The 495,646-nt window shown below is 30.7% G+C and overlaps 8 protein-coding genes and 1 long non-coding RNA gene across 11 annotated transcripts; 2 read left to right on the top strand and 7 right to left on the bottom strand.

The window, feature by feature from the left end:
- Positions 1-13,670: 13,670 nt before the first annotated feature.
- On the bottom strand, positions 13,671-23,244 carry LOC123302633 (EH domain-containing protein 3). Its single transcript, XM_044885664.1, has 3 exons — positions 21,845-23,244; positions 20,395-20,565; positions 13,671-14,011 (listed from the first exon to the last, which is right to left on the bottom strand). The coding sequence occupies exons 1-3, from the start codon at positions 23,067-23,069 to the stop codon at positions 13,752-13,754; spliced, it is 1,656 nt and encodes a 551-aa protein (XP_044741599.1). The 5' UTR covers positions 23,070-23,244; the 3' UTR covers positions 13,671-13,751.
- A 10,226-nt stretch (positions 23,245-33,470) lies between these two features.
- LOC123302578 (endoribonuclease Dcr-1) lies at positions 33,471-43,138 on the bottom strand. Its single transcript, XM_044885558.1, has 8 exons — positions 42,899-43,138; positions 40,944-41,286; positions 40,247-40,422; positions 39,938-40,173; positions 38,921-39,529; positions 34,612-38,732; positions 34,297-34,538; positions 33,471-33,719 (listed from the first exon to the last, which is right to left on the bottom strand). The coding sequence occupies exons 1-8, from the start codon at positions 43,072-43,074 to the stop codon at positions 33,548-33,550; spliced, it is 6,075 nt and encodes a 2,024-aa protein (XP_044741493.1). The 5' UTR covers positions 43,075-43,138; the 3' UTR covers positions 33,471-33,547.
- A 1,696-nt stretch (positions 43,139-44,834) lies between these two features.
- Positions 44,835-52,035, top strand: LOC123302626 (ralA-binding protein 1). The gene is made up of 7 exons (XM_044885650.1): positions 44,835-45,094; positions 45,815-45,947; positions 46,023-46,240; positions 47,351-47,778; positions 48,421-48,551; positions 48,619-48,937; positions 50,251-52,035. Exons 1-7 carry the CDS (start codon positions 45,001-45,003, stop codon positions 50,713-50,715), a joined length of 1,788 nt encoding a protein of 595 aa, XP_044741585.1. The 5' UTR covers positions 44,835-45,000; the 3' UTR covers positions 50,716-52,035.
- Positions 51,886-58,390, bottom strand: LOC123302676. The gene is made up of 3 exons (XR_006535543.1): positions 57,366-58,390; positions 51,976-51,980; positions 51,886-51,899 (listed from the first exon to the last, which is right to left on the bottom strand). It is a non-coding gene; the product is annotated as an uncharacterized LOC123302676 (long non-coding RNA).
- A 3,027-nt stretch (positions 58,391-61,417) lies between these two features.
- LOC123302581 (plexin A3) lies at positions 61,418-442,988 on the bottom strand. Of its 2 annotated transcripts, none has more exons than XM_044885562.1 (15): positions 442,889-442,988; positions 409,931-411,086; positions 189,722-189,904; positions 77,643-77,771; positions 77,474-77,574; positions 76,009-76,138; positions 68,608-68,770; positions 68,333-68,541; positions 67,067-68,263; positions 65,707-66,996; positions 64,865-65,042; positions 64,602-64,797; positions 62,927-63,456; positions 62,718-62,863; positions 61,418-62,201 (listed from the first exon to the last, which is right to left on the bottom strand). In XM_044885562.1, the coding sequence occupies exons 2-15, from the start codon at positions 411,038-411,040 to the stop codon at positions 62,025-62,027; spliced, it is 5,739 nt and encodes a 1,912-aa protein (XP_044741497.1). In that variant the 5' UTR covers positions 411,041-411,086; positions 442,889-442,988; the 3' UTR covers positions 61,418-62,024. The 2 variants fall into 2 exon arrangements, with proteins under 2 accessions (XP_044741497.1, XP_044741498.1); XM_044885563.1 differs by having other exon boundaries at positions 62,927-63,441.
- A 3,708-nt stretch (positions 442,989-446,696) lies between these two features.
- LOC123302652 (PHD finger protein 7-like) lies at positions 446,697-453,613 on the top strand. Its single transcript, XM_044885692.1, has 7 exons — positions 446,697-446,829; positions 446,894-446,995; positions 448,213-448,337; positions 449,275-449,559; positions 450,206-450,313; positions 450,630-450,845; positions 451,514-453,613. Exons 1-7 carry the CDS (start codon positions 446,719-446,721, stop codon positions 451,644-451,646), a joined length of 1,080 nt encoding a protein of 359 aa, XP_044741627.1. The 5' UTR covers positions 446,697-446,718; the 3' UTR covers positions 451,647-453,613.
- A 5,993-nt stretch (positions 453,614-459,606) lies between these two features.
- On the bottom strand, positions 459,607-467,943 carry LOC123302614 (mothers against decapentaplegic homolog 4). Its single transcript, XM_044885632.1, has 11 exons — positions 467,778-467,943; positions 466,591-466,847; positions 466,110-466,284; positions 464,627-464,872; positions 463,405-463,569; positions 461,722-461,892; positions 461,206-461,571; positions 460,834-461,083; positions 460,597-460,765; positions 460,308-460,446; positions 459,607-459,881 (listed from the first exon to the last, which is right to left on the bottom strand). The coding sequence occupies exons 1-11, from the start codon at positions 467,830-467,832 to the stop codon at positions 459,670-459,672; spliced, it is 2,205 nt and encodes a 734-aa protein (XP_044741567.1). The 5' UTR covers positions 467,833-467,943; the 3' UTR covers positions 459,607-459,669.
- A 1,482-nt stretch (positions 467,944-469,425) lies between these two features.
- LOC123302651 (solute carrier family 35 member F6) lies at positions 469,426-472,576 on the bottom strand. The gene is made up of 6 exons (XM_044885691.1): positions 472,334-472,576; positions 471,640-471,787; positions 470,823-471,185; positions 470,234-470,477; positions 470,005-470,159; positions 469,426-469,906 (listed from the first exon to the last, which is right to left on the bottom strand). Exons 1-6 carry the CDS (start codon positions 472,408-472,410, stop codon positions 469,763-469,765), a joined length of 1,131 nt encoding a protein of 376 aa, XP_044741626.1. The 5' UTR covers positions 472,411-472,576; the 3' UTR covers positions 469,426-469,762.
- A 4,214-nt stretch (positions 472,577-476,790) lies between these two features.
- Positions 476,791-483,130, bottom strand: LOC123302640 (ero1-like protein). 2 transcript variants are annotated; one of them, XM_044885674.1, is made up of 6 exons: positions 482,814-483,130; positions 480,823-481,495; positions 479,831-480,092; positions 479,201-479,503; positions 478,106-478,174; positions 476,791-477,756 (listed from the first exon to the last, which is right to left on the bottom strand). In XM_044885674.1, coding segments are annotated over exons 1-6 (1,413 nt in total). In that variant the 5' UTR covers positions 482,919-483,130; the 3' UTR covers positions 476,791-477,755. The 2 variants fall into 2 exon arrangements, with proteins under 2 accessions (XP_044741609.1, XP_044741610.1); XM_044885675.1 differs by lacking the exon at positions 478,106-478,174.
- Between the last annotated feature and the right edge of the window lie 12,516 nt (positions 483,131-495,646).

Genomic DNA, 495,646 nt, shown 5'->3' with positions numbered 1-495,646 from the left:
CGGAAAATCCTGAAAAGGCAGAATAGAACCTTTTAAATTTACATTCAGGCCGTGGAAATCTTTTATCAGAAGGACAAAGCTACATTATATATGAAATTTAGAAAATTCGACTGAAACGACTGATTCCATTCGCTTTGGAGGGAGTTATTTACACCCAAGGTGTGGAAAAAAATAGAAAATTTTTAATTTTAGGTGAAAAATGTTTAAATATAAACAAGTTTATTCTGCAATCAAAGATGAATCGATAATTCGAGTGTACACTTTTTTATTTTTTATAAATATCTTGCAAAATTACTGCAAAAAACATGCAAAAACTAGGTATCCGTATTCCCGAAGAAAAACCTTTGCTTTCTTTGAAACCTAAAGGCAACTGCAGGACATGCGATTATTACTCCGAAACACTGCAGGATGATTTTGCCCGACCGTCTGATATATCATTAAATACAGATTATAGAGCCCGGTATTCTTGGTCCATAATGCACTAAATTACAGGAGATATTTTTAAAAAAATAGTTTCAATATCACGTGCTGACATCTACTTCAAAAATAACAATAATTGTAACTACATTCATTTGTTTTGAAATACTTTTTTTGAAGTCGCACATAGTTACTTGACGCAAATTTAAGACTTATATGGTTTTCTCATGGATGTCATTGTCATAACTGGGCCAAATTCAAATGGGACCACACGGGAAGCATCAGCTTTCAAATAGAAATCAAAATCGGTTCACCCAGTCGAAAGTTCTGAGGTAAAAAAAAATACAGTCGAATTGAGAACCTCCTCCTTTCTTGTTTGAAGTCGGTTAAAAATAATATTTAGCAAGATATTTGTAAAACCTTCACTGATAGTTTTACGTTTTAAGTACCGTAAACTCGAAAGTTTCGCTTTACGTTTTGATTGAAGAAAAAACTTTCCAACGAAAAAAAAAAACAATTATTTTACGTTTTGTAAAAAATATTTTTTGAAAATTGTAACATATAAGAAAAACCTTTACGACTGGTTTGCATTTAAATAAAATAGACCTCGAATAGTTTAGTCTGATGGAAAATTTTGGTGAAATCATCTCCATTATATCGTCGCACGATTTGTGTACTACGTGTCACAGTGAACATAAAACGGACCGGTCTGTTTGCGCAACGATATTCGAAATAAAAAACATTTTCGATTGGATTAAAAAAAAAGTTTTTTTTTAAATTCAGTGTTGTATATTTGTATAGTATTGACGTATTTAATAAATACAAAAAGAAAATGGTTGAAAAACTTAATTTTCAACTCAAAATTAGTTACAAGATATTAAAAAAAAAATTATATATAATATATTATTAATTATTAAATAACCATAATTAAATTTTTTTTTATTAAAATCTGTTTTTCTTTTCTGTTAATTTATAAATAAAAGTTCATTTACAAAGTCATTCAGGATATTCTTTGGGGACGCTCAAGCTAGAAGTAAAACAACCCGAATTTTCGTATACTAATTGACCCCAACTTCGAAAGTTTGTAATTGAAAATAATCTCGCCGAAGAGCAGGTTTAGAATCGATTTAAGATTCTGAAAACAAGGTTTAAAAGAAGTACGCGCATAAGAAGTTAAACTTCTATAAACCTATCTATTGTGTTCATAGATAACATTTAATCTGTCATTTATCTATCCTTGTCTATTGTGAGTGACATTTCGTTTATCGACTAACTTCATGGTGTTAAAAAATCATAACTAACCTCAACATGAGAATTGAATTCCAGAACTGATAACCTCAGAATTGAATTCTGAAAACCTGTTTCTTCATCGATATTAACCACAAAATCTCCATTTTTTTTCGATTTACTTTCGTAAGGTAATATCTGGCTCGAAAATCACATACACATTCGATTCCAGCGGTTCACTCAATATGAAGATTCAAATCCGTATTTGATTATAAACTTTTAAACTGTATTTGTTCGAGGGAAAATGTGACCAAAGAATGGAATTAATGCTCGATTTAAAAGGGGGTGGCTTTAGGGAAATATATAAAATCTTTCGAATTGAAAGAAATAAGTGATAACTGTTATCATGGACCTAAAAATGTATATAACGTCAGTACATGTTAAGGCTCTGCATATTTTTTTATATCTGTTTTAAAATTATGGATAGTGACAACGGTTACCATTCGATTCTTTCAAAGCAATCTTTTTTTTTCAATAGAAAATGGCCCAAATCCTTTTATCAAGAATGCCGTCATTAGCTTATTTGTATCTTCAGAGCACTTTCAAATAAGAGTAACAAGATGGGAGGGGGTAAATACAAAGGGGCTACTAATTTCAGGGCCGGATTAACCAATGTAGGTACAGTTCCCTAGACAATGCAACTCTCGGAATCCTTTTTCAGACGTTTAAAGATCATCAACTTCTTCTAGTTTTCTGAAACATGTTTTTATTTAACTTTTCTAACTTTTTTTGGATACAAAATCGTTCATAAAATCTTAGAAATTGACGTACATAACGCATCCATATTATTAGTTCTACTATTCGATACTAGATGGTTCTGTTCTCTAAGTATGAAGTATTTCATCAACTCACACCATGCTTCGAAAAAGCACTGATACCTATTGTCATAAAAGACTCAAACTTGTGTTAGTGTGGGGTCCCTAGGCAATTCCTTACTCTGGCTAATGGTTAAGCCGTCCCTGACTAATTGTCTCGTAAAAATGACAGGAAATATCATTGTTGCGAATGATTCTATAAAGCAGGATTCTTTCAGCCAAGCTCGATATTGACTGAGAAGAGTACAAACCGAAAAGAAAATTCGTGTTGAGGGATGTCGATTGATCTCGAATCGTACCTCCTCTTCCTTAAATCGAATTGTCAAAAATTTATGATTTGTAAGTGGACTTTTTAACTTCAAACAAATAATTATGTGTTCTTTTTTATATAAAGAAAAATTCGTGAAAAAAAATTATAATTTTTTATTTAAAAAAAAAAATGAAAAATGGTTTCAATTTTATTGTTAATCGTCTCATATCACAAAACGCTTTTTTCAATAAAAAAAATTTAAAATAAAAAAATAAAAATATTTTTCATCAACGGTCAAAATTTGAAGAAAAACTTAAAAAAAAATTAAATAAATAAATAATATTAGAGATAAGAATGTTCGAAATGTCACGGGCCATATTTAGAATGTGGTCCGTTAAATGTGATTCATAATTTAAAGAAAAAACGATTTCTTAACTTAATGACCGTAAGTGTAAATTATTTTCGTTTCATTTTTTTATTAAAGAAAAGTACCGGATGTGTAATGTAAAAAGTGGTATTATCATTTTTATTTCGCTTAGAATTTTCAATTTTATTTATCTTAGTTTTTGATATTGATTTCCTAAATTCAACGGAAATGCGTAACATGGTTAGAGGGACGCGCGGGCTATTCAATTTACTACAGGGTGTTCCAATAAAATCAAAATTTAAAATAATGTGAACAAATTTAGAAACCATTTAGTGAAAGTGTTCAAATTTTTGAACTTTCTGGTCTAGACGCAGCTGATATCGGCATGATCGGCACCTTCAAACATTGTACTAGACATTCCCTCACAGAAAAAAATCACTTGCCGATTTTCTACGAGATTGTAGATATCTTTCGATGGCGTCTTTCTCCTCTTGTGGGATTGTTGAATGGCAGTGGTCTTCCGAAATTCGATACACATCCTTCTTCTTCAAGCTCACAAACTAGTAATTGTGAGTCACACTGGTACATCTCGTTGAAATTCATCAGTGTATACATTTTTCTTGGGACATGCTGTATAAGGGATATTTTAGATTAATCCACCATTTGTTTGAGCCATATTTGCATAGCAAAATTTTCTTTTATGCCACTTGTGTTTTAACATACACGTTTTAAAGATCCGATTAAACCCTTCAGGCTGTGATGAGAGAAAATTTCACGCTATTGCGCAAGCCCCAAGAGCAAAATATCAAACAATATGCTTGTAGTCAAAAAGCCAAGTAACGGAAAGTAATACATTAAAGATAATTTCCAAAAATGGCGGATTTATCTGATCTCAGATTCACGATTTATGGACTCTCTATTTTACATTACATAAGCCGGCTTAAAATAAATTTTTAGGTTATTTTTGAAATAAAAATATTTTCTTTTTGTCTTTTTATATAAAAAAAAGTCATATTCTAATTCTTGTTATTTGAATAGTTTTTTGAAAATTGTAAAAAAAAAAAAGAAAATCTAAAATATTTGAAGAAAAAGTATGAAAAATAATTCGTATAGTGACCTCTAGTTTCGAATACAAAAAAAAAAATACTGTTTTTACTTTTTACGTTTGTGTGTAAAATTGTTAAATAATTGATTTTTAATATTAATTTATACATTCATGAAAAAACCAAACCGTTATTGCCCCTCTTTTTTGTAAAATAATAAAAAAAATGTTTTAAACAAAGTATAATTTTATTGATGATGTTAAAGACGGTTTGTATTTGATTGAGTATAAATTTTATAGTTTAACTGAACAACAGGGTTCTAACTCTAATTACATGATAAATAATTTCATAGATATTTTTTTTTGTAATAATTTTTATATTTATGTTCCCTGGTTACTCAACGCGAGATAAGTGGAGTGTGGTGGGAGCATTATTCAAAATCATCATTTTTTACGATATGTGCCAAAAAAAAAAAGATTTGTGGATTTTTAAATTAGAAATTTTTTTCCCGCTCAAATATTGAATTTGATACGGTTTGTTTTCATATTATAAATATAGAATAATTGTTGTTTTTTGTGCCTTAAAATTTTTACTTCCCATTCAATTCAAAACGAACACAGTAATGTTTTTTTCAACAACTAATTTTTCCTCTGGTTTCTTCCAAGTGCTTATCGATTTAATAAAACAATGCACTATCCTTTGGACATTAAACTGGTCCATTTTTACGAAAACTCTTGCCAAATGCAAGATAGCTATGTTTTTTTGTAGAAATTTACATAGATTTCAAATTTATTTATGATTAGGAGTGTATTTATGGCGACGTTTAGTGTAAATTTATTTTCAAATCGCTTCAAACCAAGATACACGTAATGACATACCTATAGTACCTACATCATGATATTCTTGTAGGGCGCGTATCTTGATTCTCAAGGAATAACTTCGAATCGTTTACAAGAATTAATCATCTTACCCACAAGGGGAGAGAAATTGACTTACCTTGAAAGAAAATCTCTAGTTCTTTTGGAAATCCCCTGATTGATAACTTCATTTCATTTTTAAATAAATTCAATATTTTACTCAAAAGAACTTCTAATTTAAAACATTCTAAAGCCTATTCTACAATCAATAACGTTGCGTCATTGTCAAATGTTGATGAGCGACTTGATGCTGCCGTGCGTCATTGTCGCGCGACTTTCAAATTTATATATTTTAATTTTTGGTTGCGTTTTAATTAATAGAGGCTCGGTAGTCTCCGAAACGCAGCCGTTGGTGACGTTTGACAGAATTAAGCGCTCGATTGGTCTACTGAGCGATTTTCATGCACACTGTATCTCAAGTATCTTATGGGGTACCGATATAAACTTGCAAGCGCTCAGTTTGGCAAACTCGTGAGCTAATTAGTGAGTGCTCAAATGACACATGTAATTAATCGTAAAATAGGCTTAAAACTAAAAAAAATGTCTAAAAGCAATGAATTATTGAGTAATTAGAGGTCCAAAAAGCAATAGTTATGTAAATATTGAAATAAAAAAAAAAATATTGTAGAATTTTATGATTTTATTTAAAAAGTGCGATGGATGAGAAGATTTGAATAAACAAAATGTTCAATTTTAGTTAATAAATTATGAATTAAATAAATAAAAAATAATAATTTTATCTCTAATAAGGGTAAAATTTCCATATCATTGAAAAATTAATATAAAAATACAATATATCGATGTAAAAAAATAGATTACTTCGTACGTATATTACTAAAATTATATCAAATATATATCATATTGATAAATTTTGTGGCCTTTTTGAAACAATTTCCTGTCTTAATCCCCTTTAAACCCTAAAAGATGCATTTGCCCCGAAATGTGCGATGATGAGTTTTCGCTTAATTAGACTTTCATGGACGTTTTCTTTAAAATGCGGTGCCGTGTGACTGGAGATCGCTCAGTAAATTAACAGAGAGCTAAATTCCGCCAAACGTATCCAAAAGTACTTTAAGGTAACATAAATGGCGATAATTAGTTTTTCTGGTATTAATTAATTAGTATAAAACTTTTAATTATTTGTTCGTTTCGTTTCGTTCCATTTACAAAGCGAATTATTTGCACCTTATGTGCAAATAAAAAAGAAAGGATTGGAAAAAACAATTTAATAATTTGTAGTAAAGATAAATAAAGATAAAGATGTATGAATTTTAAAAATTATTTCAGTGAAAAAACTTAAAGGATTACAAAAACAAAACACATCTATATGCCATCTTGTTGTAAACTTGTTGAACTAACATTTATGTCGATAGTAATGCCATCTATGGTAAACTTGTTGAACTACCATTATTTCGATGGTGATGCCATCTATGGTAAACTTGTTGAACTACCATTATTTCGATGGTAATGCCATCTATGGTAAACTTGTTGAACTACCATTATTTCGATGGTAATGCCATCTATGGTAAACTTGTTGAACTAACATTATTTCGATGGTAATGCCATCTATGGTAAACTTGTTGAACTACCATTATTTCGATGGTAATGCCATCTATGGTAAACTTGTTGAACTACCATTATTTCGATGGTAATGCCATCTATGGTACACTTGTTGAACTAACACTTATTTCGATAGTGAAAATGAAATCAATGAAACTAACATTTTACCTCGATTTATGGTTAAAAATTTTAAAATTTCAATTCAAAACTATGTGTTATATATTTACATAAATGCTTTTTGTATTATTTAGTAGAATTTATTGAGATAGTTTTGTGTGTAAAATTAATTTTTATTATATATTTATTTATAATATTTGAAATTTAATTTATTATTAACAAAATGTGTATACTACCCGTGTAAGTGCCTTGGGTTCCATTTTTCGTAGTGATAATCGTGTTCTGCGGGCCCTACAAGCCCTCGGTAAAGAAAATTAGACTCACTTCCATCGATATTTAGTTTCCAGTTTTTCATTTCTACTTCATTAATTTTCTTCACAAACATTGTAAAGTTCCCTCATGAAACGAATGCAAAAAATCTCATCCCAATCCGTTTTACTGCACAAAAAATCGACAATTCATTCCTGCCTGGACGCTATAACCAAATTCGGATACGGCTTTGGTTACAAACTCCAGATTTTGACAACTTACCTATTAAAAATTCCTACTTATCTTAAATCAACATTTCCAGACATTTTATAAAACAGCTCTCGAAATCGTAAAATGAAAACGATATTTTTTTCAATTAAATTGAGAATAAAAGATTTCCTTCGAAGATAAATCTCTAAAAAAACAACGCAACACACACTTTGAAAGGAGAAAATGAAGGGAATGGAAATTTGGAACAAGAATATTAACTGAAAAAAATAAACTATATATTTTGCAATAAAATTGTGGAAACTAAATAAAATAATTAACAGAACACAAGAATTTAAAAAAGGAAATTAAAATAAAATTAACAATTTTCAGTTGTTTTGGTTTTAGAGTTATTGTTTTCAGTGTGAAAATGAAAAAAAAATTAATATCTGGGCACTTAGGTTTTTTTTTTTTGATATTATGTTTACGCTTATTTATTATGTTCTGTAAATGAAAAATAACTTAATATTTGGTGAAAATTCATATGAAACAAAATCTGATATATGCTTTCCGAAATTTAGAATATTGGCCTCGAAAATAAAGTTCACGCAATACATCCAAATTTACAGAAAATTTCAATTTTTTATTTGCCCGCTCAATCTACAAATTATCTCTCTTGGAAAAGCTTCTACGTTCAATGGCGCAGCCGGTAGGTATTATTTCATTTACAGCTAATTTTCTGTAATATGTTATCACTTTTAGAATATCTTTATAGCTTTAAGCTTCGGTATTTTGTCGCGATGAATGATTGCGTTAACTTTATTTCGAAATTATGGCAAATTATTTGAAAATTATTAAACGAGACCGTATCTTAGCAAAAGAAAAATTCCAAAAATTTATTTAAACTAAAATAACCAATACCAAAAATTAAAAAATTTTTCTATCCCTAAAAATACACATACAAAAAAAAAAAGAAAATTTTCAATATTTACAATTTGAATTTTTTTAACTGGAATTTATTTAAATTTGGGTCTATTTTCAAAAAATGACCTTTAAACGATTTACAAATTTAACCAATAACGATTTAATGACGCAAGATATCTCGTAAAATTTTCCAATCCAGCTTAACCCAAGGGTTTTTTAGGATCTTTATCAACCTAGTTAATAAAAAAACAGACCTGGTAATTTGTAAACGTTCTCAAAATCATAATTCGAACTACTTTGAAAGCATATTCAGAAAAGTCTATGCGCTAGAATCATGCTCTTAAATTTTACGCACACACTTTTTGGGCTACTATGTAAATTATCATAGATATATGGAGGTAAATTTAGTTAAATTTTTGCTTCTAGCGCATATACTAAAAGATAAAATTAAACCACAATTAAAAATATCAGCACCAATACGGGATTTTATTGATAAATCAGCCATTTTCTATGTTTGAAAAATAAACCGTTCGGTCGTTTTTTTATATGAAATTATAAAATGGCAGGATTGGTAAACTTTTAAGTTTAATTGTAAACAAAATTCAGGATGTACTTTTTGGTTTCCATCCTGGCTAATTCTTAAATACTAACTAGAAAAGAAAAATTGATACTTAACGAAATTGTGTCCATCAAACTAATAAAAATAACAGTCCTAATTTTAAAGCGAAAAACTCAAACCGTTTTTTCTATTGCTTAAATTGATAAGGCATGTTCCTAAAAAAAGCTCAGGATGACTGACTTTTTTTCAAGTTTTTCAAGTCAATCGCCACGCTGAAAATACGAAAAATAGAATTTTCTAAAAAAAGATCACGCCGAAATTTTTACTAACTAATTTTAAAGCATGAAATATTGCACTAATCCAAAAAAAATTTTCATTAATGATGGACACAATCGTTTGAAAATTTATTCTAAGAAAAAATAGTCTTTTATATAAACATGTACAATTGAAGTCATAAAACAATGAACCAACTCAATTAAACACTTTAATTGGTGACATAAACTTTTGCGATACAATAATTCAATGGAAAAAAGTTAGTTGGTTCAATTTTATTGAACAAAATTGTACATTCAAAGCATGTATAATCTATGTAATTGATTTTTCGTGAAAAACAAAAATTTATAATGTATACCTTATTTTTCTAAGTAGTGAAAATATGTGAAAATGATTTTAAGTAAGAAAAAGCAATTTAGATAAACTAACGGGGGAAAACTTGATTAATCAATTACATAGAAATGTGTGGCTTACTTAAAATACAGTAAAATCTCTTTATACTTCATTTTGTGAAGTTTTCACTTTAAGGGAGAATTTTTTTTGATCCTCGAATCGAGTTTATTTAAAATTAGTCTAAAATTTAAAGACGAGTGTTTTTTTTTTACAAAAGTAACTCGAGTTCTTTTTCGAAAGAAAATCCTCCCTTAAAAAAGTATTATGTATCAATTTTATAAAAAAAAAAAAAAAGAAATATTATGTTCTTGTATAATATAACGTAATAATAATTGCGCATGCGCATTTATTATTAAAAATGCACTTCTTTTATTTATAAATAAATGATGTCACCGTCAGATAGTAATTTTCGTCAGATTGGAACAAAAGGGAAAAGATTGGTAAATTTTTCAAGCAGCTCAAATTATTTTCATCATTTATAGTACACTTAATAAGCCGGAAAATGTGGAAAAGTGGTGTAACAGTTCCGATTTCAAAAATTTTTCTTTGTACGTGTTCCTTAGATCTTCAGGGACATTCATACCATCTGGCTTTTACATTACTATAAAAAATGAGAAAATTAGGGTAGTTTTTCCACTCCTAAAGCACTCTAAAGATTAACAGTGAAAAAAATTCAAAAATTCACCTCAAAAATCGTTTTCGGGGGGTTTTTGGGGTCGCTAATTATGAATCAGAGTTCAAAGAGCAACTGACGATGGTTACAATCCCATTAAAACCACTTCTAGAATTGACAAAGAAAAACGAATAGTTAATACAAAATTTCACCTCGAAAAACTTTGAAAATCGTCTCTCGGAAGTTTTTAGGGTCGCCGATCATGAATTTGATGTTAAAAAGCAAATGAAGATGATTGCATCCCCATTAAAACCACCCCTAGAAGAGACAGTGAAGAAACAAATTTTAATTCTAAATTTTATCTAGAAAATCGTCTCTCGGAGGTTTTTGGAGTCTTCGATCATTAATTCAAGGCCAAAAAGCAACTGGAGATGGTTGCAACCCCTTTAAACGCACCCATAGGCGTGACAATGGTATTTTCCGGCTTATTTAGATATCTTAAATTCAAAAACTAGAGCTAATCGAAAGATTCTGATTATATATTTGAGCTTAGAATGCCATGTGTAGCCAGCAACAGCAAAATACCTTAAATTTCGAATGGTCGAATTCAGTTTAAAATTTGACGGAAATTAAATCTGACGGTGTCAAATGAGACAAAATATATGCGTGATTAATTTTTTTCTTTTGATTAATTATATAAATATATTTTTTTGGTTTTACTAAAAGTTTTCTTTTTGATGCATCTTCCAAAAGAAAATCAAATACGCCATTTTCGCATTAAAATTAAAAAATAAATATAGGAACCATTAAAAATTCCATTCACATATTTATATATCCAAAAAAAATTGATGAAATCATAGAGGGAATCGACGAAGGTAAAGTTAGTTTGGGAATCGAATTAAAAAATATAATCTTGTTAGAACAACTTAAACCAAATAATTGACTTTGAATTAATCCACTTTCAAATTAAAAAAGACCTTTTCCGAGGGAAAAATAAATATTATTGTCGTAATTTTTCCATAGTAACTGCAATAAATGAGCCAGCCTCTCTTTGACGACCTCTCCGACCTAAAGTCAGTCGACGTCAAAGCCCTCCTGCTGTTCTTAAACAGCTCCAAATGGTTCATGGAGTAGTCGCCGGGGATGGGCCAACCCTTTTTCGGTATCACAACGGACCCTATGGTCTAAGTGTGTCCCACCCCAGGACAGCCACTCTAACTTAACCTAACTGCAATAAATTTTGGACACAAAATACAAATGTTTGTCAAACTGAGAACTAAAAGAATTTAAATGTACACATCTCGTCGGGAATCGAATCCACGACCTCTGGTATGTCATTTCAACTCTTTAAATTTGAGCTACGAAATATTTTTGATCATGTCTTTATATCTGATGACTTTTTTTTTATTAAGGTAGTACGAGCTCCAAGGCAATTTTAGATTTAGGATTGAAATTATGTTTACCTTATTTTCAACTAAAATTCATTAGACGAAAGATAAGAATAAAATTTTTCGAAAGCTAACTTCATATTAAAAAAATCAAGCTTTTTATCCAAAATTGCCCTGGCGCTCGAACATCCTTAAGCGTTAGTAAAACATTTAGAATTATTTAGAAAACACTGTGCAAATGACAAAAGCAGTGCTTTAAAAAATTTTCATTGATACTCTTTTGAACATTTCGCTTTGTGTAAAGCTCGTTAAGTCTTGAAATTTGCGAGACTGATGGCCATGTCGTCTTTCATTGACGATTACACTCTAAGTCAAGATTTCTTCGCAGTGGCAATCAATAAAACAGATACGTTTTCACAGCAACCAACTGCCCAAATCTGACGATAAAAATCATAAATTCCTGTGTTCAATTTTCTTTTAAGGCTTCGTGCATTAGACAGTCATGGTGGCCAATCTTTAAACTAATGAATATCCAAGAATTTCTATTCGAGATTGTCAACAGAAATCAAACAATTGCAAAACATTTATTTGGATTTCAAACATCTCTGAATCCAAAACTGCGAGGGCTTTCAATCGCTCTCAAATTTCAAGACTATAAAATCTTAAAGATTGAAGATTTTAGGTGCACTATACTCTCCTTTTAGCTCCTGAAAAATGTGCCTTTTAATATTTTTTTGTTGTTATAAGGATGATCCTTTTTGTAAATGGAATTCCAATTAAAAAATATGATCCTTTGCATTTGAAAAATGATTTGAAATGGTCGATTAAAAATAAAAAAGATGGATGATATTAATTACGATATGTCTGTTTAAACGCTAACGTGCAAATTATTTCAAAATTTACTTTCCCGATCAAGAAAATGTTGTTCTCGCTATAATTGGAATTCTGTTCGACTTTGCCAAATGAATACTGGCCTAAATAATTGCTTCTTCTGCGTCTTAATAAACGAAGGTTAGATATTGATAACTAACTCGCTCATTTGTCTTTTTTCCCACGAAAATAGAGACTTAAGGGCTGTAGGGAAAGTCAGCAGAGATACGATAATTCGATATGCAGAGTTGTTTACTTGGAATAACATTATCATAGGAACGGGGATAGCTTCCAGTACTTTAGAGGATTCCCCGGAGGGAGCTTTTATTAGACGTTTCCAAGGATTTGCTCATTTTTGACGATTCTTCATATTTAGCTAGAGAGTTGAAAATTATAGATTCAATTAAGAGTCAAAGAAGTGCCTTTTGGGGGTTTCAACTTCCCAAAAATCTCTCTTTCCTCTTTTTAATACCGAAATATCATGGTCTGTAAGGCTTCCTGCACTTCTACGGGTACTCCAAATAAAGTTAGAGACTTCAAAATGTGAATTAAATCAATGCTAAATAAGTGAAAACAAGCAATTGACAGAGTTAATTGTTGAAATACCATGTATAGACAGACAGTGTTGATTACGGAATAATTTGTTTTATCATGTCATGTAAGTAAAGAGGGATAGCCAACCATATACATGTCACACACACATGGCTGATATTTCCATATAATATTTACGGTTTAGAAGATCCAATTGACCTACGGTGCTCATTTACGAAATCATCCTCACTTTTTACGACGTGAGCACGCTATAAAAATTGATACCTTTTTTATTTTTGAGTTATCGTGATGACAGACAGACAGGCAGACAGACGGACAACCGGAAATGGACTAATTAGATGATTTTATGAACACTTATACAAAAATTTTGTTCATAGCGTTAAAAACTTGGGACTAAACTTAGTATACCTTGATATATTTCATATACATGGTATAAAAAGTGCCTTTTGGTAGTTTTCACTCCCTCAGCCTGCCCCCCCCCCTAACTCTCACTCCTTTATGTAGATAGTTCATATTTTCAAAGACATGTTTCCATTTCTAATTAATAAGAAGAATTTTTAGATACTTTGACGTGAAAATAGCTTGTACGTTAGCGTGTAAACAGACACATTTTCCCTTATATTATTTAATATTATTATTAAATACGAATAAATAAGTTATCAAAATATTTTATACAAGATGTAGTGTTTTTTTTTATTTATCTTTTTTTGCAAACTAATAAATTTTCGTTTTAAATTTTTCTCTCAAATTGTAAAAACAGTTATTTCCCAAAAGAGGAATAAATAAATCAATTATTATTTTTGTATACAATCAATCATTACTGAATTTCACTTGTTTTGTTTTTTTTGTCTGGAGTGGGGGTATTACTTTAAATTTGTTTACATAAAAATTTGTTTATAATATTTTATATATATATATATAAAAAAAAAAAAAGAATTGATTTCTTTAAATTATTGATCACAGTCCTTAAAATGTTCGTTAGTGTTATTTGAATTTAGAACTTTCTTATTTTGTTTTTTTGATGGTGGTATTAAATGTTGTGGTAATTCTGTTGGTAAATCGTGTCCATCGATTTTAATGTTGATTAAATGCATTGCCAATGCAAATTCATCATCGTCCAAAAATCCATCTTTATCGATATCGGATAATTTCCATATTTTTGCTAGTACTGAGTTCGGTAATTTTGATTGAACCATTTGGGATTTTGCAGCTGAAATCAAACAAAATTTTGATTAATTTTTGATTCATTTTATCAGATAACCTAAGTTTATTGGGGTTTTTTAAAATTTTTGACCTAACATTTCAAGGTTTTTCCACGAATTGTACATGTGAAATTTCCAATATCCTGCTTTATAAAGACAGAGAGATACTAAGTCAATTCGGCTGAAAGGGAGTCCCAGAATTTTGTTTGAAGTTTGAGTTTTCCATTTTTCTTCTGGTGTCATTTTTGGCTTTTTCTGGTTTCAGATTGATAAGTACCCCCTCAAATCGCTGTGAGCTCTATGAGTCGTTAAATGAGCTCAATTTTTGGTTTTTTTATGGGTCAAAATTATCTTATAAACCAAGTTTTATCGAATTTCGTAACGAAATTTTGATAGGGTTTTTCTCTAAGGGGGTGCTTTTTAAGAAAATGGTAAAAATCGAGAAAAATTTAGTATATCCGATTTCGATAAAACTCGGTTTATAGAGTAATTTTGACCCAAAAAGTACAAAAATCGCATCCATTATCCGATTGAATGAAAAACTTTCGAGATATACTGTTTTCGAATACGATTTTAGGCGATATCTTGAAAACGGTACATCTAATCGTGGAATCGATGCGATTTTTGTAATTTTCGGGTCAAAATAACCTTATAAACTGAGTTTTGTCGAAATTGGAAACATTAATTTTTTTTCGATTTTTTGCAATTTTCTTAAGGGGTACCCCTTCAAAAAAATCGAAAATTTCACAAAAATTTTTTTGTTTCAGAAATTGATAAAACTCATTTTACAAGCTAATTTTGACCCGAAAAACACAAAAATCGCATCCATTATCCGATTGAATGGATAGCTTTCGAGATATACTGTTTTTGAATATGATTTTAGGCGATATCATGAAAACGATACATTAAATCGTGGAATTGATGCGATTTTTGTATTTTTCGGATCAAAATAACCTTATAAACTGAGTTTTATCGAAATTGGAAACATTAATTTTTTTTCGATTTTTTATAATTTTCTTAAGGGGTACCCCTTAGAAAAAATCGAAAAATTTACAAAAAAAATTTGCTCTCAGAAATTGATAAAACTCAGTTTATAAGCTAATTTTGACCCGAAAAACACAAAAATCGTACCCATTCCTCGGTGAGGAGCATAATTTTTAAGGTATTCTCTCTTGAAATAAGATTTCAGGCGATATCTTGAAAACTAAAACTCTAATCGCGAAATGAATGCAATTTTTGAGTTTTTTAGCTCAAGATTACTTTATCTATAGAGTAAATTTGATCTTTATTGCTCGTTTACGAACTTAGCTTCACTTTTTACGTCCTGAGCACGCTGTAAAAATTTCATCTTGATACCTCGCTTCATTTTTCCGAGTTATCATGTTGACAGACGGACAGACAGACAACCGGAAATGGACTCTTTAGGTGATTTTATGAACACATATACCAAAATTTTCTTGTTTTGCTAAACTTAGTATACCTTGATATATATTACATATATACAGAAATTAAAAACGTGTTTTTTTTTGCGCTCTTAACCGGATATAACCCCTTAAATCTGTGAACCAACACCCGTAATCGGAGTGTGCATGAATCATGAATTTTTTTTCCCAATACTCAGATATCATAAACAATTAAAAAATTACGATTAAAAAAAAAAATCTAAAATTTGATATCTAAACAGGTACAATTGCTGATTGAGTCTTATCAGAATGAAAAAATAACAGATAAACAACTTTAAAATAAGTTTAATTATTGTCATGAAGTCATAATTTTTTTAGTCAAACAAATAATAAATGTTTATAATTAAATTTTTGTTACTTTAGTAATAAAAAAAAACAATTCTAAAAAAAAAAGTGATTAAAAATCATTTATTTATAAATTATGTTCAAAAGTTACGTATTTCAATGTAAGTCGCCTATTTTTTTTTATATATTTTTGTAATAACTAATTCATTCTCAAGGTCCATCGATTCCTTATTTATGTTTAGAAAAAAAATTCGAATGAAACAATACCGCTCTTTGTAGTTGAACATCAGAAAAATTTATTTAACAATACCGGACAATTGATAAGTTTTAATGTGCTGGTGTGATTCATTTTTTTTAATACGCATGTGTACTAATGTACATGAATCTAATTTAATGTTTATAATATGACTAGAATTACAGGGTGTCATGTAAATTTATGGCGACAAAAAGAAATAATTTTTGTACAGCAATATTTATTGAAAGATTATTCAGAGTTCAATCTTTTTCATAAACAAGTGAAAACAAACAGTTGATTGAGTTAATTGTTCAAATACCCTGTATAGAAACAGTTGAATATCTGTGCCTGAATTATTTAATTAGAATAGTTTAAAAAATCAACACAATTATAGCGGTTGTTTTTCGAGAAATTTGAAAGTATTTAGTTTTGGAGAAAATGTACACCCAAGTTTTTTCCTAATTTGCGCCCTCATTGATAAACAGTGACATTTGCGAGAAAATGTTTCAAAAATTTCTGTTTCTAACGATTTACAAGATGTGTTCTACGGATCAAGACCCAATTGACTTATGTTGCTCATTTTCAAGCACGCCATAAAAATTCCAGCTTGATATCTCTTCGTTTTTTAGTTATACTTAGCGTTACAAACTTAGGACTAAACTTAATATACCTTGATATATATTACATACATACAGAGCTTAACCAATCGTGGGGTGGGTCTGTTGGTGGCTGTGAACCACCCGCTTCGCTGGGCAATAGTAAAAAAATCTTTATACAAAATTTAAAGTGGATTGGAGCAAGAAGTCACGTTGTGTGGCCAATACAAACTTTCCCCCTGTTTTTCACCCCCCCCCCGTCCCCATAGGGATAGAATTTCGGAAAATCTTTCTTATTGGGTGCCTACGTCATACAAAGAAACATCCTCCAAGTTTCAGGTCTCAACGATCAGCGGCTTATTCTGTGCGTTTAGCCGTCAGTCAGTCATTCAGAATTTACTAATTTTCGATCGATCGAACTATCGATCGATGTTTTTGGAACTCCCTGTATCAATATTGAACACCTGGATCAAACAATCAAAAAGCAACAAAAACAACTTTTGTTTTAAAATTGTATAAAAATTATTTTTAAGTTGTTGAAATATCTGTGAAGGTCATCGAACGGATTGACCGATATTTTTGGCACACCTCGTACAAATACATAAAAAAATATAGACCATTAAAATGAATCTTTATACTATAATTGTTGAAAATAATTATGAAATGTATATCCGAGTATTATTTATAGACCGGAAGTTTGGACGTTCCATTATCAATTTGTATAAATATTGTTCATTGAATATACAAAGTGGTTCATAAAAAATTACACTTTTGTTGTTCATTGAAAAATTTCTTGATAGTTGGCTCAAATTTTCATTGAGAGAGGGGATCTAAGGGGTAGAGGGTTCTGTCTCAAAAGATTTGTGGCGTCACATGTCAAAATCTAAAATGCCAGATATGTTATTTTTATTAAAGATAATTATGCGACGTCACACCAGGGAGTAACATTAGCCTCTAAGGATGGGCAAAAATTTTGAATTTAACAATTCTCAAGATATACAGCTTCATTCTGTAAAAAAAAGTTCTGAGTTTACGGACATTTTACCTTAAGTATAATAACTGATCGTTTTTCATGAACCACCTTGTACTAAGTTTCCAAAAAAGGAGCTAACTAATTTTCGAAAATACAACTTAAAAAAACTTGAAAATTAAAATACTTAATATGAACAATTTGATGAATGAAGTGGCCCTAAAAAAACGTCACACTTAATGATTTCTTTATAGGACAACCTATATAATTACAACTAACAAAAACCGCAATATGCACAATTTTAAATTGAAGGCTATCAGATTTCTGTAATTTAAAAAATATATTTTTGTACAATAAATAAATAAAACACAGTTATATAACTGATGCTAAACTAAGTGTTATTTGAATTCATTATCAAACGACACCCGCAACTTTGCACGCGCTGCTACACAAAAATCTATATAATTTACTAAAAATATTTTTCTGACTGAAATATTTCGACAGACTAGCCTCATACGATCAATATTATTGAGTCAATATCGATATTGAGTCAATATTATTGAGCCAATATCGATTTTGAGCAATATATTGATTGTCTGAGAAGAATATTAATTTAAAAAAAAAATAACGATATTAAACGAACATTTTACCTAATACGGTCAATATTATTGAGTCAATATCGATATTGATCAATATATTGATCACCTAAGGAGAATATCGCAACCATAATATTGATGAAAGAAAATATTGAAGGCTAAAAGGGATCATTTTACCTCACACACGGTGGATTTTATTGAGTCAATATCAATATTAATCAATATTTTAGTGACCTGAGGGAAATATTGAAATAATAATATTGATTTAAAAAAAATTAAAGACAATAAAATGATCATTTTAGCTAATACGGTCAATATTACTGAGCCAATATCGATATTGATACCCTATATTGATCGTCTAAGAAAAATATTGAGACAATAACATTGATCCAAAAAAATTGAAGACAACAAAACGACCATTTTCACCTCATACGGTCAATAATATTGACCTAATATCGATTAAAAATGCTCCTGAACGTGAAAGTGCAGGTTAACGGTGGATAACCCGGTAGGATATATGAACAACACTTAAACTATTTCCAACAAATTGAATATTTCTATAATTCAAATTCCAGAGCTTCCATTCTAACTCAAAAGATTAAGGTTGCCTTCCCCCCCCCCTCCACCAATAATATCCGTTAAAAAAATTGACTGCGTGTACAATTAGTGTTGTTTTGAAAAAAAAAATCGATGAAATAGAAATATGCGGAACGGAATTGAGTTGTAAGTGGTAATTTCTTGATAGTATTAGAGCAATAAAAATCGTTTAAAATTATGCAAATATTAGGTAATTATGGTGTTATGTGTTGATGTAGGTAGGAAGAGACGTTTATTTGATAGCATTGAGCGAGCATTGAAGATAATAAGTACATCCTTTGAAAAAATGAATGCTTAAACGATTTAGGAGGTTTAGGCGTTCTATTTCAAAAAGTGTGTTACACTAAATATTTAATTTTAATCACTAATCGTACGATTTGATTGACAGCAACAGCAATACTCATATCAATATGTTAATCACTTTTTTTTTTATTTGTCAACAATTTCATTCTTATTACAGGGTCTACAAGAAATATTCTGTTCGTAAAATGCATTTGGACACGAAAAATTGTCCTAATTTGCTCCCTCGCGGATAAACAGTCGCGTTTACGAAAAAATGTTTCAAACAAAACTTGTTTATTTTTTTATAAGGAAAATTTTTTACATTTAAACTTTTGTTCTATCATTATTGGTTTACAAGATGGGTCCTACGGACCCAAGACCCAATTGACCTATGTTGCTCATTTACGTACTCAACCTCAATTTTTACGTCCTGAGCACGCTATAAAAATTTCAGTCTGATTTCTCTTCGTTTTTGAATCATCGTGAACAAAGACAGACGGACAGATAATATTTCTAAGCGTTACAAACTTGGGTGTAAACTTTGTATACCTTGACTTGAATGACTTAGAGATTAACCGCTACAGCTCACTTTTTTGGACAGAAAAATTGCTCGTGGACTTTTCGTAGCATGAAACGATTAACTTTTGATCATGAGGATTTCAAGAATGGCTCTGATGATAAGACCCTTGCAGCTCACTCGATGCCACGGGAAAATCGTTCGTGAGATTCTCGTAGCAAGATACAAAAAGTTACAAAAGAAGGTTTTAGGGGGTTGAAGACCTTCTCTCATGTTATGTGCAACTTTAGAAGCTTACTTTGAGGTTGAAACTTTAGACTTCCCGGCCGGAGAGAAATCTTGATTAAAGAAGCTTTGTGCATTTCTATAACCTCATTTTCTCGTAATAGAATATATCACCGGAAACCATCCTTGCTTCCAAATTGCTTTCAAAGAGGACATACATGTTATTATACATACTACAAGCATGTGTATTCTTCACTTTAAATTTTATGAAATTTGAATAAAAAGGAAGCTATTAACAACATTGAAAATACGCCCCTCAAAAGCGTGTCAAATTTCAAAACTAGTGTGATTGTTGTTTTAAAAAAAACGTGTGATAAAATATTTTAGATAATTTTTTTCAAGTTCTTTTTTTGGAAACTAATTAGTAAATAAATATTTTGTAATTAATTAACGTATAAATTAATAAAATTTTGAAATACACGGTATTCTGTTACACATTGCAATAATTTCTGTTGCAAATGAAATGGGACAGATGACTCCAAGTTTTATTTAATCAGAACAAAAAATTGAACGTCTATGGACCCCTTTTTAAATTAAAATACAAATTTAAAAAAAAAATTCATACCTGCTCCAGTAATTTTACCATCAACCGGTGATAGTTTATTAAACATTTCATCATATTGTTTCTTATCTTTGGCAATAATCCATTCAGGATCACCAGCACCAGCGTCAACACCTTCTCCACGTTTATAACCAAATGGTGATGAGACGTCACTGACTCCTTCGAAGGCACCTCCTATAACCAAGTGTAAAAAAAAAAGGATATCGTTTAAATGCTTCATATCCTCAATTTTTCTGGGGAGGGGCAGTTCTTTTCAAAGCTATGTATTTCGGATATCGTCCAAGAGCTTTTAGAACACGATTTGAATACATATACAGAGTGTTTTGAAAATGACAAAGCTTTGGCTATGAATTCAGTCAATTTTCATTTTTAAATCCTAAAAAACTAATGTTGAGGGTATTCGTTTTTTTTGGCAACATATACAGGATGTTCTGTGACTCGATGGACATAGTTTAAGAACGTATTCTTTGGATAATTTTAAATCCAAAGTGCCTTGTTTCCGACGAAGAAGCTAGTCTTAATATGGTCGAAAAGAGCAGCGAATATAAAACATTTATCTACTTAAGTCAAGAAGGTTTTTACTTTAGTGCCCATAACTCCTTAACTATTAGTTTTTGGACAAAAGTATAAAAGGCACTTTCGACTTAAAAATATGTAAAGAATATGCTCTTAAGCTGTGTTCATCGAGTTACGGAACACCCTGTATATTTGGGAAGAGAAACAACTCTACCAGTCAAATACAGAACCTTAAAAATGAAAAACGCCCCTTTTTTTAAATGAGAAAAATTAACATTTCTTACTGGATTTAAGGATCTTTTTTGATATTATCGTGTTGATTTTTTCTGAAATTTAACAGGAATTGGGATTAATAAGGAATTAAACAGGAATACTGGTAGGATTGTGAAGTCTATTTATAAATAACGAAGAGGTTCCTGTGGGATTTAATAACCCACTTTTGACAGGAAGGATTTTGAAAGAAATGATTTTTCGTGAAAGTTTTTATAGAATTTCTTATGATAAGGGCAAAAAAATTCCTACAGGTTTATACCATTTAAAAATATTTCTGAAATTCAACGGAATTCTAAAATATTTTCAGATCCGTCTCGAAATTTGACAAAATTCCTGTAAGATTTAAAAAAAAATCCTTTTAAAATTAATTTTTCTTCAAATTTAAAATAATTCCTGTAGGAATTAGAAGCCACCTTATGGATTTTTAAAGGTTAAATAAGTTTTTAGGTCTATAATAGATTTGACCTGTGGCGCATTTAGAGGAACAAATAAAGGATATTTCTCCCTTAATTTGATCTGCGTATGATCTAATATGGGCAAATCTTTGAAATGAAAAACCTTATGGAATAAAAAATGACCTGTATAAGCCCCTTTCCTCTCTAAATACGCCTCTGCTTAAAATATTTTACATGCCAGAAAGTTTGATATAAAAAAATTGAATTACCTTGAACCAATGGTTCAATATCATGGATTTCTTCATCCTGTGGGATCATCGACATTAATTTCGAAATATCTTCAGCTAACATTTTATCCACAACATCCAATAATCGTTGTTTAATCGGATGGAATTTCGTAAAATCATGATTCTGTAAATTTTCTTGCATTTTTCGTAATTCTGGGAAATCACCGGGTGATATTTGATGTTCTTTTTGTAATTTATCATAAATTTGTCCTAAATTCTTAATCAACTCCTTTTTCTTACCGTCTTTACCAAACATCGACGGCATATCTTTACGTAACTCCGCGATTATATACGCATGAACTTTTGCTAAACGCGCACGTTTTATTAAATCGTTTAATTTACGTAACGCCGCATTACGTGGTAACGATTGTAAATCTTTAAATAAATCTTGTTCTTCATCTTCGAAAAGTTTTCGATTCACATCATACCGTAACGGTTTATCCCAGAATGATCCAATATACACTCTCGCCACTTCCGGTGTTTGTAAAACTTTCCCTAACGACCACATTAACGCACCATAAACTCGCATTAACTGTTGATGATCGATCATATCCGCTTTATTTAACACAATTCGAATTTTATCGTCATGTCCTCGAAGCGCTTCAATCGATCGTCGAAACTCATCCGAAATATCCAATTTATGTGCATCAAACAATAAAATAATTCGATCCACACGTTCCGCAAACCATTCCAACACACCCGTAAAATCGTATCCACGATCCACTCGTTGTTTTTCACCGGATAAAATACCCGGTGTATCCACAATCGAAATACCTTTTAACACTGGCGACGAAACAAGTGAACATTGAAATCGATTCAAAAATGCGTTACCAAACTTAGATAATGGACGAAATTGTCGTTTTGGGTCCACAACAAGCGCGTTACCAGGGATAACACCTTCTTTTTCATCGTACATAACCGCTATAAAACGATCTGTTGTCGGTTCCGGACCAATTCGTATTCCAGGAAAATCTCGTTCTAACAAATATTGTATAAATGTTGTTTTACCAGTGGAATATTGTCCAACCAGGAGGATCAATGGTTTTGCATCGAAATCTGGATCGTCCAATTGTGGTGAATGAAAATCATGGAACTGATAATGTTGTTCCAAAGGTAGTAACTTTTCACGATAAATTGATTTCAAACCCGATACCACTGACTCGTACATTTCTTGTTTACTGTTTTCCTTCGATAACCAACTAAACATTTTGATGGATTTTTTTTTCGAAATTTACTCGTAAAACACTATTTTCTTAAAAATATGATTTCGACAACAAAATTTTAAATGACGTTTATTACCACCCAATGCTACAGCAGTTTTTTTAGAACACTCAAGATTACATGTCATGTACAGTGAACACTCAACAAATGTATAAAGTATAATAATTTTTGTTTCTAGTTTATTTGGTTGTTGTGTGACTCAGTCACTCAGTCACTTGATTCTTTTCATACACACTCACTTTTTTACAAAAATTCACAATAACTACGTTCACACAATATACACTCTAATATCGACTTATCATATTCTTATTTAACCTCAAATTATAATTGGCAACACTTTATTTATGTCATTACGTGGCGCCATATTCAATTTTTTTCCATTTATTTCAAATATTACCTTTGACCGTGGCTTTATTGGCGTATTCGTCAGAAACAGGATTTCAGAAATACAAAAATATTGTTAGTTTTACCACAACACTAGTAGTTTTAATAATATATCCTGTAATTGCTCCAAGATACCTTCGTATAATATTTTAGGCAATATCTCAAAAACCACGAATTCAATCGTAAAATGAACTCAATTTTTGTATTTTTCGTGCAAAATGATCTTACATACTGAGATTAAGCGGAATCGAAAATCAATTTTTTTACACTTACTTGGAAAGGAGGCCAAAAAAATCGCTCTGCGTGTAAAATTTCAAGAGTTGTCTCAGATTCGTTCGTTCAATTAATTCGATTCTTGTGTTTTTTTAATTAAAATTACTCAGAAAATAATCGCTGGTTGGCTTTATCCTTAACTTCCAACTTCGTTCACTTGCGCACAAACAGATGGCATTTCCCGAAACTGTTCCAAAATGTAATTATTTAAGTATTTATCTCTATCTTGACCTGCAGAGAGCTTTAGAGAGCACTATAGCTCTAGCTAAACCTGCAGAGAGAATTGAAAACCTCTACTGCTCTAACTAGAGTTACGGAGAGCATTAAATCTCCGCCTAGAGCTACAAAGCTCTGGGAATATATTCAGAAAACTTTAGGGAGCTCAAAATCTCTTACTAGATTTACAGAAAGCTGTAAAAAAACCTCTACAGAGCTAAATAAACTTTTAAACTCCATCTAGAGCAACGGAAAGTTCTAAAAAGCTCTGAGAAGAGCTTCAAAGAGCAAATCTAGCAACAGTGTACATGTACCTTAAGAAATATATCTGTATATGCAAAGCATATTATTTTCTACTTTAATCTCCAGAGTCTACCTTGACCCCAGTAAACATATTAAAATTTGAATGCACTTTAAGAATGTAAAACCAGTAAATAAAATTTATTTAAACGCGCGAAGTACTTAAAATCAATTTTATAGTAACCGATAAGATTATAAATATATAATTTTTTTCCTATCTTTTGTTTTTTTTTTATACTTCATTCAAAATAACTTGAAAAATTACTCATCGAATTCTTAAAAATAATTAATTTCATAAACATATGTTTGCGACATTCTTCAAACAAAAACGGTTCCTTTCTTAAATACATAAACGTTTGCATATCTAAATCAAATGAACAGAATTCTTTGTTGAATAAATCAAGTGATTCCATTTTATATGAAATAATTAATATTAATATATTATATTTCTAGTATCTATTTATTAATTGACATTAATTAATTTTCATTGCATAATATCAGTTATTGTAATTTAAAAGAGTTCGCAATCATATTTATATTAAAATTAATGTCTTTATTATTATATTTGAGATTCACACACACACAAAATTTATTTGAAAATACCGCCAAAAAAAATCAAGCTCTTTTTGGTTTTTTGTCATTTTTTCCATTGATATATAGACTTATGTACTGTATCGAAAGTCAACGGAAAGGGATTGAGTGGATTTTATATCCGTTTTATAATCCTTAGAACCTGATCGAACTGTTTATTTGTTTCCTGATATATTTAGGCTTCTTTAGCAAGTCCAAATGAGTTGGAATTCGATTATAGGAGTAGGTAAAAAACGCGTAATGATACATATTCTGGCGTCAAATTGACGCCAATTCGCTAGTTTGACGATACTCATCGAATACTTCTAGGATTTTTTACTAGAAAGAATAATAGTTATAAAAACGATTTGTGGGGGATGGGATTTCCAGGAAGTGAACCGATTTTTTCGACATTTTTAGGGCTTTGTGCACCACTATACATCCATATCAAATTGAACTAAGGGGTTGAAAAATTTCACGTGATTTGAGTAAGGCAGTGGCGGATTTACCAGCAGGCTGAGTAGGCTGGAGCCTAGGGCGGCAAATTTTAAGGGGCGGCAAATTTACAAATTTAGTTCATAAACGGAAAAAGCCAGTTTTTTAGAAAAAATGTATCCTAATGATTTAGAAACAGACTTAGTTCAAGAATGCGTACACTTTCAAAGCTACCTTTCATCTGAAAGAATTTCAATAAAACCAATTTCTGGATCATTAAAAAGTCTGTCTTTATTCCTGCGAGATCAGAATCTAGGAAGCATTTATCCAAACTTGGATATAGTACTTCGTATAGCTCTTTGTACACCAGCGACAAATTGTTCAGGTGAAAGAAGCTTCTTTTGCTTGAAGAGAGTAAAGAACTACCTCCGATCGACTTTAAGTCAAGAAAAGCTAAACGCTTTAGCTCTCTTGTGCATAGAGTCAGAGCTAATAAACAAGATTTCGTACGACGATATAATAAATGATTTTGCGAATTCAAAGTGTCGCAAAATAGTATTGTAATGCTTTTATAATTTGACTTGAATTATAATACTAACAAATAATTAAGAAAGGATATATTTATTGTGTTGTTTTGTAACTGGAAGTGTAATAATAAATATTTATCAACGTTCGCCAAATCTAGATTTTTTGTGTAAGCTTTATTCCTATTACATAAGTATTATATAGTTTTAACACATACCTTAACTTACTTTAAAATTGGTACATGTTTGAGATATTTTTTGCATAAAATATTGTTTTTTGATAATTCTTTGCTGTAAAAATAATCAAGGATCTAACACGGTACCATAGTTCTCGATGATACTAACCATACGGGAAAAGTTGATGTAATGAGGATAATGGAGCACAAATCATAAAGTTGCAATTTTATTGATAGATAATTGATATGATTGTGAACTAAGATATCAAAATTTAGAGGCGGCAAAAATTGAATAGCCTACGGGCGGCAAATCTCTAAATCCGCCACTGGAGTAAGGAGGTGGTTTTAAGGAGACAAAATATATTTGAAAATACTATCAAAAAAATTGAAGCCTTTTGAGTACTTTTCCTTAAATTTGTAATCAATTTTTATGTATTTATAATTGAAAAGAAAAAATATTTATTTAATTTACAGTCTAGACGTTTTTTACAAATTGTTTACAGATGTGTAAACAAGGCTGTACAATGATTGTTAATTAAATTGGTCGAGGCTATACTTTTTAAAAATCAATTTCAGTATGCAAAATTCAAGTGTTTTGTATTTAGAAAATGTTTATTTAGATAATTATTTTTCTTTTTAATTTCCATATCAAATCGAATAAAAAAAATAAGTAATAGAAATATGACCGCTGTTCTAAAGTTCTTTTATTTAAAATTTCGTTTCACAAAAGAAGTCAAAGATGGCTTTAGTAGTTTAGGGTAAAATTTTGAATCGAGAAAAAAGATAAAATATGTTTAAGCTTTTCTATTTCTTGATAAATATTAAATGATTTTCCTGCTTAAAATGTTCACTCTTTTATAGTACTGAGAAATGATTTTAGAAATTTTACAAAAATTTTATAAAATATTCTTTTAGTTACATTGCGAAGGTCGATAAAACTCAAAGGTTAAAAGATAAATAGATTTTTTGAAAAAATTGCAATTGATTGATTGAGATGTAATTTTTCTTTTTTTTCTGCTCTATTTAAATATAACCCTGGCAAATAAATTTTACAAATTGTAGTTCAATCAGATTTGTATGTCCACGTTCGGAATGAAACTCCACTGAAAGGTTAAATTCCACTTTGGCTGGAGGCATAATCTTGTGAGAATTAACTTGGATTCTTGCCAGGTCGATTTTCATGCGTAGAGGGAACCCTTAAAGTACAATCCAGTTTGTTCGATGATTTGATAAGCCGAGATATCACCTGAAATCGCTCCGGGAAATCGTTTTCTTTACAAGATTTAAGGGGATAGATTTTTTCTAAGGGGTACAATACGATTTTAGGCGATATCTTGAAAATGATACATCCAATCGTGGAATAGATGCGATTTTTGAATTTTTCGGGTCAAAATTACCTTATAAACTGAGTTTTATCAAAATCAGACGAAACATTTTTTTTCTCGATTTTTTGCAATTTTCTTAAGGGGTACCCCTTCAAAAAAATCGAAAATTTTACAAAAAAATTTGTGTTCCGGAAATTGATAAAACTCAGTTTACAAGGTAATTTTGACCCAAAAAACACAAAAATCGCCTCCATTCTTCGTTTCGATAGATAGCTTTCGAGATATACTGCTTTCGAATACGATTTTAGGCGATATCTTGAAAATCATACGTCCAATCGTGGAATAGATGCGATTTTTGAATTTTTTGGGTCAAAATTACCTTGTAAAATGAGTTTTATCAAAATCAGACGAAAAATTTTTTTTTCGATTTTTTGCAATTTTCTTAAGGGGTACCCCTTAGAAAAAATCGAAAAATTTACAAAAAAATTTTTGTTCCGGAAATTGATAAAACTCAGTTTACAAAGGTAATTTTAACCCATAAAACACAAAAATGATGTACATTTGTCGATAGGGCGCGTAGTTTTTGAGATATCAACTAAAATCCTATATCACTAACGATATTTTCTACCCATTTAACGCGATAACATGAAAAGTACTTCTCTGATCGTCAAATGAACTAAATTATTAACTTTTGTGGATCTTAATTATCCTAAATAAACCAAAAACCGAGATCAAAACTACAAAGCCATAAAAAATACTAGGACTCAAAGAAATGTTTAAGCAAGCTTCCAAAGACATTAAGCTCCTTCCCACAAAAGGATTCCCATTTAATGAAGTATCGCAAACTTTTAAACCCGCACTGTTTATAGCATGAAAACTTACACGCTGTCTATAAAGGAATGCTACGTTACCCAAAAAAGCTCTATTAACAATCCTGTAAAAGCATTTTTGCTAAAGAAAGAGCTCAAATACCAAAGAGAGCAATTGTTTCAGGCTTTCAACATCAAAATACCCACCCTGTAAATATAATAAAGGAGTACATACTGTATAAAAAAAAATAATTACATAATCAAATGTAAGTGTTATTATCTTTTGATAAACTATTTAAATAAAATTATTAATCGTACCGTCATTTTTATAAAAATGTCTTAGAATTCAAAGTATCAAATAGAATTGAAATTTTATTGAAATTATTTTTATTGAGTCAGACAATTCAAATTAATCTTTTATTTAATCAATTTTTATATAAAAAAATCACTATCATTTTATTTTTTATAATTCTTTTAAAAGTCTCAATCGTTTATGGTCAAAACAGCAATTCACCCGGAGCGTGAAATCCTTAAAATATGATATACAGTAATCTCGATAATCGTAAAAACAAAGCTATTCCGAAAACTGAGATTGTATGGAAAAATTCATTATAAATGATCAATAAAATTGAAAAAAAAACCCAACTCAACACACCCACACTCACTCCCACTCCCACACCCACTCCCACAACCACACCCACACCCACACCCACACCCACACTCAACCCACACTCAGCCCACTCACATCCACACCCACTCCCACACCCACTCCCACTCCCACACCCACACCCACTCCCACACCCACTCCCACACCCACACCCACACCCACACCCACTCCCACTCCCACTCCCACACCCACACTCAACCCAACCCAACCTAACCCAGCCTAACCCAGCCTAACCCAGCCTAACCCAACCTAACCCAACCTAACCCAACCTAACCCAACCTAACCCAACCTAACCCAACCTAACCCAACCTAACCCAACCCAACCCAACCAAAAATTACAAAAATTGTGTTTTTTTGAATTTTTTATGATTTTTTCGATTTTTACAAATTGCAAAAAGTGTAAAAAAAATTTTTGTTTCCGATTTCGATAAAACTAAGTTTTTAAGGTAATTTTGACCCGAAAATTACAAAAATCGTCTTTATTTGACCATTAGATGAGTAATTTTCGAGATATTTTATGAATCTGACAGTAGAGCCAACATTTTCATTCCGTTCAGTTTTTGGAATGATCATCTTCTGAGATCCAAAGAGACCGGATTAGATTGCGCCAAGGTCTGTAATGAAGGAAAAAGCTTTATTTTCTAATTTTGTACGAATCCGCGCTTACACGTGGACGCATGTCAAGAATGTGGCTTCAAATCCATCACTGAAAAAATCGAATTTTTCCCTTCAAAGATTATGTTACAAATACCTACTTTTGACGGATACCTACCGCTTAAAGTTCCAAATAATTATAGCAAAATGAAAAACCTGTATGGAAAATTTTGAAAAAGAATAATACTTTTTACTTCATAATAAAAAATTAGTTTTATTTTATAAAAAAGAAAATACTACAAACAGTGTAAAATTTTCATTATTTTCCGAATTATAAATATAATAAACAGTTTTTGATGTGTCCAGGATTTATAATTAACATTTTAAAAAAATTTAAAAATAAGTACATTTCTTTTTGTATGTTTCCAATGGCGAATTTAAACATTGGACAAAGGAACAATTGACTCGATCCAGGGCCTTTCTTCTTAAATCCGCCACTGTAATATGCCTAAATTTTTAACACTTACGAGTAGTTTGTTTTGTAAATTATTAAAATTAATTTTAAATTATAAACATTGCATTGCATTGATTGGTTTTTCTTTTTGAAAGAAAAAAACAAGAATTTGATATGAAAAAATAAGAATTTAATGACAAGATAGTATGCTTACGGTCTAAACTCAGATTCAAGACTAAGTTTTGAAATTAATAATTCACCCCTCGCTTAGTCTACCCCCTTAACACCAACTTCCATTACTTAGAGAATGAGACGGCCTTATGTATTGCGGAAATGTATTTTATATTAATTGATTATAAGAGTAAGATAATTATCTCGTTAAATAGGCTTCAGATCCAAATTTGGTAAAGAACATTTTCTTCTTAATTTTCTCAGCTTTTTCAGCAGGCAATTTTTTTGCAGTCAATAATAGAACACCCTGTATAGTAGGAAATACTTGGAAGTAATTCTTCGAAGTGTTCTTGTCCCATTTTCGGGGAGTTGCCATCTCTAAACTGAAAAAATTACCATCTCTAAACCGAAAATCATCAAAATTGGTTCGTGTTAAATCAAATTACACTTCCCAAGAAGTATTATTTGTAAGAACCGTGTGCATACTACCTTAACAAAAATCAATGCCTACACTATTTAGGCCATTTGGATTGCTAGCTACATTTTTTGATTATACTGTTAAAATTTTGTTTAAAAAAATATTTCAGGGCATAAGTGCATAAAAAACTCGCGCAAAAAAAATTACTCATTCTCCAGAGAAAAAAAAATCATAGCTGCCAAAACTAACTTCGAATTGAAATCTTACACGTTATTTGGGTCGTGTTATTGAGATTTCTCTTTAACCTATGCCCTGAATTAATATATTGTATTTAAGGAATTTTGCTAATTACTAAATGACTATTTTTGACTATAATTTTGGAATTGCACAGAGATAAAAAAACAATACTTATCAAAAAAAAAAATTACAATTTTAACACACAAAAAAAATCGATAATAATTATATTAAATAATAAAATTAAAAAAAAAATGTTTGGATTCGATTTCGAACTAAATAAGTGTTTTATGGCGACAGTATGGTTCTTTTCTACACTGAAAAAAAAAATTCTTAAAATCAATCGATATGAGATTGTCTCAACCTCATCGCGAGATCAAATATGGTGAATAGGCCCACGAATGTGATACAACTACGTACGGTGTTAAACGAAGAAGTTGACACAAACGCATGAGTTGTTTGTATGAAAGTAATTTACTGTCTAACAAATTTAAAATATTGTTGTTTTGAAATGCAACATAGTTTTAAATAATCTTTTTTTTATTTTAACAAATACTGATGTGATTGTCACAATCACATGAGCAGGTTTAAAAAGGAATTAGAATTCTTCGAGATGGATTTGAACTAGCGACATATGGAATACTATTGATTTTAGTGTCTTAAGTCCACCGCTGTACCAACTGAGCTACCAATGGTTGGGATACAAAAATATGTTATATATTATAAAAATGATCAATAAGTTTATTTCAAACTCTCTATAAGTTAGTAACAACAATCTTTATGTAGTTGACTCAACCGCACATGGACTAGATATGACAGATATGTTCTTTTAATTCATCTATTCGCTTCATTTACAACTTCGGGATGAGGTTGTCATTGTCTTAATTTTTTTTTCAGTGTATATAAACAAACTTTGAGCAAAAATTAAATTTAAACAAAAAATAGGAGGAATCATAATGGCTTATTTTGCCAAACAAAACAAGTGTTAGGATTACATAAATGTTCACAAGATTCACAATCGTTGTCTTACGATTTTATCATAATTGTCTCAGCATTATTTTTTAGGAGGCAAGAAAGTGGGTAAAATAAAAGAAATCCCGAAAGAAAAAGAATCCGAAAATTCCCTGACATTTTCGTGTTTTCGGGGTCGCTCGCCATCCCGCAATATCGGTGTCCGTTTTTGCGTTTTGAAACGATAAATCTTTCACAACCAACTCGTTTGACTCAAAGGTCGTGATCTCTTATTAGGATTCTAAAGAATCCGTGAAACATTTTTGTAATCCCAACATGGACTTAAAACAATTCTCTAGTCCAGTAAAATTCATCAACTTGACCTTGATTATTCTGACTTCCATATTTGTGTTTTTTAAGACTAAAAAAAAAATATTTGAACTAATCTAATCTGACTTAACAAATAATTGACAAATAAAAAAAAAAGTTTTCAGTACTGAGTACACTTAAATTATAATTAACTTAAAAATAATAATTAAATACACTCCTTTTTTTTGTAATTAATTACTTTACGGTGAACACTTGAAGTGGTTAACGAAAATATATATTATTTTAAAGGGGGGGTTTTATCTACTTTATCAGGTCAAAATAAAAATTTTTATTTAATCTTTATTTATAAAATATCTATCTTTAAATTAATGCAAGAATGTTCGAAAACATTTCGACACTTTCGCACAAAAATTTAATTTTGAAAAAACGAAAATTACCCGTGGACGTGGCATAAAAATGGATTTAAATTTTACATTTTCAAATTTCACGTGTTATTGGACTTTAACGCTAAGATGTCAGCGCCACGAGTATCAAAATATAAACCATTCTCGTAACAATCAGCTGATTATTTCAAAGATTAAAGAGAGAGAAGATAAAATATGCTTCTTTTTTTTTGGGCTTTGTAAAGTAGATTCTCTCCCCTTTAAAACTGATAAAAAATACGTTTTGACTAAATATAGAAATTTGGTACTAAATATATTTTTATTTAAAAAAAGAAAGTTGTATAATAATGCTATTTTCCTAAATTCTATGCTGTCACATACCTTAAATATTTTGAACAACAAATGGCTTCTGGGTTGCGCTCAAAACATTAATTTAAAAAAATATTATATTCGAAATAAACTCTAAAAACTTTTACCCTTTTTATTTTCGGGATATTCAGGGAAACAAGACTCAAAAGTATGACTTAATACAGTGATTATTCAGTTTGGGTACCGGACCACTCAGGCGTTAAAAAGAATGAAGCAGAGGAAATGTATGTGATTTTTTAGAGTTTATTTCTAGAACGCACCCTAAATTAATATAACTTCACAATGGAATGAAAATACTGCTTAGTAGCTTAAATTGTGTTTTAATTCCTAATAGGAAGCGTTAATACTTCCATGCATCAGCAAAAACAAATTGCACTGTCTCTAAAATTTAAAAACCCAAATCAAAAGGGTGCATTCATTATTTTGAAAAATTGATAATGACCACAAACTTTTGATTTATTTCTGCGCAGATGCATAAAAGTACAAAAAAATAATAATAATAATAGAAAAAAAAAATGAAATAAGAGGGTTCCCTTGGCAAAATATTTTTTGTGGGAAAGGGACACCACCCCATCACAGAATCAAGTACATAAAATTATATAGTTTTTTTTTTAAAAAAACCTTTTAGACCAAGCACGTATTTTTCACTTTGATAAGTACGTGGTCTAAAATGGAAAAAGAAAATCTTATTAAATCTTAAAAATATCATAAACTTATTTTAAAATCAAAAACTTTTTTTTGGGAGTGGATAAATTTTCTCTTGAAAGCTTTCTCACTCCCGTTTTTTTTTTTTTTTTTGGGAGTGGATAAATTCCCAATGGAATTCAAATGCATTCCCAATGGTTTTTCCTTATATATTTTTGATAAATAACACAATTAAACTAAGTCTTTTTGACCAAAAGACCATACTTAAGTCGTAACTGCTTTAAAGCACATTTTGCAGCTGTACATTTGGCAATACGATAATTTCGACCAATACCTTTGTAAATACCTTTACCAAATACCTCAACACTGACGCGTACTCGACGACCGTCTGCTAATTTTTCTGGTTTTCTATAAGACAAACAAAAATAAATTTTAGGCTTTTGGAGTAAAATTGTAATATATAAAATGTAGCCCTGGAAATGTAGTCCCGTGGCAGTAAAACTGCACTTACATGGATTTCGAAATTTCGCATATGAATCAATGCTATTTAACGATATGTACAATATGGACTAGGTGTTCCAGAGTTTATCCTGGCAGATATTTTGGTTAAGTTTTGAGCTGTCACACCGAGATATTTCCAAAGTAGAGCTCAGGTTAGGTTAGGCTAGGTTAGCTCATCTTTTCTGTCACTGCCCAGCTCTTTTCATGAGGAGATGGACTTAAACTCCTGCTGTTTTTAAGCCAACCCATTTACGGTATCACAACGGACCCTATGGTCTAAGTGTTTCCCACCCCAGGACAGCCACTCTAACCTAACCTAATGATGAATCAGGTCCTCAGAGTTTTATTCTAGAAACTCACATCTGTTCATCATTTTCCCTGGCCAAAATACTAAAATTACCCTGCTATTTACTTTTTCGACCTTTTACCCAAATTCAATAAATATCACTTTTAACTGGGAATAATGATGAAAAAAAGAACATACCCAAATTTCGCTGTTTCTGGTTCCAATTCTAATAACTCTCGTATCGGTGATTTCGGTACATGCGTACTGAACAATTCAATTTCAGCATGCATCATTCGATAGTAAACTCGCCATACTGCATCCAAGGACATACCCGAATCCAAAAATATAGCACCTGCGACAGATTCGAATACATCACCAAGTGCTTTAGGCACTTCAACATCTTCAGCTTCTTCACATTCATCTTCTTCAATTAAATAATACTGCGAAAAAAAAACAAACAGTTTGAGTATATTAAATACAGGATGTTCCAGTGAAAACTATATCGTAAATTACCTCTTCACTGATCAAATGTCCATTACTTTCTTGAATCCGTACAAATCGATCAATAATGTCATGCAATCCAGGTGATAAATAGCGAAAATATTTATGGAATCCATAACGTACCGCTAACGACGCAAATATTGTATTATTGACTAACGCAGAACGTAAATCAGTCAAAGCTCCTGGAGAATGTTGACGAGAATCTTCATACAAATGTCTTGTAATTAAATAATCCAAAACCGCATCACCTAGAAACTCTAATCGTTGATAACAATCCGTTAATTGATTAGGAAAGTATGACGCATGCGTCAATGATTGAAGCAAATAACTTCGATCCCGAAATTTATAATTAATTGCACGTTCAAATGCTTCATAACCATCGAGTAATCGATCTAACTCTTGTTCTGGATTATCCACATATCGTAGCAACGGTGATTTTGGTAACTTTAGTTCACCATAAACCGTTTGGCGATATGTTTGATTATCTTGTAGAACCGGTTCGAAACTACCCGCAGGTCTTGTTATATATTCCGACAAATCAAGATATGATCCTTCTTGTATCGGTAACACCCGAATTCCAAGCCATGCCATGAATATCAACGCTCCACGTGGACCACACTCAATTAAATACGCTCCAATTAACGCTTCCACACAATCCGCGATACTTTTATCCGGTATACTTTGTTGTGTTAGCAAATTGTATGGTATAATACAGGGTGTATGATGTTGAGGTAATACGGAAAACATTTCTGCGAAATGTTCCCCTTGTTCTCGGACCATTTTACAAAATTCATCCCGACTAATATTCTGATCGGACATGCCGTGCCAATGTATTGCTGGAATTTTCGCATCAATTAATGCTTGCTCCAATTCTCGAGGGACATAGTAGCAAGGGGGTAACCAATTATCATGTGGTTCGAATTTTGTCGCAATCATACTCTCGCCAAATGATTTACGACGTCCCAAACGATATAGATTTAAATTGCTCACTTGTTTCGAACGCAAATGACTCAATTTACCTTCGTGGACATTTTCGTAAGTGCAATATAAATATGTCGTAATTGCGTATTTTAAAAATGAATCTCCAATTGTTTCTAAGCGTTCCAAGTTAATACCATCATTAGCATTTGACATGGTTAACGCTTGAAGAATAACGCTAGGACTTGGGCCAGGATGAGAATTTAATTCTGGCTGTTCATCGAATTTAAATTTTAACTCCAGATCGGGTTTTTCGAAATAATTATCAACTTTTGAACAACAATAGTGAGTCGCTTCCTCGACAAACACGTTATTTTCTAGCGATGGCACTTGAATTAAGTCTGGGTCATTTTCGTCGAAATCTTGTATTTGAGGAAAATCGTGTTTATGTAACTTGGAAAATGATTTTTCGATAACAATATCGGTATTCTTTTCGATTAGAATTCCATTCGATACAATTAAATTTTTATGTTCAGATACAGCGGATTGGAAACGATCTAAATAGGAATCAAGTTCCAAATTTTTGTGGACTTGTTCGCTGTTCCAAGTATCAACTACTGTTGACACAGGTCCTGTCAATTTTGCTAGTTCGTTATCTTCGTCGTCGGTTTCATCATCGTCAATAGCTTCCGCCGTATTTTCACCTTTGAATTCGATTCGAAGTAATCCAGTTTGATAATCATCCGCGGTATCTTCTAGTGATAGCGAATTTTCTGAATCTGAATCAAATTCATCACTGTACGAATTATTCGTATATAACATACTCGTTGGGGAACCATATCGTACTCCCGGTTTCGCTACAATTCGATTTTCGAAATCTTCATCGAATTCATCGTCTTCACCACTCGATCCGGATCCAAAATCCGTTATTGATTTACAATTATCCGCCATTTCATTCGACCAGGTACCTATTTCCATCCACTCTTTTCGTTTTGGTTTTTCTACGGGTAATTCCTCCGAAGTTTCTTTAACTTCCTCCTTTGGGTTTTCGATTACTTCTGGCTCAGCTTCTTCGGGATCGGGTGGTGTTACTCCTTCGATGACATTTTCCTGTTCTTTCTTTTCTAACAACGCCTGTTTCGCTTCATTTGATTTCTTAAGCACAGCAGCTAAACTCCATCCAAAATCTAATTGAGGCCATGTGAAATTTTTATCTAACTCAGTTTTACCCAACTTTAAATCGCGAGCTAACTGTATACGAATTTGATCAGCTAGAAGTAACGCGTTAATTCGGTACAAAATGCATGGTAAGCATACAGCTTTACGCCATAACGACGCGGGAAATGGATGCACCGTACATAATTCTGGTACCAAAATTTGTTTATGCTCCAAATTTTCGCGTTTTGCTCGTTTAGTTTCTTCACTGCTCGTTGGTAACGCAACACCTTTACGATTCACATATCGTGGAGTTAGAAAATTTAATCGAGCCGAAGTATGATCCACATCGAGTAATGGTTGTTTACAATTTTGGATTTCAATATTATACTTTTCATAATAATATTCCTCGAAAGTCGAATAATCAGCTCCAGGAAACGTCGATTTCGGACTTAGTTGGTAACAAATTTCTGCAACGTAAAAATATTGCGGTTGATCTTGATTTCGATACCAAGGCATAACGACCGCATCCTGATATTTGGAAGCATGGAATTTAAAATTTTTACGATCCTCTTCCGGAATAATATTTGGTTTTAAATTCTTATTTTCGTAAATACGATCCAAAAAATTCCAATCAACCAACACTTCCTCATCTTTATACTTGTACGTGGGTACAATAAAGTATGAATTTTCTGACGCATCTGGATCGTAAACCATTAAATATTTTTGTAAGCGAAGAACACTCGTAAACATGTAATTTAGAAAGTCGCAAATTTTCTTCAATTGTTCCTCATTTAGGATTACTTTTGTTTTTGAGAGCTCCAATTCCACGTTCACTTCCCCAGAGCGAGTAAAAATTGGGAAGGAGCAAATCTTTGGAATTTGTTTAAGCGTAAGTATACCAAATCCTTGTGGTGAATCCTCTGGCGGATAGATTTTCCGTCCTCTTGTGTTCTGTTCTTCAGGTAAAGGACAAGTTAAAATCATTTTAATATGATATAAATACGCAGGTGTACCAACTGTCGGTTTACAGTGAATTAATGTTTCCGCAATACGTTTAGTGTAATATTGACGACGCTTAGTTGTTCCAGGACGTAGTTCAGAACTATCTTTTGCCAATTGTTCATCATCGGTATCCAATGGAAAATTATCCCAGTCGGGTTCAGATGCTCGAAAACCTTCTTTTCCAATGGGCATTAAATTATCATCCAATTCTCCAGCTTCATGTAACGCTTTGCAAGCCCTTAACGCAGCAATACGTCTTGCTAAAACTCGCGTCTTCATTGGCGGACCAAGTATTGTCTGCTTGAGGGGTGAATTTATCGGTAAACGTAATGAACACTGATAAGTGGTATCAATATCATTTGGATTTATTGGATAAATATTCCATATTGGTGTTAACCTCGTGAAAGTATCACTAGGAAGCCGTGCGCAATATCGATTTAATAACGAAATCGCTGTGCAAAGATTAACAAATGCCTCAGAATTTTTCGGACGATAATGTGCAACCTTATTTACAAATTGATCTGCCTCGATTTCCTCGCTTTGGGGAGGCTCTTTATTGGCACATTTACGCAGTAATATATTCTCAATTTCGTAATATTCAGCTAAATCTTGTACGAAAGCATTTCGAGCATCTTCGTCGATGACGAACACATGATATGCACCAGAAGCTCGAGCTCGACCTTTACAATGAACGTAGCTTCGATATGATTTTGGTTTATCGAAGTGTACAATTACGTTACAACGTGGTACGTCGATACCTTCTTCGAGGATTGAAGTTGACACCAGTAAATTACATTCATGCATACGAAATTTTTTCAGTACTTCCTCTTGGTTTCGATGTTCAATTTCTAATTCACGAGTATCAGCTGTCTCACCGAATTTATCGACAGTGTATTGTACGGATATGTAATTTAATTCGGGATCATGTCGACTTAATTCGCACAGCAAGTAAAATAGAATTCGTGCTGTGATACGCTCGTGTACAAATATTATACCACATAATGCATCTGGATTGATGTTTGCATGATGTGGGGGACGTCTTGGACCTCGTCCACCTAACAAAATACAAATAAAAAAATTATGGTAATATGTGCGACAAAATTTGGAAGGTTATAAAACCAATTTCCTCACGTTTTGGTAAGAACATCTCAAAATTCCAATTAATTTGAACTAAAGGGTGTTATTAGAAATGCCCGAAAGAAACGGGAAAAAAAATATGCTCTTGAAAATTTAATATACAAACCTTTACGAGTGTTTCGACTACCGCGTGGTTCAAATTGTTGTACCACAACATTTTTATCAAATACATTTTTATCACAGACCACAGCATTCGCCATAATATCACAGTTTTTATAGGGACTATCAATTTTAGTTTCACTATTATCACTATTTTCAACAATTTCGACGGTCTCTTCCAATTTTTCAGTATCATTTTCACCATTTTTAATAATCTTCGTAGGGGATGATGGTATTTCAGACGGTGGTGTTTCAGAAGGTGGTATTTCTGGCGATGGTATTTCAGACGTTGGTATTTCAGGCGATGGTACTTCAGTAACATCGTCAGTAGTTGGTGTAGATGTGTCATCATCTTTTTTGGCGGTTGATGGCGGTGTTTCTGGTTTAAATTGATGAAATAATTCAATTAACCGTAACACTTTCGGTGTTGAGAATAACCGAACACGTTCTAATTCGGTGTATGGTTCAAATGAATCGTCGCATGCGCAACGAATTTGTAACAGAACCGACGATGCCATACATAAGAGTAGAAAATGACGTTCGTATGGTGTACGAATTTTTAACTTTTCTGTACGCATGAGCAATACTAATGCTGCTCTATCTGCAGCCCAAGGACCTAAAAACATAAATCCATAAATATTAAAATAAAATTCAAATGCTTTCGACTTCCAAAAATTATTATTCTTTTTTTAAAAGCATGTCGAGTTTATGGGCCTAGAATTAAGGAGACGATTCCTCTTGGAAAATACATGATGGTTTTTTTAATAAATCTTCAGAGGTGTCTAGAATGGAGCTCATTTCCACTTTTCTTAGATCCGCTGAGAATTCGAGAACTGTCTAGCACTGAATAACGTAGTGCAATCTAATTCACGAACCGAGTCATACTGGAAAAGGGGGAACAAAGATATTGATTCGCTAGCTTGGGAAGTGCCGTCCTAAACATTCCTATCACCAAAATACTCCGTAATTTATCGAATCAAAGAATGGTTTGGAACAGAACCCTAAAAAATTGAATAAAACATACCTAAAGTATCTAATGCATACAAAAAATCGTTAAATATTGTCTGGGGTTCTTCTTTTGGATCAGGTATCCGTTGTAATTCTTCTTGAAACTCTTCATCGTACATCTCAAATGGATCGTAGCGATGATCGTTTAGGAACTGTTGTGCTTTAAATACGTGACCACGTAATAATTCGGATAAATCGCACGATATTGGTCGACCACATTCGATAATCATTTCATGTGGTTTATGCGAATATCTAAACAAATATAAAAAAATTGAATCAGCGTAAAGCGAATGCGAAGCGGATTTTATAGAATCCGTTAAAATACCTGAGTAACGTGACAATATCACTTGCAGTTTCTGCTGTGGAATGTATAGTACGCTCAAGTTGCTCTAACGCAGCCTCCAATGTCGACAAAGTACCACCCGCCTCAAATAATGAGCTTGTTAAACCTAAAATACGTGGTCGATTCTGTTTCTCCAACTGACCATAAATATTCATTACCTAAAAAAATAAAAAATATTAAGATTTAATTTTATTCATTATGTAATTTCTAAATCATATCTGTAATAAAAATGCCTATACATAAAAAGAAAGTAAATTATCACGTACTGCTGAATTCCGTACGGACTATGGTCCGTTTTGCCAAATATATGCTTAACGTATGTGATATTTGGATGATAAGTTGCGTACAACACTTAATTCACCAAGAAACGAAATGTAGGTTCTAATGGGCTAGTTTTTTTTGGTTTATAGAGTTTTTTTTATAATAATTTTGCATTTAGAGACGCCTTCCTTTAAGTAGTGTTTTATTGGTTTCATTCAAAATGTTATTGAACTGTGATTCGCTAAAGATATATTAATTTATTTTGTTAATTATCTCGCAAAGTAAGCCTCAGATCCAAAAGTGGAAGATAACTTTTTCCTTCGTCTTTATGAGCTTATTCTGCAGGATAACGATCTGCAGCCAATAATAGAACGCCCTGTATAGGGATAGGGATAGATAGTTAAGTGTGTGAACATACCTTTAAAAATAGTTGATCTTGTATAACAGAATGACACTCATCGATAATAATTAGATTGAATGAATCAAGATGAATATCATTTTGTGTTATTAATTTACTAAATACTAGAGGTGTTGTAACGATTACTTGTGCACTAATTATCACATCAACAACTTTATCGGTATTCCCATTACCATCACCAGAACCACTGTCACTGTCTTCGTCACCACTATTTTCCTCATTTTTATCCACCTTATCCACTGTTTTTAATTGTTTCACTTTTAAATCAGTCAGGTACCCTAAACATGCGGCCATTGCATCGATATTCTGTTCATTTGTAATATGCACCGTTTTCTTCGAATTGCTAAAATACATGGAAATTTAACGAACATTAAAATTGGGAAAATTAGTTCCAAGGTTCACCATTTTGGCTCAAATTGTTTTTTTAATACTCTCATAAAGTCAACGATTATAGCGTCTTGGGAATTTATAATATTAGCTTATATTAACTATCTTCAGTTGCTTTTTGACCTCGAATTCACGATCGGTGACCCCAAAAATCACCGAGAGATGATTTTCGAGGTGAAAATTTGAATTAAAAATTTTTTTGTCACTGTCACTTCTAAGTTTGGTTTTAATGAGGTTGCAACTATCTTCAGTAACTTTTTGACCTATAATTCACGATCAGTGACACCAAAAACCCCCGAGAAACGAGTTTCTAGGTAAAATTTTGAATTAAACATTTTTTTATCACTGTCACTTCTAGGGGTGGTTTAAATGGGGTTGCAACCGTCTTAAATTGCTTTTTGATCTCAAATTCATGATCAGCAACCCCAAAAACCCACGAGAGACGATTTTCAAAGTTTATCGAGGTGAAATTTTGGATTAAAAATTTTATCACTGTCACTTCTAAAAGTGCACTGTCACTTCTAAAGAAAAATATCATTGTCACGTTTATGGGTACGTTTAATGGAGTTGCAACCATCTTCAGTTGCTTTTTGATCTCAAATTCATGATGAGTGACCCCAAAAACCCCAGAAAAACAATTTTCTAGGTAAAATTTTGAATTAAACATTTTTTTATCACTGTCACTTCTAAAGGTGCTTTAAATGGGGCTGCAACCATCTTCAGTTGCTTTTTGACCTCAAATTCATGATCAGTGACCCCAAAAACCCTAAAAGACGATTTTCTAGATAAAATTTCGAATTAAATTTTTTTAAATCACTGTCACTTTTAGGGATGGTTTGAATGGGGTTGCAATCATCTTCATTTGCTTTTTGACCTCGAATTCATGATCGACGACCCCAAAAACCTCTAATAGACTATTTTCAAAAATTTTCGAGGTGAAATTTTGAATTAAATATTTTTTTATCTCTGTCAATTCTAGGAGTGGGTTTAATGGGGTTGTAACCATCTTTAGTTGCTCTTTGACCTCGGATTCATAACCAGCGACCACAAAAACCCCCAGGAAGCCATTTCCAAAGTGAAATTTTGAATTTTTTTTTCACTGTTACTCTTTGAAGTGCTTTAGAAGTGGAAAAACTATTTATATGTTCCCATTTTATATAATAACGTAAAAGCTAGTGGGAAAGCATGTTCCTGAAGGTCTAACGAACACGTACAACAAAGAATTTTTGAAATCGGAACGATGGAACAGTTTTCCACATTTTCCGGCTTATTAAATGTACTATAAATGATGAAAATAATTTGAGCTGCACTAAAATTTCTGAGAGTATATTTGAAAATAACATGTCACGCAAACATGACATGTTATTTTCGTTACAACAAACAAAAATTAAAATTTTGTAAAATATACATAAATAACAAAAAGGAATCGAAGCAAATTTATAAATAAAATCGTCATATTTGTAATCTAGGACAATGAAATCCGGTTTGCCCGGGTGAACATGAGTTCCCATAGTAACTAAAATGTACGAGCCCTGTAAAAACAAAAAAATATATCAAAAAGAACTTACTGTCGCACATCTTTAGATAGCTCCTGTATAAGTTTAATTGAAATAAATGCCTTGGTAGGTGCTGAGCCCAAACAAATAATGATGTTTCGTTTTTTGGCTGCATCCAACAACTCAACTTGATACTCCCTAGGTGTAAAACACGTTGTATAAACATTATCGATTACTTGATTTGCCATTTATGATTTTAAAATCAAAACAATTTTTTTTTAATAAATGTGATTAAAAAATTAACAGCACTTTTTTTTGGTAACACCACATTGTTGAAATTTTTTATTTTAATATTTTTTAAATACCATGTTTTACCCAAACAAATGTTAAATTTAAGTTTAATTTAGTTTGTAAATAGTTTTTATTTATTTAAATTTTGTGTACAGAAAATATAATTTTTATTTTTTTATTTTTATTATTTTTTGTTTGTTAAAATATATTTTTTATAACGTTTTTTCTTTGACTAAAAACTTTGTGTTTATAGTTTACTTTTAATAGAAATTTTTAGGTTATGTATAATTGTGTCTATGACTCTCGCTTATTCCAGAGAATATATCGGTAAAGTAGTCTGTTAATTCTAAGCAGCAGAGTTATCAGATATTCAGGTGATTCCCAAAAAAAATTGTTTCGTTTGATCTTATTTAAAGCTTGAATATATAGAGTGATACAAGTCATAATAGTAGGACTTCATCAAATGGTAGATAACGTTAAAATAATGAGAATATCTCAACATTTATAGCCGGGGAAGCGTCCATTTCTAGATACAAAGAATTGAAATTTTAGATATTATTGTGAATGTTGCCAAGACGCCTGCTTAGAAATATTAGAAATTTGACACAAAATCCCCTTGGATCATCTTTTTTATAATTAATAATTTGCTTTGTATAATTTGCTATGACTTGTGGAGTGGAGCACAAGTCACAGTACTTTACTATGACTTGTGGAGTGGAGCACAAGTCACAGTATTTTACTATGACTTGTGGAGTGGAGCACAAGTTACAGTATTTTACTATGACTTGTGGAGTGGAGCACAAGTCACAGTACTTTACTATGACTTGTGGAGTGGAGCACAAGTCACAGTATTTTACTATGACTTGTGGAGTGGAGTACAAGTCACAGTATTTTACTATGACTTGTGGAGTGGAGCACAAGTCACAGTACTTTACTATGACTTGTGGAGTGGAGCACAAGTCACAGTATTTTACTATGACTTGTGGAGTGGAGCACAAGTCACAGTACTTTACTATGACTTGTGCAGTGGAGCACAAGTCACAGTAGTTTACTTCCTAGTAGACATAGGGCTAGTTCGACCACATAGGTACTAACTTTCCCACCAACTAACTTCGGTATGTTACATTTCTGTAGAATACGCTTTCCCGTCTGTAAAATGTATACCGTGGACGAGAGTATACCGCACACGGTATGTTACATTTCTGTAAAATACGCTTTCCCATCTGTATAATGTATACCGTGGACGAGACTATACCGCACACGGTATAAGGGCTCGACGGTATAAAGAGTATACCGTGAAAAAGTATACCGTGCACGGTATAAGGGCCCCACGGTATAAAAGGGCAAAAATAATTTCATACCGCGTCTAAATAGACCGTATACGGTATACCGTGGACGGTCTAGACCGTAGACGGTATTGTGCGGATAGCCACTTCGGATAATATATACCAAAGAAATTTTGTCAATCATTTCTGAGAATAAAAAGATATTATGTTTAGCTTTTTGAAGAAGGTTCTACTTCAAGCTGCCTTTGATGTGAAAGAAGGGCAAATAAACAAACTTACTTTCAAAATAATAATACTAGTATAGATATGATTGATAGAATGGTCCTTATAGAGATCCAGACACATTTAGTAAAGGCGTATGTGTATAAAATGTAATTCTGGTGCACTCTGATGATAAAATTTGTAAACTGGTGTTAAAAATGACAGCTAACAAGAGCATGGCTCAAATGTCATGTAAGAAATCTCATATCTGTCAAATATTTAGTTGAAACGTTTCATGAATATTAGAAAAAAAAATGTTATATTTACATAAAAATTTATCAATTGTTGTGAAATAATAATTAATAAAAATAATTTATTTAATCTATTCAATTCGATATGGATTTAAATTATGATAACTCGGAATCGGATCAATCAACATTCTCAAGATTATACGCATACGATACGGGAAAAAAGAGCAATGAAAGCGATTGTATGGAATCATGAATTTTGGAATTGTTGTAGTCAAATTTTCGCTGCATGTTTGTTTTGTATTAGAGGTACAAATTATTACAGCTCTTCCATTCCATGAGTAACTCGATTGTTTTAATAAGTCTATAGCCACTCCCTGCTGAGAAAATTTTGAAGCACGATTTATTCATTGTTTCGAAGTGATTTCAGCAATGTTAATATGAAATTTCAAGGCTATATAAAATTTAGAGGATCCAACGGATCATAGAAATATGTTCAGAAGGATGTAAGAGTAAAATTTTTTGAGATATTAATATTTGAAAATCTAAATTGACACTTGCACCGACTTGAAGGAAGATAATTGACTAATCAATTTTTTTTATACCATGTATATATGAAATACATCAAGGTATATTAAGTTTAGTCCCAAGTTTGTAACCTAATTAGCCCATTTCCGTATGTCTCTCTGTCTGTCTGTCGTCTGTCATCACGATTACTCAAAAAAGAAAAGAGAAATCAAGCTGAAATTTTTATAGCGTGCTGAGGACGTAAAAAGTGAGGTCGTGTTCGTAAATGAGCAACATAGGTCAATTGGGTCTTGGGTTCGTAGGACCCATCTGTACATTGTAAATTAGCTTTGTATATATATTTATTTTTTTTAAAACATGCAGCCAAAGTTTGACTACCGTTTCATGACAGTATTGATAATTTTCTCATTTTCAATTTTGTAATTAATTTGTAGTAAGTGGAGATGAAAGTGGGAAATTAAGTAAAAAAGATTTGTTAATTGGAAAAAGAAAAGATAAAGATTCGAAAAAAGATCGTGGATATGCAGCGCTTGAAGGTGAAAGTTCTCCTGAAGAAACCGAATCAAAGTAAGTATGAAAATCATGCAATCGAAACTCGTTTCCGGTTTTTTTTTAAATAATGTTTCTTGTAATTTTTTGTAGAAGTCCATTAAAATCGAAAAAAACTAAATCATTTAAATTTGCATCTAAAAATAAGGAGAAACGTGAAAAATCAAGGGAAAAAGACAATAAAGATAAGGATAAAGATTCAATTGATAAGAAAAAGGAGAAAGATAAGGAGAAAAAGAATGAAAAGAATAAAGAAAAACCAAAATCTGATAAAAAAGAGAAACGTAAAAATGAGGGTTTAGATATTGAAGGTAAACAGCTCCAAATGGTTCATGAAGTAGTGACCGGGGATGGACCAACCATTTTTCGGTATCACAACGGACCCTATGATCTAAATGTGTCCTACCCCAACCACTCTCACCTAAAAGTCAGTTCCTATATATGGTCTGAAGTCAATTTTAACCCTTGATGCAAAGGGAAAAAGTAGGAGGGAGGGGTATTATAAGTTTTATTGTTATGTTCGTCTGTCTGTCTGTGGCATGGTAACTCCTATACGAATAAACCGATTTTTATTTATTTTGTTAGAAAGATAATTTAATCGAAAGTGTTCTTGTGTTTCAACAAAATCGGTTTAGTTTGGAAAAAGCTCATTTATCGGTTTTTTTTTTTTTTTTTTTTTAAATGTGTTGTTTTCGAATACGATTTTAGGCGATATCTTGAAAATGAATTATCCAATCGTGGAATCGATGCGATTTTTGTTTTTTTCAGGTCAAAGTATCCTTAAAAACTGAGTTTTATCGGAATCGGAAACACACATATTTTTTTCGATTTTTTGCAATTTTCTTAAGGGGTACCCCTTAGAAAAAATCGAAAAATTTACAAAAAAATTGTTGTTCCGGAAATCGATAAAACTCAGTTTACAAGGTAATTTTGACCCGAAAAACACGAAAATCGCATCCATTCCTCGATTGGATGGATAGCTTTCGAGATATGCGGTTTTCGAGTACAATTTTAGGCGATATTTTGAAAATGATACATCCAATCGTGGAATCGATGCGATTTTTGTATTTTTCGGGTCAAAATAACCTATTAAACTAAGTTTTATCGAAATCGGAAACATACATTTTTTTTCGATTTTTTGCAATTTTATTAAGGGGTACCCCTTAGAAAAAAATCGAAAAATTTACAAACAAAAATTTCTTTCAGAAATTGATAAAACTCAGTTTATAAGGTAATTTCGACCCAAATAACACAAAAAGTGGGATAATTTAATAATTGGGCGAATAGTTTTTGAGTTATCGCCTATAAATCTACAAGATGCGTGACATCTCGGAACGATTTCCTCGATATAACACAGACAGACGGACGAAAAAAAAGAAATAGTATGGTACGGAATCCTAAAATATAATTTTTTGTTACAGAAGAACAACCAATATTCGGTGTAAGTTTAGATTTAGCTGTGGAACGTAGCCGTTGTCATGATGGCGTTCAATTACCGTTACCAATACGTGAAAGTATCGATTACCTCGAAGAATATGGTATGGTATTCGAGAATCTATACAAAATCAGTTCGGTTAAATCAAAAGTACAACAAGTTAGACAATTATATAATACACGGCATAAAGTGAATTGGTTAGATTTTGATGTAACAACCGCCACTGGTTTAATAAAATCATTTATACGTGATCTACCGTCACCGATTTTAACAAATGAATTATTACCAAAATTTGAGGAAGCTAGTGCCAATAGTAGTGAAATTGAAATGCAAAATTTAATTTCACAATTACCATTATGTAATCAAACATTACTATCATGGTTAATGGTTCACTTACATAATGTTATTAGTCATGTAAGTATATTTATTTTAAAACGGTGGGGGGAGGGGGCTGTTAATCTATTCACATACAAAATTAAAATCTTCTTTAAAACTGAATTTGTTGGAAATAAATTTCGATATTTGCCCCAATTTCCTACATCAGTTTTTTGTATTTTATAAATACGTATTTCGACTACCAAGTAGTCATCATCAGTAAGAATTAGCTTGTCGTGATTACTCTTATTATGAATGTTACTCTTTGCTAATTTGGTGGCGGACTGCTTGCTGAACGCTTAGGCTTGGCAGTGTATCACGACTACTGTGGGAGCTGTCACAGTGATGACGAGGAGGAGACAATGTCTCATCTTCTCTGTCACTGCCCAGCTCTTGTCATGAGGAGATGGACTTACTTGAGCCAGCCTCTCTTTGACGACCTGTCCGGCCTAAAGTCAGTCGACGTCAAAGACCTCCTGCTGTTCTTAAACAGCTCCAAATGGTTCATGGAGTAGTGGCCGGGGATGGGCCAACCCATTTACGGTATCACAACGGACCCTATGGTCTAAGCGTGTCACACCCCAGGACAGCTACTCTAACCTAACCTAACCTAAGAAGCTGTAAAACGGAATTAAATGTATTTCTGAAATTTTTTTTTTATAATTCAATGAACTTTTCCAGGAAAAACATACAAAAATGAATTTTCAATGTATGGCTGTTACTTTAAGTCCCGTACTATTAATGAGTCAGAGATTAATAACGATGTTATTGGTCCATTCGAAATTAATATTCACAGAAACGGTTATAACTAAGTAAGTATTGCGAAAACTTAAATCAAAGAAAATTAATTTTCCTTAATACATTTGTTAATTTTACTAGGTACAAACCTCCATTAAATTCAACGGCCGTAAACTTATTAAACGATGCGAACGACATAGCACTTGAACTTAAAAAACAAGAATCACTTTTATCGCAAATACATCACGACATGCATGCGGGATTTGTAACGAAAGATCGGGAGGAACAATTATGGGATGTACAACGTATAATTACACAATTAAAACGTAAATTACGTTCTGTACAAAAGTGCCAAGATACTTCACATAATCATGAGAATAACGTGGACGATACGAACAGTATCGATGTGAAAATTGAAACAATTGAAGCCACTGTGGAAATAAATAATGTACCTCAACAGGTAGGATCAATCAACAGGCTCTTCTTATTTATTTAATGTATCCGTTAATATTCCACAACTTAATACGCAAAATCCAAAAAAGCTTGTCCTGTTTAACAAATGCATAATTTAAATTCACATATGCGAGTGGTAGCGAAAAACTACGATCAAAAATGAAAATCTTGACCCAAAATTAGTAGGTTTCAAAAAAAATTTCATCCAAATCGGATAAAATTTACCGATGTTATCAAAAAAATTGATTTTTGTAACTTAGTGACGTCGTCAAAATCCAAAAATTTTAATTTTGCTCTATTAATTCCAAATTATATCCAATTTTGATAAACAAAGTATGTAATCCTACTAAATTTGGGTCATACTTTTCGAATTTGTGGTGAAATTTAACCTATCTTTAATGGATTTCAAAATTCGGGGGTCCTGGTCCCGATATTGACCACAAAAAAGAGAGATAACATAAAACTTACATCAAAAATGAAAAGCTTGATCTAAAATTAGTAGGTTTCAAAAAAAATTCCATCCAAATCGGATAAAGTTTGCCAGTGTTATCAAAAAAAATAATTTTTTGAACATAGTGACGTCATCAAAATCCAAAAATTTTAATTTTGCTCTATCAAATCCAAATTTTATCCAATTTTGATAAACAAAGTATGTAATTCTACTAAATTTGGGTCATGCTTTTCGAATTTGGGGTCAAATTTAACCTACCTTTAATAGATTTCAAAATTCGGGGGTCCTGGTCCCGATATTGACCACAAAAAAGAGAGATAACATAAAACTTACATCAAAAATGAAAAGCTTGATCTAAAATTAGTAGGTTTCAAAAAAAATTCCATCCAAATCGGATAAAGTTTGCCAGTGTTATCAAAAAAAATAATTTTTTGAACATAGTGACGTCATCAAAATCCAAAAATTTTAATTTTGCTCTATCAAATCCAAATTTTATCCAATTTTGATAAACAAAGTATGTAATTCTACTAAATTTGAGTCATGCTTTTCGAATTTGGGGTCAAATTTAACCTACCTTTAGTAGATTTCAAAATTCGGGGGTCATATTCCCGATATTTACCTCAAAAATGAGAGGTAGCATAAAACTTAGATCAAAGATGAAAAGCTTGACCCAAAATTAGTTTTTCAAGCTTTCCTGACAACTCAAAGTCCTATTTTAATAAAAGTAACGTGAATTCAAAATCAGTGAATTATTTAAGAAAGAAAATTAAAAAAAAACCATTTTTCAGTAATGAACGCACATAAGAAAACTCTTTATATATTTAAAATAATACTGACCTTGATTTTAAAGATATAAATTTTTCCAACAGGAACCCAGTGTTGATAATGTCGATTCAACTGTCGTGGAAGCCGAACCAAAACCCGTTGAAGAATCTGCCGTACAAACTGTCCCACAACCAATTGTTGAATCACAAATAATACGACCAACAATGTCGGACGACGATAAAAATATTCTATTATTACAATTCCAAAATTCCGAATTAATCGAATTACAAACGTACTTATTAACTCAAATACAAATCGAGAAAAATGAGATAGGTCAATTGAAAAAACAATTAATTGTTGATGATCATCCAGATACAACCGCTCAAAATACAACCCAAATTATTGACAATGATCATTTAGATTGGGATCAAGTGATCGATTTATTAATGAAGGAAAATCAAATATTGAATATTAAAAAGAACACACTGATTCGGGAATTAATGGAACAACGTGAGGAATGTGTTAATCTACAATCTCAATTATTATTTATTGCCTTAAGTCAAGGTTAAACAAATTCTCGAATTTTCTATAACGATTATCGAATTCCAATTGCATAATTTTTGTTTTTTTTTTAAATATTATTGTTTGCTTTGAAATTAATTATTATAAAAAAATAAAAATAAAAAATATTTACATTTATAAAATATACAAAGTTTGTTCCACTTGGTATTTCTGCGCATGTTCATAAAGACAGTTTATCCTTCTTACTTTAAAATATACTCCGAAATTTACACTTAAAACAATTGAAAACTGTGCATATGTTTAAGCTGTGTAAAACAATCCCTTCGAGTGTTATGGAAGAGGGATAAGTGAGCTATCAAAAGGGGTGGAGGCTACAAAGCAGTGGTTTTTACATGTAAGCCCAGTGAATCGGGCGGGTATCAAGCTAGTTATAATATATTTACATATTTGTAATACTTCAATACTTTCGCTCTATTTTGAACTTCTTCATTGATCAAATAGCCTTAAGACCCCCCTCTACACCAGAAAATCTACATCAGAACGGAAGTTTATCACTCTGAAGACCCCCGCCTCGAATAAAAGGGTGCTTACTTCTTCACGATTTCGACTAATTGGCTTATTTGAAAGAAAGAAAAACGGCATGCTAAAGTCAAAATGCATGGAATGGCCTAGAATCAGTTGGAAATATTGAAAATTGGATTTTTGGTAAGTTAGAGTCATCTTCAAGTTTATATCTATACCCTTCAAATGAGCTGTGATACAAACCCAAAAGGGCCAGGGAAAATAAGGTTACATGCCCGTAAACATTGGGTATTTTTAACGAAACAAAAAGTGTCACGCTTTTATTTTTGCGAAGGTTAAAATTATTTTAAAAGCTAAAAATAACTCGAATTGAGAAATTTGGATCTGTCAGGGAATTCTGAAATAGTCTCTTTTTTGTCCACCCTGAAGAACGAATATATAGAAATTCGAATATAAAAGTCGTACGAATGTAAAAGTTGGTAATCCGATCATAGATGTCCGTAAAAGCAATTTTGTTCTTCGAAAAAGTGACATTAACTGGCTAGAATGATTTTCGTTTGTGCTTTGACGCATAGAGGTCACTAGCACGCATTTATTATTGTTATCGACTTTACGTTGATCGAATTCATTCGCTTACTTTGCAATTCGTAGTAATTTAAAATGTATATAATAGCCGCATTTGAGGTCCTGGCTTGGAAGTAAAAATTTTCTCAAAACGCGAATAAACGATCTTTGTGAGCTTCTAAGCAAAAGTTACATATTTTTTTTGAATCAGAAAAAGTAACCTTGACTTTATGACGCATGTGCAGGCCTTTGGAACAAACATGATAATGTTATTTTTGTGAAAAAAAGAATGAAATAAAAATTTATTAACGATTTACAAAATTTTTTTTATTTCCTTAAACCATTTTTTTGACGGGTGATGAGAGATTCCTCGTTTTGGACATGCGTCAAACATTCCACGCGGTAAATTTTCTTTGTAAATCTAACTTTGAATTAACAATATAGTCCTGTAAATGCACCTGTTTATGAGAAGAATTTCATATTTTGAATTCGGTACACTCTTTGACTTTGTCTTTGAGTCGAGTACTTCAAATAGAAAACCTGGATCATGGCGACGTTATCGAACAAGCTGATGCTGCGAAACATATTTTGTTTCAAAGAACAGGAAACGTTGGAGAAGAGTTTAGGAAAATTATCCAAATAATAAACGATACTTTAAAACCTTTAAAAAAAACCCTTCCTTGGATAATTCCTGAGCACGAGTCTGTTGTATGTGGTCTTGACAGGGCCGGATTAACCCTCAACGGGGCCCTAGGCAACCATCAATTTGGGGCGACCGTCTTGATTTAAACTCAAATTGAATAGTTAATAATACTTACCTGTTAGCGAGTTTCTATTATTTCTGACTTATATCTTACACGGTACGCTACAAAAACTTATGAATAAATTTGAATTGAGAAATATTACGGAGGTGGTTTTATAAAAATTGTGGGACTCATGCTTTTTTAATTAAAGTTAAATTTACCCCCCCCCCCAAAATGTCATAACTATGACCACTATGTTTGTATGTCTGTTTTTGGAATCGTACCTCTTGTATTCTTCTTTTCAAACGATGTTTCATTCAGTCGTTTCAACCCCTGACGGAAAAAGAGGGGTGTTATAAGTTTAACGTGGCTAATTGTGGCATCGTGGCTCCTAAACGGGTGCACCGATTTCTATTTTATGTTTGAAATCTTAATCGAGATTATTCTTATGAAGAAAATCTGAGTAGCAGATTATTCTTATGAAGTTACAGATTATTCTTATGAAGAAAATCTGAGGAGTATGTTGCGCAGGCGCAATGTATCAAATTTATATGAAATAAACAATTGATTACTTATCAATCAAAGCGATATTTTCATTTAAAAGTAGTTTTGAATATTTTCAAAAAAATAAGTTTCCTTTACGAACTTACGATGGGAAAGCATTACTTTTCGTATATGAATTGTCACTTCTCCTGAAAAGGAATTCTTCTGAAAAGGGTGAACATTAAATCCGATTCGAAGGACTAGTAATACTCTGGAATACCAAACCCATTAACGAACTAGAAATGCGTGTTTATCGAATAAAATGTAAGGTTAATCGTTCGAAAATCGTATTCAGCTTCGTCATCCCCCAAGACAAACACACCCATGATATTCTGCTCTATCGCCCATACTAAACTTTTTACTTTTTAGTGAAAATTTTAAACACTGAACATTTTTTTTTTTATATCAATTGTTTTTTTTTTGAGTAGAGATTTTTTTTAATCGGAATTATTACAGCGTTTTACATAAAATATAAATTTACACAAACAGCGAGAAAAATATTTTTAAATATATTCATAATAAAATGGCGCCATATTAATTTTTTTTTCCTTAAAAAACACAAAAAATTTTTGTTTTGTTTATTGTTTATATAATAATATTATATAATTATATATATGACGTCTAAAAAAATTTTTTATTTTATTTTCAGGTGACATTTAACATTAGGTTAGGTTTTTGTGGTCACGTCATATCTATTCACACGCTAGCGGTACCTTTATTTCTCAAATTTACCGTCATGTAAATGATGTAACTATAGCTTTTTTTTTCTACTAGTCTCGTTGGTGAAAAGAGAAAATGAGGATCTGAACCTAGACTTCACTTTTAAATCTCCTTGAAATGATAGGATTTATAACACATTTTCATATGAAAATGAGGAAACAGACAAAACCATCGATTCACACGAGTGTCGATTTGAGCATCGTGTTGCCTTACCTTTAGATGAATTTCTGATATGAAATTATAATACAGTCGACAGGTTGGGAAAAGTGGGGCTAGGTGGGAAAGATCAGTACCTAATGAAACTTGGGGATGTGATTCAGGAAAGGTTAATTAACATTTTCTCAAACCTTGGATCTCGAGGACCCTGTGCAAAAAGAGGATTAAGGGATTAGGGGGGAAACTACAAAATTTTAGACCTTCCTCCGATTTTTCGTCAATTTTTAATTTTTCCCTTACTTCCTTACAATTTTGACCATTCAAAGTTGTTTGACCGTCAATTCTTTACCGAGATATGGGGGTGGGGGGTGTCCAAGGTTGGTGATTGTAACCAGGAATCACAATTACGACAACATATCATCACTGTTCGGGTAGAACAGAGAAATAAGGAGGAATTCTCCTAAGGATTCCAGTTAGGACAAGGGGAAAAAAGTAATGGAGGAAGGTCGAAAATTTTACAGTTTTCCCCCTCTCCATCTTTTCGCACAGGGTGCTCAAGGTCCAAAACTTGAAAAGATTGTTAATTAACCATCTCTGAGCAACATTATAAAGTTTCATTAACGTTCGACCTTTTTCTATCTGAAATTACCGCTTGACTGGACTATAATATACATATCTTGAAACACTGGCCCGGAAAGTCAAAGGTTGTAGTTTCGATTCTCACAAAAATGTCTATTTTACTTTATATATGTCAAAAATCTTGGAAATGATCCAAGAAAACGCTTGTTATCTCTGTTAGATTTCAATTACAACATTTCCACGACGAGTGAAATAAAAAATAAAGGACCAAAACACTTGTGCCATCTGTTGTTGAGTAGATATGACGTAATTGTTTTGTTTAAATTTTTTGTTTTTATTTTAAATATTTTTTGTTTAATGATTGTTTCATTTTGTTTAAATAATTATTTATTTATTTATTTTTTTTTGTATTTTTTTTATTCGACATTTAAGATGCACATACTATGAGCAATTGATATTTCAGGAATAATTAAATATATACATTCAAAATTATTTTTTTATTATTCAGAGAGAGAATTTATAATTTTTGAAATGCTTTTTGAAAACAACACTGATAGTTAGATTATTTTTAATTTGATTTTTTTTTTTTGTGATCAAGAGAGCTGACACTTTAAAATAACACCATACATGATTTGCCAATTTTGGAAACAAAATTATTTGCGACATCATTGCTTGATCATAATTTCGGTACGGAATTCTAAATTTAGATTTGAAGCACTACGGAACCTCGATCTCAGACTATCGATTTGACTTGAAGATTCCACTATCGATTAATTTGGGGAATTTTCGTTTGCAAGGTAAATACGAACAACTTAGTATAGAACATCACAGCGAGGAATTATGGAAATTTTGACAAAGAAGCTGAAGATCTTCTGTATCGCTGCAGGTTGGCATGCGATAGGCCAAATTGAGTATAACCATTAGACTGTGCCTTGCATGGAGGACGATGGAAACTCCATACATATTATTTGCACCTGTAGAAACTTGCAGGGTGGCAGGTTTAGAATGTTTGCATCCGAAATCATGGATCAAACAATCTCGGGAGAAATCCCGGAGGAGAAGCTAAGAATCCTATAGTTTCATCTGCTTTAAATAGCACCTTTTACCTAGAGACGTCTCGCCTTCGAGCAGCAGGTTTTTCTCTGGGAGGACACAGAGAACCCCTTCGTCTAGGTACTAGGGACATGACTCACAGATCTAGAAATCGAAATACTATTAAGGTGCTTGTATTAAGGTGCTTGAAGATTTCAAACTCTAGTCTCCTAGCTATTGTTGCTTCCCAGACAGTGGCAGTCAGTAATGTTTCCCGATTCGACCATTGGTGTACCAAAATTGTCTTCAGTAAAAGACCCGTTTAGTCAAGAATCATGTTCACAATTCTGAAAACATTTGTCCCAGCGGTGTATTTGATAGCATCCAAATTTGAAGATTTCAAGCCAATTTGGCCAGGTAGTCCATCTTTCATGTAAAGAATCAAAATTTTGTAAAAGTATCAGATTAAATAAAACAAGTGTTCACGTAATTGCCAAGAATTTTAAATTGTTTTGGACGAAATTGACAATGTATGAATTTCGAGGTTTCGCAGGCATGAGTAAAATTTTTCAAAAATTGAAAACCTATAACGAAATGATAAAAAGAATCGATGATAATTTTGAAAGTATTTTTTTGGACGAATTATTAATTTGAAAAACGTTTGCAGACATCATGAATGAATAGAATTTTAAAGATGGCGGCTCTCTTGATCAGTTCACAGATATTGATATACAAACATACAAATACCACACACGGTAATAATTATAAGTTTAATTAATAGGTACAAATACATTTTTTTACTTTTTTTATCATTTTTTTTATCTTTGTTTAGACATTTCGTGTACATATTTTTTATACAATCATCTTTTTTTTTTTTTTTGCTTAAAAAGTTTTGAGCTGCTGCTGTATGATGTACGTCATCTCCCACATCTCTTAATACAGACGATTGAACGATGACGTCATCAACATACGCCATGTTGTTTTGTTTTTGGTTTTTTTTTTTGGTGTTAAAAAATTTGGGTTTGATTTACAGAGAAAATCGGTTATAACGACCAACATATTTTGAACTTCATTTGATTCGTGTTTCTTTTATTTTTAATCTTAAAAACAATGAGGGCCTTAACCATAGGGGTAACTTTTGTAAATGACAGTTGCTCGTAAGGATGAACTTGTTATCAGTAATTTTTATGTTTCTAGGGTCCCATTTGGTAGTTCTTTCACTAAAATTATCCTTTTTCGAAGAAAAATAAAATCTAGGGTCATCAAAAGATAAGCTAGTATACTTAAAAGTTCGAACTCGGAGTACCCATTTCGACCTTCTGGTATTTTAGTTTGTATTTTTTTCAGGGAAGGGTGATTTTTAGTGAAATAACCTCCAAATAAGCTTCAAGATAAAATGTTATCGTTTATAACGACTATTGGACAGTGGTGGATTAGGTTCACGAGGCCTGGGCCCAGGGCGGTATCATTTAAGAGATTTAAAAGATTTAGGTTAAATTCTTTGACCGCCACAGCTATTGCATATAATGACAAGAATGTAGAATCCCTTCCATGTCGTTATAACCGGTTTTGATAAATTTTTCTTATTTAATTTTTAATATATATATATAAATATATACGCCATACACACACAATCATGATATAAAAATCAGTACACAAATCCAGTAGTAGTTTTTATTTACTTTTAGTTTTATTACAGAGCGCATGCGTACATCGAATTATTTTTTACTTTTTTTTATTTTTATACATGTATTATTATTTTAATGAAAAAATTATTTACATGCGCATATTCAAAAAATTTGTATTTATATATAGGTTGTCTCAGAATGATCATTCACGAATCATCTTTCTACGAAGAAAAATGACAGCCTCGTTGCCGAAAAACAAAAGATCGGTTTGGTATCCCCAACCCAGCTTGTCTTTTAACGACCAGACTTTTATTTCTTTTCGGAGAAGGATAATTTTTAGAAAGTGTACCAGAAGGTAATTCTTAACCTCAATAAGTGTAGGTTCTTTTTTTCTATATCACTTCATCCATGAGTGATAATTCTGAGACACCCTCTATACACAAAATTTTTAAAATTGCACTATAAAAAACAAATTTTTTTATAAAAAACAAAAGAATTACTTTATATACCAATCACTCTGCGTAATCTCTGAGTATGTGTATTATTAGAGCGCTGTATATGTAGGAATAATATCAGACGCCATTTTCTTTCCATTTATACGATTTTCTTTTTAAAGATTGTGATGTTAACCATTCAGGATGTGTACAGTTGAGAAAATAAGAAATTTCGTAGGAAAAAATGGCAGATGATGGCACTGGAATAATACTTGATCCTCATTTTATCTCCAAATTGATGAAAAAAGGCAGATTTAGTTATTTCTTATAAAAAATGAGTTTGTGGGGAGTATTTAAGCTTTGAGAAAAATTTTTCCCAATGAGTATTAAAGTGAATGAAAAGCTAGATAATATTATTTCAAAGGTGTTTTCATTCTAATTGGGGATAAAAGTAACGAAAAGTGTTTCTCCCATGGTATTTCGCCCACCAGTTTCCCAGCCTTTTGATCAAAGTCCCTAACTATTTAATAAAGCTGTATTTCCATAAACATGAAGCAAGTTACATTTAGATTATTGCACAAATATTGCCTAAATTGACGCAGTTTTTCACATTTATAGATAGTTATGAATTTGAGGTCATAGTGTAGCTAAATACAGCTTAAAATAATCACAAAAAATTAAAATGTCTTTAATTTTTTATCTTTTTTTAATGTCACAAATACCAATTTGAATGTCCCGGTAATATACTTTATCTCGTCGCCAATAGATGTCAGGAAGAGTCATATTATGCAGTCAATGTTTCAGTTTTTTCCTGAAAACACGGATTAAACGACATTTTCTAAAAATTAAAACCTAGCTAGATCGATTTTTCGTCTCAAGAACCCCCTGCTTACAAATTTTCATGAAAATCGTTTGAGACGTTTCCTAGATTATTTATAAATTATTATATTTGTCATTACCAAAAAAGTATAACTTCTTATGAAACAAAATGGCAAATGATGTTATTTCTACACACACGTAAGAGCAATATTGTTCGATCATTTTATCTCCAATTCGATGAAAGGAGGGGGGGCACAAATAACGTGAAAAATTACAAATTGACCGAAAATTGAATTCGCGGCCTCACTAGTTTTCGCGGCTAACGCAAATAGAAAAGTTATCATACAAATTATTTTTATGAGGCGATATTAGAAAGAAAATGACGAACAATTTTACCCCCACTGAAAAGTGCTTTTATTATATTTAGAGACAATTTTTTTTGGATTTTCACACCACGCAAACGCAATTACATACATCACATTGTTTATAATACAAATTACATTGAAAATTGAAAATAATTGTTTTTCTTTTATTGTGTTGCTTGCTGTGTTTTTTTTTTGGATTCGACGACGAAAAATACTTTTTTTAAAAATTTTTTATTGACCTTTTTTTTTTGTTGCTTTTGTTTTTCATATTTTTTTTGTTTATAATTATTTACAATTTATTTTTTTTAAACACAGTTTTTCATTTATCAGTCACTGAGAAAATTATAAAAATTTGTTTTTTTCTTTTAAATTAATTTATTTAATAATTATTTAATTTTAGGCCAATGATATTCCTAACTAAAAGGTATTTTGTTTATTTTTTGTGTGTGTGTGTGTTTTGTTTTTAAAAAGATAGAGGCCCTATCAGACTTTTTTTTTTTAAATATTTATTTTAAAAAACATTTATTTAATTTTTTTTTAGGTGGGAGATATTTGAAATAAGATCGTTTGATATTTGAATCGAAAAACATAAAAAAATTCTTCAAAGATTTAGAGAGTTAGGGGAACGCCATATTTTCGATAGTATTCATTCGATTTTCGAGAAATTTATTGCTCCAAACTCTGTACTTTCCATTTCCTTTTTAATTGGAAATTTCATATTGGGTTCTATTGGATTGAATCGGAATTCAATCGGAATTGAATAGGACTTTTTTATTATTAAAGCAGATCGATTTGGAATCAAAAGAGAGCAACCTTTTTTGAAGTATTTCATTAATTTGAGGCAACTGAACATATGTTGAAAATGGTTAAGAGAATATTTTGATTAAAAAGACAACTTAGTCGCAATTTTTTAGATGTCTTAAATAATGTACGCACAGAAAATGGGCCCAAACGTCTTCCCTATTCTTCCAAAATAAGAAACAACAATTTGATACAATTCAGTTAAGCGAAGGAAAAACTGGGATCTTTTGCGTCCTCTATAGGCAGATCGTAGCTCTCTAAATCTTCGAATAAAAATGGAAACAATTATTTCGATATCGTTCGGAATTAATCGAGTCATTTAAATCGATTTTGGAATGTATTTTTTTTATACACAATTGGTATCAAAAAATAGTTATTACATAAAAAATATACTTTTTTTTTCCTTAACGCTAATCTATTTAAAACAAAAGAAAAAAATGCTTTCTTCCCTCGCGAAACAAGCTGAAAAGTCACACATTCAAAAAAAAATCACCGATTTGTGTTGTTTCAATAAAGCTGTCATTCATTATGCGAATTTCGTACAATAAATACTTTGACGTAAGAAAAGCTCTCGTGTTAAGCTTTCAATACAACGTACTCTAAAAAAAATAAAAGAAAACACTTTGGAATTTCGAACATATTTCGTAAACTTAATTAAAAATACTTATTTTGAAAGACATACGGTAGTCGAAAAACAATTGAGCTGTATTCAAAAACTGTAGGGGGGAAGAGAGGGGGTGATTTCAATCAATTTTGGCAAAATTTTTCTATTTCTTGAAATTCTGAAAAAATTTCAGTTTAGATTTGTGAACTTTATGAAAAAAAGTTTCAAATCGAAGTTGTCTGTAATTTTAAAAGAGAACAATTTTTGTTCGTTGAAACTAGGAAGAAATTTCGTGATATTTTGTGCAAAAGTAGGAGTATATCACGAAAAAAACAGTTATTTTACCCAAAAAATAGGTTTCTTTTACGAATAATAGCTATTTTTGAAAATTTTTCATAACCCTACCCTGATCCAGAGGCGGATTAAATGTCGAGAGCATCTTAAACAAGCAACTGATCATCGTGCCTCTAGCGGCTTTTTACTAGTACTTATATAATAATAGCAAAATTTCCACGCACCCTCCTCTTTGTAACCTCGCACCTCTAGGCACGTGCTTAGTTTGCTTTATGCATAGTCCGCCTCTGCCCTGGTCATTTGGATTTGGCGAAAAGCATGCAAGAATTCTGAATATCCACAATTTTGAAATTTTCGATAATATTACTTGTACGGGAAGGTTTTGCTGAATCTTATAAGGAGCCAGGTACAAACCTTTTTTGATTTATAACTTTGGATCTAAGAACAATTTGGATTTTAGACCTATCCGTCATGGGATAAGGTCTAACCGAGAAGCTGGGGATGTTGTAAACTTGACAACACGAAGCTTCTTTAGCAGAATACTGAGATTTATAAGTTAGGTGCAAGGATGCTCAGTCCCCTTTTTGTGAAGGATCCTTCAGAGAATTCTATGTAATTTCCAAATAATTTTTGAATACAGTCTCGATTCCAAAATTTTTACCGTATAATTAATCTTATTAGTAAAAAACTCAAATATTAAAAAGAAACTGCCCAGAAAAATCTGCCTCAAACATTATTTTTGTTTAAAATTAAAAATCAGTCTTGTATTTTCAAAAAATATTCACTAGCACACACACAAAAGACCACCGTAAAAAACCACGTCCTTGAATATTTTCTACATCATACAATGAGAGGGGAAGGGCATGCACTCATAAATTATTTAAGAATATTTTAAAGAAAAAAGGGATTCAAATATCAACAAGGACGTTTTTTCATTTTTTTTAAAACCATTTGACATTTTGAATATTATTTCGACGAAATATCTCCACCGATTTGTTAAACGTACAAATTTAATTCTAAAGTCGTCCATGCACGCATCAATTTGTTGTTTTTTGAGTGTACATAGATAACTTTTACATATAAAATGTGAAAATTAAGGACGAAGGGCATTATTGTGATGATTATGATTGAGTGGGGGGAAATTTAGGGGAAAGGGAGGTATGTTATAAAGGGCAGCAGTTATTTCCTATCTAGATATGAGTATTTTTTTTTTATAAATTTTTCAATCACTAAGTTATATGACACTGAACATATCACATGTATTACGATTTTCATTTGTTTTTCATTTTTCTTGATATAAACACGTGCTAAAACTTAGTTTTTCAAATATATTAAATATTAAGGTCACTCGCACTCGCACTTGATTTCACACTAGGATATCATCACATGTAGGAGTAGCAGTAGTAAGTCAACATGCAAGTTCTTGATGATTGCTATGAAGATGATGATGATGGCCACCGGATGAGGGTGTTGTTGGTGAGGCGGGCGGAGCTGATGGTGCAATGTCGGGAGCAGGATATCGTTGGGTCCCACTCCGCGACAATGACCTACATCACGGATTCGAGCCTTCATCCATTAAGTTGTGAATCTGTTCTAATTTATATGCTAAACGTTGTCTATGTGAGAATTCATCTTCTTCTAGTGTTACCGTTAATTGCTCGTTGTATTTCATTGCATATGTATACAATTCATGTAATGCACAATTTGTGTTGAATTCGGTTGTATGTAACTGCAAAACAAAACACAATCAATATTAAACTTAATTATATAAATACTCGATATACAGGGTGTTCTATTATTGGTAGCAAAAAATTATACCCGTAAATTAAGCTTATCTAGACAAAGGGAAAAGCTCTTTACCAAATTTCGATCTGAGGCCTAATTTGGGAGATGTGATTAGGGAAAAAATAGAAAGATTTGTAGTAAGTGTCACTTTAGAATATAGAGGGGACTATCATAAAACAATCCTCTTTCAGGAGTAACTTGCAGTTCGCAAATGGAACTCCCTTCCTGGAATGTCCCTGTGTCCCGGTACCCATACCAGGTCTACATTCATTTGTTCGGCCAGCTCATTTAAGGGCGTATTCTAGAGGGTTAAATAATCATTAAGAGTCATCTACACAGTTATATGAAGACAAAAATTTATTTTTTGTTCCCATTTGACTGATTTTGAAGATGCAGGTAAAACGCTAATGGCAACGCAGGTAATGCCTCTAACGAGATAAAGGAGAATTAGTAATCTTACCCGTGATTCTTCATTTAACATAGCCGTCATATCTTGATCCGAAATAGCGGCCATCATTTTAATATCAGAATAATATCGTTCAACCCATTCTTTGTAGGCTGGAATGTCCTTGGCATACAATAACTTTGAACTTGGTGAATCCTTACCTGTTAAAATCAAAAACATACAATTAAAAACCGATTATTTCCCCTTCCACAAGATAAACATACCTAATCTATGGTCAGACGTGGAACATGAATCCATGAACGTTTGTGCAACAACCGATAGACAAGAATCCACAATATTTGACTTATGTATATCAAATACAAAATTTGGATTTTTAATTAAATTAACCCAAAATCGTAATGGCAATGAATTACTCTTCCATGTATGTACAACTTCTGGATCTGAAATACCATGTTGTAATGCCTGATCATCCAGAAAATCGAACATATATTTGATGGCAAGAGGTAATGCCGAACCCCTGTGCGCTGTACTGAAGATTGTCTCAAACAGATCATCCACAAACTTCTGGAGTGTACCCTTTGTTGCTAACAATCGTGTTAAATAGATTTCTGAAACCATTTTATTGCCACGTTCACCCTCTTTCTGGGCATCGTTATCGTGATGTTTTACTAAATGCCATACTTTTAGACCTTGATCATGGTCATGGTTTAATGGACTCGTTGCACGACTTAATGGCGGACTTGCTGAACTATATTTACTTAAATTTAATGTTTCATATCTGAAAAATAAATTACTGAAATATTTAATTTATGAAATTCACTGTTTTTTTAAGACAGATCGTAATCGATTACGTGGAGTTTGTTTTATTTGTAATTCTAAAACCGTGCATGTCAAAACAGTGCCACAGTGGATCATTAGGGAACAGGAAGATTTCAACAAAGTTCCGTTTTTGGAGGAATCTTCCAACAATTTTTTTTTACTTCTATAGAAGATGTTTAACGAATTTCTTAGAGCTTGATTCTAAGAAAACCTTGGAAAACGAGGATAATAACAGGTTCTTTGGGACAACTTAAGGTCAATTTCAGATTTTTCTATTCAGTTAACAAATAATTCGATTCTTGGAATTGTACTTTGGAGGAATCTCCCATCGTTTAAGATAAATTAATCGGAGGAAGATACAAATAAGACGAGAAAGCATCTTCAGAAGCTAAAATGATTGTATTGGAAGACTGAGGACGTCCTGAAGGAGTTTCTCAGTGAATAAAACGTTCTTATGTTGAGGGGGATCAAATTTTTTGAAATAATAAGCTGTAGATATATTTATCTTGAATAAAAACTGCTCGAATGGACAATGCTGTGCTTAGCATGCCCTCAGCTTGTGAAGTTTAGTGCTACGGGTAGAAAATGTTTAATTTAAGGAGTTATATCCAGTTGTGAGGGTTTTTTTGGGGAAGATTTCTTTCGATTTCAATAATTTGATATGGTACTGCTCCTGTAAGTGATCTCTTGGAGGTCCACCAAAAAAGGTATCTGGTGATGAGCACCATATCTCCGATTTGGATTATCCAAAATAAAAAAACCAATCGAAGGAATTTCCACCTTCAAAGTGGTCTAAAACATCGAAATAATTTTCAGAAATCTTATTCATTCGATTAATGCCTGGGAAAATTATCTAAGAAGATTATGAAAAAATTCGAAACCGATCGGTCCAGCCGATTGAAAATGAAGTTTCGAGAAAAACGCCCAAGTTTCACAAGAAGTTTACAAAAGAAAAAATGAATTTTGAAAATTCTGACTGGATATAACCTCTTAAGGAGGTTTTCCTACAAATTCCAGATGATGGTCTTGCTTTATTCAAAGCCTGGTATAATGGATAGGCTTTGGATGTAGGGTTTCAGTCGTAGAATTCCAAATAAAACAAACTCAATAGTTACTTACTTGTGTGATTTATCATTCTTATCAGATAACGTGCTCAAATTATAAATGGAACTTTGTTTTGAGACGAGATTTAAGCATCCACCATCCGGGACACGATAATGATTTAATGTATTGCGTTTCTTCCATTCCCCTTCGGTTTTGGTTGTGCTATCTTCATCGTAAAGTATTAAACGACCTGTTGTACCAGTTCTCCATTCTGTAAAATTACAAAATCAAGTTAATTGAACCCTTTTTTTTTGGAATGTTTGTTTTTGGATATTTACCAAGATCTAAGTCATCTTTACGAGGTCGTTGTGAGTATGGTGTTGCACGATATATTTGATCCAAAGCTTTCTCTTTTACTTGGCTAATTGTATCACAGTCCAATACTTTGACAGGAACATTTTCTGTGTCAATTCCATTCACCGATACTTGCTGCTGAGTTATCGAAACGTATACCGTCTGGAAAATTGATTCAAATTATTAGTTAAACGATTTTCATTGAATTTTTCGAACACTTCAGGCTTTTAATGCCCTCAAATTTTACAAGGAACTGTACAAATAATCCCTCCTTGAGTCTTACTCAATTTCTGGTCATTGGATTCAATTCGCGGTAAACGAAAATCTCACGGTAGGGCAACATTTCCACTTTCACCCCTCCCCCCATATCCCTTTGCATGGAAGTTACAGTTTTGTAATGTACACGTCATGCTCTTTGTTTTGATACCCTACTTGGGTATATTAAAAAATATTCGATTGTTCATCCCCACTTTCTCGCTCCATCTTTCCACCCCCCGAAGGTTAAAAATAGATAGAAACAATCCTTAAAGCTGGTTGTATATCTTTTCAATATTTGAGCTTAATCGATGTACAACTTTTTAAGTTTTTGAAGCAAATCCCTTTCAACTCCCATTTCCACCCCACCCTCTTGAATCACTCTATCTATTAGGATAAATCGCATCAAAATCCCTTGCGTAGTTTTAAAGATATAAGCATACATAGGGGTTAGGGACAGACAGACGGATTGAAGCGACTTATGAAGGTATGCGTTCCAAGGATTGTTGTTCGAAAAGCTCGAAAGTCTAGACGAAAGAGAGAAAAAAATGGATCAAAAAAATTGACTCACCATTGGTTTAAAATCAATTGACTGTCGAATTAATTTCTCCTCACTAAGTGAATATCGTGCTTCAGATGTAATCGCATCGACTGGCCCTTTATCAACTTGCTGTTTCATAGCTCTAAACAACATGAAAAGTGGTTCACCAGCACACTCACGTAAAAATTTATACAATAAAAATGTAAACCATGCACTCAACATTTTCTCCGCAACACTTTCCGTACGTCGTAACAATAATTTTGGATGTGATTTTCCCTCCATACAACGTTCAATTAATTCCGCTAACAGCGTTTTCAATATCTCTGTACAATATTCCATTTTACTTTGGAGTGTAACCATTATTAACGAGGCTACATTCACACGATCACGCATCGAAAAATATCGATTACTTTCTAATGTGCGTATAAATAGTAACAAAAATGTTTTGTTCATGATTAATTGACCGAATAAGCGTAGACCTTTCTCTTTGCGTAGCAATTCAGGACGTTCCCATTGTAACACAACATGATCTTCCATATTTGGGAATAAAATTTTCATCGCGTATGTACGATAATCCAAGAATGGAATACCGCCAGACGTTAAATCACTTGTTAAGTCAGTCATTTCGGTTTGAAGCTCTGCAAACGCTTCTTTACATTCAGCTGCGACACGAAGTTCAAGAATATCCATTTGTTCTTGCATATTTTTGAGTACACGATTACTCTCAGTGGATTTTCGACGATATGCAATTAGGAATGCGATAAATACGAATAAGAGAAGAACTAAACCGGTGACTCCTCCAAATAATGCAGGCTTGGATAACGGTCCATTTAATCCTGCGGGTGTAGCGTATGATAACTTCCCAATAATATAAGTTAACGATCCTCCAACTTTAACAATAACTGTGGGTAACTCATTATCGTGTAGTTCCCCATTTTCATCGACACTTGGTGGTTGATTCTCTGGTGGACGACACGTTAGTTGTTGACGTGATAACGATGTCACGTTACATAAAGCGTTTCCAATTTTCACTTCGACATCGGATTCTTGACATGCTCGATCCAAATGTTGACCATTTATGGTCAAATAATCTGACTTGTAATACTTGATTTCCTCCTCGAATGGTTCGTAAACTGGATTTGGAAATAGTAAGAAATGGTGGTAATTTTTATCAACCGTTAAATTTTGTACACCCAGTACATTGTCCATACGAAAACCGTAATCCAATTTAAGTGGTTTTTCAGCATCCAATTTTGATTCGTCTGCTTCAATCATTGGAGAATAACACGCCATATTTGTGTTACTTAAAACGTAACATTGCTGTAAAAAAAATTTTAATTATGAGCTAACGAAATTTTGTTGGGAAAGTAATTTTGGGAGGAATACTTACGCTCACAAACATTTTCTGCTCGTAGTAAACATACATTTGTGGATTTTGAATATAAGCCAAATTTTTTCCAGTTACAGTGATTTTAATTCCACCAGCTGGGATACCTTTCGGGAACTTTTGATGTCCTGCAACACCAGATTCAGCTGTTTCAATTGTTGGATCTTCCACATATTCAAACATTTCCTTATCGAAAAATCGATCTCCTGCATCGAATTTCATGTGCAGTTTTCCCGTGCGTTGAGTTTCTGATGCACTTGTAATACACAGTGCTTCATGTTTTTCCGCCGAAATAATTTTACAAGGTAAGCCATCAATAAATGCTTGAATATTGCTACCAGCATTCATATATTTTCCAGTTATTCGAAGCATGGTTCCACCTGATTTTGGACCATTTTTAGGACTTATACCTTCAATCACTGGATCAACGAATAGAAAATGTTGCTTGGATTCTCCACGATAATCTTCAACTCGAACAACTACAGGTCCACCACGAAGTTCGTTTGTTCCCGGACCATCGACTTTGCAGACGATTTGTTTTGTTTTCACGTAAAGCTGTTCGTAAGGCTCACAATTGATCCCAGCGATACTAACTCCATTGTAAATATCCTTAAAGTTTTTACCCAAGTTGATACCTTCAATGGTTATATTTGTACCACCTTCCCAAGGACCTAACTGTGGACTAAACGAGTACACTTCTGGATTCGGACATGTTTCGTTTCGATTCAACCAAACCGCAGAGCCTCTTTCACACTGTTCTTTAACTTCACAACGATCAGAACTTTGGCACCATCCACAGCCGTATTTCTCTGCTAAGGCCAAACACATTCCACAATTATCAGCCATTTCTCGACATCGATAAATGACCACATGAACATTATCTGGATTATCTAAGGGCTTTGAGCCACCCCAAATTACCGCAAATGTTGCTGTGATATTTGGGGCACGTGATGTATATGAAAATTCCATGGGATCACAGTTAATTGTATCGCCACGATATTGTGCGTTCACGCTGGTCACTCGACCTTCAATATTAAATTGGCAAACGAAACGTGTTTGAACGATAAATTGCCCGATGATATGAACTTTGACTCGAATTGATTTTTTAATACCAGATGCAACAAGAATTTCCGAGCGACCAAGAGTTGCATTAATTGTTGGACAAAATGCTGGACCTGATCGATAACTTGGTCCAATTCTCTGTAAATTAAAAAAACGTTTTATATCTCCTGGTGAGGCAATTTTGGATTAAGATTAAAGTCTACTTACGCTTACTCCTGTAACCAAGATATCATTTCGACAATTTTCAGCGGTATCATGAGTACATCGATGTCCATCGACACACCAATCGCATGGAAATGAGGACGAAACACAACGAGTACAGGAACTATAAGTGTTGCAATCGAAAAAAGTAAAATTGGTGGCAACGAAATCTGGTCCCGATGTCATTCGTACACTTAATTTGGCAGTAAAATGATCTAGAAAGATTTCAAACAAACAAATTAGTTTTCTAAAAGATTAAATTTTAATTTTGTGATCCTTACGTTGTCCAGGTGGGATCGATGGCAATAAATCGGTCCTAGGTGTTGTGCAATTCACACCATATGGTTTTCTTGTTGCGTTTGTTAGCAGTGTTTTATCCAAGGCAGTGAAGGCGCATAAAAATTGACCGGATAATGTTGGCAAATTTTCAATAACTAATTCCAACTGTAATAAAAAAAACATAATTTTGTGAAAATCGGTTCGAAAACTTGTAGACCAGTCATTAGGAAATGTTTATATGACAGAAGTAAAAATAACTGTTAAATTTTAAGGGAGTATTTATTCTCTTAAGTAGCGAAGCCATATTTCATTCATAGTACAGAATGTTGAATGTTTCTTGTTAGAATTTTATTTTCTCCGAGTGTGATTGTTTCGGGACACTCTGTATTTTAAAGTATCAGATTACATCATAGAAATTGTTTATTTTCTGCTAATGACTAGTCTATTACATCGATTAGAAAACTTTTTATAACTTTTTTTTTACGATGACTTTTTTTTTAAAGACGAAGAAAAAAAAAATACAAATTATTACAATGAAAATTTTACTTAATATAATTGCAATATAGAAAATGAATGTTTTCACTTAGTAAATTGATTTTTTCAAGCTGTTTATATTTACTGTTTTTTTTTTCTGGTAAAAAAATATAAATATATATGTAATAACAGTGAAATTATTAGTTCGAAAAATAATATTTTTCCATAAAAATGTAGAGGTTTTTACCCATAAAATAAAATGTTAGAAATAATTTTCACCTGAAATTATTATTATTTTCACAAAAAAAATTTTCATAAATTTTAAAACAAAATAAAAATTTACTCAGTTTGTCGCTTCACTAGGCTTAGAAGGCAGAACCACGGGCGTATACAGCTTTTGCCCGAGGGGAGAAAAGCTTACTTTTAGCTCTAGAGAGGGACAAAACATAATTTTTATTCTTAAATTTTATTAAATTTAATTAGCCTTTTTCCTCTGAAGATTAAAAAAAGATCCTCTAGATGGCAGGATATATTTGTACCCCCCTCCTAGTGTTGCCATCTAGCGGATCTTTTTTTAATCTTCAGAGGAAAAAGGCTAATTGTGTTTTAGCATAAACAGGAAAATAGCCAGTAATTAGTCAAAGGTAAATCCAGTTCCAATAGGGAGGGGGCAGCTGTTCTGATCTGCCTTTCCCTCAGTACACACGTGAGTAGAACATATTTTTCCTGCAATCTACTAGATGGCTCTATTGACCTTTCATCTCAAAACTATAATAGGGAATATTCATGAAATTTAAATTTGATTCAAATATTTTTTTATTTCAATTATTTTTTATATTTCGAAATTTTTTTTAAATAACTTTCGCTTTCAACAAGGAAGAGTTAAATTTCGCCATCTAATTGTTACGCCACTGGTACAAAAGTACATATGAAAAAGGAGAAGTTGTACCTACATTGACTTGTATGATTTGTATTTGCAGACATGTGGTTTTATTTTAAAAGGATTTTGACTAGATTAGTAAAATGAAAAGTTCAAAAATAGTTACAAAAGATAAGTGTGATGATGAACGAACAGGACTCAGGACAGGACACTAAAACTAACATCATATTACGTAATATAATCATTCATTTATTCCTTCTATACCTACTCTTCGTTACAAATTTAATTTATTTATTGAAATCATCGATGTATCTCTTAAAAGTTAGAAACATTCTCTATTATATAATAAACCGCTCACATTTTGTTAAAACCTCCGCTCACATTTTGTTAAAACCTCATGGAATGTAAATAGGCAACTTGAATTGCGTATACGTAATACATGTATAATAGTTTTCGATTATTTGACAAATATTTACGTCATACAAGTTGCCTAATTACCGATTTTTGTAACATCTTTTACTGTAGAGAAAAAGATGCTACTTTGGAATACTCAGTTAACTCAATTAATGTAAATGCCATCTGTGTTTTGGGACCGTAATCATAACGTCACATGACGTTGACTTTTCTGCTGTGAGCCACATGGGAACAAAACGTCTGCTTTAAAAACTTTTTTGTCAAGAATGCAATCCTTAATAAAAGTTATTTTGCAATGACGTCAGTCTATAGGGGGTCCTTAATAACCATTATGATCTATATGAGTCCCACAGGAATATTTGTTCCTAAAATGATAATTTTTCCCCGATAAAATTTGTCTGATCGGGATTTATTCAAACTAACGGATGGGCTCTATAGCCTAAGTGTATCCTTCGCTGACAGCCAATATAACCTAACCTAACCTAACCCTTTTTATTTTCTAGTAATTAAAAGAAAACATGATATTCAAAATATGAATCACTTCCTGTACCAATAGTGACATCAAACGATTTTAATTGAACGTTGTCTTCAATGTTGTTATAATAATGTTAGATATCTAAGTTTGATATAAACATCGATGGTTTACGATTGCCTATTTAATTAAGATTTAAACTGGACGTATTGATAATATTCGGTGAAGTGAATTTGAGTCTTAATACTGTAAACCTTTATTTTGTTTACATAGAATGTTGTTTATTGAATGATACGAACATGATAATAGATTCAGGTTTATTTATGGTACTATGGTACACATGTATAGGAGCTGAGGTTCGTTGAGGTTTCAAAGAAGGGTGAGCATTAAACCTCACTAGTTACATCAAATACCTTTTATTTACCTAAACTATTTTCTAACTAAAATGTTTTCCAATTTTACCAATAACAATTCTATCGTTGTTTAATTTTTTGATCAAATTTTACAAACAATAATTTATACCTCGGAAAACTAAATGAAATCATCTTTTTGTTCGAAAATCAACGGTACAATCACAGTTGTCGGACAAAATATACTTTCATTGAAGGATTTTGTTGTATTTGTGGTTTTTGGAGAGTCCTTATTTGTCTTATAAAATGATTTTTACGGAAAATTCGTACCGTTTTTTAAATAGGGTAATTACGTCCCAAAAAACTAAAAAATCCAGTTTATTTTACAATCAAATGTCTAGTTTATATGATATTGCCTGAAATCGCTTCAAAATATGCTGACTGTTAGGATTTTTTGTGCGTTATCTTGGAAAATATTCGTTTAATCGTGAAATAAACGCGATTTTTGTATTTTTTGGGTCAAAATAACATTATATACCGAGTTTTATCGAAATCAAAAATAAAATATTTTTCTCGATTTTTAGCAATTTTCTTAAGGGGTACCCCTTCGAAAAAATCGAAAAATTCGCAAAATTTTTTTTGTTTCAGAAATCGATAAAACTCAGTTTATAAGGTAATTTTGACCCAAAAAATACAAAAATCGGGTGCATTTGACGAATGGCATAATAGTTTTTGAGATATTGTCGGAATTGCTCCGATTTCATACGATAACTCAAAAACCACTTTTCCAATCATAAAATTAACCCGATTTTTGTAATTTTGGGGTCAAAATTGTCTTAGAAACTGAGTTTTATCCAATTCTGAAACAAAAAAATTTTTGCGAAATTTTCGATTTTTTTGAAGGGGTACCCCTTAAGAAAATTGCAAAAAATCGAAAAAAAATGTATGTTTCCGATTTCGATAAAACTTAGTTTATAAGGTTAATTTGACCCGAAAAATACAAAAATCGCATTGATTCCACGATTGGATGTATCATTTTCAAGATATCGCCTAAAATTGTTTCCGAAAACAGTATATCTCGAAAGCTATCCATTCAATCGGAGAATGGATTCGATTTTTGTGTTTTTCGGGTCAAAATTACCTTATAAACTGTGTTTTATCCAATTCTGAAACAAATTTTTTTTTGTAAATTTTTCGATTTTTTCCAAAAAAATTGCAAGAAATCGAAAAAAAATTTATGTTTTCGATTTCGATAAAACTCAGTTTATAAAGTAATTTTGACATAAAAAATACAAAAAACCACATTAATTTAACGATTGGATGAGTGTTTACTTAGGTATCGCCTAAAACCTCGAGATTTCGGATTGATTTATGGCGGTATTTCGATAAATATTCCTTCAATCGTCAACCCATCTTAATTACCCTAATTAAAACAAAAACAATTTTTTTTGGTACTGTTGCCTTTTTTCAAGGATTCCGATAAATCAATCTAATCTAATTAATTTCAGTCAAGTACAAGTTTAACTGTAACTCGTGTGATTCGAACTTGTAACCTAAAAATGTTATTACAGTGAAATCCTTGGTATAAATGAAATAATGTTTTTAGACCCCGAGTAATAATTTATGAAATTTTTATAAGATAAAAGTAGAAATAACAGAAACAAGGCATCCACATGGTCCCTAATGATTATGTATTTAAAAGGATCATATATGGAAAATTTTTGCTCTCTCCAAGCAAAAGGAAAATACTTTTGGTTGTAATAATTGTATCGTAAAATTTGAATAACATAGAATAAAGTAGTTTACGAGTATTATTGTCGGAGACGTAGGTATTCTACAAGTAATAAAAATAAATTTTCTACTCTTGTCAAATAACTATGTACATGTTTAAACGAATCGTTTATTTAGCACCCCCCATTCTTAACAAGATTGTACAGTAGATAGTTTTCCCACCTCAGACTACCAGAAAGTCGGGAAACAATTAAAGAAGTCAGGAGATAAGTCCAATTTATTTGAATTTGATACAAATAATCAAGTTTCTTGATTTACTAAGCTCTGGAGAATTTATTTTAATATCGGAAGTCGGGAGATTTCTGGAGTTATCTGAACAAGTCTGGAGAGTTGTCAATTATTAGAGCAAATGACCTCTCAAAATTATTTTTCCTGATTTCCTAAAAAGTGGTGCAAAAAGCACATAATAACCATACCTCCCTGATAAAAAAATCCGATTCATGAATCGAAAATTTGATGAATTCGATTCATTCCGATTCATTCCAATTGAAACCAATTAAAGTTTTGAATCGAAGTTTAATTGAAATGAATCTTGTTTAGTTGGAAAAAAAATTTCGATTCAATCCCATAGAACTAATCGGAAATTTCGAATTGGTTGCAATCCATGAATGGGATCAAATTGGAAATTTCATAATGAGTACTATTGGATTGAATTGAAATTCAATCGGATTCAATTGGAAATTTGAATCAGAATTCAAGCAGACTTTTTTTATCAGGGCTATCAAATTCCAGTGTGCTCGGAGGTGGCATATTTATTTTAAATATGTCAAAATATTTCTTGTTAAAAGTCTTGAAAACTTTAAAATTGAAAAAACACTCCCCGTTTTCCAAAAGATTATTAGGCATTTGGCAGGTATATCTTCTGGTATTTCACAGTTTTATTCGATTTTCATGGTTGGTTGATTCCCTATCACTGGCTATTGTATACTCAATTAGTATTAGTATTGCCACCTCTCCAGGTTTGATTGGGAGACTCTCAATATTATGTAGTCCATTCCGACTCTCGATAGCAACAATAATTTAAATTACTTGAAGCACATATAGAAGCTGACTTATCTGCCGACCCCCCGGAATTATAAGGTGGCAACCCTAATTAGCAAATGCATGAATCAATCCCACAGGAAACGTCTCTGCAGATTTTATTGATATCCTACTCAAGTGAAATAAATGAAGTCTCGCCCAGGAATATCATAAACTTTATTAAAGCTGTAGAGCTTCTGGGGTACCTTTAAATCAAAGGGAGTACAAGAGATCAAACTGATCCCAGTACGAAAGATTTTCTAAAACTTACTTCTAACCCAAATCTTATCTAATCTGATTGATTTGCCATCCATTTTATTAATAGATTATTGTGTTAACGATTTAGTTTAGAATGGATTTTGAGTTAGAAAAACCAACCGCTTAAGACCATTAAATATGAATTGACATCTTCAAAAAGTAAACTTGTTATGGAGGTGCTAAGTATATGGACCTTCCAATGTGATACACTTGTGAGTGAAACGTTTATGTCAAAAATTTGCAAGATGCTATTATATATTTGTTATTCTTAGAATTGCAAGATGAAGAAATACGAACAAGTTGCACATAACATGTGATAAACATGAAATTTATATCTGTAAAATAGTTTGTCATAAAAATAATATCCAAGTTTTTATTTAACCCTTTAATACTTAATACCCAAGTTGTCCATGTTCTATCATAGAATAGGTTAATGTTTTTAAAAAATTTATTCTTAGTGCAAGTCATACATACAGATGTCAGATGTGACTCATTTTAAAATGATCTATGACACAAACGAATATTTTTATTTTTTTGTCTGAATATCATCAACAAAGTTGTTTTTATTTTATTTGGATTTTTCTATTTGATGACTTCCTTTCAGTTCAGAAATTTAACGATTTCTTTTTTTTATGCTGACATCTGACGTTTGTCCTGGGCATTATTGGGTAAACCACTTGAAGACAATAGTTGCGGATAATACTGACAGCAGCAGTAAAATGGCCGATTAGTAAGCTCACACATTAGGACATTTATGGCTTCCATTTGACAAGCTCTAATTGCACGGAGTAAGCAATATTGAGGTGATGAGAATTCAAGTAAAATCTACTGAGAGACAAAATGATCTAATCCAGTAATGGCTGCCATTAATTGACGTGGCATTGCTACTGGGTCCACAGGCATTCATTAACCTCAAACCTTTTTGAATTTGATGGCCACCAATTGGACCAATTGGACGTTGGAATTTGAGAGATTCTGCTATTTCAAATGGACGTTAAAGTGGAAAAAAAATAGACAATAGCGGTCCATATTGTTTAGTTTTCCTGGCCATGACTTTGGATGGCTAAATGGAAAACAGAATATGAAAATAATTTCGCCATACCAGAGTCGGTAGCTCATCTCATTGAAGAATGTGACCAAGATTTGTAGCGTAACTTTTCGGGCCAGCGTAGCTACCGCAGAGAGATCCTTTTCTATACTTCACGGAGTAAAATCTTGATTGCGTGTCTCCATATGGGACAAGAAAGATTATTCGGGCTTGACTTAAACATCTGGAAATTGATGATATTATCAACGCTTTCGCGAAAAAAAACGAAAGCTTGAATTTGTTATTTAAGTAAATAACCTAACTAAAATTATTTAATGTAAACTGGCGTTTAATTTAATTTGAAGTTGTAAAAATTTCATCAAAATTAGTTCAGTAGTTTAGAGTCTAAATGTGACACTGTGATGAGCGAGCAAACTAACATTTTACAGGTTTGTTAATTTACAAATCCACTGTACAAAATCTTGGCCAGGGCGTCATATATTTTGTAAACATCTCCTTTGTAGGAATGCACTGTATCGATCATGAGCAAGTTCATACTCCGATTCACATTTGACCGACTTTCGGGTACTGTACCGTGCCCATCAACTTTTTTGAGGGATGGATGGACTACACTTTGGGTTAAAAAATGAAAAATTGTAGGAAGAAAAAATCAATTTACTAAAAAAAAAAAAAGAAATTGTTGATTTGAAAACTTACTGTGCGTGCAGTTGTCCGTTGAAGTTGATTTGGGGTGACTGTTGTAATGGTCGTACAACGACCACTCTTGTAACTGATCCAATACAATGGATCCTTCGCAGCATCTTGACAATCAGAACGTAGACTACATCTATGTAATGATAACACACAACAAAATATTATATTAATTTTGGATAATCCCAAAAGTAATAACTTATATAATAATTAAGTTTGAATATTACTTTATGATTTCTCATTTCAAGTAAAGCGTATCAATTCTCCAGGACGAGTTTCTGTGTTGTCTACTGTGCTCTCTATAATGTATGTACAGAGTGTTACAAAAAGTGGTGTCATATATATATTCTGTCATGTTTATCAAAATGATTTAATAATTAATCGATTGGATATTTATTTTTGGTACGAGAACTGACAGATTTTTCGAAGACGGTTGAATTAAGAAAAGGATGAAGTACATCTTGCACTCTTGTTTAGATAGGTGACTCAAAAACACAAAAAGATATCAAGCTGAAATTTTTACAGCATGTTCAGGACGTAAAAAGTGCGGCCAAGTTCGTAAATGAGCAATATGGGTCAGATGGGTTTTGAGCCCGTACGATCCATCTTGTAAACCGTTAGAGATAGAACAAAAGTTTAAATTTAGAAAATGTTCCTTATAAAAAAATAAACAACTTTTGTTTGAAATATTTTTTTGTAAACAACACTGTTTACCCACGAGGGTGCAAATTTTATAGTATGTATTTATATGGGAATATCAGTTGTGTGTGTGTGGATATCTAAGAGTGGATATCTTTCTTTACTTACATGCCGTAAAAAAATAAACGATTACGTAACCAAAACTGTCTATACATGATATGTCAACAATTAACTCAGTCAATTGTTTGACACGACGTTTTGTTACACTCTGTATATGTATACCTCTGTTTACTATATATTTCTGCTTTATGAATAGTGTATTACTTGCTTTGGTTTCATATCAGGACAATATTAAATATCAGTATGACTGACTTTATATTAGAATTCGAGATTAAACACAATATATTGAGGATTATTTTACCTGCTTGTTCATTCTATCAGGGAGTTCTTGTACTCGTCAATCGTCCGTCACTCGTGTGCCCTAATTTACTCAGTAAGTAATACCCACATCACGGAAATAGCCTAGTATTTAAGGAATGAGCCTCTGGACTCAATTCAATTTATTCAAGGAGTTTGTTTTGTGAATTATTTTAAAGTGAGTTTGAAAAGTTTTAATTGCAGAATATTCCTTTAGCTTTCGAATAATTAGATCAGTGCCAGTGACGGATACAAAACTATTAAGGAGTTTAAATTTTTATTTGTATTCTCCACATTATACGCAATGTTTGGTTTAATTTTGTAAAATTCAATCTTGTTTCCAGATAAGAGAGAATTAGATACGCTTCTGATTGAGAGATAATCTCTAAACGGGGTGGGGGGGGGGTATACTAACTTGTTTTCTAATGAACACCATCCACAATATGGATCCTTAGCACCTAAACAATCCCAACAACTCTTGTAAACACTGCATTCTTGTACTTTAACTTTTGAAACCTTCAAAGAAAATTATGAATTAGTTGAATATGCGTTGTCCAATATTTTTTATCAAAAATTTTCCATACCTTTTTCTCGGTCATAACATATAAATACATTGAATGTATATCGAAATTAAGATCGGCGTTTACAGGTGAACCTTCATCCACAATTGTATCACCATACTCCAAAGCTGAATCTGAATCTTCGACAACAACCTGGAAATAAAAGACAAACTTGGTTATCAACAAAGTTTATTACATCAATGAAGGAAATATTAGCTCTGCTGTGATGTCATATCGGTATGAGTCATAGACCATCAATTAGTTCAGTGTAGACAGCTGGGCATAATTTATCCATCGATAATAAGTATTTATATTTATTATAATCAAATGTCTATGAATATATCTATCAAACTTATTTGTGTTATTTCGTATAGTGATACCGATATTACGTCATCAAATTGGATGCCCGCGTTTTTGACAGTTTAAAAAAGGTTTAAAATGTAATTTAAGTTTTTGACAAGAAAGCGTGTGTATTTTTCCGAAATAAATTTTTGGCGGCTTTATATTAGCAAACTAAAGAAACTAAACAATATATTTCATCTGAAAATTATAGCAGTGACAGTCGTGGTAATAAAATGAAAAGTTGGAAAACTCTAGTATAAATTAAATGTGAAAGCTATTGAACAAGTAGCACTACTTAGAGACTTTCCATTGATGCCAATACTCTGGTGATTACTTGTTTATAAATATTGACATATGTCGTTCGTTTAACTATTAAAAATTATTTCCAGTGAAATTTGTATAAAATGACAATAGAAAGTTCATAGAAAGTTCTAAGTCTTTAAACAAGTTGTTCTTTTTTTTACATACTAAAGTTTTATTTATCCTTAAGGATGTATGAGCACGGTAGTGGGGGTACAAATTGAAAAAGTATGTATTTTCAATTTTGATAGTGAATCATGTTATAACTTAACGATATAATACGAAATGGATGATTTCGAAAACTACTCATGGATTTTAATGAAACTTTACAATCATGTAGCTCATACGTCAGGGTGAAATATAGGCTATAATTTATAAAGATTCTAGCAATTACCCGCCGACTTCGATGAACGATTTTGTAAACTACTGAATGGATTTTAATGAAATTTTACAATAATATAGCTTATACATGAGAATAACACATAGGCTATAATTTATAAAGACAACTGTGATCCGCCTGATTTGCTGAACGGACGAGTTGCGTGGGTCAGCTAGTATTTTATACATATGCGTCGCCGGAGGCTTAAAAAAATATATTCAGAAAATCCTGTCATTTGTGTCGTATACTCGATTAAAGCTGTCACCTCTCAGATTTTTTCTCATTTTCAAAACCTTTCCGGGTAGTAGTGGTCTAGACCTAAGCTACGTAGCTTTTTACTTATCCACTTATTTCAAATAATGCTCGCTCTGTTAAGATACTTGACTTCAAAATGATTTCTGAGCCCAAAAAGATCATCGAGTTGACAGGCTCCAATACCTACAATCTTAAATTATTAACAAAACCACTAATAGATGTCAGGGTATCTTATGGTATTATAATGAGGATGTTTCGCGCATCCAAATGTGGGACTCCATTTCTTTCCTTTAATAAAAATCTTTTTTGTTATTTTTATTGTCAATAATATTTAAAAGAAAAAAAACGAAGAAAAGTAAAAGTTGTGAAAATTAAAAGTGAATAAAAGAGTAAAAAATTTAAGAAAATCAAATTATCATATATATTAAATGTTTTGAGGTAAATCTTAAACTGATGACGTTCAAAATAAGAGTGTTAGTATCACAGAGAGCAGGCAACTAGGAGCTATGAGTTATCAGAAAAGACGGGCACCACCAATTTATATATCTTGTTTTAACTTTGTTCATTTCTTTTGCCTAATTGTGTAATTCAACTTTACTGACATTGACAGCAATTGGAAAAGTTATAAGTCGTTTTGTGAAAATCACTTCTTTCTTTTTTTTTTTGTTATGTGTCTTTTTTCAAAGACATACTATAAAGTGATTGGAAGCAACAAATTAGGATTCTGTACCAGTAAAAAAAGGACCTCTACGTTCTCTAAAATCCAAAATTAAAACAAAATTGTCAAAACCAATTCAATTTGAAACTTTTAAAGAATAAAAAGAGACGGACCTACGACATCAGTGTCTTAACAAGAAAAAAAATCATCATTTTGCCGACCATCATATTCGATTTTCCTACAGATTTGAACTGTTTAATTTCCTCATATTTATATGCATGAAGGAGGTGCACTCAGCGTCTGAAATTAGGGAGCTGATAAATGAAATGATCAGCGGAAAGGTGGTAAAACACATACATGGTATCACAAAGGTTCTCTATAGCCTAAGTGTGTCCTTCGTGAACAGCCAATATTACCTAACCTAACCTAACCTAAGTAAAATATCTCAAAAACTAAAAAATTTTCAGGTTTGTGATCATTAAGACTCTTACTCTTCAAAGACATATTTGAAAAATTTTGAGGTTATTTTGTAAATCGAAAATATTCGACACTCACTTAAAGTTACAGAACCTTTGTCGATGTAGACAAGTTCATGCTTTATAGAATTTTATATTCATTTGTGTTGATTTTAATAAAACACATTTTTCGGTTCGGAGTTAATTTTCAATTGGAAATGACCTTAATCAATTCGAATGATTTTCGATTTCCACGTCCGACTAACAAAACAAATGACTGTCTCTCTCGTGTGTATGGTAATAATTCAATGATCTGTGGTATATTATTTTTGTCGGTGTCTGTATATATAAAAGTTAGCTTATTAGACAGATGGTGATGGAAATATTGAAAAAGTTTTTTTCCCAGAAAATGATTGGGAATTTTCAATTACAAATATCAAAATAGGATAGAGGTATATTTAGTCTATATATGTATATATATAATAGAGAAAAGTGTTGTACCTAGAGTCAAAATTTATGTCTTTTTTAAAACCATGCATTAAAATATCTCAATTAAAAGTAATTGTCTCTGCTTATATCACTACCCTCAACAAATTTTAAACAAATATCGATTATAATGGGTTAGTCAATGGAACAATACTTGATTCATGGTATAAGACCATAATGTACCATGGAACACATCATACCTGACGTCTTGAACGTGTAATCGTGTAACAATTTACTTTAGGGAAAAGTGTCATAGAATATATGTAATTGAAACATTGGAAACTCTACATTGGAAACCCTTTCGCTTAAAAATTTAATATTTAAGTAGTTCATTCGAAAACAAAACCACATTAACAACTATTCTTCAGCCTACCCGCCTTATCTTATTTCAATACAAATGATGCTGTCTAGAAACTACAGAATAATCCAAGGTACAACATCTTACCGTATATATATATATGCGTCTATATTATTTTTGAAAGACGCACATGTCATTGATGGTGAGGTCTTAAATATTATCCCTTGAAACGAACGAAACGAACTTTCAGTAGAGTAAAAAGGAAGGGATTGGAGTGGGGGTGAAATTGTGAAATAGATGAAACATCAAAGTAACGACGTTACACGATTAGTATGCATACGTATTATAGAAGAAAAACCAATCTAATAGAGGTACAGATAATTTCCTTTTTCTCATCACAAATACCTTTAATACATTCACCCCCTCTAACCCCTAGCTTTCCCTTATTATACTTGTTGATCGATTTTGTTTTATCTTCCATATCAAACCAACTTACCTACCATACGTGCTTCCTGGATTCACTAGATCCACTGAAAGTAGATCTGACCGAGATATAGTCTTGGCATGCTTCCAAGTTTGCCATTTCTTTTTCAAACAATTTTGAAATTCAATTTAATCCAATCTGCTATGTAGTCCAATCTTTAACGATTTCGGAGGAAAAAGAGCAACTTATTACAAAAAGATTCAATATTTCGATCTTGAGGTTATGAGAGGAGTATGTTAAGTGAGGTTAAGGTGATTGTAAACCTACAGTATTGTAAAAAAGTTTTGGTTTATTGCACGGTATATACATATAAACCAAATACATGCTTTGTAGTCAAATAATGAGTTATATTTAGCTTTACAATACCACGCAACTACAAAAATATATAATATATTGTGTGCAAATGCTGCTTATAAATTTGATAATATAGATATCGCTTTTTAATCATCAATACTCGAACTATAGTCGTCTCTATTCATCAAATAATGGATCTTCGTTGAACTCATAATTAAATTAAAATTGATTAGTGACATGTTTCGAGCTATCGGATCATGCTTAGAACGTAGTATTGAAGTAAATAGTTAATGTTAGTGACATGTTTCGAGCTATGATATCATGCTTAAAACGTACTATTCCTGTAAATAATTCGGATTGATATTAGTAAAGATGAATCGATCATTGTGTATTAAAATAGATGAAACACTCATAAAATCCGTATGGCATGATGTTATTATAATTCACGAGAGAGAAGAAACGGGCGCGTCATTGTGCTGACAATATATGGTACATTTATTACGCGCGAGTTTGAGCAGCAAAGTTGCATAACGTTGAACAGCCTCACTCTAGTAATAATATTAATAATAATAATAATAATAATAATATTAGTCTCAGGATATAATAATTTTTCTTTTAGTGACGTATATATTTTTATAATTTAATTTTAATGAAAAATTTTTCATTTTATTTATATGATACACCTAATTATAAGTTTTTCCTCGAAAGAAAAACATTTTTTTTTTATATATATGCTATGGCTTTTTTATGCACGCTTGTGTGTATATGTATAATTTGTTTTATGCCTCCTGAGTTCACGAAAATATAGACTTATGCACTGAAGGTCAGCGAGGAAAGATCGAGTTGTGTTATGAATCCATTGTGTTTTTCTCAGAACACAATTTATGGGGCTTCCGCCCTTGTTGCATCAGGTAGAAAGTTGCATCAGTAACATTCTAAGATGACATACACATTCACACACTTAAACACGTTGAAGCTCTCGCGTCTCACTCTCGCAATTTCTTATCCCTCCCCCTCACTATCGTACCGATGTAGTACGCTTCTGATTGGCTATTTATTTTAGTTAATAGCTCATTATCCGTGCATCGGATCAAAAAAATGAAAGAGAACTTTTCGTCTTAGAATTTTGTTTTTTACCTGGTGCAACAAGGACGTCCGTTACTCCTGTGACACCCTGTATATCAGACCCCCTTTAGTTCAAATGTAGGTTCAAGTTAAAATCTCCTTTCGTTCAAATTAATAGGTATTAATATAACCTTAAATTAATAGGGGTATATATAACGTTAGTTATGGAGCTCTGCAGCTCATGAGTTTTGTTTTTCTACTATGTCGGCTGTTGTTGATGACTGACTGTGTAACATTGCTTTGTAGGTAGTTACCTGGTGATGGTGACTGGTGAGGTATTAGACGAACGGTAACTATCATTAAAATGGTTTGTTGACAAATATGAGTTTTTCTAATTTTTTCATTTTACGATTATGTTTTCTAGTTTTCGAGGTTGTTGAATATATAAATCTGAAGTCTTTTTTACTAGAAAATGAGAAATTATAAAAAACCTCATAGAATTTCGTATTAAATCATACGTCTAGAATAGTAATAGCATTCAGAGGAGTACCATAAATGGATCCAATGGAAATTACAATTGATCACAAGTGAAATATACAAAAATTTAAAAAAACCCCGACAAATTTTCGGGTACGGAACCCTAAACTTGCACTTGATACATATCTAAGAACACTCCCCATTAAATAACCTTTCAAACGAAACAAAAAAATCGAGATCGGTTCATCCGTTTAATAATTTGATGGCTACGATGCCACAGACGTTTTGCTGTGCTTTTTACCCGCAAACAATTGACATCTATTTGGCTGTGTTAAAATATTTCAAAAAATTTAACAAAAGACTGTATGTGATGCTGAGATTATCAACATCAGACAGCCAGTTAAACGGCTCCACAATTGTTCTTCAATTCAACTGGTCAATCTGGCCACAGAATGATCTGATGCGGGTTAATCTTAGCGTACTTGTACTACCGTCGAGACGAATCGGAACTGTGCCATCAGTGCCCATAGTAATGCGTTCCTCAGATAACCACTTCCAGATCACGTTGAGTATTGATTGAACAATTGAAAGTGACCAGCTTGCATGAGCTTTGAACTCTAAACCTATAGAGTAGAAGGCCAACACTCTACCAAGCAACCACGCTCACCGTTGGGAATGACAACAAAAAAATGTAATATAAACTTTTTGATTTTTGTTCAATTGTAAAATACAAAATATATATTTTGATTTCGTTTAATGATTAAATTGAGTGCGTATACTTTTGTGCTGTAGTCACTTTGTGTATAGTTATTATTCCTTTCAAGTATGCCGAAGAAATAAGCTGACAAGTGAAATTTACAAAATTTAAAAAACCCCCGACAAAATTTGTTCGCCCTTAGGTAAAGTAATAATTCACGGATTCTTCCAAAATCTGTGGGTAGGTGGGAATGCGCGGTAAAAATTTCTTCTATTGAAGAAAATTGAACAAAAATAAAAAAAATTCTAAAGAGGAAAAAAAAATGTAGGTAACGTCCACGCAATGCTTTAATTCGATAAAAAATTATTACAAATGTTTAAAAAAAAGAAGTTAACGAGGAACTATTTAATCGAATAATTCGTTTCAGTGACGATGGAAAATTTGTAAATAGTAAAATTAGTACGACACAGTAAAAAAAAGATTCCAGGATATTCCTATTATAAGATTTATGTAGAGGTTAAAAAATATTGTGATTTATTAAATTATTTCGAAATACGATTCGATTTCCGTTTAAAAAAAGAAAAACATATCTATATAGTTTTGTATCGATCTCGAAAATGTTCTATATTTCTTTAATAAAGCATACACAAGCTGATTACAAAGTCTTTTAACTCTAAAATCGCTATGCATGGCTCATAAAATTTTTAAAACACTAATTTTTTAAAGGAAATCTCGAAATTTAGAAAAGGCAGGTTGAACAAATCGAGATTGGGTGGAGACAACTTTTCGAAAAAAATTCGACGGGAGAAAATTTGAGGAATATTTACCAATAAACGAACGTAAACAAAAATCTAAGAATTTCGATAGATCGAAATTTATTGAAGATATACGTTTAAACTTGCGTTAAAAACATAAATTTTTAAACAAGTTTCTTAAAATTACACTCTGGTTGGAACGGTAATGAGAGAGCAGACAAGCTGGCCAAACTGGGAACCACCATGGCTCCCACTCAAGAAAAGCTTGCGAGGATGCCATACCAAGAAGGTCTTAACAGATTAGGAGATATTCAGAAAAACAAACAATTAAAGGCATGGACCAGCTTCGAGGGAGGGCGAATCACCAAAAGCCTGTTGGGTGAAGGAAACTCGCTCGATAACAGATCCGAGGAGATCTTGAAACTAAACAGAGCTGATATTAGAGTCATCGTAGAGTTACTCACAGGGCATGATAACCTGAACAAGTTCTAACATCAGATTGGAAAGAGACAATCTCCCGCGTGTGACAGATGCGGAGAAAATTCAGAAGAAACATCCATCCACTTTCTCTGTTACTGCCCGGCGCTCATACAGCAGCGAAGGAAATGGTTTGGTCCGGCCATAGTCGAACCAGAAGAAATTAGGAAACTCAGCGCTAGGAAAATCCTGGGTTTCAGTACATCAGTTGGTTATGATAGCCACTGAAAAGCGTAGCGGGGATAGAGTACAAGGGTCTATTTGGGTAGGTGCTCTGAACCATTGCTTCGAGGCCCGAAACAACCTTAATTCAATTAAATCATATAAACTGTCTCTTATCAAAATCGAATGGTTTTTTTATGTATTTCGAAAATATCGAAAAACGTAAACATTAAAATCTTCGGAATGAAATAAAAATGCAAGAATTTATTAAATCGAAATTTTCGATTTTTCCCAAAAATCGTTTGAAACGAATTTTATAAACATTATAATTATTTGATGGGCAAAAAGTGTTATTGTATCGTTGATGTTTCGAACGGATTTAATCTAGTTTTTGTATATAGAATCTATTGACAATCGCCTAACCTATATTTCATGTTATAACAAACTAATTATAAAATATACGTATTGAGGTCACTACTGTTCAATTTTCAGTACCAATTGATTGAAAACAATTGATAAAATATTATCGGTAAATCTAGCTAAATTATTTTTATGCCTCCAACAATCAGAGTATAGAATTAACAGAGAGAGTGTCCCAAAACTTTCGCTTAAGAAGAATAGAATTATAGGTGTACCCGGACCAAAATATCAATTTTTAATCTAGAAGGGAAACAAATTTTGTCCAAATTCCGTGCTTAAAAAGAAACTAAATCAATGGTTCAAATCCAGGTGTTGTAGATCCCTCTTGGTACGTCCATGAACAGAATTATATAGCGGATAAAATTCTACGAATAAAGAACTTTTGCAAAACGGATGTACTCAGAGCCGTCTCTAACCTTTTGAAGGCCATGTATACCTAAGGACCCTTGGACGCCCTTTTTATTTTGTAAAACTTTAGTTGACAGGTAGATATATGTCTATGGTCACGTCATTTCTATAGACAAGTGAAATTTACAAAATTTAAAAAACCCGCGACAAATTTTTTCGGGTACGGAACCCTAAACTTGAACTTAAAATAGCTAAGAACACTCTCCGTTAAATTACCATTCAAAGGAAACTAAAAAAATTAAAATGGGTTCATCCGTTTAGGTGCTACGATGCCACAGACAGACAGACACACACACATAGCGGTCAAAGTTCAGCTAGAAACTTCAAAAATTGCAATTTTATCGTGTAATTTATGTGAAGAATAGCACGAATGCTACAAATAATTGTTTTTTTTGAGAGCAGGCTGTGATTCCCGTCGATTGCCGCTCCCAAGGTCGCAGGGTGTGAAAATATCAATACTTAAACTTACTCGAAAATTATATTTTGGAAAAAAAAAGCAAAAGTTGAAGGATTTCTCGGTTATTTTATATTTAACTTGGGTGAAAATACCCTTTTTTGAGATCGGAAATGAATTGAGCACAAAATTTGGCGTCGAAACTTGTATAAATATCTCGGAGTAGCTTTATGCATAGAGGTCTTGAAAATCGACCTTAAAAAATGAACGAAAATAGGCTTCAAAGTATTTTTCAAAATCATCCCCTGTGGAACTATATGCCTGTACTTATTCTGGTAAAAGTCTATAACGGTAATAGGTATTAGCTCTTATTAGAAGATTCGAATTATTTTAATTACATAAACAGAAAAAATATGTTTATAATTTAAATCTCATTGTTTTTATGTAACAAGGCTGCAGGCATTCAAGTTTTTAGTAAACATCATCGATGAATTTCCAAACATAAAACTAAAAAACAGAATTAATGTACATTATACAGAGTGTCCAAAAAGTTTGAGACCCCTTCCAAGTTTTAAAAATAATGACCGAGATAAAAGTTGAAACTGAAATCGATTTTTTAAAATGATTACTTATTCAGTTCTTGATTATAAGAGTTCTGACAGAATGTTGTATGAAATTAATAAAAAAGCAACACTTAGTTCTGCAGAACAAAAGTTCGATGCGAACAGAGACATGAAAACATCTGATTGTTAAATTTTTTTAGTTATTTTTGTATTTCAATGCAAAGTTATGAAAATGCAATTATCATTAAATCATTTAAGAATCCCATTTAACTTAACTTTAACTTGACTTAATGGTCAAGGTTAAGGTAAATTCAAGGCCATCAAATAGATTGTTCGAGCAAAAATCTACAACTTTTTTATTGCTCATTTTTTTTAAATTCAAGAGGATGGGGTCTCGAACTTATTAAGCACCCGGTATGTGCAAATAATATCCATTTTCGATCCAAGGAAAATTGTATGTATACAAAAAAAGAACAACAACAATGCAGGAATAAGTACATAGCTTCCTACGTAAGGTACATTTTCTCTTCAATTTATTTAATTATCAGAATGTTAGATTGGGAGCTGGAGGATATAAGAAGCTAGTCTTAGAGCTTAGATTTTGGTAATTAGTTTTACAGCTTGGTGATAGTCTCGGATTTTTGATTTTAAGGTACCTTAAAATAGAATTTTAAGCAATATTTTACAAAAGTCCAATCTTTAAATGAATTCTATTTTTTTTTCGTAGGGCAAAGTTTTATTGAGATATTTCTCAATTTTTGCGCATTTTTCTAATTTTCAACTCAAAAATCGAATTCATTTGATGATTAGGAGAGCATAACGAGATATTATTTGAAAAAACGGAGCAATTTAGACGAAATATCAGAAATTATTCTTTCAAACGTTTTGAGTGAAATTTTCTCGAAGTTTTCTCCGATATTTCGATAGATTTTCTCCAATATTTCGTTAATTTCTCCGTTTTTATTTAAAAACTTCCTTAATATAATTAATTTTAAATGAAATTGACGAATCTTGTATCGAAATTTTTGTCATCGCTCAAAATTATTGCTTTTGGCGGCAACAATAAACGATTATAGCTTCTTTATACCGTATAGATAGCCTGGGCGGAAGCAAAAATTATATAAAATTTATGATAAAAAGATGTCGTTTTGTATGAGACTACAAATTGTAAACAAAATACTAATAAATAGAGCAAAAAATAAAAACTCGTCAGCAGCAGAACTCCATCACGAATGTCAAATTTCCTTCTTATTATTTATTTCATTATACTTCTATATATAAATGTTACGTTCATTTGTGTATTGCTTATGGATTCAAAAAATTCTGCATCGACTGAGCTCTTTGTACACGATATACAACCTGCTTCGACGATGGTTTTTATCTATATTTAATCCCTAAGGGGTGGAAGTGGGGGGGGTGAAAGATTTTGTATATGGAAAACCCATGTCAACAATTTGATAGACAAATACAGATCAATGTTTGCCTAAATGTCGTGTTACTTGAGTTTGTTTAATTCCACGTGCTTTATGATATTTTCAAAAGATAATTGTAATTTTACAACTCTCACAAGCAGTATGTTAGGAATGTCTCTTTAATAATCGAAAATCTGAAACTATATTTTATCGTTTTACGAAAAATTTGAGGTAATTTTATTTTTAAGCTTTCGCTAGTTCGAAAACAAAGGCAGATATCGAAAAATTTTAATCTTATTTTTCGTCTACATTCATGAAGTTATAACAAAATTCATCATCAAAGTTGAAAATAAGGTACAAATAATTTCAACCACAAGTCTAAATTTGTCTTGGAACTCGTCTGCCTATCATTTCCCGTTTATCTTCGACACAGGGTATAAGTTTATATTTTTAAGGAAAATATGAAGAATAAAAATAAAAATAAAGGAAAAATTGAACAGAGAAGGTTATTTTCGTAGCGTGAGATTCGTTTTATGTAACACCAACACCTCTTACAACTGTTTTCTTCTGTTATAAATATGGCATTGTAAACATTTTACAATACCCGTAAGGTGGAAAGTATTTGCTATTGCATATACACTGGTGCGGTGTTAGATTTTATTTTTGCCCTTGAGAATGGAGAGAGCAAAGTAGTTCGAAAACGACAACAGTGGAATGAGATATCTTTGTACAGTTCAATCTCTTCAATCAATTGCATACTTTTTTAATATCTATTTAAAGAATACATACCGGCGCATCCATATCTGCCTTGGTTTTCGAAATGTCAAAAGCTAAATAACTAAAGTAAAGAAAATTTTGATATTTTGAAAATTATTTCAGGTATTGAAAAATTTGATTCTTACTTTGTCAAGTTAAAACCATCAAAATGTAAAAAATTTTTATTTTTTAATTTGTGCCCCCACAACCATGCTCATACATCCTTAATTAGTCTGCCACAACGGGTTTTTTTGTTTTGTTTTCAATAATTTATTAAGATTTTAGCTTCAATTTAAATAGTTTTAGAGGAATCCATGAAAAAACATATCATCCATCTACCGTTTTACCATAAAATCAATGTTAAATATGTCCACTTTTGAAGTCATTTATTTATTTAAATAACCGGGCATAACCCCCCCCCCCTCCTCCTAAAGTTTTAAGAATTGATTTAGGCTTAGCCCAACTTCATATAAAAAAAAATTCAAGTTTTTTACCCAAAATTATTCTGGCTCTTAATACAAGTTGAACGAGACAATTTCGTATGTGAAGATTTCGACTGTATAGCTATGTTTATAAAGAAGTTTCACTGTATAATCTATACAATACCTATATATAAGATGTACTCATAGTTTGAACAGAAGAATCTCACATGTGATGTTATTTATAGATTTTGTCACAGTGCTTCGGGGCCAAGGGAAAAATCTCATTAATTTCAAATTTAAAAAGGGATGCTATTTACCACCCCCAAACGTACACATAATATACAATCTGCACCCATTCACCATTCATGTTTTTCCTCTATTATTACTATGATGATGATTATCATTGTTATTGTCATTGTTGAATTTTTATCTGAATTTAAATAATTTATTAGGTTATAAGATATATATTTTTTAATTTATAAATATTTATTAGCTGGGATGTGGATGTGATGGTTGTGTCAACTGTCGATTCACGATTGTCGATGTACAGATACAGATACTAGTTATCGATAATACGATGCCTATTTTATAGGCCAGTCATATATCCGAATCCTTTCTATATGGAATAATTAAATTCTGAAATTTTCAAATGATTTTTTTCAACATGTTTAAAAAATGCATCTGGAAGGAAAAAATGAGTTATTAAGAGTCTTTCAAAAAGAGGACACCCGGTTGGAACTATGTTCCTATCGTATCTTCGTATATTATAATTGTAGCGCTTACTTTTTTATTCAGATTTGCTTTAATTTTTTTTTTTGCTGGTTTGAATGCTTGTAGATTTTGATATATTAACCTTTCTGAACATTTAAAAAAAAAACTGGCCCGATAGGTTGAGGTACATAAAAATTCTTCATTTTAGCCTTTTTTGATCTAAAATGATTCGTCTAATAGTCCCAAAAAAATTGTTTGATTTGTCTATTGGAGATGTAGTTTCTGTGATATTGATAGAAATTTGTCAGATTTTTCAGTGATAATATTGTACTAAAATAGCCGTACTATGTAGCTAGATAGTCGACTGTCGGCTCATCGGCTGTATCTGTAGGTATATCTAGAGTATACCGTCTACATCAAGTGCTATTTTGTGTGTTTATTTGACGAATGTGAAAATAAATGTCTTTCATGTTTTTTAGTTATTGATTTTATGTCGATTTTATTACCATTGATGGCGATGCATGCGATACGAGCACGAGTGTGAGCGTATGGTGCGCTCTACAATACCACACTACCATATCTACAGTCAAAATCGGTTATAACGACATTTATGGTCATTGTAAACCTATACAGTATTGTAAAAAAGTTTTGGTTTAGTGCACGGTTTTGCGGAAGTGGCTATCCGCACAATACGTGTGCGGTATAGCCTCGGAAGTAAACTACTGTGACTTGTGCTCCACTGCACAAGTCATAGTAAAATACTATGACTTGTGCTCCACTCCACAAGTCATAGTAAAATACTATGACTTGTGCTCCACTACACAAGTCATAGTAAAATACTATGATTTGTGCTCCACTCCACAAGTCATAGTAAAATACTATGACTTGTGCTCCACTCCACAAGTCATAGTAAAATACTATGACTTGTGCTCCACTGCACAAGTCATAGTAAAATACTGTGACTTGTGCTCCACTCCACAAGTCATAGTAAAATACTATGACTTGTGCTCCACTCCACAAGTCATAGTAAAATACTATGACTTGTGCTCCACTCCACAAGTCATAGTAAAATACTATGACTTGTGCTCCACTGCACAAGTCATAGTAAAATACTGTGACTTGTGCTCCACTCCACAAGTCATAGTAAAATACTATGACTTGTGCTCCACTCCACAAGTCATAGTAAAATACTATGACTTGTGCTCCACTCCACAAGTCATAGTAAAATACTATGATTTGTGCTCCACTCCACAAGTCATAGTACAATACTATGACTTGTGCTCCACTCCACAAGTCATAGTAAAATACTATGACTTGTGCTCCACTCCACAAGTAATAGTAAAATACTATGACTTGTGCTCCACTCCACAAGTCATAGTAAAATACTATGATTTGTGCTCCACTGCACAAGTCATAGTAAAATACTATGACTTGTGCTCCACTCCACAAGTCATAGTAAAATACTATGACTTGTGCTCCACTGCACAAGTCATAGTAAAATACTGTGACTTGTGCTCCACTCCACAAGTCATAGTAAAATACTATGACTTGTGCTCCACTCCACAAGTCATAGTAAAATACTATGACTTGTGCTCCACTCCACAAGTCATAGTATTTTACTATGACTTGTGCTCCACTCCACAAGTCATAGTAAAATACTATGATTTGTGCTCCACTGCACAAGTCATAGTAAAATACTATGACTTGTGCTCCACTCCACAAGTCATAGTAAAATACTATGACTTGTGCTCCACTCCACAAGTCATAGTAAAATACTGTGACTTGTGCTCCACTCCACAAGTCATAGTAAAATACTATGACTTGTGCTCCACTCCACAAGTCATAGTAAAATACTATGACTTGTGCTCCACTCCCATCTGTATAATGTATACCGTGGAAGAGAATACCGTGAAAAAGTATACCGTGCACGGTATAAGGGCCCCACGGTATAAAAGGACAAAAATAATTTCATACCGCGTCTAAATAGACCGTATACGGTATACCGTGGACGGTCTAGACCGTAGACGGTATTGTGCGGATAGCCACTTGCTTTTAGCTTTCCAATACCACGCAACTACAAAAATATATAATATATTGTGTGCAAATGCTGCTTATAAATTTGATAATATAGATATCTCTCTTCAATCATTAATAAACTTACTATAGTCGTCTCTGTTCATGAAATAATGGATCTTCGATGAACTCTAAATTAAAATTTTGATTTGATATCATCGACAATCTTATATTTTGATGGTATTATTATTAAACTACAAGATTGTTTAAATATTTTAGATAGTTTTTGTCACACCCTATAGATTTTTTGATATAGAAATATCTAATTGAAAAGGATAGCCTCTATGATTCATCATTTTTTCAGCCAACTTTGAACGGTAAAAAAATTAATAAAAAGCCCGATGACCTAGAAAATTTTTGTCATTTTTTGAAACTTTTCAAAAAATGTATTTATAAGAGATGAAAACCCTTGTCGTAAATCTCGATCTGTCGTTGTAACGGATTTTAACTGTAGTAACTCTATGTACATCATCAAATATTTAATACACTCATTTATTTTATGCGAATATCATATAACTAACATCAAGTATATTTTTATGTTACAACCTTACAACCCCTGCACCCTCATCGAAGAATATGTATGTCAGAAACTACCTTTCCATCATAAAACGGTTTTTTGGAAGTATGTTCCTTATCGCACGTTAGAACTTGTTTGCTGGTTGGGAGGTAAAACTAAAAAATGTGCAACAATTTAAAACGACCGAAAAATCCGACGAGGTGTTATCTAGGGAACTAAACCTATTTTGCCATGAATTTTGAGAATACTTTGAAAATAATTTACAAACTGTCAATTTATTTTTTTGTCCAAAGTTTATGTTTTACATTAAAAAAAAATGCGTTGTGAGTTATCAGAAGAAGTTAAACATTATAGAGATAATTTAAAGTAAGAACAAGGAAATTTTGGGTTATGTCATAATAAATATCTTGATCAAGCCAAATGAAGGTAATGTTCGCACATATTGCTCCAGCAAATATGCGAATACTCAAAGAAAATATTATAGCTGTTATTCGTGAGATACAACCGCGATTAAACGAAAATGTAATGAAAAATTTCATGAAAAGAATGGCCATATGCAAAAAGAGCCACGGTGGCCATTGGGGAGATATTCTATTCAATACTAACCTTAGCGTTTAATAAGTAAAATACAAATTAGCGTTTAATAGAAGTAAACCACATTTTCCCCTACTCATTTGTGGATATAACAAATCAATACCTTAAAAATTATTATATTTAAAACAATAAAAAAAAAGTTTTAAAGAGAGAGACAGCATAATTACATTTTTTGAATTGAAATAATTTGATAAATAATAAAACATTTGATAAACATCCTTAAGTATTTTAATAAATAGCGTATGAGATAATATATGATATACATGTATACGTACCACCTAAATGACTGCTTCTCAAACCCTAAATAATTTACAAACATTAGAATGGAAACACCCGTCGCCTCTCATTCATTACCAGTACTTACTCAAAAAACCCCCCGCTTACCTCTCTCTATTACATAATTGTATAAATTTGTTGAAATATATAGGTTGTTTAAAGAAAAATAGGCGGTGTTTGAATGCAATCTTTGAGGTGGAAAGACAAGACACCGGAGACAAGGTGAGCAGGATAAAATATAGACGTTAGTTCAAAAATTGTATTTTGAGAAAAACGGAATAAAAGTAAAAATGATACTTTAAACCAATTTTTAGGGAATCTAATGCTTAAAAATTTTTTATAATATAAGTCTTTAGCTATCTATTTTCGACCTCAAACTAGTTCTATTGAAATTTTCAACGTATTTCACTCGGTCCATATTTAAGTGAATCAGTCGGTATATTTAGTAAAAGTAATTATACATAATTATTTATTGATATTGTTTAGTAATTATAATGAATAATTAAAGAAAGTTTTAAAACAACACTTGAAATAATTTTGATACGATTCTTATGTACCATGTCAATTATCATTACGTTTTACTAATAACTAGGTAACGAATTCGATTGTTCGAATTTTCGAATTGATCTATTCTTAATACATTAACAAAGTGACGCATCTCTTCAATTTTAATTATTTTTAAGGAGATATTCAAGGATTGAATAATACTAGGAATTTCAATAAAACTTTATAAATACATTTTTTGGTTAACAAAGTTTACAAAAAAATTCCTAGGTCATCGTTCAAAGTTGGCTGAAAAAATGATGAATCATATAGGTTATACTTTTCAATTGGATATTTCTATATCAAAAAATCTAGAAAAAACTATCTAAAATATTTAGACAATCTTGTAGTTTATAAGAATACCATCAAAATATAAGGTTGTCGATGATATCAAAACAAAATTTTAATTTAATTATGAGTTCATCGAAGATCCAATTTTTTTATGAACAAAGATGACTATAGTTAGTTTATTGATGATTGAAGAGCGATATCTATATTATCAAATTTATAAGCATCACTTTTACACAATATATTATATATTTTTGTAGTTGCGTGGTATTATAAAGCTAAAAAAAATCACATTATTTGAGTACAAAGCATGTATTTGGTTTATATGTATGTTCCGTGCAAAAACTTTTTTACGATGCTGTAGGTTTGCAATCACCTTAAGAACATATTTTCCTGTAACCTTTTTTTACTGAATATTTTAAAGTTTTTTCAGATTAACTATTAATACGATTGCCTATATTAATAGGGTATCAGTTAAGATATTTATATCATGAACTCTGGGAAAAATTGACAGCAAATTAAAATTTGAAGCTAAACAGAACATTGTTGAAAAATGAACAAACTTTAGATAGAAGTGAAAGGGTTAAATTGTTGAGAAATACTATAAATTTGTAACATTAGTTGATGAAAAGTTTTGGTGTTATTATATGTTATGATGCAAGAGAAAGACAACAATAAACGTAGTAATATTACTATATTGTCATTGCAAGTGATGGTGACCAGTGTTATTATAATATAGTAATATAGTAGATAGAACTAGGAGTAGCTCGTTGCCGTATCTACTATGACCAGTGGCGAATTTAAGAAAAATGCAGATTGAGCGCCGAGTTTTCAGGGTACAATTCATTTATTGGAAATTGGAATGATTATTTATCAGAGTGAAATATCACTAAAGATTAACTTGACGAATCTTTCACTAAAAATCAATAAAAGTCTGGTCGTCGAGGAACAAGTTTAAATATCACAAAATAACGTTGGCTCCATAATTAACTTAATTTTTATGCTTCAAAGTGAAATGTTAAGAATAAATCCGATTTATCAGAAGACAATCTGAAAGAACAGGTAACCTTACTTTGTGGTTTGGACCAACAGTGAATAACTTAGATTCGGCTCTCTGATTAAGACCACAATACTCAACACTGTCTAGCAGAGCCTTGATCAACCAAGCTTGGTCTGGAACTGAGTAACCTTACTTCGACGTCTTGACGGTTATCTAAGCCTTAATTTAGTCTTGTGGCGATTACTAAGTCTTAGTTGAACACCAACTAGTCTAGTCCTGCTATCTGGCAGGTCTGCCATCTAGCCTAGCCTTTTAAACGACCACTTTACCGCTTGGGTGTCTTAATCTAAGTCTAGACAAATACTAGGCTAGATACCCATTATCTTTTCATTGAAAAGTACCTGATACTACTAGAAAAGCTACAGGAATAAATAACTACTTTGTCGTTCACTTAAATCCGTCACTGACTTTGAACAACAACTGAACCTAACCTAAAACCTCCATCATATTTGTGTACTTGTGTATGTTCTAGTACTAGTACCAACTGCTAGTACTACCAACTACCAACTAGCAGTACGGTACCCAATATAATTGTAGTTTGGTTAGTTGTTACGTCAAACTAAATTATAATAAATTAATGATCAACTCTATAATATGTAAAATGTTTACGTTATTTAATTATCAACAATATAGTTTATATTATACACTTACACTTATACACTTATACACTTATACATTCACACTTTTACCCTTACACTTGCACTTAAACACTTACAAATATCCAACAAATTTATCAGAATAGATCACATTTAAGTACAGTCGTCTGATCCACATTACACGTCATGCTAACAATCATGCTGGACCACCGAAGAGACAAATTGGAACACCAAAAGAAGCAGTACATGGACATCGAGCATCTAAAAACAGTCCTCAAAGTGTGGGGATAAGGTGTACAAATCCGTATTTCTGAAGCTTCAGCTTCATTTATTTTCTTCGGAGTGACATTTTACTTTGGAAGATTATTCCACCTTTTCTAAAAAAAGTCAATTTTACCTTGCAAATCAAGCGCTCCATAGGAAATGTTCTCTGATACCTCCAAGCTGTCTTAGAGTACACACCATACTAGAAATGACTGGTTCATTCCCAGTTAGTACTTCAAGAAGCATTATGAGTACTTCAAGAACCAGCAAGAGTGTCAACACTTTTCTGGAGAATAACATATTCGAATCAATGTTACTTTTTATTACTTATTCCTCATTATTTGTCTCTTACAAGTAGCTTCAGTAATGGGCTAAACAATCCAGCAAAAGTGAAACTGTAAGCCTAAACGTCAGGCATGCATACCTTTGCAAATTGCAGATAGCTTTGTTATTTCTTGGCAACCTTGTTGGGTTTACAATATCTTGAAAGGTCCTTATGGCCATTGGCCAATCACATATCAAGTTTAGATTAATATTTACGATAACCTATTTAAAAAAGTTCGACAGTCTTGGGATACCTCCGAAGACATGTAAAGTAAGGTTGGGGATTTTATCCTTACACGATCGTTGGTTCGAATATCAATATCATTACACGGCAGAATATACGTCTTTCCGATCACAGTTCCGTTTGACAGCATGTAGTTCCTGGCCAATCTAGTGATGGAGCAACTTAAACTACCACAACTTATTTAGAGAATTTCTGCGGTCCTTACAGAATCTATTCTAAGTGTTGAAGGACTGCATTGAGATAGATTTAATAAAATTGCATTCAGCGTCTGGACTAATATATAAACACACATTCTGTTGATGATCAAATTCGTAAATTGATTTGATAAATCTATTGTTTTACGGTGAATTATTAAATTTTATCTAAATATTATGTAATCACGTAAAATATAATCAATAATTGTTTATTATTACATAATATAACATAATTATTTATGCAGAAAATTTCCTTTTTAGATTGAATTTTATGAAAATATATTATAAACACTATCATTAATTAATTAAGGCTTGTATTTTATAATAAGGTTTTATTTCTATGGGTTTATTTAAATAGGACAGTTTATTAACGTGTTGAAGTGATATGGAAAGCCTTCTGCGAAAGGTATTTAGAAATTAAGTTGTATTCTGAGAAATTGTAAATATTATTTTCTTTATATTCAGATCCTTATAAACGAACTTTTATTTTTCTTAGAAATTATAAGTAGGAAATTTTTCTTTCATTATATCTAACCATGTTAGTTTACTGAGATAGTCTCATCTTGTCTGTATTTGAAAACACAAAAACAGTGTACTAACACTCGAATTGAATCGATTTTTTGACATTTTTTTTTCGAAAAAACTTGAGAGTTTGGTTTGTCTTCAACTTCGATAAAACTCTGTAGGTAATAATGATCCCAACAAATAAAAAAATGAGGTTTATTAAACGATTTAACGAGCAGTTTTTGAAATATCGCCAAAAATCGATTCGAGATATCTTTCTATTCCGATAGTTCTCTCAAACCATGAGCACAAATTTTGGAATACTCTTAATAAGAAAATCGTTCTGCCTAATTACCAAAAAAATCATCCTATAAATATATTTTTAATATAAAAATACTTTTACCTCAATTGAATATATAAAACGGCGCTCAATAAAAAAAAAAAAAAACTAAACTTACTTGATCCTTCTGAATGAATTTTTCTTATATATTATTCATCAATCAAAAATTTTCCTTAAGTAGAATTATATACAAGAATGAATTTTCTTCGTTATTGCAATAAATGTAGCTAACAATTTCCTATCAAACGTTACCATCATCGTATAGAATGAATGAACCCCTAACTAACCCCTCACTACTACCCCCCTCCCTCAACCACTCCAAACACAATCATATGGTGGTGCACTGTAAACGTATGTACGCGTGTCTCCATCGTGCCCAACTTCGAAGTCGACTCTTGTTGTTACAGTCAACCGTCAACAAATAATCCGATAAAAAAATATTCCTCCCTACTTTAATGAAATGCTAATGCATTTTTTTTTTTCATATAAAAATTAACATTTCTTATGAAAAATTTACATAATTGTATGTACGCGATTCTCTTTTGTTTTTATACCATGTATATATGAAATATATCATAGTATATTAAGTTTAGTCCTAAGTTGGTATCTAGAGCTTACAAATATTGATGCTACCAACAAAATTTTGGTATTTGTTGTGTGCGCATTCATGGTAGGGACAATAAAAACGATGCCAGCGCTTCCAGTGAAATTTTGGCGTTAAAGGAGGCTGTTATGACTAATTTGCAAGACTTTACATGTTAATGTTATAGAAAATGTCAAATTAAACTTATTAAAAAACATATTTTTAACAATTTACTTAGTCAATTGTTTGTTTTCACTTTTTTTTTTTCTTTACGTCTGGTTTTTCTTCAATTTTTTTATTTTATTTTACTAAATTGTTTGGAAAAATATTATTCTGTTCAATTGTTTCAAATTGTTTGAAAAACACATTTTGAAATAAATTGTGTGGATGATTTATTTTAATTACTCTATATTTTCGTGTGAATTTTCCATTTTCATATTTTTAAGAATACACGAGCACGATAGATGATTAAGGTATGATTTTTTTTTAAACAGTTAGTTGTGTAAAAATAAATATAAAGATACTGAACCTTCAAAAAGTAGGGACCCATTTCTTGGATAGGTTTGAGAAAGAAAATTTGAAAATAGAAAGTTGTTTATTGGAAACATTTATTCAAAAATTGATAAGACTTCATAAAAACCGAATAAAAGAACGGTTTTGATTCATCTCAGACAGTGTTGCCTCGGTTGGTTAAGGCGATACCAATTCCGTCCGCGGTATGCCATGGGTAGCCGGTTCGATTCCCGCCGTCGCAACAAAAATTAATTTAATTAATAGTTGTGATGGGCTGGTGTCGTGCAAGGTATATGCATGAAGGAGGTGAATTCAGCCTCTGAAATTGAGGAGCTGATAAAGGAAATTATTAGCGGAAAGATGATAAAATACATATATGGTATCACAATAGGCTCTACAGCCTAAGTGTGTCCTTCGTGGACAGCCAATATAACCTAACCTAGCCTAACCTTCCTGACAGCATCTAAAAAGTGTTCGATCATATTTTCTTGAATAGAAGTGTAGATGAAAAGTTGAAGAACGCATTGAATAATGATTTTATTAAATTGAACACAATTTTTTCGCATCTAAATAAAATTATAATAAATACGTATAAAAAGTATATATCTGTTGTGAGTGAATTTCACATAACTTCCATATATAAACTAAAATTATACAGGGTAGTCAAAAACCGAATTTTTGTTTTTACTTAGACCATAGGGTCCGTTGTGATACCGAAAAAGGGTACGCCCACCCCCCGCCACTACACACTAACAGCAGCAGAGCTTTGACGTCGACGGGCTCCAGGTCAGAGAGGTCGTCAAAGAGAGGCTGGCTCTAGTGGGTCCATCTCCTCATGAAAAGAGCTGGGCAGTGAAAGAGAAGATGAGCCATTGTCTCCTCCTCGTCACCACTGTGACAGCTCCTGTAGTAGTCGTGATACACTGCCAAGCCCTGGCGTTCAGCATGCCTGCCGCGAAACCATTGTTCTGTGATAGCCGCAACAACTTTGCGAACAGAGGCCCTTGGAAGTGATATAAGACTCAGACCATATCTGTCTTGTAGAACTACAAGTACGTTCCTCCCTCCATCTAAAATTGGCTCTTTTGAAGATATACTCTTTCAGGAGCAACTTGCAGTTCGCAAATGGAACTCCCGGATATTTATTGATGCTCGTGTCCGGCAGCATTGTGCCAAGATACAAAGAACTGAAAATTGAACTATTTCTATGGAGTACAAAAAAACGAAGCGGGTGGAAAAATTGTAAAGCATTCTTCTTTGACGAGGATAATTCACGAGAATGTGGATTAGGGATTAGTTACATAGATATATTTCATTGACTCCAACCACTGTCTGTACATAGAGATAAAAACATATTTATCTTGAGCGATGCAGATGGAGAAAATATATTTAATGATGAAAAGTTGTTTGTTTATAACTCTATAAATAAAATTACATAAAAATTTAACTTTTAATGATGAATCTATTGTAACATTAAAAATACAAAAAACAAAAATAAAAAAAAAAACATCAACAAACCATGTTTTTCTGTTTTTTATTTTATTTTGTAATGCTTGCCTCTTGCTGTTTGCAACCAGCCAGCCTAGTCTGTCTGCCATGTTTGTTTTGAAAACATATACAAAAAAACAAAATACAAGCATACAACACTAACGGAAAACAAACATTTCTCAATAAACAAATATTTTTCAAACAATTTAAAATAGAACAAGTGAAATAAACAATTGACTGAGTTAATTGCTGAAATACCATGTATAGACAGTGTTGATTACTCTGTCACATCACATATACATACATGTCACACTTATATAACTGTTATTCCCATATAATACGTACTATACAATTTGCGCCTAATTTGCGCTCTTACGGGTAAACAGTGATGTTTACGAAAAAAATGTTTCAAACAAAAGTTGTTTATTTTTTATTAGGAACATTTTTTAAATGTAAACTTTTGTTCTATCTCTAATGGTTTACCAGATGGGTTCTACGGACCCAAGACACAATTGATTGATATGTTGCTCATTTACGAACTTGACCTCACTTTTTACGTCCTAAACACGCTATAAAAATTTCAGCTTGATATCTTTTTTCGTTTTTGAGTAATCCTGATGACAGACGGACAGACAGACGACAAACAAACGACAGACAAACTACAGATAGACGACAGACAGACGACAGACAGGCAACAGACAGGCAACAGACAGACGACAGACAGACGACAGACAGACGACAGACAGACGACAGACAGACGACAGACAGACGACAGACAGACGACAGACAGACGACAGACAGACAGACAACCGGAAATGGACTAATTAGGTGATTTTATGAACAACTACACCAAAATTTTGTTCGTAGCATCAATATTTTTAAGCGTTACATACTTGGGACTAAACTTAGTATACTATGTATATTTCATATATACATGGTATAATAGTAACGATACTAGGAGTTAGCAGTTTAAAACTCCTACCAATTACACATTGACAAAAATTTTCATATGAAAAAATGTTTCATTTTCTAATTAATGTTATACTCTTTTATATTTTCGTTTGTTTTTGTTTTTCATGTCACCCGCTTTGTGAAAATTGTTCGTTTCATGAAAGCAATAACATGACACGACTTTTTGTAGTAATAATAGTTCAATTAAATGCTAGTGAATACGCCCCCAGTTCTACCCATACGTGAGCTTTGTACATTGTACAAATTAACGTTAATTTAAAAATTATCAGTGCAAAAAATCATAGTTTAAAATCGGAAATAAACGATTTAGAATCGTAAAAATACCTAGTTCATATTATTTATGTCCCCAACCAGACTTAATTTTGTCGAAGACTAATTGCATAAAAAGGTTTTTGTTTTAATTTCTTGGTTTGTCGTCTTACTTTGCTCAATTTCCGCTCAGAAGCGTTTTTTTTTTGTGTCCCAGTCAACGAGATACTTGGCCGAAAAACAAGTTGAGTGAAGTTTTATCTCTATTCTAAGAAGTAGTTTGTTTAAACGATAAATAAATTTTCTTCTAGTAACGGTAATTAAATTGCACAAACGATTTTCTACGATAAGGTTACAGTTAACTGTTTCCGAGTAGGAACAAGTCTGTGTGATATATGAAACCCAGAAACTTATTTAGGTAAGGCCAGAATTCACGGTAAGAATTGCACAGCGTTTATTACAATGCTGGTATGGTACTCAAAAAATATCTGATAATACTCTTTATAATATTGGTAAGACCCATAACTATGGCGTTATTTACAATACTGTCTGGTATAAAAACTTTGGCGCCACTTACATGAGTTCCATACTATTGCAATGCTACTTGTTTTTCCCGCTATGATTTTTGGCGTGTTTATCAATACGCATTATTGAACTACCATTTTTTTCAATATAGGTGTAAAATCTATGTTTGTTGTCACATTGCTCGTCACTATATTATTCTTAACCTATTTTTCTCATTTCAATAAATATTGCTGGTATGCCATTAGTAGCATCAGTGACAGTGTTAAATAGTATTTATTCCCCAGAAGTATCGGCTAATGCGAGTTTTACCAAATTTATTTTACCCTCTTTCACTTATTGTATTCGAAATATTATAATTCTCGCCCGAAAAAATTACCGATTTGTTAAGAAATATTTCTACAGACAGCTCCTAGACTATACTGATTGCAAAGCTTGTGAGATTACACCAAAGGAATGGATTGCACATTTCATGAAAGGATCAACTATACATGAAATGAATATCCGACATATATGTACTTTTTTTTTTAAAATATCAAGAATGGCTAGTTTACATGTAAACGTAACTACTTTTCAAAATAAAAACAATCATTCAGTCAGCCTTTGACTGACACATTGTTATACATTTTTACACCAGACTTATAGTGATCTATTATAGCCATATTTAGTTGAATTTAAACAAAAAAAATGCATCTATAATTAATTTAATTTAATCAATAGTACGTTATGTTAGGTTAGGTTAGGTTAGAGTGGCTGTCCTGGGGTGGAACTAGAGTCCGTTGTGATACTAGGGTCCGTTGTCTTCAATTTTCGAGAACCATTTTCGCTACAATTTGAGGGATTACCGAAAAAATCTTGTAAGCTTTTTTAGGACCTTGGTCCAGCCAATCTTCTATTCATGAGGACGTTTTATTATGATCTGGACACCTTCGAATTTTTGTTTTACACGCAATCATGAAATCCTTAGGTAGTAGCTTAAGAATTTAGAAGCTCCTTGAATAATGGAGCAATGATCTTTGCCTAAAACGTCCAATGGGAAAGCATTGGAAAATGTGTCAAGATCTAAAAGTCATTATATTGGATAAACTCAAAAACTATTAAATCGATAAAAGTTTCTTTCGATTAGAAATTTTTTCACCTGTAGAAAGATACATTATCAGTGAGTAACATGGGCTGTTGGTATAAGTGAGGGCTATTACGCCATAATCTTTGTTTTTAAAGTTAGTATTACACAGCGAAGTGTATGAATAACTGCTAGTGTTAAATACAGAACAAATACCATCCATTTGCCACCCTATTTTATTCTGGTCGAATGAAAATTACAACATTCACAATTTTTGACAAATGATTATTTATTAATTTTTCATCACGAGAAAAGTATGTTAGGAGAGAAGAAAAAAAAATCACGTAAAATTGAAAATACCTTTTTTCTTAAAAGAAAATTACAAGATATTTATACACCCCCGGTATGAATACTTAACGCTTCAATGAATTTAGTTAACGCCTTACTGAGTTATTGTGGTCACATGTCGTAAATATATCACCCCGAAAAATAATATCTCTGCAATCGATAACGCTTATGTATGTATATGTATGAAACCTTTCGACAGTCGATGAAAAAATAATAAATGTATATTTTTCTTACTAGTATCGCTAAACTATTTTCGAAAGTGATGTCACTTTTTTATTATGTTTTCGTTATAAACAATTTTCGTCACCATTTTTCCTAATAATATAGGTTTTTTTTTATCAAAGGTTCACTTTAAATTAAAATAAATCAAAGGGAAATTTCGGTAAATCTGGACGTCCAATTTTCACATACTTTTCGCATAAATTGTCGTATTTTGCCAATAACTCGCCAAATGTTGTATTTCAGGACGTTCAACCGCCTTTGTTTTATCGGCTTAGGTAAACGAATTAACACATCCCCAAAGAAAATGATCAACTTTGGTTTTAGTATTTGATAAATTGTTAAGCTTTAAACTACTAAAAAAGCTTAATCCAAGAATATATTCAAAATCAGTCAGAGGGGATAAAGTATTATATACTTCAGACCTTTTTTTCCATTCGAATACTCGGACGCATCCACGCTCGCATAGAAATAATTATTATCTACTTTTTAATTCAAGGACAAAAGCTTTAATTATATTCTACTTAAAAATATTTTTATAAGTTTTCGTAACTCTCAGTTAATTTTTGTTTGTTAAGAAAACTATTTAAAATGAGTGTAGTATGGCACTTTAATTTAAAAGCTTTCCGCTTTTAATAATATTTTGAAGACAACAATTAAAAAAACAAGGATTGTGAAAACATTAAAGCATTGAAGTAGTGGTGATTGTTTTTAGTTTTTAATTTATTTAAGGTTTTCATGCATAATTAATGTTTAATATTTAAACAAATATTATCTTAGAACACTTTTTAAGTGCTTTTATCTGGGATTATCAAAAGTTTTTACTAACCAACAATAGTTTTAAACTACCTTAGAAAAAATAACAAAACAGCTTACCATAAACGCCGTGACATACCATCCCAGCTATTTAGTCGTGTCATTTTAGCATTTCATAGAGAATTTTTTTGTACCTCAACCTATCGAGCCAGTTTTTTTTTAAATGATTAGGAAGGTCCATATATCGGAATCTACATCTAACTTTTTGCCGCTAGAAAGTTTTGGTTTTTGCTATGGGCCCAATAGGCCAATCATTAGAATCCATTTATGAGGTGATTTTTGAAAATTTTAAAACCTTGAAAATATGTGCCAGAAACGTATATTCGGGGGTTTTTGGAGTCTCTAATCACTATTCCGAAATTAGATTTTCGATATAATCTAACCCTCTTGGGGTAATTTACCTCGCTGGTCCAAAATTGCAATATTCTGTAAATATTCGACAAAATGGACGAAAAAAGTATACACGGGAATTTGTGGGGTCGCTGATCACGATTCTGAACTTATAATAGGGATATACTCACCCTTTCTTAGGGTTTTTCGCCCTTCGTTAACCTAAAAATGCAATTTCTGTAAATGAAATTCTGACTTCAGAATAGTGATGAAAAACCCCCAAATGTACGTTTCTGACTTATTTTGTTGGATATTTTCAAGGTTTTCAAAAATCACCTATTATAATAATGGGCTTTTTTGGCCCATAGCAATGGCAAAACTTTCTAAGTTAGATGTAGACTTTGATATATGGACCTTCCTGAACATTTAAAAAAAAAAAACTGGCCCGATAGGTTGAGGTACATAAAAATTCTTCATTTTAGCCTTTTTTGATCTAAAATGATTCGTCTAATTACAGACTAACCACGTGTTTTTTTAGTTGATTTAAATTACAGTGTAACCTTGTTATAATCACATCATCATCATAATATTTATTAACATAAATATTTGTTGAAAACTTTCTACCATAATATTTGTTTTAATAATGTAAAACTTATTTCATTTAAAAGTTCAGATGTTTGCCACTCTCTCTCATAGTTTAAATTTAAATTATGTACGAAATTTTATCACAAAAACGCTTCAAATATGTCGTTTTGTGGATATATTAAATATGGTAATCGTACACAGTTACACAATGCTTAAAAATTCAGTTCAATTCAAAATATCGTGAAAAGCGGCGTAACAGTGATAATTTGTTGAAAAGAAAAAGAGCTTGAGTCCTACCGACTACCCTCTCCCCCCAACCCACGGCAGAAAAAAGAAGAAATATCTCATTTTGTAGTTAACCAAGAAAAAAATTACTTTAACTAGCACCACCTGTGAATGGTAAATGGAATTATAGTTAAATTTTAGCACACGAGTACCATCTGTGAATGAGAAATAGAACTATTGTTAAATTTAGTGCACAAGCGCTAACCGTAAATGGAATGAAGAAGAACAGCAGGAGTTTCAAGTTTCGTAATATTCCAATGGGATGATGTCATGTTTTTTTTCCAATTCACTCTCTTGTGTTATAACTTTGACCGCTGTGTGTGTGTGTCTGTCTGTCTGTGGCATCGTAACACCAAAACGAATGAACCGATTTAGATTTTTTTGGCCTTGTTAGAAATGTAATTTAATGGGGAGTGTTCTTAGATGTTTCAAAGGCGATTTTAGGATTCCGTAGCCGAAAAATTAGTCGGTTTTTTTTTAAATTCTGTAAATTTCTCTTGTTATTTTTTTTGAGTGATCTCGTAAAAAGAAGCAAATATCTCAGTTCAATGTTTGCGTGACTTGGCATAATTTTTCCCTGGGCCCTTCAAATCCAAGAAGAAATTTTTTTCAATAAATTCACCACAACTTCAAATCAAAATCAAGCATAATTTATTTATTTAGCGAATATCTTCAGAGAATTTGCTTAAAACAGCAGATTATTAAGTACTGACTTCACGTGATCCCACACAAAAAGGTCTCAAATTACGGTACATAAAAAATAATATTAAAAAAAGAGAAACAAACAGCATAGTAATAAATAAAGCAATGACCTCTACTCATAGATAATATTGATAAGGTATTTATAAATATGATATGGACACGTTACACGTTCAATTGTATAAATAATATAGGTATACAGTGCAACCTCGATATAACGAATCTGAAGGGAACCAGTAAATATTCGTTATATCAAGTAATTCGTTAAACTGAGGTTTGTTATATTGAGGTTAAGTTGGTCTAAAATTCGTTATAAAGAGGAAAAAAATGTCGGAACCTCTCGCGACATGAATTACATACTATGGAGTATACTAACTGTCATATATTGGTGGGACTTTATACGTTATATAAAGGTTTTGAATTGACGAATTTCGTTATTTAGAGGTATTTAAATTTTTTATGTAGTTGGAAATTCGTTATAAAGAGGCTGTTCGCAAAAAATATTCGTAATGTAGAGGTATATTTTATATTGACTCTTATGGACAATTCAAGGGGATTGCGAAAAATTTGTTAAATCGAGGAATTCGTTATATTGAGGTTCGTTATATTAAGGTTGCACTGTATTAGGTACGATATAGGTTCTGTATAGGTTCTAATAACGTATATATCAGGTATGATATTACCATTACCATATCAATACAATATATCGATATCGTAATCATTACAGCAGTATAGTTATACAGTCAAAACCTTTTATAGCGACATTAAACGAGACTACAATTTATGCAGGGGGTTTTTCGCGTGAAAAATCGATATATCTAGCTTTCATTTAAAAAAAAAAACGCCTTTTTAACCGTGTTTTCAGAAAAACTGAAACGTTGACTGCAAAATATGACTCTTACTGACATCTATTGGCGACGAAACAAAGTACATTGTAGATATTATACTCAAAAAATGCCGTGTAAAAACTGATTATTATATCCGATAAAGGGCCTAAATGGCCGAGCGGTCTAAGGCGTTTGCCTTGGACTGTTTGTCCATTTAGACTTAGGTTGCGGGTTCGAATCCAGGCAGCGGCAGTGTGAACAATATATAATTAATGGGAGTGCAGAATTGATCACATTGTCGTCGCTTGGATAAGAACGAAGTAACCGGCACCACCCACATCAAGATGTAATTGTAAATATGTTTGTAATTAAATAAATAAAGATTAACAAATAATGATGTGGGTGGCCTCTGTTATAGGCGTATATGTCAGAGAAACGGAGGTTAAACCCCATTATTATATCCGATAAATATACATCGCTTTATTTTATATCATGGATATTTAAAATGTATCAAGGTATACTAAGTTTAGTCCCAAGTTTGTAATTACAGCTTAGACATATTGATGGTACTGACAAAATTTTGGTTAGGTGATCATAAAATCACCTAATTAGTCCATTTTCGGTTGTTCGTCCGCTTGTCTACGATAACACAAAAACGAAAAAAGATATTACGCTGAAATTTTTACAGCGTTTTATTAGAGAAATTGAGAGAGGTAGAAACCTCTATGAGCAATGCGGACTTGAATAAAGAGACACACAATAAAGTTATAGCAATGGTGACTTCGATTTAAAATAATTCACTCATGCCTGCTTTAAGGTACAGACTGTACCCCTGGTCACAATAACCGATTCTGACTGTAGAATGTATTCAATAGTCAATGTGGTATAGATGACATTCCTAAAAACAAAAGCATCACACAACACATACTTACTAAAACATTTGTTGTTCGATTTAGAGACTAGCAACAATACCGTACAACCTTTCTTCAATAATTAACGTAATTTGTAATAATAATCATAATACCTTTACAAATGGATATAAAGATAAAGGTATTTATTTGTTTCACGACGTATGTAACAGTTGGATTTGGGCCAAGATAGCATCTATGATAACGGGCGCGGCCAGGGAAAAGCAGATTTAGGAAACTGCCAACCTCTAGTTATTCTTTTTTACGTATTTTTTATGTAGTTTGTAGTTTTTTTGAGTTAAAAAGGCACAAATGTTATCACTAATATAAGAACCACTTAAAATGTCTCCACACAAATACTAATTTGAATGTCCCGGTAATTTACTTTATTTTGTCGCCAATAGATGTCATGAAGAGTCACATTTTACTGTCAATAATTCATTATTTACCTGAAAACACGGATTAAAACGACATTTTTTTAAAATAAAACCTAGCTAGATCGATTTTTCGCCACAAGAGCCCTCTGCATACTAATTTTCATGGAAATCGTTGGAGCCGTTTCCGAAATCGCTGATTTATAAAAAAGAATTGCTCGTTTGAGTATATAAGATAAGATAAATCGAATAAAAACTGAGACTGTTATCCGAATATCACCGATAAAAAGAATGTAGAAGAACTTATAAACAACTTTGATATGAAACTTTTCTTTTATTTTTCAATTGTAAAGTCACTAATAGTAAGAAAGAGTAAGAAGAGTAAGTGAGTAACATGGCTAATAAAATAACCGTTTATTAACGTATCATAAAACAATTGAATCAGATAAGTATTATTATAATTCAGTGATTTTGTGATCATTGTGTGAAGATAACAACACCACATATAACAACAGGAGCGTGTGCAGGTGGAGGCGAGGAGATGAGGGCAGTAAGGAGCGTACAACGTATATGTATAGAGGAGAAGTGAGGCAAAGCGACGACATCATTTAGCAGCAACGAACTATGATGGTTTATTCTATTATAAAACCATATTAGGTTATGTTATGATACTATTATTACTCCTTACCGGGTGGTCTCCTTAATAAATGAAACTTTCTCTGAAGACACTTTCAAAATTATATAAATTCAAACTTTTTAATCGTTTAAGGTAGTTCGAGCGCTAAGGTAAGTTTAGATTTGTGGTTGAAATTATTTGTACCTTATTTTCATGCATGTAGACGAAAAATAAGAATACAACTTTTCGATATTTGCCTTGATTTTCGAAATATCGAAAGCTAAATAATTAAACAAAATTTTCAATTTTCGAAATTTTGAAAATTACTCCAGATATCGAAAAATTTTATTCTTACTTTCCGTCTTAATTTATTCTTAATTTCCGTCTAATATATTTTTTTAAATTTGAGTCAACACTACCCGGCTCAAACATTCTTAATTAGTTGGACACAATGGGTTTTCTTTTTATAAAATGTTTAATGTTTAATGTCTTTTGTTGATATACAAATAAACGAAGTTGGTAAATATGAAATCTACTTAATCGATAATAAGTGGTGCACGAAAAGACGTACCTACGAAAAATTTACTTACACGGACTTTTAATTCATGAATTTTTAAAAACTTACTGTTTGATTGGAAATTTTGAAAATAAAATTTACCTGTAACAAAAAGAAAAATTATTAATTATAATAATTAAACTAATTAAAACTTAGTTTTGGAAAAATTGAGAGACATCCTATATGTTTGAACATTATTGTTGCTGTATTGATGTACTTAGATAGGTATAAAGCGTACATGATTATTTAATACCAAAATAAAATTACAAAATAATTCTAATGTCTATCCTTCCGTTTTATTGTTTAATATCAAAGACAATTAAAACAGTCTCCTTAATAAATGAAAGTATATTTTAAGTTAAAGTTTATCAAATTATATGGGTTGTCTGATCTTAAATCGCTTATTAAATCGTGAAAGGATGATTCGGAGCGTCTCAAGCTTTTACAAATTGTAATGAGTGAGTCATAGACATAATTATTTTCTACTTTTTAGTACAACAAAAGCTTGTGCTTTAAAAACAAGTGAAAACAAACAATAGTTTTTTGTCGTGAGGGTAGTGTCAGTATAACCTTAAATCAAACAATTATTCATAAAATGTACTAATGGGTAGTAATTGAAGCTTATCTCATATTTTCAACTACTTTTATCAATATAGTATTTTTTTTTTATATGAAGCCTCATCAAAAATTCTCCCAAATTTGAATACATATAGCTGTCGGGTAGCTCGCATACAAGCCATGACAAAATGAAATTATACCCTACAAACCCTTAAAATTACATTCACGTATCACACTCTCCCCTTTACATAATAATCATACACTAGAAAAAAAATTGAAAAAAAAAAAAACATTTTCGATTATGAAAGTGTCATACATCCACATATACCGGGTGTCAAAAAAGACAGGTACCCAAAATTACTCGGAAAATGACAGTTTTATAAAAAAAAAATCATCCGGCTCTACTGTATTAGCTGGACATTAAAGCTGGAACTTTATGGGCTGGACATTTGGACTAAACCATTATTTTAGTAATTAATATCTTTTTAATTACTTAAAATTAATTAATAAAAGTACAAATTCAGTGAGTAAAATTCAAATTTAGAAAAGAACGTGACGCCATAGTATGTGACTTGTCAGACTTGTCGACATACTGTATGGTATTAATTACGTATATTTTGTATGGTATTACATTGGGTTATATTATTCTACGTCTTTTTATTAGAAAACTTAATAATAACGAGTGTAAATTCTGTGTTGTTAATTCATTTTTTTAAAGTGTAAATTATACATTGAACTGTCACCAACTGACAGCTCACATATTAATACGTCATGAATTGCGAGCACCAAAACGACTGCGTTTAAATATCTCAAAACTATTTTTTTACACTTAATTACAGTATTTATATTTTTACTATGCTATAACGGTGTAAACAATGAATAAAAAAAATTAAAAAAATACATTAATATTCCCTATTAAAGAGTACCGTTATTTTGTCTACACCCTGTATAAAAACGTATGATGTTTAAAGTTATTTTATATGTAGATTGACCGAACGAACCGAACCCTTACCGTCTGTACCTTAAAATAAATTGTCCTGATAAATATCTTACCATTCGGTGGTCGAACCCTTCAAATTAATTTTTTATTTGACACTACAAAATATTATTATTATATGTATTGATATACATAAAAATTTTATTCTAGCTAAATTCTAGACACTTCTTTTTTATACAATTTTTATTTAAAATATTTTTCGTTTTTTGTTTCGATATTACGTCTAAGTATAAAAATAAATAAAAACTCATAACAATAATAAAGAGTGCTTTTTTAGACGTTCAAATTTCTTATTTGACAAAACTCTTTTGTTTGAAAACCGATTTGAGAACAGATAGGCTTTGGTTTGTACATTTTATAACGAATAGACTCGCGCCAGAGCAAAGCTTACAAATTTTGAACTTTTTTTTATCAAAATAATACACATATTTGATATAAATACCCTGTTATACCTTGTATATATGAAATATATCAAGGTATACTAAGTTTTGTCCGTCTGTCTGTCAACATGATAGCTCAAAAATGACGGACCCATTCGTAGGACTCATCTTCGTAAATTGTCAGAGATAGAACAAAAGTTTAAATCTAAAAAATGTTTCTTATAAAAAAATGAACAACTTTTAATTGAAACATTTTGTCGTTAACTTCACTGTTTACTCGTGAGGGCGCAATTGTATTGTATTGTATCAAGTATACATGTTTTGCCTATATGTTTGTGTTTGTTTATTACTATGTACACTGAGAAAGTGAAAAGAAAGATTTGACTTTGTGTGTAAGAGTGACTATCTTTCTTTACTTACATGACGTAAAAATTGAACGATTGAGTAATCAAAACTGTCTATACTTGGTATTTCAAGAATTAACTCAGTCCATTGTTTGTTTTCACTTGTTTTTAAAGCACAAGCTTTTATTGTACTAAAAAGTAGAAAATAATTATGTCTATGACTCACTCATTACAATTTGTCAAAGCTTGAGACGCTCCGAATCATCCTTTCACGGTTTAATAAGCGAATTAAGATCAGACAACCCATATAATTTGATAAACTTAAAATAAATTGACTTAATCGACATATGATGTAACGGCGGCGTATTGTTTACATAATTTTATCGATAAAAAAAAATTCTTTTCCAAGAATTTGTGCATAAAGAACACCGTTTATACCATATCCATACATAATATTGAATAAATCGTAAACATGAAGCTCGGCACGACGGTTGGCGGTTGGCGGTGCGGTGGCTTGCTTGGTAACGTTGGTAGGTGCATATAAAATGCATATAAGAATAAAAATATATAAAAACACACACAATTGAAATAATGCAATTTCAATTTGAAATAAATACCATCTATTTAGGATTATGGGAAAGAAATATTCAATTATTATGTAATACAGCAAACAATACTGATTTGTTAGTGGTATAACAATGTATTTACTATGTACGGAATACTACGGCTGCGATGCGATGCGGTGCGGTGTAGTATTTATGTGACGCTTACATTGTGTGTACCTACACTTAAGGTAGTTCTGTTCTCTTTCGTTATACTTTTGTATATCTTTTTTTTTTTTTAAAGCCATACTACTATTGTTGACTTATTTGAAGAGAACTGATGTGATATATTTAACCCTGCGTTATGAGCATTTTGCTCACGCTTAATTTAAAACATAAAAACCTTCTTTTTTTCCAAATCGTTTATAGTGCATCGAGCTTTTATTATTTTATCGGCATCCTTGAAAAATGACAAAAAATTTACAAAGATTTTTGTTTCAGAATTTGATAAAACTCCATTCCATCCATTCCATCAAGTATGGTTGAAGCGATGGGAAAATCAGGTCGCCACAACCTTACCATGCATTGTCATTCAAACTAAATGTGCAGACGAAATTTCAGCTCAATCGGAAACCGGGAATTGGATCAAATTTGACTTGTAAGATTTGAGTACAGGCAGACAACGAACAGGTGAAACCAAATAAAGGTTGTAAAAAGTTGAAACAAACAATTGACTGAATTAATACCATGTATAGACAGTCCATATTAATACATACAATAAAATTTGCATCTTTGTGCCCTCGTGAGTGCACAGTGATGTTTACAAAAAAATGTTTCAAACAAAAGTTATTTATTTTTGGATAAGGAACATTTTTTACTTTTAAATCTTTGTTCTATCTCTAACGGTTTACAAGATGGGTTCTTAGGACTCAAGACCCAATTGACCTATGTTGTTCATTTACGAACTCGATCTTACTTTTTACGTCCTGAATACACTGTAAAAATTTCAGCTCGATATCTTTTTTCGTTTTTGAGTTATCGTGACGGACGGACAACCGAAAACGAACTAATTAGATGATTCTATGAACACCTATAACAAAATTTTGTTGGTATTTCGATATTTTTAAGCATCGATATTTTTAAGCGTTACAAACTTAGTACTAAACTTAATATACCTTGATATATTTCATATATACATGGTATAAAAATCACGTAAATTATTGGTCAAACAACTCTCAGACTATAGGTACTCATTATGTATGGAAATAAAAATGAAAGACACAAAACACGTTTTAGTATTTTCCTGTAAAATCGTTATACATTTTTCTCGCAACTTATAAGTTATAATGCTCGTTTTATATATTCAATTGATCGTTTAAATAATCTGTATACAGTATAGATAGATATAGATAGATAAAGAATAGTAATAGTAATAGTAAAAGCTATATCCTACCATAACTATACTTTAACTCTTCTAGCATTTCTATATATTCTATGTATATTATACAACAACACAAACGATATGCAATCGTATAGCGTTACGTAATCAGAGAGGAACTACAAGCTAGACAATTCAAGGGTAGCGGTAAGAGGAATAAATATTTGTTTATAACTGAATACATTGTGGACTCAATAGATTGTATTCATCTATTCGTTGTGTGCGTAGTCATGGTAGGGATAATAAAATCGATGCCAGCGCTTTAAGTGAAAAATTTTGGAGATAAAGTGGGCTGTTATGACTAATTTGCAATTATTTACATGTTAATGATATAGAAACTGTCAAATTAAAATGATTGAAAAACACTAATTAATTAAACTTAATGCATTAAAAATTGTGAAAATAAGAAATCAAATTGTACAAATATTATTTTTCAAATGTTAATTATCGTAATTATTTATTTAAATTTGTGAAACAAGAATATTAAATTTTAAATGTAAGTTTTCAATGCAATCCACACAATTATATATGCATCCATTAATTCTATAATTAAAGTAGTGTATCGTTGTCATGGAAACGAAATTCACGCTCGGAGCGAATAGAGCTATGCAGAAAGAAGACTAGTCAATGCCATCCATTAACTTACTACTTGCTCCAAACGCTAGAGGTTACTTTATTGTCCGTTTTATCCACCAGAGGTGATGAGTTCATCATAGACCCATCATTTGATGAACACAGACGGCTTTAGTTAGAGTTATGATGATTGTCGAGAGATATCTATATTATCAAATTTATAAGCATAACTTGCACACAAAATCCATACTAATATTATAAATGCGAAAGTAACTCTGTCTGTCTGTCTGTCTGTTACTCTTTCACGCCTAAACGGCTGAACGGATTTTGATGAAATTTGGTATGGTGATAGATGATAACCTAGAAATGGTCATAGGCTATATAAATAATCACGCCATCGTTCTTAGAGGGTAGGCAGTAGGCAGATAACTAAATTGAGTTAGTGATTTTTAGTCGTTTTTGTTGGGACTTTTGCTCTTTCACGTCTAAACGGCTGAACAGATTTTGATGAAATTTAGTAAGGTAATAGATGGTTACCTAAAAACGGATATAAGATCAAAATGATCACGTCATCGTACTTAGGGTGTAGGAAGTAGGCAGAAAACTGAATTGAGTTAGTGATTTTTTTATGGTTTTTGCTGGGAGTTTTGCTCTATCATGCTTAAACGGCTGAACGGATTTTGATGAAATTTAGTTAGGTGATAGATAGTAACCTAGAAAAGGATATGGAATATGGGGGGAGGGGTGAAAGTGGGAATGTTGTCCAGCAAAGCGGGTAGTTCACAGCTAGTATTAAATATTTTTGTAGTTGCGTGGTATTGTAAAGCTTAAAATAACTCTTTAGTTGATTACAAAGCATGTATTTGGTTTATATGTATGTACCGTGCAATAAACCAAAACTTTATTACAATACTGCAGGTTTACAATCACCTTAAGCACCGGTAATTTTAACCTTAAGAAATTTTGTGTATGTTTTTTTTAAAATAAAGTTTGAACTTATTTTTGATCACTCTTTACTTTGAAATCATTACATAAGGAATTGAAATCTAGTACAAAAGCGATATAAGTCAATGAATTTTCTATATATGTAGTGAATATATTTTCAATGTTTGTGCAATTGGAAACGACAGTAAACCTTTGTCCACAATTGGATTCCCAATAGGAAATAGCTATACATATTATATTCCGACATGACTAACGTAAGGAATACACACAATTTCAAAAAAGAGAGGGAGTCATGGAGGGGATAGAAATGAACAGGGGGGTATTGAGTTTATGATAGTAGTGTATATATACACAATAATGTTTGCCGTACCTTTATAAGGTATGTTGTCTCCGATTTCAAAGTAAACAGTTTATACATATAATGCTATTTATTACACGTAAAAACAAATGCTTTACTTCTGTATAGAGAAGTTTAAAGCTATATCGAGAAATGCATTCGGAAAATTTGTTTATAAAGAAAATGATACACGAATAGTAGAAAAAAAAACAATCGTCAGCAGCAGGGCTCCGTCATTAAAGTCATATTTTACCCTCATAAGGTCATAATAACCCAGAAAGTGGTGGATTAGCTCTCGGGGGTTTTTGGCTTCGCTGGCCATGAATACGAGGAATAATGTAACTGAGGATGGTTGCAACCCCATTAAATTTACAATGGTAAAAAAATCTAGAAAATCTTGTTTATCTGTAACTTCTAGGGGTGGTTTTGATGGGGTTGCAACCACTTTTAGGTTTATGGAATCGCAACCAACTTCAGTTGCTCTTTATCCTCAAATTCACGATCAATTATCTCGGTAACCCTTGAAAGATGATTTCCGAGGTTAAATTTTGACTTTTTAAAGTCTGTTGATATTTGTTATTATTTGCAAGGCTTTGGGGGAGGAAAAACTCTCCTCCTTTTGTCATTTTTCGTTACGGCTGAACGTGCCTGAAGACTAACATTCTTTCTCATTGACCTTCGATACAGTACATAAGTCTACATTTTCGGGAAAAATATGACTAGAAAACACAATAACAAAATACCTGTATATGTATAGAAACAATTTTACTTTTTCATTTAATAAAGAATAACAATTTTCCTTATTTTAATTAAAACTAGATTCAATATGAGGGTGGAATGATGACTTGAAAGAAGGCAGGGGGTATATAAGAATTATATTGTACTACTCGCATATAAAAATAGATTATTTCCATGGAAAATAGAGCAAATACTTTCTTATACCAAGAAAAAAACCTATAACTAGAATAATTCTCATGGAAAATAGAACAAATCAAGGAAAATCAAGTAATTTGTCATTTGTATTCAATACATCGGTAAAATGACGAAAGCAGACTCATTTATCAAGCCGTTTTTTAAAGAGAAACTCTTCGCAGTCACAAAACTGTAGATTCTAAGAAATTTATTTTTATACCATGTATATGAAGTATACCAAGGTATATTAAGTTTAGTCCCAAGTTTGTAACGCTTAAAAATATTGATGCAAAGAACAAAAATCATAAAATCACCTCATTAGTCCTATGCCGGTTCTCTGTCTGCCTGTCGTCTGTCGTCTGTCCGTCTGTCATCAAGATAACTCAAAAACGAAGATATCAAGCAAAAATTTTTATAGCTTGCTTAGGATGTAAAAAGTGAGGTCAAGTTCCTAAATGAGCAACATGGGTCTTGGATTTGTAGGACCCATCTTGTAAACCATTAGAAATAGAACAAAAGTTTAAATGCAAAAAATGTTCCTTATAAAAAAATTCAACAACTTTTGTTTGAAACATTTTTTCATAAACATTACTGTTTAACCGTGAGAGCGCAAATTATCCCGCAAATTGTATCGTTTGTATCATTATAGGGAATATTAGTTATATATGTGTGACATGTATGTATGTGTAATGTGACAGAGTAATCAACACTGTCTATACATGGTATTTAAACAATTAACTCAAATTTAGTGCAAAGAATTATAAAAAGAACTTTCCCCGACCATTCCTTGGAATTCCTTGGAAAAAAAAATGGAAGTTTTGTTATAATTACCCCGAAATGTAGACAATCTCTTCGAATAGCAATTTGAGTCATGTTGATCTCTTTTAGAAAAAAAGTAAATATCTGCAACATGTCGTCCAGAAAATATAACAGTGATTATAGTCAAATGTTTTGTAAAATTGATCATACTTAATATGTGTCTGGTGGTTTGTGTAGGGGGCTGCATGGGTGGTTGTTTAGGGGTACAATGGTACAGTGTGTGTACCTTTAGGGGGTATACGTGTTATAAAAATCTCATATATGGTATATTTGTTTTAAGGGTGATTTCGTACAACTGACATTAATAATAATACAATATTATTTCGATAATCAGATAAACAAACAAAATATTAAGTCTTATTTTCGTAAAGTGGTGAGCATTTATAACTATGCAAATGGTTCTTCAATAGGGTATTCCACTATTTTTTGAAAAAGTACCTCAAGAAACAGAAAAATTTTTTCGATTTTTTCGTATTTTTTCAAGGGGTACCCCTTCAAAAAATTCCAAAAAATCGAAAAATATTTTGTGTTTCGGAATTTGATGAAACACAGTTTATAAGGTATAATTGACCCAAAAAATTCAAAAATCGGGTTCATTTAACGATTGGGCTGCTAATTTTTGAGATATCGACAAAAATCGATCCAAAAACTCGTTTTTTTCAAACTTCTACTGGCGCAATCGTTAAATAAACCCGATTTTTGAATTTTTTGGGTCAAAATACCCTTATAAACTGAGTTTTATCGAATTCCGAAACAGAAAAATTTTTTCGATTTTTTCGATTTTTTTCAAGGGGTACCCCTTCAAAAAATTCCAAAAAATCGAAAAAAATTTTGTGTTTCGGAATTTGATGAAACACAGTTTATAAGGTAAAATTGACCCAAAAAATTCAAAAATCGGGTGCATTTAACGATTGGACGGATAATTTTTGAGATATCGACAAAAATCGATCCAAAAACTGGTTTTTTTCAAACTTCTACTAGCTCAATCGTTAAATGAACCCGATTTTTGAATTTTTTGGGTCAAAATATCCTTTAAACTGAGTTTTATCGATTTCCGAAACAGAAAAAATTTTTCGATTTTTTCGATTTTTTTCAAGGGGTACCCCTTCAAAAAATTCCAAAGAATCGAAAAAAATTTTGTGTTTCGGAATTTGTTGAAACACAGTCTATAAGGTATAATTGACCCAAAAAATTCAAAAATCGGGTTCATTTAACGATTGGGCGGCTAATTTTTGAGATATCGCCAAAAATCGATCCAAAATATCGTTTTTTTCAAAATGTACTAGCCCAATCGTCAAAAAAAATCAGGTTCAAAGCCAAATTTATCACGGAATTAGAAACAAATTCAAAGTCCAGAAAATTAACGTTTAATACTATAAATTAAAGACTTTGGGGTGAAAAAATGATCAAAACTAATTCTCAATAAATCATTTTATACGACAAACCAATTTTTATAGTGGAAATATTTATATTTATTTCAATAATCAGCTTCAAAGTGCATTATACCTAAACATCCAGTAATATGGTACATTTACCTTATGCATGGTATAATTAGATGGTTGTTTTGAGTCCTACAGATCATTAAGAATAGAGAAAGAGAAGGGGTTAGAAAGAGAAATAGATAATATCTAAATACAACAAGTATATGTGTACAGTATAAGTATAAAATGTAATTGAATTGAATTTGGCATTAAGTATATTATTGAAAATGAAGTATACATATATGTAATGTATGTAGTATATGTACATATTTGTGTCTGAGTTGAGCAACTCACAACAAATCTTTGGGAAAACAGATTTTACCACTTGTAAGGCATTAGCAATAGAGGGTTTTGATTTAAAAGGAGGGTGTGTGATGCAATCACATGTAATATTATTAATACACAATATCTATATATCTATATGTACAGAGTGATCCAAGCAGTCACATCACGAAAAAAAAAAATGGTCCAACGACAATTAACTGGATTCAGATCGATTTATTGTTTTCTAATACGGAATATTCAAGAATTTTTTTATATTTTTAATTTATTATTTACACAGTTATAACAAAATAAAAAATATAAATACTGTTTAAAAGACTAGTGAATAATATTGAGCTGTTTAAACGCACTCATTTTGGAGCTCTTTATTGATGACGTATTAACATATGATCTGTCAGTTGATGACAGTTCAATATACTGTTTACTACAAGTGTAATACCCACGTATGTAGTAATTATAATATATATCTATGGTAATACCATACAAAATATAAGCTATCAATACCACCATACAGTATGTCAACAAGTCTGACAAGCCACATGCTATGACGTCAATTTTATTCTTACTATTTTCGTGTACACATTCTTGAAGTTTGGTTTACAAAATTCATCAGCCAAGTTGAAAATAAGGTACAAATAATTTCAACCACAAGTCTAAACTTGCCCTAACGCTAGTACCACAAAAAATGTGGAAGTGCCTACCTTATACGATTATGTCATTGAAATTCTTGATACAGATAATATTTTTCGAGGACACCCTATAGTAAATATTTCGAGAGTGAGTTTCAAATGACAAAACCAGCATGTATTTATATCTCTTAACAGGTTTCTATATTACTCTTCAATGTAGGTATTACAACTTTTGCCACCCCCTCCCCTGCTTACTAGTTACAAACTAAAAAGATGATTGAAGGAAATAGAAGGTGGGAATGGGGAGGGGGTGTATGAAAGAGGGGACGCGTGAGTGTATTCATTCATTCAATACAAATCAATATATATACATTTGTTATAAGAATAATAATTATATCGAATAAAATTCTTATTGTCCGGGATTTTTTCAACGGAAATGATTTTCTTTCATTACAGGATGCCTCAAAAACATGTTGATTTCCCCCATTGTTATATCATCCATCCGTATGAGCGTTAAGTTATTAGATGTGTCAATCGACAATTTGATTGACTTGCATCTGATACTTTTGTGATTTTATTAGCATCCTTACTCTATGGTCTGAGTGTGTCCCATGCCAGGACAAACACTCTACCCTAACTTAAACATTACCATCGTTTTATTACGAGAGCAGACCGAAAGATCACTTGACTTATCTTTAACCATGCATGTTTTATAAGACCTAATCTACCTGTTCTTACGGACGCATGTTATTATTGTTGTTGCTCTCGATTTACCGTGTCATTCAATTTACGTTTATTGTATTTGTTAGTGTAATTAAGTAAAAATTTTATTTTAATTGAAGACGAAGGTTTGTGCTTTATTTATTAGTATTTAATGTTAATTTTTGCTGTTAAAAAAGGTATCTTTTTTTCATTAAATTTATCAAATTTAAAGCTTTTTGTTTATGTGCCCCTTTTAACCCGGTAAAATTTTTAGTAAAAGGGCAAAGTTTAAGTATTCTATAACATATTTTTTTTAAAAATCTTGCGCGAACTTACGCCTTTTCTTTTAAGAGTAAGATAAGGATCGAGATTAAAATAGCTTAAGCCGAAAGTCAAAAAAAGGAGCAAACAGTTTTCCAGTGAAAATTTGTAACTTATGGTTCCAAAATCATCTTACGTGGAAACACAAGCAAGCAAAGATAAGAAAAAAAGTGACTCAGAAGCCAAACAATTTAAAAGAAATTGAAAAAGAAAATCAAACAATTGAATTTGACGACCAATTTCCAAATAAAAGGTACTTTTGCATCCAATTTTGAGTATAAAAATCCTTTCATTTGTATTTTGTCCGGAAATTTGGTGTAAATACTTCCCAAAATCAATTTCCCAAAATCTAAAGTGTTTTTAAACGACTATTATCATTTTCTAAATACGATATTAGAACTTTCTAAACATTTTCTATCACATGAAACATATTTTCTGTGACAAATAGATATATGGTGTGTTTTTTTGGTGTTGTTGACGTTGTTGATGACTGTTACATAATATATTTGAATGAAGCTTGAATATTTGATTATATAACACTGGAGGTATTTAGATTATTGATAAAATTATATTCGATGATAGATATTGTGGGTGTAAATAGTAAGCAAGCTTGTGTGTCGTGTGGTATGTGTGAATCTGTTTTGCCAATGTGCCATCCGGACTACGGAAGTGTAACAACATATTCCAATTTAAACAAGTTTGTCGTGTCGTGTCGTGTCGTATTTGTGTGTGTAAGTGTATGCATGTTACCTAACAATGTTTTCAACCATCGTAGGATGATATTGACTTATCATCTCTATCACAAATTATTACACTCACTAAGTGAGTCAATAAGTTCCCGTGATTTATCCTTCGAAAGATCTACTAGCCAAAAGTTTTTTTGGTCGTCCAAACTTAGCAATTTAGTTACTTAAAAGCTCAATCGCGTTTTACATAATTCCTGTGAATGTACAAAAATATTAAGGGAGTAAAGGCATTTTTTGTGCACATTTTGTGAGTGTCCCAATTGTGCACTTTTAACATACGGAACATTACGGTTGACATACCTAAGATCAATTTCCATTAAATTGGATTTTTATTGAAGCCTTTTCCAAACTGAGCTGATTTGGAAGATCATCATCAATTATTCTCTCCATTAAATTACCTTTTAAACAAAACCAAAAAAATCTGAATCGGTTTATCCGTTTAGGCCACAGACAGATATGCAGACACATACACATAGCAGTCAAACTTATAAAACACTTTTTTTTTAGTTGGGGGGGGGGTTAAAAAATACCCTTGGAGTGAATGTATTTACGGGAGACTGTAACCCACCATTAAACACGTGTTATTATGATGCTATAGTTTGTATAAAATCATAAAAAATGAATCATATTAGATGTATATACAAACAGACAATATCATTCTTGAATGATTGATAGAGAGATGTGTGGAAAATGTGTGTTTTTGGATTATCGAGACTCTACTGTATTTATAAATAGAGAATTGAGTATAATATTTATTTGTGATGATAACAGTTAATAGCAGATAACAGAAAACAGATAACAGATAACAGTGGCGTTGGCGTAGGTAGGAATTAAAAGAGATAAGCTTGAGGTCATGTATGTATGAAATAAATGCATTTAAGTAGATTTAAAATGAACTAGAACGGTAAACGACTAACGATAGTTAAGTGAACATTACATAATATGAATTAATAATTAATTGATCAAATTACATCATCATAATTTGGTTATAACGATTTATCCACTTTGATAGTTTACTTAAGGGCAGTTTACTATCAACGTTCTATACTATCTACTAGTCTATCAGTTTATAACTGTACTTAGACCAAGAAACGAAGCACAAAAAATGATCACAATTTGAACAGTTAATCGGATTCGAATGGGGTTTTCGCAATTCGATTCGTTACAGCATCAGGAAACTTTATGACCTATTCTGATTTATAAGAAATTAAAAATATGCAATTAGCATAATTAATAGAGCCTAAATGGCCGAGCGGTCTAAGGCGTTTGCCTTTGACAGTTTGTCGATTTAGACTTAAATTGCGGGTTCAAATCCAGGCAGCGGCAGTGTGAACAATTTATAATTAATGGGAGTGCAGAATTGATATCTTTGTCGTCGCTTGGATAAGAACGAAGTAACCAACTCCACCCACATCAAAAATGTAATTGTAAATATGTTTGTAATGGAATAAATAAAGATTAACAAATAATGATGTGGGTGGCCTCTGTTATAGGCGTATATGTCAGAGAAACGGAAGTTAAACCCCATTATTATTATTATTATAATTAATATGCACTTTGTAGTTGCATTTTAAATTGACCGTTAATATTAAATTTTCTCTCAGAGGTACCTGAGAATGAATTGGTCTCAGAGATACCCGGTGCTCAGGGTAAACGGCTTCTCGTCGTCTAGCGAAGTTTTCGGTATATTTGTTATATAATTGGTCCAAACTCGTTACTAGGGGTTTTTGGGATTGCTGAACACGAATATCGTCACAGAATTGGTCTCAGAGGTACCTGGTGCAACGGTTCTGTCACGAAAACCTCCGTGTAACAAGTTTGAAATCATTTTCATCACCAATAACCGAATTGTGAATTTAATATTAATATTCCTTCGGTTCTTCGTCTAGTCCAGTAGATAACTAGAATAATAATATTGTTGATAGGCAGTTACTGATCTGATGATCGTAGTTCGTTCTTTTTATACCCTAGTGCATACCCTATTTATACAAAGTGTAAAGCCTCCTTCACACTCTTACGACGTAGCACGAAGTCGGACAAGAAACGATAATGTAGAAGTGATGCTTGTGGTGTCTCACTGGTTTTTTTTTATATGGAACATTTTTTACATTTAAACTTTTCTTCTATCTCTAACAGTTTACAAGATAGGTCCTACGGACTCAAGACCTTTTCGTTTCGTCTTTTCGTTTTTGAGTTATCGTGTTGTCATACGGACAGACGACAGACGTACAGACGTACAGATGAACAGTTAGATAGACAACTGAAAATGGACTAATAAGGTGATTTCATGACCACCTTTACAAAAATTTTGTTGGTAGCATCAATTTTTTTAAGTATTACAAACTTGGGACTAAACTTAGTATACCTTAATATATATTACATATATACAAGGTATAAAATAACTTTTTTTTTTTTATTTCTTGTACAAATTATTTGAAGCGTTTTTTTTTTTAAAGTTGGCAACCATAGTTATATTATACTTCACCGTAAAAAGAACAAGTTCCATAGTTTAATAAATGCAGTATTTTTACTTGAATGTTATGTAAATGTAATAAAATTAATATTGTATTTAATTTTAGACTTAGAGGAAAATTTAATTTAATTTTAAAAAGAAAAAGAAAATTATGTTCTATAATTCGTGATTATTTTTGTAAATCAATATTCTGTACTCCTTTTATCAATATAATTATTCACTATAATTCATTGTTCTTAAAATTGAAGCCGATAGTCAATATTCCATTTTGTATTTGAAATAAAGTAAGTATGACTTCCAGAAGTTTTTTTAATAAATGAGGAACTGTTTTTTAAAAGTGAACACTAACATCTAAAGAGAAATTTAATGAAATAAGTTAAAATGAATTTAATTATTTAGATTATTTGTTTGCATACACCTGTAAGCGAAATATCGGTACCAAGATCCCACTATCTTCAAAACTTTTATAGGTAGGTTAAATTTAACGGCAAATTTGAAAAGTGCGACCCCAATTTAGTATAATTCGATACTTGGTTTATTAAAATTGGATATAATTTGGATGTGATAGAGCAAAATTAAATTTTTTGGATCTTGATGACGTCATAAAGTTAAAAAATTCGATTTTTTTGATAACACAGGCAAATTTGATCGGATCTGATTGGAATTTTTTTTGAAACCCACTATTTTTGGGTCATTCTTTTCAGCTGTGATGTCAGTTTTTTGCTAGCTATCACTTATGTTCTTAATTCCGGGACCGGGACTCCACATTCTTGAAACCAATTAGAGCTAGGTTAATTTTGATGATAAATTTGAAAAGTACGACCCCAATTTAGTATAATTCGATACTTGGTTTATTAAAATTGGATATAATTTGGATGTGATAGAGCTAAATTAAATTTTTTGGATTCTGATGACGTCATAAAGTTCAAAAAATGGATTTTTCTCATAAGGCACCCAAATTTTATCCAATCTGAATGGAATTTTTTTTGAAACCCACCAATTATGGTTCAATCTTTTCATTTTTGATGTTAGTTTTTTGCTAACATTCACCTTTGGGTGAAACATCGGTACCAGGATCCCACTATCTTCAAAAAGTTTATAGGTAGGTTAAATTTGACCATAAATTTAAAAAGTACAACCAAAATTTAGTATAAATCCATACTGGGTTTATTAAAATTGAACATAGTTTGAATGTGATAGAGACTTTTGCAATTTTCCCCCTGACATCCTGTACAGAATTACAGCATAGACAGGATATAAAACAGCATTGTCAATAATCTAGTATAAGGATGCATATTAAATAATAGTTACTTAATAAAGAATTACAATTGATTAATTGATCACAATAAGTATGAGGACTTTAAGTTGATTACGCATGCTTTAGTACAAATAACAAGACAAACAAAACACACAACGCCTAGCAAAACACAAACAGCCTAAAAAAAGATGTATCGTACTTATTTTTGTTTGTTCATTTTATTAATCAAAATTGAAGTTGATTTTTCTTTTCTCTTTTTTTTTTTTATTATCAGGATTAAAAATGAAGGCATATAATTGAAACATTTAATTAAACATGTGGGTTGCTTCTTTATTCGTATAATCATTGATACTGGTTGTGTAACGGATTCTTAGGTATCCGTATCTTACAATCTTATACATTTAAACGAGAAATTCTTGTATATAAATAACTATAAATATTATAACTGGTTGGAACGGTAATGAGAGAGCAGGCAAGCTGGCCAAACTGGGAACCACCATGGCTTCCACTCAAGAAAAGCTTGCGAGGATGCCATACCAAAAAGGTCTTAACAGATTAGGAGAAAATCTGAAAAACCAACAATTAAAGGCATGGACCAACTACGAGGGAGGGCGAATCGTCAAAAGCCTGTTGGGTGAAGGAAACTCGCTCGGTAACAGAGCCGAGGAGATCTTGAAACTAAACAGAGCTGATATTAGAGTCATCGTAGAGTTACTCACAGGGCATGATAACCTGAACTAGTTCCAACATCAGATTGGAAAAAGACAATCTCCCGCGTGTGACAGATGCGGAGAAAATTCAGAAGAAACATCGATCCACTTTCTCTGTTACTGCCCGGCGCTCATACAGCAGCGAAGCAAATGGTTTGGCTCGGCCATAGTCGAACCAGAAGAAATTAGAAAACTCAAATTAGGAATTTTGCTTAAAAACTTACTGATTGGTTGAAAAATGGGGAAAAAATATTTACCTGAAACAAAAAGATAAATTATTTAATATTTAAGTTTATAAATTGAAGATATGTTACCAGTTTAGTCTAAATTTACATAAAAATTATATTTCCAAGTATAATGAACGTGAGGTCGAATGATATGTGACATACACTGTAGAAAATAATCATTTGGATGCTAGTAATATTAACAATGGATTTATTTATACCATTCTAAGAGCAAGTTCAAACTTCCGTTCTGAATAGAACTTTGTCTTATAATAAAATAAATGCTTGTTTTATTTTGAATTACAGGGTGGCCTTATACTAAAAACCAACTGAATATTATTCAAAGTAAAGGCAGATAGATTTGATAACCGATTTCAAAGAAAACAGCCACATGTCTACGCCGATAACCCAGAGACGGTTTAACACTTAGAATATAGCATTCGGCGAATTAGTTACTCTGTTACGATTACGATTGGTTGAAATTTCTAGCCCTCTCCCTTTCAAAGTTGTAATCATTCAAACCAGCAAAAAAAAAATCTGAATAAAAAGTAAGCACTACATTTGAAATATGCGAAGGTAAGATAGGAACATAGTTCCAACCGGGTGTCCTACGACAACCTCTCGTTTTTATTGTTTATGAATTTTGATTCCAACTGTACTAAAGTGACAATAAATATTAACCAAATTTGTGATATCTCACACAAAAACCTTCCCCTAAAAAATATTTATTCAAAAATATGTTGTACAATAAAAAAAAAATTTTTTTAATGAATCGAATCGATTCATGCTAATTGAGTATTGTATTTTTAAAATAAGAAATAATAAATTATAAATTATAATATAAAAAAAAACCAATAAATGAGTGACTTCTTGGGTGATAAAAATACACCATAAGGCATACACTATGACTGTGTGACTCTTGACAAGCAATTTGAGAAAGTTTTTTTTTTTTTGTTATAACTTTTATGATGTGAGATTCATAATAAGTTTAGTTAAATAATCTTTGAACTGTTTCAAATAAAAAGGGCATTATTCATATATTATTATTATTATTCCAAACATAAACAATTTTTATCTTACAACTTACAACTACTAAATGATAAACTTCTTTGAAACAACACTTCAAATTTTTATTCAACTTTTAATTTACATTTCAAGTTCAATTTTTTAAAATAAACATTTTATTTATAGAATTTTTAAATAATTATACACAACTTCTAGGAATCAAATCGGTTATACTAACACCGCTTGTTATTTGCGATTAATTGGGAAGGTTTAAGGAGAAACGCAAGGATTGGATAATACTAAGGATTTCAATAAAATTTTTAAATAAATTTTTAAATTAACAAAGTTTACAAAAATTATTAAAAATTCCTAGATCATCTGGCTTTTTATTAATTTTTTTGTCGTTCAAAGTTGGCTGAGAAATGATGAATCGTATAGGATCATATATCGTATAGGATCAGGTTGGTGCCCAACCTGATCCTTTGGAAAAGCATTTTTAGTAAATAATTTTTAGTGTCAGTGTACAAAAAAATAAAGTAAACGATTCAAGTCAATTGATATCCAGCAACACGTTTTTAAATCTTCTATTATATTTCTAATTAAGAAAAACCCTAGCAAAAGGAAAATTATAATTAGTAATTAAAGAAAAATAAAGTCAAGCCATATTAAGTAAGATTATTAAACATGCATACTGTAAGGAAAAACAACAATGTAAAATTGTAATGAAATATAACCCGACTACAAAAGAAAAATGAAAAACATGTGTATAAACTTATGTATACTCAGATGCAATAAAATTGACCCAACATGAATACAAATTAGAAATTTTATTGTTGATAAGTTCAGGAGCCATGAATTCCACTACTGCCGATCATAGGCCATGTGAAAAAGATCAGCAGCCTTTTGCGGAGAAAGGACCGACAAAAAAGTTACTGCCTTTCTGCCTCTTGATTTGTTACCTAATACTTTACCGCTTACTACTAAGTATTCTAAGGACTGCTGTCTTATGCACTGCTTTATTATTGCAGTTGCTTTGTTTTTAGAGTCTTTATTTGTTCTCTTTTAGCAAGAACTAATTTTCATTAAAGCTCATTCTTTTCTCGATGTAAAAAAACACAACCCAACCTAACCCAATCTAACCCAACCCAGCCCAACCGAATCCAACCTAACCGGTTTTTAATGCTCATTGAGATTTGTCATTGTTAGTTTGTTTGTCTCAATTTATTTTGAATTCGATTGTACACGATGTGCAAAAAAAAGCACATTTTTATATCGAGGAATGTAACTTAAGGCTGTTTTCTTATCAATAGCGAAAAAAAATAATTTTTTTTTTCTTTAAAAAGGAAAAAAATTTGTAAAACAAATATCAAAATGATTATCCTTTGTAGATGTTTTTTTAAAATATTACGTTTGTCGTTTGTGAGCAGCATATCAACAACATAGAAAAAACAGCATGGACACATTGTTACAAAGGACTTGACTCGGCACGGTTGCGGCACGGCGGTAAAGAGGTAAGAATTTCAGTTTGTTTATATGCTTTTACAATGAAATTAATATTCAATTTTTATTACGTTTTCTTTGTGGGTGTGTGGGTGTGTAGTTATTAAGTCGAGTTTGTTTCTATTTTTTAAAATATTCATTCGAAGTACGACGTTTCACCTTTAACGTTTTGGTCGTAAATATCTGTAATGACTTTTTGTGGGTTAGAATACTTTTAAATATTAATATTATTTTTTATTTTCATATCCTAACATTTAACTGTTAACTATCGTGAATTCTACGAGACTCAAGAAATTTTAGAGAATCATGCAACTATCTCTCCTATCCCCCCGCCTCTCTAAAACTGATTATCCCTTCTGAGAAAAGGACATGAAATTTTTCAATAAAATTGATGGATAACAGCTAGTTTTGTTGAAGATAAATTCAAGAATCAAGGTCCAACTTAAGCAAAAACCAAATGAGAGAAATCGTCTTGTTTGAATAACTAGAAATTCGAATAAATTAATTTGCTGATCACTAAAAGAAATTAAACCTACGCAAAAATTGTCTTAAAAATCATCCAATTCATTTTCGTTCAAATTTGAATCAAATTTTTGTCTCTTTTTTCTCAGATAAATTGGTATCAAAGACTTCTCAAATTTGGATTTTTAAAAAATTTAAGCCACAAACAATTTGTCCAATTATCCCAAAATCCTGTGTAAGTAATAGCCAAATATGGTACCAATGCAATGATATACTTTTCCCGTTACATCGTACCATTTTTTAAATTATACAGAAGCCGGCACTTGAACCCGGGTCCACTAATATAAATCAAGTATGTCCTAGACCGGATATCTAGAGGATTCGTGTTCGAGTATCGGCTTTAGCGTGTTTTTAGGTTTCGTTCTGTTTGTTCAAAAAAAAGAATACCTTATTCTTAAAGTGGTTTCACTGTATTTAGGGTATATGAACTTCTAAGAACTTGTAAGTTGTATTTCTGAACAAATAAATTGTTTTAAATATTCTTTTTTATTCGATAAGATTCGTGTGCAAAAGAATATCACTCCTTCAACTCCTACAATATAACTACATATAATATAAACGTTCGATGTTGTATATGCAACCAACATAACAGATCACTTAAAGAAAAATGATTTTTTTAAAAGATGTTTGTGAAATACTTAAATAAATTTTCCTTCTAAATAGAAGAGAAAAACATTCCTGCTTTTTTTTCTGCTTAAAACATATTTTGTTCGAACAAAAAAAAAAAAGAAAAAAGAAAAACGAAAGAAAAGAAAAGTGTCTAAGGTAAAGTTTTCTGTATATATGTGTGTATGCATGTATTTCCACAGCTCACATTGTAAATATTATTTTTCTCAAATAAAAATACGAAAATGTTATTATTTTTCCATTTTGTTGATAAGTACTTAGTGTGAAGTTGTTTAGGTAAATCGAAATTCTATTTGAATTTTTCAAAATCATTTCCAAAATATGAATATGAATGACAATATAATTTTGTAAACGTCTTTGAACATTTATTTTACACAAAGTAAATTCATTTTAAATCCCAACTTTACTCTAAAGAAACCTAAAGAAACAAATTTGAAAATATTCTATAATGACACATTTATAATCAAATATAATTATTTGAGTAACAACCTAAATATGTCACTGTAACCAAAAAGCCTTTAAAATTAACTTCCTTTAAGGAGGTATGCAAGAATTGAATAATTCTAGGGATTTCAATAAAATTTTATAAATACATTTTTTGATTAACAAAGTTAACGAAAATCACAAAAATTTCATTCAATTTTTTTTTATCGTTCAAAGTTAAAAAAAGGATGAATCAAGTAGGTTATCCTTTTCAATTGGATATTTCTATATCAAAAAATCTACAGAGTGTGATAAAAAACTATCTAAAATATTTAGACAATCTTGTAGTTTATAAAAATTACCATCAAAATATAAGATTGTCGATGATATCAAAACAAAATTTTAATTTAATTATGAATTCACCGAAGATCCAATTTTTTTATGAACAGAGACGACTATAGTTAGTTTATTACTGATTGAAGAGAGATATCTATATTATCAAATTTATAAGCATCACTTGTACACAATATATTATATATTTTTGTAGTTGCAATAAACCAATGTATGTACCGTGCAATAAACCAAAACTTTTTTACAGTTTACAATCACCTTAAAATTTCTCTAGACCAGGCGAGGGTAACTTAATTAGTAGACATATAAGTTCATTTGTTTAATGTCCTTCATATGAGTGTTTTCGGTCAATAGATGGCAGTGATACTTGATTAGTGTAAAACGCAACAAGTATTCAACGCTAGGCTATATGCAGACAGAAAGCAGCAGGCAGACAAAGTATTTAAATAGCGTGATGTATTACATAAAATCGCTTATTAAAAATTCATTAATATTAAAGTATAACGGTATCGTAAGGGATCATAATAACTATATGATAATTGTGTGTATTGTACTTTTACTGTTACTGTTACTGTTACTGTTGTGTATGGAAAATGGAAAATACATTGAAAAATATTATTTATATGGTGGCAAAAATATTTACGAGGTAGAATGAGGAATCACATAATATCAAATACATAGGGGAACAACACAACATTATAAATATATATGTTACTGGTAAACTCTATGATGCAGACATTCCATATAGAGCTGGAATCCGTAGTTATCCGCCCGGCTGGACAATATCAACTTTAAGGTGATTGAAAAGCTACAGTATTACAAAAAAGTTTTGGTCTATTGCACGGTACATGTATATAAACCTAATACATGCTTTATAGTCAAAAAATGTGATTTTTTTTAGCTTTATAATACTACGCAACTACAAAAATATATAATATATTGTGTGCAAGTGCTGTTTATAAATTTGATAATATAGACATCGCTCTTCAATCAATACTCTAACTATAGTCGTCTCTGTTCATTTAATGGTGGATCTTCGAAGAACTCATAATTAAAATTTTGTTTTGATATCATCAACAACCTTATATTTTGATGGTAATTTTTATAAACTACAAGATTGTCTAAATATTTTAGATAGTTTTTTTGATCACACTCTCTAGATTTAGATTTTTTAGACATATTCAATTGAAAAGGATAAAGCATAATAATTATATGAGACAACAATAGAATACTATAATCTTATTTTGCACATTACCGGTAACATTTATACCTATATAACATAATACACAGACGAAATTGAAGGTGTTGTTTAGGGGTTATGTTTACATTTCGTGATATTTTATAAAATTCACTTCTTTAAAAAAATATATACGGTATTTTTACCATCAAGGATTTTTACTTAAATATGATTATCTGGAAAATGTATATATATATATATATATATATAAAACACACTTAATTAATATGGTTTTTGTCAGTCGAGTTCCATGTCGGACAGTCTCGTACTTGTTCGGAACAAACTATTTCTTATCATTCTCTAAATAATCTTGAATATTAGAAAGAAATCCTCCCTCAGTTTAAAATTTTTAGTTGTTGCGCTCCTGATAGACATATTCCCCATACATAACTAAATACAAATGTTCAAAAGACGTTATTACATACACGCCAAAATGTTTAAAATATTAAAATTTTCTGTCAAAAAGTATATGAGAGAAAATGAAATGAAAATGAAGTGAAACTATGACACATATCACAATATTGTAAATGATATTTATAATAAATGTAGACACGAATGAATACCGTACACAGAACATCCTGTACGTACAACTAAAGCCGATTACAACTTTAAAGAGACCCAATATTATGATTTTTATACTCGCTATAGTCGCTATAAGCGATTTGCGCTTGTACGCTTGTTATAGTCGCTATAAGCGATATGCACTTTTTGTTTACCTGGAATAATACAAAAGAACTATCTGTGAATGAGAAATCGAACAATTATTAAATTTTAGAACTCGAACACCATCTAGGAATGAGAAATGAAATAACTTTTAAAATTCGAGTGTCAGAATAAGAACAAGTGAAAACAAACAATTGATTGGGTTAATTGTTGAAATACCATGTTAAGACACATGAAATACCATGTATAGACAGTGTTTAAGACGCAATTATTAAATATTGACGTCACTACAGTAACGAATGATATGCACTCTTAGATAGGCACACATTCATAACTGATATTCCCATATAATACATACTATAAAAAGAACCAATTGACTACTTTTTACGTCCTGAGCACGCTGTAAAAATTTCAACTTGATGACAGACGGACAGACAACCGGACTATTTAAGGGATTTTATGAACACCTATACCAAAATTTTGTTCATAGCATCAATATTTTTAAGCGTTACAAACTTGGGACTAAACTTTAAGGGGTTTTAAGTTTTGTAACAATCTAATGCGATGACGTCACGTTTTTTTACCGATTACCTCTCTGTATTTATTTTTTGAGTGGTGCGCGTAAGGAGGTTTCACTTCAAATTTATCTTCTAAGCAAATCGTAACATTTATACAAAAAATCACCCTTCGTCGCCAAAAGACAAGCTAGAACACCAAAAAGCCGGTTTGAAGCCCCAAGGATACAGCCCAGTTAGTTCTGTATTTAACGCCTAGCCTCAAAGAGTCAATATTTTTGAAGCAATGTCATTGACTCAATATTTAGTGAATTAGAGTGTTCTTGGAGTCAACCAAATTGGCTAAATAAAAGGTATCAACCTTTTAAAAAAAAGGTGTAAAGGTCACCCTGTAAATGTTGCTTGTGTGAGCTGTGATAGCTCACAGTTGTGAGCTGCTGTTGCTTTAATAGGAGTAGGTACAAAAACGAAAGATAAAAAAAAATAAATAAAGAAGGCAGACGAATGATATATGAAGTTAAAGTGAAGCGAATAATTTGTATATTAACTGTTTAAGTCGTAACATATGAACCACGAAAAATAGATAAATCGGACCCCATGCATTTTCATTATTTTCCCCGTATAAGGTAAAATGTATTTCTTTTTTTTTTTTGTATTTTATATTTTCCAATATGTAATATATGTATGGATATGGGGTGCTACCCAATCAAAAAACGTTTGACATAAAAATGGAAACTTTCTACAAGATCGAATAGAATTTTATATGTCTGTGGTAAGATAAACGCTCCCGATCTGCCCCCGAAAATTAAATAATAATAAGGAGATATCTTTCACTTTAAAAAAAAATTTTAATAACAAATACTTTTTAAGGAACAAGCTTATATTGTACTAAAAAGTACAAAATAATTTTATCTATGAGTTACTCATACCCGACTATTTGTAAAAGCTTGAGGCGCTCAACTTAAAATATCAAAAATGAATCGGAACTCCTCATCTACTCCACATTCCTAATTATTTTTCGATTCATTCTTGATATTAAGCGCCTCAAGCTTTTACAAATAGTCGGGTATGAGTGACTCATAGATAAAATTATTACAAGTTGTAATATTATGTATTTTTTTGGTCAGAAAATAAAACAAACAAGTGAAAACAAACAATTGACTGAGTTAATTGTTGAAATACCATGCATAGTCAGTGTTGATTTCTTTATCACATTACACATACAAACATGTGACACATACATAACTGGCGCCCTCACGGGTAAACAGTGATGTTTACGAAAAAACGTTTCAAACAAAAGTTGTTTAATTTTTGATAAGGAATATTTTTTACATTTAAACATTTGTTCTATCTCTAACGGTTTACAAGATAGGTCCTACGGACCCAAGACCCAATTGACCTATGATGCTCATTTTCGAACTTGACCTCACTTTTTACGTCCTGAGTACGCTGTAAAAATTTCAGCTCGATATCTTTTTTCGTTTTTGAGTTATCGTGTCCACAGACGGACGGACGGACAACCGGAAATGGACTAATTAGGTGATTTAGTGAACACCCATGACAAAATTTTTTTCCTAGCATCATTATCTTTAAGCGTTACAAACTTGGGACTAAACTTAATATACTATGTATATTTCATATATACATGGTATAAAAACAGAGAAGATTCCTTAACGCTTAAATAGTTCACTCAGTATAAATAGAGTATAAAAATAAAATTTTTGGTGCACACTGTAGATATAAACACAGCACCTAAATATTGTCTTAAGAGCGAGCAATAAGAGAATGCCGGTGCGGTGGTATGCATCGTATTTACAATATTTATTTCGCTGTCTGTTTAACGTGAGAAGTTTTTATTAACTATTGGTGTACAATGGGTGAGATGGGGCAAACATAAGGGTGGTTGCCTATGTTCAGCTGGTTTTGTAGGGTGGCTGCAATGCTGTGTTTATACTCCATACAGAGTATAGTATAGTATAGATATAGACGCGTGTATATAGACGAGCTAATACGGACGCATCCGATGGGAAAGCATTTACGATTCGATTTCTTTCCATTAACCCGTTCGAAAAAACGTCTTTTAATTAGAAACAAGAATTTTCCAATTTTCCATTTGTTTTTGAAGGATTTTAAGTGTCAATTTTTTGAACCAAGCAAAACTATTTAATTCCAGGAAGTTGTGAAGCCGACGAGCTTCCTATAAATGGCACAATGCTGCCGGACACAAGCATCAATAAATATCCAGGAGTTCCTTTTGCGGACTGCAAGTTGCACCTCAAAGAGGATATCTTAAAAAAAGCTAATCTTAAATGGAGGGGGGAATCTACTTGTGGTACTACAAGACAGATATGGTCTGAGTAAAATCGTAGGCGTTTCGAAGATCTTATATCACTTCTAATGACCTCTGTTAGCAAAGTTGTTGCGGCTATTATAGGGCATTGTTTGGACGGCAGACATGTTGAACGTCCGACTACTGCAGGAGCTGTCACAGTGGTGGGGAAGAGGAGACAATGTCTCATCTTCTCTGTCACTGCCCAGCTCTTGTCATGAGGAGATGGACTTACTTGAGCCAGCCTCTCTTTGACGACCACTCCGACCTAAAGTCTGTCGACGTCAAAGCACTCCTGCTGTTCTTAAACAGCTCCAAATGGTTCATGGAGTAGTGGCCAGGAATGGGCCAACTTTTTTTCGATATCACAACGGACTCTATGGTCTATGTGTGTCCTACCCCAGGACAGCTACTCTAACCTAACCTTTTAAGGAAGTATTACTCTGGTCTAGAAAGAAGAAATCGGTTTTGCATATTTTTTTAAACGGATTTTTCAAAATTTATATATGCAAAAAAATCAAATTTGATATTTTTTCCCGGCAGAATTGCCCGTATATGCTTCTCTAATGTATAAACTCAAGGTATACAAACTACAATATACAGTATTACTACACATAATATTTACCGCCCTAAGATGCCGCTGCTATTTACCCTCTCGTCGTTGGTTCGTTGGGTTTATGTAATGCACACACATCTACACAAGTAGTAACATATACACATCGTTTTCAAACATAACATCATAGTCGTCATCTGATACACCTTTACCCCACACTACAAGTGTATATGAGTACACCTTAACTTTACTCTCCCACTTTTATCCCCACTCTATCAATGTCTTTATACCTTGTGTCTTATATACAGTGTGTTGTACCTGTAAAACAGCTGAGTTCCAAACAAGTCACTTCTGAATACGTTCGTTAAAAGATGTACCAAGAAATCTACCACGAAAACAAAGCTGGATTTCCAAATATTCAAATTGTGGCCCGTGAGCTTTGGCGAATAAGTAAAACAATCTCATTTAGAGCTTAGTAATATCCGTAACTAGATCTTATTAGATTTGATTTGAGCTGGGAGTAAGTTTTAGAAGATCTTCTGAGTGCATTCATTTTGTACTGCGATCAGTTTGATTTATTGAATCTTCCTTGCTTCAAAGATACATACATGTCACACATGACTGATATTCCCATATAATGCATACTAAAAAATATTCGTTCTTATCCAAGCGACGACAATGTGATCAATTCTGCACCTCCATTAATAATTGTTCACACTGACACTGCCTGGATTCGAACCCGCAACCTAAGTCTAAGTAGTCAAACGGTGTAGGACTGACGCCTTAGACTGCTCGGCCATTTATGCTCCCTCTGAACACCTATACCAAAACTTTGTCCGTTGCATCAATATTTCTAAGCTTCAGTTACAAACTTGGGACTAAACTTAATAAACTTTAAAATATTCCTGGACGATACTTCTTCAAAAACCAATAAATTGAATAAATAGACAAGGAAACTTTATAATCATCATTTATATGATAGAAATATGACTAGTACGTTGCTGTATATATTTTACCTTGGCAAAGAGAGAACGACCGTTAGAGAAAACCGTCTTTCATCGTTATGTAACAAATCCTTAATGTCATAATAGAGTTCCATATAAGATTCCATCTCGTCGTCTCCATCCATAGTAGACACATTCGCTACGAAAACTTTTACCCATACACATAGACACATACTATACACATATAGACGGACGAACAACGTTGAGATCGACCAACGTAGTAAGCGACCCTCAACTCACAACTACCTTCACCTCAATCCCCTCCCCCAACCCCCAACCACCTTACTATTCACATATATATACTACTTACATTATATTTTGCACCTTGAATCATTATATTTACGTTTTTATATTTTTATACCATGTAATATACGAAATATACATGGTATACTAAGTTTAGTCCCAAGTTTGTAACGCTTAAAAATATTGATGCTACCAACAAAATTTTGGTGTAGGTGTTCATAAAATCACCTACTTAGTCCATTTCCGGTTGTCTGTTTTTCTGCCTGTCTGCCTGTCTGTCGTCTGTCTGTCGTCTGTCTGTCGCCTGTCTGTCGTTTGTCTGTCGTCTGTCTGCCGTTTGTCTGTCGTCTGTCTGTCGTCTGTCTGTCCGTCTATCATCACGATTACTCAAAAACGAAAAGAGATATCAAACTGAAATTTTTATTGCGTGCTGAGAACGTAAAAAGTGAGCTCAAGTTCTTAGATCTGTAGGACCCATCTTGTAAACCGTTAGAGATAGAACAAAAGTTTAAATGTAAAAAATGTTCTTTATAAAAACATAAACAACTTTTGTTTGAAACATTTTTTCGTAAACATCACTGTTTATCCGTGAGAGCGCAAATTATACACAAATTGTATTATATGTATTAAATGGGGATATCAGTTATATATGTTTGACATGTATATATGTGTAATGTGACAGAGTAATCAACACTTTCTATACAAGGTATTTTAACAGTCAACTCAGTCAATTGTTTGTTTTCACTTGTTATATTTTTTCTTTTTCAAATTATTATGTTGTATGTCATTTTATTACCAATTTTCATTTGTTTTTCTTTTTTCGGATAGATGGATGGGTAGGGAGGGTAGGGGTAGCGTTGTGGGAAAGGAGATGGGTGATAGAATGTATATATGTGGATGAATGTATCATCATCACATCGAGAGAAAAAAAAAGTTTCTTTTTTTATGTGTTTTACGCAAATTATTATCTGTTCGAGATGAGATAATTAAGTTTTCCTTTTTTTTTTATTTCTGTTTTTGTGTATCAAAGTTGTTTTTCTTCCATATGTTTTTTGGGGAAAATGCTTTGATCAGAGTGAAAATGATTACAAAAATATTTTTTTCTCTTTTAGTTTTTCAGACAAGATTCTGTCAAATTTAGTAAATTGAAGTTCAAGGTTAAAGTCAACGTATCTTGTGAAAATAAGAGACGAAATTGCATAAATAATAATAAATGTAATCCATACATACAAACCATAAACTTATCTGCCCATCCATACAATTATATTAATAAAGTAGTTTTTGGTTACCATGGAAGTATCCTCAAATAAAACTCATGCACGAAAATAATTCAATAGAAAAATTATGTTTTTAAATATTCCATTATAGAAGGTTATGCAATTTGCAAGAAATCGAATTAAATACAAAAAGTAAGCCAGTGGCGTAGCGAGCCTAACCGTAAACGTAACGAGCCTGGGACACAATACCTTCTTAAATTTAAAATATATTTTCCAGAAATCAATAAAAATAAAAATTATCCAGCAAGTTTTTGTTTTGCGGACCATGTGGCGTCCTATGTGAGTAACGCCCAGAGCATGATGCACTCCCTTTCCCATCCCTCGCTTCGCCACTGAAATAAACTTTGTACAAATTATACAGCATTTTTTCTCTCCGCCTTCGGCTCATACGGCTCATATGGTAGAGCCAGCCTATGCGTGTGGATCGAGCTGATAATTTAAAAAAATATTGTTAAACAATTAAAACACGATACCTACATATTTGCATGTATTTGTCGAGCATGGAGAGAGACTTTTGATTAAATTCCAAAAGTTGGAATATGAACATTTATAGAATCGGCTACGATTATACAACTGATTGAAATATTATTTGTTGTGACATATTGACAAGGTTTCAATTGAACTACCGAATACTAGATATATTGGCAATGCAATGCAATGCCAATATTATATCAATAGTTTTCAATATGGAGATGTCGATACTAATACTAATATATGTACAAATATTATTTTATTTACAAAACGGATGCGGAAGAGCCGGACAACCTAAATAAAGGGTGATCCAGATTGAATTTCCTAACCAAAAAACAAGTGAATACAAACAATTGAAAGAGTTCATTGTTAAAATACCATGTATAAACAGTTTTGATGACTCAATCGTTTGTTTTTTCACGTCAATCGAAGACAACTGTAGACCAATTGAACAAAAATTTAAATTATTTTTTGTTGTTGTCATTTCAACGGTGGTCGTGGTTGCTTGGTAGAGTGTTGGACTCCTAATCCATAGGTTTTTAGGGTTCAAAGCTCACGCAAGCTGGTCACTTTCAATTGTTCAATCAATACTCAACGTGATCTGGAAGTGGTTATCTGAGGAACGCATTACTATGGGCACTGATGGCACAGTTCCGATTCGTCTCGACGGTAGTACAAGTACGCTAAGATTAACTCGCATCAGATCATTCTGTGGCCAGATTGACCAGTTGAGTTGAAGAACAATTGTGGAGCCGTTTAACTGGCTGTCTGATGTTGATAATCTCAGCATCACATACAGTTTTTTTTATAATTTTTTTGGATATTTCTTAAAATTGGCAAAACAGTTGGTAATTATTTGAGTTTAACAGTTGGTAATTACTCTTAGATAGCCACACACATGTAACTGATATTCCTATATAATTTTCACCTAATTTGGCCCGTCGCGAGTAAACAGTGACTTTTACAAAAAAATGTTTCAAGCAAAAGTTGTTTATTTTTTTATAAGGAACATTTTTTACACTTCTGTTCTATCTCCAACAGTTGTAGCTCATTTACGAACTCAATCGTACTTTTTACGCCCTAAGCACGCTATAAAATTTCAACTTGATATCTCTTTCGTTTTTAAACTATCGTGTTAACAGACAGACAGACAGAGAAACAGACAACGGAAAACGGACTAATTAGGTGATTTTATAAACACCTATACCAAAATTTTGTTGATAGCATCAATTTTTTCAAGCGTTACAAACTTGGGACTTAATACACCTTGATATATTTCATATGTACATGGTATAAAAATTTTAATGTATAAAATAATTGTCATTTGTGACGAATCACTCGGTACAAAAATATCATTTATAATATAATATTAGTAGATACATATATGCACAACTTTATATGATTACATGAAATACATTCATTTATTCAGTTATTATAAAATACAAATTTAGCTGTACTAGCTAAAACAGTATAGGATATATTACATTACAGTGAAAATCGGTTAGAACGACATTAAGGATGTATGAGCACGGTATTGGGGGCACAAATTTAAAAATTATATATTTTCAATTTTGATGATAAATTTATATTATTACTTGACGATATAAGACGAAAAGTAAGAATAAAATTTTTCGATATCTGGCTTAATTTTCCAAATATCGAAAATTGAAAATTTTGTTTAATTATTTAGCTTTCGATATTTCGAAAACCAAGACACATATCGAAAAATTTTATTCTTATTTTTCGTCTACATTCATGAAGTTATAACAAAATTCATCATCAAAGTTAAAAATAAGATAAAAATCATTTCAACCCTTAATCTACCCTGCTCTTACATCCCTTATATGGACGGTGACACTTAGTTTTTTTCTTTTCTAATTCATTGCTAATATGTTTACTTTCTATTAAAAAGTTTTTTTTAAATTTGTTTTCATTCATTCCAAAAGAAAATTATCAAAAACTTCCAAAATATGTCGTTTTTTGAGATTCCTCCATAAGAGCCAATGTATTTTATACCGATTTTTAATGACTTTTTTCTTAAAAATTTGTACGGTTACCTAAGCTGAAATTTTAACCACATATTCTTTGAGTAAAAGACTACCTACAAACAAATTTTGAGCCTTTAAATCAAACATTGTTGTCATGCTCATACATCTTTAAGGATGTATGAGTCTGTTACACAATAACTAAAAAATGAACAGATGTCAAGCTGAAATTTTTATAGCGTGCTCAGGACACAAAAAATACGGTCGAGTTCGTAAATGAGCAGCATAGATCAATTGGATCTTGGATCCGTAGGACCCATCTTGTAAACTGTTAGAGATAGAGCAAATACAAATATTATAGTATGTATTATACGGGAATATCAGTTATGAATGTGTGGCTATCTAAGAGTGACTAACTATTTACTTATATGACACCACTTGTCAACACTGTCTATACATGGTATTTTAACAATTAACTCAGTGAATTGTTTGGTTTCACTTGATTTTTATTTAAATTTTTTTATGTTTGAACTTGGAAATTTGTCGTTATAAAGGATTTTGACTGTATATGAGTGAACAGAACTATGAGTGAACCATGAACGACTGACTCATACCCACTCTAATGTATGTATGTTATATAAAGTATTTGTACAAATTAATGATACATTATATGCTTTTAAATCGATGCAATGATATTATTTAAAGGAATAACAATTTATATAACTATACATAGTTCATACCGTGTGTTCATTGCATATTATTAATTAACAAAGAATAAATCATTGATATGAATTATTATATACTAGCTGTTATTCGTTTGATTCGAGCCAATATTCCAATATGGTATTCTACTATTTTTGAAAAAGTACTTCAAAATGTTGATTTTTCTAATAAAAAGTCATTAAAGATTCATTTCGGAAAAATACACAAACTTTCTTGTCTAAAACTTAAATTTTAAACCCTCTTTAAACTGTCAAAAAACGCGGGCATTCAATTTGGTGACGTAATATCGGTATCATTACACGAAATAACACAAATAAGTTTGACAGATATATTCATAGACATCTGATTATAATAAATATAAATACTTATTATCTATGGATATATTATACCCAGCTGTCTACACTGAACTAATTAATGGTCTATGACTCATACCGATATGACATCACAGCAAGGCTTGCCCGCGTTTTAAATTCACGTGATATACAGTTTAAAAATAACGATTTTTAATTTTAATATTTTAAAAGAAAAATGTGCTTTTTTGATTATTTTAGACAGTTTTTTATCACACTCTCTAGATTTTTCGATATAGAAATATCCAATTGAAAAGGATAACCTATATGATTCATTATTTTTTCCGCCAAATTTGAACGATAAAAAACTTAATAAAAAGTCCGATGACCAAGAAATTCTTTGTGATTTTTGGAAACTTTATTAATGAAAAAATGTATTTATAAAGTTTTATTGAAATCTCTAAGCATTTTTCAATTCTTGTATATCTCCTTAAATAATATTTTTCCTTCGAAAATGCTAAGTTTTCATCATTGTTTCGCCTTAACCAACTCAGTTAATAAAGCGACTTTGGCAATCAGTAACTTTAATAAAAAAATCGATTTTTCACCTCTTCCAGAAAGCTACTAAATATAAAAAAAAATATGTCGTGCTAGATTATTAAGTGAAGTATAACTGTTCCAAACTTGATCCCAATCAATCCTGTAGTTTTGGAGACATTTAGAGATTTACACTTTCATATGAATTTCCAATATATTGCAATATCCTTTCTTTGTGGATACATTGTGTTTTTATTCGAAGAAATACTCTTTAGAAGATATAAAACTCAAAACTGGATAATATCAAATTCTAAGAATAATTTAAAATGATTTCTAAGAATTTGTCATGCATTTACTACACTTGGTTCGCTTAGATGGCTTGTGCTTTTCATAAAATATAATAAAGCTTTATAAATAGATGAAATCAAATTTCTAGAATTATTTGTATTTATTGTATCTCAAAAATGTCTCATTTTGGCCAATTAAAATCTGAACAATTTGTGGAAAATCTATTTTGATTTTAAGCTAATTGAATTTTAATTATTCTTGGTAAATTGGTAATTAATGGTTTTAATTATAATCAAAAACGATAAGGATATTTAAAGAAATTGTGCATTTTATATCTTTTTGTTATGTTTTTCTTCTGAGAGATAACTAGGAGATTAAATCCTTCCGAAGAAAATTAAATCCTCGTGGTTCAAAGAGAAGAGGCACCGTAACTCGATTCTTTGGTATTTCAGATTGAGCATTTCTCCCTAAAAAAATGGTTTTACTTTATGAAAGTTTCACCAAATGAGACACTTCTAGGGACCAATTTCGTGACTGTTTCATTAAAAATAATATTTTTTTAATGAATAATCAGAGCAGAATCCGTCAAAAGACAAGATAGAAGAATGTGTGACATATTTTTTAAGCCACACTGTAAACGCTAATACTATTTGAAGCTGCTCTCGTGTTGTATGTATGTTATGTGGTTTTGCTAGAGGGTCGTATTTGTGTGTGTGAATGAATCAAAAAAGAGGCATGGTATGAGGTTACGTTAAAATGATGTACATATATGTAGGGGTAAGTTTTGTGCCTTTGTATAATTAGAAGAGTTGGAACTTCAATTTCAACTTAAACTATAACACCTACACTGAACAACAATTCTTAATATCAATCGATATGAGGTTGTGTCAACCTCATCGGGAGATCATAAATGACGAATGGGGCCACGAATATGATACAACTACCGTACGGGGCTGAGTGAAAGTGATATACTGTCTAACAAATTTCAAATATTGTTGTTTTGAAACAAAATACTGATGTGATTGTCACAACCACATTAGCAGATCTATTAGGTTTATTTAAAGAAAATTAGATTTCTTCGAGTCGGATTTCAGTGTGCTATCAAATTCAAGTTATGAATACTTGGTAAAGGTACACGACTCTCCCCTTAGTATATATTCAAGGGGTTTATGAAAATGGAGTATATTGAGGGGGTATGAATGTTTTGGGATAAGGGTGTGATGTACACATATGTGATACGTTAGTTACAATTAATTTCATCTGATTAAGTTTGTATGTACTTTTAAGACGTACAATTTTTGTTGCGGGATGAGGTTTCGAAATATATAGCTTTGGTAGTGATTCCCTTATGGATTGTTTGCTCATAGACCTAAACGAGTAATAACTGAGTCATCAAATGGGATATCTTGTGTTTATAATAAATGTAAACATCTATAAAAAAAAAATAAGGCGCCAAAAATGTACATATTTTCTCTAAAATTAGCACTTTTATTGATGTACTGGATAGTTGCCCCTCCTTGAACCCCCCCCCTTTATTTTTCAGGTAGTTTCTAGCTTTGTCCGTCGACGTCTAATGAATTCAGCATTTTTGTCATTTTCCCAATCCTGTGTTTTTCTAATTGAGTTTCTAAGTGAAAAGCATCGCATTCTGAACTAACTTTGTGTATATATTTTTTAAGTCGATGAATTTTCCACTTGTAAATAAATAAAACGTATCTCAGTTTTTTTTCCTCGTAAAATAGATTTTTCTTTTTATTTATTATGAATACCTTGGTACATTATTAATTTTCATCCCTCAGTACATAGATTTCCCTGAAACTATGGTAATAACAATAGAAAACTCCATTTAGTCTTTTGGTACACTCAGAAAATTTCAATTTCTTCTGTTTTTTTTGAGTCATTCAGTATTTAAAAAAATTAATCTTTATAAATAATAGCTCATGTGTTATTCTGATGTATAGGCTATATTATTGTACACAGTTTCCTTCAAATTCACTCTAAAACTAGCGAATATTCTGGGATAAAATAATTAGGACTTCGAACAAAAACTTAAACCCCATGCATTTGTGAACAAAAGGGGGAGATAAGTGATGACAAGGAAAGTGAAAACTTTAACACGGTAGTCTTTGTTTTTAAAGTTGATATTGTCCAACCGGGCGGGTAACGACTAGTTAATTATAAAAATCATTGTAAACAAAATTTTCGTAAATATCATATTTCTTGGGAAATTGCATAAAATTTAATTAAATCAAATAAATCAAAGTTAAACTTATTAAACAAGCCCGAGCTGCAATAAAATATAATATAACTACTATGTAGGTACTTATTTGAGGGGTGGGGGTAGAAGGTTTAGATTTAGTTGTATCATAAGATAACATTAAGGTTTGCTATATTATTTTTGGTTATTAAGATAAATTGAAATAATATTTTTTGGGGAAATTTAATAACATAATATTTTTCGGAACATTGTTACACAATGGAAAATTTTTAGATATTTTATTTATTAAATATTTATTTGTTATAATTAAAAAATTCCAGTAGAGTTATTTTTTACCTTAAAAAAAAAACTATGAAAATGAAAAGAATAGTATTTCAATTTTCAATAGCATTTTTCAACATTAAATAATCCTATTCAATTTGGAAAATTCATTCCTGTCTTTCTGTCTGCGGCATTGTAGTGCCTAAACGGATGATCCGATTTTTATTTTTTGGTTTTGCTTGAAATATAATCTAATGGAGAGTGTGTTTAGCTTTATTTCAAGGCCGAATTTAGGGTTCCATACCCGAAAAAACTAAAAATTGACGATGATCTTCCAAATCACCTCAGCTTAGAAAATGCAATTGAATGGAGAGTGTTCTTAGATATGTTTCAAATGAAAGTTTGGGTAAACTTGGGTTTTCGTATCCGAAAAATTTGTCGGGGTTTTTTTTAAATTTTGTAAATTTCGTTTGTTTTATACTTGGTAAAAGCAGCTTAATTTTCAAAGCGACTTCAATACAAAAACAAAAAAAACATTGAAACGAAGAAAAAAATTTATCATTTCGAATATTCGAAGTATTATCGTCGAAGGAAAAACAATATAGAATCTAATAAAATATATAAAATAAACACGACACATTATTGAAGAAAATTAGTTGTGAAATATTGGTAAAACTGAAAGTATTGAAATAATTTATTATAATTCCCTGTATACTTGCTATATATATATTGATATACATTCATTTTCATTGAAGGAAAATTCTCTATAAACAATTTTCTATACTCCTTCGTCAAACTCAATTGAATGTGATGAGTCATTTGTATTAATTAAATTTTTAAAGACAATATTCATTCAATTTTCTTATCAATAAATTTATTTTTGTTTTTGTGTTCAATATATTTTTCATAATTTTCATATGTAACAAATATAAAAATAACTTACTGATATTGATTGGAAAATTGGAAAATGAGGATTTTATTTACCTGAAACAAAAGAAAAGTTTTATTTAGTATGAAGGTAATGACTCGTTTCTTGTTATTTAAGGACTAATCAAGTTCGAATTTTCAACAAATTGGGGTCATAGAGAAAGTATCTAAGTCTAATATTAATAATAACAAATGAAAACAAACAATTGCCTGAGTTAATTGTTGAAATAACATGTATAGACAGTGTTGATTACATTGTCACAATACACATACATACATGTCACACATATATAACTGATATTCCCATATAATACATACTATACAATTTACGGGTAATTTGCGCCCTAACAGGTAAACAGTGATTTTATAAGGAATATTTTTTACATTTACGGACCTAAGACCCTATGTTGCTCATTTACGAACTCGTCCTGAGTACGCTGTACAAATTTCAGGTCAATATCTTTTTTCGTTTTTGAGTTATGGAGTTGACAGACGCACGGACGGACAACCGCAAATGAACTAATTAGGTGATTTTATAAACAGCTATACCACAATTTTGTGCGTAGCATCAATATTTTTAAGCATTACAAACTAGGGACTAAAGTTAGTATACCTTGTATATTACATATATATACATGGTATAATAATAATAATGGGGTTTCACCTCCATTTTTATGACATACGCCTTATCACAGAGGCCATCCACAACATTATTTGTTAATCTTTATTTATTAAATTTCATTCATATTTACAATTATATTTATGATGTGGGTGGAATCGGTTACTTCGTTCTTTCCACGCGACGACAATGCGATCAATTCTGCACCCCCATTAATTATCAATTGTTCACACTGCCGCTGCCTGGATTCGAGCCCACAACGAACTTTATCTCACTTTTTACGTCCTCAGCACGCTGTATAAATTTCAGCTTGATATCTCTTTTCGTTTTTGAGGAATCGTGATGACAGAAGGAAAAACAGACTACAGACAAACGACAGACAGACGACAGACAGACAGACAACCGGAAATGGACTAATTAGTGATTTTATGATCAGCTTTACCAAAATTTTGTTCATAGTATCAATATTTTTAAACGTTACAAATTTGAGACTAAACTTAATATACCTTGGTATATTTTATACACATGGTATAAATATATGTTTGAAAAGAGTTTTTAGGTTTCGAAAAACGCAATAAATTGTAATTTGAATGGTTTAGAGTGTTCGTACACGATTAATACACGATCGAAACAAAGAACAAAAGAAACGTGAAAAATATTTTAACCATAAAAAACTGGTAAAAAATAAAATTGCAATGAATTTTGTTATAGATTTTCTTTTTTTTTTTTATATATTAATATCATGAGCCATCAATTCGATATAACATTGATATCGACAAACAAATGATAAACTATTCAGAAACACGCATCGAAAATAATTGAAAATAATTGGATATCCAATAAAATATGCATAATAAAGTCCGTTTATATTCATCAACATCAATCTCTGAACTCTAGTATACTTTGGTGCTGAAAAAATGAACCATAGTTCAAGTCGAAAATATTGTCCTACATAAAATTCGATCTATCATAAAATGGTATGAGACAGTCCTATTAGATCACTTAGTTAAGGTAATTGTAAGCCTACAGTATTGTAAAAAAGTTTTGGTTTATTGCACGGTACCTACATATAAACCAAATACATGCTTTGTAGTCAAGTAATGAGTTATTTTTAGCTTTACAATACCACGCAACTACAAAAATATATAATATATTGTGTGCAAGTGATGCTTATACAGTAATCTCGATAATCGTAAAAACAGAGCTATTCCGAAAACTGAGATTGTATGGAAAAATTCATTATAAATGATCAATAAAATTGGAAGAAACCCACTCCCACTCCCACTCCCACTCCCACTCCCACTCCCACTCCCACTCCCACTCCCACTCCCACTCCCACTCCCACTCCCACTCCCACTCCCACTCCCACTCCCACTCCCACTCCCACACCCACACCCACACCCACACCCACACCCACACCCACTCCCACTCCCACTCCCACTCCCACTCCCACACCTACTCCCACACCCACTCCCACTCCCACACCCACACTCAACCCAACCCAACCTAACCCAACCTAACCCAGCCTAACCCAGCCTAACCCAACCTAACCCAACCTAACCCAACCCAACCCAACCTAACCCAACCTAACCCAACCTAACCCAACCTAACCCAACCTAACCCAACCCAACCCAACCCAACCAAAAATTACAAAAATTGTGTTTTTTTGAATTTTTTATGATTTTTTCGATTTTTACAAATTGCAAAAAGTGTAAAAAAATTTTTTGTTTCCGATTTCGATAAAACTGGGTTTATAAGGTAATTTTGACCCAAAAATTACAAAAATCGTGTTTATTTGACCATTAAATGAGTAATTTTCGAGATATTTTCTGAATCTGACAGTAGAGCCAACATTTTCATTCCGTTCAGTCACTGAAATTATTCCGCATTGAATCTAATTATTCCGAAATTGTCCTTTTCATTTCAATTACGATTCATTACTGTTTCGGACACACAGTAATAAGTTGGACAAAGACCCAAGATATTTGTTATTCATTTTATTACATTAGTTTTTTAACAAACTGTCCGAAACAACCACCTTTCCGCTGATAATTTCATTTATCAGCTCCTCAATTTCAGAGGCTGAGTGCACCTCCTTCATGCATATACCATGCACTACTCGGACGGAATTGGTAACGCCATAACCAACTGAGCTAATAGGGCGACTCCACCTATATATGCTCTTTGTTAAAATTTTTTTAAAGTTATCTCATAATTTTTGGAACAAACATGTACTTATATTTATTTATGCATGTTTTTCTATAGCTTATTTTTCTGGGTAACTGTGTTATATAAAAACATAGTGTAGTGTGTTTAGTCTGTCTGTCTGTTTAGTCTGTTCAATGTTCATTTAAACTTATTATAGATTTAACAATAATCATGTTAAACTAATAATTAGACAAAAAATATACACTATTTATTAAAAAAACTAACAAATTTGTCAAAATGTTTTAATACTAATTAATTAGGGTATTACAATCATTTATATATTTACATAATTTTATTTCATTTTTCACTTCTAATACAGACAACAGAGTCAAACATTCATCTTTAGCTCCAAAATTACGTGAAGATAATGAATTATACGAGGGATCTTTTGGCCTATAAGTGGATGCGATATGATGAATGAGAGAGAAAACTGCCAGTGAGTACTCCTGTGTCCTTGTCGTAGTCATATGTCATAATCATATGATGCATACGAATTTTGTGTCCCTCCAATAATGTAAACATTGTAGCCAATGGCATTTTTTAGTTTAATATACTATGCAGCAGACAGTTTTTGTGTTTTGCTTGGTTATTCATTTCATAATGAATAGATTAACGCCAGAGCAAAGCTTGCAAATTTTAAAAATTTTTTATATAATTGTTGAAATTTTACCTAATTGGTCTCCAAGATCCGAGCGATTTTACCAAACTAGATTTTTGTTTTTGGAGATCTGTTAAGTTACCTGTCGTCACCGATAAATCAAAGAGGGTTAAGCACTTCGAATACAACAACTAAGGGAATAATTGGCAAAGTATAACCGCAATTTCTGTGAAAAATGTGTCAAAAATTGGATATCCGTTTTTAAATATATCTTTAAAAATTATAGCGCATGTGTTATTCTGATGTATCAGTTATATTGTTGTACAGATTCATTCAAATCCATGCGGTAGTTTATGCGTCAAAGCATAAAAAGCAAACAAACATCCTTAGTTTGATATTTATAATATGTAGGGATTCGAAAGTTTGTTTTAAATAAGAAAAAAGTTTCATACAAAAGTTGTAGCTGACTAAATTTTGTGCATATCCGTTTTTTTTTTTGTTCGATTTTTTAGCATCAAAGTAAACAGAGATATACTACTTTTTAGTAAAAATATTTTACTATTATGTGCAAAATTCAAAATTTTAGTGGCTAAGTCTAAAACCATACATTCAATTGAAAAAAAAAGCAGACAATTCCGTGAAAATACATAGCTCGCATAATAAGTTGCGGACAATAGCAAATTCATAAACAATTGTTATTGATAATCTAGGTACCATTATTAATAATAATGACGATTATAATTGAATTCATCAATTTTGATGAATTTAAATTGATTTATTTTGATTAAACGGTGGGTGCGTTGTTGAATATAATCATATGTTTATGATATTTTAAATTATGCCTATTATATCATCATTGATACAGTCACACGCTATCGTTAATTAAATGAATATTATGTGTATCAAAATTAACAACACGCCCCCAACCCCCTCAAAGTTTCAAAATGGATTTAGACCTAGCCCAACAACAAATTTTAAACTCGTAATTGAAACATATCTGAGAAAACTCTTCCTTATATTGCCTTTTTACTTAAAGCTTTTTCCAAACTGAGCCGATTTGGAAAATCATCGTCAATTTTTTAGTTTTTTCGAGTACGGAACCCTGAATTCGCACTTGAAACATAGCTAAGAACACTCACCAATAAATTACCTTTCAAACAAAACCAAAAAAATCAAAATCGGTAGATATGTTTAGGCGCTAAGATGCCACAGACAGACATACACACACACACACACAAATCAAGTCTTTTATCCAAAACTGCCCAGACGCTTGTACATCCTTCATGAATGAAATATATTTCGAGATAAAAACTAGCCTATTTTATTTTGCGAAAACATCTATCGCAGTGCAATAAATCACGTGATGTGAAAAAGAGGACAAAATACATATACGGATTGCTAGCATGTAACTAAACATAAACAGAATAGGTATTAATGATTGAATTGACTTCAGGTAAAATTGTGATTCGATGATGATAATATTTGCTATTTTCATCTAAAATAATTATCGTATCTATCCGTTGAGTATCACAGCATTCAGTTATTCAGTTCGGTCGATGCCATGACAGAGCTGCCAGGCTGTTAGCTGCATGTTCAATATGTTTATGATAACACCAATCAACAACTTATGAATGTTATAAACTAATTAGCAAATGTAATTAACTTTGTTTTAATTAGTGTATTATATTTAACATAACTCCATTATTTATCAAAAAACATTGTTTTCAATTATTATACTTTTATTATAAATTTGTATGAAATTATTATTTATTGTGAAAAACTTTATTGAATGCTTTTTTATAAATTTTATTTTTATAAGCGCTTTTCGTAATGACATCACCCATTTTCACTATTTCACTGTCTGTATTTCGTTTTTGATTGGTTCTCTCAAAGAAGTTTCACTTTTTCAAATTTTTCAATTTGCCGCAATTACTGGAACTATCTTCCTTATCGCACGTTATATTTTGTTTGCTGGTTGAGAGGTAAAAAAGTGCCAAGTTAAAACGACCCCAAAATCCGACGATGTGTTACCTAGCAAACTAAAAGTTTTTTAATCGATTCAGCTTGTCATGAATTTTGAGAATATTTTGAAATTAATTTACAATCTATCAATTTATATTTTTTGTCCAAAGTTTATGTTTTTCAACCAAAAAAATGAGTTGTGAGTTATCAGAAGAAGTTAAAGATAATAGAGATAATTTAAAGTAAGAACAAGGAACTTTTATGTTATGTCATAATAAATATCTTGATCAAGCCAAATGAAGGTAATGTACGCACATATTGGGTTGACTACTAAATTAGAAGTATGTCTTTTTTAAACTAATATTACAATTAATTCATAAAGTATAAAGTTAAAGTAGCTTTAATATTTGATTCTTTAAACAATAAAACAAGTATTTGACTTCTTAAATTAATACTTTAAATTTTAAGAATTACCAATGCACAGATATGCAAACAGTATCGTGAGAGAAAAAAAATCGTTTACAAGCAACGAATTACAGTTATTTGTATTTTGAAATAATTTTTATCTTGTTGTATATTTATAATTTTTTTGGAATTGTGTTTTTTTTTATAGCAAATCGACAACAAGTCAAACTGAATATTTTAAAAAATAGACAGAAGAAAAAAGCACAAAATGATCTTACAAAATTGAACATGTGCATCATTCAATCCAGCAAAAAAATCAAAGCAAATTTGAGTAAAAAAGTTAACCCTACATTTACAATATATGAAGATACGATAGGAACATAGTTCCAATCAGGTGTCCCACGACACTTCTTGTTTTTTTTTGTAGGTACGGTATCGTTGTGAATAAAGATACGTATAAAGTTCAAAATAATTTAATATATTATTAAATGCACAAATAAATAATACACATAATCGAAATTACTACGAGACATTATTTTATACTTCACTAGATTTCGCTTCTTTGTCGATTGATTAAAAACATATACGCTACAGATACATTCTTTACACAAATTTTATCACAGTTCCGGATCTATGGTGAGACGGAGGGGAGAAGATATCATACCTACTCGTTGTAATGAAAACTTTCTCTTAATTACATCCTCTTCAAAAAACTTTAAAAATATCAACTTAACCCCTCCGATAAAAATCTTCTATGCGATCCTGTACCGAAATAAATATTGTGCAATCATTTTCCACTGATTTATTTTATAAAGATTGGAAAACAAGTTGAAGTATATAATTTTCCATTAGTTAATTTTAATTTTCAAGTACGATACTTTTAAGAAGCAAACTCGTTGAAAAATCTTTTCACGACTATGAAATTAAGTTGAAAATGAAACTATTTGGAGAGAATCTGTATCCTAAGATGGCTTTGAAGTTTGATTTTGAAAAATAATCGTTATTAGGCTAATTTTTACCCATAAAAACAAAAATTCAGTTAAAATTTTAATCAGAACCTTAGTTTTTAAGATACAGCCTATATGATGCATTTTCATTATTCGGGATACATTTTTAAGGAATTTTTCCATGAATTAAAGCTGTTTTCTTAAAAATTACACTTCTGATCAATTTTTAAACGCGATTTTCGTTTTTCTTGGGTTAAAATTAGTCTAGAAAATGATTTTCATCTAAATTGGAAATGAAAAATTTGTTTCAAATTTTTGCAATTTTTTTAAGGGGTACCCCTTTGAAAAATTCGAAAAAATCGAAGGAAATTTTTTGTTTCCGATTTTGATGAAAATCATTTTTTAGACTATTTTCGACCCAGGGAAAACGAAAATCACGTTAAAAAATTGATCAGAAGTGTAATTTTTAAGAAAACAGCTTTAATTAATAAATTAGAGCGATTTTCAAGAAAACTAAAGCTCTGATCAATTTTTTAATGTGATTTTCGTTTTCCCTGGGTCGAAAATAGTCTAAAAAATGATTTTTATCAAAATCGTAAACAAAACATTCCCTTCGATTTTTTCGAATTTTTCAAAGGGGTACCCCTTAAAAAAATTGCAAAAATTTGAGAAAATTTTTTTTTCTCGATTTGGATGAAAATCATTTTCAAGACTATTTTTAAGCCAAGGAAAACGAAAATCTAGTTCAAAAAATTGATCAGAGCTTTAGTAATTTACAAAATATCAAAAATTGAAAATTTTGTATAATTGTTTAATTTTCGATTTATCGAAAACCAAAGATATCTAAACATGACTACATATACTGATGATGGCTACATAATAATTGAAATTCTTATTTCAATTTTATAATACAAGAATTGATCTAGGTTTTGGAACGGATTTGAAATTAAATTTAAAATTAATTATTAAAAAATCTACCTTTCATGACCTTTATCGCACTTTGAAGAGAAGGATGAAATATTTTCTTAAGACCTTGTGGTGTAAAGGTCATCGCCACATGATCCCTGTAACTTTCTATAACTATAAAGAGCCCATATGAGTGTTTTTAATACAATATTTTGATTTAAATATTAATTTACAAACTTTCAAGTCGAATTTTCGAAGTGAACGTAGACTCACATACACCATATATTTAAATTGGACGAATGAATAGAAGAAGTTTATGTATATTCGAATATTCTATCATTGCTCACAACTTGTGTGAATCTATATCTACTACAGTCATTTTAAACAGATTATTAAAGTTTAGACTTTCAATCTTCACGAAAATCAATTTCTAGATTATTTTGACTCAGGAAAAATGAAAATTTAGTTTAAAATTACCACAGAAACTGTAATTTTTAATTAAGTTACAGCTATAAGTTTAAATTTATTTTTTGAAATATTTCAATAAATTAGAGCGATTATCAAGAAAACTAAGTAGAATTACTAAACTAACTAGATTTTCGTTTTTCTTGGCTCAAAATTAGTCTAAAAAATGATTTTCATCCAAATCGAGAAGAAAAACTTTTTTGATTTTTACCCAACCCAACCCAACTCAACCCAACTTCAAAAAAATTCCAAAAAATCGAAAAAAATTTTGTGTTTCGTAATTTGTTGAAACACAGTTTATAAGGTATAATTGACCCAAAAAATTCAAAAATCGGGTTCATTTAACGATTGGGCGGCTAATTTTTGAGATATCGACAAAAATCGATCCAAAAACTCGTTATTTTCAAACTTCTACTAGCTCAATCGTTAAATGAACCCGATTTTTGAATTTTTGGGGTCAAAATACCCTTATAAACTGAGTTTTATCGAATTCCGAAATAGAAAAAATTTTTCGATTTTTTCGATTTTTTTCAAGGGGTACCCCTTCAAAAAATTCCAAAAAATCGAAAAAAATTTTGTGTTTCGGAATTTGATGAAACACAGTTTATAAGGTATAATTGACCCAAAAAATTCAAAAATCGAGTTCATTTAACGATTGGGCGGCTAATTTTTGAGATATCGCCAAAAATCGATCAAAAATCTCGTTTTTGTCAAAATGTACTAGCCCAATCGTTAAATAAACCCGATTTTTGAATTTTTTGGGTCAAAATACCCTTATAAACTAAGTTTTATCGAATTCCGAAACAGAAAAAATTTTTCGATTTTTTCGATTTTTTTCAAAGGGTACCCCTTCAAAAAATTCCAAAAAATCGAAAAAAATTTTGTGTTTCGGAATTTGTTGAAATACAGTTTATAAGGTATAATTGACCCGAAAAATTCAAAAATCGGGTTCAATTAACGATTAGGTGGGTAATGTTTGAGATATCGCCAAAAATCGATCCAAGGACTCGATTTTTTCAAAATTTACTAGCCCAATCGTCAAATGAACTCGATTTTTGAATTTTTTGGATCAAAATTACCCTTATAACTGAGTTTTATCGAATTCTGAAACAGAATTTTTTGTTGTTGATATTTTCGATTTTTTCCCTTCAAAAAATTTCGAAAAAATTTTATTTAAAAGTTTTGTTTAGCAAAAAGTTCGAGGCTAAAATCCAAGATGATTGTACTAATGGATGTGTTGATGGAAATCACATAACAAGATTTGAGCTAAAAACTTTCTAGGGAACATATACACATAATATACATTATAGTATCTGTAGTGAGTAGTCTGTAGTATATACTCTCAAAAGTTTCGCATGAATTTACATAAACATTAGGTTTGCAAATATATGCAAGTACCAATTATTATAATATCGAATATAAACAGTGACGTCGAACATATTTTAATGGATTATCGGAGTTTATTCAGTAAACATTCGATGCAAAAAATAACAACGGCTACGAGAATTACGACTTAACAGCTTATACGAGTACAAATGTTTAAAAAAAATGTGCTTTTTTCTTTTCTCTTCAACATTTCAATTTCAATAAAACTTTATAAATACATTTTTTGTTTAAAGCTCCTAAAAATTCATAAAAAATTCCTAGAATCATATTTCCAATTGAATATATCTATATCAAAAAATCTTGAGAGTGTGATAAAAAACTATTGATTATTGAATTTATAAGCAGCACTTGCTCACAATATATTGTATATTTTTGTAGTTGCGTGGTATTGTAAAGCTAAACATAACTTATACAATACCACGCAACTACAAAAATATATAAAATATTGTGTGCAAGTGATGCTTATAAATTTGATAATATAGATATCGCTCTTCAATCATCAATACTCTTACTCTGAGTCGTCTCTGTTCATAAAAAAATAGGATCTTCAATGAACTCACTAATTAAATTAAAATTTTGTTTTGATATCATCGACAACCTTATATTTGCATGGTAATTTTTATAAACTACAAGATTGTCTAAATATTTTAGATAGTTTTTTATCACACTCTTTAGATTTTTTGATATAGAAATATCCAATTGAAAAGGATAACCAATATGATTCATCATTTTTTCAGCCAACTTTGAACGATAAAAAAATTAATAAATTTTTCGTGATTTTTGTAAACTTTGCCAATCAAAAAATGTATTAATAAGGTTCTATTGAAATCCCTAGTATTTTTCAACCTTTGAATATCTCCTTAAATAGTAAAATTTGCTATAATACTCAGATCTGCCATTATCTGCCAAAACTTTTAAAACTTTTGTTTTTTTTTTTTAAACTGATAAAAATTTTGAAGAATGCAGGTAAAAATAATTTGAAATGTTTGATACCGCCACTGTTTTGACTTGATCAATTTATATATAAAATGAAGTGAAATGAGAATTATAATAGGGTTATACTGATGGTGTTATGTTGTTTGGTGATTTCAAACATTTCGAAATCATTTTCTATATCTTAATTCTCTCTACACAGATTTACAACTTTGAAATTAGTTACTACCAACTCACAAAATCAAATTCTAATCTAACAATTTTATTTACATTTGTATTTCTATATTCCATATACAAATTATAAATACTCTATAACTCACTCAAATATTATTTTATTTATAATACATAACTACCATTTCCTTTCTTTCAAATTCAATATTATTCTTTTAATATTCAATTTTATTAATTTTTAGCAGTTATAGTTCGGTATTTATTTTGCTATTCGTTTTATCTCACCAAATTTGTTGTGAATAACTATTATCAAATTACAACTTGTGGCATTCAAGACCAATTTCTTTGGACCAGGGAAGGGCAACTTCATTAGTTCGATTTTAAAATGAAAAACCAATAGGGTATTCTACTATTTTTGAAAAAGTACTTCAAAATGTTGATTTTGCTGATAAAAAGCCACCAAAGATTTATTTCGAAAAAATACACAAACTTTCTTGCCAAAAACTTAAATTTTAAAACTTTTTTAAACTGTCAAAAACGCAGGCATCCAATTTTATGACGTAATATGGGTATCACTATACGAAATAACACAAATAGGTTTGACAGATATATTCATAGATATATGATTATAATAAATATAAATACTTATTATCTATGGATATATTATACCCAGCTGTCTACACTGAACTAATTGATTGTCTATGACTCATACCGATATGACAACACAGCAGGGCTTGCCCGCCTTTTAGGTCACGTGATATACAGTTTAGAAATTACGATTTTTAATTTTAATATTATAAAAGAAAAATGTGCTTTTATGACTCGAAATCAGAATATTTAAGTATATTTTTACATAATTTTAACTTTTTGCTTTCATAATTTATTTTTGACTAACGATAATACCTTATTAACAATTTACTAATTACTATGGAAAAGGAGCAATGAATATTGAATGGTTTATAAATAAACAGAAATCATTTTCTTGAGATTCTTAAAGAACAACTTTATACTCTTATTTTCATAGCAAAAACCGTATGCGGCTTTCATTCATATTCTTACACAAATAAAAAAGAACGTAATTTGAGGTCAAAGAAGAATGTACATTCGTTAGAATTAATACCCATTCATAACTATTAGAGAAAGGTAAAATGAGAAATTCGGTGAAAAAACAGTCGTTTGTACAGGCGTATGTAATAAGGGAGAGGATTATAGTTTTAATAACAGTACCCTTAATTCAATACGAGGGATTGTGAATACACACAGACATGTAATGTTTACGTTTCACCTTCAAACCATTCAATGAAAATGGGGAAAAATCTTAAGATATACTATTATGTTGTAAAAAGAAAACTATGCACTTGGAAATATATACTCGAACAATGGTATTATAATACATCTGTTGCGACGGGATTCCTTTATTCTTACATATGCGAAGGAAAATCATTAATGAAGTTGTATGTATGATATCAAAATTATACAACGTGTCTTTTTTTAAGGTTGTCTTGCTATGGGCATATCGACATAAAATTCTAAATTTGTGTATACTCATTAGGAATATAATAATACATTAACCAAGTCGATTAACCGTCTCTAACTCGGGTTAAATACAATTAAAGTTCGGTTAATTAACATGGAGAGCACAGGAAAGGTTGCGTTTTGTTGTGTTTTTTAATTCTAGAAAAAAACTAGATTTAAGATATTTTCAAAAAACGTAACTGATCATTAATGAATTTGTGCATGTGAGTTTAAAAACAAAAACCAAAACAATTGACCGCTTCATTCTTGAGATATAGTCACTCAAAGTTATTTAAATTTTTTGTATAACAGAAACAATTATATTTAGAGTATACTTAGTGTAAGAGAGATGCCTATCATATACAGAATTATAGATGTTTATTATCATGCTATTATCATACAGAATACGTGATAAATGGACAGTTGCGTTAAAAGCATTTTAAAATTAATACTTATTTGAATGTGCTGTATGATGTAGTGTACTGCTGTATGATGTAGTACACTATTTTTAAAATATTGTACAAAGACAAGCATCTTAAGTTGACATATACATGAAAGTGGATAAATAAATTGAATCGAGGAAAATTTCAAAGATACACATCGGCATAGAATTCGATCTAAGTTTTCAGGTTCAAATAAAACCTCACTCCGATTCATAACTGACAAACGCTTATTAGAAAGTTGTTCTTTATAAATACGCAAACATTTTTTTGTATACCGAATAGTTTAAACAGAAATTGGTTACAAAAATTTCACATGATCGATAAAAGTTATTTTTCGAGTTTGATGCCTATGTCAACTTAAAAAAAACACACTGTATATCAGACTAAAATGGTGTCTTTATTTTGTGGGCTACATTTTTATTATCACATAAATAGAAATCATTTACTTTTATATATGTATTTCTTACAAAACGAATACTTATTTCTTCGTTTCCCCTATTCAAACATGTCTTTAAGAAAATGAATATGACTGTTATTTATTAATAAACTATTCAATATTCATTGGTCATTTTCCATAATAATTATCAAAATTGCTTATTGATTTTTCATTCAAAAATAGCACTGTTTATATATAATATTGAGGCATTTTTTATTTACTAGCTGCAATGCCCAAAATTGCTCGGACAAATATATCTAAATTGTTTTTAGTAGATCAATCTTAAATATTCCAGATCATTTTGGAATGTTATAAAAACAATATCAGAATGTTGTTCTCCAAAAATATAATCGATGTGTTTTTCTAAAAAAATTAATCCTAACTTGTAAATGTAAAAGTCTGCCTGCCTGTGTACCTGTTACGTTTTCATGCCTAAACCGCAATTTTGATGATTTCCGGTTAAGAGATTTATTTAGCAAAACTTAAGGACTCAAAGTATTTTTTGTTATGAAAATAAAACTTTGAGGGATTGAACCAAGAATTTCTCAAGTTTAGATTATGCATAGCATTATAGTTTATATATCAGAACAGGACATAAAAATTTTATAATATTCAATTTAATATCTAAATCATCCCTTAATTAATATCTAACTCCTCGAAAATAGGAAAAACACCCCCTAAACTACCTCTTTCACTTTTATTCATGCTAGAATGCAAGGGTTTTTCTATTCGGCGCGTAATAAAGTTAAATGAACACTTTTAAAGGTGCTAGAAAGATGCGAGTTTTGTTTTCGACATAAATTTCCGGTAATAATCGAAAATCTCGATTTGTTTTTGTAAACGAAGATTTCCATGGAAAATTTTGATAAAATCCTATGAATTTGTCATCGACTAGAAGAAACCTAAGAAGAAAAACGCTGATTTTCGACTTTTCGAAGCTTTTTTATTTGGAAAATTTGCGCTCTTGCGCAAATCCAGCCCGTATCCAGCTTTTAACTCAAGAGAAAGGTAGAAAACGAATTTTTGGGCTTAAAATTTCATAAATTTAACAATATTTTAACAAAAACACACAATTAGACTTACAATTAGATTAGATTACCTTGAACTGTTTTCAATGACGAATATTTTCAAGAAATTTTCTTTTCAAATATGCTAATCTTTTGACGCATGAATTTATCAAATAAACGTGATATTTACGTGACCTAATATTGGAAAATTCACAAAAAAAAAAAAAAAATGTAGAAAAGAAAACACACTTTTCAACAATAAATATAAAAAATTGGGTTATATTTGAGAAAATTGTGTTGAAATAAACAAATCTTATTTTTTATTATACAATAGGTACACTTACATCTACCGCGTGGCACTAAAAAATCCCTACGGATCACAGTGTGACCAAACTTAAAATATTTTGAATTATTTCCCGAAAACATTCCTTGTCTAATGATTAATACCCAAACGTTACGAATAAGTCTGGGGAAAACTGAAATTTAAAAAACTTACTGATTGGTTGAAAATTTGAAAATGAAATTTTACCTGAAACAAAAAGAAAAATTGTTTTTTAAATTAAAATCAATGAAAGCTTTAATTTAAGTTCTAATGGAAATCTAACTCTAAACTACTAATGATAGAAGTTTGAAATTTTGAGAAGATATTCATTTTATTCTGTAGATGTCCTTTTAGAAAGGATTTTTTGAAATTCATCCCCTGAAAGATTGAAATAGGGAATGAAAATTCATCATTTGAATTCACTACTTAACCGATTTTAAAAATTCATTTTTTCAAAAAAACTAGGATTTTGCACTTAAAACCCGTCACATTGTGAACAAAAGAGGAAGGGAAGGAAATGGAAGTGAAGTTTTTTACGCGATAGTCTTTGTTTTTGATAAAATAGACTTTCATAACTCGAAAATTAAGCGTAATATCGAAATAAAATTCTTCTCTCTTCTGGGTAATAGAATTTTCTAGGTGTGATTTTGGATAAAAAAGGCCACTCTGTTTTTAAATGTATATACGTTTGTAAATAACTCAATTGAATTTCAATAGATGGCATTTTAGCAATAAAGTTGATGAAAAAAGATTTACTCTGTAAAAGTAGTGCTTTTTAAATAAGAATGTTGACATGAAAAAATTCGATTTGAATATTCATATTTCAAACATACATATACGATATTTATATTGAAGAAATCAATTCTTATTCGAATATTACGACATTCTTTAAATGTTTTTATACCGTTCGACGGGTTCTCTATATGCAAATCACCATTTATTATGGATCTTTAAAATTGGTTCAATCATCTCTAAAATTTAAGCCATTTAAACGAAATACCAATTTTATTAGGTTAGGTTATATTGGCTGTCCACGAAAGACACACTTAGGCTATAGAGAACCTTTGTGATACCATATATGTGTTTTACCACCTTTCCGCTGATAATTTCATTTATCAACTCCTCAATTTCAGAGGCTGAGTGCACCGTCCTCATGCATATACCATGCACTACACCAGTCCATCACAACTATTAATTAAATTAAGTTTTAATTATTAATATTACAAAATAATCCAGGGTGGGGGGGGGGGCAACTCGGAGCGTGAAATTCTTAAAATATGATATACAGTAATCTCGATAATCGTAAAAACAGAGCTATTCCGAAAACTGAGATTGTATGGAAAATTCATTATAAATTATCAATAAAATTGAAAAAAAACCCACTCCCACTCCCACTCCCACTCCCACTCCCACTCCCACTCCCACTCCCACTCCCACTCCCACTCCCACTCCCACTCCCACTCCCACTCCCACTCCCACTCCCACTCCCACTCCCACTCCCACTCCCACTCCCACTCCCACTTCCACTTCCACTTCCACTCCCACACCCACACCCACACCCACACCCACTCCCACTCCCACTCCCACTCCCACTCCCACTCCCACTCCCACATTCACTCCCACTCCCACTCCCACTCCCACACCCACACCCACACCCACTCCCACACCCACTCCCACACCCACACCAACACCCACACCAACACCCACACTCAACCCAACCCAACCCAACCCAACCTAACCCAACCTAACCCAGCCTAACCCAGCCTAACCCAGCCTAACCCAACCTAACCCAACCTAACCCAACTTAACCCAACCTAACCCAACCTAACCCAACCTAACCCAACCTAACACAACCTAACCCAACCTAACCCAACCCAACCCAACCCAACCAAAAATTACAAAAATTGTGTTTTTTTGAATTTTTTATGATTTTTTCGATTTTTACAAATTGCAAAAAGTATAAAAAAAATTTTTGTTTCCGATTTCGATAGAACTAAGTTTCTAAGGTAATTTTGACCCGAAAATTACAAAAATCGTGTTTATTTGACCATTAAATGAGTAATTTTCGAGATATTTTATGAATCAGACAGTAGAGCCAACATTTTCATTCCGTTCAGTCACTGAAATTATTCCGCATTGAATCTAATTATTCTGAAATTGACCTTTTCATTTCAATTACGATTCATTACTGTTTTGCCGCATATTTTTCACTTTTTTGGGATTATGTTTAACTTCTGATAACTCAAAACTCATTGTTCTGAATAAAAAACATCAACTTTGGACAAAAAATATAAATTGATAGATTGTAAATTCTTTTCAAAATATTCTCAAAATTCATGACAAGTTGAATCGATTAAAAAAGTTTTAGTTTCCTAGGTAATACATCGTCGGATTTTGTGGTCGTTTCAAATTTTTGTACATTTTTTGGTTTTACCTCCCAACCAGCAAACAAATTATAACGTGCGATAAGGAATATAGTTCCATAAAGACAGACATTTAAATTTGTAAACAAAATTTATTAAATAATCATAAATAATAAATGCAATAGAGACGTTTAATATTTCGTTAAAATCGATTATAGTCTACCTGTTTATCGTACTACAGAAGATCAAATTTAAAGACACAATGTTTCCCTAACGGAAAATAAAAATATTCCTTCGTTTAAACAGGTTTTTAAGTGAAATCAAGAAAAAAAATTTCATTTTTTTTTTTTCAAATAGTTTACCTAAAATTATTTATGATAAAAAATCGAATAAGAAATAAAATGGTTTAAGGAGAATTTGTTGAGCCAGAAATTTATAAATTTCATTAGAACATTAGATAGAAACAGGTATAGGAACATGCAAGCTTTTCTCGAGAGAGCTTTGGTGAATGAAAAATAAAGCTAGAGAATAGTTCTATTATGTATATAGTATCGATTTAAGACTTTTAAACATGTGTTTTGAAACTGATGAGCGTTCTATGTTTGGTGATTAGATAGGTCCTGTGAGAATTGTCCCTTCACTGAGTTGAGGAGGAACATCAGCCAATACCAGCTATATCTATCTACCACCGCACCGATACGTTCAATGTCGGTCTACCTTTATTGTATGTGTAAGCAACTGATGCATATATACGAAAACCCCCTTTTTAACCGAACCCAAGTTCACTCGAAGACTCTCTTAATGGACATAAATTGCCTTGTTCGATGTTATTTCTATCACACGAATATCGCTTGCATATATATTATTCCCCGGAAAACCAGCTTCTTATTGAGAATACGCTAGTTTTTGAAAATTCGTTAAGTTAAATAAATAAATTTCGATAATTTTCAAATATTTTAGCGTAGATTTTCAAATATTTTAGCGTAGCCACGAATTTTAGCGAACTTGATATCACTACAACGTGAAATAATAAAGTTTCAAGAAATGTGTGGCAACATTTGAATTAAATTTAAAATTTCCACCTAAAAAATTTTAATTTTAGGGGACAAGCTTTTATTGTACTAAAAAGTAGAAAAAAATTTTGTCTATGAGTCACTGATATCCGACTATTTGTAAAAGCTTGAAGCGCTTAATATCAAGAAAGAATTGAAAAATAATTAGGCGTGTGGAGTAGATGAAGCGTTCTAATTCATTTTTGATATTTTAAATTAAAGCTTTTACAAATAGTCGAGTGTGAGTGACTCAAAGATCAAATTATTTTCTACTTTTAAGTACAATAAAAGCTTGTGCCTTAAAAAGTATTTTTTATTAAATATTTGATTTAAGACTAAATTATGCTATGTATAAAAACAGTTACCCTGGGTTAGTATTCGATTATTCGCAATTTGGACACCGGTGTAAATTGCCGGCTTTGTCTATGATTATGAAAACACCCGTTTAATTAAAGTAAATCGGGTTTTACTAGCTAACAAAACAGTACATTCATACTTATGCATGTTACAGTCGTAACTTGAACATCTCTCCCTTGTTTCTCATTTCGTATTTAGTGAATGAAGTACACACAACACAACAACATCCTCTTCACCCCACCGCATATCTGGTATGTACCATTCCTGTGTTCCCGTATAGATACCTAGTGTACCCCCTTGCATGTATACTTGAACACCCTTGGATGAGATGGTTGTATATGTGTTTGTGTATTTTAAGACCATCAATTTCATGTTTGAAGCTAATACAATTTTTAACTATCTGACAGAAATTTATTGGTTTCATCCCGAAATCACGAACACACGAAATCGAAAAGGTGTGCCTTTTTTTAATCGTAATTTCTGTCATGAAATAGAAATTTTAAATTTGCGTTACTTCATTGAAGATTAAGGGTGTGAAGATGAAGAATCGATCGACGCTCCACTGGAAGGACCAAAAACATCTCGTTTTCTTATAGAAAAATCTAATCGTAATTGTAAAAATTCTTTTAAACAATTTCCTAACGATTGGAACAAGTACAGCTAAATATTTGTATTTACAATAAAATGGGATTGAATTTAAAATATGAATTCATTGATACAAAATCACTGAAGTTAAATAAACAAAATCATTACTTCTATGAAAGAGATTGATTTTAAGTTTAAAGTCATGCATTTTATTGATGGAAAATAAAATTGTACTTAGTTGGAATATATAATCGTGTAAATAAAGCGAATCGATTAATTAAAAGAAAATGTCTTTGCGTTTGATTTAAATAGAGGATTGGGTTATAATGATGGCATATCTATCATGTCTAGTCCATATGTGATTGAGCCAACAACGTGAAGATTGTTGTTACTAACTTACATCAAGTTTGAAATAAATTTATTGATCATTTTTATAATAAATACCATTTTTTGGTGTATATGCAACAAGTTTCGAGAGTGCAGATGGTTAAGCTGTTGACACTAAAATTAATAGTAGCAGGTATAAACCTTTTATTTTTTTTACCTGCTCATGTAGTTGTGACAATCACATCAGTTTTTTGTTATAATATTTATATGTGGTAGAACCAATCAAAAATAGATTGTTTAAAACTATATTGCATTTTAAAACAATAATATTTGAAATTTATTAGACATTAGATTACTTTTATACAAACAACTTATGCGTTTGTATCAACTTCACCAGTCAACCCCGTACGGTAGTTGTATCACATTCGTGGCACCATTCGCCATATTTGATCTCGCGATGAGGTTGAGACAATCTCATATTCGGTAGATATTAAGAATTTTTTTTACACAATCCCTATTGGACTGGTATTTAAAGGTCCCATTCACCACGGCTTGTATACATACAACTAGTTTTTGAAAAATGCTCGCGACATATTGTTTTCATCTTCAATAATATATCATATCGTTATAAGCCAGTCACAATAAATAATGTTCACTGTCATTAAAATACTTGTAATAAGTTTTCGCTCTTTTTTTTTTCGTTGCTGTGTTAGTTGTTTTGGGACGAGGGTGTATGAAATATAAAAAAAAAAACAATTCTGATTGTTTAGGATTATCAAAAAAACATTAATTTTATTGGTTTATTTTTTTTTTCTGTTGTAAATAAGCACGTTTTTTGTGTTTTATTTTCAAGGGTTCCGTTCTTGTTATGAATAAAATATTTACGTTTTATTTTTTATTACTTTTACCGTTTTTGTTCCTTCGATTCGTCTGTTAGATAGATTTTCTTCATATTTTATGGGTGCTTGTCAATTATCTATTATCGAGACAAGCCCTTTGCATTATTGGCCACAAACGATCTGGCATAAATTCAATGAAACAATTTTTTGAAAACATGGATTGCTGTTGGGAAATTTTTTTTAAGATTCATATATTTGAGTTGGCAACACTCTTTTGTTTGATAAACGATTTGATAGTAGACAGTTCCTTTTTGTTTAGTTTGGTTTGTCATTTCATAATGAATAGACGCACGCCAGAGCAACGCATGCGTATTGTATTAATTTCACATAACGAACTTGTTAATTGGCCTCCAATATCCTGCGATCTAACCTCTTTAAATTATTTTCTTTGAGGATATTAAAGTCACAATTTACTACGTCGATAAACAAAAGACTACACACTTGGATTACAACATTCAACGAAATACGACGGCAATTATTGCGAATGACAGAGGTTTACTCGCTATTTTTTTAGTTAAAGAAAGAAATTTTATCACTAATATAAGAACCATTTAAAATGTCTCCCCATAAATACCAATTTGAATGTCTCGGTAATGCACTTAATTTTGTCACCAATAGATGTCAGTAAAAGTCATATTTTGTAGTCAATGTTGCATTGTTTTCTGAAAACATGGATAAAATATACTAATTTTCAGGAACCGTTTCTGAGATTCTGAGATATGCAAGAATAGCTTTCTCTTCTCTTACTTAAGTTAGAATTGAAATACATTCCAAACACTTAGAAAACAGTTAAAAAATGAAGCGACGTAACCTGTCAATCAAATCTGTCTTGTAATTTTTGAGATGTTTTTAATGAAAAGTAGAATTGAGTTTGTGAGTCGAGTTGGCAACGTAAAGATATACAAATGGGTTCATGAAATTATGAAAGTTTGATCACCCTAAAATAAAAAATAAAAGCACCCAACTACCCTAAAATTTAAATAAAATATCATTTATCTCACTCGAATAAAACAAAATGAAACGAAACAGGTGAATACATTGAGTGGTCAGCAGTACATCCACTACAATACACAAAGTACCTACCTACTCAAGTAAAATGGTCCCTTGTCAGAATTTGGGAGACAAGTACAAATGTTATTGAGAATTAATAACCAATGAACATTGTTGTACAGTAAAACACGACTTTCACTTGAACTCATTAATCTTTTTGTGTATATATATATATACATATTATTTGAACTTTTCTCTTCGAGGAAAATTCTACATCTTAATCATTAAATTCTAGGAAACAAATCGAAATTGTATTGAATATTATCGATAGGATAATTATAACTAAAACAACTTTTTTATATACTATGTATATATAATATACCCCATGTTTACCAAAAATTATTATGTACCAATAAAGGTTAATTCAGAGAGAGATAAAAAGAGAAAGACTGAGAAAAATTTTTAATAAGTCACACATAGCTATAAACGAACTGTTTTACTAAAACGTTGTTACTTTAAAGTTAAACGTTGGAATTTACATTACGATTGACCCTTTGATGAATGTAACTCGCTCTTGGTACAGTGACTGAAGAGATATACAGGATGAGCCAAATTGGGTTCCTAATTCGCCTAAATTAAAGACACGCCTTTTATGACGTAATTTGTTTTTTTACTAATAATCTAATGTTGTCTTGCAAAAATATAATAAAAATATGAAAAGTAGGGATTTGACAGAAACCAATGAAATAATTTTTTTAAATGTTTTTCAAAATAATATAATCGAATGAAATCAGTTGATATCCCTTCTTAAGGTGAATATTATTAAATGAAATTTACTAATATCTACTGATTATCATTGGCTGCTGGTTATCGAATGATATTCATTGAATGAACAAATTTTTCAATTTTCGTCATACCTGTAGCGCCCAAATTAGGGTTCAGATCCAAAATTGGTAAATAACTTTTTCCATCGTCTTTATGAGCTTATTCTGTAGGTCCACGATCTGCAGTCAATAACAGAACACCGTGTATATGTGTGACATGTATGTATGTGTAATGTGACAGAGTAATCAACACTGTTTATACATGGTATTACAACAATTAACTCAATTAGTCAATTATTTGTTTTCATTTGTTTAAACTAATATTACAAGTAATTCCTAAAGTATAGAGTTTAAATTCAAATTGACAAACATAGGAAACTGAAATTGAATCACCTTTTAGTATAAAAAAAATAAAAGGTTTAATTTTATTAATATTTGCTTTAATGAGATCATGGTTTAATTTAAAAAACGTATTTGTAAAAAGAATATTGCATAAATTATGTAAATAACTGATTTGAACAAACATTGAATATGAAATATTAAAATTATTTATAACTGTGTGATTTCATTTCACTTCACCACAATTCACTCACTCACTATTCCATTTCCATATCCATTTCCATTTTATATATTATTACATACTCCTCCACCCTCCTCCACCGCTCCCCTACCCAGCTTCTTTCTCGCGTTATTGTTTTCGTTATCGTTTTATTATGAATTCAAGTGCTATTATTATGATGCTAGCTAAGAGTACAAATTCATCTTGAAGTGATTGTGATATAAATCAACCAGTGTAGTTTAAAAAACTACAAATTTAAGAAGTAAAGTAGGTGGTTGTTTAACACCCTGTATATACAACTGTCTGTATATACAATGTGTCTTTTTTTAAGTTGACATATTCTTGAAACTCGAAAAATAAGTTTTATCGATAAAAATACTGGGTTTGCTGGCGCACATCTTACGCAACTTGACCTAGGTTTTCAAACTCAATGAAAAGCTCACTCTACTTCATAATTGGTAATCAATAGACGAACACTTTAAATTAGAAAGTTGTTTCGGCAAAAACAGACTGACAAGTTTTATCCAAAATTGTTTTTTTGTATGTGGTGGTTTATTTCAGCAATTTGGAGGCAAAATTTTAAGTAATAAGCAGGATCTAATAAGAGAGATGGAAAACTGTTGCTAATGAATTTTTATTTGTAAATAATTCTCTTATTTCAATAATAAACTAATTTACAGATCTGATAAAATTCCTTAACAAATATGTGATTAGAATTGATGATTCAATGAATATTAAAAGTTTTTGGTAACATGATACTTTATATAGATTTGGATAAATCATTTGATCATGTTATCGATATGATTGTATATTTGAGAGAGAGACGAGATATGTCCATTACAAAAATACGAACCGCATGAACGGAGTAAAATGAAATTAACAAAAGAGAATTAACATAAATATATCAGTCAAATTTCAAATGAAACCTTAGTAAAATTAGTTTGTTGCTTTTGTCAATAGTTTTACAAAACAACGACTTTATTTCTAAGGTTTCTTCAATTAATTACCTAAATTAAAAGTAGAAAATAAAAGATGATTATAATCACCTTAAAAATTTTGAAATATTGCTCTCTTTTATACAAAGCGTTTCAAAAGTCATGGACAACAAAAAAGAGATAGTAAAATTAGTTTCAGTCTTACAAATTTTTCAAAAGCAAGACTTTGAAAATTAAAAGAAAAATGTGCTTTTATGACTGGAAATCAGAATATTTAAGTATATTTTTACATGATTTATTTTTGACTAACGATAATACCCTTTTGATCCTGAAAACTTAGACCTAATTCGATACCGGTATAAGATGTGTGCCTTGAAACTAACCTACTATGACTGGGTGATATGATTAGATTAACTTTTCACTGCCTTCCGACTTTCTGGTTTATATCCATACTTCCAAAAACTTTGAAGTCGCAACCTCATTAGGAAATGAAATTATAAAACGACAAGTTCTTTGATTTTTTTACAATCAGATATTACCAGAAGATAAGAAACACTTCAAAAATGATAACGTAATTGGAAAAGATATAGAGAAATGATTCAATCTCTTTTTTATACACGGGGTATAATAATTGGGAACATAAAAAGACAATCAGATTTAAAAAACAATTAAAAACCTTTTTCGTGTCCATAGTGGAGAAATAATAAAAATATTAAAAAGATATGAATTTAAATTAAAAATATTTAAAAAAAAGAATCGACCGAATGAACGCCATATAACATCCATGCACAACAAAAAATTTGGACTGCCAACTGTGTTCTTAGCTATGTTTCAAGTGCGTGCTTAGGGTTTCGTATCCGAAAAAACTAAAAAATTGGTCATGAGCTTCAAAATCGACTCAGTTTGGAAAAGGCATGTCATATAATTTTAACATATAAATAATTACTATGGAAATGAATGGTCAAATAAACATGGCTCAATTCATTTCGAAAAGTGAAATGGTAAAATAATTAGGTAATTTAAAACAATATTTCAAAATGACAAACTCAACTCAAATATTTCAATTTCAATTAAAATATTTCCAAAAATTTGTCTCAAAATATAATAGCTTTACAATGAAACAAAAATCAAAAAATTTACATTATATTTTTTTGTTGTCATTTCCAACGGTGAGCGTGGTTGCTTGGTAGAGTGTTGGCCTTCTAATCCATAGGTTTAGGGTTCAAAGCTCATGCAAGCTGGTCACTTTCAATTGTTCAATCAATACTCAACGTGATCTGGAAGTGGTTATCTGAGGAACGCATTACTATGGGCACTGATGGCACAGTTCCGATTCGTCTCGACGGTAGTACAAGTACGCTAAGATTAACCCGCATCAGATCATTCTGTGGCCAGATTGAACAGTTGAATTGAAGAACAATTGTGGAGCCGTTTAACTGGCTGTCTGATGTTGATAATCTCAGCATCACATACAGTCTTTTGTTAAATTTTTTGAAATAGTTTAACCCAGCCAAAGATGTCAATTGTTTGCGGGTAAAAAGCACAGAAAAACTTCTGGAGACAGCGGAGATGTAGTTTTTTTATTGACGAATTAAGCGTAGTCAGACATTAATTTTTTCGTATGTGACCGAGATGGAAAAGAGTAGAGGACGGTAATGAATTCTCAGTGGAATCGTAGCCCTTAAACAGTCGAACCGACTTGATTGAGAACATTTTATGGCTAACCTACCAAAAATCGGTTTACAAGGAATAAATCGCATTTGTCGGGGATTTTTTAAGATTTTGTAAATTTCACTTGTTGATTAATTTCAAATGAATCTGGTAAGAAAAGATCTCCCGTAAAAGAAATAATTATTGTAAATAATATCGTCTTCAAAATGAAACTGAACCTTGTAACTTGGACGCCTCACAAAAAGTTTTGTACATGGACGTCGAAAATCAGTATTTATTAATTAATTTTGTCTTTTAAATTTACATATTCATTATAAAATATGCACAAACGTTATATTCCGTTTTCTCCATACATAGAAACCGAACTATGAACAACGTAGCACATACTATGAACGAACCGTAGATGCTCTTCGTTTGTTTTGAACGGTGCTTGTGTGTGTGTGTCTGTTTTTTTGTGTTTTTTGTTTGAATGTGTTTGAGCGACCGTCGACCGATATGTAACGATGTTTTAATAATATTCGATATTTTTATACTTTTATACGAATCTTTATATTACTAACTAATAACTACAGTCAAAATCGGTTATAACGATTTTGAAGAGATTGTACAATTCTGGTGATTATATCCGATCGTTGTTATAAGCACAATACAACAAGAATAGTCCTTTTCCAAGGAGAAAAGGTTTCTAGAAACTAAATTGATAGTTGTCACTTGAAATCATCTTTTTACGAAGGAAAATAAAAGCTGGAAGCTGGAACGCCAAATGATCAGATGAGGTGTTAATTGACGATCGACTGAGCAAAAGAAACAATCGACTTAGTTAATTATTGAAATACCATGCAAAGACAGTGTTGATTACGCAATCGTTGTTTTTTACGTAATGTAAGTAAAGAAAGATAGCCACTCTTAGACACAAAGTAATAAGAGAATATTTCTTCTCACTTCCTCAGTAGATATAGTATGTGTAACAAACAAACACATACATAACGTATGTGACGTATAACTTTCAACGTATTTTTTGCTCCATTATGGGTAAACTTTGATGTTTACGAAAAAATGTTTCAAACAAAAGCTGTTTATTTTTCTATAAGGTACATTTTATATTTTTCAGCATTACTAATTTGGGACGAAACTTAGTATACCTTGATATATTTCATGTATACATGATTTAAAAACGTTTGTACATTGTGATTTAGTTAAAATCTTGACAATTTCGATTCATTGTTGTGTCAAGTGATGTCAATATAAGCGGTTTTGACTGTATTACTAATTAATTACTATTTGCTGCATATAGTATGTTTAGTCAGTCGGCCATCATCATATCACGCTTTTCCGTACACAGTCAAAGTCGTCTCTTCATATTCTCAGTGTTTCATTATTAACTGATGTTTGAAGACAATGTTTTTTAATTAACTTTCAAAAGAAAATTTAATTAACACGCAACATTTGGACAGCAAGTGTAGTACAGCAATACATTTGAGGAATTTTGAAAATTTGTTATTAAAAACGAAACGATCTTTAATCATAAAACGTCATATGTAAATTAATTAAAAATGTTAGGAAAGGATACTGGAGTCTTCTAGGAACTAGATTTATTAAGGTAGTACGAGCACCAATTATTGCCTTTGTGCTTGTACATCCTTAAATAATGATTTTCAATTAAAAGTAAACAAATGTTTTGATTTAACCGCCATGTGACAACTTTTTTATTTCTTTCGTAGCCGATTGATAAATAAATCCGATTTTTGTATTTTTTGGGTCAAAATTATCTTTAATAAAGATTTTTATCGAAATCGGGTATAAAAATTTTTAAAGGGAAAAAATCGAAAAAATTATAAAATATTTTTCATTTTGGAAGTGGACAAAAATTATTTTTTAGGGTAATTTTGAACCAAAAAAATCAAAAATCAAGTCGTTTCTGAGATGTCGTTAAAAATTCGATTCCTAGAGCTATTTTTTAAACCGATTTCTAGCGATATCTCATTCATCATCATCATCTCGCAAACTGCTCATTTCATCAGCAAATATGTGTTTTTTAGGTCTTGTTTTCCAGATTTTTTGGTCATTTTTTAAGAGTAACCGATGAATTCATAAAAAGCTCGACATCGGCAGATTCGAAAAATTTACAAAAAGGTAACTCAAGCCCGAAAATCGGAGAAAATATTAATAACCGCTAACTTAGATATTAAAATTTCCATTTACTTGATATTTAAATAATATTTATGAAAATGATTTTCGGGTTTATAAAGAAGATTTACCTTTGTTAATTAAGCTCAAAGCATGAATAAAATTTAGTGAAAAATACTTTGAGAGCATTAATTTATAAGAATCATTTATGTTTGTTTTAAACATTTTTTTTCTGTTCAATTTATGTTCATCAAACAAAATTTTTCACATGAAAAATTTCATTGATTTGAGAAGTATGTTAGTTAAATTCAAGGTATAAACCAAAATATATACGTCGTATATATGTTACCGGTAAAGTGCATAATTCAAATATTGTATCGAACACCGAATATCATATCATACACTTCTAGATAAAGCAGTCATTCTAAAAATGGTCATTATCGACTTCAGGAGTCCATTCTGGAGTGTAAGAACTACGCCAGGAAACATAACACACCAGAAAAATATAAAGACTTGTGCTGGATAAAAAACAGGTAATCGGAAATATGAAACCACGAATAGTTAAATCAGAAACTAGGTATAAACAACAGTTCGCATTCGCCCGGGAAAAAAGTTCGGAGGTTTTTGGCCGATTGAAGTTTTCTGAAGTTTTTTTAACAACTTTATACTAAAAAGCCGCCTGAATTCCTGATTCCTTTTCTTAAAGCTAGCCGTTTTCGAATTATTCAGTGTTTAAGGTGATTGTAAACCTACAGTATTTTTAGCTTTACAATACCACGCAACTACAAAAATATATAATATATTATGTGCAAGTGACGCTTTCCAATTTAAAAGGTGAGCATGTTTTTTCCCTGTGCCTTTCACATAGAATACCTCATTTGATGGATTGCCGGTAACATTTATACGAACGAATATAAACCACTAAATTGTAAGCTACAATTTATTGAAGAAGTCGTTTGTCGTATACATATATCTTCTGAAAGACACACCTACATAAAATAAACCATCAACCGCTTCCTTCGTTCCTCACATCCATTCACCATGAATGAATCAACCCTCCACAACCCTCGTCTCGTTTCGCGTTTTACTTACCATCAACTCTTTAAGAAATATATTTTACCTGACATGAACATTTCACAAAATTTAAAAGTAAAATTTTGCACGATTTTAATAATTTAAAATTGAATCATATATACCTACACAGTGTCTCATTTTAAACTTGTCATTTCGGCTTGAAAAATTCGATTATTTTATTAACTTCTCGATTTTGAAAAGCTCAAGTTTTACATATTTCCGCGGTTTCACGGTACATACATATAAACCAAATGCATGCTTCGTAGTCAAGTACTGAGCTATTTTTGGCTTTACTATATACAAAAATATATAATATATTGTGTGCAAGTGATACTTATAAATTTGATAATATAGATATCGCTCTTCAATCATCAATAAACTAACTATAGTCGTGTCGGTCCATCAAATGACAGATCTTCAATGAACTAATGTTAGGTACGACTAGGTTATATTGGTTGTCCACGAAGGACGAACTTAGGCTATAGAGCCCATCGTGAAACCATATGTGTATTTTACCACCTTTCCGCTGATAATTTCATTTATCAGCTCCTCAATTTCAGAGGCTGAGTGCACCTCCTTCATGCATATACCATGCACTACAACAGTCCATCGCAACTATTAGTTAAATTAAGTTTTAATTATTAATATTACAAAATAATCCAGGGGGTTCGAGCCGGGTAGCCACTCGGAGCGTGAAATCCTTAAAATATGATATACAGTAATCTCGATAATCGTAAAAACAGAGCTATGCCGAAAACTGAGATTGTATGGAAAAATTCATTATAAATGATCAATAAAATTGAAAAAAAACCCAACTCAACCCACACCCACACCCACACCCACACCCACACCCACACCCACTCCCACAACCACACCCACACCCACACCCACACCCACACCCACACCCACACCCACACCCACACCCACACCCACACCCACACCCACACCCACACCCACACTCAACCCAACCCAACCTAACCCAGCCTAACCCAGCCTAACCCAACCTAACCCAACCTAACCCAACCTAACCCAACCTAACCCAACCTAACCCAACCTAACCCAACCTAACCCAACCTAACCCAACCTAACCCAACCCAACCCAACCCAACCCAACCAAAAATTACAAAAATTGTGTTTTTTTGAATTTTTTATGATTTTTTCGATTTTTACAAATTGCAAAAAGTGTAAAAAAAAATGTTGTTTCCGATTTCGATAAAACTAAGTTTCTAAGGTAATTTTGACCCGAAAATTACAAAAATTGTGTTTATTTGACCATTAAATGAGTAATTTTCGAGATATTTTATGAATCTGACAGTAGATCCAACATTTTCATTCCGTTCAGTCACTGAAATTATTCCGCATTGAATGTAATTATTCCGAAATTCTCCTTTTCATTTCAATTACGATTCATTACTGTTTCGGACACACAGTAATAAGTTGGACAAAGACCCAAGATATTTGTTATTCATTTTATTACATTAGTTTTTTAACAAACTGTCCGAAACAACCACCTTTCCGCTGATAATTTCATTTATCAGCTCCTCAATTTCAGAGGCTGAGTGCACCTCCTTCATGCATTTACCATGCACTACACCAGTCCATCACAACTATTAATTAAATTAATTTTGTTGCGACGACGGGAATCAAACCCGCTACCCTGAGCAAACAGAGGACGAAATGTGTTATGCCTTAACCAACTGAGCTAATAGGGCGGCATTATTTAATCTAATTGAAGCTGATTTTCAAATAGGTCCAAGATTTTCACATGTTGACTACCGAAAGAAAAATTGATACACCATGTACTAATTCACTTCATTTGCTTTAAAAGAAAAAATGTACTTTGGAAAATTCGAACTTTTTCAATTGAAATCAACTTTTATATGTAGTTTACGAGTTCGGTTCGCCGTTGGTCATTGGTTTAAAAAATATCAAATAAAACTTTATATACCATTGCAAGTTGATCGATTTAATCTGATATTCCATTAAAACATATTTTTGTTGAATGACTAAGCTCATTGTTTTTCCAGTATGTTCGATCAGCTTAACATTGTATGTACGATAGATTTTTCTTTAACTGATTTTCAACTGTAATACAATTTTCTTCTTTAACATTAGTAGAAAATCGTTTAATTTTATTTTTTATTTTATTTTTTTTATATTCTGTTCGTCTTTGTTACAAATTACAACAATTTTCAATTTTATCAAAGGATAATCTGATCCAGGGAGCTTTTTTTTTTTGAACTGTTTTATTAATTTTATTTTGTTTGCAATAAAATATATATATTTAATTTTTCTTACGATAAATTTTCAACATTTTAAAATTTTCTTGCACGTAAATTTGTAATCCTTTAAAATATCAAACTGGAACATCAATCCCCTTTTACCGTACCAAGAGAGTCCTTTGTCCAGTCAACACTCGCGTGGTTGAAACTATTTCTTACTTCATATAATTTTTTGTAGTGCCCTATTAGCTCAGTTAGTTAAGGCGTAACCAATTCCGTCCCTAAGCCTAAATGTGTCCTTAGTGGACACCTAACCTAACCTAACCTAGGAAGTGAACTAAAACATAAATTTGTATAAAATTATGTACAGGTTATGATTTACAAATTTAAATAATATTGGACGCGAGAAATAATTGAAGACGCGAGGGCAAATCTCTCAGTACACGACTAAAGATTATCGAACGATTAACGCGAGTGTTGTCGGGGTATCTGGAGGTGTAGCTTGATCCTAGGAAGGAGAGAAATAAAAATAGCAGGCAGCCTCGACACAAATTAAGATCCCGACCAAGAACGGAATTCGATGGAACCTAAGACCTATAGATTCCATGCAGCTTCCAAAATTAAAGTTTGTTTTTGGATTTGAAGAGCTGCCTTTATTAAAATAAGGATCAAATGTATTTTTTATGGTCCTCATCTGAATAGACAACAACATGAAACCGCTTAAAATGTTCAAATTATATGAAATAAATCATAAAAATGGGGTATATATGAATATTTTCCATACCATATAAAAGTATTAAACTCATTACACGATGCAGAAATAAAATACAATTAGGAGAGATGCTATGCTATACAGCTACATATTCTTTTACGAAACGTAGTAAACTGGTTACGTTACGTTATATAGCAACCATATAGTACATTTAATATTATTGTGTTGGTAACATTGTACTACTAAATATTAGCTAGTTACTGTTACTACAGCAGAGCATAGCTAGTTACTTTCATACTACAGTCAAAATGCTTTATAAAGACATTAAGGATGTATGAGCATGGCAGTGGGGGCACAAATTTAAAAATAGATATTTTCAATTTTGATGATAAATTTATATTAATACTTGACGAAATAAGACGAAAAGTAAGAATACAATTTTTCGATATCTGGCTTAATTTTCAAAATATCGAAAATTGAAAATTTTGTTTAATTATTTAGCTTTCGATATTTCGAAAACCAAGACACATATTGAAAAATTTTATTCTTATTTTTCGTCTACATTCATGAAGTTATAATAAAATTCATCATCAAAGTTGAAAATAAGATAAAAATAATTTCAACCCTTAATCTACCCTGCTCTTACATCCCTTATATGGACGGTGACACTTAGTTTTTTTTCTTTTCTAATCCATTGCTAATATGTTTACTTTCTAGTAAAAAGTTTTTTTTTAATTTGTTTTCATTCATTCCAAATGAAAATTATCAAAAACTTCCAAAATATGTCGTTTTTTGAGATTCCTCCATAAGAGCCAATGTATTTTATATCGATTTTTAATGACTTTTTTCTTAAAAATTTGCACGGATACCTAAGCTGAAATTTTAACCACATATTCTTTGAGTAAAAGACTACCTACAAACAAATTTTGAGCCTTTAAATCAAACATTGTTTTCATGCTCATACATCCTTAAGGAGATATGCAAGGATTGAATAATACTAGGAATATCAATAAATCTTTACAAATACATTTTTTGATTAACAAAGTTTCCAAAAATCACAAAAAATTTCTAGATCATCGGGTTTTTTATTATTTTATCGTTCAAAGTTGGCTGAAAAAATGATGAATCATATAGGTTATCCTTTTTAATTAGATATTTCTATCAAAAAATCTAGAAAAAACTTATTGTCTTAAATATTTAGACAATCTTGTAATTTATAATAATACCATCAAAATGTAAGGTTGTCGATGATATCAAAACAAAATTTTAATTTAATTATGAATTCATCGAAGATCCAATTTTTTTATGAACAGAGACGACTATAGTAATTTTATTAATGATTGAAGAGCGATATCTATATTATCAATTTTATAAGCACCACTTGCACACAATATAGTATTTATTTTTGTAGTTGCGTGTAAAGCTAAAAACACCACATTATTTGACTACAAAGCATTTATTTGGTTTATTTGTATGTACCGTGCAATAAACCAAAACTTTTTTTGCAATACTGTACAATACCACTCTTATTGAATGTTTTTTACAATACCACTCTTATTGAAAGACCCTATCGTTAAAAATCATAACGACGATTAATCAAGAATAAATAAGTTAAATTGCTTAAAACCAAAATATATTTTCGATAAACGTAAAACATTTCTGACAAAAAGCTTTTGATAAAATTGCTAATTAGAGACATTCTTGGTATAAAATTATAATTAAATTAAATTCGAGTTCTTAAATTCGAGTTCATACATGCTTTATTATCCTTTCTGTTAAGCACCAATTTTGTAGAATTGTTATCGAAACAAATCAAGTGTTAAGATGTATGACAAATTCTTAGAATTCATTTAAAATGATTCTTAGAATTCGAGAGCCTTTGAGTTATCTTCTCTGAAGAGTATCTTCTCGTAAATACAACCAAACATAATTCCGTGAATCACGTAATTGATATCTTTATCAAGAAACCTTATTTTTAATATTCAGGAAGCAACAATATTTCAATATTAAAAAATTTATTCGATAAATTTTTCAATTTTCTTCTGAAAAGGCTTACTTTAACGAACAAGCTATCAAGTATTAAATAAATGACTGATTGTAAAGATATCTGGTCGCTGCAAACGATATATTGTTAAAAACTGTCGCCCTATTGGCACACTTGGTTAAGGCGTAATCAATTCCGTCCGCGGTATGCTTAGAGTGGCGGGTTTGGTGCATGGTATATGTATGAAGGAGGTGCACTCAACCTCTGAAATTGAGGAGCTGATAAATGAAAGGTGGTAAAACACATATATGTAATCACAAAGGTTCTCTATAGCCTAAGTGTGTCCTCCCATGGACAGCCAATATAACCTAACCTAACCTATGTCGTTATAAACAATTTCGACTGTAGTTATTTTCATGTTATATTCATCCCTTATAAAACCATGTATATACATAGGCAACCTGTACAACATACATTGACTTAATCTTATTGATTTCATATTAAATACAATTTTGACGTAGATAACATTTATTTATTTATTATACGCGCCTTTTTTTTTATTGGCAGCATCATGTGCGTGCCTAAAAACAATTCCCTCCCAATTAAAAAAAAAAAAAATGGATAAAATAGTTAATTGAAAAAGCGTGCAGATGCTTTCTTGGTAAAAATTTATTTGAAAAAAAGAGACTTAAAACATAAGTGTGTACCGATTTTGATGATTCTTACATCAACCGATTTCTCTTAACCTTGCGAAAATCACTGGTGATATAGCAGTAATGAAAATTCATTATGTCGATCAACATGCGCCATTTTTTAAAAAAGGAAAAAATCAAAATCGAGGAACTATGTTAAGTGAGGTCTCATTGTATAGCTATTAAATAGACAAATCGATTGACGTCATTAAGATCGGCTCACTCATTTGGTCGCTAGAGTCCCACAAAGCCCAAACACACATAGCCTGAAAATGCAATTCGACGAATCATGTTACGTGTGATATCATTGATAAGGTGTTGAAAAGCTAAAAAGTTTAAAATATAAAAATAAATTAAGAAAAAAAAACCGACTGCGTTAATAAAAACGAAAAAACTAGTCCAGCGGTTTTACTAGGCAGCCTCAAATCTTCACAATATTCAACAATTTGATTGGCCTATCTTAAAACGTCGAATAATTTTATTAAAGACAAAAAAAAGTTCTGAGAAATAATCTCAAAACTATTTTTACCAGCTTCAAGTAATTCTTGAACAACAATTTTATTTAAAGAATTTCGATCTATTTAAAATTAAACCCAAAAAATTGACTTGACAATTTTACGAACAATTTCTGAGATCTATTCTCTTGGTATCGAATCTCAGACGTATATTCTAACTTAATCGTTAAATGAGAATGCACAAGCGTTGATTTTTGACGTTAAGAAACACAGAATTATTTTATAATTAAAAATGTCATAATAGCTAAAGAGATGTTACAGAATATCCAAGGATATTTAATACAAATTTGAAACCATTCTTGCTTGACAATTAAATCGAGCATTTATATAAGATAAAGCTCGTTGCAATAAAATATCTGGTCGAAGAAATTTCTAAAATTTTTTTAGCTATGAGAGATAGACACGTCATGCCAACGCACTTCTGTAACATAACTTTTATTGAGATCAATAATAATATTCTATCAAACAGGATAAACGCTTTGAGGCATTGTTTGAATAGTTACAGTTTAATAAAATTTTCATAGAATTCGTCCTAAAAAAGAAATTGATAATCTCCAGGGTTCCGTACTTAATCATATCAGTTACGATAGACTATCAGTTACAGAGACTTGTTGTGGATTCAACTTGCCATTAATTTTGAGAATATTTTGAAAATAAATTTACAATCTGTCAATTTCTATTTTTTGTGAAAAGTTTATGTTTTTCATTCAAAAAAAATGAGTTGTGAGTTATCAGAAGAAGTTAAACATAATAGAGATCATTTAAAGTAAGTACAAGGAACTTTTATGTTATGTCAAAATAAATATCTTGATTAAGCCAAATGAAGGTAATGTAATATTGGGTTGACTACTAAATCAGAAGTATGTCTTTTTTAAACTAATATTACAATTAATTCATAAATTATAGAGTTAAAGTAACTTTGATATTTAATTCTTTAAACAATAAAACAAGTATTTGACTTCTTAAGAATTTAAATTTTCAGAATAACCAATGCACAGATAAGCATAATCAATCATTCAAACCAAATGGGAGTAAAAAAGTAAGCGCTACATTTATAATATACGAAGATACGATAGGAACATAGTTCCAGCCGGGCGTCCCACGACACCTCTCGTTTTTATTTTAAAATTTTATTTAACTATAAATTTTATCAACCCCTTCTCACCGCTTTTGGCTAACTGATTAACAACGTTCTTGATTAGAACCCTTGTCGTATTAATCAAAACTGCCACTTTTCGAATATTTTTTGATGAAGATTGAACCCCATAGAATTAGTGAATTGTTATATTAAATGCTAAAATAAACAGAAAATTTAGTTTAAAAAAAATTTTTTTACGTTCATTCGTGTGGTTTTAAAAATATATAATCGAATTATCTCTTCGAAAGCACTAAATAAATATTTTTTTTTGAATAATCATTTTTATACCATGCATATGAAATATAACAAGGTATACTAAATTTAGCCCCAAGTTTTTAACGCTTAAAAATATTGATGCTATGAACAAAATTTTGGTATAGTTGTTTATAAAATCATCTATTTAGCCCAATTCCGGTTGTCTGTTTGTCTGTCTGTCGTCTGTCGCCTGTCGTCTGTCGCCTGTCGTCTGTCACCACGATTACTCAAAAGCGAAAAGAGATATCAAGTTAAAAATATTATAGCGTGCTGAAGACGTAAAAACTGAGATCGAGGTAGGACCCATCTTGTAAACCGTTAGATGTAAAAACTGTTCCTTATAAAAAATTAAACAACTTTTATTTGAAACATTTTTTCGTAAACATCACTGTTTACCCGTGAGAGCGCATATTATGCGCAAATTGTATTATTATATGTTATATGTGTGTGACATGTATGTATGTGTAATGTGACAGAGTAATCAACACTGTTTATAGATGGTATTTCAACAATTAACTCAGTCAATTGTTTGTTTTCACTTTTTTTTTTCTTTTTTTTTTTTGTAATATTTTAACACCATATTTTGTTCGAAAACAATATAGAATTTTCGAGTTCACCCTGATTTACTTATACAATTTATTTGAATAGGATCATTTTTTGTTGTAAAATAATATTTTCGAATAACCTTTGGAGAATAAAGGTCGAATGTTTTTTTATATTTCGAGTTTATCTATTTGTCGCTAAACGTATTTTAATTATAAATTAGCTATTAATCCAATTCCACAAATCATTTGTGCTCGTTCACACTAATTTGAAGTTGTAATAATTTCATCAAAATTTGTTCAGTAGTTTAGAGTCTGTGACGATACTGCGATGTGTAAGCAATCGCACATTTACTTTTGTATTTTTTGTGAGCGAAAAACTAACATTTTGCAGGTTTATTAATTTACAAATCCACTGTACAAAATCTTGATCAGGGCGTCATATATTTTGTAGGAATGCACTTTATCGATCATGAGCGAGTTCATACTCCGATTCACATTTGGCCGATTTTCGGGTGCTGTGCCGTGTCCATCACCTTTTTTGAGGGTTTGAATCAGTATATAGTGCAATATCCATGTCTAATAGTGCAATTAAGTGCAATATAAGTTTTAAGAGACAGATTTCAACATATACAGGATATTAAACCCATTAACTATGTTAGTTGTTAATATTCCAGGTCGAAATTTTAGAATTTTCCCGTTTAGATAATTATTTTTATAATTCCTTTGAGCTCTACAAAATATCAACTTGGAAATATTCCAGAAAATCTTTCTTTTATCAAAAAAGTAAATTGGCGCGCGTGTTGGTAAATTGATTGTAGACAATGTTTGTTTTTAACTAGAATGATAGTACACATCCCGAATAAGATTGGGGGTAAAAAACAACGCAGCAGCGTATAAAATACGTATTTAATTATTCCATTGTAATCTTTTAGCGTTAAAGAATTCACTACTATTTTATAGAAGGTGTGATCTCAAAATGTGATAAAGTCTCGAAAATAGAACAAAGTATATTTACTTCATACTCCCCCTTCATCCCATTCCCTTATCTATAAACCCCAACGTATATGTATAGATTACAGTACGTTTAAGGTAAGTGGATGTAATAAAAATTTTGCTAATTTTTAAAGCCTCTTCTACACTTTTCGACCTCTTTCGACATCACTTTTTACGTCCTAAGCACGCTATAAAAATTTCAGCTTGATATCTCTTTTCGTTTTTGAGTTATCGTGATGATAGACGGACAACCGTAAATGGACTAATAAGGTGATTTTATAAACACCTATACTAAAATTTTCTTCGTAACATGAATTTTTCTAAGCGTAACAAACTTGGTACTAAACTTAGTATACTTTGGTATCCATACTAATATTATAAATGCGAAAGTAACTCTGTCTGTCTGTCTGTCTGTCCGTCTGTTACTCTTTCACGCCTAAACGGCTGAACGGATTTTGATGAAATTTGGTATGGTGATAGATGATAACCTAGAAATGGGCATAGGCTATAAATAATCACGCCATCGTTCTTAGGGGGTAGGCAGTAGGCAGATAACTAAATTGAGTTAGTGATTTTTAGTCGTTTTTGTTGGGACTTTTGCTCTTTCACGTCTAAACGGCTGAACAGATTTTGATGAAATTTCGTAAGGTAATAGATGGTTACCTAAAAACGGATATAAGATCAAAATGATCACGTCATCGTACTTAGGGGGTAGGAAGTAGGCAGAAAACTGAATTGAGTTAGTGATTTTTTTATGGTTTTTGCTGGGAGTTTTGCTCTATCATGCCTAAACGGCTGAACGGATTTTGATGAAATTTGGTTAGGTGATAGATAGTAACCTAGAAAAGGATATGGAATATGGGGGGAGGGGTGAAAATGGGAATGTTGCCCAGCAAAGCGGGTAGTTCACAGCTAGTATTTCATATATACATGGTATAAAAATACTCTATGCTATTTTTGGGAACAATTAATAAGAATTAAAAAATCTCTAATACCGGCGTCGAATTTCTGAAAACATTACTGAAGAAATCCCAATGATTTTTTTGTGGCCCGTAATTACTGAACCATCTTGTATGTACACATGGATGTTATTCACAATGTCTTTGTTGTAACAAGTAAATTATTGCGATAATACACTTGTGTGAATGAGCCGATGACAGCGACACCACCCGAGTCCCAACAACATGAACAGTGCAGTGGTGTGCTTGTCCGCCCTAACTGTTTTACAATGTTCTTTTATCTTCAATAAACTAATTTTGTCATTCTCTGAGTAGCTAGCTAGGCACTGTAACACTGTAGCACTGTAGAGCTGTAAAGCTCTGACTGACTGAGTGGAGTTGTGCTTGTGAGTACTGTTTTAATATAATTTTGATACGTACTGTAGGATTACATCAGAGAACCCCATTACAGAAACAATATGGTTTTTAACGCTCCTATCATCTCTATGTGCTAAACTAACACACCTAGTCAATTAGGTGTAATATTTGTTCCCTGATTTTCTTAATGAAAAATGCCTGACTTATACCCAACAAGCAAGTGATGGCCACTTTTAATATCCGATTTGAAGAACTGGAAGTGCGCAAAGCCTTAAAAATCATGCAAATTTTTGATATTTTGATATGCGGGTTGAGAAATTGGCAACTCTCAAAAGGCATTAACTCGATACTGACTATATCCTACCCTCAGTTACATCTAGCTGAATTACAGGCTGTGGGGATGCACCTATCCTGAAAAACCACGAATACAAGATATTCCGACAAAAAAGGATGAAAGAGATTGGAAATGTGGTACCCAAAAATGCACTTCTGTGACACTTACTTTAATTACATACAGATGTTTTCAACCCTTTTGTACAATTAGGAATCGCTGTACAGGTGCACAAAGTCTTAAAAAAAACTTCCAAAGAAGCGCGTTTTCCCCTGGGAAATGTTTAATAATAATAATAATAATAGAGGCCATCCACATCATTATTTATGATATGGGTGGCGTCGGTTACTTCGATCTTATCCAAGCAACGATAGTGTGAATTTACCGCCCCATTAATTACTCGCTGCTTGGATTTGAACCTGCAACTTCCCACTCTAAGTAGTCAAACGGATAAAGGCGATTGGTTTCCTTAGCTGAAGAAAGAATATATCTAAATGTATACTGAATACGGAAGTAAAAAAATTCCTATTCCCTTTATTTGAATTTTTTGATTCGCCATAATGAAATATTATCATTTAATTTAAGATGTGAAAAGTGTAGTTTTTTGAGGGTAACAACATTGTGATAATAACGAAACCTTCAACAGTATGGTTTATGTTCATGTTAAATAAATTTCCTATTTTTCATTAAACTTTTAGCTTTTAGTATTTTCTATTTTAATTAAGCTTTGAATTTAAATGCTTTATCGAAAGTTTATCTTTCTATATATATGTGGTTTTGTACGCGAACTGAGTACAATATATTGATTTATTTTTCGAAATTAAATTTCATACGCTGCGTTTTCGTTTTTTTTTTTTGTCGGATGTCTATTCACGAAATCCGAATATCGTGTGTAAATATAAACCTTAAAAATGCAAAAATCTGTTACATCAAATTTTTATATTAGATTAACAACCAGATATGGAAAAAAATATGGTGTCCATATATCATATAACGTCCATATACGGGCTAGAATTTAGGGTCTTAAATTTTCCGAATAGAAAATTTAATATTATTTTGTAACAAAAATAAATCAGCAATTATGCGTTAACTTACAATTTAAAAATGTAGGTTATTTTTCAATAATTTCAATTTGACATTTACTATACCATAGACATGTAAACAATTGAAAATTACTCATGTTTTAAATACTACGGACCCAAGACCCAATTGACTTATGTCGCTCATTTACAAACTCGACTTCACTTTTTACATCCTAAGCATGCTATAAAAATTTCAGCTTGATATCTCTTTTCGTTTTTGAGTTGTCGTGTCCACAGAAAGATGGACAGACACACGGACAACCGGAAATGAACTAATTAGATGATTTTATGAACACCTATACCAAAATTTTGTTCGTAGTATCAATATTTTTATGCGTTACAAACTTGAGACTAAACTTAATATACTAAGATATATTTCATGGTATAATAATGATGTGCGTGGTCTCTGTTATAGATAGATATCTGAAATATGCCTGTAAAAATTGTTCCCCGTGAGCAAGACAATCTTAAGAGTTACAAGGAATAATTACTATCAAAGAAAACTTTTTTTTTTGAATTTTGTCATTTCTGAACTATTACATTATTTTTTCTTTTTTTTGGAGATTCAGACAATTTTCGATAGAAAAGTAAATGAAGTTTGAAATATCTATCTCCGTAAATATCTCGTCAATTGTTGTGAAATGACATTAAAATCCTTGCGATGATACCCTGAGACTTGTGTGTGCAGAGCTGAACCAGACAATGGGATATATGGTTCGGATACTTAAACTGAAAGAATATATGAATGATTTGGTCGGGCTGGTTATATATCTGTGTGTGTGTGTGTGTGTGCAGAAGTAAGTATTTTGATATAATTTTGTACATTGTGAGAAAACCTTTTTACGATATAAGAAAGATTGTACTACAACGAAAAAAAAAAAGAAGAGAGATAATCTTTACTTGAATTTCAAAAGCAAATCCTATTATTTACATTTGAGTCATAGAAAAATCAATTCCCTTGATAATTGAAATCATATTATTATATTCGACAAGATATTTATTTTTTGAATAGTACAGTAGAACGCTCTCCAGAAACATATATACAGTAAAAATCAGCTATAACGACCAATGGGTTACTACCAGCGCCAGACTATGGCAACCGCCTCAATAGCCTCAGGTAATAAAGAGCCTAATATTTGCACCTTGTATATATTAAATATACAGGCTGTTCTATTATTGAATTCTATTATATGAATTTGATTTTAAGGAATGTATTTTTCATTAATTGATTATAATAAGAGTAGGATAATTATCTCGTAAATTAGGCGTCAGATCCAAATTTGGTAAAGAACATTTCCTTCTTTTTTTTTCTCGTCAATAACAGAACACCCTGTATATGAAGGGATATTGACCTTAGTCTCAAGTTTTTTACGCTTAAAAATATTGATGAGACGAAGAAAATTTTGATATAGGTGTTCATAAAATCACCTAATTAGTCCATTTCCGGTTGTCTGTCTGTCTGTTGTCTGTTGTCTGTTGTCTGTTGTCTGTTGTCTGTTGTCTGTTGTCTGTCGTCTGTCGTCTGTCCTCATGTCTCTCATCACGATTACTCAAAAATTAAGAAAAATAAATAATAAAATAAAATTCATTATAGGTTATCCGTCTGTCTGTTTGACCGTCTGTCGCCACGATAACTCAAGAACGAAAAGAGATATCAAGCTGAAATTTTTATAGCGTGTTCAGGACGTAAAAAATAAGTTTGAGTTCGTAAATGGGGAACATAGGTCAATTGGATTATGGGTTCGTAAGACCCATCTTGTAAACCTTTAAAGATAGAACAAAAGTTTAAATATAAAAAAAGCTGCAACACCAAAATTTTTGGTATTCCATTTCCTAGCGACAATTCCCTGAGACGATAAATTATTCCAAATACATAATTTTGACTGTATTTTCCTACTATTCATATTTGAAAATTTATTTTGTTTTACTTCAATATATCCCATAAAGAAAATTATCAAAAATTATTTTACCGAAAATTGAAACCTAACCCAACAAAAATAATGGTAACCTTGATTCCTGGATTAAAAATAGATTTCAGTGAGAAGGTTTATATATTTATTTAAATAGTATTTTTATTATTTTTTTTAATAAATAATTTGATATAAAGTTTTATCAAAACTAAACTGTCATGTCTGTTGGTATCCGGCTCGCTCACTATTAGATTATGTTAACTACAAATGACGAGCAACCCACTTACATCCTTACTGGTAAGATAATTTATTACAAGATCAGTGTTCAGTGTTTAGCTCACAGTTCTACGAACTTTTTTTATTTATTTTGTAAATCATTAAATCGTTCTAAAAAGAATGATTCAATTTCATCCAGTCTCCTATGTTTTCAACTCTAAAAATTTCAAATGTAAGTTTTATACGTTCCAACGCAAAAATTGTTCACCTGTTCTACATCTGCCAATTAATCGTTCTAGTGAGCGAAAAATTCGCATCATTATGATACAATAATTCAAGCAAACTGTATGATTTGGAGATAGGGTAAGATGCATGTTTCATTTTAGTTCAGTGGGGTTTTCTTAAGAGTTGCACTTATATCAACGAACCTGCAACGATGAAGCAACTAAAAACTAACATTTTCCAAGCTAGAGTCAATCGCTCCATCGTAAAATGAACCCGATTTTTTAATTTTTTGGATCAAATTGACCTTATAAAACAGATTAAACGAGTAGCTTTCGATATATCCATGAAAATTGATTGAAATTATTCGGCCAATTGAAAAATGATCAAGATGACCCGTCTGGTGGCTATTAGTGTTCTATGATTGGATAAATTTATTGATTTTTCAATGAAAAATATCTCGGAAACTACACATCGGATCTTAATTTGATAAGGAGCTGTTAACCGTTAGTGGTAAGTCTTAGAAATTTGAAACCATAAATAAATTAGGACATTCTGTAGGAGTAAACATGAAAAAGCACATAAAAAATTAAATAAAAGGAAAAACTTCTTTTCTGATATATCTAAAAATCATTAGTTACTGAAAATACGCATGCTTTTTTTTTAAGGAAAATTGTAAATTAGTTTAGTAGATAATATTTGTTATGTTTTAGTGGTTGGAAAAACGCTATAGGTATGAGGTAAGGGTATGTAGGTTTTTCTTTAACCTTTTGGGAAAATACATGGTACTATGGTGTATAACATATATGATAAAAAACACAAACCTTTTTAAGGTGGCCTTGCGCAGTACCAATAAAGACGACAGTAAAATCTCCAGTTGAAGTAGCGGCCACAGCTGTTAAATGTGTCGGTACATGTAGGACAGCAACAGCCGTAATCGGTTGTTCACCACCAAGTGGTGTATTTACGTCGAGCCCGCAGAAGTCTTCGTTGATTGATTGAAGTTTCTGTAACAAAAATATTCCATTATTAACACCCATGTCTCGAAATACATACCATAAAAAAATATATCAGTTTTTTTTAGGAAAAAAAAAAGGATTCAATCTATCATTTAAATCAATTTTGATGAAATATCGAACCTTTTTATCAACAGTTTACACGCTTCATCGATTTTTATTTTATTATTTTTATATACTTTTATGATATATTTATAATTTAATCAACAGTTTAAATCGTTTAAGAAGCGTTTTAACAAATTTTCTCTCAGAAATAGCTATTACTCCTAGATTTTTTATTTTATTAGCTCATATATCGATTATAGCGACCAATTGTTAGTTAAGGATGTACGAGCACCAACCCTTGTAGGTCAGTTCGATTCCCACCGCCACAACACAAATTAATTTCATTAACAGTTGTGATAGGCTGGTGTAGTGCATGGCAGTTGCATGAAGAAGGTGCACTCAACCTCTGAAAATAATTGAGAAGATGATAAATGAAATTATCAGCGGAAAGGTGGTAAATTACATACATGGTATCACAAAGATTCTCTATAGCCTAAGTTTGTCCTTCGAGGACAGCCAATATAACCTTACCATAACCTAGCCATCAATATTTCGAAAACCAAGGCAGATATCGAAAAATTTTATTCTTATTTTTCGTCTACATTCATGAAATTATAACAAAATTCATCATCAAAGTTTAAAATAAGGAACAAATAATTTCAACCCTAAATCTAAAATGGCGTTGGTGCTCGTACAACCTTAAAAAAATTTCAGAAACAGTTGTAACATCGTCTATAACGATTGAAGAAAGGTTTTATTTGTATAATTTATACGCAGCGAATAAGGTAAAAGGTAGTCGTTTAATTAAAATAAATTAATTACATTTATTTACGTGTTATTTCTATTCACTGAATCATTCTCTGAAATGTTTACAAATATTTTAATAAAATAATTCAAAATATTGTTATTTTCTTCGGAAAAATTTCTTATTAATTTATGATCAAAGTAAAATTTTCTATATTCTTATATATATATAAAAATAAAAGACTCATCCCACTTTTACCCAGTTTACCAGTATTTCCGCTAGCAGCAAAAACATGTTTGTTGTTTTCGTCCTATGAAACAAGAAGCTTTTAAGGAGTTCACTCAAGTGCTTAATAAATTGCTTAAAAGTGATTATTCATCTTCAAAAATTTTGTGGTGAAAAACCACACTCTTCAATGTTCTTAATATAATCTTTAAACAAATTATTTCTATACTGTTAAAAAATTTAATAAATTATAGTTTCAAAAAAACACGCTTTACTGTAATTTTACTTTTAAGCAGGTATGCAAGGATTGAATAATATTAAGGATTTTTTATAAATACATTTTTTGATTAAGAAAGTTTACAAAAATCACAATAAATTCCTAGGTCATCGGGCTTTATCGTTCAAAGTTGGCTGAAAAAATGATGAATCATATAGGTTATCCTTTTCAATTGGATATTTCTATATCAAAAAATCTAGAGAGTGATAAAAAACTATCTAAAATATTTAAACAATCTTGTATTATTGGTATTAAATAAAAATACCATAAAAATATAAGGTTGTCGATGATATCAAAACAAAATTTAAGTTTAATTATGAGTTCCTCGAAGATCCAATTTTTTTATGAACAGAAACGACTATAGTTAGTTTATTAATGATTGAAGAGAGATATCTATATTATCAAATTTATAAGCACCACTTGCACACAATATATTATATATTTTAGTAGTTGCGTGATATTATAAAGCTAAAAAATATCACATTATTTGTCTACAAAGAATGTATTTGTAGTCAAATAATGTAAGTCAAGGATTATAAATAGTTTTCTTTTTTTTGTTGGAAAATTATGTAAGGAAAATTATAAATAAGAGTGAATATCTTAAACATATAAAACCAAAAATTTAAATCTACCTGTAAGGCTATGAGGTTTAGTTATTTAATTAAAGTTCGTTTAAAATTTCTTTCAGGCAATATTTTCCTTAAAACATAATTTGTTTTAATAATTAACAACATTTATATACTACGAATATACCCTTACAAAGTGGTTATAAAAAATTATTAATTATTTTTACTTCCTGTTTACTTATCTTCGAATAAGTATTATTCCACGGTAATTTTATAAAATAGGGCTTTCATTAATTTAAAGCTTCATTATCAGCGAGTAAAATAGGCTGTGTTCAAAAAAAAAAACTGTTCCCCACCAAAATAATAAAATCACGAAATTGTGAACAAAAGGAGGATAAGTGCGGCTATATAATAAGGCAAATAATTTCTTATTATACCTTGCATATATGTAATATGCAAGGTATAATAAGTTTAGTCCCAAGTTTGTAACGCTTAAAAATATTTGCTATAGGTGTTCATTGAATCACCTAATTAGTCTATTTCCGGTTATCCGTCCGTCCGTCCGTCTGTGGACATGATAACTCAAAAACGAAAAAAAATATCGAGCTGAAATTTTTACAGCGTACTCAGTACGTAAAAAGTGAGGTCGAGTACGTAAATGAGCATCATAGGTCAATTGGGTCTTGGATCCGTAGGATCCATCTTGTAAACCGTTAGAGATAGAACAAAAGTTTAAATGTAAAAAATGTTCCTTATCAAAAATTAAACAACTTTTGCTTGAAACATTTTTTCGTAAACATCACTGTTTACCCATGAGGGCGTCAATTAGGCGGAAATTTTATAGTATGTACCACACATATCAGTTATGTATGTGTCACATGTATGTATGTGTTATGTGATAAAGTAATCAACACTGACTATGCATGGTATTTCAAAAATTAATTCAGTCAATTGTTTGTTTTCACTTGTTATAAGTTATTTTTTGTACTGCAAGTTGCTGTTTTTTTAGTTTTAAATTTTTTAGAAGTGATTGTTATTAAGCGTGATAAATAACACGAAAATTGATATTTCCCGTTTTGTACATATAAACTTAAATTATTTATAAGTATTTCTGGACCATATTGTATAAGTATAGTAAGAAAATAGCGTAAGAAAGTAGTCAATTTCACAATTTATAAAATCAAACCATAACTGTTCAAATAACTGAAATAACATAGAGGTTTTATAAGTTTAGTTTATGTTATTAGTACAATAACTAAAATATATATTAAGTATAGTAAAATGTAAGTAGCTATTTGAACTTCTTTAAAATGTTTGGTTAATTATTAGTACTCAACATATTTTGAGGCAAGTAATATACTTCAATTTAATATGTGCATAAAATTCTTGAATATCCTTTAAAAACATCTTAGCAAATTAAATCATAGTTTAATAAAACTATTACACTAGAAAGTGGAAAATAATTTTAATTGCAATTTAAAATTCAAAGCGTGGGATGCTCACTGCATTTATTTGTATAAGGTGATTGTAAACTTACAGTTTTGTAAAAAAAATTTGGTTGATTGCCCGGTACATACATATAAACATGCTTTGTAGTCAAGTAATGTGTTATTTTTAGCTTTACAAAAATATATAATATATTGTGTGCAAGTGATGCTTATAAATTTGATAATATAGACATCGTTCTTCAATCATTAATAAACTAACAATAGTCGTCTCTGTTCATAAAAAAATTGAATCTTCGATGAACTCATAATTAAATTAAAATTTTGTTTTGATATCAGTGACAATCTTATATTTTGATGGTAATTATTATAAACTACAAGATTGTTTAAATATTTAAGATAGTTTTTTCTAGATTTTTTTATATAGAAATATCCAATTGAAAAGGATAACCTATATGATTCATCATTTTTTCAGCCAAATTTGAACGATTAAAAAATTAACAAAAAGTCCGATGACCTAGGAATTTTTTGTGATAAAAAAATGTATTTTTAAAGTTTTATTGAAATCCCTAGTATTATTCAATCCTTGCATATATCCTTAGAAGTGTTTTTTTTCCGTAAAGATAAAGTCCTCTTAATTGAATCAAAACAAAAACAAAGGAAAGTTTAAAGTATAAAGAATGTGGGACTATCGGTATTTAGGGCAAAAACAAAATTAAATTTACGTACATAAATAATGTGATAGGTGGTTACCCCTGTAAAGAGGTAAAGAAGGTGAAGGTTTGGTAGCATCGTAGTATCGTAACGCTAGCTATAGTAGCTAGCTTGTGGGTACATAGTAAAGAACTAAAACACTAATAAATAAAGTTGCTTAACCTTTAATATAAATTATAAGGTAAATATGAGTTATTTTATTTACCTAAAGATATCATAAAATTTTACTTATCTTTTGTTATTTTCAAACAATATTTTTCACTTACCGTCCAAAAATTATTATTTTATATCTAAGATGAATTCAAATATATTGTTTTCATATACAAACAAATTTATACCGTATGTTTATTGTTTATTCATAACAATTATATAAAAACAAGTGAAAATAATAATTGTACTTTTTTCATAGATAAGAGTAAATATCAAACGATGATCCATCCCTTAAATAAGGTAATGGGCACGGTATCGCACCCGAAAATCATCCAAATGCAAATTGGAGTATAGACTCGTTCATGATCGATATAAATCATTCCTACAAAGGAGATGTTTACAAAATATATGACGCCCTGGCCAAGATTTTGTACAGTGGATTTGTAAATTAATAAACCTGTAAAATGTTAGTTTGCTCGCTCATCACAGTGTCACATTTAGACTCTAAACTACTGAACCAATTTTGATGAAATTTTTACAACTTCAAAGTAAATTAAACGCCAGTATACATTTTTAAGTAGTTTTATTTTGGTTCTTTACTTAAATAACAAATTCAAGCTTTCGCTTTTTTTTCCGCGAAAGCGTTGATATTATCATCGATTTCCAGATCTTGGTGCATGCGCTACAAATATCTGGAATTTGAAAGAACTGAGATAAGCAAGTGAGCAAAAGGCTTCTCTCTTGAAAATTTCCCTCCAAATTAGTAAATTTGAGGCTTCCGGAAACATTGAAGTAACCTTTTCGGATTCTGATTCTGATTCAAAAATAACTGAACATACAATGAACACACGGTATTAAAATTCAAGTTATGATTCTAATATCAAAATATTATTATATTTCAATTATTATTACATTTTATACTTCCCCCCCCCCACACTCCATGTTTTCAATTCAAATAATTGAAAATTGTTGATAGCGAATAAAATATTTTACAAAGATAGACAAAACATGTTTTTAACATAAAATGAAAATTGCCGAGTATCAATAGTTGTTTTTCAATACTGTTACACAAAAATATATTTTGAAGTGTCCGTGAACCAAATTTCACTTTTAAGTGAAATTTGACTTATAACTATTTTTCTTAAATCGAGAACAGAAACATGCAGATATTTTAGCTTTTATTTTCTTTCCATTGGAAAAGGATGATTTTTCGTTTCCTAGCAACATTTCTCTTGGAAGGATTCGACTTATAACTATTTTTCTTAAATCGAGAACAGAAACATGCAGATATTTTAGCTTTTATTTTCTTTCCATTGGAAAAGGATGATTTTTCGTTTCCTAGCAACATTTCTCTTGGAAGGATAATTACTGTAGCAAAAAGGTCAAATTATTTTTGCTATTTGACGAGTGCCGAACATACGATTATATCCAAAACTTTCCAGCAGTTTAACCCCCGATTTGTATTTTCAATAAAGTGAAAATTGTATATAAACATAAAATTTGAATTGAACATCATAAAAATTTAAATGATTACGCTACTATATTTGATTTTTAAGACGTGAAAATTGGAAAAACAAACAAAAACTTTTTTTTTATAGACAAATAAATAAAATTTAAAAAACAGTAAACATAAAAAACTAAAACTAAAAAAGAAAAAAAAAATCGGTATTATTTTTCTTATTGAAAATTTATGAAGGAAAACTGGTAGAAATCTTTTACGCTCCACCGTACACTACTTTACTGCTAGTTAATAGAAAATGTTTTTCACGAAAAAAATAAAAGTGAAACAGACTATGGAAAATAAATAATAACCAAACACTGACAAAAATACGAAAAAAACATTAAATGAAATAAATAAATAAAAATAAAATCGATAACACTTAACGTACGGTTATTATCAATTTTAGATATTCTTATTTAGGATGCCGTATCATGTCGTTCGTAAAGTGACCTTACGCTCTTTTGTTTCAATTTTTTTTTTAGATTCTTGTAGTGTTAGCCTTCTGATAAAATTGCAGCATTATAATTGATTAAATATAAAACATGTATTGATGACTGGGCCCATAACCTGTTATAATTTATCTTTATAAATTCGATCTCATGTGTTATTCTGATATATCAGCTATATTGTTGTACAGTTTCATTTAAAACCATTCGCTAGTTTAAGCATGAAAGCGTAACAAACAAACAAACAAACATGCTTACTTTCGCATTTATAATATATAGAGATATGTCTATCTCACTTTACATGTGTATATAAATATGATATAATAGAGAAGAAACATAAAAGAAAAAAATACTAGACGAACAAAAAAAAATGATATTATCTTGTGAAAGATTTTGTTATAAACTAAAGCACGCAGCTTTTAATAACGGTAAAGCTTATTGTGATTCATATATGTATACAAAGTCTATAAAAATCATCAGTGAAAGTTACATTTTTTGAGGTAATGTTCAGTAACATTATTTTAATACAGATAAATTGCAACATTTATCAAAAAAATATTTTTTTTATCAACTCCACACAATACCTCTATCTATATAGTCTAATAAATAAAATTAAATAGAATATCATGGTAATAAAGAGAAAATTAATGCATCTTTGAAATTTTCCACAGTTATTAATTAGGTTGGAAACCTTTCCGACCTTTCAGGGGCGTACCTAGCCCCCCTTTTTGGGAGAGTAGTCAGTTTTTTTTTAAAATTACAAAAAAAACTATGCATCAAATAAAAAAAAAAAGTTCTATTAAAAGTTATAGCTGAAATATTTTTGCACATTTTCGACTTTATTTTTTTCGACTATATAGCTTCAAAATTGACCAAGATATGCCAATTTATCTGTTAGAGATAGAACAAAAGTTTAAATGTAAAAGTTATTCTTTATAAAAAAATTAACCACTTATATTTGAATCATTTTTTCGTAAACATTACTGTTTACCCGTGAGAGCGCAACTTAAGGAAAAAACTTTGATGTTCAAAACTATAAAAAAAGTGTGTTGATTTTTTTCAGGTTAACATCAATTAGTGGTTTTAAAATTCCAGAAAATACTTTTGAAATTTTTGAAAGTACTCATATGTAGTAGATGGAAGTATCAAAATAAAGTAATCACTTTTCCAATGAATCACTTATTTTTATTTAACATGCTTATACACTGTATCAAGACACATTCGACGTATGATTCTTTTCAAATGAAAAAGGAAGAAACGGGAGTGGCCAAAACTCTTGTGGCAAAATGAGTTTTGCTGAGAATCTTTCCTAAAATGCAACAGAAAATTATGTGTATAAGAAGCATTATAAATTTGTCTCTCTCCAAAAAAAGTAAACGGGGTTTGATTCAAGTTCCTTTTTCCTGTTAAGCACTGTGAACAAGTGCAAAAGGCCACGCGATTTAAGGGCCTCGCTTACCTTGTACTGCTACTAAAGCATTCCAAGGTTGCTTTTTTAGTTTATCGATGAAAGGCCGTTGACTCTGAGTTTGAACCATAAGGGCAGGATTAGGAGGTTTTGTTTAAATTGTTTATAAAAGACTACTTTCGTTTCAAAAAAAGTTATTCAAAATTTTAAACTTGAAATAAAATTATAATCCTTTCAGCTCTTAAAAGTGTTTTTTCTAGTCCTTCTAAACACTATTTCGACGACATTGTATGCTGTGCCGAGTAGGTATTTCACCTTCTATAATATTTTCTTCCTTTTTATGTTTTTAGTCATATTTTCACCGAAAATATAGACCTATGTGCTGTATCGAACGGTCAAAGGAGAGGAGTAAAGGTACCTTGTAAATATGTTTCATAAGCACTTCCAGCGGCCTCTTATTATGAATGTTTCTCTTTGCTAATTTGGTGGCGGACTGCACAATGATATTTTCGTGTACCTACAATTTATATTGTTCACAGTATGTGTCAAATTGGAGTATCAGTGGCGCCAGCCAATCAACTTCCATCAGTTGACTAGTGCTTGGCCAATGAGCATGATCACTTGGGCTTGCGCACAAGTATGAGCATCTCCAAAGCTTTCTTAAACTAAGGTCGAGGGTTGAAAATTTATCTAAGAAAATATTTCTGAGTATTTTCGAAACCCCAGCGCCCTTTTAAATTTCTAATGAAGGGGAAATATAACCTTAAGTTCGGCACTCTACCCCTCACGAGTATACTTTTTATACAGAATGTCGTGAAAATAAAACGAAATATATATTTTATTTTTTAAATTACTGTCATTATTCATTTAATATATGTGAGTTTTTCTTGTGTGTATTTCTTTTATTTTTTTAAGGATAACTTTTCTTTTTTCTTTTGCTTCAATGCCATCTATTTATTAATTGAACGATTTATTTTCGTCGAAGAGGGCCATCCATACAAAAATACCACTAAAAGTTTGACAACAAATTAACGAGAATTGATCATCGAATTATAGCCATTGTGATGTTGTGTGAATGTCATTACTGTCTTTCTTTATCCTCCTTCCCCCCTCCCCACTTCTCTAGCTATTGTTTTCTTATACTATAATCGTATCACTTGTCCGAAAAACTTTTCGTTGTTAAACTAATTTCGTACATGAAAAAATGTCAAAATTCATAAATGTTACATTGAAAATGAAAAAATTACACCGACACAAGTCAATTTAACCCTTAATTGGTCATATTCTGTCTCTTCTGATGTTTAAAGGCGTATATGTCAGAGAAACGGAGATTAAACCCCATTATTATATAGATTTCATATACCACTAGTTCGAATTACATCTAGGCATATAAATATCGCGAGTATGACAGAATACATGCGTTAAGCAATGCATCTAAGTAAGATTTTGCAAAAGTGACTTGTATTGTAGCTTCGATGTCTTTTAAGCTATACAACAGTTCTTCTGTTGTGTGCCTGTAGAAAGTGGAGGTCATCACATGTATATAATACTTCTCACTTTGATACATTGCTTAACGCATGTATTCTGACATATTTATATGCCTAGTACATGGTATAAAAATATTTCAGGAACAAAAATAATGATCGTATATGATGAACTTTATAAAGCAAATCTCCGATAATAAGAATAGAACTGAATATTTTCGATAAAAATAACAACAATTGCAAAAAAATAAATTAGAAAATGACCACCTGTTACCTTAATAGAGAAAATACACATAGATAGGGGACGAAACATGAATGCAACGAAGACAGAGCATAGAGAGGACTATAGAGGAGAGAGCTAGATGAATTGAAGGAAGATAGATTGATACCTTGACATTTTGTGTTAATATTTAATATTGTTTCATTTACTTCAGAATATAATTGTATTTAAGAAAGGTCATTAATTGTTATACCAATACCATTCACAACACACAGTTTGAATCTCATATCAATATGCTTCTGCAACCCAGTACCCAAACAAACTAACATAACCAAACAGTACAAGATGATTCATTTCATTCAACATTCATTTCAATCTTTTTCTTTTATTTTTTAAGTGAAAACTGCTCACTGAATAGGTATGAAAATCGAAAATTAATTCTTAAATTCAAATTCAATCTGATGGATTAGTGGTATCCCTGTTGGACTGCCTACCGTAGTTGGTCGATTCGAATAAGATTTTGGATGATATCTCAACAACTACTCAACCAACCGTTAAATGGACCCGATTTTTGAATTTTTTGGATCAAAAATTACTTGATATACGAAGTTTTATTAGGGTTTATGAGAAATGTAAAATTTGGTTTTTGGTATCGAAACACCTTAAATAAGAGCATGTAAAATAAATAATAACTAAAAAAAGTCGTTACTTTATATTTGGTGATAGATAATGTGATGAATAACCCTGTAAATGAATGATTGTAAGAGCGGTTAGTTTATTCAGGTCTAATGAATACCAAAACCAACATTGTTTTAGGGATAATTGAAGTGTCCAAACACAGATATGTTTGTCTATTCTTGAACATCTTGAATATACATTGAATTCTATATTAACATCATTGTTAATGTTATGTACTAGAAACTCGAATTATGGAACTAGAATCTTTTGTTTTCAACATCATATTTTGATATCAATACACACTTTACGATCAATGCTCATCATACTGTAATACATGTATACTGTATTCTGTATACTGTGTATCGGTTCATGTCTTTTGTATTCTTGTCCCTACAAACATTCTATCATGTCTATCGTTATTTCATATGTGTTCAATGATCCGAAAGTTTCAATTTTGGAAACTCTACAATGAAAAAAATTTATTGAATAGTAACATTAGCAATAGTTAGTGGCGGACGAGTTAATACAATATGGAAGTCAAGCTATACTGGTTGGCGATATCCACAATACTTCTGGTGGATAGCCCTTATCAATACTGCAATTTATTAGTTAATTTCTATTTATGAGCTTTTGATAAAGGTAATCGAAAACATGGACCGGAAATTTTATAGAGAATTTTGTTGTAATTACGAGTTGGTTCGGTTGAGTTTGTCGACTATAGAGTTGGTTTTGTTCTGAAATTTTAAGATTTCAAAAATGGGACACCATGACAGAAATTTTTTTCGGTCTATATATTTTCCGGTTTAAATTTTTCCTTAAATCCTTTAATAAATCGATTAAAATAGATACTGAAAAAGAAATCGTCTTCTAGATAAAGACACACACATTATTTGACATTCAGTTAAAAGAGGAAAAAAAAGGTTAAAGTCCATTATGGAGAGTATGAAAGGTAAAAGCTAACGTGTACAGACTATTAACAAAGCTTTAACTATAAATTATCCTTAAAAGTTGTAAAATATTATTTTATTATATATATCAGGCTGATGCTGTACGAATGAGTATATGGTATGCAATAAGTGTAGCTCACTATATTACCTTGTACGCTGTGCTTGTTAGAAGAGCTATACCTCCAAAACGAAACGAGGAGTACACTTGACTCGCACCATTTCGAAACATGAAGTGAATTATTCTATGAGATTGGCATTCGAACAAACTTACCTTCAAAATCTGCTCGATGGCTTTATCTCTTCTTTTTTATATATATATATATTAAAAAATATGTTTTTTTGTTTAAATGGACTTTTCTTTATTGATTTTTATCATTTTTAATGGGGCGTGTAGGAAAAAAACTAATACTACAATTTTTATACCATGTTTATATGAAATATACATAGTATATTAAGTTTAGTCCAAAGTTTGTAACGCTTAAAAATAATGAATACTAGGAAAAAAATTTGGTCATAGGTCTTCATAAAATCACCTAATTAATCCATTTCCGGTTGTCCGTCCGTCCGTCCGTCCGTCTGTGGACACGATAACTCAAAAACGAAAAAAGATATCGAGCTGAAATTTTTACAGCGTACTCAGGACGTAAAAAGTGAGGTCAAGTTCGTAAATGAGCATCATAGGTCAATTGGGTCTTGGGTCCGTAGGACCCATCTTGTTAACTTGTAAATCTTTATCTATTTCAGTGTGGCTATCTAAAAGTAGCTATAAGATAGATTAATTAACACTGTTTATACATGGTATTTCAACAATTAACTCAGTCAATTGTTTATTTTCACTTCTTTTTCAAATAGTTTATCAAAATAATAATTTTTCTTACAGTTGTATGTTCTTTCAAGCCGGATTCAATTTAAACAATGCTGCTTAATACAAGTTTGTATTAAAAACGTAACGAATAACTGCCAATAAAAAAAAATTTCTTTTTAAGAGAAAAATTCATAGAATATATTTGACTAATTGAAAATATGAAAAATTGAAAACTGGAGGTATAATAAATATAAAAGCAAACACGTTTCAAAACAATAAATTTAAAACTTTAATGAATTACTATACTTTTATATATATATATATATACATTCCACTTTATCCTATCCCCACTCTTATCCCTTCTCCATCTGCTCTTCACTATATTCACAGTATTCATACAATCACCACACATTATGATAGGTTGTTAACTTATCACTCAAACTCTATGAACTTTTTTTTCATTGTATTCCCGCAAAAATATAGACTTCCGTATCATGTATCGAACCAACGGGGGTGGACAAAGTTTTTGTTATAAATCCATATCGAGGACACAAATTAAAGGGATTTCATTTACTGCGGCTTTAGTTTTAAATTAAATTAAAGGGTTTTTATGGACTGCGGTAGATTGGGTTAGTGCCTTCTGACTGGCAAACTTCCCTACTATTTTTACGTCAATAACCATGGTTTTTCGCGGCTTTTAAGTCTAAGCACACTTCCAAAGGTTCTCCAATTGAGCTAAAGGGTTTATCTGAGAACTGCACTGTCTGAGAAGTTAAAATGTCTTTTGGCAGAATCGACTCACCGATTCTCTTCCAGCTCTTATATAATTATTTCATATTTACCGAGTCCTGTATCGTTTCTAGAAAGAATTTAATTAAAAGTTCGACATCTAAGATAGATGTACGAATAACAAAAATACAACATGGTTTCCATAAAAACGACGTATAGAAATGAAATGTGTGGTTATGGGTGCTGTGGAAATAACAGTTCAGTTCCTTACGAATTGTCAATTATTATTAAATATTAGCTGTGAATATAATTTGGACATAAATTTTTGGTGTGTGGAGTAATCAATATACCTTTGTGTTAAACAATAAATTATACCAAAGTTTTTAAAGAATCCACGTAGTGCTATTTCTTGTATCGAATCTTAGAAATTGAATCGAGTAGAAAGTTGCAATATGTATAAAAACATGATAAGATAAAAATCCCTTTTCAAAAGAAGCAAAATTAAATAATGAGAAGACTTTAAGAAAGGAAAAATATGACCTTAGTGACGGAGCTATATTGCTCACGGAGTTTTTTGTGTTCAGGAATGGTCGTAATATGGAAAAATATTAGTATTTATTACCTATTTTTCACAATCTAAACAGAAGTGTGTATAAAAACTATTTTTACGACATGTGATAGCTTGTCAGGAAAAATGGAAAATTGCATTATAACATAAATATGTACTTTGAAAAATGGTGGTGTTGGATGTTTACGATCCAGTTTGTTGTTTGCATATTCCTCTACACTGTAGACAGTGGCGTAGTTAACTCATAAAAACACGTGAATTTTCAGTTCAAAAAGTTTTTATGGTCAAGTTATGGTTATGTGTTAAATTTGATTGGATGTATCCACCACAAATTTAACGAGTTAGAGAAAATAAATATTTTATACAATTTTTCTTATTTTGATTTCGTCTCACTAATCTGGACACAATCCAAACCGTAGGATCTGCCAAACCGTCCAAAGGAACGGTTATTCTTCTTAAATATCGACTCAAAATTCATTCTACGAAAAACAGCAAGTGTACTTTGACCTCAACGGAATGCAGGTCGGACAGAAAAAGTTTGGCTCAAATAAGTGCATCTTCTCATGGGAAGGGCTGGACAGTAATAGGGAAGATGAGACATCATTTCCTCCTCCTCTCTACTGTGACCGTTCCTGTAAAGGAATATCTTAGAAAGAATAGAAATTATGTCGATGGACACGATTTTTCTGTTATTAATAGCAGCTGGTTTAAAAATTTAAAATGAAATTTAGAGCATAAAGCAAGAACATAATCAGTCTATTGTTAACATAAAATTGATTGTTTGATAAAACATGACAATTGACAAAAAAAAAATCAAAATCGAATTAAAACAGTGAATAGGTGACGCTGATGATGACTTCAATTGAAGGACATATAACACAGATAAAGAGGATGTTACCTATTGACAAATAACAGGTATTAAATTTCTGAAAGAAAGTTATTGCACCGCTCTCGAAAAACGTAATTTTGTGATAAACAAACAAAAATAAAAATGCGATGATTTTATTTCGTTTAATACACAATATTTGCAGGCATAACTTTGTTTTCCTTAAACGAGCAGCTAGAAATGCATTAACATATCCTAAGAATCGAAATGCTGCCATGGTAATCGAAAATTGAAGATTATTTGGGAAACAAGTTTAATATTTGTCTTGGCTTGCTCAAACAATTGCTTTGTGTTTAGTTTAGTTTGCCATTTCATAATGAATGGATTCACGCCAGAAACACGCTTGCAAATTGTTGAAATTGGTTATTTTTATGAAAATTTATAGACCAGTTAATTGACGTCAACGATCTAACGCCATTTTATTATTTCCTTTGGGGATATGTAAAGTCATTTGCCTATTCGGTGAGTTATTGGCAAAATACAACCGCATTTGATATAAAGGTATACGTATATAAACATCAATTATAATCGAAAGACCTTGGAGATTAAAATTTGTATACAAAATTTAGTAAACAAACATAAATAAAATAGTTTATTGATCTAGCAACTAAAGATTATAGTTAGGGCTTGTTTGTAAATCGTATTAACAGCATAACAATAATGGTTCAACAAATTTATAGAGTAAGGTTCTTAATACAAGAACAGAACCATGATGATGGATCAAACTCTTTGACTGATGTAATTACATCGACTAAACGAGATGAGTCTAAACAATATAAAACTTTGTTATATCGTATATCGTATATTTGATTTAAATTCAAAGCTTTTATTTTACTGCTACCAAACATCCACCCCATATAGTCCCATCAACCCATCACCCATCAGGTGAACTATTGCCGATGAAGGTTACCACCAAGGGAGCTAACACGCTGACACTATCAATGAATGAATTTTAGGTACCGCTACCTAAAACCTATGTGTGGACATTTCATTGTCTCTCGTTATTAAACACAATCGATGATATTTGTTGTGATATCTCTGTTTTGTGGTGGTCGAGTATGTACTTGAAAAACATCTCCTAGAGTGTTAATGTCAACTTTTTACTAATTTCGAAGTTTGGTAATTATAAATATAAAATTTTTTTTAATAAGCAATATTTTGTTCGAAGTGTTTCGATAACTTTGTGCAGGGTTTGAAAAAATCCGATAATTATACTAATAATTATTGATTCATACAAAAAATGTATTTATAAAGTTTTATTGAAATCCCTAGTATATATTTTGTTGTACAGTTTCACTCAAATCCTTTGGCTAGTTCTTGCGTGAAAACAAATAAACGAACAAACATCCTTACTTTCACATTTATAATATACTAGCTGTGAACTACCCGCTTTGCTGGGCAACATTCCCACTTTCACCCCTCTTCCCATATTCCATATCCTTTTCTAGGTTACTATCTATCACCTAACTAAATTTCATCAAAATCCGTTCAGCCGTTTAGGCATGATAGAGCAAAACTCCCAGCAAAAACCATAAAAAAATCACTAACTCAATTCAGTTTTCTGCCTACTTCCTACCCCCTAAGTACGATGACGTGATCATTTTGATCTTATATCCGTTTTTTAGGTAACCATCTATTACCTTACTAAATTTCATCAAAATCTGCTCAGCCGTTTAGACGTGAAAGAGCAAAAGTCCCAACAAAAACGACTAAAAATCACTAACTCAATTTAGTTATCTGCCTACTGCCTGTGATTATTTATAGCCTATGACCATTTCTAGGTTATCATCTATCACCATACCAAATTTCATCAAAATCCGTTCAGCCGTTTAGGCGTGAAAGAGTAGCAGACAGACAGACAGAGTTACTTTCGCATTTATAATATTAGTATGGATAGGGATGGGATGTATGGCTAGATAGTTGGATATTTTGCATATGAATAGAGAATGATAGAATGTAGCGTGATGTAGAACATGAGTGACTATTGATAATGATAAAATATACAAATTTGTACTTCAATACTAAATACTAAATACTAATACACTAAAACACTAATACACTAATACACTAATACACTAATGCACTAATACTCTAAAACTTCAATTCAACTAAGTATACAAAATTAATTAAACTATTATAATATAAATGTATTATTACTTATTATGTGTGTATGTGTGGGTACTATAATAATTTTGTAAATTCGATTCGATTAAGTCATTTAGGTCACTTTTGTCACATTTTAAGTTCTACAGAATGTACACAAATTAAGGAGATATGCAAGAATTGAATAATAGTAGGGATATCGATAAAACTTAATAAATACATTTTTTGATTAACAATTCCTAGATCATCGGGCTTTTTATTATTATACTATCGTTCAAAGTTGGCTGAAAAAATGATGAATCATATAGGTTACCCTTTTCAATTGGATATTTCTAGAGAGTGTGATAAAAAACTATCTAAAATATTTAGACAATCTTGTAGTTTATAAAAATTACCATCAAAATATAAGATTGTCGATGATATCAAAACAAAATTTTAATTTAATTATGAGTTCTTCGAAGATCCAATTTTTTTATGAACAAAGACGACTATAGTAAGTTTATTAATGATTGAAGAGCGATATCTATATTATCTTTATAAGCATCACTTGCACATAATATATTATATATTTTTGTGATTTCGTGGTATTGTAAAGCTAAAAATAACACATTATTTGACTACAAAGCATGTATTTGGTTTATATGCATGTACCGTGCAATAAACCAAAACTTTTTTAACAATACTGTAGGTTAAGGTAGTTCCAGCATGAAATCACTTTTCGACAGATTTGGCCGAATTTTTTTTCTCGGGTTTATAATAGCTTTATTTATGAATTCCTAAAATTTCATAATTTTTGGCCGTTTAGATCGCGAGATATTTAAAGACAAAGTTCGCGATTTTGAGGGTCATGTCCCATTTAAAGCATGTAAAATGTCCGGTCTCTCCAACTATTTTTTATGATATTATTATATATTGAAGAAAAAGTAGAAAAAAATGTTTATACAATCAAATTCTAAAAAAAAAATTTAGAAATTAATTTTCACTTTCGAGATATTAATTTTGACGTAAATTGATCGAAATTGGGACGTTGGCATAATTATTTCCCATTTTAAACGGTCAAAATTTCTGAAACTTTGGGAATTAATAGTAAGCATTATTAAATTCTTAAATTTAATTTTTCGTTAAATTATGTCGAAAAAAATTTTAACCATAGCTTTAGCATAGGAACTGCAAATACCATGCTGGAAATACCTTAACAATCATCTTAATTGCCTAATATAAATATTATAAGTATCATAAGTATTAGAAAGCGTGTTTTTTTTTTTTTTACTGAATCCCCCGGTACATATCCGATATACAAACAAGCATATGATTATTTATTATGTAATTTAGGTACCATCAAAATAATGTTATTCAATAAAACATTAAACCAAATCATTTTATCGTCATAAAACACTGTACAATAATTAATTGAAAAAAATTGTTATTAGTAAAAGCTGTAAGCTGTAAGCTCTGACAGAAGCTTTTTTTTTTATTGATACGAACGAAACATTATATTTATTCAAAACACTGATTGATTCGAGAGTACTGACAAAGTCTCCACAAACTTCCATGACTAATAAAAATTACATAATTTCTTGGTTATCACAAGGTTACTGCATTGTTTTTGGATAAAGATACAATATTTATATGGATTAATTGCATGGTTGGGTGTTGTTTTTATAAAATGAGACATATACAGTTCATTTCTTATTGCCTAAAAATATATTTATAAAGGAAATCAAACCAGTGTGTTGGCTCTCTTGTTCTGTGTACTCTTTGAGTATAATCCTTCTGGACTCCGACCAATAAAATTTCTGATTCACGAAAAATAGACTTACCTAGAACAAAAAGAAAAGATTTTATTAGAAAAAAATAATAATAAATTCCATTAATTAAGATACCAAGGCGCAAGTTTAGACTTAACTGACATGTTTGCGTAATAATGTTTTGAGAAAATGAGGGTTTAATCATGGAATTTGATAAAGAAATAAGGAGAGTAAGGCTAGAACAGAAAAAAACTTGCTATTGTAATATAATATAAGATCTTAATAATGGAGTTTAACCTCCGATTATCTGACATATACGCTTTATAACAGAGGCCACCCACATCATTACTTGTTAATCTTTATTTAATTAGCTACATCCATATTTACAATTACATTTTGATGTGGGTGGATTCGGTTACTTACGTTCTTATCCAAGCGACGACAATGTGATCAATTCTGCACCTGGTATGGAACCCGCAACCTCCCACTCAGCCAGTCAGCCCAGTCCCTAGCCAAGCGGCCCAAAGACTAACGCCTTAGACCGCTCGACCACTGAGCCGGTACAATATAAGATATCAGATACTTTTGAGTATCTATCTTTATACCATATCAGCATTGTAATAAACGCCATGCATTTGAAGAAATAATGAAGGTTATGTAAAGAAATAATTTTGATCGACAAGATCACAAAAAGAATCTCTTGAACGAATGAAGAACAATAATACATATTTATATTTTCTTGTCTAGTCATGAAAAACAAAAAAGAAAATCATAAAATATTTAGTATCCTTGTTTATTTTCCAACATAATACCTTGTTTAATTGAAATATGCCACACTCTTAAACAATGATGACATTCTTACGATGAATTACATACATATGATATATTTCATAATGATTTGTAGTTACTACTCTACAATCTGCATTCTCTTCACAACTGTACCCCCCCCTCCCTCTCACTATTCGTTTCTCCCACTCCAATAATTCATTCCCCACCTACACAATATAATTTTTTGTTTGTTTATATTACCTGTCAACATGATATTTTCCATTTCCTCTTTTTTATTCTTATATCTTATTTTTCTCATAAAAATAGATTTGATAAAGCACAATTTTCATAAAATTTTTCTTCATTTATTTTCCTGACATGTGTGTGTGTGTATGTGTTAGTGTTTACAAAATGGTTTTGAAGCTTATTGTTTTTTTTTTTTTTGTCTTTTATCTCTTTCAATTGTAATTATTATTTTAATTTATTAAGTATTTGTTTTCCGGGTGGAAATAATTTGGAAAATATTAGTGTACATTGAAAAAAATATGAGTATTTATAGCAAATTTCCGAACAAAAGTCAGAAAACTCAATTCTTTTGTTTTGCATTGAAAGTTGTTTTTTGTTGTAATTAGATAATCACTCCATCACAAATATGTCACTTTAGTTATCTTAACCTCCCCTCCCGCATGTTTTGTAAGCCACAATCTACCTGGTCTTACGGATGCATGATATTATTGTTGTTGCTCTCGTTTTACCGTGTCATTCAATTTACGTTTACTGTATTTGTTAGTGCAATTAAGTGTGCGAACTAGCTCACCTCCCCTCCCGCATGTTTTGTAAGCCACAATCTACCTGCTTTTACGGATGCATGATATTATTGTTGTTGCTCTCGTTTTACCGTGTCATTCAATTTACGTTTACTGTATTTGTTAGTGCAATTAAGTGTGCAAACTAGCTCCTTTTCTTTTAAGACTAAGATAAGGATAGAATGTTGTATTAAAAACTTGATCGAGTCTCATTTAACCACTTATGTCGTGTACTACAGGGAAATGTAGATACTTTAAATTTTACCTGCACTGTTTTTAGCTATGTTAAATTTAAATTAGTCAATTGTATAATGCCCCAAAAAAGAAATTATAATTAATTTTGAACAAACTTCGTTGTGTTTCGAATTCAAATTTTCATATTAACGTTAACTGTTGGGCAAATTATATTTATTGGAGCGTATATTTTACGCCCCAAATATGATACTTTGTGCATTTTTATTATTACTTATTACATTCCATATTAGAACAGGTGTAATAAAAATTTGATATGAATATCTAATCACCTCCGTGTACATAAATATTTCCACTTACTATATGAAGAAATAAGCATGAAAAAACGCTGTCCTGGATTAGCGATGGCAGAATAGGCGGAATAGCTGAAATGGCAGTTACAGAAATGTGAAGGGAAACACGTAGACGTAACATTATCTGATTGGTGTTTCCTGTCACGTGACTGAATGCCTAATTTTACTAAAATTATTTTATAACAAGTTAAAACAAACAATTAACTGAGTTAATTGTTGAAACATAGACCATCAATTAGTTCAGTGTAGACAGCTGAGTATAATATATCCATAGATAATAAGTATTTATATTTATATTTTAATCAGATGTCTATGAATATATCTGTCAAACTTATTTGTGTTATTTCGTATAGTGATACCCATATTACGTCATCAAATTGGATGCCCACGTTTTAGACAGTTTAAAATTTAAGTTTTTGGCAAGAAAGTTTGTGTATTTTTCCGAAATAAATTTTTGGTGGCTTTTTATTAGCAAAATCAACATTTTGAAATACTTTTTCAAAAAAGAGTAGAATACTCTATTCTCGTGTATGGAAGTAAAAAATGATATTTTTATTGGTAATCAAATATGAATAGATAGTTCACATGATGTGTCAGTGATTACATGAATGAGGTTAGATATAAATGCACGTTTTATTTATGTAAATAGTAATTGATAAATATATTAATTACAACATTCAAACTCCTAACTGTGTTTATTACAACCCAAAATTCATTTCAATTTACAATTTACAATTTACCTGATGTTGTTACACACTACTGATGCTGGGTTGGTTGGTAATAATATCAAATTTCATTTTTAATATTCATCCCATTCTCATTCCCTCCATTCCTCCATTCTAGAGTCCAGAGTCCAGTTTTAATTAAAACAATTAAACTATAACCATTTAAATATAATATATCTCACTAATATTCCATATTCACCGTGCTAACACTGGATAATTGTACTATTTAATTACCTACTCATATTATTCCCGAAAATAAAGACTTATACACAGTGGCGTGCATACAGATTTTAGACAGGGTAGGCAGAAATTTTTAAAAGCTACTGAATATAAAAAAATACTGCATGTTGGTTTTGGTGCCGCAGACGAAAAAGTAATAGTGCGTGCTTAGTCGCAGTATTAGCTCAGTTGATTAAGACGTAACCAATTTCGTCCGCGGCATGCTTAGGGTAGCGGGTTCGATTCCCGCCGTCGCAACAAAATTAATTTTAATTAATAATTGCGACGGGCTGGTGTAGTGCATGGTATATGCATGAAGGAGGTGCACTCAGCCTCTGAAATTGAGGAGCTGATAAATGAAATTATCAGCGGAAAGGTGGTAAAACACATATATGGTATCACAATGGGCTCTATAACCTAAGTGAGTCCTTCGTGGACAGCCATTATAACCTAACCTAACCTAGCCTAACCTAAAAGTGCGTGCTTTATTTGCTTAGCCGTAGATCACTAATCGTTTTATGAATTATGGAAGTCAACTGATCAATCAAATACTTGTAGTCACTACATTAAAGTGTAGGTTTATTTGAATGAATAAGAAACGAAGCTACTTCGGTAAATGACGTAATTTGTCGTGTTGTCTTTTATCCAAAATAGCACTGGTGCTCGTACATCCTTAAGTTAGTACCAAAGTACCAAAAATTCAACCCCCTCTCCTCATTTTTATGTCTAAAACTTAGGTTTTTCGTGATTTTATAGACTTTGCACATTTCAAAAGTTTTCTTAAATTGAGATGCGTGATTAAACTTTTGCTAGTGTCAACTTTCCGACCTTCTTTTGCAATTTTTTTGGCAATATTTCGTATATCATGAATGGGAAATGTAACGTTAGTGACGGAGCTCAGTTGCTCATGAGTTTTTTATTTTTAATATCTGCGTATAAATTCAATCAAATTATTTTTTTATTACCGATTTGCAGTTATGTTTATCGCAACTTCATATGCTTGTAAATCAATTCGATCCAAAAATTATCAGTCATAGTAAATTCTTCATTATGTCTGAAAAATCATAAAATCGACAAATCTAATTTAAGCCTAGCGAAACAATTGAACTTAGATACAGGACTTATTCCAATTTTGGTTTTAATTAAAATTTCAAAATTAAAATTGAATTTTTAGAAATCATAATTAATGTGGAAATTGAAAAATTCTTTAGTTAGTTTCATAATTTATTCTTGATTTGCAATTTTAATTTTTGATTTTTGGAAATATGTTCCTTATCGCACGTTATAATTTGTTTGCTAGACGGGAGGTAAAATCAAACCTTACTTTCACATTTCTAATATATAGGGATGTTTGACGAAACAAAAGTGTCGCGTTTTTATTTTTGGCTGAGTGGTATTGTATTTGCGTGTAAATAAATTAAAATATAATTATTTACAATTGATGAGACAGACAAAACACAGCAGCAAATGAAGTTGCATATAATAGTTAACAGTTCACATATTAAATAAATATATTTCAAATGAATGATTTATCATGATATTACTACTATTTGATACTACCATAATACTAATACTAATATTGCTAGTGTACTTGTAAAATAAATATAAACTTTTAAATTAATTGCAATTATAAATTACTAATTAAACACCACTATTTTATATTTTATATATTTATTTACATTGATAAAATTAGAGTGCTGTATGAACTACACTGAAAAAAAAAATAATTAATATCAACCGATACGAGATTGTCCCACCCTCATCGCGAAATCAAATATGGCGAATGGGGCCACGAATTTGATACAACTACGGTACGAGGTTGAGTGGTGAAGTTGATACAAAGGCATGAATTGTTTGTATGAAAGTAATATACTGACTTAGAAATTTCAAATATTGTTGTTTTGAAATACAATTACTATTATAACAAAATACTGATTTCTTCGAGTCGGAAAAAAAAATTAGATTTCTTCGAGCCCAATTGAACCAGCGACTTATGGATTACTATTGATTTTAGCGTCTTAAGTCCACCGCTGTACCAACTGGGCTACCAATATATTAAAAAATGATCAATAAGTTTATTTCAAACTCTCTGTAAATTAGTAACAAAAATCTTCATGTAGTTGACTCAACCCCACATTGACTAGACATGACAGGTATGTCTTCGTAGTAAACAAATCCTATATTTAAAGCAAAAATAAAGATGTCATCAAAAATAAAGATGTCAGATGTCAATAACTTGGCGTAATGGGAGTAAGTGACGCGCCATGAACTATTACTTTTGACTAAATTATATAAAATAATCCTACTCTAAAATATATGTAATTATAATATTTGATTACCTTTTTTGAAAACTATACCAAATTAATATTGACTAAATAATTACTAATTAGTGAGTTGCACTAATTAGATATGAAGTGGATCATGTTTTTATAATTTCAGATATTGTTTTCTCTAAATATTATTGTTACTACACTTTAAACTAGACCTCATTAAAAAGTTAATCCTAGAATTGCATAATAATTCTTGAAAATCAATCAATAATCTAATAATACATTTCCATATTATTCATTCTCATTAAAAAATTCTAGGATATTCGTAATAATACTTATTCAATTAAAATGGTCTAAATATATCGTAAACTAGGCAATTTGTATGACGTAAATGTAAAAAAAAATGCTTAAAAAATATAAAAAAAACATCAAAAAGTTTTTTTATCTTTTCTTTTTGGAAAGAGGACTCAAAACTATGTTTATTGTGATCAAGGAATCTCGATTAGAAAACTATATCAATTTTTGATGAAAAGGTATTCTACTATATTTGAAAAAGTACTTTAAAATGTTGATTTTGATAATAAAAAGCCACCAAAAATTTATTTCGGAAAAATACACACGCTTTTTGCAAAAAACTTAAATTAAATTTTAAACCTTTTTTAAACTGTCAAAAACGCGGGTATCCAATTTGATGACGTAATATGGGTATCACTATACCAAATAACACAAATAGGTTTGACAGATATATTCATAGACATCTGATTATAATAAATATAAATACTTATTATCTATGTATATATTATACCCAGTTGTCTACACTGAACTAACTGATGGTCTATGGTTCATACCGATATGACATCACAGCAGGGCTTGCTCGCGTTTTAGGTCACGTGATATACATTTTAAAAATTACGATTTTTAAGTTTAATATTTTAAAAGAAAAATGTGCTTTTATGACTCGAAATCAGAATATTTAATCTTTTTACATAAATTTTAACTTTTTTTAAATTTCATAATTTATTTTTGACTAACGATAAAACCTTATTATCCGGATAAATATAAAAAATCGACAATTATCCGGTATTTATAATAAATATTAGAATTTTTTGAATCCTGACCAAGAAAATATTTGCTACCATGGTAAAAAATATTTTCTTACAAATATTTACCTCTACTTTTTCCTACTGTGCAAACAATATTGTTAAAACCGAATTGCATTGTTGGCCAGACTAAATTATTAACAAATTCAATTAAATTTTCAGTTAGGAAAAACAAAGAATAAATCACAATGAAAGTAACCATTTTTTATAATTTTAGAATGGTTGTTATCCCATTTGTTCACTAAAAAAGATACTAAAAGGTTCCTTAATTTTATTATAAATTATGTATATGCAGGAAAAATCAAATTATATTTTGTTTGTAAATGGACCATTTTCCAACTAAAATGTGATTATAAGAGTATAAATTTTTAATTCTATACATATTATTCGTTTAGCAAAATTATATATATATATATATATACTAACTCGACCCGTGTAGAATTCCGCTCCCGTAATTACCGTTACCAGTGACTACCTTTTACCAGTAGCTAAACGCAACTGAAAACAAATTTCGAAGAAAAGTAGTAAAAAAATAAAAAGTTCTTAAATTAATATTAGGAGAAAATTTGGTTTTTGGCGCGGGGTTTTGCTGACCACCTCCAATTGGCCAATTTGAAGGATGATGTGATTAGTATCTGCACAGACAGTCAAGCAGCACTCAAAGTGCTATCAAACTGTACAGTGTCATCGCGACTCGTCAAGGAGACTAGAAACAGTCTAAGCAACCTGGCGAGGCACAATAAAGTCAATATTACCTGTATCCCGGGACACTCTGGTTGGGACGGTAATGAGAGAGCAAGCTGGCCAAACTGGGAACCACCATGGCTACCACTCAAGAAAAGCTTGTGAGGATACCATACCAAGAAGATCTTAACAGATTAGGAGATAATCTGAAAAACCAACAATTAAAGGCATGGACCAGCTACGAGGGAGTTCTAATCGCCAAAAGCCTGTTGGGTGAAGGAAACTCGCTCGGTAACAGAGCCGAGGAGATCTTGAAACTAAACAGAGCTGATATTAGAGTCATCGTAGAGTTACTCACAGGGCATGATAACCTGAACAAGTTCCAACATCAGATTGGAAAAAGAAAATCTCCCGCGTGTGACAGATGCGGAGAAAATTCAGAAGAAACATCGATCCACTTTCTCTGTTACTGCCCGGCGCTCATACAGCAGCGAAGGAAATGGTTTGGTCCGGCCATAGTTGAACCAGAAGAAATTAGGAAACTCAGCGCTAGGCAAATCCTGGGTTTCAGTACATCAGTTGGTTATAATAGCCACTGAAAAGCGTAGCGGGGATAGAGTACAAGGGTCTATTTGGCTAGATGCTCTGAACCATTGCTTCGAGGCCCGATGCTCGAGCATGGCCCGCTAACCTCAATACCCATACCCATACTCATGTCGTATTAGGATAGCATCTGTAAAACCTAACATGTTTCCCTAATAAACTTATTATTTAAATTTATGACATTTTCTTGTTCAAATGATTTGTTTAGCGTCTTTTTTCCTAAGCGGTACATTTTCAGATCGTGAGTACATTTTTCGTCAAACCTAGACCTAATAAACTTGAAAATGAAGGGTGAATCATGGAATTTTATGAAGGAATAAAGAAGATAACTTGCTAGAGTAATACTATAAAAAATATACATATTTTAATATAACACATAGAAAATGCTTCTTACAGTTAATCCTCATTATCAATTTTATTTTAATCTAAAGTAGAAAATAGACATTCAGCATTTTTTGCTGAACTGTCCACAATTAGTGAGTTTCAAAAAAAAATTGCAGTAACAATTCGAGTGTATTATGAACAAACTTGATTTTTTTTTACCTTTATGACGTCATCAAAATACAAAAAATTTAATTTTGCTCTATCACATCCAAATTAAATCCAATTTTAATGAACCAAGTATCGAATTATACTTAATTTGGGTCATATTTTTCAAATTTCTGGCCAAATTGAACCTTCTGTGAGACTACATATTCCGAAACTCATAAAACAACTAGTTTCAGAATTCAAGTATCCAAATGGCTACTTTGCTTGGAGTATTATATTCTGTGTGGACTGGTGGACTGTGGAAAGAAGTGGCGTGTATTAACCAAGACTGACCATATGTTAAAGTAATAATTATGACAACGTACATATTATGAGGGTTGAAAGCTAGTAGGGTGCGGGTGGTAGTGGCTATACATGTACAAATGGTTGAGAGTGAATAGGTTAGGCACTGAATGTGAATGTAAAAAGGGATGAGATGCTAAAGTGATTAAAATATAGATACATGAGATTATCATTATTAGACTACATCAAAGAAAATGAAATGCATTACTAATAACTTTATTTGATTGTCAGACAAATTGTTTGTAATTAATTGTTTTTAAGTGAACTGTATTGTACCGGTTGATCTAGCATGTTTCTTAGGAACGCGATACTTATGTAACACAGTTCTGGATTAAGGCAGCGACGCACATTGGAGTATTTATACCTTTCCGGGCAATAGTCAGAAAACTAATCTCTTTTCTTTTGCATTGAAAGTTGTTTTTTGGTGTAGTTAGATAACCACTCCATCACAAACGTGTCGTAGTTCCTGTAACCCGGGGGCTATTCTATACCCGTGACTAAAAACAAAAAACAACAAATTTCATGGAAAAATGGTCAGTGGGGTAACTATACCATCTGGGGCCCGTGGCAAATTCTTTTGGTGGGGCCCTATCAGTAAAAATCGTCACGTTGTACTTAGTTTACTTTTAATAAACCACTTATCGTTGGATAAGTAATTATCCAACACTAATAACAATTTTATTTTCAAGAGCACGGGTTTATAGATTTATTAAGAAAAATATTTTCTTCGAGCTTTCTGTTCCGAAAAAGTGTCTATAACATCATCAAAGTTTAAAGATGGGGCTATAGATTTTTCAATAGACAGAATAGACAAGTTAGATAAATCTGTCTTGTCCCAAAGAGTTTCTTAAATAGGTTTTCTTTAATTTTAGTTTCGAAAATGATCGTTCAGCACTATGGCTGTAGTCACATGAATTGTAAACAAATAACATCAATGTAGTGCATACTTCAGGAAAGCTGCTGGACATAAAATGATTCTTTATTAAAAATTAAATCAGGAAGGTCTCTAATACACCAAGATTTTTCTATTTCGTCTCTGAAAGTGGACCGAAAACTGAGAATTTCCCTGGCAAATGATTCAGATATGTCAGAGTAAAAACATAAAAGATAGTTATTTGTTAACTTGATGGGTTGAAAAAACTTGCTATCGTTAAAATTCTAAGCAAATTCAATCACCTGGTATATAAAATTATGTATGTTTCAATTAATGCCACCCCACTCACAAAGCGATCCTCGTTGTATTTTTTTTTTTTTTTTTTTGCTGTGATGCCGTGAATATAACGTTTCAAGTGTAGGAGTTTCTGTTTTAAGGAGACAATTTACGAGGGAAATGAATCGAATACCTGTTATGCCAATTAAACAGGAACTAATTCATATTGAAATGGAAAATTTTATTAAATTTTTCATTATATTGTAGTTCGTATTATTAAGTGGTCATCACAGTAATGGAAAAATAATTGTTTAAATATTGCAACCAATTCGAATTCAAAACTGTTTCAGGAAATCAAAGTTTATTTGTTATTACCAACGTTAAAAAAATGTTATTTAAATTGTAAATATATATTTGTTTTTTTTGAACGAATAAAAATTTTATTCAAGAATACTTTTTGAAGGGCCAAGCATTTATTGTACTAAAAAGTAAAAAATAATTTTATCTATGAGTCACTCATACCCGACTATTTGTAAAAGCTTGAGGCGCGTATTTAAAATAATAATAATAATAATAATAAAATATTAAAAATGAATCGGAACGCCTCAGCTACTCCACAAGCTTAAAGATGTCAGGAAGAGTCGTATTTTGCAGTTTGTTTCAGTTTCTTCTGAAAACACGGATAAAAGGAAATTTTTGAAAAATGAAACTTAATTAGATCGATGCTCCAAAAACCTAATGAGCTTTAATTTTCATGAAAATCGTTTATTATACCATGTATATATGAAATATACATAGTATATTAAGTTTAGTCCCAAGTTTGTAACGCTTAAAAATAATGATGCTAGGAAAAAAATTTTGTCATAGGTGTTCACTAAATCACCTAATTAGTCCATTTCCGGTTGTCCGTCCGTCCGTCTGTGGACACGATAACTCAAAAACGAAAAAAGGTAGGACCTATCTTGTAAACCGTTAGAGATAGAACAAAAGTTTAAATGTAAAAAATGTTTCTTATCAAAACTTTTGTTTGAAACATTTTTTCGTAAACATCACTGTTTACCCAGTCAATTAGGCGGAAATTTTCAAATATGTACTATACTTGATTATCAGTTATATATGTGTCACATGTTTGTATGTGTTGTGTGATAAAGAAATCAACACTGACTATGCATGGTATTTCAACAATTAACTCAGTCAATTGTTTGTTTTTCCTTGTATTTAATATATATTTAGATATATACATACATACAAGAATTGCTCGTTTAAATACATAAGATAATAGCTTGTTTTTTAAAAGGTATGTGTTATTAAAATTAGTATTTACGATGTAGTGAAAATTAATATCGAAATATCTGTAGTGCAATTGGATGGAAGAACGATAATCACCAAAAACAGATTTCAATATTATGAATGTACGTACACAAAAGCCGTGCCGGATGATATACGATTTGGTTTTAAAACTGAATAATCATTTACAAAATTGGTCACGATTCAAATGATAATACTTGCAACATAACAAAGTTTTCAAAGATGAGTAAGAGAGTATTGAGTTGAGTATAGTATGCACATGCATACACCGCACTCGCATTCATAGCATCATCCCAATACATTACATACCTACAAAATACAATAACAATTGTAACATGAGAATTTACAAACAGTTCACCTCCAGCTATAAACATGACTTCCTACAGACTTTATACCTAACTACTACTACCAAGTACCAATAGTACCTACTCCTAGACATAGTACAGCGGTCAACGCCAGTTCGCTCCATACGCGTTGTCCCGTTTTACCAAGTTGCAGCATCAATTGTTTAAAACAATTTTTATAAATCTAATAAAATTGTTTCAAAATTTCCGGTTTTGCTAGAAAAATTATGAATAACAGGTGAAAACAAACAATTGACTGAGTTAATCGTTGAAATACCATGTATAGACAGTTATTAGTAAAGAAAGATATCCACTTTTAGATAGCCACACATTCCTAACTGATATTCTCATACTATAAAATTTGCACCTAATTTGCGCCCTCATGGGTAAACATTGATGTTTAAGCTAAAATGTTTCAAACAAAAGTTGTTTATTTTTTTATAAGGAACATTTTTTACATTTAAACTTTTGTTCCATCTCTAACGGTTTACAAGATTTGTGCTACGGAACCAAAACCCAATTGCCCTATATTGCTCATTTAGGAACTCGACCACACTTTTAACGTCCTAAGAACGCTATAAATTATTTCAGCTTGATATCTCTTTTCGTTTTTGAGTTATCGTGTTGACAGATAAACAACCGACTAGTTAGGTGATTTTATGAACACCTATACCAAAATTTTGGCTATAGGATCAATATTCTTAAGCGTTGGGGCTAAACTTAATATACCATATATTTATTTCATATATAAATGGTAAAACAATAGAATTCATTTGTATTTTCGATTTTGGTAGCAATTTTTTAAGACAGGCAATCGCTAGATAATTAAATAAACAAACCAGAATCAATACGAATTTCTCAATAATGGGAAAATTTGCAAGGAATTTGATGCAAACGGTTCCTGGCCGCCTTACTATCTATCAGTAATACCAATCCAACACAAACAAATAGAAACTATAATACGTATGAGAGAAAACGATTCTTTGTTTATGATTTGTGATATTGCAATGTACCCACTCTTATTTCTATCTAAGTTCTAAGAATGTTTCAAGATCTACTATTTCAAACTATTACGATTCATGTCCAATATAAAGAGAGAGAAGAGGGGTGGTTGAAATGAGAGATGACTTCTAATATCTTTAATATTGGTAAATTTCAAGTACTTTTAATCAATGGCGTGTCTAAGGAAGGTGAAGTTGCTCTATTGTCATATCTTTTCATTTTGAAATTAATTGAAATACGAAATTTGATGAATTTCTTGTCTTGGACCGTTTGGCTACTGACAGGGAGGTTGCAGGTTCGAATCCAAGCAGCGGCAATGTGAACAAATTATAATTAATGGGGGCGGTAGAGAATGGATCATATTGTCGTTGCTTGGATAAGAACGAAGTAACCGACTCCACCCACATCAAAATGTAATTGAAAATATGTTTGTAGTTAAAATAAATAAAGATTAACAAATAATGATCTGGGTGGCCTCTGTTATAGGCGTATATGTCAGAGAAAAGTAGGTTAAACTCTTTCGATGTGACAAAATTTTTTCGGTGTATGGTCCTCTTTATAAATATAAAAATGTACTTAAACGGTAGTAAATACGTTTTTAAAAACAAAATCACTAGTTTTTAATTTTTTGTAGTATTTTTATTTGTGAAAAACTTTGTTTTTCCGTATTTGTGCAGTAAATTATGATTTTCCGTTCTTTGACAATGTCTTTGTTATTTCCTGAAAGAAATGATAAATTCATATTTGAGAAAATTACAAATTTTCTTTTTCGAATTATTAATTGTTTATATTATTTGTTACACAGTATTTAACCTATTTCGAATAGTACATGCGTGAGAACCATTTAAAACTTGCCAAATCTACAAAAAAGGATTATTTTTATAATTGTTAACGCAGTTTTATCCAGTTCGAGAATCAGCCTAGGTGGCTAAGCGGTCTATGGCGTTAGTCTTTGACCGTTTGTCTACTTAGAAATGAAATTATCAGCGGAAAGGTGGTAAAACACATATATGGTATCACAAAGGTTCTCTATAGCCTAAGTGTGTCCTTCGTGGACAGCCAATATAATCTAACCTAACCTAACCTAAGAAGCAGCTAATAAAACAATTTTAGAGCAACCATACCCTCTACCATGGAGGTTATAAAGAAGGATCGCTACGTGCTAAAGCATTAGCGCACCTGTCCCTGAAAATTTGTAGAATTTATAGTTCATTTTTCAGCCACCAGCCGCGCTGTCATCGGTAAGTAGTATATTTGCGCACAACAGCCCGCATTTAATGAGATAGCTTAGCGATCCCAGCGCCTCACTTATTTTGTCCATATTTTGGGGACAATATTTTCTATTGCCACCGTTCTCCTTCTTTATAACCTCCATGCCCTCTACTCAAAAATTGAATACCAAAAAGTAAGTATTCTAATTTTCGTTTGCTGCGACACCACTAACTTTCAAGTATAAAATTGTTAAATTGTCTGTTAATATTTTCAATTCAGATCACAAATACAGTTTTCGACATCGAAAAATTATGCAAACTGTAATACATTCAAATTTTATTGACATCAACTTTACTATCATATAGATTATAAATAAGTTTTACTGTACAATGTATACATATATATATATATACTAGTTTAGGGGATGTAGAATATTTATTTTATCTAGAAGACATTCATTTGCTCTTATCCGAATATTACCCTTATTCTAGTGAATATATTTAGTGTTTTTATTGCCGAAAAGGTCATTTCTCGATACCCATCATCAATTGTTTTTAACCGACTTCAAACACACAGGGACGATTCATAATTCGATCATATCTAGTATCAAGGAAATATTTAAACTTTTCAATAATTTTAGGTTTAAGTATAACTATATAGAATTGTTTCGAAGCGTGGATAAGTTGAGAACTAACCAGGAGAATCTCTAAGAATGAACCAAAAAGTTCTTATCCCCCCCCCCTCAATTCTCTTGAGCCAAAACTGGGTACATCGAGCCCATGAATTAAATTACAAAATTAGCCATTATCATCTGCTTCAGTAAAGCCTAACGACCGAGCTTACTTTTTGCTAAAGAGAGGGGTAATCTTAAGTGAAAGAGTCAACAAATTAGCTCCTAGTTTACATATCACTTATAACGACTATCGGATATAACAACCGTAATTTTAGTTACCTTCAATCGGTTTTGACTATATTGCAATGAATGTTGTAAACATGAAGGTTATAAAGAAGGAGAACGATCGCTGCGTGTTAAAGCATTAGCGCGTCTGTCCCTGAAAATTTGTAGAATTAATAGTTCATTTTTCAACCACCAGCCGCGCTGTCATCAAGAAGTAGTATCTGCGAAGTTAGCTGTTTATGAGTACAAGTAGATGAAGTTAGTTGCATAATGTACAAATTCATATATCATTTCAAATTAGCGCACAACAGCCCGCTTTTATTGATACTACTTAGCGGTCGCAGTGCCTCACTTATTTCGGGGACAATATTTTCTATAGCGATCGTTCTCCTTCTTATAACCTTCATGGTTGTAAATAATTGTTTACTTTTTATGAAGTTGGTACAATTTTTTTTTTTGTCTAAAACTTTTTTATAGGTTTGTGTTTTTTTTTTTTTTGAGTGGTTCTACTGAATTCATTTCGAAGGGGCAGTGTGGGGCATGTTTTACATGGAATGACCGCATTCTAAAAACATACGTCCTTAATAAAAATTGATTAATTATATCAAGCATTTTTACAATTACTGTTATTATTTTGAAATTATTTTTCATTATGATTAATTATCACACATTTCGAGGTATCGATCAATAATTTTATTTCGAACAGTCTTTTGTGTAATATTTATACTCACTGCATATAGAATTTTCGAGAAAATTTAATACTGTGCCCAATAAAGCTCAAAGTGAGTTCCGTGAATTGATTCATCGAAATTCTAGTAAGGGAATACCCAAAATTTGTACCTTGAGGATAGGTTACACTCAGAGAATCAAGGGAAGGAGCATTTCTAACAGTTAAAATAAATGGAAATAATCTGTACCTTTTTTGTTAATATAAGTTAAGGACGTTTTCTGTATCCTCAAACGATTCTGTGTCCTCTCAATTCAAACGAACCATTGTTTTGACTCCCAAAAGGGAAGTTTAGGTTTGAAAATTGAGGAATAAAACATAATATGACTTAAGGTATAAATTTAATTTTAGTATTTAAGCGCCACATAGCTCCCATATACAGACTATACTAAGAGTTGAGCTAGGAAACCGCAACGACATGAGTACACTGAAATGAAAATTTTTAATACCAATCGATATGAGGTTGTCTCAACGTCATCGCGAGATCATATATGGCGAATGGAGCCACGAATGTGATAAAATTACCGTACAGAGTTGAGTGGTGAAGTTGACACAAACGCATGCGTTGTTTGTATAAAAATAATATACTGTCTAACAAATTTCAAATATTGTTGTTTTGAATAATACTAATAACAAAATACTGATGTGATTGTCACAACTACACGAGCAGGAAAACAAATTAAAGGGTTATACCTGCTAATAGATTTATTAAAAAAAATAAAATTAGATTTCTTAAGCTTAACCAACTGCGCTATCGATGCTTGTTACATATATACCAAAAAATATGGTAAATGTTATAAAAATGATCAATATGTTTATTTCAAACTCTCTGTTAACTGGTAACAACAATCTTCATGAAGTTGACTCAATCACATATGGACTAGACATGATAGATATGCGATCATAACTAACCAAATGCTCTATTTAAAGCAAACGCAAAGAAATTTTCTTTTAATTCATCGATTTGCTATTTACACGATTATATATTCCAACTAAGTACAATTTTATTTTCCATCAATAAAATGCATGACTTCAAACCTAAAATCAATCTCTTTCATAGAAGTTATGATTTTGTTTATTTAACTTCAGTGGTTTTGTATCAATGAATTCATATTTTACATTAAATCCTATTCTATTGTAAATACAAATATTAAGCTGTATTTGTTCCAATCGTTAGGAAATTGTTTGAAAGTATTTTTACTTTACGGCCAATTTCTAGATGTTGTTTTCATTTTGAGTGTATGGCGACAAAAACAAGCAACAGAAACTGAAATTTCGTACGAAAAATAATAATTAGGTATTTTCAAGTCAGTCAGAATGATTTCGAGAAAATTGTAGTAAAAGCTCGTGTAAATAAATGTTTTGTATATAGATGTTATAAAAAGCGATAAAGACATTAACTGTTTTTGATGTGTAGTGAGTGAGTTGGCAGTTGCTACAATGACATGTTACTCTCGTAGAACAAAAACGTTGAGAACGAACCAAACTGAAGACTAGTAACTAGTTTGTACCTATAATAGAGAAGATACCTAGCTCAGCTCAGCTCAGTTCAGCTCAGCTCAGCTGTATAGTTCAATAGCTGCTCGTAGTTCTTTATACGATTGTAGTACAATTACATTTAACAATGATATCATACAGTATGTAACTATGTATGTATAAATATTCGTTTGTAGCCATTGCATATAAAACTAAATAGCATTAGATAATGTTTAGAACACATCACGTGATGTTCACTGTCTACGTGATCACCTAAAAACTTATTTCAAAAGGTATATCACCGTATATACCATATTCATGTTACCCCCTCTCTATCTCCCACCAAAAACATTATAACATATTATCTTTGTCTTTGGCAAGTGTTCCGTACCTATCATTAGTTACCAAGGACCTGGATGGCCGAGTTTTGCTCCGAGTTAAAAACACACAAATTTTATCACTAATTTAAAAACCAATTAAAATTGTCCCGGTAATGTACTTTATTTCTTCACCCATAGATGTCAGGAAGAGTCATATTTTGCAGTTTAAGTTTCAGTTTTTCCTGAAAACACGAATAAAACGACATTTAAAAAAAATAAAACCTAGGTAAATCGATTTTTCGCCCTAAAAAACCCCTACATAGTATTTTTCATGAAAATCGTTGTAGCCGTTTCCGAGATTGATGATATATATATAAATATATACAAGAATTGCCCATTCTGGAATTGAAATTGATCATGATAATGAGAACCAATTTTTATAAATCCTTGCTTCGAATCGGTAAAAATTTACGATAAAGCTTAGAATCAATTTTACCAAAAACATAGACTAGTTTGAACTGGATTTGAAGTTTGAACTGGATTTCTTATTGATTCAGTAGACTAAACATGCATGAATTCCAAAATACTGTTGAATTTATGCAATTTCTGATTCGATCTAACTCATTCGAACTAGCTCGTACGAACATTTGCAACCACTTTTCTAGAGTATTCTTAATACACGCTTGATCTATGACGATTTAAAGTGCGTAAAAATAATGTACACGTTTCTATATCTGCTGTTTAAGTATGTCATTTAACTGATCCGATATGTGAAGAACACCTTCCTCGAATACGTAATATGTTTTAGTGGTCGAATTTGATTACTGTAGCAAAAAAAAAAAAAGGAATTCTAAGTGGTAACATTGATGTGATATACACTGTTTACACAAAGTATCTATATCAAGCTAGGTGAAATAAATTTACTGAAGTTTTGGGTACAGCAATGCCATTTTGGTCAATTTTAAGCTTTTAGCCTTTTATCTAAAAATAGATCAAGTCCGCCCGCTTCACAAACGAAAGGACGCCAGGTCGAAACCCATCCACGTATTTACAATTGTATTTTATTGTTTTATGTTGTTGTAATAATTGGAAACCTATGCAACGAATAGTTTTATTTGTACGATAAGTAAAAAAAGTTTAATGAAAATTCAATTGTATGAAAGTAGTACTTTTCTTTTGCATTTCTGTTAAAAAATATTTTTAAAATACATTTATTTATTGAGAATTTTTATTTTATGTATGTAAATATAAGACAGCCCACTTAGTTTATGTAATAGGCTGGTATATTATATTAATTTATCTGGTTAATTATCTCTCAAAGTATGCTTCAGATCGAAAATTGGTAAATAACTTTTCCCTTCGTCTCTATGAGCTTATTCTGTTGGCCAACGATCTGCAGTCAATAACAGAACACCCTGTATATCTATATATATTGTTAGTTAAATATTTTATTGATAAATTAAATAGATGTGTTTCCCTGAAGCCATATTAATAATCTAATAATAAAACGTTATTACATAACATTGCAAATCATCAAATCAAACCCTTCAATCCGATTTCCATTCATTCAGTTCCATCATAATATTTAATTTTTTTGTTTTATCTGTACCTACTGACTGTGTTTATTCATGTATTTTTATTTTTTTTTATTTGTTTCCATTTAAATAATTTTTTTTAACCTATCTCTGGCTAGATTCCGTTTAATTATGTTAACATATCTATGTTCTATTGTTCGTTAATTAATAATTGTGTACACTAATCCAATAGATATTGATTTAACAGGTTTATTGACACATTTTTAATCATAATTTCGATGAAAATATAGACTTATAACTTTTTTTGACAAAACAAATGTATCAGAATTTTGGAAATAAGAAAACATGAAGTATTTGAAAGAAAAAAGGACACTTAAAAAAGTGAAAACTTAAAATTTTGGAATAATTGTGTTTTTGAAATTTGTTTAATTAATTTTAGAATGAATAATTAAAATTTCATAATTTGTAAATTGAAATTACTAACGTGTGTTTAAAAAACTGAAATAAATAATAAAAAGCGCCATCTAGGAACAGTAATGATAAGATATCAAAGATCAGAATTATTTAATTAATAGTTTATTGTATTGTATTGACCTAATGATTTAAAAATTTGTGTGAAGGTTGAGTTAGTATCAACCTTCGGTGACACCTCTAAGGGTGTCAATTTCTCAAGTCCCTCCCCTTTTTTGAAATATTATGAATTTAACCAAGTTTTAGTTACATGTCGTACCTCTACAGTCGAACAAAAACAAGAAAAAACAAGAACCCCAGAACAATAACCACCTTACAATAAGTAAGTGCTTAGTGAGGGTAAAAAATGACGTTGAAAATGATTCTGTTACAAGGCCGTCTTTTGATATTCGGCCCCCGTGGGTTATCAACAATAAAACTATTCTTGCTACCAGAGAAAACTTTTATCAGAGCTAATTTGATAGCCCTTTCACCAAAAATCATCCAGTCGCAAAAAAAAAAAAAACTTGAACACCGAAGGATCGAGTTAAGACGCCCCATATTTTTAGACAGTTTCATCAAAATCATACATATAGATTTTAATTTAAATCATTTCAAAAAACATAAAATTTATATTTACTTTTTGTATAAAACAATATCAGACGTTTTCAATGACATTTTATCTCTATTCGATCAATTTCAGTCGATAGATTCAGAAATTTTTTTCCCGGGAGTGAAAGAAAACCACAAAACCATACATTTATTTCAATTAAACAAAATTAATTGAATATGAAAAATATTTGTAACCATTTTATTGAAATATTTAATAAATAATATTATATTTTAATATTTATATAAATCCGGTGTCAAACGTTCAATATGACCTCTATATACAATGGAACTTTTTAGCTTATCACAAAGATATGTGCCAAGGTGAAAGTGGATAGAAGGTAACCTTACTTTAGGGATAGAAAATTAATTTTAATTAAACATTTGTCGCGATTCAAATGAAACAGAAATTCACAGAAATCGATTTCTTGACTGAATCACGTAAGCCTCTGTAAATGTTATTTTCGTTTTCGAATTTATTTTAAAAATTATCAAGCTCCTAAAATCTATCGAGTCTAATTAAAATGAAGTTTTATTTTTAATTGTTATGAAATATCATTATCTCATTTTTATAAGGAATTAGATTTTCGATTAGATACGGAACCGTAAAAAACTGTCCCTAAGGAAAATGCTATTCTCTTCCTACGTTTATATACCGAAGTAAAAATCAAGTATCTTGATATAACTAATAAACGATATTCATCCAGTAAATATCCTAAGGATAATAGGGAAAAATAATTCGAATATAAAACTAAATAAAAATAGAAAAAAAACGTGAAACTCGATGGATTATTATTTAAAAAATCGAATAACTCTCTTTTTATTTGAAAATATAACAAATAGTCCAAGAAACTTAGACATTTGATTACTTAAATTCTGAGTAATTTCTCAAGACCACCTGAAAAATTGTATATTATTGTAATTTTCGCTAATTTTTCACCTGCTCGTGTAGTTGTGACAATCACATCAGTATTTTGTTGTATAAGTGGTAAAACCAATTAAAACTATGTTGCATTTCAAAACAGCAATATTTGAAATTTGTAAGACAGTATAATACTTTTATACAAACAACTTATGCGATTGTGTCAACTACATCACTCAACCCCATCACATTCGTGGCTCCATTCGCCATATTTGCTCTCGAGGATTTTACTGGCATTTTATGCTTGAATTTTTGTATTCGACATTTAAGATAGAGACATCACTGTGAGAGTACAACTTTTTGTTGAGAAATTGCTCATTTCAGAATATAAACAGTAACTAAACAGACGATCGAAAATCACTAAAAAAATCACTAGGCAACAGTTTTATTTTCTGAGAGACCGCTATAAACGTTCAATAATTAGCATATTGATATTAAAATATGAAATTATTTGCCACTAGAAAATTTTTTTCCCTATTAAAGGAAAAGTAAAATCACCAGTTTTAGTGCTAAAACCACTGAGTTGGCAACACTGAATTGAAATGAAATGTTGAATTGAAAGAAAACACATGAATAATCAATTGATATTTTGCTTGGACTATTTTATTAGAAAATATAACAAATGAAATAGAGCTGACGTAAAACGTAAAGTCTCATGAGACTACCCACACAACTGCACACAAGCTTTTTTCTTCCTCCAGATGACTAAAAATTTTATCTGATAGACACAAATCATATTTTTCATCATTTTAATGGGTACTGTATGCTGCTCTGACTCTGCTATTGTTAATCCAATTTCCATAATAAGAACCATATTTTCATAATTTTCTTTTTTTTTTTTTAATCACATAGGAATTATAAAAAATATGTTATGAACGTTTTTCTTCGATCTCTAGCTGACATTGAAGTTTTTTTTTTTTATTGTAATTAGAAAAAAATGTTGGGACACAGAGATATTCCAGAAAATTGTGAAGCCAACGAGCTTGCCAGAAATGTCACAATGCTGCCAGACACATCGATAAAATATCAAGATACTGAAAAGTTTTTTTTTTTTTTTATACGCATGACTATGGGGGTTGGGTACACATTAAAAAAAGCAGGGAGTCGTTTATGGCAAATGGAAAAGTTTTAATTTGCTTGATATGTACACACACAAAATATAAATATTTTAATTACAGTTAATTTTCACTAAAAATTAATAACATAGTTTTGGAAAATTTTGTGAAAATAGTTTTGAAAACAATTGGTATAGTGGTGTGTTTATGACTGTGTATATACAGTGTGTAAAAAAACTATCGGTATTCGAAAATTACAGGGAAAATCATGGTATATAAGTTGAAGGGTTCAAAGATAGACGATGACCTTGAACTTGAGATCGATTTTCTAGATTATTTTGTACCTAGCTTGACAATAGGGTATTATCGTTAGTCAAAAATAAATTATCTTAAAAAAAAAGAAATTGTAAGTTCTTAAAAATCCCTTGATGTCGTTTTTCGTCTTTTTCAAGACCTTTAGACTCAATTTTATTCCACGATATATACACAACTTGTGTATTCCACTTCTATATTTAACATTTTTTTCTAAAACCAATACTTTCCAAGTAATCTTGGAAAGCGGGTATTTTTTTGACATCCTGTAAATATAAGTGTATAAGTGAAATGGTTTGTGTTGGTCGAATACACCAGTACCGTAATTAATAAAATAACCTCCCATTTAGAAATTTACAACTACAATACGAGAAACTAGAAAACTAATTCAACCAAATTATAAAATATTTTAAAACAATAATGAATTGTTAATGTAACTATACTGGTACTTTTCTAACTTCTTATTCATTTATTGTTCTAGGAGATCGAGGGTTGGAGGGAGGGAGAATGGAGGGGGTTATATATCCTAATGGTATTTGTAAAAAGTGTATAACAACTTTTATAATGATTATCAGTTTTTCAAAAATTTTCAAAACAAGTTGATTTGTTTTCATGAATTTTAAATCGTTAGAGATAGAACAAATGTTTAAATGTAAAAAATATTCCTTATTAAAAAATAAACAACTTTTGTTTGAAACATTTTCTTGTAAACATCACTGTTTACCCACGAGGGCTCTAATTAGGTGAAAATTTTGTAGTATGTATTAATATGGGCATATCAGTTATGTGTGTGTGGCTATTTAAGAGTGGAAATCTTTCTTTATTTACGTGACGTCAAAAAACATCAAATTTTTTTTAATAAACTTAATATACCTGCTCATGTGGTTGTGACAATCACATCAGTGTTTCCTTATAATATTTAAAAGTGATAGAACCAATAAAAAACAGATTGTTTAAAACTATATTGCATTCCAAAACAGCATTATTTGAAATTTGTTAGACAGTATTTTACTTTCATATAAACAACTCATGCGTTTGTGTCAACTTCACCACTCAACCCCGTACGGTAGTTGGGTCATATTCGTGGCCCCATTCGCTATATTTGATCACTCGATGAGGTTGAGACAACCTCATATCGGTTTATATTAAGAATTTTTTGTTGAGTGTACATGGTATAGTTGTTGTATGAACATGAATCAATCATTCTGTAGGATAATGATTTTTTCCATATGTTAAAATGTATATGTTTATGTATGGTGGTGGCATATGAATGAAGTATTGAGGGGTTGATGGTTAAAAATTCTTTTATTTACACACCCTTGTTGTAAATAATAATCGTAAATTCCTGAATAGTAAATATAACAATTGTTCATAATTAGCATATAATAACATAACTGTCAAAAATTTAAATTGATTTTTCCTATTTAGGTAAAAATTATTATTATTTTTACCAATAAAAATTAATGATAAGATTATGAGAAAGATAAATATTTATCATCGAAGGGAAATTCCTTTTATTATTTTCATTTTCCGTTTCCAATTTTTTTCCTTTGTTGTTTATTATATATTTTCGCCTTTTTTAAAGAAAATTATAGTGTTTTATCTATAATACTAGCTTAATACCCACCCACTTCACTGGACTTAAAAGCAAAAACCACCCACCTTTCTTGATCTCACTTATCCCACTTCCATAACACTCGTTGTTTTACCCATCTAAAATATATGCACAGTTTTCAATTTTTTTTAAAGTGTAAAATAGTCGTAATTCATTGAGTACATCGGAAAAGACGTCCATTAATTGTTTTACATTTGCTATTTTAAGTTTTTACAGGAATTTTTAATTTATGATTCAAAGTTATGATAATAGATGGAGATTAAAATTAATACATTTTTTTCAATATGTCTTTATAAATTATTGCTCATGTGTTATCCTGATGTATGAGCTATATTGTTGTACAGTTTCATTCAAATCCATTCGGTAGTTCTTGCGTGAAAGCGTAACAAACAAACAAACAAATAAATAAACAAACATTCTTACTTTCACATTTATAATATAATAGGGATTATCTTTCTAAAATTATATTTTGAACCGAAGACCTTTTCGACTTGGTTAGAAAGTTAAGTGGCATGTTCAAACAAACGAAAACACAAATTATTATCGAATATTAATAACGTGTAATAGACAACAATAATGAAGTACAAGTTGTCGAGATGATTCGAAGTGAATTTATACGACCTTTTAAGTATCGTATTTAAAAGCTTGAGCAACAATAACGTTTACAAGGTGGTCCATGAAAAAGTGATCACTTACTTTATTTAAGATTTAATCAATATTTAAATTAGATTATGAATTTCTGTCATCAAAATTAGTGACCAAAATGATTTTCAGCAAAATCAGAAACATTTTGATCGAACTCATTCCCCATGGTCACGAAAGATGTACCCCAAAAATGTTGGCCACCAAATTGAGGGTCTGAATTATAAAATATATCGTTTACTCCACGATTACTCCAAAACGAAAAAAGACATCAAGCTGAAATTTTTAGAGCGTGCGGAGGACGTAAAAAGTGAGGTCGAGTTCGTAAATGAGCAACATAGGTCAATTGAGTCTTGAGTCCGTAGGACCCATCTTGTAAACCCTTAGAGATATAACAAAAGTTTAAATGTAATAAATGTTTCATAAACATCACTGTCTACCTGTGAGGGCGCAAACTATGCGCAAATTGTATAGCATGGGTATATCAGTTATATATGTGTGACATGTATGTGTTATGTGACAGAGTAATGAACACTGTCTATACATGGTATTATAACAATTAACTCAGTCAATTGTTTGTTTTCACTTGTAGGTGTTTTCTACGTGGTACTTTGACATAGGGACTTATTATACATGCGTATGATTTTTTTAGTGACCAACCTGTTATATAAGGAGGTAAGTTATACGTTATCTGACCGGATAAGTGGCTATCTATAGCCTATAAGACACACAGCTCACAACACATTACATAAACTATCTTATATATAATTGTTCTTGTTGTTGTTGTAATATGACCATGTGTTTTATCAATATAGTGTGATGGTTGGTGGTGTGTGTTCATACTGATATTGAGTACAACAGTGGACTGTCTGAACTGACTCTAACTCCAAGTGATTACTTAGTTCAGTCTTCAGTCTTGAGTCTCATCTAATACCAATATATGATCAATAATTAATTAGATTTCTTGGTATAATATTTATTACCATCTACTTTACAGTAAACGACCTCCTATTATATAAAATTAGCTACTTATTTGTTCTTAAACAGTGGCGGGCGAACTATACATCTGCGGTATATATGAAATTTCCTTATATCTTAAAAAAATTTTTTCAACCCAAGTAGATTAATTTCTTGAAAATTACAACTCCAATCAAATTTTAAATCAGATTTTTGTTTCTGTTAGGTCAAAACTAGTTTAGAAAAAGATTTTCATCAAAATCAGAGTTTGTTTAAGTCATTTTTATTTATTTAAAATACAAATCAATTTTTGTGATTTTTTCAACCCAAGTAAATTAATTTCTTGAAAATTACAACTCCAATCAAATTTTTAATCAGATTTTTGTTTCTGTTAGGTCAAAATTAGTTTAGAAAAAGATTTTCATCAAAATCAGAGACAAATAACTTTTTACGATATTTTCGATTTCATTTTTTAAGTTTTTTCTACCATTTAGAGCTAATATTTTCGAAACGATGATTCTAATCAACTTTTTAGGTAGATTTTTGTTTTCCTTGGGTCAAAATTAGTCTAGAAAATAATTTTTGTTCAAATCGGAAACAAAAAGTATTTCTCGAATTTTCGTAATTTTTTTAAGGGGTACCCCTTTGTAAAATTCGAAAAAAATCGAAGAAAATTAAATGTTTTCGATTTGGGTAAAAATCATTTTCCAGGCTAATTTTGACCCAAAGAAAACAAAAATCGCATTAAAAATTTGATCAGATGTATAGTTTTCAAAATAAAAGCCTTTATTGGACTTAGGGGACTGTTATTTGAAAAACCGTAGCAATAATCAAATTTTAAATGCGATTTTTGTTTTCCTCGGGTCAAAATTAGTCTAGAAAATGATTTTTGTTCAAATCGGAAACAAAAAATATTTTTCGAATTTTCGTAATTTTTTTAAGGGGTACCCCTTTGTAAAATTCGAAAAAATCGAAGAAAATTAAATGTTTTCAATTTGGGTAAAAATCATTTTCCAGGCTAATTTTGACCCAAGGAAAACAAAAATCGCATTGAAAATTTGATAAGAGTCATAGTTTTCGAAAAAAAACTCAAAATAAGTTTAAAAACTAGATACTATCGGATTTAAATTCTAATAAATATTCCCGCACTAAATTTAATTATACAAAAAGGGAATAAACACTAATTGAATAAAACTTTTTAATCGACGCCACTGTTTTCGGAAATATGTTACATTATAAAAGATATGGTTAGAAAGTAGAGGAAACTAAACAGTGTTAACAAGTAATTGTAGATAAAATAGGTATATTTTAAAATGTATCCATTGAGACTTATTTGTTTGGAAAACTTCATAATTATTTTATGTGTACGAAACTAATAAAATTTTGTATTATTCAAGGGTCATTATTATATAACAAAAATATTTATGTAATATGTTTACTTACTCATAAATGTCATATCACGTGATGATATATGACTTACAAACACCTCGAATTGTAATGAGGAAATACTTCTTTTTTGTACTTACCTAGAAATTAAAAAAAAACAAAAATTAGCAAAAAAAATCTCAAATAAGTTATTATAAAATATATATTCAGGATTATTACAATTTCGATTGACTTTGGGAACTCAAATAAGATTCGCCTCACACGGTCAAAATTATTAGAGCAACATTATTTACTCAGTATATGGTAAAATCGGATATCCTCAAACGACACAATACTATTAAGGTGATTGTAAATCTACAGTATTGTAAAAAAGTTTTGGTTTATTACACGGTACATACATATAAACCAAGTACATGTTTTGTAGTCAAATAATTAGTTATTTTTAGTTTTGCAAGAATTATATTATATATTGTGTAAAAGTGAGGCTTATAAATTTGACAATATAGATATCGCTCTTCAATTCATAGATAAATTAAAATTTAGTTTTGATATCATCGACAATCTTATATTTTGATGGTATTCTTATAAACTACAAGATTGTCTAAATATTTTAGATAGTTTTTTATCACACTCTCTTGATTTTTTGATATAGAAATATCCAATTGAAAAGGATAACCTATATGATTCATTATTTTTTTAGCCAACTTTGAACGATAAAAAAATTAATAAAAAGCCCGATGATCTAGGAATTTTTTGTGATTTTTGTAAACTTTGTTAATCAAAAAATGTATTTATAAAGTTTTATTGAAATCCCTAGTATTATCCAATCCTTGCATATCTCCTTGATCAGTTAAAATTAGAACCATTACTTATTGTCGCTGAATTATGACAAAGCGCATGTGTTTTATCTTTCATTATCTAATATGACACCTAAAATAATAGACTCACTATTTACTAATCGTTTTTTTATAAAGTTTCAACAAGGGTTGACAACCCTTAGAAATAATTATTGTACTCTAACACCGAATTGTCTATAACACTTTTCCTTTGTTTGTCAACACAGACTTTTTGGTAGAAATCATTTCAGAGTAAAGCCTTTTCGAATAATATCATCGAGGGTATTTAAAGAAAAAAATATTTTTGAGAAGCAGATCTCTAACACTAAGGTCATATTTTCCCTTCATTAGATACTTTTTATTAGAAGATGATTTTTCTTACAATGGAATTGTTGATTTTCATGATTTTTGAGACTACAGAAGTCTTAAAAATCTTTAAAATCCTTTAAAGAAACATGGAAACCTGGGAAGAAAAGACACATTCTTGACTAACTACAGATTTTAAACCCTCTAGGTCAATTCGAAAGAACTGTGGAAGAGATCTTACCCTTAAAAGCCCCCAATATCCATGATATTTCGACATAAAAAACTAAAATGGGGATTGGGAAGTTGACACCAACAAAAACCACTTTCTTGGCACTGACTTTAACCGTCATACAGATTTTCAGCCCTGGATCAATTTGGGGAGGCATTACTAATGTGCATAGTAATGAAAAAAGATGGAAAAGCGGTTTTTCTTGTAGTAATTCCCTCCAAATTTCTGAAATGTGTTCCCGCTTTTATAGCGTCGATCTACCAAGTAAACAACCATACAGAAACTGAAAGGGGTGGTTTAAAAAAAATAATAATAATCCTTATATTTTATAAAAATTAATTTTGTGTTTTGTTATCTAAATATCATGCCGATTTATTCTTAGCGGATTGAATCAAAGACATCTCTGTAACCTCATAAATTGTGTTCTGGGATTCGTTGACCTTTTAATAGAGTCCAGAAGTCTATATTTTCGGAGAAAATAAAACTAAAAAAAGTGACTTAAAATGTTCTTAATCAAAATTATTATAAAATACATCATAACATTCCCTTAAGTGGTATATATGGAGATGACAACATAAGCACCCCAGTCAACTCTCACCACTCTGTAAGTGAGAGTTAAGGGTAGGTAGTTACTAGTTCACTACCACTATAGTCAATGTTGGTGGGGATAGTGAACGCTTACAGTGAACACACAGTGAACGCTCAGCTCAGCTCAGCTCATAACAATATAACAACACATTTTGATAGCATTATTAGGGGTTGATTGCATATGTAAATTGTATTTAATGTCATATTTTTCAGTATAAAGATCGCTATCTAAAAGCAATTCAATTATTATGTAACTAAATTTATGTTGAACTTTTTATACATTTGGCCGTTACTTTTATGTAGATCATATAACATTCCCTCTTCCTCGCCAGTCCGTACGGCCCCACCCCCGCCCCCCCATTCAACATCCATACATTGTCAAATTTTACAAAAGATAGCGGAAAAATAAATTTAGCCAAATTGAAACTAAAGTCAAAGTTGGTTTCAATGATATGTACTTTCTGAGAAAAATGCCATTAGAAGCTAATTTGGTAACACTATCTTCAAGATCAAGTTAGAATTTTACAAAAATCGATAATTTTTTTTAGCATTTCCGGGATTTTACACCATATATTTGGTCAGGCCCTCTGAAAACAATCTTATGGCCTTGGAATAGACGACGAACAGAAGTTAGGTTAGGTTAGGTTATATTGGCTATCCACGAATGACACACTTAGGCTATAGAGACCATATATGTGTTTTACCACCTTTCCGCTGATAATTTCATTTATCAGCTCCTCAATTTCAGAGGCTGAGTGCGCCTCCTTCGTGCATATACCATGCACTACACCAGCCCATCACAAGGCGTAAGGTGGTTACGCCTTATCCAACTGAGCTAATAAGGCGACACGAACAGAAGTAAGTAATAAAAAAAACTTTTTGTAAACGTCTTTTGTCTGTGTATAGAGGTTAAGAAGAGGTACTTACACCTGAGGTTTGATCCTTATGTTCTGTAGTATAAAATGAATTTTTATAGCCGTTTTTTTATTTTAAAAGATTTTATTAATACATCATAAGATATTGCGGTACGCTATAAAACCGGGTTACTGTCAATACAAAGTGTGCGTTCATCAAATTTTCTTCTGTGTTTTAATGGCTTTTTGTTTTGAATTTGAAATTAACTTCCGTATAACATACTACACATAAAATTTTAGGCTGCAAAGTTGCAAATATTTAAGGCAGGCACGACGAAATTGGTGTATAATGGTGGTAGTAAATATATATCTGGATATATTAAGTTTTTCCAAGTTTGTAACGCTTAAAATATTGATGCTACCAACAAAATTTTGGTATGTGTTCATAAAATCACCTAATTAACCCATTTCCGGTTGTCTGTCGGTCCATCTGTCTTTCAATACGATAACTCATTGCGTGCTTAGGACGTAAAAAGTGAGGTCCAGTTCGAAAATGAGCAAACATAGGTCAATTGATTTGAATTGATTCAAATGATTGCACATACTTTTCCCAATAAAAAAGTTTGAAATTAAAAAAATATCAAGTTATGTTCCTAAAACCAAATCAAAGAGGAATGTTAAACTAGTTGAGGAATTTCAGTTTCAATTACGCGTCGCGAATTCTGTATATAATTCTAGTTGTAAATCTTTTTCGCTTAAATAATTTCAATGGCTGTACGAGAGAAAAATTCAATGAACAGTATTTTTGAAAAGAATTTAATGATCTTGTTTTTTTTTATTTTTTGCACCAATAAAAATGGAGGTAACATCCCAATAATTATATTGATGATAGTGTTCAAATATGACACATGCCATGGAACCAAATAATGTATGAAGCTGAAATGATAGTGAACTGTTCCAATAAGAATAAATAAAAAATCGATCAAGTCCACATATTAACCATCCTACAAAGGGTTCGTTATCAGAAAACATTTCGAAATTCATTACACCTTTTTTAATTTTTCCCTTATTATACATACAAATTTCAATACGCTGTTTTTATTGATCATTTTTTATTAGATAAGATAAGGTTAGACAAAATGAATGATTCTAACATTAACGAAGATGATACAAGTAAGTACTGAAAAGTTTTAAGGAGATACACAAGGATTTCAATAAAATTTTACTAAGTACTAATTTTGATTAACAAAGTAACCAAAAATCACATAAAATTCCTAAGTCACAGGGCTCTTTATTACTTTTTTTACGTTCAAAGTTGGCTGAAAAAATGATGAATCATATAGGTTATCCTTTTCAATTGGATATTTCTATATCAAAAAATCAAGAGTGTGATAAAAAACTATCTAAAATATTTAGACAATCTTGTAGTTTATAAAAATTACCATCAAAATATAAGGTTGTCGATGATAACAAAACGAAATTTTAACTTAATCATGAGCTCATCGAAGATCCAATTTTTTTATGAACAAAGACGACTATAGCTAGTTAATTAATGATTGAAGAGAGTTATCTATATTATCAAATTTATAAGCATCACTTTCACACAATATATTATATATTTTTGTAGTTGCGTGGTATTATAAAGCTAAAAAATCACATTATTTGAGTACAAAGCATGTATTTGGTTTATATGTATGTATCATGCAATAAACCAAAACTTTTTTACAATACTGTAGGTTTACAATCACCTTAATTTAAGTCAAATTGTTTAATAAAAAAAAATAAATTGATCAAGGATTTAAAAATTATCACAATCGAAAACTTTAAAAAGGGGTTTCGCTGTTGTAAAATGAGAAGTTTTATTAAGAAATGAAAGGCATTTTCTTTTCTCGTATCATCTGATTTTCGAAGAAACGGATTCCTAACACCTTACACGTTGATGTCAGATATATATGTGGTTGGTTGACAGTTAGGTGGGTGGAAACTTGTCGCAAATCACTGGATCGAAATGCAATTATTTCTATATAGAATACTTCGAAGGAAATAGTATAGAGAAAAAAAAAACACACATATATACTCACACACATTGAAAGTGGCAGTGCAATGAAAGCTTAGTGAAAAATATTTTTCGATCGTCATTCTTAAATAATTTTTCACATTCTACCATTACTCAACAAAGTCCTTACACACACCCCCTCCCCTTTTTTATCATCATTATTCGCCTACATACACACATACACACATGTACAGGAAGTTTTAAGAATTACTTCTTTTCGTGGTTGATTTTTGATGACATTTTGGAAATCATTCGCACAAATCTTTTTAAAGAAAAGCACATTTTTATACCATGTATATGAAATATACCAAGGTATACTAAGTTTAGTCCCATGTTTGTAACGCTTAAAAATATTGATGCTATGAACAAAATTTTGGTACAGGTGTTTATAAAATCACGTAATTAGTCCATTTCCGGTTGACTGTCTTGTAAACCGTTAAAGATAGAACAAAAAATTAAATGTAAAAATTGTTCTTTATAAAAAAATAAACAACTTTTGTTTGAAACATTTTTTCGTAAACATCATTGTTTACCCGTGAGAGCGCATATTATGCTCAAATTGTAGTATTATATGGGTATATCAGTTATAAGTGTGTGACATGTACGTATGTGTAATGTGACAGAGTAATCAACACTTTCTATACATGGTATTTCAACAATTAACTCAGTCAATTGTTTGTTTTCACTTGTTCCTTTAAAAGATTTGTGCGCTTTGATTCTGATCAAGTTTTAAGGATTTATCAAATTTAAAGAAATCTTTTCTGTCATCACGATAACTCAAAAACGAAAAGAGATGAAGCTGAAGCACGCTACGGACGTAAAAAGTGAGGTCGAGTTCGTAAATGAGCCACATAGGTCAGTTGGGTCTTAGGACCCATCTTGTTATAGCCTAATTTTGATACCAAAATTACAAAAATCTAAAAAAAATTTTGAAAATCATTCGAGGATATATACATACGAAAATAGGTAGGAACTAAGGATCTGATTTGATAAAAATCAGTTTCTATACTTATTTTAATCCAGTAAAACAAAAATCGGGTTAAAATTTGATTATAATCCATAGTTTTTAAAATAATAACTCTAAATATGGGGAAAAAAATCCTTAAAATCGATCGATTCAAATCTATGGAACTCAAGTATATTCTCCTTCAGAATTATCGAAATCCTAGAAATCTATGGTAAAAGATATTGAAAATATTAAATATTGAAACATACTGTACACGCAAGTTTTATTTTTCATCATTTTTCGTTGTAACGATAGATGTAGAATGGATCCCTGAACTGATAATTACATTTCATAAGGTGTCATATAGTTAATAGTCGGTGACACATATTTCAGTGAAATTAAATGACATTGATATTAATTTCTTCTTCTTTTTTTTTTTGAAAGAAAATATTATTACATTTTTTTTATTATTTAGGATACCGTATCACTTTGCATTACAATTTTGGTTAACTCTTTACTACATATATACCAATATTTTTCATACACCCGTAATCAAAAATTTAGCTTTTCGTATTTGAGATAGGTTCAATTTTATTGTCCAGCATTGTCATTGGCTTATGAACTAGTCAACTAGGCAATTTGTATAACGTAAATGAATGAAAATCCTCTAAAAATATCGTAAAGTAGGCAACTTGTATGACGTAACTGTAAAAAAATACTCTAAAAATTTCGAAAAAGCGTCAAAAACCAAAGTTTTTTTATGTTTTCTTTTTGGGAAAAGCCGTAAGGTAATGTTTTTGGATAAACAGAATCTGTGATAAATTTTCTTCATGATGAAAACTGTTTTTGAGGCTCAATCACCGATTAATTTTTGTACAAACAGCATTTTTATGAGTTCTTCTTAGTAATTCAAAATTTTTTCTCGCAAGAAGCCCTCTGTGTTAATTGTGATGAAGGGACTTTGACCTATCATTTACCGCAAAAACAAATGAACATTCACCGTACTTGCCGCAAACAGCCGAATCACTTTAAAATATCAGAGAAATGCCAGTTTATTTGAAGAAGATAAAGACGGGAAATCTGCAAAAATAATTTTCTTGTAAAATTCATTTTATTAATGTTCAGTCAGTTTAGTAGACCAGAATTATTGTTAAGGCTGATCGTACAGTACACTGTAATTTTATAGAACACTCTAAAGCTTTATTAACAAGAATTAAATATGTTAATCTATAAATTAAGTATTTAAATATAGATGGCATCACTAGTAATCGAATTTCTCTTTCTTTTTAATAAAGATATTTACGTAATGTATGAGATTGAGGCAAAATTCTTCTAAAAACTTCAAAAATAGCAACGCAAATCGATAACATATCAATGCCAAGATCCATTTCGGCCTATGAGAGTAGATATATGCGTTAAATGGTAGAATGAATTCACTTTCCAACTAAGTTAAAAGTGTTGTTTTTTTATTACCTTAGAACCCTCCACGCTTTACTATTCAGACTTAACTATATAGAATTTATTTTTTCCTTTGATAAATTGTTTTTCATTTTATTACTTAAAAAAAATTGGACTTTCACATGTTTCGACCCCCACTAATAAAACGTCATAAAATCAATCAAAGGGTCAAATTTTCACTTCCTTATTCACTCAATGATGTCACATGATATTCAAAAAATGTATTACAAATGAACGAAGCATTTATGACGTATCATAGGGAAAAGTAGCTGACTTTAACCCATAAAAACGAAAATGCAGTTAAAATTTTAATCATAGCCTTAGTTTTAAAAATATAGCCTACTATATGATATATTTTCATTATTCAGCATACAATTTTAAGGAATTTTTACATTAATTAAAGCTGTTTTCTTAAAAATTACACTTCTGGTCAATTTTTTAATGCGATTTTCGTTCTCCCTGGGTCAAAAATAGTCTAGAAAATGATTTTTATCAAAATCGTAATTTCTAGACTAATTTTAACCCAAGAATTGATCAGAGTCTTAGTTTTCGTGATAATCACTCTAAATTATAGAAAAATTTCAAAAAATTAAATTTCAACTTGTGGCTGTAACTTAAAAATTACAGTTCCTATGGTAATTTTAAACTAAATTTGCATTTTCCCTGAGTCAAAACAATCTAGAAAATGATTTCCGTGATAAAATTTTCTTTTTTTTTAAGATATCGATACCTCTCTGAAAAGGACGATAAAACCTCTATACATGTAATTTGTACCTGCAGAAACCTGAAGGGTGTCTGGTATAGAATGTTTGGGTCCAAAACTTGACCAACTCCATTTTTTTTGTCAAGATAATCGATTTATGATTTAGTTTTTTGAAATGATCGTTAAATTTTACATAAAAATTATCAGTTAGAGAAAAGCACCTGGTACGATTTAAGCACCGCAATAATGCAATAAATGATTATAACTTTGGGATTAACGACATAATATATATCCACGTGTAATAATTTTTTTGTTTGTTTCATAATAAATAATTCTAAGCGTTCCTTTGTAAAAGTAATACCTTTAATAAACAAAAATTGAACTTTTGCAAAGTAATAACATTTAATCCAGCTTATAAGTTATTAACAAAAGTTTTCTGACAGGTCTATAAGTTTATAAGTATGTAGCAACAAATGCCTATACACAGATTGTATTTAATGGAATTGTATATAGAGAATAATGGGAGGTGAGTCTCTTATCACAAAAAGTGTAAGTACACTGATTAATAATACATATTTTTATGTAATGATAGCAGTTTTAAGCCCGCTTCACTGGGAAATTTCAACTTTAGATTGAAAACAATTACCACTGCCTTATAGACTTCATTTTTCTTGCTGTAACTTATTCCCACTTTTATTCAAAAATTGTAGTTTTATATTGGTGAACAAATATTGAAACCTAATAAAGCTACGTTAATTTTGATCACAAATTTGAAAAGTATGACCCAAATTTAGTAGAATTACATACTTGGTTTATCAAAATTGGATAAAATTTGGATATGATAGAGCAAAATTAAATTTTTTGGATCTTGATGACGTCATAAAGTTAAAAAATTCGATTTTTTTGATAACACAGGCAAATTTTATCCGATCTTATTGGAACTTTTTTTGAAATCCACTATTTTTGGGTCATTCTTTTCACTTGTGATGTCAGTTTTTCGCTAGCTATCACCCATGTGCTTAATTCCGGGACCAGGCCTGCACATTCTTGAAACCTAATATAGCTAGGTTAATTTTGATCACAAATTTGAAAAGTATGGCCCTAATTTAGTAGGATTACATACTTGGTTTATCAAAATTGGATAAAATTTGGATGTGATAGAGCGAAATTAAATTTTTTGGATTCTGACGACGTCACAAAGTTCAAAAATTTGACTTTTTTGATAACTTAACCAAATTTGATCCGATCTGATCGGAATTTTTTTTGAAACCTATTATTTTTGGGTCATTCTTTTCAGCTGTGATGTCGGTTTTTCGCTAGCTATCACTTATGTTCTTAATTCCGGGACGAGGACTCCACATTCTTGAAATCTTTTATAGCTAGATTAATTTTGACCACAAATTTGAAAAGTATGACCCAAATTTAGTAGGATTACATACTTGGTTTATCAAAATTGGATAAAATTTGGATGAGATACAGCAAAAATATGTTTTGCTCGGAAACGTTGAGAGAAATCAATACTTTAATTTGATACTTTTATCAATTAAATGTACAGACTCTTTAAGGTAAAATAATACGATTCTGCCGACTCTACCCTATTTTGCCTATTACTCTTATCTCTATCAGTATACGATTTTTCATAAAAATCGTTACAGCCCATCCCGATATATATATAAGGCGCAACATAAATTCTTGCCACCGGCGCTATGTACCCTCGTTACGTCCCTGCATCAAAATATTCTATAAAATTACAGGATAATCTAGAAAGCGATGAAAAAGGGAAAAGATGATATCGACCTTGAAATGAAAAGTGAATATAATGTTTTGTTCGTTGGAAAATAATTGTAATAACATAGTTCATAGCTCGGGTTTAATGAATCAATAAGAACTAAAATGACTTGATGCCGTTACTACACAGTTAGTATACACAATATGTATACGTTCCCGCTTCCAGTGCGGTGTACAGAACGTACATATACGTTTATGTAAACTAAATCCACCCACGAATGTTACGAGAGAAAACGACAAGGCAAGCCATTGTGTACTGTGGTTCTTGTCGGAGCTGTTGTTGTACGTAACTACGTTGTCCTATACTTATAACGTACACAGAATTTATACAGAAGACGATGCGATATACTCCAAAAACTTGACTGAATTAACATGTTGAGATTGGCTTCTATTATATTCGTTAACACAGTGTTAAATTAAATTAATTGTCTTTTGTTTCGAATTATTTTGTTAGAAAATCTACGAATCTCTCACTTGTCAACTTATGGTTTTACCTTTTAAATGTGATTTTTACTCTTTTTTTTTTTCATCGTCTTTGAAATAATCATTTAACAATTTATATTCATAAACCTACACCAGGTGTTTACGAGATAAATTAATTCAGGGTTAGGAAAAAATCAAATTTTGGGTTGTTAAGGATGTATGAGCATGACAACAATGTTTGATTACTCTAAGACTATGTGGTTAAAATTTCAGCATAGGTATCCATGCTAATTTGTAAGAAAAGTCATTGAAAATCGATATAAAATACATTGGATCTAATGGAGGAATCTCAAAAAACTACATATTTTGAAAGTTTTTGATTTCACTTGGAACGAATGAAAATAAATAGTGCTCATACATCCTTAACAGGTAGAGTCTAACCATACAGCAGTGATTAGGACTGCAAGAAGTTCAATTACATGGAGTCTTGACTCGGGGCTATCCATAAATTGCGTCACAATTAAGAGGAGAGGAGATCAGTGATTAGGACTACATGAAGCTCAATTACATGGAGTCCTGGCTAGGAGACATCCATAAATTACGTGACACGTTAAGAAAAGGAGAAGGAATCAGTGACTATAGGGCTGCATGAAGTTCAATTACATGGAGTCTTGGCTAAGGACCATCCATAGATTACATCAGGCGCTAAGGAGAGTGGAGGGGGTGAAAAAATGTGATATTGTAGGATAGATTCAAAAGGGAATCACAAGCTTTGTGGCATCACAAGTCAAAATCTAAAATGTTAAAACGCAATCCATTTTTGAAACTCGATCCCAGCAAGAATTATATTTATCAGGTTTTCTACCCTTCTGCGGGTCAGTTGGCTATGACACCTTCGCCAAAATTTATAAAAAAGATATCAGATATCGAAAAATTGTATTCTTTTTTTGTCTACATTGATGAAGTTTTATCAAAATTCATCTTGAAAGTTTTAAATAAAACACAAATAATTTCAACCCTAAATCTTAAATTGCCTACTCAACTAAACCAACTACTCGGTAAATTACTAAACTTCTTAAAACTCGTTAGGACTCTTACAACTCTTACTTTGCACTATTCACGAGTGCTATACGAAGTTTTTTCAATATATTTTCTGGTCAAATTTTCATCGAACATCCTGTAAAACCTACACAGTTATTTTTTTCATGGTAACAGCCAGCTTTGTTTAATTACCGGTATTGAAACTACTATAAAACTAAAATAGGTTATTTAGGTACATCATGTAAACACTTGTTACGGAGAAAATAATACACACATAATTAATATAAAGGAAATTTAATATTAATTTATTATTAATTAACAATTATTTACGTAATTACCCACACACTACTGAACTGACTACACATATAGTAAAGAATATCATGCTTGATGCCAAACAAACGTTTAACAAATGCTTGACAGCACTTTCAATTGTGTGTTGTTGTTTTTTTTTTTTTAAATCTCTGTGAGCATCATGCAGTTATACACTCATGTATACAACGACACATCTGTGATTAATTAATTATACTAAACGTTAGAACATTTGTTTTGAATGCAAACAAGATATATTAACATAAAACAAAATATAAAAAACGTAAAAATTATACCCTGTATATGTGTAATATACAGAATGTTCTAAAATTAACTGTACAACTTTCGCTTCCTGAATAAGCTGAGAAAAAAAAGAAAAAAATGTTCTTTACCAAATTTGGATTTGAGGCCTAATTTACGAAATAATTAAGGAAATCGATTAATAAAAAATAAATTCATCAAAATAAAATTAATCCAATAAAACACTACTCAAAGAGAGGGTGTGGATGAATCTAGCCTAAATCTTATACATCGTTTCAACTTATAAATTCAATGCAAGATACATAGTGTGGTTTGTCCGGGAGTACACTATCCGTTTTGATCAAAAACATACTTAGTTGCGTATAAAACTTTATTTACAAAGAAAGGGGAGTGTAATAAAACTAGGCTTTTATGGGTTAGAGTTTTTTATGATAGTAATTTTGCATTTAGATCACTCCTTCACACTATGATAAAACACATCCTCTGTTTAAGTTGTATTTGATGAATATATTTTTTATTAATTTAATGATAAAATTTGTGCTTTAATAACCTGCTTACTCCCCCCTCCCCCACTTTACGGTAATAACAGCTCAAAGTATACTGTTCTTCATATCTGACATTGATATCAAACTTTTAATAAATTTAATAATTCACGTTACTATTTTTCATTCGTCAAATATAATATTTTCCGTTGAAAAAAAAAGCTTTTAGTTTAGAAACTATGATTTGTGAAAAATTCCAGTATGAATTGAATATGAAGCTTTTTGAAATTTGTACAACCCTTACGAGATACACTCAAAATGTATGTAATAATAATAGAGCTTTAAACTATTCAATGAAATATATATGAAAATAATACCCCATACAAACTTTATACGAGCTTTGTTATACATATATAGGGTAAGATGTAGTAATGTAAGGGTAAGACCTATAGTCCTGCGTGCCTTAGATCTTTTGGATAAAATTTAGCTATTTTATCAAAAAAAATCGATTTTTTGAACATAGTGACGTCATTAAAATCCAAAAATTTTAATTTTACTCTAGCACATCCAAATTATATCCAATATTGATAAACAAAGTATGTAATCCTACTAAATTTGGGTCATACTTTTCAAATTTCTGGTCAGTTTCAATCTACCTTCAATAGGTTTCAAGATTCTAGGGTGCTGGTCACGATATTTATCACAAAGATGAGAGATGGCGATAAACTAACATCAAAAATGAAAAACTTGACCCAAAATTAGTGGGTTTAAAAAAAATTGCTTTCGGATCGGATAAAATTTGCCAGTGTTACCAAAAAAATGGAATTTTTGAACATAGTGACGTCATCAAAATCCAAAAATTTTAATTTTGCTCTATCACATCCAAATTATATCCAATTTTAATGAACAAAGTATGTAATCCTACTAAATTTGGGTCATACTTTTCAAATTTCTGGTCAGTTTCAATCTACCTTCAATAGGTTTCAAGATTCTAGGGTCCTGGTCACGATATTTATCACAAAGATGAGAGATAGCGATAAACTAACATCAAAAATGAAAAGCTTGACCCAAAATTAGTCTGTTTAAAAAAAATTCTATTCGGATCGGATAAAATTTGCCTGTGTTATCAAAAAGATCGATTTTTTGAACATAGTGACGTCATCCAAATAAAAATTTTTATTTTTGCTATATTACATCAAAATTTTAACTCTGGGTACTACACCTTCCCCTGCATATAACATAGTAGTATAGTTATAGTATGTTGTATCAACAGTAAGCACAAAATATACCCTCGAGTGATGAAAAAGCACTTTTCCTAATAAATATTTTAACAGCATATGAAAATGTTAAATTAAACATTGTATACGAGTCTATAATCAAACATTTTCTAAATTTATTTATTGAGACAGATTTGAGCTTTCATCACTGGATAGAGCTTTTTGCAAAATTGAAAAGCTTGTTTTAGATGAGTGAAATAAAGTGCTGAATAAAATTGCATTATAGAAATGTATTGTTCATTGACATCCCATCGTTATTTTCGTTTTGTAAGTTGAGCTTTCGATAATAAAAGTTCGTTGTGGCTTCAATTCTTTTTAAACAGTGTTGTTCGTAACATTTAAAATAACATTTATAAAATAACTTGTACCAAAATTTTGTTGGTAGCATCAATATTTTAAATCGTTACAAACTTGGGACAAAATTTAATATACCTTGATATGTTTCATATACATGGTATAAATATGTGCAATATAGAAATTGGACGGCATTCACACCAAATTTTGTATCTCATATTTCGAGGTAAATTATAGCAGAAAATTAGTAATCCCCGAACGTATCATTCAAGAATTCATGTATAAAAAAAATTTAATTTAAAACGGAAAGAAAAATTGAATTAATTTTGTAATTTTAATAAATTTTGTTCTATGTCATGATAAATTTTTCAAATTGAATTTCACCTAATTTTCTCCCAAAAAAAAAATAAATAAAATAATTAAAATAGAATTGATTGTCGTATAAATCAATTGAATGAAATTGTCAAACGACATGTTTAAATTATAAACATCATTCAACGGATGACCGATTTTGTTTGATGCATAAAATTTATTGAAGTATATACCTTGTTCATTGAAATATCATCGTCCTTTAATAGGGATTATTTTTGGGCGAATTTTTTTGTTTTTTCATCAGACAGAAAAAGGTGATTTTTAGTAACAGTATCACCAAATTAGCTCCTAGTAATAGAATCTCATCAAAATCCGTTGAGTAGTTTTAAAGATCTAAGCATACATACGGACATAGGGACAGACAGCGGGAAGCGACTTTGTTTTATACTATGTATTGATTTTGAGAGTATATAGTCTTGATGACTTTAACCGAGGTATTAGGTGAAAACTCCTTAGCATTCAATGGCGTTAAAAGTTTTTTTTCGCTAAAAACTCTTTAGCCGAGAAATTTTGACGTATAGAAATTTTAGATTCGAATGTTAGTTCGATTTACAGAATAATATCTCGGAAAGGGTATATGGTATAGTAGTAATATAAATACATATTTTTTATTGAATAGAATCAATCAACTTGTATCTGATTTCATATTAAAATATTCAACGAGCACAAAAAAAAAGAAATAAATCTCTTTTTGTAAATGACTATAAAAATGTTTAGAAAATTTTTTAAAACTTTCCCTTTTTTTCATGTAAAAGAGATAAAAATCTGCATAGAAGAAAAATCACTTTTCATATTATTTTTAAATTATTATTATGTGGGTTGTTTTTCTTTTTTTATGTGGTTTAAAAATTTTCCTTTACAGGTGATAATTATTTAAATTTTCCATTTCTACGTACTTCTAAAGTGCAAGGAGTTTTAAATTTCGTATTACAAAATATAAACCATGCAACGGTTCTGCTGCCTACATCAAATTTTTAGTGTTTTAAAAATTGTGTTAGTAGAACCTCGATAACTCGAATATCAAAGCAAAATACAATACTTCGAGTAATCCACCTTAACGATGAAAGTTCAAATTCACCCACATCATTCCACATCATTATTTGTTAATCTAGCCACCCACATCATTATTTGTTAATCTTTATTTATTTAATTACAAACATATTTACAATTACATTTTGATGTGGGTGGAGTCGGTTACTTCGTTCTTATCCAAGCGACGACAATGTGATCAATTCTACCGCCCTCAGTAATCATTATTGTTCACACTGCCGCTGCCTGGATTCGAACCCGCAACCTAAGTATAAATGGACAAGAAGACAAAGACATACGCCATAGACCGCTCGGCTATTTAGGCTCTCAAGTAGCTATAGTTCTGATGGAAGAATATCGAGCTATAGGTTTTCCTTCTGGAGCTAAAAAATCCCTCTTATAGAGATTTTTATTTCGAAATATACAATTTATAGACATTATAGAAAAAGGAGGACTTATAAAAAATCGAGTTAAAGAAGAATTCGAGATATTTAGATTCCACTGTAATTCGATTTGGATTTTTCCATATTGATACGTTGGGAAATAAAAGTGATTGCAATTTCCGTGGAAAATACCCTCAAACAATGAATAAACATTTTGTTTGGCATATTTAAGTTTGAGAATGAAAATTAGATACCAATAATCTGCCCATAACAAGATTTAAACCTCTTTATATTTCGTAAAATCAAATCTTATTTTCAGGGGTGGCAAAAATGGTCGAGTTTAGGTGCGGAATTGAAGCAACTTGCGCCTTTAACCGCGGAAAATGTACATAAAAATTTTACAAAAACTGAATGCGCATTAGAAAAAAGATACCTCAATACAAAAATACTTTTGTCTACAAAAGTAAAATATTCGAAAAATTGTGAAACATAGTCTCAAGAGAAAATTTACTTAAAACGATCCAAATAAATCATTGAGAAAAGTTTACGTCCCGAAAAGAAAAGAAAGGAAAAACAAAAACGTAACTTTTCTATACGTAAACATTAGTTAGAAAATAGTTTATTTAAAATATATGATATGCGAAAATAGTTTGATACACATTTGGGGTGGTTTTTTTTTTTTCTATCTCCCCCATTATTATAAACTAGGTGTATTCGGTAGAAACGTGTAGAGTATAAGAACACACGATGGTACCTGCTGAATTTGGTACAAGAAGCGAGCATAAACGAGCTCACCACCAGCAACGAGAGACAATTGACAGTTTTCAACTGCGGCCAATACACAAATTACTGAAAAGAGGTTTGCTTTTACTTTAGCTCCGTGTATAACGTATAACGTATTATATATGGGAGCTGTATACTACCAGTATACAGCGTTACGTATACACACATAGGCTAACATTCAACATTGAGACCATAATGGTTGCAAGAAAATCGATTCCAGAGGAAAATTTCAATTTCACATATATAGTAATGACAGTGTAGGCATGCGCAGTATATCATACCTCTAATATACAGATATAATATGTAGTATCTTCTATTTAGTTCTCTTTAAGTTACACTCATTGCCAAAAATATCAAGTCGAAATATTTATCTAGAAAAATCAAATAATCAAAACCGTACTGAACATAAAAATTCTTAATACCAACCGATATGAGGTTGTCTAAGCCTCATATGGAGCGAATGGTGCGACGAATGTGCTACAACTACTATACGGGGTTGAGTGGTGAAGTTGACACAAACGCATGAGTTGTTTGTATGAAAGTAAATATACTGTCAAACAAATTTCAAATATTGTTTTAAAATGCAATATAGTTTTAAACAATCTTTTTTAAATTGGTTCTACCACTTATAAATATTATTGGTTCTACCACTTATAAACAAAATACTCATGTGATTGTCACAACTACATGCAATATCTGCAATAAGTTTATTTAAAAAAATAGATTTCTTCAAATCGAATTCGGTATTCGTTTGGAGCATTAGCGTAGTCCGTTTGAAGCAGGGTTGGAGTTCCATTTTGGTATTCGTTTGGAGCAGGAGTGGAGTTCAGTTTGGGTAGTTTTCATTTCGATTTGCGCGTCGGTTAAATTTCAAAAACCATAGTTTTTTGAAACGATACTGTAACCAAACAAGGTGGTACGAACGATATTGAATGTGGAAAAAGACCCTTCGTTCTCTAAAGTCTCCAACGACTACATGTATAATATTTGTACATATACATACAGTGCGTTACAAAAGTATGTGCTCAAAATAAAGAATTTATAAAACTTGTAACAAAAAATCATACTTATAATTTTCAACTCAACTTTACTTTATTTGAAAAAGAAATAATCCTAGATTTATTCAGCGGAAGGAAAATTTCCAGATTCCAGTAGATGTAATATAGTATACCAGGTTTATATCAATGAGTATAAGATAGAGAAGAAGGTCGCATATACAGGCACGAACGCCATCTGGTATTTGTGGCACATAATCCAGAAATCCTTCGATCACAGCTTTCTCCTCTATCTTATACTCTATGATCTACATCAAATTTGTATTTCTTAAAAATGTTACTCAGAGAAACTAAATTTTAGTACAAGAGTTCATAAAAGCACCCGAGTAAATAATCTAAACCTACAGTATCGTAAAAAGTTTTGGTTTATTGCACGGTACATACATATAAACCAAATACATGCTTTGTACTCAAATCATGTGATTTTTTTTAGCTTTATAATACCACGCAACTACAAAAATATATAATATATTGTGTGCAAGTGATGCTTATAAATTTTATAATATAGATATCGCTCTTCAATCATTAATAATCTAGCTATAATCGTCTCTGTTTCATAAAAAAATTGGATCTTCGATGAACTCATAATTAAATTAAAATTTTCTTTTGATTTCATCGACAACCTTATATTTTGATGGTAATTTGTATAAACTACAAGATTACTAAACTAAAAAAAAATTTTTTAATACCTTGTACATATAAAATACCCACGTTTTTAGTGTATATACTCGAAAAACTAGCGGGGTTGGTGTGTTACACTCTCAAGTTCTCAATACTATAAAATGCTTGAGGGCTGATTTCTGTATAGGTAGGTAGTATATATATAGTATATATATATATATTTTTATTTGTATCCAGAAAAGCTCGAAATACTCGAATTCAGTACAATATATAATATATATAAATGTATGAGCTAATTCATACATTTTAACCGGTATTTTTCAGATATCATCTAAATTACAATTCTCATATTTATTAATTGTAAAATATTTTTAGGTTAAAATGTCATTATAAATTTATTTTTTGGTTATGTTGTATTAGAATGTATCGCCATTGTTCTGTTTACCTTAAATATCCGTCCGTCCATTCATCGTTCTTTGTAAACAAGATTCGTTAATCAATTCAGAAAATAAATAACTGATTCTTGTTTCTTGTATTCATTAGTTTAATACAAATAAGTGAGGTTCGTTAAATTTAAGGTCATTTTATCCAATTTTCATTAAGTCGTTGATTACTATTTATATTCTTTAAGGAGGTATGCAAGGATTGGATAATACTAGGGATTTCAATAAAACTTTATAAATACATTTTTTAACTAACAAAAATCACAAATTCTTAGATCATCGGGCTTTTTATTAATTTTTTTATCGTTCAAAGTTGGCTGAAAAAATGATGAATCATATAGGTTATCCTTTTCAATTAGATATTTCTATATCAAAAAATCTAGAAAGTGTGATAAAAAACTATCTAAAATATTTATACAATCTTGTAGTTTATAAAAATCACCATAAAAATAGAAGGTTGTCGATGATATCAAAACAAAATTTTAATTTAATTATGAGTTCATCGAAGATCCATCATTTGACGACTATAGTTAGTTTATTAATGATTGAAGAGCGATATCTATATTATCAAATTTATAAGCATCACTTGTACACAATATATTATATATTTTTGTAGTTGTGTGGTATTGTTAAGCTAAAAAAAATCACATTATTTGAGTACAAAGCATGTATTTGATTAATATGTATGTACCGTGCAATAAACCAAAACTTTTTTACAATACTGTAGGGAAATAATCATCATAAAAAAGTTTTTTTTCCCAATTTTGATGGTGGGTTATGGTATAACTTGACAATATAAGATGAAAAGTAACAATAAAATTTTTGGATTTCTGGAGGAATTATCAAAATAACGAAAATTGAAAATTTTGTTTTGTTACTTAGCTTTCAATTTTTCGAAAACTAAGGCAGATATCGAAAAATTGTATTCTCATTTTTCGTCTACTTTCATGAACAAAACTCATCAAAGTTGAAAATAAGGTACAAATAATTTCAACCCTAAATCTAAAATTGCTTTGGTGATCGAAACCACCTTAATGAATTCCTTGAAAAGTTTCCTATTCCTTAACTTTTATACGGAATAACTAAATATTATTTAATATATCCCCCTCTACCACTGAGAAGATAGTGCTATCATCGATTTTATACAACACGTAATTATTCATTATGAATATTTAGTCCCTAATTTTAACAATCTAATTAATTAATTACATCAAAATTGATGAATATATGAATAAATTTCAAGAAAGAATAACTTTTGACACGTTATTTAAGTTTTTTTTTTTTTTTTTCTTAATAATAATACATCATCTAATAGACCCATACCTATTGTGGCTATATTTAAAACTACGACGTGGCTATCCGCACAATACCGTCTACGGTCTAGACCGTCCACGGTATACCGTATACGGTCTATTTAGACGCTTTATGAAATTATTTTTGCCCTTTTATACCGTGGGGCCCTTATACCGTGCACGGCATACTTTTTCACGGTATACTCTTTATGCCGTCGAGCCCTTATACCGTGTGCTGTATAGTCTCGTCCACGGTATACACAATACATTATTTTACTATGACTTGTGGAGTGGAGCACAAGTCACAGTAGTTTACTTCCTAGTAGACATAGATCTAGTTCGACCACATAGGTACTAACTTTCCCACCAACTAACTTCGGTACTAAGTACAGCTACGGACATAAATGCCGTCTTCTTTTGCCAACTGAAAACCTCGCACGGCTTGAAAAAACCTCGCACGGCTTGAAAATCTCTGTATAAACGCATACCGTGTGTTATAGCTTACCGTGTGAGGTATAGAACCATTCACGGCTTAATAATCCCAATATAAACGCATACCGTGTGTTATAGCTTACCGTGTGCGGTTAAAAACCTCGCACGGCTTGAAAATCTCTGTATAAACGCATACTGTGTGTTATAGCTTACCGTGTGCGGTTAAAAACCTCGCACGGCAAAAAATCTCTGTAGAATACGCTTTCCCATCTGTATTGTGTATACTGTGGACGACCGTATACCGTATAGACGTATACCGTATAGACGGTATACCGTGTAGACGGTATACCGTATACCGTGTAGGCGGTATACCGTGTAGGCGGTATACCGTATAGACGGTATACCGTATAGACGGTATACCGTGTAGACGGTATACCGTGTAGACGGTATACCGTGTAGACGGTATACCGTGTAGGCGGTATACCGTGTATGCGGTATACCGTATAGACGGTATACCGTGTAGGCGGTATACCGTGTAGGCGGTATACCGTATAGACGGTATACCGTGTAGGCGGTATACCGTGTAGGCGGTATACCGTATAGACGGTATACCGTGTAGGCGGTATACCGTGTAGGCGGTATACCGTATAGACGGTATACCGTGTAGACGGTATACCGTATAGGCGGTATACCGTGTAGACGGTATACCGTGTAGACGGTATACCGTGTAGACGGTATACCGTGTAGACGGTATACCGTGTAGACGGTATACCGTGTAGACGGTATACCGTGTAGACGGTATACCGTGTAGACGGTATACCGTGTAGGCGGTAACGATACACTACTTTAATTATAGAATTGTATGGATGCACATATAATTGTATGGATTGCATTTATGATTTACTTTGAAAATTTAATATTATTGTCTCACAAATTTAAATAAATAATTATGATAATTTACATTTGAAAAATAATATTTGTGCAATTTGATTTCTTATTTTCACAATTTTTAATGCATTAAGTTTAATTAATTTGTATTTTTCAATAATTTGACATTTTCTATTAACATGTAAATAATTGCAAATTAGTCATAACAGCCTCTTTATCGGCAAATTTTTTCACTGGAAGCGCTGGCATCGATTTTATTGTCCCTACCATGACTACGCACACAACGAATATAGCATTATAAAACTTATCGAAATTATCGATTAGATGACTAAAATGTTTATAATTCATTATTATTAATTAAAGATAAGTAGTAATAATTATATTAAAACATAATTAATAATAATATTAATTATTAATTAGTATACAATGTTTGTTAAATGATTATAATATAACAAATAATAAACGGAGCGATTTTAAATCACTGAAGTGAAGTCAATTTCAATAATTTGTGTACAAATGTAATAAATTATATAATGAAATCAATTTAATGGATTTGGTCTGTTTTATTTTATGCCTTTGGTACCAAATTCAAAGGTTTTTCCAAGTAAAGTTAAAAGGAGCTGACATTCATTTTTATGTAGAAATCCTATCTGATGGTTGATAGGTTGACAATTGATAAAAAGACTTGTTTGTTCTAAAGAGTGGGAAATCCGAAGTTTTTGAAATATTGAGTCTTGGATTTTAGAGTTTAGTAGAGTTTAAATTAAACATTTTTATCTGACAGTCTAGATTAAATTTGAGCTAGGAATTAGTCTTAGAAGATGTTTTATATAATAAAATATATTATTAATCCCATGTAATACATACTATAAAATTGACACTTAATTTGCGCCTTCGTGAGTAAACAGTGATGTTTACAAAAAATGTTTCAATCAAAAGTTGTTTATTTTTTTATACAGAACATTTTTTACTTTTTTGTTCTATGGTTTACAAGATGGGTCCTACGGACCCAAGACCTTGACCTATGTTGCTCATTTACGAACTGGAACTCAAATTTTACGTCCAGATCACGCTATAAAATTTCAGCTTGATATCTATTTTCGTTTTTGAGTTATCGTGTCGACAGAAAGATGAACAGGAAAATGGACTAATAAGGTGATTTTATGAACACCTTTACCATAATTTTGTCCGTAGCATCAATATTTTTAAGCGTTACAAACTTGGGACTAAACTTAATATACCTTGATATATATTACATATATACATGGTATAAAAATCAAGAAAATTACAAACAATAAAACTATAATTTAATTATGAGTTCATCGAAGATCCATCATTTGATGAACAGAGACGATTATTGATGGTTGAAGAGAGATATCTATATTATCAAATTTATAAGTATCACTTGCACACAATATATTATATATTTTTGTAGTTGGGTGGTATTATAAAACCAAAAATAACTCATTACTTTATAAATATTATCGCAGATAATAAATGAGAACTCCAGGATATACAGAAATTTAAAAGGGTGCTGTGGTTTCGAAAGTACTCAGAAATATTTTCTTAACACTTATTGAATTCTTAGATAAATTTTCAACCCTCGACCTTAGTTTAAGAAAGCTTTGGAGATGCTCACACTTGTACGCAAGCCCAAGTGATCATACTCATTGGCCAAGCACTAGTCAACTGATGGAAGTTGATTGGCTAGCGCCACTGATACTACAATTTGACAGATACTGTGAACAGTATAAATTGTAGACACACGAAAGTATCATTGTGCAGTCCGCCACCAAATTAGCAAAGAGCAACATTCATAGCTAATTCTTACTGATGATGACTACTTGATAGTCGAAAATACGTATTTTAAAAATACAAATAACTGATCTAGGAAATTGGAGCAAATATCGAAATGTAACTCATTACTTGACTACAAAGCATGTATTTGGTTTATATGCATGTACCGTGAAATACACCAAAACTATTTTACAATACTGTAGGCTTACAATCACCTTAAATATCGTAGGTATTAAAGAATTTTCACTGTAATTGTATTTTTCATTTTCAATTTGTTTTCAGTACGAGTCGAACTTATAACGTAGGTAATTAAAAGGTATTGAAAGTCAAGTACTATTTACTATCTATAATCTAAGTAGGTATTCGTTCATCGAATGGCTGGATGGTTGGCTGTGTTGGCTGTGCTAGTTGTGTGCTGTGCTATATATAGCAAATCAAATATAAAAAAAAAAAATATATAATTCTCAAGTGCTTTGGTAAAATAACTTCATGTATTTTCTCACAAAGAATTTATTTATTTCATTACGAGCTTAATAATACTTTCAATAATGATGATAATTTAAAAGTAATATACTCGTACGTAGTCGTAGTCGAAGTCCAATCTAATTCATTTATTTTTACAGTTTACAGTTTAACAGTATCGCTCGCTACATGTGCAAATTGAAATATAGAAAAAGGAAAAATGACATCGTCCTATTTTACTTCCTCTTTTTATACCATGTTTATGAAATATACCAAGGTATACTAAGTTTAGTCCCAAGTTTGTAACGCTTAAAAATATTAATACTAGAGTTCGTTCAAACCTAAGTGGCACCGAACAAGAGAGAGTGTATGATGTACATGTATGTACACTTATATCTACACTCTCTCTTGCTCGGTGCCACTTAGGTTCAAACGAACTCTACGCACAAAACTTTGGTATAGGTGTTCATCAAATCACCTAATTAGTCCATTTCCGATTGTCTGTCTGTCGTCTGTCCGTCTTTCATCACGATTATTCAAAAACGAAAAGAGATATCAAGCTGAAATTTTAATAGCGTGCTGAGGACGTACAAAGTGAGGTCAAGTTCGTAAATGAGCAACATAGGTCAGTTGAGTCTTGAGTCCGTAGGACCAATCTTGTAAACCGTTAGATATAGAACAAAAGTTTAATAGTAAAAAATGTTTCTTAAAAAAAATAAACATCTTTTGTTTGAAACATTTTAGCTTAAACATCACTTTTTACCCGTGAGAGCGCATATTATGCGCAAATTGTAGTATTATATGGGTAGATCTGTTATACATGTGTGACATGTATGTATGTGTAATGTGATAGAGTCATCAACACTGTCTGTACATGGTATTCCAACAATTAACTCAGTCAGTTGTTTGTTTTCACTTGTTTTAAATGAATACCGGCCCATTGCAATTCCTCAGAGTGTAAATATTTATGCTTCTAAATTTATTAAATACATTTACCGCTGAAGATGATCTCTAAATTCCATGATACTTCCTCGAGAGTGTACATGTTTATTGTCGAACCTAAAAAGTGTATTTTCTCGTCAATTTATGTAATACTTTCTAAAGATGAATGTATTTACTTACTTGTTCAATTTATTGTACCATGTATATATGAAATATATCAAGGTATACTAAGTTCAGTCCCAAGTTTGTAACGCTTATAAATATCGATACTACCAACAAAATTTTGATATAGGTAGGTGTTCATGAAATCATACCTTACAAAAAAATTACCAACTTTTGTTTGACAAATTTTTTCGTTAACAGTATATATTATATGGGAATATCAGTTATGTGTGTATGACATGTAGGTATGCGTAGCTATCTTTCTTTACTTAGACTTAAGCCTTTCAACATAGACTTAAGCCTTTCTCTAGGTATACGTTAATACAGCTACAGACAACTAATCACGTATGTCTTAGAATTTGCTGTGATTTTCTTGAAAATTTGTACTTTAACTAAAGATTGAATATTTATTGGACGTGCTCTTTTGAGACACCCAATAAATTAATACGTTTGATAAGTAATCAAAACTTCGAACATTGTAAAATACCCCCACTAATAAATATTTAGCCATAATTATTATATTGGGTATTTTAATGATTATTATACGAGGTACGAAATAATTTAGAGTAGGTAGCCAATATATAAATATACCTACAGAATGTATCAGGTTTTCTTTGTACACCTTTTCGAAAAAAAAAAACATAAGATACTTGAAATCTCATAGTAAATGGACCATAAAAGATCGATGAGACGTGCTTCAGCTTCTGATTCCAACTGAAAGCGGCTTTTTGACGGTAAGAAATCGAAGGACAGTTGAAGAGCCGGGTTCGATTAAGAAGGCAGATGTCCTTAATATTTCCTTTTGGCTTCGATTGATTTCTTTAGATTCTTGTATGGTTATTTACCCTACCTTTGCCAATTTACGCTCTCATTGTATCCAGCTCCTAAATTTAAATTATAAAACGAATATTATTTCAGAAATCGATCACACAAAATTGTATGAGAGTTTTATATAAAAGGAATCACTTTCTACTCATTCGAGTAAGTTAAAAAACCCAAATGGAATCGTCTAAATGAAAAACCGATCGGAAATAGAAGCGAAAAAAATGATTTATTAATGAAAGATTTCAAATTTCTCTACTAACGTCGGATGTTTTGATTTTTCGAGAGGATATACGGCAGGCATGGACAAAGGGGACTTACGGAAGTCCCTCGGACTTATTAACTAAAATACGAGTAACACAGGGACAACCTAACCAGTGGCAACCTAAAATACAAGTAAGACAGAGAGGCTTTTTCTTCTACCCATCTCATTACTATTAAAGAAACTGAGATAGGTAGAAGAGTCGTATACCCGTCTCGCTTCCTCGACACAAAATAAAGTTTAAACAAGTGAAAACAAACAATTGACTGAGTTAATTGTTGAAATACCATGCATAGACAGTGTTGATTTCTTTATCACATTACACATACAAACATGTAACACATACATAACTGATAATCAAGTATAGTACATATTATAAAAGTTCCGCCTAATTGGCGCCCTCACGGCTAAACAGTGATGTTTACGAAAAAATGTTTCAAACAAAAGTTGTTTAATTTTTGATAAGGAACATTTTTTATATTTAAACTTTTGTTCTATCTCTAACGGTTTATAAGATGGGTCCTACGGACCCAAGACCAAATTGACCTATGATGCTCATTTACGAACTTGACCTCACTTTTTACGTCCTGAGTACGCTGTAAAAATTTCAACTCGATATCTTTTTTCGTTTTTGAGTTATCGTGTCCACAGACGGACGGACGGACGGACGGACAACCGGAAATGGACTAATTAGGTGATTTTATGAACAGCTATGACAAAATTTTTTTCCTAGCATTATTATTTTTAAGCGTTACAAACTTGGGACTAAACTTATAATACTATGTATATTTCATATATACATGGTATAATAACAATGGCGACTTAAAATAACTCGGCCATGCCTGGTATACGGTGAGTCTAAGACATCCGGTACATATATATGTTTTCAAATATCAAATTATTCAATTCTAGAACAATAGAATTATAATCTCGAAAACTAACTAACACCTGTTACAATGATATAATCGCACATACATGATAATCCATGTTTCACTAATACCTAATGCGTAATTAGTTCCAACCAATAAATTTTGTCCATATTACAATTACTGTACCTTTTCACAACGATGTTTAAAATTATGGTTCTTCAAATTATTCGGGAATTTTCTTTTATTTTTTTCTTTATCGTTTCTTCTGCTTTTCTTTATATTTTTTGTACAAAATGTTCAAATTTATAGATGTGAACAAGTTTATATGAACCAATGAGCAACCTTTGCAATCGAATAAAATCTTAACAATTGTTTCTCAATTCGACAAATATTTCGGTACATTTCTAGCTTTTGGACTGGAGATCAAAACAGGAATTGATTTATAAGGGAGCAAATCAGATATTATTTAGATATAATGGAAAACCCAGGTCTAAACGGGGCCTCTTTTGATATCTAAACATCGAAGTCATGAAAACGATCAGATTGGCAACAATTTTTCGATACCTGGCGTAATTTTCAAAATATTTCGAAAACCAAGACAAATATCGAAAAACTTTATTCTTAATTTTCGTCTATATTCATCAACTTATAACAAAATTCATCATCAAAGTTAAAAATTAGATAAAAATAATTTCAACCCTAAATCTACCCTGCTCTTACATCCCTTATTTGGATGGAGACACTTGGTTTTTTTTCTTTTCTATGCCTTTCCTTTAATTTTTATTTTCTATTAAAAAGTTTTTTATAATTTATTTTCATTCGTTCCAAGTGAAAATGATTAAAAACTTTCAAAATATGTCGTTTTTTAAGATTCCTCCATAAGAGCCAATGTATTTTATATCGATTTTCAATGACTGTTTTTTTAAAAATTTGCATGGATACCCAAGCTGAAATTTTAACCACATATTTTTTAAGTAAAAGTCTCCTTATAAAAAAATTTTGAGCCTTTAAATCAAACAGTGTTGTCATGTCCATATATCCTTAACGTAAGGTGTATTAAAAAACTGTCCCTATAAATAAGGGCATTCATAACATTGGAACAAAAAATTTGAGCCATCGTGTACAATTTTTTATATAATATATAGTTGTATATCGTAAATTGTATTATATAACCGAATGCCCACACACATGCACAAACGAACCTTGTATTATAGTTCTTAAATATAATCATCCCTACAATATATAAAATACACCCCCATCTTATCCCTCTTATCCCTCTAAAAGTGTGTGTGTGTGCGTAATACCCAAGCTTGTTATACGATATTATACCTTTAGTTATATTATTGGTATTTTTTTTAATAATATACATCGTTCAAAAATACCTACAATTTTCTTAGAAATTAAATACTTTAAGAAAAAAAAGTTTAGAATTGATATTTTCACCTTAAAAGGGGTTCATAAGCTACGTGGCCTCAATTCCAGCCTCCTGTCTCCCTCCATGCCTACCGTATCCTTTACTATGACCCCCCCCCTCTCAGGTGAAACGTAGTATTTTATTATTAAGTAAAGGTCTTCTTTACATTAAAATTTTAGTGTCCATTTTCTCCAAAACTACAGAAGAAAGAGAGTTGAAAATTTGCAGATAACTTCAGATAGTAGTCCTGGAAAACTAATTTTAAAAATTTTCCAATATCCAAACAAATAGTGCCCGAAAAATCGCCATGATTGTGTAGGGTTTTTAAACGTTTAAACTTTATGAAAAATAATGCAAGCACTGTCGTTCTTAAGTTTCCATACGGAGTATTTCAACATTTAATACAGTTAATTGTTTATTTTCATTTATTTCGCCATAAACAGAGATAAAAAATGATTAAAAAGTCATTTGATGTATTTTTGAATCAATTATAGTTTTGTTATATTCGACTAACACAAAACAGAGCGTACACTGCGTTGATTAATACACAACGTTTGCACAAATTTAATAAAAAAAAAGCCTTCGAGTTTCTTGTATGTGGGCAACAATTCTAGGTAGAATGAGATTTTTTCAATTCTTGTTTCACACATGTTATTTTCGTCAATTTAGAGACGTAACCGTGATAAACATATTGTTTTAAGTAACTTCATTTTTATGGGGATATTAAATACATCCCTTCACTCCCCTACGCACCAACTGACTTCTAGTTTATTTCGTAGATATCAGTGAATAATTTCTTTTTTGAGGGAAACTAGAAAAATGCTTTATTCACTACGTAAACAATATTTTCTCGAACTAGTATCGTGAACCAAATCGAGAAATCCATGGAAAATTAAAGGCTGAATTTTGATTCCAGTGTTAAGTCTTCGGCCATGCGCTTTCAAAGCTTGCTAGTGTATAGCAGCCTAAAAATGGGGTACAAAAGTATTATATTTTTTATTTATAAATGTCTTGAAATGTTTACAATACAAGTCTTCAATAAAATATTTATGAAATATCATCGATTTATAAATACGAACAAATATAAAAAATTGTTTTTGTTCCCGATCCCAAGAATAAATTGAGTTATCATTAACTGTAATTTTAATGTAATTGATATTATCAGCAAAATGAATGTATATCAGTTTGAAAAATGAAGATAAAATATAAATAACGAGTATCAAGTTTGAAACAAAACTACCATACTAAAGATCATAAGATTACTATCTTATTTCAATGACCATAGACATAAAAAATGCATGACTTTAAACTAAAATCAATCTTTTTCATAGAAGTAATGATCTTGTTTATATAACTTCAGTGATTTTGTATCAATGAATTCATATTTTAAATTCAATCCCATTCTATTGTAAATACAAATATTTAGCTGTACTTGTTAGGAAATCGTTAGGAAATTGTTTGAAAGTATTTTTACTTTATTTCAATATGAAACGGTCAACTTCGGTATGAGGTTGTCATTAGTTTAAGAATTATCGAAACTAATACATAGTTAAATATAAACTTTTGCTACGGAATCTTAAATCAATAAACAATAAATTTGTCTATATAACAATGAATCAAATTATTTACTTATTTGATTACTTAAATATTATTTACCTTAACCCCATCAACTTAGTGATGTGTCATCAATCCATCGATGACTGATTGCATGGAATCGTGAATTAACAATTATTGTCAAGTGAGTTCATCTATTGGAACCAAACCGTTAAGGGTGTAGAAGCTAATTTTTTGTACTCAAAGAACGATACAGCTTTTTGTGTAGTCCCTTACTTAAAAAAGCAAGGAGTATCATTGATATTTCTTATTGTTTTCGAAATAAAATTTATTTCGGAAAAATACACACACTTTCTTGCCAAAAACTTAAATTAAATTTAAAACTTTTTTTAAACTGTCAAAAACGCGGGAATCCAATTTGATGCCGTAATATGGGTATCATTATACGAAATAACACAGATAAGTTTGACAGATATATTCATAGACATCTGATTATAATAAATATAAATACTTATTATCTATGGATATATTATACCCAGCTGTCTACACTGGACTAATTGATGGTCTATGACCCATACCGATATGACATCACAGCAAGGCTTGCCCGCGTTTTAGGTCACGTAATATACAGTTTAAAAATTACGATTTTTAATTTTAATATTCTAAAAGAAAAATGTACTTTTATGACTTTTATGAAATCAGAATATTTAAGTATATTTTTACATAAATTTTAACTTTTTCCAAATTTCATAATTTATTTCTGACTAACGATAATACCCAATTACCAAAGTGGTTCTTATTTTTTTGGTACGGAATGTCAAACAATAAATAATTATTTGAAAAAAGAAAGAAATGATTTAAATTTTTTATGATTATCATATCAGTCAATAAATATGAATTACATTATTCGAATATATACATATATATGTTTTCTTGGAATATTATCGAGGTAGTTTTTACCGACTGTAATGGGTACTTCAATAACATTAGTCATATTTATGTTTATTGGGTGAACCCTTTTAAAAGTTTTCCTTTTTTCTCTTTTATATCATTTTCCGATCGTTCAAGACTACATAAAAATTTACTACATACTTTTATTGGGGAAAATTTTCAACGGTGATACTTGAAAACGATAATACGCATAAAAATGATATTCTTAACATTACTTCACCCAAAATATGATTTAGTCAATATGGACGAAAAACCGAAGCTAAAAAAAATAATCAAAGTTTGAAAAATTTGAGCAGTAAGTCGGATTTGAATGCGGTTTTCAGCATTCGAAAAAATTTTAGTATAGGTGCTCATAAAATCACATAATTAGTCCATTTCCGGTTGTCTGTCTGTCTGTATGTCTGTCTGTCTGTCTGTCTGTCGTTCGTAAATGAGCAACATAGGTCAATTGGGTCTTGGGTCCAAAGGACCCATCTTGTAAACCGTTAGAGATTGAACAAATGTATAAAATGTTCCTTGTAAAAAAATAAACAAAATTTTTTCGTAAGCATCACTGTTTACCCGTGAGAGTGCTAATTAGGTGCAAATTGTATAGTATGTATTATAAGGGAATATCAATTATATGTATGTGTGCGTGTATGCATGTGTAATGTGACAAAGTAATCAACACTGCCATGTTATTTCAACAGTTAACTCAGTCAATTGTTTGTTTTCACTTCTATAATTGCATTTTAAATTTACCGTAAATATTAAATTCACAATTCGGTTAATAGTGATGAAAATGATTTCAAACCCGGAATTTTTTGGGGTCGCTGAACACGAATATTGTGACAGGATTGGTCTCAGAGATACCTGGTGCTCAAGGTAAACGGTTACTCGTCGCCTAGTGGAGTTTTCAGGAAATTTGTTATATAATCGGTCCAAACACTTTACACGAGGGTTTCTGGGGTCGCTGAACATGAATATCGTAACAGAAATGGTCTCAGAGGAACCTGGTGCAACAGTATCCCCGTCGCCTCCTGGAGTTTTCGAGAAATTCGTCATTTAATCAGTACGAACTCGTTACTAGGGAGTTTTGTGACACTTAAGTGTATATTTCACAAATTTTAAGCCATCTATATCTTAGTTCTGCCTCTTTTTTTTTTCAAGATTCTTTCTTAAAAATTTTCATGGTAATATAGAAAAAGCTTGATTATAGAATATTATCTGTCAACATAATGTGATATTCTTACTATTTCGAAATTGAAATTAAACGATTCTAGAAATTTCAATGTCTTGAGGGTTTCAAGAAAACATCCACATTTTTATACAAAATTCCAGGAATTAATTTAACTAATGATGTGTTGAAAACCGCATACAATCAATAACTTTTCACTTTTTTTATTGAAACTTTTTTTTTTTTAAATACACCCAAATACCATTTCGTTCGATTTATAAATGGATTACGATAAATGCATTAAAAACTATTTCGTTTTTTATGTAATGCGACAATAGTACAAGTTGATCTATTACGAACGCTAAAAAATACTATTTTTCAATCAAGTTAGAAAATAATATTAAATATACAATATGAAGCTCTCCTAAGTCGATGCTATCAGATTTCAAAAACTATTCAACTTTTAAAGATTAAATTGAAGATATCGAATTTCAAAAAGTAAATATGAGATACTGGCTTAGAATGGAACATTTTTGCAAAGCATCACACAGTAAGAACAATATTGTTGCAAGGTTATTTTCTTGAATCTTAGTTTCACGGGAAACTCAATTATACATTCTCGAGAATATAAAAGTTTAGGGACACCAGGTGAGAATAAAGTCACAGGTAATTTATTTATAGCCAGTAAATTTATTCATTCTTTTCGGTGATTGTCAAAATTAGTACAGTTTGTTGCAAGTGTTTCAATCCAAGAGGAATTCAAGTAAGTTTGTATTTTTTGTTACTTTTTCACGTCAAAACTTTGAATGATGGAGGTTTATAGACAAAAAAGGGTGTACTTTTGATTTCACGACTGAAGTAAAACTTCGTTAGATCCATCTGTATAAAAACAAGACAAAAATTATTTTATACACATGAGCCGTTTTCGAACGCTCGTCTCCGCTGTCGGAATCCAGTGTTCTACCACTAAGCTACTGGGCCTCTGTGTAAATATATATATTTTATATACTTGTAGTATGATATTTTTGTTGTTATGTTTTTGAAACATATCTCTCTCTCTTTTTACCCGTTCTCTCAACTTGATCACATATTTTCGTAACATTCTGATCAAGCGTACCCACAGAAGTTTTACTTCAAAAACCTTTAAGCTAGTCTTGTTAAAATTTCGAAGAGAATTAAGATGTTATCTCCTTCTTAGGAGAGTACACTCCATGAGACTAAAACTTCGAGAACATAATAAATAAATATCATACTTTTTTAAAAGTATTTTCAGTTATCCTGTTCGTACATCCTTAAAATGACAAAGTGAATGTTTAGTACATCCTGTAGGATTGGTAAGGAACAACAAAAGAAGGATAAGATGGTAGTGGAATATAATACATTGAGGATGGATGATGAGATGCTTTTGTAGACGGCACAAGCAGAGGCAGAAGCACACAAGCGATGACGACGTTATTGTAGTAACGTTAACGTCGACGTCTAGTTCTCTGTTCTCTGTTCTCTCTCTGGATGTTCGTTGTTGGTGGTTGTTCGTGGATATTGTGAAGTGGATTTTTAGTCATAATTTCTCTCAAAATATAAACTTATGCATTATCGAAGATCAACGGGGAGAGGTGTGGCGTTTTCGAAATATGTTTTATTATCCCTATTTACTAACAACCGCCTTTTGTTCAATTAAGAATAATTCGGAAAGCAAGGGGATTGAATGCGAAAAATTTGGACGGGACTTCCACGGAAAAAACGGTTTTGTTCGATAGTTGTAAGGTTTTGAGCACCTCTACAATCCCTCCAAATTGAATTAAGAGGTAAAAATTCTTATGTAAACAATATTAATGTGAAGGAAGTGTCTTTTGGGAGTGTCGGAAAATATAAGGCTGTCGATGATATCAAAATTAAATTTTAATTTAATTATGGGTTCATCGAAGATCCATCATTTGATGAACAGAGACGACAATAGTTAAGAGTATTGATGATTGAAGAGAGATATCTATATTATCAAATTTATAAGCATCACTTGCACACAATATATTATATATTTTTGTAGTTGCGTGGTATTGTAAAGCTAAAAATAACACATTATTATGTACCATGCAATAAACCAAAGCTTGTTTACAATACTGTAGGCTTACAATCACTTTAATGTGTTTAAAAGCATGAAAACTTAATGAGGGGGGAAATAAGACCCTACTGATGGATACCTGCTACTCACAAGTTTTCCTATGTGTGGGGAGAAGAAACGTGTGCACGTACGTAGTACGGCGTACGTCTCTTCTTCTTGTTCTCTACCGCCACCAACTTTGAGCTTTGCTCTGTGTATATGTTATTTCTTTGTTCACTGGAAATTCGTTGCAACATGTGTTGTTACTTTTATTTGTATATACACACATACACATATACAATGTATCTCAAAAGTACGGCAGTATATCTTATTATGTACCATGAAGGTTATAAAGAAGGAGAACGATCGCTACGTGTTAAAGCATTAGCGCGTCTGTCCCTGAAAATTTGTAGAATTTATAGTTCATTTTTCAGCCAACAGCCGCGCTGTCATCAAGAAGTAGTATCTGTGAAGTTAGCTGTTTATGAGTACAAGTAGATGAAGTTAGTTGCATAATGTACAAATTGATATATCATTTCAAATTAGCGCACAACAGTCCGCTTTTAATCATACTACTTAGCGGTCGCAGTGCCTCACTACTAAAAGTAGTCATTTGACCTTACCATAAATTACAGATTTCTGTAAAAATAGTCAATATAAAATATTTCACGGCCATCTTTTCTGATATACTCAATGAATAATTATGGCTATTACACATTTAAAAAAAATAGAAAACCATACATATATTTTAACTGTGTAAAACAATCCTTACCATTATTTCGAGTGTTGTAGAGGGGATAAGCGAAGCGGGTGGGTATCACTCTAGTTGTCCATAATTTTGAGACACAGAGTAAGTATGTATTCAACATAAATTTAGTGTCTTTAAATAATAGTGAATTATATTTTAATGTATAAATTTTTTTTTTTTTTTTGGTTCAACGATATAAAAATTTAATATTTTTGCCTGTTTTTCAGATATTTATTTGACAAGACACTTGTATTTAATTTGTGAATATATTATTTGTTTGCACATCATCTTTAAACCATTTCTTTATTTTTTATTTTTTTTAATATTTCATTCTTTAAGGTCTCTCTCATGTTCTTTTCCTGAAGTCGACACAAATTCATAAACTTATCAAACCAAGTATTCCAAAATATATAATAATAATAATAATAATGGAGTTTAATCTCCGTTTCTCTGACATATACGCCTATAACAGAGGCCACCCACATTATTATTAATTTAGTTAATTATTAATTAATAAAGTTAATCTTTATTTATTTAATTACAAACATATTTACAATAACATTTTGATGTGGGTGGAGTCAGTTACTTCGTTCTTATCCAAGCGACGACAATGTGATCATTTCTGCACTCTCATTAATTATAAATTGTTCACACTGCCGCTGCCTGGATTCGAACCAGCAACCTAAGTCTAAATGGACAAACAGACAAAGACAAGTCTAAACTTGCTTTGGCGCTCATACTACCTTAAATACAGTAGGTATTCCATCTGAATAAGGTGTAAAATAAATCGGTACGGAATTCTAAGTTGACATCTTATACGAATAATATAAATACAGCTCACGTGACATAAACATTGTAACACAACACTTTCAAAAATATAACTCCGATTAATAAAAAAAAAAAATAGCTTCGTGAGAGTACCATCTGTTAGTATTTTGTTTTCTGAACAATATAAATACGGGCTTTAGAGTACTCACTTCCTCACAAATCCCTCCTCGTCTCCCACCTAACTCACGAGCACAGATTTTTTTCCTGGCATTTTCATCGTACAACGTACCACTCATTCGTTTTTTCTCCAATATTACTACGTATTATTTTTTACGAGTGAAATTTTTACAGTACTTTTGTTTTCCCTGTGTTTACTTTGAATTTCTATGAAAATTTAAAGAAAAGCCAATGCATTTTTATTCCACCGAAATGTAATGACAGTTTTTATATATTTCTCCCAAGTACAAAGTGTAACGATGGTAAATATGTTATGTATCATTTCAGAATTTTACCATATAAAGGATTTTCAAAAACTATCGTGATTGTTTCGTATGAGGGATTGACAAATTATATATTTCTTCGATCTTTTTGAAAGTAATTTTGTTGGTAGTATCGATATTTATAAGCGGTACAAACTTAGGACTGAACTAAGTATACCTTGATATATTTCTTATATACATGGTACAATAAATTGAATAAGTAAGTAAATACATGCATCTTTAGAAAGTATTACATAAATTGACGAGAAAATACACTTTTTAGGTTCGACAATAAACATGTACACTCTCGAGGAAGTATCATGGAATTTAGAGATCATCTTCAGCGGTAAATGTATTTAATAAATTTAGAAGCATAAATATTTACACTCTGAGGAATTGCAATGGACTGCCGGTATTCATTGAAAACAAGTGAAAACAAACAACTGACTGAGTTAATTGTTGAAATACCATGTACAGACAGTGTTGATGACTCAATCACATTACCCATACATACATGTCACATATATAACAATCTATCCATGTAATAATACAATTTGCGCATAATATGCGCTCTCACGGGTAAACAGTGATGTTTAAGCTAAAATGTTTCAAACAAAAGTTGTTTATTTTTTTATAAGAAACATTTTTTACTTTTAAACTTTTGTTCTATCTCTAACGGTTTACAAGATTGGTCCTACGGACCCAAGACCCAATTGACCTATGATGCTCATTTACGAACTTGACCTCACTTTTTAAGTCCTCAGCACACTAATAAAATTTCAGCTTGATATCTCTTTTCGTTTTTGAGTAATCGCGATAACAGACGGCCAGACGACAGAAGGACAACCGGAAATGGACTAATTAGATGATTTCATGATCACCAAAATTTTGTTCATAACATCAATATTTTTAATACAAACTTGGGACTAAACTTAATATACTATGTATATATTTCATATAAACATAAAAGTGAGGTATAACTCATTAAGTGAGGTATAATGATTAAGAAACAATATTATGGCTGAATTTTTCTCGACCACCCTGTAGTATACTTAATTTAATAAAATTTATTTAAGTATTGAATTTTTGTTTATAAAATTTTTCTTTTCGTTTTTCCTTTTTTTTTTTTGAATATATTATATAATTTGAAAATAAATTCTTGTAATTTGTAGCATAAAAAATAAATTCACCAGCCCCCCCCCCCGCTCGCTCCATATATTATTATTTTAAAATGATGAATTTTCCATACATTTCAGTTTTTGTTTTTTCTGTTTTATTTATTTTCATAGTTTTTTTATTTTCTACCAGGCAATAAAAAATTCTAATTTTCTTCATTAAGTTAAAATATATATTTTCTTGTTAACTTATTATGCAAACACAATCACTGTATAGAAATTTTCGAATAAATTCTTGATAATTTTATATAATAAATGTAAATTTTTAATATTGAGCAGGAAAAAAAACTTGTTTCAAAATTCAACTACAGTAAAACTTTTATAATTATTTACGGATGTTTCCTAAGGAAACTTAAACATTTTCTCTACAAAGTTAGACATAGGATACACAAAATCAGAGTCTTTTTATCTTACTTTTGAGCCAGGATTTCGCACGATTTCTATTTGTTCCTGCTGGATTTCTATGAAAAAGATTCTTTATCAAATATAATATTATTTAAGAACCTTTCAAAACACTTGTTTAAAAAAATTCGGAAAATCAATCAAATACAAGAAATTACAGAATCAACAAGACCTGTAATCGTCAAATTAAACACAGATCATTCGAGATTTCTAAGAATTTATCAAAGAATTAAGAGTATTTTAAATGTTGGATTGATGAAAATATTCTGAAATGAGTCAAATCAGAGAATCATAATAATTTATTTACTGTTGCAAGCTTTGTTTTGAATCTGGACAGATAAAACTAAAATCAGAATAGCGAGAATCTTGAAGAATACAGATTTTTTCTTGTGAAAGAAAACTGAGAGAAAACACGAAGGTTTGGGAAACGTTTACGAGAGGTTTCGTTCATTTTTTAAAATTATCAAATACCTCTTGAAATATTAAAAAAGAATGATTTGTTAAAAACATTTCAATAAAATCATTTTTCGTAAATTATTTAACTTAATAAATATATTTTATTTTTATAAAAACTTAAAATTTTATAAGAAATGAATAAATGTCGTTATTAACAAATAACAACCAAAAAATCCCTCCTTTCCTATTGGACAAATAGAAACATAGTGCATACATCTTTATCCTTTGTCGCCCCGCTACAAAAATGATTTTTAACGAACTTTTTGATACAAAATTTCTAAGTATTATTTTTTAACACAAAATTCTTAGTATTATTTTTGAAAACAATATTTTTTTAAAACAATGTTGAAAAAACTTTTTACTCAACAAAAATTTAATATTTTTGAAAACAAATGTTACATCTTATTAGAAAAATAGCTTATTAGAAAGCAATCATGGATAGTTTGTGAGAGAAAACTAAGAGAAAACACTAATTATGTTTGGGAAACGATAGTCGAAGAAATTTGATGGTCTGTTAGCTATTTAATTCCTTGTTTCAATTTAAAACCAAAATTGATATAAATTTCAAAAACTCGACTCAAATAATTTAGTTAATGTTTATACCATGTATATGAAATATATCAAGGTATACTAAGTTTGGTCCCAAGTTTGTAACGCTTAAAAATATTGATACTATGAACAAAATTTTGTTATAGGTGTTCATAAAATCATCTAATTAATCCATTTCCGGTTGCCTGTCTGTCCGTCTGTCATCACCATTACTCAAAAACGAAAAGAGATATCAAGCTGAAATTTTTAAACCGTAAAAAGTGAAGTCAAGTTCGTAAATGAGCAACATAGGCCAATTGGGTCTGTAAAAAATTTAATGTAAAAAATGTTCCTTATAAAAAATAAACAACTTTTGTTTGAAGCATATGAGAGCGCATATTATGCGCTAATTCTAGTATTATATAGGAATATCAGTTATATATGTGTGACATGTATGTATGTGTAATGTGATAGAGTAATCAACACTATTTATACATGGTATTTCAACAATTAACTAACTCAATTTTTTGTTTTCACTTGTTTTATTGTACTCCATAACTGGTGAATAGTTTACTAAGTACATCGAAGGAAAAACTATTTTAATATTTTCATCAGTAAAATCAGTAAAAGGTCAAATATAAGCAGTAATTATTACATAATCACTTCTGTTTAAAATTTACAATTGTACTTACTATCTGGTATAATGAATATTTTCCTAATTTAACACAAAACAATAATACCTGGATAAAATTACTTGGAAAAGGTAATCAAATATTTTCGATAATACCCCCGGAAAATACCAACCATATGCCTTATTTTTAATTTGCTTACGGTTTGTGGAAATTGTTAAATATTTTGGTTAAATTGTTTCACAAAAGTATGTTTGCCTTGTGTATAGTATTTTGTTTATTATATAATATGTTATAACACAAGTACAAGAATTACATAAACAATCTGCGATGTTATACAATTCGATATATTTTACTACAAGTTGATCGATTATAGTTTAAATTTAATGTGATCTGTTTTATTGGATGCATTAAGATTTATTGTTATCAATTGATTTGATTAATTATCTCGGAAATTAGGCCTCAGATAAAAATTTGTTAAAGAGCTTTTTATTTCTTTTTTTGTTCATATTATTCAGGAATTGAAGGCCAATTCTATCACGATCACCGATTCCATAAACCCTTTAGAAACGAGTTTGGACTGATTATATGACGAATTTCTCAAAAACTCCAGGAGGTGACGGGGATAACGTTGCACCAGATAGTCCTGAGACCGATTTTGTCACGATATTCGTGTTCAACGATCCCAAAAACTCCCTAGTAACGAGTTTGGACTGATTATATGACGAATTTCTCGAAAACTCCAGGAGGCGACGGGGATACTGTTGCACCAGGTACCTCTGACACCAATTCTGTCACGATATTCGTGTTCAGAGACGTCAAAAATCCTTGTGTAACGAGTTTTAACCGATTTTATAACAAATTTCCCGAAAATTTTACTAGGCGACGAGGAATCGTTTACTCTGAGCACCAGGTACCTCTGAGACCAATTCTGTCACGATATTCGTATTCAACGACTCCAAAAACCTCCGTGTAACAAGTTTGAAATCATTTCCATCACTATTAACCGAATACTAACGGTCAATTTAAAATGCATATTAAGTTCTTATAAATCAGACTAGATCACAAAATTTACTGACGAATCGAATTCCGAAAGTCACATTCGAATCCTCTCAAGTTTTTCGAACTTTATTCTTTCGTTTCTTCGTCTAAATTTGAAGTTTTAATCAAATGAAATCAATCAACTTGTATGAAAACCGCAATTGAAAAGAAACCTATTATTACAGAAGGAAACCTATTTGAAACTACATACCTTATGGCTCTGTTATATATGTATCACAGAATTAGCGAGAAAATTATTTCTCGAAAATCACATAATTCGAATCAATACGTTACTATACAATAAATTATAGAAATGTTTAAAATATCTTTAAACGGTTTTATTGAAACCAAAAAAAAAAATATAACAAGTGAAAATAAACAATTGACTGAGTTAATTGTTGAAATACCATGCATAGTCAGTGTTGATTTTTTTATCACATTACACATACAAACATGTGACACATACATAACTGATAATCAAGTATAGTACATATTATAAAATTTCTGCCTAATTGGCGTCCTCACGGGTAAACAGTGATGTTTACGAAAAAATGTTTCAAACAAAAGTTGTTTAACTTTTTATAAGGAACATTTTTTACATTTAAACTTTTGTTCTATCTCTAACGGTTTACAAGATGGGTCCTACGGACCCAAGACCCAATTGACCTATGATGCTCATTTACGAACTCGACCTCACTTTTTACGTCCTGAGTACGCTGTAAAAATTTCAGCTCGATATCTTTTTTCGTTTTTGAGTTATCGTGTCCACAGACGGACGGACAACCGGAAATGGACTAATTAGGCGATTCTATGAACACCTATAGCAAAATTTTGTGCGTGATATCAATATTTTTAAGCGTTACAAACTTGGGACTAAACTTAGTATACCTTGGTATATTTCATATACATGGTATAACAAATCAGTTCTCTCTGTTCAAAATAAAATTGAAATAATCAAACAATCTGAAAATCAGAGAATTAGCTGACAGCACAGAGCAGAGTTAAAATAAGCAAATGGTATAAGCAAAAACCGCATAATATTTGTGGTTTTTTATGTAGAACAATAAAATATGAATTAATAATTAAATTAAAATTTTTTATACCAAGTGTTTACGTTACAATTCACTTGAAAAACAAAAGTTAATTATTGAAATACCTTGTATAGACAGTTTTAATTACGGAGTCGTTTGTTTTTTTTGCGTCATGTAAATAAAGAAAAATATCCACTCTTATATATAGCCACACACATGTAACTGATATTCCCTTAAAATACATACTATACAATGTTCGAGCCTTATTTGCACCCTCACCGATTAACAGTGAAGTTAATTAAAAAATGTTTCAAACAAAAGTAGTTTATTTTTTTATAAGAAGCATTTCTTACATTTAAACTTTTGTTCTATCTCTAACAGTTTACAAGATGGATCCTATGGACCCGAGACTCAATTGACCTATGTTGCTCATTCACGAATTCAATAGGCTTGATTTTTCTTTATATGAAATTGGACTAAGTCTAAATCAATTCTGAAAATTTTATTGGACGGGGGAGGGGTATCAGTAAACAAAAGTTGTTTACTTTTTTATAAGGAACATATTTTACATTACACTTTTATCTCTAAAGGTTTATAAGATGGATTCTACGGAACCAAGACCCAATTGACCTATGTTGCTCATTTACGAACTCGATCTCACTTTTTACGTCCTGAACACGCTGTAAAAATTTCAACTTGATATCATTTTTCGTTTTTGAGTTATCGTGTTTACAGATAGATAGACAACCGGAAATGGACTAATTGGGTGAGTTTATGAACACCTTTACTACTAAAATTAGTATACGTTATAAAAAGTGCAAGTTTCATTAAACACGCTGTATATAATTTTAATTAAGAATATTTACGTATGACATATCTAGGTAGATGTTGCGGTTAAAATGATACCCAGCATGATTAAAACGTCAAAACTTAACTTTAAGCTTTTATTTTTTAACCATACATCCTGCATCCTGAACTCTTAAAGGGATGAGGAAGTTTTAAAAAAGGACTAATAACGCCAACGTCATGTTTATCCTTTTTTGTTTGAAATTTTTCGATATCTGATGTTATTTTCATAATATAAAAATTGAAAATTTTCTTTAATTATTCAGCTTTCGATATTTCGAAAACCAAGGCACATATCGAAAAATTTTATTCTTATTTTTCATCTAAATTCATGAAGTTATAACAAAATTCATTATCAAAATTGAAATAACGCCCTGTATTCGATTACTGAATCAACAAGATCTGTAATCGTTAAATTAAGCACAGATCATTCGAGATTTCTTAGAGTTTATCGGAAAAATAGGAGCATTTGTAATCTTAGATTGATAAAAATATTTTAAAATGAAATAAATTTCGATTTTTGCCCCAATTCCTAGATCAGTTTTGATCTGATCTAGGAATTGGGGCAAAAATCGAAATTTATTTCGACATATCCTAGAGTTCTCATTTAGTATCTTCGATAATATTTATATTTTAAAATGAGTCTAATCAGAGAATCATAATGATTTCTTTGCTGTTTTGAATCTGGACAGATAAAACTAAAGTCAGAATAGGGAGAATCTTGAAGAATCCAGATTTTTATCAAATATATTATTTAAGAACCTTTCAAAATAGTGTATCTTTAAAAAAAATCGGAAAATCAATCAAATACAATAAATTACAGAATCAACAAGACCTGTAATCGTCAAATTAAACACAAATCATTCGAGATTTCTAAGAATTTATCAAAGAATTAGGAGTATTTTAAATGTTGGATTGATGAAAATATTCTGAAATGAGTTTAATCAGAGAATCATAATGATTTATTTACTGTTGCAAGCTTTGTTTTGAATCTGGACAGATAAAACTAAAATCAGAATAGCGAGAATCTTGAAGAATCCAGATTTTTTCTTGTGAAAGAAAACTGAGAAAAAACACGAAGGTTTGGGAAACGTTTACGAGCGGTTTCTTTCATTTTTTAAATTATCAAATACCTCTTGAAATATTAAAAAAGATTGATTTGTTAAAAATTTTTCAATAAAATAATTTTTCGTAAATTATTTAACTTAATAAATATATTTTATTTTTATAAAAACTTAAAATTTTATAAGAAATGAATAAATGTCGTTATTAACAAATAACAACCAAAAAATCCCTCCTTTCCTATTGGACAAATAGAAACATAGTGCATACATCTACATCTTTTGTCGCGCCGCTACAAAAATGATTTTTAACGAACTTTTTGAAAACAAACTTCTTAGTACTATTTTTGAAAAACAAATTTTTTGAATACAATGTAGAAAATACAATTTTTTTATGAACAAAGACGATAGTTAGTTTATTGCTTAGTAAATAAAGGATACCTTTAAAAACGCTTCAATAAAGGATTTATATGATTTAAAACGCAAATTTAAATCACCTCAAAAAGGCATTAATGAAAAGGGCAATACATGATTAAAAGATGATCCTAAGAAAACGAAATTTTTTGTGAAACGTTCTTAAACAAATTCGCATATCTAAGTTATGTAATTGTACGGAGTTAAGAATATGTTTTATTCCTGTCGAAAAATTCAATGAAAAGAGAAAAAAAGTGCTAAAAATTGAAATAAGTTTTAATGAAATCTACATTGATAATTATCAAATACCTTGAAATATTAAAAAAGATTGATTTGTTAAAAATTTTTCAATAAAATCATTTTTCGTAAATTATTTAACTTAATAAATATTTTTTATTTTTATAAAAACTTAAAATTTTATAAGAAATGAATAAAAGTCGTTATTAACAATTAACAACCAAAAAATCCCCCCATTCGTCTCGGACAAACAGAAACATAGTGCCTACATCTTCAGCTTCTGTCGCCCCGCTACAAAAATAATTTTTAACGAACTTTTTGAAAACGAATTTCTTAGTATTATTTTTGAAAAAGAAATTTTTTGAATACAATGTAGAAAAAAACGTTCCACTCTCGTTAAAAATATAACAGCTCATTAGAAAATTTATTGTGCAAAGCAATCATGGGTACATTTTTTTTGTCAATAATTTGATGAGTCTTTCGAAAATAGTTATTTCGTACTGATAATGGCTTTAAGGATTGATTAATACTAGAGATTTCAATAAAACTTTATAAATACACAAAGTTTACAAAAATCACAAAAAATTCTTAGATCATCGGGCTTTTTATTAATTTTTTTATCGTTCAAAGTTGGCTGAAAAAATGATGAATCATATAAGTTATCCTTTTCAATTGGATATTTCTATATCGAAAAATCTAGAGAGTGTGATAAAAAACTATCTAAAATATTTAGAAAATCTTGTAGTTTATAAAAATTACCATCAAAATATAAGATTGTCGATGATATCAAAACTAAATTTTAATTTAATTATGAGTTCATCGAAGATCCAATTTTTTTATGAACAGAAACGACTATAGTTAGTTTATTACTTAATAAATAAAGAATACCTTTAAAAACGCTTCAATAAAGGATTTATATGATTTAAAACGCAAACTTAAATCACCTCAAAAGGGTATTAATGAAAAGGGCAATACATGATTTAAAGATGATCCTAAGAAAACGAAATTTTTTGTGAAACGTTCTTAAACAAATTCGTACATCTAAGTTATATAATTATACGGAGTTAAGAACATGTTTTATTCCTGTCGAAAAATTCAATGAAAAGAGAAAAAAAACCCTAAAAATTGAAAATAAGTTTTAATGAAATCTAACATTGATAATTTTTTTTTTTTTTTGTAAAAGCATACTTATATTTGAGGGTGGAACATTTTATTGTACATTTAATGTATTTTATTGCTTTGCAAGTTTAAACCTAACGAATTTTTACATATTGTTTTTTAAGTAAGCTCTGGACATGACGACATGTTACTATGTTTCTATTCTTCTCTAACATCTTACAAGATTCTATGGTGTATTTCAAATAGATTGAACATAATAAGGACTATTCATGTATTTTTTTTATAAATTTTTAATTTATTGTTTACTCCGTTATAACATAATTACTGTTTAAAAAATGCTTTAATTAAGTGTAAAAAATATTTAAAATAGGCGCCCTTGGCGCTCTCTATTGATAATGTATTGATATGTGATCTGTCAATTGGTGACAGTTCAATGTATAATTTACAGTGTAATGTGTTCGATATGTGAAACGTGAATAATTTGCAAGGGTTTTTGGTGCAAATTCGTTCTGTTACAGTTATAATGCTGATGGTAAGTTAAGTATATCGTTTTTTTTTTATTTTTTCGATTCCAGGAAAATTTCTTATTTTCGTTTAGGTTAGAGTATATTTTTAAAAAGTACAAATTAAACTCAGAAAAATGGTATCTAAAATTAGGGACTGTTTTCAAATAAAGGATTAAAAAAAGTTTCGACAAATTTACCCCCGATTTATTCCTTGTTTTTGGAAACCGATTTTTGGAAACTTAGCTTTAAAATGTTCTCAATCAAGTCGGTTCGACCGTTTAGGGTCTAATTTTCTTAAGATTAATTTGGAAAATTCATATTCATTAGTTTAAAAGAAGACAAAAATTTTCATATAAAGAAAATTGTAAGAAATGACACTCGTTTTTCCATAAAATATGTTTAAAGTGAATGAAATGAATGGCATTTGTGTGTTGTTTCTTGTTTAAGGGATTTTCTCTAGATCTTTGGATGTCATTATTTCAAAAACTATGGCATAGGTTTATCGAATTTTCCAAGATCTAACAGAATTCATCCTTGAAAGAATCGTGAGTCTCAAATATTTTTTTATACTCATTTTTAGGAACATCTTTAAGGTTATTTTGTTGTTATACCATGTATATGAAATATACATAGTATATTAAGTTTAGTCCCAAGTTTGTAACGCTTAAAAATATTGATGCTACAAAAAAAATTTTGGTATACGTGTTCATAGAATCATCTAATTAGTCCATTTCCGTATGTCTGTCGTCTATCGTTTGTCGTCTGTCCGTCCGTCATGACGATTACTCAAAAACGTAAAGAGATATCAAGCTGAAATTTTTATAGTGTGCTTAAAACGTAAAAAGTGAGTTCGGTTCGTAGGACCCATCTTGTAAACCGTTAGAGATAGAACAAAAGTTTAAATGTAAAAAATATTCCTTATAAAAAAATAAACAACTTTTGTTTGAAACACTTTTTGTAAACATCACTGTTTACCCACGAGGGCGCTAATTAGGTGAAAATTTTGTAGTATGTTTTAATATGGGATTATCAGTTATGTTTGTGTGACTATTTAAGAGTGGAAATCTTTCTTTATTTACGTGACGTCAAAAAACAAACGATTGCGTAATCAAAACTGTCTCTACATGGTATTTCAACAATTAACTCAATTAAGTGTTTGTTTTTACTTGTTTTTTTTTTTTTTTTTTTAAACCAAATAAACCGGCAAATTTAAAATTCATCAAATTAATTTCTTTACTTTAATATATACCTATGAAGATATATTCCAATTTCCAAGTTATATGAAATACTCTATAGTTTAAAATTTTTTGAAAACTCATACGATACGAAAATTACCGAAAAAAACATCGTCAAATTGGTTCGTTGGGCTTTACAATAGTTTTGACGCGTAAATTGCGTATCTATTTTATTTACACATACTTAAGACACTATCCTAAGCACAGTTACACAGATCATAGTGACTCGTGCTTGAAAGCCAAAGGTTGTTGGGATGAGTTGAAATTTTTTATCACATTTATTTACGCCGTTCATCAAACAACACGGACATATTTTTTTAATCCGCCATTAATTGTATTTTCAATTACAATTGAAAATTTTTTCTATTAAATTTTCTAATGGTTTTTTGAAAATGGAAAAACGAAATTCGAATTGAATTTTTGATTTTTGGTATTAAAAAGCATGGTTTTTAGTGGTAAGATGCATTTTTAATTGTTTGATATTGAATTTGAATAATTAACTAACAGAAATTTATCGAAAAATTTTTGTAATAATTTAAGGAAAATGGATTTTTTAATTATGAAAATTCATTAAACTAATTTGGTTTATTTATTTTTTCCAGAAATTCGGTCATCGAGTACTTAACATGAAGACATTATTGGGTCGGAGCCATTAATAATCGAAGATTGGTGTTGAAAATTTTCAATTTTCAACATTTTCCAATGGTTTTTGAAAAGGGGACGAAGGAAATCAAGCTGAAATTTTGGTTTTTCGATTTTCAAGTTGGTTTTATTGTTGGTAAGACGTTTCTTAGTATCAAATTCGGGGGGTTCGGGCGAATTGAATTGTTGAATTGTTTAAGAAAATTTAATTTGATTAATTAAACTTTTAATAGAAATTTATCCAAAAATTTTCATTTATAATTTAAGGAAAAACGATTTTTTTATTACGAAACTTCGTTGAACTAATTTTTTTTTCATTATTTTTTCCAGAACTTCGTCCATCGAGTACTTAACATGGAGACGTTTTTTTGGTCGAAGCCATTATTGAAGAATGCTGTTGAAAATTTTCAACATCAAGTTTTTCCAAATGGTTTTTGAAAAGGAGTTGAAGAAAATCAAGCTGAAATTTTGGTTTTTTGAATTCTAAATTGGTTCTATTGTTGGTAAGACGATTCTTAGTATCAAATCCGAGGGGGGTGTGGGCGAATTGAATTGTTGAATTGTTTAAGAAAATTTAATTTGATTAATTAACTTGTTAACAGAAATTTATCAACAAATTTTCATTTATAATTTAAGGAAAAACGATTTTTTCATTACGAAAATTCGTTGAACTAATTTTTTTTCTTTATTTTTTCCAGAACTTCGTCCATCAAATACCTAACATGGGAGACATTATTGGATCGGAGCCATTAATTATTGAAGATTCATGTTGAAAATTTTCAACGTCAAGTTTTTCCAATGGTTTTTGAAAATGGAAAAACGAAATTCAAGCTGAAATTTTGGTTTTTCGAATTCCAAATTGGTTCTATTCGTGGTAAGAAGCTTCTTAGTATCAAATCCCCGGAGTGTGCGGGGGAATTGAATTATTTAAGAAAATTGAAATTTAAAAATTTTTTTTATTCAGGAATTTTTTTAATTACAAAAATTTTTTGAACTAATATTTGGTTAATTTTTGTTTGTTTTCAGAAGTTTTAATTCATGGAATCGATGGTGGATCCTGAACTTGGAGAGAAGAATGTACTTCGAGGAAGCGATAAATCAATCAAGGTAAGAAAATTTGAATTGAAAATTTATTTTTTCCGTAAAAATTTATCTGGTATAGGAAAATTTTATTTTATGTTTTTTACGTTATGTCTTGTGAACTCAAAAAAAAAGTGGGGGTGTTCTGTTACTTGTTGCCATGCAAATTTAAAACGTCATCAACTAACATGAAGACTCTTTGGTCATTTTTGTGTCGTAGCGGTCATTGGTGTCGGAAGCATATCAAACCAATTGTTTTGTTTTCCGTTGCTGTGATTGGTTCATTTTGACTCGTGCTATTCAAAGGGGTGGGATGATTTTGCAATTTTTTGTTAGATTTAATTAAGACGCTCTTCAAGTAAGATGGAGGACTTTTGTGGTCAGCCATTAATTATAGAAAATTATTATTAACAATTTTTCTTTTATATTTTCAATTTTTATTTCAAATTTTCCAATGGGTTTTCAAAAAGGGACGAATAATTTCAAAACGAAATTTTGATTTTTGAATTAAATAATTGGTTGCTGTACTTACATGCTGGTCGTGGTAAGACGCTTCGTATTATCCAATATGGTTGGGACGAGGGACTTTAATTGTTAAAGAATACTTTATTGAATTTGAATAATTAATTAACTTTACAGAAATTTAGAATAATTTTTAATAAAATTAGTTTTATTAATAATTTGACAAAGAAATTTTTAAGTTGTTTAATTAATTTGATGAATTTTTTTTTTTTTTTTTTCAGAATTTCGTTCATCGAGTACCTAACATAGAGACATTTTTTGGTCGTAGCCATTAATTATAGAAGATTGCCATTGAAAATTTTTCATTTGTATTTTCAATTTGTACATTTTCCTATGGTTTTGAAAAATGGAAGACGAAATTCCAGCTGAAATTTTGATTTTTGAATTCCAAATTGGTTGTTGTACAAGCATTGCTGTTCTTGGTAAGTAAGACGCTTCTTATTATCAAATAAAGGGGGGGAGGTCATTTAATTCTTTAAGAATTTTGAATTTATTAACGTTTTCCAAAAATTTATAAAACTATTTAAGAAAATCAGTTTTTTAATTTTTTAATTCCGAAGATGCTTTTTTTTGCTTTTTATTAACAAATAAGGCAGGGGGGCGGTGGAATTTAATTGTTTGAATTTTATTTTGAATTATTAACGTTTTCCAGAATTGTATAAAAGTTCTAAAAACAATTAGTTTTAATTATAATTTAAGGAAAACGAAATTTTTAATTACAAATGGATTTTCATTAATTTGGTTTTTATTTCTTTTTTTTTTCAGAATTTTTAATTCATGGCATCGATTTTGGATCCTGACCTAGAAGAGAAGAAATACATCTCGAGGAGGCGATTCTTATGGAGGCGAATCAATAAAGGTAAGATAATTTGAATTTTTTTTTAAATTTATTTGAAATTAATATTTATTTAATGATTTTTTGGGGGTAAAGCACAAAAATTTCCAAATTATTTAGCGAAAGATTGTAGGGGATGTCTGAAATTTTTATTTTTTTACCTAAATATACAAAAATAATCTTTATTTATAAGATATTTCGATTATTTAAAGCCCATGCAATTTTTCTAATTCCAAAATTTAACAATTATACCTTGTAGTTGAAATATATCAAGGTATACTAGGTTTAGTCCCAACTTTGTAACAAAATTTTGGTACAGGTGTTCATAAAATCATCTAATTAGTTCGTTTTCGGTTGTATCTCTGTCTGTCTGTCAACACGATCACTAAAAAACGAAAAGAGATATCAAGTTGAAATTTTTATAGCGTGCTTAGGACGTAAAAAGTAAGATTGAGTTCGTAAATGAGCAACATAGGTCAATTGGGTCTTAGGTCCGTAGGTGCTATCTTCTAAACCGTTAGAGATAGAACAAAAGTTTAAATGTAAAAAATGTTCTTTATAAAAAAATAAACAACTTTTGTTGGAAACATTTTCTTGTAAACATCACTGTTTACCCACGAGGGCGCTAATTAGGTGAAAATTTTGTAGTATGAATTAATATGGGAATATCAGTTATGTGTGTGTGGCTATTTAAGAGTGGAAATCTTTCTTTATTTACATGACGTACAAGTGAAATTTACAAAATTTTAAAACTCCCCGACAAATACGATTTATTCCTCATAAACCGATCTTTGGAAACTTAGCTATGAAATATTCTCAATCAAGTCGGTTCGATCGTTTAAGGGACTACGATGCCACTGAGAAACACAAAAACACAGATAAACACTTACAATCTAAACACTTAAAACTTATTACAATCCTTCTTAAATCAACATCAAAGTGATGATCAAAGACATCAGATCAGATGAAAAGAATACTTAGAGAGTTGTCATTTTTTTGGGACAAATTTTTGGAAATATTTTAATTGAAATTGAAATATTTGAGTTGAGTTTGTTCTTTTGAATTATTGTTTTGAATTACCTAATTATTTTACCATTTCACTTTTCGAAATTAATTGAGCCAGGTTTATTTGAACCATTCATTTCCATGGTAATTATTTATATGTCATGCCTTTTCCAAACTGAATCGCTTTTGAAAATCATCGCCAATTTTTTAGTTTTTTCGAGAACGAAACTCTAAGCTCGCACTTGAAACTCTCTCCGTCAAATTATCTTTCAAATGAAACCAAAAAAATTAAAATAGGTCCACCCGTTTAGGTGCTGCGATGCCACAGACAGACACACACATAGCCTCCTTTATAATTCGGGGGTTAAAAAAAACAAACGATTATGTCATCAACACGGTCTATACATGGTATTTCAACCATTAATTCAGTCAATTGTTTGTTTTCACTTTTTCGTTATAAAAAATAATTGCCATATTGTGAAAATAATAATAATAAAAAAATTGATGACAATAATAATTATTCGCGTATTATGAAATGATAATTAAATTTGTCGATTTTTGAATGGACATATTGACAAGCGAACACAAATATTTCATTACTACGAAGCGTGTTGGAGTTTCCGAGTTTATTAACGACATTAATATTAAAAACACATCGTGATTTAGTGCTTTTAAAAAATATAACAAAATAATAGTATTTACAGTAAAACCTCGATTCGATATATCAAATTATTTACAAATCAATAGAATCAAAAATTTACTTTAACCTTAAAAATTTTTCGAACTAGACTAATCAAATAAAGCTGCAGATTTTGTTTGATGTTTGTTTAAACGTATTTAGAATGTATGAGCGCCAGGACAATTTTGGATAAAAGTCTTGATTTTTCTTTATATGAAATTGGACTAAATCTAAATCAATTCTAAAAATTTTAAAGGAGGGGGGAGGGTTAGCTTGAAACAAAAGTTGTGTACTTTTTTATAACGAACATATTTTACATTACACTTTTATTCTATCTCTAACGATTTATAAGATGGGCTCTACGGAATCAAGACCCAATTGACCTATGTTGCTCACTTTTTACGTCCTAAGCACGTTGTAAAAGTTTCAGCTCCATATCTCTTTTCGTTTTTGACTAATCGTCGTGATAAACGGACAGACAGACAACCGGAAATGGACTAATTACGTGATTTTATGAACACCTGTACCAAAATTTTGTTTATAGCATCAATATTTTTTTAAGTGTTACAAATTTGGGACTAATCTTAGTATACCTTGTTGATTCCTTGAAAAACCTTATGACTTTTTATAAAAATTCAAAAATTTTTCAACAAAAAGTTAAAATGTGGATATACTCCCCCTTCTTAAGGTAATTGACCCCTCGCTGGCAGAACAGAAATATTCTGTAAATATTCAACAAAATGGACCATAAAAGTATACTCGGGGTATATCGAAATTTTAATTTCGGAATCGTGATCATCGATTTCAAAAAACCCCGAGAATACTTTTTTGATTTATTTAGTTTAATATTTACAGAATATTACTGTGTTGGGTCAGCGGGGAGAGAATTACCACAGGAGCAGGGGATTATATCCACAGTTTAGCTTCGAAATCGTGATCAGTGATCCCTAAAACTCCCGAGTACACTTTTTTGGTCAATTTTGTAAAATATTTACCGAATATTGCTATTTTTAATCAGCGGGACAAATTTTTCCAGAAGGGAAGGCGTATATCGAAATTCTGACATCGTAATAATGATCAGCGACCCCGAAAATATCTGTGTAAACGTTTCTGGTCCATTTTGTTGAATATTTTCAAGTTTTAAAATTTTCAAAAATCACCTCGGAAATGGATTTTAAAATTGGCCCAATTGATCCATTGCAATGACCAAACTTTCTGGCGCTAACAAGTTAGATAGATTTATGGACCATCCTGAACATTTAAGCAAAAATTTGGCTCCATAGGTCGAGGTACAAAAAAAATTCTTCATTTTACACTTTTTTCGTTCAAATTAATTGAGTTTTTATATAAACTTTAGGTTTTAATGCAAAATTTACGGCTTTTAAATGCTAAAATGGAATTCGGTGAAACTTTATGGAGTTAACGGCTATACTGGCATCATTTTTATGGATTAGAATTATTAGTGTACGGCTACAAATGCCGCAACGGAATTAGTTTTGATTATGACTTTGGCTATACTGGAATCAATTTTATGAATTACAATTATTAGTGTACGGCTACAAATGCCGCAACGGAATTAGTTTTGATTACGACTTTGGCTATACTGGAATCAATTTTATGAATTACAATTATTAGTGTACGGCAACAAATGCTGCAACGGAATTTGAACAATTTACGGTGTTACGAAAATGGACATTAGTTTAGTGAATGGAATGAACTTTAGTTTTATGGATTTCATCAATTTATGGGCGTTATGGTATGGAGTTGGTGTTATGGCGAAGTTTTGCAGGGAATGATTTTTGGTGAGTCCAATAATCTTTTTGTTTTTGTTTATTGTTTCAACAAATCGAGTACTAACCGCGTTCTTAGTTCCAAAAATATATAAATTAAGGCTTAAAGTTATTTTTTGGAAAAAGTAAGGTTAAAATTTAAATTATGATTTAGAAAGTGTCACTTTTAGGTTAACTGACCCATGAAAAAATTCCAAATTTTTTATTTTACAATTCTCAAGGGATACTGTTATCCCTAAACTTAATATTTATTCAAAATGGTTTAGAAAAAAGTTTGTGGAGTCCTCTGTGGCCTCCTAAAGACTGACCTGTCATCCGAAGACGTCTTGTCTTCGGATAGAAGGCTCTATTAAAATCGAATGAAGCTAATGAACGAATAAAGCCCACAGCTTTTCCGTCGGGATCTCTCCCAGGATTGATAGATTTATGGTTTCGGACCTGAACATTCTGAATCTAACGTCCTGCAGATTTCTGCAGGTGCAAATAACATGTATGAAAGTTTCGTCATCTTCCATACAGGCACTACAAGTGGGATCATTAGAGATCCCCATATTATGAAGGTGATAGTTCAATCGATAGTGGTCCTGTCGAAGAGTCTCCCACCACCCTTTTCAACTGTTTTCTAATCAGTTTCAGACGAATTGGGCCTCCATATTCCCAGTAATCAAGATCGGCTTGTTGTAACCATTCTTTGATTCGGTTAATTACAGAGCATTTTGGTATGGGAATGACAGGTCCAGGTAAAAGGTGCGTTAAAGACGACCTCTCTCGTGCTAACGTGCTAACAGAACAACACAGCCTGAGTGTGTTGTTCAGTACCAGGTGATTCAGATCCACCTCGAAGCATTCATAGACTATCCTTGATTGAAATCTTGACGCTTCAAGGGCGATCCAAGAAGGTTTACGGACATACTACCTTAAAAAATTTTTCCAATAAAATAATTTTTATTGGAATTGATTTTATTTATTTGGTTATAATTAAACGTCATCATTATAAGAGCAAATCAATACTACCAACTTGAAACTATTCAATCAAAAAGTTTTAGTTTTTTTTTGTTTTTAAAATTAATAGTTATTTAAATTTTTTTATTAAAGTCGTATTTTTTTTATACCATGTATATAAAATATATATCAAGGTATATTAAGTATAATCCCAAGTTTGTAACGCTTGAATTTTGGTTCAGGTGTTCATAAAATTATCTAATTAGTCCGTTTTCGGTTGTCTGTCCGTCTGTCTGTCAACACGATAACTCAAAAACAGATATCAAATTGAAATTTTTGAACCGTAAGAAGTCAGGTTAAGTTCGTAAATGAGCAACATAGGTCAATTGGGTCTTAGGTCCGTAGAAGCTATCTTGTAAACTGTTAGAGATAGAATAAAAGTTTAAATGTAAAAAATGTTTCTTATAAAAAAATAAACAACTTTTATTTGAAACATTTTAGCTTAATCATCACTGTTTACCCACGAAGGCGCTAATTAGATTGCAAATTTTATAGAATGTATTAATATGGGAATATCAGTTATGTGTGTGTGGCTATTTAAGAGTGTATATCGTTCTACGTCATAAAACAAACAATTGCGTAATTAAAACTGTCTATACATGGTATTTCAACAATTAATTCAGTCAATTTTTTTTTTCACTTGTTTTTTCTATAAAATTTCATGACTTGTGTTTGTTTGAATAAAAAAAAAAAGTGTGTTTCGTGTTTGAATTTTGGCCAATTATATATTTTCTAAATACATGTTTTAAATGTAACATAATTATGAAGGAAACTCTGTTTTACCGACTGTGACTCGACTCGACCCAACCGTAGGTACATAGTTGTAAAGGTATACAATTGACGTTCTATAAACACCAATGCACGAACTTTTAAGAACATGGTTATTAGCAGCTATTTAATAAACCACTTTCCTTTTACATTCATTTGTAAATTACTTTTGATATCTTCATTTTACTCAATTCATTGGCTCAGTTAACGATTTAATTTGAAATTAAGGCAGGCGGTCACCTCTCGACGTTAACATAAATCCTCGGTTTTATTAAAATGATATTTATGATACCGTTAAATCTGTTTTTATCCGGGAAATAATTTTTAGATTATTGTAAATTTAAATTATGCTAAGTAGCGATTCTTCAGAAAGTCATTTTCGAAGATTTACCTGAAATTGTTTTTAGATTTCGAATTTCAAGCGATATCAAAAAAATTACTTATCCAATCATCAAATTAATCCGATTTTTGTAATTTTTGGGTCAAAATGACCTTATTAACTGAGTTTTATCGAAATCGGAAATATAAATTTTTTTGTAAATTTTTCGATTTTTTCTTAAGGGGTACCCCTTAAGAAAATTTCAAAAAATCGAAAAAAAATGTGTGTTTCCGATTTCGATAAAACTCAGTTTATAAGGTTATTTTGACCTGAGAAAATCAAAAATCGCATCAATTCCACGATTGGATGTATCGTTTTCGAGATATGGGCTAAAATTGTACTCGAAAACGGTATATCTCGAAGGATATCCATTCAATCGAAGAATGGATGCGATTTTTGTGTTTTTCGGGTCAAAATAACCTTATAAACTGAGTTTTATCAATTTCTGAAACAAAAGTTTTTTTGTAAATTTTTCGATTTTTTCTAAGGGGTACCCCTTCAAAAATTTTCAAAAAATCGAAAAAAAATGTATGCTTCCGATTTCGATAAAACTCAGTGTATAAGGTTATTTTGACCTGAAAAAAACAAAAATCGCATCAATTCCACGGTTGGATGTATCGTTTTCAAGATATGGGCTAAAATTGTACTCGAAAACGGTATATCTCGAAGGATATCCATTCAATCGAAGTAGGGATGCGTTTTTTGTGTTTTTCGGGTCAAAATTACTTTATAAACTGAGTTTTATCAATTTCTGAACAAAAAATTTTTTTTGTAAATTTTTGACTTTTTCTAAACTATCTCGAACGGTTTATAAGATGGGTCCTACGGACCCAAGTCCTACTTGACCTATTTTTTTTATTTCTCACTTTTCATTTTACATCCTGACTACTCGATAAAAAAATCAGCTTAATAATATCTCTGCATTTTTGAGTTATCGTGGTGACAGACAGACAAACAGACGGACAACCTAAAATGGACTAATTACATAATTTTATAAACATCTATACCAAAATTTTGTTTGTAGCATCAATATTTGTAAGCTCTAGTAACAAACTTGGACTAAACTTAGTATACCCTGATATATTTTATATATACATGGTATAAAACTGTTATAATTGATCTGAGATTAATTTCAAACAAAGATGGATGGAAAGTTTAAAATAATTTCAGTTTGTACTATTAATATAATTATTTAAAAACAAGTGAAAACAAACAGTTGACTGAATTAACTGTTGAAATACCATTTATAGTCAGTGTTGATTTCTTTATCACATTACACAAACAAACATGTGACACATACATAACTGATAATCAAGTATAGTACATATTATAAAATTTCCGCCTAATTGGCGCCCTCACGGGTCAACAGTGATGTTTACGAAAAAATGTTTCAAACAAAAGTTGTTTAATTTTTGATAAGGAACATTTTTTACATTTAAACTTTTATTCTATCTCTAACGGTTTACAAGATGAGTCCTACGGACCCAAGACTTAATTGACCCATGAAGCTCATTTACGAACTCGACCTCACTTTTTACGTCCTGAGTACGCTGTAACAAATTTCAGCTCGATATCTTTTTTCGTTTTTGAGTTATCGTGTCCACAGACTAACGAACGGACGGACAACCGGAAATGGACTAATTAGTTGATTTTATGAACACCTATGACAAAATTTTTTTCCTAGTATCATTATTTTTAAGCGTTACAAACTTGGGACTAAACTTAGTATACCTTGCATATTATACATATGCAAGGTATAAAAATAATAATTTCAAAAAAAATTAAGTGTATTCTCCTCCATGATTAGTGACTGGTGAGCTACACTCTAAAGTGTAATAGAAGTCTATCTCTATAGTAAGCTAGTGCAAGTAAGAATAACTACTGTGACTGTCAGATCTATGTGAACCACTTTCTAATTCTTCATACGCAACAAGAACAACCTAAACAACAACAATAAAATTGCTTGTTTTGTGATATTTGTATTTATATGTTTGTTATGCCAATGCAATGCAATGGCTTGCTTTACTATATAAAGTACAGTTCAGTCTGTTTAGTTCAGTTCTCTTGGTTCTCGCACTCTTATTCCATACTAAATACTAACATACTAATACTAATACATAACTATCATGATTGGGCTCTGTTTTACCTTTTTAAGTTCATTTTTAACATCATTTATTGCAACATTTAATTTATCATATTTTTATAGTTGATCCAAATGCAAATTAGATTGTAATCAAGCCTAGATAATGTAAATATTTGACAAGACGACTCTTCTTAAGTGTTTCCTAACTCAGTTTTTCAACGAATGATTTTTAAGTTTGTTTGATTTTATGCTTAAGGTAGTTCTTTCGTTATTGTCAACTCTATAAAAAATTCTCTTGTATTTGTGAACTATTTTTGACAACAGTGTACAATACTAAGACATTATTTCTATACATATACTCAAGAAATACATACAATTCTAAACTTGTCTTTTCAACAAATCGGGAAAGAACCGTTTTCGAGATATATAGATCTTCTATCATTGTCAAACTTATTACTATCTGTACGAAAAAACGAAGTCTGCGCTTAAGACATGATGAAAAGTCTTATTTTTAACAATTAAACTATCTTAAGTAGTTATATTTCACGAGGGAACTACCTTAAGGTAGTACGAGCGCCAAAGCGAGTTTAGACTTGTGATTGAAATTATTTGTACCTTATTTTCAACTTTGATGATGAATTTTGTTATAACTCCATGAATGTAGACGAAAAATAAGAATAAAATTTTTCGATATCTGCCTTGTATTTATAATTATATATAACAAAGACAGCAATACAATATTAAAACAGTTGACAAAGAAACACAATACCAGAGCATGACATTTATTCAATGCGCATGATCGTATTGACGGAAGTCAGCTAGTTTTGTTTAATTAATTCTGTATAAAAGTTCTAAAAACATTTAAGGATGTAGAATCACGGTAGTGGGGGCACAAATTTAAAAAATATATGCTTTCATTTTTAACACGCTTGTTTGATGATAAATTATATGATAACTTGACGATCTAAGACGAAAAGTAAGAATAAAATTTTTCGATATCTGGCGTAATTTTCAAAATATTGAAAATTGAAAATTTTGTTTAATTATTCAGCTTTCGATATTTCGAAAACCAAGACACATATCGAAAAATTTTATTCTTATTTTTCGTCTACATTCATGAAGTTATAACAAAATTAATTCCAAGTTGAAAATAAGATAAAAATAATTTCAACCCTTAATCTACCCTGCTCTTACATCCCTTATATGGAGGACACACTTGGTTTTTGGTTTTCTATGTCATTGCTTATATGTTTACTTTCTATTAAAAAGTTCTTTAAAATTTGTTTTCATTCATTCCAAGTGAAAATTATCAAAAACTTTCAAAATATATCGTTTTTTGAGATTCCTCCATAAGAGCCAATGTATTTTATATCGATTTTCATTTCCTTTAAAATTTGCACGAATACTTATGCTGAAATTTGAACCACATGTTCTTAATTTTTTTGAATTGTTGCGTAACTTTTTTTTTACGTAATGTGGTGTTGTAAGAGAAAACAGACCTTTTGATAGTGTGTGTTGATAGCATGAACAGTGAAGTATAGAGGTATTTCTATATTTTGTTTGAGTTGAGAATTCGTTCGTTCGTGTATTTGTAATTTTTTTTATACGATTATTTATGATTGGTAAATAAAATATTAACTATAAAACCAATATTAGACGTTTATCGTTATAGAAATATCTCTATAAACTTACAAAAACAAAAAATATATAATCTATTACTGTATTTTTTTAAACCATTTTTGTTTATTCTCACATTTAATTGTTTTTTATTTTATTTATTGGAAAATAATTACGGGAAAATGAGATTTCATATTTTTATAAATGCATCGTCTAGTTTCATGGAATGTTCGACTAAATATCTTCGGGGTACAGACATTGTATTTTGTTTTCGATCTTCACGAAAATCATTTTCTAGACTAATTTTGGCCCAGGAAAAATGAAAATCTGATTAAAATTACTATCGGAGATGTAATTTTTGAAGTTACAACTACATGATTGAATTTTCCATTAATTTTTAAAAATTTTCAATATATAAGAACGATTATCATTAAAACTAAAGCTCTGATCAATTTTTTAACGTGATTTTCGTTTTCCTTGGGTCAAAATTAGTCTAGAAAATGATTTTCATCAAAATCGACAACAAAAAATTGGTCTCGAATTTTTGCAATTTTTTTAAGGGGTTACCCCTTTGAAAAATTCGAAAAAATCGAAGAAAATTTTTTGTTTACGATTTTGATAAAAATTGTTTTCTAGACTATTTTTGACTCAGGGAAAACGAAAATCACGTTAATAAATTGATCAGAGCTTTAGTTTTCTTGATAATCGCTCTTATTTATTAATTAAAGCTGTTTTCTTAAAAATTACCCTTCTGATCAGTTTTTTAACGCGATTTTCGTTTTCCCTAGGTCGAAAATAGTCTAGAAAATGATTTTTATCAAAATCGAAAACAAATAATTTTCTTCGATTTTTTCGAATTTTTCAAAGGGGTACCCCTTAAAAAAATTGCAAAAATTTGAAACAAATTTTTTATTTCCAATTTAGATGAAAATCATTTTCTAGACTAATTTTGACCCAAGAAAAACAAAAATCGCGTTATAAAATTGATCAGAAGTGTAATTTTTAAGAAAACAGCTTAAATTAATGGAAAAATTACTTAAAATGTTATTCCGAATAATGAAAATTTATAACAATGGCTATATCTTAAAAAATTAAAGCTCTGATTAAAATTTAAACTTGATTTTCGTTTTTTTTGGGTCAAAATTATCCTAAATAATAAATTTTTATCAAAATTGAAAAGGTTTCGTACAAGATCCAATGAAAAAGACGAATATACTTTGCACCCTTTTACATGAATGTAATGTATATTGCCTATACTATTGAAGTAAGGGTTACGAATAAATTAATAACGTTACACTAATTGTACGATTTTTAAGGGCAGTGATTCTCAACATAAAATATTATTAAAAAATTGCATTTGCGGACATTTTACCTTAATTGTAACCTTAAAATCATAATTAGTAAATCGAGAATAGAAAATAAAATTTCTTCCATAAAAAAAGTAAAAATCTTTATACGTGTGTCTATATTTGTTAAGATTAAATTGTTTTAAGGTAGTACTATCGGTAATAGACCTTGCATTCAGAAATTTAATGAAACTTGGCATAGTTGTCCATTATTAAATCATAATTAACCAGTTAAATTATTTAGGGGCCTTCAGAGAACTGAAAAAAAGATATTTTAACATTGAACCTTATGGGAAATCACAAATTTTATTTTATTTCACAAAACTGGACGTTCAGATTTTCATTTCTCTGAAGGTCCCTAATTTAACTGGTTAATTATGATATAATAATGGACAACTATGCCAAGTTTCATTAAATTCTGAATACTAAGTTATTTACCGATAGTACTACCTTAATAAAATAATTAGGGACTTGTACGTCATACGGACTACACTTACGGCAGGATTCTGATTCTAATAAATATAAAATAAAGAAAATATTGATAATTTGATTTATGTATGATTTAACTTGACAACATAAACATCAACAAACAAGCTGCTTGAACAACCAGTGGCGCAACTACTATCCATTTAGATTAAGTCCATCGAGAAAATTGCGCCACTCTCCTCTATTGGAATTTTACTATGAATACGCTTTATTCCAAAATTTAAAAAAAGTATATTTTTGTCCTATTAGCTCAGTTGGTTAAGGCGTAACCAATTCCGTCCGCGGTATGCTTAGGGTAGAGGGTTCGATTCCCGCCGTCGCAACAAAATTAATTTAATTAATAATTGTGATGGGCTGGTGTAGTGCATGATATATGCGTGAAGGAAGTGCACTCAGCCTCTGAAATTGAGGAGCTGATAAATGAAATTATCAGCGGAAAGGTGATAAAACACATATATGTTGTAGCCTAAGTGTGTCCTTCGTGGACAGCCAATATAACCTAACCAAACCTAACCTAAACTTACGAGGCCTGTGTCCTGTGGAACACAGTAAAACAATGGTAGGTTTGCACGCCACTGTGCACTACTATGATTGGAAGCATTAATATATATATAAATTTATTACATTAGAACTACATCAGTACGACAGCACCACTTATGTAAGATCAAACGATTTTAGTGTTTCTGTATTAATTACTGACAATTGTTTTTAATTACTATTTATAGTAATTTTATTTATTTATCTTGTATTTTCTTTTTCATGGTATTTCGAAAGGATTTGCTAATTTTTTTTTTTATATTTACACAGTATGTATTCTCTACGACTGTATATACAACTTAAAACTGTTTAATTTTGATTTGACCTCCCGGAAAGTGCCTAGATTTCGCAGAAACACAATTTTGGAGAAAACTTTTCGGTCCGGAACTAAAAGTGTCACTTTTTTAATCAAAAACAACTTTCTTAAAGTGTTCATCTATCGATTACCAATTATGGAGTAGTCTGAGCTTTTCTTTGAGCTTGAAAACCTAGGGCTTATACATTCAACATTTTTCGCTTCAAACATTTTTATCGATAAAAGTTATTTTTCGAGTGTACTCACTCGACCGGGCAAAAACTTGTCATAATGTCTCATTTAGATTTTGCTCCTATTCGAAACTTTTCTATCAGATTCGATTTCGTTTTCAAGTATTCGATAGTTTCGGTTACGGAACTCCATAAAATTCATGACTTTTTCTTGCTTTCAAATTCAGATTTTACATTCTTAAAAGTTTTAAAAAAACACTCTTTTGACGGAGATATTCTCTTCCTGCAGGATTACAAACTTTTTTCCTGCAGGCATGTATTGTTTAGAATTTGTTACGCTTTCACGTAAAAACTAGCCCAATGGATTTGAATGGATTTGTACAACAATATAGCTCATACATCAGAATAACACATGAGCGCTATAATTTATAAATTTATTCTGACATTTTACTGCGCCATCTATGGTAATCATTTTGAACTATAAATTAAAGATTCCTGTAAAGAATGTGTCAAACAATTCATGGCCATCTTTTCTGCTTAACTCAATGAATTATGACTATCTTACACTTTAAAAATTTGAAAACTGTGCATATATTTTAGATGTGTAAAACAATCCTTTCGAATGTTATGTAAAGGATATAAGTGAGATCAAGAGAGGTGTAGGCTACAAAGCGGGCTGGTATTAAGCTAGTAATTTAATAAATCTCAAAAAAAATATTTAATGAAACATTAAATATTAATAACACAACAAAAAATAAAATATTTATAATTTTAAAAACCTAACAATTGGGTAAGAACAGAGGTGAAGCGACGAAGGGGTTACACAGAAAAACCACAAATTTAATAAAATAATTAAATTTTATTCAAACAAAATACTTGATATTTTATATAAATTTGAATAAATTTTTTGGTGAGGGAAGGAGAAAAATAGAACAAGATGAGATAATGTTGGGATGAAAATAATGTAATGTTAGTACTACCTTCGATAGATCAGAAGTACTTTTGGTCACAACACAAATGAGTGTCTTATTACCTTCTATAAACGTTTTAATTATTTCAAAAACTCTTCAAAATATATATTTTATATCAAAGTGTTATCTCTCTCTAAGTTTGTTCTTAATGCTTCCTTCATTTCTTGATTTCAAATCACTTAAATTTAAGGAGGTATGCAAGAATTGAATAACACTAGGGATTTCATTAATACATTTTTTGATCAACAAAGTTTACAAAAATCACAAAATATTCCCAGCTCATCGGGTTTTTTATTAATTTTTTTATCGTTCACAGTTGGCTGAAAAAATGATGAATCATATAGGTTATCCTTTTCAATTGGATATTTCTATATCAAAAAATCTAGAGAGTGTGATAAAAAACTATCTAAAATATTTAGACAATCTTGTAGTTCAAAATAATACCATCAAAATATAAAGTTGTCGATGATATCAAAACAAAATTTTTATTTAATTATGAGGTCTTCGAAGATCCACCATTAAATGAACAGAGACGACTATAGTTAGTTTATTGATGATTGAAGAGAGTTATCTATATCATCAAATTTATAAACAGCACTTGCACACAATATGTTACATATTTTTGTAGTTGCGTGGTGTTGTAAAACCAAAAAAAAGCTCATTTCTTGATTTCAAATCACTTATATTCTATTATGGCTGGGATCGCCCCTAGAAAAATCGCAAATACATGTAGATTTCGAGAAAGTAAAGGAAAATGATGAAAAAATACCTCGATCCGTGTGGTACCCGTGGTTAAAAACAGTCTAGAACAAGTGAAAACAAACAATTGACTAAGTTAATTGTTGAAATACCATGTATAGACAGTGTTGATTACGGAATCGTTTGTTTTTGTACGTAATGTAAGTAAAGAGTGTCCGTTTTAGTTTTCTAATCATTTTGTATTGAAAAGAACATACTTAAAAATTTTTTTTCTTCTAAAAAAAAGTAATGGATATGAAAAGAAATTTTAAAAAAGTGTAATTATAATACGATCCGATGCGATGCAAGACCGGATACATTTACAAAACAAACCTGTTTTTGTGTGTTGTGTGTGTGTGTGTGGGTAATTTGGGGGTATCGTGAGAATTTATTCAAAATATTATTATTTTTGTTGATCAAAATATTTTGCGTTGTCGTACACGTTTACCCCCATTCTTAATTTCTTTATTGTTTTATTGTTAATTTATTTAGACAGTCTCATCATCCATCAGTTCTAATTTCATTTATATATTACTAGCTTTCACCCGTGACTTCGTTGTCGATAATGATTAATTTTCAGGGTAGTGTTAATATAGATATCGCTCTTCAATCATCAATACTCTAACTATAGTCGTCTCTGTTCATTAAATGATGGATCTTCGATGAACTCATAATTAAATTAAAATTATGTTTTGATATCATCGACAACCTTATATTTTGATGGTAATTTTTATAAACTACAAGATTGTTTAAATATTTTAGATAGTTTTTTATCACACTCTCTACATTTTTTGATATAGAAATAACCAATTGAAAAGGATAACCTATATGATTCATCATTTTTTCAGCCAACTTTGAACGATAAAAAAATTAATAAAAAGCCCGATGACCTAGAAATTTATTGTGATTTTTGGTAAACTTCGTTAATCAAAAAATGTATTTATAAAGTTTTATTGGAATCCCTAGTATTATTCAATCCTTGCATATCTGACATTTTCAATTTTATATTACATAAACCTTTTTCGGTATCACAACGGACCCTATGGTCTCAGTGTGTCCCACCCCAGGACAGCCACTCTTACCTAACCTAACCTAGAATTTAAAATTTTGATCCTTCTACCCTGGTGCAATTTATTTCATACATTTTACAATAAGGATTAATAATAAAACTCTTGGAAAAATTTAATTTATTTTAGTAATTATCAGGATTTAGAAAAAAAACTATTATAATTATCAAGTTATTAATAGCATTCTAATAAATTGCAACATAACAACACATGGATGCACCCTCCCACATCATTCTAAAACATACCCTAGTTTAAAAACTTAATTATTTCAATCCGTTCCACGTGCATACCTGTTTATGAAATGCTTGATTATTTTTTAATGCAGAGGATAACAAATGAAAACAAACAATTGATTGAGTTAATTGTTGAAGCACCATGTATAGACAGTGTTGATTACACTGTCGTTTTACACATACATAAATGATATTCCTATGTAATACATACTATACAATTTGCACCCTCAAAGGGTAAACAGTTATGTTTACGAAAAAATGTTTCAAACAAAAGTTGTTTATTTTTTTGTAACAGTTTTTAAATTTAAACTTTTGTTCTATCTCGGACGGTTTACAAGATAGATCCTACGAATCCAAGAGTCCTTCGTTGCTTATTTACGAATTCGACCTCACTTTTTACGTCCTGAGCTTGCTATAAAAATTTCAGCTTGATATCTTTTTTCGTTTTTGAGTTATCGTGTTCACAGACGGACGGACAGACAACCGGAAATGAACTAATTAGATGATTTTATGAATATACAAAAAATTTTGTTGGTAGCATCAATATTTTTAAGCGTTACAAACTTGGGGGACTAAACTTAGTATACCTTGGTATATTTCATATTTACATGGTATAAAAAACTTAATTAATTGAATCCTGTTTATGAAATGCTTGATCCTTTTTTAATGTAGAGGATAAAAATGATTCTAAGAAATGCAATGTTCAGTTTTCCAATGAGTTTCTTGTAAGTTTTCCGTGCAATAAATAAATCTACTCATTTAGAAATTATCACGTTTATAAACACGTACTTATTTTATTAACAACTAATAATGCAACGAAACGGAAGGTATGGACATCCACCCACATCGATGTAAAACACTGGTATTGTTTAAATACCATCCTACGCGAGTATTATTTATTTTTCAACGAGTTTTTTTTTTATATCGTTTTCCACGTAATCGTTACGGCCGTCATAGAAACGCCACTAGGAGCTAATTAGTTGTTTTTATACCATGTCAATATGAAATATATCAAGGTATATTAAGTTTAGTCCCAAGTTTGCAACGCTTAAAAATATTGATGCTACCAACAAAATTTTGGTATAGGTGTCCTAAAAATGTAAAATCACTTATTAGTCTATTTTCGATTGTCTCTCCGTAAACACGATAACTCAAAAACGAAAAGAGCCTTCAAACTGATTTTTAGCGTGCTCCGGGCGTAAAAAGTGAGGTCGAGGCCGTAAATGAGCAATATGGGTCAATTGGGTCTTGAGTTCGTAGGACCTATCTTGTAAATCTTCAGAGATTTAACAAAAGTTTAAATTTAAATGTCACTGTTTACCCGTGAGGGCGCAAATTAGGTTCGAATATTGCCTTTCTTTACTTACATGATCTAAAAAACAAACGATTTCGTAATCAACACTATATACATGGTATTTGAACAATTACCTGAGTCAATTGTTTGTCTTCACTTGTTCTTTCAATAAAAACAATTTCTTTTTCAAGAAAATATGAAAATCCTTCGTCAAAAGATAAATTGGAACACCATAGGGTCAAATTAGAGCGCTTAAATAATTTGGTACTTTTCAGTCCAGATTTTACTACCTCTTTTGCCGCTCCGGGTGGTTGCCCGGCTCGCTCCTCCCCCCTGGATCGAGTACTGGCCTTCACAAGTGCTATAAATATTATTAAATACATTTCAATGTAACGATACAATGTTGTAATAAAGTGAAATGATTTTTCAACGAGATTTCCCTTATAGTTTTCCTAACCGTTTTTCGTGCAATAAATATATCAATTTAAAAAAAAAAAAAGAGGTAGTAAGGAAAATAGAATGAAAATCAATTGAAATCAACAGAGTAACGTAAATTATATGTTCGAAAATTGTTCGATATGTATTGCAACTTTATACATAAATTATAAACGTTATGACGTCATAAATTATATATCTAATTTCCCTGATGTTCATTTCATTTTACGTATCATTGAAAAATTTCTAAAGATTGGATTGTTATGAATACTTACACATTAATTTTCATGTGATTTTTTTTCCGGGGCTTATTTTTTTACGATTACCCATTTTCATATTTGATTTTTAAATAATAAATATAGTAGTCTCGATAATCGAAATATTCGATAATCGGAAACGTTGTGAGAAGTAATCGCAATCCAAATTTTACTTTTCATTGATCGCGAGCGAGCGAGTAAGCTATGACTGACATTGTCTTCAGGAAAATTTGTCTCGCGTACAAAATCTTCCTTTTGTACGAAGTCCTGCAAGATAAGCCGAAAAGATCTGGAAGGCACTAGTAAATGCTCTTATTCTCCGTTACTCTTCGAGAAATCGTAGAAGATTGACTTGTACGAACTGAGGCGACTGGCATACTGAAGTTGTTTGCCTCAAATTTACGCAAGTTGCAAAGGATTGAATATAACTCAAACAATTTTTTTTGTTGGAGCAATCAAAATTCAATTTCTTGGATCACTCAGCCAATTGAATGAATGGCGATTTGAATCGGTTATCGCATGAAGATCGCATGACAGAATGTTTTAGTAGTCGTATAACCTTAAACATCGTAAATCCAATCTCTAGAAATAGGAATCAATAATACTTATAATTATTGTAATGAAACTTTATAGCAATTAGTGAAAGAGGTTTGGGGCGGAACACTCCTAACCTTCAGAGTTCAAGTTTGTTTTGACGTTCAAGATTTCATTTTTATTATTTTTATTCAGGATTTTTGAATTTTTTGAACCAAAATTACCTTATAAACTAAGTTTTATCGAATTTCAAAACTTTTGTCCCCGAAAATTTCGAAAATTTTTGTCTCCGATTTCAATAAAGCTCAATATATAACATAACAAAGATTTAATTCTTGATTTATCAAAATTCTTCATGGGCAAAATGAATGAATCACCATTATTTTAGAAAAGGTAAAAAGATAAAAGGTGATGACCGAAAAATACAAGATCTATTTTGTTTTTCCTCACATTCTGATAAAAAACTTTCGAGATAATTTTTCTGACCGATATTAAAAGTTTCCCTCCCTATTCCTAGAATCTAACATTCCCAGTTTTTCGAGGTCAATTTCAGGTCACTCCGATGGACCGATATATGTTTGTTAGAATATTTTCGAATTGAAGTTCACCTGTATATTTAACCTTTTCGTTCATTTTCTATGACGAAAAAGATTATAATCTGGACATAAAAAATAAACCTTTGGAATGATTACACTACTAATACATTCGAAGTGTGACGTACACCCAACAACCTGACTGACTACTAAAGAGAAAAAAAAAATCATCGAATATAGAGAATTTTCTGCAAAATAAGCATAATTCGAAGTGTTTATTTAATCTAAGAGGAAAAATTGTGTAAATATAATTTTATCTTTACTATATGAGTGAACAAAAATAAATCAATGAACAGAGAAGTTTTTTTTCTATTGAAGAGGAAAATTATTTTTTCCTTTTTTTAAATATTATTTTCCAAGATTTTCTAACGTGTGGGAGTTTAGTTTAAAAAAAATAACTCTATTTTATTTTTAGACTAAAAATAAAATACGAGCAGATACAGTTTATAAATAGTTTTAACATCCAAAAAATTTGTCTCGATTTTTTGAAATTTTCTTAGGAAAAATCGAAAAAAACCGGAATTTTGTTTGTTTGTTTCGGAATCTGATAAAACCTGGTTTATAAGGTAAATTTGACCCAAAAAATTCAAAAATCCAGTTCATTTGACGATTAGATGAATTGTTTCCGAAATATCGACTGAAATTATTCTTCCATTCGTCAATTGAACCCGATTTTTGAATTTTTTGTGTCAATTTTATACCTTATTTAAACAGATCGAAATCACAAAGAAAACAATTTTCACCAAAACACATTAACATTCATGATTAAACAAACAGTTTTCCATATATTGCCTGAAATTCGATTCTAAACTGAAAGTTTTTTCTGTTACTAAAATATTACAGTCTTTAGAGCTGCAGGTTTCATGAAATGAATAAATTAAGTATCCTTAGTTCATCTATCCCAGATTCAGTTAACAAAAGAAAAGAATTTTCACATTAGAAAATTCTTTATCGATCACTATTATTTTTTCTAACTCTTTCGACTATGTCAATGTTACAGCCTATATAAACTGTTATTTATTACCAGATTAGACAAATTGCATCATAAAAATAATTTGTTCCCTAAAAAAAAGTCTTAAATCTTGTTAAATTCACATAATTATCCTACTTTATAACTTATATCCATTCAGAATTGCAACCTTTACTGAAATTTAATTCATTTTTTTTAAATATACCTTACATAAAAAATAGTTCATAAATCACCCGACAGGTGTCATCTACTATAGAGATGACATGACGTCTATTATTGTCATAATTATTGTAAAACTTAAATGAAACATTAAAAAAATTTATCTAGAACGATTTCGTGAGTGAATTATTATAATTAATAATTATTAAATTAATTAATACATTTAAAAAAGAATTTCTTATAATTAAAAATATGTGTGGTTTAATAGTTTTTGTCGGTATCAAGTTGAATACATCCTTCCCATGTAAGTTTCAACTTTAATAATAGTTCCGTGTGATTTCTTTCAAGAATAGAAATTTTTTTTTTCGGATGCCGTTTTTTCCTGTTCTTTTAAAATAATTGTTGCAAAATTTTTTCTTTTTTTAAAAGATAACCTATCGGGATAACCGGGATCATCTTTTTTAAAGAGATAACCAATTTATTAGTAGAAGCTTTTTTTCCCTGAAGTTAAGAATTTTTTAAGAACTGTAACATACATCCCCTAAAGATGGAAATCGTCTTGAAAAGTCAGATCAGAATTCAATTTTTACAAGCTTTTATTTAGTTTCACCTGTCCCGTTGTCTGTCTGTAATCAAATCTTGCGAGTCAAATTTGATCCACTTCCCGATTTCCAATTGCGCTGAAATTTTGCATGTACATTTAGTTTAGATGACAATGCATGGTAAGGTTATGGCGACCTGATTTTCCCATCGCTTCCACTATATTTGATATATACACATTTTTTTTAGTCTTAAATTAAAAATTTTAATTTAAAAATACTTTTCAAGGAACAAGCTTTTATTGTACTAAAAAGTAGAAAATAATTTTGTCTATGAGTCACTCATATCCGACTATTTGTAAAAGCTTGAGGACCTTAATATCAAGAATGAATCAAAAAATAATTAGGTGTGGATTAGATGAGGCGTTCCGATTCATTTTTGATATTTTATAGCGCCTCAAGCTTTTGCAAATAGTCGGGTATGAGTGACTCATAGATTAAATTATTCTCTACTTTTTAGTACAATAAAAGCTATCTTGATTCTTCATCGATATCGGGGGATGTATTTTGAATCAATTTTAACCCCAAATCTAGCTTTAGGGTTTGATTTACTTTTCAAATTATGAGAGTTTACGAAACAGTTAGGAAATTTTTTTATAGTTATAGAAAAGTTAGGGAATTTCATAACAATTCGATCGATATCCTGGATTTGTTTTCAAAGGTAACCAATTTTGAGGCTAGATTAAAAAATTTCCCAAAATCTTCTACTTTTGTACTTACACACTCGATGACAAATTTTTGAGAACTTACCTAAAACAAAAGATAAAAATATATTAATATTTACTGAAACACATTGTACATAAAATTTATTTAAATAATATATTATTTACATAGAGTTTACGTTTAAAAAAAGAGTTTTCAATCAACGTATTGACGATAATCGATATCAAATAAAAAATCACTTCACGAATGAAAGTATTCAACTAAGAATCAAATATTATATCCAAATGTTTCACAGAATATGTCCAACATGGAAAATTCAATTTGTTTCACTATTCGACAAATATTTTCTATGAAATGGTTTCAATCGATTCATCTTCTTTATGCAACTTTTGTGTCGATATCTCGGAAACAATACACTTAATCTTCAAATGAATTGGATTTTTTAATTTTTTGGGTCGAAATTATCTTTTGTATTGAGTTTTATCGAAATCGGAGACAAAAAATTTGTCTCGATTTTTTGAAATTTTCTTAGAAAAAATCGGTAATTTTTTTTGTTTGTTTCGGAATCTGATAAAACCTGGTTTATAGGGTAAATTTGACCCAAAAAATTCAAAAATCTATTTCATTTGATGATTAAGTGAATTGTTTCCGAGATATCGACTGAAATTGATCCGATTATCGATTTATCTCTGAAATTATTCTTCCAGTCGTCAAATAAATCAAATTTTTGAATTTTTTGAATCAAATTTACCTTAAGTACTGAGTTTTATCAAAATCTGAGGCAAAAAACTTGCCTCGATTTTTTGCAATTTTCTTAAGGGGTACCTACCCCTTGGAAAAAATCGATTTTTTTTGTTTCAGAATTCGATAGAATTTAGGTTATTAAGTTAATTTGATCCATAAAATTCAAAAATCCAGTTCATTTGATGATTAGATGAATGGTTTTCGATAAATTGCCTGAAACTCAATTCTAAACGAAAAAGTTTTTCATGTTATCAAAATATTAAAGAATTGTTTTTAGAAAGCTGCATGTTTCATGAAATGAATAAATTATGTATCCTTAGTTCGTCTATCCCAGATTAAGTTACAAAAGAATGGAATTTTCCCTCATTTTAATAGCGAATAAAATATGCGGGCTAGTCGATGGTTGGATACAAAACAGTAGAGAATATTTTACGTATGTACAAATCTATTCAAAAAAAATTGAACAACATTAGGTTTGGAGGAAATGGACATCAAAGTTTTTTCTTAAGTTCGCGCTCTCACGGGTAAACAGTGATGTTTACGAAAAAAAAATTCAAATGAAAGTTGTTAATTTTTTTTATAAGGAATCACTCTTAGATTTAAACTTTTGTTCTATCTCTAACGGTTTCCAAGATGGATACTTTTGAAGCTTACTAGTAGAGTACTCTAGTACTCTAAAAAGGGGGTTAGAAACACCCCTCAGAAGTCGACTTTTTACAACCTAATAAACATTTGTGGAAAATTTCAAAGATGCATTAATTTGTTCCTTTTAAATATTTTGTTACATTGTAAAAATGAAATATGGCTTTTATGTGATGTGTTCAAATTTTTTGAGCTTGTGTGTATAATGTACTATGTTCGTTAAAATAGTACATAGTAAGTTTCTGCCATCCTATACAGCCACTAGCGGTTCTTCGGCTCTTCGTCGCGCCCGCTCATATTCTCATATAACAACATGGCCTTATTAAAATCGTGATATTTGTGTGTGTGTATACATGTAATCATGAGACGAATGCTAGGAGTGGGGGAGTGTAAACGGGAGTATGAGTTAAAAGTGTATGAAGTTGTTTTTTTTTACGTTTATTACACGCGAAAACGATATCTGCCGAAACCAACTTTAAGTATTATTCGACTTTTCCATTAATTTCAATTGTTTTTGCAAATTCATTTTCATAGTTTTCATAAAGTTATCGTTTTTATTTTGTTTAATAAACTAACATACCAGATGTTTCAGTTTTCACGGTTATTTTAGGGAATTAATATTTATGCACCAATTTTCGAGGGGATTTCAATAAAACTTTATAAATACATTTTTTGATTAACAAAGTTTCCAAAAATCACAAAAAATTCCTAGGTCACCGGGCTTTTTATTACTTTTTTTATCGTTTAAAGTTGGCTGAAAAAATAATGAATCATATAGGTTATCCTTTTCAATTTGATATTTCTATATCAAAAAAATCTAGAGAGTGTGATAAAAAACTATCTAAAAATACCATCAAAATATAAGGTTGTCGATGATATCAAAACAAAATTTTAATTTAATTATGAGTTCATCGAAGATCAATCATTTAATGAACAGAGACGACTATAGTTTGAGAGTATTGATGATTGAAGAGAGATATCTATATTATCAAATTTATAAGCATCATTTGCACAGAATAAATTATATATTTTTGTAGTTGCGTGGTTATGTTAAGTCAAAAATAACTCAATTTTTGACTACAAAGCATGTACTTGGTTATATGTGTGTACCATGCAATAAACCAAAACCTTTTTTACAATCACCTTAAGACCAGTTAATTTTTATTGAAGATTCGTCAATATATTTGATTCTAATCATAATCAAATTGCGTCAATTCTTGTAATTTAAATTGGGTCTACTATTTAGAAATTAAATTAGTGTTTGGAAAATTTGTCGAAAATTCTAGAACACAGTATAGCATACTTAAAAATATTTGTGATCACATTAAAAAAGTTTAGTTTAATTTTATTTCTCAAAAAAAAAACTAAAAAAAATTTTTTTTTTATATTTTTCCATTTTCCATTTCACATTTCATTTATTATTATGAAAACTTTTTTAAGTACATGTTTCTACGATTAGAATATGAGATGGTGGAAAATAAAGTTGTTGTAAAATTGTTGTAACTCATATGGTTTTTCATTTTTATGAAAATTTAAAATTGTGAATGAAAATCCTTACAATAAACGATCATAGTCGCGACTTCTACATTCGAATCACACATATCAAGACTTTTTTTATAATTTCATTCGTTTCTACCTTGTCGCCACGGGCGTCACCAGTCAATTAGCCAGGCGGGGGAATATCTTCAGACAGATAAAATTTACAATTGTGAAATTGATCTCATTATCGATTTATCTCTGAAATTATTCTTCTAATCGTCAAATTAATACGATTTTTGAATTTTTTGGGTCAAAATTACCTTAGTTAATGAGTTTAATCGAAATCGAAATAAAAAATTCTCGATTTTTATGAAAAAATTAGTCTTGACACGGAGGTTATGTGTTTGCTCACACCACTATATTTTTTTAATACTGATTTTCGTACAATTTTAATTTGCATAATTTAAAAAATTCCTATAAAATAATCTTGTTTTATTTGAATATTGATTAATAATAAAAATAATTACAAAATTTCTTAATATGGAGTAAAAAAAATACTCGTGAGCACCAGATCTCCATCACTAAGGTCATATTATCCCATATCATTAAATTTTTTTTTATTAAAATGACATTTTGAACTTATCATGTTTGTAAAGAAATATTTTTTAAGGTGATTGTAAACCTACAGTATTGTAAAAAGGTTTTGGTTTATTCCACGGTACATACATAAAAACCAAATACATGCTTTTTAGTCAAATAATGAGTTATTTTTAGCTTTACAATACCACGCAACTTCAAAAATATATAATAAATTGTGTGCAAGTGCTCCTTTTTAATTTTGATAATAGAGATATCTCTCCTCAATCATCAATACTCTATAGTCGTCTCCGTTCATCGAATGATGGATCTGCCTTGCATATCTCCTTAAAAGAAAATATACGCAAGGACATTGATCAAAACATTCTTCTCAATCACTTTTCACTCGTCCAGTTAATTTGGAGAGGCATGTCCGCAGGCGTACCCAAAAATCATTTGTCACTAGCTCGAATTTTCAAAAGTTTTCAAATCTGTAGAGATGCACAATGCTTTAAACATCTAGAAACAAAATTTTCCTCCTGAAAAGCCTCTTGCAGTCCCTTTTTACGGCATCGATTCCCGCCTAGTCAACAACTCTCCATCACTTTCTATTAATTGTCGCTACCGTGCATAAGTCTACATTTTCTGGGTAATTTGTGATTAAAAAGTACACAAGCAAATATAATCCTTATTTATTATTATCCATTATTGAATGTAAAAACAATCTTTTCTGTTCAACAATTTTCCGCGCATACCCATCATCATCCCTCATTCCAAACACACTTTTCATTTTACTCTGCTATGTCTATGTTTTCCCATTTTCCTCTATACCAATCTCTCTTTGTTCATCGTAGTATCACTTAACAAAATAAAAATTAAGTAAATATCTGTTTTCTAAATGTTGGGGGAGGTATGTGTTGCTATGGTGAAAATAAAATTGGAAAATTGATGAAAATTTTAAATACTTTCTTCGTTTTCATTTTTTTAAATATCAAATTATATAATCATGAAAACGTTTTATATAATATTTATAGAATTCGATTTTAAGTGTTTTGTCTGTGTGCAATGTCTGCGTTAACCCCAAAAAGGGGTTGGCAAAAATAGGGATTACTTTCAATATAAATCGAATACTTTTTACAGTCAAGCGTTTTTTTTTTTAGATTCACGAAGCTTCATAGCATTAATATTTTTACGCGTTACAAACTTGTGACTGAACTTAGTATACCTTGGTATATTTCAGTAAACGTAAAATGAATGACACGGTAAATCGAGAGTAATAACAAAAATAATATGCATCCGTAAGAGTAGGTAGATTGTGGCTTACAAAACAGGCTGGGAGCGAGGTTAAGGTAACAAGTTTTCTGACTACTGTCCAGAAATTTGGTATCAACACTTCATTGTGTGCACTTATCAGGGAAATGGAAAAATTCGAAATTGGGAAAATAAAAATTCAATTCTTTCTTTTTACGAAAGTTAACAAACAGAAAATACCAGACATAAGCATAAATTGTAAATCTACGAAAGATTCATATCATTACGCAAAATTGAACATAAACAAAATTCGAAGGTCAAAAGTTTGGACGATAAAATTGCAAGCACAATTTAGTTTGAAAATATTTACAGTAAATCATAATTCAAAATATTATAAACTTCATACAAATGTTTTGTATATGTACATATATACACAGATTTTTGTTTATATTTAAAACGAGGGATGTTTTCAGTGTATCATCCCCCTAGTATCTCTCACCCCATTTCATCTGTTGTATTCGGTGTATAACTAAACATTTTTTTTTTAAATCTCCATAAATCTTAACTAATACACATACAAAAATATTTTTAATACTTTTCATAATTGCTAATATTACATGAATTTTATTTTAAGGGGTTGAACAAATTTTCAATGCAGTTAATATATATCATTTTCTCACCCTCTACCCCCCCCTCTTTTCAAGGTAACTATGGTTAGAGTCAGAAAAAAAATCATTTTTGCAAGATTAAAACTTTTTTTGTTTTTAATATTGTTTGCGAAAATATTCTTGTTCGTGTTACCAAAATTAAATCTTTCAGAAAAGCAAATCACGCGAAAATATAGAAAAACTCTTGATTCCTTCTCATTCTTCTCCCTCGCTCCAAATATGACGTCATAACGACTTCAGGCCTACGTTTGCCTTTGACAACTTTTGGCTAAGTGCAAAAATAGCATATTTTTAAGTCTCATTTCCTCCGAATGCAAACGATTTTCGAAAAAATGTTTTGAACAAACTTTCTAATTTAATGTGATTGTAAACCTACAGTATTGTAAAAAAGTTTTGGTTTATTACACGGTACATACATAAAAACCAAATACATGCTTTGTAGTCAAGTAATGAGTTAATTTTGGCTTTACAATACCACGCAACTACAAAAATATATAATATATTGTGTGCAAGTTCTGCTTATAAATTTGATAATATAGATATCTCTCTTCAATCATCAGTACACTAACTTTAGTCGTCTCTGTTCATCAAATGATGGAACTTCGATGAACTCATAATTAAATTAAAATTTTGTTTTGATATCATCGACAGCCTTATATTTTGATGGTATTATTATAAACTACAAGTATATACACAGTGTTTAAACAATTACCTGTTAGTTATAACATCACTACAACTAAAAAAAGGTATTTGTTTTGAATGAAGCTAAACTTTTCTTATTTTAATGGCAATGAGAGAGGAATGTTAAATAAATGTAGGGGTTGAGAGTGTGAAAATAAAGAGGGTGTAAGATTTTAATGTTTTTTTTCTTCTTCCTACGGGGGGTGGTACGTACGGTCCACTAGTAACAACATTTACCTCAGATTTTCATCCCTTATTTTACCTATAAAACAGATCAATCACAATTCTTTCAAATAGACGGGTGCAAAAAAAAAAATATTTTCAAAGTTTTTTCACACCAAAACCTCATTCATCATTTAATTTTCCATTTTAATTATTAGACATTGAAAATTATCATCAATCAGTAATATTTTTCTATTTTTCTATGATCGATGTCGAATATATTTTCTAGGGTTAGATTTTAAAATGCATAGCAAATCGAGTTCGAATGGATTTACGCTATTTCCCTTTTATTTTAAACTAGAGTGATACCCACCCGCTTCGCTGGGTTTAAAAGATTGATAAAGATTACTCTCGCTTATCCCCTTTCTATAACACTCGACTCCCCTTTCAATAGTCATATCAGAAAAGATGGCCGTGAAATATTTTATATTGACTATTTTTACAGAAATCTGTAATTTATGGTAATGTCAAATTAAATTAATTTTTTTTTTAATTTTTTTATTAATATATCTTTATTAATTATATCTCATGTGTTATTCTGATATATCAGCTATGTTGCTGTACAGTTTCAGTAAAAACCATTCGCTAGTTAAAACGTGAAAGCGTAACAAACAAACAAACATGCTTACTTTTGCATTTATAATATATAGAGATTAATTTCAATTCTCATTGGGTTTTCGAAAATTTTCAAAAAATGATCTTTCAACTATAACCATTGTTAAGGAAAGGAAAATGCGCAATGGGATCAAAATTTTGATAAGAATTCACTTCTAAAAAATGACGAAATGAAAGTCGTTACCTTATATTATTCTCCCCACAAATAATTGTCACCATGCCTATTGTAATCTCTTCAAAGGGAACTAAAGCTCCCTTATAAATATAAACGTCCCGGAAATCTGATAATTAAATATCCGATTCGAAAAGGGCTCTTATATGATATTTCCGGAAAATATATGGTATTGACTGTCTATGTTTGTAAACAAAGGGGTAAAAGAGGGTGAAATTGAAGATATAAAAATCGAATAATTGATGTTAAATTATATTATATGAGAGTTAAAATCTAGGAATAATTTGTTTATGAAAATTTTCGAGGTCACTATTTTGTAGGGTAGCGTTGGGCTTCAAAAATAGAGTGTTTAAATCACTTAATAACTTTTGCTCCAGATAAATTTTGTACATCATTATTTACATCAGATATTTGATCCCGAGCAGAGAAGTGAAATCTAAGTGGAATCATCTTAGATCCCCAAGTTAAGAAGGTGGTTTTTCATCAAGTCCTATCAAGAGTCCTATCACGGCTCTCTTAAGCAGATGAGGCTATAATATTCTGTCGAGTACACAGGCGTCGCATAGAAATCTCACAATTTCTCCGCTAAGAGAACCTGCAGGCAACAGAAACGTGATACAATGCAGGGTTCTGAAGGTTTAAATAACATGTATGCTTTCATCGTTCTTTTTAATTGCTCTAAAAATGGGATCTTAGATCCCCTAATTCTGAAGGTGGTTTTTCAATCGACTGAGTCCTATCAAGAATCCTACCACTCTTAACTGTGTTCGAGATAGTTTCAACCAAACCGAATCACCTAGTTATGGTTATGAAAAGCTTCACTTGTTGTATGCCCTGCGCGTAGTCCCAGTTATCAAGATGGTCTTGTCGTTACCATGCCTTGATTCGGTAAATTAAGGAGCATCTTGCTATGGGAATATAAGTCTTAGTTGAATGGAGCGTTTCAAGACTACGAGTCCATTGCTTCGCCCCCTTTCATGTTAGAGTGATCTGGCATCCAGAAAAACCTGTGCCGGAAAGCATAACATTTGAATCACTTAGTTATGGTTGAGAAAAGCTTTATCTGCTGCGTGTGCTCTGCGCGAAATCCCAGTTATCAAAATGTTCTTGTCGTTACAATTCCTTGATTCGGTAAATTAACAAGCATTTTGCTATGGGAATATCAGTCTTAGAAAAGCCTTACTGTGCCGAAAAGCATTTCCTAACAAAAATTCTGCATTTACTCGGAAGACGCGAGAATTATTAATGCGAGAATAAATTTTTTAATAGTTCATTAAACTGTCTGTTTAAAAATCAGTTTTTCAACCCTCTCTGAGATAAAAGGTACAAAAATTTAAATATAAAAAAAGGCATTAATTCTAGTCTACGAAACTGTCAAAAAAAAAAAATTTTTAAACAAAGATAAAAGAAGTATGATGGACGGACGAACATACGTACAGAGAAGTTCGGGGAGTGGGGATGATGTACACATCTCATATTCGCTCGCATCCCATATAAAACATATCGAACGTTTCGGAGAGTTTTTCCGTTCGGAGTAGTAGTAGAATATGAAGAAATATTTTCGTTTAAAAAACAGCTTTATGTGTACTTTTATAAGTTTTTGTATGTAAATAATGTTTATCGATCCATCGAATATAAGGTAATTTAAAAAGTTTTATTACACCAGTTAGCATGTGCAAGACACAATTGGTTCTTCTCATCAACTCACATATTCTAATTGAATATCAATACATAATTATCAACTGCTTTTTTTTTGTTTTATCTTCAAATCAAGCATGAATTATTAGGAATGGAGAGGGGAGGGGGGATTGAGTCGGTTGGCAAAAGTTAAATTGCCTTTGTTCCGTTCTATGGACGAAGAAACGAAGCACAAAAAATGATTAAAGCTCGAAAAATTTGAGCAATAAGTCGGATTTGAATACGGTTTTCGACAATTCGGCTAATAGTCTTGAAAATGATTCCAAACTTGTACCCGAGGGTTTTCAGGTACTCAGAAGTACCGGGTGCTCAAAACTCCAGGAGGTGACGGGGATACCGTTGCACCAGGTACCTCTGAGACCAATTCCTTCGAGCTCAAAACCCCCTTGTACCGAGCTTGAATTGACTTTATGACAAATTTCTCGAAAACTCCAGAAGGCGACGAGGATACCCTGACAACAAGTGCCTCTGATACCAATTCTTTCATGAAATTCGTGCTCAGTGATCCAAAAACCTCCTTGTAACGAGTTTGAACTAATTATATGACAAATTTCTCAAAACCTCCAGGAGGCGATTGGGTTTCCGTTGCACCAGGTACCTCTGAGACCGATTCTGTTACGATATTCGTGTTTAGTGGCCCCAATTATATCCCCGTGTAACGAGTTTGGACTGATTATATGACGAATTTCTCGAAAACTTGAGAAGGCGATGGGGAAACCGTTGCACCAGGTTGCAACATCTGAGACAAATTCTGTCACGATATTTGTGTTCAGCGACGCAAAAAACCGTCGTGTAACCCATTATATAACAAATTTCCCGAAAACTCCACAAGACGACGAGGAACCGTTTAAGAATAGCTTTGTTGTGAACGATTTCTTTGACATTTAAATATTTCCTGACTTGCGCTCTTGAGATAAAATCGTCAACATAAAAAAAAAGACGTATTTCAACATCTAAATAACCCCCTCCCGATCCATTAAGTTGGGGAGGGAGGTTTGTTGTCGGTATGTAATGTTTTAAAACAAAAAAAAAGAATGATTTTTCCAGTTGAAAACAACAAAAATGTTAATAATATTTTCATACCATTTTTCGTAACTTATTAAAATTTTGTGTGACGATGCGTGAATTAAAATATGTTTATTTGAAAGTTTTTTAAATGATTGTATTTTTCATTATTAATTTATTAGTTTTATGATGTTTATATTCACACTCCCCCCCCTCCCTTCCCTGTACACTTCAGATAAATAAAAATGATCCACACATATCACAAAACATAGTGCGGTTTATTTTTCCTTCTTTAAGATATTTTTCAGTTTTCAAAGTTTCCAAACAAAATTCAATTCGGGTTAAATTTTTCAAGTTTTTTTCTCTTACGGTCTAATAATGTTACCGCTTAGTATTAGCGTATTATCTTAATTATTCAAATTTATCTTCTTTTTATTCTAATAAAATTTTTTCTTTTTGTTCTAGGTAAGTCCATTTTTTTTTTTCGTGAATCAAGAATTTCGTTGGTCGAAGTCCATACTTTGTCCAGAAGAAAAGGATTATACTCAAGGAGTTCACAGAATGCCAACACACTCAAAACATGTTAGTATTTTTGAGAATTTTGTTTCCTTTTGCGAGAATGTTTTACAAGATTACTAGTTGCATCTACCTGCAAATTTTCAATTCTCTTCATAATAGCTTTGATCATAGCAATCATTTATAGCTTTGGAGAAAATGAACACCGAAATTTTGTCCTAATTTTCAAATTTTCCAACAATTTAGAGCGATTATCATGAAAACTAAAGCCCTGATCAATTTTTTAATGCGATTTTCGTTTTTATTAGGTCAAAATCAGTCTAGAAAATGATTTTCATCCAAATCGAGAAGAAAAAAATTTTTCTCGAATTTTTGCAATTTTTTTAAGGGGTACCCCTTTGAAAAATTCGAAAAAATCGAAGGAAATTTTTTGTTTTCGATTTTGATAAAAATCATTTTCTAGACTAATTTTGATCCAGGGAAAACAAAAATCACGATAAAAAATTGATCAGAGCTTTAGTTTTCTTGATAATCGCTCTAATTTATTAATTATAGCTGTTTTCTTAAAAATTACACTTCTGATCAATTTTTTAACGCGATTTTCGTTTTTGTTGGGTCAAAATTAGTCTAGAAAATGATTTTTATCCAAATCGTTAACAAAAAATTTTCTTCGATTTTTTCGAATTTTTTCAAAGGGGTACCCCTTAAAAAAATTGCAAAAATTTGAAACAAATTTTTTATTTCCAATTTAGATGAAAATCATTTTCTAGACTAATTTTGACCCAACAAAAACGAAAATCGCGTTAAAAAATTGATCAGAAGTGTAATTTTTAAGAAAACAGCTTTAATTAATGGAAAAATTCCTTAAAATTGTATCCCGAATAATGAAAATGCATGATATAGGTTATATCTTAAAAACTAAGGCTCTGATTAAAATTTCAACTGAATTTTTGTTTTTATGGGTCAAAGTTAGCCTAAATATCAAGTATTTTTCAAAATCAAAAAGGTAGTACCAGCGCCAAGGAAAGTTTATACTTAAGAGTTGAAATAATTTGTACCTTAACAGCTTTATTTAATGGAAAAATTTCTTGGGACTAAACTTTGTATTCCTTGATATATATTACATATATACAGGGTATAAAAACCCTAAATAATAGCAATAAATTCAATCTAAAAAAAAATACCCAGACGAAGCCTTATTATTTGTGGGTTAAACTAAACGAATTCGAATTATCCATTTAACAATAAATTTTCAAATTAAGTTTCGATAAAAATCTCTAGAAAAATCATTTTCAATAATAATTTTCTAAAACATTTTTTTTTTTTTTTTTTTTGTTTATGCAAACGAAAATTGTTTTGAATATCACAAAACGAAACATAGAAAAATAAAAGCTTTCTTTTTTATCCTTCTTTCTTTTTTCGTTAAAGGAAAATCTTGATTAAAGTTAAACAAAAATAAAAATTTAGGTCTATATTTAAATTTAGTACTTTCGTACAATAAAAATTTGGTTAGGAAAATATATACCGTTGATCAGTTATCGCGTAGTATGGTATTATGCCCCCAACTGGAATATCTCATCCTTGAGTAAAAAAGGGTTCAATGAATCGCATGACTTTCATAGTCAAATTAAAATTCTCTTGAACATGACTAGTCTAGGAGCTGAGGACCAGATTATTGTATAAAATCTAAAACTTTTCTTGCTAGAAAATTAGTAATAGTGGATCCCTAGCACCTACACCCAGAGTCTTCTGTGCCCTGCTTGAGAACGACCAGCCACCAGAAGACAAGGCGGATAGAAGGTGCTTTTAAAATCAGACGCCACACAGAAAGCCCACGGCTTCTCCGTCCAGATCTCTCCCGGAATAGTTGGATCCAAGGTTTCGGACTCGAATATTCTGAATCTGCAGATTTCTGCAGGTGCAAATAACATGTATGTAAGTTTCGTAATCCTCCAAAATTAGTAATAAGATCAGACTTTGGCTTGCCGAGTCGTTTTCGAGATGTTTGACCTTTGAAAGGAACTAGAGAAAACACTTGTTTTGTCCTAATTTTTCGCCCTCACGGGTAAACAAAGTTTATGAAAAAACTTGTTTCAAACTAAAGTTTATTTTTTTATAAGGAACTTTTTTTTACATTTAAACTTTCTTCTCTAACCGTTTGCAAGATGGGTCCTATGACCCGATTGACCTATAATGCTAATTTACAAACTCAATCTCACTTTTGACGTCCTCAGAACGCCATAAATATTAAATCTCTTTTCGGTATTGAGTTATCGTATCCATAGACAGACGGACGGACAAACGGAAATGGATTAAGTGATTTTATGAACACTTATTTAAAAAAATTTGTTCGTAGCACCAATATTTCTAAGCGTTACAAACTTGGAAAAAAAATTACTATACCTTGATATATATTTCATATGTACAGGGTATAAAATATTAGGATATTTTGCTTTATAATATTTTAACCCCCCAACTAAAAAAAAGTGATTTTTAAAGTTTGACCATTATGTGTGTGTATATATCTGTCTGTCAGTCCGTGACATCTTAGCGCCTAAACGGATGAACCGATTTTAATTCTTTTGATTTTGATTGAAGGGTTATTTAATGGAGAGTGTTCTTAGCTATGTGTGAGTGTTCAAGAGCCCATTTAGGATTCCGTACCCGAAAAAACTGGCGATGATCTTTTAAATCGGCTCAGTTTGGAAAAGACTTTCAGGAAAAAGGCAAGTGTTCTTAAATAAGTTTCAAATGCGAGCTTAGGGTTCCGTATCCGAAAAATTTGTTAGGGGTTTTTTTTTAAATTTGTAAATTTCACTTGTGGAGTGTAACGAAAAACGATTTTCTTTTTTTAAACTGAAAAAACCCTTTAAATTAAATCTTAGTCCAAAACAATTGAAATTTCAAATCAAAATTAACGGAAATCATATTTTCTAACAACATCCATGGAAGTATTGAAGGGAGGAACAACAGAACAAAAAAAAAACGGGAAAATCAGATATTCAAAAGAATATGAAAATTTATGTAGAGTTAAGAAAATAGAGGAAGTATTCGAAAGATCTATAAACTGAGAATGGACAAAAGAGATTTGTGCTGATAAGAAAAGCAACACTATAACCAAAACCATTGCAATGTTACCATTGTACCAGAGATAAAACTTCATCTCTTTTTGCTTGTATACCAAGACCAACACCGATCCGATCCGATCACACCCACACCCACACCTCCCCAAACACCAAACATACAAGCTGTATGTACTATGTCATGCATAATAGACTTAGGAGTCAATACGTTTAACATATCATCGTAAAAAAATATACACTCACACATCATGTACAAAGTGGATCAAATTTTATGGTGGTACTACTGGAAGAGGTCAATCGCTTCTTTTTATACCCTCTATATCTGTAATTTATATCAAGGTATAATAAGTTTAGTCCCAAGTTTTTAACGCTTAAAAATATTAACAAAGTTTTGGTCGAGGTGTTCTAATTAGTAAATTTCCGGTTGACTGTCCGTCTGTCTGTCAGTGTAAGCACGATAATTCAAAAACGAAAAGAGATATCAAGTTGAAATTTTTCTAGCGTGTTTAGGACGAAAAGAGTGAGATCGAATTCGTAAATAGGCAACATTGGGTCAATGGGGGGTCTTTTTGTAAACCGTAAGAACAAAATTGTAATTGTTAAAAATGTTCTTTTTGAAATTTTTCAACAATTTAGAGCCTTTATCATGAAAACTAAAGCTCTGATCAATTTTTTAAGGTGATTTTCGTTATTATTGGACCAAAATTAGTCTAGAAAATGATTTTTATCCAAATCGAGAAGAAAAAATTCGTTTCGAATTTTTGCAATTTTTTTAAGGGGTACCCCTTTGAAAAAATTCGAAAAAATCGAAGGAAATTTTTTGTTTACGATTTTGGTAAAAATCATTTTCTAGACTATTTTTGACCCAGGGAAAACGAAAATCACGTTAAAAAATTGATCAGATCTTCAGTTTTCTTGATAATCGCTCTAATTTATTAATTAAAGCGGTTTTCTTAAAAATTACACTTCTGATCAATTTTTTAATGCGATTTTCGTTTTCTCCGGGTCAAAAAAAGCCTAGAAAATGATTTTTATCAAAATCGTAAACAAAAAATTTTCTTCGATTTTTTCGAATTTTTCAAAGGGGTACCCCTTAAAAAAATTGCAAAAATTTGAATCAAATTTTTTATTTCCAATTTAGATGAAAATCATTTTCTAGACTAATTTTGACCCAATATAAACGAAAATCACGTTAAAAAATTGATCAGAGCTTTAGTTTTCATGATAATCGCTCCAAATTGTTCAAAAATTTCAAAAAATTAACCTAATTTTAAACTTGTAGCTGTATCTTAAAAATTACATTTCCTATGGTAATTTTAAACTAAATTTTCCTTTTTCCTGAGTCAAAATAATCTAATAAATGATTAACGTGATACAATTTCCTATTTTTAAAATTTTGTGCGAAACTGAAATTGTCATTTTCAAATCATTTTCCATTGAACACTTTGTACATCGAAATTGATATGAAAATAACCGGTAGTGAAAATGTTGGTAATATTATTGCACAGTGTATAACAATGTATTACTTGACTAGATGATGCCTAGCAATACTATACTAGCATCTAGTATTCTAGCATCATAATACTATCTATATAACATAACAGTACCAGAACCAGTTAGCACCCATACTGTGTACGAGAGTACAATAGTATGTGAAGTATCTGATACTGATGATGATGTGGATTCCCGTATATGCAAATTACTAACCGTCGTCTATCCTGTGAAAATCATTTCCCCTCATTCATTGTTCCAACAGGATTTATATAAATAATAATCTATCAATAAACCATCTAATTTTTTTTTTCAACTCTATGCTATGCTAGATAGTATACTGTGAGTAAATCACGTTTTTCCATTTTTCTACATTTTCTTTTACACACACACACACACAAAACGAAAACATGAAATATAAATATGAAAATAGAACACAAAAATATAAATCGTGAACAGCAGAGCTACATTGCTAAGGATATATTCCCCCCACCCCTGTTATAAGAAGCTCATTGCAATTAGTTTTTATTTAGTTTCACCTTGTCTGTCTGTAATCAAATTACCGGTTTCTGATTGAGCTGAAATTTTGCATGCACATTAATTTTTTGAATGACAATGCATGGTAAGGTTGTGGCGTCTTGATTTTCCAACCGCTTCCACAATATTTTATATATATACATTTTTGTTAGTCTTAAAAATTTTAATTAAAAATATTTTTTAAAACACAAGCTTTTATTGTACTCTAAAAATAGAAAATAATTTTACTTATATCCGACTATTTGTAAAAGCTTGAGGCGTTCCGATTCATTTTTGATACTTAAAATTAAGCGCCTCAAGCTTTTACGAATAGTCGAGTATGAGTGACTCATAGATAAAATTATTTTATACTTTTTAGTACAATAAAAGTTTGTCCCTTCGAAAGTATTTTTTTATCAAAATCCTCTTAAAAGCTTTGGCATTAAAAAGGAGGAAGGAAGCACTTTCTGGTCTCTAATTCAACATACATACAGATTTCCAACCTTGATCAAATTTAAAAGACTATGGAAATTAGGAAAGCCTCCAAAACCGCAAAAACTCAGAATATTTCTACATTAAAAGGAGAGGGGGGCTGAAAAGCTCTCCAATAGGAACTTCTTTGAGATAAACTCAACTCAAACTCAGGTTTTCAACTACGTAAAAAGTCTTTAAATAATAGGTTTTTCCCTGGAAATCCTCTCGAAAACTGTTGAAATCTACCGCCACTTAAATGATATCAATCTGCTATGAAATACAATCCTTCCACTCATTTTCGGTGACCTTCGATATAGTACATAAGTCTATATTTTCGTAGGAAATTTCTAACTAGAAATATTGTATGAAAACTAACATACTTGTGTTTATTTTAATACGACGTGTACACGAGATCGTCTCTCTTTTCGCGTTCGTTGGAAAAACAGTTTTCCAACATTTTATGGTATTAAAAACTTAGCAGGGAACTTAAATTAATTAAATTTTCATTTTATTTAGTTTTTTTTATTACCCGACTTTTTGACCTTTTGTGAAAATTATAGTTAAGCTTTCTAAATTAAATTAATATTGAAACCACGCCTGACAGCTTCCGTGTACTTTGATTTGCAACCCCAGAACCAATCGGGTCTCTACGCCTTAACCAACTAAGCTACATATCGCTTATAAGGACTATCGGTTATAACGATGAAATTTATATTCGCTATAAACAATTTTGACTGTAATTTTCCATACAATGTCAATATAAAATGAAATTGTTCATTGTAGTTCGATTAATGTCACACTAGCGTTACAATCTTAAACGAGAACGTTTTAAACGCAGCATGATTTTGAGGTTAAGTGTATTCAAATGTCAGTTTAAATAACATTTTAATAGTGTACTTACAACTAATCAGCATTTAGTCGCGTACATTGAACACAGCAGAGCAGAGCGTTGAACAACATGAACACAGGTCGTTCAGTTGTTCGATTTGGTCACTCAATTCGATTTATGATGATAAACACAACATACTCTGAGCAAATTAGAAATTGGTTCGAATTTCTGACTGTGGGAAAATTAAGGATGTATGAGCGTGACAACAATGTTTAATTTAAAGACTCAAAACTTTTTTAAAGGCAGACTTTTACTCAAAGATTATGTGGTTGACCTATGTTGCTCATTTACGCACGCTATAAAAATTTCAGCTTGATATCTCTTTTCGTTTTTGAGTTATGCTGATGGCAGACGGACAGGCGACAGACAGACAACCGGAAATGGATTAATTAGGTGACTTTATAAACACCTATACCAAAATTTTGTTCATAGCATCAATATTTTATAGCGTTACAAACTTGGGACTAAACTTAGTATATCTTGATATATTTCATATACATGGTATAAAAAGTCATTGAAAATCGATATAAAATACATTGGGGTGTACCCCTCCGTCCATATAAGGGGTGTAGAGTAGGGTAGATTTAGGGTTGAAATTATTTTTATCTTATTTTCAACTTTGATGATGAATTTTGTTATAACTTCATGAATGTAGACGAAAAATAAGAATAAAATTGTTCGATATCTGCCTTGGTTTTCGAAACATCGAAATCTGAATAATAAAACAAAATATTCAATTTGCGATATTTTGAAAATTACGCCGAAAAATTTTATTCTTTTCGTTTTAAATCAGTCAAATTATATAATTTATAATCAAAATTGAAAATATATATTTTTTGATTCTCCTTGGGAACGTCCTAAAGTAGCCATGAATGTCTGATTTGCTTGGACTAAACATTGTGTGCATTCTAGAATTGCTTCGATAAGCACATATTATGGGTATGGGTTATGTGTTCAGAAACACACAAAATCATCTTTCAATATTATTCACCACGAGCTCGAGCGTTTGAACTGAATGTGGTCGGTTATTGATTTATGTTTTGTTAAATATACTATTAATGTTATTTGTGATGACCTAAACATTTCGAAGGTACTAACCCAGAGACAGAGTATTATTCTAGCAGATATCGAAACAGGAATGTTATGATTCTAAATCTTTGTATATTATAAATGCGAAAGTAAGCATGTTTGTTTGTTACGCTTTCACGCTAAAACTAGCGAATGGTTTTTAATGAAACTGTGCAGCAATATAGTTCATACTTCAGAATAACACATGAGATATAATTAATAAAGATATATTAATAAAAAAATATAAAAAAATTTAAAAATTAATTTAATTTGACATTACCATAGATTACAGATTTCTGTAAAAATAGTCAATATAAAATATTTCACGGCCATCTTCTCTGATATACTCAATGAATAATTACGACTATTATACATTTAAAAAAATACAAAACCATACATATATTTTACCTGTGTAAAACAATCCTTACCATTATTTCGAGTGTTATGGAAAGGGGATAAGCGCGAGCAATCTTTATCAATCTTTACTTTTAAACCCAGCGAAGCGGATGGGTATCACTCTAGTTGTATAATAATTTATTTATGAGACTGTAATACATAATTTATAATACGAAATTTAATCCGTGAGAAGCTTATCATTTTATTTTTATAACCTGTATATATGTAATATTTATCAAGGTATACTAAGTTTAGTCTCAAGTTTATAACGCTTCAAAATATTGATGCTATCAACAAAATTTTGGTATTGGTGTTTGTTCCAAAGAGGTTTAATATAACATAGAGGCTTAAAAGCTTAGGAAACGCAATAAGTTAATTATTGACTTTTAAAAAAGGGACCTTCTTCTTTCAACTTTGTCTTGTAGCCTATCATAGCGCTAATAATAATATTTTGAATTATTGTATAAACACGTGCATGTGTATTTCTTAGAGGTACCATAAGACAGTCGAAGGCTATACGCGTACTTTTCTTTAGGTCTCTATAACGATCAACCGTTGGATTGCACCAGGTACCTCTTAGACCAATTCTGTCACAATATTCGTGTTCAGCGGTCTTAAAAACCCTCCAGTAACTGTTTTGGACTGATTATATGACGAATTTCTCGAAAACTCCAGGAGGCAATGGGAATACCGTTGCACCAGGTATATCTGAGACCAATTCTGGTACGATATTCGTGTTCAGTGACCCCCAAATATCCCCGTGTAACGAGTTTAGACTGATTATATGACGAATTTCTCGAAAACTCCAGGAGGCAACGAGAATACCGTTGCACCAGGTATCTCTGAGACCAATTCTGGCACGATATTAGAGTTCAGTGACCCCCAAATATCGCCGTGTAACGAGTTTGGACTGATTATATGACGAATTTCTCGAAAACTCCAGGAGGTGACAAGGATACCGTTGCACCAGGTACATCTGAGACTAATTCTGTTACTATATTCGTGTTTAATGACCCCACCAACATTTGTGTAACGAGTTTGGACCGATTATATAACAAATTTCCCGAAAACTTCACTAGACGACGTGGAAGCGTTTACCTTGAGCACGAGGTACTTCTGAGACCAATTCTGTCACAATAACCGTGTTCAGCGACCTCAAAAACGCCTGCGTAACAAGTTTGAAATAATTTTCGTAACAAGTTTGAAATTATTTTGCAAATATGCAAATTGCATATTTTTAATTTCTTATAAATCAAATCACAAAATTTCCTGACGTTCTAACGAATCGAATGCCGAAAATCTCATTCAAATTCGACTTAATGCTCAAATTTTTCGAACTTAATTCCTTCTTTTCTTCGTCTAAATACCGTCTAAAATCTCCTCTAAATACCGTGCTCGAATCGTCTTACATAATTTTAAGTAGACAAAAATACTTCGAAAGTTGAATAACTCTGACAATAGTTGTCAAATATTTTGATGAATTATTATCGATAGATATTTGATCAATTAGAATATACAGAATAATTGAACGTAGGTATTCATTAGTGTTGTTATATAAATGAGTAAGAGACGAGGCCGGGGAGGGGGCGGTAGGAGGCTACATAGAATTTGATTGTTCCTAGTTTGTGCTTTTTGTATATAATTGGTAATTTATATTATGTAAATACTTCACTTAGTTGATAATTGAACAAGTTTATAAACCGAAAATGTTGAAATTTAAAGCCCTTTTAAGCAGGATATATGCTTTGGCTCTATTATAATTATCTACATTATTATTTAAGTATTTATGTTCAGTTATTGATGGAATAATAATAATATTACAGTAAAACTGTATTCAACCATTCATAATCTTAGGACTTAATTAAGGAGATGTGCAAGGATTGAATAATGCTATGGATTTCAATAAAACTTCAAAAATCACAAAAAACTCCTAGGTCACCGGGCTTTTTATTACTTTTTTTATCGTTCAAAGTTGGCTGAAAAATGATGAATCATAAAGGTTATCTTTTTAAATTGAATATTTCTATAAAAAAAATCTAGAGAGTGTGATAAAAAACTATCTAAAATATTTAGACAATCTTGTAGTTTATAATAATACCATCAAAATATAAGGTCGTCGATCATATCAAAACAAAATTTTAATTTAATTATGAGTTCATTGAAGATCCATAATTTGATGAACAGAGACGACTATAGTTGAGAGTATTGATGATTGAAGAGCGATATCTATATTATCAAACGTATAAGCATCACTTGCACACAATATTTTATATATTTTTGTAGTTTGCGGTAGTATTGTTAAGCCAAAAATAACTCATTACTTGACTTACAAAGCATGTATTTGGTTTATATGTATACACCGTGCAATAAACCAAAACTTAATGTACAATTCTGTAAGTTAACAATCACCTTAATAACTACTTTGATTGTATGATATCATTAACGTCCTTCTAATCGTTTGTATTTCTAACGCAAATTTTAATAACAAGAGAAAAATCACGATATCTTCAGTAGATTTTGCATGATTGATAAAACAAACTAAAATAAGACTCAAGATTAGATAATTATGGTTTTGAGTATATTGAAACGAGGTTTTACTGTTTTGATAGTTTAATTGAATAGATTTCATTAATTAGAGATACCTTAACAAAAGGTAATGCAATTTAGGTTTTGGAAATCCTATCTGGTTAATTATTTAGTAACTATCAAATACATTGGAATTACTTAATCCAAATTATTATGTTGTAATTAATCAGGTAATTATATCTGATTCTAGTGATTATATAGTAAAAGTTCTAGTAATCGAGACATTCAATTGTTCGACACGTTCGATTTGATCGCAAACCTAACAAATTATGGTTGTATAAGCACGGTAGTGGGGACACTAATTTCAAAAATATATTTTTTCAATTTTGATGATAAATTATATATTATAACTTCACGATATAAGACGAAAAGTAAGAATAAAATTTTTCGATATCTGGCGTAATTTTCAAAATATCGAAAATTGAAAATTTTGTTTAATTATTCAGCTTTGAATATTTCGAAAACCAAGGCACATATCGAAAAATTTCATTATTTATTTGTCGCCTATATTCATGAAGTTAAAACAAAATTCATCATCAAAGTTGAAAATAAGATAAAAATAATTTCAACCCTAAATCTACCCTTCTCTTATATCCCTTATATGGATGGAGACACTGGGTTTTTTTTCTTTTCTATGCCATTGCTTATATGTTTACTTTCTATTAAAAAGTTTTCCAAGCGAAAATTATCTAAAACTTTCAAAATATGTCGTTTTTTGAGATTCCTCCATAAAAGATGTATTTTATTTCGATTTTCAATGACTATTCTTAAAAATTTGCACGGATACCTAAGCTGAAATTTTAACCACATATCCTTTGAGTAAAAGTATACCTATAAAGAAATTTTGAGCTTTTCAATCAAGCATTTGTTGTCAAGCTCATACATCCTTAAATGTTGGAAAAGTTTTTATGAAAAAGTAATTTTTACAATCCCCGAATTTAATGAACGCTAGCAAGAAGGGTGTACAAGTTACGTTTTAACTTGAATGTATTAACATATTTATAAAAATGCCGCAGGTTATTCGTCTTAAAAGACAACATGATAAACGTACTTCGATGAAATTTATTTAGTTTTATTAATCGAGTTTTAAATCCATTGAATAAATTTTCATGAAAATGATCTTGAAAATAAATGATTGAAAAAAGAAAATCTCAACTTTTTAAATAAAATTGTACAACAATAAAAAAAAAACTAAATAAATGGAAATGAAAAGAAAAGAAAGTTAATTGAATATTTTTTTCATTAATTAAAATTTTCATCAATAAATAATTAAGTTAATCATTATTATTTATTTCAATTATGCAATAGAAGGCATTTTTCCATGATATAAAAACGCGAGAAAATATACACACATAAAAAAAAAAATTGTGAAAATCATGTATTTTCCAAAGTAACTGTTATTTTACGAACACTGTTGAATAAAGCTCTAAGCTTCATTTAAAATTTTGAAAATCATATCGATGCAGTGATAAACATAAAAAAAACTAAATAAAACATAAAAAGACAACTTTATCCATGGCCCTTTTTTTACTTGATAAGGAACAAGTGAAATTTACAAAATTTAAAATACACCTGACAAATTTTCGGGTGCGAAACCCTAAACTCGCATTTGAAACCTCCATTAAATTATTTTTTCCTTAAAGCCAATTGTCCAAGCTGAGTCGATTTTGAAGAACATCGCCAAGTTTTTGGCTTTTCGAACGCGAAGCCCTTGCCTAAGCCCTTGAAGCGTAATTAGCTCTCCATTAAATTTTCTTTCAAACGAAACCAAAAAAAATCGAAATAGGTTCATCTGTTTCGGCGCTACGATGTCACAGACAGACACACATTCACACATAGCGGCTAAACTTAAAACACCACCTTTTTTTAGGCCGGGGGTTAAAAATCAAAATCACCTGTGCGATAGCCAGTGTAATTAGTAATGCCTTCGTATGAACCCAATTTTTGCCCTCATTAATGAACAGTGATGTTTACGAAAAAATGTTTCAAACAAAAGTTGTTTATTTTCTTATAAGGAATGACAATTTTCACATTTTAACGTTCTGTAATGGTTTACCTTGACGAATGGCTGTTCCTTTACGAAGTCGACCTCACATTTTACGTCCTAAGCAAGCTATAACAATTTCCGCTTAAAATCTCATTTCCTTTTTGAGTTATCGTTATGACAGACAGACAACCAGAAACGGTCTCATTAGGTGATTTTAAGAACGCCTAATCATTGTGTGCGTAGTCATGGTAGGGACAATAAAATCGATACCAGCGCTTCCAGTGAATTTTGGCCTAAACTTAATGCATTAAAAATTGTGAAAATAAGAAATCAAATTGCACAAATATTATTTTTTAAATGTAGATTATCATAATTATTTATTTAAATTTGTGAGACAATAATATTAAATTTTCAATGTAAGTCTTAAAGGCAATCCATACAATTATATATGCATCCATACAATTCTATAATTCAAGTAGTGTATCGTTACCATGGAAACGAAACTCACGCACGGAGCGAATATCAAAATTTTGTTCGTAGCATCAGTATTTTTAATCGTTACAAACTTTGGACTAAACTTAGTATACCTTGATATATTTCACATATACATGGTATAACAAGATTATGAGTAATACTTGAATAAACATGGCTCCTAAAATGTTTGGTAGAGTGGTCTGGCATGTAGACTGGTTTCTATGGTAGTGATAAAAACGCCGCGACGCGCGTAGACTCACATATACTCCTCTGCTATCACGATTATGTTATTAAATACACTTCTGTTGCTAGTGTGTCTGTCTCTGTTTATACATACACTTGGATGAGAATGGACGAATCATTGGAAAACTTTACCAATTTAATGCTGACTTGCTAATTTAACCAATTTTCAAAATGATGAAAAACATTAGTTTAAGTACTTTTTAGGTAGTCGTTTTCATTTACGCTAATATAACGTTAAATATGTTTAATTAAATTTTACGAAAATTGCTATTCTTAAATATATATACAGTTATTATTATTTATACTAACATTTTCTTGTTCGTTTTCACATTTAGGAAAACACACAAAAAAATGTTAGAGGAAAACACAAGGGAAAACAATTATTGTGCTTTCAACCGCATTGTTCACGTTTTTTGTTGTTAGAAAAGGGGAAAGCAGCCACTGTTTTCTATTTCTTTTCGACTTTTTTCTTAACAAAGTTAAAATTGTATAAGTTTTACTAACTTACTGTTCATGTAGATTTTTTGCTCTTCTTTACCGTACACTCTGTAAGATTATTGAGATCTTGCCTTAATTTCTTATATAAATGGTTTTAAAGAAAATTTTAACCTGTAGAAGTTTTACAGGAAGGTGATACCGTTGTACCAGGTATCTCTGAGACCAATTCTGTCACGAAATTTATGTTCAACGATCCCAAAACCCCTTTGTAACGAGGACTGATTATATGATGAATTTCTCGAAAACTACAGGAGGCGATGAAGATACCGATGCACCAGGTACCTCTGAGACCAATTCTGCCACAATATTTTCGTAGTCATCGACCCCAAATTTGACGGGGATACCATTGCAACAGGTACCTCAGTCACGATATTCTTGCTCAGCGACTCCAAAAACCCTCGTGTAACAAGTTTCGACCGATTATATAACAAATTTCCCGAAAACTCCACTAGACAGAAAGGAACCATTTACCCTGAGCACTAAGTACCTCAGAAAAATTCAATTTTTTTAAATTCCGAATGCCAAAAATGAACCACTTTCAATATTAAAACATGAGTACAACTGTCTGTTAATTTTTGCAATATTTTCCCTACCACCTTGTACAAAGAGTATAAAAGTAAAACAAAAACTCTCTTTCGTAGAAAAATGAGTAAAAAAACATGAAAATTTTTTTTAATATATAAAAAAAAAGTATTCTTTTTGTTATTTAATTGAAAATTGGAAAAACATTGATGAAAATTGTAAACTGATAGGTAAATAAAAAAAATTATGTAACACATCAATCTAAAATATTATCCACGGTGAAAATTATTAACAAAAAATATAAAGGTATTATTTTAAAATTGTTCGATAGGGTTTTTTATTTTGGGTGTTGGTACAAAATATATACAGTCAAAAAGCTTATACCGACATCGTACAGTGGAGTATTTATACGCACCGTGCGTGAGTTTTATTGGAGGCGTTTCAATTGTAACGATACACTACTTTAATTATAGAATTGTATGGACGCATAATTGTATCAATTCAAATCATTCAAACAAAAGTTGTTTATTTTTTGATAAGGAACATTTTTTACATTTAAACTTTTGTTCTATCTCTAACAGTTTACAAGATGGGTTCTACGGACCCATAGGTCAAGACCCAATTGACGATCTTTTTTCGTTTTTGAGTTATCGTGCCCACAAACGGACTAATTAGGTGATTTCATGAACACCTATACCAAAATTTTGTTCGAAGCATCAATATTTTTAAGCGTTACAAACTTGGGACTAAACTTAGTATACCTTGATACACACCTTCGTCTTCAATATAAAATAAAATCTTTACTTAATTGTACTAACAATCGCAGTAAACGTAAATTGAATGACACGGTAAATCGAGAGCGACAACAATAATAAGAGTAGGTAGATTGTGGCTTAACAAACAGGCGAGGAGTGAGGTTAAAGGTCATTCAAGTGACCTGTTTGTGATGGAGTGGTTATATAACTACACCAAAAAACAACTTTTAATGCAAAACTTTTAAAAGAATTGAATTTTCTGACTTGTCCACAAATTTGGTATAAATTCTTCACTGTGCAACGTGTCGTTAGAAAATATTTCAACTGTATATATTAATTTAAAATATATATTGAATTTTCCAATGTGATTTTCAATATAAAAAAAAATTTTTTTTTACCAAAAATCGTCTAATTTAATTTATAACAACAATAAACATTGGGAAAAAATTATTAAAAAAAAAAATACAAACACTTTTGGAAAAACATTTTAATAATAATACTTTTTTTTTGGAAATATTTTTGTATATTGAAAAACAATTTAATAATTTTATTTTACTAAATTATTAAATTGTTTAAAAAACATTTGAACTTTAACACATCATAACCTCATTATTCAGACACAAATATTAGCGACACCACAGGTCAAATGATCGTTTGAATTTGTTTTGAAATGAGAGTGAATTTATTATACCATGTATATATGAAATATACGAAGTTTAGTCCCAAGTTTGTAACGCTTAAAAATATTGATACCATGAACAAAATTTTGGTATAGTTGTTCATAAAATCACCTAATTAGTCCGGGTGTCGGTTGTCTATCTGTCGCCTGTCTGTCTGTCATCGCGATTACTCAAAAACGAGAAGAAATACCAAGCTGAAATTTTTATAGCATGCTGAGGACGTAAACAGTGAGGTCAAGTTCGTAAATGAGCAACGTAGGTCAATTTGATCTTGGGTGCGTAGGACCCATCTTGTAAACCGTTAGAGATAGAACAAAAGTTTAAATGTAAAAAATGTTCCTTATCAAAAATTAAACAACTTTTGTTTGAAACATTTTTTCGTAAACATCACTGTTTACCCGTGAGGGCGCCAATTAGGCGGAAATTTTATAATATGTACTATACTTGATTATCAGTTATGTATGCGTCACATGTTTGTATGTGTAATGTGATAAAGAAATCAACACTGACTATGAATGGTATTTCAACAATTAACTAAGTCAATTGTTTGTTTTCACTTGTTTTAATTTCTTATAAATCAAATTAGGTACCAAAATTTCCTGATGCCCTAACGAATCGAATGCCAAAAATCACATTCAAATCCAACTTACTGCTTCAAATTTTTCGAACTTGAATCATTTTTAGTGTTTCGTTTCTTCGTTGTAATTTTCTTCGACTAATTTTCAGGTTTGATGAATTTTCATTAAACCAATAATTTTCCGAGCAAAACCGGTCTTCTTAACGTAAAATCCACCCATATAAAAGGTAAAAATATAACACTTGAGATTGTTTCATCAGATAATTTTTTATGCAAAGACACATGAGAAATAACGTCGTGTAATGTTTACGCATAACTTAATATCAGCGTTGCGTTTGAAAAGTTGATACTCTCTGTGTTCTTTGAAAAGTACTCTTCAACTAAAAATAATTATGCATATAATTACATAACCTTGAAAAAATGTATCATTAAAAAAAAGTATGTAAAAAACGGGAGAAACGAGGGGGGTTGGTTTTATCTACCCTTCACACATTCTTTGCAACAGATTATAGTGGTAAAAACAGTGACATATACAATTTATTAACATGACTTATACATAGAGGTTACATGATGTTTATAGTAATTAGTTTTAATTACAAATTTTTGTCAGATGAACATGAAAACTTGAACAGAGGGATCTCTAGGTTCAATGTTTACAGACAAAAGTTGTAGCTAGAGCTCATACCGACAACGAAAGGTCTTTTTTTTTGTCACCAAATTTTTTTCGAATAGGAGGTTTGACTCTAAAAATCATATGTATGCCGGGAAAGATAGTGATTTTTATATTGTCTCCCCTCGATTTGGTTATTTTTCCCTCACCTCGGGAAGCAGAGTAGCCCAAAATTTGTGATTAGCGCACAAAATAGTTCCATAGAAAAGAATTTATCGAGCTTTGTTCGATAAGTTTAACTCTGGTGAGAAGCTCGATTTTAACTCTCATGAGACTGGCCTCCATACATGTTCACTGTATATGACAACAGATGTGTTACTGTACATAATACTTACACATCGTATGTATACATATACAAATTATATATTCACAGCTGTGGAATTTTTTGTTTTCAATTATCTTTGTAACAAGAGGGCAAGTATCGTTTTTTGGTCGAAAAAAAGGATACTTTTCGCCCTGATGAGAAAACAGCGGTTTTCCAAACCATAAGGTAACGATTGTATTCAATCTCAATTTAACCCTCAATTGAGATTATAGTACTCCATCAAATTATCCAAAGCTTTTCTGACTAATCGGAAAATATATGGGTATTGTGTCAAAGGGGAATACTAGGAGGCACAAAATTTCGATAGAAAATTTTCTGTAAGTGGTTTGAACGAAGGTCTATCGCATGGGATTGAATTTGAGCCTCAAACTTAACGCTTATAGGAATATTAACAAAGATGCAGGTCGCTAGAACGAAAAAATTTGCTTAAACACTCGGATCCGATATTCAAATGTCATTGGTGGCCCAATTTGAATTTTGATCAGTCTGATTTAATGAAAGTAATTTTCTGATTTTCATTTTACGAAAAATAAAACCTATTTATCTAGAAAATCATTAAGAGGGGATAAAGAATGCCGTTTATCCAATTTCGTTAAATAATTGAGAAACGTTAAAATTAAACCTTTATGATTATTTTTAATAATACATATAATAAAAGTTAGAAAATCATTGGGATTTTCATATAGAAAATTCTAATTAAGGATTTTTCCTTTATAGACGAAACAAAAAGTTCTGAAAGTAAATAAAAGCCTTAGGTAAAAAAGTTTGTGATGACATTTTATTTTTGACAAGTTTCTTTCACATGTTCCAAATAAAAACGAATTCATCATAGACGTACGTAGAAACAAACAGACAGACAGACAAACAATCAGACAGACAGACGAGGTAACGATATATGTTGTGTTGTTAGCTTGTATGTCTTAACGATATACTTACACCTTGTGTTTATTCCTTGTTAAATGATAACACGATTTGGGATTGCTGTTGGGTGTTTTGACTTTGTGTTCGTTAAGTTTTTCGAGCACGTATTATTTTTATAATTATCACGTAAAACTACATAAGTAATTGGACAAAGTGTGATATTTTTACTAACGATATAAAGAAAATTATTATTATTAATTATTGAGAAGAAACATACGTAATATACGAGTTTTTACGAGTTTGTCAACATTTTTATAAATTTTGGTAATTACTATATATTTTTATCGTCATGTATAGAATGATTTGAAGTAATAGATACAACGGTTTTATGATAATCTCGTAGTACCTACTCGTTTTGATTGGCCTGTGAATGCACAATTCTATTTTTCCCCATAGTCATATCTTCCGAATTAAGCCTCAGATCGAAATTTTGTAAAGAGCTTTTTCATTTGTCTCGATAAGCTTAATTTACTGATATAATTTTTTGCTACCAATAATAGATCATCATGTATATATATTATACAATGTGTTCGAATCTAATTTGCGTCCTCATGAATAAACAGTGATGTTTTCGGAAAAATATTTCAAGTAAAAGTTGTTTATTTATGTATAAGCAACATTCTTTACATATAAACTTTTGTTCCATCTCAAAATGAATCCTACGAACCCAATACCTAAATGACCTATGTTGCTCATTTACGAACGCAACCTCGCTTTGTACGCCCTGAGCACGCTATAAAAAGTCCAGCTTGATATCTTTTTCCGTTTTTGAATTAACGTGTTGACAGACAGACGGGCAGATACAACAATCGGAAATGATGAATCATGGTATAATAAGTCGTTTTAATTTTTTACATGATGATTAATATCAATATATTGACTCAATAATATTGACCGTGTGACATAAACTTGAGTTTTTAACATTTCAATATACTTTCTCACACGATCAATATATTGATCAATATTGATATTGACTCAATAATATTGACCTGACCATATGGGCAAAATGGACTTTCTCACACGATCAATATATTGATCAATATTGATATTGACTCAATAATATTGACCTGACCGTATACGTAAAATGGAAGTTTTATAGTTTTTTAAGAATTTTTCTCTATCAATATTTTTGTTTCAAAATATAATCAGTAAAATATAATACTGTTCAACACCTATATTTGGTCAATAATATAACCAACCATTTGCATTACTTACATTTCAATAAATTATTAATAATGTATCAGTAAAACCAATAATTTTGTTTTTTTAATACAGACGATGAAAACAGTTTTATTAAAAACTAAAACATTTATCAAAGCTCCGGGTGCAAAGCTGCAAGCATTTTAGTAGAAAATCCATACGCATTAAAATTTATTATTACATATTTATTCATAATATTAATATAGGTTATTTGTTATAAATATACTAGCTGTTATCCGAACGTCTCGCTGTACAATTTCAACTTTTCAAACGTCTAACTTTTTGTTCACAATTCAAGTTTAAATTTCTTGGGTAAAAAATGAGGCAAATTTATTATTTGTGTTACTTGTTCAAATATTGTAAGCGCCGCAATTCGGAGTCTGAATCTTAATTGACGAAGAAACAAGGCACAACAAAAGGGTAAAAGATCGAAAAATTTGAGCAGTAAGTCGGATTTGAACACGGTTTTCGACGTTCGAGATTCACAATTCGGTTAATAGTGATAATTCCAATACTTGTTACCCGAAAATGGGGTCGCTAAACACGAATATTGACAGAATTGGTCTCAGAGGTACCTGGTTCTACGGTATCTCCGTCGCCTCCTGGAGTTTTTGAGCAATTCGTCAAAAAATTTGTCCAAATAAAATTCGTTCTCAGCGATTCCAAACACCCCCTAGTAACGAGTTTGGACTGATTATATGACGAATTTCTCGAAAACTTCACGAATTGTACAAAATCGATATTCCTACAAATAACGAAACTATGGGGGGGGGGAGGGGTGTCTTCATCTTAAATGCACACACTGTATAAAAAATTACTTTTTCAAATTCGACCGACGAACAAAAAGCTAACAAACATACTCTTCAGTTTTATTTCAAAACAGCATATTATTTATTATAAATATAGGTAATTGTAAATATAACATCCCCCTAACCCCTTCCCCCTCCCTTTCGACTGCTTCCACGTATATTAATAATATTGCTCATTCAAATGAATTTATTTACAATTTTTAAAATATATATTACATAATATATTATGAACATAAAATTCGTGGAAGGTTTTTACACTTTTTATTTGTTATTTGATTGACAAAACGTTTTACTAGATGTAAATAAAATTTATATAAAAAAAAAAAAAGAAAAAGTCATTTAAAAATGAAAAACATCCTGAAGTCAATCATAATGGTCATTATGTAATGAAGACATTGTACCATTGTGTACCGGAAAATGACGCTCACTATAAAATATACTACCATCAACTGTTGTTACTGCATAATTAAATTCACTGAAGATTTGTTTTTATAATGCAGACACTAATCGGTCATGAGTAGTCAAAAATCGATGAGCATATCTTTTGAATTTAAAGTTTCAGTTACATGATATTTATCAATCGAATTACGGAAGTGGCTCCATGAGCTCGGTAGTGGGGGCAAAGATTTAAAAAAATATTTTCAAAATATCAAAAATTGAAAATTTTGTTTAAATTTAGTTTTCGATATTTCGAAAACCAAGGTAGATATCGAAAAATTGTATTAGTATTTTCCGTCTACATTCATGGAGTTATGAAATTCATCATCAAAATTGAAAAAAAGGTACGAATAATTTCAACCACAAGTCGAAACCTGAATTGGCGCTCGTACTCCCTTTTTGATTTTGAAAAATACTCGATATATAGGCTAACTTCGCTCCATAAAAACAAAAATTCAGTTTAAATTTTAATCCAAGGCTTAATTTTTAAGATATAGCCTTATATGATGCATTTTCATTATTCGGGATACAATTTTAAGGAATTTTTCCATTAATTAAAGCTGTTTTCTTAAAAATTACACTTCTGTTCAATTTTTTAACGCGATTTTCGTTTTTCTTTGGTCAAAATTAGTCTAGAAAATGATTTTTTTCTAAATTGGAAATAAAAAATTTGTTTCAAATTTTTGCAATTTTTTCAAGGGGTACCCCTTTGGAAAATTCGAAAAAATCGAAGGAAATTTTTTGTTTCCGATTTTGATGAAATTCATTTTTTAGACTATTTTCGACCCAGGGAAAATGAAAATCACGTTACAAAATTGATCAGAACTGTAATTTTTAAGAAAACAGCTTTAATTAATAAATTAGAGCGATTATCATGAAAACTAAAGCTCTGATCAATTTTTTAACGCTATTTTCGTTTTCCCTGGGTCAAAAATAGTCTTGAAAATGATTTTTATCAAAATCGTAAAAAAAAAAATTTCCTCCGATTTTTTCGAATTTTTCAAAGGGGTACCCCTACAAAAAATTTCAAAAATTCGAGAGCAATTTTTCTTCTCGATTTGGATGAAAATAATTTTCTAGCCCAATTTTGACCTAAGAAAAACGAAAATCACGTTAAAAAATTGATCAGAGCTTTAGTTTTCATGATAATCGTTCTCAACTGTTGAAAAATTTCAAAAAATTAACTTGTAGCTGTAACTTGCCTTGTCGCTCGTACTACTTTAAGTTAGGGTATATATTAACCTAATTAGTCCATTTTCAGTTGTCCGTCTGTGGACACGATAACTCGAAAACTAAAAGGGATATCAAGCTGAAATATGGACACTTACACTTATTATACCAAGATATTGAATACTCAGTGCCGAGTAGGATCTTATTTTTCAGTGAACTAAAGCATTTCATCTCCTTTGACTTCTGGTATGTTCAGTGTCAGTGTGTTGTGTTGTATTAGTTAGCAGTCTGTTTGTGTACACTAACTGCTAAATGAATGACTCACCAGAGTCACCAGTCACCATTCTCACTTCACTGTTGATGTTCTAAGTCTAAGAGACATTCACTTCAACAACTGTATAAAATAATCACACAATCATATCTTCATGTGAATGTGATCACTAGGTCTGCTTGATGATGTTTAACTACATACTTTAAAACCATCAACAATTCAATTCACTTTCTCAATATACATAAATTGTAATTCTTAACTATGTGGATCTAAACATTATAAAAACTTCTGGATGGACTTTTAGGTTTTTAGTAAACCTACAGTATTGTAAAAATGTTTTGGTTTATTGCACGGTACATCATGTTTTGTAGTCAAATAATGAGTTATTTTTAGATTTACAATAAAACGCAACTACAAAAATATATAATATATTAAGTGCAAGTGATGCTTATAAATTTGATAATATAGATATCTCTCTTCAATCATCAATTCTCTCTAGAGAGCGTGATAAAAAACTATCTAAAATATTTAGACAATCTTGTAGTTTATAAGAATACCATCAAAATATAAGGTTGTAGATGATATCAAAACAAAATTTTAATTTAATTATGAGTTCATCGAAGATCCATCATTTGATGAACAAAGACGACTATAGTTAGAGTATTGATGATTGAAGAGAGTTATCTATATTATCAAATTTATAAGCATTACTTGATAACAATATTTTTTATATTTTTGTAGTTGCGTGGTATTGTAAAACCAAAAATAACTCATTACTTGACTACAAAACATGTATTTGGTTTTCATCCATGGGCAAACGGGGTTTAAAGAAGCCACTCAGGTTTCTGTAACTAACATACGAGTAAGACAGTGATATCCTAACCAATGTCAACCAATAATACGATTAAGACAGAGAGACAACATTTTTTTTCTACTTAGCTCATTACTCTTAGAGAAACTGAGATAGGTAGAAGAGTCGTATATCCGTCTCGCTTCCTCTTCTATAAGTAATGCGGACTTGCATAGACACACAATAAACTTGATGACACGCAATAAACTTATAACAATGGTGACTTTGATTTATAATAACTCACCCATGCCTGGTTTATATGAATGTACCGTGCAATAAATCAAAACCTTATTGTCCGATCAACCTTAACGGCAATATATTAATTTCCTTAGGAGATCTCAATCAGTAATGAATTTGTTTACACCATAAATAATGAATTACTTGTATTTGTAACAATAAATGATTACTCTACGATTCAATACTGATCTCAATACTGATGCATGATGGCTGATGTTGATGTTAATTATTGACAGAGTTTTAGTGTAGGATATGTGTCACATAATATGAACGACAAATCATTCAATTTATCTAATCAATTATTTAATTTGAATTAAAAGGCTATTCGCTATCACCGCTCAACCTAACAAACATCAGACTATCAACTTGTGTGTTGTCATTCTTATTATTATCTTATCTAATTCGTCTGATACTCTGATGTATCACTTCCTAGGCTGTGATTTTATTTTATTTTTTTTTTACTTACAAATTTATCGATTCATCGAAAAGTTGTACTTACCTAAAACAAAAAAAAATACATATTAGAAAAAGATTTTTTAATTTATTTAGAAACAAGTGAAAATAAACAATTGACTGAGTTAATTGTTCAAAACTATTTTAATAAATAAATAAAAAATACTTGATATTAAGCTAACTTTGACCCACAAAAACAAAAATTCAGTTAAAATTTTAATCAGAGCCTTAGTTTTTACGATATAGCTATATGATGCATTTTCATTTTTCGGGATACAATTTTAAGGAATTTTTCCATTAATTAAAGCTGTTTTCTTTAAAATTACACTTCTAATCAATTTTTTAACGCGATTTTCGTTTTTCTTGGGTCAAAATTAGTCTAGAAAATGATTTTCATCTAAATTGGAAATAAAAAATTTGTTTCAAATTTTTGCAATTTTTTTAAGGGGTACCCCTTTGAAAAAATCGAAAAAATCGAAGGAAATTTTTTGTTTACGATTTTGATAAAAATCATTTTCTAGACTATTTTCGACTCAGGGAAAACGAAAATCGCGTTAAAAAATTGATCAGAAGTGTAATTTTTAAGAAAACAGCTTTTATTAATAAATTAGAGCGATTATCAAGAAAACTAAAGCTCTAATCAATTTTTTAACGTGATTTTCGTTTTCCCTGGGTCAAAAATAGTCTAGAAAATGATTTTTATCGAAATCGTAAATAAAAAAATTTCTTCGATTTTTTCGAATTTTTCAAAGGGGTACCCCTTAAAAAAATTGCAAAAATTCGAGACGAATTTTTTGCTCTCGATTTTGATGAAAATCATTTTCTAGACTAATTTTGGCCCTGGGAAAACGAAAATCACGTTAAAAAATTGATTAGAAGTGTAATTTTTAAAGGAAACAGCTTTAATGGATGGAAAATTTCCTTAAAACTGTATCCCGAATCATGAACATGAATCATTTAGGCTGTATCTTAAAAACCAAGGCTCTGATTAAAATTTTAACTGAATTGGTGTGTTTATGGGTCAAATTTAGCCTAAATATCGAGTATTTTTTAAAATCAAAAAGGTAGTAGATAAACGCTTTAAATTGTTGCAAAATTGCAAAAAATTAAATTTTTCGATATCTGAAGTAATTTTTAAAATATCGAAAATTGAAAATTTAATTATTTAGTTTTCAATATTTCGAAAAAAAACGCAGTTATCTACATTCATGGAAGTTATAACAAAATTCATCATCAAAGTTGAAAAAATGATAATAAAAAATGGCGGGTTTAATCTACGTTTTTGTGACGCATGCCTTATCACAGAGGCCACTCACATCATTCTTTGTTAATCTTTATTTATTTAATTACAAACATATTTACAAATTCATTTTTGATGTGCGTGGAATCGGTTACTTCGTTCTTATCCAAGCGACGACACTGTTATCAATTCTGCACTCCCATTAAATTGTTCACACTGCCTGGATTCGAACCCGCAACCTAAGTCTAAATAGTCCAACGTTCTTAAACTAGCGCCTTAGACCACTCGGTCATTTAGGCTCTCTTGAAAGTATGGTTGAAAATATGGTACAAATAATTTCAACCCTAAATCTAAAATTGACTTGGCGCTTGTACTACCTTGAATCAATATTAAGATAAAACAGAGCTAGCTATACGTTAGTATTTGTTTGAATGACTTTCTGTTGTATTTTGTATTTTGTATATATTGTCTCGTACTGGTTAGCCTCGTCAAACAACTTATATCCACAATTATTTATGACGAGTTTTGTTAAATATTTATTTGACAATTATTTTAGTATACAACAAACTTTTAGATACAACCATGTACAATGTATACATACATACAAGTTGTACAACATGTACAGACATTGTATGTACAGACTACCCACATGATGAGATGGGGTGTTGTAGGTTGTAGACGAGCAACTCAACCGAACTGTTTAACTGTACTACAGTAAATAGTTCTACAGCTATAGTAACCAAGGGTTGGTTTTTTTTTTAATATTTATTTACAAAAAGTAAATAGTTCATCAAATTTACATAACTTTTAATAATGATTTTCTATTCCTAATGTTATAAAACAAGTGGACAGTAATCCCTTTCCTGTGTGCTCATCTCCAGTCGTTCAGTCACACTCACATTACTAGTATCGATTTTCCGACAGAGAATTTTTGATTTTAGAAAATAACAAGTGAAAACAAACAATTGACTGAGTTAATTGTTGAAATACCATGCATAGTTAGTGTTGATTTCTTTATTACATAACACATACAAACATGTGACACATACATAACTGATAATCAAGTATAGTACATAAACTTTTGTTCTATCTCTAACGGTTTACAAGATGGGTCCTACAGACCCAAGACCCAATTGACCTATGTTGCTCATTTACGAACTTGACCTCACTTTTTATGTCCTGATTACGCTGTAAAAATTTCAGCTCGATATCTTTTTTCGTTTTTGAGTTATCGTGTCCACAGACGGACGGACGGACGGACAACCGAAAATGGACTAATTAGGTGATTTTATGAACACCTATGACACCTTTTTCCTAGCATCATTATTTTTAAGCGTTACAAACTTGGGACTATACAAACATGTTTGTATGTGTAATGTGATAAAGAAATCAACACTGACTATGCATGGTATTTCAACAATTAACTTAGTCAATTGTTTGTTTTCACTTGTTTTTGTAGAAAATCAGCCACTTTCGAAATGTTTGTCGAAATGTAGTGCGATTACTTTGGATAAAAAGATTCTAGAGAAATAATAATATATAAGTAATAGAAAGTATAGATAGTAATTTACTTTCTTTGTATTACATATAGGCAATTTTATCACAGATATGATATACATATTATATACTGAACAAAATGATATCCTAATGACCAACAAATCGATACTCACCAATTCAGTGCGGTTCATTTTTAGACTGTGGGTCTAAGTCAGCACGATAAGCTTAACAATGACGGGTAAAGATCTCGCGGATTCATAGAAATACAGGATCCCTCTAACTGAAGAAAAGAGTGATAGTTGTTTTAAATACTTGAAACAAGACCATTAAAATATTTCCAGATATCAGAGAATGTTAAAATTCATTAACAAATTTTTGAAATTGTATATTTTGTTGCGCTCACATTCACCTGGCAATTTTTAATGATGCGAAGACAACAAAAAATTATTTCCATTGAAATGAAAAATATTATTTTTGTTGTTCAATTTAGTAATTTGATGGATTTTTTATTTATTTTTAGTTTGTTTTTGATTTTTTTTTTTTGTGTATAAAATAATTGAATAACATCCTCTTTTGTATAACAACGAGTTAATTGTTTTAACTCTGAAACGGGTTTTAAAAATTACACCATGTTTGATTTTTTTTTTTTTGGTGAATGAGTGAATCTGCTTCAATCTGTAAATCTGTTTGATCGAACATTTTTATCGAAATAATTATACCCTGTATATATGAAATACATACCAAGGTATGATAATTTTAGTCCCAAGTTTATACGCGCTTGATACGAACAAAATTTTGATATAGGTGTTTATTAAATCAACTAATTAGTACATTTCCGGTCGTCCGTCTGCCCGTTTGCCTGAGGACACGATCACTCGAAAACGAAAAGAGATATCAAGCTGAAATTTTTACACTATGAGGTAATTTTGGCCCAAAAAGTATCAAATCTGGTTCATTTCATACTTGGATAAATGGACTTGGAGATATTGGCTAAAATTCGAGTTTGATTTCCCGAAAAGTACACATTTAGTCTTCAAATGGTTTGCATTTTTAAATTTTTTGATCTTTATTACCCCAAAATACACATGAACGAAGATTTCGGTTTTGATATAGTCGTGAAAATCTGGATACATCTCGAGAAAAGTCGAAAAATCATTCGCAATTTTAACATATTTAATCCAAAAACCATAAAAATTTATTACAAGGTATATGAATGATATAAGCAAAAATTGGATGATTATTTTTGAATTGTATAGTACATAATATTAATTAAAAATTGAAAAACATAAAATTGACTACGTTATGTCTAAAAAATTTATTGAATTTTCCATAAAAACAAATAAAATACAATCATGAAAAACAACTTAATTTTTCTCCACATGAAAACCTTTAGCTGACTATTGTTTTTAATAGCCAAGACAACAGGCATATTTTTGCGTGAGTATTGTCAATAATACAACAAGTCTGGTGCTTCTCATTCCACTCAACACAAAACCATTTAGCATGTGGCAATAAACCTCTAATAGTTACGAAAGGAGTTGACATTCATTTTTATGTTAAAATCTATAACACTAAAATATTTAGACAATCTTGCAGTTTAAAATAATACCATCAAAATATAAGGTTCAAGTTGAAATAACAACAAAATTTTAATTTAATTATGAGTTCATCGAAGATCCATTATTTGATGGACAGATACGACTATATAACTATAGTCATCGAGTATTGATGATTGAAGAGAGATATCTATATTATCAAATTTATAAGCATTACTAGCATACAATATATTATATATTTCTGTAGTTGCGTGGTATTAAAAAAAGCTTAAAATAACTCATTACTTGATTACAAAGCATGTATTTTTTTTATATGTACCGTGCAATAAACCAAAACTTCCTTACAATACTGTAGGGAAATCCAACGTGAAAAGATTATCATAACGCAATTGTTGACGGATTAAACAAAACCCAGTTAAGAGGTCAGACACTAACTTAAATCCAATGTTAAATATCTGGAAACCGCGAAATTTTCCTACCAGACGGTTAAGCATTTTTACATAAAATGTATGTCAGCTCATTACGTGTATAATTCCATATACATATATTGCACATGAAAATGATATATAGGTTTTCATAATTCGAAACATAGTTTTTCAAGTAAAAACTTATATTTTTATATAATTTTCTTTTAATATTAGTATTATTGAATTTTGAAATTTAAGAAAACGCTTTGAAAAGCTATTAATCATTTTTTTTTTTGAAAACTGCTGTTTAATTTTAACCGTTGAAAAGAAAAATCAAGGAAATATTTTCCCCTATGATATATTTTCTCATTATCGATAGTTTGACAGAAAATTTATTCCATTTAACTTATGAAAAACCAAAGTCAAAAGCTTCTAATTTTGTAGTTTTCAAATTAGGCATTTGATTTACACCTCTTCATGCTTCAATTTAGGTCTATTTAAGGATTTACTAGGACATAGGACTAGCAGTTAACCAACTACTTCGTTGAGTAATTTCAACTTTAAAAACAAAGATTCCCGCGTTATAGTCTTCACTTCCTCGACTCTCACCTTTTTTGGTGCGGAATCCTAATTTTTTGAAAAAAAAATACAGCCTATCTTACTCTCCGGTTAAGTAGTTTTTGAGTTTATTCATTATAATAACTTTTTTACGCAAATTGCTGACACCTTGGATGTCAGAAAGCATGTTAGTTTTTACAGATGTTCTCCTGATAGGCGGGCGTATTATCTCAATGGAATTCATTTTCTTTTTTTTTTCTAATAAAATCTTTTCTTTTTGTTCTAGGTAAGTCCATTTTTCGTAAATCAAGAATTTCGTTAATCGAAGTCTCGAAAAAAAGGATTATACTCAAAGAGTTCACCGAGTGCCAACACACTCATAAGGCAAGTTACCTTAAGTTTATAAGGCAAATATGTTAGTTTTTATTACTATTAAACCTATTAAATTTTAACCCCCGAATGAAAAAAGGGGTGTTTGATCGCTATGTGTGTGTTTATGTGTGTGTGTGTCTGTCTGTGGCATCGTAGCGCCTAAACGGATGAACCGATTTTCATTTTATTGGTATCTTTTGAAAGGTAATTTAATGAAAAGTGTTCTTTGCTATGTTTCAAGTGCGAGCTTAGAGTTTCGTTCTCGAAAAAACTAAAAAATTGGCGATGATCTTCAAAATCGATTCAGTTTTGAAAAAGCATGACGTATAATTTTAACATTATGGAAATGAATGGTCAAATAAACCTGGCTCAATTCATTTTGAAAAGTGAAATGGTCAAATAATTAGGTAATTCAAAACAATGATTCATAAGAACAAGGTCAACTCAAATATTTCAATCAAAATATTTCCAAAAATTTGTCCTAAAAAAAGGGTAGCTTTCTAGGTATCCTTTTCATATCATCTGATGTCCTTGACCATCACTTTTATATTGATTTAAGAAGGAGTGTTTTAAGTTTAAAGTGTTCATCTGTGCGTCTGTGTGTTTCTCGTCCCTTAAACGGTCGAACCGCCTTGATTGGGAACATTTTATAAGTTTCCAAAAATCGTTTTACAAGGAATAAATCGCATTTGTCGGATGTTTTTTTAAATTTTATAAATTTCACTTGTTATATTGCAAAATATAATTTTCTATAAAAATGAACGAACTTTTTGAATAAACATATTTCATAAAAAAAATTCACCGGTGGCGCTTGAAACGTTAACTAAAAATTCTATTTGATAATAACGACCTTTATTTTCATTTTATTTTTATAAATAATTCTAACAATTCGTAGAATTTAATACATTAAATCCTGTTGTATGCGTTTGGGAGCTTAAAGCTTGCCATTTAAACTATTAAAACTGTTGAATAAACAACAGAATAGTACATCGTTATTATATGTGTGAACTCTCATAGCTCAGACCTGCATTAGTCCAAGCAAATATGACATTTCGTTACTTGAATCGTGAAACGAGCCATTTCTTAACGTTGTCAGATTTTTGGTACCCGAAAATAATACACTACCTTACTTAAGGATGTATGAGCATGGTAGTGGGGGCACAAATTTAAAAATAGATATTTTCAATTTTGATGATAAATTTATATTATAACTTGACGATATAAGACGAAAAGTAAGAATAAAATTTTTCGATATCTGGCTTAATTTTCAAAATATCGAAAATTGAAAATTTTGTTTAATTATTTAGCTTTCGATATTTCGAAAACCAAGACACATATCGAAAAATTTTATTCTTATTTTTCGTCTACATTCATGAAGTTATAACAAAATTCATCATCAAAATTGAAAATAAGATAAAAATAATTTCAACCCTTAATCTACCCTGCTCTTACATCCCTTATGTGGACGGTGACACTTAGTTTTTTTCTTTTCTAATTCATTGCTAATATGTTTACTTTCTATTAAAAAGTTTTTTTTAAATTTGTTTTCATTCATTCCAAATGAAAATTATCAAAAACTTCCAAAATATGTCGTTTTTTGAGATTCCTCCATAAGAGCCAATGTATTTTATATCGATTTTCAATGACTTTTTTCTTAAAAATTTGCACGGATACCTAAGCTGAAATTTTAACCACATATTCTTTGAGTAAAAGACTACCTACAAACAAATTTTGAGCCTTTATATCAAACATTGTTGTCATGCTCATACATCCTTAAAAGGAAATGCAACTTAAAAATACGTCATTCTTGCATTTAATCGAAAGAAGAACTAGCTAACTACGTAAAAATGCTTTAGCCAAAAGTTGTCACGGGTAATAGAGAACATTCGCCTGTGTCCATGACTTTGACCGACAATTATCGATTTGACCTACAAAGTTTGAGACGGTTACAGATGGGTCAAATTATCCTCAGTTCGCTCCCGGACCATTGGACTAAATGAATAATTCTCGTTTATGATAATCCCCGAATTTGAAACGTTATAATTTTTAGGCTTAAATATAATAAAAATGTCAACATAATAAAGGCCCATTTAAGGTAATAAAAAATAATAATTTTAAACACATTATATACAAGTCGGAAAATTCAATTACGAAAAACATACCAAACATCGTTTGAAGAAAATATATTTAGTGATTTTTCTATTCGATTTCCATCGAGAAAGACGCTTTTATTGGATCAATATGTCCGTTTCATTAGCGATTTGGGTACTAGTTAGAGTAGCATTCGATTTTATAAATCAGGAAGTGGTCAGGGAATAATAAATCCGGAAAAGAAAATGTTTGTATTAGTGTCAAGTGGGTCCCTAGCACCTAGACCAAGAGTCCTCTGTGCCCTCCAGCCACTCAAAGACGAGGCGTCTTCGGGTAGGAAACGCTATCGAAATCCGATGAAGCTAAAGGATCCTGTCGAGGCCAGACACCAGAAAGCCTACAGTTTCGCCCTCGAAATCTCTCCCAGGATAGATAGATCCAAGGTTTGGGACCCGATTATTCTGAATTCTGAACGACCTGCAGATTTCTGCAGGTGCAAATAACATGCATGGAGGTTTCATCATCCTCCAAATTGTGAAGGTGATAGTTCAATCGATAGTGTCCTGTCAAGAGTTCCACCACCCTTAACGCAAGGCATAAAACTTCAGAACAGAACCCCACCTCTGTAGTCGACAAATTCAATCCAACGAACTCGTAATTAAAATGCTCCGGACCTATAAAAGACCCGGTCTTTCGGTCTATTTTTTCCCTATTATTCGAAATGCATACATTCTTCGCCAATTTTATCCACGAATTGTTTTTGAGATACAAATTATGGTATTTAAAGAAAAAACATCCGGGAATTTTTGCTGTATTCCCGCTTGAATTTTTTTAAACCACCCCTGCTAGCCGGAAAATGCTTAAAAATTTCAATTTACTATAATTGAAATACAAAAAAAATCAGATAAAGTTCATTCCTACACATTTATGCTTTCTTCTCATACAAAATAAAAGCTTTTCCATTTTCACCTGAGGTTGTTTTGTCTTATAAAAATATTTTTCATTAACAAAGCACACAAAAAAAGTGAAAAATTTTCATATTTTCTTTATAATTAATACGGAAAAAATGTAAAAATAGAAATTATATATATTTAAAAAAAAAAACAAGTGAAAACAAACAATTGACTGAGTTAACTGTTGAAATACCATGTATAGACAGTTTTGATTACACACCATGTCACACATAGATAGCTGATATACCCATATAATACTACATTTTTTACATTAAAACTTTTGTTCTATCTCTAACGGTTTACAAGATTGACCTATGTTGCTCATTTACGAACTCGACCTCACTTTTTACCTTGTCCCCAGCACGCTGTAAAAATTTCAGCTTGATATCTCTTTTCGTTTTTGAGTAATCGTGATGGCAGATGGAGAGACGACAGACCGACGGAAAAGGACTAATTAGGTAATTTTATGAACACCAACTTGGGATTAAACTTAGTATACTTTGACATATTTCATATATACATGGTATAAAAAATGAAAATTATGAAAAAACATGAAAAGCCCTGAAAATAAGTACCTCACTTTTTTTTTCGAGGGTTTAATTAACTAGGTTATTATTAAACATTGTATTTAAAAACATCACATCATAGCCACAGGCGTTTTTCATGTCAATACGATGACGCGTGTGTAAAATTCATAATGGAGGGGGGGGGGGGGGGGGGTGTAGGATGAGTCTAGCGATGTTATTTGCAGGCGGGCGGGGGAAATGGAGAACGATTGTTATTTGGATAAAAAAAAATTCCTCATACCAATCATGTTTTCATATGAATTCCGTATCTAATTTATATATTTTTGATGTTTAATTCATATCGGATGCTTAATTTATTTAGACACGTTCACGCTTGATCGAACCCAATTTTGACCAAGGGCGAAGTATTAGGTCGGAGAAGGAATATATTATAAAATCTCTAAGCGGTGAGACATCAAAAGCTCAATAAATCCGATGTATGATTTCTGTTCAATTCAACCAAGTTTGAACTTCTAAGAAGAACCATAATATAAAGAAATATACTGAGCGGGAATCGAATCTATGGTAGGCATGGGTATGAGTCGCGTATGTTTCATGCGTTCTCCTCTATGGCCAAGCGGACTTGGATAAAGCGACACACAATAAAATTATAACAATGGTGACTTCAACTTAGAATTACTCGCCCATGCCTGATCTATGGTTTCTTGCAGTCCGATTCAACGTTTTTACCAGATGAGCTTTGGAATTTTAACGCTAAAATGTCAACGAATAAAAGACTTTAAACCATATCTGTTAGCATCAGCTGATTTGTTCATTGAATGAAAAGACACCTAGAAAAAGATACCTACTTCATTTATAAGCTTTTAATTTAGTTCACTTGTCCCGTTGTCTGTCTAAAAGTCAAATTTGATCCACTTTCCGGTTTCCGATTGAGCTGAAATTTTACATGCACTTTTATTTTAGATGACAATGCATGGTGAACTTGTGGCGCCCTGATTTTCCCATCGCTTCTACCATATTTGATAGTCGGGTATGAATGATTCATAGATAAAATTATTTTTTACTTTTTAGTACAATAAATGCTTGTCCCTTAGAAAGTATTTTTTATTCAAATTTCTTTTCATATTTTAATATGCATGTTCATTATTTTATTTGGCGATAACGTTTTTAAAAGAGACGTTACGTTGAAAATTCTAAATAAAAATAAGAAAATGATCGCTTTTGGTACGGAATTTTTGTGCTACATTTTGCTAGCTATCTTGAAGATTTTTATTTTTGCACATAAAGTTAATGTTATTTTTAACGACATACGTCATCATATTTTATATGGGACGAAAAGGGTTACCGGGAAGTGTTGAATAGTAAACTTATCATGAACACTCAATCTCATAAACTGTCAGATATAACGCCAAATTTAAACTTTTTAAAAAAAAATTCATCTTACCCCATAATATACCATTTATATATACAGAATGTTTTTAAAATTATTAAGAACTTCGAAATCGATTAAGGCTGGACGATGCAAGGATTGGATAATAGTAGAGATTTCGATAAAACTTTATAATTACATTTTTTTATTAACAAAGTTTACAAAAATCACAAAAAATTCCTAGATCATCGGGCTTTTTATTAATTTTTTTTATCGTTCAAATTTGGTTGAAAAAATGATGAATCATATAGGTTATCCTTTTTAATTGGATATTTCTATATCGAAAAATCTAGCGAGTGTGATAAAAAACTATCAAAAATATTTAGACAATCTTGCAGTTTATAAAAATACCTATGAATAAGCCTATGAATTAAGCCAACACTCATCAAAGATTTCAGTTTCACTGGTGCTACTTCTTCTAGTTTCAAAAATATTTCTAGAAGATGTTGCAGCAGTGGAACTGCGGTCTACGTGTAATCTCAAAATGTTGGTTTTAAAATTAGAGTGATTATAAGAGTGACAATCTTGTAGTTTATAAAAATACCATCAAAATATAAGGTTGTCGATGATATCAAAACAAAATTTTAATTCAATTATGAGTTCATCAAAGATCCACTTTTTTTATGAACAAAGACGACTACTAACTAATAGTTAGTTTATTGATGATTGAAGAAAGTTATCTATATTATCAAATTTATAAGCATCACTTGCACACTATATATTACATATTTTTGTTGTTGCGTGGTTTTATAAAGCTAAAAAAAATCACATTATTTAACTACAAAGCATGTATTTGGTTTATATGTATGTACCGTGCAATAAACCAAAACATTTTTACAATACTGTAGGGTTTACAATCACCTTAATTAAAGTTCTGTCCTAATAATTAAGGTATAAAATTATAAAAAGTATATATTTTTAATTTTGACAGTGAATTAAAATGAAAAATAAGAATAAAATTTTTCGATATCTGGAGTAATTTTCAAAATATCGAAAATTATTGAAAATGTTAGTGTCAAATAATTTGAAAGACTATCTGTATATTCAAATATGAATGGTCCATCTTTCAATGTTAAAAGTAGTAAGTCTGTTGCTGACATCATGATAATGTAATAGTCAAATAGTGCCATAGTGGCCAGTCGCTGTACTACCCTACCACTGATGCTGCTTGTAAGAGGTATTAGGTATATGATACAAACAACAAACTACACTAAACGACTATGAATGTCTGTTTGGGTATCTACTATCTAGTATCCACCTATTTCTGCTACCTACTATTGTGGACTCGACTCTATTAAATATGTACAGTTGGGACAACCGACCGACATACTGCCTACTTTTTGTCTTCAAGAAAAAGTGTATAAATAGTTAATTTTTATACCTTGAATATATGTAATATATATCAAGGTATATTAAGTTTAGTTCCAAGTTTGTAACGCTTGAAAATATTGATGCTACGAACAAATTTTTGATATAGGTGTTCTTAAAATCACCTAATTAGTCCGGCTCGGCTGTCCGTGGACACGATAACTTAAAAATGAAATGAAATATCAAGCTGAAATAAAGTACAAATTTTTTCAAACAAATTTAAATATTTCAAACTAAAGTACAAATTAGTTTAAACTTGACTTGGCTGGCCCTCGTACTGCCTTTTTGATTTTGAAAAATACTCGATATTTAGGCCAATTTTGACCCATAAAAACAAAAATTCAGTTAAAATTTTAATCAGAAACTTAGTTTTTAAGATACAGCCTAAATGATTCATTTTCATGATTCGAGATACAGTTTTAAGGAAATTTTCCATCGATTAAAGCTGTTTTCTTAAAAATTGCACTTCTGATCAATTTTTTAACGCGATTTTCGTTTTTCTTGGGTCAAAATTAGTCTAGAAAATGATTTTCATCTAAATTGGAAATAAAAAATTTGTTTCAAATTTTTGCAATTTTTTTAAGGGGTACCCCTTTGAAAAATTCGGAAAAATCGAAGGAAATTTTTTGTTCACGATTTTGATAAAAATCATTTTCTAGACTATTTTTGACCCAAGAAAAACGAAAATCGCGTTAAAAAATTGATCAGAGCTTTAGTTTTCTTGATAATCGCTCTAATTTATTAATTAAAGCTGTTTTCTTAAAAGTTGCACTTCTGATCAATTTTTTAACGCGATTTTCGTTTTCCCTGGTTCGAAAATAGTCTAAAAAATGATTTTCATCAAAATCGGAAACAAAAAATTTCCTTCGATTTTTTCGAATTTTTCAAAGGGGTACCCCTTAAAAAAATTGCAAAAATTTGAAACAAATTTTTTATTTCCAATTTAGATGTAAATCATTTTCTAGACTAATTTTGGCCCAAGAAAAACGAAAATCGCGTTAAAAAATTGATCAGAAGTGTAATTTTTAAGAAAACAGCTTTAATTAATGGAAAAATTCCTTAAAATTGTATCCCGAATAATGAAAATGCATCATATAAGGCTATATCTTAAAAACTAAGCCTTTGATTAAAATTTTAACTGAATTTTTGTTTTTGTGGGTCAAAGTTAGCCTAAATATCGAGTATTTTTCAAAATCAAAAAGGTAGTTACAAGCAATTTTTTTTAAATTTGTATCCCCACTACCGTGCTTATAAAGATTTTTTCGGACAGTCGAGGGTCCATTCTGTACCAAGCCTCATAACATTAACTATTAGTTTATGATATTATACAAAAAATGTATATTTGGAAATATGCAAATATGTTTTAGCCGTGAGCGGGTGGGTCCGTCCGTCAGAGAGAGTGAGTCAGTGTGTGATATGTGATGTCCAGACTATACCAATACACACAATACATTTAACGCCTGTACACATTACACAACACTCTTCTATATTTTATCTGATGCTCATGTGATGAGTTACGAACAAGGTCTCATCAACATTGATCATTGATGGCGTTTTTATACCATGTATATATGAAATATACCAAGGTATACTAAGTTTAGTCCCAAGTTTGCAAAATATTGATGCCATGAACAAAATTTTTGTAAAGGTGTTCATAAAATCACCTAATTAGTCCATTTCCGGTTGTCTTTCTGTCTGTCTGTCGTCTGTCATTACTCAAAAACGAAAAAAGAAATCAAGCTGAAATTTTTATAGCGTGCTGAGGAAGTTAAAAGTGAGGTCAAGTTAGTAAATGAGCAAAATTGTTCAATTGGGTCTTGTAAATTGTTAAAGATAGAACAAGTTTAAATGTAAAAAATGATCCTTATACAAAAATTAACAACTTTTGTTTGAAACATTTTTTCGTAAACATCTCTGTTTATCCGTGAGAACGCATATCATGCGCAAATTGTGGTATTATATGTGTACACTGTCTATACATGGTACTTCAACAATTAACTCAGTCAATTGTTTATTTTCACTTGTTTTTTGTTGTTGTTGTTGTCTAAATTTAACATTTTTTCAGAACACTTTTTATGTAAACTAGGAAAAAAAAAATTTGTACCAATTTTTTTTTTTACTGGAACACACAAAAGAAATTAATGTTTTTCGAAGGTAATTTTATTTAATTATTGCCTGCTTTTTATTACGTAATTAGAAATAATAAAAAAAGTTTTTTTTTATCTTATTTAATTCTTTCTCATTAGCTTTTATTTTTTCTGTGTGTATGCCAGGAAGGGTGACTTGACCAGATTTTGAGAGGGGGAGTTGATTGTAAGTTATTTATAAAGACGAACTTTTCCAGTTATTGGAAATGTTAAATAGAATAATACCACGAATGGGACATCGCTTTAAAAGGCCTCAGGACACTGGTTATGCGACAGACACGCTTTACGGTTGTTACAAGAAGTGTCACAGTTGAGAGGAGAAAGAAACGATGGTCCCATCTTTATTTGTCACTACCCAGCTGTTGCCATGAGGAGAACTCATTTGAGTCCGTCTTTCTTTGATGACCTCTTTGATCTGCAATCCATTGACGTCAAAGACCCCTGCTGTTTTTAAACAGCTCCAAATGTTTCATGGAGTAGTGACCGGAGATGGGTTAATCTTTTTTTGATGCGCAACCTATTGTACGCATCTTTCACTTTTTAGTAATGCGTGTGTATAACTTGTATACTTGTGTGTTATGAACAAAGCATCTATTGTTTGAAACTGACAGTAATCTGACGTACACTGTAGGTTTTACCCACCGATACAGAATGACTACATTAGCTACTCAGCCAACGTATATACATCGTATGTCGTCGAGTTACCATATATAACCTACTACATAGTACGAATAACAGACAAAGCATCTATTGTTTGAAAGTGACATTAACCTGACGACGAAAGCACACTGTACAACACTTTAAGAGTAAACTCCAGTCGTGTGTCGGACCTGACACACATCTTTTTTGTAAATCTTGTATCAATTCGACAAAATTTAAATCGTCTGCTAAATTTGGACAACTAGAACCAGAAAAACTTGAGGGAAAAGAATATGTAAAATCGTTTTTCGGGGGTTGTTTGAATAATCGATGGGAAACGATGTTGAAAAAAATGTTTTTAAAATAAAGAATTATATATAACAGAATATGATCTTGGTAAATTCTTCGAAATAAAATATTTATGCTTGTCATTAATATTTCTGTCATATTCCCCATCATGTGGCGGCGGCCTATATTTATAATTCAATTAAATATTGACAAACTAAAAATGTTTGATAAGTGATGTCTGACTCAGTTGAAATTCAAACTAAGGTTCCGTAGTGCATTTACTCGTATAAAAATGAACAACCACACTATTCAATGCAATGTCATTTGATATTTTCTAAAAACCTAGGAATTTGAATAAGAAGCTTGAAAATAAGGTACAAATTATTTCAAACACAAGTTTAAACTTGACTTGGCGCTCGTACTACCTTTTTCATTTTGAGAAATACTCGATATTTAGGCTAATTTTGACCCATAAAAACAAAAATTCAATTAAAATTTTAATCAGAACCTTAGTTTTTAAGGTATAGCCTATATGATGCATTTTCATTACTCGGGATACATTTTTAAGCAATTTTTCCATTAATTAAAGCTGTTTTCTTAAAAATTACACTTCTGATCAATTTTTTAACGCGATTTTCGTTTTTCTTGGGTCAAAATTAGTCTAGAAAATGATTTTCATCTAAATTGGAAATAAAAAATTTGTTTCAAATTTTTGCAATTTTTTTAAGGGGTACCCCTTTGAAAAATTCGAAAAAATCGAAGAAAATTTTTTGTTTCTGATATTGATAAAAATCATTTTCTAGACTATTTTCGACCCAGGGAAAACGAAAATCGCGTTAAAAAAGTGATCAGAAGGGTAATTTTTAAGAAAACAGCTTTAATTAATAAATTAGAGCGATTATCAAGAAAACTAAAGCTCTTATCACTTTTTTAACGTGATTTTCGTTTTCCCTGGGTCAAAAACAGTCTAGAAAATGATTTTTATCGAAATCGTAAATAAAAAATTTTCTTCGATTTTTTCGAATTTTTCAAAGGGGTACCCCTTAAAAAAATTGCAAAAATTCGAGACGAATTTTTTGTTTTCGATTTTGATGAAAATCATTTTCTAGACTAATTTTGACCCTGGGAAAACGAAAAACGCGTTAAAAAGTTAATCAGAAATGTAATTTTTAAGAAAATAGCTCAAATTAATGGAAAAATTCCTTAAAATTGTGTTCCGAATAATGAAAATGCATCATATATGTTATATCTTAATAACTATGGGTCTATAAATTAATCAGAGAGCTTTAGTTTTCATAAAAATCGCCGCAATCAGCACATAGAAATAGCGTTTATATCAATCTTTCATACAAATCATAGAGGATTTCAAAACGGAATCCTTATAAAAGAATTTTAGCAATAAATCAATAATTAATTGAAATATTATTAAAAATAAATTCGGTTTTGATAAAATATATATTAAATATTGAATAATTTATAATATAAATATATTGAAAATTAATCAAAAATTTAAATATCCATTAGTAAAATATGTATTTTTTGAAAATATTAAAATTAATTATTTATAATTCATTAATTATAAAATAAATTATTGATTTTTATCGATATGCCAAATTATAAAAATTATGCACATGTTATATTTTTTTTGTTTAAATTCTTAGATAAAATTGAAGTTGGAATTTTTAAATATTTATGTCTGGTGATAGGAATTTGCTTACGCCATGACAATGCCAATCACTGAATCACAGAAATTAATGACTCAAATCACTTAGAATGTATGAGCATGACAATAATGTTTGATTTAAGGATGTATGAGCATGGTAGTGGGGGCACAAATTTAAAAATAGATATTTTCAATTTTGATGATAAATTTATATTATTACTTGACGATATAAGACGAAAAGTAAGAATAAAATTTTTCGATATCTGGCTTAATTTTCAAAATATCGAAAATTGAAAATTTTGTTTAATTATTTAGCTTTCGATATTTCGAAAACCAAGACACATATCGAAAAATTTTATTCTTATTTTTCGTCCACATTCATGAAGTTATAACAAAATTCATCATCAAAGTTGAAAATAAGATAAAAATAATTTCAACCCTTAATCTACCCTGCTCTTACATCCCTTATAGGGAGGGTGACACTTAGTTTTTTTCTTTTCTAATTCATTGCTAATATGTTTACTTTCTATTAAAAAGTTTTTTTAAAATTTGTTTCCATTCATTCCAAATGAAAATTATCTAAAACTTCCAAAACATGTCGTTTTTTGAGATTCCTCCATAAGAGCCAATGTATTATATATCGATTTTTAATGACTTTTTTCTTAAAAATTTGCACGGATACCTAAGCTGAAATTTTAACCACATATTCTTTGAGTAAAAGACTACCTACAAACAAATTTTGAGCCTTTAAATCAAACATTGTTGTCATGCTCATACATCCTTAAAGGTTCAAAATTTCTTTATAGGTAGACTTTTACCCAAAGAATATGTGATTAAAATTTCAGCTTAGGTATCTCCATACAAACTTTTCGTCTTATATCGTCAAATTTCAAATTTTCCATAAAGTTTTCCATTTAAACAATTCATAAAATAATTGGCTTAAATTAAAAATCGTTAAAAAAAAATTTTACGATTGTATTGAAGGGTTAATTTTGTATAATATGAAAAAGTTTTTTTTTAAGCGAATAATTCTCACGTTTGTTAGAAAAACAGAAACCTAGATAATTCTAGTGATAAAAAATTATGATTCGTTTGTACAAAACTAATTAATAACTCTGCATTTTTTTTTTTTGTTCTAAATGAAAGCTTGACTGACAATTACATAATAAAAACCTCATTGTAACCATTATTATATATGTTACAATCCAAGCCCGAATTTAAGCTAAATAGTATTAGACACAGCAATCAAGGATAGTCTATGAATGCTTCGAGGAGCTGAATCACCTGGTACTGAGCAACATAGATAGGCTGATCTAGGTTCCGGGTCCTTCTGGCGTTAAAGGGAATGAAGCAGCAGACTCGCTGATACGAGAGGGGTCGTTTCAAACGCCCCTTTCACCTAAGCCTATCATTCCCATAGCAAGGGGCTCTGTAATTTACCGAATCAAAGAATGGCTACGACAAGCCCTGATCAATCTTTTTTCTGAGAGAGATCCCGACGGAGAAGCTGTGGGCTTTCTATGTGGCGTCTGGCCTCGACAAAATCCTTAAGCTTCATTTGATTTTAATAGCGCCTCCTACCCGAAAGTGAGACGTCTTCGGGTGGCAGATCGTTCTCAAAAGGGTACAGAGAACTCTTGGCCTAGGTGCTTAGGACTCTAGACCAACTATTACTAGACAAAGCACGAAATATCAACATGATAAACGACTTTCCGCAAGCATCTGGACAAAATTACAGTTCAATTGAGTAGTGATTGATCTGGGAGTTTCGAAATTCTCGATGGAAAGTCGGGGAAAATAGTGTAAATCACGGGGCATGAAAAATAAAGTTCTACATTTCCGGAAGATTGATTTTTTACCACAAATAACCACAAATACAATTTTTTGAAATTTTAAATGGAATTTCGAAAATAGGAAACTTTAAAGGAACTAATAATAGGAACTAGCAGAAATGACGAAAGTTTATGATATGAATTATCTCCAAAATAATTTATTCGATAACTGCATCAAATCCATGTGCGTCGACGGACTTTTACGGTACCTTATAACAAATATTATAGAATCGAAACTCGAAAACAATCGACATAATAGTGTATTCTCGATTCTATACGAATGATTTTCTACTTGATTTGGTTTGTTGTATAGAATGTGTGGGGATGCATTGGGAGGGAGGGATGGGTGCAAACACATTCTGGTGATGGTGGGTGACTATATAACGAATCACATAAAACATATAATTAATTAGAATCGTACTTAAATCAATAAATTTTTTTTCTTTTGATATTACACACACAAACGGCAAAAAAAAAAGAGCGAACAATCTCTAATTGGATGATTTCGAAAAAAAAAATTGGTTTATTAATGATTATAAATACCCTAGAATTATTATCTTTGAAATTTCCCAATTTTTATGGTGGGAGGGGATTATCAGTAGCGTATTTTCTGGAATACTAAGACTGATTATTATTAACCGCACTGAATGACCGATGATCAAAAAAGATTTCAATTTTTCATGAGTATTTTATAACACATGGTATTTCGACAATTAACTCAGTCAATTTTCATTTGTTTAAAATCATTTTCATATTAAATATGAAATATGAAATACGTCCCTGTTTTCAAATAATTAAAACAATTAATATAAATCCCTTTATTTTCATATAAAATTGTGTCAAACCTGATTTTAACATTGGATTAAAGATTAAAATTAAATATTTTTCGGGAAAATTTTCCGTTTTTTAATTGTTTTTCATTAATTTGATAAAATTATTTATAGCCATATACAACGGGAAAAAAACCACTGACGTCATTTAAATAATGGTCGCTTATTTGTGTAAATACAAAAATTCGTAGCGAAGTCAATACAGCAGTAGACAACTTTTCTACGAAATTTGTTGTTTGTGTTATTTTTAGCCACGGGTTACGGGATCGAAATTCTTCACGGGTCTAGCTAGTTATTTATTAAATTTTATAATTATATGAAATTTACTAAATAAATGGTTTTTGATGATTGATGATTTAATGACATTTTTAATAAATTTTATTTTTTCTACAACTAATTATTTATATGTAATTAACGAAACGAAGTGTTCGTAACAACCAAATAAAAATATGTCGTAGCCACATTGTAATTTCAGCTATATTCTAATCCGATTACCAACCACCAACCCCCAAAGCGTATTAAACTATTTCATCCCCTATTAGATCATTTTTTAATCCACATAAAGTTTTGTTGATCTAAAACGATTTAAGCACGCTGAATTTTTTGTACCTTTTTTGAAGGGTATATTCTAGTTAATCGAATTTTTATCCGGTTAAAGTTGCAATGAAGCTACTTTGATCTCCTATAGGTTAATTTACTATATGGTATTGTTTTGAGTGTTTTGGAAGAAATTAAAATTTGGCTAGCTGGATTATAAACTGGCTAAAATAACCTTCTGGCTACAACATATATATTTTCCGATGATGTAATTGAAAAAATAAAGCGTGCAATTAATTTCGTATTTGGTGGGCTATATTTAAAAAAGAAAAAAAATAGTTTTTAATTTATAAAATTAGGTTTATTTAATAAATGTACAATGTGATCAAGGAAAACCACACAAAATTTTCGACTTATTTAAAAAGTATATTGTCCGAGCAGGGACTTGAATTAAAAGTCCAATGCTCTACCGACTGAGCTACCCGGGCTTATGAAATCTAATTTTTTTAAATTCGAGTATTTTTGGTACGTTTTCTCTAATTTGGGAAAAGTCTTTAAATTTTGATGGCCATTGTCAAAAGGATTCAGTTTTAGGATAATTTTTAACTTGATATCTAACAGGATAACTCAGGTACAAAGCCTCGGGAGTAGCTAATTCTATGATATATGTATGAATTCCATAAGAACATCTCGTCACCTGAAGGCAGACTTTTAATTAGGCTCTAATACTTGTAAGGACAAGAAACCCGGAATGAATGGATCCAAGTTTTTTTACTGATAACATAACTGATTCGGTAAATTACGGAGTTTCTTGATATTAAACCATCTACGGCGAAACGGGGGCTTGAAAGAATCCCTCACAAGCCAGTGAGTCCGTTTTTCAATAACCACCGTGGGGCCTTGTATCAAATTCTGTCAAAGATTGTGTGAAAAGGGTGTTTTTTTCTTCGTAAATGTACATATAACCCCCAACGAAGAGGCCCTTCAGAAAATTTGTCTTTTTCCCTTCTTTCTTTTTGTTTTAGTCTTCAAAAATCTACTTGGCCCACTGCAGCATTTGCTACTATTACTAAATGACTCATCCAAAATCAGCCTTACAGTGTTTACAGAAATTATTTTACTGTAACACTCTGTAAAATAATTTTTATTACTAAATAGAATGTGTTAGGGCTCTATTGTTGTATTTAAAAACAATTATAGGTAAAAATAATTTTAAATTAGTATTTTTTAATGAATGGTGAAAAATATGGATTAATTATACAATGGATAATAATGTTTTTTCCATAATATTTCTATAATAGTGATTAGGTGTATATGTATGCTACCATAGTTTTATACATTATTGATACCTGTGGAACGATGAATTGGAATGAGGGTTGCAGAGTAAGGGAGGGGAGCTCTGAATGTATGGGGTAGCATGGAGCTATGTATATAACACTATGTTTTAAAAATTATATAATTTACTATAGATTATTATATCCAAAACTTTATATTAAAACTAGCATTTTCACGCGCATTAATTTTTTGGTCAAAGTTTTATCTTATTTTCTAAATTTTATCGAAATTTTAATAAAATTTTATCTTGATAATTTTTTTAATTAATTATTAACAATAACTGTTTAATAAAAGATGGTAGTGTTGGGTAGTAATGCTGTCGCCTTTTTGAGTCTGGTGGCATAAAAATTCGTTGCGTAGTTTTAAAGATCTAAGCATATATAGGGACAGACAGCGGGAAGCGACTTTGTTTTATACTATGTATTGATATAATAATAATAATGGAGTTTAACCTCCGTTCTCTGACATATACGCCTATAACAGAGGCCACCCACATCATTATTTGTTAATCTTTATTTATTTAATTACAAACATATTTACAATTACATTTTGATGTGGGTGGAGTCGGTTACTTCGATCTTATCCAAGTGACGATAATGTGATCAATTCTGTACTCCCATTAATTATAAATTGTTCACACTGCCGCTGCCTGGATTCGAACCCGCAACCTAAGTCTAAATGGACAAACAGTCCAAGGCAAACGCCTTAGACTGCTCGGCCATTTAGGCTCTATATATTGAGATGCAAATGGCAATGTGCAAATAGACAATCAAAAATCACATTGACAACTAGTATTCAGCCTACCCGCATGTTAATAAAATATTCTCATTTCAATAGAAATGCTTTTAGGGCTACCATTTTCTCAGGCCTCCCGCGGTAGTGCATCCTCAGGCCTTACCACTGATTTAGATGTCGGGTTTTTGAAAATTTTACTGGATATCTGTACCTTTTGATTGATAGATATTTAAGGATTAATGCCAAAACAAAGTGATTGATAGTTTTCGTGCAAAATGATGGACGAAATGTGCAAATTTCGAATATAGTTAAACCTTAAAATAAATTAAATTCGACGAAATTGGAAATTTTGAAATCAATATCCCCCCTCAAAGAGAGAGGCCAGACTGAGGTGGCAACCCTAAATGCTTTCCGATAAATAGTCAATATCTTCCGAGAAACACAGAATGATACAAGGTAAATTTGAGATTCTAGGTACAACACCTTACCCTACTTACTAATGATCATATGAACAAAACAACATTACACAGAGTTCGTTTGTAGGTGGCGTTCGCTAACTACGGGCTCTGTGCTTTATTATTACGTAACAAATAACACAAAAATCAGTTAATTATAAATGAATTTAGTAAATTAGAATACTTGATATGAAAATGATTAAATATGGCCGCAAGGTATTTTAATTCAAGAGATCTATATTTAAAACATAGACGTTGCACGTTACGTTATGGATGAGATATGATGATGGTAAAGTAATGGATGGCGTTTAACAAGAAAACGGTTTATGTTGTATGTTGTGTGTGTTGTGTATGTTATTATGCCTCTTAAACATAATATTTGAATAAGCACTTAGAGAAAGTATAGGGTGATTCATTTAAGATGATTGTAAACCTGCAGTATTGTAAAAAAGCTTTGGTTTATTGCACGGTACATGCATATCAACCAAATACATGGTTTGAACTCAATTAATGAGTTATTTTTAGCTTTAACTACAAAAATATATTATATATTATGTGCAAGTGATGATTATAAATTTGATAATATAGATATCTCTCTTCAATCATCAATACTCTTACTATAGTTACTATGACGTTTTTTAATACTTGAAAGAATCTACAGATGGCCACTCAATTAAAATTAATATTAAATGTAGCCAATTATATATAAGTATTAGATGTAGCTCACAGATGGTGCCACTGTCTCTGCATATATATAGATTGTATACATACATGTAATAAATAAGAAATGTTGTTTTTTTATTTTTTATAATTTTTTCTAAAAATAATGATTGATAATACATCTAGACATAAATATGGAACTAAAACATTTTATTTCATGTCTGAATCTTAAGTATTTTTTTTGTAAAGTTTACCACCAAAAAGTTACATTTTAACCTAGTAGAGGCTCGCCTCGCTCGCCTGATAATAAAAGTAATACTAATTCATTAATTTTTGTTTTAGGTTGGAAAATTATGGATTCCACAAAATCATTCAATCATCCTGTATTGTTGGGGGTAAGTAACTTAATGATATTGTAGTTATATTGAAAATTCGAAACAAGACAGTGAATGAGTTAATATATATAAATATATACCCTCTTTATATAGCCCCTCCCTTCTTCTTCCCATTCATATTCGCTCACTTGACGTACTATATATATGTATTAAGCTCCCTTGCCCCGTTGTTGTGTTGGAGTATATACAGCTCCATTGACGAGAGAAACATGCACAACCATGAAAGAAAAGTTTCTCTCATGATAAAACCAATAATTTGAAAGTTTTTGATGAAAGCACCATGGATATATTCAAACTTTTTTCAACTCGTTCCACATAAATTAAACAAAAACTTACATGTACTTATTCATACTCCCCGCACCACTTTCCAAGATTCATATACCCCCTGATATCTAAAAGCTCCTTTTGCCGCCCCCACCCCTCCACTCGCTTACTACACGTTACGTTGTCGTAAGCACCGTATGAAAATTTTTCATATATATTTATGCTTTTAATTTAATTTTAACTGAATTAATATTAAAATTCGTATAATGAGTTTGAAAGAAAATTCTTTCTTTTCTTTATTTTTTTTTTTTTACTTGTAAACTTTTTCAATATACGTTTTTCTCAATAAGTTATCCAATTATTATTGCTATTAAGTACAGTGTGACTGAGCCAATAATTTGGCAAATTGTTTAAAATTTAAATTTTGGGTTAATTATAATTTTCAGTTTAAGGATAACTTTAAACGCCGAAACATGTCATGTACATAAAAAAAATTAAATTGACAATGTAAAAATAATTTACTTATCTATAATTACTAATTTATTCGCACCGTGTGTGAGTTTTTTTGGAGGCGTTTCCATGGTAACGAGACACTACTTTATAGAATTGTATGGATGCATATATTATTATATGGATTGCATTTATGACTTACATTGAAAATTTAATATTATTGTCTCACAAATTTAAATAAATAATTATGATAATTTACATTTGAAAAATAATATTTGTGCAATTTGATTTCTTATTTTCACAATTTTTAATGAATTTAGTTTAATTAATTCGTGTTTTTCAATAATTTTAATTTGACATTTTCTATAAGATTAACATGTAAAGAACTGCAAATTAGTCATAACAGCCTCCTTTAACGCCAAAATGTTTCACTGAAAGCGCTGGCATCGATTTTATTGTCCCTAAATTACTAAATTTCGATAATAGTTTCGATTAAAAAACAGTGGCAATAATAACATCCAAGTTCTTTGAATTCCCGTTTACTCAGGTCGATGGTATAAAATGTAATTAAAAAATAACTACCCCCTTTAATAGTAATGTGCAATCAGTGATACGAATTAAGTAAAGGCTGATAAATTGTTTATTATCTCTTCAACTAAAATAATAACGATATAACAACGATGATCAACGATTTATTAAAAATAGTTAACGTTAACGCACACATCCTTACTTTTAGTACAGGAAAAATAGCATATTTTGGTGGCAAAATATGTACCACCATGAAAACTTCGTTAACTAACTTTATCTTGGCACTAGAAATGAAGATCTGTCAAGTCCCACCCCTCTCCCAGGGAAAGGCGAGGGGAGAATATAAAAAAAATGCAAATTACAAGAAAAAATTCTGTGTCAAAGTTCAAAAATAGTATCTTCAAAATTGACCTTGATATGCCAATTTTAAAAATTGAATTTTTATGCTCATTCAATCAAAGGAAAAATGATCCGTCTTGTAAACCGGTTAGAAATAGGACAGAAATTTAAATGTAAAACTGTCGTATTTAGTCTTACTTTGCCTGGACTATTTACTAAACTTTACTATACGACACACGTAGATAGTAAATACTATATTAACATCAAAACAAAACAAGCACTCTTGAATATGACTATTAGAAGTCAGTCCAGTATGCAACCACGGATTTAGTTCAAAATTCATCGAAAAAAACTTCAAAACTACATTTCAACTTTTTTTTTACGGACTTAGTTGACCTATGTTGATCATTTACGAACTCGACCTCAATTTTTAAGGTCCTTGATATCCTTTTTTCGTTTTTGAGTTTTCTTGTGGACAGACAGACGTACAGACAACCGACAATGAACTAATTTGATGACTTTATGGACACTTGTCTATAATAAAATTTTGATGGTAGCATCAATATTTCTAAGCATTACTAACTAAAGGCTAAACTTAGTATACCTTGATTTTTTTCATATATACAAGGTATAAAATCTTTTCGGTCAAATTTTTGGGTATTTCGGATGCTAATTTTTATTAACTCCTAGGTCATTATTAATTCCTAAGCCGCTGGGCTTTTATTATTTTATCGTTCAAAGTTGGCTGAAAAAATGATGAATCATATAGGCTATCCTTTTCAATTGAATATTTCTAAAAAAGTCTAGAGAGTGTGATAAAAAACTATCTAAAATATTTAGACAATCTTGTAGTTTATAAAAATTATCATCAAAATATAAGGTTATCGATGATATCAAAACAAAATTTCAATTTAATTATGAGTTCATCGAAGAGAGATATCTATATTATCAAATTTATAAGCATCACTTGCACACAATATATTATATATTTTTATAGTTGCGTGGTATTGTAAAGCTAAAAATAACTCATTGACTACAAAGTATGTATTTGGTTTATATGTATGTACCGTGCAATAAACCAAAACTTTCTTACAATTCTGTTAGGTTTACAATCACCTTAAACAATTTAATTTTATTTGGACATTATATTCATCTCTCCTCGTAGCATCCGAAATACCTTAATTAAATAATTCAAACCGTAAAGATAAGATCATTTTTTATTTCGATTTTCGAGATGAACTTACAAAGTTGCTATTCTAAAAAAAAAATGAACATAGGTACAAATCATTGTCGTAGCAAACACAAATATGTTCGTTGAAGTGTAGAAATTTCCGTATACAGTGAATAATCTTTTTTACATAAAAACAAAATTATTGCGTAATAAACGTATATTTATAATATTTAGTATCTTTGTTTAACTTATATAAATAACAATATGTAATAATGTATGTTGAACTCTTTTTACATGTTGTTCGAATATGTGTTTATTGGTGTGACAATTTACTGTGTATGGATTCTAGAATTCTAGTATATCTATGTGCACATACACGCACACAAACTAACACATACACATGTGATTTGTTGAAGAAGGGTAAAAAAAATTTTTTACCTGAGTAGCAATGCAAATAAATAATATATAAAAGATTTTCTATCCCCATTGTACCCTATTTACGGGCTGATTTAAATTGTGTTGTTCATAATTTGATCGATAGGTCTGACACTTTTTTTTATACCTTATTTAAATCAACATGACGAGATTGTACGAATATAAGTAGGGAAGCCTGAATGGTTCACTGTCAGTTTAGCTTATTTTTTAAATTTGTACGACCCACAAGTAAAGTAAAACCAACTTTTATTTATTTTCGTTTTTGAGTAATCGTGATGACAGACAGACAGACAGACAGACAACTGGAAGTTGACTAATTAGATGATTTGATGAATACCTATACCAAAATTTTTTTTAAGCGTTACAAACTTGGGACTAAAATTAATATACTATGTATATTTCATACATACATGGTATAAAAAGTCACTAGTTCACTTTCAACAAGTGTACTTACGACTTGTGGCATTATGGAAACGAACCTTTTGAAGATGTCAGTCGGTGATGATTATCCTTTAATTAGAAACTACTTAGAGCAATTCAGACTTCCGTAATATAAGCGACATTTCCAGATAACAATTGTGAATTTTTGTATGTGTATATAACAGTTAGGTTTTAGAAGGTCAACACTCAGTGGCGTAACTACCATCTGGGGACCGTGGCAAAGTCTTTTGAGGGGGTCCTATCAGTAAAAATTGTCACGTTGTACTTAGTTACAACACGATTATAGTTAATGATGATTGAAGAGAGATATCTATATCATCAAATTAGCTTCAGTTGCACACAATATATTATATATTTTTGTAGTTGCTTTACAATAGCCAATAATAAGTCATTACTTGATTACAGAGCATGTATTTGGTTTATATGTGTGTTCCGTGCAATAAAACAAAATTTTTCTATAATACTTTACAATCACCCTTAAAAGCCATCTAAAAGAGGTATTACCAGGTTTTTTTTACGATTTAGTGAAAAAAATGTGGCTTATGAAAAGTTAATAAAATCTTTAAATACGTGGCACGTGGATCGTTTAAAATTGAATCAAAATTGAATAAAATTCAAATCGAAAAACAAGAAATAAGAATATTTATTTTTAAATAAGACAAAAGAATTAAATTTTTTTTTAAAGATATAAATTTGGGGATGACAAGGATTTAAGGTGATTGTACGGCCGAACGCCCAACCAAACCATTTCATAAAATTCAATTTAAAATCTCAATTTAAAATTTATTAAAATAGCCACATGTGTCGATGGGCGATCGAGTCGTGTGCAAGGTATTAAGCAATTTTTTTTAATCCCTCCCTTAGTTTAAAAAAAAATATCAACATCCCTTAAAAGTTTCTATTGTGAAGAGATAGTATCCTATACTATCATTTATATGTAATATCATTGAAAGTCCGATGTACTTTGTTTTATTTTAAGTCTAGACAGCAGGAAGTTGTAACTTCGTATGTAAGTTTTTGTAAGTTTGTACTGAAAAAAAGGCTTAACGTGACATGCCAGGATTAGATAATACTAGGGCTTTCAATAAAACTTTATAAATACATTGTTTGTTTAACAAAGATTCCAAAAATCACAAAAAATTCCTAGGCCATCAGGCTTTTTATTAATTTTTTTATCGTTCAAAGTTGGCTGAAAAAAGGATGAATCATAAAGGTTATCATTTTCAATTGGATATTTCTATATCAAAAAATTTAGAGAGTGTGATAAAAAACTATCTAAAATATTTAGACAATCTTGTAGTTTATAAATAATACCATCAAAATATAAGATTGTCGATTATATCAAAACAAAATTTTAAAATAATTATGAGTTCATCGTAGATTCATCATTTGATGAACAGAGACGACTATAGTTAGAGTATTAATGATTGGAGAGAGATATCTATATAATCAAATTTATAAGCATCAGTTGTACACAATATATTATATATTTTTGTAGTTGCGTGATATTGTAAAACTAAAAATAACTCATTATTTGACTAAAAAGCATGTATTGGGTTTATATGTATGTACCGTGCAATAAACCAAAAGTTTTTTACAATCACCCTAAGTGCAACACCATAGTAACATTTCAACGGGTTTTCCGTATTATCATTGTATTTAAAGAGATACAAAGTTTGAAAGCTTTTGCCTGATGTAAAAAAAAAAACTTTTTTTTTTTTTAAATATTACTTACTGGCATAATTGACAAATCGATTCAGTGAATGCAATTTATCTCCTTTTTTTCTAGGGGTTGCTATGCACTAAGCATTATTTCAGGGGGTAAATCAGTTCGTATATATATCATTACTCATTAACTGTTTTTGATGGTTACCGACCGGTTTATTGCTTCTATTTTATTAATTTCGAATGCAGTTAATGATTTTTTTTTTGTTCGGCCGCCATATTTATTGTTCATGTCAAACGAAGAAGAATCTTTTATTTCGAATTCAAGAATTTCACGTTTTTTTTTTTCTACACGAAAATTTATCAAAATTTGTTTGGGCGCTAAGACCGGAGGGCCCAAGTTGATCTAACTATCGATCAACTTGAGTATCTACGGTAAGTTTTAGATTATAGAAAAGCCAGGGAATCTCTCATCACGAGAGTAAAGGTGTAAGCAAAAAATTTTCAACTTTTCGGGCCTGTTCCTATACTTTCGTTAGTTTAATCTCAAGAAATATTCTAAATTTTTATATTATCATTTCCAAGGGTGGTTGGGATGGGGTTGCAACCATCTAATGTTACATTTTGACTTAGGATTTGTAATTAGTGACCCCAAAACCACGCAAGAGATGATATCCGCGGATAATATCGTCTCTCTATTTTTAGGGGTGGTTTTAATGGGGGTGCAACCACATTCAATTGCTTTTTGACCTCAAATTCATGATCAACAACTCCGAAAACCGTCGAAGTACAATTTCTGAGCTGAAATTCAAAATTTTTTATCATTGAGATTTCTAGGAGTAGTTTTATTGGGGTTGCAACCATCCTCCGTTGCGTTTTGACTTTGGATTCGTGAACAGCGATCCCCAAAACTTCTCAAGAGACGATTTCTGAGGGTTTTTAATCTTGAATTCATTATCAGTATGGTATCACAATGGGCTCTATAGCCTAAGTGTGTCCTTCGTGGACAGCCAATATAACCTAACCTAGTATTTCCTACTTGGATTCTTATTGTTTTTAAAAGGTTGGTAACACTAGAATTTTTTCTAAGAAATACCATCATTTAGCCATAACAAAGTATTCTAAACAAAGTTGTTAGAACATTCTACAATTTATATTATTTATATTCCTAGAAAAAATGTTACATTATTAAATTTGTTTAAAAAAAAAAAAAAAAAATGACTGAATGTGTATATAAAAATAATATTCATAATAACTGCAAACGTTAAAAAAAAAAGTAATTTCATAAATATTATATTCACAATTTAGACGCATCATTTTAGACGAAAAAATTGTAAAATGAAGAATTTTTTTGTACCTCAATCTATGGGGCCAATTTTTTCTAACTTGGTGCCTCTAACTAGAATGTTTGGCCATTGCTTTGGGCTATAGAATCCATTCCACGAGGGTTTTCGTAGTCGCTAATCACTATTTCGAAGTCTTAATTTCGAGATCCTTCTCCTCTTTTTGGTAATTCGCCCGTTGCTCCAAAATACCGAAAACTCATACCGTTGTGATACCGAAAAAGGATTGGCCCATCCCCGGCCACTACTCCATGAACCATTGGGTCGGAGAGGTCGTCAAAGAGAGGCTGGCTCAAGTAAGTCCAGGCCCAGGTGTTCAGCATGCCTGCCGCCCAACCAGTGTCCTATAATAGCCGCAACAACTTTGCGAACAGAGGCTCTTGGAAGTGATATAAGATCTTCGGAACGCCTGCGATTGTACTAAGACCATATCTGTCTTGTAGTACCACAAGTACGTTCCTCCCTCCATCTAAGATTGGGCCTTTTTAAGATATCCACTTTAAAGAGCAACTTGCTCGGAGCAACCCGATAGGTCGAGGTATAAAAAAATTCTCTTTGAAATGCTTAAATGATTCATCTAATTCACATATATGCTGAGTTAAGGCTTTTACAATTCTCTCCATTTAATAACATCATAACAAGAATGCGTTGTATGCTTCATTCATGTGCTCATCTATTCTCTCCTACTTTTTACCCATTCCCACACTTGTTTGTGTCATTTTATCCTCCAAACTCTTGTCTTGTTTATATATTCATTTGAAAATGAATTTATTTTGTAATTGATTTACAAAATATGATAGAGCTACTACTTATTGTTCCGCTTCGCTACGCAATTGCAACTTTGCAAAGACCCACCTCGTTAAAGCTTTCATTCATCCCCCCTTTTGTTCACAATTTCATGGACTTTAATTTTAGCGAATTTCCCAACGATTTCATCTTCTGAATAGATTTTTACACCTGGTCATGATGAAAACGAACTCTCCTTGATTAGAGGCTTAAAAACCTCAAAGCTTCAAGGACTCAAAGTTGGACTTTGAGATTGGACTTCTGACAGACCACATCCTAATCTTACAATTATTTTTAAACTTTATTTTACTTACGATTTAATTATCGATTCACGAAATATGTACTTACCTAAAACAAGAAAAAAAAGGTTTTATTAGAACAAATTTAATTAGAACAATTATTTTTCAAATAGAAATGGACTAGGACACTAGGAGCTCCCGAGTCACTCCAGGCGTTTAATGGAATGAAGTAGCAGACTCGTTGGCACGAGAGGGGTCGTCTCAAACGCACCTTTCACCTGATTCTGTCATTCCCATAGCAAGATGCTCTGTAATTTGCCGAATCAAGGAATGGCTACGATAAGCCCATTTTGATTACCGAGACGCAGGGGATGCGACAGGCCAAACTGAGTATAACCACGACTGTGCTGGCCTGAAACTAACTAGAGCACAGTTGCGAAGGGTGGTTGGATTCTTTACAGGACACTGTCGATCCTTCACAATATCACCTTCACAATATGGGGATCGCTAACCATCCCACTTGTAGTGCCTTTTTGGAGGATAATGAAGCCTCCATACATGTTATTTGCACCTGTAGAAATCTGCAGGGCGTAAGATTCAGAATGTTCAGATCCGAAACCTTGGATCTATCTATCCTTGGATAGATCACCATCCGACGACTTCGGGTGGCAGTTTGTTCTCAAAAAGGGTATTATTGTTGGGTCAGTCGTTTGTAAAAATGATAGGAAATGCCAAATGTAGTTGGAAAAATTATGATCCGATCTATTATCCTATATTTATATGTCTATGGATGATTATTTAGACTAGAAAAGAGTCTCTTTCGTATGGGTGGATTTCATTCTCTCGAATGTCCAGTATTTATATATCTCTTTTCATACCTTTTCAAAATAAAACAACCATTGCTTTCACTTCACCTCGTCCCATCACGTCGCCAATGTTGCCTTCAATTTAAAAAAAAAAAAGCAGCAAGTTTACCCTCATTAAACCTATATCGTCCGACATTTTCTACACAAATAATAGTAGTCATTTCACTGAATGAATTTTCTCTATAGAATATTTTATACAACAATTTGTTACAATAAGAATGATGAAAATTTGTTGACTTTCCTTTTTCAACTACTTTTTTTTTATGTTATGTAGAAAATGAATTTTTAATGGGTTGAAATTTTCAAACTTTTTTTTTAAAATACCACAATGCCTATTTTAAAGGGATAGTGAACAACAAAATAAGTTGTCCCGTATCTTTGAGTTTTGGAAATTTATGGTTTTAAGGAGATATACAAGGATTGGGTAATACCTAGGGATTTTAATAAAAATAATATACATTTCTTGATTAACAAAGTTTCCAAAAATCACAAAAAAATTCGTAGGTCATCGGGCTTTTTATTAATTTTTTAATTGTTCAAAGTTGGCTAAAAAAATGATGAATCATAAAGGTTATCCTTTTCAATTGGATATTTCTATATCAAAAAATCTAGAGAGTGTAATAAAAAACTATCTAAAATATTTAGACAATCTTGTAGTTTATAAAAATACTTAAGCCAACACTCATCAAAGATTTCAGTTTCACTGGTGCTACTTCTTCTAGTTTCAAAAATATTTCTAGAAGAAGTTGCAGCAGTGGAACTGCGGTGTGTGTCATCTCAAAATGTTGGTTTTAAAATTAAAGTGCTTATAAGTTATCAAACAGAGAAGGAATGAAAAAATTTGTTAACTAGTGCGCAATTTTAACACCAAGACTGTACCAAACCATCGCAAGCACCGTTGATTATCTTTTTCCACATTCTCGAAACCTATTAGAGTTACGTTAATTTTGATCACAAATTTGAAAAATATGACCCAAATTTAGTAGGATTACATACTTGGTTTATCAAAATTTGGATGTGATAGAGCAAAATTAAATTTTTTGGATTCTGATGACGTCATAAAGTTCAAAAATTCGATTTTTTTGATAACACCGGCAAATTTGATCCGATCTTATTGGAATTTTTTTTGAAACCCACTAATTTTGGGTCATTCTTTTCAGCTGTGATGTCAATTTTTCGCTAGCTATTATTTATGTGCATGATTGCGGGACTAGGACCCCACATTCTTGAAACCTATTAGAGCTAGGTTAATTTTGATCACAAATTTGAAAAGTATGACCCAAATTTAGTAGGATTACATACTTGGTTTATCAAAATTGGATAAAATTTGGATGTGATAGAGCAAAATTAAATTTTTTGGATTCTGATGACGTCATAAAGTTCAAAAATTCGATTTTTTTGATAACATCGGCAAATTTGATCCAATCTTATTGGAATTTTTTTTGAAACCCACTAATTTTGGGTCATTCTTTTCAGCTGTAATGTCATTTTTTCGCTAGCTGTCAATTATGTTTTTAATTCCGGGACCGGGACTCCACATTCTTGAAACTTATTAGAGCTAGGTTAATTTTGATGACAAATATGAAAAGTATGACCCAAATTTAGTAGAATTACATACTTAGTTTATCAAAATTGGATAAAATTTGAATGTGATAGAGCAAAATTAAATATTTTGGATTCTGATGACGTCATAAAGTTAAAAAATTTGATTATTTTGATAACACAGGCAAATTTGATTCGATCTTATTGGACTTTTTTTTGAAACCGACTAATTTTGAGCCATTCTTTTCAGCTGTGATATAATAACTCTTTACTTGATTACAAAACATATATTTGGTCTATTTACCGTGCAAAAAAACAATATTGTAGGTTTTACAATCACCTTAATTGAAGGAATTTCAAGGGGGCGATTATTCTTTACATCTTCTCAAAATTTGATTTCATTCTATAAAAGTATATTTACGGACATTATACCTTAACACAAATGTCATTGAAATGAATTTTACAATCAAAAGATAATATTTGTGATTATAACTCCTAGATACATAGAAAAAAAATAACATTTACTCAAGCTCAGTACCGTAGAGAGAGAGTGGTAAATAGGTGTGAGGGGGGGGGGGGAGAAACGAAGGTACACAAAGGGGGTTGGCAATGAATGAAATCATGTAGAGTTTATTAAAATTTATGTATCGTGTATAGAAACCTTAACCCTTTAACTGTCACATTCATACACATACAAATAGATTAAAAAAACACACCCCTCACATGTTTGGTTATAAACTAAATACATTGTTTTTTTGATATTAGAACTAGGGTTGCCCATCATAATATTTCTTAAGTTTATTAAATTAATAATTTATTAAATCGCGATAATCGCATCTTAAACCGAGAATTGAAAAGCAGGATGGAGTAACCGTGTATAAGTGTCTATGCTCTGAGATGGAAAGTCACCTAAAATAGGCGCGTGTAGCTGTTTCTAAACCAATTTTGAGAAAATCGAAAAAAAATTTTACCCATAATTTTAATGGCTAATTTTGACCCATAAAAACAAAAATTCAGTTAAAATTTTAATCAGAACCTTAGTTTTTAAGGTACAGCCTATATGATGCATTTTCATTATTCGGGATACATTTTTAAGGAATTTTTCCATTATTTAAAGCTGTTTTCTTAAAAATTACAATTCTGATCAATTTTTTAATGCGATTTTCGTTTTTCTTGGGTCAAAATTAGTCTAGAAAATGATTTTCATATAAATTGGAAATAAAAAATTTGTTTCAAATTTTTGCAATTTTTTTAAGGGGTACCCCTTTGAAAAATTCGAAAAAATCGAAGGAAATTTTTTGTTTACGATTTTGATAAAAATCATTTTCTAGACTATTTTCGATCCAGGGAAAACGAAAATCGACTTAAAAAATTGATCAGAAGTGTAATTTTTAAGAAAACAGCTTGAATTAATAAATTAGAGCGATTATCAAGAAAACTAAAGCTCTGATCAATTTTTTAACGTGATTTTCGTTTCCTCTGGGTCAAAAATAGTCTAGAAAATGATTTTTATCGAAATCGTAAATAAAAACTTTTCTTCGATTTTTTTCGAATTTTTCAAAGGGGTACCCCTTACAAAAATTGCAAAAATTCGAGACAAATTTTTTGGTCTCGATTTTGATGAAAATCATTTCCTAGACTAACTTCGACCCAAGAAAACCGAAAATCACGTTAGAAAATTGATCAGAGTATTTTTTAAGAAAACAGCTTTCATTAATTGAAAAATTCCTTAAAAATGTATCCAGAAAAATTAACATTCATCCTGTAGGCTATATCTTAAAAAGTAAAGTTTTTATTTAAATTTTAATTAAATTTTCGATTTTCTTAGGTCAAAATTGGTTTAGAAACAGGAGTTGTTATCGAACTACACCAAAAAACAATTTTCGACTTTTTGTCTGGAATTTTGGTATAAATACTCTACCGTGCATCGATCGCGTCATACTAACAATGACAATCCTATAAAACTTTTAAACACAAATATTATTAAAAAAATAGCCAGTCAGTCCATCCATGGTGGTCGAGACTACCCCAATTTTTATATTTTGACATTGTTATTTAACCAGCAAACAAAAAAAATAAAATAAAAAAATTCACTACTATATACCTAGGTGTTTATTTTGCATTTTTTTAATATTATATTTACGGTTTAGTGACCAGTTTAGTCAGTCCGTTAAGTCGGTCAGTCTATCCTCGTTGAATAGAACATTTTTTTAGTTCGTTTATTTGTTTCGAAAATTTTTTTGTAATCATATTTTGTTTAAATATTCCACTATCATCAGAGTATTGTATTTCGATCGTAACTACGTTAACGTTTAACCTTTATGTATCTGTATTCTACAAATCCTTTTTCAAAATAGCCGACTGCGAATATTTTAAAATTAGGATGTTATGGAAATTTTTATAGTACAACTAGCTTGATACCCGCCCGCTTCACTGGGCTTAAAAGTAAAAACCACCGCTTTAAGGATGTATGAGCATGGTATAATGGGGACACAAATTTAAAAATAGATATTTTCAATTTTGATGATAAATTTATATTATTACTTGACGATATAAGACGAAAAGTAAGAAACATTAAGAACATTTCCTTCTTATTTTTCTCAGTTTTTTCAGGAGGTAATAGTTTTGTAATCAATAATAGAAACACCCCGTATACATGGTAATAAAACTGATAAAAGATTTCATGCAATTTTGCAATGGCATGCACAATCACATTTTCGATTAGTCATGCTTAAAAATTATTAATTAGATCATAATTATAAATTAAAAACCAAGTGTGTCAAAATTTTTATCAGAGCAGAATAATACAGAAAATACATTTCTAAGAAATTCATTTTCATTTTTTGGGTTCTAAATTCGAATGTACCAAAATAGTTTCGTTAACAATTTTAATTTCATATAAAGTGATAACATACTTTTTAAATACCTTGTAAATTTTATTTAAATAATTTATAATAAAAATATTTATTATAAATTAATAAATATAAAGTGTTGAATGTAAAAATATTTAAAATAGGTAAAAATTTCACTCGTGTTCAGTCAATTTACTGCAAATTTTTGTGCACAATCGATCGTAACGACTGGAATGTACTTTCTTTTTTTTACTTCTGTTTTAAATCAGGCTTCACCTGTGCGTATCCCAAAAATATGTCAAGTATTTGTGTGTCTCGGCTGACGGTTTTGGTAAACGATAGCTCTAGGTATCTCTTCGATAACACGGGTGTGCTAACAGCCGTCTAAAACAAATTTTGCTGGAGTCATTTTTTAATGAATTTTTCCATTTATAAGAACTATTTTCTTAAAAACTACATCTCTGATCAATTTTTTAACGCGATTTTCGTTTTTATTAGATCAAAATTAGTCCATTAAATAATTTTTACCAAAATCGATAAATGATTAGAATTACTCGATAAAGAGAGTCATGTAATCTGACGTGATAGAAAGGAAATGGACATTATTTTTGGATTCAGCAACCTAATAAACATATTAATTATCAAAAATAATTCATGTAACTGAAAAAGTTAACTTTTGTAATCATCAAAATTGGTAATTAATAATCGAGTATAAATGAATATATTAATTATATTATATATAATCTCTACATATTATAAATGCGAAAGTAAGCATGTTTGTTTGTTTATTACGTTTTCACGCTAAAACTAGCGAATGGTTCTCAATGAAACTGTACAGCAATATAGCTGATATATCAGAATAACACATGAACTATAATTTGTAAAGATTATATTAATAAAAAAATTTAAAAATTAATTTCATTTGACATTTGACATTACCATAAATTACAGATTTCTGTAAAAATAGTCAATATGAAATATTTCAAGGCCATCTTCTCTGATATACTCAATGAATAATTACAATTATACATTGAAAAAAAAAAGAATATATTTTACCTGTGTAAAACAATCCCCACCATTATTTCGAGTGTTATAGAAAAGGGATAAGCGGGAGCAATCTTTATCAATCTTTACTTTTAAACCCAGCGAAGCGGGTGGGTATCACTCTAGTACTCTAATAATTTTGTTAATTATGAATATGTGAGTTTTGGAATGAATTTATGCAATTGTACTTACATATCGTTGACGAAGGGAAGGGAGGGACTCATTATTATATATTCAAAATACAAGTAATAATTTAATCATATTATTGGGTAAGTCGAATTCAATGTACTCTGTCAGAAATGCGTCAGTCTGGTTATATTGTTATATTTCCAAACTCATGTGCGTAGCAAAAAAAAGAGGGGTTGAGAAAAATACGAGTATCCGACTCGTAGGACCTGTCGAGATCTCACTTGTAGGACCTGTTTGAAGGAAACCTTAACAGTTATTTGCTCTTGTAAAAATCTACAGGGCATCAGATTCAGAATGTTCGGGTTCGAAACCTTCCTTGGATCCATCAATCTTGAGAGAGATCCCGCTGGAGAAGCTGTGGGCTAATTTTCGGCTAAATAGGTAGACGTCATAACAACGCTCTGTTATAATCTGAATTTGTTTTTCTGCTCATAATTTTTTCACGTTTTTATACATTTAGTCACGAGTTGTATTGTCTTCCTTCGGGTTATTTCGGGAATATTTAAATATTTTCTTTTGTGTAATCTTTGACTTTGACCTTTTCATATACAACTTCGATTCAATCTGTTTATTCATATTGTTATGTTATTCTATTACAAGGGCGTCACCAGCCAATTTGTCAGGGGCAGAATGGTAGACAGACATCCCTTCGCGATGTCCTTGTTCTACAAAACATGTGCATAATTTATTTTCACGGGGGCTTTTGGTATTTAAAATATTTCTAGAAGCTTTCTGATTGGTTTGAAATTTCTAATTAACTACTTTCTTACTTTTTAAATCTTGAGAGAGCACAGTTTTTCTTCTAAATCTTTTACCAGCATATCCAGAAATATCCCGAAAAAAAATTCTCTCAACATGGGTTTTTATATACGATTCAGTTAATCTTCCAAGGTGACACTTACCTTCTTCGGTTAAAACTATTGTAAAAAATTATTCTAGAAGTTTTCGAATAAGTTTTTGTGGCAGATTCAAACATTAAGAGCATAAAATTATCTTTCCAATAAATTCAGTTTCATTAATAAAAGTTAATAACCTCTTCTTAAAAGATAAACGCAATTTGCGACCCGTCTCCCCCCCCCCCTTTGACCTCTTTGAAGTAACGCTCATGTACTATTTTAAAACAGTAAGAGTATGACATTATATATATTATAAATGCATTGTCGTTATGAATTATTGAAGATTTAGCCAAGTGCATAATTATTTTCTAAGAATTTCGTAATGAAATTTCTAATTACATGTATATTTACTATTATTTCTATGGATATGTTTTAAACTATTTGTGGGCTTGAAATAAGGACAATATATGTACAAAGAAACAGGATAATAGTCAGGGTTGTCAAGCTTTTTAGAGTCGTTATTCGAATTTTCGTAGAAATTGTCACTGAGAATTCAATGGGAAGTAAGTCATGCTTTGTAGTCAAGTAATGAGTTATTTTTAGCTTTACAATACCTCGCAACTACAAAAATATCTAACATATTGTGTGTAAGTGATGCTTATAAATTTGATAATATAGATATCTCTCTTCAATCATCAATACTCTTAACTATAGTCGTCTCTGCTCATTAAATGATGGATCTTGGATGAACTCATAATTAAATTTAAATTTTGTTTTGATATCATCGACAACCTTATATTTTGATGGTATTATTTTTAACTACAAGATTGTCTAAATATTTTACATAGTTTTTTATCACACTGTCTAGATTTTTTGATATAGAAATATCCAATTATTAATAAAAGATAATAATCCTACTATGATTCATCAACGATAAAAAAATTAATAAAAAGCCCGATGATCTAGGAAACTTTGTTAATCAAAAAACGTATTTATGATATAAAGTTTGATTGAAATCCCTAGTATTATTCAATCCTTGTATATCTCCTGAACAATTTTGTTTTCAATCACAAATTACAAGATTTATAAGTTATAAATCAATATAATTATTACATTTAATTGAAAACTAATTGATAGAAAACACACAGACTTTAAACTATTAAAACTAGACTGATATAGAGTTGAGTTAGACCACCAAACATTATAGATATAATGCCACCTCTAAATAGCCCCTAACCACAAACATCTTTCAATTAAAACAATGGCTCTTGTTGTTGTAATATAAATTAGTGTAGTAATAATATGTAATTTTTTAATTTTGTTGTGTTTATTATTCAAATTTTTTATTACAAAAGTATGTAATTTGACAGTAATTAATGGCTTTCACTAGCGCATACCGGTCACCACACATTACTCAAAATTTAATTTGTCTTAAAATATTGTGTAAAATTCGGTGAATGCGAGAGGCGATGTAATAATTCATTCAGTTTGTATCAGATCAAAGATTTGAAAAAAACTTCCTATGGAAATAATTTAAGGGACCCGTCACACGTTTTTGTGTGACAATTGGCAGGCGGTTAAAAGTTTTGTTACGTCACATGTCAAAATCAAAAATTTAAGAAAGCGAAATTTATATATTCGACCGAAAATTTTAAAACTGATCATTTTCGAGGTATTAAGGATATATGCATTAATATTAGGGATTTCAATAAAACTTTTTAAATATATTTTTTGATTAACAAAGTCTCCAAAATTCACTAAAAACTCCTAGGTCATCGGGCTTTTTATAATTATTTTATCGTTCAAAGTTGGCTGAAAAAATGATGAATCATACAGGTTATCCTTTTCAATTGGATATTTCTATATCAAAAAATCTAGAGAGTGTGATAAAAAACTATCTAAAATATTTAGACAATCTTGTAGTTTATATTAATACCATCAAAATATAAGGGTTGTCGAAGATATAACAACAAAATTTTAATTTAATTATGAGTTCATCGAAGATTCATCATTTGATGAACAGGACTATAGTAAGTTTATTAATGATTGAAGAGAGATATCTATATTATAAAATTTATAAGCATCACTTACACACAATATATTATATATTTTTTAGTTGCGTAGTATTGTAAAGCCAAAAATAACTGATAACTTGACTACAAAGCATGTTTATATGTATATACCGTGTAATAATCCAATACTTTTTACAATACTGTAGGTAATTGTGCGATCAACTACTTAACATGACTTTAAAAGAAACACCCGGTACTTAATTTTTTTGTATTAAAATCATCGATAATGAGAATTGATATATGAATTAATTACTAGATCAAAATTGTTTGATGATTATTGGAGAGGAGTTTTGAGTTGTTCTTCAATAAACAAGCACGTTATATTACAAACTAGTAATAAATATGTATTTGAAATATATCTACAGACAAAATTATTTACAGCGACATCGTTTATAATGACAAATTGATAACGTATATACAATTATACAAACTTTTATAAAATAATTTTGACCCCAAAAAATTAAAAAATTTGGGTCTATTTGACAATCAGAAGATATATCTCAGAAAATATTCTTCTGATCATCGAATGGATCCCATTTTTGAATTTTTTGGGTCAATATTACCTTATTTAATTACTGAGTTTTATCGCAATCGGAAATCAAGATTTTATATAAATAGTGTTTAAGGATGTATGAGCATGGTAGTGGGGGCACAAATTTAAAAATAGATATTTTCAATTTTGATGATAAATTTATATTATTACTTGACGATATAAGACGAAAAGTAAGAATAAAATTTTTCGATGTCTGGCTTAATTTTCAAAATATCGAAAATTGAAAATTTTGTTTAATTATTTAGCTTTCGATATTTCGAAAACCAAGACACATATATCGAAAAATTTTATTCTTATTTTTCGTCTACATTCATGAAGTTATAACAAAATTCATCGTCAAAGTTGAAAATAATTTCAACCCTTAATCTACCCTGCTCTTACATCCCTTATATGGACGGTGACACTTAGTTTTTTTCTTTTCTAATTCATTCTAATATGTTTACTTTCTATTTAAAAGTTTTTTTTTTTAATTTGTTTTCATTCATTCCAAATGAAAATTATCAAAAACTTCCAAAATATGTCGTTTTTTGAGATTCCTCCATAAGAGCCAATGTATTTTATATCGATTTTTAATGACTTTTTTCTTAAAAATTTGCACGGTTACCTAAGCTGAAATTTTAACCACATATTCTTTGAGTGAAAGACTACCTACAAACAAATTTTGAGTCTTTAAATCAAACATTGTTGTCATGCTCATACATCCTTAATTGAAATGTCCAGCCAATAAAGTTACGGAAAAAAAAGAATTTGAACCAAATTTAAATTTCATGAATATTCCCTATTATAGATAACTTCAATGTCGTTAAAACCTTTTTTGACTGTATCAATATAGCTCTAAAACCTAATATTTAAATGAGTGGTGTATGAGTGGTGCATACTAGCCTCAACCTAGCACTAGCTGTGCTCGTTGTGTTGGTTTCTATATGGAGGCATGAGGTATGGAGCATGGAGCATGGAGCATGGATAGTTTGGGTGCACAGAGCTAGAGCATAACATTTTGGTTAAACAATATATAATTACAAAACAATAACGCTATTAATTAAAATTATTGGAGCGGTTACTATAATTAATTTGTTCGTGTAATTATTAAATTCATTTACTAGATGCTTCGTTTTAACTCATATCATCATCATATTTAACATACATCATACAGTAACCAGTAATGAGTAATGAGTAACCGACTAACGATACTAAATGAGTACTAAACTAAACTATACACGTGGAACGATGGAACATGGAACAGAGAACATAGCGTTGTTGTCGTCGCTAAACGCTAACAATGTGTACGATCTCTTCTATACTTTATTTTCATCATTTATTTATCAATTTATAAAATACTAGCTGTGAACTACCCGCTTTGCTGGGCAATCTCCCCACTTGCACCCCTCCCTCCACATTTCCTTGCGTGGGATAACAGTTTTGTAATGTACACGTCATGCTCTTTTATTTGATACCCCACTTAGGTATATTTGTAAATGTTCGATAATTCCTTCCCACTTTCTCGCTACACCTTTCTACCCTCCGAAGGTTAAAAGTAGATAAAAACAATAGATCTTTGAAGCTGGTTGTATATCGTGTCAATATTTGAGCTTAATCGATGCACAACTTTTTAAGTTTTTGAACCATATCCCTTTCAACCCCTATTTCAACCTTTTACTCTACTATAATATGGATGTATTATACATAAAAACCTTCCTCTTGAATCACTCTATCTATTAAAAAAAACCGCATCAAAATCCGTTGCGTAGTTTCAAAGATTTAAGCATACAAAGGGACATAGGGACAGAGAAAGCGACTTTGTTTTATACTATGTATTGATATACAGTACAGTCAGTATTCAGTACACAGTATATAGGATGTTCACTGAAAATTTCCGGACAATGAAGGGATTTTTATGCTCAAAACCGATGTAAAAAAGTGGATTTGCGGACATTTCACCTTAAGGATGTATGAGCATGGTAGTGGGGGAACAAATTTAAAAATAGATATTTTCAATTTTGATGATAAATTTATATTATTACTTGACGATATAAGACAAAAAGTGAGAATAAAATTTTTCGATATCTGGCTTAATTTTCAAAATATCGAAAATTGAAAATTTTGTTTAGTTATTTAGCTTTCGATATTTCGAAAACCAAGACACATATCGAAAAATTTTATTCTTATTTTTCGTCTACATTCATGAAGTTATAACAAAATTCATCATCAAAGTTGAAAATAAGATGAAAATAATTTCAACCCTTAATCTACCCTGCTCTTACATCCCTTATATGGACGGTGACACTTAGTTTTTTTCTTTTCTAATTCATTGCTAATATGTTTACTTTCTATTAAAAAGTTTTTTTTAAATTTGTTTTCATTCATTCCAAATGAAAATAATCAAAAACTTCCAAAATATGTCGTTTTTTGAGATTCCTCCATAAGAGCCAATGTATTTTAAATCAATTTTCAATGAGTATTTCTTAAAAATTTGCATGAATACCTAAGCTGGAATTTTAACCACATATTCTTTGAGTAAAAGCCTACCTACAAACAAATTTTGAGCCTTTAAATCACACATTGTTGTCATGCTCATACATCCTTAAGGCTATTAAAATTTTTTTTATAGAATCTGCTACTTATAATTGATCAATCACTCTGTATGTGGTGTTTGATGGTGTTATGACGTAACGTACAATTAATTTCAAATAAAGTATATTTAGTGTGTTTTTTTTTTTTTGTATTTGTATTATACACCGTGTTCAAAAAGTTTCGAGACCTCCCTTGATTTTTAGAAAAAAATCAACAATCAACAAATAATAACAAACAAAATAATCGATTTGACCTTAAAGTGGCCTTCATGTCAAATTCAAGACTCATTTGATTTTACGAGCGAAATCTTACTTAACTTTAGCCTATTTTTTGTCAATTATTATTTTCTATAATTCAGGTAGAGGAGGGGGAAGAAGATATCTCGAACTTTTTGAACACCGTGTGTTTATTTAGTAAATAATATTTTTTATGTTTTTATATAAATTTTTTTGTAAAATAAAGTATAATGTGTGTGTATTGTGTACTTGTACATAAAATGGATTTAGTTTTGTTAGTTAAAATAATAATACGCATACCATATATATATACATAAAGTTCGTACAAAACGAAGTGGCACCGAGCAAGAGAGAGTGTAGATACGAGTGCACATACATATACATCATACACTCTCTCTTGCTCGGTGCCACTTCGTTTTGTACGAACTCTACAACAATCTACTTACTCTAGGAGCTCGGATACGTTTTGTAACCCATGCAAGTTTACGGTGATTGTAAACCTACAGTATTGTAAAAACGTTTTGGTTTATTCCACGGTACATACATATAATCCAAATACATATTTTTTTGTCAAATAATGTGATTTTTTTAGCTTTATAATACCACGCAACTACAAAAATATATAATATATTGTGTGCAAGTGATGCTTATAAATTTGATAATATAGGTATCTCTCTTCAATCATTAATAAATTAACTATAGTCGTCTTTGTTCATAAAAAAATTGGATCTTCGATGAACTCATAATTAAACTTAAATTTTATTTTGATATCATCGACAACCTTATATTTTGATGGTATTATTTTAAACTACAAGATTGTCTAAATATTTTAGATAGTTTTTTATCACACTGTCTAGATTTTTTGATATAGAAATATCCAATTGAAAAGGATAACCTATTCATCATTTTTCAGCCAACTTTAAACGATAAAAAAATTAATAAAAAGCCCGATGACCTAGAAAACTTTGTTAATCAAAAAATGTAACCATAAAGTTTTATTGAAATCCCTAGTATTATCCAATCCTTGCATATCTCTTTAAATAAACTCAGAGTTTTGTATCAAAAATTATTATCTCATATTTTCACAATTTCTTTAAAACTTAAAAAACAATGATCGGGCTCTTCGAGTAATTTATACGATAGCATATAGCATGTGTACCATAGTCAGTCTGTCTATTTGAAAATAATACACACAAAAGCTATACAGTAAAGTCTGTCTATATCGCACACCATAGAACACATCTCAGTACAACATTTTGAATAAATTGTATATACCATAATACAAAAATAATGAGTAAACAGTAAACTACACAATAAACCGAGTCGAATAAGTACAGCTAAAATAACAGCCTCACATACAACTAAACAAAAAAATACTCGTGAGCAACAAAGATCCATCACTAAGGTCATGTTTCTCCCTCGTTAAATGTATCGCATTTACCAAATATGAAAATACCGTAAAATAAATTTAAAAAAGTGAAATTAAAATTAAAATCGACTAAGAATTGCTGATTATATAAGCGTTTTAAGGAGATATGCAAGGATTGAATAATATTAGGGATTTCAATAAAACTTTAAAAATACATTTTTTGATTAACAAAGTTTACAAAAATCACTCATTTGTTAATTTTGTTATCGTTCAAATTATCGGCTGAAAAAATGATGAATCAAATAGGTTATCCTTTTCAATTGGATATTTCTATATCAAAAAATCTAGACAAAACTATCTAAAATATTTAGACAATCTTGTAGTTTATAAAAATTACCATCAAAATATAAAGTTGTTGATGATATCAAAACTAAACTTTAATTTAATTATGAATTCATCGAAGATCCAATTTTATTATGAACAAAGACGATTATAGTTAGTTTATTAATGATTGAAGAGAGATATATATACAATATATTATATATTTTTGTAGTTGCATGGTATTGTAAAGCTAAAAAAAATCACATTATTTGACAACAAAGCATGTATTTGGTTTACATGTATGTCTTTTGGACATAAAGAAATTGAGGTTGATCTATTGTCTGGTTAAAAATCATTGGTTAAGGTAATACTTCCTTAGCCCATGTCCTTTGTAAAAAGAATATTGTGAAATTGAAAGATATCTTTTTACCGGGGACGTGTGCTGGAAAGATTTTTAATTGGATGCCTTAATATTTTGTGTTTCGAAAAAAAAAAATGTTGTAATTATATATCGTAAACCGGTAATTTCTTTTTAAGTCCATTTAACCCTGTAGAACGAATATCGTAAAATTGAAAGGTATTCGTTTTACAGGGTTTATGGGCTATAAAGAATTTTTCTCTTCTAAATCAATCATTGGCTAAGGTAATAATTTCTTAACCCATGTCGCGTGTGAAAAGAATATCGTGAAATTGAATGATATTCTTTTCACGGCGACGTGGGTTGGAAAGCTTTTTAATTGGTTGCCTTTATATTTTGAAGTTCGAAAAATAAAGTTTTAATTATATACCGTAAAAAGGTAAATTCTTTTTTAGCCCGTTGAATCCTGTAGAGCGAATATCATAAAATTGAAAGGTATTCGTTTTACAGGGTTCACGGGCTGTAAAGAATTTTTCTCTTCTAAATTTTAATTTCGAAAAAAGTTGTAGTTAAATCGTTAACAGGTTAATACATAAAAAAAACGTTTATGGTCTGGATAAAAATCATTGGCTAAGGTAATGCTTTCTCAGCTCATGTCTTGGTAAAAAGAATATCGTGAAATTGAAAGATATTCTTTTTTCCGGGGACGTGTGCTGGAAAGATTTTTAATTGGTTGCCTTTATATTGTGAATTTCGAAAAGGTAAATTCTTTTTTAGCCCATTGTCCGTGTGGATCGAATATCGTAAAATTGAATGATATTCGATTCACAGGGGACATGGGCTGGAAAGATGGTTACATCATAAACAAGTAAATACTTTTTTAGCCCATAAGTTCCTGTAAAAAGCATATCGTGCAATTAAAGATATACTTTTTACAGGGATTATGGGCCATAAATATTTTTTCTCTTCTATAATTTTTAATTTCGAAAAAAGTTGAAGTTAAATCGTTAACTGGCAAATACGAGGTCGATTTATTTTTTAAGCCTATCATTAAAATATTAAAAAAGAGAACATTAGGCATTTACTAAGGCAATTCTTTCTCAGCCCATGTCTCGTGTAAAAAGATATCGTTAAATTGAAAGATATCTTTTTATCCGAGACGTGGGCTGGAAAGATTTTTAATGGATTGCCTTTATAATTTAAATTTCGAAAAATAGAGTTTTAATTATAAACTTATAATTCTTTTTTATCCCATTGTTGTTACCATGTGAAAAGAATATCATAAAATTGATGCGTTTTACAGGGAGCATGGGCTAAAAGGTTTTTAAATTGATTATTGTCTTATCTTTGTAATCCTTGATCTACAAGAGAGGTAAATACTCTTTAAGCCCATGTGCTTTGGTAAAACGTCTATCGTGAAATTAACAGATAGACGTGGTACCAAAGACATGGGTTGGAGAGATTTTTAATGGGAATGCCTGTTACAGAACTGAGATCACTTCCTTTAGCCCATGTGTTGTTGTAAAAAGTATATTGTGAAATTAAAAATATACTTTTTACAACAAACATGGGCTAAAAAGGTTTTTAAATTGATTATTGTCTTATCTTTGTAATCCTTGATCTAGAAAAAAGGTTTATACTCTTTTAGCCCATGTGCTTTGGTAGAACATCTATCGTGAAATTAACAGATATGTTCTGCCAAAGTACGTGGGCTAGAGAGTTTTTTAATGGGAATGCCTGTCAACCTGTGCTACTTAAATGAAACCATACATTTGTATGGAGTCAAGCTTTGCTCTTATTTGAGGTAATTTTTGCCTTATTGTTTGATTTTAATTACAATAAGGCACTAATTGCCTAGAATAATGGCATTGAAATATTGTCTATGCAAGTTAAAATTTGGGAGACTTTATATTCTGATTTAACCGTTTGTTAACCGCGTCAAATTTCTAGGTAATCGTAAAATAAAATAACAGCGTTTACCTAGAAATTTGACGCGATAAACAAAACACGGATTTTCAACAAGTGGCAACGGAGACACGTTAGATTTCACATGAAATAACATAATATACTTTTGATTACAGTACAACTGCTATATATTTTACTTCTATACGCGAATTAACCGTTTTTTGAATCGCGTCAAATTTGTAGATAATGGTAAAATAAAATAAAAGCGTTATCGACAAATTTGTCGCGATACAAAAACACGGAGTGGCAACGGCGATAGATTTGGGAGACTTTATATTCTGAGTTAACCGTTTGTTTACCGCCTCAAATTTGTAGGTAATCGTAAAATAAAATAACAGCGTTTACCTATAAATTTGAGGTGATAAACAAAACACGGAGTAGCAACAAGTGGCAACGGAGACACGTTAGATTTCACATGAAATAACATAATATACTTTTGATTACAGTACAACTGCTATATATTTTACTTCTATACGCGAATTAACCGTTTTTTAAATCGCGGCAAATTTGTAGATTATCGTAAAATAAAATAAAAGCGTTATCTACAAATTTGTCACGATAAAAAACACGGAGTGGCAACGGAGATACTTTCATTTGACATAAGAATCATGTATATTATATGTGCGAGTTAACCCTTTGTTTACCGCGGGTTTTGGAGATAAAGTAATATTATATTTTATGAATAAGTGGTAACTGAGACACGTTTATTTGCCATAAAAATGAAACATCATGTATTCTTGATTACAATACAAATTCTATAAAAATTTTTTTTACATTTTATTTTTAACAATATGATTACATTTACATCTACGTTATATGGGTAAAGAGTTAGAACACAATTATTCAGTGTATATATTTTATATTAAACAACAAAGTCAATTGACAAATATGTACAGTTGAACCTCGTTAATACAATTTTAATTAAAGGTGATACATGCTTTGTAGTTAAATAATGTGTTATTTTTATCTTTACATTACCATGATACACAACAAATATATAAAATATTGTGTGCTTATAAATTTAATAATATAGATATCTCTCTTCAATCATCAATACTCTGGGAAATTAAAATTAGATTCTTCATTCTGTAAAATCCCGATATTTTTGCTCAATTATGATTCATAGCACATTGATTAGAAGAAAATTAATTTTTCTCCATATCTGTGGTATTACTGAGAGCAATTACTTTATCAATCCTCCAATGAAGTGGGAACGGAAGCGAAGATATATCTAGTGTTATCCAATCCTTGCAAATCTCCTCAATGACAGTAAATTTGTATAATTAAGGCAGTAAGAATACCAAGTCAAGTTTTGACTTGTTGTTGAAATTATCTGTACCTTACTTGCATCAGACGAAAAATAAGAATACAAATTTTCGATACTTGCCTTGGCTTTCGAAATATCGAAAGCTTAATACTAGGATAATAAATAGTAAAGCATACAATTTTTTTATATTTGCACGGGGAATCCCCTTAAATTAAAAGGAATGATTTTAAGTAATCAAATAAGGTTTAACTGTATTTTGTGTATAAACGTCATTATTGTAAATCGGTATTATTCATGTTTAACTACTGAAACATAACGAACATGCACAAAAAGTTAACAATCCACCCCCATATATCTAAAACTAAAACAATACCTTTTCATAAGTTACGATGATATAAACCTTTTAACAAACGACAATTTTATTAAAACCCCTTTTTTTTTTCTTCTTGAATACGCCTTTTTCGTCTAGAATGGTAATTAACGAATCTTTTACGAACTCAAAATATTATTGTTGAAACGTTTGTTCCTTTTCATATTTCAAAACTTATTTGTTACCTTTTTAACCATTTCCGAATTGAATTGCTTCAGAATGATAAGGTTCTACTCAGGCGTGGTTTAATTATTTGCAAGCTTTTTGGCATTAAAAAATTTTAGATTTATCAAAGAAGCTTTAAAAGAACTTTTGGATCCGAGGAGAACCGTTATAATTTGGGGCTTCCTGCTTTTTTTACTTTACCGAATTTTTTCCGGAAATTTTATAGACCCGGAAATTATTTTTGACATTTATTGACAAAAATCGGTTGAATCGTACTGACAATCGGAAAAAATAGATCGAAAAAAGTTGGTTGAGTTGAGTTTGTCGACTATAGAATAGTTAGTGGGGTTCTGAAGTTTTTAACTTTTGCGTCCAAAACGAAAAGAGATATCAAGTTGAAATTTTGATAGCGTGTTTAGGACGTAAAAAGTGAGGTCGAGTTTGTAAATGAGCACCATATCCCAATTGGGTCTTGGATCCGTAGGACCCATCTTGTAAACCGTTAGAGATAGATGAAAAGTTTAAATAACAAAAAATGTTCCTTATAAAAAAATAAACAAATTTTGCTTGAAACTTTTTTTCGTTAACATCACTGTTTACCCGTGAGAGCGCAAATTATATAGTACATGTTATTTGGGAATATCAGTTCTATGTGTGTGACATGTATGCATGTGTGGCTATCTAAGAGGGGTAACCTTTTTTTACTTACATGATATAAAAAAAAAAACAGGATTGCGTAATCAACACTGCCTATTCATGGTATTTCAACAATTAACTCAATCAATTGTATGTTTTCACTTGTTACATATAACTTTTTTTTGTAGTTTTCCATTTTCTACTTTTCCAAAATTTCTACTTGGTAACAATTTCTACATGTTTTTTACCGAAAATTGTTGATCTCAAAATAATTTCTTAAAATCGAGCAAAACTTTAGACAATAGTGCATAGATTAAGGGCTTATACTTGGATCAGTTTTTTTTTTTCTTGAATAAGAAATATTAACAATTGTTTCAAAATATTGTGATAAATATTTTCGTTTTATCTAAGAGGTTATAGACAGTACATATCGAGTCGAGTCAAGTCCGGTGGTGTGTTTACTGATAAAATAATTATAATTATCGTTCATATAATTTATATTCTCAGTTTGAAAATTATAATATTTGTACAATTATATTCAAAAAAAATTGTACCCGCTTTAAAAGTTTCATACAAAGGTTTTAAGTTCAGATGCAAACCTCTCATAACAGAGTATATTCAGTTTTAGTTAACTTGAAAATTATTTCTTCATTTTGAGACAGAGATATAACGCCTATTCGCATATTGTCTTTTAATTTAGCTTGAAATAATCAAAGATAAAAGTTACATCTCGATATCTTCAACAGTTTTTCCAACACGAAACGTGTTATGATATTTTTTGTAAACACGATTTAATGATATTTCCAAAATATGCTCCTTTCAGAAAATGACAAACTATATATGTAACTAACTAATGACTTAAAAAAAAATCAAGAGATGGATCAACTTTTATTGACCAGAAGTGTATATGTATATGAATGAACTCAATGTTTAGTTAGTTAGTTAGTCAATCAGACAGGGTTGTTCTCTGTTCATTTAACCCCCGCACCACCTACCCTTCCTCCTACCCTTGGTTGCATGTATTGTATATAATGCATATATGTATATTATGTATTAGGGTTGTCATATCTTCGGTTTTGCGCCTAAGTATAGGAATTGGTTATTACGAATATAGTTGTCATGTCTAGTCCACATGTGATGGAGTCAACTACATGAAGGTTGTTGTGACTTACAGTGAGTTTGAAATAAACTTATTGATCATGTAAATGTAATAACTATCAGTAGCGCAGTCGGTACAGCATTGAACTTGCTGATTTAAATCCGACTCGAAGAAATCTCAATATTTGTAATAAACCTAATAAACCTGCTCTTGTGGTTGTGACAATCACATCAATATTTTGTTTTAATATATATAAGTGGAATTATTCAAGGAAATAGACAGTATATTACTTGCATACAAACAACTCATGCGTTTGTGTCAACTTCACCACTCAACCCCATACGGATGTTGTATCACGTTCATTGACCCCATTCGTCATATTTGATCTCGCGAAGAGGTTGAGACAACCTCATATTGGTGATATTAACAATTTTGTGTTTATCCCAAACATTAAAATGTAAACCGGAAATGCTCTGGCTTTGACGAATTTTGTATTAGGCCGGCAACCCTACTTTTTGTTATGTGTACATGCACTTCTGTCCGACCGATATTGTCTCATCTAATACACACATAAATGCTTATTCAAATTCGATGAATATCGCATCATAGAAATTATTATATTTAACTCGAATAAGTTACTCGCAACCAAATACGCGTGGTGTTTATTGATTTTATTTATGGCCATTTATGGTCTACGGTAAATACTTTTTCATATTATATTAAGGTTGATGGTGACATAAAAACATTTGTCAGTCCTTTGAGTCAGAGTCCTATACGCATATTTTGTTTTACGCGTTAATAATTTAGGATTAAACTTAGTATACCTTGATATATTACATATATACATGGTATAATAAAATTGTAAGCAATGCATTGGTGAACCTCATTAATTTAATTCTACCGACGCCTATGGCAGCAACTACCTTAACAAAATAATTTGTTGATCGTTTCGTTGATGACAAATGTTGAGTAAAGAAATGCATGATCTCATGATATTTATTTTTAAGTAATGTTTGTTTTAATAATATCAAGGCCATGTAACGCTGTAGCCGCATTCTATTCTTGACAACAAATAAATTTTTGATAAAAACCACACAATTTCAGGTTTTTGTTTGTATTTCAATAAATAATTTAACCCCACAATTAACAGAAAATAAATGTAAAAAAAAAAAACTAAAAAAACCACGAATGTTATAATTTTTGGTGGTTTATCGATTTAGTACATTGGAATTATTTCTGGTTCAACTAATTTTGTACCGAAAGTCACAAAAGATACCATGAAAGTTTTTACTAAAATGGGGTCGTAAAGGGTGTTTTTGAGGTTCAACATCTTTGAGTTGGCAATACTCTTTTCGAAAATCGATTCACAATAGACAGTTTCTGTGTGTTTAGTTTGCCATTTGCGATATTTTTATATCATTGGACCTATTAAGGTAGTACGAGAACTTGATTGATGATTTTCGATATCTGCCTTGGTTTTCGAAATATCGAAAACTGTAAGCTTGGTAGGACCCATTTTGTACACCGTTCCGTAGGACCTTTCTTATAAACCGTTAGAGATATAACAAAAGTTTAAATGTAAAAAATGTTCCTTACAAAAAAAATAAACAACTTTTGTTTGAAACATTTTTTCATAAACATCACTGTTTACCCGCAAAGGCGCAAATTTTTTAGTATGTTTTATATGGGAATATCAGTTAGATGTGTGTGGGTATCTAAGAGTGGATAACTTTCTATCTATAAATGGTATTTCAACAAATAACTCAATCAATTGTATGTTTTCACTTGTTTTATTTTAATTTATAGTTGTGAACCTCTAAAAAAAAGCACCCGTTAGAAATACCGAACATGTCAATGCCCGGAAAATAAGCCTCGCTATACCTTTTTACGAATCCTACATAACTCGCTTCCTCCTTTTTAACCTCAGACGTTCCCAAACTTATTTCATTTACCTCCCAATTAGAGAATCAATTATTTTTCGGCGCCACCAAAACGTATTAAATTTATCCTAAACAAATTAACCTTAATACCGCACCTTTTTGGCCTCTAACAAGGGGTTGTAATTACCCACTTTGAGAAACATTGCTATACCTGATTCACGTTTTTTAGGCGTGTGATCTTAGGTCAAACTTTTTTCTTAGCTCAAAAATTTTTTCGGTGGAATTTATTTTGATTCAGGAGAATTGAATTAATTTTGTTACATCCAAGCAGTGGAAATCATAATCACAACTAATATATAGAGATATAAATGATAATTTGAAAGGAGATTGATTTTCGATCGGAATATTATTGTGACCTATGACCTCGTTCATATTATAGGTTAAATAAAAATGTCGTGACGTGACAGTATATCTGAATGAATTCATGTATAATGAACTTTTGTGTTTTTTGTTTTTAGCTTGTTAACATTTTTTTTTTAGTCATATTTTCTTCCGAAAATATAGACTTACATAGTATCGATGATCAACGAAGAAGAATTGGGATAAATTCATTTCCCTCTTAGTACACCAAGAGATGTAATTCGAAATGTAGGTTTTTTTCGACTTTGTCACCTCTATAGCCATGTTAGTTGAAAGTCACTATGGAGGGGTTAGATTAGTGCCAAGGTAATGCTTTGTGGGGGGTGACAACTTCACAGCCCCTTGTTTTGTGTTGAGAAATCATGAATTGGTTTTTAACGCTTTGAACATCTTCAAAATTCCCCAAATAAAGCTAAGAGGTTGAAAATTTATCGATATCGTTGATGGGGGAGAAATATGATCTTAGTAATGGAGGTCTGCTGCTCGCAAGTGTTTTTTTTTTAAATCTCTCCATTTTATACATAAAAATTCATTGGTAATAACGTTCATTATATAATAATAATAATAACAAATATTACCGGATGTATCAGTAGGAAATGACCACATTATTTTCAAATTATTGATGAACTGTTTTGTTTTTTTTGTTGTTTTATTGTGTTATATTGACTACAAGTTGATTTGTACCCCCTCTCTTTTAATGTGTGGGGAAGTTTAACCCTTCCATTTAACACGATAAACGGTTTTTAAATCATTTTGTGTGCCATGCTTGTTAAAAAAATTTTATGTCAAAAGGGTTTACAGGTCAGGTATAATCAAGGCGCCAAATCATTTTTTGGAGCCAATATTTAATCCTCGCATATACCCCCTTAACGCGCGATATATTTGACGCGTGTGCAGAAGGCGTGAGCATATCTCTCATCACGCGATTAAAGGTTAGCGATTGACTCGAGTGCTTAGGTTAGGTTAGGTTATATTGGCTGTCCACGAAGGACACACTTAGGCTATAGAGAACCTTTGTGATACCATATATGTGTTTTACCACCTTTTCCGCTGATAATTTAATCTGAGTGCACCTCTTTCAAGCATATACCATGCATTACACCAACCCATCACAACTATTAATTAAATTAACTTTTGTTGCGATGGCGGGAATCGAACCCGCTACCCTAAGCATACCGCGGACGGATTATAATCGAGTACTTACGATTATAAAAAATTTTGAAACACTCTGTAAAAATCTTTTATAACATAATAATTTTACGGATTAGTTTTTTTTTTTTTTCATCATTAGCGTAAGCAGAACAGAATAAAAAAATTTTTGCAATAGCATTTTTTGTATACACCAGATTAATGTAAAACAAATTTTATTTATTTTGATTGGTCTGATTTAATTCATTTCCATTTTTCCTCAATTTTCTTTTAATGAGAACACAATTTAATGATAATTTTTTTTTTTCACATACAATAAAATTTTTATTTATTCTTTATTTCCCCAATTTATTTATCTTTTTTTTTGGGTGTGATAATATCCACGATAATTAAATGAAATTATTTATTTTTTTTTGTAAGCTGGTGAAAATGTGTCTGATAATTAACCAAATTATTTTAATTATGGGAAAAAATTATCTCATGCTTATTTTTATACCATGTATATATGAAATATACATAGTATATTAAGTTTCGTCCCAAGTTTGTAACGCTTCAAAATATTGATGCTACGAAAAAAATTTTGGTATAGGTGTTCATAGAATCACCTAATTAATCCATTTCCGGTTGTCCGTCCGTCCGTCCGTCCGTCTGTGGACACGATAACTCAAAAACGAAAAAAGATATCAAGCTGAAATTTTTACAGTGTACTCAGGACGTAAAAAGTGAGGTCAAGTTCGAATGCTCAAATGCTCAAATGATGATGATGCTCAAATGAGCATCATAGGTCAATTGGGTCTTGTAAAACCTCATCTTGTAAACCGTTAGAGATAGAACAAAAGTTTAAATGTAAAAAATGTTCCTTATAAAAAAATAAAAAACTTTAGTTTGAAACATTTTTTTGTAAACATCACTGTTTACCCACGAGGGCGTTAATTAGGTGCAAATTTTATGTTATGTATTAATATAGGAATATCAGTTGTGTGTGTTGTCTATTTAAAAGTGAATATCTTTTGTTATTTACGTGACGTCAAAAAAACAAACGATTGCGCATCAACACTATGTATTATAGTACCTATGTATTAATATGGGATTATCCAGTTATATATGTGTGACATGTATGTTTGTGTAATGTGACAGAGTAATCAGCACTGTCTATACATGGTATTTCAACAATTAACTCAGTCAATTGTTTGTTTTCACTTGTTTATTTTTAAATTTAACCTTCTATCTTTCAAGTGCATATTTTATCCATATACAATCAAATAGTTTATAACGAAATTGACGGAAATGACAATGTTATTAGGAACTAACTTCTAAAACGGGTTTTTGGGGTCGCTGAACACGAATATCGTGACATAATTGGTGCCAGAGGTAAGATTTTCGAGAAATTCGTCATATAACCAGTCCAAACTCGTTACTTAGATGTTTTTGAGATCGCTGAACACGAAAACTCCAGGAGGATATAAGGATATCGTTGCACCAGGTACTTCTGAGATATATTCCGTCACGATATTCTTGTTTAGCGTCCCCAAAAACTCCCTCGTAACAAGTTTGGAATCATTTTCATCACTATTAACCGAATTGTCAATTTAATATTTACGGTCAATTTTTAAATGCATATTACTGATCCTAATTGCAAATTTTTAATTTCTTTTAAATCAGACTAGGTCACAACATTTGCTGACGCTCTAACGAATCGAATGCGGAAAACCGCATTCAAATTTTTCGAACTTTAATCATTACACTTGTCATTTTTAAGTTCTGTTTAGACAATCTTCGGAATATGGTGTTACTAACATCGTGGCTGTCTGTGACTAAATTCATTATGTTTAAATAAATAAAGCCTAGTATTTCAAATTGAGGAACAAAAGAAATAATATTTTTTGATAGTTATTTAGCTACAAGGTTGAAGTAAACTTTTTTTTTTCCCGTAATGTCCGTTTACAAGCTAGCACGTATTAAATATTGATCAAAACGGAAAATAATATGTTTATAAAATATCAAAAGTCGTTTAATTTTTAGAAAATATTGATCAGTGAAAATATGTTGAAAATTACATAACGGATACAATACAAATGTATTTTATATACTCCCCCCCTCCCGTCTTCTAAAATTTAGTTGGTTAAGTTTAGTTTAGTTTTCATATTTTTTAAAAACCATGCGTTCCTTATCAAAAATTAAACAACTTTTGTTTGAAACATTTTTTCGTAAACATCACTATTTACCCGTGAGTGAATGTGTTATGTGATAAAGAAATCAACACTGACTATGCATGGTATTTCAACAATTAACTAAGTCAATTGTTTTTTTTTTCACTTGTTACTATTATTTTATCGTTCAAAGTTGGCTGAATATAGTAGGTTTACAATCACCTTAACGTGTAAATAATTACATAAACGTTAGCATTTAAATAAACATTTCATATTTTTTTTTGTTATCATCATAAATAATAATAAAATTAAATAAAAATTCATTGTACTGAGCTGAACTGACTTCAAGAGAGCTGGACTGAGTGACTTAACTGAATTAAGTGTCGACTCCATACAAAAATATTTATTGTAAATAATAAATTTAAACAAATGTATTTAGATATGAAATCTTAACTTATAACGGGTAATCATTCTTCAACTCAACTCAACATTAGTTGGAGCTTCAATAACTTATGGATGGTGTCAGAACCGTCTTTAGATATTTGGCACCCGTGTACTATCTACTTGAAGTTTTCTTAAAATAGGGTATTCTACTATTTTTGAAAAAGTACTTCAAAATGTTGATTTTTTCTAATAAAAAGCCACCAAAAATTTATTTCGAAAAAATACACAAACTTTCTTGCCAAAAACTTAAATTTTAAACCTTTTTTAAATTGTCAAAAACGCGGGCATTCAATTTGATGACGTAATATCGGTATCATTACACGAAATAACACAAATAAGTTTGACAGATATATTCATAGACATCTGATTATAAAAAATACTTATTATCTATGGATATATTATACCCAGCTGTCTACACTGAACTAAGTGATGGTCTATGGCTCATACCGATATGACATCATAACAGGGCTTACTCGCGTTTTAAGTCACGTGTTTTACAGTTTAAAAATTACGATTTTTAATTTTAATATTTTAAAAGAAAAATGTGTTTTTATGACTCGAAATCAGAATATTTAAGTATATTTTTACATAAATTTTAACTTTTTTCAAATTTCATTATTTATTTTTGGCTAACGATAATACCCTATTCAGTGTATAAATTAAATAAGATTTCTGTTTTTTTTTTCGTATCGCATCTTATAATATTTTTGAAATTAGAAGCTGGTACAAAAGAACAATTGCGGTCTACATATCATCTTAATCATATCTTTCTACAATATTCACTTTCTACATTATTCACATTCTAACTGAATTTTTAAAGATTATTTCAGGATTTTGGCGGCTTCTACACAAAACGACGTTGAAAAAATAATATTCATTTAATTAAATGGATAAAAAACAATTTCAGTTTTTTTTTCCCTTGCTTCGGGTTTCGAAAATATTCCCGAAGCACCGGAAAAAAAAATTGTGCGATTTTTGCGCTCAACAACTTTCAATACAACCTCTTCTAACTGAATTTTTAAAAATTATTTCAGGAATTTCGCGGCTTCTACATAATTCGACGGTGAACACATATAATTAGTTCAATTAAATGAATAAATAAATATTTCGCAGTTTTTTTTCTGATTCTTCGGTTTTCAGAAATATATCCGAAATTTCAGAAAAAAAAGTGTGCGATTTTTGCGCTCAACAACTTATAATACAACCTCTTCTAACTGAATTTTTTAAGATTATTTCAGGAATTTAGCGGCTTCTCCAGAAATCGACGGTGAAAAAGTAATATTCATTCAATTAAATAAAAAAATAAATATTTCACAATTTTTTTTTCAGCAGGTTCGGTTTTCAAAAATATATCCGAAATTGCTGAAAAAAAAAGTGTGCGATCTTTGCTCTCAGCAATTTACAATACAACCTGTTCTAACTGAATTTTTTAAGATAATTTCAGGAATTTTTGGCGACTTCTCCAAAAATCGAAGGAGAAAAAATAATATTCATTTAATTAAATGAAAAAAAAAAAATTCAGTTTTTTTTCAGGTGCTTCGGGTTTCAGAAATATTCCCGAATTTCCTGTATGGATAAATAAATATTTCACATTTTTTTTTGTTTGGTGGTACTGTGTTCCATAAATATTCCCGGTAGCTCTAGACAAAAAAAATTGTGTGCGAACTTTGCCCTCAACAATTTACAATACAATCTTTTTTAACTAAATTTTTAAAGATTATTTCAGGATTTTGGCGGCTTCTACACAAATCGACGGTGAAAAAATAATATTCATTCAATTAAATGGATAAAAAACAATTTCACAGTTTTTTTTTCAGGAACTTCGGGTTTCAGAAATATTCCTGAATTTCCTGTATGGATAAATAAATATTTCACAGTTTGATTTTTCAGATGCTCCAGGGTTCCATAATTATTCCCTGTTGCATCAGAAAAATCAAGTGTGCGATCTTTACCCTCAACAATTTACAATACAATCTTTTTTAACTAAATTTTTAAAGATTATTTCAGGATTTTGGCGGCTTCTACACAAATCGACGTTGCAAAAATAATATTTATTCAATTAAATGGATAAAAAACAATTTCACAGTTTTTTTTTCAGGAACTTCGGGTTTCAGAAATATTCCTGAATTTCCTGTATGGATAAATAAATATTTCACAGTTTGGTTTTCCGGGTGCAGCAGGGTTCCATAATTATTCCCTGTTGCACCCGAAAAATCAAAGTGTGCGATCTTTACCCTCAACAATTTACAATACAATCTTTTTTAACTAAATTTTTAAAGATTATTTCAGGATTTTGGCGGCTTCTACACAAAACGACGTTGCAAAAATTATATTCATTCAATTAAATGGATAAAAAACAATTTCACAGTTTTTTTTTTTTCGTTTCTCCGGGTTTCTAAAATATTCCCGAAGCAGCAGAAAAAAAAAGTGCGATTTTTGCGCTCAACAACTTTCAATACAACCTCTTCTAACTGAATTTTTAAAGGTTATTTCAGGAATTTAGCGCCTTCTACATAATTCGACGGTGAACACATATAATTAGTTCAATTAAATGAATAAATAAATATTTCGCAGTTTTTTTTCTGATTCTTCGGTTTTCAGAAATATATCCGAAATTTCAGAAAAAAAAAGTGTGCAATCTTTGCTCTCAACAATTTACAATACAACCTCTTCTAACTGAATTTTTTAAGATAATTTCAGGAATTTTTGGTGACTTCTCCAAAAATCGAAGGAGAAAAAACTATATTCATTTAATTAAATGATTAAAAAAAATTTCAGTTTTTTTTTTAGGTGCTTCGGGTTTCAGAAATATTCCTGAATTTCCTGTATGGATAAATAAATATTTCACAGTTTGGTTTTTCTGGTGCAGCAGGGTTCCATAATTATTCCCTGTAGCACCAGAAAAATCAAGTGTGCGATCTTTGCCCTAAACAATTTACAATACAATCTTTTTTAACTGAATTTTTAAAGATTATTTCAGGATTTTGGCGGCTTCTACACAAAACGACGTTGCAAAAATAAGATTCATTCAATTAAATGGATAAAAAACAATTTCACAGTTTTTTTTTCGTTTGTTTTGGGTTTCGAAAATATTCCCAAAGCACCCGAAAAAAAAAGTGTGCGATTTTTGCCCTCAACAAGATAATTCGAATTTTTGAAAAATCCGTTTAAGGTCATATTATAAGGGTCTTATCTCTAAAATTTCGATTTTACTTCTTCAAATTTCTAGACCAGAATACTATAAGGTGGCTCTAATTGAAGATTTCACAGTTTCATCGACACTCACTGTTATTTATTTTAAAAGTATTTCTAGGAACAGTCAATGGCGAGAGGCTGCGGTCTTCGTACTCATCTCAAAAAGTTTTTTTTTAGCTTCGTTATCAGACAATTCGCTGTATCTCCAAAAATACTTTGAATTTTTGAAAAATTTGTGTAAGGACATATTTTTAAGAGTCTTTAATTTAAAGAGAAATTTTTTAATTGGGTATTATCGTTAGTCAAGAATAAATCATGAAATTTGAAAAAGTTAAAATTTATGTAAAAATATACTTATTCTGATTTGAGTCATAAAAGCACATTTTTCTTTTAAAATATTAAAATTAAAAATCGTAATTTTTAAACTGTAGAACACGTGACTTAAATCGCGAGTCAGCCCTGCTGTGATGTCATATCGGTATGAGCCATAGACCATCAATTAGTTCAGTGTAGACAGCTGGGTATAATATATACATAGATAATATGTATTTATATTTATTATAATCAAAAGTCTATGAATATATCTGTCAAACTTATTTGTTTTATTTCGTATAATATCGATATTACGCCATCAAATTAAATGCCCGGGTTTTTGACAGTTTAAAAAAGGTTTAAAATTTAATTTTAGTTTTTGGCAAGAAAGTTTGTGTATTTTTCCGAAATAAATTTTTGGTGGCTTTTTATTAGCAAAATCAACATTTTGAAGCTACTTTTTCAAATATAGTAGAATACCCTATTTCGATTTAACTTTTAAAACGATTTTTTCAAATTTTTAGACAAAAATACTACTGTCTTAAAGACAAAGTGGATTATTCAAGGTCATACAATGGGGCGCCCCCCCCTGTATTTAGATTTAAAATCTTATATTCTTTTTATAATAAATATTATACAGTGTTCAAGAAAATAACGGATATTCATTCTTAAAACTCTATTTGGAGCTTCAATTACTTGTGGTTGGTGTTATGATCCCTGACTGACTCCCCGCACATACATAAATGCATACATACGCACACACACATACAAATGTATTAGAAGATTTAACATAGGAGTGAGTGAGATAAATTTATATATGAATAGCGCAGTTTAAACGGAGATGGTACGATTTATATGACTGTGTAACAAAAACCATTCACTTATAATACATATTTAGAGTGTATGCAATATTTCAAAATTAATGTAGTTCATGTTAAATAAATATTCCAGTTGTAACGTCATTACATCAACAATAGCGTATTCTACTATTTTTGAAAAGTACCTCAAAATGTTGATATTGCTAATAAAAACCAACCAAAAATTTATTTTGGAAAAATTCACACGCTTTCGTGAAAAAAACTTAAATTTTAAACCTTTTTTAAACTATCAAAAACGCGGGCATTCAATTTGATGATGTAATATCGGTATCATTACACAAAATAACACAAATAAGTTTGACAGATATATTCATAGACATCTGATTATAATAAATATAAATACTGATTATCTATGGATATATTATACCCAACTGTCTACACTGAACTAATTGATGGTCTATGACTCCTACCGATATGACATCACAGCAAGGCTTGCCCGCGTTTTAGGTCACGTGATATGCAGTTTAAAAATTTTATTATTTACAGTTTAATGTGCTTTTATGACTCGAAATCAGAATATTTAAGAATATTTTTACATAAATTTTAACTTTTTTCAAATTTCATGATTTATTTTCGAGTAACGATAATACCGTATTATCCATTTGGGCAATCGGAAAAAATAATAATTCTTATTACGACGGTCTCAATGGCGAAACTATAGGGTGATAGGGATGTAAGACATAATGCCACGGATCTCTGACCCAAGAGGACCCCGACCAAAGAAAAGATTTTTCCGCTTAACAATTTACAATACAACCTCTTTTAACTGAATTTTTAAAGATTATTTCAGGAATCATATTCATTCAATTAAATGAACAAATAAAAATTTCATGGTTGGATTTTTCTGATGGTGTCGGGTTCCATAAATATTCCCGACAACATCAGAAAAACCAAGTGTGCGATCTTTGCTCGCAACAAGTTAAAATAAGACCTCTTTTAACTGAATTTTTAAAGATTATTTCAGGAATTTTGCGGCCTCTACACAGATCGACGCTGAACACATCATATTCATTCAATTAAATGAACAAATAAAAATTTCATGGTTGGATTTTTTTGATGGTGTCGGGTTTCATAAATATTCCCGACAACACCAGAAAAACCAAGTGTGCGATCTTTGCTCTCAACAAGTTAAAATAAGACCTCTTTTAACTGAATTTTTAAAGATTATTTCAGGAATTTTGCGGCTTCTACACAGATCGACGCTGAACACATCATATTCATTCAATTAAATGAATTGAAAAATATTTCACAGTCAATTTTTCACGAGATTTCGGGTTTCACAAAAATTTCCGAAAACTCTTGAAAAATTGCTTGTGCGATTTTTGCTCTCAACAATTTCCAATACGACCTCTTTTAACTGAATTTTCAAAGATTATTCCAGGAATTTGGCGGCCTATATACAAATCGACGGTGGGTGAACACATCATATTCATTCAATTAAATGAATAAATAAAAATTTCACAGTTTGTTTTCTCTGGTGGTATCGGATTTCATAAATATTCCCGATAACTCCAGAAAAACAAAGTGTGCGATCTTTGATCTCAACAAGAATACAACCTCTTCTAACTGATTAGTTAAACCAATTGAGTCTTTTAGCTTCGTTACCAGACAGTTTGCTGAATCTTTAAAAATAATTCGAATTTTTTAAAAATCAGTTTCAGGACATATTTTTAAGGGTCTAGTCTTTAAATTTCTATTTTACTTCTTTGAATTTCTAGACCAGAATACTATAAGGTGGATCCAATTGAAGACTTCACAGTTTAGCTTCATTCTCTGTTTCTAGATTTTTTCGACTTTCAAAAATACATTTTTTCAAATTTTTCAGTCTGTAGCCTCTAAAGTCTTTCAGTCTAAAGCCGCCGATCTTTCAAATGCCTTAAAACATTTGAAAATTTATCTAGAAGAATTGGAAAGGTCAAGGTATCGACATGAATTTATAAATTTAAAAATGGAAGCAAATAGTGTAGCCGAAAAATGGTCCAAAACCCCCCAATTTTCTTGTCAGAGAAAGGTCAAACGTTATTTTGACGAACTTAGTGAAGATAAGCGTCTCCAAGATTTATTTCGAAAAAAACAAGCGGCTTCTTCCGAGAGTCTTGCTGGACTTCTAGAATAAAAACTGTACAATTTTGGAGGCTCTTCAACGATTTAAAATAAGATCTACTTCAAAACTTTTACACAAGTCGGAAGATTTCAATTAATTGAATAAAGACTTCGCAATTAGTCCCTTGTGATTCTTCGAGTTTCAGAAATATTGCCGAAGAATCACAAGAGATTAAATGTGCGCTCTTTGCTTCAATCAATTTACTATACGGCCTTTTCAACCTGGATGTTTAAATTTTTTTCAAGAATTCAACGAATTCAACACAAATGAAATGACACTTATTCTACACTCAATTTTCTGGTTCTAGTTCAATAAATATTTCTAGGAACAGGCAGTGTGGAAAATCGAGTTTTCAGATACAGAAGACTCAATTTGGAGGGGCTGTAATTTGCTGGTTCGAGTTCCCGATTTGCTGGTATGAGTTCCCGATTACCGTAATACAACCCTACATATCGAATTCCAGCTCATTTGAACTAAAATGGGGCTATTAGGAGTGCTCAAAATTAACAAGAAATTATCGAAAACCACATAAATTGTTTCTGGGGATCATGAAGCAGATTTTTAGTAACCCAACCCACCTTCCTTATTGACCTTCAGTACAATCCATAAGTCTATATTTTTGGGGGGTAAATATGACTATAAAAAAAAAAAGAATGAGATGATTTGCACCAGCAGCGCCACCACCTAGTGGGATGAATATGGTAAACATCTAATCCAAAGACATTAAATATAAATAAAAAGTTTCAGAGTTTTAAAAACACGTGCCCCATGTTAGTACTAGCAGAGAGACTACATTGAATTTATAAGCACACTTTCACAAAATATAATATCCCAGACATTTATACTGTACAAGTTTCTCCCACCGTTTGTACTCTACTCATATATACATAAAAAATGTAGACTTATATACTGTTCAACGAGGATGATCAACGGGGAGAGTTAACTTATTTTTATTTTTTTTATGGATTTGAAATTGGGTATTCCACTAGTTTTTGTAAAAATACTTCAAAATGTTGATTTTGCTAATAAAAAGCCACCAAAAATTTATTTCGGAACAATACACAAACTTTCTTGCCAAAAACTTAAATTTTAAATCTGTTTTAAACTGTCAAAAACGCGGGCATCCAATTCGATGACGTAATATGGGTATCACTATATGAAATAACACAAATAAGTTTGACAGATATATTCATAGACATCTGATTATAATAAATATAAATACTTATTATCTATGTATATATTATGACCCATACCGATATGACATCACAGCAAGGCTTGTCCGCGTTTTAGGTCACGTGATATACAGTTTAAAAATTACGATTTATAATTTTCAAAGAAAAATGTGTTTTTATGACTCGAAATCAAAATATTTAAATATATTTTTACATAAATTTTAACTTCAAATTTCATGATTTGATTGATCTATATTTGATAATATAGATATCGCTCTTCAATCATCAATAAAATTGATGGTTGTTCGATGAACTCATAATTAAATTAAAATTTTGTTTTGATATCACCGACAACCTTATATTTTGATGATATTATTTTAAACTACAAGATTGTCTAAATATTTTAGATAGTTTTTTATCACACTCTCTAGATTTTTTGATACAGAAATATCCAATTGAAAAGGATAACACCTATTCATCATTTTTTCAGCCAACTTTGAACGATAAAATAAAAATTGACCAAGGGATTTTTTCTGATTTTTGAAAACTTTGTTAATCAAAAAATGTATTTTTAAAGTTTTATTGAAATCCCTAGTATTATCCAATCTTTGCATGTCTCCTTTGAGGGAGGAAATATGACGTTAGTGATGGAACTCTGCGTCTCATTGAAGTTTTTATTCACATTATACTATACTACATACTTTTACAAAATAATATCGTCTATCTTTGTCTCGTTTGTCGCTTGCTATCTTTATTTCGTATTCACTACACCCAATTATTTGTGTTCGTCATCTATCGTGTATCGTATATCGTGTATCGTGTTCAGTTCAGTGTGTATACTGTATAGTTAGACGAATCATTTAAGCATTTTAAAGAGAATTTTTTTGTATCTCCACCTATTGGACCAATTATTTTTTTTTTAATGTTTAGGATGGTCCAAAATCTACATCTACAACTTGATGCCTCTAAAAAGTTTGGCCATTGTTATGGGTCACCATTAAAATCCATTTTTGAACTGTTTTGAAAATTTTAAAACTTGCCAAAAATGTATACTCGGGGATTTTCGGGGTCGCTGATCACGATGCCGTAGTAAGAATGTGGATATAATTCCCACCAAAATAAACAAAAAATATATACTCGGGGGTTTTAGCTGATCACGATTCCGTAGTTGAAATGTGGATGTACTCCATTCCTCCTGGGTTAATTGACTCCCCGTTTGCTCAACATATCAATCAACTTGGGAAAAGTGATCAGCGTTCCAGGAAATCCACTGGTCTACTTTCCTGGCCCATTTTGTTGAATATTTACATAATATTGCGGGCCAGCGAATGTGTCGGGGAGCGAATAACTCAAGAAGTGAGGGTGTATTTCCACATTCTACACAAAACGGAATATTGCTATTTTGTACCACTTAGGCGAATTACCCCAGGTGAGGGGTAGTATATCGAAACTTTGACGTCAGAAGAGTGATCAGGAATCCCGAAAATCCCCGTGTATACCTTTCTGGACCAGTTTTAAAATTTTCAAAAATTACATAAGAAATGGATTATAATAATTGGCCTATTTGGCCCATAGCAATGCCCAAACTTTTTAGCGGCGCCAAAGTTTGACATATGGACGGACCTTCCTGGTCCATTTTTATACCATGTATACATGAAATATACATAGTATATTAAGTTTAGTCCAAAGTTTGTAACGCTTAAAAATAATGATGCTAGAAAAAAAATTTTATCATAGGTGTTCATAAAATCACCTAATTAGTCCATTTCCGGTTGTCCGTCCGTCAGTCCGTCCGTCTGTGGACACGATAACTCAAAAACGAAAAAAGATATCGAGCTGAAATTTTTACAGCATACTCAGGACGTAAAAAGTGAGGTCAAGTTCGTAAATGAGCATCGTAGGTCAATTGGGTCTTGAGTCCGTAGGACCCATCTTGTAAACCGTTAGAGATAGAACAAAAGTTTAAATGTAAAAAATGTTCCTTATAAAAAAATAAACAACTTTTGTTTGAAACATTTTAGCTTAAACATCACTGTTTACCCGTGAGGGCGCCAATTAAGCGGAAATTTTATAATATGTACTATACTTGATTATCAGTTATGTATGTGTCACATGTTTGTATGTGTAATGTGATTAAAAAATCAACACTGACTATGCATGGTATTTCAACAATTAACTCAGTCAATTGTTTGTTTTCACTTGTTTTTTTTTTTTAAATTGGCTTTATAGGTAGAATTATAAAAAAATTCTTCATTTTACACTGTTTTTCGTCTAAAATGATTGGTCTAAGTATAGTATTTTGTCGTGTCGTTTCAATTCTCTTTTCATCGTGCTCTGTTTGCTTCGTTTACTACTTGCAATACGTTCAATGTTGCTTGTATGTGGCTCGTTGTGTACTATTTTATAGATGGGTACAGCTCGTTTTTGTGTTAATGTAGGTAGGTATACACTACTCTACACTCTACAGTAACACTAGCACTGTACACACACAAAACACTAGCCTAGCACTAGGTATTTATGATGAAGGGCATTCCGTTCTCTACTAACTCCATATCTATCTACAGTCTACACAGTTAGTATACCTACATCGTAATTTTCATTATGAACGAGAATCCAATCAATATCATACATTTACAATTATTTCTATTGAGAATATCTCATTTTAAAAAAGTTATTTAACAGGTCTTTAGCCTTTAATTCTAGTCTAGGGATTTTCTAAATTCTTTAAAAATTTTAATAAAAAATATTTATTTAAGGATGTATGAGCATGACAACAATGTTTGATTTAAAGGCTCAAAATTTGTTTGTAGGTAGTCTTTTACTCAAAGAATATGGGGTTAAAATTTCAGCTTAGGTAACCGTTCAAATTTTTAAGAAAAAAGTCATTAAAAATCGATATAAAATACATTGGCTCTTATGGAGGAATCTCAAAAAACGACATATTTTGGAAGTTTTTGATAATTTTCATTTGGAATGAATGAAAACAAATTAAAAAAAAACTTTTTAATAGAAAGTAAACATATTAGCAATGAATTAGAAAAGAAAAAAACTAAGTGTCACCGTCCATATAAGGGATGTAAGAGCAGGGTAGATTAAGGGTTGAAATTATTTTTATCTTATTTTCAACTTTGATGATGAATTTTGTTATAACTTCATGAATGTAGACGAAAAATAAGAATAAAATTTTTCGATATGTGTCTTGGTTTTCGAAATATCTTCGATCGAAATATCTATATCGAAACTAAATAAAAGCTTGTAAAAATTATATCTTCGGGTAGGATTGTCATGTCTGCGATTTTGAGCCGTAGTTTCGGGACAAAGGTATGAGTTCTCTAAAAAAAAGTGTTTAAATAATTAGCGTAAAAATTTTTGCCTTCCTGGGGAGCCCTTCATATATATATTATTCGCTCCTTAAAAAGATTCAAAATCAAGAGTGGGAGGGAGGGGGTTATCGTGGAGACCTTTTGGGAGTATCATAGCTTCAGTTTTTAACTCTATTTTTCTATGAGGCTACTTCCTTTTCTAAACAAGAAAATCTTTGTCTTGGCACAATAAATAAATTGTGTGAATTTGACCACAAGTCATTGAGAAGTCATAAAAATACGGTACGAATCATATTTGTTGCTGGCAAATGTCCTTTCAATATTTTTTCCACTCAAATATGATTCGCACTGTATTTTTTCTGAACGCATCTAAACAAAAGGTAGTAAAAAAAAAACGTTTGTCTTGGTACAAGATAAATAAATTGTGTGAATTTGATCCACAATCGATTGAAGTAATTGAGAATGTACACGATTACAAACAGACGCACCAACATATGCCATAAAAATAATGAAAAATATGGTGTTTATCACATTTGTAGCTGTAAAATTTCTTTCAGTATTTTTACAGCTCAAATGTGATATGCACTGTATTTTTTCTGAACGCATCAAACCAAAAGGTAGTAAATATTTATGTTGATCAGTGCTGGGCCTGTCGCAAATTTTATCAGTGGTTGTGTGTTTTGTAGGCTTTTTAGTCTTCGTAAATCTACTAGGGTCTCTCAACGGATTACCTCATTGGAAAATTTGTATAGTTTCTTCCTCTTTCCCTCTATTTTCCCACTTTTTTGTTAGTCTTCGTGAATCTACCTGGGCCCTCTTACTCGGAGGTCCTTTGGAATCCGAAAAAATTTGTCTCTTTCGTTGCACTTTTATTTAACCCTTTCTTTTTAATCCTCCTAAATCTGGAACCTCCACCGGGAAGCTTTTTGACATGACTAATCCACCACTTTGCGCAATGTGAGGTATTGTTACGCTAACAAATTCTTTCGAAACGAAATTTTTAATTGCTTTGTTACCGTTTCTAGTATTCGAACTTATTAAAAAATTGGTTCAACCGTTTTTGCAATAATTCATATGTCAGTTTAGAAAAAACTACACCAGGAAATGTTAATACTATTATTGTCAACTGAACAGGTTGGGGGAGAGAGGGTAACAAAATTGATAGAAGGGGAAAGGAAATAAAAAAAAAGCATGTAATCCAATCGTTTATGGTGAGGTTGGGTATACGATGGTCATTGGTTATATACGATAATGAAATATTTTAGAATTTTTTCCAATTTTCCACTAATTTATTTTTTTTCCGAAGTGATACAATTTTTTGTATTATTTATTTTTTAATTTAATTTTCTTTTTTTTGTGTGTGTGTATTTTCCAATGTTCAATTGAAAAACGATATTATTAAAGGCATTCATTTTTTTTTAATCAATATTAAATGTGTCACCGTTTTTTCGGTGGTAGTAAAGGAAAGTAATTTTCTCGAAGGGTATAAAATAGCCCGTATCATTCCTGTTCCTCCCGATTTTTCAAAAATTAGATTGAGAAGTTGCTCATCTCAAATTTTGTGGGCTAGGTTAGGTTAGGTTAGAGTGGCTGTCCTGGGGTGGGACACATTTAGACCATAGGGTCCGTTGTGATACCGTAAATGGGTTGGCCCATCCCCGGCCACTACTCCATGAACCATTTGGAGCTGTTTAAGACCAGCAGGAGAGCTTTGACGTCGACTGACTTAAGGTCGGAGAGGTCGTCAAAGACAGGCTGACTCAAGTAAGTCCAATTTTGTGCCTTAGAATACATTTTAGATTTACGAATTATTTCGAGTTATTTCTTAGTTCATTTTACAAGACAATGGCAGAGCAGGACAAGTTGAAAGAGGAGTTTCTCGAAAATTTTCGAAATACCTTTTCGATTTTCTAGTGACCTAATCAGCCAATGAACACCGATAAACAAAGAATTCATACTGGGAAATCAGCATTCATGGTGGAGAAATTTTTGAAATTTTCAAGGTAACATACAAATTTAATTAAAATTATGTAACATTTTATTAGAAACCAATTTTACAGAATATTTCTAAGAAATTTTTTGATTTTCTTTCGATGTTGGCTTTAATTTTCGTTTCTTTTATTTCAGTTTCTAAAAAATTTTCAAGGTGACTTCAATTTCTAAGAAATTTTCGATTTCTTCAAACTGTTCGAGTTCGTATAATCTTCGCATTTTCATGTATTTTCAGAAATGTAAAGAATTTTGAGGAAGGACTGAAATAAAAAATAAATAGGATATAATTGGACTTCATGGAATTATTCCTTTGGATGGTTTAACAAAGATGGCGGAACATATCAAAAAACAGGTAAGGCCTAGTAGAAACTTTTTCCTCTTAACATTTTTAGTTAAATTGGTAAAGCGATTGTTACGATTATAATACTCGATACGAGTCTGATTAATTGAATCGAATTTTTCGATAGCATGGTCCTACGTCTCTAAGTTATGACGTAAGGAACACTAAATCGCTAAACCTAGATTATCCACCAACTCTGTCAAAAGATGTTCATTTTATGAATCGACATTTCGATCAAGTTTCTCTACAATGAAGTTAATTTTCGTCTCAAACGAAAGATTACAAAGTTTTTTTCGACTTTCTTCGCTTTCTGGGTTTCTGAGATCTATGTTAGAATTTCTGAACTTTTTTCTGAAATGTCGATCCATTTTTAAAAATTGAAGATACATGTCACTCATATTTTCGATCGATCTTTTGGGATGTGAACGCGAAATGTCAAGCGTCCTCGAACTCTCGCGAAGTAGCACGAAGTCAAGATAAAAAGGCAAAACGAGGCATCCACGCGAGTATCTGCATGCGAGTATCATCTCCGCGATTGAAAAGGGTTCTTGTTATTTGTTCCTCGAAATGTACAGTAGAGACCCAGGTGATAAGACTGACGAACTCGACCTTTAAGAAAGGTCAAGGTGAAATCTTAAATTGAACCTTTAAGAAAGAAGATCTTGAATGCAATTAGACTTTTTAGCCTTTCAAGTTAATGAGAATTTTTCTTCTGGTTTTCTTGGGATGTACTTGTTCCTCGAAGTGTACAGAAAAGACCCAGGTAATTGGACAGGCGGGCTCGATTTTCTTTTACTACTTTGGCTGGTAGAATATCGGCCGCTGGTAGTTTCAGGAGCATCAGCAGTTGTTGTGCCACTTCGATGTCAGCCTTGTAAAATAAGGAGTGTAGTAGTTACTGCTTCAATTCGATTAACTTTGGGCGAATATATTCGAGAAGGATATTTTACGAGAGTGTGATTGGTAGAGTTAGAGGTGATAGTGTTTATAAAAATCAAATAAATTCGACAGATGTACGCCGTACTATAATATCTTAAAAATTAATTTTAAAAAAGAAAAAAATTGAAAAAACTTACGGTTGATATGCAGGGAAGACTCGGTGAAATAAAATCCAGACCACGATTTCCTTTACCACTAAAACATTCTTTAATATTCTGCATAAATTTCCGTCGAATCGATTTTAACGAATACACACACAATGCAGAATTATCAGAGGGTACATTTGACTGAGGTGTATCACTTTCACTGAACACTGCGTACAGGACATCATCTTGTGGCGTAATACCCAATTCAGCGGCTAAATCGGACCCAGCTCGTCCAACATATGCTGCTTGTACCAAATTATAATTTTTCACACTTCCCACACATTCAATCGGTATTTCCGTGTACGAATAATAATTTTCATCGTCGTTACAAACTCGAACTAATTTCGAAATATATGAATTATTGCTTATATGCTTTTTCTGTGTGGTTAAAAAGTAGCTAAACGATTCTGAACTGAAACCGTATACGTAGGTGATTGGGTACCGTTCACGCGCTAGCGAATTCACAAACATCCGTGTACCAGTTGTGACCGCTGTTTGAGCAATTGTAAACATTTTATCTTTGTCCAAACTTCGACTACTAACCGCTGGTATTTCGGATCGATAAAGTGAATTTTCGGTGAATGTCACACCGACGTACATCACTTTAGTTACTGGTGGATTTGGGGGTCCTGGTGCGATGAATGCAACTGTGGACGCTGTTGCATTGTTCGCAACAACAGCTTCTTGTAATACTTGCTGAACATCTGATATGTTATGCAAATTTCGTACGGAACATATTCCTTGAAATAAACTCCCGCACGAAATTAATCGTGTCGTTGTGTAATCAATCACTAACGCCTTATTCCAATTATCCGTTGGTTTTTTCACTTTCTCTGGCGGACAATCCAATATTGAACATTCTACGGAATCATTTTGTGGACCGGTCACTTCTGATATGATTAAGTCTAAATCGGGCGATAGCTGATATAGACGATTCACTGCCCCAATATAAACACGTCCAGTGTTACGATCAACCACTAAATGATTAAATTTCTCAACGGTGGTATCGTTGAAACTTTTCACGATGTCCCCAGCACCTGACACGATACTTAGCCCGGTGGCTAACGCAATCCAGACCAAGAAACAGTCTAGCTGCCACATCGTGGTGCGATCGTTTTCAAATCTGCCCCTTTCATGTATGAGATACCTGTAATTAGAAAATTCATTTTATTCAAACTGTTTAAAAACAAAACGATCATAAATTATATCGGAAGTAAGTTTATAAAATATGTATTTGTGTATGACAGGTTGAATTTTTTTTTTTGTTAAAATTGATTTTTTATACATTTTAAAAAGTACTTGATACATTTTCTGTAAAAAAAAAAGGGTAGTTTGATATTTATTTGAAGGGTTAGTTTGTCAAGTTTTGCATATTTATTACTACAGGGAGTCCCACCTTTAATAATTTTACTGTTGCAAATTTTTATACCATGTTATGAACAACATTTTGGTATAGATGTTCATAAAATCGCCTAATAAGTCCATTTCCGGTTGTCTGTTATCACGATTACTCAAAAACGAAAAGAGATATCAAGCTGAAATTTTATTAGCGTGCGTAAAGACGTAAAAAGTGTGGTCGAGTACGTAAATGAGCAACATAGGTTAATTGGGACTTGGGTCTGTGGAACCAATTTTGTAAACCGTTACAGATAGCTCAGTAGCTTAAATGTAAAAAAATGTTCCTTTTAAAAAAATAAACAACTTTTGTTTGAAACATTTTTTCGTAAATATCACTGTTTACCCGTGAGAGCGCAAATTGTGTAGTATTTATTATATGGGTATATCCGTTATATATGTGTGACATGTATGTATGTGTAATATGACAGAGTAATCAACACTCTATACATGGTATTTCAACAATTAACTCAATCAATTGTTTGTTTTCACTTGTTCACTTTGCATTCCCATTTTTTTTTCAGTGGCATCAGATATTTTTGGTTTATTTGTTTCTTTGGGGGTCTAAACTTTTAAGGTGATTGTTTCCCACTGGGTTCCATAATTATTCCCGGTAGCACCAGAGAAATAAAGTGTGCGATCTTTGCCCTCAACAATTTACAATACAATCTTTTTTAACTAAATTTTTAAAAACTATTTTAGGATTTTGGCGGCTTCTACACAAAACGACGTTGCAAAAATAATATTCATTCAATTAAATGGATAAAAAACAATTACACAGTTTTTTTTTCAGGAACTTCGGGTTTCAGAAATATTCCTGAATTTCCTGTATGGATAAATAAATATTTCACAGTTTGGTTTTTCAGTTGCAGCAGGGTTCCATAATTATTCCCTGTTGCACCAGAAAAATCAAGTGTGCGATCTTTACCCTCAACAATTAACAATACAATCTATTTTAACTAAATTTTTAAAGATTATTTCAGGATTTTGGCGGCTTCTACACTAAACGACGTTGCAAAAATAATATTCATTCAATTAAATGGATAAAAAACAATTTCACAGTTTTTTTTCAGGAACTTCGGGTTTCAGAAATATTCCTGAATTTCCTGTATGGATAAATAAATATTTCACAGTTTGGTTTTTCTTCTGCCGCAGGGTTCCATAATTATTCCCTGTTGCACCAGAAAAATCAAGTGTGCGATCTTTACCCTCAACAATTTTCAATACAATCTTTTTTAACTAAATTTTTAAAGATTATTTCAGGATTTTGGCGGCTTCTACACAAATCGACGTTGAAAAAATAATATTCATTCAATTAAATGGATAAAAAACAATTTCACAGTTTTTTTTTCAGGAACTTCGGGTTTCAGAAATATTCCTGAATTTCCTGTATGGATAAATAAATATTGCACAGTTTTTTTTTCAGCCTTTTCTGCTTTCAGAAATATATCAGAAATTTCTGAAAAAAAAAGTGTGCAATCTTTGCTCTCAACAACTTACAATACAACCTCTTCGAACTGAATTTTTAAACATTATATACTCTTTTGATGATCAGCAAAGAGAGGTTACTTTTATTTTTATTTTTTTTATGGATTTAAAATTTTCTCTGAAAGTTTTTCCTGCTTTTTTTAGGCATCTCCAGCAACCCCTTTAATTCAAATGGGCTAAAATTTGGTATTGAGAGTTGCTTTAGTAGATAAATGGTTTTTACAAAAGAAGCGACATATTTCTGTAGTTTAGAGGAAAACTGCTTTTTTGGACACAGTACACGACACTCACTGTTAATACAAGGTATTTCAATCAACACTGTCTATACAAGGTATTTAAACAATTAACTTATCTATAATATCTTCTTCTTTTTTTTTTTTTATTTGGAAATAAACAATTCTCCATTTTTGTAAAAAGCCTGATATTTTTGCTCAATGATGATTCATAGCACATTGATTGAAAGAAAATTAGTTTTTCTCCATATCTATTGTGTTACTGAGAGCAATTACTTTTATTAATCCTTAAATGAAGTGAGAACGGAAGCGAAGATATGTTTCTACTGATTTACATATTCGCTTGAATAAAATTTAATTATATTTACTGAAAGACTGTCATATCGAGAACAAATTGAACTCGAATAGATACGAAGGAAAAAAAAGATTTTCATGATCAAAAGAGCGTATAATATATTATCGAATATTTATTTTTTCTATTCATTGAGTTAGAATAATTTTGCATCACTGGACATAGAAAATATGAACTTCAATCAAAATTCGATGCAGATTTTTTCAAATCAAAACTTCCCCGAAAATATAGACATATTTAATTTAGCGAAAGTCAATAATTATGTTATAAAAATGATCAATATGTTTATTTTAAACTCTCTGTTAACTGGTAACAACAATCTTCATGAAGTTGTCTCAATCACATATGGATTAGACATGAAAGATATGTTTTCGTACTAAATCTAATTCTCTATTTAAAGCAAACGCAAAGAACTTTTCTTTTAATTCATCGATTCACTTCATTTCCACGATTATATATTCCAACTAAGTACAATTTTATTTTCCATCAATAAAATGCATGACTTTAAACAGAAATCAATCTCTTTCATAGAATTAATTATTTTGTTTATTTAACTTCAATGATTTTGTATCAATGAATTCATATTTTAAATTCAATACTTTTCTATTGTAAATACAAATATTAAGCTGTACTTGTTCCAATCATTAGGAAATTGTTTGAAAGTATTTTTACTTTATTTCAACATGGAACGGCCAACTTCGGAATCAGGTTGTCATTATTTTAATTTTTTTTCATTGTAAAAAATCCATTTCAATAAAATCCAGTTAGCGAAAGGGAAATATAACCTTAATGATGAAGCGCTATTGCTCGGGAGCTTTTTTTTTTTAATAAGTTTCATTCGTACACAGAACGCTTTCAGTTCTATGAATCGACACAGTGCTTTCAGTTCTATGAATAATTTGTTTTGTTATGTTGGCAATAACAATGAATGAAAGGTGAAGTTTGTTCGAGTGTAATTATTGTTCTTAGAAAAACAATTTTCTACATGTATTTTTTTTTCTAATTTCATTTTGGTTTTGAATAAGGATTCATCGGAGAAAAGAATATTTTCTATATAAATTGATTCGATGGAAATGTCTATTTCCAAGGCAAAATACAGTGGCTTCCAAAAATTAGTTCGAACTAACTTTAAAGTATCTTCTTAAGAAGGATTGGATAATACTAGGAATTTCAATAAACCTTTATAAACTTTTTAAACAGAGACGACTATAGTTAGAGTATTGATGATTGAAGAGCGATATCTATATTATAAAATTTATAAGCATCACTTGCACACAATATATTATATATTTTTGTAGTTGCTTGGTATTGTAAAGCCAAAAATAAGTCATTACTTGTCTACAAAGCATGTATTTGGTTTGTATGTACCGTACAATAAACCAAAACTTTTTTAAAATCACCTCAAATAATTTTGTGTTTTGTTATCTATTTTGTTATCATGATGAATCTTAAGATGCTCAATTCGATTTATTCTTAATGGACAAAAGCTTTTTAGTAATGTTAATTTATTGCACATTTATTCTGAAGCATATTGTACTAGAAAAGTGGTTGTGAAGACTGAAAGACGATATTATTTGATAAATAATAAAAAATAAAAAAGTGGATATAGACTTATAGAGTATAAGAGTACATTTGTTGTTAAATAAAGATAGAGATAGTATAGTTTGTCGTTTAAAATAACGTAAAAGTTACGTTGCGTTGATGTATCCTGACGTTGCCATTCAATGTTCATAACTAGCATTAACTCAACTAATAAATAATACCTTAGTTCATTTCTATACCAAACAACAATCATTTTTCAATAGTCCTTGTTTCCGTAATATTATATACATTTACTAGCCGTTAGCCGCCCGCTCCGTTTTATTAAAAAGATCTAATAAGACTTTTTTCCACTAAGTTATAAATCGATTAAATAAAAGTTTCTAATCATTTAATCATAAGATGTAGATAACAAAACATAAAATTAATTTTAATAAAGTTTAAGGATCATAAATATTTCTAGATAAAAATTTTCATAAACCTACTAAAAAAACGTTTGTCTTGGTACAAGAGAAATAAATTGTGTGAATTTGACCCACAATCGATTGAAGTAATTGAGAATGTACACGATTACAAACAGACGCACCAACATATGTCATAAAAATATTGAAAAATATGGTGTTTATCACATTTGTAGCTGTAAAATTTCTTTCAGTATTTTTACAGCTCAAATGTGATATGCACTGTATTTTTTCTGAACGCATCAAAACAAACGGTATTAAATATGTTGATCAGTGCCGGGCCTGTCGCAAATTTTATCAGTGGTTGTGTCTTTTGTAGGTTTTTAAGTCTTCGTAAATCTATCAGAGTTTCTCAACGGATTACCTCAAAATTTGTCTAGTTTCTTCCTCTTTCCCTCTACTTTCCCACTTCTTTGTTAGCCTTCGTGAATTTACTTGGGCCTTCTTACCCGGAGGTCCTTCGGTCAAAAATTTGCCTCTTTCGTTGCACTTTTATTTAATCCTTTCTTTTTAGTCTTCCTAAACCTACCCACGTGTCTACTGAATCTGAAAATTCACAAATTTACACTTTGTAATATAAATCACTTTGACTAGCATGTGTATTCTCGTCTTTATATACAAACATTGATTGAAGAACTAATGGTAACATCATTATTATATTGGCGTTAAAGAAATTTATATAAATGATTGTGATTATATTAATTTGTGAAAAACATTTCACGTTATATATAACCACATTATATATATCTAGGGTCAAACGGAGTATTTGACAGTCAATTAAAAACGGCTGGAAAATTCAAAGCAAACTCTTTAAGGTAATACTAACGCCAAAGAAAGTTTAAATCATCAGCTTTGATGATGAACTTTGATTTATAGACGAAGAAACGAAGGCATACAGTTCGAAAAATTTAAGCAGTTAGTCGGACTTGAATGCGCTTTTCGGCATTCGATTCGTTAGAGCGTCAGGATTCGGTTAATATTGATGAAAATGATTTCAAACTTATTACATGGGTGTTTTTGGGGTCGCTAAGCACGATTGTCGTGACAGAATTGGTCTCAGAGGTACCTGGTGCTCAAAATAAACAGTTCCTCGTCCCCTAGTAAAATTTTCGGGAAATTTGTTGTATAATCGTTTAAAATTCGTTACACAAGGATTTTTGGGGTCGCTGAACACGAATATCTTGACAGGATTGGTCTCAGAGGTACTTGTTATATCGGTATCTTCGTGGCCTCCTGGAGTTTTCGAGAAATTCGTCATATAATCAATCTAAACTCTTTGCTCGGGGGGGTTTTGGAATCGCTGAACATGAATATCGCGACAGAATTGATCTTAGAGGTACCGTATTGCTATTATTATACTGCTACTGTTAATTTAAGGTATAATGTCCGTTATTATAGTCCAGTTCATAAAAACATGCGACTATATATCTGGCTATGAAAATTGTCGTATTTGTTTTATTTCGTTCTGAAATGACTACGTCAAATACTACGCCTGATTCTAGATCGAATAGTAGCACAATAATTCTAACACAGTATTGCCAACGTTAGACTAAGAATAATAAAAAAAAAACTGAATACAGTTAGGATTTGATTCGTTCCATTTGAATGAATTTAATCTAGTTTCTAGTTTCTAGTAGTCATACAAATATATATGTTGGAAATCATCGAACCGATCCTCATTATATTACAATCATAACATTGTGGAATTTGTTAGATGTGTACTGTGTTCTGACTCTGACTATGACTATGTTAATGTTAGTCTAAGAGCTGACCTCCATTATTATGTAAAAATAAATGTCAACATCAAGTACAATGCAATGGCGGCTTAGTATTGAATTATTTAAATAAATAAAAACAATTGACTGAATTAACTGTTAAAAAACACCATGTATTGAAAGTGTTTGTATTTTAGAAGGGTTTAAAAAAACCAACACAATTATGGCGCCATTTATTTGGTTTTCGAAAATTTCAAAAGTATTTCTAGATCCAATTGACCCATGTTGCTCATTTACGAACTTGACCTCACTTTTTACGTCCTGAGCACGCCATACAAATTTCAGCTTGATATCTCTTTTCGTTTTTTTAATTATCGACAGACAGGCGTACAGACAAACAACCATAAATGGACTCGTTAGGTGAATTTAAGAACATCTATACCAAAATTTTGTTCGTAGCATCAATATTTTTCAGCGTTGCAAACTTGAGACTAAACTTAGTATACCTTCATATATATTACAAATACAGGGTGTTCTGTTATTGACTGCAGAACGTTGGCCTACAGAATAAGCTCATCAAGACGAAGAAAAAACTTCTTTACCAATTTTCGATCTGAGGCCTACTTTGAGAGATAATTAACCAAATAAATGAAGCTATAGCAAAATTCATCAAGGTACAAATAATTTCAACCACAAATCTAAACTTGCCATGGCGCTTATCACCTATCAACGATGTGCGCGAATCACCATCACACGGTTAGGATTTTTACATAAAAATGTATGTCAGTTCCTTATCGAATATTATATGATGCAAGATATTGTATGTATATGTATATGGATTATATAGGGGAGTGAGTGAATGTGGGTTATATATGGGCAGGGGGGGGGGGATGGTGGAGACCATCAACACTATATATTCAACAACGCATACTATTTCAAATATGATATTCATGTTATTATTTTTCTGTGTGTTCGAGATTGAATTTTAATGGTGCGAACTTTTCTATTATTGTTTTCTGACCTATCTCAATAAAACTTTTTACTTCAATCATAATTCAGGAATTGATTCGTTTCAAAATAAAATCTCACAAAATGAATCAATTCAATTTAATAGTTCCTCCGAAAATAAATGCTTTTGCACAAAGGGGTGGGGGGAATGGTGGTTGCTGCTGATATTTAAACACAAAAAATATATTCTAATACTGTGTTTAGAATATATTGAATTCATTTCTAAGTTTTTATAAATTTTCATTAGATGGTGCTGAGAGTTCTAGGGTATTCCACTATTTTTGAAAAAGTACTTCAAAATGTTGATTTTGCTAATAAAAAGCCACCAAAAATTTATTTCGGAACAATACACAAACTTTTTTGCCAAAAACTTAAATTTTAAACCTTTTTTAAACTATCAAAAACGCGGGCATCCAATTTGATGACGTAATATCGATATTATACGAAATAACACAAATAATTTTGACAGATATATTCATAGACATCTGATTATAATAAATATAAATACTGATTATCTATGGATATATTATACCCAGCTGTCTACACTGAACTAACTGATGGTCTATGGTTCATACCAATATGACATCACAGTAGGGTTTGCTCGCGTTTCAGGTCACGTGATATAGATTTTAAAAATTACGATTTTTAAGTTTAATATTTTAAAAGAAAAATGTGCTTTTCATGATTTATTTTTTACTAACGATAATACCTTATTTTTTGTGTAACAATTCAATAGATGGCAACTGTGTTTAAATTTCAAATAATTTTAAGGTTTTCGAATATATTTAATGTGTCTTACATTAATTCAATTGAAGCCACGTGAAAATTACAATGAGGCTCATGTACTAAATCGCAAATTTTCATTTAATATTTTTACGTTTAGTAGGTGAGTCGCACTGTATTTTTTTCTTTACATCATAACAAAAAATAATTCATTTGAAATTGAAAACATTTTTTTAGAGAAGGAACATTTTTCTTAACCACACTGTTCAGTAATTACTACATTTTAAGAATTCATTAAAAATAAAAAAATCATAAAAAATAGTGTCTAATACTGTGTTTAGATTATCCATTAATATTGTTCTTACATAATTCGAATATCTTTGTTCTCTTTCTATGACTAGTGAAATAAAATATAGAATGACGGACGGCTAACGTTGTGGCTATGGCTGGTGTATAATGTAGGGAGGGTTAGTTTAGTCCAATGTACTCTCAAAAAATATAAACATATGTTAACACATAACACAACGATTTGACCTTGAATTCAACAGCAATCTTGTAACAGATGTCATGGAATGATTTTGCATTGAATTTGTTAATTTGTTAACAATTTTTTGTTTTCTTAAAATTGATTTCCTGATTGAAATTTTTAAATGAAAGTAAATTTTTTTTGTTGTTTTTAAATTTCGCTTGGGGTTATCAAACCTTAGGGTGCTTTGCTTTTTCAAACTTGTGTGTTGAAGGTTGGAAGTAATTATCTTTTTGCACTACCAAAAATTTGTTCCTTATCGCAATTAATAATTTGTTTGCTGCTTGGGAGGTCAACCCAAAAAATGTGCTACAATTTAAAACGATTCCAGGAAACTAAAACTTTCAAATCGATTCAGCTTGCCAAGAATTTTGAGAATATTTTGAAAATAATTTACAATTTGTCAATTTATATTTTTTGTCCAAAGTTATCAGAAGAATAGAGATCATTTAAGAACAAGGAAATTTTAATATGTTATGTCATAATAAATATCCTGATCAAACCACACGTAATGTCCGCACATATTGGGTTGACTACTTAATTAAGAACTATGTCCTTTTTAAACTAATAATACAATTAATTCATAAAGTTAAAGTAGCTTTAATATTTAATTCTTTAAACAATAAAACAAGTATTTGATTTCTTAAATTAAGACTTCAAAATTACCAATGCACAGATATGCAATCAACTAAAATTTTAATTAAAGAGAATTGAAAAAAATACACTCGAACCAGGACTCGAACCCGGACTTCTTGGATTCATGTCAAGCGCCCTACCAATTAGGCTATTCGAGTTCTAGACACGAATGCAATTTTTTCAACTCAATGAATTTTTTACTTTGTTTATCCACCTTATTTATTATTATTACTTATTATTGTTGTTCACATTTAATTATGCACACAATATTTACATCATGGTCTTTCGACTAGTTTTGATATATAATATGTTACATTCAATCGTAAACTAAATTGACAAATGTCTTGTCTAGCAATCTTAATTAAAGAGAATTGAAAAAAATACACTCGAACCAGGACTCGAACCCGGACTTCTTGGATTCATGTCAAGCGCCCTACCAATTAGGCTATTCGAGTTCTAGACACGAATGCAATTTTTTCAACTCAATGAATTTTTTACTTTGTTTATCCACCTTATTTATTATTATTACTTATTATTGTTGTTCACATTTAATTATGCACACAATATTTACATCATGGTCTTTCGACTAGTTTTGATATATAATATGTTACATTCAATCGTAAACTAAATTGACAAATGTCTTGTCTAGCAATCTTAATTAAAGAGAATTGAAAAAAATACACTCGAACCAGGACTCGAACCCGGACTTCTTGGATTCATGTCAAGCGCCCTACCAATTAGGCTATTCGAGTTCTAGACACGAATGCAATTTTTTCAACTCAATGAATTTTTTACTTTGTTTATCCACCTTATTTATTATTATTACTTATTATTGTTGTTCACATTTAATTATGCACACAATATTTACATCATGGTCTTTCGACTAGTTTTGATATATAATATGTTACATTCAATCGTAAACTAAATTGACAAATGTCTTGTCTAGCAATCTTAATTAAAGAGAATTGAAAAAAATACACTCGAACCAGGACTCGAACCCGGACTTCTTGGATTCATGTCAAGCGCCCTACCAATTAGGCTATTCGAGTTCTAGACACGAATGCAATTTTTTCAACTCAATGAATTTTTTACTTTGTTTATCCACCTTATTTATTATTATTACTTATTATTGTTGTTCACATTTAATTATGCACACAATATTTACATCATGGTCTTTCGACTAGTTTTGATATATAATATGTTACATTCAATCGTAAACTAAATTGACAAATGTCTTGTCTAGCAATCTTAATTAAAGAGAATTGAAAAAAATACACTCGAACCAGGACTCGAACCCGGACTTCTTGGATTCATGTCAAGCGCCAAATAAGGTGGATAAACAAAGTAAAAAATTCATTGAGTTGAAAAAATTGCATTCGTGTCTAGAACTCGAATAGCCTAATTGGTAGGGCGCTTGACATGAATCCAAGAAGTCCGGGTTCGAGTCCTGGTTCGAGTGTATTTTTTTCAATTCTCTTTAATTAAGATTGCTAGACAAGACATTTGTCAATTTAGTTTACGATTGAATGTAACATATTATATATCAAAACTAGTCGAAAGACCATGATGTAAATATTGTGTGCATAATTAAATGTGAACAACAATAATAAGTAATAATAATAAATAAGGTGGATAAACAAAGTAAAAAATTCATTGAGTTGAAAAAATTGCATTCGTGTCTAGAACTCGAATAGCCTAATTGGTAGGGCGCTTGACATGAATCCAAGAAGTCCGGGTTCGAGTCCTGGTTCGAGTGTATTTTTTTCAATTCTCTTTAATTAAGATTGCTAGACAAGACATTTGTCAATTTAGTTTACGATTGAATGTAACATATTATATATCAAAACTAGTCGAAAGACCATGATGTAAATATTGTGTGCATAATTAAATGTGAACAACAATAATAAGTAATAATAATAAATAAGGTGGATAAACAAAGTAAAAAATTCATTGAGTTGAAAAAATTGCATTCGTGTCTAGAACTCGAATAGCCTAATTGGTAGGGCGCTTGACATGAATCCAAGAAGTCCGGGTTCGAGTCCTGGTTCGAGTGTATTTTTTTCAATTCTCTTTAATTAAGATTGCTAGACAAGACATTTGTCAATTTAGTTTACGATTGAATGTAACATATTATATATCAAAACTAGTCGAAAGACCATGATGTAAATATTGTGTGCATAATTAAATGTGAACAACAATAATAAGTAATAATAATAAATAAGGTGGATAAACAAAGTAAAAAAATTCATTGAGTTGAAAAAATTGCATTCGTGTCTAGAACTCGAATAGCCTAATTGGTAGGGCGCTTGACATGAATCCAAGAAGTCCGGGTTCGAGTCCTGGTTCGAGTGTATTTTTTTCAATTCTCTTTAATTAAGATTGCTAGACAAGACATTTGTCAATTTAGTTTACGATTGAATGTAACATATTATATATCAAAACTAGTCGAAAGACCATGATGTAAATATTGTGTGCATAATTAAATGTGAACAACAATAATAAGTAATAACTAAAATTTTCTTCCCTCAAATGAAAAACAACAATTTCAAATCATAATTCATTTTACTTTCACTTAAAAAAAGAAAAATCTTTTCAAAATTCAATTGTTACAAAAATTACAACATGTTATTTTCGCAAAACATGTTTTGTGAAAGCATAGAGAGAAAAAAGAATCACTTTGATCTTTTTTTTGATTTGAGCAGTGCCATTAAGGTATAAAAATATATTTAATTCCCCTTACAAGAGGTTTTAAAATTTTTTTTTATTCTTGCCTGTTAAATATTCATAACGTTTGGAACATATAACACACAACGATGACTAAAAGAGATATTTTTTTTTTAAGTAAAATGTATTTCTTTTTTTATAAGGGTTCAGTACCATTTTTTGTACTTGTATTTTTCTATCGATTGTTTTAAACACTCTAAAAGATTAACTCAAAGTTGTCTATATCGACCCCTTGGGGTCGGTTCGAAGTAGAAAAGAGTCAACAGTACCGAAAATAAGAATAGGGGGGGAGGGGGTCTATGGGAATAAATCATTGTACAAACACACAGGTACAGAGTAATTGAGAGTCATACGGACCCAGTGAAAAAAATTTAGGGCAAGGGTGTTAACAAAAAGCACAAAGATACGGAATCCTAATTTGAAACTCGCATTTGAAACATATCTAAGAACACACTTTTTCAAACCGAGCCGATTTGGAAGATCATCGCTAATTTTTTTCGGGTACGGAATCCTAAATTCGCACATAGCTAAGAAAACTCTCCATTAAATAACCTTTCAAATAAAATCAATATCGGTTCATCCGCTTAGGCACTACGATGGCACAAACAGGCACACGCATAGCGGTCAAACACCCCTTTTTTTTAGTTCGGGGATTAAACAAAAAAATAACGACCCATAAACAGGAAAAGGGCTGAAGGTACAGTCACGGGTACCAAAAATTGGTCGACTTCGTGTTTTTACGGACTTCGTGCTATAATAAAACGCTGACAAATGGTCTTAAAACCAGATAACTTTTTGTGGCATACTGAACCTATATACGATCATGTCGAGTTCAAAAAATAACAGTAAATTAAATGTATTACATTCTAAACAGCGGGTGACGAATCCTTTATATGAAAGTATATCGCCCACTTGAGTGGGTTTTTAATTTTTTTTTTTTAGTTGAAAAGTCAACTGGTTTCATTCATTAACCAGTATGTTATGCCCTTTTTTTAATGTCCTTACTCTTTTCTCTACTAGTGAAGCTTATAAAATATGTAATGATTTTTTTTTTTTGAAAGAACATTGCATAAACTGCAGGAGTATCTTGTGTGTTTTTTTTCCAACGGAATACTGATAATGTTTTTTTAGAAATGGGTACAGTGTGTTTATGTTAAAAAGACCCCGCACCAAATACGAAATTGAAAAGTAAAGTTAAAACAATTTTCAAAAAATCTTGTCAAAATTTCTTGACTGATAGTGTCGAAAAACGTATGTTGGAGGGGGGGGTCAAAAATGGTCAAAATAATGCTGACGTTATTAATGAATGGCCCCTTTGGACGTAAAAAGTAAGGTCGAGTTCGTAAATAACCATTATCGGTTAATTGGGTAGGATTCATCTTGTAAGCTGTTAAGCTTCTTATTATTATTTATAAAAACAACTTTTGTTTGAAACACTTTTTCGTACGCATCACTCTGTTAACCCGTGAGGGTATAAAAGATCGGAAGTTGGCAATTTTCAGGTAGTTTCAACTTGTAGTCTTCATTTCAAACTATTCTCAAAAACGAAAAAATTGAACTGAATTTTTATCAATTTTCTTTACCATGTTTTTGAAACACTCGGTATACAGACAGGCAGACGGACGGATAATAAATTGAATTCGATAAGAAGAAATTGGAAAAAGAATTTTTAATTAATATGAAAAAAAAACGGATTTGATTTAGCAAAAATTTTAGATAGTAAATAAAATGAAGTGAGAGTGCCACTCGGTACTCGGTACATTATACAGGTAAGACTTGTGTATAATCAGATAAAAACAATATTATTATATGTAAAAGTTTTCCATATAGATTATTCAAACATTTTCTTCTGTTTCTCCGAAAACTCTTGACATAATTTATATCTTGAAATGTGAAGTCAAGAAAATTGTATCTAAATTATTACGATCAGTTTATCATCCTGAGAGACGTGAGGTGCTATCAATTTCTAACCTAGACCAAAATCATTGCTTTTTTTTTCGATGTTACAAAAATTCACGGTACATACATATAAACCAAATGCTTTGCAGTCAAATATTGAGTTATTTTTATGTTTACAATATTACGCAACTACAAAAATATATAATATATTGTGTGCAAGTGATGCTTATAAATTTGATAATATAGATATCTCTCTTCAATCATTAATAAACTAACTATAGTCGTCTCTTTTCATTAAATGATGAATCTTCGATGAACTCATAATTAAATTAAAATTTTGTTTTGATATCATCGACAACTTTATATTTTGATGGTAATTTTTATAAACTACAAGATTGTCTAAATATTTTAGATAGTTTTTTATCACACTCTCTAGATTTTTTGATATAGAAATATCCAATTGAAAAGGATAACCTATATGATTCATCATTTTTTCAGCCAACTTTGAACGATAAAAAAATTAATAAAAACCAGATGACCTAGGAGTTTTTTGTGATTTTTGTAAACTTTTTTAATCAAAAAATTATATTTATAAAGTTTTATTGAAATCCCTAGTATTATTCAATCCTTGCATATTTCCTTAATATTTTATAATATACCAAAACCCTTTGTAAGTGTTTCAAGTTACTGAATCCTAATAATGACTAATAATATTTATTATTTGCATTGTAATGTCATAATTACAATATAATCTTTGAAACCAACCCCTTCACTTTTACTAGACATTTTCACTCAATTTTATCTTACATATTTAAAAACCTCCCTTCAAACACCTCCAACATCTTCCCCCTTAACTACAACCTTATTACAACCCTTTTATTACTTTGATTTTCCTTTTAAAATTATTCATAATTTTATAGTTTAATAATAATCTAATTTAACACAATTTTCACGTGTTGCTGAATTTTCCAACATTCTCTGCGATTTTTATGTTTTATAATCGTATTTTTCTTTCTAATGAATTGATTTCGTTAAATCTCCATCGAAAAATTGAAGGGACTGCTGACAACTGTTATAACTTGTTAAGAATAAAAATATTATTTTTCTCATTTAGGTTAGGTTAGAATAGAGTGGCTGTCTTGGGATGGAACACACTTAGATATAGCATCCTCGGCCACCACTCCATGAACTATTTGGAGCTGTTTAATAACAGTAGTCGTGCTTTGACTTCGACGGACTTTAGGTTAGAGAGGTCCTCAAAGACAGGCTGGCTCAAGTAAGTCCATCTCCTCATGACAAGCGCTGGGCAGTGACAGAGAAAATGAGATATTGTCTCCTGATCCTCGCAACTGTGACAGCTCCTGCAGTAGTCGTGATACACTGCCAGGTCCAGGCGTTTATCATGCCTGCCGCCCAACCAGTGTCCTACGATTGTACTTAGACCATATCTGTCTTGTAGTACCACAAGGACGTTCCTCCTTCCATCTAAGATTGGCCTTTTTAAGATATTCTCTTGAGGAGCAACTTGTAGTTCGCAAATGGAACTCCCGGAAATCTATTGATGCTTGTGTCCGGCACCATTGTACTATTTCTAGCAAGCTCTTCACAATTTTCTGGTATGTTCCTGTGTCCCGGTACCTATACCAGATTTACATTCATTTGTTCCAACAGCTCATTTAAGGACGAACATTTAAGTTTCGAAAAATGAAAAATAAATTCTATTAAAAAAATTTAATGATGACTGAAATTAAAATACGGTTTCATATCACCAATTAAAAGCGTTTTTCATGAAAATTTGAAAATATTGTTTCGTTTTGGTTAGCTTTTATTTTTGTAACTATAAAAAAAAAGAAAATTCGTGGTAAATATATCATTTCGTAAAAAACTATAGAATTAAATAATTGGAAATTGAGTAAAACAAAATCAAACTTATGGGATTCGATTACCTTGATGATTCAATTCAGGGAAATTATTTAAATGTAACTATTATTTTTCATATATTCCTAAAATTAAAATAATTAACTCATTATTTAATACATATTAATATTTTTGAGTGGATCTAATTACTAGTAATTGAATTTATTTAATTACTAAAAATAAAAATTTCAATAAAAAATACTTCTTAAGGGACAAGCTTTTATTGTACTAAAAAGTAGAAAAAAAGTTTTATCTATGTGTCACTCATACCCGACTATTGGTAAAAGCTTGAGGCGCGCAATTGAAAATATCAAAAATGAATCGGAACGCCACATTTACTCTTTTCGATTCATATTTATATTAAGCGCCTCAACCTTTTACAAATAGTCGAGTATTAGTTACTCATAGATAAAACTTTTTTTCTACTTTTTATTACAAAAAAAGCTTGTCTCTTAAAAAGTACTTTTAATTAAAGTTTTTAATTGAAGAATAAAAAAAATGTATTATATCAAATAAGGTGGAAGCGATAGGAAAATCAGGACGCCACCTCACCTTACCATGCATTGTCATCCAAACTAAGCTTGTATGCAAATTTTCAGCTCAATCGAAAACCGGGAAGGGGATAAAATTTGACTTGCAAGATTTGATTACAGACAGACAACGGGATCAAATCAACATTTTGGTACAAAGACCGTAATTGTGTCCTTTCAAATTAACTATTACCGGTTTTGATTGACACACTGTACAATAAAACAAATAAAATCAGTTAAAAAAAAGAAACCGAAGTATCAAAACATAAAAGTGGTGAACATCTGAGGTGTAATTTGACCGTAAAATTGAATAAAAGATGACTTTATAGAAAAGTGTATCAAACACACCAGTAGTCAATCTCTCTTAAACGTGAGATTGAGAAAGTGTGTGTATATCTTCCCTACGTGGGGATGGGTGGGGTTAAGTTTTGAAGAAAAAAAAGGTCAATCGTCGGTTGATCGCAATTAAACATAGAAAACACATTTTCCAAGTATACTTTATCTAGAAAAACCACACAGTAAGTTGATTGAGAAGAATTGACCTAAACGTTTTTTTTTTTTTTTTTTTGTCATTGGCGTCTATCATCGTAGATAAAAAGAGGGGGTTTGGAAAACCGCCAAATTATTTTACAAGATTTTATTTAGTTTCACCTGTCGCTTTGTGCAAGTCAAATTTGATCCACTTCCCGATTCAGCTGGAAATTTTCATGCACACTTAATTTGGATGACAATGTATGGTAAGATTGTGGCGCGTTTTCAAAATATCGAAAATTGAAAATTTTGTTTAATTATTTAGCTTTCGATATTTCGAAAACCAAGACACATATCGAAAAATTTTATTCTTATTTTTCGTCTACATTCATGAAGTTATAACAAAATTCATCATCAAAGTTGAAAATAAGATAAAAATAATTTCAACCCTTAATCTACCCTGCTCTTACATCCCTTATATGGACGGTGACACTTACCTAGTTTTTTTCTTTTCTAATTCATTGCTAATATGTTTACTTTCTATTAAAAAGTTTTTTTTAAATTTGTTTTCATTCATTCCAAATGAAAATTATCAAAAACTTCCAAAATATGTCGTTTTTTGAGATTCCTCCATAAGAGCCAATGTATTTTATATCGATTTTTAATGACTTTTTTCTTAAAACTTTGCACGGATACCTCAGCTGAAATTTTAACCACATATTCTTTGAGTAAAAGACTACCTACAAACAAATTTTGAGCCTTTAAATCAAACATTGTTGTCATGCTCATACATCCTTAAGGGACAAGCTTTTATTGTATTAAAAAGTAGAAAAAAAGTTTTATCTATGAGTCACTCATACCCGACTATTTGTAAAAGCTTGAGGCGCTTAATATCAAGAATGAATTGAAAAAAAATTAGGCATGTGGAGTAGATGAGGTGTTCCGATTCATTTTTGATAGTTTAAATTGTGCGCCTCAAGCTTTAACAAATAGTCGGGTGTGAGTGACTCAAAGATAAAATTCTTTTCTACTTTTTAGTACAATAGAAGCTTGTTCCTCAAATAACATTTATGTACTGCTCAACTTAGACACAGCAGAACAATCCATCGCGATATAATTACCATACCATACAATTGCGAAAAATAACCTTATTCTTTTTCTCGAAATTAGTTACGAAAAAAAAGATACGCGTTCTGAATAGAACGCATAAATTCTGAGTAGAAAACAAAAAAAAGCAAAAAAATAAATAAATAAACAAAAAAAATTCAATTCGAAAGATTCATTTAGATAAAAGAATAGATTATATCCGGAAATACCCCATGATGCGTACGTCCATGTCTGTCGATAAACGTAAAAGATCGACACATACGAATAAAATAAAAATTTATGAGTCGCGGGGCTCCATCATTAATGTCATATTACCCCTTCATTGAATCTTATATATTTTTACTATAGTTTTTTTTTCAAGCTTGTCTAGGTTTGACAAGAAATATACTCACGGTCCAAGCATGTGCAAAACCACAGCTAGGTCATTAGAGACTTCGCTCGATTAAATCTCTCTAGAACAGGCATGAGCAAACGGGACTTACAGAAGCCCCTCGAACATCTGTAACTAAAATACGAGTAAGACAGTGACAATCTAACCAGCGATAAGTTAGTTTAGTGCAGACAGCTGGATATAATATGTCCATAGATAATAAGTACTTATATTTATTATAATCAGATGTCTATGAATATATCTGTCAAACTTATTTGTGTTATTTCGTATAGTGATACCCATATTACGTCATCAAATTGGATGCCCACGTTTTTGATAGTTTAAAAAAGGTTTAAAATTTAAGTTTTTGGCAAGAAAGTTTGTGTATTGTTCCGAAATAAATTTTTTGTGGCTTTTTATTATCAAAATCAACATTTTGAAATACTTTTTCGAAAATAGTGGGAAAACCCTATTCGATACATAAGTGTTTCTTTTCGTAGAAAATATAACTGAGAAGAAGCGAGGTAGTAATATAAAGAGAATGATACACAATGTTTATTCACGATCATCAGTATGCAAGTATAGTTTGTAAGTTTTCTAAACAAGCTCCCAGAAAGCGAAGAGTCTACTTTCACCAACACATCCATACAAATATATATAATATATTTTCGATGAATAAAAATCTCATAAAAAAAAATTCCTTTCGAAAGAGATGTGAAGAAAACCGGAGAGGATCACACACACACATATATACATACACATACAAAGTTCGAAGTACCAACAACAACGCCCATTCCACCACCCCCCCTCCCTTTTCTAAGTAGTAACACAGCTCAGGAAGTCAACATGAATAATTATGAACTACGATATATATATTTAACTATACCATCTCACCATCCAGGAGTTCGTGGTTTTCTTAGCTATACTTCAACGAAAACTTTATATAGTGTCTATTTTAAATTCGAAACTTCGAAATTTTTTCTAAATTATCACTTTTCTTATATTTTTCTAGTAACGTCATCTGATTGTTTATTTCTTAGGAATTTTATAATTTATTTCTTGGCGTAAAATCTGCTTAAATTGTTTTAAGTACCCCACAGACTCCTGACCAAGAGTCCTGATTGCAATGGTTGCAAGACTCGAAAATTCTTGGTATTCCAAGTATTTCACTCTGCATATTTTTGATTTGTTAAATAACATCCAAAAAGTTTAGAAAGGAATTGCCATTCTTGCTAAAAAAATACACTTTCGAAAACATTACTGATTTCCCTTCGATATTCTAACAAGTGAAATTTACAAAATTTAAAAAACCCCCCGACAAATTTTTTTGGCTACGGATCCCTAAAGTCGCATTTGAAACGTAGCCAAGAACACTCTTCATTAAATTAGCTTTCAAAAAATACCAAAAAAATAAAAATCGGTTCATCCATTTAGGCGCTACCCCTTTTTTTTTAGTTCGGGGGTTACAAAGGAGCTAGTAGAGTAAAAACTGATCTAGTGCGAACCGGATTTCCACACGAAGGTATGGAAGGTCGTTATTTTCATAGGGTTCGTTTGAATCGTTCATAGGGTTTGATATTTTTCGACTAAAATATTTCATTTATTTTCGCTCATTTTCCCCTTTCATGACAGAAAAAAAAAACTGTTGGGGGTAAAAAATATTTCAAAATTTTAATTGTCACAAAACGATAATTTATTTACATTCCCTCCTACTTTTCTGTTTCACTTGGTACACCAATTGTAAAGTGTCACTTTAAGTGGATCATCGATGAAGTGGTAATATAATACCACTTGAGAAACAACCTCATCTCTATAAAAGAAGGGTAGGGGATTGTTTTTTTCCATCCCCTTAAAGAATATTAGAAGTATCGATTCAAATTAATTTTCGTTGATTAAACAAAAAATTTTTTCGAAAAATTTGAATAATTCATTATTCATATTTTTCGTCCATAATCCCTAAATGTTATAAATGTGAAAGTAAGAATGTTTGTTTGTTTGTGTGTTTTTTACGCTTTCACACACAAATTAATGAATGGATTTAAATGAAATTTAATATAGCTCATACATCAGAATAACACATTGGCCAAATTAAAAATTAATCTGACATTTTACTTCGTCATCTATGAGCATCATTTTAAACCATAGTGTAGTATATTATTTTTGTCGAAGAATGGTATTTGGTGTGGTGGTTTAAATACAAAAGGTTTGTCCGAATTTTTATTATGTTATTTGCTTTATTAAATAAGTTTCACTGTAATTATTTTAGAGATTAAGAAAATTTAGAAAATATTAAAAAAAAATAAAAAAACTTTTTGTGGCCTCTTCATTTTAAGTGTTATAATAATACACAAGAAAACTCAACATATAATTTTCGATGTGAGAAAACCGCATGAAAAGTTGTAAATTTTGTGGTAAATGAAAAACATATATTCACATTGTACCTTTGAGAGTTTTCCTTTGTGTTTATTATATACCTATTGACAATATTTTCATTGAAATAAAATGTTTTTGTACGGTTTTCCTTCTTATGTATAATGTTGCACATTTTTCTTTCCAGAATGATTACCAAATTTTCTTTTAAGTGGCGACAAATTTCTGTACTTGATTTATTGAATTTTCATAGTTTTATTTTTTTTTATTTCTTCAACACAAAAAAGGACGTTAGGAAGAACTCGAAAAATGGAATAAAAGTGGAACTGTCGAAATGCCGAGTATTCAAAGTTTTATGATTTCTTTAGACTCGCATTTCGACAGTTTCAAATTTATTCAAACTAGCAAAAAAATTAAATCCAAATAAAATTAAAAATTAATTTCGGAATTTAAAAATTTGGGATTGTCGAAAATGTAAAATTCAGGATTTTAGTTTCTGATGGTTACAAACTCGGTGGTTTCAGGTTTAACCAAATTTCAGAACAAGATTTAATATAGCTTTTCTATTAATCATGAAGTGTATTTTTGCAGCGTTCTAAGAATTTTTCGAGGTCAGTTCACAGGATATTGCAGGTTTATTTTGAATTTTCAAAATTATCAAATCGAAATTAAAATGCATTCGACTCAATAAACTATGACGTAATTTTATATCCGTTATAGTTTATTAGTCGGATGCATTTTTTTCGATCTTTCTCAGCTGCAGCGTGTTAAGTTGACATGGTCTTCAACGATATAATTAGAGAATTTGAGCGTACACTAAAACGATGCTTCTAATTTTTCTTGAAGGTTTCTAAATTGGAGCCATTCTTCAATGACACTTCGATTTATTTTATCTTCAGAAAACCAAAAACATGTCGATCGCAACTCAAATGTGGTTTTCCAACGCATTCGAATTTATTGATAAACTATTTTATTTTCGATTTTCGAGTTATGTTAATTTACGGCATTTTGCTCGGTTCATTATCAAAAGTGTGAATTATCAATTTTTACTTTGAAAGCTTGTTTTGGTAATTTATCGATTAATCGCTACATAACTCGAAACTTAATAATTTCAGGCTGAAGTTTTTATATTTATGCAACGATTTGGGTGGAGAGTAATGAAAGATGGGACTCTTTAATATTTAATTAAGTATCCCCCTTTCATTACTCTCTTCCCAATCGCCAACATTCAACATTCGTCAACATCCAAAACCGAAAAAGAAGTTTCGTTTACAATGATTACATAAGAGAAAATTTTTGCCGGGAAATAAACTATGAATGATTATAATTCTCCACTTTGATTTTTGAAAAGTGATGAATTACGTTGACCATTTCGTTTTCCATTTTCATCCAAAAATTTTCGACTTATATTTAAATTGATTTCGAATTCTTAAATAAAATATAAGTTTCTCCACAGACTGTAAATATTGATTTTTTCGATAGACTAGGATCTGTCCACAATTTTCCAAATTTACTGATTGAAATCATAAATATTATTTTTCACAGCTGTTCAAATTTTCTTTTCAATAATTAGAACAGTGCTGAGAAATAATGTTTGATGTTTCACTGTCCTCGAATTTTGTAAGTTTGTTCATAAAAATTCAACGGATTCAAGAAATGAATTTTGCAACAGAAAAACATGTATTTTCAACATTGTTTCGTTATTTTCAAATTTCCAAATTCTAAAAACATTTCCTTTCTAATTCTTTTTTAGGGACGAGTTTTTTTTTTGAGACTGAAGAAGTGTTTTTATTACAGTAGTTTCCAGTTTTGTAAATTTTGCTAGAAACTGGAAACTTCTGTATAAAAACACTTTACCTTCGATTTTCATCACTATTCGAAATCCAGTTTGAATGCAAATACCAAGCAGAATTTCCGAATTTTAAAATAATTTTCTTTTTAATTCTTTTTTTAGGGACAAGTTTTTATATCATGAGATTTGGTGTTTATTGCACAGTCGTTCCTAGTTTTGTAAATTTTTCTAGAAACTAGAAACTTCTGTGCAAAAACATTTTATCTTCGAAATTTCATCACTATTCGAAATCAAGTTTGAATACAAATCAGCTGGAATAAATTATAATTTAAATTTTTATGTTTCCTTAGTTTCGAAATTCCGAATTCTAAAATCATTTTCTTTCTAATTCTTTTTTAGGGACGAGTTTTTTTACGAGATTCAGTGTTCATTGGACAGATGTTTCTAGTTTTGTGAATTTTACTAGAAACTTCTGTTCAAGAACATTTTGTCTTCGAATTTTCATCACTATTCGAAATACCAAACAGCTGGAATTATTTTAAATTTAAATTTTGGTGTTTAATTAATTTCGAATATCCGAATTCTAAAATCATTTTCTTTTTAATTTTTTTTGAGATTTAGTGTTTACTGGTCAGTTGTTACTAGTTTTTTAAATTTTTCTAGAAACTAGAAACTTCTGCCCAGAAACATTTTATCTTCGAATTTTCATCACTATTCGAAATCAAGTTTCCGAGTTCTAATAACATTTTCTTTCTAATTCTTTTTTAGTTTTTTTTTTTTTTGAGATTAAGTGTTTTTGCACATTAGGTTCTAGTTTTGTAAATTTTTCTAGAAACTAGAAACTTCTGTGTAAAAACATTTTGTCTTCATATTTTCATCGCTATTCGAAATACCAAACAGTTGGAATGATTTTAAATTTAAATTTTGGTGTTTAATTAATTTCGAATATCCGAATTCTAAAATCTTTTTATTTTTAATTTTTTTTTTTTTTTTGAGATTTAGTGTTTACTGGTCAGTTGTTACTAGTTTTTTAAATTCTTCTAGAAACTAGAAACTTCTGCCCAGAAACATTTTATCTTCGAATTTTCATCACTGTTCGAAATCAAGTTTGAATGCAAATCAGCTGGGATAAATTATAATTTAAATTTTTATGTTTCCTTAGTTTCGAAATTCCGAATTCTAAAATCATTTTCTTTCTGATTCTTTTTTAGGGACGAGTTTTTTTACGAGATTAAGTGTTCATTGGACAGATGTTTCTAGTTTTGTGAATTTTACTAGAAACTTCTGTTCAAGAACATTTTGTATTCGAATTTTCATCACTATTCGAAATACCAAACAGCTGGAATTATTTGAAATTTAAATTTTCGAGTTCTAATAGCATTTTCTTTCTAATTCTTTTTTTTGAGATTAAGTGTTTTTGCACATTAGGTTCTAGTTTTGTAAATTTTTCTAGAAACTAGAATCTTCTGTGCAAGAACATTTTATCTTCAAATTTTCATCAGTATTCGACCAAGTTAATTTCGAATTTCCGAATTCTAAAAATATTTTCTTTCTAATTCTTTTTTTAGGAATGTGCTGTTTTTATTTTTTTTGAGATTTAGTGTTTATTGCACAGTCGTTCCTAGTTTTGTAAATTTTTCTAGAAACTAGAGACTTCTGTGCAAAAACATTTTATCTTCGAAATTGCATCACTATTCGAAATCAAGTTTGAATGTAAATAAAAAACAACTGGAATTAATTTCAATTTTGGTGTTTCCTTAATTTCGAATTTACGAATTCTAAAATAAATTTCTTTCTAATTCTTTTTTAGGGACAAGTTTTTTTCTTGAGATTTATTGTTTATTGCACAGTCGTCCCTAGTTTTGTAAATTTTTCTAGAAACTAGAGACTTCTGTGCGAGAACATTTTATCTTCGAATTTTCATCAGTATTCGACCAAGTTAATTTCGAATTTATGAATTCTAAAATAATTTTCTTTCTAATTCTATTTTAGGGACAAGTTTTTTCTTGAGATTCATTGTTTATTGCACAGTCGTCCCTAGTTTTGTAAATTTTTCTAGAAACTAGAGACTTCTGTGCGAGAACATTTTATCTTCGAATTTTCATCAGTATTCGACCAAGTTAATTTCGAATTTATGAATTCTAAAATAATTTTCTTTCTAATTCTATTTTAGGGACAAGTTTTTTCTTGAGATTCATTGTTTATTGCACAGTCGTCCCTAGTTTTGTAAATTTTTCTAGAACTAGAGACTTCTGTGCAAGAACATTTTATCTTCAAATTTTCATCAGTATTCGACCAAGTTAGTTTCGAATTTCCGAATTCTAAAATAATTTTCTTTCTAATTCTTTTTTAGGGACAAGTTTTTTTCTTGAGATTTATTGTTTGTTGCACAGTCGTCCCTAGTTTTGTAAATTTTTCTAGAAACTAGAGACTTCTGTGCAAGAACATTTTATCTTCAAATTTTCATCAGTATTCGACCAAGTTAATTTCGAATTTACGAATTCTAAAAACATTTTCTTTTTAATTCTTTTTAAGGGGCGACTTTTTTTTTGAGATTAAGCTTTTCTTGTATTGTTGATTCTAGTTTTGTAAATCTTACTAGAAACTTCAATACAAAAAAATTTTAACTTCGAAATTTCATCACTATTCGAATTCAAGTTTGAATGTAAATAGAAAATAACTGAAATTAATTTAAATTTTGGTGTTTCCTTAATTTCGAATTTACGAATTCTAAAATAAATTTCTTTCTAATTCTATTTTAGGGACAAGTTTTTTTCTTGAGATTTATTGTTTGTTGCACAGTCGTCCCTAGTTTTGTAAATTTTTTAGAAACTAGAGACTTCTGTGCAAAAACATTTTATCTTCAAATTTTCATCACTAGTCGAAAGTTTGAGTGCAAATACCAAACAGTCGGGATGAATTAATTCTCAAAAATTTTATTAGGAAAATTTTTTCGTTGTTTTTCACTTTTCAATATGTAGATCTTTTCGACAATAATAAATTTTCGGTCATAGTTAAAACCAACTGAGTAATTTATTTGCGAGGTGAAAAGCATGTTTAAATGACTAATAGTTGGACCGAAACAATCATTTGTAATTCAATTCCTGTGGGAAAATTCGATATATTTTCACATACATATTTTGTTTTAATGTGTGGGTGGAAAAACTGGTAGAATTTTATGACTTGCTTAAAAAATTTATACCATTTATTACAAAATTCTCATGAAAATTTATATTGTCAAAATTTTTAATTTTACAAAAAAAGTGAGAAGATAATTTTAGGGTTCAGTAGGTGTAATTTAGGGTCCAATAAATTGTAACGTTAATTTTGATTTAAAAAAGTCTTTTGCACTTAAAATTTATGCTCTAAACTTCATGAAATTTTTCAAATCATAAACGATCAAAAATCGAGCTTTCATTTTTCGTCACAGAAGAATGATTTTTGCTATAATTCAGCGGAACGTTTTGCAAAACTTTTATTTGGAATTATCAACCAGAAAAATTATGAATTTAAGTAGAATTTTGTCTATAGGTTTAAGTCGACGAGTTTTACCAGAAAAATGATTTTTTTATAATTTAAAAACAAACCGCACCCGCGGAATCATTTCGTGGTTTTCAAATGAAATCACATAGTGATAATTATTAAAAATAATGTGATAATAACATTTACACTCATTACAGGATGTTCTAAAACAGCGTGTCTCAGAAAACAGCGTGTCTCAGAAAAGTGGCGCTATTTTTTTTAACAACGGTTTAGTGTGAGATGTATGGTCTGTAACTCCGAATGTAATTCAAATTCAAAGGCAGAACCATACATCTGACATTGTATCGTTAGAAACATCGATATTCATCGAAAGAGAGGTCGAAACGTGACGAAATCAAAATGTTCAGTTTTACATGCCATGTAGATGGTTTTTAATAATTTTAACTGGCATGTAAGACCTACATTTTCTTTTTCAGTTTTCATACATGATTGGAAAATTCATCGTTACAGCGTGTCTCAGAAAAGTGGCGCTATTTTTTTTAACAGCGGTTTAGTGTGAGATGTATGGTCTGTACTCCGAATGTAATTATTCAAATTCAGAGGTACAAATCATACATCTGACATTGTATCGTTACAAACATCGATATTCATCGAAAAATTTCGAAATTAAAATGTTAAGTATTACATGCCATGTAGATTGCTTTTAATAATTCTAAATAGCATGTAAGACTTACATTTTCTTTTTCAGTTTTCATACATGATTTGAAAATTCGTCGTTATAGCGTGTCTCAGATAAAGTGGCGCTATTTTTTTTAACAACGGTTTAGTGTAAGATGTATGGTCTGTACTCCGAATGTCATTCAAATTCTTAGTACAAAGCATACATCTGACATTGTATCGTTAAAAACATCGGTATTCATCGAAAGAGAAGTCGAAACGTGACGAAATCAAAATGTAGTCCCTTTATGTCATGGTGATTTTTTTTTTAAATAATAATTCATCATGGCATTTAGGGACGACATTTTTTTTTTAAATTTTCATCAATGATTGTAAAATGGTATTCAACAAAAAGGTTTTTTTTCATTTTTTTTTTGTTTTTTTTTTTTTTTTAGGAAGCACAAGAAAGTATTTTTGTGCTTCCTACTAATTTTTTTTTACAGTTACGACACTTCATTTTCTTGTACGCGAAAATAACTCGACAATGGATCCCATATCGAATCGTTTGGAAAATTGACCCTCGATCGAATTATATATATATATAAGAGAATTTGAAAGAACTTTTGATGTTCATTGTAGCCAGGAATCCAGGTAAGATTCGATGAAAATGATACTCAGATCTTTAAACATAGTTTGATTTTAGAAAAAAAAAAAAATTCGCAAGAAATTTAGGTATCAATTATAACAAAGCTCATCACTGGACATTAATATAGTGTGTGCTTTGTTTAATTAAGACTTCGATTTCTGAGTCCTCCGAACGATAATTAATCATGAATGGATACCACTTCGAGGAAGAAATATTTTTATACCATGTATATATGAAATATACATAGTATATTAAGTTTAGTCCCAAGTTTGTAACGCTTAAGAATAATGATGCTAAGAAAAAAATTTTGTCATAGGTGTTCATAAAATCACCAAATTAGTCCATTTCCGGTTGTCCGTCCGTTTGTGGACACGATAACTCAAAAACGAAAAAAGATTTCGAGCTGAAATTTTTACAGCGTACTCAGGACGTAAAAAGTGAGGTCAAGTTCGTAAATTCGTAAATGAGCATCATGGGTCAATTGGGTATTGGGTCCCTAGGACCCACCTTGTAAACCGTTAGAGATAGAACAAAAGTTTAAATGTAAAAAATGTTCCTTATCAAAAATTAAACAACTTTTGTTTGAAACATTTTTTCGTAAACATCACTGTTTACCCGTGAGGGCGCCAATTAGGCGGAAATTTTATAATATGTAATATACTTGATTATCAGTTATGTATGTGTCACATGTTTGTATGTGTAATGTGATAAAGATATCAACACTGACTATACATGGTATTTCAACAATTAACTCAGTCAATTGTTTGTTTTCACTTGTTTAAATTTCGTATATATCAAATTAGGACACAAAACTTTCTGACGCTCTAACGAATTCCATAAACCGCATTCAAATCCGACTAACTGCTTAAATTTTTCGAACTGACCATTTTTAGTGTTTCGTTTCTTCGACTAATGATACGTAACCCTGAATGTATGAGTATAACTCAGACTTGACAGATGAATTTATTAATTGATTCATTAAAATATAAAGCAAACCAATACTTTTTATGTTAAAATATTTATAAAATAAATAATAAACTTTATATAAAATATAATAATAATTCTAAAACATAGCTTTAATACAACAAACACTTCAACTAAACTAATATGAACACATATGCGATGTCTCATAACAAGTATGTGAAGGCCATTACATCGTACAGTTACCGGTATTAGTCTAAGAGCCATCGACCCCAAAAAAAACCAACAATAGAGCTGAAGCCAGTTTATTGACTATTTCTATATAAAAACAAGTGAAAACAAACAATTGACTGAGTTAATTGTTGAAATACCATGCATAGTCAGTGTTGATTTCTTTATCACATTACACATACAAACATGTGACACATACATAACTGATAATCAAGTATAGAACATATTATAAAATTTCCGCCTAATTGGCGCCCTCACGGGTAAACAGTGATGTTTACGAAAAAATGTTTCAAACAAAAGTTTCCAGTAGTCCAAGAGCGGCGACAGAAACAAAATAAAAGTGGTTGGCTCTTGGACTATAAGTTATATAGACACTCACTCATATTAAGTTATTACTCAGTCAGTTCAGTTTAGTTCAATACCTAACAACAATAAAAATTTAAAATAGAAAATTTTCAAACAAGAATAAACATGTTTAAGATTGCATTTTAATTTTAATAATGACTATTTTACTTTCTTATCAAGTTTTTTTTGAGTCATAGTGTACACACAGGATATCTTTAAAATTTTTGATGAAATCTTATCAACGAAGTAATTTTAATTTCCATAGAAATATAATAAATAATGTTTGAATTTTCTTAACAAAATCTTACGTTTTGTTGCAGATTATTCCAGGTTAAAATCCTAATTTTATAAATCTACTCTGGAAACTTCGATCCAAAAACAGCGAGTTAGCAAATTCTAGTCGATTGACGGCGGTGACATCGCACGCGTTTTAGATAACATGCACGGTAATAACATATTTGATGATAGCCTAAAGGCAACACAAAGTTTATTAATGAAATGAGTCATTATTGATAACCCAGAATGCAGCAAACACTCAATCAGCTCAGCACACCAAGCTTCTTACTTTTTACTAGTGATGGAACGAATGTTGAATTTTGTACGCGAATGTGAATGTTAACTTTCAAATGAAGCGTTCACAAATTCTAACCTATTAACTTCATTAATTATTATATATTATTTCTCCAGCATGAGTCCTTTTTATAAATCCATTAAAAGCAAAATTCAGTTGTTTTTATTTGAGGTTAGGTTAGTTAGAGTGGTTGACCTGGGGTGGAACACACTTAGATCATAAAGTCCGTTGTGATATCGAAAAAGGATTGACACATCCTAGGCCACTACTCCATGAACCATTTGGAGCTGTTTAAAAACAGCAAGAGAGCTTTGACGTCGACGGACTCCAGGTCGTAGAGATCGTCAAAGAGAGGCTGGTTCAAGTAAGTCCATCTCCTCATGACAAGAGCTGGGCAGTGACAGAGAAGATGAGATATTGTCTTCTACTTCTCACGACTGTGACAGCTCCTGGCGTAGTTGTGATACACTTCCAGGCCCAAACGTTCAGAATGCTTGCCGCCCAACCAGAGTCCTGTAATAGCCGCAACAACTTTGCGAACAGAGGCACTTGGAAGTGATATAAGATCTTCGGAACGCCTGCGATTGTACTTTATTTGAGGTTAGTTTACTATAATTGCTCTAATAACTAAAAAGTGATTTAAAAATATGAGTAAAGTCGATATTAGTGAAGTTTTGGGTTATTTTGCAATTAATGATACAAAATGAGGATGATTTTTTGTCAAAAATAGTCGTAAAGCGTTTGCATAGTTTTTTTTTTTTTGGACCGAATGTTAAAAAAACGGCGAATATTCGTTTCATCACTAATTCTTAGTTATGTGAGTTGAGTTATGAAGTAAAACAATTCTTAGAACTGATGTAGCAAATAAATTTTTACAAGTAATTAGTTTTTAGTAATACTCGAGTTTCTTGCTTATTTAGCATATTTATTTGAAAAAAAAATGAATTAACTCGAAATTTAGTTTCATTTTTAAGAGGAAATTTTGATGAGCTATTTTTTTTTAATTTTAAGGATGTACACATACGCGTACTCAGGTTTTTTTTGTCAGAGGGGGTGTCAAAATAGAGATTATTGGTTTCAACACATACTTGGTTAACTAAAGTTGAAGAGGGAGGGGGGGGGGGGCGTGGTAACTGCATTAATACGGAAAATCGTAAAATTGAATTTATAAACCGAAAAATGCAATTTTGTAACCTAAAAATATAATCCTTGTTTTGTAGTCAATACCTCGACTTCTGAGCTAACTTGGAAAAATTCAGACCTCAAAAAAATGGTTAATATTTGAGATTAGAATTTGTTTAGGTTGGGCTAAATTTTACACCTTGTTAGAGTAGGTCGCGGCACAACTTTTGCCGCCGGTCGATTTATTTTGTCTAATGTAGAACCGGAGATATTGATCAAAATGCGTTTGGGTCTGCTCTGAGCCGAATTTTGGGCCTGGGGAAAAAATCAAATAGTTTGTAAATTTAGGCACTCTTAGTCTAAATTCAAATTTACAAACTAACATTTTTTTATTCTTTCCTTCGGCCCAAAATTGAGCCCATAGCAGGTCCAAACGCACTTTGATCAATATCCACGGTTCTACATTAGATCAAATAATCGGCCGGCGGAAAAAGTTGTGCCGTGGCTTACTCTAAAATTGTGTAAACTTAAAAAAAAATTCGAACCTCAAATATTTTCGGGGCCTTTGCCAAATTTTCCGTTCAAGTCTAAACCCCTTTTATTTTTTCTTCAAATATAATTCTAATCATGAAAAATTTTCAAGTTGCGATATCTTTCTAACTCGAATGAAATTTTATTTTATTTTTTCGAGTGGCATTTTTTGAGTTTGGGCTCAAACTGAATATTTTTGGCATATATTTAAATATTTGGAAAATCTGTCATTTTAAACTTTTTATATTTGAAGTTTCATATCAAAATTGTCTGGAACTTGCGAAAATAAGTAATTTTCATAGCGATTTTAGTTTAAAAAAATCGAAAAAGTTTCATTTTGTTTGATTTAAATCGAATTATGGTATTTTTCGAATTAAAAATAATAGAAAAATCTAAATTAACTACTTTTATATAAAACAAATACATTTTCTTCAAAATACCTTAATTTTTCTTCGAATAAATGAAAATTTTATTTTTGAAATTCGAAATATTGGAAAAAAAATTTTATTAGAATTAGAAATTAATGGAAACTTGAAAAAATGTTTTTCGAAATAAGAAAATTCGTCATTTTGAATTTTATAATATGGGAAAAACCCAAAGTTATTTAAAGAAAATAATATCAAACATGCAAACACCAAAAAACTGTAACTCGAAATCTTAAAGGTTTTGTTTACACGCCTTTTTCTCAAATGTCATTTTATCAAAACTATTTTGGGCGATTAAATACGATTTTTAAAAACTTATTCAATTTATCCAAAAAAAAAGATTACTATCGAATTTTAAAGCTTTGTTTACACCCAAACGTCAATTTTTTGGGGTCGAAAAAAAATTGTATTTTAAATAAACCGGATATTTAAATTTTTGTATTTTAAGAGAGATATCTCTCTTGAAATAATAACAACAAATGAACGCCGATGACTCAATCTCTCTCCAATACCACACAAAAAAAAAGCTACACAACAGAAAAAAAAACATAGGTCAACGCTGAGAAGATTTTGACTCACAATCAAAACTTAAATTCTATTTTTAAATAGTTTTTATGGCAACAAGTGGGATTTACAATCTCTTATTTTTTTCAGTACCACAAAAAAATTACTGAAAAATTTTTCTTTTGGGGGGTTCCAAATACATATTTTATATACCGCCCATAATACATTTACTATACGAAAAATTTTCTCAAACAAACCTAAGAAAGCTTTCCAGATGTGATACACAGAAAAAATTAAACTTTCACTTAACAAACATAATTATTTTTTTTGAAGAAAAACTTGGAAAAATTTTAAAAAACACTTAATTCACAGAGAGAAAAAAAACTGTCACACTTAATTTTTTTTTGTGTTTTCGTTTTTCAAAATGCACCAAAATTTTTTAAAACTGTTTTTTTGATTGTTTTTTATAAAAAAACCACAGTATCGACTTTTATATATATATATAATTTTTTATTTTATTTTACAATTAATGTCCACATGGTTTGTGATGAAAAAACCGAATAAAAACTATACGTGAATTAAAAATATTTCGATATGTTGAAATTATTTACAATAAAATTTCATTGAAAACACTTAGAAAATTTTTTATTTTAAAAACTTCATAGAATTATTTGATTTTTAAAAACTGTGTTCTTTCACTCAATAAACTTGTCTACTGTTTGTGTTATTTTTTTTATATAATGTATTCAAACATTATTTCAATACTAATTTCTACTCTGCAATTCCATTACTGAAAACAGCTATCTCGGAAACTAACAATTCTGTTCGTTAGTTGGTACTTTCACCCCACCCAGCCAATATACGCATGCGTATTTACATCCAAATAATATCTTTTAAAAATGTTTTTAAATTTTGAAATATATATTACATGAATTTTTTTTCTAGGGGCAAATTTAAATCGGGTTGATTTTCTTTTGATTAATTAAGAAAATTTTCATCTTAAAAATAGGTATTGTATATTTTGTTTGGTAAAGAAGGCTTGTTTAAAGTTACCGGTATATTTCTGAACTATTTACAAAGATTGTCAAATGTTTTGATTTCCGTGTTCACAGTCTAATGTGGAGATGCGGTGAACATTCAAGAAGATGGAATTATAAAGATGTAATTTCATGACGTTTGACCATGGCTTTGAGCCACTAATTTCACCTAGCGGAAAAAAATATAACTATCTTCAGCGTCAAACCTTCATGATGACGCTCGACGTTAGCTTTGAGCGTCAAATTAGGAATTCATCTAGCTGAAAAAAATATCTTCAGCAGCGTCAAATCGTAAAAAGCTAAACATTGTTTAGCCTAGCACGGCCTAAACTGATCACGTGAGCTAATTTGATTATAATGGTTGCGTTTAGCTGAATTTATCGCTCAGTATTGGTCGTATCGATCATCTATTTTTTCTTTAAGATACACGGGTTTCCGATTCGAACCGAGCAATAATTGGGCGATCACATCTGCTAAACGCAACCAATATAATGGTTTTTTTAAAATTTTCAAAGAAAAATATCAGCATTCAAAATCGAAATCATCTCTACAGGCCCTCCAGATTGGGATCGAATGTTGTAAAATTTGTATGTAAATTCAGATAGTATCAGAGGCTAGGGACCTCGGTGAATGGCCAAAAGAGAAAAAGAGGAATTTGTACGAGAAAGAAGCTTCAAGACGGTGATTGCCAAGTTGATTTACGAAAACTATTAAAAAGAGAAAAGGCAAATTTTTATAAGGACCGCACACTAAGAGGTAGCCAAGGTGATTTACTTAAAAGACTAAAAAACACGATACCCTCTGATTTTTACATCTAAGAGCAAAATAGCGTCCACTGCATCTTTTGGGGAAATTGAAATATCTCAAAGAAGGCAAACCTTCGCATTTTTAATATAAATGTAAAGTCTGTGTTGCTAAACTCAATTACGTTTTCAGCTCCAAGTATTTATCAACAGGTTATAAACATTTACTGACCAGATAATACTTCAAATGAGGATTTGAGAAAATCGGAAGCAGCAGTATAAAGGAAGGTCCTAGATTGGAATATGCAAGGAGCAAGAAGAAAAAAAAGACTCCGAGAAACATGGCAAAGGACAATTGAGGGAGAAGCGAAGGAAGTGAACAAGATTTGTGGTGAGCTGAAAGCGCTTGATGGAGACAGTGACGGACGAAGAGCTCTTCTGGATGCCCTGTGCTCCCACAGGAGATAAAGGAAATAAGTGAAGCCAGTAAGTCAAGTAAGTCACGTGCGAAATTTAATTGTGTTTTATAATAAAAGAATTGAGTCTAATTGTTTGTTTCTATTCCTACAACTAAGTCGTGGGAATAGCAACGACTCAAAAATTCTTTATGACTTATTTTTATGGCTTCAATAATCTAAATCAATTTTTTTTTTAAAGGTTAATAATTTTCTTGGCGAAGGTACTCTGGATTCAATTAACTTTAACCATGGTTATTTCTTTCAGAAGATTTTTTTGCACTTGATACAGAATTAATTTAATAAATGTGTAAGGTGCATAAAAATCTTCCAAAAGCAATAACCGATTGCTCCATACATTTAAATAATGGGAAAAACAATTCGAAATTAGTAACTCTTGCAAATTTTTGCTAAATTAATTAGTTAAAAAAAAAAATTTAGTTTAATTACTCGTTTCTATTCTTGGGAATAGAAACGACTCAAAAATTCTTTATGACTTATTTTTATGGCTTCAATAATCTAAATCAATTTTTTTTTAAAGGTTAATAATTTTCTTGGCGAGTGGTACTCTGGATTCAATTAACTTTAACCATGGTTATTTCTTTCAGAAGATTTTTTTGCACTTGATACAGAATTAATTTAATAAATGTGTAAGGTGCATAAAAATCTTCCAAAAGCAATAACCGATTGCTCCATACATTTAAATAATGGGAAAAACAATTCGAAATTAGTAACTCTTGCAAATTTTTGCTAAATTAATTAGTTAAAAAAAAAAAAGACTTATTTTTATTATTTTTTAACAGGTTAATAATTTGACAGGTTTGGATTAAATTAACTTTAACCATGGGTATCTCTTTCAGAAGGTTTGTACACCTGAAACAGAATCAACTTAATAACTGTGCGGGTGTATAAAATCTTCCGAAAGCAATATCCGATTGCTCCGTACATTAAGTTAAATCAACTTTAACCATGGGTATCTCTTTCAGAAGGTTTTTACACCTGAAACAGAATCAACTTAATAACTGTGTCGGGTGTATAAAACCTTCCGAAAGCAATATCCGATTGCTCCGTACATTAAGTTAAATCAACTTTAACCATGGGTATCTCTTTCAGAAGGTTTTTACACCTGAACAGAATCAACTTAATAACTGTACAGGTGCATAAAATCTTCCGAAAGCGATATCCGATTGCTCCGTACATTAAGTTAAATCAACTTTAACCATGGGTATCTCTTTCAGAAGGTTTTTACACCTGAACAGAATCAACTTAATAACTGTACAGGTGCATAAAATCTTCCGAAAGCGATATCCGATTGCTCCGTACATTAAGTTAAATCAACTTTAACCATGGGTATCTCTTTCAGAAGGTCGCAAAGTTTGTATTTCAAAAAAGCTAATCTCGTATTTTGGATCATAGAGAAACTGGCGTATTTCTTAAAAAATACGAACAGTTTGTCAGGAGGCTTCATTTTTGTTTGTATATAGATGTTGTTTGGAGTTCATACACTTTACAGTTAAAATCCCCTACATTTTTGTAAACAATATTTTTGTTTTTACTAAATAATTTGATAAAATTTTAATATTTTAAAATTTTATTAAATTAAATTTTATTATAATTCTAAAAAATATTTTAATTTTTATTTAGATGTTTAGAAAAATTTTTTATTCTTAGGTTGGTGTTGGTTGTTGATTATCACCTAACGACAAACTTCATATGAAACAGTAAAACAAAATATATCAGTTAGCAATTTGTTACCGGTAAAATTGTGTGATCAAAAATTTTGTGTTAATTAAACAAACAAATTATTAAATTTTTCAATTAATTGTTTTAAAAAAAGTAATTAATTTAAAAAATGCAACCATTAGTTCAAAAAAGATGCAAATTTTGCAAAAAAGCAACAAACAATCCACTCTTAGGTGAAAAATTTATTGCTAATGATATCGTTTGTCATTATTATTGTTTGGTACGTAAAAACGTTTGGAAAATCATTTTTCACAAAAAAAATTAAATTTTGAATTTTTTAATAGGTGTTAAGTAATAATATCAATCAAAATGGAGCTGATAACGAAGGTATTCTCGGTTTTTTGCCGGTTGATATTCGCAAGGAGTTGAAAGAAAGCCGTAAAACGGTGAGTTTTTCGAAATTAATATTTTTTGTTTATAGTTTTTCATAACACATTCCCGCCATTTTTGAGTGTCATGTTATGCATACAATTAAGTGTACGGCAACCATTTTTTTTTTTATAATTTCTAACAGATTTCAGGTTATGTTTATCAAAATATACAGTTCTTTGACATTTTTTATTTCCCACCTAAAATTTTCGAATAATTAGTAAAAATGACTCCTTTAAAACTATCGTTAAGGTAATTTGTTTTTTGTTTTTACTCAGGTTGCCGGTGTTTTGGATAAATAATCCAAAAATTGCATGAATTGTTTGTAATTGAATTTGGTTAGTTTTGTTCAAGGGGGGTATAACCAATTTTAAACTTATATTGGTGAAACGATTTAAAATATATTTATCCAATTGCTCAAAATGCTTGGGAATGTAGCCAAAAACCTCTTTTTTACTCTCAAATCTAAAATTTATAATCCAGTCATTACGTCGGAAAAAACGGGGTAGATAATCATATGAACCTAACAAGTTGAATTTTTGATATTACGTGGAGGACGCCTAGAAAAGCTTAACTTCGAATTGTCAATCGAAATTTCCTTGTGTTTTTTTTTTTCATTAAATTCAGTTTTTTTTTTATAATTTAACTCGGTTCTCCGTGAGGATCGAAATCTTGGATCCATCTATTCTAGAAGAGATCCCGACGTAGAAGCTGTGGACTTTCTGCGTGGCGCTTGGCCTCGACAAAATCCTTAAGCTTCATCCGATTTTAATAGCGTCTCCTAACCGAAGACGTCTTGTCTTCGAGTGACAGATTGTTCTCAAGGATAGCATAGAGAACTCGTAGTCTAGGTGCCAGGGATCCACTTGCGGTACTCCCCTTTTGTTTTATTATTATTATTATTAACTCACCTACATTTAAGGCACGGCTAATCCGTGGATCAATGAGTAAACGAGGTCGCAGGATTAATGCGAGTTGTTTTTATAGCGTGTTGTTTTGGTACCAGATGATTTTTATGTCTAGTTATTTTTACCGGAGTCGTTTTGACCAGAGTTATTAAATACCGAGTTCTTCATGACGGTTCCCGATCTATCTAGAGTTCAAATCGCCTATAAATACTTGTTGAGACGTTTCAATTTGATTCGTTGATGTTTCAACCCAATCCAATGGCTACCGGATAAAACGATCGTAATTTTGAAAGTTGAATCTAATTAAGTATTCTTGAAATTTTCAGAGATGCTCTTATTGTGGAAAAGAAGGCGCCACCATACATTGCCAACAAAAACACTGCAAAACAAAATTCCATTTGCCATGTGGTTTAGCTAAAGGTTCAAGCCATGAATTTCATGGTAATTTCCCGTAAGTGTAAAAACATATATATTTATGTAGACGAGTTATTTTGGTCAAAAAATTTCGAAGGAGTGCTACAAAGTTCACAAACAAGAGCGCATCTGTGACACTAACTCAGACGTCACACCGATTTTTAACCCTTTAGGCTAAACTGAAGTTCAAAGCCATTAAAACGTCGAAATCTAAGAATTTCGATTTTTTAAAAGCGGGGAATGTTTTCAGCAATTTGGGAGAAATTTTCATGAGAAAAATCACTTTTTTCTCGAAGTTTTTTATGGCTTCGAACTTCAGTATAGTCTTACTAAATTGAGTTCGATATATTATGTTGTTTTCGCGGTTTTTATGGCTTTGAACTTGAATACAGCCTCGCCAAATTGAGCTAGAAGTTAGAAAATCAAAATATTATGTTTTCCTCGCGGTTTTTATGTCTTTGAACTTGAATACAGCCTCGCCAAATTGAGCTAGAAGTCAGAAAACTAAATTATGTTTTTTCCGCGGTTTTTATTACTTTGAACATCAACATAGCTTCGTGAAAATGAGCTAACGGTTTGAAAATCGATATATTTTGTTTTTCGACGTATTTATAACTTTTAACTTCTGTGCAGCCTCGCCAAATTAAGCTAGAAATTAGAAAATCAAAATATTAGGTTTAATTGCGGTTTTTATGGCTTTGAACTTCAATATAGTCTCGTAAAATTGAGCTAAAGGTCTGAAAATCTAAATACTATGTTTTTTCGACGTTTTTATAACTTCGAACATCAATACAGCCTCGTCAAATTGAGCTAGAAGTTAGAAAATCAAATTATTATGTTTTTTCGCGGTTTTTATGGCTTTGAATTTCAATACAACCTTATCAAATTGAGCTGAAGTTTTATAAATCGAAATATTATGTTTTTTCGACGAGAATTTTGCTGTTAACGAATTTGTTTATGCTATGTTAATGTAGGAGTTATTGTGGAGATCATCATAGAGTACAACGCCTTCCAATGACTTTGTTGAAGTCAGCTGACAGAGAAGTAATGTGCGTGGTTTGTTTGGATGATATTCATGTGCGCCGTGAACGTCGTTCGATTGTTTGGGCTACATGTTGCAAACGACAAACATTCTTGCATCGCGTCTGTGCCCAACAATATGCAAATAATGCTGGCTACGATGTTAAATGTCCAAATTGTTCAAGCCGTATAGACTTTGTTAACTGTTTACTAAAAAATGGCGTGTTTTGTCCTCTACGGTAAGTTTTATAATTATTAGTCATTATATACATTTGAAGAAGGCCTAGAAAAGCTTAACTTCCAATTGTCGACCGAAATTTCCCTATGAATTTTCCGTCATCTTGAAAAAAAGGATTAAATTCATTTTTTTTCATACTAACTAGGTTATACGTTGATATACGAAAACTTTTCTATGATACTTTTTTGTAGCTTTTCTGACGATCTACAATTAACGCCCTTTACATTTTTGATCTACCGTCCATCGTTATTGAGATATCGATCGAAAAAATTTCCAATTTTTATTTTTTCATTTATCTCGAGTCTTTTTAACCTGCGAGCCACATGCCCAATTTCTCAATGTCGCAATTGTCTCGAGAAATCCGCGAGGGTCTCATCAAATTTTCGAACACGTACGCTCGTTTAAAAAGACTCGAGAAAACTGAAAAAATAAAATATCGATATCTCAATAACGATGGACGATAGGTCGAGAATGTAAAGGATCAGTTATGAGTGTGTGACATGTATGTGCAGCTATCTAAGAGTGACTATCATTTTTTACTTAAATGTTGTAAAAAAACAAATTGCTTAATCAAAACTATCTATACATTAACTCAATTAATTGTTTTTTTTTCACTTTTATTTAGATAATTTTGTTGTATTTTTCAGTGAAGCTTCGTGGGAACAGAATGGTTCCTTTAATGATTTATTTTATAGCAACATGTGCTGTATGCGTGAATGCCAAGCCGATTCACGCGATACCGATCGTTTAAATTCGTAAGTATTCGTAATTTAAATATATTTACAATTGGGACAACGAAAGTTAGAAAATTTAAAGTATCATGTTTTTTCGCGGTTTTTATGGCTTTGAACATCAATACAGCCTCGTCAAATTGAGCTAAAGTTTTTAAAATCGAAATAATATGTTTTCGACGTTTTTATAACTTTGTACTTCAGTGCAATCTCGCCAAGTTGAGCTAGAAGTTAGAAAATTTAATATTTTATGTTTTTTCACGGTTTTATGGTTTTGAATTTAAGTACAGCTTCGCCAAATTGAGCTAAAATTTTGAAAATTGATGGGGTCTTTTTTTAGGTTATGGGAATTGATAAGTTGTAGTCGTTGTGTCGCCTTTAATGCTCATCGAGCCTGCGGCGGTTTTCAACTTCTAACAGATTCCTTCCTTTGCGAACCATGCCAAGCAGCATTACGGGAAGAATTACCACCTGAACCAACTGATTCAAAAGCAAAACCATGCTCTGTCGCTGAATGTCTTAATCCGAATGGGCGATATGCATTTTCAAACCAAGGGTAAGTAATTTTTTTTGCTAACACATCCAGAATGTCACAAAGAAATTCATTTTTTTATGCCTCTTGACAGGACATTGTCGATTGACCTCTTCTCCTTTCATAACATGGGATCTCAGATGATTCCACTTGCAGGGTCTGTATGGAGGACGATGAAACCTCCATACATGTTTATTTGCACCTAAAGAAATCCACAGGTGTTAGATTTAGAATGTTTGGATCCGAAACTTTGAATCCATCAATTATCGAAGAAATCCTAGCGGAGAAGTTGTGGGCTTTCTGCATTTCGACAGAATCCTATAACTTCTCTTACCCGGAGACGTCTCGCCTTCAGGTGAGATATTGTTCTCAAAGAGGGTACAGGAATTTCGGAAAACGGCTCCAAAGATTTTCATGAAATTTAAAATGCAGGGAGTTTTTGGGGTTGAAAAATCTATCTAGCTAGGTTTCATTTTTAAAAAACGTCGTCTTTTCTCGGAAACGGTTCCAATGATATTCATGAAATTTAGTATGAAAGGAGTTCCGGAGTCGAAAAATCGTTCTAGCTAGTTTTCATTTTTAGAAAAAGTCGTTTTATCTATGAAACTTTAATTTACCAAAAAGATAAAATAACGAGCAAAGCTCGGTAATCCAAGTATTTATTGTTATTATAATTTATAATAATTTTTCAGGGATTGGAGAACTATCCAATGCGGACACTGCCCTAACTTCGTCGCTCATTTTAGATGCTGTGATTCAAAAGAAACATGGTATTGCAATAGCTATCAGTGGGCCAGTTTCGAATCAAACCGTTTGAACGCTTGAATGAATGATGATCCAAATAAAAATCCTAGTTTCCTTAAAATTATATATTATTTTTTTCCCAAAATATTTAATAATGATTTATGAATTCCGTACGCCAAAAATTATTTCAAATTTCAAAATGATCCATTATTTTGGAATATATCAATGCCAAAAATTGTACATAGATAAATTTTTCAAATTTGTGTTTCATGTTTTGTGTAATTGTCGTCAAAAATCGGTTATAACAACATTTAAGGGGCCATTTAGGTAAAATGAAATATACAGGGTCCATCACGAAGAGGTACATAAAAGTTTTAGGACCCCTCAGTCGGTCAGTTCTCTTCTGTCTTGCTTAAATCTTGAAACAAATGTAGTACTGTTCCTCCGTTTTTTTGGAGGGGAAAAACATACAAGGAAGCATTTTGGAAGCACGTGTCCGTGAGAACATTTGTTCAGGACATCGAGACGAACAATATGTATATAAAAAAAAAGCTAGAAAATTTAACCGAGTATCATTTTCCATCGTTGTTATAACCAATTTTGACTGTACTTGTTAAAATTTTCAAATTTATGACTCCTAGTTTTCCTAATTAGTTGAATTTTTCTACATGAAAATTGTTTTCTAAAATTTTAAATCAATGTTTTTAAAAATTTAAAGTGTTTTTATTCAATGTTATAAATGTTAAGAAAATTTTTGGCCAGGATGAAAATGTCCATTTTCAATTATAATTTTTTTTTGTACTAGTTTTAAGGATTATTTTTGTTATGAGGTTATGTTTTAGGAATCGGAAACATTCCTATTGTTATTTTTTATGGGTTGAATTCAGAAATTATTTCCCACGTGTTAATTTTCGTACTCTCCAATCTGGAGCCGGCTCCATTTAAATTAAATTTCGATTAAAAATAAGGTTTAATTCAAGGTCGAAAACAATTTTTCAAAGGAAATATCCAATCATTCTCAATTTTAACCCTTCAGACTGGTCGCCTTTTGTACCACAAAGAGGAAATCTTATGCTATTGCGGAGCGCCAAGAGCGAAATTTCCTAAAATTGAAAAAAATATTTTACTGTCATTAAAAACACAGTGTACCTACGTAAATAGTCGAAATATAACGAAGCCATCCGAATTGTTTTTTGTTTAACCGACTTGACTGAAGTGATGAGAAAAGCACTCACCCCTGTATCTCTCTCTTTCGCATCATTCTGAAAGGTTAATAAGTCTATATGTCTAAAAATTTGTATCCCTGTTAATTGTGATTGCCTAAAATTACATTAAAATGCTTGATCCCTTGAATTACCTTGAAATGCTTGCTTTTTACCTCCTAAAATTGATTTTTCCTCACATTTTCTCTTTGAATTAAACCTTAGCAAAATAAAATATGTAATTTCTAAAAAAGTGGGTTCTGAACGCAGCCCCCATTCCTTAATGATTCCTTTTTTTCTGAATGTTTATAATGTCAAAATATTTTTGTATTCGTATATTTAATACAAGATCCGGACGTTAAGTCAATACTTAAAGAAGTGTCCTTTTGTTCCAATATTATTAGATGACTCTAGAATTGATTTCGTAACAATTTTCCAAAGAAAATGGAATTAAATCAGTGAGAAATCGAATCAATTCTTGTAGTAGTTGTAAATATAGAAATTTCTTTGAGATGTGTCAATTTAAATCGAATTCGTTTGATTTTTGTGTCAGACCAAAAAAAAAAATAAATTTCCGGAAATTAAATCTTTTAAAAAATTTATCACCAAATGGCCTTAATTCTCATGTTAAAAGTATTTAACATCAGGGAAATTTTTTTATATTTTGTTTTTGCAATTTTTTAATGCAATCAGGGGCGAATTTAGGTCCGATGCCAACCTAGGCCCTGCCCGATAATGGTGCCTTTTTTGCTCTATGAGAAAGTGATTGTTGAAATTCGCCTCTGAATGCTCTGTTAGACTCAAATCTTCTTGTTCTTTCTTTTCAATGAGATTTTCCAATTAAACTTCGATTATTTATATATATTTATATTAATAACTTTAATTTTCCTTTAATAATTTTCATTTAATGTTATTCTTTCTTCTTTCCAATGAGATTTTCCAATTAAAACTTCGAATATTTATATATATATATATTTATATTATTGTCTTTAATTTTTCATTTAATAACAGGGTGTTTGGAAAACAATGAAAGATGATATACAAATTAAACTTCTCAAACTTTCCATGCCTTGAGTTCAATTTTCCGAACATCCTGTATTTATATTACAATATTGTTATTAAAAATTTGAAAAAATTTTATTTGTAAAATTATAATTAAATAAAATTGCTATGAAAAACATATATATTTTTTTTTTTAATTTTATTACGAAAAACAAGTTATCATCTCTTTTAGACTTACAGGAACTAGGATTTTCCCATAGGAGTTGGGAACCGAGTGCAATACGAAGCCATAAAGAAATATCAGCTTTCCCATAACAGAAAAGAGGGGAATTTGGAATAATTTTGAGCCCAAGTTCGCTATAAGGTATAAGAAAAATGTTTTCTGGCTAGTTTATTTTTTCGTTTTGTAAATTTCCCCAGCAGGTAAGGAAAGGATTTGAGTTGAAAGGATGAAGTTTTTTTTATGGATTTTAATTCGTGTTTTTTCATTATGTTCTCCTAATACAAATATTCAAAAAATTGAAACTTTTTTATGAGCTCCGCGATCTTAGCTCCTCATGTGCGGAATTTCGATTGACCAATTATACCATCTGAAAGGTCAGAAATTGGTCATAAAAGGTCAGTTGGTTTCATTAATTGGTCAGCATCAGAAAATTTTTTATTAAAGATTGAAAAAACTCCACCTATGCGCGATCGGGAAGCATTCGCTGATAATTGGTCAGCTAATATAAATAATTGGTCAGTTTAATTTTTTTTATATTCAAAAAATAATATAATTTCGAAAAAAATTTCAATTTTTTCAACATTTGTACTAGGAGAACATAAGTGGGAATTAGTAGTTCCTGATAAGGAGAAAAGTGAGTAAGTGTTTTCACCCCGAAAGTCTAAAATTTTATTTTGGCAGAAAGTTATTGGTCTGCCCACTAGAGGTCACACTCACCAAACACGGGTGTGCAGACCACTAACTTTCTGACTTACGAGGTGACAACAATTACCTTGCTATCAGGCACTACTTATTCCGTCCGTCCATGATGTTCTCCTAGTAGAAATGTGAAAAAAAATTGAAGTTTTTGAACGAAAAAAAACTAATTTTTTCATCATTTACTAGGCAAACATGCTGTGGTGGAAATTTGAAAAAAAAAGAAAATAAAAATCAGATTTTGCTTAAAAGATTTAATGAACTTTTTTTTAATATATGTCCTCACCTAGTTTCGAACCAAGGGACTATTTATTCGAAGTCAGATACGCTAACCATTATACCATAAGGGCTCTGTTATTCGTATTAATAAATAATTATATTCATATTTTCGACTTTCTTAAATTATAACAAAAAGTAAAACTCATTTTCGGAAAATATTGAGTAGTATTATTACAAAAAAAAATGGCAAACGAAGTTTGAAATACTTACCTATCGTGAAGTTCGAAATACTCACCTATTTTTAACGTAAGTTTGATACGGTTCAAAATTTTGATCGTAGACAAATTGTTTATTGTTATATACTTACCTAATTTGGAACCTTAGTTCAAATTTCTCCCCAAATCTTGAAATTCACTCTTTCGAGGTGTATTTTTTTAGTACTACAGACCATGAAGTCGTTTAGTCCGGAATCATTTGACGTATAGATTCTAAGATATCGGTCAAATCCTACAAGCAGAGCAATATCGGATGATATTATCCATAGAGATAATACCATAGAGCTGTATAGACATTACGTTTAAAATAAGTGAGTTCGTAACCGCAGTGAGAGAGGTAGAAGGAGACAGAAAATGTAAGTCTACTTTATCTGTCTCTCTCTACTGTGATCAACAGTTGTAGCTCTATGGTACTATCTCTATAAATTTACCTCAATCCTATCGTTTGCTTGATCACTGTAAAGGCGCCGAAAGGAAAAAAGATGGGAAAATAAAACAAAATTTTCACTCCTAAAAATATTTTTATCTTTGAATTCTTATTACAAAGATTTTACATCAAAAAATTTAAAAATATTTCAGTTATTTATCCGTAAAAGAGGGACTTGTATGAAACAAAAAAATATAAAATCGATTACACATAATTAAAAAAAAAAAACGAAACGAAAGAAAATTTATTTTAAAAACACTTTTAATCCACCAAGCAGCGAATTTGAACGATAACACAGGTCTACGATGCCAAAAATTCTTATATATTCGAGATAACTTTATAAATTTTTAATTGTAGAATTCGAATCTGACCACAGAATTCGATTAAATCAAGATTAAAAATCCCAAGTATCTTTCAGTATCTTTTTATATTAAAAATTTACCTGTTTTCAGGGCTCAGGGCCGGAATAACTATGTTGGGGCCCCTAAGCATTGCAATTATTGGGGACCCTTTTCAACTGTTTGATGATCATCAGCTCTTTTCAAGTTGATGAAGGGATGTGAAGAATAGTTTTGAAACGAGTGTTTTAATTTGGTTAAAAAGGTCATTAAAATAAGAACCATTTAAAATGTCTCCACACAAATACCAATTTGAATGTCCCAGTAAAGTCGTTACCAATAGATGTCAGGAAGAGTCATATTTTGCAGTCACTGTTTCAGTTTTTCCTGAAAACACGAATAAAACAACTTTTTCTGAAAATGAGACCTAGCTAGATCAATTTTTCGCCCCAAAAACCCCTTGCATACTAATTTTCATGAAAATCGTTGAAGCCGTTTCCGAGATTATTGATTTTCCAATTGCCTACTCTATCTAATGAATAATCCAGCCATGCCTGTTTCACGGAAAATAAAAAAATTTTGAGACAATTCACAATAGATTCTGAAAGGAAAGAATAGTTTTTCCAGATTTTCTGGAAATAAAGTATCTCGTGATGTTACAAAACCCGAACAAACGGTTTTCCTGACTATTCGAAGATCACCATCAAATTTAACAAGTCAAAACCTACAAGAAAATATATCTCGCATCAAAGAATTTAAAAAAAAAAGTTTAAAAAACGCAGACCTGTGTAATCCATTAATCCATATTTCCATTTTTTTTTTTTTTGGTGGAAAATTCTCCATATAATATCTATTATCCATAAATGAAATATCACATAACAGTATTTTTTTTTAAATTTATTTTTATTTTTTTTATAATAAACTATTTGAAAACTTAAAAAAGTAAACCTTCGTGTATAACACAACGCATGCGTATAACATTTTAAAAATAATTCATTATATCGATGTGGATCAAAATCAAAATATGATGCAGACTAAACGCTCACAGTCACTCAGTAAAACCCGTGACAGTAAAACTGCACTTACACGGACGGCCCTCATGTACCAGGATAAACCCTGGCACACCTAGTTCACATTGTACCTATCGTTAAATAGCATTAATTCATATACGAAATTTCGAAATCCGTGTAAGTGCAGTTTTACTATCACGGGCTCATAGACAAAGGAGATTAGCCAGGATAATATCCGTCCACAGAAATAAAAAAGACAGAAAAGTCACGGTAGCTGTTGTCTGACAGAGACAGATGACAAGGTTTTGTAAAGACTCACATCTTGGGAATATTCACTGATTGCGTCAAATTTTAAAATAAAAATATATATATATGTACATGATCTGATCGAAATAGGCCAAAATAAATCTGGCAGAATAAAAAAAAGTCAATTAATAAAAACGTCATTTAAAATTAAAAGGTCTTAGGCCAAGCGTAGTTTTAGTGAGTGATTTCGAAAAGACTGAAAATTTCCTCAATGGTAGTGGGGGGGGGGGTATTTAGTCTATCCGCAATCAGAAATAATTATAGTTTTTTGTGATTGCGGACAAATTTTCAGCCATTCTGAAATAAGTTTCCTAATGAAATAAAACCAACCATTGCAGACGATCTCACATCGAATATATAGTTTTTTTGGAATAGCTGTCGATTAAAACCGATTCTGCTTTGAGACAAACGCTGTATTTTTGGCAATCTACTGGGGCTAAATTCCTCCGCTTTGAGAAAACAGAATAGACTTACGATTAAGAAACCGGTGTTAGTATATATCTTTGAAATTTTCAGCCCTTCTGAAGTGACTCACTAAAACTACGCTTGCCCACAGACTTATAAGGTGTTATCCCCTATTTTTTCTAGGATATCTTTCATAATCTCATATAAATTTTCTTTTTAAATAATACTATAAATACAATTTTTATAAAAAGCGAAAAAAAAGAAGCCTAAAATTAAATCTACTACTTACAATAGAGCGCTGTAAATGTTTGTTAATTTCGGTCGCCATTTTATCTCTGGGAAAAGCCGTATGCGATCGGTAACAAAGCATCCTACGACAATTTAAAAAATACATTTTCTTCATCAAGAGTTGTCTTACAACCTCTGCATAATGATGGAACAGTGAAAAAAACAAAGAAAAACGGAAATTTAAAACTTTCCAGTTAATCTCTTTTTTTTTAGCGCTACAATCTTCTATATGAAAAATATCAGTCATGTGCTAGTCTTTTAATTTGATAATGTATATAAATTTTGGAGACAAAATGGCGGCTAAAATTACATTTGCTTACTTAAAATAATATTATATACAATTTTAACAACACAAAAATACAGTAAATACTCAAAAAAGGTCCCAAATATTCCATAAAAAATCCCGCTAAAACGGGAATTTTCTTTTTTGAATGTAAAACAAAATGATTTTTGCATTTTAACTGAATATCGCCTTCAAGGAAAGTTTTTTTTGCGATTTCCCATTAATTAGGGAAATTGTTAGAAAGGGATTGTACGAGTATTTACTGTCCATGATCGATTTGTGTTTGGGAATTTATAAATTTTTAAAACAAATACAATTCTTTTATTTGATAAAAGATAACGGCATGTCTGAAAAATTTATATCTATTTACAAATCAAAAATTATCATCGATATAATAAAAACATTTTCTTTTATAATCAAATAAAATTTTTTAGGATCCAAAAATTTAAAAATAAAAACGAAACGAATTAGAGTGATCCCTTTAAAAAAAAAAAATGTTACAGAATCACCTTAATTTTATCTATTTTCGAAACATGAAGCGTGTTTTAACATTAAAATGGAAAATTGTAGCATATTTTCATTAAAAAATGTGGCGGTTTATTTTTAAAATTGAGACGAATAATTTTTTTTAAAATTCGAAACTTCTTTAAAATAAAATATATTTTTTATTTCTTTCTATAAAATGTTTTTTTTCTTTATTGTTAAGTTCCTTAAATTTATCACAGAAAATAATTTCGTTAAAAATATTCATTTTTTTTTTTTAATCAAATTTTTCTTTTACCGCCATAATTTGAATTTTTTTAAAAAAGTATTCATAAAATTTAAAAAACACATTTAATCATTTTAAATTAATTGATATTTCATAAATTTTAAGCTCATCAAGAGCAACAAAAAAACCATTTTCCAAATTTTGATCTGAGCCCTAATTTGAAATAGTCAAATTCATTTTCTGCTGGCTGTGATTATGTAATATCAATTAATTATGAGCATGTGTGTACTTTGCACATAATTTTAAAAATATAAAGAATTAAAAAGTATCGAAAAAATATTTAAAAATTAAAAACGTAGTCATGATTTCTTTAAAATTTCCAAACTATTTGAAATAAACAACAATTTGAGTTAAAATTTTTTTACATAATCTAAATAACATTTAAAAAAAATAAAATTTGGGCCTGTTTAGCGCATGCAGCGTTGTGGGGTTAATTTTTTTTTTGGCTAAACAAGTCCTATATTAATTTTGGCGCTACGAGTGTTATACGCAGGTCTTAAAAAATTTAAATTAAATTAAAAAATCGTTTAAAAATTAATTAAAGAAATAAAAATGTCTTTTACACAGAAAATCCACAATCATTTTGTTTTTGTGAGTGTGTGTGTGTGTGTGTGTGTGGCGGGGGACAAGCCACTCGAGCTGTCCAGGACCATTTATTCATTTATTCAATGCCACTAGGACCATCTATGGGCATTGCATGTAACACTTCGTCCAGCAGTTGAAGTGCACGATGTAGATGAACTTCAATCCAGCATGGTGTCTCTTTGATTGATTGACGAGGGTAGTCTGGACCCCAACCTTTTACAAAACTCAAACGTAATATACATAATCGTCGTAAATCGTCCACACCGATACCAGCTACCGTTGAAAGACCTGGAATAAAAATTAAAAAAACACTTTTAAATTTTCTTCTTAGGGTTCGTCGGAGTCATTTCGATCAATATAGTCCGGGAGAGGACTGCAAAATCACTTGACCCATCGGTAATCGCGGCAATCAAACCCGTAAAAACAATAACCTAAACCTTTGAAAAATCTTTTTGAAAGGTTGCCATACTTTATCCACAAAGTTGACCTAATAACCTATTATTTCTTGAAAAGGTGGTTCAAGTAGTTTTGCAGTCCGCTCCCGGACCAATAATTTATAAAAGGGGTGCCGTGGTTAGGTCTTTAGGATCTAGACAAAGTCCTCTGTGGCTAGATGTAGTAAAAGATGTTATTTTAAGCAGATGAGGCTCTGGGATTCTGTCGAAGCCAGATGCCACGGAGAAAGTCCACAACTTCTCCTCGATATATACTTACTGATGGCCGGTGCAATTCCACCAACTGAATGTGGGCCTGGAATATGACCAGCAACGGCGGCAGCTTGTGCAGCTGCGGCTGCTTGAGCAGTTGCCGCTTGAGATTGCATCTGTCTGTGACATTGTCGTAAATCAAACACCTAAAAATTAAAAATACATAAATCAAAATTTATAACGATTCGATAACTGTGATAACGATAAGACCATTCATAGACCATCGTAATTTTCTTTCCCCAGTGAAATCCTCCCTATAGAGGAAAAGACGTGAATTTTAACTATTTCCAACTTACTTTGATATACGCTGAAGGGTAAATTTTATGAACAGCATCGCCTGGAGCACGACCAGCTTCACGATCCAAATAATAACTTTGAACAAATACACTGTGATCACTTAAACAACGCAACCATACATCACCTTCCCCTCGTAAATCCAATTGAACGCCTTTTCCAATATGTAATCTATGGAGGAAAAACTTGATATTAACCAACAGGATATGAAAACAAAAGGGGATCTGATCTGTTCATACCTTGCTCGTTCACTTTGTTCAGTTCGATGTACATTACTCAAAGCACCCAAACAAAATCGATTACCACCGCTCGGATCGACATACCCATCGACAGTGACATTTGGACAACTAGATGGTACTTTGAATGTTTCACCAACTTGAGTATCAAGCTCAAAATATGCTACGGAACACCAATATTCTGGTGCTGGTTGTGATGAGAGTAAACCACCAACATTTACTTCACCCCCTAATTGATTGGGTGCATGACTCCCTGAAAATCAAAATATCTATCAATTTTTTTTGGATTAATCTGAAGCCAAAAAGTATAGGCGGCATCCGGGAATTTCATTCAGCCAATTTTTTAGATTCAATTTTAAAGTTTTCTAAACTTACAATAACCAGTATGATGATTTCGAACATCTTGCGGAGGTGGTTGCATACTTTGTGTGTAAATAAGTGTGTTGGGTCCTGTCCAAGTGCCTTGACCTCCACCTTGTCGTTGTTGCTGTTGTTGTTGTTGTTGAGCATAAGCTCGTGCACCTGTTCCAGGAACAACCGTGGTTTGACTAACACCAGGTGGTCCTTGACTTGATGCTGATCCCGCTACATTTGTTTGTTGACTGTTACCACTGTTTGTGGGTGTGGGTGCTGTTCCACTGACTGACGTTGAGGTACTCCCACCAGCGGTTCCACTACCTCCAGGTCCACCAAATCCATTTTGATGTAAATGTGATGAGTTTACAGACGTGGCATTTGTTCCTGAAAATATTGAAATGTGTTTTAAAAACTCATCATCATTGAACTATCAAGAAAGAACAGTTAGTAAAAAAAGGGGAAGCAGTTAGCAACCGCTCCAATCTCGTAAATCGCTCGAAAAATCATTTAAGACGTGAGATAAACGATCCTTACCTAAAGGTGTATTTAATGTGCCAACAACACCAAGGGAATCAGCAACAGCTTCGGTTGAATTAAAGAAATTCGCCTGTTGCGGTGTTGTCTGAGTAGGAACTGCTCCTGTTGATTGCTGTCCACCCAGCTGATTCGGATGTGTTCCCATATTTATCCCGTGGGCAACATTAGCTACAATTCAAAATTTCCATCAATCACAATTTGAGAACAAGGAATTTCATTTTAAAGGGGGTTTCAAAACAAACAAAAAAATTAAAATAAATTGTAAAACGTGATTCGAACACGTTTCGAGATCGTTTTTTTGTGTATCTACAACCAAATAAATGCTTTAATAGACCCAAAAAACGTACCCAATTTATACAAAAAAAAACAAATTTCCTCAACTATCTATATATTTTTCTTAGAAAAGTAGAAACTTATCGGAAAAAATGTAACAACAAACAGTTATATACAAAAAAAAGTTAATGATATCACGCATGCGTACACAGATAAGACGCAAGCATTAATGAAATATTAATGCAATACAACATCGAACATTAAATTTTACAAGCTGAAGGCTTTATAATGGTCTAAAAGCTGTCAGACTAAAAATTTTTAATTAGGAACATGCCAAAATATCCAGATTTAATAAAAAGTGTAAAGTTTTAGATAAAATTTTTTTTAGAATTAATTAATAATGGATTTTAAATTAGCTAGTTCCTACTGATGATGACTACATGGCAGTTGAAATACATTATTATATAATACAAAAATTAATCTAGGAAATTGGGGCAGAAAAAAAAAGAAATTTATTTCAAAATTATTGTGTTTCTATTCAAACATTGTTTAAGGTATTTTGGTTAACTAATAAATTTTGACAAAGTTCCTTCCTTGCGAAAAATTTTTGACCTGATAGATCTTAGACTCTATTTTTAGCATGTTAAAAATAAGGTCATATAAGGAGATTGAATCTTAATAATAAGAGAATTTGATGCCCAGAATTTTTAAGCTTTTTAGGAAACTAATAATGATCAGTGCTGCATTTTTGGTGGAGGTCCACTCAAGCAGAGACGGACTTAGCCTTTTTACAATAACACATTCTGATAACATGGAGGAAGGAGCTAACTTCCTTACCGACACTGAAATACTAAAGCTTGGTTTCGGTAGATGGCGTTGTAAGTAACACACGTTTAATATGCAGAGGTTTTATAGAAGAAAAATTGATCTAGCTAGGTTTTATTTTAAAAAAACGTCGTTTTCTCTCGGAAACTTTAACCTCGTAAACGGGTCCAGCGATTTTCATGAAATTTAGTATCCAGGGGATTTCAAGTGCGAAAAATCGATCTAGCGGGGTTTTAATTAAAATAAATTACGAGCAAAGCTCGTTCAACCAGGACCTTAATTTTATAAGCATAAATATTAGTATCGCGGTGTCATTCATGATTACAAAAACGTTCAATCTCCTTAAAGCGTTAGTTTTCATTTATTTTTCATGAATTTTACAACAACTTTACGCATGAAAATTTAATTTTGTTACACTTAAAAAAAAAAACGCAGCAAAACGCAAAAAAAAAATTATATAAATAGCTGAGAAAATGAAAAAATTGAGTGTTAGCAAATAAATAAATAAAAAAATTAAAAAGAAAAACAGAGGAAAAAATAAAATGTGCTTGGAAAAATTAGCATTGAAAACAACAATCTTACAATGTAGCATGCGCGATGGTAACCAAGTGGACCTGGTACAATTATCTTGTTCAATTTTAGTGATTTGTCCACTGGCATGGAGACTTGTTAATTGGTCCCCAGCTAAAGCAAGTCGTACTGTTGTCGATGGATTTAAGTAGTTTACTGCGGAATCAGCACTACTTGCTACACACAGTAATACTCACTATCAAAATAACGATTTACAAAAAAAAAAAAAAAAAGAAAAAAACAAAAGAAAAAAATGTTTAAAAATGGCGGATTTTTTAACAACAAAAAAATGTTTTATGATTTAAGAGCATTTTGTGATTTTTGTGTATAAAAAAAATATACACATGAATAGTTATAGCCCTGGAGCCCGTCACAGTAAAACTGCACTTATACGGATTTCGAAATTTCGCAAATGATAGGTACAATACGGACTAGATGTGCCAGGTACAATATTTCTGCCAGGATAAACCCTGGCACACCTAGACAGTTTATTGAAAAAAATTAATTATACTCCGTTTATTTCAAGACATGCGCAAAAAATCATTCATACTCAAAAAAGTTAAAATGAAATTCGCTGAAAGGTATATTTTTAGACCAGAACCATATTTTTATGTGCAACAAACTCGTCCAAAAATAAACAGAGTATCAGAACTAAAATAGACTTATGGTTTGTTTTCTAATTTCTAGTTTCTACCACCAAAATCCAAAAACCAGCCTCCAATAAACTGTCTGATAAATTGTTCCAAAAATATGCGTGAAAAATTTCAGGAGCTTTTGCTTTTTTATCATCCCTTTTAGATGGGGCAAGGATCTGAAAATTGATTTTTTGGAGCCCATGAAAGTAAAATTTCACTTACACGGAGTTCAAAATTTGGCATATGAGTACAGTTTTACTGTCATGGGCTCCCCGCTTAAAGGAGATGAAATGGTTTCACAAGAATTCCATAGCCGAAGGAAAAGCTCCTAAAAATTTTCTCCATATATTTAAAAATCACTTAGCTCTAGAATGGAAAAGTAAATACCTCCACAAGTGAGAAAAAAAAGAGCTTTTTGAAAAAAAGTTGATGTGTGCAAACAGAAAATGCTCTTAAAATTGAAAAAAAAAGTCGAATAAAATAAAAAATATTGAAAAGCTTTCGACAACATTGAATCTAAAGAAAATTTTCCATCAAAAAAATCAGTTTTTTTTATTTGACATGAAGGTTACAGATTGTAGAGTTAGTTTTTCGCGTACCTGATTGCTGTAATGCTGACAAACTATACGGCTGTTGGGATTGTGGATGATGTTGAATGGTTTGGGTAACAGCCGAAGAATTTGAACTCATTGGATCATTATCCACATCCATGCCACCTGTACCGGCTGCAGACGGTACAGAAACAACACCAGAATTACCTAGACCCACACTTAAACTAACACCAGCCGAATATTCATCTTTGACCAAACGACTTGGACCTGATTGTAAGGTTAATCCCGATAAATCTACAAAAATCAATATTTATTAACGTTCCCGGTTTATTGAAATGTAACTCTATATTTCTCTGAAATAATGATTGCTCAAAATTAGGAGTATACATTTGTCGGAACATTTGCCCCTGAAGCTGCCCCCGAAGTAGCTGTGAGGTTGATTAAATTTATTTTTATCTTGTTTTTTCCGAAGTGTACAGAAGAAGCTTGGGTAATTGGGACAGACGAACTCGACCTTTAAAAAACATCTGGAGTACCATAAACTAGTTAGCGCCAAATATTAATATTTAAAAAAAATTTTCTGTGAATGCTCAAATCTTTCTATTTTTTCCATAGTCACATCTCCCGAATTAGGCCTGAGATCGAAATTTGGTAAAAAGCTTTTCCATTTGTCTTGATAAGCTTAATTTACTGGTATAATTTTCTACTATCAATAATAGAGCACTCTGTATATCAAAAAATTGCTCCTGTAAATCTAACTAGTTTATGGTGCCTGGAGTGTCATCAACTGATTGAAAGTGCCAAGTTAAAAACTTTTTAGCCTGTCAATCGACGAAATCGACCTTTAAAAAAGGTTTGGACTCTTTTATCATTTAATAAACCGGGACAACTTGACTTTCCTGCTTGTCAAGTTAATACGAACTTTTTTCTTCATGATTTGTTGGTCTGGACTCTTCCTTTGAAATATGCAGAAGAGACTTGGGTGATGGGAGATATCTCGATAAAAAGAGGCCTAATTGCTAGTATCCTAAAGACAAGGACAACTTAGACAGGGTTTTTTATTAATCGAGATATCCCATCCACTCACACGACAGCCTCATTACTAGCGCGGTCTATTCTTATATGTCTATGGTTTTTACTTGTCACATAACCAAAATACATGACATTCACCAAAATGGCGGCAGTTTTAAAAATGACATAACAAATGGAACACTAATTTAACCAAAAATTTGAAAAATATGATCCAAATTTAGTAAGATTACGTAATTTACTCGGGAGTAGATGGTTAAAAACAATTTCAAATATCAGAAATATAGTAAAACTTCTTTTAAAACGAGATTAAATAAAATTTGCAGATTTAGAAGACAGTAAAACTTCTTCAAAAATTCTGGCTATTTTTTGTATTATCCAAAAACGTATTATTGATATTAGAATCAAAAAAAAATATCATCACACAAATGCAAATATGTTAAAGTATTAATAAAAAAAAATATATGTTCCAAACTACATGAAATAAACTATATGGGGTTACCTATTCCTGGTGAGACAACCCGTTCATAATGGTATGGATTCACACAAACTGAATCACATTTCAAATCGAATGCGAATTGACAATATTTCACATGTTTTAACTCATTTTTATGTAAATCAGGCCAACGCCATATTCTTGCGTAGATTACATGTGGAAAACCTTTTCGTCCTGCAACCTAAAACATAATAAGATTAGAGAAAATTACAAAGTCTTTCTTTCGAACACTGTGTAACATAATAAATTTATTAGGCTCGATTCCTGGGTCATACTGTTTTCAGCTTTACCTCGTCGATTAGTTTTTAACAAATGAAGGATTCTGTTGCATAAGCCCATGGCTTCGGATCCAAATATTTTATACCTGACTCCCTGCATGTTTTTGCAGATCCGCCTACGATTCCCTTGGTTATTCTTGGCCCTACTCGACTACTGTTCCTTCTTTTTTGCTACTTCCTGCTAAACAAATCTGCTGAAATATACTTACTTGAAGACGGCCATCAAGGGTACGTTGTATAGTAACACATTTGCTCGGATGTGCTCCATTTGTAGTGATTGCAACAATTAACGAGTCCAATTCTTCACGTTTCTCTTTTAGTTTCTTTACTAAACTTTCGATAGCACGTTTAGCAAAACCTTCACTTTCGCCACCTTGACGATGACACATTAAACTATGAACGATACTTAAACAAGCATCAGCTGATGTTGGAGCATTTGTTGGTATACTGCCAGCCATATCACGTACTAACCATTAGCCCAAAAACAAACAAAAAATTTTTATATCACCACTAAATTCATCTGAAATAAACTCCGAAACAGTAAAAAATTTGGGTGAACATAGCAAAGTTATTATTGGCTGAGTCCTCGGACACTCAGATTTCGAAGAGGATCTCGAGCACTCAGGACTCGAAGACGGTGACAAATTAGCCAAAATGGGTGCATGTACTCATGGCAGAAGCTCTTATTGAGGATATTTTCTGGCCATTTTAAAATCAATAAATATCGAAGGGTCCTTCAATCCTTCTAGTAATTGGTTGCTCGGGCCTGTTAGCCACGGATACCCGAACTCTCATTCTTGGTCATGCCTTTAATGGCGTCGAGTTGGCGAGGACCTGCAGGTTTGTTTTTTTTTTTTGCTTTTTGGTTAATCCTGTGAATGCGTTCATTTACTGATCCACGGGGAACTGCGGGTTAATTTTGTGTTGTCCGGTTCTCTAATTATTTCACAAGGAATGGTCTCTGAAGATTTTGTCGTGAAGAGGAGAAATCTGGAATAAACATTCTGTGTGAACGCGAAAACCTTTCTCTCTTCTAGGGCTTCTGGAGCACCTTTGAAGGAAAGGAGGTACAATAGATCAAACTGATCGCAATACAAAAGATCTACGACTTACTTCTTACTCCGAAAAAATCAAAATGTAGGAATACAATAAAATCTCGATAAATTTCCCTCTTCACAAATTCTGAATGGTTCACCGGTAAAATGAACTTAAAATTTTTATCAGAAGCTTCTTCCTCTAAAAACTTTACAATAACATACAAAATTTGATTAAAGAAAGCATTAATTTTGGAAGAGATGAAAATTTTCGAAGTTGGATATCTTAATAAACAATTTAAAATTTCGGTCTAAGTTGGTTTGACATTGGCAATCATAATTTTTCTTTCTGTAAAACTTACCGTCTTGTGAAATATTAGCTGTATACATATGAGTACCCCCGGATAATCCGACCATTTCATTTAAACAAATGAAAATGAAAAATAAATAAATAAAAAACTATAGTTTTTAAAAACAATATTAAAATTTCAAATCATAATGAAAATTCCACGATAAAACACACACTCACAAAACAAACACACGTTTAAAAACTTTTTAAAATAAAATAAAATTAAAATTTGACTTGTGATAAAAAAAATTTTCTATTTTGCTTTTTTTGATTTGACACTCCGCGAAATTCGATGATTAATTTTTTTTTGCATAGAAATTTTTTTGATTGGAACTTTTGTTTTGATTTGTAATCACATTTTATTTGTAAAATGTTTTGTTTGAGTGTTCGAAATTCAATAACATTTTCACATTGTTTTTCGAAATTTTATATATTTTCTATTTTTTAATTATTATATACGATTGAAGTTTTTATTTATAAAAATTTTTTTGTGTTATTTTTTTTATTAGTTTTATTTTAAGCATTTTATGGTTGTAGGAATTTTTCATTATTTACAGTTGGTACGATTCTATAATAGTTGATGTTTATGTCCTATGGCGAATATCTCCGTAACCCTGGCACCTGTACACAATAAAATAAAATCCTGTACAAATTTTTTAGCTCGATTTTCTTTTGTTAATTCATATATTTTCGAGATAATATTGGTATAAATCGACGGCACGTCTTCGAAAAATATTCGCTTGACAGTCTTTAGCAGAATACAATGACAATTGTTCAGCTGTTTTTTGATTATCGAATTGATTACTCCGATAATATTGATAGAATCGTAATTTTAATAACGAAAAGTTACAGCACTCGAATTTTTTTTATTATTTATTGACAACGAATGGACGGGTAATAATTTCGTAAATGGTTTTGGAATGTGGCGTCCATGCGCAGTTATTTAATTCTGAAACAATAAATTTTATTAATTAAGGGTGCCCGGGTCACGAGTACAATTTCATGCTTTACATGAATTTAAAATTGACCGCCATTTTATATCAATTGAAAAATATTAGAAATTAATTAAATTTTAAGTCACTAAAAACCCTTGTCTCGTAGCCACAAAATTTCTTAAAACTTTAGATTTACTAGATATCTAGAAGCTCTTCCTAAAATTGGCTTTAGTGGAAAAAATATTTGTCCGAATATAAGAAGAATTCAGACTTTATTGTTTCCCAGACCAGTGGGTCCCAGAATTTCTCGTTTCGTAGACCATTTGCCCATTTTTCATTAATACATGGATCCCCTGAACTAAAAATCTTTTTATTCGGCATGTGTGGTCTGTATGCTTGTAGAATGATTTGATATCATAGACCCTTTATTATTTTCGCTACCGTAGACCAGCTTTTTATTCTTAAGGACTCCCTATTCTCATTTTCAATACCGTAGATCCTTTTCGGCTTGAAATCGATCTCGGCGGGTCGTTATAGAACACTTTGGGAATGAATTGGTCTAAAATAATCTTCCCCTTCGACGTTTAAATTAAATTTGCCTCTGAAATTGATACAAAAGGAAATCATTTTTCAAATCGTTTTTAAAATTTTTATTTCAACATATAATATCTAAAAATTTTATAGCAATAAAAATTTATAGCTAGCAAGACTCGTTTTTTTTTTTGTGAAATATTTTATGAAGGATTTTAAGGAACTAAGGAAATTCTATCAAAATCAATAAGCAAGGGGATGTTTAAGTGAAAAAATAAAAAAAATAAACAGAAAAAATGATAGAATTTCCTTAATTTTACAAAATTTGCAGGGATTTCTTTTTATTTTTTAAAATAATTTTTATTAAAAATATATTTTCAGTCCTCATTTCATTTTCTTTACAATTTATAGTATGGCCGATGGCGGCTATCATTTTACCTTAAACAAATTTTCCCCTATTTTAAGTCTTTCTTCGAATCAAATGATAAACGCCATCGAACATACCCCATACGATAAAAAATAATTATGTAATTTATTCAGGTCTAGAAGCAGATCTATTGACAACAGTGCCATCTTCTTGAATATTTTGGTAGTTTGTCCTAAGAGGTATACATCTATTGATAACAATATTGTTATAAATGCACATGCCCGCGATTAATGTTGCAAAACCAATCACCTAAAATGAGAAGAAAAAACTTGTGAGCAATTGAGTTCCATCATTGAGGTTATATTTTCCCCTTATTTAATTTTTACCGGGACATTCTGTATACTTACATCAAGAACATGTATGCCTTGCCATCCAAGTAAAATTGAAATCACCCAGATAAACACGGTACGTACACTATCCAAGACCATACGTGTTGTCGCTGAGATTTCTTTGGTAACGGATATTCCGGCAAAATTAAAGAATGCAATTGATATTACATTACCTAAAAAAAACGAAATTATTTTATAAATTTTGCATAACTTTCCCGTACGTTCGGTATTCAGATTTATACTTTACCAGCAATGGCTCCCCATAATTGTGGATTATTTTTTATTTGTGCCATTGCATCGGGGAAATCTTCCAAAACACGATGGGCATTATTTCCAAATGGTGATGATACTGGTATGAAGTAAAATGGAACTAAGAGTACACTAAGGGTAAGGAAACCAAATAAACCTTCCCATCCGACAGCCTGTAGTGGTGGAATATCTAAGCCAGCCACAAATTTTTCTTCTAAAACAATTTGAATTGCACTTATAATCTAAAACAAAAATTAATTAATTAGAGCTGACACCTCAAGCAATTCTGGAAGGCGATTCGTCTCCTTAGGTACCCCCTTTAAAAAATCAACAATCTTTTAGAAGTTTATTACGAAAATAATAAAATTACCTGGCTTTTTGTCATGGAATTCGGTGATATTTCCAGGTTTTCCAATAATATGCTCTAGAGTCCCAGATTGGGTTCGCTTCCTAGAGTACCCAAGTACTTGGTTAAGAAAATAATAAAATTCATATGTAGAACCCCATATTGGGTTCAAGTGATCCTGCTAGCAAGATAATTAGACAAAGGGGGTCCCACTGCAAGTAAAATAGATTTTTTGGCTCACCTGTGCAATAATAATCAACATATCACCAGTAATAATACTATTAATATCCGGTTCTTCACCAGCTGCTCCTTTTTGATTTCCATTAAAATCGGATAATCCAACCAGAGTAAGACCAATTAAAATTAAATAAATACCACCCCATTCTCGATATCCCAAGGTCCGTTTTAAGAACGTAACACTTAATAGACCTACAAAAACGATCACAGATCCACGCAACATTTGAAAACTGGAAGCGTACGTTAAATTTAATCCTATGTACATAATTGAAGTGGCCGTCATATCACAAATAGCAGGTAAATATAGTAAAAATGGATTGAATTCACGGTTTCCTTTTACCAATCCATTTGTTTCGGATGAACCGTCCTAAAAAGAAATTTTTAGAAAAATTGAAATCGATTGAATGGAAATTATGAATACGAAGGTCATTTGTGTAAAACATTTTACTCAAATTGTTCATTTCCAGACCTAAATTTTACTCCTTATTTAGCTTCCGCAAGATTCTAATGGAAAATGTACACGCCCCAGGAGCAAATATAATTTTTTCATGCCTACACTCATTATTTTACAACAGAGGTTCTCAAACTTATTTCGTCCACATACAAGTTGTTAGAGAAGGATAGAGAAGTGCACATCAAACATCATTTGCTACACAAGCGCCATTCTGGTCAATTTTATAACTGTTTTTGACACTCTTTACTTTAACTCTTATTTAAGAAAGTTCTCCTTATCTCTACCCTCCATAATCTGGGGTAAATTGGACTTTGAAGAAGGGGAGTAAAATGTTCTATATGATAAAATAACCAATATGGCTACTTACTTGTTTACGGAAATAGTAATAAAATAGTAATTTAAAAACAATTAAACATGTAAATTCGCCCAAAAACATACCACAAGCTTGAACAAATGGATGTTCAAACTTACGATATACTCCATCGGAGCCTTCTGATTTTATATTATCAGCCCATCTTTAAAAAAAACATAAACAATTAAATCAGTAACAATCCTAAGTAAGCGATTCCTTTATTTTTGTGACTTTGAACTAATTTCACAGGTAAAAAATTCTAAAATCTCTGGAGCAACAACTTTAATTAAAACTGAAACCTACGATTTTGAAAAGTTTTGGAGATGAAAATCTTATCAATGATTAAAAAAAAAAGTTATGTATTGAGGCAGCACTCCAGGGATTAAAAACTAAAATCATTGGTCTCAACAAATTTTTGAATTAAACACAGAGGTGTATTATTTGAGTCATACGATCCACATGAGTCATGACAGCCCTCTTTTTTCTCGTGATTTTTATCTATGAGAATTTACCTTCACAAAGACTCTTAAAATCACAAAAATAATCGAATGAATTATTTTCAAAAAAATCCAGTAACGTCAATTTTAATCATTTTTGTGTTAAAAAAATGACGTATATTCTTTGTTGACTTGTCAAAATATGTCTTCTAATTTGAACAAGTAAAAAAATTATTTTTAAAGCACTAGAAAAAATTTAAAAATACACTTACTTTGTACTTAACGTATTAATTGATCCAGTAATGACCAAAAGACCAATTAAAAACCATTGATAATGTGTAAAAGTCATCGTTGGATTCACAATAAAATTACCATTGATTTTAATTTAATCAAAACAACTATCTAATTTAATATTTATTCAAATATGCACAATTCTTAACTTGTTGCAACGTTGGATTGTTTGTTTCAAAAAAGATGCTGAACCATCAAAAAAAATTCAATCATTCAATCTTTTGTTATCAAATTCAATATTCACTGTAAATGTGAGTAATATTATTATTGAAAATATGATGGGTGAAAAAATATTATTTAGTAGGGTTGACCATATGTTTACAACTGTCATTTTAATTGTAGCAAATGATGATAGATGTCGTTGTTATTTTTAGTTATATTTTCCCTGAAAATATTGACTTATGTACTGTATCGAAAGTCAAAGGGGAAGGATGGTGGTGCCTTATAAATCCGTTTCATGACCTCCAGAATATAAATAATTGGTATTTAGATATTTCTAAAAGGTATTTATTTTTTCCTTCGAACGTTTGGAGGAAATTCCGCTCTTTCAGCGTTGTCATGGCTTTGAACATCTCTACAGCCTCTTCAAATTAAGCTGGAGGAGTCAAAATCGATATCTCTTGCGGTTTACAAGACCCAATGAACACATGTTGCCAATTTACAAACTCAAACTAGTTTTTGACGGATAGACAAACGAAAATGGACTAATTAGGTTAATTTTATGAATACCTATATCAAAATTTTGCTTGTAGCATCAATATTTCTAAGCGTTACAAACTTGGGATTAAACTTAATATACTCTGATATATTTTTGACAACAAGTTTATAGGAAAAGGGCGCCCATGCGATGAAAGAGGGGGGGGGGAAGAAATTGGAGAAAAATAAATTTTTAGGTAAGGCCCCCACACAAAAACACAAAAAAAGTCCAACGGTTCTCACCAGTATAAATTCGAATTCCAGTGTCTGTGCCCTGCCAAAATTAAATCTAAAATTCACGCATGTTTTCTGGTAAATCAATGGTAAAATCCCTTCTTTGCCATTGGCTGGTGCGCCCTTGCTGGTTTGTATTTTGGAACGTATATTTTATGTTCAGAGTGCACTTTTGTGACTAAGTGCAACCAAAAGAAAACGATATTTTAATATGACAAGCAACCCGTATTTCTATCAATTAAAATTCAATTAGCTTAGATGGGGAAACCCTAATCATGACCTTGTTATCAATAATAATAAATTTTATTACTCATTTCACATAACTTGGAAAATAATGTTCTCTTATCACATTCATTTGTATGATTTACATTTGATAATAACTTTTGCTAACAAAATAATTAACTTCATTTTTGATTATTAATATTTTAAAAATTTTGGAATCAAAATTGTACGATATTTTTGATACTGATATGTTCAATTTATTTTAATTAAATATAAATTATATTTATCTCAAATAAACATTAAATTAAATTAATTAATAAATATAACAAAGATATTTTGTACCGTTTTAATTATGTTAATGAGTAAATGATGTATCAGTCTGATGAATCAGAAAATTTAATTGATTAAAATGTATTTTCAGCTTAATTTGAGTAATTAGGTACTAATTAATAATTAGAGAGATGCAAGAAATGCTTTTCCTCTTTACTTGCGAAAAAGTCTACAGTTTTGAATTTACAAACAAGAGGTGAAGTTTTGAAAAGTATTTTTTAAGAAATGGTGCCATCTGTGAGTGAATTATACAAATTATTAGAAAAATTCGAGAATGTAAGTAAACATTTATATGAATGTGTTTGTAACAATAAATATGTATACAGGCTGTCTAGCTAAGTTGGCTACTTATGGAAATCTTTTATTATAAGGTTTACGAAAATAATTTATTCTCTATAAAAAGCTCTGCTTTCAAAAACATTAACATTCAGCTATTTTATAAATTTCACTTCTTGTAATGGCGGATGAATCATTAGGCCGTTTAGGGAATATCCTAGATTCCGTCGGAGAAAGGTCACAAAGAGAAAAAAACAAATTTTTACAAGAGGGGCGTGCTTATTTGATTTACGAAAACTAAAAAAAAAAGGAAAATGCAAATTTTAACGAAGAGGGCCCCACAAAAGAAGGCCAAGGTGATTTTCGAAGAAAAAAAAGTCGCCAACTGGTTTTCACATCGCCTAGGTGCCCCGGAGAACTGCATTGTCTTGGGGCCCCGACACTCTGCCCTTGTTCAGTTTTATTAAAACTGTGGTAAGGGGTTCTATTCTTTGAAATTTTCAGGTTTTTGCAAAATTTTCCGCGTTACATCCTAGAAAATATCGAATATGAAATAAAATACAAAAAAAATCATTTGTAAAAAATTTTATTTTTTCTCACAATGTGTTTTTTTTTTCCGTCACCCAAAATTTACAAATACATTTTTTTTTCTGACTACAACATTATATATTTTAATGTGATGTTTTTTTTTCAATAGATTTAAACTTCTAACTCTAAATTGGAAAATTCTTATGAAAATAGTTTTCTTCAGTTAGAAAATTTGATTTGTTAAAGTTGGCACATAAGTTTTTTTTCTTTTTTTATTTAAGAAGTTTTAGTGTAAAAATTAAATTCATTAGTTTTTTTTTAATTAAGGCACATTTTTTTAATTAATTTTCAGTAAAATTTCAAAAATATATGTAGATTTTATATTGAAAACTATTTTCATAAAAATACCGTACAACAAATATTTTTTTAGATGCCTGTATACAATCAATATCACGAATAATAAGGGGCCTAAGAGCTTTTAGACTATAAACCTAAACCTATTTCATGGCAGCCATTATTTTTCCAAAATAACCTCTTCCAGGTTTTCCAGTTGAAGAATTCTCAAAAATTCTCTGATGAATTACTTCTTTTAACTTGTTTTGAAAGAAAGTGGAATGAAAATTTAGAAAATAACGAACAGGGAAAATCATTTTACTAAATATGACTTCAGATATCACCAGGACCGGATCAACAATTAGGCAGGGTAGGCAAATTTGGATCCTTATAATGATAATAGGTAATTATTGCTTTTTTCCGTCGCATACTGTCAGCTGATGAAATATTTACAGAACAGAGCTATCTAGTGTCGAGTAGTAGAACTAATAATACGGATGAGTTACATTATATTACGTCAAAACTATTTTCTTTCATTCAACAAGAATAAATCAAAATACCCGCGTCTAATTTTCCTCATATCCCTTCATCAAATTGAAAAGAGCCGGAGGTCTTCAAACGTCTGAAAAATGATCCCGATAATTGCATTGCCTAGGGGCGTTCGTTAATCTGGCTTTGGATATTACGATCATATGCGCCATTTCTCTCATGACTTTTCCAGTAGAATTTGAAACCCCTGACATTTCCATGTTTTCCATTAATATGGCCATCATGAAAGCTTTTTTTGACAGGATGAAATTTATCATCGGATTGTTTGTCCATCTACTCTTAGACTAAAAGTACAGTAATTAAAAAATTTTGATGGAGATTTGTTTCCGTTTGATTTGTTTATCTCTTTTGTCCCAATTTTCGAGTAAAATTTTAGAGATTTAGAGAATTAAGTTTATCAGTGGTGAAACAAATCAGATCATCATCTAATCACAGACACACATGCGTTTAAGCTGAATTTAGCAACTAACAAACACGTGAATCAAAGAAAAATCATTCGTGTTTTACAAATACGAAAAGGATTCATTGTTTTTCGAGCACTTAAATAATTGAGACTTTTCATTTATTTATAAATCGAACAGAATGCCCAGAATTTTTTTACTCAATACAAAAAAAAAAATCCAAAAAGTGACACAAACTATTTTTAAAATTACAAGAATTGTTCATAAAAAAACGTACACAATAAGTGAAGAAAGGGGGGGAAGAAATGAAATTAAAGCCAGCCGAAGCCAAAAACTATCTGGGCTATTCTATTCATCTAAAAAAACAATTTTTTTTTTCAAAAATGTTGATCATAAAATATTTACAAAATTTCTATTTAATAAATTACTATAAATAATTTTTTAAGTTTAATTTAAATAAATTGTTTATTTGATTCTTAAATCTTTGTTCGTTGTGTTTTTTAAAAAAAAAGTCATGGTTTCTTTATTTCATCTCAAAAAATATACCCCACCAAAATAAAAATACGACACTTTTTGGAACCATGTTCTTTATCGCACGTTATCGTTCTGATTTGTTTGCTGGTTGGGAGATAAGATAATAGACCCATCATTTGATGAACAGAGACGACTATAGTTATAGTATTGATGATTGAAGAGAGATATCTATATTATCAAATTTATAAGCAACACTTGCACACAATATATTATATATTTTTGTAGTTGTGTGATATTGTAAAGCTAAAAATAACTCATTATTTGACTACAAAGCATGTATTTGGTTTATATGTATGTACCGTGCAATAAACCAAAACTTTTTTACAATAACAACATTCGAAAACAAAAAGTGTCGTATTTATATTTTTGCGGATTGTAATTGATACCCTGATTATTCACTTCAATTTCCCCTAATTTCTAAAAGTATTTCGATTACTAAACAATTATCTTCAATCAAAAAGTATTTACAGTATGCCTTGAGGGGAGACAGGTATAAACCGAGGAAATCGTAATTGGAAAAAAGTCCTTCTTCGAAAAACAGTTCATGCGTTTGTCCCTATCAAAATATATCTTTTAAAAATCGAGATAGAAGAAAATATCAAAGACTAAAAATAGTTAAGTTTTCCTTCAAAATTAACGCTAAGTACACGCACAAATCTAAGTACACTGTCGCATGATCTCTTTCAAACTATCAACAATTTTCTTTTGAAACTACATATTTTCGAAAAATGCTATAAGTTATTTTTCCAATGGGATATAATGTGCTTAAATCAGCCCCTTAAACTGGACCATTTTTTATCAATGTTTATTGTAAATAGGCTGTGGCCAGAGCCGGATTAACCTTTAAACTGTCTACGAGCCCTGACAAATTTGAGAAGGTCCCTACAAGGAGGATTTCAATTGAATAATTATTTTCCAATTTGAATATTTAAATTATTTTAGAAACTTGAGTGGCTCAGAGAGTGCTAGTAAACTGAGGGGGGAATAATTGAATATGATTTTGCAATTACGTATTTTTAATTATGAAAGAATAATTGTTTGGTAATTGAAATACAATGATTTAGAAATTTTTTAGAATTACTTAGAAAAAAAAATAGAAAATATATATTCCCAGAATTTAAGAACCAAATAATTGTTTTTTTTTTACTATACACATCGATTTGTTTTATATACAATATTTTAGATTGTGATGTTTTTTCTGTCCGTGGATACTTTTAAATTTATTTACTAAACTTATACTTAAAATCTATTACCTCGCCATTCGTCGAAATTCTTCTAATTCGTAAATACTTGTCGATAATCTAGAATTAAAAAAATAAAATGCTATTTCAACTTCTTCAAATCATAAACAAAGCGTAAATTAAGCGTAGAATTACCAGCTACGCGAAAAATGACAATCGTAAATTTATAATTTATTCCAAAGAATCATAAAACACATTCAGACAAAACCTAAGAAAAAAAAATCGACTTCGCCAGAAGTCAATATACTTTCTATCGCCTAAGTTCAACTTTGCACCAATTGTGCGAAGAAATTTCTAAAAAACCGACCAAAATAGACAATAATGTGACCTGAAAAAAATTGGTGGAAAAAAGATTTCGGCGAGAAATAACAATCCTAAAAAAAGTACCCAAAAAAATAAAAGTTATTACCAAATATCAATTCGCCTTGTTCTTATTCGTTTTCGAAGCTCTTCTAGCTCAAAAATACTCGTCGATAATCTAAAATAGAAATTACAAAAAATCTCAAAATAAAAACTCAGGATGAAAAAATTGATGAACACAGCTCCCAATATTTACAGAGCAAAATTTCAGGATGAAATGAAAAAATGATAGCCTGAAAACTTTTCTTCCGCAGACAAAACTGTAAATTCCAAAAAATTGCAAACCAAATTTCAAAAAACGTTGAAAGCAGGATAATGTACGTTGAGACAAACACGAAATAAGACACTTTTACAAATTTTTCAACAACAAACACACTCGAAACGTAAACAAACAAAAAATTAGGCAACTTGCAAATCAGAAAATACGTTTTGGGCAAACTTAAAAGTACAAAAACTGTCCATTTTCGAAGGTTCTTATTAATACAGATTACTTGTTAGATAGACAAAGAAATAAAGCACTAAAAACGGTTCAACTGTCGAAGATGAATCAGGATACGGTTTTTTACATTCGATTCATGAGGGCGTCTACGCACTTTGTAAATCTGGTGCCCAAGCCAGGAAGTATACACCTCGTCTCTTGAAATTTTACGAGAAAATGTAACAAATTTCGATTTTGGGCGTCCCCCTTTCGTCCGCACTGAGCACCAAGTACTTTGGGATCCAGTTTCGTAATGATATTAGTGTTCAGTGGTGCCGAAAACCCCAAGAAACGAGTTTCGAAGAAATATATTACATATTCTCGTAAAACTTCAAAGAGACGAGTTGTATGCAATCCGCAATGGACACCAGGTACCTCGGCGGTACGTTCAGTGGCCCCAAAAACCCCGTATAACAAAATTAGATTAATTTCAATCGATATTTAGTTTTCAATTTTTCATTTCCACAATGTTTGTAGACGCCCTCACGAATCGAATGCAAAAAAATGCATCTCCACTCGTCTTACTCCGAAAAAAGTCGTCAATTCATTCCTTTAAATCTTTGGCTAAGAATCTTAGACATAATTATGAAAATTAAAAAATAAGCTTTTTTTCTCGAATGCAAGTTCCCTGCATAAAAAACAAAAAAAAACAATGTTTGAGCTTACCTTCCGAATGCATTAAGTAACGCGACAATCTCACTACGTTCTAATTGAAATTTACGTTTTGGTAATTTCGATATATCTTCACCATTTGGATCAACATTATCGAATTTACCAGAAAATAATATTTTTAAAGCTGTACCCAATCCTTGAACCTGTAATTTACCCCATAATTTACATTTATCACAACCAACACAATCCATTATCTTGGAAATATTTTGAAAATGTAAGCGAAATTCTTCTTTTAATTTTTGCGCTTGTTGTCCACCATTAAACATCGTACTCTCATTAAAATGTTCTGGGAATGATCTGGAAAAGCAAACAAATTCATGGTTTATGGTCCATTATACGAAATTTTGATCTTGAATCTTTCTCGGTTCAAATCATGGAGGTTAGAGAAAGAAACTGAATTCTAGAGAGAGAATTAATAATTTTTAAACGTTAGTTACTTTTTATACCTCTAGTGTCGCTAGTTTTCCTTTTGCACTGAAGTGAAATTGAGACTTTTCAAAAGACTCAATTCCCTGACATTTCGAAATTTTCTAGGTCGACCTTCCGACTTTATGTAAAAGGTTTTAATCTTTCTAGGTTCTTTTTCCTGAGGTATATAATTCTGGAAAATAAGCATTGACTCACCTAATAACTTGCAGTAAATCTTTGATAGCAGCCCGAACATCTTCATCTTTGAGTTCATTGCCCGTAAAATATTGTTCTTGCAACAAATATGGTGCAGCTTTTGCTAAAGCACGTAATTCCAATAAATATATAAAATATAGATTACGTAACCATTGTGGACCTTCACCGTTTGTTGTTTCTGGATCGAAACGTTGTGTAAATTCATCTAAATTCGGTCCCCATTGCCCTTCAATCGGTCCAAATGATAAATCTTTCTTCGTTTCTAGAAGCAAAAAATACATTTTAATAAAACGCAATTTTCGAAGTTTGAGGACCCGACGTAAAAGGAGGGGTGTTATAATTTTGACGGTTATGTGAGTGTGTCTGTCTGTGGCACTGTACAAAGCTCTTATACAGGTGAACCGACTTGAATACCGAATTTTTCGTTTTAAAGGTGACTTGATCGAGACTGTTTTATAGCTAAGTTTAAAGAAATCGGTTTAGTTTGGAGAGATTCAAACAAGGAGAAAACCGCACTATATATATAACGGGGGTTATTTTAGTTTAAGTTAGAGTGGCTGTCATGAGGTGGGACACACTTAGACCATAGGATCCGTTGTGATACCGAAAGGGGATTGGCCCATTACCGGCCACTACTCCATGAACCATTTGAAGCTGTTTAGAAACAGCAGGAGTGCTTTGACGTTAACGGACTTCACGTCGGAGGAATCGTCAAAGAAAGACTGGCTCAAGTTAGCCCATCTCCTCGTGGAAAGAGCTGGACAGTGATAGAGAAGATGAGACACGAAGTTATTAAAAAAATTCATCATCAAAGTTGAAAATAAGATAAAAATAATTTAAACCCTCAATCTAAAATTGCCTTGGTGCTCGTACTACCTTAATCTCCTACTAAAAAAATCTAAAAATTTGCGTAGTGACAAAATTGGATGATTGCACTTATCTCTAAGTCGGTGCAAATTAAAAAATAATACTTTTCTTATCTTGTTACTTACCAGATAACAGATATTTCGAACACAGATGGATATTAATGCTGGCATGTAGCCCAGAAACAACTCGATAAAATACACGTTTCTCTAAACACATATTGTTTATATTATCCGACAACACATGCGATGTAAATGTTTTCTTCGGTCGAAAACAGTTCTCCTTGTATATACTACGCCATATCCGATGCGCAGATGGTCCTTTATATCCTGTATATCGTTCTGGATTCAATAGAAGATCCACATATTCAGCATCCGTGTCACCTTCGTTATCATTTATACAAAAATTATCTTGAGCATCATCATATTTCTTCCAGAGCGCAAACTCTTTATATAAATCCGCACTAATTGTCTTGTTTAAGTAACTTAGCTCCTCGTTTAAATCATCCGGTTCCGTACAATCCGATTTATCCGTATATTTGTTATGTGTTGGAATTGGTTCTTCCACGTGTCCTTTGAGACCCGTTGGTATATCACTCTCGTGGCATGCTTCGACGTGACAATAGCGGATTGCACAACGGCTATCGTCCGACCAAAATGGACACGGTTTCTTTAAATTCACTTTGTAAAATCGAAAATAATCGTTGACTAGTAAACTTTGTAAACGGGGATAGATTAGAACGTTGTTGAAGTGATCCACAGTATCGACACTGCATGTACAATCGTCTAGAACACCGTGTAACTGAAAATAAAAACAATTGACTGAGTTAATTATTGAAATACAATGTATAGAAAGTGTTAATTACGAAATCATTTGTTTTTTTCACGTCATGTAAGTAACGAGAGATAGCCAGGCTCATACATGTCACACACACATGACTGATATTCCCATATAATACATACTATACAATGTTCGAACCTAATTTGCGTCCTCACGGGTAAGCAGTGATGTTTTCAAAAAAATGTTTCAAGCAAAAGTCAAAATTCACAAAAAGTCTATCTCTAGTTTGTTTTGATCCGCCCACTTTCTATTATTACACCAATAAATATTTGGCACCAAAAATCATAACGCTCCCCTTTTTAAAGCAATTAATAAACAGGATTGTCCAGTAAACATAACCCAAAAATTGCATTCGCAGACCAAAATCTTGCAACTTAAAAATTAAATTGTGAAACATATGGGAAATTTTTGTCGAATTTCTAAGTTAATTGGGTATCTCGAATTATTTCGCTAGCCAAACTAACATAAATGAAAAATTCGGGTATCGATTTAAATATAATAACTAACACGTCACTTATTTCAATACTCTTTACATACTGAAATTGAAAAAGTTTCAAACAAAAGACAAAAATTGCAATAATATATATTTTTAACTGGATTTTCATGAAATTTGGATACACAGAATAAATAAATCGTTTAGTTTGGGAAAAACCGGTAGAAACACTCACAAACAGAGAAATTAGCAATGTTTTTCTAGAATCAATATTTCTAATCGTAACAAACTTTAGATTTACGCCAGAGTAAATTTAAATAAATTATTTTCGCCGGCTTAGTCTAGATAATCAAAATCGGTCCTTGTTGCGTCACTAAAAGTTAACAGATACCAGAAAAAAACTTTTAAAAGCTTTAAATTTTAAAATTTACTTAAAACCATCACCAGGGAAAAACACTTTTACAGCTTAAAATAAAACTATATCCAAGAATATGATTATTCTTTTATAACACTATTATTGAAAAAACACATAAAAAACGATTAAAAACCCGCATACCGGTTTATTTTGATGAAAATTATGAAAAAACAGATAAAAATCATACTTAAAAAATACAAAAACCCATAGCACAATATCCCCAAAATTTACAAAAATTGTATACGTATTCATTATTTGCTAACTTACAATCAAATAACATCCAAAAATAAACCATAAAATCATCACACCATGATTTTCAAATGAAAATTAATCGTATTGCAACGAAAATTTTATGCATATCAGAAGTTTATATAAAAATCTTTTATGGATTTATAACCATCAATAAAAAAATAAATAATAATTTTAATTACCTGACAAAAGCATGATTCTAACTGATTCTTATTTGATTTAAACATTGAATCCACCGATCCATAATGCCACAAAATTTGCATCCATAACAGATAAATTAATTTCATTTTGTTCTTCCAAAAAAAATATTATTTAACTCAAGTCAAAACAATAATCAAAAAAAGCTGGTTTTTGTTTTGTTTCCGATTAGAAATGAAGTTCGATTATTTGTAAATTGTCATTTTGTGTGATTTTCGTATTTTAGAAGAAGGCTGGATTTATTTTTTTAGCCACATGTCTATCAAAATATAGACACGTAATGTATTCTAATAGGTCTTGAACACTCATATCTTCGTTAACTATTTTTTTTCCTTGTAGTCATAGATTCATTATTAATTGTTTATTAATTATTATTAAATAATTACTTTTAAGTAATAACATTCTTTTAAAGTTTTAATTAATAAAGATTTTTAAGTTTTTATTTTAAGAAATGTCACTGTCAATATACATAAAATTGTTATTTGTCAAACATATTGCTCATCCAACTTCAACTATTTTATAAAATCATAGAGTTCGAATTCAAAATCTAGTTGTGTACTAAAATGTTTATTAAACATTTTAGTATTTTTTCTAAACAATTTATGTTTTTTTGTCAATTTTAATCAAAATATTTACTTTAAAAGTTTAAAATAATTCGTATTAACTACTAAGTGCTAGTATTTTTTTTCAAATTTAAAGATTAAATAAAATTCGCTCCCTAGATATTTGACCGTCTAGCGCCAGTCCCTGTCTTTATTAGGCTTGAGCTCCGGGATTGGACACACTTAACAAGTTATCGAAAATTCATTAAATGGGATCATAGGCGTATCCCAAATTTCACACAAAAAGCAGATTTATGAGGTATCGAAATCTGTAAATTAAAATTTGATATTTCAATACTGTCTTCAAGAAATAATCTAACGTCAAGGTCACTTGATGAAGACTACCTCAACTCGTACCCCCTTACGTCAATACTTCAAGATTTTCTAGGGGCTAATGTTAATATGACGAATTTCCATGTTTTGGAAGTTGGTTTGATTCTACTACTCCTATAATTGAGAAGTTTTGCCAATATGACCAGAATCATCTGAAAAGATTTCCTGTTTCTGTGCGGGTAGGGTACAGGTCAATTACTTGAGACTTTTATTTATTCTCAATAGTTGGAGCGTTCATAAATCGAATTTCTTCATGAGATTGGAATTTCTTCTTGGAGCTTCCAAGCTTCAATGATGCATTTAACAATTATATACAGCTATTTTGAAAATCAATATTCAGACGGTAGAGCACTAATCTGGCAAGAGAAAGATTGTGGGTTTAATTCCAGCCTCGATCACGTTTCCATTCTATCTACTCACTTCTGCTGGTATCACAATTCTATCTTGAAAAATAATTGCAAGATATCGCAGATTTGTATTCATCATTTTTTGTTTATATTATTGAATGATATCCAGGAACCAAAATGAAAAACATGTCATTCATAAAATGATAACAAATTTTATTGCTCATAAACTTATCAAACTATAAACAACCCGCTCACCTATTTAAAAATCTATTTTCAAATTCATAGAGTTAGAATCCAAATCCAACCTTTACTAAAACGCCTTTTGAATGTTTTTATAAACATCTAATGTTTGTTTTTAATATTTTTATCAAAATATTAAATATTGAAAAATACTTTTAAATATTAAAATATTTACGTCGTAGTTATATGAATGTCAAAGTTTCAAAGAAAAAATTATAATCATTGTATTTCAGCGACCTTTTCTGTCTTTTTGTGTCAACAACGACTAAAAATAATATTGACTAGTAATAATAATCAAATTAGAACATCTGCTTGCCTCTGAAAATCCGAAGGAATTTTTATTATCTTCCCTTCCCTAAATTCCCCTCTGGAGTCCGAGAATATTTTCGAATTGGACACTGTAAGACGTAATGACGCCGTTTTCATGAGGTACATAATTTTAGGAACTACCAATTCATAAAGAGGATACAAAAGGGATTTTAATAACTCGCCACGCCTAAAATTATGTGACAAGATGAAACGAACAAAACAAAAATAAAGAATATGTGACAGTTTACAGAAAGGTTAATCAACTATATGACGTCAGATATAAACAAAAAACTATCATTATTGTTAAAAACACGTATATTTTTGTTTTTGTATTAATTTTTGCATACTTACGTCAGACTGACAAAGATAAAAAGTACTTTAAATTTTTATCTATATCTTTTGTTCAAATACGTGTGAGCCTATGAATTCCGTGTTTATACTACTAAGAAATAATGATTCAGGAGAAAAAACATTAACAAAGGTATTTATGCATGGTATAAATCGGTTTTAGGCATCAGGATTAAATTTTGCCCCGAATTAACCATGTCGGGATCTCAAGGTAATGCAATTCTCCGGGCTCCTTTTCAGCCGTTTAAAGATCATAAGCTCTTTTCAAGTTGATGAAGGAATGTGAGTAAAATGAGATGCGAGTTACGTAACGTAACGCATATTATTAGTTCTGGTACTCAATACTAGATGGTTCTGTTCTTTAAGTATGGAGTATTTCATCAACTGACAGTATGCGTCGAAAAAGCACGAATACCTATTGTCATTGAGGATCCAACTATTTTCAATTTCTTTTATGTTCATGCGGAAGCCTTAGACCCCGGTGTCTAATGATTAATCCAACCCCTAGCAGGTTTCAGAAAAATTATTTAAACGCAACTTTCTCGAAGAGGGCAGGTTAAAGTATCTGATTCCTGCGAGCCTGGAGGTATCATTGATTTTACTTGGCTTATTATCTATTTATGGCAAAATACTGTTAAATTATAGCCAAAAATTCTCGAATTGACGAGTTAGATCAAAAACTTCTGTTTTATTCTTCTTTGAACCAAAGGCTGGATGCGCCCATAGCTTTACAACTGGACTATCATTTTATTTACAAAGAAATAAAAATCGACCAAATGACAATTTTCCCGAAAAATTAAAAATAAATTTTGTTAATTTTTGTTTCCAACTGAAAACTTTTGGCTTTTTATTAATTTTTACTGCTATAATTACACTCGCATTTTTTAAATATTCTAGGAAAATTATTGTAAAAATTATATGAATTTCTTTGAATTAAATTTCCCAAGGACGGTATTACAATTCTTTTGTTATCAAAAGGAGAGCGGAGTTATTTTAATTTTTAAAACTGAAAACTTAAGGGAATTTTATTGAGTAGGAATTTTTTAGAATTTTGTGGAAATGTGACTGAAATTGAAAATATCACAAATAAATAATTTTTACCAAAAGGTCCAAATTAGCTTTTATTTTTAATAATAATCACAGTTTTATTCAAAATATCGAAATTATAAAAAAAAATTCCAAATATGTACAAAAAAAATAAAAAAAATTGTAGAAAATAGAAAAAAAAAATTGTAGAAAATTGTATGAAATTAAAAAAAAAATTTTTAATTCTTAATAAATATTATATAATAAACAAAAAGGAAAGGATCTAGCGGGTTAACTTGACTTAGATATCGAGGGAGAAGTTCTAAAATGGCCCCTAAAATATTTTCATTCCTTCACGCAAATCTAATGATTTAGGATCGGGTATGGATTTTACACGGAAAATGGAAGATACGAACATGCAATCGTTTTAGAAGACGAAATCGAACAGGAATCTCACGACGGAAAATGTGTTGGAAAGATCAATTTGCGTTGCTTCGGTAAAATTATTTAGAATTTTTGTTTATTCCAAATCAGTTTCTATATTTTGTTCATTTTGTGAAAAATCGATATTGATTTTCATCATTAAACTTAAAATTTCATTGATTATATCCGAATTGAAAATCAATAAATCCACTTTTCGTCTCATTCAATGAAAACATTTCGTTCTTTTCTTCAACTAAAGTTTGAGAACAAACTTTAGTTGAAGATAGCCAAATGTTTCCATTGAATGAGAAGAAAAGCAAATCTATTGATTTGGGTTCGGGTATAGATATTAAACGGAAAATGGAAGATACGAACATGCAATCGTTTTGGAGGACGAAATTGAACAAGAATCTCATGATGAAGTGTATTGGAAAAAGATCAATTCACGTTGCTTCGGTAAAATTATCTAGAATTTATATTTGTTCCAAATCAGTTTCTAAATTTTGTGAAACATCGATATTGAATTTTATCATTAAACTTAAAACTTCGTCGATTTTATCAGAATTTAAAATCAATAAATTCGCTTTTTTTTCTCATTTAATGAAGATTTTGTTTTCTCCAGTAAAAGTTTGTTAACAAACTTTAACTGACAAGAACGAAATGTTTCCATCGAATGAGAAGAAAAGCCAATCCATTGATTTAGATTCGGATATAATCGATGAAATTTTAAGTTTAATGATAAAAATCAATATCGATGTTTTACAAAATGAAACTGATTTAGAACCAACAGTTCTAAACAACTTTAGCGAAACAACACAAATTGATCTTTTTCCAACACACTTTCCATCATGAGATTTTTGTTCGATTTGTTCCTCTAAAAAGATAGTACATTTGTATCTTCCATTTTCCGTGAAATATCTATACCCGAACCAAAATCAATAGATTCCCTTTTCGTCTCATTCAATGAAAACATTTAGTCATCTTCAACTAAAATTTGTTCCCAAACTTTAGTTGAAGAAAGTAACGAAATTTTTTCATTGAATGAGACGAAAAGTGAATCTATTGATTTAGATTCGGATACAACCAATGAATTAAGTTTAATGATGAAATCCAATATTATCGATGTTTCATAAATTGAAAAAAAAATATTGAAACTGATTTGGAAAATACAGTTCTAAATAATTTTAGCGAAGCAACACAAATTGATCTTTTTCCAACTCATTTTCCATCGTGAGATTCTTGTTCGATTTGTTCTTATAAATCGACTGCATGTTCGTATCTCTCATCTTCTGGGTAGAATCAATCGATCGATTTAATTTTTTTTATCATTTTTGAAGAGAGAATTGTAAATTATGGACAGTTTCAATTTCATGAAGATATCTCAGTTGTCATATCCTTAACCCGCTAGATCCTTTAACTATTAAAGATACAGAGTGTGGCGTAAGTGAATATACAGTTACAATTTTTTGAATAAAATAATTTACAAAAATTATTACTCGTTACTAGGGTTGCCCAATTTAAAAATTTTAGAAATGATGTAATTTTTACTTAGAGATAATACCATAAAGCGTAATAAGAAACGTAATAATTGAATTCTTGACCGCTGTGAGAGAGGTAGAAAGGGACAGAAATTGTAGGTGTATAAATGAGACATGTAAGATATCTACTTTATCTGTTTCTCTCTACTTCAACGGAAACTTGCAGCTCTATGGTATTATCTCGATGAGTTTTTACCAACTCCTAGAAAAAATATAAATATCGTAGAGAATAGTTGGTGAATTCAAGGATGTTTTCATTTATAAAAATATCAATCAATTACTTTTTTGTTTGTAAACTTTTATTACTTGGTATTAAAAATGATAATGGAAAATCCCGAGAGTTCAAGTAAAAATTATCCTTTTTTTTTATATATGCACTGTAAACTGTAAAAACAATAGATATTTGAATACTCCTCGTATCAGTTTTTATTCGATCTTAATTTAACTATCTCCCGATTTTCTGATTGATCCCTCAGTTTCCTGAAACTTTAAGGGGACAATTTTATTCGTTATCATGGTTATATGCTACAAACTATTGACGTTTTCCGTAAGACATTTTAGTTGTTTAAATTAGGATAAAAAAAATAAATGCTTAATATTGCTGTATATTCACTTATGTGTCACTCTGTATGATTAATTATTAATAATTATTATTATTAAGTAAATATTATTAAGTAAGTACAATCACAGGTGGTATCAGTCACGTTCGCACAATATGATGTGCTTTTGGAAAATCCTTGAAATAAAAATTACACATTTTATGACTCAAAAAATTCTACCAATTATTGTGGTCAAAATTATTTTAAGATTCATCGATTGTAATTTTGAAATCAATGTCAATTTTTTTAAAATTATTTTAATTCAAGAATATTCTAATCACATTAATAAATAATTCGGGGATTTATTAATCAATGTCGGTCTTAAAGAAAATTTTGTTTCATTTGATTTTTACTGAAAATTACTTTTACTGATAATTAGTTCACAAAAATTTGTATTTGATTTCGATAAAACTTATGTTATGTCAAGTAATTTTAACCCAAAAATTACAAAAATCGGGGTCGTTTATCGATTGGAAGAATAGTTTACTGAAATAAAACTGTATTTTAATCGATTTTAGGTCATATCTCGGAAACTATTCATCTAATTGTGATCTAATCTGGATTTTTTTTCGGTTCCATTTTAGTACATATCTCGGAAAATGTTCATCTAATCGTCAAATAAACTGGACTTTTTAATTTTTTGGGTCAGATTTACTCGGAAACAATAAAAAATTTTGCATTTTCAAGGCTCTTAAAAAATTTCAATCAAATTTTGATGATTCCTAATTCAAAAATTTATGAAAAACATTACTCTGTAAAATTTAGATGGCGCTATGTGATGGAACTGTGTTTTGAAATAATCTACCCTCTAAAACTATCTTAGTATTGTTCTCTCGAACAATCAAATGCTGCGAACAAAATTAAGATTTTAAAATTAAAATTAAGATCTTACCAGCAAATTATTGAGAAAATTTCGAAGTCCGACACTGATCAATTTTCTTAACAATAAACAAGGAAAATTGTAAATATTTATTCTTTCAATATTGGTGATAAATTTGGTGTCAACCAATTATTCTCAGCTGTTTCCCAGCACTGATTTTCCACTGGATGTTCCGGAGTCGCTGGTATCGACTCAAATGATATTTCAGCTCCATTATTTATAAGCTCCGCGAATGCACGTTCCTCCGGCGATTTGTTACGATCCACTGCTCTTTGAATAATTTCTTCCAGTTCTTTTTTATCATCTGCTTGTCGTGATTTCGATAGATTTTCTTTCGGTTTCGGTGAAGATTGATGTAGTCTGGCCTGTGGAATATTTGGTAAAATATCTTGCGTATGACATTGCCGTGTTAATTTTGTTCTTGGTCGATTTTCAAAAGCATAACTTTCATTTAAACGGGTATCTTGTGCGCAAATAAATCTTCGATTTGCCTGAATTTCGTAGTATTCACGTGGAGTTAAGTTGCATAACTGTGAATCGCAATTACTTGAGTTGTTGCAGCTGCTAGGTGGAGTGATTTCAATGATTTTTTGTGCCTTTTTCAATTGAAGGATTTCTTGATATTTTCGCTGAATTTCTTGCAATTTGTTTTTGTTTAATTTAAGTATTACTTCGCCATTTTTCCATTCAAGAGCCGATGGTTCAATTTCTATTGTTATTTTAACTTCCATATTCGTGTTTGAACTCGAATTCGTTCCAGAAATACTCCCGTTGGAATTAAATGCCATAGTTTTCGATATCTGTGCTTTCATGCTTATACTCGATTTGGTATCAGAAATAGACACAATGAAACTACGATTCAAGTGTTTCGAAAAACCTGGTGCCATGATTAATTATTCTCTTCCACTTTTTAACTGTTCTAACGTCTACTCATCCTTCTAATAACGAAAAGGAAATGAAAAAGTCAAAGCACGCTTTTATTTTGTTTAAGTTTTAATTTTGGTGGGGTATAGTGTAGAATTGTTACTATTTTATTAAACACTATTTTCGTTAAATTGCTGCCAATTTGAAAGATTTATAATTAAAAATTGAATAAACTGTAGGATACAAACGCAAAATTTTATATGTTTTCTACGGAAAATTTGTGAATTTGGTTTAAAAGTCTTTGAAGAAAAATTGGACCTTTCTGGTATCAACATTTTTAAATAATCATAGACCTGTAAAATATATAGACCTGAATAATGAAAATAATTGTAGACATCCTAAAAATAAATAATTATAGACCTACTAAAATATTTAAAGATTGTTTTTATTAATTTGAAGGAAGATTCCTTATGGACAAAATTGGCCTAAATTTCGTTTAAATATATCCTTCACTTATTAAAGTTGGATAAAACTTGTTCGAAGACTCCATGAAATAAAAAGAGTAAAACAGATGACATTTCTTTCAAAATAAGAAAATTTTCGGTTCTCTAAAAGATTGTCGGGCCAGGAAGTTGTTAAATTATAGGATTTAAAGAGAGATGGGTAAATTTTGACCATGCTCCAAATAAATAAAAATTCCTTTTTAAAATTATATATAGAAGATATATTTCTTTTAAATATTTGTTATAATCCAAACCTAAAATTATTGAATATCTGTTGAATAAAATGCAACTCAAATTTAAAAAAAAAAAACTTTTTTTTTATAAAGTTGGTACTTGAAAAATTTCCAAAAAAATCGAAAAAACAAAGAAAAATGCACAAATTATTATTATAAACAGAGAGACAAAAAAAATTCTATTACATGTTTTCGAGAGAAAATACCATCTGACCAATAATAATTAAAAATTAATAATAATAATAATATTATAAAAAAAAAACTTTTTTGGAAACAAAAACTTTGTTCGTTTTGTTTGTTTGTTAATTGTCAAAAAAAATTAAAAAATACTGAGCATTAAAAACTTAAAATACACGAAATCATTTCCAGAGTTTTCTTAAGAAATTTTCTTTCTTTTAGAAATAATACGATTTTTTATATATCTCATATTGTTTGGTTATATTTAAAATAAACTAGACGCCATATTGAATTAATTTAAGTCTGTGACATAGACGTGTTATAAGAATATTATACAGATATTATATACCTCTATGATCTGTTATCAAACTTCCAAGTTTATTTCTAATTTTTCTATTTGTTTCATATTTTGTCTTCTAAAATTTTAGAAGACAAAAAATTAAAGTCAATTCCGATTGCAATAATCTTCGATTTGTTAACGAATTTTTTTTTATGAACTGACATCTGTTAATAAAATAGAAAAATGGTTGTAAATGAAACACGGTTCGTATCTTTGCTAAGAAAGTAAAGAGTTAATAATTTAAAAACCGTGTGAGCAGATTTAACATAGTGACTGATTTATTTTAAAAATAATCACAATTTTCGAGATAGAAAACTTAATTTCGAATAAAAATGAGCACGTAATTTTCTTTTACAAATACAAATATTGATTATAAAATTCTTTAAGAAATTCTAACAAAATTAAACAACGTTGTTTTTTTTTTTCGAAAACCATTTCGATTAATAAAGATTTGAAACGAATATGAGTAAAAAATAGAAATAATTTTCGTGGAAAAAAAAATAACGAAGCCAATAAAATTCTACATAAAAAATTCTAATTTAAGGCAATTTTATTTAAAAAAAATTCAGTTCATTATATGAAAAAAAGGCACTTTTTCTTCTCACAAATAAAAATTTACGAATATAACAAGAGTTTTCACAATAAAATTCTTTTTTTTGCATCAAATTGAGCGACGCTATAGTAAATTAAAGAAAAATTGAAAGAAAAATCCTCTCTATTTAACAAAAAAAAAAGTAAATTATAAATTCTAAGTGAATTGCACCTAAAAAATTAAACAGTTATTTAGTTTCGATATATCACGAAGTAAAATTAATATTGTAGATAAAATATATACAGGTTTACCAAAATTAGTGTGGGCCATCGGTGCTCAAGCACTTCCAAAACTCAACGATTTTTCTCAATATTCAAGTGCATTCGAAATATTTAAAAGACTATCTTTTTAATAACGTTTTAATAACAGCGAAAGTTTCAGTTATTTTTCATCCCTAGAAAATTCATCGTAAAGGGTGTGTTGTTCTCAAATTGATTCCCAATCAAATTTTTTCACAATTCCAAACGAAAAGATTGAATTTGAATCATCCATAGTTCTTTTCGAAAGTTTGAACTTTCAACTCAAAAGTTTCTACCTGTCAAAGTAAAAATTGACAGTTTCTGAGATTTTATTCCAAAACTCTTTGCAAAATTATTATGCGTCCATTCGTTGTAATTAATAAAAATCAATAATTGCGAATACTGCGACAGCAATTCGATAATCAAAAACCCAGCCGCGCAGACGTCATTATCATCTGCTCACGACTGACAACTGTCATGTGACCGTCTTTAGTTCGACAAGAACTGATGAACACTCTGTGTCACATAAAATGCACATGTTTTACCAATCTAAGTGATATAGCTATAGCATTATATGTGAATTACATGTAATGTAATAGTAATGCCACTTAGAATGGTTCAACTTTTGCGTTTGATTTGACACAGAGTGATGCCAATTCACGATGCGCCCACAACTTCGTTTTTTATTGATTTCCTAGCGATTTACAATAGAAAAATCATCTCGAAACATGTTTCAGAACCCGATACATTTTTAATTGTTTGTCGAGAATGAAATCAATAATTTTGTAAAAACTTTTCGAACAGGGCACATATATTTTATTACTTAGGGGTGCCTGGGTCATTGAGATTTCCCGCGACCACCTTTTTTCCAGAATAGATTGAGAATGAATCTACTAAACAAAAAATTTTCTCGTGCAGTTTTTATCACATGCATGCACACCCATAGCACACACTAATTTTCCACAAACATTTTCTTTGTTCAAAATGTCTCATCTAAACATATAATTAATATAAATGGTATAACCTATAAATACAATATATGACATATAATTATTGAATTTTTTGATTTATTTAAAAATGAGAGACACTAATTACTTTATTTTATTTATAATAATTATTATTCTATTTTTTAAAATTGAGTTTTTTTGTTTAATAATGTTTTTTTAAAAATAAAAGACTTGTAGTATAAAAACACGTTTTTTTGTTTTGTTTTATATAGGCTGGACAAAAATTTATGCAGTTTTGAAGTCGTCATAGCGATAATACCAAACGGGGGAGGGAAGAGGGACCTCTTATTCACGGGAGAACCACGCGGAGTGACGGAGTCACAAAGTCTTGTTCGCCTTTCCATGAATGTTGAATCATTGAAAATTGCGGAAGGTTTAACAGATTAATACTGTGTAATTGGTAAGAGCAAGCGAAATAAGAACTAAAGCAATTTATTGCGATCAATCTACATCGCTCCCCTGATTCGATATACTCGCTAGTACAACTTTAAAAGTGTATAAATTTTTGACCCAGCCTGTATATTTAAAGAGCAACACATACAATTATTAATATCTAGAAAAAATGTTTTTATTTATATTTATTATTTAAATAATAAAAATTACAAAGAATTATTTGTTTTTATCTTAGAAAGTATACTGTGACTGTTTTTTTATTTTAGAATAGAGGGGGGTGGTGGAGGGTTAGGTTGTTTTTTTGTTTATTACTAAAAATCATCAATAATTTTGAATATAATAGGCAATAATTTATTTGTACTTTAGAAAAATACTTAAATTTTAATGAATTATTTAAAAAAAATAAGGCACTGTTCATAAAAGGCAGATAAAGGCACCAAAACAAAAAAGGAAAGGGTTTGGATTTGGACCCAAACTAATTTTCGAATATACTCAAGAACACTCGTTAAATTAAAAAACCGAAACCGAATCTTGAGTAATAAATACTGCAAATGACAATGCGATTTTTGAACGCCGGATTTTGAGGATACCATGGAAGATGGGGAAATATAACTAGTTAAAAAAATATTGCATAACTTTTTAAAGGCACAGAAATTCTAACATTTATGTAATGTCGAAAGTATAACGACAGAGCAAAGCGTGTAGAGAAAATTGATTCTTGTTACAAATATTCACTTGTTATCAAAAATTGAGAACAATCCATTAAAATTTTGAATTGATGATAATTTAGTATCAAAGAGAACCGGAAATTTTCCCGTAGAAAATTCTAAGAAAAGCTTGTATACATTCTAAGATAATAAATAATATTTATATATATGTATATAAATATATATATAAATTTTTTATTTCATGCACATTCAAAAACGACAACAGACATAATACTCACACATGCGCATGGAGTACTGAGTCGTTACTTGAATTGCAAAAACACTACTTTACTTTATATAATAATAATTTTTTTAAATTTTTTGTATATTTTAATATTTCGCTTATTTACTTACACCATAAAAATTTTTTAATTTTTTTTTTATACAAGATTATTGCTTGTAAAATTAATATAATATATAATTATACACAGGGTGTGTCAAGTATGTGGATGCAAATAAAAACGTAGTTGAAATGTGTGTATATGAAACTTTTTTGAAAAGTATTTAATATACATACAAAATTATTTGGCTACCCGAATATTTGATACACCCTGTATAAAATAACATTGCTTTCTTTTGATTTGTTCTGTAAAAAGAGAAAATTACATACAAACGATACAACAAAAATTGTATTTTGTACAAAATTTTTATGAGAAAATCCTTTGTTCAGGGAGTTTCCTTCAAGAAATGTTTGATTTTTCCAAAATTCTCGAAGGTTGAACATTTTGTATGTTATACAAGAGTCTAGTACGGCAGCTAGGATATTCTAGACCAATTTACCGGTTAAATTCCCAGATGAAAAAATCAACTTGGGGGGAACAAAAGTGCTGTGATTCAATTGAGCACTCAAATTAGAGGTGATGTAGAAAAGTCGTTGGATCCGTCAGCCGTAGCTGTTAAATAAATATACTCAGAGACAGGCAATAAACACAGTATACTCAGAGTAATTAAATACTTAATTTTTTCGATATGTCTCTTATTTTCAGTAGTTCTTGCAAAATAGTAACAAATTACCCTTTTATTTAAACAGAATTTTCATTGAGTCGATGCCCAATAATCTATTTGAAAAGTTAAAAAAATCAAGTACTGATATTAAACTTGATATAAACAGAATGTT

This window comes from Chrysoperla carnea, chromosome X (genome assembly GCF_905475395.1).
Source record: "Chrysoperla carnea chromosome X, inChrCarn1.1, whole genome shotgun sequence".
Classification (NCBI taxonomy): Eukaryota; Metazoa; Arthropoda; class Insecta; order Neuroptera; family Chrysopidae; genus Chrysoperla; species Chrysoperla carnea.
The sequence above is the reverse complement of the archived record's forward strand: the minus strand, read 5'-3'. Positions and strand labels throughout refer to the sequence as shown.

Excerpts from the sequence above, each read along its gene's own strand:
- LOC123302640 (XM_044885674.1), bottom strand. The coding sequence starts at position 482,918 with ATGAAATTAATTTATCTGTTATGGATGCAAATTTTGTGGCATTATGGA. Across the intron at positions 481,496-482,813 it reads TAGAATCATGCTTTTGTCAG|TTACACGGTGTTCTAGACGA; the intron begins GTAATTAAAATT and ends TTTTATTTTCAG. Across the intron at positions 479,504-479,830 it reads GATTTACTGCAAGTTATTAG|ATCATTCCCAGAACATTTTA; the intron begins GTGAGTCAATGC and ends TTGCTTTTCCAG.
- LOC123302651 (XM_044885691.1), bottom strand. The coding sequence starts at position 472,410 with ATGACTTTTACACATTATCAATGGTTTTTAATTGGTCTTTTGGTCATT. Across the intron at positions 471,788-472,333 it reads ATTAATACGTTAAGTACAAA|ATGGGCTGATAATATAAAAT; the intron begins GTAAGTGTATTT and ends TTTTTTTTAAAG. Across the intron at positions 471,186-471,639 it reads ATTACTATTTCCGTAAACAA|GACGGTTCATCCGAAACAAA; the intron begins GTAAGTAGCCAT and ends ATTTCTTTTTAG.
- LOC123302626 (XM_044885650.1), top strand. The coding sequence starts at position 45,001 with ATGGATTTAAATTATGATAACTCGGAATCGGATCAATCAACATTCTCA. Across the intron at positions 47,779-48,420 it reads TACATAATGTTATTAGTCAT|GAAAAACATACAAAAATGAA; the intron begins GTAAGTATATTT and ends GAACTTTTCCAG. Across the intron at positions 48,552-48,618 it reads ACAGAAACGGTTATAACTAA|GTACAAACCTCCATTAAATT; the intron begins GTAAGTATTGCG and ends TAATTTTACTAG.
- LOC123302578 (XM_044885558.1), bottom strand. The coding sequence starts at position 43,074 with ATGGCAAATCAAGTAATCGATAATGTTTATACAACGTGTTTTACACCT. Across the intron at positions 41,287-42,898 it reads CTATCTAAAGATGTGCGACA|CAATTCGAAGAAAACGGTGC; the intron begins GTAAGTTCTTTT and ends CATGTATTTTAG. Across the intron at positions 40,174-40,246 it reads GATATTGTCACGTTACTCAG|ATATTCGCATAAACCACATG; the intron begins GTATTTTAACGG and ends ATATTTGTTTAG.
- LOC123302581 (XM_044885562.1), bottom strand. The coding sequence starts at position 411,040 with ATGTGGCAGCTAGACTGTTTCTTGGTCTGGATTGCGTTAGCCACCGGG. Across the intron at positions 68,771-76,008 it reads AACGGACAACTGCACGCACA|TTGGAATTAGTTATTGAAAA; the intron begins GTAAGTTTTCAA and ends TTTTTATTACAG. Across the intron at positions 68,264-68,332 it reads TCTTGGTTACAGGAGTAAGC|AGAATTGGACCAAGTTATCG; the intron begins GTAAGTAGACTT and ends TTTAATTTACAG.
- LOC123302614 (XM_044885632.1), bottom strand. The coding sequence starts at position 467,832 with ATGGTCGGATTATCCGGGGGTACTCATATGTATACAGCTAATATTTCA. Across the intron at positions 463,570-464,626 it reads GTCAGCATTACAGCAATCAG|CAAGTAGTGCTGATTCCGCA; the intron begins GTACGCGAAAAA and ends TACTGTGTGTAG. Across the intron at positions 461,893-463,404 it reads ACCATCGCGCATGCTACATT|CTAATGTTGCCCACGGGATA; the intron begins GTAAGATTGTTG and ends TTTGAATTGTAG.
- LOC123302652 (XM_044885692.1), top strand. The coding sequence starts at position 446,719 with ATGCAACCATTAGTTCAAAAAAGATGCAAATTTTGCAAAAAAGCAACA. Across the intron at positions 446,830-446,893 it reads TTTGTCATTATTATTGTTTG|GTGTTAAGTAATAATATCAA; the intron begins GTACGTAAAAAC and ends ATTTTTTAATAG. Across the intron at positions 446,996-448,212 it reads TGAAAGAAAGCCGTAAAACG|AGATGCTCTTATTGTGGAAA; the intron begins GTGAGTTTTTCG and ends TGAAATTTTCAG.
- LOC123302633 (XM_044885664.1), bottom strand. The coding sequence starts at position 23,069 with ATGTTTAGTTGGTTATCGAAGGAAAACAGTAAACAAGAAATGTACGAG. Across the intron at positions 20,566-21,844 it reads TATTGAACCATTGGTTCAAG|GAGGTGCCTTCGAAGGAGTC; the intron begins GTAATTCAATTT and ends ACTTGGTTATAG. Across the intron at positions 14,012-20,394 it reads TGGTAAAATTACTGGAGCAG|CTGCAAAATCCCAAATGGTT; the intron begins GTATGAATTTTT and ends GTTTGATTTCAG.